The 576,716-nt window shown below is 45.8% G+C and overlaps 2 protein-coding genes and 1 long non-coding RNA gene across 8 annotated transcripts; 1 reads left to right on the forward strand and 2 right to left on the reverse strand.

Moving 5' to 3' along the window:
• Positions 1-103,055: 103,055 nt before the first annotated feature.
• Positions 103,056-110,588, reverse strand: LOC128846558 (uncharacterized). 2 transcript variants are annotated; one of them, XR_008446798.1, is made up of 3 exons: positions 110,519-110,588; positions 108,874-108,977; positions 103,056-104,448 (listed from the first exon to the last, which is right to left on the reverse strand). It is a non-coding gene; the product is annotated as an uncharacterized LOC128846558 (long non-coding RNA). The 2 variants fall into 2 exon arrangements; XR_008446797.1 differs by lacking the exon at positions 110,519-110,588 and adding an exon at positions 110,197-110,492.
• Positions 110,589-110,666: 78 nt separating this feature from the next.
• Positions 110,667-135,003, forward strand: EIF2S2 (eukaryotic translation initiation factor 2 subunit beta). Its single transcript, XM_054045388.1, has 9 exons — positions 110,667-110,862; positions 121,608-121,788; positions 123,648-123,751; positions 125,125-125,260; positions 125,625-125,725; positions 128,500-128,648; positions 130,383-130,439; positions 132,052-132,137; positions 133,030-135,003. The coding sequence occupies exons 1-9, from the start codon at positions 110,848-110,850 to the stop codon at positions 133,203-133,205; spliced, it is 1,005 nt and encodes a 334-aa protein (XP_053901363.1). The 5' UTR covers positions 110,667-110,847; the 3' UTR covers positions 133,206-135,003.
• Positions 135,004-151,320: 16,317 nt separating this feature from the next.
• On the reverse strand, positions 151,321-432,598 carry RALY (RALY heterogeneous nuclear ribonucleoprotein). 5 transcript variants are annotated; one of them, XM_054046431.1, is made up of 9 exons: positions 432,444-432,598; positions 346,930-347,020; positions 194,650-194,914; positions 182,200-182,272; positions 165,776-165,823; positions 163,450-163,610; positions 160,598-160,711; positions 157,413-157,558; positions 151,321-153,223 (listed from the first exon to the last, which is right to left on the reverse strand). In XM_054046431.1, exons 3-9 carry the CDS (start codon positions 194,903-194,905, stop codon positions 153,155-153,157), a joined length of 867 nt encoding a protein of 288 aa, XP_053902406.1. In that variant the 5' UTR covers positions 194,906-194,914; positions 346,930-347,020; positions 432,444-432,598; the 3' UTR covers positions 151,321-153,154. The 5 variants fall into 5 exon arrangements, with proteins under 5 accessions (XP_053902406.1, XP_053902407.1, XP_053902409.1 ...); XM_054046432.1 differs by lacking the exon at positions 432,444-432,598 and adding an exon at positions 378,785-378,926; XM_054046430.1 differs by lacking the exons at positions 346,930-347,020; positions 432,444-432,598 and adding exons at positions 153,456-153,504; positions 266,069-266,141 and having other exon boundaries at positions 153,139-153,226.
• Positions 432,599-576,716: the final 144,118 nt, after the last annotated feature.

Here is a 576,716-nt window from a genome sequence, read left to right on the forward strand (position 1 = left end):
CAGCAATTCTACCTCCAGGGCTAAGAATCTTCTTCTCCATGGCCATCAAAGGTAGGACAAGAAATAATGGGCTTAATCTGCAGCAAGGGAGATTTAGGTTAGATATTAGGAAAAGCTTTCCAACCTTTAAGGATAATCACACACTAGAATAGGTTACCAAAGCAGGTTGTGGAATCTCCATCACTGGATGCTTTTAAGAACAGCTGAGCCAAACATCTGCCAGGGATGGTCTAGATTTACTTGGTCCTGCCTCAGCAAATGGGGATGGACTAGATACCTCTCGAGGGCCCTTCCACCCTCAGAGTGTCTATGATTCTGTCCCTGACAGGTATTTTTCTAACCTGTTCTTAAAAACTCCATTGATGCGCATTCTACAACCTCCTTAGTAACCTGTTTCAGAGCTTAAATGTCCTTACAGTTAAAAAGTTTTTCGTGATATCTAACCTAAATCTCCCTTGCTGCAAACAAAGTTGATTACTTCTTTCCTATCCTCGGTGAAGGGTATCATCCTCTTGAACCTTTTACACATTTGAAAACTTTTACCATATCTCCCCTCAATCTTTTCTTCTCTAGACAAAACATGCCCAGTTCTTTCAAACCCTCCTCATAGGTCATGTTTTCTAAACCTCTTATCATTTTCGTTGCTCTCCTCTGAACTCTTTCTAATTTGATCACATCTTTCCTGAAGCATGATTCTGAAAACAGGACACAACACACCAGCTGAGGCCTCACCAGTGCTAAGTAGAGAGGAAAAATTACGTCCTGTGTCTTACATACGACACTGCTGTTAAATATCTCAGGATGACAATTGACTTTTTTGCAGCATCATAACACTGTTCACTCATATTCAATTTGTGATCTAAGCCCCAGATCCTTTTCTGCAGTTCTGATCCCTAGCCAGTTATACCCCATTTTGTATTTGTATATTTGATTTTTCCTTCCTAAGTGTAGTAATTTGCTCTTGTATTTATTGAATTTCATCTCATTGATTTCAGGCCAATCCTCAAATTATTCAAGATAATTCTGAATTCTAATCCTGTCCTCCAAAGTGCTTGCAACACCCCCCAACTGGGTGTCATCCGCAAATTTTATAAGCATGCTCTCCACTACATCATCCAAGTCAACTAGTACTGGACCCATGACAGATCTCTGCAGGACCCCCCCAAGATATGTCCTCCCAGTTTGACAACTTGTAATGTTGCAATCATCATGGATATGATCTCAGCATCTTGGAAGGTTTGTCACTTATTCTCTGCTTTGCCCCATCTTCATGGCAACATTAAAAGACTATTGATCATCTGGCAGTAACTGAGACATGACTGAGCTCTTAGCTTTCATTAGTGACCGAAGAAGAATTCCCTTTTCAATTCCATATGCTCACGTCATTACAATCCCACTCCATGACTACAAGATCTGCTATAAAAGTCTGTGCACTCATAGGGGTACTGGTTTTTCCAGATAGACAGATTGTCATTTTCTGGTGGGAAGTGGAAACCCTTCGCTTGGACATCTAGAGCCACTGAAGTATTACACAAGCAGAAGTGTTCACTGCTGGTGTGAATAGGAAAATAAAAGGCAGTGGTTCTTATCTGTACATCACCCACAGAATAAGCGCTGCACTCTTGACACCTACAATGAGACACTGTTATCAGGAGATTGTGCCAGTGGCCATGAATACTCTGCTTGGGCTTGGCTTTCCACTCATAGAGTTTAAAGCCAGAAGAAATTACGGTGATCATCCAATCTGACCTCCTGCACACCACAGGCCATCGGGCTTCACTGAATTCATTCTTGCTTCAAGTCCGATAGCTCTGGTTGAACTAGAGCAAATATTTTAGAAAAACACGCAACCCATTAAAAATGTTTCTAGTGATGGATAATCCACCACAACCCTCAGTAAATGGTTCCAATGGTTAATTATCCTCACTGTTAAAATGTACACCTTATTTCTAATTTGAATTTGTCTAGCTTCAACTTCCAGCCATTGGACCTTACTATACCTTTGTCTGCTAGATTGCAAAGCTCTCTGTTATCAATTTTCTGTTGCCCAATCAAGTATTTGTAGACTGTCATTAAATCACTGTTAACCTTCTCTTTGTTAAGCTAAATAGATGGAACTCCTTGAGTCTATCACTATAAGGTATGTTTTCCAATCCTTTATTCATTCTCATGGCTCTTCTCTGAACTCTCTCCAATTTATCAACATTCTTCTTGAATTGTGGACACCAGAACTAGACCTAGTATTTCAGCAGTAGTCACACCAGTGCCAAATACAGAGGTAAAATGACCTCTCTTCTCCTACTTGAGATTCTCCCGTTTACACATCCAACAATCGCATTAGCCCTTTTGACCATAGGTCGACATTGAGAGCTCATGTTCAGCGGATTATCCACCACGACTCCCAAATCTTTTTCAGAATCACTGTTTCCCAGGGTAGAGTCGCAGATCCTGTAGGTATGGCCTACATTCTTTGTTGCTAGATTTATAACCTTACATTTGGTTGTAGTGAAACTCATAATGTTTGATTGAGCCTGACATACCATGTGATCCAGATCACTCTGTGTTTGTGACTGTTCTCTTCATTATTTACCGTTCCCCCGGTCTTTGTGTCACCTGCAGACTTCACCAGTAACGATTTTATGTTTTCTTTTAGGTCACTGAAAAAACTGTTGGCATGGAACCAAGATTCTATCTCTGTGTTACTTCACTAGAAACTCACCCATTCCTCATTTACAATTAATTTTTGAGACATATCAGCTAGCCAGTTTTTAAGCCATTTAATATGTGTCAAAATGTTGTGCAGAACCAACTAAAATGCCTTACAGAAGTCTAACTATATTACATTAACACTATTACTTTTATTAACCAAATATGTAATCTCATCAAAAAGATATCAAGTTAGTTTGACAATATCTATTTTCCATAAATCCATGTTGATTGGTAATAATTATATTATCCTCTTTGACTCATTATTGATCAAGTCCCTGTATCAGATATTCCATTATTTTGCCTAGGATGGAAGTCAGGCTGACAGGTCTGTAATAACTCAATTCATCCCTTTTACCCTTTCAGAATATTGGCACAATATTTCTTTCAGTCGTCTAGAATTGCCACAGTGTTCCAAGACTTCTTGAAAATCAGCATTAATGGTAGAGAGAGCTCTTTGGCCAGTTCTTTTAAAACACATTGATGCAAGTTATCTGGACTTGCTGATTTCAAAGACAAACCATGTTGACAAGGGTTTTCATTATGGATTATTGGCTCAGCACGATTTTCTACCTGTGGTCTCCAGGGGATCCCCAACCATCAGGTAGCAGAGGGTGCAGGAACTCAATTTTACAACTGCAGTTCAGTTGCAAGTGAAAATATGCAGGGAAAATTCTGCGGGTGCAATTGGTATCTGCAAAAAGAGAAGCCATCCCTCTGGAAAATTCGGCCCAAAGACAGGCAGGGACCTATTCTGTGATGTAAGAAGGGGCCTGTTGTGAATAATAATTTTTCTGACAATAACAAACCTGTGCAACACTATGAGTCAGTGTTATTCATTACCATTGATTATTCCTACAGAAGCTCAAAGGGAGCGAGGTGCTTTATGGACACAGAGAAAAACAAGAACTTATAATGTAAATAGACAACGCACAGACAAAGGACTGGGAAAAGGGATGGAATAATATTTTAATGATTTCCCATTTGCTCCTGCTCAGCCTAATTTTAAACCGTACTATCTCATCTCGATTGTTATTGCCAAAAAGCCCAATGGTTTCACACGCTGGATTGGCTTCCACAAGCCCCTCCTCAGTCACCCAAACCTTTCCCTGCCTTCAGTTATGTGATTTGTAATGTGCCTTCACCTTGTGCCCATTCCTCCAGATAACTTCTACCCGCTAGCCCCGTCCTCGCCTTTCCTCTGCCACTCTTCAACATAGCAATGCCAAGACTTACTCTCTGATTCTGTCCCACATCTCCCACCTGACAGTCACCCCTCCCGTCTCTCCACAGGACTCTCGAGATTGTGAAGGCTGCTGCTCCTGCTTCAGCCTCCGGTTTCCTAGGGTTCCAATTTAACTCTCACCACTGTGACCTGTTAGACTGGCACAGCAGCTCAGCTATGTTGCCAGAAGAGGGAATGCTAGCTGAAGTCCCGCTCTCTCTGGTCCAGATGTGGCTGGATAACTATAGGGCAGTGTATTTGGCTTAGGGATAGGGTGAAATCTTTTGCCCAAAATATTTTTCAGAGAAAGATGCAGATTTGGCAACAGCGATTTGCAAGTTCATCTCAGTTTTGCCAGACTGCTGGTTTTGAAACCCCCCTCCCCAAATCAGAAAAAAATATGGAAACATTTTGTTTTGACATTTTTAAAGTGAAAAATGTAGGGGTTTTTTTTATGTGAAACATCTTTTGTTTTGCAATTTCCTTCAAATTGTATTTAATTTTTTAAGTGTTAAAAATGCTCAAAATTGAAAAGAAATGTTTCATGTTGGGTCGAACAAAATGGTTAGCTTGTCCCACAAGGACGGTTTTTTGATTTGCTGAAAATTTCAAAAAATGTTTTCAGGTTGACTCACAATTTTTCTTTTGAATTTTTCAGAATGGCCAGTAAGCTAAAGAAATCAGTTATTCACACACGTCTAGTCAGGAGAGCCCTTTTCATGGCTCTTTTGTGACATTCAAAGAGGCAGTAGCAATGGATTTTGAAGGGATACTGATGATATCTAGGTTTTAACTAGTGTTTGTCTGTCACTAAGTTCTGCACCTCTTCGGCTCTGACGCCTATTCTGGATCACTTTGCTTAAAACTGTAGGTGTACAGTTATCTGTCCTGCATGCACAAATTGGCTAATTGCACATGCAAATGATCAGAATTAACCGTTTGTGCATGTAATTACCAAATCAGCATATGCAGTTGTGGTCATTGCAAATCAGGCACCCAACTGTGAGCCAAACCTGCTAAAAATCTGACCCTCACTCTTATTGAGTTTTGATGCAAAATCAGTAACATTTTTAATAACGACTATATTAGATCTTACATTCAAATAGCTCCTGCCATTTATCTCAAAAGATTCCAAACCACTTCAAAAAGCTTACAGATTCTAGATACAGAAATCACTTCACCCACCACTAAAATACTGGAACGAAATGGCATCAAAATTCACTGCCGATAACAAGAAGTGAGCATGAATCCTGACTGTATTATATTCCTCACTCCTGGGTATGCTTTGAACACAACTGAGCTCCATCCATACTCACCCCAGCATAAATGTGCCACAGAAACTATTTTTTAAAACTGTGTTTAAAAATATTTTCCCCAAACAGATGCTACTGGGTCCTTAACCTGCCTAAGACTCAGCATGTTGTCCCTACCTCAGTTAGGAAAGAGCTGCATCTGAGCATTTGTCTTCAGTGCAAAGTTAATTTAAGTTACTACTCGAGTGTGGCCCCTAACTTGAGTTCCATCTACACACAAAAACCCTTAACTTGAGCTAAGGTGATGGTACCTTTAATTGAGTTGGCTGGCCTGAGAGTGAGTATAAGTTAAAACTTGAGTGTGCACAACTCATCAACTACTAACATGACTACTGTAGTGTGGACACGGGGTAGCAATATTCAAGTGGTGCTAGTCCTCCAGTGCCTTCCCACAATTCCACCGTGTGCCTAAAAAGGACAGACAAGTTCTCCCACAATTCACTGAGAAAGAATTCATAGAGCAGCTGTGCTTTCTGTGGTGCAAAGAACCATGGGATGTGCCCCCCAGAAGTCTTAGCGCCACAGGAGTGAATTCAGTGTCAGTGTGGACACAGCAGCTTGAGTATTATTTTGCAATATGGCCACTCACCCTCAGGCTAGGCTAACTCAAGAAGAGTAACTTGAGTTAACTCTGCAGTGAAGACATACCCCAAGGTTTCAGCCTTGAATTCTGATGTTACTATTCAGGTCCTTCAGAGATTGGCCACATTCTCCAGCTAAGCCAAGGCAGAGCTGTAGGATCTTTGGTATTTAGATTGGGGGGGGAAATAATTTAGGAAACAGATTTGAGCCTATCTTTCCAGAAAGGAACAAGTAAATTACACAAACAAATAAGACTTGCTCCTAGCAATACACCTATAAGAAGAGATGACCTTTAACACATGTGCTCGTCATTAGTTTAAATTATTTGTTGCAGGGGAAGTATCCATTCAGGAAGAGTCCACTTTCTTGCCTCTCTAAAAATCCTAAATGGGCTATTAATGGATCCCAAATGTTCAGCTAAATGGAGGAATTTTTGTTTGGAAAAATTAGAAAACAGAAAAGAAAATGAAAGATATTCAAGTTCACAAAGAGGCAGAGAGAAACCATTCCAATCCCCTATCTTCTCGTAGTACTGCTCACCCTCCTCCCCAGTTGGCTGTCTCCTTCCACTTAGAGCAAAATGTAGGGGGGACTGAAGTCTTGATTATTTTCTTTAGTAGTAGTTCTGAAGTAACAGTTATGGAATCTCAGACTCTAATCTCAGAGGATCAGTTTCAGCCAGATGCAATTCCAAAATGCTCAGATCACAGAAACTCCAAATTTAAAAGTAAACACGATAAGGAAATAACTTGTGAAGGGGGGAGGAAGTGGTGTTGCTGATTTTTGCAATTTTATCACGAGACTTGCAATACCTGGCTTTTTTTCTGGAAATAACCTGAGAATCTCAGCTTTCGTTAAAACAAAAAATGAGGTTATAGCCCTCATAGTTGCAGAGAAAGCTTGAATATGTGACCCCCTAAAGACTCAAAAAGCCAAAAGAAATTTTTTTTAACTAAAACTAATGATTTTTAAGCCAATCTTATGATTTTTGGGGGCCTGACTCATGATTTTTGAACAGGTGGAGTTGACAGTACTGAGAAAGAAAACCAAGGGGATTTTGGAAGGCTTCAGGACCTGATCCAAAGGTCAATGGGAATATTTCCATTAACTTGAATGGACTTTAGATCAAGCCCTTCATTCCTACAGATGATTAGTAAAACTTGAAGAAATTTGCACAGAAAGAACGGACCTTGCAGTGAGGTATCTGAATGAACAGATAACCCCAATAATGCTTTACTCTTTATTGGGGATCTCTCCCACCTTGGCATGCAGCCTGTCCATAGACTTGTCTTCACTACAGTGTTAACTCGAGATATATCTCAGGTTTTGCTCCTAACTCGACTCCCCTTCAAACACAAAAATCTCTAGCTTGAGTTAAACAGTGCTTTAAACTCAAGCTAGCTGGCCCGTCAATGTGGGTAGGTGATGCTTGCGAGATGCTGATGCTGGAGTTTGTAATGCAGTGGGAATGCAACATTTCATGCGTTCCAATCACACGACTGATCCAATCACTCTGTGTAGCTCAAGTGTTGTTTCACAGTGTGGTGTCTCTCACTTGAGCTAGGAGTTACTCCGTGATGTGAACTAAATCTGTGTTAGTGAAGACAAGCCTAGGAACAGTTTTAGGTCTCAATCCTGCAAACACATGCTCAGATTTATTCACAGCACTGAAGTCAGTGGGACCACTCATTTGAGTAAAGTTAAATAGTAAGTGTGCAGAATCAGGCTCATGCTGGCATCTGGAGCACTCACAGGGAAAATGCAAATTCCACCTTACATGTAGAAAATGTGTATGGGTGACAGCCACCATCCCCTGGCTGACACCAGGAATTGAACCAAGGAGACCCCCCAGAACTAGAAAGAAAGTATCCCTATAGCTAACTTTGAAGAGGCAGGTTCTAAGGGCTATCATCAACTCTCATCCTCTGTGGACTGGGCAATGGGGAGGGGGGCATGTAACACATGATTACCAGTGGATTCCATATGCACTAAACCAGAGCTTTTGATCAATGTAAAAGACAAAATGACAAGTTACAGTGTCTCAGCATGTGGCCTGTGTTCTGTTTATCTTAATACAAAAAATATACAGCATGGCACTGGAAAGAAAATAGACAGTTTAGCATTTCTTTGAACATTTTAACATTCTAGGCCATTTTTACATAGTCACTAGCCTTTGAAAAAAATGATTAGCAGCACATATTCATGCACGTGAATTTTATTCCACCAGTTATCTGCATAGCCTGTGTAAAGTAAAGTTAACAGTGTTAATGTTCCATTACTGGATGTGTATGCATATAGTTAGCTTTCTTAAAAACATATACTTTACACTCAGGGCCTAGGGTGCCAGGATTTGGGGGGGCGGCAATTCGGCGGCGGGGGGTCCTTCCGCGCTCTGGATCTTCGGCGGCAATTCTGTGTATGGGTGCCCCGAAGACCAGGAGTGTGGAAGGACACCCCCCTACCCCCGTGCCGCAGAATTGCCGACGACGACCGGGAGCGTGGAAGGACCCCCGCCTAGGGTGCCAAAAACCCTGGTGCCGCTCCTGTTTACACTGATTACTAATGAGCCCCTGATCCTGCATTGAATTCTGAGTGGGCAAAGCCCTGTGCCTCGGAAAATCAGTCCCTGCCACCTCAGGGTTTGGTGTTCAACTTCAGGCAAAGAAGCTGCAAGTCTCTCAGGCATGTGCTTAGACTGGGTATGTGTAGGGGAAGGATTCTAGCCTGCCCTCCTCTCCAGACAGGTGTCTGTGAAGAGTGTCCATTCCAAGTCAAAGGCCCTGCCGCCAGACACCCCACTATTTGAGCAGGTGAAAGTCATTCAGTGTTGCTGGCCCTTGCTTGCTTTGTCACAACCTCCCTGACATAGGGCTTGTCTACACAAACCTTTGATTTGTGGCCAGCTGAGGTGTGAACCTACCCTGTGCTAGCCTGCCGTGGACTAACTTTCTGTGTGGACACTGTTGATATGTGTTAACAGTTGGTTAATGCACTTTCATCTACTCTCGTTTCAAAGAGGACTGCTAAGGCACCAGGCGGGCATGCTGGCAGGAAACTAGGCTGGACTTCATCCCCCATGATGCACCATGGTCTCTCCCTATGTCTGAGCTTCCATCAGTGCTTGGTATGTTGCAGGTGGTAACCTATCTTCCCCTCTGTCTGGAATGGTCTTCTTCTCAGGGCAGACTGGTCCAGAAGACTTGGAATGCTGAAAGCTTGGTTAGTAAACAGCCTACAGTTTTACCTGGCTGGTCACAGAACAGGCTATTTACCAAACAGGCCTCTTCTGCCAGCCGGCTGCTGGGATATTTCACACATGGACCCAGCACTGATAAAGCTGATTCCTCCTCCGACCACAGACTTCAGGCCCAGCAGGCAAGCAGTCATCAACTTTAATCTTGCTTTGCATTTGTACTTTTCTGACATATTCCTCAAGAAAGATTAACTCTCATTGACTGGTATAATTTGGTATTTCCTTTGCTAACCAGAAGAATACACTATATCTGACCATATTTATTTAAGTAAGTTATATAGCTTAACATACATTTATTCATATCCTTAATTTTTAAATTTTTATATTAGAAAATGATAAATGATGTATTTATTTACTGGATGATTCATTTTTTACTCATGAGTTTTATCAAGCTGCATTTTGAGGGAAATTGGAATTTAATTCAAAATGCAGAAAAACAGAATTTAAAAATGGTTTTATTAGTTAAATAAAGCTACCTTAAATGTGTTGGACATATACGAAAAACAAGTGAGTTACTCAAAATGTGTTTTGTATTTAAAACTAACTGACTTATTAAACAAAGGAAGTATTTTCTGTAGTTAGTGAATTAATGTGATTGTTTCTGGTCACATGTCCTTCAAGATTTTAGAATTAGTACCTCTCATCCTTTCGTACCTAGTTTTTATTCATAGATTAGAAAAGGAAAACAAGCTTTCCTTCTTTTTCAACTCCCAATTGATTTCTCAACTTTGACCGAACTAGTTGAATAAACTGCAATGAAGAAAATATTCTCTCTGTACCTGGGTTGGATGATGGGGATGTTCCTGACCAATGAGGGCCCTGAGCTGGACCCAGTATCACTGCTGCCCACAGCTGTATGGGACCGTGAGTACTGGGGCTTGTGACTTTGCATTTGGAATAAGGAGGGAGTCTGTAACTAGCTAAGTGGGGAGGTTGTTGCTCTGGATGGGTTTGCAGAAAGCGGCAGAAGAGGCCACCAACGGGGTTTGTTGGGGAAAGTTTACTGGTGCTGAAGATGACCAGGAGCACCCAAGACTCACCACCAGACTGGAACTTTGCCCAGGACTCCTGAACTCTGAGTGTAGACGTATTGCTCAGTGTCTGCCCTTTCAGACTGTGGTATTGCTGGGCCTGTGGGGCCTTGTCTTGAATGCAAACCTGTTTTACCACTCCCCCTATTTCCCCCCTGTTGTTTTTCTCCATTCATCCCTCTGTGAATAAATATTTCCCTTTCCTTTATTCCTTGTACTCTTCCAGTGTGTGTGTGTTCACTCCGGGGGATTTAAAACAGGTGCCCCTGGGGTGGAAGAGACTTTCCCTGCTGTGTTCCTGTGTGCGCCTTTTCTTGGCTGGAGCTGCCAGCAGAGCAGATTCCATCTTGGCCACGGGGGCGCTAAAGTTATATGATATATTTCCATGAAACATTTTCATTTAGATGAAAGTGTTTTTCCACAGAAAAAAGTTTAGTTGAAATTTTTGGACAAGCTCTAGCAGAGTTTCTGATCAGCATGAGCATCACATCCCTCGCTCCATTAACAAACTACAGGTCATTTGTTGTGGTGGCTGCCCACCCTAATCCCATTATTTGGAATTTGTTTTATTGGCAATTATGGCCCATACACGCTGGGCTCGATCTTGTAAAGAAGTGTTTAAGGCTGTGACACAAAGCAGCCTCAAAGCCATTTTGTCTAGCTACATGGGGATTCCCCGGGTATACGGGATTCATTGGGGGAACGGAGCCATCATAGCCAGCCTTGCGTTGAATCTTTGAGTCCAAAACCCACTGTTGCGTGTGTGTAGGTGTGTAACTGGCTTTGTCCACATGGAAATTTACCAAAGTAGCTATTCTGGAATAGTTATTTCAGTAAAAGCCCCAGTGTGGATGCTCTTCTTCCAGAATAAGAATGCCTTTTTCCAATTTAGCTTAATCCACAAGGTGGTTCCTCAATGCCTCAGGCTGTTCTGTTCTGGATGACACAATCAGCGAGTAATGCTTCACTACACCGTACTGGATCAGGACTAACAAAAGCACAAATCTCAGCAGCTTGACAGGTAGTTCAGTGCTGTGTGCTCTCAGCCCTCAGCCCTCAGCCCTCCAGGACTGGGCCCTCACACAGGAAAGACAGATAGACCTGGGAATTTCAGTACGAACAGCAAGTTCTGGCAGCAACAGCTAGCTACTCAATGATCTTGTAAAGAACTGCAAAGCCACAAATGTCCATTAATTTTATTATTGCTGTAGGTTTGAGATTCGATAATCTTGCAAACACCAGTTTCCACCCCAAACCCAGCCATCTTTGCAGCAATAAACTCATGTTCCAAGAATCCAAATTAAAAGAAAAAGAGAGAAAGTTCAAAACAATGCACACATTCACGACACAAATACTCTACAATTATTGTTCGGAGTCATAAATAATACACTGTGGAAAATGAATCAAAAGGCTCACAATTTTTTTTTTTTTGATGCAGAAAACTTTTCCTGTTTATTCCCAGCAGCACAGACTGTATCTATAAAGTTTAAACTCTCATCAATGGGAAAAAAAAGACACATTTTTCTATTAAAAAGAGAACACTTTAGTGGAATTTTCATCATGTTCCCCAAACTGTTGCATCTTTCTGGTTCCGATTGCCTGCTTTGGTTGTAAGATGCACCAGGATTCCCTCTCTCTTTCTTTCAATGCTTTCATTTTTACAAAGCACACGTTTATCCAGTGATCCATTCCCTGTCTCTCATTCCCAGCTTCTGGCAAACAGAGGCTAGGGACACCATCCTGCCTAATAGCCATTGATGGACCTATCCTCCATGAATTTATCTAGTTCTTTTTTGAACCTCGTTATAGTCTTGGCCTTCACAACATCCTCTGACAAAGAGTTCCACAGGTTGACTGTGCATTGTATGAAGAAATACTTCCTTTTGTTTGTTTTTAACCTGTTGCCTATTAACCTGCTTAGCTAGTGTTGTTCGGTGAGGTGATGTAGCTATGCCCACAGAACTCCTGTCAGCTTACCTTATGTCTCCACTAGGGGTTCTGCCAGGATAGCTATACTGGCATAGCTATACTGGCAAAGGTGCTGTAGTGTAAACAAGGTCTGCATTAACCACGTTTTGGGGCAGTTAATTTCCCTTGTTTCTTGAAGAAGAGAAGTTAGTGTGTTATGCTTATACAAAGCACATGAGATTTTTTATAGGGGAGAAGGCAACACGGCACATTTATTGAAAATACAGCAATTAGCATATGCTTTTTAGTTATATATATACACATTATGCACACTGTTTTGCCAGTCGATGTTATAGTTACTAGTTTGGATCAACCTAGTGGCCAGCTAAGTTGATCATCGGTAGGGAGGAGCTGGGTTTTGTCGGTCGTGACACGATGCTCTGGGGAAGTTTTGGCAGGACGAACCCAAAGTTTTATGGCAAGGCACCCTGATTATATAGTGATTTTCTTTATTGGGACCAAAGAATTTTGCTTTATTATGCTGTAATTAATTGTTGTTTGATGAGTGCTTGTTTTCTTAAATTGTGTTTTTTTAATTTTTTTATTATTATTTTGTTTTTATTGATAGGTGTTTTTAGAGTTGTTAATTTTCCATTTTTTTGATATTTCAATAGGGGTGTGTTGCAGCCTTTTGGTGCTTTTGCATTTTTTTTTGTATATTTGGTTTAGCTATGGCTTTTATATTTATTTTTTAAGATATACATTTTTTATTCACACATAAAACAGTTTTTTACAGAGACCTTCAAAATGTAACAAATAGCGGTGTTTTATGTTGAACAAAAAAGGCACTGTAAATTAGGCCTTATTAAATTTTGCACCTTTTTGTTTTCCATTGGGGCCTAGGCCTTTGAAATTTTTTAAATTTAATTAACATAGACACATACCAGATTTTGTCTGTTACTTGCAAGGCATGAATAAAAAGAAAATGGCTAAGACTAGTATTTACTATTTTATTTATTTATTACCTTAATTTTTATTATAAAACATATACTGTATATAGCCAAACATAAACAATTATATAGCACAGTACCTATGGTACAACATAATTCCCCTTTCGATTTTTTGAGAGGGTTATATGTTATATAATGGTTTTATAGCAATATATTGGGAGGCAATTTGAGCTTGTGGTTGCAACTTAACGAACATTTTTTAAATTTAGCAACACATACAGAACATTTCAATTAGGTAAGTACAGGATAGTACCAATACAATTAACAATGGATGAAGCATAATTGACAATATGCCTTTGGAAATGGGTGACCAGCCTGTAAAACCATTATACTAATGATATGCAGTGAGGGGTTTTTTTTAGAATTAACGATTTTAATTAGATTTTTATTTGCATGTGTTATTTGAAGAATTTGGTTTTTTAATATTTTTGGTTTTTTTTTTTTTTGCAAAAAACGAGTTATTTTTGCTTTTAGAAGCAGGTGATTAGCAAATTTTTGTTAGGTATTGGGTAATATTTTACTATGACAGTTAGTATTGTTTTTGTTTTAGAAGGCTTATTTTACTGATATGGTAATTGTGGGTAGCTGGCACTTTATGTGGTGTCCCCATAGGGACCCTTCATTTTACCCCCTATTACCCAGTGGTTTGGTATTTTTGTGATGTTTGTAAGGTGAATCTTAAGTCCCAATTCCCCTTTCCAGGCATAGATATTGATATTTTTTAGTGGCTTTAGGACTTGATTTGTATTTTTATTAGACCATTTTAAGAGGATTTTTGTTTTTTGGATGGGGATTTATGATTGATTAGTTAGGGGGGAATTAATTTTGACTGGGGAGAGATTGCGGTGGGCTCCCCCAAGATATTTTTGAATATTTGGGACATACAAGTCCCCGAGAACAGGGACTGCCAAACCTTATACTGAGGTTTTACGGATTTGGAGGTAGTAGTGGTTGAGCAGCATCTTGTGTTCCGATTTTTAGGAGTTATTTTTTGTAAAAAGTCCAAGACATTATTAATTATGCAAAAGGTTTAATTTGTGAGACATGTACCTATTTTATTTTTTTATTTTTTTTAATATGGTATATCAGTGGGCTGAGGTGGTCCACTATGGAATAGGGTTTTGTTTATTTTGATTTTAGGGAGTGGCCCTTTTTTAAAAATTTGAGGTACATAATTTGATTTTCTGTTTTTTATAGGGCTACTTTAGTATGCTTTTGTGCATGGATTTTTTTATTTATTTGTTTAGTAGCTTGATTGACCCTATATTGGAGAGTGGTTTTGTTATTTTGCAGCTGCTTAAGCCACCGGAAATGTTTATGCTGTGTTACATTAGGGGTTTTTCCCCGATTTTGTGTTAGGTGGCTTGGGTCAATCATAAGATGCATGGAGTGTCCAAACATTATTTGGAGTGGCTGAATTTTGGTTTTTAGTTTGTTGCTGCTGTGGATAGCTGCTAGAATTAGAGGCAGCTTGTCTGGCCAATCTTTTCCAGTGCGGTTTATTACCTTTTGCAGCACTTTTTTAATGGTGCGGTTTATGCGCTATACCTGACCTGAGGATTGTGGTCCGTATGATGTATGGAATTTTTGTTTAATTTTTAAAGCTTGTAACATTAATGTAAAAACTTTTTTTAAAAAGGGCCCTTTTGTTATTGGAATTTATTATTTTAGGGGTACCATATTTACACACCACCTTATTAAAAATCTTTTTAGTCACCACCTTGATGCTGTTGGGTTTAGTAGGAAATGCCTTTATTTATTTTGAAAAATAATTAATTATTACTAGCAAGTATTGAATTTTTTTTTTTGGTAATTTGTTAATAAAATTAATTTGGCCCCTATGCCAAAGTCCCTACCTTTGCTGGTGCATTATGGGCTGCTTTATTTTGTGTGCACCAAAAGCAATTTTTTACCCAGGTTTTAACATTATTTTTTTATAGTTTTTTACTTTGCAATTTGTTTTACCCTATTTAGGTTTTTTTTTTATTTTTTTATGCATGAATTGATGGGCTACATTAATTGGATTTTGCTTTTTTATTTTTGAGGGGGTTGGTGATTTGTATTAGCACTCATTGGCTCGGGAGCCTTAGTGGGGATGCTTCTGGTTTGGCTTTTAGTTACGATTGCTATAGTGTGTTGTCGGGCTATTGTATTTGCCCGACTATTTTAAACGGCTTTTTTGTTTGTTTTTTTGTTGTGGGCTTTTATATGTTTGATTTTTAATATTTTGTAATAGTGTGGCAGCCAAGGCTATGTTATTAGCCGCCAAACGAATAACAAAAGGCTGTGATTCATTAGGGACATGCAGGACTGGGGCTGTGAGAGCCTTCTGTTTTAACAGGGTTAAAGCAGAGTTTTGCTTTTATTTTTATTTTGTTTATTTTTTTTAGCAGTTTTTACAATGGGTGAGTTATTTTAGCATATTTATAAATGTGTGGGCCAAGAAAATTGAATTTTTCTAACAGTACTTTTAAAGAGTGGGCATTGGTAGGGGCCGGCATTTTTATCAGTGCCATTACTTTTTATTTATTTTATTTGTGTTTTGTTTTGTTTTTTGGTTTGATTTTTTTGTGCTGCCATTTATGGGCAGTTTTTTTTTTTATTATTTAGGTAATTTGCATTAACACAGATGCTTTTTGGCTTGCTTTTGGATTTAAAGCCAATAGCAGTTTGGAGACTGTCTTAAAAGGGACACAATTAACTTTCACCAGAGTTTTGATTATTTTTTATTTTTGCTTTTAAATACACAGCGATCTGAAAAAGAAAACACAATCTATTGTGGCTCCCTTTGGAGCCCCAATAGGATTTTAATTAAGTAGTATGGTATGTTTTTGCATTTTTTCCCCACCTCTTTTACAATATACACTGCGGATGTTTTGGGGAAAATGCACATTTCTTTTATAGTTTAATTTTTATAACATTAGCCATATAAATTTTTACATAACGGTGTAACTGTTTTTTTTGTGCTTACAGAGTTTTTATGTATGATTATTAAAGTGACAGTTTAATTACATAGAGCCACCTTAGGGCTCAGTGTGGGGCGCTGTTTTTTTTTTTTTTATTATAGCTTTTATTTGCTATTTTGTTACCAAAAAAAAAACAAAAACAAAAACAAATCCAGATCCCCCCCCCCCCCCATTTTTTTGGTTTTGACTGCTTTACTGCTGCCATGACTTTGGTCTTTTAAAAAGATATTGAACTTATAAAGCATTAAGGTACTTTAAGGGTTAAAAGCTAAATACCAAAGCCAAACAACATTCTAGTTACCTGTGTTTGGCAAAAAACATTTTTTGGCTTTGCAACTTTGAATGAAGATTCAAATGGATTTTAGTGGTATTATTTAAAAACAAAATAAATTTATTTTAAACCTATAAAACAAGAGATTTACAAACCAGGAGCGTTGCTTTAGGTCCTAAACATGCCACATATTTACACATTATATTTATACACATATATTTTTAACACCCCTTACACTGCTTTAATTTTTACGCAGCTGTACATAGATTACATTTATATACATTTGAGGGCTGTTAAGTTCCAATAGAAACCCCTTATGTACTTTTAGCAAATTTGATTAAATTGTCCATAGTCAAATTATTTAAATGAGATTGGTTTTTTTGCTTGGCTTATTTACAAACATTTCTTTGGAAAAGGGCCCCTTTTTTTTAGAATAGCTGCAAAGAAAACAAGAATTTTTTTTAACACTTTAAAAAAAAAATAATTTTACAAAGTTTAACTGCTTAATTCCCTTTAGCCTCTGCAGAGTTAACTTTTTACCTTTTTTTAAATTATTTGCTTATTTTTTAAAACGATACCTTAATTAACTCAGTTTTTATCATTTTAATTATTGTTTCAGGGATTTGAATTCCCCATGCCTGTACTTACTGCTTTCCTTACTTCTGCCACTATGCCCTCAGGGCTTTTAATTTGTTTTTTAATTTTTTTATTTGTTGCCTGCTTGCTTGTTTGGGCCCGATTTTGTTTTTTTCGCTGAACCGTCCCTTTTTATGGACACAGGATTTGTTCCACTATCAATTTAGCAAGGCGGGTGGGCTTCTCAACTAGCTCCCACCCCTTCTGGTCCCTTTCCTTAAACATTTTTTTTTAAATAGTGAAATCACCACAATATTACTCACAAACAAACAAAAAACTACACTGCCCAAACTCCTATATCCTTCAGAGTTTGGTTTAACAGAGCAAGATTTGTTATATGATCCAGTTTGCAGCCATAAAACAAGTCCTCTCCTGCTTGTGATCAGCACCACGCTGACTTCAACTGAGATTAAACTGGGTTCGCATTTAGCAGAATTCTAGCATGGTTTCCCAGACTGTTCTGTGAAGTGTGCTAATGAAACCGTGTTGTAGATAATATTGCTATCCTAAGCAAAGTTTTCTAACCCAGCTCACCTTAAAAAAATCCTTGTCTGTGTTGATCTGGGTAACCAGGCTACAATTCTGCGAGTAGCAACTGCATTTGTTAGAGAGGGTCTGATTCTGATCTTAGTGTGGACTGATCTCAGTGGAATGTGTAACAACTATTTTAACCCCAGATGCTGCAAAGACTTATGCACGTATTGAACTGTGTACACAGTGCTTGATTGAAGTCAATGGGACTATTCAGATTGCATAAAATTAAGCATGTGTCTGAGGCTTTGCAGGATCAGGACCTTAGCTAATATCACTTGGATTTCCAGGCCCATTCCTGCAATTAGCTCTGTGCAGACAGATCCCTGCAGTAATGCAAAACCCCAATGACTTCAATGGGATTTCATCCAAATGGGATCCTGTTACAGGATCAGGGCCAATATACTTAGCATTTGTATATTATCTGTCATTTATGGATTACCCCTGTGCGGTGGAGACGGTAAATATTTCATCCCTTTTATTGATGGGATGAATTGATTTGCCTGAGGAAAACTCAGACAGTGAAATCTGATGTTAGCCCCTTCCCTTCTGCTTCCCTCTTTTGGAATATTTCTTAACGATGGTTCTTATTCATGTGAAAGTACAAAAGGACACCAGCAGCATTCAATAAGCTGTGATCAAATTTGCCTCTCTCACCAACAGACGTTGGCCCAATAGAAGATATTACCTCACCCATCTTGTCTCTCTAATATCCTGGGACCAACATAGCAACAACCACAGCAGACGTCAAGTTATTTATGGGCTTCAGTCTCTTACAGAAAAGGGTATTTCAGAACAGATTCTGTTTCTAAACACACTAACCTAACTTTAAGAGGCAAAGTATGAAGTACAAATCACTAACTGTAATCAAAGGTGATTATAGTAACTATGCCGGAGATTAATGCCAGGTTGTAGCACACTCAGATGAGGTTCATAACTTTTGTCTGATAAAAGGATGTCTTTGAATCATATGTGTTCAGGCTATATGCTTAGACAAGAAAATAAAATTTCACTTGAACTGAGATTTATTAAACTGTTACATATCAAAGCTAAAATAGGTTTGTATATTATTGTAAAAGAAACAACCTACATCTCAGAAGCTCTAAGGCATAGAGTCTACAAACAGTTGCAAAGCATCTGGTCCTTTTGGTCCTATTAGCAGAAACAGCCTCAGAGGGAAGATAAAGTTGTTTTTAAATGTTTGAAATATACAAAGGACACTATTAACATCATTTAGTGTCATCATAGTCAGTTCTCTCTTGTGCAAAATAGTTTATTTTATTCAGAGCACGCCAGGCCTAAATTTTCCATTTCTTGTGAAAAGCTCGATCAATTGTTTGGGGTAGCAGCATTAAGCAACACACACGACAACTTATTCGAGTCTATGTTGAAACGTTCTTTTAACGTTGCCTGATATAACATGTGTTAGGTTCTAAATTGGTATAAGCAATTCTTATTTGAGCATAAGGAACAAGAATTCAGAGTTCAGAATTATAGTTTGGAATTTTTTCCCTATTGTGCTGTATCTACACTTTCAATACAGAGTTAAATCCAGAAAACAGCACAGCAACATTTGGAGTGAATATGTGAAAATGCAACCGCTGGCATTAATGCCACACAAAATGTCTCAGGGAAATAAGAATTATATATATATATATATATATATGTGTGAAAAAAATGAAAATTATATAAGAACATATATTATAATTCTTACGTATAAGAATTCTAGAATTATCAAATATTTATTTGAGAACTCAAACAATTTTTTCAACTCACACCAAATAGCAAAAATGTGTAGCTCATTGAAGTAATTACAGTTTCCATTTCCTTAGTGTAAAGAATACTGAAATATGAAACTGCACTGGTGTGCATGTCATAAAGTAGGAACCAATATGATATCTTGGTCAGTGGTTTAAATATTATGCGATCACGTCTGAATTTTATTTTACATGTTCGTAGAATACACTTAGTCAAAGCTATTATGTGAAATATGAAGGAAACAGGAGAAAAAAATATTCACCTATAGATTTAAGAAAAGATCTCCTAATAGAGTGTATATGAGATGGGAAGGCCCAGTAAATTACATTTTAAAGTCTGTTTGAAATCTTCTATTAGATGTTTTTAATTAGGTTAAATTTTATGATTACTGTGCTTTATTTATTTATAAAGGCTTATAAAGCTGTTGTTAGAGCTATATTTAAATAGCTCCAGCCCTTCCTTTATTATGAAGAGTTCTTATTTACTGCGATGAAATCTTTGTCATTATGTAAAACAGAGTAAAAAAAAATCTTATAAAATGAGCTGTAAACATAAATTAGAACTATAAATGCCTTCTAACAATTTGTTTAAATCAAATTATGGTCTTTAAAAGGGTTAATATACCCAGCATGTATTCTCAGGCTTTGCTTAATAGGAAAAGTCCATTACCAAATTAATCATTAAGAAGATCTTAATGTTTTTTAGAATAATCACAAATTAGCCTCTACATGAGACTCTATATATTTGGAACACAACATGAATAAAATCAAGATATGTAGGGCATGGATTAGACATTTAGGCATTCATAAGGAAACTCCTTGTAAAGTGGCACATATTTTTATCAGACACTTAAAAGTGTGTAACTATCAGGCAGATTTATTTTCATAATGTGAAAATAGTGCAGTCATGATAGTGCATTGTTTTATTTCTGTCTCTATATATAGGGTGTATGTGCACAGATATACGTCCCTGGAGAATGAAAGCAATTCTCTCTAAGATCCACTCCCAAAGAGCTCTGTAGATATAAATAGATATAGATATAGATGCAGATACACATAAATAGGACCTTGCTAATCTGCACTTTTATAATCTGCACAATCTATTGCCAGTGTCTTTGCACTGCACGGTAAGTGTTCATTAGCAGAGTGCTTTAAGGAAATCTGATTTCTAAGATGTCATTTTTTTCATTCAATTTATTACCTGACATTTATTAGTCCTTGATGAAATATTATCATGAATTTGTATTAAAGCAACATTACAGAATTGGTTAAGGGCACGTTAGACATTTTTAAAATGTGTCAGCGATTCCCATTTCCGCAGTTATTTCATGCTACAGACAGCTTTATAGACGTGTGTGTATGTGTTTTGTTCCTATTCCTAAATGTTATTTGACATTTATTAAATACAGATATTGTTCACTCCCCATCTCAGATGATTTTTTTTCATTCATGTCTACATATATTTAAAAAAAATGGAGAATGGGGCCCATTTTCCATATGGGAAATGTTTCTGCTTCTTTGAGCAATGAGGAAACACTCATAGTAATATTAATAATTTTCATACACGCACAGTATACATTGATTTTTATTTTCAAATCATTTCCCCAAAATTCCCTCACAACACTGCTGTGAACAGAGTTGCCAACTGTCCCCTATGACAAGGGACATCTCTTGTTTCTTCATCTCTATACAACAGATCGGGAGTTGCTGAGTGCTGCAAAAGGCAGCAAGGAATACCTTGGGTGAATGTAGGTGAGTACTGCTTATTATTAATTATTATTATTACTATCATCATGCATAATAATAATATCAGGAGGGGTAGGGAAGGGGTGCTAAGAAAAACAATCCCTTATTTTTGAAATGCAATGTTGGCAAACCTGCCTGTGACTAAAATAGTTATGGTGAAATGCATAAACAAGGCTACTTTTTTTCAGCCAATTTGTTTAATTAAAAATATCCCTGCAAGTGCTTTCTGGTTGTATTTTTTACTCTGTAAAGAGTCCTGCATGTGTTTGCTTAATTAAAACAAACAAACAAACAAACAAACATAAAATATACCCCCCTCCTCCACCCACACACATTAATCTATCTAAAGAAAATAAGTGTAAAAGAGGCTATTCTTTAAAATCCAAAAATATGAAAAAGTCATTGAAAAAGAGCAAGCATTTAAATTAAAGTTAAAACATGCCAAATGCATTGTAATGATCCTGCATTCTTTGTACTCCCATTTCAATAGCTAAGAGTCTGGTGGCACCTTATTTCAATAGCTGGAGTTCTGTGTATATTCCTGTGGGTTTACTAGGCAATCAAAGAGAGATACTTTTACATTACTGTAAGTCATGTTGTGTGCTAATTTGTTGTACAGCTATACTTAAATATAAAAGCATTGTGTGTTATTTTCAAAAACAATGTTCAGTAAAGGTATTAATTACAAAGAGAGAATTTAACCTCCAGGGCACTAACTATGCTCCAAATGTACCATATATACACTTTCGTGTATATGAACAAACAAAATATATGCCTACTGATCTTATACTCCAAAACTACTACTGTGTTTTAAAAAGAGTTTCTTTCACCAAATTGTAAAGAAACAAAAGTAATTCTGCCTGAGCAAATAGAAAACGATTGTTTTTGATATTTTAAAAATTCCTCCTAAATTTTTCAGCATGAAGCCAAAGTAGTAATATGATTTCTTGAACATATATAGGCATTTTCCTAGCCATATTAGTCTAGTACATTTTTGTCCATGTCTTTTCATTCCTCAAAATCATAGCAATCTGCAACAAAACACATGCTATTTTAAAATCTTTTATAAATGATACATATCAGCAATGACAACTCAGACAAACTATTAGCCAACCAAGCATACCCTGCTATAATCTGTACTGTTCCTTTCAGTAGCGCTACTTAAACCAGGCTCCTATAGATCTGAAATATCACAACTAGCTATTTTCCATTAGAAAACCGTTTCCAACTTATTACATTTTCAATTGGAAATAAAAATAAAAAGAGAAAAACAAATATACAGTCGCTTGTAACATTAACAGAGGATAACATGCTCTGTAATCTGTAATATTGCCAAGAGATCTGGAGGGAAGGATATAGAGTTATCAAAGCAGGATGGGGATAGAGAAAGAAATGCTTAATATTTTGTTACATGAGGTAAGAATATACGTGAGAAGCTCTATTCCTACCTGAAAAGAAAGCAGATCTATTTATCCTATCTTGAAAAACCTCAGATTCTCGCTAGGTTAGCCGGATTAGCTTTACAACTTCTTAAAGAGGAAAGTTGACAGCAAGAGCAATCTAGCACCAACTTCCAATAAAAAGAAAGAATCAAACCTAATGTAGTAATGTAATGGGGGAAGAAAAAAAAAAAAAACATGGCCAGCACCTTGAATTCATCAGATCTCTCCCCACCCCCAATCAGAAACCCATCACTCCCATCCCCAAATCCTAACTCATCTGAGAAATAAAAATGCCAGCATAAGATCATATGAAAAGTTCTCTCTCCCCAAGATGCAAGCTCCATGTAGTCACAGAATAAAGCATAATTTAGTATCTCTTTCCTGGTTCTAATTTGCAGTGAAATTCATAGGACCTTTCGATTGATTTCTGGTCCCTTAGAAATCAAGGTACAACTTTGCTTTCTACAGAAGTCCAGTGTTTCTGTTTAGAGCAGGAAGCCCATGTTTTCCCCCTTTTCCCAGGCTTATCTGCCCTATAGCCCAACAGCTTTTTTGTTTTATAGAATTATTCCTGCTGCCTTTAGGTGTAATCCGGCCAACATTACACCTCTGAGTAACTTAAGTGTTTCCAGGATCAGGCCCTTTGGTCTAGATCAGTGCCCTGAAGTCTGTGCAAAGAGGGGAACCTCAGTGTGTGAAAAATGTGGGGAATCCCCTGCAGCGTAGGGCCAGCATGGCTAGTTCCTATGTGTCCCTCCTCACAGCCCCCGGGGCAGGAGGTAGAGAAGGAGATTGGCTGATTTCAGAGTAACAGCCGTGTTAGTCTGTATCCGCAAAAAGAAGAACAGGAGTACTTGTGGCACCTTAGAGACTAACAAATTTATTAGAGCATAAGCTTTCGTGGACTACAGCCCACTTCTTCGGATGCATATGGGCTGTAGTCCACGAAAGCTTATGCTCTAATAAATTTGTTAGTCTCTAAGGTGCCACAAGTACTCCTGTTCTTCTTTTTGAGATTGGCTGAGTTTGCTATGCTCCAGCATTCCCCAGCTGAATGCTGGCACAAGAATATGGTTCCTGGCACAAGATAGAGCAGCCCTCAGGTTGCTCTAATGTGGGCGGGGGTAGAGAATCAGAGAGATTATTAGTTCTCCGCTTCTCCTGAGCAGCCCTGTGTGGAAGTGGGGAGCCATCCTTCACCAGACACTGTCCTAGGCTCAGCAGAGCTAATCGAGCTCTTTTCCTGATTTCCCTGGGGCTCCCATAACTCTTCAGGAAAGCAGGCAATGGAGCTGTCACAGCTACTCTCCCTCTCCACCCTCCCTTGCAATTCAACATGGGAGCAGAGAAGGGACAGCGGCTGCTCAGCTCAGAGCACTCTGAGCTCGCACCAAAGCTATTCCTGAAGCTTCAGGGGAAGTGTTGGGAGGTAGCTAAGGAGGCGGGGGCACTCCCATATCCTCCCCATTCCCACAAACCTGTGTCTGGCTTCAGTTTAACACTCGCAGGGTGTGGTGCAGGGAGCACATTTCCCACCATAATCAAATGCATGTGTTCTTCCTAACACTGTCACCTCCAAGGGCTGCAAGTTGGGGACCATTGCTCAGAAGGTACCACAGTCAATGGATTCCTACAGTTGGGTCTCAGGTCCCTGGCACAGCACAGGCCAGACACACCCACACCACAAAGATTTTGGGCCCTTGAGGCACAGGAAGGCCAGTGTCATACTGGGACCAACTGCCTTGGCACCCATTCCAGAACATTCTGTTCCAGTCTCTCTTGGCTCTCTGTCAGAGTTGGAACTACAGCTTTTTAGGCCAGTTTTAACTCTCCTTTGTCCCTATGGAATCTGGCTTTGCTTTGGACGGGGTTTCTGTATCCTTAGACTGATTTACCATCTTTCCCTTTACTCCCCCAGTGCCGTGGAGCAGATCCTTGCAGCACTGATGATTTGAACTGTGGAGCTGAAGCCGCACAGTTTGGGGCTCCCTTGAAGCAAAACAAGTTTGGGGTCTGCTCTGTGAGTTATTGACATTGTCATTTCCTTCTTCTGTTGACGTTCCTTCAGCTCAGTGCAATGCTTCACTGTGTTGCTGATGCTGCAAGCCGTACTTCCATGCCTTCACTGCATACCCTGAAATGTTGAGTTCCTCATCTGCAGGTGCATCTACACTGGTGTCTGCACATGTGTGCATGCTTGTGGCTGGGCCATAACCCCCTATTGTCCACACTTAAACCCAGAAGCATGCGTCTGAAGGTAAGAAGAGGGTGCATCAGCTAGCACACCTGAGGTGGGAGTGGGTATGGAGCGTGTACCAGGGCTCAAGTTTCAATAGTCCTCCAACCCCATTCCCACAGTGGTAAGAGTCAGGAAGAAAAGAGTTCAAACTACAAAGGTCCCTGTCCCCACATTTTCATCATTGGTAGTAGCAAGCTGCTCTGACCATATCAGAACAGTTTTCTGCTGCATGCTTTAGATCAATAGAGGGGAACACGGATCCTGCTCTGAGAGCAGCCACCTGGCCCACCAACCACACCCCAGGTGCTGATGAGGGTGTGGACAGAGTATGCCATCTTCCAAGACTTCTCCCAGAGCAGCAGGAACATATACCTATACCGGGAAATTTCACAAAGGCTGGAGCAGGCGAACGACATGACGGTGCAAATAGAACTCAAAGTGGGACAGTAGGAACGTTTCAAATACAACAATTATGGGTGTATGGGTGGAAGAAGGATGCATGCCAGTATATCTGCCTTATTTCAGGATACAAAATAAGTCAAAGAAGGCTGTTCTAATGACAAAAGGCCCAAGTCCCAGATTAATGCCAGATCTGGCCAAAGACAGGGGAGTGGAAACAGCTTTATATGTTTAGAGCCTAATTCTGTTCTTGGTTACATGGGCATAACTCTCAGAGAAGTTGCGGCCACATAAGTGATACTGATAGTTGGAATATATTTGCCAAAGTGAAATTTGGGCGAAATATGCTCTTTCAAAGCAATGCATTGGTTTCAATAAAAATGTTATTAGGAAGGTTTCTGGGTCAGCAAGAGACAAACTCTACAGCTGTGGTTTGCAACTGGCTTGGGATGTAGGCATGGTAGATTCAAGTCCCTACTCTGTGATTTATAGTGATGTGGGATGAAAAACTACTCTGAATTAGGCAGAAAAAGAATTGAAACTAAAGGTATCTCTGCACTATGAAATTAGGTTGATTATATAGAAGTCAATCTTTAGAAAGCAATTTTATACAGTCGATTGTGTATGTTCCCACTAAGTGCATTAAGTCTGCGTAGTGCGTCTTCAATACCTTGGCTAGCATCGAATCATGGAGTGGTGCACTGTGGGTAGCTATCCCACAGTTCCCACAGTCTCCACTGCCCATTGGAATTATGGGTTAAGCTCCCAATGCCTGATGGGGCAAAAACATTGTCGCAGGTGGTTTTGGGTACATGTCGTCCCTCCCTCCCTCCCTCCGTGAAAGCAACAGCAGAGAATCGTTTCACATCTTTTTTCCTGGGTTACTTGTGCAGACGCCATAGCATGGAAAGCATGGAGCCCGCTCAGCTCACCGCTGCTGTTGTGAGCATTGTAAACACCTTGTGCATTATCCTGCAGTATGTGCAGAACCTGGCTAGGCGATGCCAGCACGAGGATGATTGTGAGGAGGACATGGACACAGACGTTCCTGAAAACAAGGGTTCTGGCAATGTGGACATCATGGTGGTAATGGGGCAGGTTCATGCTGTGGAATGCCGATTCTGGGCCCAGCAAACAAGCACAGACTGGTGGGACCGCATAGTGTTGCAGGTATGGGATGATTCCCAGTGGCTGCGAAACTTTCGCATGCATAAGGGCACTTTCATGGAACTTTGTGACTTGCTTTCCCCTGCCCTAAAGCACAGGAATACCAAGATGAGAGCTGCCCTGACAGTTGAGAAGCGAGTGGCGATAGCCCTGTGGAAGGTTGCAACGCCTGACTGCTACCGGTTAGTCAGTAATCAATTTGGAGTGGGCAAATCTACTGTGGGGACTGCTGTGATCCAAGTAGCCAATGCAATCACTGACCTTCTGCTAACAAGGGTACTGACTCTGGGAAATGTGCAGGTCATAGTGGATGGCTTTGCTGCAATGGGGTTCCCTAACTGTGGTGGGGCGATACATGGAAAACATCTTGGCACAGGACCACCTTGCCGACCAGTACATAGACCGCAAGGGGTACTTCTCAATGGTGCTGCAAGCACTGGTGGATCACAAGGGATGTTTCACCGACATCAGTGTGGGATGGCGGGGAAAGGTGCATGACGCTCGCATCTTTAGGAACTCCAGGCTGTTCGAGCAGCTGCAAGAAGGGACTTACTTCCCAGACCAGAAAATTACCGTTGGGGATGCTGAAATGCCAATACCGGCCTACCCCTTGCTCCTATGGTTCATGAAGCCGTACACAGGCAGCCAGGAGTGCCTCTCCCTGCAGCCCCGGTAGGCCCCTGGGGTTCTCACCTCTGTCCCTGGCAGGGCCAGCTCCAGCCCACCCCGGCGGCGGGCGGTCAGTCCGGCCGGGAGAGTGGGGCTGCCACGGTCCGGCCGGGGTCGCGGGGGTCCGGCCAACAGTCCGTCTGGCGTCGCGGGGCTCCCGTGCTCCGGCCGGCGTCGCGGGGCTGCCACGCTCTGACCGGTGCTCTGGCCAGGGGAGCGGGACCCCCAAAGACGACCGCTGCTGGGGTAAATCAGCCTAAAGCCGGCCCTGCTGGCCGCCCCCCTTCTCTCTCTTTCCCCCCACTCCCTCCCTCCCGCTAGCCAGGGCGCACACACTACTGCAAATTGAACACAAGTACAGTGGAACCCCACTATAACGCAACCCCACATTTACCACAATTGAATTTTTTGGACCCCAATGATCACATTATAGTGAGGTTCCACTGTACATCTGTTTTATCCAGAAGCACATGCAGAGCATTAGAACCAACATAACAGTCTGTATTACTAATAGAACAATGATGGAATGAAAAACTATATTTAGAACTACAGACCAGGTGGGTGACCAACCCTTAAATACGTCATACCAGTGGTGAATACTTAATTGCCTTGCCTGGTCAGCCACCCTAAGGATAGGTCTACACTAAAAAATTAGGCTGATTTTATAGAAGTCAATTTTTAGAAATCGATTTTATACAGTTGATTGTGTATGTCCCCACTAAGTGCATTAAGTCAGTGGAGTGCATCCTCACTACTGTGGCTAGCATTGACTCACAGAGCGGTGCACTGTGGGTAGCTATCCCACAGTTCCTGCAGTCTCTGCTGCCCATTGGAATTATGGGTTAAGCTCCCAATGCCTGATGGAGGAAAAACATTGTCATGGGTGGTTTGGGGTACATGTAGTCATTCTCCCCTCCCTCACTCAAAGTAACTGCACACAATCATTTCGCACCTTTTTTCCCTGGGTTACCCATGCAGATGCCATAGCATGGAGCCCACTCAGCTCACTGCTGCGAGCATTGTAAACACCTTGTGCATTATACTGCAGTATATGAGACGCCAGCACAAAGATGATTGTGATGAGGACATGGACAGAGATGTTCCTGAAAGCACAGACTGTGGCAATAGGGATATCATGGCGGCAGTGGGGCTGGTTGATACAGTAGAACGCTGATTCTGGGCCCAGCAAACAAGCACAGACTGGTGAGACCACGTAGTGTTGCGGATATGGGATGATTCCCACTGGCTGCAAAACTTTAGCATGTGTAAGGCCACTTTCCTGGAACTCTGAGTTGCTTTCATCTGACCTGAAGCACAGGAATACCAAGATGAGAACTGCCCTGACTTTTGAGAAGAGAGTGGTGATAGCCCTGTGGAAGCTTGCAACGCCTGACTGCTACTGGTCAGTCAGGAATCAATTTGGAGTGGGCAAATCTTCTGTGGGGACTGCTATGATTGAAGTAGCAGAAGATCAGCGATTGCATTGGCTATCAAGGGTAGTGACTCTGGGAAATGTGCAGGTCATAGTGGATGGCTTTGCTGCAGTGGGTTTCCCTAACTGTGGTGGGGCAATAGACAGAATGCATATCCCTATTTTGGCACCGGACCACCTTGCCAACCAGTACATAAACCGCAAGGAGTACGTCTCAAGGGTGCTGCAAGCTCTGGTGAATCAAAAGGGACGTTTCACCGACATCAATGTGGGATGGCCAGGAAAGGTGCATGACTCTCGCATCTTTAGGAACTCCAGGCTGTTCAAGCATCTGCATGCATCTGATGAAGTGGGTATTCACTCACAAAAGCTTATGCTCCAATACAGCTATTAGTGTATAAGGTGCCACAGGACACTGTTGCTTTTTACAGATCCAGACTAACATGGCTACCCCTCTGAGAAATGCCAATAGTTATCCTTGGAGACCCAGCCTACCCCTTGCTCCCATGGCTCATGAAGCCATACACAGGCAGCCTGGACAGTAGTAAGGACCAGTTCAACTATAGGCTGAACATGTGCAGAATGGTGGTAGAATGGGCCTTTGGACGTTTAAAAGCTGGCTGGTGCTGTTTGCTGAGTAGGTTGGACCTCAGTGCAACCGATATTCCCATTGTTATTACTGCTTACTGTGTGCTCCATAATATCTGTGAGAGTAAGGGGGAAGACTTTTATGACAGGTGGGAGGTAGAGACAAATTGCCTGGCTGCCAATTTTGAACAGCCAGACACCAGGGCGATTAGAAAATCACAGCTAGGTGCTCTGCACATCAAAGAGGCTTTGAAAACCAGTTTCATGACTGGCCAGGCTATGGTGTGATAGTTGTGTGTATTTCTCCTTGATGCAAACCCACCCTTTTGTTGATTTTAACTTCCTGTAAGCCAACCACTCTCCCCCCTTCGATCACAGGTGGCAAAGGAAATAAAATCATAGTTGTTTTGAAACCATGCATTCTCTCTTTATTAATTAAAAAAAGGGAGATAACTGATAAGGTTTCCCAGGTGGGGTAGAGGGGGTGGGGAGGAGGGAAGGACAAGGACACATTGCTTAGTGTAGTCACATGACAAATTCAAACTTATTTAAAAAAAAAACCACACACACACACGACAGCCTTCTGTTGCTTGGGCCATCCTCTGGAGTGCAGTGGCTGGGTGCCCGGAGCCTCCCCTCCCTCATTCTTGGGCATCTGGGTGAGTCGGATATGGAACTTGGGGAGGAGGGCAGGTGATTGTACAGTGGATGCAGTGGTGGCCTGTGCTCTTGTTGGCTTTCCTTCAGCTCCACCAGTCATCTCATCATGTCCATTTGCTCCCCCATTAGCCTCAGCATCGCCTCCTGCCTCTTCTCATCACACTCACTTAATGCTTTCCTGGCCTCTGCCACTGAATGCCTCCATGCATTCAGCTGTGCCCTATCAGTGTGGGAGGACTGCATGAGTTCAGAAAACATGTCATCGCGAGTGCGTTTTTTTCACCTTCTAATCTGTGATAACCTCAGGGCCGGAGATTTTAGGGGGAGCAGAGAAACTTTTGCACCTGTGGAGGGATAAAAAGGGAGAGTAAAATTTAAGATGATACATTTCTGAGAACAAAAGGGAGACTCTTTCATAGTGAATCAAGCAATTCACAGCAGACAGCACATGTGCTTTAGGTACAAGGTCGCATTTTGCCTTTTATATTGAGCACCTGCCAGTATGGTGACACATCACACACGGCTGGGCAACAGAATTCGGTTTCCAGGCAGCCATGGTAAACCAAAGGGTACGCGGGATTGGCTTCTTCAGCCTTCATAACATGTGGGAATGATTTCAAACTGCAGCGCCCTCCTTTCCCATAGCAAGCAATGCCAATTGGGTTTGCCATTTAAAAGGAGGGGCTGCAGTTTTTGGGTGGATGTACAGCACACACCTCCCCCCACCCCACCGAATGGCTATTCTCTGGGATGATCCCTTTTAGCCAAGCACAAACAGCCCAGCATGAACGGGGTCCTTTTACTGTTTGCTTACAAAAATTCCCCTATTTCAACCAGGTGACCATGAATGATATCACTCTCCTGAGGCTAACACAGAAAGATATAAACCGAACGTTGCTTGAATGAGACCAGGACCATTCGCTGCCATGCCTTGTGCTGCAATCATTCCAGCCTACTTGCTACTGGCTTGGTAAAGTGTCCTACTGTGGAGGATAAAATAAGGCAGCCCTTCCCAAAAAAACTTCTGCAAAGGCTTTCAGAGTGCCTCCAGGAGAGCTTCATGGAGATGTCCCTGGAGGATTCCTGCTCCATCCCCAGACACGTTAACAGACTTTTCCAGTAGCTGTACTGGCCGCGAATGCATCCCAATTCTTTAGGGCAAATCAAACATTAAACACAATTGCTTTTAAACCCTGTACTGTAGTTACAAATGTGCACTCACCAGAGGTGCCTTCTCCAGCTTCAGGGTCCAGGATCCTGCCTTTGGAGGGTATTAGCTCCAGGGTGATGAAAAGGTCCTGGCTGCCGGGGAGAACGGATCACCGCTTGCCCGCCGCACATTCTCCTTCTCCTCCTCTTCCTCATCCACAAAATCCTCCTTGTTGTATGAGATTGCCTCCTTGCAGGTGTCCACAGACAGTGGTGGGGTAGTGGTAGGGTCCCCCCCTAGAATGCCATACAGCAGATCATAGAAGCAGTATGTATGGGGTTCTAACCCAGAGTGCCTCCTTTGTCTTTTGGTAGGCTTGCCTGAGCTCCTTAATTTTAAGTGGCACTGCTGTGTGTCCCTGTTGTAGCCTCTGTCCACCATGTCCCATGCGATTTTGGCATATATATTAGCATTTCTTCTTTTTAATTGGAATTTGGCCTGCACAGATTTGTCTCCCCAAACAGCAATCAGATCCAGTGTGTCCCGTTCGCTCCATGCCGGAGCTTATTTGCGATTCTGGGGGGACTGTGTTGCTGAGCTCACCACACTGACCAAACAAACAGGAAATGAAATTCAAAAGTTCCCGGGGCTTTTCCTGTGTACCTGGATAGTGCATTGGAGTTGAAAGTGCTGTCCAGAGCGGTCACATTGGAGCACTCTGGGATAGCTCCCAGAGGCCAATACCGTCGAATTGCGTCTGCACTACCCCAAATTCGACCCAGCAAGGTTGATTTTAGCGCTACTCCCCTTGCCAGGGAGGAGTACAGAAATCGATTTTAAGAGCCCTTTAGGTCAACGGAATGGGATTGGTTATGTAGACGCATTGCTTATAAAATCGACCTAATGCGGCTAAATTTGACCTAACCTCATAGTGTAGATCAGGGCTAGGTCTCCCAAATAGCAGGCTGGTACTATAGCCACCATGGTATAGAGTGATAGAAATGTAAATTTCTGCTTTCATGAAAATGTTCAAAAGGCTTCATTTTATTCCAATGGAGAATGAAAACAAATTTCGAAACCTCAAAAGTTGCCATGAAATGGAATTGACGTCCTCTGGTCAACTCTAACAACAGAGTTGATATTGGCTGTCTGGCATTAATTTGCACCTCGTCATGAAGACTCCATTTAAGAATAATTAGAGGCCGAAGTCTTCAAATTTTATTCTCAGTAAAAATTTCTTACATGAATAGTCTCACGGGAGCTAATGGAATTACTTAGGTGAGTAAGTGCTACTCCAAGTGAGTAAGCAACGCAATGAAACCTTATATTTTGCTGCTTGAGGGAATGAAAATGGATTTAAATAGACGGACTGTCTTCTCATTCTCTGTTGAAAAGAACAGAGGGGATTAAGATGAATATTTAACCCACATTCCTTTCCTTGCTTCAGTATTTACTGCCTCCAATCCCACCCAAGAACAACTGATTTTATATTGATAGCTCACTGGTTGTGAAATTAATATCTACTATCTTTCTGAAGTTAAAAAAAATAGGTAACACAGTTTCTGTGCCATTTGTCTTGGATGAACCAGCTGATGCGCAAGATAACTATGACTCTGATTTAGCAAGGTACTAACTCATGTGTGTAATTTTATGCATGAATAGTTCTACTGACTTTAGTGACTGAACAGGGACAAAGTGGGATATAGGGGCCTGTTTGTTAGGATAATACTGCACCTATAGTAAACTTGATGCTTCAGCTTCCACAATGAATGGTTTAGTAGGATCTGGATAGGTGCTGTGGTGAATGCCCTTTTTAGTTGATCGAAGTCAGACTGGAATTCTGAGGACCAGATGAACCGGGATCTTCTTCTCAAGAGCACCATCATCGGAGTGACCAGGCTAGAAAAACCTCTGATAAACCTCCAGTAAAACCCAGGAATTGCTTTACCCCTAGCGCATCTTTTGGAGTGGCCCAGTCGAATATGGCTACCACCTCACATGGGTCCATAGTTAGTCCCTTGGGTGAAGATAATATCTACAAGAAATTTGACCATGTTCTGGTCAAGTTCACACGTCTCTAGCTTTGCATACAGGTGGTTTTGGTGGAGTTTCTCTAAGACATGGTGTGCATATTGACTGTAGAGAACTGGATCCTCATACATGGATGTCACTGAGGTAAATAACCTCAAATTTGTCCAGCATGTCCCTAGAGCTATAATTAATTAAGTGTTGGAAAGTTGCTGGAGCGTTGCACAAGCTGAACAGCATAACCAAATACTTGATGTGTCTGCACCATGTGCAGAATGCAGTCTTCCATTTGTTTCTTTTTCAAATCCAAACCAAACTATAAGTCTCGAATACAGCCTCTGCTCAGATAATTGAAAATCCCCACCATGGCTTGAACAAAGTTTTCAAACTGGCTCAGGATAGGGCTAGGTTTCTCCAAGAATGGACAATTAATTAAGAGAAAAAAAAAACTTTTGAAGTGATAATCAAGCTAGCCGAGTACAGACAGTGTGATAAGAAGTGTGAGAGTACTTACAAGGGGAGATAGAGTCAACGTTTGTAATGGCTCAGCCATTCCCAGTCCTCATTCAAACCGGAGTTGATTGTGTCTAGTTTGCATATCAATTCTAGCTCTGCAGTCTCTCTTTGGAGTCTGTTTTTGAAGTTTTTCTGTTGTAATATAGCCACCCGCAGGTCTGTCACTGAATGACCAGACAGGTTAAAGTGTTCTCCCACTGGTTTTTGAGTATTTTGATTCCTGATGTCAGATTTGTGTCCATTAATTCTTTTGCGTAGAGACTGTCCGGTTTGGCCAATGTACATGGCAGAGGGGCATTGCTGGCACATGATGGCATATATCACATTGGTAGATGTGCAGGTGAATGAGCCCCTGATGGTATGGCTGATGTGATTAGGTCCTATGATGATGTCACTTGAATAGATATGTGGACAGAGTTGGCATCGGGGTTTGTTACAAGGATATGTTCCTGGGTTAGTGGTTTTGTTCAGTGATGTGTGGTTGCTGGTGAGTTGACTCTATCTCCCCTTGTAAGTACTCTCACACTTCTTATCACACTGTCTGTACTCGGCTAGCTTGATTATCACTTCAAAAGTTTTTTTTTCTCTTAATTAATTGGCCTCTCAGAGTTGGTAAGACAACTCCCACCTGTTTATGCTGTATGTGTGTATATATATATCTCCTCATTATATGTTCCATTCTATATGCATCCGAAGAAGTGGGCTGTAGTCCACGAAAGCTTATGCTCTAATAAATTTGTTAGTCTCTAAGGTGCCACAAGTACTCCTGTTCTTCTTTTGTGGATACAGACTAACACGGCTGTTACTCTGATCCAAGAATGGAGAGGCCCAGGTCAAGACCTTCCCAGTCATCATTCTGAACCTGCAGGATGGCATCCTGAATCTTCAGGTTCTGCAAGAGGTTCACTATCCCCTATATGGAGATGTTGGCAATAACAGGATCCATCATAGTAGAGGAACATGTTCCTTCTCCCTTTTTAGGTGCGCGGTTCAAACTGTCATGAACTGAAGATCTCAATTGTTTTCCCCATCCACTGACTCTCAGTCCCCCCTCCCACCCTTCCTTGCTCCCAGACTTAATTTCCATCCTCTGACTTCCAGTGCCAATTTCCCTCTCCCCTATTACTGCCAGCCTCCAGTCCCACTGTTCCCCCCACAGGCTCCTTGCCCCAATCTATTCCCTCCCCCTCCATCCTTACCCACAAGTCCCCTCATCTGATTCATGTCCCCTCTGTGTTTGAGTAAGGTGGCTTCCTCCTCCACACTGCCTGAGCACCAGCAGATGGCCATTGAGGGTGCAACAGAGACAGACTCCCTGCTCTCAGTTCCAGGGTATGTCTACACTGCAGCTGGCAGCATAACTCCCAGCCTGGGTAGACAGACATGCACTAGCTCTGCTCAAGCTAGCATGTTAAAAATAGCAGTGTGGACATTAGGGCACTGATGGCCGCTTGGGCTAAGCTGCCAGAGCTCAGACCCAGTGGGTTTAGACTTGGTTGGTTAGCCCAAGCCACTTGCAGCGCCTCAGCATCCACACTGCTATTTTTAGTGCGCTACCTTGAGCAGAGTTAGCACACGTCTTTCTACCTATGCTGGGAATCACACCATTCACGGCAGTGCAGACATACTCCCAGGGCCCAGCCCCAGCCCCAGCCCCTGGCCAGGAGCAGCCACTACAAGGAAAGTCCAGCTTCACCCCAGTAGCCCAGGGATGGAGGTAATATGCTCAGCCACTCTGTAGGGATGGCATATATGCAGTCTGGTTACACGTAGGAGCTGTGAGGGGATGGAGCATGCTCAGTGAAGATGGAATCTTCAGAGCTTTTAACTGCAAACAAATCTCTGAAGTCTGTACTGAACATGTATGAACTGCGATTTGTCAAAGGTTTAGAACTTGGCCAAATTTGGGTGGATTTGCACCGGAACAACAAAAGGCACACCCCTGTCACAAAGGTCACCACCTGCCAAATTTCAAGCTCATGTGCCATCGCATGGGGGCACTCGAGCTTTTCAAAGACAAAGTTGACAATTTTTTTAAACATTGTTTTGCAATGTATTCTTCACTAGCCTTGTTTATGGAAATGGCTGAACAGATTTGGCTGAATTTTTCCAGAGGTATCCAGCCTGAGGCACACCCTCAGCATGTAAAATTTCAGTCCAAATAGTTACAGTTTGGCAAAATTATAAGCAACTGATAACAGAGTCTTACAGTGGGAAGTATCAGGTAGCCTTAATAGGAGGCCCTAATAAGGTAAAGTCTCCTGCAGTTTAATAAAAGCAAGTGATATGATGATGTAAATATCTGTTCTGAGGGATGGTGGTGAATGTTAGTGAGACTCACCTATAGCACTTGATCTTGAGGATTAAGTTTGCAGCAGCATATAAGAAAAAACTATATTCCACGTGAATATGAGCTCTTAAAGATTCCAGCCGCTTCCATTAAAAAAAAAAATCTGTCCTTTTTCTGTAATAATAAAAGTGTCTTAGAAAAATGTGCTTAATTCCTTACATTTCTCCCTTTAGCTACTACAAGTGTGCTCCATGTTTTCAATTCTGGCAGTTCATTAAACCACTAGCCTTCACAATAAGAGCAGCATCTGGATCTCTGCTTGGTCTTCCTGTCTAGCTTCCTGTAAGGGCTGCTCTTTTGCCCTGCCTTCATTGCTGGAGGCTTGTTAGGTTCAACCAGAGATATGCATAATAGAAAGGGCCACCTCAGGAGCCACTGCCTTGCCTGGTCTCCTTTCCTGCTTATCCCTTTGATCCCACATTGGCTGGTGTGGTTTGTTGTTGCTGGGTTTTGCCTTTAAGAGGCTGCATTATCCCAAGTTATTCCAGCTTCTCCACTCCACGGAAGGAAATAGCCAGTGGACCTATGTATCTAACATACATATCTATGTTTTTCCTAGAGTTAGCAGGGAAATTTCTATCCCACACTGAGTTTTCTTGGGGGGCGGGAGGGGGAAGGGGGGAATTCTGAATTGGGACAAAAAGTCAAAGTTTTCCATAACTGACGTGTTTCTGCTGCCTGGATGGGGACCCAGCCTCTCAGGAGGCGGGGCTCTTGAGGAGCCAAGAAAGCCAATCTGCTGGTCAGCCAGCCCAGAAGCTTGCTGAGCTGGGAGACCAGGAAACCAGTCAGCCAAGAAGCTGGGCAGCCTGGGGGCCGGGTGGCCCACCAGGCAGCCTGGTTTCTGTCTAAAGTTTCAGTGGAATTGACACGTTCCTGAGAAGCACGTGGATTCCATCTAATCAGCGTTTTCTGATGGCAAACTGTTCGGTCACAGAATTTTCACCCAGCTCTAGCTTTTGCACTGTCCCTGCCTTTGCTTTCTCCCTGGCCCATCCTGCATTGCAGGGGATTGCAGAGGCAGCCTAGGGGCACTCAGGGAGTCACTGATCCTGCCCCTTCCCCCTTCCTCTTCCCCTTCCCCTTCCAGAATTGCAGTGGTGACTCTGCATCTGGAGGTGGCCTTTAAGTATAGAGGAGGAGACATGAGTTAGCCCCTGAAATCCATCTTTCCCCAAAGTACATCCATACGACAGAAAAGCTCATGTTGCACAATTTGTGTGAGAACAGCTCCAAAGCTAATACTGTCTTGCACCAGTGGTGACTATGCTGGGTAGGCTGGTATCAAACACCATCTGGGCACAGTTTGTAGCAATATCAGCCTTAAATCCTTGAAAATTAGTCTCTCCTGTCTGCTTCCTGAGGAAGTTCTCCTCCTTTAGAGATCTTACCTGAGAGGGGAGGGGGCAGTTATGGAACACAACTGTGTAAAGATTGGGAATGATGGTTACAGTCTATACACTGGTCATTTCATGCACTGTGCATCTTCAGATGGCACTCCCACTCTGGCTTGCTCTAACAACAGACTGGGTCTCAAGCCATCAGCACTTGGACCGATTGTTGCTACACTCAGCTTGATTGGCTGACAGCTGCCATCTTGGCTCACACACTGGGGACTGAACTAGGGAACCTACAGACCTGAAAGCACAGCCAGGCTCTATAACTGGAGATGTAAAAGACTCACATTTTCTGTGGCTCAGGCACAGACAAGGATGCATAATACTCACTGACGAGTCATTAACAGGAGCACAGGGGAGAGAGGGCTCAAGGATCCTCTCCTCTTGTGTCTCTGTGCAGAAGGGATTAGAAGGAAAGCAGCTCATTGTACAACGGTACAGTTCCAATATCTGAACGTAGTAAGCAAGCTAAGGGAAACTTTCATGTACAACGATTCCTGCATAATGAAACAACTGGCCCTAATGCCATGTCAATATTTTAACACAGGGCTTCACAGGGTGAGCACAGAATTGTTCCAGTTCTTGAATTCAGAAGAGCTTGCTCTGTAAGGTGCAGGGCCTCTCTGCAGCACCAGAACCCAAAGGGACTCTCTGGATGGTTAAACATTAACATAGATCCATAACTTTCCATGGTATTTTACAGAAATTAAAAGAGAAATAACAGTGCCTGTTCCAAAGAGTTTACACTCTGAGTTAGACAAATATGTAGCAATCTGAACTCTTTTATGAACGTTTTTGTCTGTATGAATAGTATAAAAGTTCATACAAAACCATTAAGATTGTGTTAGGCAAGAAGATTCTTTTCCCCAAGAATCAGGCAAGCACAGACAATACTGAAGGGGGTTTATTTACGGTAGCGGAAAGACTGACAAGCAGCTTCAAAAATATGGTGCCACCATGGCCAGTTATATACATTCTCTTATCAATTCATTTGCATTTATCTGTACCTACAGAGACAGACATTGTTACAAGTCGAGAAAGAACCCTGAACAAAGATAAAAATAAGAACACTACGTAATATAGAAGTCATCCTAATTGCATCAAACATCTATGACTACCTTGCAGGGGAAGGAGCGGGGGTGGATAGGGATGAATGCTTACAGATATCCAGTGGGCTGTGAAGGGAGGATTTATTCTGTTCTAAGAACTAAGTTACTGGGCAGGTATTGACTACATAAGCTTATCAATTGTTTACAATTGTCAGTGCCGTTTGTGCTACTGAAATATTCCTGCTTGCTTGTCTGGGCCCGTGTAGTGAGGTGGTCACCCGCTACCGGCCTGAAAGGGTTAAAACCAGCCCTGGGAGAGGGCTATGGCAGGTGAAAAGCTGGGCTGATTGGGGAAGCAGCCTCAGCTGGGGGCTACGCCCCAATCAGGGTCCAGCTGGCCCTATAAAGGCCAGTGAAGCCAGGAGCTGACAGTCTCCTCTAGCTGTGGAGGGAGATGGGCCTGGCTGCTGGGAAGCTAGAGAAGGTACCTGGGGTGGAACAGGACTGGGGGAAGGCCAAGGGAGCTGGGGAGCTCTGGCCTGGAAATCCCCCAGGCTGCGGCCTAGTATAAGGCCAAATAGGTACTGGGGTTGCAGGGGACAGCCCAAGGCTAGGCCGAGGCAGCAGGTCCAAACCCCTCCTTGCATGTGATGAGTGGCTTATACTGCAGTCTGCCCCAGGGAGCAGGGGCTAGTTGATGACTGGCAGTAGCCTATGACTGAGGTGAGGTGGAGATAGGGGGTGGGGGCTCCCTGGGGAGGGGAGACCCAGTGAGACTGCAGGGTATTGCAGGGGGCAGCACCCTGTCTGAAAGGGGCACTGGGGTCCAAGAGGGACTTGGGACCCAGTGGAAAGCGGGACACCGGCCTGCAGAGGGTGCTGCTCAGTCAAAGAGCTAATTCCCAGGATGGCGCCGGGTGAGTCCTGCCCCGTTACAGCCCGATCCTGTTTTCCTCGCTGAACTGTCTCTTTTCATGAGCACAAGCTTTGTTCCTTCTTACTGATAAACTGAACTAAGTTATCGTGTATTGACAGAAACTATGTCCTTGCTTCTCAGCAGTTTCTGTCTTTTCTGCTGGCTGAATTTTAACTCCTTCCTGACAATTGTGATGGATGGGCAAATAACATCCAACCCAGAGCCACAAAACCCTGGAAATACACAATAAAGCCATACAACTACATACATCACCTTCTCACACATTCCTCTACCCCAACTCACACACCATCTCTACCACAAGCAAATCAAGAGTAATCAACCAGAATCATCAAGTTTTTACCCTAACAAGATTAACTCTGACACTTTCTGCAGGATGATGTACATGGTAGATTGTGTAGTTCTGATTCTGCTTTCATTTATCCTTCCGAAATCTAGCCCCCCCTTTTTTTGGCGGGGGGAGAGGCAGTATTTTTTAGTATTAGATTTGTGAACTATATTAGTGGTTCTCAACCAGGGGTCCGGGCTGCCCTGGGGAGCTGCAAGCAGGTTTCAGGGGGTCCGCCAAGCACGGCTGGCATTAGATTCACTAGGGCCCAGGGCAGAAAGCTGAAGCCCTGCCATGTGGGACTGCAGCCCAGGCCTTTGAACCCACCACCTGGAGCTGAAGGCAAAGCCTGGGTAGCTTAGCTTCGCGGTGTCCTCTGTGGAATGGGGCCCTCTGTGGAATGGGGCCCCAGGCAATTGCCCTGCTTGCTAGTCCCTAGCGCCGGCCCTGGCTTTTTTATGCAGAAAACCAGTTGTTGTTGCACTGCTGGGCTGGGGAGTTTTATAGCATATTGGAGGGGCCTCAGAAAGAAAAAGGTTGAGAACCCCTGTGCTATATTAACTCTACTATGCTGCTTTTAGTAGGGAGTGTTTATGTTGCTGGATGGTTTGTACAATAATTGTCACTGACTCTTAACAAAGGAGAGAAACAATACATTGTGGGGCTTGCATGCCACAAAAGGGTAGAGTTAAGATTACCTGAGAAATAATGCCCCACTCAAACCCACAGAAGCCAGGAAATACAGTACAAACAGCTATATATGTCACCTTTTCACCCACCCCCAAACATACACTGTTGCTAGGCCCAAAACTGACTTTTGTTAGATCGGATATACTTTTCCAAGTCCTTATCCTGCACCCCACATATGACATTCTCCTTACCTAGTCTCAGCAAGGGCCTGCAAAGAATTGAACCCATTGTCCTGCTTCACTTACACCGCTGCGACCCCATGTTATAACTGAGGGACCTGAGCTCTGAAGCACCTCCTGGTGGTCTGCCATGGAACTGCAGGAATCCCTGCCTCAGTTTCTCTTAGTTGGTTCAGGGATGGGACCTACATCCATCAGTCTTCAGGCACGTCTTCACTACCCGCTGGATCGGCGGGTAGCAATCGATCTATCGGGGATCGATTTATCGCATCTAGTGTAGATGCGATAAAATCGATCCCTGATTGCTGTGCCATCGACTCCGGAACTCCACCGTAGCGAGAGGTGGAAGCGGAGTCGACGGCGGAGCGACAGCGGTCGACTCGCCGTTGTCCTCACAGCCAGGTAAGTCGACCTAAAATACGCAACTTCAGCTACGCTATTTGCGTAGCTGAAGTTGTGTATCTTAGGTCGACCTCCCCTCCCCCCGTAGTGTAGACCTAGCCTTCGTTTGTAACTCCAGTCCCCCAGCTGGGTTACTTGTGTCTCCCTCCCCCCCCCTTTTCAGGACTGAAAGGAGTTTGGCCCCGCCCAAGTTCTACCTGCCCCTTTACTTGTCCTTTGCTCAATGGGCCCAGGAGTTTGGGGTTTCATCTCAGGGCCTCTCCTAACCCCTTTTCTGGGCCTGTCCCCTTTACAGATTTCTTCTCTTCTTCCTTCAACAAGGCAGGAATAAAATAAGTTAAAGCAGGTGCACAAAGAGAAAGTCCAATATTCCTGTTCTTGTTGCCATCCCCAGTTAGGGCTCTCAGCAGTCTCTGCCCCTGTTCATGTGGAAGCAGGAGAGAGACCCAGCTCCCCCTCCTCTGGGTCCCAGCCCAGGGACCTTGGGTGGTGCAATCGGGGACTTGTTTGGTTAAATCTCCTACTGATCCCTTCTGGCAGAGAACTGGTCTCGCTAGCAGGGCCAGCTCCAGGCACCAGCCTACCAAGCATGTGCTTGGGGCAGCACCTGGAGGGGGGTGGCGCTCACCCGGGGAGAGCGGGGCCCCGGCCGGGGTCTCCGCCCTCCTCCTGGCGCTCCGGCTGGTCAGGGAGAGCGGGGCCCCGGCCGGGCTCTCCGCCCTCCTCCCGGCGCTCCGGCCGGTCGGGGAGAGCGGGGCCCCAGCCAGGCTCGCTGCCCTCCTCCCGGTGCTCCGGCCAGTCAGGGAGAGCGGGGCCGCGGCCGGGCTCAGCGCCCTCCCCTGCCGCACTCCCCGCCGGGGGAGCAGCGGGAGGCTTTTTTGCCTGGGGCAGCAAAAAAAGCCAGAGCCGGCTCTGCTCGCTAGACAGCTTCCTCCAGCTTGAACTTGGGCAGCCCCTTCACTGTGGCTTGCTGTCTCTCCAGTGGCCACCCTATTCTGATTGGGCAACAGCCTTTTATCCCTGCTCTTGTTAGTCTGCCCAGAGGCTGCAGCTGCAGCTCCCTTTTGTAGCCCTCTAGTGGCCACTTCTTCACAGGGTTAAGGTGACCATATTTCCCTAAGCTGAAAACAGGACAGTGGGTAAAAGATAGTCAGTGCTCTAAGCCCCTCCATGAGCCTCCTGGCGTCATCACTCCCCCTCCGAATGTTTCTCCAGGCTCCCTTAGGGGGGCGCGCCCCACAGTTTGAAAACTGGGCATTTGTCCAATTTGCTCTTGCCAGATGATGATCAGTTGTCAAGAGCAAACAGGACAAATGCCCAGTTTTGCCAAAAAAGTCATGACGTCCAGGACAGAGCTTAGAAAGGGGACTGTCCCAACCAAAACAGGAGGTACGATCACCCTATATAGGGTCATCACAGGGGGGCTCTGATGAAGAGGGGAGGGTAACTGGAGGTGGATTGCTTTGAATTTACCATGTCCACGGTCTCCTCGTACCACACAACAGCAGCAAGACAGCTAGACTAGTTAGGAGCACAGAGCAGCAAAACCTAAGCATATAAACTCCAAAGAGCATTCCAGCCTCAGCAGCACTGTACTATGCAGTGCATAACTCCTTGTCCGTGATGTTTGTGGTGCCCTGTGGCAGCTTGAAGTTATCTTGGGGATTGTTCTGAGTGCTGCCACTAGCTAGAAGCCTGCTCTACTGTATATTATAGACACATGTTAAAGACTACTGAGGAAGGCAGATTCTTTTGGTGGCAGTGTTTTAAAGATACTGAAGGGACCATAGTTCAGAGGGGTTGGATAAAAGGATCCTGTCCCGGCTCATCTCGAACCCTAACCCAGACAAGAGCTATGAGGGCACAGCCAGACTACTGAACTGTGAGTGACTCCAGGAAACTCGTATAAAGTCTTAATCAGCAGAGGCAACCCAAGCCCAACTATGGAGTTGTTCCTTGAGGGAAAAAATGGGCAGGAAATAATGTAAATTGAAAACAGAAATGCTTTTTTTCTCCTGCTGAGAGCTATGTGAAGTGGCCTAGAGGCAGAATGGGATGAGCCAAGAACCAGATGGCAGGCTCCAGTGATTAGGAGTGGGGTTGGGAAACCTGCAAGAAGTTTTACAACAGGATTTTTTCCACTTACCTTTTTCTCAAGCACTCTGTGAAAACATGGATTGTCAGACATCACCGGTGTGGTGCTCTGCTCTGTTCAATGATAAGTCAGCTGCATGCATGTGTGTTCTCCCTGTGTGCTGTTCCAGCTCTGCGCAGATCACTGGTGCAGCAGATCTCGAGCGAACCGCCGAATGACCACAGACGCTAATAAGGTACGAAAGCACCCAGCCAGGTTTATTGTCAAACAAAACAGTCACTAGCTCCCCGGATCAGATGTCTACAGTTCTGCAAGTACATATGTGCTCCCTGACACTGGACCGGCTCAGTCAGTGGCGGGATTTGCCACTGCCCCCTAGGCCAGACAAAGACGTCCACTCAGGGATGCATTTTTATACAGGTACAAACAGATTACACATCATCGAACACATTGAGGTATAGCCCCTCTACACATTAGGGTGCTGCCTTTCTCCTGGTACAGGTTGGTTTGAACAAAGAAGCCTATCCATCGTATTGTCCTTTCATATTGTCTATCCATCGTATTGTCCTTTCATATTGTCCTTTTGACCCTGTCTTTAGGCTGGGTCTGCCTGTTCCTTGTTATCTCTGAGGGATGTGTTCATACCAGGCTGTTCTGGTGCCGTCCTGGCACATGTGCTTTTAGCAGCCTTCCTCTTGCCAACTTCTGTGAGCAGGGCCTGCCTCTGACTCACAGCCTAACTTTGCTTTATGTTAGCAAAGTCTTGACCATTATTTCAGTTCAGGCCTCATATCGGGCCTCTGATACCAACGGTTTATGTCTCAGTGCCTCATCTTACTATTTTATAGCCATTAGTAGATGTCCAGAGAAAAATATTAGTGATAGTCAAGCCATAGAATTCAGAACCTGATCCACAATTCCAGCACACTAACGCTCCAGGATGGATTAGGTCCAGGGTAATATTGGAGCCCATTATAAAGAGAGAACCATTTGCAATAAGTGGCCTAGAACCAGTTCCAGGCTTTCAGGGGTGTTCTGATGCCTGGCTTTGGTTTGGCTCATACCCCTGTCTTGCCAACTCTGTGCAGATTCATGAAATTTGTTAAGTATCAGAGGGGTAGCCGTGTTAGTCTGGATCTGTAAAAAGCAACAGAGTCCTGTGGCACCTTATAGACCGGGGTAGGCAACCTATGGCACGCGTGCTAAAGGCGCACGCGAGCTGATTTTCAGTGGCACTCACACTGCCCGGGTCCTGGCCACCGGTCCGGGGGGCTCTGCATTTTAATTTAATTTTAAATGAAGCTTCTTAAACATTTTAAAAACCTTATTTACTTTACATACAACAATAGTTTAGTTATATATTATAGACTTAGACCTTCTAAAAATGTTAAAATGTATTACTGGCACGCAAAACCTTAAATTAGAGTGAATCAATGAAGACTCGACACACCACTTCTGAAAGGTTGCCGACCCCTGTTATAGACTAACAGAAGTATTGGAGCATAAACTTTTGTGGGTGAAATTTGTTAGAAACTACATATGTCTATTCCCTTCCTGGCTCTTTCTTTCTCTTTTCTCACCTCCCCACCCCCATACCTTATCTTTACTGTTCTCCTATGTGTGTCCTCTTCAGTTTCCCTCCCCTGTATGCTTTCTGATTAAACACATATTTCAGACTGATTGAATAATCCACAATGAATAATTTACATGCTGAATTTTAGGGTTTAATCCTCAACTAGTATCAATCAGCATAGATCTGTTGATTTCAGCAGAGGTGTGCCAATTCACACCAGTTGAGAATCTGGCCCTGGGCCTTTTTATTCCTGCTAAGAGCTGTTTGAACGAGTGGCAGAATTCTCAGTTAGGTTCATTTTTCATGAATTGCTTCAGGAAATAGTTCAGATCATTCAAAGGGCAGGCGCTGCAGCTGAATAAAAGATTTGCAATTTTCACTGCAGAGTTTCTAATTAACTTACCCAAACGTTTCCCTCAGTGGGGATGGCACCTAACTCCCTTAGGCTCCTTTGAAAACCTCAGTCCATATATAACATTACCTCTGTAACATATATACCTCTACTTACTGTAGGAAACAGATAGGGTATCCAGCAAACACTGGGTAATGCTGTTTAGTTATCTAAGGCAGATGAAAAGTGTATAAAGGCCACCATGTATATAACATACCTTGACATTTAAGATAGGCCAAAAGGAGCATTTAAGGCTTTCCTGGGAGCATGCATGATGCTTAGTAGTTGAGCTAATTGTAAGAAGTGGAATTTTATTGAGCAGACATTTTTGCCATATTTTTAAAACTACTGTAACAGATATTGTAGCAGGAGAAAATAAACTAAGAGAACAAGTGTGTGTCAGGAAATAGATAAAGGTTAAAGTGATAATCACAGTCGGCATCAAAGAGTATCATTACTGTAAGACATCATGAGACAGTAAGACCATCTGCACATTGTGGATGTAGGTTGTTCGAGAACTACAGGGGAGGTCTTCTGCAGCTGTGGGTAACTGGATGCCTCTCTGGTATGTGCTGTCTTTGCCAACTCTTTTATCAATAAATCCAGTCAAAGATGACTCATCTGAGTTTTGTTATTATTGAACTAATCCAGACTGGAGAGAAGCCCTCTCAAGCACAGTTGACCAATAGTTGATAAACATTTTCTCAGTCTATTGGTTATTGACAAGTTATGGATTACCAATTATTAATGATCAATCCATAGGGGCTGCCACACTGCATTACACTACTGATTCATCTAGTCCTGCAACCTGTCAGCGTAGTCTGGTCAAAGTGTTTAGCGGCCAAATCTTGTTTCCGATGTAGGGAGTGGCAATATCAAGTCAATAGCTCAACAGAATAATGCTGGGGCAAGAATGCCTTCCTGCCACACACCGCACAATGACACCGCCTTATAATTCTAAACCCTTACAAAACACCCCCTTATACTTCTAAACCCTTACAAAACAAACCCCAAAACTCTCCCCAAGAACAGTTGTGACCCTGTAAAAGGAGAAGTGCCAGAGACGCCATCAAGTCCGCTAAGGGCTTCACTGTTAGGGTTACCATACGTCCGGATTTTCCCGGACATGTCCGGCTTTTGGGGGCTCAAATCCCCGTCCGGGGGGAAATCCCCCAAAGCCGGGCATGTCCGGGAAAATCGGGAGGCTCGGCCGGGGCCTCTTTGTGCGGGGCCGGGGGCATGGTGCCCGGCCGGGAGCCGGGCCGGGGGCCAGGCCGGGCCAGGGTCGCAGTGCCGGGCCGGTCCGGGCCCACGGGGCCGGGCCCGCGGGGCTGGGAGCCGGGCCGGGCCCGCGGGGCTGGGAGCCGAGCCGGGCCCGCGGGGCTGGGAGCCGGGAGCCGGGCCCGCGGGGCTGGGAGCCGGGAGCCGGGCCGCGGGGCTGGGAGCCGGGCCGGGGTCGGGGAGCCGGGAGCCGGGCCGGGGTCGGGGAGCCGGGAGCCGGGCCGCGGGGCTGGGAGCCGGGCCGGGGTCGGGGAGCCGGGAGCCGGGCCGGGGAGCCGGGAGCCGGGCCGGGGTCGGGGAGCCGGGCCGGGGCTGGGAGCCGGGCCGGGCCGGGGTCGGGGAGCCGGGAGCCGGGCCGCGGGGCTGGGAGCCGGGGGGTGCGCCGGGGGTGGTCGGCCAGGGCCCGAGCCGACCCAGGCTGGAGCCGCCGGGGGCCAGCCTGGGCCGCGCCGCGCCTCCTTCTCCCTCCCCCCCCCCTTCCCTTACCTTACCTTACCTGCTTCAGGCTTCAAGCAGGGGAGGGGGCGGAGACTTTGGGAGGGGGCGGAGTTGGGGCGTGGGCGGGGCTGGGGGCGGGGCCGAGCCCCCCGGGAGTGTCCTCCATTAGGAGGCACAAAATATGGTAACCCTATTCACTGTTGCTATTGATTTTACCTGGAAGATGCTCAGATACCACAGGGATGCGTGGCAGGATAAAGCCCTAAGATAGGGAGATCTTTGAAACTACGTAGATGAATTTTGTTTTACCAACTCTACCATTTATATTTACATACACTTGAAATATCAGAAGCAAATGCACGCACACACACACATTGACCTATGCTCATGCTGATTTCCTGGATATGTTACTAGAAGCTATTGGAGTTCCCTGACACACAAACCTGCAGTTGATCAATCTGTACTTTCCCTAAAGCTACAGGGCCAGGGTGGTCTTGGAGCTCTTTCTTCTGAAACACCATCAGCAGGCAATTTGACTTGGGAGAGTGAGACAGCAAAGGAAGAACTCACAGCAGTTTTCACTGGAAGTAGCGAGATCAAACCAAGAAGAGATTCTGTTATGAACAATATCAGATGTGCTTCCCTATATCAAATCACTTCAAGACTGTATGCCTATCTGCTGTTGAGTCAAAAATTCTTGACTCAAAAATTCTCCTCCTGTTACTTTCCTCCTGTTTCTGACTTCCTCTTACTGTGCTTTGGATTCATCTAAGGCTATGTGTCTTCCATTTCAGAGGCCTGCCCCTGCAACTGCTCAGTCTCAATGCTTTTTGTGAAGAGATACCACACCGGATGGTAATATTCAAGAATCTGATAACATACAAGTGCATTTCATGGCAATATTCAGGAACACTCTGCAGCAAGTGGAGCATAATTTAATAGCAGGACACCCTCTTTTAATTGCAGCCCTCCTGGGCTGGCTTCTGAGGCAGACTGGAAAGTCTGTGCCAGCTTTCAGTAAATTCAGAAATGAAGGTTTTCCCTGGATTTGACAGGAAACCCAATAATACCAGCAGTGCAGCGTCACTTGTGTTATGCATCTTGATGACATTTTAAACCAATGCTCAGTTTTCAAAGGGCTGCAGAATTTTGGATTAACCCAGGTAACAACCACGTAGAAGCTGCTTGAGGAGGGGGGCTGCAGGCAGTGCTTCAGGTAGCTAGGAAGTGGGACCATGCTCTGAAAAGTACAGGAGGAGGTGGACTTAGGGGTCTGGAACATTTGTATAGTGGGGGTGTTGAGAGCCATTGAACCAAACTATAAACCCTTATATGATGGAAACCCACTTCAAGCCGGGGGTGCGGTAGCTCCCCTAATTCCAGCACCTATGGGTGGACTGAAGGTTTGGTACTCAGGAGAGGAAGCTTTTGCCTTTGAAGAGAGGGATACATCTGCTCTTCTTTCCCATGCTGGGTGGAGGGTTGGTCAGAACTTCTAGCTCCACCCTCCAACTTGACCAACTGCTTTCGTATCTTCCAGTGCCTCCAGCAGTGGCAGATGAGCACTGCAGGTGGCTGTTTCTGCTCATGTGTGCAACAGTGTTGTCATCGACACTGTTTACATCTACATTTTCATCAGTAGACTCCACGTCTCCTGGGTTGCATAGAAGCTGTGATCCTGCTGACGGTCCCAGGTTCTGTCCCCCACTATCTATGGTGGTATGTGCTTTTGTATATGCTGTTCTTTCTCTGCCAGTGTCACAAACCCATGGCCACATAGATACAGACACAGAGGATGGATCCCAGGACCTTCAGCAGGCTCACAGCCGCTGCACAAGCCGGAATGAGACATGGTCACTTGTGCATACTAAGCGCACTACACACTCCTCTACCTAAGCAAAATTTGGTCTGGGTCTGACAATCAGATCCAGCATGTATTGTGGTTTGCCTGAATTGACACATTGCCTGTTAATGCCAAGTGTTTGTGTTAGTATTTAAGTGCTGCCAAAGTACATGGGCTGGAATGCACAAAAGGAATTAGGCCCCTAAATCCCTATTTTAGGTGCCTAAATCCTGGTTTCAGCACCACTGTGATGCAAAAAACCCTGCCAAACCATGTAGGAATCTAAACTTACTTGGCATCTAAGTTTTTGCAGTAGAAGTTCCCTAGGCCCCTGTGTTTCTGGCTGTGAGCATGCACACTGCTGCTTCCCTCTAGGCACTTGGACACCTATCTCTTGCCTAAGCCCCAGAGTGATTCACAACCCAAGGAAGATTGGTTTGGCTGCCCAAGTCAGAGGTGGGGCTTGATCTGGTAGGCAGCCTCTGAGCGGGGCGACTGGAGCGGGGCCCCCCCAGTGAGTTTACACAAAGCAGTCAGGGGAGGAGGCTCTCTTAGTCTGTGATGTTGAAGGTGTTGCATTCTGGATATATAGTTAAAGAGTTACCAGATCATGTCCTGGGTGTGGGTGCTCACCACCAGCCTACAGAGTCATTCTCACTCTGTGCCCCCAAATGACTCTTTAACGGGTGGCACAAGCATGAGGGTGAGTCTATAGCCTAGTAGTGAGCACCCTCACCCAGAACATGCGAGCAAGACCCACTCCTCTTGATCTGGTAACTCTTTAATTATGTATCCAGAGTGCCAGAGCTGCGGGCGAGGGAGCCTCACATCACAATCTCCTGTAGCCCAATGCTCAGAGCGCTCAGCAGAGTGGTGGCAGATCCCTATTCAAAGCCCTTCTCCCCTCGGTGGAGCGGGGACTGGAGCCAGGGGTCTCCCACATGACAGCTGTGTCCGAACCACCAGACTAAAAGTTAGACAGGAAGCGGTCCCCTTCTTCTTGCTAAAAACAGTATGAAGCACCTGACTCCAAAGAGGGTTCCTGGCTGGGAACCATTAGCAGAAATAGGCACCTCCATGCAGCCGGGACTTGGTGCCTAACTCTGATAAAGGGCGGGGCTTAGCACAGACCCCTCTGGTCAGCATCTCCCATTGGCTAGCTTAGGCAGCTCCTCACCTAGCATGCTGGCTTTTGTGAATGGAAGTCTAAGGTGTCTATTTCTCCTCCTTCACCATCTAGGAGCTGAGGTGCCTGACTCAGGCTTTGTGAATCTCTGTGGGTTTTTCAGGAGCCTAAAAACTGGATGGTTAGCATCACAACACCGAACTCCTTCTGTGCATCCAGGCCACAGTGCTGGGCAAGATGCAAATTGAAGGCAAGCCCAGCCTAAGGGGCTGACACCCCGAAGACATACCAGCAGGAATAGCCCTTCCCACTGTGTGTCAGCCCACTGAAGTCAAAGCTCTACTCATGGCAGTACCTTCAAGATCAGGCCTTAAAATCATCGACAGAGGAGACAGGACAGCGAGGGAATCCCAGAGAAAAGCCATTTGGAGGTGTTAACTGTGGGGACAGTAATTGCCATTGATGACTAGTCATAGAGTTTAAAGCCAGAAGAGACCCTTAGATTATCCAGTCTGACCTCCCATGTATCACAGGCCACCAGCACCACCCTGCCACCCGCTCACTAAACCCAACAACCAAAATGAAACCAAAAATTTACAGCCCACAGGAGACTAGCTTGTTCTGTGCCACAGGCAGAGAATAGAAGGGACTGAGGGGCAGCAATGTCTGAGGCCCCCACAATGGCAGGGAATTGATTAAAGGAGATACACCTGGGTAATCCTGGCAAGTGACCCCCACACACACACACATGCTGCAGAGGAAGGTGTAAAAAAGGAAGGTGTAAAAAAAAAAAAGTCTGATCTGGGGGGAATTCCTTCCTGACCCCACATATAGTGATCAGTTAGTCCCTGAGCATGTAAGCAAGCACCAGTCAGGCAAGCACCTGAGAGGGAGAATGCTCAGTGCCATCTCAGAGCCCTGACCCTCCCCGCCCAGTGTCCCATCTCCAGCCATGGCCAACCCTGATGCTTCAGAGGAATGGAATAAATACATCTCTCCCAGAATACATTGTGGGAAAAGTCCCTTCCTGACCCCTGCCAGTGGATGGGTGAAACCCTGAAGCATGAGCTTTAAGAACAGAAGACAAAAGCATGCGTGTAAAGCTAGTGTAGGCTGTACACCCCCACCCCCCAAACATATACTCGGGATAGGAATTACTGTTATTTTAGCTAGAACCAAAAGGAAATTTCCGAGGAGAGCACAGTGTGTCTCTCCTTTGTAGCAGGTTTCATCAGCTCTACCTCCAAATAATGGCAGCTTGCCCTGAAGGAAGTCAAATGTAATGCCCACAGGCCCTGGTCGTCAGCAGATGGGATTGAACTAGGGACTTCTGGAGCTTAGTGCATGAGCCTCTACTGCATGAGCTAAAAGCCACTGGCTGTTAGCTAAGGCTGTAGAGCAGACTCATTTAACTCTCTCTCTAAGTGGTCTCAGTGCCACTACAGAACACCACACCCAGAAGGTTGTGGGTTACACAAGCACCATAGACAGGTAAATGTGCATCCCACACGGAACAGAGTGAAGACATTTACACAACTCACATACACCACAATCCAGAAACACACTTGTGCTGTTTCTGGTACTATTATTTGTATTCCAATAATACTTAGAGGTCTCAGCTGAGATCAGGGCCTCATTGTGTTAGGCACTGTACAAACACATAGGGAGGGACAGTCCATGCCACAAAGCCCCTTGCAATCTAAATAGAAAAAAGGTAGGAGGGGAAACAGGCATAAAGTGGCTTGCTCATAGCCTCACAGTAGCGCCAAGAATGGAACCCTGGTCTCCCAAGTTCGTGCTTTGCCCACGCTGCCTCTTGTGTGTTACCTTTTCTTGGTAATTTCTAGGGCCCTACCAATTTCATGGCCATGAAAAACATGTCACGGACTGTGAAAGCAGCCCTCCCCCGTGAAATCTGATCTCTTCTGCTGCTGGGAGCCTGGGGCTCCTAGCTGCTAGTCTGGACACGCCAGGGAGGGATAGGAGTTGCCCTTCCCCTGCATGGCTGCTCTTGGTGGGGAGATCAGACCCATCTCCAGAAGCAGTGCAGAAATGAGGGTGGTACACCCTCACTTCTGTTTTGCAGCAGCCCCAGAGCTGGGCCTCAGGCTTCCGTCCCCCCCCTTCCTTCCCCACCTCCTCTGCAGCTCCTGTGGCAGCTCCAGGTGCCGAGTTTGAGGCTTCCTCCCACAGCAGCTCCTGCCAGGCTGGGGGCTTTTGCTCCCGGCAGCTGCAGCTGGGGCGGTCTTGTTGTGTCTGGGCTTCTGTGCCCCCCGATGGCTCCTGCCGTGGCTCTGGGAGCCAAGCCCAGGGCTTTCTCCCCTGGGGGCTTCTGCTCCTGGCAGCTGCAGCTGGCAGCTTCTGCCCCTCCCCCCCCGCCGCTCCAGCTGGGGCTCAGGCCAATCCAGGCTCGGGGTGCCTGAGCTCGGGGCTTCTTCTCCTGCAGCCCTGCAACACGCTTCTGGAGGAGCATCATATGTGAGCCACAAGTTGCCACAAAAATTCCATCCAACGGGCTAAACTTCAAGGTAGATGCAGTTGTGCTTGTTTTAGAGAGACACAATCACAACATGTCAAAATCAAATACCACACATATCCCTAGAAATTCTGTTGAACAGAATAGAGAAACAGCAGAAGCATGTGCTGACACTGCCAATATAAACCTTATTATTAGAGCTGGTTGAAGATTTTCAAATGGAACAGTTTTTCAGTGGCAAATACTGATTTGACAAAACCCAATTGTTTTGCAGGAATGTAGTCAAACATTTTGATGGGAAATTATCTAACTGCTTTGTTTCAACTTTCTCTTTGACTATAATGTAATACATTATATACTATAATAATCAAAATTTTAAAGTTGAAAAGTTTTGACCTTGTTGAAATGAAATGTTTTGATAAGGTTGAAATGAAATATTTTGGAATATTTACAGTCAAGACAAATTCCGAGATTTTGACAAGTCCTTAGGTAGCTCAACCAAGACATCATTCTATTTTGTCCTAAATCTAATTAAGCTCAAGCAGTGAGAGTCTGGTTATTTGCAGAACAATCAGTTTCTACTCAGACAAGACAGTCCTTCTGAAAAATCTGATGCCTTGTGCTAGTAAGAACAAAGGTCTGGAAACTTCAAAGGCAGCTATCTCCCAGTGAGTCCAGCAAGTATCCTGAAAACACGTAAGAATTTCGCAAAAGACACCGCCTTCAAATCTCAAAGCATATTCTACAAGGTCTGCCTCCACCTCTCGGGCAGAAAGAATTATAGTGTCGTGGGAAGAAATCTGGAGAGCAGCCACCTGGCAATCTCTTCACACCTTTATCAGACATGGAGAAATAGCTATGGCATCCTCTTGGTCAGTCTAAAAGATCTGCCTTTGTCTCCCCTTTCATTCTCTTCTCCCTCTTATTTTCTGGCTGGACTGCTAACTTAATTCCTAACCATACTCTCAGCGAGTGGCTTTGCTTTGTATAAGAATAGATTATTTTGTTCTTACTCCAAGTTGTTTCATTTCATAACTGGAAACCTATTAGTCTGGAATCCTTCCTACCCTTGTAGGTATGTTTGTTGCTGTGCCGGGTAGAAGTGTTGGGAATTTCTCCTCTGGGGCTGTGACGCCATTAGATAAGGGTGAGCCATTTCAATGTCAAGATCTCTCTGGGGCAGCAGAGGGTCCCCCCTCCCACCACACCGCCTGAGCCCTGTGAGCCCGAGTCAGCTGACCCAGGCCAGCAGTGGGTTTTTTATCCCTGTGTAGATGGACCCATAGTGACCACATAGGGTTGCCAACTTTGTAATCACACCAAAACAAACACCCTTGCCCCACTCCTGCCTCGTCCCTTCCCCTGAGGCCCTGCCCCTTCTCCAAGGCTCCACCCCCGCTTGCTCTATCCCCCTTCCCTCCATTGCTCACTCTCCCCCACCCTCACTCACTTTCACCAGGCGGAGCAGGGAGTTGGGGTGCAGAAGGGGGGTGAGAGCTCCGGCTGGGGTTGTGGGCTTTGGGGTGGGGCTGGGGATAAGAGGTTTGAGGTGCAGGAGAGGGATCTGGGCTGGGACAAGGGGTTGGGGTGCAGCGGTGTGTGGGCTCTGGGCTGGGGGTGTGGGCTCTGGATGGGGCCAGATATGAGAGGTTCAGGGTGTGGGAGAGGGCTCTCAGATGGGGCATGGGGTTGGTGTGCAGGGGGCATGAAGGTTTCTGCTGAGGGTGCAGGCTCTGGGGTGGGGCTGTGGATGAAGGGTTTGGGGTGCCGGAGAGGGCTCCGGGCTAAAGCAAGGAATTGGAGTGCAGGGGGGTATGGGCTCTGGGTGGGGCCAGCCAGATATGAGGGGTTCAGAATGTGGGAGAGGACTCTGGGCTGGGGCAGATGTGCAGGGGGAGATGAGGGCTCCTGCTGGGGGTGCAGGCTCCTGGTTGGGGCTGTGGATGAGGGGTTTGGGATGCAGGAGGGGACTCCAGGCTGGAGCAGAGGGTTGGGGTGGGGGAAGGGGAGGGCTCCTGCTGAGGGAGTGGGCTCTGGGGTGGGGCCAGGGAAAGCAGTGGCAGAAGTAGTCTTGGCACATCAGGTGGCAGCTCCCAAGGGGGTTTCTGTGATCTAACGCGTCACAGGGGAAGGTCCCAGATGACTGGAAAAAGGCTAATGTAGTGCCCATCTTTAAAAAAGGAAAAGGATCCGAGAAACTACAGGCCTGGTAGCAAGGGCCACGCCACTGACTAAGACCACTAGTCCATGTGGCCCCGAGACCAGAGGCAACCCTACAGACTCAGCTGCGGGGCTATAAAGTGCGCCCCTACCCCAAAGGGTGACGGGGGTACTAGCCCCGTGACAGGGTCCCTTGTATCTGAGCCTCCCTTCCCATATGGGAAGGGGTGGGGAAGTATACCCCTATTAGTTTCAATTGTTCCATGTATTCAGTGAGGAGCACTAGCTAAAGGAGAAAGATGGAAGAGTGCAGGGCCAAGGGGGTGAAGGAATGGGCATTACTCTTCCCATCAGCCCCGTGGAGCATCCCGAGGCTGTATTAACTTTCCTGCGGAGACCCTCCACACAGAGTAATCATCCCTTTAAGGGAACGTGGGTGCAGGCGGTCTAAAGCTAGCTAGTGGGAGTCTGTGACAATGCAGTTCCAATGCAACCACACTGTCATGATTGGAACTTTGGAGTAGGAACCAAAGTTTCCCATAGTGTCACATGGGGAAAATTATTTTGTAGGGAGCCTTATCAGCTTGCATTTGGAGCCAGGCAACAATACTTATTACTGAGAATTGTACAGATAAGTAAAGTGTTAACTGTTACATAAAGTCTCCAGAACCAGTTCTTACGTTATAACAGCTACTTGGCAACAGCTGTTATATGATGTCAGAACAAAAATAAAGTAGAACAAAGATGAAAAGAAAATTGACCCAAAAATCCTCCAGGAAAGTTAGTGTTTGAAGGAGATGCAGCAGAAAACTGAAAAAAGTAGAAACGAGGATTTAAGCTGTACAGCATTACCAGTGGCACAGCCAAGATAGAGGAACAGCTGCAAACAGCGTGATTTCTTCATGTGGCAGGTGAAGAAGTGAGAGAGAGACACACAAATACAGGTCTTAAAGAACACATTTGAGGCATACTGTGCACCTCAAAGAAATGTCATATGAGAGACATACATTTTTCACTAGAAGTCAGACAGAAGGGAGGAATACAGACCAATATGTGACTGATTTAAAACTGGCAGCACCATCTTGTGAATTTGGAGAACTGTGAGCTTCATTCATTAAAGACTGCGCCGTGTGTGGTTCCATGTCAGCGTGAGCTAGATTGTTGAGGGAGACTAATCTCACCCTTGAGTGTGCTGTGGATATATGTCGTGCAGATGAAATGACCGCAAAACTGTTGAAAGGGCTAGGAAACATGTCTCATTGCAGCTTATGTCTGCCTCCAGTAAATACCCAGGCATGTACTGGAGGGCGTCCTGCTGATAATAACAGTCTGATCAAGAGAAGTGAAAAGAGAACAGTCAGGGGCAACTAAAGGTTGTTATAAATTTGGCCATAGCCAGCGTTGCAAGTAGATTTTAAGGCTTACCGGTACAGTACTGCCCCACTGACCCCCCCCCCCCACCAAAATGTTCCATGACTAGAGTCCTGCGCGGATACAAATTTATGCCCACGGATGTGGATATCAGTGGAGAGAAATCGGTCTCCACTGAACCACAGGGCTCTCCCAGGAACTGCAGCCGTGAAAGGAGCAGAACATGGGGTCACTATTCTCAGGAGCCAGCACCCCGCGCTGGCAGCTCCTCCGGTGTGGCTGTATTGCCCCCAGCCACGGCCCCAGCCCTGTCCTCCAGCGGGGCTGTACAGACTCCAGACAGGAGATGCAGCTGCATGGATGGGCTGGGGGCAGGGCTAAGGGTGGTACAGCTGCGCCGGAGGACCTGCCAGCATGGGGCACTGGCTCCTGGGAGTGGTAGCCCCTCGTTCTGCTCCTTTCACGGCTGCGGTTCCTGGGAGAGCCCTGTGGTTCAGCGGAGACCGATTTCTATCCATGGATATCTGAATTCATGGGTATAAATTTGTATCCGCGCGGGGCTCTACAATTCATTCTTGAAAATGTGTCTTTCTGGTCCAGCGTACTGGCACTAAATGTCTTAATGGTATGGTGTACCTGACCGTAACCGGCTTATTTGCACAACTGGCCATAGCCATCCCATAAGGAACGGCCCTGAGTATGGACAAGAATGCAGAAGATGTGGCAAATACAATCCTTTTACCAAAATGAGCAACTCTGGAAGGAAAAGTCCCAGGGCAAACATGTTTTACCCTCTCAAAAGCAGATGAGCACTTGCAAGATCAGTTCCTCGGTATGCTGAATCCTCGGCATCCCAAGGACGAGTGGCATGTGGATATACTCATTAATAGGGCTGTCAATTAATTGCAGTTAACTCAAGTGATTAACTCAAAACAAATTAACTTGATTAAAAAACTAATCATGATTAATCACTGTTTTAATTGCACTATTAAACAATAATGAAATACCAATTTAAATTTATTATAAATATTTTTGGATGTTTTTCTACATTTTCAAAAATATTGATTTCAGTTACAGTGCAGAATACAAAGTGTACAGTGCTCAGTTTATATTATTTTTTATTACCAATATTTGCACTGTAAAAAAGATAAACAAAAGAAATAGTATTTTTCAAATCTCCTCATATAAGTACTGTAGTGCAATCTCTTTATTGTGAAAGTGCAACTTACAAATGTAGATTTTCTTTGCCCTGGTCTACACTATCAGTTTAGGTCGAATTTAGCAGCGTTAGGTTGATTTAACCCTGAACCCATCCACACGACTAAGCCTGTTTTGTCGACTTAAAGGGCTCTTAAAATTGATTTCTGTACTCCTCCCCGGTGAGGGGTTTAGCACTAAAATTGACCTTGCTAGGTCGAATTTGGTGTAGTGTGGATGCAATTTGACGGTATTGGCCTCCGGGAGCTATCCCAGAGTGCTTCATTGTGACCGCTCTGGACAGCACTCTCAAGTCAGATGCACTGGCCAGGTAGACAGGAAAAAACCCGGTAACTTTTGAATTTCATTTCCTGTTTGGCCAGCGTGGCGAGCTCATCAGCACAGGTGACCATGGAGTCCCAGAATCACAAAAGAGCTCCAGCATGGACCGAACGGGAAGTACTGGATCTGATTGCTGTATGGGGAGAAGAATCCGTGCAGGCAGAACTCCGTTCCAAAAGACAAGATGCCAATATATTTGCCAAAATCTCCAAGGTCATGATGGACAGAGGCTACAACAAGGACACACAGCAGTGCCGCATGAAAGTTAAGGAGCTGAGGCAAGCCTACAAAATAACAAAGGATGCAAATGGTCGCTCCGGGTTAGAGCCCTATACATGCTGGTTCTATGATGAGCTGCATGCAATTCTAGGGGTGGCCCCTACCACTAACCCACCACTGTCCGTGGACCCCTGCAAGGGGAGCGTCTCACGCAACAGGGATGAGGAGTTTGAAGATGAGGAAGATGAGGTGGAGGAGATTGAGGATAGCACACAGCAGGCAAGCAGAGAATCCCTTCTCCCCGGCAGCCAGGAACTGTTCATCACCCTGGAGCCCATACCCTCCCAAGCCGGGCTCCCGGACCATGAAGCTGGGGAAGGAATCTCTGGTGAGTGTACCTTTGTAAATATAATACAGGGTTTAAAAGAAAGCGTGTTTAATGATTGATTTACCACGCCAAGCCAGTAGCAAGTAGTCTGGAATCATTGCAGAACAAAACCTTGAAGCGAACGGGCCCGGGCTTTGACTGTTTGCCTTTGGCTGAAAATAAATCATCCCTGCTGTTAGCCATGTGGTGGGGGGAGGCCCGTTTATGCTGAGCTGTTTGCGTTTGGCTGACAGGGATCTTCCCTGATACTAGCTACGTGGTGGTGGTGGGGGGGGGGGATGAAGCGATCATCCCAGAGAATTGTGTGTGTGGGGGGGAGTTGGACTGTGCTGCACATTCACCCTAAAACCGCAGCCCCTCCTTTTAAATGGCCAACCCAACAGGCTTTGCTTGGTATGGGAAAGGAGGGTGCTGCTGTTTGAAACCATTCCCACATGTTATGAAGGTTGAAGAAGCCGAAACCCTTTGCCTTACCATTGCTGCCTGCAAGCCAAATTCTGTTGCCCAGCCAAGCATGTGTGATATCTCACACCAAACCAGCAGGCACTCAATATAAGAGGCAAAATGCGACCTTGTAGCAATAGCACATGTGCTATCTAATGTGAATCGCTTGATTCAGTGTGAAATAGTCTTCCCTTTGTTCTCTAAAACACTACTCTCCCTGTTTTTCCTCCCGCAGCTGCAAATGTTTCTACGCTCCCCCAGTCATCTCGGTCCCAGAGGCTAGCGCAGATTAGAAGGTGAAAAAAATGCACTCGCGACAAGATGTTCTCAGAGCTCATGCAATCCTCCTGTACTGAAAGAGCTCAGCAGAATGCATGGAGGCAAACAATGGCAGAGTCTAGGAAAGCATTAAATGAAAGTGATGAGAGGAGGGAGGAGCACACTGAGAGGAGGCAGGATGCAATGCTGAGGCTAATGGAGGAGCAAACGGACATGCTCGGGTGTCTGCTGGAGCTGTAGGAAAGGCAGCAGGAGCACAGACCGCCGCTGCAGCTCCTGTATAACCGCCTGCCTTCCTCCCTAAGTTCCATAGCCTCCTCACCCAGATGGCCAAGAACGTGGTGGGGGGGGGAGGCTACGGGCACCCAGCCACTGCACCCTAGAGGATTGCCCAAGCAACAGAAGGCTGGCATTCAATAAGTTTTGAACTGTAGTGTGGCCTTGTCCTTCCCTCCTCCTCTCATCCACCACCCCACCCGGTATTTCCCTCTTCACCCACCCCTCCCAGGCTACCTTGCGAGTCTTCCCCCTATTTGTGTGATGAATTAATAAAGAATGCATGATTTGGAAACAATAATGACTTTATTGCCTCTGAAACCGGTGATTGAAGAGGGGAGGCCGGTTGGCTTACAGGGAAGTAGAGTCAACCAAGAGGGCGCGTTCTCCTCAAGGAGAAACAAAGAGAACTGTCTCACCGCAGCCTGGCCAGTCATGAAACTGGTTTTCAAAGCTTCTCTGATGTGCAGCGCTTCCTGGTGTGCTCTTCTAATCATCCTGGTGTCTGGCTGCATGTAATCGTCCGCCAGGCGATTTGCCTCAACCTCCTATCCCGCCATAAAGGTCTCCCCCTTACTCTCACAGATATTGTTGAGAACACAGCAAGCAGCAATAACAATGGGAATATTGGTTTTCCTTAGGTCTAACCTAGTCAGTAAACTGCACCAGCGAGCTTTTAAACATCCAAATGCACATTCTACCGCCATTCTGCACTTGCTCAGCCTATAGTTGAATTGCTCCTTACTACTGTCCAGGGTGCCTGTGTATGGCTTCATGAGCCATGGCATTAAGGGGTAGGCTGGGTGCCCAAGGATAACTATAGGCATTTCAACATCCCCAACGGTAATTTTCTGGTCTGGGAAGTAAGTTCCTTCCTGCAGCTGTTCAAACAGACCAGAGTTCCTGAAGATGCAAGCGTTATGCACCTTTCCCAGCCATAGAGTGACCAGATGTCCCGATTTTATCGGGACTGTCCCGATATTTGCTTGTTTGTCCCACGTCCTGACCAATGTTAGGTCGGGACATTGGACAAACAAGCAAAGGTTCTGGAGCCCGGAAGGGCTCACGTCCCCCCCCACCCCGACTCCGCCCCCTTCTTCCCCCATTGGCTCCCTCCACAAATCCCCACCTCTTCCCCAAGCACGCCATTCCTCCTCCCTCCACAAGTGCTGGAGGGTGGCCCCAGAGACACAGGGGGAGCGCGGGGCTGAGGTGAGTGAGAGTCCAGCCTGGCCCCGAGCACAGGCAGGACTCAGTCGGGTGATACCTGGAGGGAGAGTAGGGGGGCGGCCTGCGGGGCCAGGTGGCGGCTGTTCTCCCCACCTGGGCAGCGGGACTTGGGAGCAGCCGCTGCTGCAGTTCCCTTGTGATCCACCAGTGCTTGCAGCACCATTTAAAAGTACCTCTTGCGGTTTACGTACTGGCTGCCAAGGTGGTCCGGTCCCAAGATAGGGATATGCGTTCCATCTATCGCCCCACCACAGTTAGGGAACCCCATTGCAGAAAAGCCATCCACTATGACATGCACATTTCCCAGAGTCACTACCCTTGATAGCAGCAGCTCAGTGATTGCGTTGGCTACTTGGATCACAGCAACCCCCACAGTAGATTTGCCCACTCCAAATTGATTCCTGACTGACTGGTAGCTGTCTGGTGTTACAAGTTTCCAAAGGGCTATCGCCACTTGCTTCTCAACTGTGAGGGCTGCTCTCATCTTGGTATTCTTGCGCTTCAGGGCAGGGGAAAGCAAGTCACAAAGTTCCATGAAAGTGCCCTTACGCATGCAAAAGTTTCGCAGCCACTGGGAATCATCTCAGACCTGCAACATTATGTGGTCCCACCAGTCTGTGCTTGTTTCCTTGGCCCAGAATTGGCGTTCCATGGCATGAACCTGCCCCATTACCACCATGATGTCCAAATTGCCAGGGCCCGTGATTTGAGAGAAGTCTGTGTCCATGTCCTCCTCACAATCGTCCTCGTGCTGGCGTCTCCTAGCCAGGTTCTGCACATACTGCAGGATAATGCGCGAGGTGTTTACAATGCTCACAACAGAAGTGGCGAGCTGAGCGGCCTCCATGCTTGCTGTGGTATGGCGTCTGAAGGAGAGCAGGAAAGCAGAGTTGCAGTGGAATCGGTGGATGAAGATGGATGCCATGAGAATAGATATTTATACAGAATGACGAGAGGACCTACGAGGTGGATTCATGGCACCAGGAGAGCAGAGTTGCAGCAGAATCAGTGGAGGACGACAGTTAGCATCGTGCACATTTCCCAAGGAAGAACATACGTACCCGGGTGCCCATGATAGACAACATGGAGAAATTCGCTATCAAGGCAAGAGCAGGAGAGCAGAGTTGCAGCGGAAGCGGTGTATGATGACGGTTAGCAGACCTACTGCACCATCTGCTGCCAGCAGCACCCAGGACACAACAGCGGCAGTGTCGGTGAGCTGAACTGAGCGGGCTGCATGCTTGCCATGGTATGGCATCTGCATGGAAAAAAGGCACGAAACGATTGTCTGCCGTTGCTTTCATGGCGGGAAGGTAGACTGATGACATGTACCCAGAACCACCCACAACAATGTTTTTGCCCCATCAGGCATTGGGAGCTTAACCCAGAATTCCAGTGGGCAGTGGAGACCGCGGGAACTGTGGGATAGCTACCCACAGTGCACCACTCCGAAAGTCAATGCTAGCCACGGTAGTGAGGACGCACTCCGCCGACTTAATGCGCTTAATGTGGACATACGCAACTGACTGTATAAAATCGATTTCTAAAAATCAACTTCTATAAAATCTTAGTGTAGACATATCCTTTGTTACACTGCTCCAAGATCTTATCTGGTTGAGACAGAGGAAGGAGATGTCTATAAAAGAAACAAAAGATTTGATGAGCACTGAAAGAATTGAGCAGGAGAAGAATTAAAGTATGGTATAAACAGAAGCCGTGTCAGCATCCAACTCAGAAATACAAGCAATAGTGGACCAGTCTACTTACTGAATCTACTGAGCCTCAAGTGATCAGTTCAAATACAGAAAAAGAAAAGGGACACTGAGACTCCCGTTACTACCTCTAAAGGCAGTGTGCTAAGAAAAGATGTCATGATAGTAGAAACTTTGGAATGGGAACCAAAGTTACCCATCATGTCGTATGGAGGGAATCATTATGTAGTGAGCCTTAGCAGCAGAAGCACATAGCCTCACTCCAAGTGCAAGCAATCTGTACAGGTCTCAGTAATAAGTGAAGTGTTTACAGGTACTTAAATTCTCCAGTATCTTTTCTTATGTTATAATAACTAGTTGGCAACAGCTGTTACACACACTGACAAGAACTGGATATCCCCTCAGAGCTCTGTTGGTCTCCTGGGTTAGCTCGCTGGACACACTGCTTCTTGTGTGTGGGCAAACACCATCCCCATAGCATGATTGCCATCACCCCGAGGCTGCTAATTAATACAAAGACACCTATCTTTACTGTTACCTTGTCCCCCACCCCCAATGCCCTCTTGCCTCATCCTCCTGATTCCTCTTGTCATCATTCTCCACCGTGAGCATTCTGGCCGGGGTTGGTCTTTGTGAGACTTGTTTGTACTGTGCCCAGCACAATGGGGCCCTGAGCCCTGATGAGTTGCTTGAGGAGCTATTGTAATACAGCAGTGTAGCCTGTGGTTTCCACTGCAATAGGACCTGCCTTAGCCTTTTTGTTTTTTCGTACAGTTAGTGTTATAGTGAGACTCTCCTGTGTACATCGTTTGGGGTGTCTGTCTCTTTCAGAGCCTGACTTCTGTGTGCCTCCTCTGGGCTCTGTGATGGTACAGTCCAGGGCTTTCCCTTCTGCAGAGCGTTATACCCAGCTTAACGTGTTCCCGTTGTTATCTACACCTGGATCTGCCGTGCCTCTGCTTCCCTGCTGATGCAGCGTCATCCCTGTCCCCTTATTATCTCTCTACTAATTCATGAACCATCTCCCTTTACCAGGTGCATCTGCAAGGACGATTCGATCAGCCACAGAGCACCAGAGATGTGTTGTTGCCTTCCACTGGGGTGCCTATTACACATCTGGAGAAGAGTGACTCCCCAGCTGCCAACCCCCACCCCCAGGCTGGGCATTTTGTAGCTGGATCCTCTTTTGCGGCACCCTTCCTCCCCCCCCCCCCCAACAGCCACCCAGCAGTCAACTTCTCAAGACTCCAGCCAGGTAATGTTCAGTCCCACCCCTTCTGGGGTAACGGAGTCCCATAAAATAGTGTTCCAATGACCTTACGGTGGGTCTTCAGACCAACTTTGGACTCAGTGATTCTTACACATCTCATATCTGGGGCTTTCATACCACCTCCCCCCATGGCCAGTAGGTCAACCCGGGCCCCCTCTCTCCAGATATCCTGTAGCAAGCGGGTGAGGTCTGCTCCCTCAGACTCCTTTCTGCCTGTGTGGAGCCCTTCCTACCTCAGCCTGTCTCTAGGCCCTTTTCCCCTGCCCTTTCTTGGCTCACTCCTTGCAGACTCTTCATCCCTTCCCAGACACTGCAGAGTTCTTTCCAGCTGTTAGCAAGTGACATCTCCCAGGGCTTTCTCCCTGAAGGCCTGGCTCCTTTCTCCCTGAACACCAGGCTTTCTGTGTCCATCTCTCTCTCCCATCCATCCCCATCCCAGAACCCCAATCTTTGGGCTATCTTCCTGGTGTCTGGCCCTTTTAGTCCAGTCTCACTACTGGAGTTTGCTCCATTCCACCCCTATGGCTTCCCAGTGTCTCTCCCAGAGCTACTTTTTCAGGAGAGGATGCTGAGGCATCCTCTCCCTGTGGGCCTTCTACCTCCCTTCTACTGCCCTGAAGTCCTTCCTTTATTAGTCACCCCACTCCTCCCTAACTCAGCTACCCACCTCCTTGAGAACTGGGCCTAATCCTAGAGTGGGCCTGCCGCACCCTCCAGGGGCAACCAGGTGCACTAACTACTCTCTGGCTCCAGTTAACTCTTTCTCTACCATACTGTCCATTAGTAACACAATCAGTAGTTTCCTATTTTGCTTGTTAAGAGGGACTCCGTTTGACTGAGCTCCAGTCTACCAGGAGGTCAAGTTCTGGAGGAGACCTCAGGATGGATCCCCTGAGGCTGGAGTAAGGAGCTTGTTTATTGTACTGCCTGGTTCCCAGTGCCCTGAGGGGGGATTCACTGTCACTGTCCTCTTCCTCTGTCAAGGCAGGAGCAGTTCTAAGTTACTACCAGGGCTCCATAGGAGTCTGTTGAGGGGATGTAGTGATTTACCATCCTCCTTCAGAGAAAGGGACTTGGTACTGGATGACTTGGCACTGGATCTGGCGCTGTCTGTTCCTGTGTGAGTTTCTGAAGAACTGCAAATCTGATATTCTAAAATGCCTGGCCCATTGGCCAATGGGAACTGAATTAATGCTCTTGTCCCGGGCACTATTGGTGTGTATCCACGTTACCAAACTCACCATCACAGTTAGTGCTCATTTAGGAACTGATCCATATCCTATTGAGGTCAGTGGAAGCCTTTCCTTTCGATTTCAGTGGGAACTAGATCAAGGCCTTGTAGACTCAGCAGAGAGTTTAAGAACTGAATTTATCATGGGGAAGGAACTCCCCGGTAGCCCCTAGCAGTGTGCCCTCCAGAGCAGAATGGAGATATATTAGTCCAACAGTGAGAGGAAAACTTGCACTGCCTTTCTGCTATGCTGTCACATCTCCAGAGTTCTCAGGCCAGTGCCTTTTACCAGCACTTAAGAAAACAGAGAGACATGCCCCTTGCCAGCCCCCATCATCTTTTTTCAAACCCCATCAGGAAAGTAAACATTAGCAATTATGTCAGGGATCCACACATGCAAGTTATTATCAAGCACAATATATTTCATGAAGCTTCTCTGCCTTGAACAGATTGTTTCTTTGGGCTGAATGTATCCTTTGTGTAACTCCAGTTAAACCAGTGGAATAAGATCAGGGATGACTTGAGCCCTGTGTCTTGTGATCTAATAAAGAAAAAAAAAGAGGGATAATTTAAACCAGAATATACCTCCAATTGCTACTTCCTTTGAATGATAAATGACTGAAGTATCCAATTTCTATAAACGATCTTCATTGGTATGAATGGCAGGTTTTTTTTCTTACAGGGGGCCCCAACCTAAAGACTTTGATCACAGATTCATAGAGCATAAAATTAGAAGGGACCATTAGCTCATTGAATCTGACTGCTGGCATATCACAGGCCATTGCATTTCAGCCAGTTATCCATGTATTGAGCCCAATAATTTGCCTTTGGCTAAAACATATCTTCCAGAAAGGCACCCAAACTTGACTTGAAGACATCAAGAGATGGTGAAGCCAGCACATCCTGTGGTAGTTTGTTCCAGTGAATTATCACCCTCATTGTTAAAAATGTGTGCATACTTTTTTATTTTAATTTGCCAGAGTTTGTCAAAGAAATATCGATTTGGAATGTGGATCTGAACCAAAGCAGATAACTGGACTTTTCTCTTTGGGTAAATATTCACTGTAGAGTTAAGTTGGGTTATCAGCATACTGGTTAGCCTAGCCCAGGTGTGAGCAGCCACACTCCAAAGCCCTGTCCAAATTATTGTGTGCTCACTGGTTCTGCACTCACCTGTGTGCATCACCAAGATGTTTAGGGGCACCTCCCCTTGGTTCTTTGTGCTGCAGTGAGCTGAGCCACTCTGTGATTCTATCTGAGAACTTGTCTGTCCTTCTGGGCATGTGGGGGAATTGTGGGGAAGGCACTGGATGAATATCGGTATTTGAATGATTTTGCTTGTGTCCTCAATGCAAAGCAGAAAGGTTAGCAACCTGATTGAAAGTGGCAATCCAGTTCTAGTATACACCCCCCAGATTGGCGAGCTAGCCAGGGTCTAACAGCATCACCAAACTCAGGTGAGAGAGTACTGTGTGTAGATGGAAGGGGGTTTGTAGGCAACACCCAAGTAAGAGCCTGAGCTAACTGCAGTGAAGACATGTCAGGTTACTTGGTGCACATGACTGTGGTTGCTTCCCAATAGAGAGCCAACCAGTTGTTGCTCCAAGAGGCACAATTTCAGCTCCCCAGGGAGTGAAAAGGCAATGTAAACAAAGAGCTCTGAATCCATGAGCCTGATTCATCTTAAGAGGCCCGAGGAGGCATCTGCATAGGGGATTTATGCATAATCTTTCTTCATCAAGCTCTCATAAGGATCCATGCACAACAAAGTAGAAAACCACTTGTATTATTCTTCAGAAGAGGGCATAGAAGGGACTGTGATGGGGCGTCTGCCCCACACTGGCATGTAAGGTAGGGTGACCAGACAGCAAATGTGAAAAATCGGGACGGGGGTGGGGGGTAATAGGAACCTATATAAGAAAAAGACCCAAAAATCGGGACTGTCCCTATAAAATCGGGACATCTGGTCACCCTAATGTAAGGGGTTAAAAGAGGCCTAGCGAGGCTGCGTGGGAAGAGGCCAGTAGGAGAGAGGCTGTGAGGAACAGCCAATCCAAGCCCAGCAGGCTCATATAAGAAGAGCTGCAGGGCAGAGCAGGGAGTAGCTGCCTGGAGTTCCAGAAAGGAAGATTGTGCTCCAAGCAAGAGGAAGGAGTACCAGTACCTTGGACAGAGCAGTGCCTGATGGCCCTGAAGTGAGGGCAAAGCAGGTACTGGGGGCCAGGGGAAGAGGCCCAGGGAAGCATAGCAATCATAAGGGGAGTTAAGGAGACGCAGCACATGGCTGCCATCAACATGGTCCCGGGGCCAGGACCTGGAATAGTGGGCAGTCTCGGGTCCCCCCCTCTCTTCCCTGGAGAAGTGGCTGGGCAATACTAATTCCCTGGAAGGGGGGAGCACAGATAGTGACACGGTCGGCGGGCTGTGTCATGAAGAGGATACCACAATCCCTGGAGTGATGCGGTTCAGAGAGCAGACATGATGGCGAGTGAGGCACCATCGGGAGAGGGCGTACTGACCTGCAGAGCTAATCCCCAAGATGGCCAGCAGGAGATGCCAGTGTGATGAATGAAGTCCCATCACAGGGGCAATCTTTATTATTTTCCATCATAATTCAGTTCCTTTAGGAATGGAATTTTGTCCTTCAAATTAGCCTTTCAAGTAGGATTTTATTTGTTTTAATTTGTTCTTATTAATTTCAATACATATATGAATATATTGAAAAAATGCTTTGCTCACTTCCCAGGAAGTGGTTACAACAAAAATATCGTAGTATAACTCCATGTGTGTGTATTATATATTACATATATTATATATAATACACGCACTATATATATTATATATAATACAAACTGGCTGTCAAGTGATTAAAAAAATAATTGTGATTAATTGTGCAATTAAAAAATTAATTGCGATTAATCACACGATTAATCGCACTGTTAAACAATAATAGAATACCTTTTATTTAAATATTTTTGGGTGTTTTCTACATTTTCAAATAGATTGATTTCAATTATAACACAGAATACAAAGTGTACAGTGCTCACTTTATACTTATTTTTGATTATAAATATTTGCACTGTAAAAACCAAAAGAAATAGTATTTTTCAATTCACTTCATACAAGTGCTGTAGTGCAATCTCTTTGTCGTGAAAGTGCAATTTACAAATGTAGATTTTTTTTTGTTACATAACTGCACTCAAAAACAAAACAATGCAAAACTTACAAGTCCACTCAGTCCTACTCCTCGTTCATGCCACCTTAATTCATCCTCTGTGTATGTATGTGCTATGATACAAGTCTTTAATTACATGATCATGTACTTTCTTTTCCACAGGACCCCTACCTCATTCAATGCACGGAATGGATGCGGCTCACTTAATGAGCAGCTCTTCAATTTTTTTTTAATCCTTATTTTTCAACATTTGACCCCCTCAGGCCTTATTTACTGCACGCTATTCAAACTAGGCTGACCAGATAGCAAATGTGAAAAATCGGGACAGGGGTGAGGGGTAATAGACTTCTGTATAAGAAAAAGCCTCAAATATCGGGACTGTCTCTATAAAATTGGGATATCTGGTCACCCTAATTCAAACACTACTCTGAAGACAGTATTATTAATCTATTTTGTGAGCTTTTCCACAATGCTCATCACTACAACATCTCAGGCTTCATACACACTAATTCATTTATCTCACAACCCTCTTGTGAGGTGAGGGGTTTTATTATTTCCCCCTTTACAGACAGGAGCTGAGGTACAGCGAACCTAATGTTGAAAGTGTCCACTAATCTGGAGTGCCCAGATTTGCTGCTTGGCTTTACTGAGCATGCTCACATGGACTGAGCATACTCAGTAACACTACTGAAGCAGTCTGGCCTCACTCCGCCCCCCCACTACCGGCAGGCATGGGTTGCCTCTGCGCTGAGTCATTCACTGATTTACCTCCCAGCTTCTGCAACAAACGAGGCAGGGGTTCTACGGACAAACCTATACTGGCCTCTTCTGTAAAGCACTTTGAGATCAAAGATGAAAAGTGCTATATATGAGATCTAGATATTATTGTTATAAAGTACCAACCTGATTCATCCCCTAAACACCAGCCATCTCATGATTTTGGGGGGGCTTTACTCATGCTTTTTGAATGCTTGAGGGTGACCATACTGCAAAAAATAGCATTATCAAATTGAATTAAGGAGATGGTTGTTTTGGGTCAATAGTATTGTAGTGACAATACAGAAGATATGGCACATATGCTATAGACGTCCACACATAGGCCAGAATCTTGGCATAAGTTAGGCCTAAGCCATCAAAACCTGTCAAACAGCGGAGGCTCTTTCGGTGTTTCACACAAAGGAGGTGAAGGCTGAGTAACTATAGCTGCTAAATAGCTAGGTTTAACCACAAACTCTTCCTAAGCTGTGAAATAACTTCCTCTTTTATCTTTTGCTTCGATTTTATATACTTTACACATATAAATATGTATTAGTGATACAACAGATCAAGCTATACTAGTGATACAGTATCATAAAGTATAATGTTACTAGATAAATACATCTAAAAGGTGTCAATTTAAGGAACTATATTAGAAATTTAAAGCAATCTAAAGGCATTTGTGTAACAGATCCTGTCAGTTTGAGGAAGTTTTGTTGCCTAGGCAACTTGACCAAAATTATTGCAAATAATTAGGCTTGGAAAGATTAGATTTTTATCTATAAATGTCTGTAAACATTGATTTCACTGTACACACACAAACCAGCAAAAAAAAAAAAATGTCCATTGATAATAATCAAAATTTACAGATGGGCAAAATAAGAAAAATGCTGCTTGAGAACTTATTAGAGTTTGATTAAAGGCTATTTACTTAGTATATTTTGACATGTGATGTTGACAATTTGTGTCTTAATTGTTATCATGCTTTAACATTTTGAATCTCAACATCTGCTATTATTAAGTAATTACCCCCCATAACTTCCGGCAACTGTGAAAATTTAATAGATAAAAATGGGGAAAAAAGCTTAAAAATAAACATTGATATTATCTATTGAAATTATAACAAAAACAATCAGTACTGGAGAAAGGACTGTTTGCCTGAGTAGAACTGTGGACTTTAATGGTGTGGAGGTTGGTCCAGTTATTTAGGGAGGCTGGGTTTATCCCCCGATGCCCTGGTGAATGAAGCCATACACAGGCTGCTTGGACAGAAGTAAGGGACATTTTAACTATCACCTGAGTACTTGCAGGTTGGTAGTCCAGTGCGTGTTTGGCTGTTTGAAAGGCAGATAGGTTAGAAGCAGCAGAAAAAAGTGGTCCAACCATTATAACTGCATGTTGTGTTTTGCACAGTATTTGTGAGAGCCAGGGGGAAGCCTTATGGATGGGTGGGAGTCTGAAGGGTGAAGACTTGCTCATAGGTTCCAGCAGCCAGTAACGCATCCCAAGGAGAACACAGACAGCTGGGGGAATGCTGAAGGGATGCCTATTGTTCATATTTAGAGTCTCCTGTCTGAACATTTTTGCCTGTGGTGGATGTGTTGGGATACAGACGTTGCGATATTGTGTGTGTGGTTGAAGTTTAGTGTTCCTTATATACCTTTGCAAAACCATGCATTATTTCATCTTTATTTAAAAGATTTTCTGTGTTAACTGCAATGATGACTCATAATGGCTGTTCTGAGAATGGTTTCTATTATGAAACAACAATAAAAACGATCATGGAAATTATTTTTCCATTGGTTTCATTAAAGATTTATGTCTAGGAATACATTTAGCTAACCAATCTACAAAATAACCAACTATACACGAACCTTCAATTACTACAACAATGCAAACAGAACTCGAAGTGCAAAGGTGAGAACATTTCAAATACAACATTTGAGGGAGGGGCATAAAGTTAAAGGCAAGTCCACACCTTGCCTCTGGATCTTCTTGTCCGCATGCATGGGTTCTGAGGTTGAATGCCGCAGCTCAAAATTCTAAGGGATGTTGCAGGGCTCAAAAGAGCTGGACTCCGAGGGTGTTCTCGGTGCCCAGAAGTTGGATCTGAGTCGTGAATGAGAGACACTGGGAGCACTGCTGTGAGAATGCAGAAGTTAGGAGTTGATGTTGGTCCCAGAACCTAGCATTATCCAGGGGCTGAAGGATATGTCTGGGTCCCAAATTACAGGGCTTCAGGTCCTTCTGACCTAGCAGGAGCATGTTTTGCAAGAGGGCATTCTCGCTCAGGATAGCATCCATGAGCTGTCTCTGCATCTCTCTGGCTTTTTCCTTGTTCTCCTTCGACATGGTGATGCTGTCCTTAACCATAGCCATGCTTTCGCTGGTCACTATGATGCTGCCTTGGACACTGCTATTATCTCCTAGGAGAGCTGCATTTCTTTTTTCCTCTGGGTCCTCGTGTACAGCCTCCACCTCTCAGCCAGCCTGGTTTTCCTTTGTAACTCAGCCATGAGTTCTGCAAACATGTTGTCATGAGTCTTCCTTTTTCTCCCCCTCAGATTAGCCTCCCTGTCAGCAGTACACAGATGAGCATCCAAGATAGCATCATATGCAATGGCAGTCAAATTATAACACCCAGATCACTGGCAACTGCAATTCTCTCAAGAATATATCAAAATTATTCTGGAATAGATGCGTAAATCCGGAAAGCCAGAGACGCTGTATACTGACCAAACATAATGAAGGATATTCAAGACCTGGTGAACAGTTGTGATACATGTGGGGAAATGCAAGCCAAGCAGCAAAAAGAGACTATGAAAATACACATTATTCCCAACAGAACTTGGTGCTAAGTGGGAATGGACTTTTTCACCATGACCCCACAAATCACCTCATTATTGTAAACTACTAATTAGACTTCTGGTAACTAGATAAACCATCAGATGCTACAACAGTGACCATCATAGACAAAACAATGAAACATTTCAGCAAGCATGATATGCGAAACTATATAATTAAAGACAATGGATCCTAGCATACTTACAGTGAGTTTGTGCAATATACCCCATCACATCACTTCATCACTATATCACCAGTCAAATGGCAAAGTTGCACTGGCAATTAAAATTGCTAAAACTCTATTAAAATAGCTGCAAAGAGTAAAAAAAATATATAGCAAACCATTCCTGAATGAAGAAGCACTCCCACAGAAGGCCTTAATGACAGCCTGGCACAACTCTTGATGTCAAGATGTACGTGCAGCTCGGTACATATAGCCACAGCATTACCACAATCAACAGTGGTGGAAAGAATAAGAAGCAAAAAGGAAGAGAGATGCTCGAAGATCAAATATCAGAGGGGTAGCCGTGTTAGTCTGAATCTGTAAAAAGCAACAGAGGGTCCTGTGGCACCTTTAAGACTAACAGAAGTATTGGGAGCATAAACTTTCGTGGGTAAGAACCTCACTTCTTCAGATGCAAGATGTCTGACGGACCAGTCCCTGCTGTACCTGCGGCCCATCTCCAACCTCACCCTGATCGACCTGCGAGGCTGCAAGCAGATTACCCGCAAGGCCTGCGAGCACTTCATCTCAGACCTGTCCATCAGCAGCCTCTACTGCTTGTCCGACGAGAAGTTGATCCAGAAAATCAGCTAGAGACCAACCCCAGGCAGACTGAGGAGAAGGAAAGATCCCATCCCACCCCTCTTGGAGAGGCGCTCCTCCTCCCCAGCCCTGTCCTGCTGTGAGGCCAGCATCCTGCACTCCTCCATCCCTAACCTCCACAGGCAGGGCAGTAGCCAGCCCCACTCCACTGGGTCTCCTCCTCCTCTTCCTGGGATTTCGGCAGCGGAAGGGGTCCTGCCAGGCTGATCCATAGCTGAGAAGAAATGGGCCGTGGCCAGGAGAGCTCGTTCTGGAGCCTGGCTGCTCTTAGTCTGAGATTGTGCAGAGGTGTCTTCGCAGGGAAATGTGCCCCTCTTTTCTCCCCGCCTTGGCACCCCAAAACAGATTTCACTTCCTGCTCAGCAAGGGGAGCGCCCTGGAAAAGGGATTGGAGCTGGATGGTATGAAGCAAGCGTGCCTGGGCTCTCCAGTACCACTGCTACTGATGTGGCTGTTGGCCCTGTGGCTTGTCATACTTGGCATTCATGCCACATCTCTGCCCCCTGAGCTTTTCCTCCTCTTAGCCTTGTCTCACCAAAGTGACGAGGGTTTGCCTCCTGCAGCTTGTATGTAGAGGGCGAGACCCTATGGCAGTGGGTTCTCAAGGCTAGCTGTCTCCCTTGGTTAGCCAAGCTTCCACTCCAGAGCAGCACTAGACTGCCCACAGCACCTGTTGCTTTTCAAAGATCAAAGCCTACTACGGCCAACAAGCTAATGAGTTCCCAGAACTACAGTCAGGACACCCTGCCAAGATCATACTATTGCCTCAGGAAAAATCATGCACTTGGAAGCAAGCTTCATGTGTTGAACAAATAAATCCTTGTCATGTAATGCAGTAGTAGAAGGGCACTGTGAATATGTTTGCTCATTATGAATGCAAGACCAAAACACAAATGTGTGTGTAGGTCAGTGAAATATTCCCTCTCTTGAGACTTGATCAGCAGGAACCAGAGTGAACACAGGCCGATGAGTAATCAAGAGATATTTGAACAGACTCTCAAAACACCACTCCACCAGAAGAACCAAGTGTTCAAGGCAGTCTCTGGTCATCACAAGAAAGATTCACACTCGCTCCAACATCAGTGGTATACACAAGACTGTGTACAATCGAAGGCATGAAGGAACAACCTTCCCAAACCCATAGGAAAAAATCTTAGCTCCCAAGCAAATTAAGTGTCAGTTGATATTTTTTTAAAAGAGTTGGCGTTAAGTTATACATATGATGATAATGACTTGATGGGGGTATAATAGAATGTTCAATTTGTAAGTTTATGGCATTCATGTATGATTTTGCTACGTCAACTAAATATGACAAAAAGGATGTTACAATTAATAGCTTCCCCGCAGTGAGTGCCATAGGATGAGTGTGAACAAAAAAAACCCAAACAAACAAAAAAAACAAAACGGTTTTGTTCAATATCTTCATTAATGATCTCGAGGATGGCGTGGATTGCATCCTAAGCAAGTTTGCAGATGACACTAAACTGGGAGGAGTGGTAGATACACTGGAGGGTAGGGATAGGATACAGAGGGACCTAGACAAATTAGAGGATTGGGCCAAAAGAAATCCGATGAGGTTAACAAGGACAAGTGCGGAGTTCTCTACTTAGGACGGAAAAATCCCATACACTGCTACAGACTAGGGATCGAGTGGCTAGGCAGCAGTTCTGCAGAAAAGGACCCAGGGGTTACAAGAACAGGAATACTTGTGGCACCTTAGAGACTAACAAATTTATTTGAGCATATGCTTTCATGGGCTACAGCCCACTTCATTGGATGCTAGTAAGGAGATATATATACACTTACAGAGAACATGAAAAGGTGAGAGTTGTCCTACTAACTCTAAGCGGCTAATTAATTAAGAGAAAAAACTTTTGTAGTGATAATCAAGATAGCCCATTACAGACAGTTTTGCAACAGAAAAGTTTCAAAAACAGACTCCAAGGAGAAACTGCTGAACTTGAATTAATATGCAAATTAGACACCATCAACTTAGGCTTGAATAGAGACTGGGAATGGCTGAGCCATTACACACATTGAATCTATTTCCCCATGTTAAGTATTCTCACTCCTCTTGTCAAACTGTCTGTAATGGGCTATCTTGATTATCACTACAAAAGTTTGGTTAGTTTTTTGGTTAGTTCAATGTGTGGCAATGAATGGCTGCTTTTAAAGTTTACAGCTCTCTGTGTCTCAAGTGATTTCTTCCTAAAACTATTGTCCCACCAGGATATAACATCTCCCAGCACAAAGTCCCTGGCCTCCTGCTCTCCTCCACTGGTGCCTACTTGAGGCCCCGTTCATCTGCTTCTCCCACAGCCAAATCTGTGCTTTCTTCTCTTTACAAGTTAAAAACCCTCCCTGCATTGATCCGTCATGCCACTGCGACATCGCTCTTCAGGACCCATTCCCACTGTGATACCAGCCAGCCAATGATCGCTAAGTTACATGGCAATCAGGAAGATCTGATTTTATTAATTTATATGAAAAAAAAACCAAACCACGCTGCAGATTATTTGGATCCTTCAGGAACCATCAAGTGGGACAGCAACTCCCTATATAACCTTATTTCCATTTCCTCTTCCCCCTTCCCTCCTTATGTTTGTCACATTGTGTCGTGTTTCAAACTACATTGCAAGCTATGTCTGGCAAAGACCGTGTCTGCCAGGGTCTAGCACAATGGGGCCCTGATCCTGACGGGGCATTGGTTACTAATGCAATACAAATAAAGGCTGATTTGCAGAAGAGCTGACCACCTAAGCTCCAAAGAAAGTCAAGGTTAGTTGTGGGTGCTCGGCACCTCTGAAACTAGGGCCTTAAAAATTACCACTAGTAGGAAAAGTGAGGTAATCGCTAAAACTGTATTGTATGGAACTGTGCAGCACCTTGTGGCTTGTGAGGTGCAAGATATGTCAACAAATATGGCAATTCTTATTTTAGCATAGCTCCTTTCATTACTCTGACGTATATATTCCAGTACAAGTGGCTCAGCAGAGGTGTTGATACATTGCACATTCCTCATTCATCCCTGCAGGGAGGACAAAAAACGTGTTTTAAATTAAATGTGTTCACGAAAGGAAGAGATAAGCAGGGCAGAGACGAGTGTCAGAGACATTGGAAATGTGTTTCTTTTTAGGACAGTTATAAACAATCTGAAGAGCAAAATGTGACTTGTGGGTTGCATTTACTAAGGTTAATGGTTACTACGCTTTCCAGGTCTTTGTGGTTTATGTTGCCTGTTTAAGGCTGCATTAATAAGAGTCATAAATATGGACATGAAAGTAGGAAGAGGTGAGATTCACTGTTGCACATTAAAAGAGATTTTCTGCTTTTTCTGGAAAAAGGAAAGCAAAATATATAAAGGTTTGAGTCTGCTCTGATATTGGCATTATTCTCTCTTTTGATTTCAATGGAGTTACACCTGATTTATGCCTGAGGGAGAGGAGAAGGAGGCTCAGAGTAGCTAGCAGAATTACTCCTTATTTATACCACTGTAACAGACCGAAATCCGGGGCCAGATTCCCCTTAGAACTGTGCCTGGAGGAGGCCTCCACATGTGATTTCTCTTCCTCCACTCATATGTCCCTGCATCACTATCTCCAGAGTTTGGGGAGGCTGGGGGAATGTGCATCATTCTCCATTCTTGCCCCAACGGCATGTACTTGAAAAGGTATACATAGCTTCCAAGGTTTGTGTCCCTCCATATTTGACATTTTATGCCAATTATTTAATTTTCATATTTACAGATAATTTGCATAGCACAGCCTGAATTTGACCCTCCCATGTATATGCATTAGCATACTGTCCTATATTATGTTTTCGCACATGGTCATCAGTCAGGACATGAACCAAGGGCTGCCATGTAAACTTCATCCACTTGAACTATAGCAGGAACAGCCATAGGCTGTTCTGTTCTGTGTGGACCTTCCCCTAGAGAGGGACGTGATACACATGTTGCCAGTGAGATACACAACTGGTTTTGAGACAGCAATGAAATGTTGGCTATCATGGGTTCTGGTCTTTGCTCTGGGATCCAAGTAATCAGAGCAGTGATTTCAACACCTTTGCCCTACACATAGATTTGACACGCTCATTCTGAAAGGCAGATGAATGGATTAGATTAGGCTCTCTCATATGAGACCCAGGCACCTTCCACAGGCCAAAGAGTGTTCGGATGGGAATTCTTTTTCTCATCCTCTTCCCCTGAGATGTGGACAGGGGTCACTGGGCTGCCAAATACATGTCTATCATGCAGCTTACACGTGACAGGAGGTGTGGTTAATACAGCCCTCATCACAGATCTCGCCCCAGAGAGACTGAGATCTGTGGTGGCCAGAAGGAGAGCCCCAGGGTCTCCACACAGATAGCCTTGGGATGCGAAGGGACTTAACAGGGACCTCCCACCTCTCAGCTGTTTGCCCTTATCACTGGGTTGTGGGATATTCTGATGTGAGGTTCCCTCAATCGCTTCTGATGAAGCTGTTCCACTTTAACTAAATCATTAAATAGGCCCAAGAGGGCATGAAAATGACTCTATAGCCCCATGTTTAGGGCACTTGCTTGAGAGATGGGAGACCCCTGTTCAAATCAAGCAGAGTGGGGAATTGAACCAAGGACTCCCCCATTCTGGATGAGTACCCTAATCACTGGACTAAAGGAGAGCACCTCCTCCTTGCGCTGGCTGTTTTGTGTGGAGTTCCAAGAATGGTGTAGGCATCATAGGGTATGTCTACACTGCAGTGTAATTCCAGGGTTCAAACTCAGGCTGAAGCCTAACCTCCTTCTGTCCTCACACAAATTGTGCTAACTCAGGGCTTGGACCTAGGGTATCAGGACCCCATGGGCCTGGAGGGCCTGAGCCTGAGTCAAGCTGGGATCCAGGGTTGAAGCCCTATTGCTTTGCAGTGCTTTACAGTCCCACTGGACTTGTGCTCTGGGAGTCTGCCAAAAATATCCCACAATCCCATCAGCCAACTTCCTTTATCCTCTGGATAGTCAAATTTCCTTACGCTGCACCATGAACAATAGGCTAGAGCAGGCACCTTTTGGGAGGATGCTGAGAAGTCTGGGATATGGATGGTTGGACTTGAGCTCACATAATGCAGTGTAGATGCTGGAGTCCCAGGTTGGGACCCAGGGTTCAACAATTTCCAGGCATCACAAAGAGTGTAGATATTCCAGCCCTAGGTTAACAAACCCAGGGTCTGCTAACTCAAGTTCTACTAACCCTGGGTTTACACCGCAGTGTAGTATATACTTACTTCCTGACTTCAGGAGAGGGTTCCCAGCTGTGGATCGCAAGCAGAGATAGGTACCTCCCTACAGCCTCAGATGGCGAACTCTGTGACAGGGACAGGACTGGCAGTAGTTTTAAAACAAACATAAGGAAGTACTTCTTAGCACAACACACTGGAACTCATTGCCAGGGGATGTTGTGAAGGCCAAAACTATAACTGGGTTCTAAAAAGAATTAGATATGTTCATGGAGAATAGGTCCGTCGACGGCCAGGATGGTCAAGGATGCAACACGGTGCTCTGGGTGTCCCTAAACCTCTGACTGCTAGATACTGGGACTAGACAACAGGGGATGGATCACTCAATAATTGCTCTGTTCTGTTCATTCCCTCTGAAGCACCAGGCATTGGCCACTGTTGGAAGACAGGATACTGGGCTAAATGGACCGTTGGTCTGACCCAATATGACCATTCTTATGACACCCTTCTCCTGAGCATCTCCCTTTGGCTAGCTTAGGCAGGGATTCACCTCGCATGCTGGTTTATGTGGATGCTATTCTATGTGTGTCTGTCTTTCCCCATGCATTGTTTAAGGACCCTAAATGCTTCACACAGTGGATTCCAGTGATTTTTTTAGGTGCTTAAAAGTTAGGCATTGCAATTCTCAGTGTCCCAAAGCCTAAGTCCCTTTGTGGATCCAGGCTTAAGACAGCTTTTTTGTTGCCCACCAGACCACTACAATATCCTGTTTAAAATTTAGAAACTATTTTATTATGTGGAATGGAAGACACAGAGACACTGGAACACTGTTTTTTGTGCATGAAAACTGCAGAGTTGAATCAAGGTTTCCTGAATCTTGGAGCATGGTTCAGCTGTTCTGTATGTGCCTTCAGGTGGGTATAGGGCATTATGAAAGTCAGAAACACGAGAAGGAATTTCCCCCCAAACTTGTTGGGATCTTTGTTTTTGTTTTCTTTCCAAGTGGCCCAACATAAAGCAGAGCATTCAAGACAAAGTCAGTCATTAACTTGTTAAAGTCAATGGCATTCTTTACTGCTGGACCAAAATTAGTGGGAAAGTACACTACAGGACTCTCAGATTTTTCTGCCACCCACATGTACCTGGATTTTTAAGGGGAATACCAAGCACTTCAGCTCTCCAGATAAGTAAAGCCTGGTCTACATTACTAAAAATCATCTTCTTTTGGTATAGTTTAGTGTGTGTCTACACTTGATTTTGTGTTCTGCCAACAACCTCCTTCACATTTACTGTAGTTACTCTCCATTCTGGAGTGGCATAAGCATTCTACCCATAGAGTTCTATCAGCACAAGTGCCGGTCTGTACAAACATGTACCTGTACTAGTATAAGAAATCTTCTGACTAGAATTCCACAATTCGCACCATTCCTATCAGCAGGGAAACTGGTTTTCTGTCCTGGGAAAAATTTTGAGAATTTGAACATTTTTCCTGTCTTAAATTGGGACAAAGAATGAAAATCTAAAAAAAAATTTGCAAACCAAAAATAAAACAAATATAGTTTGGGTCAATCAAAACATTTTGTTTTGACCTTTTGTATTTTTAATTTTTGTACTATAATTTTCTAAATGAAAAATCATTTCAAACAACAACAACAACAACAAAAAACCCGAGTTTTTCATTTTGAAAATATCAAAACGGGACTCTTGACAGTTTTGAAACTTTCCCCCCAAATGTTTTTCAAAATAAGAAATGGATAGAACCCAACCCTTTCTTACCAACAGTTTCAATTTTCACAAATCAACATTTCTGATGAAAACACATTTAGCCAACAAATCCCTGACCAGCTCTATTCAGCAGTGACCTGTCTGGTCCGAGTTCTGAACTCTCCGGCCCAGGCGTCACAGTGATGAGAAACGCACAACCCACGGCAGCCCCATCTGTTCCTATCACCTGTGTCCAGTCTCACAAGTTCTGCATGCATAGCTCTACCTGGTGCCCAGGGCTGTGGGGAGAGGAGCATGTGCAGGCATAACTACGGCACTCCCTCAAGTACAAAGATATATACGCCAACCTCAGGAAAGCGCTGGCGAATCTGTGATAAACCAGAGACAGGAGTCAATGTCAGGCAAAGGTGAAGAGACTGAGGCAAACTTACCAAAAGGTCACGGAGCACAGTGTGAAATCTGGAGTTCAGGCAGGGCCACTGTGCTACCAGAACTTTTGCCAGTGCAACTTTCCAGTGGTGACATGTCCTAAAGATCAGATCTGGACAGCTTTGCTCACATTGAACAGAACATTACTATGCAATTCAGACACTGGGGCAATTCGCGGAGTAGGATGCTACTCGACATGAGTAAGGGTGATAGAATGTACCCCCCAGGTCAGCATTTTTAGAAGGGCTCATCGGCTCCCGATTAATTACCAAGGTTAATGGCCAGCTTTTCAGAAAAGCTCATCACTTCTTTGGGTGCATCTTGTGTACTGAGAGCTTCTGAGAACAATAGCAGTATGCTGAGCTGTTTCGAGAATAGGGCTCCTGTTTAAATGACTAAATGGGTGCTGAGCACTTGAAAATCTGGCCCTGGAAGTATAGCTAGTTACTGGCAAATCCCAAACCTGCTGCGTTATCACTTTTTCTAAGCTTGTATGTTAATTGCTGCCTCCCACTCCTCCAGCCTATCAGAGCAAACATGAGAGGAAAAATAGGGGACTGAACTCTGATTTCATTGAGAACCCACTCAAAATATCAGTTCAGCTGTTTGTTTCCAAAGAATACATTTCCAGTCTGATGAGAGATTCTGTATGACAAGAGATCAAGGCTTAGCTAAGGTGTTGCAGTATTAAATATCCGCAGATAAATGGAGCAAACAGAGTCGATATCGCACGCCTGAGCCCAGTCGATTCCAGCATTTCCATCAGCTCTGGTGCAACTGCACCCATGCAAGAGCAACAAGGAGGCAGTTTCACAAACACCTTTATGTAGAGGAGGCCTGAGAGGCCCTGGCTGGAGAGAACAAGGTAAACCAATTACTTGGATGCTGGAGGTGTAGTGATCAGCTGCAAAATGCTTGGCAATGGTGTTACTGAAGTGATCAGAACAGGGATGCCCTGGCATTCAGCAGGCGTTACTCCTATGCCTCTATCTATCCATCCCTCCCCATAAATACCCTGCTATCTATCATTAGGGGCCAGACTGAAGCTATTTTCCCTGTTGAGCTGGCTGTGGGCAACTGGGGTCTCCTATGTTCAGAAATCAGCCCCTCCGGTTCATTGCCAAAGAGCTGAATTTTCATGGCATGAGCAAGGGAGACAGGCACCTTTCCCCCTCCCCCCCCCCCTGTATTTGTTGAAAGTGAACATGTGTCTATCACTAGGGGCCTACCAAATTCACAGCCATGAAAAACGTGTTATGGACCACAAAATCTGATCTCCCCCGTGAAATCTGACATGCAGGCAGGGGCTCCTACTCTGTGCAGGGCTCCAGCTGCTAACCCTGGGTGGGGATGGGAGGGATGAGACTTCCTCTTTCCCTGCAGGGGCTGCTCCTGGGGTGGGTCAGACCCACCTCTGGGATCTCCCTTGGTTGCCGGAAGCTCAGTGGCTCCAGCTGTCACCTCCCTGTGCAGAGAGACTGCGGCTCCAGCTGTCACACATACACCCTCCCACACACGGGGAGGCTGCAGCTCTAGCTGTCAGCCACCCACTGGGGCAGGAGACTGCTGGGAAAACCAGACTTATGGTAACCCACCCCTTATACCCTGCGACGCTCACTTCTGCACTGCTGCTGGCGGTGGCTTTAGAGCTGGGCACCTGGCCAACAGGTTTCCTATCTGGCTGCCCAGCTCTGAAGGCAGTGCCCCTGCCAGCAGCAGGGCAGAAGTAAGGGTGGCAATCCCACGACCCTCCTACAATAGCCTTGCAACCCTCCCACCCTGACTGCCTTTTGGGTCAGGACCTCCATGGTTACCACATTGTGAAATTTCAGATGTAAACCTCTGAAAACGTGAAATTGACTAATTTAAAAAACCCCTGGCCCTGAAATTGACCAAAATGGATGTGAATTTGGTAGGGCCCTACCTATCACATATCCCATCTGCATCCCTAATCGCCGCAGTCCCCAGGAGTCACAGAGAAGAAGCAGCCATATGCTGCACCAGTGGCAGATGCAGATTGAAGGAGGAGAGAGGAAGAAGCACCTCACTCCTCTTTTCACTGCACCCAAGTTTCTTTTGTGGCCCTCCATTGCCTATTGCTGAACCCTGAGCCCTGCCAGTATGGTGGTGGGGCATTCCTAGCTGTCGTGCTCATGGACAGAGAGTGTTAAGTGGGCAGTCAGTGGGCTCGAGGCTATAAGAAAACCCAACATCTCCATCCTAATGCCCCTCAAGAAGACAGTTTTGTTATATGCACTGCCAGTTCCATTTCCTGATGACACTTGCCTTTGTTTCAGGGAGCAGCCCTTTGTCGTGCCTGCCCTGGACTCTCGGATTGTTGCTAAATATAATTTATTTCACAGCACTGTCTCGTTCATGTGTACAGTTCCTGGAGACTGACTGTCACTGGCAATCGCTCTGCTTTCTGGTTGGTTTGTTGGTGTAATTCTCACATTAGATTCATCCCCATTGCTTGCCAAAGGGGAGCACACGTTTGGCTATTAGCCAGGATGGGCAGGGATGGTGTCCCTAATCTCTGTGTGCCAGAAGCTGGGAATGGGCCACGGGATGGATCATTTGATGATGATGTGTTCTGTTCATTCCCTCTGGGGCACCTGGCATTGGCCACTGTCAGAAGACAGGATACTGGGCTAGATGGACCTTTGGTCTGACCCAGTATGGCCGTTCTTATGTTCTTATGGTTAGCCAGGCTCACTAATGCTATTCTGGGAAGTATCTCTGGGTAAGGGATGCCCCTTAAGATCATAGAATCAGACTAGGTGGGATATTGAGAAATCATCAAGTCCAACCCCCTACACTGAGGCAGGACCAAAAATAAACCTAGACCATCCCTGACAGGCTTTTTCCCCTAAACTGTTCTTAAAATCCTCCAGTGATGGGGATACTACAACCTCTTTTGGAAGCCTGTTCCAGAGCTTAACTACCCTTATAGTTTAACCATTTCCCCTAATATCTAACCTAAATCTCATTTGGCATATTAAACCCATTACTTCTTGTCCTACCTTCAGTGGACATGGAGAACAATGGATCTCCATCCTCTTTATAACCGCCCTTAATGTATTTGAGGATTGTTATTCAAGTTCTTCCTCCCGCCGTCTTCTTTTCTCAAGACTAAACATGATCAGGTTTTTTAACCTGTCCTCAGTTGTTTTCTCAACCTTTAACATTTTTGTTGCTCTCCTCTTGACTCTCCAATTTGTCCACATCTTTCCTAATGTGTGGTGCCCAGAACTGGACACAGAACTCCATCTGGGGCCTCCCCAGTGCCAAGTAGAACAGGATAATTACCACCCATGTCTTACATACAACACTCCTGTTAATACACACCAGAATGATATTAGCCTTTTTTGCAACTGCTGCACATTGTTGACATATTCAATTTAACCCACAATTTAACTCCCAGATCCTTTTCAGCAGTACTAACATGCAGCCAGTGATTCCCCATTCTGTCATTGTGCATTTGGTTTTTCCTTCCTAAGTCTAGTACTTTGCACTTTTCTTTATTGAATTTCATCTTGTTGAGCAGCAGAATACGGACCCTGGACTTCAGAAAAGCAGACTTTGACTCCCTCAGGGAACAGATGGGCAGGATCCCCTGGGAGAATAACATGAAGGGCAAAGGGGTCCAGGAGAGCTGGCTGTATTTTAAAGAATCCTTATTGAGGTTGCAGGAACAAACCATCCCGATGTGTAGAAAGAATAGTAAATATGGCAGGCGACCAGCTTGGCTAAACAGTGAAATCCTTGCTGATCTTAAACGCAAAAAAGAGGCTTATAAGGAGTGGAAGATTGGACAAATGACCAGGGAGGAGTATAAAAATATTGCTCAGGCGTGCAGGAGTGAAATCAGGAAGGCCAAATCACACTTGGAGTTGCAGTTAGCAAGAGATGTTAAGAGTAACAAGAAGGGTTTCTTCAGGTATGTTAGCAACAAGAAGAAAATCAAGGAAAGTGTGGGCCCCTTACTGAATGAGGGAGGCAACCTAGTGACCGAGGATGTGGAAAAAGCTAATGTACTCAATGATTTTTTTGCCTCTGTCTTCACGCACAAGGTCAGCTCCCAGATTGCTGCACTGGGCAGTACAGCATGGGGAGAAGGTGACCAACCCTCTGTGGAGAAAGAAGTGGTTCGGGACTATTTAGAAAAACTGGACGTGCACAAGTCCATGGGGCCGGATGCGCTGCATCCGAGGGTGCTAAAGGAGTTGGCGGGTGAGATTGCAGAGCCATTAGCCATTATTTTTGAAAACTCATGGCGATCGGGGGAGGTCCCAGATGACTGGAAAAAGGCTAATGTAGTGCCCATCTTTAAAAAAGGGAAGAAGGAGGATCCGGGGAACTACAGGCCAGTCAGCCTCACCTCAGTACCTGGAAAAATCATGGAGCAGGTCCTCAAGGAATCAATTATGAAACATTTAGAGGAGAGGAAAGTGATCAGGAACAGTCAGCATGGATTCACGAAGGGGAAGTCGTGCCTGACTAACCTAATTGCCTTCTATGATGAGATAACTGGCTCTGTGGATGAGGGGAAAGCAGTGGATGTGTTATTTCTTGACTTTAGCAAAGCTTTTGATACTGTCTCCCACAGTATTCTTGCCACCAAGTTAAAGAAGTATGGGCTGGATGAATGGACTGTAAGGTGGATAGAAAGCTGGCTAGATCATCGGGCTCAACGGGTAGTGATCAATGGCTCCATGTCTAGTTGGCAGCCGGTTTCAAGTGGAGTGCCCCAAGGGTCGGTCCTGGGGCCGGTTTTGTTTAATATCTTTATTAATGATCTGGAGGATGGTGTGGACTGCACTCTCAGCAAGTTTGCAGATGACACTAAACTAGGAGGCGTGGTAGATACACTAGAGGGTAGGGATCGGATACAGAGGGACCTAGACAAATTAGAGGATTGGGCAGAAAAAAACCTGATGAGGTTCAACAAGGACAAGTGCAGAGTCCTGCACTTAGGACGGAAGAATCCCATGCACTGCTACAGACTAGGGACCGAATGGCTAGGTAGCAGTTCTGCTGAAAAGGACCTAGGAGTCACAGTGGACGAGAAGCTGGATATGAGTCAACAGTGTGCTCTTGTTGCCAAGAAGGCTAACGGCATTTTGGGCTGTATAAGTAGGGGCATTGCCAGCAGATTGAGGAACGTGATCGTTCCCCTTTATTCGACATTGGTGAGGCCTCATCTGGAATACTGTGTCCAGTTTTGGTCCCCACACTACAAGAAGGATGTGGAAAAATTGGAAAGAGTCCAGCGGAGGGCAACAAAAATGATTAGGGGTCTGGAGCACATGACTTATGAGGAGAGGCTGAGAGAACTGGGATTGTTTAGTCTCCAGAAGAGAAGAATGAGGGGGGATTTGATAGCAGCCTTCAACTACCTGAAGGGGGGTTCCAAAGAGGATGGAGCTCGGCTGTTCTCAGTGGTGGCAGATGACAGAACAAGGAGCAATGGTCTCAAGTTGCAGTGGGGGAGGTCCAGGTTGGATATCAGGAAAAACTATTTCACTAGGAGGGTGGTGAAACACTGGAATGCGTTACCTAGGGAGGTGGTGGAGTCTCCTTCCTTGGAGGTTTTTAAGGCCCGGCTTGACAAAGCCCTGGCTGGGATGATTTAGCTGGGAATTGGTCCTGCTTTGAGCAGGGGGTTGGACTAGATGACCTCTTGAGGTCCCTTCCAACTCTGATATTCTATGATTCTATGATTCTATGATTCTATTTTAGACCTGTTCTCTAATCTATCAAAGTCATTTTGAATTCCAATCCTGTCCTCCAAAGTAGTAGCAAGCCCGCCCAGCCTGGTGTCATCTGCAAATTTTATAAGCATATTCTGCACTCTATTATCCAAGTCAGTAGTGGAAATATTGAATAGTATGAAACCCAGGATTGACCCCTGTGGGACACCACTAGATATGTCTTCCTGGTTTGACAACAAACCACTATTCTTTGAGTAGGGTCTGTCAATTAACTGTGCACTCGCCTTACAGTAATTTCATCTAGGCAACATTTCCCTAGTCTGCTTATGAGAATGGCATGCGGGATGGAGTCAAAAGTCTTACTAAAATCAAGACATATCATGTCTATTCTTTCTCTGTCCCTCCCCCCCATCCACTAGGCCACTAACCTTGTCAAAGGGGAAAATTAGATTGGCTTGGCAAGATTTGTAATTGACAAATCTATGCCGGCTATTCCTTATAACCCTTGAGGTGCTTACAAACTGATTGCTTAATCATTTGTTCCAGTACTTTTCCAGGTATCAAAGTTAGGTTGACTGGTCTATAATTCCCTGGATCCTCTCTGTTCCCCTTTTTAAAGGGAGGGTACTATGTTTGCCCTTTTCCAGTCCTTTAGGACCTAGTCCATCCTCCAGGAGGTCTCAGTGATAATGCACCAAACTCAAACTCACTGCACCAAACACATATCTTGAAGGATATTTATCCATAAAGAGTAACATATTAAGAGAAAGCTTGTAACTTGTCAAGGGTAATGGAGGGCTCCACTAGTAAGTAAAGCCGAAACAACACTCATTTGTATCCAAAGCAGTGCACAGATTGAGGCCCAGCCCTCACAGCAGACATGTCTCTTGGTCCTGTACTGATCGGCCACTGAGTCAACAAAGCTGTCTCAGTCTGTAACTCCTATATATGTCACCTTCTCCCCCACCCCCATGCTCTTCAAGTGGCTCAGCTCTCAAAGGGTGAGTGGGTGTGACCTGCCTGGTGGATTGCCCACAATGCCAACTTCCTATACACCTTCAGAAGCAGATCCTGAGCATGTCTAATACCTGCTATATCCTCCTTCTGGGCCCTTCCACCTGAGTTGCCCTGCCCCACATGCTGCACCTGGGCTGAGTCACAGCATACAACTCAAATCCGTGTCTCCATCCCATGGCTTCTCTTCCTTGCCTTGGGCCTAACAATGCCAAACGTTGCAGTATAAAGCCTGTGGGTTATGTAAGGTCACAGTCAGAAATAGAATGCAGGTCTCTCATAGGAGACTGGCCTCACACTTACCCACCGGACCCCACTGTCTTTTAAGTTGACTAGACTAGTTTTGCTTATCCTGTCCTCAGCTCCCAGAGCTAGAAAGCCTGATCCCCAGTATTCTACTGCTGACCAGGAAACAGTTCTATAACCCTGGAAAAGCGTGTGCCAAGTCCTTCCATGAGTGGCTTCCAAAGGGACTAGTAATTAGCCCTGTTGCTCAGATACTACAGATTTAGGGTAGGGCTCTGAAGTAGGGCTGGCTTTGTACGTGATTCATACAGTGAGAAGAGTGTTCCAAATGCTGCTAATATGTAAACTACCGTGTGAATCCCCAAAACTCACATTTCAGTCCATCACTACATTTTGCCTGTGTTAGCATCACCTTCTGTGCCCAAAGAGCCTGGCTCATTAGCACAAAATGTAAAACCATATGCTTTTCTCTCTGCAGATTCCCCAGTTCAATCCCCCTCCCCACACACCAGCAAAGCTGGGGGCTGGCATATTTGCAGGGAACGGATGACCCAAAGGAAGGGACAGCACAATACACAGCCCTGCTGGTGGAGTGCAGGCATGCACCCTGTTACTGAATCTGCTTCTGGACCAGAAATAGGGTGACCAGATGTCCTGATTTTATAGGGAGAGTCCCAATATTTGGGGCTTTTTCTTATATAGGTGCCTATTACCCTCCACCTCCTGTCCCGATTTTTCATACTTTCTATCCGGTCACCCTAACCAGAAGTCCATGAGAAGCTATGGTGCATTTTGGGAAGGGAATGATAACACAGACTCCATCACAGAGATTTCCTTCAACTGACAGGTGATGTCATCACTGCTTAATATGGAGGGTTGCTTTTTCTCCACTTATTTCCAGCCTCCTTTAAATGAGGGTAAAGTGATATTAACACAAAGAATTTCCTGAGGCATGTCACAGCCTGTTGCTTCTCAGAAGGGTCAACACAGGCAGGAATGGCTTCAGCAGTGCTGTTTCTCCTGGTTCTCAGGCAGGTGCAGTTCCCCTTTTCCCTGACTCTGGGGAGCCATGCACTGGGGCACACTGAAATTGGATACAAAATATAGAAAATTAGCAAACAAAAAACTATGTTTAGTAACAACTAAGGTTGCAACAGGACACACCCCATCCATCCCCAACCTTCAAAATGTGGAAATAAAAATTAAGGGAAAAGATTGCCACGTTCCTCTCCACCTTCGTCTTGCCTCAATGCTGTCATTAACACACACCAGCACTCCGTAAGGCTCTCGCTCCTGTCTCCAACAGGTACCCAAACGTGCACTCCAATGCAAAACCTTAACAGTGCCTCATATGCTTTTTATATTGTATGGAGCAGGAGTCGGCAACCTTTGGCGCGCGGCTCTCCAGGGTAAGCACCCTGGGGGGCCGGGCCCGTTTGTTTACCTGCTGTGTTAGTAGTTTCGGCTGATCGTGGCTCCCACTGGCCGCGGTTTGCCGCTCCTGGCCAATGGGGGCTGCGGGAAGTGGCGGCCAGCACATCCCTCAGCCTGCGCTGCTTCCTGCAGCCCCCATTGGCCTGGAGCGGCGAACCGTGGCCAGTGGGAGCCACCATCCGCCCAACCTGCAGACACAGCAGGTAAAGAAACCAGCCAGGCCTGCCAGGGTGCTTACCCTGGTGAGCTGCGTGCCAAAGGTCGCCAACCCCTGATATAGAGAGATCAGTACATTTGACTGTCACACACATGCCATGCATTAGGAAATTTATTTTGCTTTAACATGATCAAAGTCACTGTAAGTAGAGCTGGGTGAATAACTGATTCTTTAGCTTAGGGATCCAACCGAAAAATCTGTGTGTGTCGGGGGGGTGGGGGAGAGTGATTTGTTTAGAGAATCAAAATGAGTTTTGTTTTGTTTTGTTTTGTTTTGTTTTCTCACTGAAATAAAAAACTGGGGGAGGGGGATAGTTTCAGATATAAAAACACCCAGAAGGAAAGAAACTAATAAAAATGCACTGAAAGGCTTTTTGGATTTTTGTTTCATTTTGTTTTGTTTCTGGGGTGTGTTTCAATCCAAAATGATTTATTTACACAGTTTTTCATTTTATTTTGTTTCATTTTCAGGTGTTTTTCACCCTTGTCTGTTTTTATATAAAGTAAATACAGCTAAATTTCAAAATGAAATCATTTGTTTTGAAATAAATCATTTCAGCTGCTTTTACTTTTCACAAATTAAATAAATTTACCAAAAAAATTTCACCCAGCTGTACTGTTAAGGTTTTGCATTAGAATGCACAGTAGTACCAAGAGATTACAATTTATGTCCCAGTTAGACTTCACACAGGACAAGGTCTTATAGCTTCCTTCCCCGGGTCCCAATTCAGGAAAGCATGTAAGCACACTTTATCTTTACATTTTTAAAATGTTAAGCAGGCCCTTAGGTTCTATTGACTTCAAAGGGACTTCAGCAGTTGCTTCAAGTTAAACAGCTGCTTAAATGCTCTCCTGAACAGGGAGGTCTTCCTGAACTGGGGCCATGGGTCTTAAAGTTTATGTATTACAGACACTCACGGGAAAAGTCTGGAGTGCTACAAGTCATCAGAAAAACATGACCCAATTTAGCTGCTTATATAAAATTTCATCCACTACTCCATGAAAATGCAGCACCATAGGGTAATTCATCACAGGGAAGCTGGTAATTTTGGGGGAGGCAAAATCTTATTTTGGAAAAACTAGATTAAAACAAGGGTGTTAGCCTTCCCCCATTAATCCCTAATGACACTTCCAAAAATTGTGAGATGCTGCAAGTTCAGTTTCACCGTCAGGAAGACCAGTTCTAACAATATTTGCCTCTGAGACATTTATTGCTAAGTCACTTCCATTGCCAAGCCCCAGAATGTCCAGTTTGCTAAAATAGGCTTTAAGTATAGACTCTCATGCTAGACTAGTAGCATCCATATGCACCTGCCATAGGAATGCCACAGAAATTAATACAGAATAATTTCTCTCATTGGGGAATGAGGACATGGAAGCTGATCTGGACACCCAGAAGTGTAACCCTTATGGGAAAGGACCATAGTATTTAATATGCATTAAATCTATAGGATGAGATTTCGAAAGCTGTTTGTTTAAGAATAGGGATCTCCAACAGAGCCTAAGAGAGAGAAAGTATCCACCTCCCACTGGAATCCTCCTTTGAAAATCCCAGCCTAAGAGATTTGAACACCCAATTCCCATTAAATTAATGGGATTTTGCAATCCCAACCCCCAAGCTGGCTTCAAAATCTGAGCCGTAGATTCTAATAGGCTTATTAAAATACGTTTAGCCTATTTTAATAGGGTTATGTGGAAAGTACTCTATCTATCTATACCATGTGATAGAGAATGAGATCCTGAGTAAAATTTTCAAAAGTGCCCCAAATCCCTTTTTCCAAATGGATTTAGGCTCGTAGGAGCCGTAGGCTCCTATTTGATTAAGTACTTTGAAAAATGGGACTTAGGCGCCTGTTACTTAGATGCTTTTGAAAATTTAACCCCTTTTCTATAGTTTTTTTTAATTCTATAGAATTTTATAGACCAACAATTTTGCTACAGGTTTAAGCATCTTTATGAATTTTATAACAAGGATATAATTTCTCTATTAAATTCTATAGGCCATTTCCACAAAGAAAAGGATTCCTCAGCTGATTTACATCTTAGTTTAATTCAACAGGAAAATAATTCCCCATGATGAATGTGTAAAATAGTTATAAGATACAGGCAAGTGCTGGACATGAAGAGTCTCCTTGGATGCTTTAATACACAGGCTGGTACGTTCTGAGGTGCAATCCAGCCCGAAGTGTTGTCACCTTACCTACGTGCTTTAAAGCTTTGCTACTGTAGCTCTCTGCCTAAGATGCCCAGTCAACAAGCATGCACTTAATGTCTCTGTATTGGGCAGCCCTGGTCCAATACACCTCTACCCCGATATAACACTGTCCTCAGGAGCCAAAAAATCTTACCGTGTTATAGGTGAAACCATGTTATATCGAACTTGCTTTGATCCAGCGGAGTGCGTAGCCCTGCCCTCCTGGAGTGCTGCTTTACCATGTTATATCCGAATTCGTGTTATATCGGGTCGCGTTATATCGGGGTAGAGGTGTACTTTGAATCCAGGTGCCTGCCTGCAATATCACAGACTTCCACTGGTCTCCACCAGATACAACTGCATTTGGCCCTCAGACAGAGACAAACACCTCCAGGATCTCTATTAAGCATTCTTAAAACTACAGTACCCACCTGGTGAAGTGAAGAAACAGATTGACAGAGCCAGAAGGGTACCCACAAGTCACCTACTACAACACAGGCCCAACAAAGAAAGTAACAGAATGCCACTAGCCGTCACCTACAGCCCCCAACTAAAACCTCTCCAGCGTATCATCAAGGATCTACAACCTATCCTGAAGGATGATCCCTCACTCTCACAGACCTTGAGGGACAGGCCAGTCCTCACTTACAGACAGCCCCCCAACCTGAAGCAAATACTCACCAGCAACTACACACCACACAACAAAAACACCAACCCAGGAACCAAACCCTGCAACAAACCCGGGTGCCAACTCTGTCCACATATCTATTCAAGGGACACCATCATAGGACCTAACCACATCAGCCACACCATCAGGGGCTCGTTCACCTGCACATCTACAAATGTTTAAAAATGCCATCATGTGCCAGCAATGCCCCTCTGCCATGTACATTGGCCAAACCAGACAGTCTCTACGCAAAAGAATAAATGGACACAAATCTGACATCAGGAATCATAAAATTCAAAAACCAGTAGGAGAACACTTCAATCTCCTTGGTCACTCAATAACAGAGCTAAAAGTGGCAATTATTCAAAAAAAAATTTCAAAAACAGACTCAAACGTGAAACCTCAGAACTGGAATTAATTTGCAAATGGGACTCCATCAGATTAGGCCTGAATAAAGACTAGGAGTGGTTGGGTCATTACAAAACCTAAACCTAATTTCCCCAATACTAATTTCCCCCTACTGTTACTCACACCGTCTTGTCAACTATCTGAAATGGGCCACTCTCATTACCACTTCAAAAGTTATTTTTCCTCCCTTGGTATCCTGCTGTCAATTGAATTGTCTCGTTAGACTAACCTCACACTTGGTAAGGCAAGTCACATCTTTTCATGTATTTATACCTGCTCCTGTATTTTCCACTCCATACATCTGATGAAGTGGGTTCTAGCCCACAAAAGCTTATGTCCAAATAAATTTGTTAGTCTCTAAGGTGCCACAAGGACTCCTTGTTGTTTTTGCTGATACAGACTAACACGGCTACCACTCTGAAAACTGGGAAGATGACTCCACACTCTTCCAAGCCCTGAATTTCCCCAAAACATGTGTTCTGAAATGTCCAGCCCTGTCTTGGGACAATTGGAGGAATGTTAAGGTTTGTTGCTCCTTTAAAGAGTTTAAATCCAATAGTTTGTAACTTTAACTGGAGTTACCAAACAGTGTGGTTCATACACAGAACTGGATTGGTTCAAATTAAAAATAAAACAAATTTATTTAATTCCAAACAAAAACAGATTTTAAGTGAGTGCAAGTATAATAAGGATTAAAGTCAGAAATGGTTATAAGAGAAATAAAGATAGAATGTTTTCCTTTAATTAAAACTTAACAAGCTAGACTTGGTTCAAGGTAAAATCCACATCATATGTTTCCTGCAAGGTGGCTGACAACTTCTGGGTCAGGATCTGTCCCCCAGAGTCAGAGGTCAGGTGCCTTTGTCTTTTTAGGTGAAAGATAGATAACTTGGGATTTCTTTGCCCCTCTCCTTTATATTCCAATGAATCACTGAAATGGGTTCTTCTGAGGGTTACCCGTAGATAAAGTTCATTCATCTTTGAGGAAGGGAACATGGAGTCTTCTAGTGAAGGAAGTTTTCTGCTGGGGTTGTCTGCTAAAATGAAAATCATTTAGTTCCTGCCCCCACCGGTGCAACTGAATGAATATTAGACATGTGATTGTCAATCTCCTTAAGAACATGAGAACAGCCTTTCTGGGTCAGACCAAAGGTCCATCTAGTCCAGTATCCTGTCTACTGACAGTGACCAATGCCAGGTGCCCCAGAGGGAGTGAACCTAACAGGTAATGATCAAGTGATCTCTCTCCTGCCATCCATCTCCACCCTCTGACAAACAGAGGCTAGGGACACCATTCCTTACCCATCCTGGCTAATAGCCATTAATGGACTTAACCTCCATGAATTTATCCAGTTCTCTTTTAAACGCTGTTATAGTCCTAGCCTTCACAACCTCCTCAGGTAAGGAGTTCCACAAGTTGACTGTGCGCTGTGTGAAGAACTTCCTTTTATTTGTTTTAAACCTGCTGCCTATTAATTTCATTTGGTGACCCCTAGTTCTTGTATTATGGGAATAAGTAAATAACTTTTCCTTATCTACTTTCTCCACATCACTCATGATTATATATACCTTTATCATATCCCCCCTTAGTCTCCTCTTTTCCAAGCTGAAAAGTCCTAGCCTCTTTAATATCTCCTCATATGGGACCATTCCAAACCCCTAATCATTTTAGTTGCCCTTCTCTGAACCTTTTCTAGTGCCAGTATATCTTTTTTGAGATGAGGAGACCACATCTGTATACAGTATTCAAGATGTGGGCGTACCATCGATTTATATGAGGGCAATAATATATTCTCCGTCTTATTCTCTATCCCCTTTTTAATGATTCCTAACATCCTGTTTGCTTTTTTGACCGCCTCTGCACACTGCGTGGACATCTTCAGAGAACTATCCAGGATGACTCCAAGATCTTTTTCCTGATTCGTTGTAGCTAAATTAGCCCCCATCATATTGTATGTATAGTTGGGGTTATTTTTTCCAATGTGCATTACTTTACATTTATCCACATTAAATTTCATTTGCCATTTTGTTGCCCAATCACTTAGTTTTATGAGATCTTTTTGAAGTTCTTCACAGTCTGCTTTGGTCTTAACTATCTTGAGCAGTTTAGTATCATCTGCAAACTTTGCCACCTCACTTTTTACCTTTCTCCAGATCACTTATGAATAAGTTGAATAGGATTGGTCCTAGGACTGACCCTTGGGGAACACCACTAGTTACCACTCTCCATTCTGAGAATTTACCATTAATTCCTACCCTTTGTTCTCTGTCTTTTAACCAGATGTCAGTCCATGAAAGGACCTTCCCTTTTATCCCATGACAACTTAATTTATGTAAGAGTCTTTGGTTAGGGACCTTGTCAAAGACTTTCTGGAAATCTAAGTACACTATGTCCACTGGATCCCCCTTGTCCACATGTTTGTTGACCCCTTCAAAGAACTCTAATAGATTAGTAAGACATGATTTCCCTTTACAGAAACCATGTTGACTTTTGCCCAACAATTTATATTCTTCTATGTGTCTGACAATTTTATTCTTTACTATTGTTTCGACTAATTTGCCCGGTACCGACGTTAGACTTACCGGTCTGTAATTGCCGGGATCAACTCTAGAGCCCTTTTTAAATATTGGCATCACATTGGCTATCTTCCAGTTGTTGGGTACAGAAGCCGATTTAAAGGACAGGTTACAAACCCTAGTTAATAGTTCCGCAATTGCACATTTCAGAACTCTTGGGTGAATGCCATCTGGTCCCGGTGACTTGTTAATGTTAAGTTTATCAATTAATTCCAAAACCTCCTCTAGTGACACTTTAATCTGTGACAGTTCCTCAGATTTGTCACCTACAAAAGCCGGCTCAGGTTTGGGAATCTCCCTAACATCCTCAGCCGTGAAGACTGAAGCAAAGAATTCGTTTAGTTTCTCCGCAATGACTTTATCGTCATTAAGCGCTCCTTTTGTATCTCAATCATCGAGGGGCCCCACTGGTTGTTTAGCAGGCTTCCTGCTTCTGATATACTGATGTAAGCAGAGTCAGGATGAGCTCTACCCTGACATCTGGTGGTGAATTATGGCGAGTGTGGAAAAGAACTCCAGGGGCTGATCTTGTTTGCATAGGCACACCCACTCGCCTGGCATGAAACAACAGCAACTCAAAGTGGTTACTTTGGCTGTTGTGGGATCTCCAGTTTTCTCTGTTATTGGGGCAGGAAGAATAAAGTTTTGTTACCCTGATTCTGTGAATCAAGGCCAGTGGAACTGTTGTATGACAGAAGGACTGAGTGAGTCCTTCACCATTACCTAAGTAGCACTTGCTTGACAAGGGGCATGGGTTATAAAACCCAGTGAATTGAGAGAGGATGGGGATAGGTATTTGTACTTGATGGTATAGGCCCCCCTCCCAGGGTTTGAAACACCAATTGCACTACCTCCTCTCTCCACTGTTGAAAGTCAGAGCTAACTTTGATTCCATTAGGACTCTAGTTATAGGCTGCTGAGCTGAATTCACTTTGGGCCAATGGTGCACTAGCACTGGGGCTCCCCTACTATGAGGTGAAATTGCTAAGAGCTGATGTTATTAAGAGCTGAGATCACTGAGTGCTGTGTTAACTAGTGGGGGAGCCTGAAGCTATATTGCTAAGCAGCTGGCAGAGCAATTTGTGGGGATGACTGGAGGAGCAGCGAGCGGCGTGGGGCCGGTTGGAATGGCCCAAGGAACGGTGAGCGGAGCTGTTTGCGGGGACGGCTGGAGTGGCTCACAGGTTGGTGAGTGGAGCAGCTTGTAGAGCGGAGCAGTTTGTGGGATGGCAGGAAGTGGACTGGCTCATGGTGAAGGCTGTGGCGGAACCCCACGGAGAGATAGCCAGCCGGCCTCGGATCATGTAAGGTGCCCCTGCCCCTTAACACCCTGCGTGCCCCCCCCTTTTACTCTGGGGCTGCACTGACCAGGGACAGAGACTTTGGGGTCTGTTGGACTTTTGGGACTTTGGGTGGTTGCTGGACCCAAGAGACTTTGGGGGTGTTGGACTTTGGGGACTCTGGGTGATTTTTGGGTTGCTGGATTCAAGAACCCAAGGGAAAGAACACAGCCCACTTTGCTGGGGTGGGTTTTTTGCTCATGGTTTGTGTTATGAATCCTGTTTGTGGTGTTTTTCCAATTTAATGCTGATGTCGTTTACCTCATGTTATTAAACATTTTCTGTTACACTCAGACTCCGTGCTTGCGAGAGGGGAAGTATTGCCTCTTAGAGGCACCCAGGGGGTGGTATGTAATTGTCCCAGGTCACTGGGTGGGGGCTCGAGCCGGTTTTGCATTGCGTTATTGAAACGGAATCCCTAGATACAGAACCCGGCCCTTGTTGCTGCCAACTTAGATGGGCAGAAGGGTTACATTTAAAAAACATTTTGTTATTACCTTTTGAGTTTTTGGCTAGCCGTTCTTCAAACTCCTCTTTGGCTTTTCTTATTACATTTTTACACTTAATTTGGCAGTGTTTATGCTCCTTTCTATTTACCTCACTAGGATTTGACTTCCACTTTTTAAAGGAAGTCTCTTTTTTAGTTCTTATGTTCTTAACTCCTGCTTGACGGGCAAACATTTTAAAAATTATAACTTCAGTTGATGTCCATAACTTTGCATCAGTTGCTTGCACCTACATTATGTGATATTGATAACCTGTGAGACATTTGTCCATTGATACCTTGCATGACAGTTATCAGATACATTTCATGACATTGAAGAATTGGGGTACACTTGAACTGGTTAAGCCAGCTGCAATTCATTATCAGATATCTGGATGCCCCTTGCCGTCTGCCCCAGGCTGTTCTTAATTTCACACATGCTATAGAGCAGGGGTAGGCAACCTATGGCACGTGTGCCGAAGGCGGCACGCGAGCTGATTTTCAGTGGCACTCACACTGCCCGGGTCCTGGCCACCAGTCCGGGGGGCTCTGCATTTTAATTTAATTTTAAATGAAGCTTCTTAAACATTTTAAAAACCTTATTTACTTTACATACAACAATAGTTTAGTTCTATATTATAGACTTAGAGAAAGAGACCTTCTAAAAACATTAAAATGCATTCCCAGCACGCGAAACCTTAAATCAGAGTGAATAAATGAAGACTCGGCACACCACGTCTGAAAGGCTGCCAACCCCTGCTATAGAACTACCTTACACTGATATAGTTTTGGGAGAGAGGTGCACATCAAAAATAATTTTATACTTGGAACAAGAATGTCATTTCAGCGTGAGCTGTTTATTTTGTACTTCATCAACTTAAAGCTGTCTTATGGACCCACCAGGAAAATAGTTGTTGAAAGCCATAATGGAATTCTGCATGTTTCTCCTTGGATTGAAAGCTGATACAGGGCTGTGAGTGACATGGCAGACCTTGAAAAAGCTGTTTGCAAATGACTTCAACATCAGATGATATTTGATCTTTATTTTTAGAGATAGCTGATTAACAATGCACTGATCATAACGTAAGTCTGCGCCACTACATTGAATACTATCAACGGCATGTCTTGAAACAAGCCAGTAAATATGATATATCTCAGCCCCATGTTTAATCCTTGTCTTTCTTACCTTTTCCTTGTTTGCCTTTTCTTCTATGAAGCCTTATTCAAGAATTAATAATTTACATAAACCTTGGTACAATGCATAATTTTGTCTCTGTTTTGCCTCTGGACTCTTTATTTTTTATTTGGATTGTCTTCTTTGATTTGTAATTGCTACACATTCTGAAAAATTCAGTGTCATGATATGGGGCTTGCTGCACCTCTGTCCCCTTTTCTGCTCTCTCTGAGCACACCGATTCAGTGACAGGCCCTGAATCTTCACCTCAGTCAAGGTGAAATCCTGCAATTCTTCCACTTTTACGTAGGTCCTGTGGATCCACCATGCTTACCCTTATCTGAGAGGATTTGGTACCTGCAGTACTTCCCTTTGGGAGTTTATGACCAGTGGTGTTCACAGTGACCAGCGAGCCTTTCCAAAACCAAGTATTGTTTAATCTTAACAGTATGAAGAAAGCATAGCATGAGAAAAAAGTATTGTTTTTTATTTTAAATAAAAGGTGTATATTATATTAGGGCTACCATATGTCCGGATTTCCCCGGACCTGTCCAGCTTTTCAGTCTATAAATAGCCGTCCGGGGGGGATTTTTAAAAATCTAAAAATGTCCGGGATTTCCCCCCCAGTCAGCTATTTATAGACAGCAAAGCGGCGGCCAAGCGCCGCTGGGCACCCAAAGCCCCTTCCCGGCTCCCCCCATCCCCTGCAGCCTTACCACGCTGTCCGGCCCTGCAGCTGTCTTCCCCCTCCTCCACTCCCCTGAACGCTCCGCCCACCTGCTCCTCCCCCTCCCCTGCTTCCTGCAAATCAGATCTTCGCGGGAAGTCTGAAAAGAAGCAGGGGCAAGCAGGAGGCAGCAGCAGGTAAGCTGGGGCGGGGGGGCGCAAGGAGGAGAGCTCTGGGGAGGCGCGGCCCTGGCCGAGCGGCTCCCTCCGGCCCGGGCTGAGCGGCGTCCGGCGGCCCCAACGGCTCCGGCCCCGGTTCCGGCCGAGCAGCCCCAGCCCGGCTCGGGTCCCAGCAGCACCGGCCCTGGTTCCGGCCGATTGCGCCGGCCCAGCCCCGGCTGAGCACCTCCGGCCTGGCCCCAAGCCCCGCAATCCCGGCCGGAGTGTAGCCCAATTCCTGGGCTCTTTAAAGCCGGTCCTGGTCAGGGGACAGGGAGGGGGGTTTGGATGGGTTGGGAGTTGAGGGGGGGAGCTGTCAGGGGGGCTGTTAGGGGGGCAGGGGTGTGGAGAGGGGTTGGGACAGTCAGGGACAGGGAGCATGGGGGGTTAGATGGGTCTGGGGTTCTGCGGGGGCAGGGGTGTGGAGAGGGGTTGGGACAGTTAGGGACAGGGAGTGGGGGGGTTAGATAGGTCGGGGGTTCTGGGGGGCTATCAGGGGGGCAGGGGTGTGGAGAGGGGTAGGGACAGGGAGCAGGGGGGGTTAGATGGGTCTGGGGTTCTGGGGGCGGGGCTAGAGCGGGGCTCCTCCCCCCCCCAGTGTCCTCTTTTTTGCTTGTGGAAATATGGTAACCCTAGTGTATATGCACGACTCTACCTAAGGTTCCAGGGGTTAGTAAGCCTTAGGAAGGTCTAACTTCTTCAGTTCCCCCATGCGGGTCAGTCTGCTCCTCACAAACAGCTCCCTGACAATTGCCTGACCTCTAGGCAGAGGGAGACTTTTTAGCTGTTTGTGCTCCTTTTGATCCATCCATTCCCAGCCTGGCAAAACGAGTTTTGCAACTTGGCTGGGGCCTGGAAGTAAATAATCTCACAGCTAACAGCTCAAGCATTGTCTGTTAGGGTTTGTCTTCACTAGCAACATTAAAGCGCTGTCACAGCAGCACTTTAACATGGCTGTGTATTTGTGGCACCAGGGCTGGGAGAGAGCTCTCCCAGCGCTGTAAAAAACCCACCCCCACGAGGGGAGTAGCTACCAGCGCTGGGAGCCCAGCTACCAGCACTGGTGCCCTGTCTACACTGCCACTTTACAGCACTGAAACTTGTCGTGCTCGGGGATGGTGGTGGGTTTTTTCACACCCCTGAGCGAGAAAGTTGCAGCACTGTAAAGTGGAAGTGTAGACAAGGCCTAAGTGAAGTGTTCCCCAGTTGTTTTATCGGGAGCCACTGTTTCATTTTGGTTCCCAACAGTTTGCTAATAAATTAAACCAACATATGCATACTGTTAACATCTCCATATCCCATTAAAGCCATAAAGTAACTATCCCAATAATCAGGTCACATACGGTATACATTATAACAGAACAGTATTCTTTTGTTACTGCATAGCAGCTCCACACCCTATCACACATGTATAGCAATCAAAATGAAATAGTGCACTGTTTAATATTGGATTGATAATTTCTCCAGGGATTCTATCATGAACTTTCTGAGAAGGGGTCAACGATTTAAAGTCTTTTCCTCTCTCTGATTACTAAAGCTGGGGTTTTCAAAGGAACCTAAAAGTTAGGCACTGAATTCCTATTTAATTTCAATGGGATTCGGGCAGCTAATTCCTTTAGACCCCTTTGAAATATCCCTTTGCAAAATGGCTTGTTCAAAATAACACAGAATTGGAGGCAGAGTCAGAAGTAGTATCCAGGAGTCCTGACTGCCCGTCCTCTGCTGTCACCAAGACAGCACTGCTATTCATTCATTTAGCAGTTAAATTTTCCTTTCCAAATAATAGATACTCAAATGTACATCATGCGGGAGGTCAGACTAGATGATCATACTGGTCCCTTCTGACCTTAGAGTCTATGAGTCATTAAATATTAATTGACAGAGGATCAGTGAACTGGTGTATGTCCATTTTTCAACAACCTTGGGAAAAGCGATCTGACTAAATAACTCACTAAACAACAACAGGGAGCCACACAGTGTTCATACCTGATGATGGAGAACTCTCGCAATGAACTGACTACAAGATTCCCCCTGAAAGCTACCCGGCTGAAAGCAACTGTGGGATCAATAGTCCAACAAGAGTAGACATGCTGGCTCTGAATCCAAGCATTTTTTTTGACATTACTCTAATTCAGGACACATTGATTGCATCTGAGGCCCCAGGCTTCAAATATTCCTTTGATTTCTGTTGACCAGGGGTTAAAAAAACCTTTGTTTGTAGTTTTCCAGGCTTTGTGATTTCACATTTATACCAAAGTTTAAAGATCCTTATTATATATAATTTTTCCTAGTGCAATTGAAGGTTAATGGTGTTATGTTTGCCAGACCCTTATCCCAGGTCAAAGAACAAGAGCCTAGCTGTGAGTTGGGAACCCTGGAGAATGGATTTAAAACAACCTCTATCAGATTTGTGTGTCCCCTTATAGGGTTTGGAACCTGTGGATTTATCAGCCCTGGCTGAGCACATGACTTTTATCTGTGGTTCGAAGCCAGCGAAAGGCTGTTGAGTGTCAGAAAACCTTTGCAAGAGTGCCCTCTGCCAGCAAGCACCTGGGGAAAATGCCCAATGCCTGCTAAATGAAAGATAAAGGCCACCTCTACACTACAGACTTGTTTAGGGTGACCATATTTCCCGAAGGGAAAACAGGTCACCGTGCAGGACTGGCCCAAGCCTTCCCCTTCCTCTCCCCAACTGCTTGGGGCTGGCCCAAGCCACTCGCCCGAGCTCCTGCGCAAGGTTGGGATCGTTGTTCACTCAAACCCTGCCTGCCCCTCCCCCAAAAGGCTGGGGTCACTGGAACCTCCCTGCGCCTCCCACAAGAGGTTGCTGCTGGAACCCTGCCTGTCTCCCGCAAGAGCCCTCCCTCCCTCCCTGCAAGGAGCTGGCACCCCCCCACACCCACCCCATCTGCACCACACCCACCTTTTTTGACAAAAGTGGGCATTTGTTCCGTTTGCTCTTGTTGGGGAAGGAGGAGGCTATGGTGGAGAAGGAAATGATGTAGTTAAAGGAAGCACTGTGCTTCTGGAGTCTTTCTTCCTCCTGTAGAACACCCCCGCCACACACACATACATGCTACCACCAAGGGGTTCTCATGGAATCCTCTGGCTTTTTGCCCCTTAGGTCGTTGATCCTTGGCTGCTTGCGCTTAGGCACCATCTGCTGGCTCATTACAAAACCACGTGTTTAGCTTTGAAGTCTATGAAGTGAGTGGGGCTACTTACATGCTGATAAATCACTTGTGTGTGTGCTTAAGTGCTCTGCAGGCTCAGGGCCAGAGTGCGCAGCACCTGTCAGAATTGTGTCCTGGAATCAGAAGATTGGAGAACAATGTTTGGGTGGGTTTTCTCCCCCTCCCGCAGTTTACTTTGTGTGATCAGCAGTGTTTTGGGCACATTTCGCCCCCTGGGGAGGGAGGGCCAATGCAAGAAAAGAAATGCCCTTATGAAAACATGGCAGTGCTTCCATGGATTTTAAGACCAAAAGAGACCCCTACGAACATCTAGTCTGACCCCTGCGTAACACAGGCCAGAGAACTTCACCCAGTAATTCTTGCATCAAGCCCGTAACTTCTGGTAGAGCTAGAGCATCTGTCACAGTTGAGGGCAACTACACCTGTATTCCCCTCAGTGGTTCAGCAAGGGCACCCACTCTCAGCTTCCAGCTCCCCTGCCGTTGCTTTTCTGGCTGGAGAGGTGAGTCTCCCTCCCTTCTGACTGGGCTATTCCCAGGCAGCATAGCTCACTGCCTTCACTGTGTATGTGACTGACCCGTTACCGAAGGACACCTGCTTGCTTCCTCTTCGAAGATGGATAACAGTGTAATTGCTACATTTGTAACTATCACACAGCTCTGTTTAAGCAAGCCCACTTTATTCTTAAGGTAAAAAGCACTACAGAGGAAACATATTAAAAACAATGCAAGTACCTACACACATGCTAATAAGCTTACCAGAATCAACCCCAACCCTAACATGACTTCTGGCAGAAGCAGTCCTTGAACCCCCCTCCCCTCATCACCACCCTAGGCAGTCCTTGTGGTTACCAACTCCTCACAGCTTCAGCTCAGAACAAGCACACTCGCGACAAGTTTAGTCCTTGAAGTGTTGTCCACCTCTTTATACAGATCAGGAGTCTTTGATCTGGAGCTTCCAGAAGCAGGTAATTGGTACACAATGGGTTTCTCTCCCCAGAGTGTATCTTTGATAGGTTGGCTTTGGAGGAAAGAGTTTGCGTTTCCCTCACCTCAAATTACTTCACAGAAAATCCACTTCACACACACAGTTCCAAAAAGACCTTTGAACTTCCTCATACCTTCCAAAGATTGCATTGATCTCGTCTTCCTGATAAAGAAGTTCCATACAATCTCACATTAGTACATAAACATTTGCATTTCTAATACAATGTACCCCAAATGTATTAAACCTTATTAAATTAAGGTTAACTTAATTCAACAAAGTTCATTCAGAATATTGTCAGTCTGTCTGTTACAGCATTTCTTTTAGAAAGACACCCTGTGTTGATTTAAAGTTTTCAAGAGACAGAGAATCCACCACATCCTTAGGTAAGTTGTTCCAATGGTTAATTACCTTCAGTGCTAAAAAATTGCACATTATTTTGTGTCTGATTTTGTCTAACTTCAGCTTCCATCCATTGAACCTTTAAATTTCATTAAATTAAAAGGAGTGTTGCTATTATGAAAAGTGAGCAGACTTAGCAGAGACGGCGGAGTACTGGGGATGGAGATAAACCAAAAAACAAAAATTAATAAGACAAATGGCAGCAAAGCAACTTCTGTATATGATACTAATGTATACCTCTTTTAAAAAATGAATGCACATTATTAACCGGGCTTTGTACTTTCCTCGCTTTCAGACATAATGATCACCATTGTCTTCAATAAGGTTACACACGTATAACAGTGAGCATAATTTAGCCATGGAACTGGACTTTAACCATCCGATTGAGCACGCAAAGCCAAAATAGAATCCAGCTCCCTCTCCAAAACTGTATTGGCTCTGCAGTGTTTCTAACTGGAGTAAAGAGTAGTATTAGATTATTTCCATCTTTAAAATCAATTTATCTGATTAATTAAATACAAGTTTCCTGATTTTGGACATCATCATTATTCCCACAGAGCAGAGGTTCCCAAACTTATTTGGCCTACCACCCCCTTTTCAGAAAAAAAATTACTCAGCGCCCCCTTGGAAATCTACCTTCTTTAAGCGAACAAACAAAGATGCAGTGACAAATTTGTGTTCTTTTATGTATCTATATTTCTACCTACATCCTACAATATAGTAAAGAAAGATGTTGTTGTAAATAAGACACTTTGAAGCTTGAAATTATAAAATTATTTATTAAAATCAACTATAGTAACATTCGCATTACACACAGAAAATTAAGATAATGAAGGATAATATTAAAATAAAAATTACGAATAACATTAAAAATAATCCTAATGAGAAGGATGAACCTGGTGCACTGCTATCAATTTATTAATGTTCGGCTCTATTTTTGTCAGCAGCATTCTTAAATCACCGCGATTAGCTATTTGCAGTTGGTTACTTTTTTTAGTTAACAGATTTGTGACCGCACTGAACCCACGTTCCACTAAATATGATGAAGGAAATGCAATTAAAAACTTTTGTACTATAGCCCATAATCCAGGATAAAGTGTAGGTATCTGCTTTTGCAGCCAGAACTGTTGGTAGCCGTCTTTGAATTTAAATTTCAATTCCTCATTTGTTGTTACTTCTGTCAGTTCTTCTTGTAATTTTGGAGATTCTTCTGTGTTTGTACTTGAAAAAGGGTCCAAAACCCTATCGGGTATGTTCATTTTAAGTATATCTTCAAATCGTTGATTGAAGTCAGAATGGAGAGCCTCCAAGTGCTGACAATAGGTAAGCAAGTCTTCATCATGTTTTTCTACTGTTAATAAATTTGGAAACTGGCTGAATTCTCCTCATCCTAAATTTCGATTGTACAGAAGAAGTTTTGCCACAAACGTGGAAATAACAGTTTTTGTTTTGATTAAATTCAGCTCATCGCCTTGGAGCTGTAAATTTGTTTCATTAAATTTATTAAACAAGTCTGTCAAATAAGCAATGTCATTTTTGGAATCAATCAAGTTGGCTCGTAAAGCATCATCTTTGTTTTCTAGGAACTCTAGCACTGAGTCAAAGAGTTTATAAAACCGATCCAAACAGGCACCTTTTGATAGCCAACGAAATTCTGTATGAAGCAGCGATTGAATTCTTCATCGTTTTCAATACAAAGTTGTCCAAACAATCTGTCATTCAATGAATTGCTTCTGATTTTGTTGATTGCTTTAATGACATAATGTAATGACCTATGTAGGCGTTCACTCAAATTTTTGGCAACTAAATGTTGACGATGAATGACACAGTGTACAGCGAATATATTTGGAACCGCTTTTTTTAAATATGCAAGAAAACCCCTGTAGCGCCCTATCATCGCTGGAGCACCATCAGTAGCAACTGACAAGATATTACTCAGGGGGATTTCTTTTTCTTTAAAAAACTCTTCCAATACATGAAATATCGATTCTCCTTTAGTATCAGTTCGCAAATTTTTAGCAAATAATAATTCTTGGCAAATTTTTTCTTCTGCTATGAATCGCATGTATGCTAAAAGTAAGGCTTCATTTCCTGGCAAAGTTGACTCATCAAGCTGTATAGAGAACTGGGATGTTTTTAAATACTCACATAATGAGTCTTCAACATCTTGAGCCATTTCATCAATTCTTCTTTGCACTGTATTATTGCTCAAAGAAATTTTCTTGGTAATATCAGACGCTGGTTTGTGTAGCATAGTGCATATTACCTCACTTATAGCCGGTAGAATTAGTTCTTCACCAATAGTATGCGGTTTTCCCGATTTAGCAATCAGTAACGAAATGTTGTAAGAATCACGCAACCCATTGTCATGTTCTTTGGATGCTATTGAAAAGAGTTTTGCCAATGTCGGCTGTCTCAAAAATTTTCTTTAAGTGCTTGAAAATAAGATAAATCCTTATCTTTCTCATCAGCATGAACTTTTGTCAAATGTTCTTGTAGTCTTGAAGGCTTCATAGCTTCATTTGATAAAACTTCTTGGCAAATCAGGTAAATCGGTAATGTATTGTTTGTAGGCGACTGAATAAAGCCATAGTTCAAATATTCAATACTATATTGTCTACATTTTTTCTTGGGTTCAGCCATGATATTATCTGTAAAAGAAATAAATTTTGTGTGTTTATTTATCATAATAGGGGTATAAAATTATCAAGATATATAACAATTTATATAATTGAAAAAGTGCAATTTCTCTCGCCGGAACCAAAATTTTTTGCAATAGTTGTGTTGTTAGAATATCGCCCACGACATCAGGTATACAGTGTTTTTTGCGTAAGACGGCAAAAGACAACTAAACTAAAATACTAATGAAACTAATAAACTGGATTTTGTTCTTTGCTCAGCATTAGATATATGTATTTGATATTAAATTGTCAAATATCAAACTAAATTTATCAAGAAATAATTAATTTAAAAATAATCAATATGCAATTAAAAATCAGTTAATAGTTTTAATTTAGTTTGCCCTTATTTAAATAATTGTTCCTTATTAACACGCGCCTTATTTACCAATTAACACAGATGATTCGATAGATATAAATAAATGATAAGTTAACAGTTTTTTTACTATTTCATTCCCCTGTTTTCGTTAATATTGTAATAAAAAATATGACAAATATATTGACTGTACACTTCAAATAGTACTGTACCAACACAAGCCTGCTACGATTTTATTATTAGTAAGCACTAGAGACACAGAAATGTACGGTAGATATGTAAGAAAATGTATAAAAATACTCACGTGTAAATTGCTGTTTTATTGAAACAACAATAATACAATTTGCTTTGTATGTGATCCGTAATCCGTAAAGATCGAAGGTATCGAATATGAATAAATTTTTTTAAATACTTATTGCACTATTGTTAACTGCTTTTTACACAATTCAGAAACAATCTAAATTAGATTTCATACATGTCGCCTATTTATAGTATCGTATTGTAAACAAGTCATTACACGCACATATTCCTGCCGATGCATGTTGGACTTCCCAATGCGCGACACACTCGCCTGCCAACACTTGCTTGTTAAGAGCTGTTGGCGGACTTCACACCTGATCGGTTATAATTTGTGAATTTATTTGGAAAATAAAGTAATCACTACAACTTTAACTCTATGTTACACAACAGATGAAACATGTACGAACAGTTTTTCAAAATTTTCTTATATTCTCTTCTTTCTTTATGCTTCCACCGCCCGCTTATTTTTATTCAACGCCCCCCAATTGCACCCGAGGCTACTACTGCCCCCCTGGATCGTTCCAGCGCCCCCCAGGGGGCAGTATCGCCCACTTTGGGAATCTCTGCCACAGAGTATAGTTTGCAAATCTGGAGAAAATGGCTCTCTTTTCACTGATGGAATTTGAGAAGAGCTCTGATCACCTATGGTGCCACATGGGAAACTACTAGTTAAATTAGAGAAGATGGGGATCAGTACAAGCATTGTAAGGTGGATAAGGAATTGGTTAAAATGGAGAAGGCAATGGGTCGTGCAGTGCTGAAAGGTGAATTATTGGTCTGGAGGCAGGTTACTAGTGATTTCCTCAAGGATCAGTCTTGGGAAGTCTTATTCAATATTTTTATTAATGACCCTGGCACAAAAAGTAGAATGTGCTAATGAAATTTACTGATGATAAAAAGTTAGGAGGCACCATCAATACAGAGAAGAATCAGAATATTACACCAAAAGATCTGGATGACCTTGATAACTGGAATGACAGAAATGGGATGAAATTCAATAGTACAAAGTGCAAGGTCGTGCATTTAGGGTTTAATAAGAATTTGTGCTACAAACTGGGGAGTCAGCGAGACCTGGGTGAGTGGGTCAATCATAGGATGGCTATGAGCCACCAACGTGATGCAGCTGTGAAAAAAAACAAATGTGATCCTAGGACGTATCAGGCAAGGCATTTCCATTAGGGATAGAGAAATATTAATGCATTGTACAAGGCACTGGTAAGACCTCATTTGGAATACTGTGTACAATTCTGGTCAACCATGTTTAAGAAAGATGAATTTATACTGGAGCAGGTGCAGAGAAGAGTCACTACAATGATCAGGGGAATGGAAGACCTATTTCATAAGAAGATACTTGAAGAGCTTGGTTTGTTTAGTTTAGCAAAAAGAAAGCTGAGGGAATATTATTGCTTTCTATAAATACATTTGGACAGAGGTTCTCAAACTGTGGTCCGCGGACCACCAGTGGTCTGCAAGCTCCATTCAAGTGGCCCGCGGATAGTTCCCTCTAAGGTGCGCACCTGGGTGGCTGCACACGAGATAATGAAGGGCCACCCACCTAATTAGTGGAGCCGCACAGGTGTGGCTCCACTAATTAGGTGCCTGGACCCTGGAGAAGACGCACATGTAAGATGAGGTGGTAGCCTTGGGGGGAGTAGGGGGTAGTGGGATGAGAAGAGGGGGTGGAAGGAATTTGGGACGTGCTGGGCTGTGGCGGTCAGAGAAAGCTCGGGGGCTGCCACGGTGGGGGAAAGAGGGAAATAGAATATCAGGGTTGGAAGGGACCTCAGGAGGTCATCTAGTCCAACCCCCTGCTCAAAGCAGGACCAATCCCCAGACAGATTTTTGCCCCAGATCCCTAAATGGCCCCCTCAAGGATTGAATTCTCAACCCTGGGTTTAGCAGGCCAATGCTCAAACCACTGAGCTATCCCTCCCCCCAAAGACCCTCTTCCTTTTCAGCCACCGCTCGGGGGCTGCCACGGCAAGGGAGAGAGGGAACATCCATCACATTAGAAAGGTAAGACTACTGATATTAAAATATGAGTTGTGTGCTTTTATTTGCAGAACAAAAAAAATTTAATTATTAAACTTTTTTATCCAAAGTGCTTTACAATAGTTAGCTAACGGTACAAACAACATTTGGAAAGATCATTAAGTGGTCCGCTGAGACCTTCAGCAATTTTCAAGTGGTCTGCTAAAAAAAAAGTTTGAGAACCACTGCATTAGGAGATAAATACGAAGGAGGCTGAAGAGTTACTTAAGCTAAAGGACAATGTTCTAACCATCACAGGGATGAGGTTCTGGAACAGCCTCCCCGTAGGAGTTGTGGGGACAAACAACTTTATTAGTTAAGAGAGAGATGGACAAATTTATGAGTACAATTGTGTGATGGGGCTGCTTGTGATGGTAGGGATCAGGGCTCAACAGCCCTGCAGCTCATTTCCAGTTTGTCTTACATTCCTAAAGCACCTACTTTAGGTTTCGGCTGGCCACCAGCAGAGGTCAGGAAGGAATCCTCCCTCCCCCCATGTATTCTGGGAGGGGAGATAGGGCCACACTCTTTCTGGCTGCAAGTTATGACATTAACATGCTTAGACATGGATAAAATATCATTACCTATTAAAATATCAACAGGAAGTAGATCCTAATGCCTGTAACAGTATCTCCCTTAAAATCCTCACACTTAAGGTGGATTTTAGCCAGAAGTACAGATAGAGGGAATTAAGCCAATCTATTTAAACTCTTACCAGGGAGACTGTCTTCCTCCCTTACCAAACTTTCCTTAACCAAAGTGACTTGGGATGCTATATCTATACCTTAGCATTCTTAATAAATTCTTTACTACCTTCCAAGGACTCGTCCTAATATATTTCATTGGTTCAAAAACCTGCTCGTCCACTGCCTCTAGCACAATGGTAGTGCCACTCGCTATGGCAGGATGGGGTGTGGGTCTTGGGATTACCTCAAATTTTGGGCAATTTGGCTTTATGTGCCTAGGAGTCCCACAGTGATGGCAGACTACTTGCCTTCACTTTTGCTAGGGGGCTTTAAGCCCTGTGCTGCCTTGGGGTTAGGTTTACTTCTAAACCCCTCTTTCCCTTCCCCTGGAATTCCCCCCATGAGCCCTTGATTCATATCCATCAGCAATTTCTGCAGCCTATAAAACCGTGGAAGATTTTTTTTTGGTTACAGATGGCTGTCTTTACCTCATTTGTAACTCCCCATAACAATTACTCCTGGGCCATCAGATCAGTTTTTCATAATCATTCTCAGCCGCTGCCCCAATATCCATTTTCTCCGCAAATTACTCATTTTAGGTACATATTCAACATGAGTGATATTGTCAAACATTTTGATATTTCTGTAATTCAATTGACAGGTCTGAGGAGTAATCTCAAATCTTTTCAGTACATTTTCTTTAAATTTCTTATACATCTTAGCATCACCTCCTCTATATCATTAAAAACTTGTCTGTCTTTCCCAGTTAATCTGATTAGGAGGATAGGCATCTGCTTATCCTCTGGGATATCGTGCATCCCACATAGTTTCTAAAAGGTGGACAGGTACTCTTCCCTACAGTCAGTTTCTTTATAAATTGGACAGATGTTCTCCCACTCCCTTGTGTTGCGGAGGGGTAAGCTCGCTGGCTGGGGAAGCTCCTTTTGCTGCTCCAGTACTTTGTACTGCAATGTTTGAGCTTCTGTTTGGCTCGTGTGCCCCCTCCTTAGCTTTCTCACTGGCTTTGACTGTTAGTTGTTCCGTGTGTCTTTGGTGGGATCTCACCTGAGCCTCTGCTTCTGCCATCAGTCTCTGATGCTTGTGTTCTTCCTGGGCTGCCAGGTACTGCAATCAGGCCATTTCCACTGCAGTGTTTCCCTCTGCAGCGCCTAGGGCAGGGAGAGTCCTTGAATGGCTAGTCAAAACTTATGAGCAAAGCTCTTAGCTCCTGAACTGGAGTTTTCTTTTTATGGGCTATTTCCCCATCCTTACATAACTGCTCAAGTCTTTTCTGTCAAGACCATCATATGACTGTGGTTCACTCACTGTGTCTATTCTTTAACCTTTCAAACTCTCAATATCAAGTCTAAACTTTAACAGTGCTGGGTTATGATCTATAAACCCAACTGACCTGTGGCACGTGAATCCTGCCATGACTACGCCACTGTCACGCTCTCTGGAGCGGCTCAGTAGCGTGAGTACCAGCCTCAGGGCAGACTGGTAAGAAGCAGGGCACAAACCCCAAATTATTTGTGAGTTCCATACTTGGATTACACCAACCAAACATCAAGTGTAAACTCCTCAGACACTTTAATAGCCTAATCATGGACTCACAGACAGTCCCCTCGCATACCCAAGTCTATCTTGCCTCCGAGGCAAGCTTGCCTGTGACAGATGGTTCTTTACACCAAAAATCACAGCAATATTCAGATTACCCACAGTCTCAAAGGACCAGTCACTTACCCCAGGTCAATTGCACTTAAGATCTTACACCAAAAATAGCGCTTGTAGCCAATCCTATAATAAACTAATTACAGATTTACTAACTAAGAAAAAGAAGTGAAAGTTATTTATAAGGTTAAAGCGGATAAACATATGTATACAAATGAGTTACAGTCTTAGATTCCAAGAAATGGTAGAAACTTCTGCAATAAGAAAGCTCTATTGGTCCTTTAGGGATCCCCAGACAAATCACACGGAATCTGTTGCTTATGCTTAGTAATCATTTCCCCTCAGATCCAAGTATCATAAAGACAGTTTCTTTTTAACATGGATTTTTATTCCCCTGTCCCATGAGTTTGAGCTGCGGGGGCAGTCCACATGCATGTCTCCTCTTCACAGGTATGTAGGGATTAATCAACAAAGTCTTTTGTCCTCCAATGGTCTACAATAGTTTGTCTGGTGTGCATGGGCAAACTAGTATTTCACATTTGGTGTTGCTTTTTTCCTGACTGGTGGTTTACAGTTTCAGAACAAATACTTTTACAGTTACAGAGGAAACACTTAAATGCTACTTTATAACATGGGCTACAGATATTATAAGTGAGATTAATGCATGCAGCAATTTACAAGCATTTCATAGCGTTTAAAGATTTATAAATCTAATACCTATTTTAGCAATACTAACACACAGGTCGCCAGCTCTGCATTTGTCAGCATTCAGCTGAGGCCTAGGGACCTCGGCATGAGCTGGCACCTACTCTGCCACCATCACCTCCCCCAACCCCCATCTCTGCTGGGGCCCCCAGGAGCCTCTCACCCCCCACAGCCCCATCTCTGCGGGGACCCGCCACAACCTCCCCAGCCACCACTACCCCATCTCTGCCAGGGTGTCCCACAGCCTCATCTTTGCAGGGGCTGCCCACAGCCTGTTCCCCAGCCAAGGCTCACCCCCACCCCTTCTATGCCTGGCCCCGTCACCTGCCCCTACCGGCCCAGCTACAATGAGCCACTCCCTTCCGCGCTGCGATGAGTCACACACACGCGACAGCCTAGTCCCGGGCGCACGCGCACCATGAGAACTACAACTCCCGAGAACCCTTGCGGCCGGGTTGGGGTGCATGCTGCGCTTGCGTACATCCGGGGCTCGGCCGCTCTGTGCGCTCGCTGATGCAAGAGAGCTGAGCTGAGCGCGGCGGTGGCTGCAGTACCTTCGGGAGGCGACGGACTGGCTCCGTGAGCGGCGTCGTAGTGACCGGCTTCGGCGACTGACCCTCCTCCGTTTCCGTAGCGCGCGCTGTGTGAGCCCGGCCCTCAGCCATGTCGGGAGACGAGGTGAGGGGCTCCCAGCCTGAGGCCAGCGCCGCCGCCATGTGGGCAGCCGGGCCTGAGGCCTGCGCCACCGCCATGTGGGGGAGCCGAGCCTGAGGCCTGCTCCGGAGCAGAGAGGGGCCGGGGCTGAGCCGGGCACGGGTTGCTCCGCGCGGGACCTGTCCTGGGGTTGTGAGAGAGCCGGAGCGGGGCCTGTATTTCTTCCGTCGGCCCCTGCTGGGTGGGGGGAACGGGGCCTGGCGGGGTGGTGCCGGCCGCTCCGCGGGTGGCAGGGGGCTTGGCCTCCCCTGCTGGGGGGAGGGGAGGTCACCCTCCTTAGGCGCGGGGAGGATGATTGTGGCGGGGGCTGCGCTTGTGTTCCCGTGCGGACGGCCCTCGGCGCTGCACGGTGGGCTAGGGCCTCTGCTGGGAATGGAGGCTTCAGGCCTGCTCAGGAAGGGTGTGTGTGGGAGCCTGCCTGGACGAGGGGGTACTCCTCCGGGGAAGGGAGGGTTTTCTCTCTGGCTCCCTGAGATGCTAAAGAAAAATGAGTTGTTTCTGTCTACCAAGTGATCTCCTTTCCCAGAAAAAGCAAGGGGGGGGAGGAAGAGGAGGAATTTTAAAAACTGGACTCCAGACCCTGGCTGGCTACTAGTCTGTGTAGATGAGATATGACCCGGTCATTGGATAACTTACAGCAATTGACAAGGATATTTTCTCTAGTGCCAAGTGCTGCTTCCCACCCACCCCAGCAGTTTGTCAGTGGGTGAGCTTTATAACACTAGTAATAGTGATTATAGCTGGGGGGGGAGGAGAATAGCTACTTTGTTTTGATGTGGTCCAAGCAAAGTTGGCTTCACTTGCCAAAAACCAACAGCAGTTCTTGACTGTTGATTGATGAAAACTAGAGCCTAGAAGAATGTGGTATTGCTCCTGCTTGCATCCGTTAATAACTAGGAAATAATACTCAATTATTTTGTAGTGCTTTTGCTGTTTTTTTTTCTGGGAGGGAAAGAAGCCTTTATTTGCAGAGGGGTTGCAATGGTGTGAGTGGAGTGGAGAGGGGGGCTTTCCTCTAGCCAGTAGCACCTTAATCTTTCTCCTTTTAATACTTAAAGAACACCTATTTAGGCCTGGTCTACACACAGTGTATGTACTAGCATAATTATTTTGTATACGGGTGTGAGTTTTTTACCAATACAGTTACACCAGTTCAGTTCCTTGTGTGGACACAGTTATTATGGTATAAAGATGTGTTTACCTGATCTAGCTTCTTCCCATTCCTGTATGGGAATAAACTACGCTGATATAAGGTACCTTTATGTCGGTATGACTATCCATGCTAGGAGGATGTATGTGTGCAACTCAGTTTGTCTCTCTTTAACTGCTTAAAAAAAATGAAGATTAAGCTACAATTGATTGGAGGGTGAACCACTCACAATGAAACCCCTGTTTCCAGGTCAAGGCTAGCTTCCCACTCAAAATACTCCAGAATTTACTGGCTTCTAACTGATGCAAGCAGGGGACAAATGACCATTGAAGACCATGAGCTACACCAGTGGTTCAAATAGGGCTAATTCCAAGTGTAGGCAAGACCTAAGCTCACTAACTGGAAGTTAGATGTACTTTTTCAGTTTGTATTTTATGCCTTTAACAGCACTCTGATTTGTTTAGTCGGTTTCATTGTTTCCATGTGTAATCAATATCAGGATTTGAAAATTCTAGTTGTCTATAGCATGTAGGACATTTTCATAAGCAAGTAGCATTACATTTGCAAAGCCTAAAGGATCGTTTCTGAAAATGTAACTATCTAGCCCTTGTGGCTCCAAAGAGAATCTTGCAGATGCAGAATTGACAAGTGACCACATTTCCCCCCCCCCCCCCATGCATTCATTTGGCAGCCCTGTCACACCTGCTTGCATCATTTGGGGAGGGGGAAGCAGGGGACTCTCATGTTTTGACCTGTGGGAAGATGCACTGGGCTGGAAACCAGGAGGCAATGAGTTTTGAACTTGCCTTTTCCACTGAGTGCTGTTAATATTTCTGTGTGGTTCACAATCCTTGTTACTGACCAGGGCCTCATGCCCTTAGTCTGGGAAATAGGCAACTATCATTCCCTCATTTTACAAACCAGATACCTTGTGGTGCCCCTCTTAGTTAACTTCAAGCACAGCTGGGAATAGAACCCAGGTCTCCGATATGACAGAGCTAAGCCTTGTCCACTCTGTCTTTTAGAATCAGCGTACCAAATGTATATGCTTAACTAGCCTGGCTGTAACCACAGCTCCAACTACTAGATCACAGTTTGCTCCCAGAGCTAGGAGTAGGACCCAGGAATCCTGATGCTAAACATTCCACTGCTGTGTCACAAATAATTGTGATCCACTGACAAAGAAAGGAAGCTTCATTCTTGAAGGTATGTCAGTAGTTCTTATTTGGGGACTGGATGACTCAGAGGATTATCAAAGAGTTGTAGAGCCAGTCACCAGTTTGAATCCAGCCCAGCTCAGGCGTTGAAAATTGTTCCCATCCAGTGTAAATGTGATACCCTCATACTCATTTCATATTGAGGTCCTCACCTATCACAAATTTTCCACCATGGTTTTCACTAAGTGACAGGTTGACAGAGGCCAGAATTGCATCCGTGATGGAGATGAACTGTCTGTGTTAGCCCTAGCAAAGTAGTGTGCATGAAACTTGCCCTGCTGCTGCCCAGTAGATTAAGGTGACTCCCTTCATCAGAGATCAAATAGTCCTGCACCTTTCATCAACATGATTTTAAAGTTATTTATGTAACATTGTAAATATGCAAATTAAGTCATTAAATTATTGACATAGCGTTACACAGATCTGCATGAAACTTAGTCTATGTAGATGTGTCTTGAGTGTAAACCAGTGTAGTGTCTGCCTAAGTCTAGGATGGTTTTAGTGCCTGTAACGATAGCTTAAAACTTTTGCAAGCTTCAGTAAAGTGAAAACTCCCAAGTTGCTAGTCTGTTTACACTTGTGCTATACAGAATTCTGTGGGGAGCACTGAAACTGACAAAGCTAGCAGCAGAGGCAAGCACTGGAGCTGTTCACAGTGGAGAACTCAACTGAAACTAGGGGATAAATATGGTAGCAGGAATATGCCCCAGTTGAAGCAGCCAGCATGTGATGAAATCATAGGGTACTAGCCCACTCTTGCAGTGTTGAGAGACCCTTCGTTGGAAGGAAGGAACAATAGTGTGTGTGGCAGAGGGTAGTCTTCATGTTTACTAACCAGATGTCATGGGGTCCAGTGACAGCACTGTCATAGGAATCCCAGTATGTTCTCCATTCCCTGCAATTTGGGAATTGCATTGTCTTCTCACCTGAGTGTTGCCTTTGGACAGTGGGACCCTCGCTTTTTCTATTGTCTCTAAGTAGATTTACTTTTCCCTGGCTATGAGGGCTCTGAATTTTTTTATTTTTAGTTTTTGAGAAGGGGGTGAGTGGATATATGTGGGATTGGACAGGAGAGAGAGAGATGGTCTGAATTAGAGAAGATTAATATAGTTAAGACTTTGGCTATGTCTACACTACCACTGGTTCGATGTGCTGACGATCGATACACTGGGGGTTGATTTAGCGGGTCTAGCAAAGATCCGCTAAATCGACTGCAGATCGCTCTCCAGTACTCCAACCCGAATGAGAAGAGTAAGAGTAAGTCAATGGGAGAGTGTCTCCCGTCGACCCAGTGCAGCGTAGACACCGCAGTAAGTTGACCTAAGCTACATTGATTCCAGCTACGTTGTTAGGTCGATTTACATGGTAACGTAGACATTGTCGTTGGGAGAAAATGGAAGGAGAAATGGGGTAGAAAATAATAGAGGAGGTGGTACATAGAGCAGCATAGGGAAAGAATGATGTAAGTGGCTTTTAGGTTGTAAGCTCTGTGGGACAGGGACGGTCACATTTTGTTTGTGCAGTGCCTAGCACAATGGGACCAGTCTGGTTAACACCGGGGTTCTCAAATTGGGGGTCGGGATCCCTCTGGGGGTCGCAAGGTTATTACATGGGGGGTCGCGAGCTGTCAACCTCCACCCCAAACCCCACTTTGCCTCCAGCATTTATAATGGTCTTAAATAGATTTAAAAAAAATTAATTTATAAGGGAGGGGGTCACACTCAGAGGCTTGCTATGTGAAAGGGGTCACCAGTAAAAAAGTTTGAGAATCATTGGGTTAAGATCTTTATGTACTCATCATCATGGCAAATTCAAATAGGATGTTGCTTACTTGCAGATTGAGTGCCACTGGGATCAATCTCTGGCTAGATCCTTAATGTGGTCTGGCTGGATATTTAGTTAGATCCCTCGCTGGCAATCTTATCATCCCATTGAATCTTTTGGCATCCCTGTGATTGCTGGGCTTGTAGTGGCATTCCTTGGTAAACAAGCTTCGGAAGTTGGCCTTTTCTAATAAGGTCTCTCGGTGCTACTACTATTTAAATATTAAAGTGGTGTGAGAGAGCAGGAAACAAGGAAGCTCTATGGGGCAGTGCATGCTTTTTAGTAAGTGTTTGCATGCTTCCTATTGAAATCCCTGATTAGAGCTCGAAGGTGATGCAAATAATAACTATACTGCAAACAATAAGGAAAAGATGCACCATAAAGAAAATATGAAAGAAAAAAGGTGCAGTGAAGCCCAGGTGTATTAAATACGAAGTTTAAGTGCAGAGGCTATTGCTTGGGAAGAAAGGTGACAGCACCGATAACTGTCACCCTCTATGCTTGGCTTAGGCATTGTCTAAACAAGAAAGTTGCACTGGTTTCACTTAAATTAGTTTTTACACTCCTTAATGCATTTAATAGATTAAATTTAAATGCAACAACAGATATGTAACTGTTGAGGCATAGGGCTAGGGTATTTCTGCATTGCAGTCCATTTAAACCTCTTAGGTTGGATCTACATAAGCAAACTTTGTAGCTTAGCATAATGTTACAACATAGCATAATGCTATGGTGACAAATGTCTAAATGCTCTAAATCCACAGTACGTTTTCCACCGTTGATACAACTGGTGGACCTTGCTGAATTACAGCTGGGGAGTTTGTGTAAACAAGATATTAGTGGTCAAAATCCAATAAGCTGACTTTTTATATAGTGTTTGACAGAACTCTTAGTTACTTGGGAAATGTCTCCGAATGGGTGACTCTGTAGCCTAACTTGTATTTGATAGTAAAAGTCATAGTACATGATTGGGTTTCTCCTTATTCACGTAAACAAACCTGTGTCTTAAAAGAAATCCTGGAGGATGTAAGCAAACTTTCATTTACATATCCCCCAAAGGATGCTTTCCCATCTGGAAGCAGCCAGAGTGCGGTGTGCTTGGCTGTGCATGACTTTCCCTGCCATGATGCTCCGCCTGCACAATTGGCTGAAGCAGTGGTGTCCTAAGAGCTGCCCATAGCAGCTTGATGCCTGCTGCAGAATCTCCCAAACTAAGAATCTCCAGGTGGGAAGATGTAAGCGGTTTCTGGCCAGGCAAAACAAACAATAGGACAGGACTGAGTTTGGCCCTGTATTTATGTCTGAGAAGCTACAAAGGGTTTGCTTCTGGTGTCTTACAACATATCCTCATTAAATTTAGTCATAAGTAGGGCTATCAAGCAATACAAAAATTAATCACGATTAATCATACGATTAATCGCACTGTTAAACAATAATAGAATACCATTTATTTTAATATTTTTGGATGTTTTCTACATTGTCAAATACACGTCTGCCGCGATATAACGCTGCCCTCGGGAGCCAAAAAATCTTACCGCGTTATATTGAACTTGCTTTGATCCACCGGAGTGCGCAGCCCTGTACCCCCCGGAGCACTGCTTTACCGCATTATATCCGAATTCGTGTTACATCGGGTAGCGTTACAGCAAGGTAGCAGTGTATATTGATTTCAATTACAACACAGAATACAAAGTGTGCAGTGCTCACTTTATATTTATTTTTTATTACAAATATTTTCACTGTAAAAAACAAAAGAAATAGTATATTTCAATTCACCTAATACAAGTACTGTAGTGCAATCTCTTTATAATGAAAGTTGAACTTACAAATGTAGAATTATGTACAAAAAATAACTGCATTCAAAAATAAAACAATGCAAAACTTTCTGCAAGTCCATTCAGTCAATTGCTCAATCAAACAAGTTTGGTTACAATTTGCAGGAGATAATGCTGCTCATGTCTTGTTTACAATGTCACCTGAAAGTGAGAACAGGCTTTCCCATGGCACTGTTGTAACCGGCATTGCAAGATATTTACGTGCCAGATGCGCTAAAGATTCATATGTCCCTTCATGCTTCAACCACCGTTCCTGAATATATGCATCCATGCTGATGACGGGTTCTGTTTGATAATGATCCAAAGCAGAGTGGACTGATGCATGTTCATTTTCATCATCTGAATCAGATGCCACCAGCAGAAGGTTGACTTTCTTTTTTGGTGGTTCGGGTTCTGTAGTTTCCTCATCGGAGTGTTGCTCTTTTAAGACATCTGAAAGCATTCTCCACACCTCATCCCGCTCAGATTTTGGAAGGCACTTCAGATTCTTAAATCTTGGGTCGAGTGCTGTATCTATCCTTAGAAATCTCACATTGGTACCTTCTTTGCGTTTTGTCAGATCTGCTGTGAAAGTGTTCTTAAAACGAACATGTGCTGGGTCATCATCCGAGACTGCTATAACATGAAATATATGGCAGAATGCAGGTAAAACAGAACAGGAGACATACAATTCTCCCCCAAGGAGTTCAGTCCCAAATTTAATTAACACATTTTTTTTTAACGAGCGTCATCATCATGGAAGTATGTCCTCTGGAATGGTGGCCGAAGCATGAAGGGGCATATGAATGTTTAGCATGTATGGCACGTAAATACCTTGCAACGCCATCTGCAAAAGTCTGTTCTCACTTTCAGGTGACATTGTAAATAAGAAGTAGGTCAGCATTCTCAGCTCTAAATGTAAACAAACTTGTATGTCTTAGCAGTTGGCTGAACAAGAAGTAGGACTGAGTGGACTTGTAGGCACTAAAGTTTTACATTTTGTTTTTGAATGCAGTTATGTAACAAAAAAAATCTACATTTGTAAGTTACACTTTCATGATAAAGAGATTGCACTACAGTACTTGTATGAGGTGAATCCAAACATCTTTTGTTTATCATTTTTACAGTGCAAATATTTGTAATAAAATATAAAGTGAGCACTGTACACTTTGTGTTATATTTAAAATCAATATATTTGAAAATATAGAAAAACAAACAATAGAATACCAATTGAAATTTATTAAATATTTTTGGATGTTTTTCTACATTTTCAAATATCGTGCACTTCAAGGCGGAGAGAATGATTCGCAAGTGTGTATTGCCTAATAATATTACTAAGGCTTGGAATGTGCAAACATCTTGTAAAAGACATTCAAGCACAGAATTTATTAGCCAGTTATACAGAAACACTTAAAAAGCTCATAGTTTGAGAACTTCAGTCCTCACTCTCATGTACCTACAGCGTACATGCGGTATCTGTATGTTGCCTATACTTCAGATAATAGCCAACATGTGAAGTCTTCCTCACTTCAGTAGCTTAGCACAGTGCTTTGTGAACTGCCTGCATAATTAAATGTGTTGAGACCCAGGCAATGAGGGATTTGGAAAAGTGGTCACCAAGCAGTGGAGAATTATAAGATTTTGACAAGAGGTAGTTCCATGAAAAGAAATATTGGATAACCATTATCTTACTGGAATAACATAAGTGAGGTTAGTAGCTAAATACACAAGTATAAAAATTTTAATTTGTAGATCTGCTGGGATAACGAAGTTACAAGGCAACAAAACTCACTAACATAATATACTGGTGGTTCTGACCATGCTACTTACTAGGGCAAGGCTGTGAATGAACTCTATCTTACTGGGTTGTTGTGTCAGTGGCCTCAACCTGTATGTGATGCTGTCACATTTAATAATAGGGTAGATACCCATGTGCGACAAAAGGCTGTTTGGTCTGCCAGTCATATCTATAATATCAGGATTAAATGGAGAGGCAAAACATTAAGGTATGATGGAAATTTAACATCTAGTATATAAGCTTTCTAAAAAACCAAACTGTGTGGTTATACCAAATACTCATGTTCCTCAGACGCTAGAGAGGAAGGGTGGCTCAGTATTGAGAGCACTAGTCTGGAACTTGGGAGACTGAATTTAGTTTCCTCTTTAGCCCCAGGCTTCTTGTGTGACCTTGAGCAAACCACGTAGTTTCTTTGTGCCTCAGTTCCCCATTTGTAAAATGAGGATGATGATCCTTTACTGTCTCACAAGGGTGGTGTTAGGATAAATTCACCAAAAAGCATCAGAGGCCCCAGTACTAATTAATTGAGGTCATATAAATATTCTAGGTTGAGATCATCTTTTTGTACATGGAACAACTGTTTATCAGGGATGCAGAATCAAAGTGCCAAGTATTTTTGGTGGAGGGACTTTGCCTGTATCACTCCTTTCCAGGGGTATTCCAGCTCAAGCCTGTCTTTAGAGTGTTGTCCCTTTTAGGGTATGCCCATATTGCAGTGTAAGCCTGTGCTTGAGCCTGGGCTCAAACCTAGCCCTTCCCTTGCATCTACACTGCAATTGCTCTAACCCAGGGCCCCAGACCCTGCAGGAGGGTCTGAGCTCAAGTTAAGCTGAGACCCAGGGTACAAGCCCTATTGTTTTGCAGTGTAGACACAGCCCTGCTTTTAACTCATGTCCCAGGAGTCAGCCAAGAAGTATCCCACAATTCCATGGGACAACTTCCTTTAGTCCTCTCTATCCCAACAATCTGCAATCCACTCTATTGAAAATGGAAGCCATCCCCTTTTGCCAGCAGCAGCAGCTCAAGTCAGTGTTAACCCAGTCTCTTCTAATCAATGATCTGCAAGCATGCTATCAGAGAGAGACTCCTGGGTTTGTAGTGGAGAGTGAACTGATCAAGCCTTTTGCAAAGCGAACTGCTTCCTGGTAATGTGCAGGGCAGGCAGTAAAATTTCCCCACAGTGCACCATGGGGTTAGTGGGACTTGACCAGCTGACCTGTGTTAGGGACCCATGAGCTAGAGTGGCCACTTTTCAGGGAAGGGGATGAGGTCCTTGGGACTCTGGGATATGGTTACTTTAATTCAGGTCTGTGCATTGCAGCGTGGATCCCCGAGCCCTAGGTGCTAGCATGGGTTAGACCAGTCTTAACACGGTGTTAAAATACAATGGAGACGCTCAAGCCCATGGTTCCCTAACACAGGTCAGTTGGTCAAGTCCCACTAACCCTGGGCATACATTACAGTGTAGACATACTCTTAGTAATAACTTTGCTGCAATAATTGAAGCTGAAGAATAGAAATAACAGGTAACTGAGGAGTGAGCGATTTAGGCCTTGTCTACTCTAGTGACACTTTTTTTTTTTTTTTGAAAAAATTCTCTAGCCTCTGACACAGGTTCAGCACCTCATGAATGTAACCTTTTTCAGACGGAGGTCTGATTTACACCTAAAACAGAGGTCAGCCTAGCTACATTGCTGAGGAATGTGAAAAATTCACGCCCCTGAGAGACATAGTTAAGCTGACCTAAGCCCCGGTGTAGACACCAGTAGGTTGACAAATTAATTCTTCTGTTGTCCTACCTACCACCTCTAAGAGAGGTAGATTTACTGCAGTGAAGGAAAACCCCCTTAAATGGAAATGCAGCTGGAGGCCAATCTACCCTAAGGCTCCCAACTCTAATACCTGTTCAGCTGAACTCAGGGTTGATAAAAATAGATGTTTTTTTAATTCAGCTTTTTTATTTTGTTTAAAATTATAAGTTTTTCTTTTTTAAAATAAACCTGTTTAAAATGAAATCTGAATTTAATACAAAATATGTTAAGGACTAAACTACTTATAATCACAAAACATTTAAATAAAAAATAAGTATGCTGAATCAATGAGTCTCTATTAAACACTTTGAGTTAAGCATTGCTTTTCTATGTAAAGAGAGCTGTTCTCCTAATTCTAACTTTTAAGGTCAAGCTCTATAAATATGACACTATAAGTCATGTGCCGTATTAAGGGCTTGATCTGTGGCAGATATAGGGGCTGTGCTACTGGGTGCAAGAGTCTTGCAGAGACATCACTGGGACTCCAGGAGCCCTCATCATGTACCTTGTCACTAGGTAGCAAAAAGATGTACCAAATTTAGTGTAAATGCTTTATTTTGTTATAAATCAACATATTTAGTGGTTATATCAACCAATGATAATTCACCTTACTGTAGAAAATAACTGAAGTACAAATGGAAAAGTTTATTAAAATCTATTTAAATTGAGGCTTTCCACATGGGTGATTTAAATCCTGATTTAACTCAATTCACCCTGGTGAACTGGTGTTAAAATGGTTGGAAACTTTTGAAAAATTTCACAAAGTGTGGACAAAACCAAAGAGCCTTAGTACTTGAATAAAAGGTTACTTTAGAGATCTGTCCTGGGACAAACATTCATCATGCTTCTAAACAAGCACTTTTGCAGTCATGTTAACTTGGACTAGTTGTCAGCTAACTCAAGTTAAAACATAACCATAAATTATAGTATAGACAAACTCCTACTTGGGACCCAAGCCTAAGGACTACTGAGTTAGCTGTAAATAGTGCTATACGATGGCCTCTTTCAGAGTAACCTGCATAAAGTCTGCTGGTGCTACTGTAACAAATTAAATGATGGTAAAGAGTGTTGCTAATGAACACTTGACTTTTACAGATGATTTTTGATCCCACTATGAGCAAGAAGAAGAAGAAAAAGAAGAAGCCCTTCATGCTGGATGAAGAAGGAGGAGAGACACAAGCAGAAGAGACACAGTTGTCAGAAACAAAAGAAGTGGAACCAGAACCAACAGAGGACAAAGATATAGAAGCTGATGAAGAGGACAGTAGGAAGAAAGGTATAGTGAAACATTTCATTTGGCAGTTTCAAAACATAGTTTCCAGCTGTGTGTCCTCAGGGCAAGGGCTATGTATAAGTACATGAAGACAGTTGACCACAATGAGGCCTTTGTTCTGATTGGGCTTCTAGGAACTGCTGTAACACAAATATGTAAGTGCGATTTTTTTCTTCTCTTCTTCTTGAGCTTTTGTGCTGTACTCCTGTAAGCAAAATGGTGTCTTAATTTACAAGAACTCTGCTTTCTCCACTGCAACTGAAGTCTTTGTCATGAACAAAATTGAGAGGTGCTCTAAAAACTGCCAAAATGCTTGTGGTCTGCTGTATTATAGTTCTAGTTCTTTGTATTCTGAGCCCATTTAATGTAGAGCCAGAAGGCAGTTGCAATAATTTCAGAGTAACAGTAAAAATTAGGATGGGAGATACTCAAAATCATTGCAAGACAAGTTTTTCTTGGTGTCTTGGTCAATGACAATAATCCAGCTAATCCAATATTGTACTCTTCAAGTTCTCACGAGAAATAACTTGCAGTTATATTTGACTCACTTTAACTGAAGTTAGCCATATTGAGATGACCTGATAACATGAAGTAAACTGAAAGGACATTACTAACTTAATCACATTTGTGTGTAAAATTAACCTGTTACATGTAATACCTAAGATGATTGAAAAGGCAATTTTATCTCTTTTCCACATTATTTTTTGTGACGTCAAGCTTCTCTATCAAAAGCACAAACTTTCCTTTCTGTGGTCAGTTTCCCCTTGTGTGAGGAACAGCAACAGGGAAGATGAAAAAATATTTAAAATAAATAGGAAAACATGATTGTATGCCACAAAAATTGTCAAGGGGTATTCTGTGGCATATGTAGCACTCATAACTAGTAAACTAGCTTTTTTTTTTTTAACCTGACTAGTTTATCCTAGTGAGTAGGTGTCCCTTTAAGTCTTTCAGAGGTATGTTTTTGAGAATTCATATCTGAACCAGAATACTTAGGGTTTGTCTATACTGCAATTTAAGCCCAGGCTTAGTGGGACTTGAGTCAGCTGACCAATGTTAGGGAACCATGGGCTTGAACATCCCCATTTTATTTTAACCCTATGTTAAGACTTTTCTAACAGGTGCTCAAACCTAGGGTTCTGGCATCCACACTGCAGTGTGCAGACCTGAGTCAAAGTAACCATATCCCAGAGTCCCTAGTAAACACTTCCCTCCCCCCTCGCTCTCTTCCCCCCCCCCCTCTTTTCCACCCCTGCAAAATGTGACTGCTCTAGCCCTAGGACTGTGGTGCACTGTAGGGAAAAATGTACTGCCTGCCCTGCATGTTACCAGGAAGCGGCTTGATCAGTTTGCTCTCCATTACAAATCCAGGAGGCTCTCTGATAGTGCACATGCAGATCGGAGATCAGAAGACAATGGGTTAACACTGACTTAAGCTGCTGACATTGGCAAAGGTGGGTGCATGGGGTGGTTTCCGTTTTCAAGAGTGGATTGCAGATTGTTGGCATAGAGAGGACTAAGGAAGTTGTCCCATAAAATGGTGGGATACTTCCAGCTGACTCCTGGGACCTGAGTCATGTGCAGCTGTGTCTACACAGCAAAACAATAGGGCTTGTACTCTGGGTCCTGGCTTAACTCAAAACTCAAGCTCAGACCTTCCCGTCCTACAGGGTCCTGGAACCATGGGCCCAAGCCCTGAGTTAGCATAACTGCAGTGCAGATGAGGGGGAAATGGGTGGGGGGAGGTTAGGCGTGAGTCCGGGCTCAAACATGGGTTTGCATTGCAATGTAGACATACCATTAGTTTCTAAACTGGTAACATGATTGCTAATCCTGGACTTTTCAACTTTCTGGTTTTTTAGATGCATCAGATGATCTGGATGACTTAAACTTCTTCAACCAAAAGAAAAAGAAGAAGAAAACAAAAAAGATGTTTGATATAGATGAAGCAGAAGAGGGTATAAAGGTCAGTTTATAAGGATGTGACCTAGTTCGTATAATTAAACCCAGTTGGGCTTACTGAAAATTCCCCCTTTTCTCATCCATCTGTGTCCTTGTCCTGTGCCTGCATTTCACTCTTCCATTCTTTTAAGATTGACAGTTCAGGAATTCCTTGGCAGTCATTCATCTTAATTAGCCAGATGGATCACTATTAAATGATATAAAATGTTCCCTTTATGTACACTTGGGACTAGCTGGATATACTTCTTTTACAATGTTCTTTTCTATGCAAGGTGTAAGAGGCAAGTTAGTGTTTAGTAAGCATTCTAGAAATGTAATTCTGTAAAGTGTGTGTGTGTGTGTGTGTGTGTGTGTGTACACACACACACACCAATCTGGTGTTCAGGTTTATAATTTCATTATTGTTTTTTGATTTGAGAAAAGTAACGTTGATAATGCCAGAAGCCACATGCATTATGTTTCACTGAAGGTCAACTTTTCAAATGAAGAGCTGACAGTTTCTCCTGTAAAATCTTTGTTTCTAGTCCTCATGATTTCTTTAAACATTGGGTGTAACTTCAGGGACTCTAGGAAGACTGTGTGATATTTCTACTCTTGACTCCTGTTTTTATAAATCTGACAGGTAATATATCACGTTTAAGCATGGCAGATAAGCCTAAAGAGCAGCAGAGCAAGGATCTGTGCTACACAATATGCACACTTTTCTGCCCTCTACCCTAAGGGAAAAAACTTCCCCTCTGACCTTCACAGCATATCTAAGCTCTGTTATTCTGTGTTCTTTACATGTTCAAAAACTTCTTTACACGTAGCAAGAGCAGGATTGGAGGAAAACTTTGCCTTCAGTTTCTCTGACACATGGGGTCTCTTGCCCTGGTTGTGTGTCAGTGTGGCTGGAAGCCTCTAATAAGTCAAAGGTATTGTGTGACCCTGTACTGGTCAGTAGTTCAAAACCTACTAATCGGCTGCAGTAGGGAATGGCCATAGTTGGTCACATGACCACATGTTAGCTAAACTGTTCAGCAATCCAAGGGAATAAAATAAACCCTATTCTTTAATAATAATAATAATAATAATAATAATTAAAAAAAAGCTAGATTTTTATAGCCACAAGCACTGATTTGCACATGTGCACCAGAAGATGCACCCCAGCTGTGCATGCAAAGTTGTGTATTTAAAAATCTGGCCCCAAATTCCATCTCAATAGTATAACTAGCAAGGGAATGTCGGTCATCTGCCTTTAGCATAATCTAGATCACTCCTTCAAATTTAAATCTGTCATATTTAAGAACTGCTAAGGATTTTCTGTCTCACTTCCTGCGTGCTATGTTGGGTGTCACTTTCATATGTTCTGGCTGAATTTTTTCTTCCTTTTTGTAGGATTTAAAAATTGAAGGTGATGTGCAAGAGCCAGTGGAACCAGAAGATGACCTTGATATCATGCTTGGCAACAAAAAGAAAAAGAAGAAGAATGTGAAGTTTCCAGATGAAGATGAAATATTGGAAAAGGATGAAGGTAAAACCAACTTACAAGAGTTTAAGTCCTGGCTTGTGCTGCTGGTGAAAGTGGGTAATCTTGCAAATAAAGTATTCTTATTGCCTAAATAGGCACAGTTTTTTAGTTAAAATGGCATCTCCTTGTTTTGGGATTTTCTATTATAAGGCTAAATAATATCTCAATGGTGGAGCCATGTGGTCCTTGTTTATATTCTGGTCATATCCGTCAATGTGTGGAGGAAAACTTCGGCTCACAATACACATTTCTTGGGAATCTTCTTGTACAGGCTGCTAGAAATAGCATTAGCTCTGTCTGTCCAAGAAGTCCACCTTTTTTAACATCTTGTGCTTCATGAATCTCAAACAACTTTCCTTTCCCACAGCTCTGGAGGATGAAGACAGCAAAAAAGATGATGGAATTTCTTTTAGCTTTCATACTGGACCTGCATGGGCAGGTTCAGAAAGGGACTACACGTATGATGAGGTAAAGTTAAAAATGCTTTCCAAATATTTCCCAAATCCAGCTACACCAATGCTAATTAATTTAATATCCACATACACCTCTACCCTGATATAACCCTATCCTTGGGAGCCAAAAAATCTTACCACGTTATATTGAACTTGCTTTGATCCACCGGAGTGCGCAGCCGTCTCCCCCTCCTCTTTCCCCCCCTTCCCCCCCCCGGAGCGCTGCTTTGCTGCGTTATATCCGAATTTGTGCTGTATCGGGTTGCGTTATATCGGGGCAGAGGTGTATTCTGTTTCTAACTTAATCCTTAAGTACATATGATCAAAGGTTTCTGGAAACGTTAAAAATAATTAGAAACACGAAATCGCTTTAAAAATACAAAACAAGAACCCGATCCTGCAATCAGATCCCTCTCGGTAGACCCCTGTGCTGCACAACTGACTTCATTAGGGGTCCACATAATCAAATTATGGGATTTGTGCCCACGTGTGAAAAAGCTTGTGTGCTTATTTAATTTATAAAGTGTAAATGTTTCTCTCAAGAAAGGTCAATAGTCATTTCAACAAATTTGTATTATGCATGCTAAGAGCAAATTTTAGACCAGGATTCATAGATTCCAAAGCCAGAAGGTAACATTATGATCATCTAGTCTGACCTCCTGTATAACACGGGCCATAGAATTTCCCCAAAATAATTCCTAGAGCAGATCTTCTAGAAAAACATCTGATCTTGATTTAAAAATTGTCAGTGATGGCGAATCTGTCATGACCTTGGTAAACTATTCCAGTGGTTAATTACTCTCTCTTAAAATTTGTAGATTATTTCCAGTCTGATTTTGTCTATTTTCAACTTCCAGCTATTGGATTGTGTCATACCTTTGTTTGCTAGGTTGAAGAGCCTATTAGTAAAAATGTGTTTCCCATGATAGTGGAAAATACATCATTTTGGGGAAACTAAGTGTCAGAGGGCTTTTTATATACAATGTTGTGGCCATGTTGGTTCCAGGATATTGGAGAGACGAGGTGGGTGAGGTAATACCTTCTTTGTACCAACTTCTGTTGATGAAAGAAACAAGCTTTTGAGCTTATGCAGAGCTCTTCTTTAGGTCTGGGAAATGTATTCTGAGGCCTGGTCTACAGTGGGGGGTGGGATTGATCTAAGATACGCAACTTCAGCTACGAGAATAGCATAGCTGAAGTTGACGAATCTTAGATCGACTTAGAATCACTTACTTCGCGTCCTCACAGCACAGGATCGATGGCCGCCGCTCCCCCCTCGACTCTGCTTCTGCCTCTTGCCATGGTGGAGTTCTGGAGTCGATGACAGAGTGATCAGGGATCAATTTATCGCGTCTACACTAGACACGATAAATCGATCCCCAATAGATCGATCACTACCCGCTGGATCAGACGTACCCTGAGTGTCACAGCTAAATACAAGGTGGAACAGATTGTTTTGAGTATAAGTAGTTAACACACATTTCCAAGGACCATTCAGGGAGAAGTGGCCAGTTAACACCTCTCCAGTCATAGGGGGATGGGAAAAACTTGGATGGGGGGTGTTACAGATTGTTATAATAATCCACAAATCCAGTGTCTCTTCAGTACGTGATTTTTAGTATCTATCAACGTTATGAATTTAAGCTTCCAGGCGTGGCTTTTGAAGGTATCGTGAAGATGAGGACTGAGAGGCCAGAGAGTGATTGCTTTGTGTAGGGATGTATAGAACCCATGGATCTTAAAAGGTGTGTTTGTGGGAAGTGTTGATCGTCTTATCAGTGGAGATATAGCTACAGGTTTTGCATCTGTTGTTCTGGCAGGTTCTGGTGCTGCTTTGAGTTGGTGTCTCCTTGTCTGTGGGGAGCTTGCTTCTGATGAGCTTGGAGAAGTTGGTGGGTGGGAGGGGAGAGAGGATTATTTGAAGGCCAGAAGAGGAGGTCAGGAAAGATTTCTTTCAGGTTGTGGTTGATTATGGGTTGTAACTGTTTAATAATACCCTTTATGGGATCCAATGTAGGATGGTAGGTGACAACTAGGAGTGTGTGGATGGAGGGATTTTTATTTCCATATTGCAGCAGGTTCTCTTTGGGTATTTGGGTAGCCTGATCCATGATGTAATCACACTCCACCAGACAAGTAATCTGAATGCCTGGCTGTGGAGAACAGATTTCTTCATGTGCTGGGGGTGGTTACTGGATCTGTGAAGGTAGGTGTGGTGATCTGGATTGTCTGTCGGCTTCCATTGTTGAAGCTGATCTTGGTGTCCAGGAAGTTGATGCCAGTGTTGGAGTGTGCTAGAGAGAGTTTAATGCATGGGTGGTGGTTGTTGAAGTTGCGATGGAAATCGGAGGGAGTTTAGGTCACTTGTCCAGAGGATGCAAATATCATTGAAGTATCTCAGGTTTATGGTTGGTTTTGTGGTGCATTTCTCCAAAAATTCTTCAAGATGACCCGTGAAGAGATTAGCATATTGGGGAGGCCTAATGGTACTCATGGCTGTTCCCATGTTTTGGACAAAGTGCGTGTGGAATGTAAAATTGTAATGGATGAGTTTAGTGATGTGCGTGGTGGCTTAAACATGCAGTTGAAAGTACGCTGGGGAAAAAGTACATTGTTAGAAGTTCAGTCTGGCAGAAATATGATCTTAAATGCTATAGCACTTAGTTCCATGGTAGTGGAAAAATTATACACCTCTCTAGACATAAAATACAGCAATATAAAACGTTTTGTGGATGGCAGGATAAATTATTAAAGGAATGCATGTTGATGTAAACATGTCTGTTCCTGCAGTTGCTGAATCGAGTTTTTAACATAATGCGGGAAAAGAATCCGGACATGGTAGCTGGAGAAAAAAGAAAATTCGTCATGAAACCTCCACAGGTTGTAAGAGTAGGAACCAAGAAAACGTCATTTGTCAACTTTACAGATATCTGTAAACTGTAAGTTTGGCAGCTTTTAAGATCTCTTGGGGGCACAAGGCAGGAAATACTGTGTCCTTCCTGTAGTGCATAGTTAATGATTGTCTGACTGCATGGACTTGCAAAAAGCTATATTAAACTATTTATTAATCACTTAAAAATTGTGCCAAGTAGAGTGGGACAGTTACCTTCTGTATTTTATATACAGTAGAACCTCAGAGTTACGAACACCAGAGTTACAAACTGAATAGTCAACCACCCACCTCATTTGGAACTGGAAGTACACAATCAGCATCAGAGACCAAAAAAAAGCAAATACAGTACTGTGTTAAACGAAAATTACTAAAAAAAAAAAGGGGGGGGCAGCATTTTTATTCTGCATAGTAAAGTTTCAAAGCTGTATTATATCAATATTCAGTTGTAAACTTTTGAAAAAACAACCATAATGTTTTGAGCAGATTTATGAACTTTTCAGAGTTACGAATAACCTCCATTCCTGAGATGTTTGTAATGCTGAGGTTCTATTGTACAACACTTCTGTTAATACACCTCAGAGCCTTTTTTGCAACTGCTTGACATTGACTCTTTGGATTTGTGATCCACAATTTGTAACCCATCAGATCCTTGTGAGGAGTACTTAACTAGTTATTCCCCATTTTGTCGTGCATTTGATCTTTTCCTTTCCAAGTCTGGTACTTGAATTTGTCTCCACTGAATTTCATTTTGTTGATTTCAGACCAATTCTCCAATTTGTCCAGGTCATTTTGAATTCTAATGGCGTTTAAAACAGTAACCATGTAACTGATTAAAATTCTGTCGGTTATACAGTTAAAGGTTTCCCTGGGGAGCTTGGGGGGGGGGGGGGGGGGGGTGCTGCAGGCCCCCCCCCCACACACATGTTTTACACGGAGCTCCGCTGCTGCCCCCGTGCCTGGGGCTATGCTGCTGCCCAGCATCATGGTGCATCCTGGGTCCTCCCAGCTTGGGCGTGCCAGGATGCCGGCTGGGTGGAGTTTAACCATTAACCAATAGCCTTGATGCTTATTGGTTTTTGTTAAAAGGTTAAACTCTTACATTCCTAATTCTAACCCTGTCCTCCAAAATGCTTGTAGCCTCTGCCAGCTGTGTTATCTGTAAATTCTATAAGCATACTCTTTATTCCATTATCCAGGTCATTAATGAAACTATTGAATAGTACAGGACCCAAGACTGACCCCTGTGGGACACCACTAGATGTGCTCTCCCAGTTTTACAGCAAACCAGTGATGACTATTTTTTTAAAAGTCTTTGAACCAGTTGTGCACCCACCTTATAGTAACTTCATCTATGCCACATTTCCCTAGTTTGCTTGTTAAAATGTCATGTGGGGCTGTGTCAAAAGCCTTAATAAAATCACGATATATCACTTCTGCTGTTTCCTATCCACTAGGCCAGTAACCCTGTCAAAAAGGGGAATTAAGTTGGTTTGGCATAATTCATTCTTGACAAATCCATGCTGGCAATTCCCTATACCTCTGTTATCCTCTTGGTGCTTATAAATTGATTGTTTAATAATTTGTATCTTTCCAGGTATTGAAGTTAGGCTGACTAGTCTATAATTCTTAGTGTTATTCCAGAGATAAAATCCGAGCCCTGTTTGTGCCTACACCTTTAATAGGCTTGCCATTCTGAGAAGTTCTTATTAATTGCGATTCTTAAATATCAAGTTCTTCTGGAAGGTGGAGGTTAAAAATAACTTTTTACTTTTATTTTTAGATTGCATCGTCAGCCAAAACATCTCCTGGCATTTTTGTTGGCTGAGCTGGGTACGAGGTAAGTAACTTGTACCTTCCCCCTCCCCCCTCTTTTTTGGTTTAGCAGTCCTGATGTACATATTTGGGCATGCTTTCTTCCCTCTAATGGTGAGAGTGGAGATGCCACATGGTAACTCTCCTCTCCCTCCAGAAGCCTCTATGCCAGGAGTTCTCACATCAAATTTTTTGGTGGCCTCAAGAGTGTGGCCACCAACTCTTGCTGGTGGCTGCTCTGACAGTTTTTCCTAAAATACTTAATTAACATTAGGAAAAACAAATAAATATGCACAGGTACATGTCCCGATCACTGTAATCTATCTATGTAGGGTGTGTTATGTTTTTTTAACAGACTTAATAAAAAAAATAGTGTGCAGTTGTCTCTCTTCTTTATTGGACCTAAACAGAATAGAAACACAAATAAGGTGCTTTGAACGTTGCTGTCATTTTTCTTATTGTTTCTGTTGCTTTTTTTAGACTTGCTAGCTACTAAGTGTGCTGTGAAAAGTGATATTAACAAACATACAGATATCACTTTTCACAACAAGCTTACTCAGCCCTGGCAAGCCTGGGCACAAATTATGAACTTGGGCCCAGAGCCCATCACCATGCAGCCAGGGAATGGAGCTCGAAGCCCAATTGCTGGAGCCTGCCATCCGAGGGCTGAAGCCCGATCCACTGTCCCCGCGAAGGTGCGGAACTCACTGGCTGCCTGCTCCTCCACCTTGTGTCTCTCCAGAGGGGGGCAGGCTTTGCACCCGCCCTGTCCCCCCAATCACTGCCCAGGAGGCTGTGGCCAGGAGAAGCCCCTGGTGGCCACATTTGAGAAATGCTGCTCTATGCTGTGTGTGGTTAAGTCGGTCTGGTAGGTCAGGGAGGAGTTGTAACTAACAGTGCCGTTCATAGACCATCTATCACAGTATAAAAGAACACTTTATGGATGGATTTTGCATGACTTGTTGTTTTACCCGTTTTCAGATTGCACAGTAGTTGCTAGTTGTCTACAAAAGACAAGCATGGCTAGACTTAAGTGCTATTATCTGCAGATATACAGAGAACTGAATAGCCTAGTCACAAAATGCTTGACTAATTTTTGATGCCTATTAGTTCAGGTATTGAGCTCCCTTCACCTCAAACTAATCTTACAGAAAAGCTTCTAAAACTTGGTTTGTAAGATCACTGCTACCATTCTTTCTCGCTTGCATCAGCATGGCTAGAAAAATGGTTTGCTTATTGCTATTACAACAATCTATTGCGAACTTCCTCTGAACCATGCTGTAGTGACTGTTTGTCAAATCAGCACAAGTACCACGTTCACCATACCATTGAAGAGCTTGAGTATTTTTGGGTTTTGTGTGGTGTGCCAATTAAGCTGTCTTATTCACAATAATTATTGCATTGAGGATTTATGCTCAGATGACATTGCACTTTGAATTCCTGACCATTAGTGAAATTTTTCATCAGTTTCTTTTGCACAGATTAAATCTTGCTGATTAGATTGCTTTTATTAAGAAGCTTTGTGCCCAAGCATGCATCAATTGACCTATTGCGTGTTTCAGATCTCCTTGTCCCTTCTTTACAACTTGATATGTTCTGATTTGCACATTACTGAATTCATTTTTCTTTTAAATTAGTGGCTCAATAGATGGTAACAACCAACTTGTAATCAAAGGACGATTCCAACAAAAACAGATAGAAAATGTTTTGAGACGATACATCAGTAAGTACAATTCCCTCTTCTACAAGTTTCTCTTCCTAGCATCTCTGTCTTTAAAATAAAGACAGCTTTTTCATGAATTTTCTAAACTGGGTCACTGGTATAAAGAAACAGATCAGATCAGCCCAGTTCTGGTCAGGATAATCCTACACCGCTGGAGATACTAAAGAATACATGATTTTCTCACGGTGTTATAATGGAGTAATTATAGATTACTTGGTCCTGATAGCAATAAACAAGTGGACTGGAGGGAGGCATTAGTTTGGCTCTATCCCTGGACTTGAAGACATGGTGAGAAAGCTAGTGAGACTATTGTAGCATTGCTTCCTGCCAGTCTCAATGACTTGTTTACTTTCTTGCCTTGGCAAAGGGCTGATGGAGGGTACTGTAATGGTGATCTCTGACTAATGTATGTTGTACACATTAATTACTTTACCAGTAAAATGTGTATACTACTGTTCAAAGGAAGCTTCATGAGATCTCCTCTAGCTCCATGGTTGTCATCCCTTTCTATGCAGAGCTGCCTTTTTAAAGCACTGCTTTTCTAACAAAAGGTGTTGAGCTCTGGAAATGCTGTCTCAGCCGGGAAGGCATCTGCAGCTAGTAAAAGATTTTGGTTAGAATCCCTTTTTATAGCATTGGTGTCAGCGTTCAAGGCAGCCAAAACATACACCTTGTTAGCACAGGAACTACTAATAATCAGTAGCTTGGCTCTGCTTTTGAAGTCCATGTTCTAACCACATTTAACTTCTGGGATACTCCTTAACTGCAAAAGGTTGGTATAGTAGTCATGTTTTAAAAAAAGATTGAAATAGCATTTACTAGTGAATTGATGCCTCTTCGGTGATGTCTTAATGCAGTACCTTTCAATTACAACTTAATTTCTTTTCTCCAGAGGAGTATGTTACCTGTCATACGTGTCGGTCACCAGACACGATTCTACAGAAGGACACCAGATTATATTTCTTGCAGTGTGAGACCTGCCATTCTCGCTGCTCCGTTGCCAGCATCAAAACTGGTTTCCAGGCTGTCACAGGCAAGAGAGCACAGCTCCGTGCCAAAGCTAACTAGTTTGCTAATTGACACTGGATTTTGCCAAGTGTTCTGGGGAGATGTGACTGGACAGGTTTACAATCGGAGTGGATTTACCATTGTATTAAAAACAAGATTGTAAAAGATACCAAGATATTTGGCTTTTGATTGGTTGGTCTGTGAAATCCTTGCAAGATGCAGATCCTCAAGCTGTTCACATACATTTGCTCATTGAATATATTTTACCAACTGTCAGAGAAACGTGATGGGAAAGGAGGTGCTTTTTAATCCATTCACAGACTTCTGTAAAATGCAAGATAAATTAAAGTTATTATAACAGAGACTGTCTTTCATTTGAATTTTTCCTCCAGTTTTTCTCTTAAGTTGTACCTGACAATTGCCATGAACACAATTTTACTATGACTACATGCAGACTACGTTAATGAATTATGTCCAAAGAGCAGGATAAGACTTAAGCACACACTTCAGAGTGTCTTTTTTTCATTTAGCAAGCTCCTTTTTAGGGACCCTATAGCTAGAACAGACAAACTAGTTGTTATACAAAAGAGATACTGGCTGATTCCCAATGGCTATAATAGTCATGCCCATGTTCTTTTTTTAATACATGTAAGGATTCCTGGTTACTTTCCCTCACTACCCCTTTCCTTTCATCCTTTGCTACTATGAGAACTGGCTTACGAAGTGAAAAGCTGTTCAGTGTCAACTTCCCTTAATGTTGGTGTTCATACAGCTATTAAGGACACTTTATCTGCTAAATGCAGCTGTACAGTTTATTAAGGAGAGAACATAACCCTTACGTAGTTCAGAAGATCAGCCCTGGATGCCATGTTGGTACTGAATGTACACCTAGTGAGTTGGTAAACTATTGTAAACATTCACAGTGTCACTGTACTAAATTTACAGATTCTCCTACATGAATTTCTCTCTCGCTCTCTTCTCACTTAGCTCTGTGCTTTGCACCGCTTTAAATAACTAATCAAGTTAAATGAAGCAAAAATGAAAAGGGTATCAGTAACTTTTTATTGCAAACTAGCTCCATTACAATGGAAATGTAAAAATAGTATCGAGTTAAAATTTGACACTAGCAGGTATCTTGGGTTCCAGATTTAATACACACAAACTGTATTGTGTAAGACATGCACCTTTCTCCACTAGCACAAGGTATTTTTAGAAAAGAGAATTCTGAAACTGATTTAAAAACAAACAAAACCCCACTCAACTTAGTGTAGGTCCGACACACAGCTGTACACTCGTCTCTTACTGTCTAGTACTTGCACTAAATGCTGCTCACTTCAGTTTTCTTGCCTAGGAATCTAGTTAAAACTGTTTAAACACTAGCTGGGAATAGGAAAGCATGCTTTCCATTATAGTACTGTCACCTAAAAAAACATGCTTTCTATTTGAATAACTAACCTCTAAAATTGAAGTGTAGTGCCAGTCTAGGGAGTAATTCGGCAGCAGGCCGGTGGCTTGATGGGAGTTGAATGGCTTCCCTGCATGTAACCATAGTATCTATGCACCTAGTAAATGAAGTGTGGATGACCGTATTACTGACTCATTTTAAGACTGAAATTGAAGGGTTTCTGTTCTGAGTTTTTAATCTTTATTTGTATATATACTAATATACAATCCAATTTTGCTGGTAAACCATTTTTATTTGCTATTTGAAAACTACTTGACAATACAGTGCAGTTAAAGTCAAGGTTTTATAGCTCGTTTCTTAAAAGCATTTTGAATTTGAAGAGTGAGCTGTAACCAATGTTGGATGTGTCTTTAAGTGAATAAAACCAGGATCAGTGCCTCTTGTGTAACATAAGTATTGTAGTCTTGTTTTCTTTAACAAATAGTACGGGGCATTCTTCTATTGGAAGTGAGGCTGGGAAGTGGGGGAGGCACAGAGCTGTTGGGGTGCACTGAAGTAGTCTTTAAACTGATTTACATTGAAAACAAGCTTGCTTTGTCATAGGTATGAAACCTTTAAAGACTCCTTTGAAATCCAGTAAAGTGCCACAAGTACTCCTGTTCTTTTTGCGGATACAGACTAACACGGCTGCTACTCTGAAACCAGTAAAATGAATGTGCTTCGTCTTGAGTTGGTGACATATTGTAATGCATTAAACAAGCATGTTTCACCTCCAATTCCCCAGTATGGATGCATTTAAAATACCATGTTGCTACTGAATTATCAGTCAATTGTTTGCATACTTTTATTGTGTGCTATTACCAGTTCGGTCTTTGAGGAAAATTCAGAGAGTTTAAGCTGTTGTAGCTTTTTCCTTTCATTGTCTCCCCCTTTGTCTTGATCCAGTTTACAGTCTTAGACTTAATTCATGGAGAGGAGTTTCTTAAACTAGGCTATGTGCATGTTACACACTCCTGGTAGTGCTATTTCCTGTTGTGCCGTGTCTTCCAGCCTCCAGCCAACTGTACAGACTTCCTCCCGTTGGCTCATTGGATGAAATCCAGAGGACGGGTAAGAAGGTGTGTTCAGTGAGTGAGATTTTAAGGAGGTGAAATCAATGTAATTTACAATCCAAGGGTACCAGGGTGTAAATTACACCAGCTTCTGTTTGCTTCAGAATTTGCCCCTTTTAAGAGTAGACTCACTTTCTTTGTCTTCCCATCATTCCGTTTGGAGCCTGTACTTTGTTTAGTCACTAAACCCTGAGCAGATGCAATAGTCACTGTTCCCATGAAAACAATTTCCTCTGCATTTAGGAGTATATGGGATCTGAATGAGGGGGAGGTGTATATATTGTAACGAGCACGATAAAGCAAGTGTAGGCAAAATGTATATGCACAATTCAAAGTCTGTTATGGGATCTCCTGGGACACCTCTCAGACTGGTGTACACTTGGGGTGCATTCACATTTCCAGGTGCAAAGAAATGTACTTCTGTGGGAGTTGCACATTCATGCAGGATGAGTGAGATAGGAGGAGGAGGAGAGGTAAGATACTTTTTGTGCAGGATTAGAGTAAGATACTAGTTAGACTGAATAGGGGGACTTTAGATGGGGCAAACCTTTGCTTGCCTTAAGATAAACTCATACCCACACAGTGCATGGAGTTTCCCTGGATAAGGGACAAATTTGCTATCTGATTTCTCAGAGGTGTCAGGTTTTCCATTCTCACCCATCCTAAATTTAAATTACAGGTAAAGTTCAGCTGTAGCTTCACCCCCAAAAAAGTGCCGTGTGCTCTACAAGCAGTCTCATTTGGGGGATATTAACCAAGCAATGTCAACACTGAAGCAATCTTTCATCTCGGGGAGTATCTCACTAGGTGGCTGTGGTGATAAGGTGGGAGCCAAGCCTCCAAGCTCTTGTTGAGCAGTTTACTCCTGCCACCTCAGCTGCATTGCAAAAGTGAAACCCACCATAGTCATGGTGAGGTTGGGAACTAAAAAGTTTTGGCAAATAACCAGGTTTAGCTCCAGCCCACATGTGTGGTGCGTAGGCTTCTCTAAAAGCAGTTAGGATATGTCTGTACAGCAGCAATGACTGTGGCTGATCCAGGTCAGCTGATTTGGGCTGCAGGGTTGTAAAATTGTTGTGTAGACATTGGAGCTGGAGTCTGGGCTCTAGAACCCTGTGAGGTGGGAGGGTCCCAGAGCCTGAGCCCGACACCTAAACAGCAATTAGATAGCCCCCTTAGCCTGACTCAGCTGGCGCAGGTCAGCTGTGGGTTTTTAATTGCAGTGTAGACAGACCCTAAGGGACTTGCCCAAGGTTACAAAGAAAGTGGTGAAGCAGGGAATTGAGGATGCTGGCTGTGTAGTCAGAAGCCTGTAGAGGTGTTATGAATCACTGGTCAAATTGCTGCAGGCAGCCAAAGCCCTGGTCTACACCAGTAGTTCTCAACCAGGGGTCCAGGACCCCCTGGCGGCTGTGAGCAGGTTTCAGGGGGTTCACCAAGCAGGAACGACATTAGACTTCCTCTGGCCCAGGGCAGGAAGCCAAAGCCCCACTGCATGGGGCTGTAGCCTGGGACCCTGAGCCCTGCCACCCAGGACTGAAGTTGAAGCTTGAGCAACTTAGCTTCATGGGGCTCGGGGCATTTGCCCTGCTTGCTACCCACTAATGCTGGTCTTGGCTTTTATATGCAGAAAAACAGTTGTAGCATAAGTGGGCTGTGGAGTTTTTATAGCGGGCGGGGCGGGAGGGATCAGAAAGAAAAAGGTTGAGAACCTCTGGTCTACACTCGACCATGAGGTCGACATAAGGCAGCTTATACACTACAGCCTTGTTCCAGATGATGTAAGTGCTCTACTACATAGACATCATAACTCAAGCCCTATGCCTCTCATGGAGATATCAGTGTAGTTAGGGCGATGCAGTGTCAATGTAGACGCAGTTATTGACTTGTGGGGGACAGAGAGCAGTCACAGGGAAAGGTGAGAGAGCTGCCAGTTTGCCAGCTCAGTAGGCAGGCAGGGGGCAGCCAGGCTAAACTGCAGCCCAGATGCTCCTGCAGGCCACAAGCACAGCTGAGTGTGTGACATTCAGGCTGGGCTGTGGGAATGCACATGGAGCAGCTGTGTGCATGTGACACTGAGGTGAGTGACACCTGGCATGTGACGTAGACACACACAGGCAGTGGTGTGCATGGGACACCTGGCAGGTCTCATGCAGTTATTGCAGCCTCCTAGTAAACTGGTGTCAAGTATCAAAGGGGTAGCCGTGTTAATCTGCATCCGAAGAAGTGGGTATTCACCCACGAAAGCTCATGCTCCAATACGTCTGTTAGTCTATAAGGTGCCACAGGACTCTTTGCTGCTTTTAGTAAACTGACCAGCCCAGAGGTGGCTGTCACCTAAGGTCAGGCCATTTAGCCCTATGGCTGTGAGGGGGGAAAAGCTGAGGGCCTGGTCTACACCTAAAACAAGCTGATCTTGATACATCATTCTGGGGTGTGAAAAATTCACACCTCTGACAAACATAGTTAAACTGACCTAAACCCCCATATAGATATCTCTAGGTCAATGGAAGAATTAGTCTGTCAGTCTAGCTACCGCCTCTTGCGGGGGCGGATTTACTACAGTGACAGAAAACCCCTTCCATTGCTGTAGCAAGTGTCTACATTAAAGCAGCATAACTGCAGTTGTGTTGGTTGGTGTAGCGCGGGCAGTATAGATATACCCAGGACCCCTGCCAGCAGCCCGAATGTTCATGGCATTCACACAGAGATGTTAGATAAAACCCTTTATCTTAAAACAAACAAACAAAAAACCCACCCTCTTTCTGGAAGGTTGCAACGTAACATGACTTTAATTTTTAGAATTTAGAATGATCAAACACAAGAACCCAATCCAGAGAGAGACAAAGCAGGCTGCTCCCTAAAATAGAAAGGCACAACTCACCCCCACCTTACTCTAGGCTGGCTAGCTGCAAACTGACTCATTGCATGCTTCCCTACAGAGCCCCCTACCTTGCAAGCAGGTCTAGGAAAATGCCTGAGAAGTTAGAGAAATTTTCTCACAGTTCTCAATACACCACAAGCCTCCCTTCACCCCTGCAGGGAAGTTACTCTGTGTCTCCAGCTGGACATCGCACTGTTAGCTATGTTCCCCTTTCCCATACATGGAAGCAAGAGGGGCAGCCAGTTCATGGAAGCAGAAGAGGCTAAAGAATGGGGACTTTCTGTCACTTCGAAGAGCAGGCCAGTGGGTGCTGTCATAGGCAGCTCAAAACTCTACTTGCTCTGGGATAGGGGACTGGAGGCTACTGAGGGCTGGGAAGCTGATTCTGAAGAGGAAGGAGAGAGAGGCTATTGGACTAGAGCAGGGGCTAGGCCCTGTGTAGGGAGTGGAACTCAGGCTCCTCGTGGTTAAAGGTATAATATTTTTCCTTCTGCTAGGATCTCTCTATTCCAGGGGGTTCTCAAACTTCATTGCACCACAACCCCTACTCTCAACAAAAATTACTACATGACCCCAGGAGCGGGAATTGAAGCCTGAGCTCGCCCAAACCTGGCCACCCTGGGTTGGGGGCCCAAAGCTGAAGGCCAAGGGCTTCAGCCCCAGGCAGGGGGCCTGTAACATGAGCCCTGCTGCCCAGGGCTGAAGCCCTTGGGCTTCGGCTTTCGCCATGGGCGGAGGGGCTCGGGCTGCGTCCCCAGATCCCAGCCAGTCTAAAATGGTGACACCATTTTAATGGGGTCCCGACCCGCTGTTTGAGAACCGCTGCTCTGTTTCAGCTGAGGGGAACATGGCTCTTGCTAACCTAGCTTAAAGGATGGGCAAAGCCACATGGATAGCTAAAATTCTCACCTGATCCCCAGCCTTTGCGCTAAATGCATAATGCACCCTTTTCTTAATGCTCAGAAGAGTTCCTTCCATCAACAGCAAGGGAACTGAATGTTAGTTTTCATGCCGCCTCTCTCTCTTTTGCTGCTGGCCAGGTCAGAAGCAGCCAAAATTGCTGCAGGGCAATTGGTGCAGGGCTCTCCTAGCAGTATTCCCACATGCTAGCCATGCACTTAAGCTCCTGAAGGAATGTAGACCCTTTCCCACACCCAGAGCATGCTCCTTTCAAGTCAAAAATATGCCTTTGGCTGGAAATAAAAACAACAAAGCAAGGCAAAAAATTAGAATCCAGATGTCTGCTGAAAGCCATTCCAAGCAGCCTGCAGTTCACATGGGAACTTCTATAATGGCAACTGCAACCTCAAATCCTAAATGATCATTTCAACAAAATCAAAGAGATCTCCACCACAGTTTGTTAGAGAGAGAGGGAAAGCATTAGTCATTCTTGCTGCCTAAGCCTTGGATGGAACTTCACAAGATAATGCCCCATTATTCAAGAGTGCTGAACAATGCCTGTGACAATGGAACAAAGCGAGAGAAGATTTAACACTGTCCTTGAAAAGGGTTCAGGCCCCCAAGTCTGGATTTATTCATAATAGCGAACCAAGTATTCATATATAAGCTAAATTATGACTCAAATGGCATCACAGGCATGTGGTGGGCTAAAGCTCATGATTGGAATATTGGCATAGAGGGGCATAGCTTGCTCAGAAAGGACAAGCAGATGTACTTGCATCTGAAGAAGTGAGGTTCTTACCCACGAAAGCTTATGCTCCCAATACTTCTGTTAGTCTTAAAGGTGCCACAGGACCCTCTGTTGCGTTTTACAGATTCAGACTAACACGGCTACCCCTCTGATAAGCAGATGTTGTGTATCAAGACTATATACATTTGTTCTGAAAGGTGAGAGGAAGACCAGTTGAAAGTCTCTAGGTAAAGATAGAGCAAAAACAATAGAGATGACATCATGGTAGGAGGTCTACTGTAGACTTCTAAACCAGGCAGAGGATGTGGATGAGGCAATTCTAGAACAAACAAACAAATACCCAATCATCCCTGGTAGTAATGGGCACTGTAACTACCCAGGCATCTGCTGGAAAAGTAATCTGGCAAAACAACATTTTCAGTTAAGTTAATGGAATTTATGGGGAACAACTTTTTGTTTCTCAAAGTGGAGGAAGTAACCGGGGAGGAAGCCATTTTAGACGTGCTTCTGACCAACGGGGAGGTTGCAAATCTGAAAGTGGAAGGCAATCTGGGTGAAAGTGATCATGAAATGATAGATTTCATGGAATCCAAGAAAAGGAAGGAGTGAAAGCAGCAGAATAAGGACAATGGACTTCAAAAGAATAACTTTAATAAACTCAGAGAACTGGGTAAGAAAATCTAAGGGCTAAAAGGAGTTCAATAGAATTGGCAGTTTCTCAAGGAGACAATATTGAAGGCACACCTGCAAATTATCCTGATGTGAAGGAAAGATGCGCCTCTTTACTATTCATCCTATATGGCTCCACCAGGAGCTCTTAAATGACCTGGAAATTAAAAAGCAGCAACACAGATGAATTGTTAAGGAAGATTACAGAAGAATCGCATAAGCATGTAGGGACAAAATTAGCCTAAGGCACAAAATGAGTTACATCTAGCAAGGGATATAAAAGACAAGAAGAAGAGGTTCTTTATATACATTAGGAGCAAGAGAAAGACAAAGGAAAGTATAGGTCCTCTGCTTAGCAGGGAAGAAGAGCTAAGAACTGTTGACATCAAGAAGACTAAGGTGTTTAATGCCTATATTGCTTTAGTCTTCAATAAAAAGGCTAATGGTGATGAAATACTCAACACAATTTATATTAAAACAAGGGAAAAGGAATGCATGCCAAATTAGAAAAAGAACAAGTTCAGATGTATTCAAATAGGCAAGACCTGATGGAATTCATCCTATGGTATTTAAGGTACTAGCTGAAGCAATCTCAGAACCGTGATCGATTGTCTTTGAGATCTCATGGAGGATGGGTGAAATTCCAGAGGACTGGAGAAGGGCAAACATAGTAGCCATCTTTAAAAAGGGGAACAAATTGGACCCAGGGAATTATAGACCAGTCAACCTAACTTCAATACCTGGAAAGATACCTGGAAGTCAGCCTAACTTCAATACCTGGAAAAAATTATTAAACAATCAGTTTGTAGGCACCTACAGGATAATTGGGTTATAAGGAATAGCCAGCATGGATTTGTCAAGAATAAATCAGGCCAAACGAACCTAATTTACTTCTTTGCCAGGGTTATTGGCGTAGTAGATGGGAGGCAGGGGGAAAGCAGTAGATATATAGCTTGACTTTAGTAAGGCTTTTGACACAGTCCCACATGACATGTGCATAAGGAAATGTCTCGATAAAATTACTAAAAGGTTGAAATACCGTAGTCAAAGTGCAGTTGTTAATGTTTCACTGTCTAACTGGGAGGGCATATCTAAAGGGGCCTCACAGGGGCCACTCCTGGGTCTGGTACAATTCATTATTTTCATTAGTGACTTGGCTAGTGGAGGGGTGAGTATGCTTATAAAATTTGTGATAACACCAAGCTAGGAGGTGTTGCTATGACTTTGGAGGACAGGATTAGAATTCACAATGACTATGACAAATTTGCAACCTGGTCTGAAATCAACAAGACGAAATTCAATAACGACAAGTGCAAAATAGGCTTAGGAAGGAAAACTCAAATGCAAAACTACAAAATGGGGAATAACTAGGTGTTAGTGCTGCTGAAAAGGATCTGAGGATTATAGTGGATTCCAAATTAATATGAGCCAACAATGAGCTGCACTTGCAAAAAAGGCTGATACAATGCCTGGATGTATCAACAGGAGTGTTGTATGTAAAACACAGGCGGTAATTTGTCCTGTTCTACGCAACACTGCTGCAGTCTGAGCTGGAGTACTGTGTCTAATTCTGGATGCCACCCTTTAGGACATTTGTGCACAAATTGGAGCGAGAGAGTCCAGAGGAGAGCAGCAAAAATGATAAAAAGTTTAGAAAGCCTAAGATCTGATGAAAGGTTAAAAAACCTGAGCATGTTTAGTTTTGTGAAAAGGAGATTTGGGGAGGAGGGGCGCTGATAAGTCTTCAAATATGTTAAGGGCTGTTATAAAGAGGACAGGGATCAATTGGTCTCCATGTCCACTGAAGGTAGGACAAGAAGTAATGGGCTTAGTCTGCAGCAAGGGAGATTTAGGCTATGTCTACGCTACAGAGTTAAGTCGACACATGTTATGCCAACGATCATAAACTGCTATAATTACATTGTGTGTGCGTAGTCACACATTGCTCATTGTGTCGGCGGAGCAAGTCCACAGTTGGTGCTCTAGCTTCAACGGAGAGAGAGCAGTGTACTGTGGGTACCTATCCCACTGTGCAACTAGCTACCTTCTGCCACTAGAAGTTGTGAGAATGGATCACAGTGCATCAGGGGTGCAGGCTCACCAGCCCATGATGCAGTTTTTTCTGTCCCATCATTCCCTGGGCTACCTTTTGTGCTGTTTTTCAACAGTCTGTAAACTGTGCCCCTGCCATCTTTGCCTGAAAGCATGGATCCTGCACTGCTCTCTAGTCTTGTGATAAGTGTTATGAACACAACGCAGCTGATCATGAAGTATTTCATGAGCTGCAAATCCGTGGTACCTGTCCTACTGTGTGCCATGGAAAGAAACCATTCCAGATTACTTTTGGCAGTCACAGAGAAGTTGGACACAATGGATCATTGCTATTGGGCTCGGGAAACAAGCACTGAGTAGTGGAATTGCATCATTATGCAGGTCTGGGGTGATGAACAGTGGTGCAGAACTTTCAGATGTGCAAAGCTACCTTCCTGGAACTATTCATAGATTCTAGGACTGGAAGGGACCTCGAGAGGTCATTGAGTCCAGTCCCCTGCCCTCATGGCAGGACCAAATACTGTCTAGACCATCCCTGATAGACATTTATCTAACCTACTCTTAAATATCTCCAGAGATGGAGATTCCACAACCTCCCTAGGCAATTTATTCCAGTGTCTAACCACCCTGACAGTTAGGAACTTTTTCCTAATATCAACTTAAACCTCTCTTGCTGCAGTTTAGAGAAGATCTATATGCAGAACTTGCCCCTGCCCTGCGGCGCAAGGACACCAAAATGACAGCTGCCCTTATGGTGGAAAAGTCAGTGGCGATCGTTTGCAACTCCAGACTGCTACTGGTCAGTCGTGAATCAGTTTGGAGTTGGGAAGTCCACCACGGGGGGGGGTGCATTCATGCAAGTGTGCAGGGCTATTAATCACATCCTGCTACGAAGGACTGTGACTCTGGGAAATGTGTGTGGAATAGTGGATGGCTTTGCAGCAATGGGATTCCCTAACTGCGGCAGGGTGATAGATGACAGGCATATCCCAATTTTAGCCCCGTACCATCTTGCAATGGAGTACATCAGTAGAACGAGCAACTTCTCTAGGGTACTGCAGATGCTGGTGGATCACCAGAATCGTTTCACTGACATCGGTGCAGGATGGTTAGGGAAAGTGCATGGCACATTGGCCTGTATAGAAAGCTGCATTCTGGGACTTCCTTTCCAGATCAGAAGATTCCAGTGGGGACGTGGAAATGCCCATAGTGGTCCTGGGAGACGGTGTAAGCCTATTTCAGTCTTACGGTAAAAGTACAACAGAGAAAACTCATTAAAAACAATAGAAGAACCTTATCTGCATGTTAATAAGCTTGCAAGAGATCACCCCACCCTTACCCTGGGCTCTGGCAGGAGCTGTCTTTCAAATCTCCACCCAAGGGGTTTCCTTGTGGTTACAAGTCCATCACAGCTTCAGCTCAGAACTAGCACATGGTGTTATGGGGCCTCAGTAGGCCCAGTCCTTCCAACCCTTCCCTAAGGACTGGGGCCCTCCATGGCCAGGGGTCCTGTCTCTTTCCTGGATCAAGAGGAAGTCCCTGTGTCTGTTTAAAACCAGACTATTTATCCAAAACATCCGGGTCCATGGAGAATCCAGTTTGAATATAAGCAAACGTGTGTGTGTGTGTGTGTGTGTGTGTGTGTGTGTGTGTGTGTGTGTGTGTGTCTCTCTTCAAAGGAATACCGGAAGCCTGTTAGCATCCCCCTCCTCCTAAAGGCCACAATAACACATACCCAAATGCATTTTTAATGAAATGAACCCCAAAAGTATTAGCCCTAATTCAATAAAGTATCTTAATTCCATAAGGTTTAGGGTGACCAGACAGCAAATGTTAAAAATTGGGACAGGGGGTGAGGGGTAATAGGAGCCTATATAAGAAAAAGACCCAAAAATCGTGACTGTCCCTAAACTCTCTTGCTTTGGCAATGATTCTACAAGCAATCTAAATAACTAAATAAATAATCCCGCAATGCTGAGTGAAGCTCTGAGTTGGGAAATGGTCTCTACCATAATATCATAGCCAGTGAGCCATTAAAAAGGCAACTTAAAAATCATATAATAAAACCAGTCCCTAAGTTGTTACCAAAAGCATCTGAAATTTTAGCAACAAAGGGTCAGGGTCCCCTGTCCCTTCCCCTGGTGTAAATGCCACTGGCATGATAAATTAGTGAGAGAGTGACAACAGAATAAAAAAAAATCAAATGTCTTTTTCACGAGTGATATCTATTTTCATTCCCCACAGCGAGGATGTTTGCTCACTTTCACTTTCTGCTTCTAGTCAGTTTTACTTCCAGGTTCTCATAACCCTGCATAATTTGTGTAGGTCACACTACTGGGGAAACAGAGTTCCTAGTCATTGGGGACTGAGTCAGCTCTCAGTTATGCTGGCATAATTGAGGTTGTTAAGGGAAATGCCAAAGGAGAGGAGCCATTTTGTGGAGTATCATTAAAAAAAAAAAATTAACGCATGGTGACTGTATTGTGAGCTAGCGCTATAAGAAAGGTATTTTGCTCCTGCATGTGAATAGAAATGTCTTCCATCATTGACTCCTCCTTTCTTTTCTGCTGGCTTCCCCGCCCCTGAAGTTGCCTCCAAGTATTACTGTTGCTGTGACCATTTTGGACTCTGCTGGTACAATGTATGAATTCTGTGCGAGGTGGGGTTGCCAGGTGTGACAAGGAAGGGGGAGCGGGGAGTGATGGGGAGGAGGGGAGAGGAGTGAGTGGGGGGCGGGGCCTGGGGAAAAGGTGAAATAGGGGGAGGGCCTTGGGGGGAAGAGGTGGAGCAGGGGGCAAGGGGAGGTTCTTGCACTCCTGCTGTAGTGTCCAGTTTTCAGACATTAGAAAGTTGGCAACCCTAGTATGTCTCTTCACCAAACTGCAGACTCCATTTTGAACATGCAGCCCTTTGTCTTCTCTTTGCTTCCAGCTTGGACTGAAATTCTAACAGGGTAGAGGGCAAAGGCCTGACAACAGAGAGTTGTTAAACTTTGATGATAGACCATCTAAATGACAGAGATGGCTGTCCCCACCTCCCTCCAGCAAACCAGTTTTTCAAGGGAAGATCACCTTGGTAACAAAGTCACCTGGCAGGGGGTTGAAATCACCTCAGCAAAATGTCACCGGACAAAGGGGCTGGCAGTTATAAAAGGGTAGGGGCTACTTTACTGAGGGGGCATTTTTCTCCAGCTCAAGATGAGGGAGAAGGAAGTAAGCAACTCAGGAAGTAGGAGCTTGATGAGACAAGGGATCTTTCTACCCACTTGGATCCAGATGGTCCCCCAAGAGCTCCTCAGGGAAGGGTGAGCTAGCCTGGGGTATTGCGGTTAGGATGTTTGCTGTGTCCTAAATGCTATGGGCGCTCTTGTGCGTTAGCTGTTGAGTAAAAGCGCAGTGGTGTTAGAATCCTACATGAAATGGCTGTGTGTGATATATGCTACACCTCCTGTGTGTCTCCAGCAAGTGAAACGAGATCCTGGAAGGCTCACACCTTTGGGGTGCGATTCGAGGAGAAGGGTGCATTTTGGCTACTGGGAGGAAGGGGGGGAGGAGGGCTCCAGAAATCATAGAATCATAGAAGATTAGGGTTGGAAGAGACCTCAGGAGTTCATCTAGTCCAACCCCCTGCTCAAAGCAGGACCAACCCCAACTAAATCATCCCAGCCAGGGCTTTGTCAAGCCGGGTCTTAAAAACCTCTAAGGATGGAGATTCCACCATCTCCCTAGGGAGCCTATTTCAGTGCTTCACCACCCTCCTAGTGAAATAGTATTTCCTAATATCCAGCCTAGACCTCCCCCACTGCAACTTGAGGGTAACAGTCTGAGAGTTGGTGCTCAGGAAAATGTGCCACTGATACCAAGAGAAGAAAGAGTGTTGCAGCCTACAGAGACCCACGGAAGCTTAAAACACGCGAGGATCCAGAGGCTTGGATTCCCTTCACAGCAAGCTGTTGGGTGGCTGGCGGGGATCCGTGACAGTGGCGTGGTGATGTAGCCTGCCTTAGTGTGAGGCTATCATTTGGCCCATATTGAATCTTTTCTTAAGTGAATGTATTATTATGCTTTGTGCAGAGGGGAACAATTTGCAATAACTAGAAAAAAGTGAACAAAACTTGATAACGCAAGATGCAGTAGGCAGGACCTGTATTGTGCACCTGTTTCCCGGTGATACAGCAGGAACCTAGAATAAAGAAGAGAGCGACAGCGATTTGGGCCAAAGTAGCATCCCTTCCTGTGCCCAGCCATTATTAGGATGTGTATTTATTGCAGCTACTAAGGGCCATAGTTCCAAAACAGCCCTGCTCCAAGTTAGGCACCAGCATAAGTGGGCAGTTTTCAGAAGAGCTCAGTGTGCCAGGCACGCATTGGGTACTAGGGATTTTAGAAAATGTGGTCCTTGTTAGGTGCTTAAATGCGAGCATGAGGTTGTTCTTGTAGGTAGTTTTGAAAATCTGGCCCTTTGGGCTTTTCTTGAGCCATAGGACTGGGACAAGCTTTTCACAAAGGCTTAATGGCTGTGGGACAAGTTCTCCTCCAGTTACACCAGTGTGAATTTACAGTAACGGCAGTGAAGTTGCTCCTGATTGACACTGATATGGGTGAGGTCAGCATCTGGCCCTTCCATTCTGGAGGAGCTCCTGTACCATGATCCCAGTTTGAAATCATCTCTTCTCTTGCCTTCTGGAACCTCATCAGTGCTCTTTCTGAAGGGAAGAGTGTCACTTTGATTCTTTTCTCTATGGACAATATTTGATCTAGTGGTTCATGGATATTCTGACCACATTATTATCACAATTACTGATTATTGTATAGTGACCAAAATGTGCTCAACACTTCTGAGAGGCTAGAAATGGATCAACCTTTGGCTTCTTCTGTCTGGTAAATCCCTTCTCAGATGATCTTGAGAAATACTCTTCTGGGCTGTCAGAAACAGACATTTTTTTTAGATGTCATCTCCAGTTTTAAATGTCTCTTTGGGGTCTCGAATAGGATAGGACTATACGCAGGTACATCTCTCAGAAGGGAAGCTATTCTCACTGAGATTTGCAACACGTTCTTGCTGCTCTTTGGATGAAACGATTATCTGCCTCACTTTGTACGCCAACCTCATCAGTATTCACATTGTTAACCGATTGACCCAGAATGCAGAACATTAATCATGCAATATGCCACCCTTCAGTCTATACTGTGTGATTGCTTTACCTCCAGATTTGCCTCCCTGGGGACTGGACACCTGGACCTCCAGTAAGTCTCAATAGACATGTTAGGCCCATTTCAACAGGCAATGGGCCTGATTAACTTTTTCATTATCCCAGGTATGGAATTACTTTGTAAGATTGCTCTAATAGGGTTACCATATTTAAAAAATAAAAGAAGAGGACACTCCACGGGGCCCTGGCTCCGCCCCTTTCCCACCCCCACCCCTGCCCCAACTCTGCCCCTTCCCCGCCCAACTCCGCCCATTCCCCGCCCCTTCCCCAAAGTCCCCACCCTAACTCCTCCTCCTCCCTCCCAGCCATGCGAAAAGGGCTGCCCAAGCGCTACCGGCTTCACGGTTTGCCGGGCAGCCCCCAGCCCCTGCTCCCCCTGGCCGGCGCTTCCCCAGTGTAGCTGGAGCCCGGGAGGGGAAGTGCCCAGCCGGGGGCGCAGGGTCTGGAGGCTGCCTGGCAAACCGTGAAGCCGGTAGAGCTCGGGCTTCGGGCAGCCCCCATGCCTCCAGACCCTGCGCCCCCGGCCGGGCACTTCCCCTCCCGGGCTCCAGCTGCTCTGCTCCTCCCCTGACTCTTCGGCTCTGTTTAAGAGCCGAGCTGCCCGAGCGCTCCGCCTTCGGGCAGCCCCCTTGCCTCCGGACCCTGCGCCACAGAAGCAGAGCAGCTGGAGCCCAGGAGGGGAAGTACCCGGCCGGCGGCTGGGGTCTGGAGGCAAGGGGGCTGCCTGAAGCCGGTAGCGCTCGGGCAGCTCGGCTTTAAACAGAGCCGAAGAGTCAGGGGAGGAGCAGAGCCGCCGCGGGAGGGGAAGTGCCCGGCCAGTATTTTCCCGGACATGTTCGGCTTTTTGGCAATGCCCCCTGGACGGGGGTTTGATTACCAAAAAGCCAGACATGTCTGGGAAAAAACGGACGTATGGTAACCCTAGCTCTAACCTATGCCAGGGCCGGGAACAGAGACTCAGAGAACTCCCTGATGCCTCCCACTTCTGGTGCCCTTAGTGGATCCCAGCCACAGCAGCGAATTTGTCCCTTAGTTTCTAAGAAAAATCATATTTAACCATACAGGGCGAGGGCCTCTGCTTACCTTGCACCTTGTGCCATCATTTGCATCTATGCAAAGCAGGGGGTAAGAGGACACTTGTGCGAATGGAAAAAGCATTTTGCACTCACTTTGCACAGGGGTAAACGATGAGAAGTTGTGAGGCAGTGGGGACTCAGGCCCATTGCTTTCAAATTCAGCAAAGACATCAATCATCATTCATCATCCTCATCAAATGCAGTAGTAGATTGTGCAAATACTACTGAGCAGCCTACATTTGAATCCCTGTCAGATTCAAAGGATGTTTTAATAAATTCTCTTTTTGGGGGATAGGGGGAGGCAGGAAGGGAGGACATAGGCAAGGACACATACTTTAGATTTAGGGTTATAGCAAAAGTTGTTTTTCCAATTCACAACATGGAAATGGTGAGACACTGATGTATGTTCAATGTGTAGTTACAATGGTTGCTTTTTTTTGAAACGCTGAGTTCCAGAGCTGACTTAAATGCTCTCCCAGGGGGCAAGCGGAGAGAATGAATGGACACAAAGGTCATGGGGCACGCTATTAGTAAAGAGCTGGGGATAATTCATGGGGAGGTGAGAAGAGGGACCACAGCATGAGAGATCAGAACAAAAGGAACTTGACTTCCGGTGAGCTCAATACCCACATTTATATATCCAGGAGCTAATTATTGACTGAGCTTTTGCCTCATGAATATTTACAGCACCTTGAGGGACCATGAGTCTTAATATTGACTGAAACTCAGTCAATGTATGTACTGTTATTTTGTGCAGACTAGTACCTTGTGCAAGCAGAGTGGTTTTTAAGGGATGACAGCAGGGCTGTGTAGTTAGAGCTCTGCACTGCTGACTCTATGACAAAGCTACACTACTGTTGCATGGTGTGATTTTCAGCTCGAGCAGACATACGCACACTAGCTCTGATTGGGCTAGCATGCTAAAAATAGCAGTTTGGTCGTGGTGGCATGGCCAGCGGCTTGGCCTAGCCAACCAAGTATTACCCCGGCTGAGCTCCTAGGTGCAATCACAACTCAGATTGTCATGGCCTGGACCTGTAAGAACTGGAAGCACTGTAGAGCCACCACTATGCTGATGCCCTTCTGCTGTTCTGTAACAAACAAGGAGCCATGTTGATACAGGTTCAGCGAGACAGAATGAATTCTAAACAAGACCATCAAAGTGATTGGGCGGGAGGGGGAACCCGAGAGTTGACCATGACCAGCTAATGCATATTTAAACACCGCTCACTTTGTCTACACTAAATGCTAAGAAGGGTTTAAAAGCTGGTTAGTTAACACTTTAGATATTTGCCAAGTACTCTTAATTTTTCTAGTCTAGACAGGATGCAAAGGGCATTCTGGCCCAGCCGTTGTCAGGCAGGGAACTGCACTCTGCTGAGATTAAAAGATTCTCCAATGTTGTGATTAAATTCAATGGGTCATTTGCTCCTCTCACACCAGTTTTACATCTGCTACACCAAACCTGGCCATTCAGTAATCATGAATCAGGACCCAGAAATAATGAGATTATTTTGAGATTATTAAAAATAATAATACATTTTGGGTTCTTTGTATTTGCCTTCTGGTTTCTGAACCTTTAGGTGGCTTTTGATTCATTCACTCAAGCTTTTCTCTGCAACCCAGAGGCCTACAGACTTACCTTTTTTTCAAAAAAAGGCAAGATGAGAGTCTCACCTACTCATATGCCTCCAGGACTTTAAGAAGAACACCATATGTCATGAGATTCTCAATAAAATCATGAATTAGCAACACTTGCTTAGAGACCACTTGTAACCATTGCTGGTTGGCATAAGTTAGAGCAGAACTTAGCCTGTTTTAACCTGTTGGGGGCCAGTGCAGATGTGCCATGAGATCCAGGAAGCTGTAACTGGCTCCTGGATAGCTCCTCCCCGCTGTCCTGCACTGAGTGGCTCTCTATATGGAACAGAATCAGGGTCTTACAGACAAAACATCCTCAAATCCAGAAGAGCTTTGTTCAACCCAACAGACTATGCCTCATCCCAGGCATAGCAAACCCACTGGCAGAGATGAAACAGGAAAGAGTGAATCCAGAAACACCAGCCAGGGCCCAGTGGTCCTGAAAAGGTGAGAGAGAAGACAGCAGAGGTGGAGTAATTTCCCTTTTTTTATTATACAGGATTTTATATACAAGGCCACCTTCTTCCCACATATCAGCATCATGGTCAGTTCATAGCAAAAATTGCAGCTCATCTCTCAAAGCCTAGACAACAATGCTACAACGGCTCGGCACAGCACAATGGACAAACAAATGGTACTGGAACTGAAACATGGAAGGAAGAGGAGAAGGAAAAGAAAAGAATGTTCATCCCTTTTAGTCCTCATGATTATTTCCAACGAAGAAATGCAAGTAAAACGTTGTGCTTCAAAAGCCATGCTTATGAGTAGGCCAGGCTCTTTCGGAGAGGGAAGCATGGCCCCATGGCTTGCTTTCCACTCTGTCTCCCTCCTAAAGACTCTGTGAGAGGCCTGGGTTTGAGTGCTGGAGCAGAAACCAGGAGGACGCTGGGAAACTGTTCGAGCAGCTCTCTGTGGTTCTGCTTTGTTTCATCCTGTTTCTTGGAGTTTGGTCAAGGAGAAGACTTGGGCGGCACTCGGGGGGCTGAGGGGGGCCTCCAGTTGGTGTGGCAGTGTGGACTGAGTCTCAACCCCATCAAGCTCTGAAGCCAGAGACTAAGAATAGGCCCAATAAAGTGGGAATCTGTGACCATGCAACAGATGGAAAAGTGGGGGGTCCTTTTACGGACTTTCCTTTGAAGAAACCACCCATGTCTGCTGCTGACCTTTACCTTCTGGGCTGTGAGTGGGCTAAGGCAGTGTGAATTCGGGGTGGGGAGGAAAGCGGATGCTCTAATTCCCTCAGGCCCAGCATGCCGGACACTAACCCTCACAAGTCTTTTACGCTCAGGCGAGTTACTGCATCCCCCAGCCCCATTGCAATACACAGCGATGTGGAGAGCAGCCTGTGGGGTCTGGTGCAGGGACCAGCTCATCCCACCCGCACCACCTCCCAGCCAGACCTTGAAGGCCCAAAAGGGGGCTGGCGCGAGGGATTGTGTGTGACCATGCTGCTATTGGGGATTGAGTTGCCTGCCGAACCATGCACGGGTGCTGGGCCGGAGGGGAAGAGGTGGCATCGCACCCCTCAGTCTGAACTGTTTGATTGTCCAATAAAAGGGTCTCACGCTAGCCACCTGGGTCCACTTTCACCCACACCCCCTTACTCCACAGTGACTGTTTGCCTGTTTACCCTTTAGTTACGCGTTGTCAGTCGGATGGCTAAGAAACCAGACCTCTGAAGACTAAAGGTGCTTTGTTTCCGCTGCTCTGGCTCACTTATTCTCCTGTCGATGGCTTCCTTCTCTCTCTTTGTGCTGACATGCTGGACCAAGGAGCCCAGCGCGCAACAAGGGGTATGCTACTGATTCCCTTACACTCGGAGGTGACCGTGCATCCAAGGTGGCTCATGGGATGAAAAGGACTCAGAACGAGGTGATCAGTTCGGGGAGGAAAGGTGCCCCTCTGCCCCATTCATGAACATGATTATATGTGTGAAACTACAAATTGTCCAGACCAACATACTCATTTCCCCAATTAACAAACACGCCGGCCCCTTCTACCTCAGGAACTAAATTCTTTATTGGATTATGACTAGCTATCTCTCCCCGCCCCTAAGGACAGCTCTACAACGTCCCCGATTCATTTTATAATACAACCTCCATCCCAGAGTGTGGTCAGTGACGGTCATGGAGCATGTGTTTGTCCGCTGCCCAGGCCGGCAGCAGGACTCTGAGGAGCAGGGATCCACTTGGATGACTGGTTTTCTTTGTTTTTGCTTTACAGATGGGTTGAAGATGTCGGTCCATGTTTCTCCTTTGGAATGCCAGGCAGAGATGACAGCAGCCCTGCATTTTATGCTTGTCCGGCTCAGCATGCCAGTCCAGGATATAACCTCGTGCTCTCCTCACACTGGTGTTCATCGCTGTTCCGAACGTGCTACTAGGAGAGAGGAGAGAGAAAAACAGGAGCGTCACTCTCCTTGTGATTTAGGAGATGCATTTAGGGGTCAATCCAGAGCCCAGCTGAGCAGCCAGGCTTGGTGCTGGGAAAAGGCACAGGGTTTGTGGGGAGATGCATCTTCCAAAGCAGCTAAGATACATAAGGGGGAAACGTTTCCCCTGAATCCAGCATGCAACCCTTGGAGACTTGAGAGTTGCACTAGCTATACCTGGTTACTGTAGGCTGGCATCCTCCACATCTGTGGAATGGCTGTTCTCCTGGCGGGAGGGAAAAGGCAACGAGAAACAGAAACAGGAAATCAATATTAGCCCCTCCTCCTGGGCTGTTCCAGCACAGGGAGTTCAATGATTAGCTCAGACCATAGTGGGAGAGATGGGGAGTGGGGAAGGTGTCAAATCATCCAGGAACATGGATGGAATATATAATGTCGCTGGGGAGCAGCAACAGATAGGGTCCCTAGCATGGATATTCACACACCGCATCGAAAGCTTGCAGGGAACATAACAAAAGGCCAAATCCTACAAGTGGTTGCTTGGTGTTTATGGCCTCTCAGTCTCTCCTGTTGAAGCTGTTGCATTCTGGGTAAATAATTAGAGTCCTTGGAGCAGGGGGACTGGATCCTGGGGCTCCACCACCTTGGGGAGGGCTCTAGCCACAGATCTCGCTCTCGGCGTGGTGGGAGCTTTTGAGGGCGACGCTGTGTTTGTTAGGTGCTGTGCACACTAACTTGGCTTCTGTTAGTCTGTGTTTGTTTCTGTTTTGTTATTTGCAGTTTCATTGTTTTAGGGGTGTTGGGTCCCCCCCTTCTCCTTGGACATGTTGGGGGGTTCAGATCAGGTTCAGGGGATCGGCTTCAGATGGGTTTACTTCTTCTCCTATATGTTATGTATGTGGCTAGTATCGTCCGTTTTATGCACCAGCTTTATATGCATGAGCTTTTGCTCAGTGAACTCCTCGCCTGAGGAGATGGATGGTCACGAGAGATGTACCCTCACCTTAGGAGACCTGCAGGGGCAACTCCTGCATTGAACATCTTGGGAAGTCTGCAGCAGCGGAGCTCCCCTCCTACACACCTTCTAAGCTGTGCAATACAGGCCTGATCCAAAGCCCATTAAAGGCAATGGAAGGGATCCCATCAGTTTCCATGGGCTTTGGATGAGGCCCTATGAAGACGCTCCTCAAAAGATGTGTAGAAGGACAGCTCTTTCAGCTAAAGCTTATTTGTATCTGCAGAGGCATAAGCTGACTGGCTCATAGACTCAGATTTTAAGACCATAGCAGATCGTGATGATCATCTACTCTGACTCCTTGCATAACAAAGGCCATAGAACTTCACCCCACGTTCTCTATGTAAATGACATATGCAAAAGAGGCTACATGTAAAGTGTGTCAAACAAAGAAGAGGCTTATTGTGGTAGAGAACAGAGGCTCCAGTCAGGATCAAGGCCTCATTGTGCAAGGTGCTGTACATGCACAGGAAGATCCAGTCCCTGCACCTCACGAGCCAGGGCCGGCTCCAGGCACCAGCCGACCAAGCACGTGCTTGGGGCGGCACCTTGGGGCAGGGCGGCGCTCAATTTTTTATTTTTATTTTTATTTTTTTCGGATTCGGCGGCATGATGCTTGGAGGGGGGGCGGGGCTTCAGGCGGCGTGGTGCTCGGAGGGGGGGCGGGGGCTTCGGGCGGTGTGATGCTCGGGGGGGCGGGGCTTTGGGCGGCGTGGTGCTCAGAGGGGGTGAGGGGGCTTTGGGCGGCGCAGCGCTCGGAGGCGGGGAGGGGCTTCGGGTGGCGTGGTGCTCGGGGGGGCGGGGGCTTCGGGCGGCGTGGTGCTTGGGGGGCGGAGCTTCAGGCAGTGTGGTGCTTGGGGGGGCGGGGTCTGGCACGGTGCGGTGCTCGGAGGGGGGGCGGGGGCTTCAGGCGGCGCTGGGGGTCGGGGCTTCGGGTGGCGTGGTGCTGGGGGGGCGGGGATTTCGGTGGCACTCGCGGGGTGGGGGGGTACGGCAGGGCGCCGCTCTTCTTTTTTGCCTGGGGCGGCAAAAAAGTTAGAGCCGGCCCTGTCACTAACAATTTAAGCTATGTGGCCCATCTGAACTAGGGTTGCATCCATCTGGCTTTCACCCAGACAGTCCGGGTTTTGACTTCTGTGTCTGGGTGCCATTTAGGGTTCCCAGGTGTCTGGTTTTTGGGGACCTGGCAACCCCAAATGGCACCCAAACCAAAAGTCTGGTTACTGCAGGGGTGGGGGAGGGGCCAGATCATTAACCCATGCCAGACCTTGCTCAGTCAGGCTGCAGGCAGGCTCCTTGAGAGGATGCAGCAAACAACAGGGGGAGGAGGGAGAGGAGCGAGTGATGGGGGCTAGGCCTTGGGGGAAGAGGTGAAATGTCTGGGGGAGAGGTGGCGAAGGGGCTGGGGGAGGCTCAAGGGAAGAGGCGGAGCAGGGGCAGGGCCTGAGGGTCCGGTTACCAGAAATTAGAAAGGTGGCAACCCTATAAATCAGAACAGAGGGTGAATAACTTTTTTAGGTATGAGAGACTTCTGGGAAAAAATAATAAAAGGCCCCAGTCTTCAGGGACACCAACAGATGAGGGCTGTTCTGATTAAAGTGGTGTGAATACCTGTTTTTTTTGGTTCACAGGCTGTTTAAAAATAATTTTTTTAATTGTTTGTTTTGGGCTGACCACAAACAATTGTTTTTTGAAAATTTTGGAAAACCAAAAAGAAAAATAATTTGTTTCAGGTCGAAGGCAATGTTATATTCAACATGAAACAGAATGCTTTGCTTCATTTGCCAGCTTTTTTAAACTATAACATTTTTTAAAAGGAGTCCATTTCTGAACAAAAAGTCATTTTGAACTGAAAAATTGAAACATTTTGGTTTTTTTTCAGAATTTTTGTAGGCTTTTTTTCAACCAAAACAGTTTGTTGAAACATGACATGAATTCATGAAATATTTCAGTTGACCTGAATTTGCGTGTTCGGCAAAAAAAGTTTCAGACAAAAAATTTCACTTGGCTCTAGTTCTGATGTTTGTAAGTCAGGGGATACATGGAACGTAAGGAGCCAAAAAACCCATTGGAAGTTATTTCAGAAATGTTTCAAACACTGTGACATAGAGATCAAAATATCTTGAAAAAGGCTTTTGTGATTTGCCTTAACGTTTGTGAGAAAATGCCACCTGGTGGTAAGATGCAGCCTGACAAGCGGCAGGGCCTTTGAGAACTTTTTCACCAAGTTAGAGGACTGTGTGTATTCATTATCAGAGTCTTGCTTTCACCTTAATTTTGGGGAAACAACTGAGCTTTCTCTAATTATAATACGCATTGCAAAAGCTCCTGTCATGGTAGTATCTAAGCAGGATCCTGATCTCACAAAGCACTTAAGCATGTGCTTAACTTTAAACATGTGAATAGCCCAGTTGGCTTCAATGGGAGTAGTCACAACCCCAGATCCACACAGCATAGCGTTAAACATATACTTCATGTTAAGCACGTGTTTCAATCCCACTGAAGTCAACGGGACTTAAGCACATGTGTAAAGTTAAGCACATGCTTAAGCGCTGCCTTTAGTTGGGATGGGCATAAGTGCATGCTTCAGTGCTTTCCTGAATCAGAGTGTTTTGCTGGGTTGAGGCCCAAGACCCGTGCTGAGAAACAGCTGCCATAATTCCCCAGAGGTGGCCACATTTCAGTGGTGGGTGAAGGAGCTGCTTCTACAGACTTTGCAACCTGCTTTGGGAATTTGGGCTCGGTCTGGATGAAAGACACTCTGCAAATGCAAATCGTTATGAACGCGGTGCTGTAATAACGTATCTGTGCTACTTGTTCCAACACATCTCAGAATCATTTATTACGGAGCAAAGCAATTTGTACAAACCAGGGATTAATTGTTACAAAAGCACAAATAAACATGGCCTGAATGTTCAAGGCTAGCCATTTTTCTTCAGCATCTCTGTGTACAGCAATTAATGTAACGCTTTTCCATCATGGAGGAAGGGCTGGGGTAGGGGAATACAGCTGCAAACAATCACAGCATTAAAGATAGTGATTTATTTTTAAGAAGGAAAAATGACTTTTTCCAGTGGTTTTAATAAGCACCAGTAAAATTAGAGCTGGTTGATTAATGCCCTTAACAGGGCGGGGGCACCTCTCCCATTGCTGCTTACCAGTTCGTCTTCACAGTCATCTCGCGTGAGTCCCTCCTCTTCTCCCTCCTCCCCGTTCAGCGGCTCCTCCGTGGTGATTTCTGCCTCTGATGCTGTGTCGTCCTGGGAGATCTCGCTTTTGTTCCCATCTGCCTTCTTTCGTACCTCTGAGAGACAAGAGACGGGGCAGCAAGGTCAGGGGGATGGAGGAGAAGGAACTGTTTAGAGTTACACTCAAATAGTCCAATGGGGGTCAGATGTACAGAGCCCACGAGGAGCTATTTTATAGATAATTGGTCTGCGTCTCTTCCCACACTGGAATACCTCCACTCACTCGGGTGGAGCTGGCCCACACCGGTGCGTGTGTGTGTGTGGAGAATTGGCTCCAGTGACTCAGCTCTGACCTTCAGCAACCACTTCCACAAATGAGGATGGGGGTCCCATTCAATCTTCTGTGGTGATTTTGTGGTGTGGATGCCAGTCCACTGAGACCCACCCATAGCTCCTCACAACTGTCAGTCATTACACTACCAACCTGGGCTGGATTGGAACCAGCAAAATAGAGGGATAGCAGGCGCCATGTCCTATTAGCTGGTCTGTGAATCACCCAGCTCTGCAGCTGTGGATGTTTTAAGCATTATCCCCCGTTTTCCATGATTCACGGGAATCAGAGCAGGAGTCGGCTACAGTCCAGTAGCTCAGGCTGAGCTACAAAGGGCCTATTTTCCAACACCATCAACATGCTCCTGAAGTTTGTACACTTAAATTCACCCTCTGCACCACCCAAGTCCTCATACAGGATTTAGAAGTGGTGACGAGCCCAGGTGCTTGACCTCTGCATAGGGTAGCATTCCATGCCTGAGTGTTTTAACTTTGAAAAATATATTACAGTAAACCAGGCGAGTAAAACAACTCTGCCTGCTATAGCCAAGCCCTATCCTAGAAGGAAATTAATACAGATTGACTAAGGCACTGCAGCTTGGGCCCTTATACTGCATGCTGACAGTCAGGGTGTTTACCAACCGGGTTGTATCATCTGTTTTAGGATTGGGAATCTTACCCCTTTGGCGAAGAAGTTGGCTGTCTCTGCTGCTAACTCTGAAGGTGAAATCAATTTGTGCCTATGGCTGGTAGCCTGCTTCCCCTAAACTGAGGCCCTGACCGTGCAAAGACTCATATGCCAGCTCGACTTGACTTGTCCCTTTAAAGTCAATGGGGCTATTTGCAGTGCGTAGGGTTAACCCCCTGTGTAAGTCTTCGCAGGACTGGGGCCTGAATTGTTAAAAGTAAAAGCAAGCGAGATCAGAGTGCTTAGATGCACATTGACTCTGCCTCAAGCTAAACCAACTCAGCAGAGCCAGCTCTAGGGGCGAGCAGGGCTGTTGCACTGGGCACCAAATTCCAGGGGGCGCTGTTGTGCTGTGCCTTTTTTTTTTGTTTTTTGCTCTGCTCTGATTGGCCAGCCTTTTTCATTGTTATTTTTCTCGGTTGATTGGCCGGCTGTGGGGTTTGTTGTGTTGTTTTGTTTTGTTTTGTTTTGTTTTTGTTTTCTGCTCAGCCACTTGCGGGCGGTGACACTGAAAACATTTTTCAACCTGGCCAGCAATATGGCTCAAGTCACTCTTGAGAGCCAGGTCAAGGTTACCAGGTGTGCATACCCAAATCTTTGCCAACTAGGGTTGCCAACCCTCCAAAATTGTCCTGGAGTCTCCAGGAATTAAAGACTAATTTTTAATTAAAGATTGTCATGTGATGAAACCTCCCAGAATACATACAACCAAAATTGGCAACCCTAAATGCCAACCCAGCTGGGAGGGTTAGCAGGGACAGGAGGCATAGGATCATTTAGCAGTGAAATTTGAAAGGATGACTCAGCATTGCCAATTCTCACAATTTTATCACAAGTCTCATGATACTTGAAGCCCTAGCTTCTGGAATCATGTGACGATGAGCTAGATTGTCAAAGGTATTTAGACACCTAACAATGCAATGGCACCTCGCAGGATTTTTAAAAGCGCCCATACTTTAAAAGGAATTTAGGCACCTCTCTGTATCTTTAGGCACCTAAATGCCTTTAAATATTTGGCCATATGTGAGTATCTGTTTTCTTTTAAAGTGGAAAGTTTGTTTCTCGACATCTTGGTTGCATAGAAAAGCTTGAAAACATGACACTAGTGTATCCCCAGGGCTCAGAAACCAGAAAACTAGGAACTCCTGCCCCCCAATTCATTATTTTTGACATTTCATGATTTAAAAGTCAAGCTCATGATTTCTGGGGACCTGACATGCTTTCTGAAACTCTTGGGGTTGGCAGCGCTGGATTTCAGAATCAAGATTTACCACGTTTGGTTGTGATTTTTAAGGGGGTTCAGATCTGTGGATGGGGCGGGGGTGGAGGGAGCATACCATTTCTTTTTTACTTGAAATAGGACAACTTTTGAGTGAGCATGGATTGAGTCTTCACTCAGACATGGGTCAATTCTGAAGCATAAATCCCACAAAGTTGTGGGTTTCAATTTCAGGCAAAACTGAATTTACACCAGAAACACGCAAAAACACTGTGTGCAACAATTTCATCATTTAGCAGAAATATGGATTTCAAACTCCTCCGGGTAGGCACCTCATCTCCATTTTGGTCTGTAGTGTACCCAACATGCTCTAGGTCAGGGTTTCTCAAACAAGGGTTGTTGCTTGTGTAGGGAAAGCCCCTGGCGGGCCGGGCCGGTTTGTTTACCTGCCCCGTCCGCAGGTTCGGCCAATCATGGCTCCCACTGGCCGCGGATCGCTGCTCCAGGCCAATGGGAGCTGCTGGAAGTGGTGGCCAGTAAGTCCCTTGGCCCACGCTGCTTCCAGCAGCTCCCATTGGCCTTGAGCAGCGATCCGCAGCCAGTGGGAGCCGCGATCGGCCAGACCTGCAGACGGGGCAGGTAAACAAACCGGCCCGGCCCGCCAGGGGCTTTCCCTACACAAGCGGTGACCCTTGTTTGAGAAACCCTGCACTAGGTGCTATATAAACACACAATAACAGCATGTTGGAAAGTGGTGATCCAATGGGGTAATAATTTAAAGTAACAGCCAATACAAGAATACAGGCCTCAAGCGCCCAAAGAATGGCCTGCAAAGTCGAAATAACTGGTTTTGAAATGGACTGCTCTGCATTTGAGCTCCTTGCCCCCTCTCAGTGCCATTATGTGCAGTTAACTGACCTGTGGATGATTTCTGTTCTTCAGCAATCTGCTCCAATCTGCCCAGAAGAGCATCAATGTTGGATTTGATCTGTGTCAGCTCGGTTTTGATTGTCTGCAGCTCATTGCATTTCACTTCAAAGAAGAGAGGAAGAAAGACAGGCTTTATTCCACGTTGTTATTTTACATATTAGCGTTTGATTGGGGTTTTTTTTAAAAGATTTAGGATTAGTCACAAAACCCTAACAGAGCTTGGCAGCCACAGCAACAATGTGGAAATCTCCCAGAAACTGGGACGGAGGGAATGCAATCAGGGATGATCTGGGTTGTCAACTTGGGAATTGTTCTGTGTCACTGAAGAGAGGCGGTGGGGACTGCTTAAATGGGACATACTAGGAAATGAGATGGATATAACGGGGGCAGCCAGCAATGCACTCCCAACAGGAGTTAGAGCTGGAGGCTGTTGTAACTGTCTAAATATTATGCACACACGTAAACCCATTGCACAGAAATCCTGGGGCTGCCCGCCGGCCTGCTCCATTCACTGGGGGCCGGGTGGAATGCCGGGGGCCCTTTCCAAGAAACACAGACTACTGACAAGTGGGACAGGTTGAGACTTTTGGGAAAAGCCCATCGCCCCTTTGCTGTCCCAGAAGTAACCCGCTCCTCTGGCCTGCCTTTCTGACATGCTTCACTGCCTGCTGTAAGTTACTGACCATGCCCTTGGGCGACGCGGTACCAACAAGGGGGAGACAGGAGGTTAAGCTGCGGCCTGGGTGGAACTGGTATGAAGCCAGCATGGGCTGGGAACCACTGTTGTAAGGCTCAAACAGTTCCTGGCTAGCAGCGCTCTCCTCAGTCTCCATATTACACTCCCCATTCCCAGCCACTAGCCAGCAGCACAGTAACTTTCCTTTCTAGGAACAAATTACAGTGTCCCATTCCTGCACACAGAGCTTTGATCACTTGGGCCAGCAGTCTGGGAGCGGGGCTGCTGCTGTCCATACCAGAACTCACATGAGCCTGCTGATGTTCCCAGCGCAGGCCTGCAAGTCCACATTCCAGGACAATTACAAAGTCCCAAACTGACTTTGGATGTTGGATCTGTATACGCAGAGCCTGCGTTGGCATGTGCCAATGGGCATATGTGTGAGCAACTGGGCAGCTGTGCACACCAACAGGAGAGGTGCACAGCTACCCAAATGGCATGCACAAATGCACTGCCAGCAAATCTGGAGGGTGTAACAGATGCAGTTGCACATTTAGTACGTCTATTTGAGGCAGAACCGTTGAAAATCCAGCCTGCATCTTCACCCCTCCCCTTTGGAGACCAGTGAGAAGGCTTGGGCTGATTATGACAGGACCCACTTGCTGCACTTGCTGCCAGTCACCTTAGGGCAGGGAGAGGCCCAGGACCCACATGCTGGTGCCCCTGGAGCAGGTATCTGGAGGGTTACATTTTGTACCTTACCCAACTTGTAGCAATGTCTGCCCCCCTGATTTCGGTTTATTTCACCCAAACCTGTCAGCAGGTGGCTGTGCTATTCCTAACTGGGACGGGTAAAACCCTGTATCTTGGCCTTACCCACAGACTCCAGGTGCATGATCGTTTCAGCGGGTATACATTTACCATAGCTCCTTGTAATTCTTTGCGTGAAATCCTGGTCTCACTGAAGTCAATTGGAACCACTGACTCCCAGGATTTCACCCTTTGTGCAACACAGAACCTTGCTAGCTTCTCTTAATTCACCTCTTATCAACTACTGACTGTATATCGGAGAGTGAAAGTGACACAACAGGATTTAAAAGAAAGGAAGGTCAGCGCATCCCTGGGTATTCGTCCTTGGTTTGTTTGGAAAAGCAGTGGAACATTTAGAAGACTTCACAGTACATGTTGCACGGTATATTGTGTAAAGGTCTTAGAAATATGAGGCCTCATTACAGATCTGTGCCAATGAGTCTGGGTTGAGAGGTGGGGTGAGACTGACTTTATGAGTGTGAGTGATGGGGTATGCAAAATAGCCAAGTGTGAATTAGAAGGGCTTGCCTGTATACATACTGCATTTCATCCAGAGATCTTGCAGCTCCTTACAAAGTAGGTTGGTGTCATTATCCCCATGTTACAGATGGGGAAACTGAGGCACAGGAAAGGAAACTGACTTGCCCAAGGTCACGCAGTAGGCCAGTGGTAGAATTAAGAACAGAACCCAGTTCTTCTGAGTTTTGCTGCCCTGATCTCAGTAATAAACAATGCTGCCGCTTTATCGTTCCCAGCTCCCTATTATTGCAGGTGCCGTTATATGTGAGCAGGTACAGCTCGTTTTACTGGTGATCTGAGCCAAAGACCCATTCAGTCACTCTGAATATTAGGTTTACGTATTTTTATATTTTATTTTAATCTGTGGTAATTTATCCCTGGGCTCCTGACAAATTACCAATATGACCCTTGCTCTTCCAAAGAATGAGCACCCTGCTCTGAATTCCAGGTCAGCTCTGGGTGTATTTACTTAGTGTAATTAAGGAGAAAGCACAATCTAATGGGTAGAGCATGGGACTGAGAGGTAGGACACCCGGGTTCTATTCCCAGTTCTATCAGTGATTTGTCCAATGATTTAGGGCAAGTTGCTTTCCATCTCCATGCCTCAGTTTCCCCATCTGTAGCATGGGGATAATAACATTCACTGTCTCACAAGGGGGCTGTGAGGCTTAATTGATCAGAGCTTGGGAAACGCTTGGAGTTTCTCAGCGGGGCAGCGTTTTATAATCTACTGTGCCTGTTTTAGTGCACTCAGTGATGGGGACATACAGGTGATTTGATGGGATGTTTGCACCTTGTCCCTTGTATTTGATCTACCTGCGTACATAATACTCACATTTTAATTTGGCAGAGCTGTTTGCAATGGCGGCCGATCTGGCGAAAAGTTTGACGGGGAGCGTTGCTTTTACGCGTCGGACTAAGGGGATGGTCACCCGGGGACGCTTCACAGGAACCACCCTGGGGACAGGAGAGACCCGGCCTCGATACTCGAAAAGCCTGTGTGTCAAAACAGGTTACAGTCTGCAAACAGTGGAGTGAAAGCCACACTTTCAGCATGAAACGGGACTTGGGAGATAGGCTAGCAAGAGCCACAAAGGGGAATGGTACATAATCATGCCACTAGAGGTTGCTGCCGCTACACACAAACGAACAGCCGCGGCGTGACACCGAGAGTAGTGAGAGAAGGTGGGGGAGGTGATATCTTTTATTAGACAGACTTGTGTTGGTGAGAGAGACACAAGCTTTCGAGCTTACCCAGAGCTCTTCTTGTCTCTCTCACCCACAGAAGCTGGTCCAATAGAAGGTATTACCTCACCCACCTTGTCTCTCTAGTACCCTGGGACGAACACGGCTACATCACCACTGCAAACACCCTGCTTAGTGACAGAAAGGAGCCAGGACTCCGGCATACAGTTTGACTGTACACGTTTCAGCCCTTATGCTGTCAGTTTCTCTGCATGCTGAGATCACTCTCGCTAACCGCAGGTGGTCTGTTATTTACTGGGTTTTGTTAACCTGCCCCTGAAGGTTTTTGTTCTCAGAAATAATTGAGGGGGTCAGGACCCTGTAAGGGCTGGGGTGCACTTACAGGGGAAGGACCTTTGGTTCCTCTCCCCCCTTTCCATTCTTCCCCTTCTCCTTCCTTTGCAGTTCCTCTCCCCTCCCCACAACCTCCCAGCCATCCCTGTTTATACCCCGTGTCGCAGGGAGCTGGCAGGACAGAGGGGGCAAGTGACCTTTGAGATTGTCCATGGCCTGGCCTGGCCTCTGCCGTTGTGAGATTTGACACGAGCAGAGGGGATGCCAGGACATTTCTCAAGGCTACATCCAGACAGGTGGATGCCCTGTTCCCTCCTCTCTGCCTCCAAACCATTCCCCTCCAGCCAAGTGGCATCTTTTCAACATGAGTAGCCACTAGCTTCAGCAGCGCTGAGCAGGCCAAGGATAACAGGAATCCCCAAGGCCTGGTGGGGGAATGGCAACCTGAGAGGCAGTGCGAGGGGGAAGGGGAAGGCAGGCAGCTGAGGAAGGCGAGGAAGGCTGGACGGCAGCCCGGGCATAGCCACAGAGCCCACTATGTAGAAACTCACCAGATCTGTTTAGGAGTCCTAGCTGCTTCCTTTACTGATGCAAACAGGTGTTTGCTCCTTGGTCTCCCTGCGGAACCAAGGCAGCTCCAGCGGAGCAAGCTGGAGTCTGCCCTGCTCTGCGTGGTGTTGGCCAAAAGTGTTCGTTAATTTCTGATCCCAGAATCTTTATTCCCGAGAGGGGGTTCAGCTCCATGCCTGAGGGTGAAACTCCCTCCCTGCCGGTGCAGACAGCCAGCACAAGGTCTAGGCGCCACTGACGGTGAACGTTACACACCTTTCTGGAAATCACAGAGAGTAACAGAGGGACCCAAAAAACCAAAGGCCCAGTCTCAGCTCGGCTTCTTTTACACTGCTGCTGAAGGGCTCCTAAGTGGTTCCTGGGCCTTGTGCTGTCTCTGCACAGGGGGGAACATCACCCCAACGTTGCCATTTAGAAAAACACACCCTCCCACCTGTCTGCTGAGAAGCTTTGCGCTCCAAGACACAGAGGGACTGATCCTGTGAGGATCTGGGGGCATGAATGAAGTCAGTGGAAGTTGCGGGGGCACTCATGGCCCTGCAGCAGTCCCTGCCTGAGGACAGCAGCACATTGAAAGTTACAGACCGGAGACACGGACATAGTTTGGTCTGTTTGTCCTTCCCTCACTGATTTCTAGAGTGGAGTGTGATATTCACCCCCTTTCCACCTTCCCATCCAACGCCCCTCTTGTGTGGTATTCATCCACATACCATGCCCCCCCCATTCCCAAGGATGGGTTGACTTGACCCAGCTCAGAACCATCTAGTTCAGTCTGGTCTGGGAAGGAAACATGGAGGTGGCTCCTTCTCTCACCTCTTCCCTGCTCCTGCTTATCTTGCATGGCCACCTCTCAGTCTCACCCCACTTGGTGGTGCTCCTGTCTCCTGTACCTCCCTGAAAACTCCTCTTTTCTCCCACTGCCTCGCCTTTACAAAGCCTCTCTCCCCCAGCTGTGCTGTTCTTTATTCTACTCTGCACAGCGTTTTGGGCTGTGGCTCATGAAGAAGCATACACAGAATACAGCGCTGCTGGCGTATCGCTCCTCCGCTCACCTGTCGTAGAAGTCATCTCTGTAGTAGTCATAGTCAAAGTCGTATCCACTGTAGAGACAAGAAGACGGAAAGCTCTGATTAATTAGCATTGTTACTATCACTATTGTAATTAATCTGTTCATGCTACCCAATGACCTCAAATGAAACATTTTATGTAGTTAAAAATCCCAACCTTTTAGCTTCATCATATTATAGAGCCGTGCTTTACAAGTGTGAATGTAACCAATCATCTGTCACAGTGGGCAGGTTCTGGAGCATAGGAACACAGGACCTGCCAGATTGGATCAGACCTGGGCTCCATAAAGCCCAGTTCTTGGCTCTGACAGTGACCAACACCAGTTGCTTCATATGAAGGTTTAAGAACCCCATAATAGGCAGGCAGTTGTGGGATAATCTACCCCCATAAAGGGCTCCTCTTAATCCCTACCAGTTAGACTGGGTTAAATCCTGAAATGTGACATTTTTATCCCCTCCAGAACTGTTTGTCTGCATTCACTGTTGTAACTCTGGGTGTTCGTGCTAACCAAATAACCACCTCGTTGAGTTATTTGCCTCAGCATCATCGTGTGGCACCGAGTTCCACAGGCTAATTATGCATTGCATGGAAAAGAATTTCCTTTCATCGGTTTCGAATTTTCCACTTTTCAGTTTCACTGAAGGTCCCATTGTTCTTGTGAGACAGGGAGAGCAGAAGTTCCCAATCTGCCTGCTCTGTCCTCTTCATTATTCTATGTACTTCTAACATGATGCCTCTGACTCATCTCCTGTCAGATAAACAATCCCAGTCTTTTCAATCTCTCTGCATATGAGCTATGAGGAACTGATTCTGCCCTCACTTACATGGGTGTAGATCAGAGGTGACGTTATTAAAGTCATCGGAGTTACCCCAGTGTAAAATTGGTGCAAGTGAGCTCTGAATCAGGTTCAGCATTCGCTGGTGGGTTGACTTCTCCCAGATCAGAAGGATCTGGGTCAGCACAGCCTGGTCTGGGAAAGAAATATGTAGGTTGCGCCGTCTGCTTATCTAGCCTCTCTTTCTCATCTCAGGTTCTCCCCAGCTGGTGCAACAGCCTCCTCCTGCACAGCCCCTCCCTTCTAGGGCTGGCTCTGAGTAACCCCCTTTTAGGAGCTCAAGCCAGTTTTCCACTGGCTTTGTGTTTATTCTCCTGCTTTGTGTCCGCTGCTCTGGGCAGACCTCCCTGCTCTTCTGCCTAAGAGATTATGTACCCTCTCCCAAGCTGCTCCTGGTGGCTCCGGCATCTCTCTCCAGGCCTGCACTTTACTGCACAGCTGCCCTTTGCCATGTTTAGCCTTAACATGGATCAATTTCAATTTCCTTCCTCAGCCGTTGTCCCTGCTATTTTAATACGTATAATGCTTATTAGTGAGGACATGCAGTTCTGCTCCAGCACCCTCATTACACCTGCTCCTGATACCTTTATAAATGATATTGACCTTTTCTCTGATAATCCTCCTCTTCGCTTTCTCCAGCAGTGTCTGCTGGGAGCTACAGCTCCTCAAAGACAAGACCCACTTCTAAACGCTTCTTTCCTCCCCACGTCATGGGAAATACTAGGCAGGCAGTTTTCCTTACCAGGCAGCCCATCTGCTTAGTTTCTACATAGCATGAAGTCAGTTCCCCCAGAGACAACCCCCCGCCCTACCCCCAACACACACACACACACACACACAGGCAATGTCTGCACGGGGGAAGAAGGATGAAAGTGGCTGTCTGTCTATACTAGGCAGGTAGGTCAGAGTTGGGAGAGTGATCTGTTCTTGGGAGGAGGAAGGCTGGGGAGCTGAATGCACTGGACAGGATGCTTGTCTGCTGTGGCATGTGCTTGCAGCACAACACCCCAGCCTGCATCCCAGCCGGAGCACTCCAGCAAGGACTCACTGCATAAGTGTTCATGCCAAAGCATCCATGCACTTTGTGCCCACCCAACTGATGCCCGAGCATTGTCTGAGTAGCGTGTGCAGGTTGGGGTGGGCCTGTATGGAAAAGCAAATATGCACTTCTACACCCGCACTATGGAAAACATAAGTGCTTTAGCTAGAGTATGAAGCTGGGTAAAGTGGGAGCCAATCCGAGCCGTCATCTCACGTTCAGAACCAGCCCAAGTTCTTTCAGAAGTTCAAAGCATGGTTAACTTGTTGTTTTCTTTGCAACATGGCTCTGCAATTACTGGTTCGAACCATGATCAGAAATACTCCCTGTCCTCAGTGGTACCCATCTCAGATAGACACTAGTCTATTCTCAGGGCCGAATTAAGGCATAACATTTACAGCCCTGTGTCTAAGGCCCCAGCTTCTGAAGTCACAGGATTACATCATAATTTTAGCTCCACTTAAAACGATAAGTTTCTAGCCCTCCTTGTTGTGAATAAAAGCTTGAAAATGTAACCTGAGTGTATCTGATGCAATGATGTCTGCCTGAGTCTGCAGGCAGCCTGACACAACAGCACTGTGAGGTGTGAACTGCTCACTACTTTGAGAGGCCCTGCCAACATGACCCTAACAAAGAACTCTGTGTGTGACAGGGGAAGAAAAGTCCTGCTGGCCCATCCCTCCTACCCAAGCAGATTTACTCCAGCTGCAAGGCAAAGTATTGGGAAGCCCCAGTTGCTAATCCTTGGGGGAGAAAAGAGGGCCCCATGGCATTGCCTCTCTGGGACAGGACTTTGGGGGGTCCTGTGTTATGGTGTCAGGAGGGACCCAGGTTACCTTTATCCGGCTCTGTCTGTCTAAGATTTCCAGCCCTCCTTCTAGACTGCAGAGGTTTGGAGAAACACCTGAACTTCTGGATGCTTATCTGAAAACCTCCTTTCAAAACATTCTGCCCCTAGTTTCAGCAAGAGTTTGTGGACTAAGTTAGTTCTAGGGCTGGTCTACACTAGCTTGACCTGGCTATGTCGCTCAAGGGTGTGAAAAATCCACACCCCAAGCGACGTAGTTAAGCCAACCTAAGTCCCTGTGTAGACAATACTAGGTCAAGAAGAATTCTTCTATCGACCTAGCTACCACCTCTCAGGGAGATGGTTTAACTACACCAATGGGAGAGCCCCTCCTGTCGGCGTACATAGTGTCCACATTGAAGTGCTACAGCAGCACCTCTGTAGCGTTTCAGTTGTAGACGAGCCCCAGTGTGAGCGAAGGGAAATAGAGGAGAGTCCAGGATCTCGTTGCCTGTGGCCTTGGTTACACTCCTGCACTCACGTGCTTCAGCATCTCTCCCTAGCATCTAATTCCCCATGTTTCTGTGTTACTCAGTCCTCCCTGCTGGGCTCATTGAGAGATTAAATAAGTATGAGGCTTGTGAAACAGGAAAGCAATAGGATTCGGCAGTCTGTCACACCGGAACCATATGGACACAGGCTGGTATTGTCCAAGGAGCCTAAGGGAGTTAGATACCCAACTCCTTTTAAATTCCAGTGGGATCTGTGCACTTCCTTCCTGTATTCTTCATGTATCAAGACATCCCCAGAGGAACAAGCCAGGCACTTTGGGCTAGATTCCCAGCTGATGTAAACTAGCCTAGTTCCTTTGACATCACTAGAGCTGCTCTAATTTACTCCCGGTGGGAGGATGAGTAAGGGGCAGCAGCAGCTAAAAGGATGTTTAAGACACTGTTTCTCCTGCTGGGATACCGCCCATGGTCATCAGAACCAAACTGGTGCTGTTTTCTTAGGCCTGAATTTCGATCAAGATGTGGTGGTTTGCTTGGCCAGAGAGAGAGAGAGAGAGAGAGAGAGAATGTGTGCATGTGCACCCCAGAGGTGTAAATATTACATTTCTTGCCGTTAGTACACCCTGGAGACTCGATAACATTCTCTCCACACTGCAGCTGTTTTTCACAAGACAGGGGAAAACACCCAAGAAGTGCAGAGGACTTTCAAAGCACTTCAGAGACGGTGACTGCCAGATATCCCGGCATGCTAACGTCCATGGCACAGCAAGGAAAATGCAGCTGCTGAATGTACCAGGATCGTCCAGGTAAAACACAGCTGCTGCCAAATGTATCAGGTGCGTACCTGCTGTGCTGCTTATTAACACATCCACAGAGAAAGCAGCGACTATGCTGTTGACTAACAATATCACTTTAAGTAGGGAGAGGTGAACCAGGCTGGATAAAATAAAAAAATATTCCAGCAGAGGTTCATTCATCTGTGCTCGCAATGTCCTCTTGTGTCTCCACAACAACACTCTGTGCTATCACACAGGAGACCCAGCGTCTGTCTTGGGGGTACCTGAAGCACTCCTCTGTTTGGGGGGGCTGGAGGCACCATGGGGTTTGTGGTTCAGGGAAGGTTTGGGAAACAGATTGCAGTCAGTGGGGCAGTGCTCACTGGGGTTTCAGATTCTGATCTCTGAGATGGAAGCTTTCATAGAATCATAGAATCTTAGGACTGGAAGGGATCTCGAGAGGTCATCTAGTTCAGTCCCTGGCACTCATAGTAAGACTATTATCTAGACCATCCCTGACAGGTGTTTGTCTAACCTGCTCTTAAAAATCTCCAATGATGGAGATTCCACAACCTCCCCAGGCAATTTATTCCACTGCATAATCATCCTGACAGTTAGGAAGTTTTTCCTAATGTCCAACCTAAACCGCCCTTGCTGCAATTTAAGCCCAATATTACTTGTCCTGTCCTCAGAGGTTAAGGAGACCAATTTTTTCTCCCTCCTCCTCCTTGTAACAACTTTTTATGTACTGGAAAACTGTTAGCATGTCCCCCCTTGGTCCGCTCTTTTCCAGACTAAACAAACCCAATTTTTTAAATCTTCCCTCGTACGTCATGTTTTCTAGACCTTTAATCATTTTTGTTGCTCTTCTTTGGACTTTCTCCAATTTGTCCACATCATTCCTGAAATGTGGCGCCCAGAACTGGACACAATACTCCAGTTGAGGCCTAATCAGCGCAGAATAGAGCGGAAGAATTACTTCTCGTGTCTTGCTTACAACACTCCTGCTAATACATCCCACAATGATGTTTGCTTTTTCTGCAACAGCATTACACTGTTGACTCATATTTAGCTTGTGATCCATTAGGACCCTCAGATCCCTTTCCGCAGTACTCCTTCCTAGGCAGTCATTTCCCATTTTGTATTTGTGCAACTGATTGTTCCTTCCTAAGTGGAGTACTTTGCATTTGTCCTTACTGAATTAGCTGTAGTGGTCTATGCTCATGGATGGGATGAACACAGATGATGGCCCACAACAAAGTACCTTACAAAGCTAGGCTGTGTCCATTCAACAACTATTTACCACACCTCTAACTCTGGCTAAAAACATTGGCGTGGTAAGAAGCTTTGACCTCACCCCCTCTTCAGCAGCAGAGTGTGGCATGGCTGAGAACCTGACCCACAGATTGTGTCCTCACAGCACATGATTTATAAGTGGTTACTAACCAGTGAATTTTAACCATCTACCCCCAGTGCTGAACAGACCTGGAGGAAGTCTGTCTATTGCACTCATATAGAAAAATCACCTATTCCAGCATCTTCCCATCCCTACCTACAAGATGATCTGTGTTCTTCTCCCTGGACACCTTTCTGTACCTGCCAGTCAAATCAGATTTCAATCACACCAGCTCTTGCTGGGATCCTGTTCACAAAGTTTAGGAGACTGGTGACTCTACAGAGGGAAATGTTCCCACCATCCATAGGCTATGGAGGCAGGTGGTAGCATCTCTGCATGGCCCCATAACTACAACCCAGAGAAATCACGCTCTTTAGTCACCACAGTAATTCATTCCATGTGCATGCTCAGTGCCAGACCAGTGGCTGGGGTAGAGGAAGGGAGGAAGGGAGGTTATACTGGGAATCACAGGAGGCAGAAAGTCCGGTAAACTCAGCACCTCTTTGAATCATTCTTGCTTCTCTCCTTTCCTGCCCAATTGATTTTTCGCTGCTCCTCTCAGATCGCTGCCAGCCTTTAGTACCTTTAGTTACTAATCACATCCTCAAAGCTCGCTCTGAATTAGTGTTCCTCTAAGGCCCTGATCTTGTGGTGGGAACCAGGCAGACAGAACTAAGGGCCCTATGGGTTCCACGTATGCACAGGGGCCGCTCATGTGGATCTGATTGTAGGACTTGAGCCTATTTTGTTGATGGGCCTAATCAAGACTCCTCCCAAGGAGGGGAGCAGCTAGGGTGACTCAGTTCCAGTGCTTAAAATAACATCATAATTTCTACATATGTACTAGTGAAAGGGCAGGAGCCCTCCCTTTGTTAAATGTTACTGTTCAGCCCCTGATTTTCACTTGGGGATACTGCATAAAATACCTGTTACTCCTCTTTCTTTATTCAGAGTCCCTCCCCTGAGGGATGAGTGGTCCTGACTAATAACTTAGAACACAACACAGCGTAACTTGACAGTGCATTATTCATTGAAGGGAAATAATCTGTGTAATCCGTGGAGCCAAGGTCGGGAGCCAGGCACTACATAAACATATCTTGTCATTCTTCTCTGTAAGGAGACAATGTTCTCTCTCTTTGGTAGCTAATATTGTTACACTAGCCCATCCCAAGAGAAGTCTTTGTAAAACCCTGACTTGCCCTGTATGCAATGAGTCAGGGGCAGAATGAGCAATAGAATGCAGGTGGTCTGATGTTTTAACCAATAAACTATACTGTTTCCATAGTGTTTGCCAAGTCAGTTCTTTCTTTCTTTCTTTCTTTCTTTCTTTCTTTCTTTCTTTCTTTCTTTCTTTCTTTCTTTCTTTCTTTCTTTCTTTCTCATCCATCGATCCATCATACCATTCTCATCCCTGTGGCTTTGGAGCGCCTATATGACTCATTCTCAGAATCAGAATTGTGTATTTTTGGATAATCCTTGTCTAAAACACTTATGGATCCGCCCTACCACAGCCAGCTGGAATGAAGGGGACGGGGAAGGAAGGGGAAGGGGAAGGAAGCGGATGCCTTTTCTAATGCCAAAGACAAGACATTTGTAAAGACTTATGCCTACCTTAGAATTGTCAGACCAGTAAATTGGTGTTTTAAGTGGCCTGTGCTAAATGTTGAAATATTGTTTTCAGTGATGAATGCTTCTCAGTGCCATTTTGGTTATTAGAGATGGAAGGGCAGATTTGGAAACTCTCCCATTTTGGTGGTGGAAATATTTATGAGCAAAATTTTGCACCTCATTATTTGCAGGTACAATTGATGTTTTGATATTTACATACCTGATTTGCAGGTGCAGTCAAGATCATTGACATCTATACATAGGTGGGAGTAAAAACAGAAGCTGGATAAAGGCTGGGCTGAAAACCAGACCATTATTCTCTCGAATGCTGAGAGTCAAACTTTAGGGTGGAATGGGGAGTTGGTCTGGTCTCAACGTGGGTAAATGCCATTTTCAACACCTGCCAACCACAACCCAGTGACCAATGGAAGGAAACTGGGCTAGTCCAGAGATTTTCATGTGGCTCTCTCGGTGTTTACTCTCATGGAATCCCATTTTAACACTGTGATCAGAACTGCAGATGAAGTAGCATTCCGAGTGCTAACTGCCCTTGAGTAGCTCAAACAATGGTACAAACGCTGGAGATGGGAGAGACTGTGTTTGTGCCTCATAGGATCATCTGCTATCAAACATGCTGCCAATAGGTAGGTACCTAAATCCAACCCTAAAGCTGCATAGACCTCATGTGAGCTCTGTGAATTCTGCCCCAGTAGGGAGGTCTATAATGTAAATGAGAAAATAGACGGACCTTCCTCAACTGTAACCTGGCTATGAATCTTGAACCTGGCCGTTTAACAATTGTAAGTTGGCTTAACCTGGAGTGAAGGAGCCTGATCTTGTGAGCTGTTTGGCACCTTCTAGCATCATGTTCTCATTAGCTCAGTAGATAAAGAATTCAAAACCCTTATTTGCTGATGTGCAGACATCCCCATCAGCTCATTGCTAACACGCTTAGCAGAGACTCAAAGGCATTTAGGCACCTTACTTCCATGGGAGTTAGGCACCAAATACCTTAGAAGATCTGGGCCTTTGGCACCTCTTGCGAGATGCTGAGAATGTGGGCATGGGTACCCTAACCCGCATCTCCGGAAACTGGTCTCAGTGCATCAAACATATATTTTCAATCTAACTGCAAACTGCACTGATTAAGAGTGTTGTCTTGTGCCCTAGATTGAGCTGTTTAGCTGCAAGTTGTGCACTCGGTAATTTCACAGCTCATGATTTCCTTTATGTTCAGGGATAATTGTTGCAATTTTCCAATCAATAGGTAACAAAGAGGGCTATATAGCCTTTAAAAAGTAATACGTACACTATTTAAGAGAGAGAGCCAGCACCATTCTGGAATGCTATGATAGGCATAGTCTCAGGTCCTATTCCTTTTTTCAGCTTTAAATCACAAAATAACTTATTTATTATTTATGATCCACACAGGTTCATGACTAGCAAGTTAAAAGGGACTGAGGAGAGAATCTTTTTAGCCTTGTGGGTTCATTTTGCACCTGCAAAACTCGTGATACCTTTTTTGAGAATGTAACTGACCTGCAGGTGTGACCCTGAGCGGTTGCACATTTAGTGACCCATCTGAGGGCACATCGCAGGCAGTGAGAAGTGGCATGCTGTGCTGATTTACTCCCTGTATTAACTGTTGTAGTGTCAGAATTATTCCAGTAGGAGAGAAAGTATCAGATACTTGGGCAGTCTTGAGTTGATTTCGCTGCTGAGCTCCATTAGTTCCACCCATATGGCATGAAAGTCCCTTCTCCTACATAAAGACTAAGGCCTTGTCTACAGTAGTGGTGTAATTTTGTCTAAGTTAGGCTAGTTAAGTTACGTATCTTAAGTCAACGTAACATCGACTTAACACGGTGTCTACACCATGCTATGTCAACGGGAGATGCTCTCCCATCAGCATAGCTTCCGCCTCTCGTTGAGGTGGATTAATTTAAATTGACGGGAGAGCACTCCTCCATTGACTTATCATGTCTTCACCAGACCCACTAAATCGATGCCTGCTACATCGACAGCAGTGGTGCCCATTTAGCCCATAGTGAAGACACGCCCCAACTAACTGGACGCTGTGGGAGAAGTATGCGAAGGTGAGGGAAGTGGAGTCCACCCCTTTATACAGCCAGCAAGGCAGTTACTCCTATTTATGGGCTGGAATACTGGCCTCAGTCCCTTCTTGCCATGTGCATATGGTGTTTGGGGCCAAGGGAGTTGCATAAACACAGATCCCGAGGTCCATCCCCACTCTGTGTAACCGCCCTCCACGATCAGCTGTGTGGAGCTTGGACGGAGAGCTTTCCTAAGGCTGCATGGGTGTGTAGGCACCTCCGAGAGGCTACTTGGCCGGCAGCTCCCAGGCACAGGCCCAATGGGAGTGGGGGGGGGAGGGGAGGAGGACTATAGCAGTTTGGAGGGCCTTGCACTGGGTGAATTTCATGGGGGATGTGCACTATTCCAGAGCGGACCAATCTAACAGGAGGATGTTTCCTCTTGTGCTTAGATTGGAAGTGAAAATGAGAGCGGTGGGTTGGAGCCTAGTCTCCATTTGTGTACCTCACAAATCGTCAGAGCTGGTGAATTCTAGGACTGACTCCGCGATTCCCTGAAGTTCTTTGCACTCGACCTCTTTCGCTCACTTATGATCTCACCATCTTGGTTTGTCTGCCTCTCCAGTTTTGTCTGATGCTTCACAATGCAGAGATGTAGTTGCCATTGACAATTCCACTGTTTTCCAATGGATAGCGCTAAGGTGCAGTTACGGTTTTCGGTTTATTTTTTAAGCTCATAAATAGGTTGTCACATTTTGGGCTACTTTTGAGACACTCAAAGATGTTTTCAGTGCCAAGATTTGCTTCTACACTGTAACAACTACATTAGTTAAGCAGAAATAAAATCTCCCAACAATTCCATAAACACATCATTCCCCAAGATACAAGCCAGAGCAACCTCTGGGAATGGGACAGGATGATTTCCTGGGAAAGGTCAGGGACAGGGTTAGCTGCTGATATTCTGTTCCGCTCCTGGTCACATACACCACCATTGGTCCATTTCTCAGTGTGCAGTGGCAAGCAACAAACTCGCAGAGACACAAGGATTGGGAGTGACAGGATGAAGGCACAAAAATGCCCCGGGTCAATTTTATTTGGATAATCAATGTGTATGTTCAAAAACGCTTACAGTAAGAAGAAACATTTGAGGTTTGTTATGTGACAAACCGGAAGATTGGGCCATATTTTGACACTCATTTTCCAATGAGATTCCTTGACTTTGCGTGCAATAGTTGTGAGCATACCTGTCTTTGCGCACACGCATTCAGTAACAGTGACCTCCCTGTTCACACCTCTATCAGATTTCTGAGCACAGTGAAGGCATTTTCCAAGTTCAAACGGATTCAATTCTTGCAGGCATAGGTAATGAGACCATTTGAAAATCTAAAGCGATATGGGGCCAGATCCTTAGCTGGTGTAAATAGGCATAGTTTCACTGACTTCATTGAAAGCTACAATAATTTGCACCAGCTGGTTCTTGGTGGGAGGAATAGGAGGGGGAGAGAAAATACATGATGGTATGTGGTGGTATAAAATGGGCATTGACATGAGCTTTGGATGTATGCTTTAGCCATAAGTGGTGAAGTCAGATCCCACTAGAGTGTGTCTATCTCATTGATCTGACTATCACTGTGGTATCTGAATGTGGCCACAGCATCTGAGTTACCACACATGGTCCTTGATGTTACAAATTAGAACCAAAACTTCTTCAAAACATCTAAAAATGTTTAAATCAATATTTCTTTAGATTAGGGCCTGTGATTTCAGGATCTGAAATCTTATAACTTATCGGGGTAGAGATGATGACAGAACAAGGAGTAATGGTCTCAAGTTGCAGTGGGGGAGGTTTAGGTTGGATATTAGGAAAAACTTTTTCACTAGGAGGGTGGTGAAGCACTAGGGAGGTGGTGGAATCTCCTTCCTTAGAGGTTTTTAAGGTCAGTCTTGACAAAGCCCTGGCTGGGATGATTTAGTTGGGGATTGGTCCTGCTTTGATCAGGGGGTTGAACTAGATGACCTCCTGAGGTTCCTTCCAACCCTGATATTCTGTGATTCTATGATGACAGCTAAATACCACTGAAAAGGTGGGATTCAGTGCTCTCCAGTACGATGTCATAAATGTTTCCAGCCTTGAAAGCAAAGTTTAAATCTGTCATTGGTCTGCTAGCCCTGGAATTCACACCAGTATAATTTTTACTTGATCCTAATTTGGGGGGAAGCAAATGTTTTTGTATTATCTTTCCTCTCTCTCTCTCTCTTTTTCTCTCTCTAAATGGCAGCTGTTTGGAAGATGCTCAGAAAGTTGCAGTGGAAGTGGGTTAGTGCAGGTAAGGAGTAAATGATGCACAATAAATGCACTTTATTCCATGCTTGCATGAAATGAGGCAAATGATATCATGGACCACATGTGTGATATGTATACCTTAAATAAAAAGCTCTCGATCCTCTGTGTCTACTGTACAGCCACATATGCAGAGAGGTCCCAATTTTCCCTGACTTGCATTAAATGCAAACCCAGAAGGCCAAATTCTAATTATAGCCCATGATGGCTTAAATCTGGAATAACTCCTTTTGAGTAATTTGCAAAAACAAGCACAAATGAGATCTGGCTCCTATAATTCAATGGGGGAGTGTAATCTGGGCAGGATTTGGCTTAGGGACCAGGGTACATCCACACAAGCCCCTTACAGAGCTCATCTAGTAGGGTTAGGGAGAAAGTGAATTGAGAGGAAGATACTGCCCAGGATTGGGAACAGGGAGGAAGAATCCATTTGGAGGAAGCTAGGAAAGGAACATTTAGTTGTCCAGAGGACAGCATCTGTAGGAGACTGATCAATTTTTGGGATGCAGGCAGGAATTCCTGAAGTTTTGGTTAGCGTGGTCCCCATGTAGGGACATGTTACCAGAAGGGAGGTGCCTCCCATTTCTGGACACAATTTGTGCCACTATTGAACTGCCAGGGTGAGTACGAGCACATGTGCCTCCACCTACTGCACCTGACTGTGGACACAAAGAGAGTAATCAGAGGTGCGAGCACTCAGATTTGAACCCCGGCTTGAAACCTGGATTTCTGAAAGCTTGGCCCATAACATCCACTTCAGAGACACGTCACCATTTCCCTGGGGAGGGAAGCAACAAAGACGGCTGGAGGTAACAATAACAAAGGAGCTGCAATCCAGCTAGGGTCACCAGATAGCCCGATAATATTGGGACTGTCCCGATATTTAACCCTTTGTCCCACGTCCCGATCAATGTACGATTGGGATGCCATTTGTCCCAATATTCAGATAAGGAGGCGAGCAGGAGGGAGGCGCTGATCCCAGGGGTGCTCCGGAGCTGGAGCACCCACAGGGAAAAATTTCAGCCAAGCTCCCCCCTCCTCACCTCCTTATTCCCTCCTCCCCCTTCCCGCCGCCTAACAGCTGTTTGGCGGCACTTAGCACTTTCCGGGAGGAACGGGTATGCAGTACTCTCAGGGGAGGAGGTGGAGAAGAGACAGGGCAGGGGCGGGGACTTGGGGGAAGCGGGTGGAATGGGGGCGGGGCGAGGGTGGTTCAGGGGTGGGGGGGGGTGGGCAAGCACCTACCCGGCAGAGGGGAAGTCGGCACCATAGGGGTGAGTGGTGGGCGGGGGTGTGACGAGGCAAGCAGCGGGCGGGCGAGCAAGCAGGCCGGGAAGCGAGCGGTGGGTGGGGGACTGAGGAGGGATGCAGCAAGCCAGCAGCAGGCTGGGGGATGAGGAAGGGCACAGGGGGAAGGGGAGTAGGGAGGGGGCGGGACCTGGGGCAGAGTGGGGGCAGAGCTTGGGAGGAGCGGGGCTGGACTCTGGGTGGGGCTAATGGTACCCCAATGTGTCCTGATATTTTAGTGTGGTGATCTGGTCACCCTAACCCAGACCATACTTAAATACACAGTGTCAATGGCAAAACTCCCATGGACTTCAATGGGGCCAGGATTTTACCTCAGAGTAACCAGCATCTCCAAACACCAGGAGAGAAAAATCTCATTGGGCCCTTTCCCCATCCGCTTGGTGACAGGAGAAGTAGTCTGTTTCCCTCTGAGCTGCCTGTTAGCAAACTGGCTCTGATCATCCCCTCTGTTCTGTTTCCCTCTTAGACGTTCCTCTTAATTTTGGTCTGTTCATTATTTCAGGGTGTTTCTTATGGTCCTAAATCAGAGGCTCCAGGCTCAGAAGTTAGCCATTGCCCACCACTGTTTCATGTAATTAAAAATAATAAATAAACTCCTGCCCTACTTTAACAGCCGCCAAGTAATAAAACTCAAATCCCCAAAGCAGCATCATTCTGTCGTCCTCTCTCCCAACAATTACAGAGCAGTGGGATGCCCGCCAGGGAAACATCAATAAAATGCAGCTACAGGAAGAAAAAGAAGCCAGTTTACACTGGGTTAAATTCCTGCTAGGGCAGAGAAGCAGCAGAAGTCCCACATATTGCATTTAGTTCACCATAACCAGAGAGTTATGCTTTCTTACTTATTTTTCCATTTCTCCTTTTCTTTGTTCTTCTCTTTTGCTCCGTCTCCTTGTTCCATCCTCTCCCTGTATCTGCATTTCCTTTCTTTCCATTCTCTCTCCAGCACTTGCATTTTCCCTTTCATGTACCTCTTGTTTTCCCTCCCTCACCCCCCACTTTTTTTTATCATGAGAAAAACCACTATTCTCTCCTAGTATCAGAAGGGTAGCCGTGTTAGTCTGGATCTGTAAAAGCAACAGAGAGTCCTGTGGCACCTTATAGACTAACAGAAGTATTGGAGCATAAGCTTTTGTGGGTGAATACCCACTTCATCAAAGAAATAATGATGGGGAGACGAAGTGGGTATTCACCCACGAAAGCTTATGCTCCAAAACTTCGGTTAGTTTATAAGGTGCCACAGGACTCTTTGTCACTTTTTATTCTCTCCTAGTTTCCCTGTCTAAAAAAAATCCCACCACCACCACGTCTCCTTCCCTTTTTATCTGCAGGTGTTACCAACACTAAGTGGTCAAAAATCATGAGTCAAACCCCATAAAATCATGACTGGCATAAAAATCATGAGATTTTATAAAAACCCAACACATTTTGGGGTTCCTTTTATTAGCTTTCTGGTTTTTAAGTCTTCCCTTGGGTCACATTTTAAAGTTTTTTCTTTGCAACCAGAAACCTACTGTATTTTCGAATGAAAGCTGAGTTTCTCTCCTATTCACATGACTCCAGGGGCAGGGGTTTAAGAAAACAATCAATAGTAATGAGATTCATGATAGAATCTGAAGAGCTGGCAACTCTGTCTCATTCCAATTCACCCTGCACTCCTTCACGTGCCCCAGGCCCTGCCCCATGTCCCATGGCTCCTCCCATTGTCCTGTTCTCTAGCCTTCTTGTCTTTCCATTGCTCCATGCTCACTCCTTGTTTGCTCTCCTTGCATTTTTCCTTCCTTCCCCCGGCTCCTCCGTTCTGCCCTCTCATTACCCGTTCTCTCCTGCTTCCCCATGTGTCAGGGTGCCCGGCACTGTTTCCTCAGCCCTCTCACTCTCTTCTCTTTCCCCACTGTATCTCCTTCCCTCCCTCTCCCCATCATTATTTCTTTCACCCTCTCCCCAAGTTTCAGAGTAACAGCCGTGTTAGTCTGTATCCGCAAAAAGAAGAACAGGAGTACTTGTGGCACCTTAGAGACTAACAAATTTATTAGAGCATAAGCTTTCGTGGACTACAGCCCACTGCATCCGAAGAAGTGGGCTGTAGTCCACGAAAGCTTATGCTCTAATAAATTTGTTAGTCTCTAAGGTGCCACAAGTACTCCTGTTCTTCTTTTTTCCTCTCCCCAAGGTCTTCCCTACCAAATCTCCCCTGGTACTCCCCTCCCTTGTCCCCCTATACCTGCTTCCCCACCCTTCAAGGTCCCCCTGCCCCACAGTCTCCCACTCTGAAGTCCTCCCTGTCCCTCCATTTCCCCCTCATCTCCCCTCTCCAAAATCCCCCCAACAAAGCCCCCTCCACTGTTTAAGGCCTTCCTGTCCACCCACCACCCCTGACTCTCATTCTTCCTTCTCCTCATCTGGAGAGAAGACGAGGTGGAGGACATGTGGCTGGGCGACTGGCTGGCAGTGGGTTCTCATCCACTCTTAGCTGCCAGGGGATGGGGGTTGGGCAGGGGGACAGAGTGGCCCCTAGAGGCAGGGTGCTGCACTGCAGCTGCCTCCTTCCTGCCTGCACCTGTTTGGCTTGACAGAGCTGAGCCTGGGATATTCAGAGTGGCTGAAGGGAGCCTGACACCCAAATGCCATTAAAGTGAGTGAAAGCCGGGCTGCTCCTAACTCCCTTGGACCAGTCTGTCTATGTTTTTTAAAACTGGCCCACCCACCTGGAGAAGCGCTCCCTCCTCCTGCCGCCGTGGCTTTCAGCTGCTGCTGGCATAGTCCATGTGCAAACTGCTGCTCTAGCAGTGAAAGGCTTTGTACCCCACTCGGGCCATCCAGTGCTCTCTGACCTGATGACTCTGGGAGAGGAACACCTCGGTGGACTGTCTAGAGAGCGGAAATGTCCCCCCTCCACCCCAATGTCTCCATGCCATTATCAGGAATGATTATCATGTCCCCCCCCTCCGCCGGCCCTCTTTAATGCAGGCCCCACAGCACTTGATGCATCTCTGGCTGCTGGCAGGCATTGTCACAAAGACTGCACCAGGTGCCTGATCTGGGCAAAGATGAAAGACCTAGGATAACCACTCGGCAGAACAATGGCTTGTTTCCCTTTCATCTCCAGATGGGGCTTTTCAAGGTGTGGAAGCAGGGCTGAAAAGCAGCCGCTAAAAAGAACAGGGAGATTTGCTTAAAGCAATTATGCGACTTGAAAGTAAGTTGCCGGGGGAGGCCGTGGAGGGAAGGTTCATTAACATGAGAGCTGGGTATCAAAAGCGAGCGAAGCTTTATGGATCCAGCAGTGCGGGATGGAAACCTTTGAATTTGCCAGCTGTTTTCTTTTGACTCGTGCTGTGTCAAAGCTGAATAGATCATTTATTCCCTCCCTCTAGGGGCCCGGTGAAGACTCCCATAAAGCCGTTGCTTCCCCCTTGTATCATCTGGCCAAACCTGGGCTATGCCAGCAAGCATCCTCGGCCACCATCCTTTGTGTTTGCTGTAGCCTACCTTGGAGGTTGGGCTGCTTCGGGTACAAGCCTGGGGTTCAGAGTAGCCCAGCTCCATGGTGGACTGCAGCAGGAAGAACTGAATGGGTAGTGGGCAGCATTAGGGCCTGGCCCTGAGATTTATGATACAGGCCGAGAGGGGAAGCTCTCGGAGAGTCCAGCCAGAGGAGTGTGACATATCAGCCCTGGTTGGGATCCCCTGCTGAAAAGCCAGCCCCCCTGCTGTCTCACTCTAGGGAGGTGACATCCTGAAGACCTACCTATACAAGGCGGAGGTTGCTCTCTTCAGCCCTTTGGGTCTGTTGGGTTTAGGTTCTCCAGCCATGTTGATATCTGCAATGAATCAAACCCCTGAATTAATGTCAGCATATAAAACTCATCTCACGCAGCGCTGGCTCTCTGAGTAGATGCAGCCGTCTGGTTGACACAGATGCAATCCCCACATCATATGGTTCAATTACCTGCCCATACAGACTCCTAGCAGGGAGCTGTGTATTGTGCTAATCAAACAGTTTTGCTAAGCTTCTGCGGCCTCTCCTAGCACTTTGAGACTCCTGCTGGGCTTTGTCCACATGTCCAAAGCAGCCGCTCTCTCCACAAGCTTCTTTCCCCTTACCTAAGGCAGCTGGCAAACAATCAGCTTCTAATCAGAGAACCCACTGCACACATGCTAATCCAGGCACCTAAAGCCTCTTGCAGCTCATGCCTTTCTGGGACTGGCTTCCAAGGAGAATTCTTTACGAAACACTGCAAATGTGTAAGCCCCTCGCCACTGCCGGTTGATAGATGCAATTTATTTCTCTTCCTCCAAGTATAAAATTAATACTAAATATAGGACACAAAGGAAAGGTCTGAAGTCCCCTTTGAGGTCTCCTCTGATTGGTCTGTTCTAAAAGCTGCACAGGGTGCAGAAGCATGTCTGCAGTCACCCCAATTGATCTCAGAAGCAGGTTTCATTCCAGCGACGGTGAGAATGAAATTTTCTGATTGGCCGAGGAAATCTCTGTCCTGAACCTCCACGCTGAATGAGCGCATTGGACGTGAGAATAGAGAGATATGGCCAATTTCATGATGCCTGCGCAAAGCCTGAGCAAACTAACTCTGGGCATGGACACAAAACTGCACAGAAACAATCCATCAGAGAGGTGACATATTGCACTGTCCTACTTTCCCAGCTTGGGAGTGAGCAATTCTCTTCTGCCTGGCAGAGCTTCCGAAGACCCCCCCAATTCTTTATGATTTGTACCCACCAGAACCAGTGTGCTGCCAGTCAGTCTCCTCCTTTGAATCCAAGGAATGCAGCCAGAAAGCAGGGTGATAGGTGCTTGATCAATGTGCTCATGCTTGGAGGGGGGAGGGGACGGAGGGAGGGAGCACAAACAGCATGTGTAGCATTCCCAGGAGAGTAGTGCTAAGTTTGCTGGGTTTGATTCACACTGGGGCTCTACTATTATTATTATTATTGCTTATCTTTATTACCATCGCTGCCGGGAAACCCCGTCCTGGGCCAGCACCCCATTGTGCTAGGCGCTGTACAAACACAGGTCTGTACCCCAAAGATTTTACAATTTGTGTACAAGACAAGATGGTGGAAGTGAAATTGGCTAAGAGGAGCCTACCCTGAACAATTCCTCCTCTAATTCTCCTTGCCGCTTACACATTCAATTCTTGTGGACATTTCTTGAGTCATCCCTTCGTCATCCTTAGGACACACTGCGAACAAAACTGCTGCGCTTTTAAGTTCTCTGTGGGTACGTCTACACTGCAAAAAAAACCCTGTGCCCATGAGTGACAGAGCCCAGGTCAACTGACTCAGGCTCGCGGGGCTTGTACTATGAGGCTAAAAATAGTAGTGTGGACATTTCTACTTGGGCTGGAGCCTGGGCTCTGAGACTCCCCCCTTGCCGGATTTCAGAGCCTGGGTGGGACCCTCTACACTGCTATTTTTAGCTCAGTAGTGCAAGCCCCAGTCAGTTGACCCAGGCTCTGAGACTTGCTGCTGGGTTTTGTTTTGTTTCGCAGTGTAGATGTGCCCTGTGTGGCGTATGGTACAGTGAAGGTCTCCCAGGGGCTCACAAGGGTACAGCTGAGCCTGGAGACCTCGTCTGTGAATGATGAATAGCCGCCACATTTTGTGCAGCTTCACACATGCCATTTATGCAAATGATTGAATGGGCTAATTTGGGTATTTGCAGACAATTTACCTATATTCAAAAACTTCATCTTATGGTCAACACAGCCTGCCCCAAGCAATGATGGGAACAGGATGGGGAGCTGCATAAAACTTAGCAGCTGTGGTACAGCAGGTGGAAGGATGTGTGGCTGGGTGGCTTGGGGGGAGGTGCTGAACAGTGCCTGGAGGCAGCCTGGGAGTAGCTGGGCAGGTGGGGGAGGCTGTGGGGGTGGCTGAATACTGGGACACCTGCAGCGAGGCCGTAACTAGGTATTTTTGCGCCCGAGGCAAGAATATAAAATTGCGCCCTCCCCCAGGGCCGGTTCTTCGGCGGCAATTCAGCGGCGGGTCCCTCAGTCCCTCTCGGAGGGAAGGGCCTGCCGCCGAATTGCCGCCGAAGAATGAATGAAGGAGCGGTGGTAGAGCCTGTGATTTTGGGGGGTCAACTCATGATTTTTGACTGCTTGGGCTGGCAATGTTGCTTCCAAGATGGTCTTTGGTTCCAGTCCAGTTCCAATCCAGAGAGGGACTCACAGGTTAAGAGAGGAGGGAGGTGCTGGATATCAGCAGTGGCCACTAGGGATCAGCATGTGTCCTGAGAATGCTGGGAGTTCAGGTTTGCAGAGCAGGATCAGGGGTGGCAGGTTTGTAGAAATTTTGGTGGTGCCCAGAACCCGCCCCCACCCAAACTCTGCCCCCCCACCTGCCCAAGGCTCTGGGAGGGAGTTTGGGTGAGGGAGGAGGTCTGGGGTACAGGCCCTGGGATTGGGGTGCAGGCTCTGGAAGGGAGTTTGGGGATAGGAGGGGTGCAGAGGGATGCGGTGCAGGGGTGAGGGCTGTGGCTGCAGATGAAGGGTTTGGAGTGTGGGAGGGGCTCAGGGCAAGAGTTGGGGTAAGAGCTCTGGCTGGGGCTGGGAATGGGAGGTTTGGAGTGTGGGAGGGGCTCAGGGCTGGGGCAGAGGGTCAGGGTGCAGGGGGATGAGGACTCTGGCTGGGACTGGGGATAAAGTGTTTGGGGTGCTGGAGGGGCTCAGGGCTTGGGCAGAGGGTTGAGGGTGTGGTGGGTGGGTGAAAGCTCTGACTGGGGGTGTGGGCTCTGGGGTGGGGCAGGGCTGGGGATGAGTTTGGGGTACAGGCAGGCTGCTCCGGGACAGGGGCCAGAGAGGAGGATTCCCCCCAGTCCTTTCTCTGCCGGCAGCAGCAAGTTCTGGGGGAGGAGCTCCCCTTTCCTGCCCCCCCAGCAGCACACTCACCCCCACCACTGTCACTGCATGTGCTCTTAGGGCCCCTCTCAGGTCCAGGAATCTCCCTCGCCTCCCCCGTGGTGGGTGCCGGGGGGGCACTGCATGCGCCTCCTCCCCTGCTGTTGCCCCTGACTGTAGCCTCACTGGGGGTGAGGAATGGGGGTGCCTCCTTGCCCATCATGGGGCAGGAGCAGTGACTGTGGGCGGGGTGGCCCCCTGTGCTGCTGGAGGGTCCCATTGAAAAATGAAAGGGTCTGAGGGGGAAGGGCAGGCTGAGTCAGTCTGCCCTGGCAGTGAGATGGGGGGCGCTAGGACACTGCGGCAGCAGTTGCTGCAGGGAGGCAGCATGGAGCTGCTCTGCGCCTGGAATGGGGGTGGGAAGCAAGTCGGGGCGGGAGACACTCGAGAGGGATGCGCTGGGGGGGGCGGCAGGTGGGGCCAGGGGGAGATAACCCCGGTTATAAATATCTCTGTGCCTGCCAGCGGCTTATTTTTTTCTCCACCACTTTTTGCGCCCCTCAGCTTTGTGCGCCTGAGGCAAGTGCCTCACTCGCCTTGCCCTTGTTACGGCACTGGGTGGGGTAGCGGTGGGTGCTGGGCGGCTGGGGGATAGCTCAGGGCTGGGTGGGCGAGTCTGAGGAAGACGCTGGGAGATGGCTGGGAGGTAGTAGAATGAATGAACACTGGGCATCTCTGGTGCACGGGGGTAGCTGCAGATGCTGGGTAAGTTGGAGCTGCGTGCAGGGCCGGCTCCAGCATTTCTGCCGCCCCAAGCAAAAAAAAAATTGGGGGGGGGGGGGGAAATAGCCACGATCGGCGGCGGCAGTTCAGTGATAGGTCCTTCGCTCCTAGAGGGAGTGAGGGACCTGCCGCCCCCAAATTCCCACAGGTGCCGCCCCTCTCCCTTGGCCGCCCCAAGCACCTGCTTGTTAAGCTGTTGCCTGGAGCCGGCCCTGGCTGGGTGTCAGGCTGGCTGTGGGTGCTGGGTTGGAGAGCCTGGGAGGTAGCTGAGTGGGTGGTTGCTGGGGCATTGCGAGTGGGAGTGGGGTGCTTCGGAGTACTGGGGTACCTAGAAGTACTGGGCGTGTGGGTGATGGAGTAGATGGGAATGGCAGAGTAGCTGGAGCTGCAGAGGTAGCCGTAGGGGTGAAAATATGCTGGCTGCCTTCTCAGGAGTGAGTATTGTGGTGCCTGGGGCATGTTTGCTGGTGCTTTGTGATGGGGGAACTGATGCAGCTTGTTGGCAGGGTGAGGTTGCCTAGGGCCAGTATTGGGTCCCTTACTTTGTACTGCTGTCTCCTTTCACCCCCTTTTTCCTGGTAGTGATCCAGCAGGGTAAGGAACGGAGAGGAGAAGCAGACAGCTCATATGACTGCAAGGAGCCTTCCCCCAGCAAAGCTGGAAGCATGAGGAGCCACTGATCTGTGGGAACATGATGGACTGGCTGCCCCATGCATGAGTGTCACTGGAGCAGCCCGGCTGATGCCAGCGAGGTTTGGCAGGAAACGAAATCTTGAAACATTTGTGTCTTTAGACTAAATTTGTCTATTTCTAATTCAAGTTAAATTTCTATTCTTATTTTTTTCCATTATTTATATAGCGCAAAAAGTGTGCTAGGTACTGTACGGACAAATAAGGATACACGGCCCCGCCCCGAGGAACTTACCGCCCAAATAAAGAGCTTCCAGTGACGTGCAAGTAGCTGAATTTCAAGTTAACTTGTACATGTAATCATTTTCAGGAGCTCCAGGCAAGCTGCAGTGCTAATAAACCCAGAAAAAGCAGTGCCTAGACTATACCCACAAAATATGGCTGCACAAGAACATATGAGGTCACGGACAGAGAACCAATTGCAAAATGGGGTTGTCCATACATGTATGCCCTAAATCTGCACTCTTGAGAACTTGGAGGGTGGGCATTCTGGCTGGTGGGCTCTCACTGGCCAACAGGCTTTCGATGGCATGTGTCCAAACCCTTTGTTTGGTGGCCTTCAGGGTGCTCATATCCAGATGGGCCAGACACTCAATTCCTATTGAATCTAAGGCCTGCACAGCATTGGGTTTAGAGTACAGTGCCAGGCTCATCTACTCAATGAAGCATTTGTCTGACCTTGGGCTAAGGTTATGGAGGTTTGTTTTGTCTTGTGGGGTGGGGTGGGGTGGCTGATACGAGGGTTGGTTGGTATTGCAGCACCACTGAGCCTACGGCAGGTTGATGTTTCATCCATGTCAATGGACACATAGTACATTATGAAATAAATTAAAATGAATGGGCCTGAATTTTCCACTGCCTTGCGCCGTTACTTATCTCTGTGCAAAAGTGGGTGGGAAACACTACTGAATCAGAGTGGAAGCATTTTATACCCACTGAAACATGATCTATTGGAGAAGGGCTTGAAAGGTGCCAGGGGGATGAGCAGAATACTGTAGCAGCTCAGACAAGAACAGCTCAGACACCGAAGCACTGACATTACATGCAGAATATCAGGGCTTTTCAACAGCATTTAATACAACTTCTTTGGTGCTAATTCCCGTTCTTGTCTGAACAATGGCAGCAGGAAAGGCCCTGCTCTCCGGGAAGGGCTGTTTCATTCATAGAGTGCCTGCAGTGTTTCCTGCAAAGCCTAAGGATGGAGGCGCCAATCTGATCAAATATAAAAACATCTGAACCTTCACCTCCCACTCAAACTTGGAGCCTTTTTCGAGGCTTGAAATTGTTTTAATCGGTGCTTCTGGTCTCAGCCAGAAGTAAAAATCCCAAAGCAAACTGGACCAGATCCTGAACTGATGTAATCAGCATAGCTCTGCTGAAGCTCTGCCAGTTTACCCCAGCTGAACATCTGGCTCAGTGACAGTGGCTGTTGTTAAATTAACAGTGTTGCCAACTCTCATGCTTTTATCAGGAGTCTGGTAATAGTGCTTTTTCTTAGCACATGTCATGTGATTAGGTGAGATTCTCAGCTTTCACTGGGAAAAAAAAAAAAGAAATGTGTAGCCCTCGTGCTGCAGAGAAAAGCTTGAAACGTGATCTGAGTGCACCTTAAAAATTCAAAAAAAAAAAAAAAAAAAAAAAGGGGAAAATAAACAGAGCCCCCAAGTTTTCGTTGTTGTTTCTGTTTTACAATCTCATGATTTGTAAGCCAATCTCGTGATTCTGGGGCTTGACTTGGGGTTTCTGAACACTTGGGGTTGGCAGTACAGGAAACCTGCCAAGAATGATGGCTCTTGCTTTGACTTCCAGGCCCATTTCTACGTCATATCGGCCCGAGTGTAAGTTTAGAGAAACCAAAGCTCTGATTTCTTTGAGGTGCCGTTTCACTTTCGTAGGTGAATCGAGACGGTCCTGAACCTCAACCTACCCCAAATTTGCTCCCCACCACCAAAAAATAAAATATTACAAACCCTTTGAAGAGGCAGCACTCAGACAATTCCCAGTCACTGCTCATCCCCCTGAACACGGCTCAGTGTGATGTGACATGAGAAGATCGGGGGTGGGAGGGGCCGCTCATAGAAAAAGAGGACAAGGGGCAGGGAAGGGGACAGTGGCTGGACGTGGCAATCAAGGCAAGCTAAGTGGTGCTGGTGGTGGGCACAGATCACCTGTCCTCTGCTGTCCCGCACCCTGTTGTCAGTTTCTCTCTGTCTATGGAGGTCTAGGAATGGGCATGGATGGCACAAGGAGGTGGCTGAAATTCACTGGCAATTAGCCCTTCCCAGCTGTGTCTGTGGGGACGGCTGTGCCAGATGAGGTGTTCACCCCTGGCGAAAAAGCAGGTAGTGATGGCATTGCTGCTCTCTGCCAGAGGCAGGAGGCTATATCCTCTGGCTGGGGTTCTACGGAGGTCTGCCAGTGGAAAGTGAAAGCCGGGAGAGGCTCTTAATTAACATCTGCCAGGTGCCTTCCCTGTCTACCCTGTTCACCTGTTGGGGAGAGGCTTTGGGGGCTATTTGAGCAGCTGCGACCTCCCCTTTTTGGAAGGCCTTTCCATGCGCAGGTGCCAGGCAGGGACTCTGGGCCACTGTCCCATGGGACTACACTTCCTTTTCCACATGGCCTGCTGTGTGTGAATTTGCAGGATTCCCACGGTCCCCCGATAAGGAAGGGGAGTGAGCTGGAGTCTGTTCTGGCTCTCACATCACCCACAGAACTGTCAGCTGAGTTCTGATTGCAGAAAGCTTATTAGTGGGGATGAGGTAAGAGGGAGACCGTTTTCAATTCCTAGGTGGAGCTTGCAGTGCTGCCAGCTATAACAATCATCCTTTGAGTTGCAGGCTGATCTGATCTGTGGGGAAGTCACTGAGTGAGAAGAGTAACTAGAGAACCCCGGAATGTCCCAATTTGTGAGTCTCTCCTCTGCTCTGAACTCCCTGCGGGAAGCATGGCTGGGCAACTTTTGCCTATTCTATGTAACGGTTGCTTCCGATACATGCATGACCTCCCTCTCGCAACAAGGTCTTGTCCATGCAACTGTGAGTTCTGGTGACCATCGGGGTGACATCTGGAATGGGAGTAAGTGACACTGCAGCTGCATTTCACCTCTGACCTTCAATTCTGCTTGTGCTTTGAAGGGAAGACACATGAAAACCAGTTTCCATTGCAGGCCAAAATCTGCCTGCTTGAACAAACTCAAGATGGACTTTCACTGGGTAAATAACAACACAACCTCTTTAAAACATATCCAGCATTCAAGTTCTTATTTCAGATTGTCATACTCAAATCAGAGCAAGGTGGGGATGGCTTTCAAATTTCTTATACTAGGTGTCTGGCACTGCTGGTGCCCTCAGCACAACCCCTGCTTGCTGGAGGCTCAGAAATGCCAATTTTTGATTAAAAATGCTGTCTGCAGCTCCAATTCTCAGTTTGTACCTGGTGACAAGAGCGCCTCAGCATGTGGCATTTCAGAGCAATGTGAAAAATAAGGATGCAGCTGGGGACAGTTTGTCTCAAGCAACTGGTAATAGGCTAGAGTAAAGCTTGTCAGTGTGGGAGAGACAGAACTTTCTCTGGGGATGGTCCAAGACTGCGGAATGAACTCTCTCTAGAATTAGGGACCATCACAAACCTCACCACTTTCCTTTCCAAGGCCAGGTGCATTTCTTTGACCTTGCCTTCTGTCACATAAACACAGAGCAACAGGTATATTTATTTTTTTTAAAAGCAACTACCAGAACAAAACACTCCCCTGAACACGCTTCTCCCTCTGGGGAGAGGATGAGAGCACAAACAACCTGTGACAGATGTGTAGCCACTTTGCTTGATGAACGGCTGGAAGGCGCTCAGAGGCTATGGTGACAAGCTTGTATAGGGACTTATATAGAACAGAATAGAAGAATAAAGACTTTCACATCTGTCTGTTGCTGTCAGAAGCACTACCCTAGACCAGCTGCTGGCATTTCAATCAGTTGGCCAGAGCAGGTCAGCATGACTTGGTGATTAAAACACAAGTGGCTGCTAGGGCCTTTACTACACTAGGGCTCCCATGGCTGCTATGGCACCACCTGTAAAGCTACAACAGGCAGGTCTCCAGTGGAAGTTTTTAAAGAAAAAATTGACACCTGCAAGAGGAAACATGGTCCAACGGGCAGGGCCTGGGACTCAGGAGAGCGAGTTTCTATTCCTGGCTCTGCCGCTTCTCAAATGGCAAGAGAGGATAGCCAAGGCCAGATTAATGAGCCAGGAGGCAGCTTTGGAAGAGTCTTGGTGTAAATCTGAAATGCCACCAGCAAATGATTGAAGCGGGACTGATTTACAATGTGGTCCATAGCTTGCAATTGCTCTCCAGTCACATTATGCATTGTCTCTCCTCTTCCAGAGGTGTAGGAGATGACAGCACTTGCCATATTATGTTCTGAAATGGTTCAGTACGGGCCATTGCTTCTGGCGTAGGTTGAAACCTGGAAATTATTTTGAGGGGTCAGCAATTAGGTGTTTGTTTGAGATATTAGCATTATCCCAGAATCCTTTCCAGTGCGCTTTGGGATTGAAGAGGACTCCTTAAGAGCTTTAGCCTCATCCCAAGAGGGCTTGGGGGATTTCAGATGTGTCTTTGGAAAGTTCTGGAGGTGCTCATGAATTGGTAAATCCAGGTCAGCCATGGTTCCATTGTACTCACAGGCTGTGTGTGGGTGTATCTCCAGATTTTGGGTGGAGGTATATGTGCCAGAATGGGCAACCATTGGATGGGTGTTCATTTAAATGTTCCAGGTGTAATACTCATTGCAGCATTGAGCTGTTTGTCCAGAAAATTGGTATGTGAGATCAGACTGGTGTGCAATATTTAGCGGGCAGGTATACCAGTCAAGAGTTGCTATTTGAAGTGTGTGTGCATTGGCACCCCATGTTGTGCTTGCGAGTTTTTGGACAAGGGTAGTCCTTGCTTTTACTTTTTCACATCTTTTCCAGATGAGCTTTAGAAGTCAGACTTGTATCCAAGGTTACACTCAAGTACTTCAGACTGGGTTCATTTCAGGCTGTTGACTGAGAAAGGAGACACGAAGTGGTTCCTTGACGGCTTTGTTGTTTCGGTGAAAGGCTACTAGCAAGGTTTCAGAGGCACTGGGATGGCGTTTCCAGTACTGAGGTTGGTGGAGAGGATGTTGCTGACGGTGGTAAGGTCTTTACCTTGTGGCACAACAGCAACGCCATTGGCACAGATGAATTTATGCCAAGTTTTATCAGGTAAGTCACTAATGTAGATGTTGAATAGTGAAGGAGCAAGCACAGATTCTTGAAGTAGACTATCACAGGGGGTGCATGCTTTGCTGATATACCCACTGAACAGGAAACGGTATCTATGGTTGCTCAACATAGTGGCCAGCAGTCATATAGTGCTATGGCATTTGATAGCCTTTGATGCCTTGAGCGATAGCCCACATCTCCATAACATGTCGTACGCAGTGGAGAAATCTATCAGCACTGTTCCAGTTTTTAGATTCCACCTGAAGCCAGCCTCAGTGTGACCAGTAATGGCGAGAACCTAGTCGCAGAAACTTCGTCACAGTCTGAAACCAGCCTATTGCTTTGGCAGGATAGCCTGAAATATAGGGGTGAGAAGGCCAGTGAAACCCTATCCATTAACGGGTGAATTGTGGAGAGGGTGATATTGGGCAACAGCTGGTTTCCCATGTTTGTGATGTCAGTGACTATTGACTCACACCAGTATTTTGGGATCTTTTCTGTCAAATATATGGCAGCGAATACATCTGCCAACTATCCTCTTCTCTTTGCTCCCAAATTCTTGAGGAATTGGGATATATCATCCTTGCCAGAAGCTTTCCCATTTTTAGTGGCGATGTGGGCCTTGATTATTTCTTCTCTAGTGTCTGGGGCTGAGAGTGAAGTGCCGGGGCTTTGTCAGACATTCGGAAGTGCTCTCTCTGAACCTTCTGTCTAGTCAGTTTGTCAGTTTTGGTCGTTGAATTCCAGAGAAGGTGTGAGGTGACAGCATTAGCCGTCATTTTCGATTGATGGTATTTTGCTGGGTCAGCAACTCCAAGCACACGGAGGAGTGCCCAGGCTTTGCAACTGCAATGAGTGAAGTCAAGACCCTCCACTGTCTCATTCCATCTTCTCAGACGCACAGAGTTCAACGGTTCTATTAGTGCTTTTGCTGCGTCCGGATCACTGCTCTTCTCACACTTTTTAAAGAGTGCCTCTGTCTCTGGCTGCCAGCAAGGAGCACAGACCTTGCCATAGCCATGAGGAATGTGTTTCACAGCAGCTTTGATAAGAAGGTGAACAAGGTCGTAGTATTCTAGGAAAAACTTGATACGCTGCATCCTGTCTTAACTGCTGTGGTACATGCAACCAGGGCTTTGGAGCTGTGCTCCAGCTCCCGGCAAAAACCTGCAGCTCCACTGCTCCGGAGATGCTCCGCGCTCCAGCTCTGGGCTCCGCTCCAAAGCCCTGCATGCAACCCAGTTTGCTTTGCAGAAATTCTAGCACCATTTCAGCATTGATTCAATCAGCAGAACTCCACAGCTGACCTGCATAACGGTGGAGTGGTGTTGGCCGCAAGGAAAGTTTCCAAGCACTGTTTGTAAAACTTGCAGGAGGACATCAATATTGTCCTTCATCAGAAAACAGAGGTCTGGGTTGTGTTTAGTGTTCCATGTGGCTGAGTGAAAATTCCCTACTTGTTTAGGGTTGTAAAGAAGGTAGACATCTACAAATGAGGCCCAGTTTGTGAGTTGCTCACCGGCTGTATCATTTCTGCTATAGTCTCATTGCGAGTGGTGGCTATTAAAGTCACCAGGGTAGCAGCTGGGTGGAGAAAAGATGGTGATGTGGGCTCCTGCCATTCAAGATTTGGAGGTTTGTAGATGTTTGTTATGGTCAGTCAGCTCTCTGGCTCTTATTGCAGCAATAGAGTTTCCCATGGTCTTGGATTCCTCCGGGACTGCAACATCTTTAAGACCATGGCCGATGGATGTGGCAAGTCTGTACTTCGCGTTGTTCATAGTGGCAATGAGTTCATAGCCACACGTTTAGTATCTTGCAGCTTGCTCAGACTCTGCAGCATGAGTTTCTTATAGAGCAGCAACAGCAACGTTATTCACCTAAGAACTCATCAAAGATAGTCACCCTTAGTATGCGACAGACCGTCCACATTGTGCTGATCTATACATAGAGCTGATCCGGCAGTTCCTCAAGGCAACTCCAGACAAGGACTCTTAACAAATGTCACAGGACAAGACAACAGCCTTCATGTTGCATGTTATTGCATATAATGCATTTTGCTGACCTCCTGGTATGATTGTCTCTGCCACTGATCTCCTGTATTACCTTGGGTGAGTCACTTTACTTATCTGTGTCTGTGTTTCCCATCCCACCCTTTCTCAGTTCAGTTTCCAAGCAGTTCAGGGCAGCTCACTTGATGTATGTAGAGTGCCTAGCACAACAGATCCCTGATCTTAGTTTAGGCCTCTAGGTGTGACCAGAATATAAATAATAATAACAAGGCCTTTTGCGGCTATGACTTTTAAACTCTATTGCCCACCCACTGTGATAAATAAAGTAAAATAAATACAGATATATACTAAATGACACACACATGGATTGAGAACATCTATTTTTCTCCAGGCAAACTCCCTGACAGATGTAGAATGAATTGCATATGCTATGCAGAAGTTATTAACATCAGCTACAGTAGAAAAATGTATTAAAGGAAGACATGTGATTGTTCATGAGTCTGTGCTTTCAGGCCTCCCCTCTAACAGCTTCTGCAGCTGCAGCTCATAACATGAGTTTGTGCCTTGACTACAAGGAGTAGAAAGGACATGAGAACTCCTTACCCAGTGTCTGCCCAGCAAGTATTCGTCCGTTCTCCCCCAGGACAGCGGCCCGTGCATGCCTCTCGTTCGAGTACTGTACGAACGCATAGCCCTTGTGAACGGAGCAGCCCACCACTCTGCCGTACTTGGAGAAAATGGTCTCCACATCTGATTTCTTAACGACGGCTGTGTTGAGATTCCCAATGAAGACTCTGGAGTTGATGGACTTGGGGTCGTTCTTGTTTGTGATGTTACTTGTCTGCACCTTCAATGACATCTTGAACACCTGGGTAAACAAGTCAGGAGGGTCAGGAAGGGTGTGACATGCTAGAGGGAACAGCATGAATGTAATAAAAATGGGGATCAGAGAGAGAAGGAATTTGGGATTACAACCCTTCATCACACTGCAAACCAATAAACAACCCCATCACTTCATGCAGCAGTTTGTGGGGACTGCAGGTGCCCCCAGACCCACGGCTGGAATAACAGCTGCAGAAGGAAGAGGCTACGCTGCAGTTCTGCACCCCGGAATTGCATTTGAGGGGTTTGCATGTGACAACCTCACCACCTGGTCCCACCCATGTAAACTTTGATTACTCCAGCTCCCCTTGGGTGGAGTAGATTGTCCCTGTGCCATTCCTTTCACCCAGTTCTGGTCCTTCTCATTCAGACAGACCTAAAAAAGTCAATGGAAACTTCAGCCTTTTGTCTGCAGTGCATATTTTGCCGAGCTGCTGTAAAACTACGCTATTCAGCAGGATGCTTTTGTCTGCCACTGAGACTGTACCTGAACATGCATAGTAGTACTGTAAGCTATTTTCAATATGCAATGCGGTGCCTGCTTTGGAACACCATTGGACAAATAAGATTCACATTTCCCACTATCTCTCCTGACTCATACATTATTCACTCCCCCAGATCAATCTGAACAGCTTTGTACTTTGCATTAGAAAGCCAAACAGAGCAGGCAGCCAGACTTTAACTTTCATTTTCTTTTCTACAACACAAAGTCAACATAACCAGTGCCAGCTCAGCTCTGAGCTGGTGTCACTAAAACTAATACCAGGGTTTGGCTCATTTTTCCGCCAGTGCCCTACAGCCTCCGCCTTCCCTGCTCCAGGCTAGTGCAGAGATGTGGTGAAGCCAATCCCACGTCGTCTGTTGGCTGTGTGTCTGCAAGTGTTTACAGAAGCCTGAAGTAGACTCTGAGTGAATCTGCGAAAGCGCTGAACGCCCGCAGCTCTCACTGGAGTTGACCGAGTTCTGGTTACTCAACGCTTCTCAGGATCAGAAATCAGTCACCTAGGCCTGTGCCAGGAATATTTCAATTTGCTTCCGAGCGAGATTGCTTTGTGTGTAAGATCCTGCAAGCATCATTTCCTAGACTAAAGGTTTGATACTAGTTATCAGAGCTACAAGCTATAATCTGGGCATTTTAGATAAAACGTATCCGTCATCTGATTCACTCTCTTTCATCTATAAAGACAGTACAGGGATATCAGGAGGTTCCTCTGGCTTCTGGTAACCACGGGAACTGGGTCTGTGATGTTGTGAATACCCCCACCCCCCGCGCGATGTTTGTGTATGTCCTGATTTAGTTTTTCTGCACTTTACTTTGCATGTTTGATAGTTTATAAATTATTTAAAATAAAAAAAAATAACAATAATTAAAAATACTGAAAGATCTCATTGCAGGATTCTGTTCCCCTGCACTCGGAGTCTGATTTCAAGTTACTTAAAGAAAAAGTCACTGCAGCTTTTCCACAACTAGCTCAAAATGAAACTCCAAGGGTCTGTTTCTGAGTGTTCTCAAATGGATGCTCTGGGGAGAAGGTGGTTGCAGGGGCATCTCCAGGCACTAGTGCACCAAGCGCGTGCCTGGGGCGGCAAGCCGTGGGGGGCGGCCTGCCGGTTGCTGTGGGGGCAGCAGTCAGGGATCCTTCGGCGGTATGCCTGTGGGAGGTCCGCTGGTCCTGCGGCTTCGGCGGCAATTCAGCGGTGGGTACGCCAAAGGCGCGGGACTGGCGGACCTCCCGCAGGCATGCCGCTGAAAGCTGCCTGACTGCTGTGCTTGGGGCAGCAAAATACATAGAGCTGCCCCGGGGTGGCTGTGTCCTCCCCCCTCATGCATCTATGGAGGGGCCACTTATTTAGGTCCCTACACGTGGATTTTTGCAGGCAAACGTTAAGCTTTCCATTCTCCTTTGGCATAAATCCTTTCTGTCATGTGATCCCTGCCCTGAGGCCTCACGTGCTGAACAGAGTGAAGTTAATTGCTCCACTCTGAGATCCTGTAGCTGGAATAATACACAGGCATTCCATACCACAGCTGGAATCGCTCAGCAGTGCAAATTATGAAATGTGACCACATATTCACTGTGTGCTGAAATCCCCTTGGGTTCTCCTAATTGACTCAGCTGCCAGAGGTACCTGTAATGCCCGGGTGAGTCCTGCCAATCACACAGAATATCCAATCCAGGTTTTGCACAGTATTTAAATGTCTCTGGAGGCACAACTAGAACTAGATTGTGTCACCTAGGCACAGACCTGAACTGAGGGTGGGAAACCTGCTCAACATTGCATTCCCAGCCAGCTCTGTGGCTGATGTGAAGGGGAGGGAACAGGGTAGTGGACCCTCCTCCTTCCCCATCCCATTTGCAGCGATGTGAGTCTACACGCCCCCAAGCAGAGGGACTCTGCTTGTTACAAGCCCCTGTGTGATGTGTGCAACAGACAGGAGCCGCCTCTCTCCACAAGGGTCAGTCTTAACGTGACCCAGAGGAGTCAGACACCTCTTGGAGCACAACGTATTAAATGTCCACCAGTGAGTTCAGTTGCTTCTCATAGCACAGGGGCGAGTCTTTTTCCCTTCCTGAATCCTGTGAATGTAAAACTATCTGAGTCCCGATTCCTAGCCAGATGAAATATAAGAGTTAGCTAGTAATCTGGTTGTACATATGTTATTTGGGTAAAGCACACACCAGCATCATACCAGGCATTCTCCACAGTGTGACAGTTCCTTCACTGCTTGCTCACGTTCTTGTAAGGAGCTCAGATACCAAAATGATGATCATGGTATAAAGACAAAAATAGATAGACAGAAAGCATGGTGTATACTGGGCTAAATAGACAGACAACAATGTGTATATGGGGATAGATAGATAGATAGATAGATAGATAGATAGATTTTTACATTTATCCATAATTTTTGCATCATAAAGAGAACCCCCCCCCCAGCAGATATAAGTAGCTGCATGGGAAAAAATACAGGCACTGAACATATTTGCACACTCTTGTAATACATCCCAGTGACTTGGCTGACAGGGCAGTCTGCTTAGAAGCCAGAACTACTGGTTGTAGTCAGGGCCGGCTTTAGGACTTGCGGGGCCCAATTCGAATATCCAGCGGTGGTCCGGGTCTTCGGCAGCACTTCGGCAGCGGGGGGTCTGCTCTGCATCTCCCACGGCACTGAAGGACCCCCCGCTGCCGAAGACCCCGGAGCGGACCCCACCCCCACTGCCGAAATGCCGCTGGAACGGACCGCCGCCGGGTGAGCCTAAGGCGCAGGGCCCTCTTAGGCGCGGATGTAGGGCCCTCTTACCTGCGGGGCCCGATTCCGGGGAATCAAGGGAATCAGCCTAAGGTTGGCCCTGGTTGTAGTAAATAATTTGTGAATTCAAAGGGTAGATGGTAGAACAGGGATCGGCAACCTTTGACACACGGCCCACCAAGGTAAGCACCCTGGTGGGCCGGGCCAGTTTGTTTACCTGCTGCATCCGCAGGTTCGGCCGATCGCGACTCCCACTGGCCGCGGTTCGCCGCTCCAGGCCAATGGGAGTGGTAGGAAGCGGCGGCCAGCACCTCCCTCGGCCCTCGCCGTTTGCCAAAGGTTGCCGATCCCTGTGGTAGAATTTAGACTATAATGGGGTTATCAGTTTATTTTGGTTTCCCATCCCGTCAGTCCTGGCCCCTTTGAAATTTGATTTGGTTTGGATTTCATTGAACACAAACTGCAACCCAGTCAAAAATGCCTGGCGTCAGCTGAATTCATAACAAGTTTTGCATGGTTTTGAAATCACAGCTCAGTCCCTTGTTGCTCTGGCCCCGAATCAGCACGGTGCTTAAGCATCTGAGTAGGGAAAGTTAGGCATGTGCTTAAATTCATGCTGAATCAAGATTGATGCCCCGGGTCTGGGTTTGCCTGGAAGGCTGCAAACCTTACAAAGCTTTGGCTGAGTTTGTAATGAGACCTGGGATGTTTGGCTTGCTTTGGGGGTTTGTAATATATATTTTGCAAAGTTCTACTCTGAATTTTCTTGAGGCTGGAAACAAGAAGTCCCTGTCATGAGCCCAGTTAGCTAACTACCCTCACACACAGGCCACGGGCTGGGGCTGCCTGATTGTCTGCAATGCTCTTTTTGATTTGGGGTGGACATGTCATTGATTCATCAGTTGCTTCCCCAGCACAACTGCATCGGGTGCCATGTCCCCATTACAATCTCTGTCTCAGCTATTCTTGAATTTCAGCATCCGATATGTTTCCATTCTGTCTTGTCAGCCTTATTCCTGTGACACCCTGCATGGAGCCGAGCCATTTCTCACTCCAGGAGCTTCTCTTTTCATCTGGCTCTGAGCTGATTGATTGCAAACCCCTCCTGGTCACTTGTAAAAAGCCCCAGTGAATTTGTTGGCCTTCACTCGGTTCTTGGTGAATTATAGTTCACACCACAAAACAACAGCTTTCTTCTTGCAGGTCCAGACAAGTAGCAATCTCAGCTACATAACAACGTGCAGCATGGAATAAAAACAATACCATAACATTGCTTCACTGGATAATGGGTTTTGGTCACCAAGGGTGAAATTCACCCCTCTGCAAAGGGTAGCATGAAGCCTAGGCGCCACATACTTCTCACATAAGCTCTAGTTTGGGGAGCTAAGTGGTGAATAGGCCTTGTGTGGATGCTCTGCACAAGGGTGAATTTCATCCTAAAGGAACAGTTATTGTTGCACTTCCCTGCCATTAGGCTACCTGTAAGTGAGGGGTTGTGGAAACGGTTACCACATTCTACTGCTGTTCAGTGGCCCACCTGGAAGGAGTTGGTGACTGAAGTTTGTTTCCCAATGGGTAGGTGTTAACATCAGTTATCACCGCTTGCCTGGCAGTGCCAGTCTCCTCAGAGAGACCAAGAGTTCAATGTGCCATGGACCCCTGAAATCCTCTCCCAGCCCAAGAGTTGGTCCCTCCACAACAGGACTCAGGAAAGTTGTGGGGGATGGAGTCGGGATAAGATTATACGTCAGCTGCCTGTGCTGTTCCTGCCCTGAGGGCTCCAGCAATGTCAGTTTTATACCCTGCAGAGTTCTGCCAACACTAAATACATTTAGAAAAAATGGTCTTAAAAAAGGAAAGACAGTTCCCAACAAGCACAGAGCAAGCAGACCCTCTGTACATCATCACGCTCAGTGTCATAGAGTGGGGATCGTGTCTCCCCGGGTTGCAGGCTTCAGAGTCTGTCTGTGAGGGAAAGGACTCTGCCCCAGCCATGGGAGAACTGCTGCTGGCTATACTGTGCTTACCAGGATTCTAGTCTAGCACTTAGGGTTTCAGTGAGATGCTCTCATGGGGAATCTAGTTCAATATTGAAATCCATTTTTATTCATAAATCAAAGCTTTACAAATAATATAGAAAAGCTTTTACCTGCTGGTACTTAATGAAAGTTCTAGGGCCCCATTTGTAAAGTGATCTCAATCCAGCTCCTGCAATTATGGCTGTATCTTTAATGCACGGCAAGCACCTGTTAAAAATGTTCATATCGCTCAAAACAAATAAAAGCCAGCGCTTGCACCCAAGGTTTTGCACTTGCAATCAGCCAGGAGCTCAGTTTTGTGGCTGCAGATGATGACATTTAGGTGTCAAACTCCCTGTTATGCAGCCTCAGGCAGTCTGATGTCTCTCTAGTCTTGCTTTTACATTTCAGTGGCAGAGCTTGTGAATTCAGCCTCCCTAAATGCCTAGCGCTGCAACTAGCCGAGTTGTTGATGAACAGCAGGTGTCACTGTTACCTTGGGAACAGACAGGCTGTCAGCCACTCAGTGACTTGGCTATTAACTAACTCCAATCCATTTTCCATAACCCTAAGCCATGCTGCTCCGATTTCCTTGCCTGTGGTATTCCAGAGACAGCAGCTGAGAAAAGGACTCATCTCTCAAAACAAGGGGGAAGGCTGAATTGACAGCTCTGTGAAATTAAATCTCTAGTCCTGCTCTATCTGCCTGACATCACGCCTGTTGCGGTGGTTGCTGAGCACATACAAAGATGACAGCAGTCCGGTGATAGCCTGATTTTTCTCTCCCTCTTTCCAGAAGCAGGTCTGATTTTGGGGAACACATTACTGCATGTTTCATACATATTGTATGTTACTTCCATGGGAAAAGCTAGCTCAGAGAGATGGAACATGAAATCTCTGTCTCAGAATTTCACTTTAGAGTTCAGGGGAGAGGAAATGTACCCTTGCTGCGTGTGCCAGACTGGTGACCTTACATGGACATAGCCCCTTTCCTCCCAAAGCACTTTCCAAACCAAACACACTGCTACAAACGAGACATCAACCTCCGCTGAAATGCAGCTGACTCTGCCAAAATGCAGCGCCTGCTTAGCAGAGCCCACCAGCTCCATGCTGTCATGCTTCCTTCTTCTTCCTCTGTTGTCAAACACTCCTGACCCAGCCCTTTAATTTTAAAAGCACAAAGGAAGAGACGGTCCAGTCCTTTCATCATTTAAAACCATATTATACCAAGCGCTTGGAAATATGGCATAGGGAACAATCCTTTACTGGGTGCAGTGGGAGGCACTTGATGGCTTAATACATCATTTCCATCTCTACCTTCTTTGATTCTATTAACCCAACATTAAAATTGGAAACACTATGCCTGCTAGATTCCACTCTTAACAAGCTGGACATGGTTTGGGTTTGCTATGATTACATTTCTCTTTTCACCCCTGGAGCTTAAAATAGCCAGAGATTTGTTTTCTTTAAGAATATAAGAACGGCCATACTGGGTCTGATCAAAGGTCCATCTAGCCCAGAATCCCGTCTTCCAACAGTGGCCAATGCCAGGTGCCCCAGAGGGAATGAACAGAACAGGTAATCATCAAGTGATCCATCCCCTGTCGACCATTGCCAGCTTCTAGCAAACAGAGACTAGGGACACCATCCTTGCCTATCCTGGCTAATAGCCATTGATGGACCTATCCTCCATGAACGTATCTAGTTCTTTATTGAACCCCGTTATAGTCTTGGCCTTCACAACGTCCACTGGTAAAGAGTTCCACAGGTTGACTGTGTGTTGTGTGAAGAAATACTTCCTTTTGTTTGTTTTAAACCTGCTGCCTATTAATTTCATTTGGTGCCCCCTTCTTGTGTTATGAGAAGGAGTAAATAACACTTCCTTATTTACTTTCTCCACATCAATCATGATTTTATAGACCTCTATCATATTCCCCATTAGTCATCTCTTTTCCAAGCTGAAAAGTCCCAGTTTTATTAATCTCTCCTCATATGGAAACTGTTCCATACCCTTAATCATTTTTGTTGCCCTTTTCTGAACCGTTTCCAATTCCAATATATCTTTTTTGAGATGGGGTGACCACATCTGCATGCATATTCAAAAAGTGGGCATACCATGAATTTATATAGAGGCAATATGGTATTTTCTGTCTCATTATCTATCCCTTTGCTATGATTCCCAACATTGGTGAGAGGGATGAGCTTTTGAGCTTACACAGAGGTGTCAAAGTTCTCACAGTGCTTTACTCAGGTTATCATCATTATCAGCACAGCAGACTTGGGAAAACTGAGGAATAGAGATGTTAAGGGCCAAACCTTTTCAAGTGCTCACTAATTCTGGGGGCCCAGTTTGAGATATCTAGGTCCTGCTTCTCAGAAAGTGCTGAGCAGCCACTGAGACCCCTTTGGAAAATTTGGGTCCTCAGGCCTTCTCCTACTTCTGCTGCCTTCCAAATTGAATGCTTGGGGTCCTGGAATACATCCTGTTGTCTTTACTCTTTGCATACTCCAAGCTTAGAGCCTGATTCTGATTTCACTTGAACCAGCATAAAACTGGAATCAATGGAGTTACTCTTGATTTACCCCGTGTGTGAGAGGAAAACCAGTCCCTAGAGGGCGAAGAGTTTGAATTCACTTAGTTCTCCACTATCGGCTGGCACCCTGCGTGTGAACTGTAGGTTTTAGCTAGTCTGCCCTAAGCAAAGCAGGGCGTGGTTATTAGCCATCATCTAGATTCCTGGAGAATTGAAGGGAAGATGCTGATACTTCCCTCAGTGATTTGGACTAGTTAGTCTATCAGCCTTTTTTTTGCCTCTGGCCCCGATAAAAGATCCTGCCTTAGGAAAATGCCTTTGGCAACTGCAGGGGGAGAAAGAATTTTCCTTACATGCCAGAAGTCCCAGGGACTGCTGATCAATAGGACTTCCTCTGCCAAGGACTGGGGAGCATAAAGGGCCAGAGGGACTAGTACATGATGAACTGTGACCTTCACCGTGTCCCATGCACGTGCTCAGGCACTCTCCATGGAAGGAGGGAGGTTATTGTCTTAATACAGCTGCAGCTCCAGTATGAATGGCTTTTCTCCCTCTGTCACATTCTTTATCCCAGGAAAGCAAGCTTGCCTTGCCTCAGGATGTTCCTTACTGCTTGGCAGCTGCTGAGTGAGTTGGGGGTGGGGGGTGGGGAGTGGGGGTGGCCTCAGCTTACAGATGGCTGCAATTACTCTCACCACCAGCATTACCTAGGAAGATAGGAACAGCCAGACTGGATCAGATCAATGATCCAGCCAGACAAGGTTTCTGTCTCTGACAGTGGCCAGCACCGGATGTTTCATAGGCTTGGTCTACATTACAGACTTATGTCAGTGTAACTATGTCACACAAAATCCACTCCCCTGAGCGACACAGTTATACTGTCCAAATTCCTTGTGTGGATTGCACTATGTCAATGGGAGGGCTTCTCCTATCGACAGAGCTACCGCGTCCTGGGGAAGTGGAGTACCTACACGTCACAGTAGTGCTATACATGTAGACCAGCCCAGAGGAAGATGCAAGGAACCCTGCTGCAGGTTGTTATAGGATAGCCTGGACCTAGGGAAAGTTTCTTCTTAGCCCTCAATAGCTAGAGATTGCAGAAAGGTTTATGACCCATCCAAACATCTTGTTGATTTTTTTTTTGTATTTACTGTTATAATTCAGTACTTTTGCTATCCATGTAAAATTTCTGATCCCATTGTAATCCTGCTGATCTTTTGGTTTCAATGAGATCTGGTGGCAGTGAGTTCCACAGTCTAACTGTACATTGCTTATAAAAACATTTCATTTTTATCAATTGTGAATTTGCCACCTTTCAATTGCATTGAATGTCCCCCGCCACCCCCGCCATGTTCTTGTGCTGTGATATGGAGATAACAGAAGTTCCAAACCTCCCTTCTCTAGGCTGTTCATTATATTAGATATTTGTACCATGTCCCCTCTTCTCCATCTCTTTGCTAAGGCAAACAATCCCAATCTTTCCCATCTCTCTTCACATGAGAGTTTAGTCAGGCCCCTGGTCATTTTAATCTCTGAACCCCTTCTAATCCTAAGGAAGAAAGAGACCCTTGAGCTCCCGAGCCCAGGAGACACCTAAAGTGGAGGGAGTGGGGTGCCTGTTCTGTTAAGGGTGACTAGAGTCCTGTAAGAGAAGGAGGGTGGGAAACTTGCCAGTGACAATAGAACACTGACTTCACCTGGGGCGTTTTGAAAAGCCTGTATGCCTGATCTAGCCACATGTACTCGGCACACACACATAGCTAAGAGCAATCCAAAAGCCCACGCTGGGTGCTTGCAGCGCGTTCCACATGCCCCCATGTTAGATGCTCTTGCTTTTGTGCATGTACTTTTCAAAACCTGGTTCAGGAGTTGGGCAAACCTGAAATCCCTTCGGAGGGAATCTAATCCGCTTGTTTGGCTTTGCCAGGATCCAATACCATTACCCACCTTACACCAGCTAGGTGTGTGCAAAGGTTGCTCTTGGGTTTTGCACAGGCACGTAGGAATCTCATTGCATTATGCAGCCACTTGGTAGAATGGGCAGAAAAGTAGTAGTCCATTTGGTGGCTGTTATTAACAAATGCTCCCCCTCTCAGTGTTTCAGGTTAGCTTTTAGAATCAGATGTTTAGAATTTGCATAGCATTTTATCTGGTTTATTTTAGTTCCCAACCTGCTCCGATCATGTCTCTTTAGCTTCCCTGCTTCATGCTATCTTGGCAGAGACAGGCCTTTTCATTCTCCTCTCTCTCAGGGATCCTAGGAACCCTGGTTAGGAAAAAAAACCCACCCAAACCCTAGCACCAAATCAAATAAAATCCTATCGGCCCTCTGCCCCTCCTCGCTGCATCTCTGAAGAACGAAAATGCCAATATCTCAAGTGCTGGCTTAGGAAAGCTTCAGCCTGCTATTAGCCTAAATGCTTTCCAAATTCTAATGAGCCCAGAATGGTGATATTTACAAATGTTTGAATCTCGGACCAGCTGTTTGTGTCTGTAAACACGAATAACATCAGCAAGCTGAGCTCTCTCAGGCTGTGTAGGAGGAATGTGGGTAAAGCTGCCTCAGTGCAGCGAATATGTGGCCTGAATAGAGAGAGGGATATGATATCCGAATGATTCTCAGCGGAATAGCAGGCCGGATTCCATTGAAATCAACTGGGCCAGATCCTTAGCGGGTGCAAATCAGGGCAGTTCCATTGAAGTCAGTGGAGCTAATCCATAGAGTGTATATATTTTTGTAAAATAAGGAAAAAGCTGTGGACAAAGCACATCTTGTTCCAGGAGTATTGCTGCCCGATGAGTCTTTCACTCTGAGAAGTGACATATCAGTGTTCTGTCAATTTAGCTTCCTTGCTAACTAATAAAATAACCACTTAGCACTCTTACAGATCACACTTTTCACCCCGAGATCTCAAAGCTCTTTGCAGAGGTGCGTAATCACTATTATCCCCCTCTTACAAAATGGGGAAACTGGGGCACGAACACGTGATGTGACGTACCTCAGCTCACACAGTGAAATGGTAGACAAAACAAATCCCTGTAACTTGCTTCATCCAACTGCTCTGACCTTGGACCTATTTACTCCTCCCCTGGCGATCTGATCATTGTAATTCTTGCGGTGAAATGACCAACCTTAAAAAAGCTGCATCTGATTCATAGAATATCAGGGTTGGAAGAGACCTACACCTACTGTGTGTCTCCAGCAAGTGAAACGAGATCCCAGAAGCAGGGCCGGCTCTGGCTTTTTTGCCGCCTTAGGCAAAAAAGCCACCCACCGCCCCCCTCCCCTCCCCTCTCCCCAGCGCGGCAGGGGAGGGCGCCGAGCCCGGCCACGGGCCCGCAATCCCCGACCGACCAGAGTGCCAGGGGGAGGGTGGAGAGCCTGGCTGGGGCTCTCTGCTCTCCCCGGCGGCCAGAGCGCCGGGGGGAGGGCGGAGAGCCCCTGGCGGCCAGAGCGCTGGGAGGAGGGCGGAGAGTCCGGCTGGGGCTCTCCGCTCTCCCCAGCGGCCAGAGTGCCGGGGGGAGGGCGGCGAGCCCGCCACGGCTCTCCGCTCTCCCTGACCGTCCGGAGCGCCGGGAGGAGGGCGGTGAGCCCAGCCAGGGCCCCGCTCTCCTCAACCGGCCGGAGCGCCTGGGGGAGGGCGGCGAGCCCAGCTGGGCTGCTCTCCCCGACCGACCGGGGCCCCGCCGCGCCGCCCCCCTCCAGGCGCCGCCCCAAGCACATGCTTGGTGGGCTGGTGCCTGGAGTCGCCCCTGCCCAGAAGGCTCACAGCTTTGCGGTGTGGTTCCAGGAGAAGGGTGTGTTTTGGCTACTGCGGGGGCTCCAGAAATCATAGAATCATAGAAGATTAGGGTTGGAAGAGACCTCAGGAGGTCATATAGTCCAGCCCTCTGCTCAAAGCAGGACCAGTCCCCAACTAATTCATCCCAGCCAGGGCTTTGTCAAACCTGACCTTAAAACCACTAAGGAAGGAGATTCCACCACCTCCCTAGGTAATTCCACCACCCTCCTAGTGAAAAAGTTTTTCCTTATATCCAACCAAGAGAACTCAGTAGCCCATGTGCGCAGAAATACAAGCCCTCGAGACCCACCCACCCCACTCCTGTGCTCGGCTGTCTTCTTTGGGTCCACTGGAAACCAGATCAGATTTAACTTAGAGTCCTCATTTGCAAAGCCTTCCATGGGATTGGCCCAAATTCCGAGGGGCCTCATCACTCTGCATAATTATGGCTTTCCATAACAGTTGTGTTCTCCCACATCAGTGGAGTTGCCAGCCTTAAGAGTGAGGCCGGAGTGTGCGGGAGATGACTGTCTCAGACCTGGTCCATGCCTCCGAAGCTCTGTCTCAGACCACATCAGGATGAGTAGGAATCAAAGACAAACCCCATTTCTCTCATTACCATTCCCACAATACCACTACCTTCCCACCCCTGAAACCAATCAAAAACCCCATCCGTAATAAACAGTCAAGTCCCAGCTGACAGGAGAGGAATGAGAGAAGCCTCTCTTTATGTGCACACATTACTTGGAGAGAAACTCGATGCCATGGTGATGAGGAGCCGTAAAGGAACCTCGATCGATAGCTCTGTCTCTGCTGTCATGTCCCTGTACTTCCCTCACTTACCTGCCCCACAGTGCCACCCATTCCTCCAATCTCTGTCCAACTTCCCTGACCTTGGAGCACGTCACTCCGCCTGCCAGCTCCCGCTCCCTGCAGTCTCCATCCTAGTTCTCGGCTTAGCTACAAGCCCCCCCCCCCCCCCCCGGGGCATCCATCTAGGCGTTTATGTCCTTCACTGACCTATCTTTTATCGCTCACTTCACTTCTGTCTCCATCCCCCTCTGGCCCCATATCTAGTCACCCTACTCCTCATCTCTCCATGCCACCTCATAGGCACAGACATTTCCCTCAAGCTCTTACCTCACTCCTCTGTTCCACCTGACCTCTGGGCTCTCCTACCTCCCTCCACCTCAGTCTGCTCATGACACTCCTCTGCTCTTCCATACTCTGCTGGCCTCACTCCTGGAGCTGGGCACCCTGCTACTCCCCTCTCCTGGACACAGCTCCATTACTTTACGTGGTGCTTTCCAAACACCGACTGAGACATACTGCACCAGGTCTTCTTGTACCCTTCCCAGAACCCCCTGTGGCTGGTGCACGCATGTCCCTCTTTCTCTGGTGCTGCCCCATCTATCTGGACTCTTTCCCTCCATCCTTCCATGGCACCAAGTCACAACCATCCTTTGAATACAGATTGAAACAGGTGGGGAATTCTCACTGCCTTGGCCGAGGAAGAGGGGAAGTTCTCCCTAGCCCTTGAGCACCAGCTCAGGAGTAGGAGGAGCTGTGCTCTCCTCCCCCTCCTCCTTACTTTATCATCCTGGTGCAAATCTTTCTCTCCAGCGTGTGACAAGTTCTCACTCTGTGAAGCGCCCTGGCACTGTATGGTAGGCTTGCACAGAATGGATAATAGATCGCCTCTTTCAGGGTCCCCAGTAATCACTCTTGCTTGCGGATGCTGTTCAGGAATTGCAGAATGAGATAAGATATGGGATTGAAAGGCGTCTGGATGGCAGGCATACACTCCTGCTCAGGCGCCAGATGGTGGATGCAAAGTCAGGCCAGATGATGGCAGGCCACTAAGAAGGACTTGGGATGGAGCCAGCAAGGATCTGGAGTCTCCATTGACGTGCCAAGCAAGATGTTACGTGAGTGTAACATGCCCATCAAAATATTCCTTTCAAACTGGAAAAGGAACAATAACCTCTGCTCTGGAGCCAAACCTGTAGAAAGCTAATATACTTCTGGGTTATAATCCTAGCTCGGAGAAGGAGTCTGGTATAGTGGTTAGAGCAGGAGGCAGCTGGGAATCATGGCTCCTGTGTTCCTGCTCTGACTTGCTGTGAGAATTTGGGCAAGTCATTTATCCTTTCAGTTTAGTAACAATGACTTGTCTGAGGCTTAATAAACTGTTTACAAAATGCTTTGAGATCTTAGACAAAAAGCCTGTGCAAGGAATAATTCTGCTGGCGAGACAGAAGCCCATATTAGCCTATTGTTCCCCAAAGAAAGCACTTTCTCTGTGCCCTTTCAGAGCATTTCACTGAGGGCCTTTTTTCCCCTTTTTTTCTTTAACATATAATATTCATTTCACAGCACTTAGTGCCCCTGTTACTGTAACAACTAAAAAAGGGACATTTTTAATCATCACATATTAATATTTCATGCTTCCACTAATTGCATTCTAGCAATGTGAGCATTACACGGCATATGCAGATTAAATCCAGCACCTTAGCAGCCACATTGGCTTTGGTTCTTTCCACGGGGAGGGAGGGATACAGCTCTCCAGAAAGCCTCTACATTGTGCAGCATCTTATCAAGGTGTTCTATTTTTGATATGTTGAGTAAAAGGCCAAGGGGAGTCCTGGCTTGAAAAAGAGCAGGGATCTTGGTGATATGTCTGATTCATAGGTGTGGGAACTAAGGGTGCAGGGAGTGCTGCAGCACCCCCAGGTTTTATGCAGGGCTCTGCTGCTGGCCTCACGCCCACCCCCAGCTGTGGCCCCAGCCTCAGCCCTCTTACCCCTGTCTGGGTCCCCGCTTCCTGGAGACAAAGCCCTGCTGCCAGCCCCAGCTCTGTGGGGGGGAACGGACAGGGGTAAGGGGGATGGCTTTCAGCACCCCCACTATTAAAAGTGTACCAGCTAGGGTTGCCAGTTTTGGTTGGATGAATTCCTGGAGATTTATTACATGACATAATCTTTAATTAAAGATTAATCTTTAATTCCTTGAGACTCCAGGACAATTCTGGAGGCTTGGCAACCCTAGTTCCAGCGCCACTGGTCTGATTAGAAAGGTGCATGCTGCCGAGACAGGCTCTATATGACTATTATAATGGTGACAACCGTATTCATGGCATGTTACATTACCACAGCCGTTATACCAATCTACACCACAACGAAGGCTGCAACATGCTCGACTTGAGTTAAAAAAAAGGCAAAAAAAAAAGAAAAGAAACAAAAGGGTGAAATGAACTTCCCGCCATAATATCTGTCAATTACATAGGCATTCTTCATCTATAGAGCTCAGAGTGCTTCACAAAGGCAGGCAAGTACCACTATCCCTCTATTTCAGGTGGGGAAACTGAGGCACAAAAGGGGGAAGTGAATTGTCCAACCTCACACAACAAATCTGTGGCAGAGCCCGGGACAGGACACGCATCTCTCAGCAGGATGCCCAGACCACAAGGCCTTGCCACCTCCCACGGACTGGAACATGCAAAGCATAGGTAGGCTTTGTGAAACCACCTTACAAACACCCCCATCTAGATCTTGCTCCCTTTCTAGTGTTTGAGGGGAGGAGGATAGGTCCACTGCCCCTCCACTGTCCCTGTGGTCCCTTCAGGTGTTATCTGACCCATCTGCCTCCCCTTAGGAGCTCCAGAGTCTCTCTTGCATCTTCAGGGCTCTCCTTCTGTCCTGGCCAAGGTTCTGACTTCTGTCTTTCCCAAGGGTGAGATGTGAAAGCAGCAAAAAGCAACGTGTGAGCAGCCAGGAAAGCACAGACGGGCCCCTGGAATCTTACCTTTCTAGCCATGTCTCAGTAGAGAGTATTCAGACACCGAAGAATTAAATGTGTCTTATAACTGGCTCCCTGACTGAGAAATGCACCTACGGAGACTGGAGGCAGTCAATAAAGCAGACACTGGAAGCATCTGCTTCCATGGCTTTGGCTCGACCAGGATTTAAAGGCGTGACATCAGATCATGCCTTGATCTAACAAACACCTGCTCAATCTGTAATCAGAATAAAGCGTGTTGTACTGCTGCCCATGTTCACTGGTCGACATAAAGCCTGGGTGATCCTTGGCTCTAACTTGATCAGCTTAGCATGTTGTGCCTTGTTTTAGAGTTTGAGAAAGCAGCATTGCCCACCCCAAGTGTTACACATAACGAGTCAACCCCCCAAAATCATGAACTTGTCTTAAAAATCACAATTTTTTAAAAATGAAGAAATGTTGGGTCTTCCCCTCCCCTCCCCCGCCTTCTGGGTTCTGTGGTTCTAGGGGGTCACATTTTCCAGCTTTTCCCCACAATCATGAGGCTACAAACACCCTTTTCCAAAATGAAAATTTGAGATTCTCATAACCCAGGGGCTGGGGCTTTAAGAGAAACACCAAAGATCTCAGGACTCTCAGTAAAATTGTGAGAGTCGAGAACACTGAAACACTGTTAGGTCGAGCTAGCTACCGTGTTCTAACATCACACCACTATATCCCAGTCAAAAAAAAAATGTGTGTGTGTGTTCTATAAATACTGTAATCACTTTAAAATAGTACCTACCTGGGAGATCATTAATGTAGGGGAACATTTATTTTCCTTTGTAATTATATTGAATTAAAAGGAAGTTTATATTGGAAACATCTGCACCATATTAAGTCACTGGAGAGAAGATTTTATTTTTTTTAAACTCCCTCCTGAAGAGCAGAATTTCTTTAATGCCTTTTTAAACATCTGTTTGCTCACATGCCATTTGATATGTGGTTTAACACTGACACAACCACTGTGAAATACAAGAGTAGTGTCATTCATAATCGATTCAGGCAACACAAAGCCCAGTTCAGTACTCAGCTATACTTGTGTATATCAGTGGTAGCCCAGCTGAAGTCAGCGAGGTTACTGTGGATTTACACTAGTATAATGGAGAGCAGAACATGCCCCATGGAGAGGGGTGGGGGACGACTTTGGTTCTAATGCCAAGACCGGTTAAAGAAACATCAATATTCAGAGGAAAATCGCCACTGTCAACCATTTCTCTCTGTTGGGAAGTAGGTTTAGTCATTCCCCAAACTCCTGTTTCAGGAAGTAATGAGAAGAATTAACAATCTTGTCAGCCCTGGAGACTTTATCATGAATCTCACCTATTCGGCCTTTTTCTTAAAGCACCAGCTCTTGGAGTTATGTGATTAATGGAAACTTTCAGCTTTCATCTAAAAAAACCCCCAAAATAAATTTCTAGCCCTTGTGGTTGCAGAGAAAGGCTTGAAGACGTGACTCTGAAAGGCTCAAAAGCCATAAGACAAACAAAAATAACCTCATATTTCTTATTTTTGAAAATCTCATGCTGTTTAAACCAGTCTCCTAATCTTTGATTGCTTGGGTTTGGTGACACTGCAACATTTCTGCCAGTGTAAAATGTTACCAAAACCAGCCTTTTGCAGGCTCTTGACACATGATGCCTGACAAACTAGAGACAGCTTTTAGGAAGGGTTTTAAAATAAAACAATATAGTGCCCCATTGCTATCAGCAGCCAGAGGTTTGCTGGTAAAAGTGTCATTCTTCTCCAGCAGTGTATATCTGTCCATGTCTAGCAGTGGCTCAGTATCAGCTATACCTGTGTACTTTGGTCTGGCCCGTTGTGTTAATATGGCAATGCTTGTTGTGTTAAGCCAGAGTCAGTAGGATCTGTCAATGACCTGACCACATTTAACCCAGGTCAGTAAGTTGAGGGAATCCTACCAAAGTGGTCAGATGCATCTTTCAGGAGCTCCAGGTACCTGGGATGTGGTTGGTTCCTTACTAATCGCAAGGAGTGGCACAATGATGAATTGGGCTTCCAGGGTTTCCACATCAACCATGCCTGATCTGGGCTGCTGGAAATCCTGACCTAGCACATTAACTCTCTGTCTGCCAGACCAATAGGCCAGAGATTCTCCTGATGCATGTATTTATTTCCTCTGGCTTAAGACACCTGCCTCACACAGAGAGCACATTAAAATGGAATACAGTCACATTGTCCAGGTTACAGCCAGTGCTAGAGTAGCAGGAGTCATTAGGGGAAGAGAGAGGGTGGGAGTCCATACCCCCATAAAATGGAGCCCCTCCCCGCATTGCCTCCCTTCTCTCTAATCCTGATCCTGGGACTGACACTCCCCACAGATATCATGCCCAATTAAACATGTCAGAAAGAAGCTTGTTCACCAAGGCCAGGGCTGGAAAATGTAACATGAGATTAATTAGCTTTGCATCCCCTAAAGGTCAAGGAGCTCTGGCATCATGCAGCCAGAGTGATTAGCAACATTGAGCAGGCTCTCTGAGCTCTCTTATTACGCCCCTCTGCCAGGGGGCAGGCAGCATGGCCAGGCAGCACGCATCCTGGGCCCAGAAAGGGCCGTGACCAGCTCTCCGAAGCACACGGACCTCCCTTGACAAAGTGACTCAGCCAGCAGTGCTTTCCGTCTCTGACAGATTAGAATAGGGGTGCTTGAAACAATGTCATGGTCACTGCTGTCACTACCGTGCAGGAATCCCTTACAAATATTGATATTCAATTCAGTCACAGCCTACGGCCGGAGCTGGTTTACTAGATAAGCTATTTTTCCTTCCTGCTGTAAGTGCTTTGCTTCACAGATTAGCTGTTTAATTGAGAGCCAGGTGTCTAAGGCTCCAGAGGACTCAATCTTAGTGATGAACTGCCAGTGAAGACAAGGCAAAAAAAAAAAAAGAAAAAGAAAAATCCACTTCTCCCCGTTTGCATGAGGCTTATTTCAGTGCAAGCACACAGCCGGGCTGTTATTGCCTTCTTATTGCAGTTGCTGACAAAGGGCAAACATGAGTTTCCATCCTGTACCTTGGCTTGGTTTGGTAACAAGTTTCCCACAACTTGGTTTCTCTGAGAATTAAAAAAAAATAAAAGCCCCTTACAGAGGAAGACTGGGGGCTTCCGCAGTCATCAAACCCCTCCGCTCGCGAGCAACCGCTCATGCTCTGCAACGGATGTCTGGTTCTACTCTCTGAGGTGCCACTTCGGCAGAAGCCTCAGATAGGCTTCCAAGAGCCCAAATTGTGTTCCAGGTAGGATGAAAACGTCATCTTTGGACAGACTGTTGCTGTAGTATCTCCAGCCTATCTGGAAGCAGCAATAGCCACCAAGCTTTCTGCAGCAGGTTAGTCTTAATTGTCATAGCAGAGGATGGGGAGCCAGGACTCCTGAGTTCTATACGCAGCTCTCTCTCTGATTGAAGTCACTGAATTTCTGCATCTCAGTTCAGCTGGCTGTAAAATGGGGATACTGGCACTTACTGACTAAAGGGTGGGAGGTCCTAGAGAAGTGCATAGTAGTAGTATCTTGTGAAAAAGCTTGCTATGGTCAAAATCCCTATCCAGGTTTGCAGACTATAGAGTTTGGGGCAATTTTGAGAAATATTCAGAGTTCTGCAACTTTTCTAGGTGGAATCTCCAGACCCTACCACGGAATCTCTCAGCCCATCAGCCAGGCCTTTTGCATGCCCCATAGCAGAAGGCTTCCTTTTCAAGGAAAAATATTAAGGGATTCCAGATAAATCACTGAGAGTCATAACCTAGCCTGGCTTCTTGATCTGGCATCACAATATTGTCAGTTTGATAATCTAGTTGCCCCATAGGATGATGCCGGTTGGCAGGGCCTATGTCAGAGTCCCAGGTGCCTCTCAAAAGCTTATAAACAAGTGGTTTGTTAATAAAAGATGGAAACCAGATTTGCTGCTCAGAGACTTTCATTTGGGTGAGGGAAGGCCTGTGAGCTCAACTGCTTTTGCCCGTGAAGGTCACTTTTTCATCAAGGGTTCCCAGAGGGACAAGACGAGCCAGCAGGTGTTTTCCATCTCTGGTCCCAGTGATTCTGCACACTATCAGACTGAGATCCCTCGCTTTGCCGCGGGTGGTCGTCTTACCAAGAGGGGATTGTGTTTTGTGGTGGGTAAATTTGTGTAAAACAAGGCTCAAGCTCTGGAGACTCTGAGAACACACGAAAGCATAGAGCAGACTGGGAGCTGATCTCAGGTTGACAAAGATTGACTCTAGCCTGCCAGAAGGCTTGTTTCATAGATTCATAGATTCTAGGACTGGAAGGGACCTCGAGAGGTCATCGAGTCCTGTCCCCTGCCCTCATGGCAGGACCAAATACTGTCTAGACCATCCCTGATAGACATTTATCTAACCTACTCTTAAATATCTCCAGAGATAGAGATTCCACAACCTCCCTAGGCAATTTATTCCAGTGTTTAACCACCCTGACAGGAAGTTTTTCCTAATGTCCAACCTAAACCACCCTTGCTGCATTTTAAGCCCATTGCTTCTTGTTCTATCCTTAGAGGCTAAGGTGAACAAGTTTTCTCCCTCCTCCTTATGACACCCTTTTAGATATCTGAAAACTGCTATCATGTCCCCTCTCAGTCTTCTCTTTTCCAAACTAAACAAACCCAATTCTTTCAGCCTTCCTTCATAGGTCATGTTCTCAAGACCTTTAATCATTCTTGTTGCTCTTCTCTGGACCCTCTCCAATTTCTCCACATCTTTCTTGAAATGCGGTGCCCAGAACTGGACACAATACTCCAGCTGAGGCCTAACCAGAGCAGAGTAGAGCGGAAGAATGACTTCTCGTGTCTTGCTCACAACACACCTGTTAATACATCCCAGAATCATGTTTGCTTTTTTTGCAACAGCATCACACTGTTGACTCATATTTAGCTTGTGGTCCACTATAACCCCTAGATTCCTTTCTGCCATACTCCTTCCTAGACAGTTTCTTCCCATTCTGTATGTGTGAAACAGATTTTTCCTTCCTAAGCACTTTGCATTTGTCTTTGTTAAACTTCATCCTGTTTACCTCAGATCATTTCTCAATTTGTCCAGATCATTTTGAATTATGACCCTGTCCTCCAAAGCAGTTGCAATCCCTCCCAGTTTGGTATCATCTGCAAACTTAATAAGCATACTTTCTTTGCCAATATCTAAGTCGTTAATGAAGATATTGAACAGAGCCGGTCCCAAAACAGACCCCTGCGGAACCCCACTTGTTATACCTTTCCAGCAGGATTGGGAACCATTAACAACAACTCTCTGAGTACGGTTATCCAGCCAGTTATGCACCCACCTTATAGTAGCCCCATCTAAATTGTATTTGCCTAGTTTATCAATAAGAATCTCATGCAAGACCGTATCAAATGCCTTACTAAAGTCTAGCTATACCACATCCATAGCTTCTCCCTTATCCACAAGACTTGTTATCCTATCAAAGAAGGTTGGGGTTGTTGGGGTCATCAAACCTACTGTGACTCACCAAAGATGCCATTTTCCTTTGATATCACTCCAGCACCATCCAGGAAATGGTACTTCCAAACTGGTTCCCCTCATTGGCCAGTCTGCATGCCCAGCGACCCAATGAGAACATCACTCTTGGAGGTGTCGCTTTCAGTGCCGGCACTCCTGAGCAGGATGTTAGAGGACATGGCACCAATAGGCTTTGCTGCAGGGTTGCTGTGCCTTTGGTCTGCTGTACCATCCAAATGCTTCAACACCAGCAGTGTGCAGGCTGGAAGACCCCCCACCCCTGAGGAACTGTGAGGGGCAAGGCGAGGTGTGAAATTATTCCAAATGCACTGGACTGTCCAACTTGGGTCAGTTCTACTTTAACTCCCTCATGCTACATGGGACAAAACACACTTCAAGTGCTGCCCCACACATCCGCTATATCCATTCTGGTGTCCCAATATTCAGCATTTGCATATATGGCCATTTCCTTGCGTCCAACTATCACATCAGAGTATGCTATTCAGCTCATAAAGTCATCAGGGCTTTCATGAGGAAATGAACTAGCCAGAGTTTTTAGAAAGAAAAAGAAAATCCAGCTACATGACAGGGCCACTTTACTAATCACACACACACAACAAGGGGACTTTTCTGATTACACACACACACACACACACACACACACACACACACACGACAAAGGGACTTTGCTGATTACACACACATACACGACAGGGGGACTTTACTAATCACATACACATATGACAGGTGGACTTTTCTGATTACACACACACACACACACACACACTTAAAAAGAAAATCCCAGCTACCCCTGGTACCGATCATCCCTCCCAAGAGTGCTCAGAGAGATCTGTGGAGTGATTCTCCGAAGAGCGCAACCAAGTTCCAAAGCTTTGGTTTAATAACTAAAACAAACACTGCAATCTTTTTAATAACTCACTCCCCAGCTGTTCCTTCTCAGAAAGCTGGAGGGTCTCGGCGTCTCTCCCAGAAGATGGAAAGACCCTTCTCGCTCTGGTGTAGTTCAATAACTAGAACAAACCAGAACTACAGAATAGTGTAAAATAGTCCGATGGGCATTTGGGAAAGTGGCTCTGATGCACTCATCAGTTTCCTAGGGAGAGGTTATTGGGGGACCTAGAAGTTATTAAAAAATGGAGGAAAACAAAGATGTCAGAGTTATTAAACTAATTCTGCGAAACAGTCTTTGCCTTTTGGGAAATCTTAAATACCCCAAACAAGTTGAAAATAAACTAAAGTTTAAGGCAAAAGACACTATTTGCTGGGTCCACTGTCTGGTCTGTTGCAAACCAGCAGGTTCCCACTGTGGAGCCTGCTCTGTGGCACTCACATGCTGGCCAGTTAGGAAGGGGAGGTTTTATGTGGCAAACAAGGACACTAAAATGTATCTCGATGGTCAGATGTGATCCATGGAATTCTAAAATTAGGTGAGTGATTTCCCTCATGTATAGTGCGGGGGTGCAGCTCATGGAGACTAGAGTCCCCTCTGACAGGGTGCCCGGATTCTGCTGAGTAATTACAATGGGCTAAGTCTTGGCACTCTCTTCCATGAGAGTAAATAGTGCATTGGCCCCCTGCTCCTGCATATGGCTCTGCAATGGCTTGTCCTGCTGCCAGTCAAGCTGCAGCGGAAGGAGGTTTGGAGTGACTCCAATGAGGACCTGCGGAACTGCTGAAATGAACTGGGAGTACACGCAAATATCAACCATATATGGCAGTGGGAGCAGTCAGGGACTGTATCTCCATGCCAGGAGGCAGGTCCAGCAGCTTCATAACAGCTACATGGCTGCTGCCATGGAAAGGCCTCAAGGATTTCATTTCTCCTCCATGAGCATGCAGGTTCTGAGGCCTCTGCTCTGGGGTTGGTGGGGAACATGGGTCAGGATTTGGTCCAGAGAATTTACCATGGTTGTTACTGTCTGTTAGGCCTGCCTGCAGAATAATTCCTATGATACCTGCTAAGATCATCCTAGGTATTCTGCAGGATCATATCTCTGCTCTGTAGTTATGGTGTGTATATAGGAGAATTGGGTGGGAATTTTTCAATTACACGTTTTTTCATCAAAAGATGCAGATTTGTCAAAACTGAAATGGTTCACAAAATGAATCTCCCGACTCACAAAACTAATCTCCCAAATCAAAAAACTTCTGTGGAAAAAAAACCCGTTTGAAATTGTTGAAACATTTGGTTTTGACACTTTCAAAACAAAAAATTCCACTCCTAGACCGAGTGACCTTGGGCAAGTTACATCACCTCTCTGCTTCTCAGTTTCCCTAGCTGTAAAATGGCAATACTGATCTCCTTTATAGAGCTCCTTGAGACTGCTGATAGAACGTGCTGTCTAACAGTGAGGTATTATTACCTATCAAATACAGGTATTTGTATTCCAACTACAGGAAGAATGGTCTAATGATTAGAATGCTGTCTTGAAACTCAGGAGACCCAGGTTCAATCTCTTGCTCTACCACAAGTTTTCTCTATGACATTGGGCAGGTCACATAGCCTCTCTGTGTTGCAGTTCCCCATCTGTACTATGGGGATCAGAGCACTGCCCTGCTACACAGGGGTGTTGTGTGGATAAATACATTAAAGATTGTGAGGCGCTCAGATGAAGGGAGCCCTAAAAGTACCAGAGGTAGATCCACATCAACTGAGATCACAGCCCCTTTGTGGTAACACACACATCGTAACAGTTGGGATCCCTAAGGCTATCTCTATACAGCATAAAAAGACCTGTGGCAGCTAGTCTCAGAGCCGGGGTCAACTGACTTGAGCTCCTGGGATTCACACTGTAGGGCTAAACGAAGCAGTAAGATGTTTGGGCTGGGCCCTGGCCTCCAAAACCTTCCTTCTCCCCAGGGTTTAGAGCCCAGGTCGAGCCCAAGCCTGAACGTCTATACTCAGATTTTTAACCCCACACGCGAGCCCCAGGAGGCTGAGTTAGTTGACCTACACTCAGACAGTCATTGCTGCAGGTTTTTTGTTTTGTTTTTTGGTGTTTTTTATTGTTGCTGTTGCTGTTTAGATGTTCCCTCAAAGCTTTCAGAGAACTATCCACAATGACTCCAAGATCTTTCTTGAGTGGCAAGAGCTAATTGAGATCCCATCATATTGTATGTATAGCTGAGATTATTTTTTCCAGTGTGCATTACTTTGCAGTTATCAATATTGAATTTCATCTGCCATTTTGTTGCCGGGTCACTCAGTTTTCTGAGATCCCTTTCTAAGTCTATGCAGTCAGCTTTGGATTTAACTATCCTGGGTAATTTTGTATTGTCTGCAAAATTTGCCACCCCACTGTTCACCTCTTTTCCAGATCATTTATGAATACAGTAGAATCTCAGAGTTATGAACACCAGAGTTGTGACGAATTGACAGTCAACCACACCCCGCACTGGGAACTAGAAGTACACAATCAGGCAGCAGCAGAAACAACAACAAAAGCAAATACAGTACAGTAGTATGTTCAATGTAAACTACTAAACAAATAAAGGGAAAGCAGCATTTTTCTTCTGCATAGTAAGTTTCAAAGTTGTATTAAGTCAATGTTCAATTGTAAATGTTTGAAAGAACAACCATAATGTTTTGTTCAGAGTTACGAACATTTCAGAGTTACGAACAACCTCCATTCCCGAGGTGTTCATAACTCTGATGTTCTACTGTATGTTCAACAGCGCTGGTCCTGGAACAGATCCTTGGGGACACGCTTCTCCTTTGTGAAAACTAACCATTTATTCCTACCCATTGTTTCCTATCTTTTAACCAGTTTCTGATCCAGGAGAGGACCTTCCTTCTTATCCCAGGACGACAACTTAGTTTACTTAAGAGCCTTTGGTGAGGGAACTTGTGAAAGACTCTCTGAAAATCCAGCTACACTATATTGACTGCATCACCCTTGTCCACATGCTTGCTGACGCCCTCAAAGAATTCTAATAGATTGGTGACATGGTGTGCATATACATGTGTGCGTATGTATGCACTTGATTTCTATGGGTATATTCTCTTTGGATGGGTTGTGTGTGTATTCTCTATCTAATGTTAATCTTGTTCTGGAATACTGGAGAAAAGATCAGCTAATGGCGGGGTGCGATCTGTTATCCTCTGCCTTCCGACTTCACGGCAGAGCTAACGAAACACTCAACTTTCACTGAAGAAATTGCTTACATGTTTCATTAAGGATGCTTCCATTTGCCCAAAGACTTTAAGAGAAGACTTACAAACGAATCCCAGTGGCACTACAGGTTCAGAGTAAACTTTCCAATCATTCTAAACAGGGCTGAGGTAAAGGCATAAGAGGTCCTGGTTGATGGAGATTTAGGAAATGAAACTAGAAGTTTGCACAGCTTTTACTGCACTCTAAGTTACCTGTCTGCAGCATAGAGTATAGGCCTATTGTGACCTAATCGATTTCCCCACATATATCATCTTGGGTATAACAAAACAGCATTAACAGTTGAGCTGGGCAAAATTTTATAACCAAAACTTTTTGACAAAAAATGTAGATTTGGTGACACTGAAATGTTTATATCCCTGGAAGGGTCATTATGGCTCAGTGTGTTAATTAACATTACAACAAGGAGCTCTCCAGAGCTAAAGGAATTGTCTTCTTTTCTGTGTCTAGTTTTTATTGCTTTCTTTTTTTATCTTCCCCTCTGAGGCTGAGCTAAGAGCAAACAATCAGATTATGAATTATACTAATTATATTATTATTATTATTATGATATATGTGATCTCTTTGAAAGCAGCCCAGAAAACTCCAATCAAAGAGAGTAAATTGATTTTCAAAACGGATAGGCATATGAATTCAAGTTTTCATTTCACCAGGCCACAATTATGATCTAATTTCTCTAGATCTTTTTTTATTAAAAAAGAGCAAGTTTGTCAAAAAGTTTTTGCAATGAAAAATGGTTTTTTGACAAAAGTGAAATGAAAATTGGTTTTGACTGACATTTTGGATGACAAAATGTGAAATAAAATTAATTTCATTTTGAAAACAAATTAATTTAGTTTCCCCTCTTCTTTCTCTTGATTATTTGAAACAAAATGAAATGAAAATGTTTCTTTCATTTCAAATTTTCTTGCTAGAAAAATTTGTGAACATTTAAAATGAAAGGAGAAAATTTAATTTCCTTCAAAATTGTTTGTGAAAATTAAAATTAAAGCTTTAGACCAGCCCTAAACAAAACAGACATACCAAAACCAATCAACATGGGGAACGCGTTAGGAGGACATTCCTGCTCTTGGTTTGGGTCCATTGCTTTTAAGACCCCAGTCAACACTTATTTCTTTGAATCAGTTTCCTAAAGTCCTGCTTGTTCTTGACCTATATATTCACATGTGTGGGGTCTGATCCTGAGAGCTTGTCTACATGGAGAGTCAGTGTATGGCAAGCCAGGGTATGAATCTACCAAGGACCAGCTTGCCATGAATTAACTGGCTGAGTGGACCATGCTGATGTGCACTAAGTATTATAGTGCACTTTGAGGTGCTGCTGTTTCAAATGTCAAAGCACATTATGGAACTCTGAGTGCATGGCAGCAGGGACCGCACACACAGTTAGCGTGTGGCCATCTAGTGCATTGGAGATTCGCACCCTGGCTTGCCACACACTAAGTCTCTGTGTAGACAAGCCCCAAGTACTTGCACTCTCATTGAAGTCAGTTTGAGTTGTGGGTACTCAGCACCTCAGAGGATCAGGCCCTTGACAATCTTCTCCTTCATTGTTCACCTTATGCTGAAAGGGGCTAAACAGATTTTTTTTTATTTTAAATTAAAAAACGTAATTTCACTATGAGTAATCCAGCTGATCTTTTACAAACATGAGCAGCAAGATGCCTAAACATTAGTCATTGCAATGCTAAGCCTAAATACTCTTTGTAGATACAGCTCTGGGTATCTTTCACTGTATCATGGCTACAATGGGGGAGGGACGGGGAGGGGGGACTTAAAGAGACAAGGTAAACGCCTGACAAAACTCCCATTGACTTCAATAGATCCAGGATTCTGCCTGCAATGAGGGGCCAGGTTCTACTCTCAATTATGCTGCTTAAAACCTGTAGTACTCCAGTGAAGTCACTGGTGTTATTCTGCATTTTCACCAGTGGAACTGAGAGCTGAATCTGGCACAAAGAGCTCAGTTGCCAAACTTGGAGGACTAAATTAGGGCTCCAATTTCTGTATTTGAGTGCTCACATGATCACACAGGTACCTCATTCAAGCCCTGGTGGCTTAGGGGCATGGCTTACACTGTCAGAAGTCTGAGGTTTAACTTATGTGGAAGCCATCATGGCAGTAATGAAAATGATGGGATCTTTGGAGATCAGAATAGATGAATTTATGGTCCCTTCTAGGCCTAAAATCTATGAAACTGAGCTCCCAAGTGCCAAATGTGAGTGATTAATTAAACCCCAATGTTTGAAAATGGGCCCACAGACTGTATTGGAGCTTCATGAGTCTGCTTTTTGAGTTTCACATTAAAATTCTTATTGGCATTTCCCCTTACAAAAAACAAAACACTAAACAAAATGCAAAGTTGGATTCATCCCTTGACTTCAGAGAATGCAACAAATAGACTTTTCAATACTCTGCTCCTAATCACCTTCAAAATCTCTCTCTGATGGGCTAACATTCTCTTTGACTGAGGCAAAATAAATATTAAAGGTCAGTTGAATCATATAAACCTGTTTTGGGAGTACTTTCATACATGGAATTCCATGGGTAACATTTAGGCTATGTTAGCACATGGAGGGAAAAAATCTTTGGAGGAAAGAATCTTTAAAAGAAAGAAAATGGAAAAGAAACAGCAATTAAACAGAATGTCATCTGTAATCCCATTGGTGCAAAAACTAATGATTACCTACCGGGCAATGGACAATGGCACATGTATTAATCTAATTAAATCCTTCGGTACAGCAGTTTGTAGCCACTCATTAGAGTGCTACCAAGATGATCATTAATGGCTGGCCTCAACTGATTTCTTGAGAATTGAACTTTAATTCTTTATCATTCACATCCTAATAGGACAACATGATGCTCCAATCCCCTGTCTCCCTCTCGCATCCACCTTGCAGAAAGCTTCTCATCAGCTGCCTATTGACTTGATGGTAGCTAATGAAGAAACCCCCAGAAGCGCTAATGCTGTTTTAACTACAAATGATTTATTTAAAAGGAAAATGAAATTTCCACCAAATGAACTTTTAGGCAAATTTCTCAGTTGTGCAACAAATTGGCATCTGTCTTGGGGTTTTGAAATGGATCTAGTGCTGGCAAAAGGGGCTGTGTCGTCAGCTTTGGAGAATTAACTCTTGCTTTGTCCAGGGCCGACTCCAGGGTTTTTGCCGCCCCAAACGGCAGAAAAAAAAAAAAAAAAAGCCACGATCACGATTGGCGGCAGCCCCACCGTGCCGCTTTCTTCTTCGGTAGCAATTTGACTGCAGGTCCTTCCCTCCGAGAGGGACAGGGACCCTCCTCTGAATTGCCGCCGAAGAGCCCAACGTGCCGCCCCTTCCCCTTGGCAGCCCCAAGCACCTGCTTGCTCAGCTGGTGCCTGGAGCCGGCCCTGGCTTTGTCCACACAGCAGGCAAAGCACAAACTAGCCTGCATTGATGCAAGGGTCATCCTGCTTTGCCCGCCAGTGTGCTTCCACCGCGTCCTGGAGCAATCACATCCGGGAGTTCCGCCTGCCTGCCCCTTCCAATCCTTGTTATGCCTTTGTGGATATCAATCTGCTATGGACTGGACGACTCCAGCCAACTTCACACAGGCTGGGGAACAAATGCCAGATTTTTCTCGCCTTGTGCCCAGGGCAGAGTCCGAACCATCCTGCTTGTGCTCTTGCTGGACTTGCTCCCTAGCCAGCAGAAGGAATGTTGGTGGAGAATTTCAGAACAGGCTAGGAAAGGTAAATACAGCTCTTCCATTCAAAATAACTCACACCCTGCCCCCACCCACACTGGGCACAGTGGATTGCTGACAGACAGTTCTGCTGCTAGCATAACATGTAGCACCAGGAGCTGCTCTAAGTGAATCCTGGGTGCCTTGCCTCCTCTGGTTGTTTTTTCCCCCTTGTAAGTTCCTTGGGGCAGCGATGTCTTTATTTTTGTGCTATGTTTGCATGGCTCCTAGCGCACTGGGGCCCGGTCCATGACTGGGGCTCCAAGATGCTCCGGTAATACAAATGATAAAAATAGCTGACCCTACCCCCACCACTCTATGTTTCATCCCCTGCCATGGGACTATCCCCCATCCCCTTCTCCTCACTCTGTGCAATGCCACAGAGAGAGGACCAATGGTCCAGTGGTTAGTGCCCTAGTCCCTTGGGAGACCTATGCTGCCACAGACTTCCTATGTGACCTAGGGTGAGTCATTTAGCTTCTCTGTACCTCAGGTCCCAGATGAGAGGAGTGTTAGGAGGATAACTTGTTAAAGAATGTGCTCAGGTACTGTGATGATGAAGGCCTCAGAAGTGTCCAACCCTAGATAGACAGTTTCCTTTCAGTGGGTCCTTCCTTCCCTATTGAATCTGTCTCCCTCAGCATAGGTGTATTCCCCTTACACACCCGTTGGAGCCAAGGTTACATTCCCTGCACTGGGCCCTTCACCCACGGGGGGGCTATCCCCCTCAGCTCTTGCCAATGACACTCCCCTTGCTTCTCCGGGTGGGGAGGTTTCCTTCCTTGTGTATCTTTGCTTGTTCAGTGTCACTCTTTGCCTTCCATGTAGTGTATGTGTGTGTGTTTTATTGTGTCTTTTCTTTGGTTGTCGCTCATGCTTGTTTCCTGGCAGTGATGTGGGCCCCTTTAAATGGCTCTTGAATCAGGAAAGGGAACAGACCTTTACCAGGAGCCTCCGCTTTTGAAAATGTGGCCTTTGAAACCGTTTCTAAATAGCTGCCTCAGAGCGGTGGAAGCCGGTCACCCAGCTGTGGTGAAAAGCCCACGAGAGAGGCACTCGCCTAAGAGGCTGCATTGAGGCGGCGTGACACTGATGTCCAAGCACAGAGTCCAGAGAGTTCTTTGCCTGTCCATGTTGCTTGGATAGTGAGCAGCGTACATTTTGATCTGGAATACGGATTCCTGGTGTCTGGGATAGCAGGGGAAGAGGGAGAGGTTGTCAGAGTTTAGGGTAGCTATCAGCACTGGGCTCTGCAATCATTCTGTCCTTGTTAGCATTGGCAAGGCTGATATTCGTGTGTGAGAAGCAGTGGGCGTGGGGCAGCCTGACAGGGACCTGAGCACCGGGGGCCATTACTCTTCTGCTAAAGATTCTGCTAACTAGTGCTTAGCTATTTAGCTTCCCCAAATAGCCTTACTTAACAGTCCTGGAATTAATCCCTAATAGTCTTATCTGTCTCCTGCTGGCCGGAAGGGGGGTAATTCGGTGCCAAGGCTGCATCAGGTGCAGAGGTGGCAGGGGCATGGCTCATGCAGAGGGTGGGAGGAAACTCAGCTAAAGCAGAGAACTCCCCTTGCCCCATGTAAAGCTCTCGAATGAGCGAGTCAGCCCTGCAAATACAGGGCCAGATTAGCTCCTTTCCCTAGTGCCCTGCCATGCAATTAGTCCCTGTGCTCTCCTGAGTAAGTGCAAGGCCTGCTCCCTCTTATCGCTCCAAAGGGGGGGGGGGTGAAACCATCAAGTCTCCCCCATTCCAGCTTCACCTACCTCCCTGAGGTTCAATGTTGCCCAGGCAGTGCAGTTTCACACCACCACATGAACCTATAATTAAAAAGCGCAGTCTGACCCCATCCTATTTCCTCTCCCGAGACTCAGCAGCACTGTCAAACAGCTAGCACTGTGGGGGAGGGGTGTCCCTCTTGCTCCCCACTCCCATACGACAGCTGGTTCGTCAGTGTGGTGAAATAGTAACAGGATCACACTGAACGGCAAACTCTGAGCTGTGGTAGTGACCTGGGACTGGTTACTGTGTGTGTCAATGGGCTTGTTCATATAGAGCTGATAATGAGCGTTGGGCTGTCAACACTAGTTTGTTATTGTAGGGTGACTTGGGAGCACTTTGCAGGTCCTAGTTTAATAATGTATGGCTGCTCAGGAGTTCTGGGCTGTGCATGCTGTAGGCTTGCTGGTAAGTTCTAGGATGAGAGCCGTGGTCTGTTATTGTAGAGTGCTTAGTCCCAGATACTAAGCTGGTGGCATTCTTTTTTTATTTAGACCAAAGAGCTGTGAAGTGTTTGTTCTGAAAAGCCCTACACAATCACATGGACTTTTCAAACAAATCCATTATAATAAAACAGTGGATCACATTGTGGCCCGCTGCTGACCTTGACAATGTCCCTTTAAATAACTTGCACTGGGAGTTCACAGGAGGCCTGGTCACTCTTATTTATTTGTTTAGTTTCAAGTGTCCTCCTCCCTCTAACCTCCTAGCACACACTGGGTTACCTGCCAATTCCCTGGCGTATACTGGGACTTCCCTGAGCTCAAGGAGTACAGCAAATCCTCTGTGCCTCTGTTTCCCCTTCCACTCTTTGTCTATTTCCATAATAAGCTCTTCAGAGCAGGGAAGGACTCTCCCCCCCACCCCCGCATGGGTATGTGCCATGCCTAGCCCAGACCCACCCTACATGCTACTGTAATTCAAGTGATAATAACCATTAGGCTTCACACACTGTTCAAATCTTCCGAGCAGTAGGGCTTTGGTGTGCCTCTGTTGATGGCAAAGTCTTTCCACAGAGCTGGCTAGAGAAACACGCGCAGGGCGGCAATTTCCCAGAACTCCCTGGGCCAGAACAGTATCGGTGGGCAGGAGGAGGAGCAATAGCAGGACCTGCTCTCACCTAGTATGAATTCATGCCTGCACAAGGCAGGAGGTTATAGTGGGGAAGGCATAGTTGGCTCCTCTACAACCCCACCAACACAGGCTACTGAGGGGACTGCCCTTCCCAGTCGAACCCCCCCACGTTCTGTGCTGCACTGGCCCCCGCAGGAGGATGTGGTCATCTGATGCTGACAGCATTTCTGCTCTCAGGGCTCTCCAGCGGAAGCAGCTGTGGACTCTGGGTGGACTCAGCCTACAGTGCTTGTGGCTGTTCCTCTTCAGCGGCCAACCAGAGCCTGAAGCCTTGTCTACACAAGGCTTCTTTGCTCCAAACTTCCCACAAGTTCAGCTTCCACAGTGATAGCAATGGACGCGATGATTAAAATGCTGGCAGCCCATCGACAGTAGAGGGAAGCTGAACTGGCGCTTGCAATGGAGGAGAAATTGGGGCAACAGGCCTAACATGGGCCCACCTGAGTCCCCCTCTCTGGCTTTGTAGCGCCGAGAGTGTATTGCTGGATAATTTCATCAAGTGGCATTGATACACAGCTGCTAAAGAGATGCTGCCACGCATACTGCTTCCTCTGATGTAATTGTAGTTATTCATGTCTGTTGTTGTTCCCTAAACAAAAGCACTTCATCTTAATGCTACAGATTCTTTAATATGCAAACGCTGCCTGCTGTTCAGTGCTAAAAAGGCCTGTCTCTTGCTCTGGGTCTGGTTTTGTTCACGGTGGCAGCACCTGATGACAGTCCCTATAATTTAGGGCCATTATTTGTTATGATTCACGAGTCTCCACTTGATTATTGTTCCAACTCTCTTTTTCCACCTTCACATTTCTAAACCAAGGATTGAAGATGAAATTTCGCTCCTGGCCAACCTGCAGCCTGGGGGGAAAGTTCTGCGTGGACTAAAGATGGGAGGCAGCTGCCAAAGTCACTCTGTGCACTGCCAGTGGATTTGGCATTGCTGGGTTCACACGTCCCATAACCCCCACCAGCTGGTTCCAGCCATGGTCTCATCACTGTGTATCCCGCATGTTCAAAGATCACAAATCAGGCCCCCCAAAAGCATGAGAATGGCTTACAAATCATGAGTTGTAAAGAATATACTACATTGGGGGATTCTTTTTATTTGCCTTCCATTTTTCTGAGCCTTTAGGGTGCATTCAGGTAACATTTTCAAGCTTTTCTCTGCAACCATGAGGACTAGAAACTTATTTTGTCATAATGAAAGGCTGAGATTCTCACAATCACATGTCTCCAGCAGCTGGGGATTTAAGAAAAACAAAAACAGATCACGAGAGTTGGCAACGCTGCAGACTGAGGAGAGGGGTGTAAATATGATCAGCAGCTGGAGGACTGAAAGAGAATTTCCTGGTCCCATGTTGCTGAGTGTGTGTGTGTGTGTGTGCTTTGTGTGTGTGTAATTTCTATGAATTGCTGGGAGGAGGCAGCAGATCTGGTCACTCCCAAAGTCAGAGTATGAGGGTGTGTTGGCTTCCTGGGAGGTGCAGATGGGGGGTGGGTCTTTAAAACCATTTAGAGGCAGTGGAGATGGGGATAAGGAAGTTGAGGGAACCTATGATGGAGTGGTCCACCTCTGACAGTGATAGCTGATTGGCTGGAGTTTAGTGTGGGTGGGGTTCAGGAGCTATAAAGCTTGGCCCAGCTTTGACAGAATTAATCCAGGTTGGGAGCCTGAGTTAGACAGAAGCCCGCTCCAGCTTTGGGAGACTTAGTCAACCTGGTATGGAAGTTGGCATGGAGGCCTGACGTAGAGGCCTGCCCAGTTTGAGAGATGCACTCCAGCCCTGGAAGACTTTGTTTAGTCCTTGGGGCTTGGCTTAGGCAGAGGCCTGCTCCAACTCTGGAAGATTTAGTTGACCTGGGACTAAAGTTAGCCTGGAAGCCCGTCAAAGGGCCACCCTAGCCTGAAAAGATTTTGCTTAGCATAGACAAATGTATGTTCTAACCATGTGGTTTTTACATTATATTGTTCATAAGCTGCTATGTGAGTTTTGGGAACTTACTTCCATTCCCAAAGGGCCAAAAATGAAGTATTTTTTTCTAGACTTTGAATGCTCCTGAGGCTTTTCAGCTTCATTCCCCTTCACAGTATCTGAGCCTACGACCCACAGCTGACCTGTGTCAGAGTGCCATGGACAGGCCTTTTCAAAGGGAAGAGGGCTTGTGTGGGGAGTGGGTGACTCCTGGGCCAGCCTCAATCCTCTTTGAGGCTCATAGGTGATTTAAGGGTTCATAGGTGGTATAAGTCAGAAGGGAAAATGGGTCTGGTGGGATTATTCTCTCCCTAAATGGAGGGAAACCATCTGCATAATAAATAGAGGAAGAGGAAAAAGCTCTTCAGCCCATTCTGCCTGCTCCTTTAGGTGTTTCTTAACCCTGCCTTCCAGCAGACTCCTCTGCTCTTCAAGAAACAAACAGTGTGTCTACTGGGTTCATTTATACGCTCTGTGTCAGTTGTCTGCCTTGATCATTTACTCTCTGTATCTATTACCTGACAAATGAGAGAGTTCTGCCTGGATTTCCTGGGGAGCTTTCATTCCTACATTGGAGATGTAGGCCCCTGCTTTGGGAACCTCTCCACTGATCTGAAAGGGCATCTGTATCCTTCATCAGCGTCCTGACTTCTGAAAACCTCGGCTCAGTAACCTCACTCTGTGTGTGGCCCTGCAGGGTGCCGAGCCACCCTTCGTGGGCTAATTACCCTCAGTTCTCACTGGCATCCTTGGGAGTAAAGTCATTCCTGTGCTCATGTGCCTGTAGAGTTGGGCTCAAAGTTAGTTTGATGGCCCTTGTTTGCTGTGCTAACCCCTGGCTTTTACATTTTTAAAAAACTTTTTTTCTTTATTCTTTACAGTTATCTACTGACTAACTTTCACAACTACATTAGTCATTGGGTAACACTTTCAAAAGCACGCAAGTGATTTAGGTGCCTGAGTCTCCTGACGTAGGCTCCTAAGTCAGTTAGGGATACTGTCTTTTTTCACAGTGTTGTATTTAATCCTTGCCTCTTTCATTTATTTATATTCAGCCATAACCTGTTCTCTTTTCAATTGTTTTTAAACGCTTGCCTCTCTTTTCTGTTTAGCCTTGCCCTTTTCTGCTTTATACAGATGCATAAGGTTAAAAATAAGGCCTAATATTTCAGAACGACACACATATGAAACTGAGTATCCCCACACTCAGGGGCACAATCAACGTAGCTGTGCCCACAAGTCACATGGATGTCTCACTGTCAGGCAGTCTCGCGTGCAAGCCTGATATCTCTGCATACAAATGATGTGCAAATGTGTGCGGCGAGTCTTAATAGCTGAGCCTAGATACATACCACCCTCCTACTAGTCTTTACTTCCATCTTCCCTAGCAGAGGGCTGACCCAAAGCTCATTGAGTCAATTGAGGTTCAATTGGCTTTGGATCAAACCTTAGATGAATATATGTTGTTTGTTGCTTGAATTCCCCAACAATAAAATCCTGCCCTTGGTGAGCGCTGTCCTTTCTCCAGAGATGGGGGCTGTGGGTCACAATTTAGAGCCCCACAAGCCATCTTAGATCTTAGGCTTCACTTTGTGAATGGCTGTTCAAATCCCTTTGCTATCTTCCCTATTTCCTCATGGTGTGTAGCTAGCATGGGTCCCTTTGGAGCACTAGGTTTCTATACAAAGGGTTAAAGCCACAGGCCCCCTTTTTTAATAATATGGAAAGATTAGTAACCCATCATTGTTTGTTGATTATGGTCATTCTCTTCTGTAAATGAAGTTTAAAAGTCATTAAAAGATTTGTCAGCTGTGACTTATGAGCCCTTCTTGCCGTAGGGAAGTAAAGCAATGACAAATTCCCTCGACTGCCACATCATCTGTTATGTGTTAAAAGTTGCAGCATTCCAATTACCGGGGACCCATGGAGTCTGTAAATGAAAAGCAACTCAAATATCCTACACAGTAGCTGTGAACATTACTCAGAGTTGGCGGGTTTCACTGCTGCGCAGTGTCGGACTGAGAGTGACTTGGTAATAAATAACGCTTTGCATTCATGCAGTAAAGCACTGACTATCCTAGAGTCACAGACCCCTGGATCGATGTTAATGAAGCATCACATTCACCCTTGATGAGGTAGGTCAGTATAATTATCTCTATTTTACAGATAGGGAAACTGAGGCACAGAGACAGGCTGGGATTGATGAAAGCCGGACGTTGGGTCACTAACAGAACCCAGGAGTACTGATGTTCCCTTCCCTGCTTTAACCATTTCAGCTTGATTAATCATTGGGAAAAAAAACACCCATTGGAACAAATTACCATTGAAATAAACTTCCAAAGGAATTTGTGGATTCTCCATCTCTGATGTCTTCAAATCAAAACTGGGTGTACTTCTAGAAGGCACGCATTAGTCAAACATGTTACTGAGCTCAATACAGGGCTATCTGGGTGAAATTCTATTGACTGTGTTATATTGGAGGTCAGATTGGATGATCTAATGGTTCCTTCTGGTGTTAACTCTATGAATCTATGGGCTTGTGTACACTGCTGCTTAAGTTGATGTAACTTACGTTGCTCAGTGATGTGACAAAGCCACCCCCTGAGCAATGCAAGTTACAGCGACTGAAGCGCTAACTACACTGGCGCTGTGTCAGCGGGAGATGCTATCCCGCTGACATAGCTTCTGCGTCTTGCAGAGGTTGAGTAATTACACCGACGGGAGAGCGCTCCCCCATTGGCATAGCACAGAGGTAGGCAACCTATGGCACGTGTGCCGAAGGCGGCACGTGAGCTGATTCTCTGTGGCACTCACACTGCCCGAGTCCTGGCCACCGGTCCGGGGGGCTCTGCATTTTAATTTAATTTTAAATGAAGCTTCTTAAACATTTTAAAATCCTTATTTACTTTACATACAACAATAATTTAGTTATATATTATAGACTTATAGAAAGAGACCTTCTAAAAGCGTTAAAATGTATTACTGGCACGCAAAACCTTAAATCAGAGTGAATAAATGAAGACTTGGCACACCACTTCTAAAAGGTTGCCGACCCCTGGCATAGCGCATCTGGTGAAGCTGCCCTGATGTAGTGCGGTGGTGTAGACTTGCCCTATGAAACCACTGAGTGATGTTGAACTCTGGCACCCAACATGAATACATTGGTGACACAAGTTCACTTCTGCTTTAGCTTTGTCATCTCTCCCTGGATTTCATAGACTGTTGGACCAGAAAAGACTGTTCTGTTCATTCAGTCTGGCCTCCGTGTCTCACCGCGGATGATTGTTATTGGTTTACGCGTCGTGAGTTGGGAGTTTCCTTTGTAGAGCACTATTTGAATGTGTGACCGTTCTTATGAAACATGAAGTGCCTAGAATGGGTGTTCAATAAATGGAAATAACGCTGACCATGTTGCAACTATGCCAAGTGCCAGGGAGCTCCCAAGCAGGGTTCTGCACTATTTTGCATTGTGTCACACAGCAACTGGGAAGCTGGTTCAGGCCATCACCACATTTGCTGAAAATCCAGGAGGCAGAAAGTTTCAATCTTTAAGTAATTACTGATCCATCCATATCTGACACCTACTATGCCCAGTACTCATCCTTGAGATGAATATACCTTGCCAGCCTTGTTATGCTTGTTGTGTTCCTACTGTGTGCTCTTAGAAAAGCATGTTTGGCTTGTGAAATCTGATCATATATGGCAGTTGGGGCTCTGCACCAGCCGAAGGGAAAAACCCACTGCTCTCTTATGTGGGCAGTGCATGTGCTATCAACCCCCCCACTCACGTCTACCAGAGCAGTGCCAAAGTCCTCAAATGCTACTCCTCCAAAGAGCCCACACTCCAAGCTGCAGGAAACAAATGAAATACAGATGAAAATGGCCTGCCTTTTCAGAGGAGGAAAGGCACAATTGCATGCACAATTGCAGTGGCTGCACATGCAATTGAGCAGATAGATGTGTATTTGGTTCGGATGTTTTTGTGTCCCATTACCACAACTGCATGTGCAGATTAGACGCACGCATGTGTGTGAGTGGACATTTCTCTAATAGTGCAGTCCAAAAGGCTTGGGGGTATGGTTTTCATGATGCCACTAGAGAGGCTGGAGGAAAAAGTATAGCAGAACAACAAGCTGCTGCCCGGGAGGAGGTCAGTCTATTCTTGTGTAAGCATGGCTGTGAATTCTGCCACCACAGCCTTTGTGGTGCTCAAGGGCATGGAGTGCCGGGTGCGCCGCCTCTGAGGAGAGACATAAAGAACGGCCTGTAGCTGCAGGAAGAGGCGCCACCACAGTTCTCACAACCTAGGAGTCAAGTGCAAGTCACGCTCTCCTGAATGAGGGAGCTGCTGCTGCCTGACGCTTCAGGCATCAATGGGACCCTTGCTTGGGAAGGTCCAGAGCTATTAAAGAACAAGTGTATCCAGATCTCCAGACCTCAACATTTCTCTCCCCATCCATACACATCCCCAGAGATTCTCTCCCTTTCATCCCCCCCAGGGTAGAACTGCCCCCCCTGGCTTTTCTTCTGCCTCCCTTGCCCCATAAACCCACTCTCCATATGGCCCCTTTGCCTAGCACCTTTCCTGCTCAGCGCAGAGAACTTGCGCTTGAGGGCCCATCCCGGTATGGAGTGTAGATACAAAGCTCACACCAGCAAATGCCAGGCAGGGCCAGTGAGTGCCCTGCACTTGCCCAGTCAATCAAGAAGTAAAAGGACTGGACGTTCCAAAAGCACGTGGTGGTAGCGTGCGTGTGTGTGTGTGTGCGTGTGTGTGTGTGTGTGTGTGGGGATATCCTATTAGTGGATCAGCTTATGGAACCAATTACATCATATTAAATTCCAATTTGGCCATCATTTTGCTTAATCTCCTATATGGGAATATTAATGGCCCATGGAAGTTTACTGCCCATTTGGCTTTAATTTGCTGGGTATGACAGCTAAACATGGTTTCGCAGGCAGCAAAATACCTCACTGGCCTTGAAAAGAGGGGAAACTCCTTCTGATTTCACCTGAATTCTCTATTCAGCTCCAGCAGGCATTTGCTGTAACTGGGCACGCTGGCAAAGTCTGAATTCTTTACAACCCGTTCCATTAAGTTTGCCCAATTCAGGCCCAGTTTAAGGAGAGGCAGCTCCTTTTTTTTCCTGAGGGATTTGTGCTCCTTTGCATCAGAATTGAGTTTGGCCCTTAATGTCTGAGCACATAACACAAACGGAAACCATATTATTCATTACCGACCTTAATCGCGCATGGCTCTGATTCTGGTCTTACGTACACACATACAAATTGGGAGGAACACCATTAAAGAAACTAGTTAAACTGGTCCAAAACTGGTGTGAGGTCTGAAACAGTCCCACATACAGAGCTGAGAGGATAACTGATATTTGGGCTGGAGGGCCAAACCAAAAAATCTGAAGGGAAAAAAAGGTTATTTGGTTAGAATCAAAAGCGATTTTTTTGTTTTGTTTTTTTCCACTGAAATGAAAACAAACAAACAAAAACTGTTTCAAGCTGAATTAAACATTTTGTTCGACTTGAAACAATTTTGTTTGTTTGTTTCAGGTTGTTTTTGAGTGTTTTCGCCCTTTTCATTAAAAAATTCGCTAAATTTCAAATCAAAATGCCATTTCAAAAGGGAATGTTGAAATGCTTCACTTTGAAATGGTTAAAATGAACCATTTTGACTTTCAATTTTTTCCCCATTGGGGGGGTGGGGGGGAGGGAAGAGGGGAGGAAGGCCTGAAACTATTCACCAAATTCAGCCCCAATGTGCAAACAGTTTTGATCCCCTGAAAAATGTATTTTTTGGTGAATTTCCTATTTGACCCCCCCCTCCCAAAAATCACCCAACTATACCTGTGTGTGTGTGTGTGTGTGTGTGTGTGTGTGAGCGTGAACATAGGAGCACGGGGCCTATTTCCACTGAGTTACTCCAGTTTTACATCAGTCTAAATCTAACTCAATTGAAATCAATGGAGCCAAATCCTTGGCTGATGTAAATTTGCAAAGCTCCATTAAAGTCAATGGAGCTATTCCAATTCACATCCGCTGGGGATTTGTCGAAGTGGAGTTGTACCAGCATAAAGATGGAGTAACACATTGTGAATCAGGTTCGAGTGGGTCGTCACATATATCAGACCGTTGTGGCTCCTTAGTTCTTGTGTCTTGCTCTGGCACTGGCTAATACTTGATGCTTCTGATAAAGACAGCACCTGACTAGTTTGTGCAATGCTTTTCTTCTTGACCCCTGAGGTGAGGAGCTGACATTCGGAAGCATGAAGTCCTGATGACCCTTATCCCTTCATAACTGCAAACGGTAGCAGGCATACATGTATCCAGCCTTTGGCAAAATCCCTTCCACAACTGGACCTGATCTTTCATGAGCAAACCAGTCTGCTACCAGCTGTATTCTCTGGGATGCAAACATTATCGATCAGTGGCACTTTCACTTTGGAGACCGGCTTGGGTTATTGGGACATTCAGCTGCTGTTCATTTGCACCACCACGTACAAGCAGATTTTACTATCAGCAAGACCTCTGAGCAGAAGTAGATCTGTCCGGACACAGCCGCTCTACAATTATTCTTTTTAACAGTAACAATCACCAGGAAAGCTGTAGAAGAACAATTTCAGGTTTTTAACGTTGAGTTCCCTCTGCCTTGCCTGGAATAGTTTTCTTGCATTATTTTCCTTGTACATGAATGCCTGTGGTCACTCCATTGATCTCCCATCAGACTGCACTGAGCAGCTCCCAGATGTGCTAAATAGCCAGTCCTTGTGCTATCACGTCCGCACACAAGACAGATGGCCTGTGCGGCCTCCAGTCAGGCTATTCATTAAAACACAAGGCCAGAATCATCCCTGGTGTAAACCTAATGACTGTAGTGTATTTACACCAGGGAAGACTTTGGCCCACACTTTCTTTAACTCGTTAGTGTTAGTCTGGCAATACTAAATAAGACAGGTGAGAATTGCCCCGGCTCTGGTCTGCTGGGCAACTTGTAATAACACCACTACTGCCATCAGTCAATCTGCAATCTGCAGCACAAGGCCCACAGTCAAATACTTGCTGTTTGATGAGCTGAATCCTACATAGCTAAGATGGGGAATTCAAGCTGGTTTATGAAACGTTCATGGTACAATACGGCAGAGTTTCAATCATTCACTTGGCACTGTGCATAGTTTTTCCATGCTACAAGTCTGCGTGCTGTTCTCCTTACTCCCTCTCTCCTCCCCCACAGACACAGACAGACACACACAATACAGATGAATCTAGACAGACACAAACACTTGTTTTGTTTAGAATCTGAACATGGAAGAAACAAGAAAAGTGCTATGTGTAACTACTGTCCCCAGACAGAGTCCGACACACTTATCACCATCTCCATACAACATATAATTAACCTGGGGAACTTGCTGCTGCAGGATATTATCAATGATTCAATTGTAGGTGGAGAAAGCCAGGGAAATTCCACCATCCTGTATGCCATCTGGCCTCTTCAATGATCAGGATTTGATTTTCTAAACAACAGTAGCCCAGAGTCACATGCAGAATTGTGTGCATAATTGTGTACCTAATATATTTGTGGCTGGTTACTGCAAATGAGTGTGTGAACTGAGTGGGAAGTGGGATCAGGCAGCTTTTAGTGCAACTACTTCTTTAGGCTAAAGGCTGGTGCAAGTTTGTATCTTGCATGCAGAGACATAGATCATGGATGGCTGTTTATCAGAAATGATCATACCACTAGTGAATGCAGCTCTGCTAGGATCCATCAGATAAAGCTACCTTGAGCCAGAGCCAATCAAATTGGATAAGGATCTAGAACCCGCCAAGGGCCCAGTCCTGCTCCCTTTGGATTTGATGGGTGTTTTGCCATTGGGAGCAGGTTCCCATAATTCACTGGGCTTCAAGCCTGCTAAGATAGGCTTATGCTATTTTTATTTTGTTTCCAAAGGAAAAATTAATAAGCAGCAGTGTTTATCTTGCAAGCTTTGAGATTTTTATAAATACTATTGGGACTGCTGACCTCTCTTTCCTGAGACGTGAGGAGTAAATATAATTGCAGCTGCTTCCCCTGAAGATATTTAATTTCTTAATTTGCCCGTATGGCTCAGGCACTTCTCTGTTACTGTCTGACTATCCAAGCAGTCTATTGAAATTCCAAGGATGTTCAGGGCCTTGAATTAAAGCCCTGGATTGCTGAGTTGTTGTCAGAGTGAGGAGTAAAATGGCCAGGACACATGACAAAAAAGTTACAGGCATGTCATAATCACTGCAGGGAGGCAATTTTGCTCTCATCCGCCTTCCAGGTTGGTGTTGTGCCTCTGTTTGTTTTCAGCCATATATAACAAAAATCTCAGCACTTGCTCTTCGGCAGCATCCTGATTACAGATCAGCCTCTATAAATAGCTGGAGTCTGATTCATAAAAAGCGTTGGCACGGTGATGAAGGGGGTTTTAATTCTCACTTTGCTTGGGAGCAAACTGTGGGAAGCATCTTTCCTTGGCAAAAGGCAGGGTGAGAGTTTGGTGCTCATCAATCCAGTGTCCTTCTTGCTTAGTGATGGGGGGCTGGATTCACTGGAGATGGTGCAGGGAGGTGAAAACTACATCCATTGAGCCCCAATGAGGATTGTCCCCATCAGAGGGCAGAGAGGGAACCTCTTACTGTCACTGACCTTGGACAAATCACTTCCTTTCCTCTGCCTCAGTGTACTCATTTGTACAAAGGGAATGCTTCTCTGGCTCACAACAGAGTTGGAGGATTCATTCCTGTTTGCAAATTATCTGGATGAAAGGTGGTATATAAATGCAAATTATGACAGTGATGGATATATATTGTGACAAAGTTCCTCCTCTATCTTGGTGGGTCCTGTGCTTATTGGCAGATTTTCTTGCCTCAGAGATTCACCATGTGGGTTGGGGAACAGACCAGAGACCTTCCCCTCTGGAAGAACCCACAGTCCAGGTCAATTGGGAGGTTTGGGGGGAACCCGGGCCCGCCATCTACTCTGGGTTCCAGCCCAGGACCCTGTGGACTGCAGCTGTCTATAGTGCCTCCTGTAACAGCTGCATGACAGCTACAACTCCCTGGGCTACTTCCCCATGGCCTCCTCCAAACACCTTCCTTATTCTCACCACAGGACCTTCCTCCTGGTGTCTGATAATGCTTGTGCTCCTCAGTCCTCCAGCAGCACATCCTCTCACTCTCAGCTCCTTGCGCCTCTTGCTCCCAGCTCCTCACACTCCCACCACAAACTGAAGTGAGCTCCTTTTTAAAACCCAGGTGCCCTGATTAGCCTGCCTTAATTGATTCTAGTAGCTTCTTCTTAATTGGCTCCAATTAGCCTGCCTGCCTTAACTGGCTCTAGCAGATTCCTGATTACTCTAGTGCAGCCCCTTCTCTGGTCACTCAGGGAACAGAAAACTACTCATCCAGTGACCAGTATATTTGCCCTCTACCAGACTCCTGTACCCCACTGGTCTGGGTCTGTCACAATATATATACACACACCTCTACCCCGATATAACACGAATTTGGATATAACGTGGTAAAGCAGTGCTCCGGGGGGGGGGGGGAGGGCGAGGGGGCTGCACACTCCGGCGGATCAAAGCAAGTTCGATATAACACGGTTTCACCTATAACACGGTAAGATTTTTTGGCTCCCGAGGACAGCGTTATATTGGGGTAGAGGTGTATATATAAAAGTTTGGCTAATAAAGATAACAATAATGTTGCTGTAGCATGCTTAGACTTTTATAAGGTGTTTGACTTGCTACTCTCAACATTTTGATTAAGAAACTAGACTGGTACACAATCAAAATGGCCCATGTTAAATGGATTAAAAACTGACTGATCATTCTTAAAATGTAATTCTAAATGAGGAATCATCATCCAGCAGGTGTGTTTCTAGTGTGTCCTGCAGGGACTGGTTCTTGATCCTTCATTATTTATTGGTTATATCAATGGCCTGGAAGAACACAATTCCTGATAGTTTGCAGATGAGACAAGGATTGGGGGAGTGGTAACTAATGAAGAGGAGAGATCAATGATACAGAGCACTCTGGATCACTTGCAGCTGGGCGCAAGCAAACAATATGTGTTTTAATATGGCTAAATGTAAACGTAGCCATCTAGGAATAAAGAATGTAGGCCATATCTACAGGATGGGGGACTCTACTCTGGGAAGCAGAGACTCTGAAAAGGACTCTGGGGGGTCCCGGTGGATAATCAGATGAACATAAGCTCCCTGTGTGATGCTGTGGCCAAAAGGGCTAAATTGATCTTTGGGTGTATAAACAGCAGAATGTTGATTGGGGTAGGGAGGTGTTATTACCTCTGTGTTTGGCACTGGTGCAACTGTTGCTGAAATACTGTGTCCAGTATTTTGATAGAAAGATTTTGATAAATTGGAAAGGGTTCAAAGAAGAGCCATGAGAATGATTACAGGATTGGAAAACGTGTCTTAACATGATAGACTTAAGGAGCTCAGTCTATTTAGCTTAACAAAGGGATGGTTAAGGGATGATTTGATCACAATCTATAAGTGCCTACATGGGAAACAGAAGTTTGATAATAGCAGACAAATGTATAACAAAATCCAATGGCTGGAAGTTTAAGCTAGACAAATTCAGACTAGGAATAAAGTGCAATTTGAGGGTAATTAACCATTGGAACCACCTACCAAAGGTTTTGGTGGATTCGCCATCATTGGCAATCTTTATATCTAGATTGGATGTTTTTCTGGAAGATCTGCTCTACTTCAAACAGGAATGAATGCAGGGAAGTCCTATGCCCTGTGTTATACAGGTGGTCAGACAAGAAGATCACAATGGCTCCTTCTGGGCTTATAACTTATGAATCTATGACTCTATTCAACCTTCAGCTGTGTATACAAGACCCTTGGGTATTGCTCGTTTCCCCCCAGTATCACACTGCTGGATTGCCAGGTCCGAAGGAAGTGTTTTCCCTTTGTCACTGAGTGAAAACTCCATTTCCAGTGATGCCAATTCAGGTGGCTCAGATGCTAAATGGAGCCACTTCAAAGGACTAGATTAATAAAATGCTGGGAGTACAAAGAGTTCAGCCCATGGGCTGCGTGTGGCACTTGTACCCTCTCAGGTCTGGAAGACTGACTGGAAAATCACTTATCCCCTCAGTTTGGTGCTTGAGACCAAATCCGGCAGTCTTTGCTTGGGCAAACCTCCCCTTGTGGTCCATGGGCTCTGGCCTGAGCAAGGAGTGCAGATTGGGTGGCTGGATTTCCAGCAGAGTTTTTCGAGTTTGCCAAGCAGGTTGACTGGGGAGTTTCCACTGCTAAGATCTCCACTGCCCTTCCCAATGCTGGTGCTGTTCCGCTCAGCGCCCTGCACAGGACATGCTGTGGCACAATACAAGGAAACACACAGCATGGATGCAGGGATAGGGACTTGGGTGTCCCTCACAGTAAACTGTCATGCAGGTTGCAAGTCGCAGCTTTCTCTTCTTATTTCCTGAGGCTGTGCACTGTCCTTTATCCACCCGAGCCAGCCAAACAGAACTGTGCCCCTGCAGTTATTCCTCTCCATTACTTCCAGCTAATGCCCATATGCCTTTGTGGGGCTGTGTCAGGCGGTTGAACCGTGAGCCATTTTAAAACCACCATTTACACAGAAAGGGGCCCCACTGTGCTAGATCCTGTACACATCATGAGAGACAGCCCCTGCCCCCAAAAGCTGGCAGACTAAATAGATCCACCAGACAGACAGTGGGAGGGACAATAGAGGCTCAGGGTAGATTAAGTGACTTATCCAAGGTCACGCAGCCTGTCAATAGCAGATTTAGGAATAGAAGCCAAGTTTTCCGCCTCTTCATCACCCAGCATCTAATCCACAGGAGCATTATACCAAGGACTCAGTATTCCTTCCGCTTCCTTTTCCTGCACTTAACACCCAGGCAAAGCATCAGAACCAGGAAGTATACACTGGGAAGTCATTACAGAGGAATTTGGTGAGTTTACAGCACCTGTACCTAGTTTATTCCTGCCTGGATATCTCCTACCTAGAAAGACTAGAGGCTTACAAAGTGCATTGACAAATGACAAGGGAAGGGAAGAGGTTTAAAAAAAATTACCAGGGTCTTACTTTACAAGAGATGTTTAAAAATGAATGCACTGCGGGTTTCCCCCCAAGGAAAGTCCACGGATTTATTCTGGGGTAGGGCTTTTCCAATGAAATGGTTTGTTTGCTCTGGGTTATGACAACACAGCATATTGTATTTGGTGCAGACATGAACAGCTGCTCTTGCTTACCCCAGTGTAAATTTGGCATAACCCTACTGAGTGAGTGGAGTTAGTTGGATGAGGGGAGACTCAGGCCTTGAATATGCACCTGAATAAAATACTCCCTCGTGCTTGTTCTTTAGAAGGAGAGTAAAGCTGTTTCTTCCTGGACATATTGAGCCTAAATCTCCTCTTGCTCTGGTGTAGATTAGGGGTGACATCCCTGCAGCCAACAGACCTGATTCCCCACTTCAGTCTTATGCTGATGTAACTCCACTGATTTGAATAGAGTTGGGCCAGTGTGGAACTGGTGTAAGTCTGAGGAGATCCAGGCCCAGTGTATTTAGGCTCTGAGGTGGGCACCTACATGGACCTATGCGGGTGTGCACCAGAGTGCTCTGGAAATAAGGCTGTGGAGCAGCTTACACAAACCCTAGCCTTAGTGGCTTTGTCCCAGGCACACAGACCCAAGAGATCAGAACAAGGACCCCAACTTCCCTCTTAGTCCCAGGGTCTAAGCCTCATTTGCACACTATGCCCCCATCTGCACAAAGATCACTGACTCTGGTTTGCATACTCCATTACAAGCAAACCTGAGCTGGGTTCTGGGTTTCCCTCCCCTGCAAAAATGCACTGAGGGAAACAGCCATTTCCTCCCAAGGTGGCTTTTACGAGTCAACACATGCCTATTGGCCTGCATTCTCCCCATCTCCCGCCAGCTGTGGGACCCGCAGGGCGTGTGAGACGGGTAGGAGCCAAATACAGAACAAATTGCAGAGGCTGGGGAGACATCAGAAACCACTCCTCTGCCCTATGGATTCCTGGACCCCTCCCTGCAACAACTATTCAGACAACTAAGATGACTAAGTGGGGACATGACAGAGGTCTATAAAGTCATGATGTGGAGAAATGAATAAAGCAGCATTATTTACTCTCACACAATATGAAAACCAGGGCTCATCTGAAGAAATGAATAGGCAGCAGGTTTAATACAAACAAGAGGAAGTATGTTTACACACAATACACAGCTAACCTGTGGAACTCTTTGCCATGGGAGGCTTTGATGGCCAAAAGTATAACTGGGTTAAAAAAAGAACTGGATAAGTTCATGGAGGACAGGTCCATCAATGGCCATTAACCAACATGGTCAGGGATGCAACCCCATGCTCATGGTGATCCTAAACCTTTGTCTACCAGAGGCCTGAAGGGGAAGGTGGGTGGAACATTGGTACCGGCCACTGTTGGAGACAGGATACTGGGCAAGATGGACCATGGTCTGACCTACTATGGCAGCTCTGATGTTCTTATGTAACTATCTCTACAGGCTTTTGCCTGCCCCCTGCATGTGTTTTTTGCAAAGGGGTGAGTCACCTGTGTCTATGTGCACCGGTGGGTGGGGAATACCCTACATAGCTTCATCTCCCTGCTGGATGTCCCCACAATGACATTTCCTGTGGTTTTCTCTCCTCTGCACTGTGCAGATCTTTCTAATTAGGAGGACACAGTTCAACTTGTCCTTCCGCAGAAAATAAAATTCAGATGGGCTTTTTTGTGCCACGGAGGCATTGCCTCTGAAAATTCACTCAACTTTTGCACGGTATACTCTTCCAGGCCCTGATTTCTGCTGTTCTCAGCAAGCACAGTCAATCTAACTTAAGGAACAATGAGTTATCTTCTGCTTGCTCAGTACATCATCATTCATTACCACAGTGCCGAGGAGAACAGGGCTGGCATTTGACAAGAAGATCAGACACTGTAAAAGGAAGATTAATATACAAGGTGACATTTCACAAAGGTGAGTCTTTCCTGCCCCTTTTAACTCAGCAAGATATGGAAGATGCCTGGGTTTGATATAATTTACCGGCCAGAATCTTGGCTCCCTGCATGCAAAGCAGCTAGAAAAATGACCTAACAGGACAGATGAGGGTTCCACTTGGGTAGGGGAAGCCCTGGGTGGAGTAAATCTGGTGTGGGTGGCTCTGTGCCAGCAATTCCTGGTCCTACCTCCACAGGGGTGTGTTGGGTGCACGGTCATTGGCTCTAGAGATCCTGGGCTGGTGGAATGGCTCTGTGGGACTGCTGCAAGGCACTACCCTGAGGTTGCTCTAAGTTACTCCAGTGGCTGAATTAGCCCTTGGGATTTGAGAGGAAGGTGCTTAGACCTCAGAAAAAAACCTTCCTGGACAATTGTTTACATTTCCCCAGCCCTAGTTTTTAATAAGCACAAAAGTAAGTAGAACAGAGTCATATGCTGTTTTCTTCCACTTTCAAAAGGGCCCAGTAAAAACCTCCCAAAGTTCAGAAACAGAGCACCATGCACGCTCTTGGACTCAGGTTCAGAGGCCATGAAATAACAGTGAAGGCACAGGAATGGGGAGAGAGAGGACGCTTCAAAGACAGTAAGGATCTGGCGCTCTGTGATTAACGTTGCGACGCTTCCCAAATGGCTGAGAGTCCAAGATTTGCAGAGGCATTTTTAAATGAATTCAGGCATTTTTCTGATGCAGAGGTAGTCAGATTCTGGTCAGGAAACCTCATCTGCCCCAACTTGCACGATCTGACCTAAGTCCAATTTCATCTGTTTGTATTGCTAAGACGGCTTTTGTTAAAGCAACTATATAAAAAACTCTCCTCTTGGAGCAAATGGTGCATATCTCATGTGAAATTTCACCAAGAACCATACCAGGCTGTGTTGGCTCAGGCCCAGCTGATAGCCACAGATCGCAGCAACAGTAGAAGCAGCAGCAGGGCTAAGAATTCTTTATCATGTCAAAGGCTGATTTGACAGGCAAACACTCCTCGGCTTCCAGAATTAAAGGGACACGAACATCTCATTTTAGACACAAAATTTAGATTTTGTGGGTTTCCTTTTTTTAAATAACAGAGGTGCGGGGAGGCATAAAATCTGACATACACAGAAAGGTCTCCATAAGTTTGTTTTTGTTTGAGTTAATACCGTTTTTTTTCTGGAGTTCAGCCTTTCCCTCCAGTGTCCTAGACCCTAATTATCATAGGCCTGTGGTAGGGAATTGAATTAGAAAATAAAACTGACTAGAAAGATAAATGAAACTGACTAACCTAGTTTTATTTTCCAAAGTGTGTGAAATTCCAACAACCAACCAACCAACCAACCAACCAAACAAAGCAAGCTTGGGATATTCCAAGGATCATAAGGGAGTTAAGTGCCTGCATCCTGATACTTTGAGAATCTGAGCTAAAAAAGGACAGAGGCTGCAAAGAAGATTTGCTTCAGACCATCCTTTCTGTCTAATAATCCTTCTTAAATTATGAGCTTTTTCTCTGCTCTGTGTTTGCACAGCACCCAGCACATTGGAGTCCTGGTCCAGCACTGGGGCTCCTAGGTGCTTTGGTAATAAGAATAATTAATAACTTTGCCATCACTGATATTATTGCCTCGGGGCCTGGATCTCGTCTCACTTTGCACAGGGTGTAACCTCCATTCACTTCAGTGGAATTACTCCTGATTTACACCAGTATAAGCGAGATCAGAACCAGGCCCTATTTTTCTATTAGCGTTTTAATTACTAGTCATTGAATATATCTCTATTCAGGGCCTATGTCGCCAAAGGCTGGACTTCCTTTTGCATGCAGAAAAACGGAAGGCCCGATGCTTGTGCCTGCGCTTTGCAGAACAGTTTGGCCATGACTATGTCCATAGCCTGAAGAGAGAGGTTTGCATCAGTCCAGTGCAGGCTCCAGTACTGGATGTGTTTGAGGCTCTGGACGGCTCATGGGAGCGGGCTGGCTAGAGGCCGGCTGGATGTATATACCTCATTTTAACTATACTCATTTCAAGCCAAGTCTCTTACTCAAGTGAATCTCCCAGTGATGCCCAAATCCAGGCAAGAGTGGCCTGGCCAAGCCACGGAAATGGGCAAAGTGCAGGGGCGTTCTGCTAGATCTGGGTGGGGGTATCGTCCACATAGGGGCAGGGGAGTCACTGTCCCTCCAGACTGCACCTTCCCTTGCCCAATGCTGGGTTACTGTCAGGTGGATCTACCTAGCCACAGAGTTACTGGTCACACTCCTGCCTGTCCACCCCCACTTCTCCACTGACATGCATTAGGCACACACACAACAGTTCTCTGTGATGTGCTTTCAGCAACACCCCCACCACCCAAAGCCAGGCAGTGGAACCTCACCAAGGGGGGGGGGGGAACAAGTCTTGCCTCAATGAGTCTTGCTAGACTGAGTCAGAGCGTCAGGATAAGCCCTTCGTTCTGCATAATACTCCTTGGCATGCATGTAGATCTCTATGCTTTACAGAAGAAGGCAAGTCTCAACAATCCAACTCTACGGATGGAGACAGTGAGGGCCGGTGATTTGCCCAAATTGTGCAGCAGGCCAGAGGCAAAGTCAAGAACAGAATCCACATTTCCTAAATATTGAGCTAATGTCCTATGTGCTCTTAATTTCACACCTGCCATTTGGATAGTGCTGTTGAATGCGGCAGTGCAGATTTGCTAAAATTATGTGAAAAGCTCAAATAACCACACTCAGAACGATCTCTGATGTCCCAGTATTAGCTGCAGGGCTAAGGGGGATGGGAGTGTGAGTGGAGAGAGCGCCTTTAAAACTTCCAGTTCTTTGGATTAGATTTACAGAACGAAAAAGTATTTATTGTGGGGCCGAGGCTACCCTGAACCTGAAGAGTGTGTATGATGGGGAAAAGAAGGCAGCATGATTCATTGGAGGGGAAGAGCAACACAACTTATCAGTTTCCGACAATTCCACTTACAGCTAAGAAAAATGGGCCATCTTCACAGGAATTATGTGTGACAGGAAAGGACAAACCATTCCCATCAAAAACACAACAACGGTTCAGATAACTCCCGCGAGGATCCACACACTGGAGCTTGATTCCACTCTTACGGCGGTGTCAAATTGGGACCCTCCTTGCAGGACAGTGGGGTGTGTAACTGTGACGGTGCAGGGACTCACCCCTGCGGTGCCTCCTACTGGTTGTCCTCGGGAATTAGCTCTTCCAGCCGTTGGAGCGCTGTCTGCAGGCCAGTGTCCCGCTGCCGCTTCTGGCCCCCATTTCCCTTCCAGGACCCCGGTGCCTCTTTTATCTGAGGTGCTGCCCCCCCGGCCGTAACTCCTCACAGCCTCAGGGCTCCGGAACCCCCACCTACTATCCCCACTTCGCCTCAGTCTTGGCTACTCCCCAGTCTCCATCTAGCCCCCATTCACTGGGGAAGACTGCAGTATAAGCCACTCATCACAGGCAAAGGGGTTTGAACTAGGGTTACCATACGTCCTCTTTTTCATGGACATGTCCGGCTTTTCGGCACTCAAACCCCCGTCCGGGGGAAATTGCCAAAAAGCCGAACATGTCCGGGAAAATACCGGCCGGGCACTTCCCCTCCCGCGGCAGCTCTGCTCCTCCCCTGACTCTTCAGCTCTGTTTAAGAGCCGAGCGCTACGGGCTTTGGGCAGCCCCCATGCCTCCGGACCCCAGCCGCCGGCCGGGCACTTCCCCTCCCGGGCTCTGGCGGCGCAGGGTCCAGAGGCATGGGGGCTGCCCGAAGCCGGTAGCGCTGGGGCAGCTCGGCTCTTAAACAGAGCCGAAGAGTCAGGGGAGGAGCAGAGCCTCCGGCCGCGGCGGCTCTGCTCCTCCCCGACTCTTCAGCTCTGTTTAAGAGCCGAGCGCTACGGGCTTTGGGCAGCCCCCATGCCTCCGGACCCTGCGGCGCCGGAGCCCAGGAGGGGAAGTGCCTGGCCGGGGGTGCAGGGTCCGGAGGCATAGGGGCTGCCCAAAGCCCGTAGCACTACCGGCTTCACGGTTTGCCGGGCAGCCTCCAGACCCTGCGCCCCCGGCTGGGCGCTTCCTCTCCCGGGCTCCAGCTGCGCTGGGGAAGCGCCGGCCAGGGGCGCAGGGTCTGGGGGCTGCCCAGCAAACCGTGAAGTTGGTAGCGCTGGGGCAGCCCTTTCCGCGTGGCTGGGAGTGGGAGGGCAGGGAAGGGGCAGAGTTGGGGCGGGGCTGGGGGTGGGGAAATGGGCGGGGCCAGGGCCCGTGGAGGGTCCCTTTTTTTATTGGTTAGATATGGTAACCCTAGTTTGGACCTGCTGCCTCTACCTACCCATGGGCTGCCTCCTGCAACCCAAGTGCCCCTTTGGCCTTACCCTAGGCCTGCAGTCTGGGGCTTTCCTAGGCCGGAGCTCCCCGGCTCCCTTGGCCTTTCCCCAACCCTGCTCCACTCTAGGCACTTAGGTAAGCTCTCTGCAGCCAGGCCCTTCTCTCCCTGAACGCAGAGAGAGTCTGTTGAGCTCCTGGCTCCCAGCCTTTTTATACAGGCCAGCTGTGCCCTGATTGGGGTGTGGCCCAGCTGTGGCCGCTTCCCCAATCAGCCCAGCTTTTAGAGCTACAGCCCTCTCCAGGGCTGCTTTGAAGCCCTTCCAGGCAGGAGCGGGTGTGCACCCCGCTACAGTAACACATACCACACAAAGAGCCAACTTTAAAAAAAAAAAAAAAAACCTCAAACAAATAAAGGAAAGCAAAGAGGCAAATGGGACCTCAACAGGAGAGCTCTGGAATACTGATTCTCTGTGCTCATATTTTATGGCTCTGTGCTATTGCAGGGGCAATTTTATTGAAACCGAAGCAACTAAATAAATAAATGAAAAATACCTGATTCCAGAGTGGGCAGAGGAGGGAAATATGAAAGCAAAATATAATAATGCAAGCCACAGAGAATGTGTGGCTCCCAGAAATGCTTGAAATCGTTCCTTAAAGCAAAGCTTCCATCTGGTTCTCCTATTCATTGTTTATTTGGCTAAAGCGAAATGTGAACCTCAGGGTCAAGAGCATTACATTCAAACTCCTCTCAAGTTAGCTGGTTCCTAAGCAGCGAGCAACAGCCTTCTGTTGTCATGTTAGCAACGATCAAGTCCTAAACCCAGAGAGATTTTTATCTCCTTCAGAGGGAAGGAAGAAGCTCTGACGCATCAAGGCACTTCAGGAGAAGCTGCCATTTGGAATTTACTTAGCAGTTATGGAACACCAGCCATTTATACCCAAACTAATAACTATCCCTTTAAGGAACGGATGGGGAAGTGGTTCAGTGGAAAGCCTGACCCAAAATCCAGCAGGTGAACACCACTGAACTGGGGGAAAGTTCAGATTTGCAGCCAGACCCAGCTCTAGTTCAGATAACATAAGAAGCCTCCTCAAAAGAAGAATGCACCGAAACCTGAATCAGATCATTTGGGAGTTTCATAAATATTTGGCTGCTGTAGTTTTTTCCTTACGTTTTGATTTTGCTCAGCCTCAGCAATTTCAGGAACCATCTGGGATTTAAATCTATTTAGTTTATCCCAGAGAAGTTTAAGAAATGACTTGTTGATGGTCTATAAGTACCTACAAGGGGAGGAGATTTCTGATAGTAGTCTGCTCTTTCGTGTAGCAGACAAAGGCAGAACAAGATCCAATGGCTGGAAGTTGAAGCTAGACAAATTTTAGACTAGAAATAAGGTGCATATTTTTAATATTGAGGGTAATTAACCATTGGAGCAACTTACCAAGGAACATGGTGGATTCTCCATCACTCGAAAACTCTTTAAATCTACCTTAGGTAATTATATAACCCCCATTAGTGTAGTGTGTGAGCACCTTGCAGTCTTAGCCGTATTTATCAACACAACCCTGGAAGATAGGAACATACTGTTATCCCCATTTTACAGATGAGGAACTGCAGAGCCTAAATGACTTAGGCACTTAGGAGTCTAGGGCTATGTCTACACTACAAGTGCTAGAGTGGCACAGTGCAGTTACACCACTGTAGACACTTGCTACAGCTACAGAAGGGGGCTTTTCATTGCTGTAGTAAATCCACCGCTTCAAGAAGCAGTAGCCAGGTTGATGGAAGAATTCTTCCATCGATCTAGTGGTGTCTACCCGGGGGCTTAGGTCGCTTAACTATGTCAGGAATATTGAATGTTTCACACCTCTGAGTGATGTAGCTAAGTTGGCCTAAGATTTCAGTGCAGACTAGGAATTAGTGTCATTGAAGTCAATAGGGTTTAGGATCCTAAGACTGGGGTTCACAAGAGGGACTCAGGAGTTCAACACTCAGTGCCTAACACTTAGGTGTGTGCACCGGGCTGGGAATCCAATAGGATGCAGGAGGAGATTTAAGCACCTAAGAATGGGATTCGCAGAAGCCAGCATTCTGAGCAGAGAGCCACCTAGGCTAGCCAGTGGGAAATGCCAAGGAGAAGGGTGTGGCCTAAAGGGACCACAAAGGGACTTAGATGCCTACGTCCAGGCCAAAGGGAGGTCCCCCATCTCTGCTCAGGATTTACAGCTATAAACCTTCTTCTGGAGTTAGGAGAAATTGTTGGGTGGAAACTGAGTTAAAGGATGACTGCCAAAAATATCGCGAGGGAGTGCTTTACTTATTCATTTAGCTATATTGGTGCCATGTTTTCCCATGTTGGTGCTGGGTTCCCTTGGTGCTGGGTTCCCTAATACAGTTTTCCCTGGTTTCATACACAGACTCAATGCTTGAGGGAGGGGAAGTATTGCCTGGTAAGGGGACCAAGGGAAGGTTGTTAGTTTTCTCAGGGTCCTAGGTACGGGGTCAAGCTGGTGTGTGGGTTAATTTTAAGAGGAACCACTAGACATTTGAACCCAGCCCCTGTTGCTCCCGACAACACTTGGCATTAGGGATACACATGTCACAAAATAAGCAGTTCTCCATTAGCAGTCATTCGCAGGTAAGGAGACAGGTGTTCAAAAAGCCCAGGAGTAGAAATGGGTATCTGATCTCAGTTATGCTGGTGTAACTTCATTGAAGTCAGTGGAGTTACTCTGGATTTACGCTGGCGTCACTGAGATCAGAATACAGCCCTGGGAGTGCAGCCACTAAACAATCAGTGTTGTATACAAGGTCTGACTGGCTGCCAGGCGACTGTATGTCACAACAATGTATAGGGCCTGTAGTAGGTCCTAGCCGGGGCTCGACCCTTCCGGGCAGGAGGGGAGCCACACCGACTCACTACTCTGGGAATAAGCAGTCAGTTAGTCCTGAAACTCCGGCTCTTTGGTGCAGAGTCGGAGCAACCACAGTTAAAGCTCAGGAGCCCAGGCCCTGGATCAGGGCGGGGCAAACACAGTTAGCTCAGACCCTTGCTTGCTGGGCTGAGCGGGAAAATAGTTCAGAGCCCAGGCCCTGGATCAGGGCGGGGCAAACACAGTTAGGTTCAGGTCCTTATGGCAGGGGCTGAGCGGGTAAATAGTTCAAAGCCCAGGCCCTGGATCAGGGCAGGGCAAACACAGTTAGGCTCAGGTCCTTATGGCAGGGGCTGAGCGGGTAAATAGTTCAAAGCCCAGGCCCTGGATCAGGGCGGGGCAAACACAGTTAGGCTCAGGCCCTTGTTGCAGGGGCTGAGCGAGCAAACAGTTCAAAGCCCAGGCCCTGGATCAGGGCGGGGCAAACACAGTTAAGCTCAGGCCCTTGTTTGCAGGGGCTGAGCGAGCAAATAGTTCAGAGGCCAGGCCCTGGATCAGGGCGGGGCAAACACAGTTAAGCTCAGGCCCTTGTTGCAGGGGCTGAGCGAGCAAACAGTTCAAAGCCCAGGCCCTGGATCAGGGCGGGGCAAACACAGTTAAGCTCAGGCCCTTGTTTGCAGGGGCTGAGCGAGCAAATAGTTCAGAGGCCAGGCCCTGGATCAGGGCGGGCCAACACAGGTAAGCTCAGGCCCTTGTTTGCAGGGGCTGAGCGAGCAAATAGTTCAGAGGCCAGGCCCTGGATCAGGGCGGGCCAACACAGGTAAGCTCAGGCCCTCGTTTGCAGGGGCTGAGCGAGCAAATAGTTCAAAGCCCACGCAAGGCACGCCTAGGCTTGCTGTAGCCGAGTGTCGGGTGAGGGGGATGCCTGCCACCCGTGAGTGGGGGTGGCAGGGGGGAACGCAGGCCCACCCACTCCACTGCGTTCCAGCCCGGGGCCCTAACAGCGGTTGCTGCCGCTGCTGGTCAGTGGGGTATCCAGACCGCAACACACTGACATAGGCTCACATTCAGTTGCAGCCGGACCGGGGTCGGCTATCCCCGGGCCACTTCCGTGATCCCCCTCAGATCCTACCTCGCTCGTCGCGCCGGGCTCAGGCCAGTCCACCTGCATGGGCTCCTCTGGGCCGGGGCTCGGTGGCAGGTCCGGTAGCTCTGCCGGGAAGTCAGGCCAACGGTCCCCAGGCGGCTCCTCTGGGTAGCAGCAGGGGCGGAGGGGTTCGGGTCCAGTCTCACCCTCAGGGTTAGTGGGGTCCGGTTCCCAGGGGTTCTCCCAGTGGCGGGCGTGAGCGGGCTCCGGCGGCTCCTCTTCGTAGCGGGCCCGGGGTAGCTCAGGCCAGCCAGGGTCCAAGCCCCGGTCTTCAACGGTCTCCTGGGCAGGAGCTCCCGGCCGCACGTCTACTCCCTGCGGTGGCTGGGCTCCAACTGAGCTCTGGCGGCCGGCCTTTATACTTCCTGTCCCGCCCCTTGACTTCCGGGGGGCGGGGACAGGCGGTGGTGGTCCCACCCACTCTGGTGCCGGCACGTGGGCTCCCTCTTCTGGACAGGAGGGGAGCCACACCGACTCACTACACACCCCCCCCCTTAAGACTGGCTCCCGCCTGTCGGGGCCAGGTCCTCCCATCTCCCCTATGCGGGATAGGAAGTCCGCATTCGTATGGTCCTTACCAGCTCGATGCTGGACCGTAAATGCGTAGGGTTGTAAAGCGAGGTACCACCGCATAATGTGGGCATTATTATCTTTCATCCGCATTAGCCACCGGAGGGGGGCGTGGTCTGTGACGAGGGTGAACGGGGCCCCGAGGAGGTAGAAGCGCAGGGCATCGCAGGCCCACTTCACCGCGAGGGCCTCTTTTTCCACCACGGCGTAATTCCTCTCACGGGGGAACAGCTTCCGGCTGAGATATACTACGGGGTGGTCCTTTCCCTCCACTTCTTGGGACAGGACTGCCCCTAATCCTACGCCAGAGGCGTCCGTCTGCAGGATGAATGGGCGTTTAAAGTCTGGGCTATAGAGAACCGGTTCCTGGCAGAGGCACTTCTGCAGTGTCCGGAAGGCCGCTTCACACTCGGGGGACCATCGTACCTGCCGGGGGCTGTCCTTCGTCAGAAGCCCAGTTAAGGGTGCTGCGATGGTCGCGAACTGGGGGATGAACCGTCTGTAATACCCGACGAGGCCCAGGAACTGCCGAACGTGCCGTTTGGTCGATGGGGTGGGACAGTCCAGGAGGGCCTGGACTTTCCCGACAAGGGGCTTGACCCGTCCGCCCCCGACGGTATAGCCGAGATAGTTGGTCTCTTGCCAGGCAATCCGGCACTTTTTGGGGTTGGCGGTCAGGCCCGCCTGTCTTAGGGACCTTAGGACCGCCGCAACCCGGGGCAGATGATCCTCCCAGCCGCGGCTATAGATGACCACGTCGTCTATGTACGCCGCCGCATAGTCCTGATGGGGCTGCAGAAGTTTGTCCATCAGCCGCTGGAAGGTGGCTGGGGCTCCATGGAGACCGAATGGCATCCGTGTGAATTGGTACAGCCCCGTTGGAGTGGCAAAGGCGGTCTTCTCTTTTGAGGTCTCCTCGAGGGGGATCTGCCAGTAGCCTTTGCTAAGATCCAAAGTGGTGATATACTGGGCCTCCCCCAGGCGGCCCAGTAACTCGTCTACACGGGGCATCGGGTAGGCGTCGAAGCGCGAGATGGCGTTTACCCTCCGAAAGTCAATGCAGAAGCGGCGGGTACCGTCCGGTTTGGGCACCAGGACCACCGGACTACGCCACTCGCTCTGCGACGGTTCGATGACGCCCAGAGCCAGCATGGCTCTTACTTCCTCCTCGACCGCACCCCGCATCCGATAGGGCAGGGGCCGGGTCGTTTCTCGAACCACCTTTCCCGGCTCGGTCTGGATGGAGTGTTTGACCAGGGACGTATGGCCCGGTACGGCCGTGAAGGTTCGCTTGAAGGTTTTCAGCAGGCAGTTAGTCTGTTTACATTGCTCTTCCGTGAGCGATTGTCCCAATTGGGGTGCCGGGGGGTCATCCGTCGAGGGTACCTGGGGTCCCAATTCCGGCTCGGGCGGGCATGGGTTGATTAAGAGGCCCTCCCGGTCCTGCCACCGTTTCAGCAAGTTGACGTGGTACCGCTGGGTTTCCTTCCGCTTGTCCGGTTGCCGCACCTCGTAGGTGACGGGACCGACCTTACGCACAACTTCGTAAGGTCCCTGCCACCGGGCTAACAATTTTGACTCACTGGACGGGAGGAGGAGTAGGACACGGTCTCCTGGTTGGAACTCCCGGACTTGGGCTCCCTGATCGTAGGTCCGTTTCTGCCGTTCCTGCGCTGTCTTTAAATTTTCGCGAGCCAGGGCTCCGGCCTGGGCAAGGTACTCCTGTAACTGGATGACATATTTCAGGAGGCCCTGGGCTGGGGACGCTGACTGTTCCCAGGTCTCCCTCATCAGGTCTAGGAGGCCCCGCGGTCTGCGTCCATACAGCAGCTCGAAAGGGGAGAATTTTGTTGAGGTCTGCGGGACTTCTCGGATGGCTAGCAATAAGGGTGGAAGGAATTGGTCCCAGTGGCGGAGGTCCTCTGCGGGGAATTTCCGCAACATGCTTTTCAAAGTGCGGTTAAACCGCTCCACCAACCCGTCCGTCTGTGGGTGGTACACGGACGTCCGGAGTTGTTTAATGCCTAAGAGGGCACATACCTGTCGCAACAATTGGGACGTGAAGTTCGTTCCTTGGTCGGTCAGCATTTCTCTAGGCAGTCCTACTCGGGCGAAGATTTTCAGCAATTCCCCCGCGATAGACCGGGCGGTAATGCTTCGTAGGGGGATAGCTTCGGGGAACCGAGAGGCATAGTCCACCAAGACCAGGATGTATTGAAACCCCGCGGCACTCTTCGGGAGGGGGCCCACGAGGTCCATGGCGACCCGTTCAAAGGGTGTCTCCATCACTGGCATGGGGACCAGGGGCGCCTTGGGGATCCCGGGCGGGGCGACCCTCTGACACTCTGGGCAGGAGGCGCAATATTCTTTCACCTCCTGAGAGATTCCTGGCCAAAAGAAGCGCGCCAGGATTCGAGCGAGGGTCTTCTCTCGCCCCAGGTGCCCGGCGGCTGGCACATCGTGGGCCAACTTCATTACCGCCCGCCGGTGACACAGGGGCACTAACAGTTGGGTTTGCGGCTCCTGGGTGCGGGGGTCACGGTCCAGGCGGTAGAGCCGGTCCCGGCGTAGCTCAAAATGGGGCCACAGGGTGGCCCGCTGGGGGTCCACAACACTCCCATCTACTGCCGCGAGCTGCTCGTAGAAGCGGCTAAGGGTGGGATCCTCTCGCTGGTCCCGACAGAAATCGGTATCGAAGCGGGGCTGAGGGGCCGGCTCTGGTGGCGGTCCCGCTGCGTCCGTGTCGTCTATCTCGGTCACCGGACCCTGCTCGGGGTCCTCTGAGGAGGGCCCCAACCGATCAGCCCCCAGGACCGGCGTGGACCGTAGGACTTCCTCAAAGGCCGGCCAGTCCCGACCGAGGATCACAGGATATGCAAGATGGGGAGCTACCCCAACCACCAGGTGTCGGGTGATCCCCGCGATGGTTAGGGGGACCCGGGCGCTGGGGTATGGTCGGACATCCCCATGGATGCATTGTAGATGAATAGATCCTAGGCGGGTCTCACCCGGCGGTACCAGGTCCTTACGGACCAACGTCTGACCACACCCTGAGTCGATCAAGGCCCGCGTCGTCCGTCCTCCGACGGCCGCCGGGATGGTCAGCTTGGGGTTCATGGCCGGCCTGGCTCGAGTGTGGCCCGCCCACACTTGCCCATAGCTGCAGTCCATCTCCGGACAGTCTCGCCGGAGGTGCCCCATCTTCCCACAACTGAAGCAGGGTCCGAGTTCCGGTCGTCTGCTCCGGGGGCCTTCTCGGCTTGGGCTCCGGGGGGGGGCTTCGCCGAGCCCTTGGGGGCCCCTGGCCCGGGGCCACTGGTCCGGTCCGAGGAGCCGGGTCTGCGTGCCGGGTCCGGATCTCGCGGCGGGGGTCGGGCCTCGGTGCGGGGTGTCGTGATCCGCTCGGGGCTTCCCCTTTCTTTTCGCCGCGGACTGGTTCGGGCCCGGGCCGGCGGAAGGTGGGCCCTACTGCATCTTCGGCGGCCAGGAAGTCCTCCATTAGTGACACTGCCTGGGCCAGCGTCGTCGGCCGGTGGCGAAGCACCCAGGCGCGCCCTCGGGAGGGTAGGGTGTGCACGAACTGTTCCAACACCACCTGCTCGGTTACCTCCTCCGCCGTCCGGGTGCCGGGCTGTAGCCACCGTCGGCAAGCTTCTTTCAGGGTTTGGGCCACCACCCGCGGTCGGGCCCCGGTGGGGTAAGTCTGGCCCCGAAACCTTTGTCGGAAAGTCTCGGGACTGACGTCGAGGGCGTCCAATATCGCGGCCTTCACCAGGTCGTAGTCCCGTGCTTCCTCAGCCGCCAATCCACGATAGGCCACCTGGGCCGCCCCCGTCAGGTAGGGGGCTAAGAGAGTAGCCCACTGGTCCCTGGGCCACCCGGCGACGAGGGCTACCCGCTCGAACGTGACCAGGAATGCCTCCGGGTCGTCGTCTGGGCTCATCTTAGTCAAGCGAAGGGGGGCAGCTAACCGCGGCATCTCCGCAGCCTCCCCTGCCGGCCCCGGTGTGGGGCGAGGGAGCGTGACCAGCAGCTGCTGCAGCTGGACTCCCAACTGCCGCACCAGCTGTTGCTGTTGCTCGAGCTGGGCTGTGTGCTGTTCCTGCTGCAACTGGAGTTGGGCGGCATCTCGCTGCTGTTGCTGTGCGAGCTGAGCGGCCTGCTGTTGCTGTTGCTGCTGCAGCTGGGCCGCCTGCTGCCGCTCCTGGCTCTCCGCGAGCAGCTGAAACAGCCGCTCCATATCCATTCCTTAGAATGGGGGGGGGGCAACGGCCACTCCCCCTCTAGCCCCTTCTCACAGGGGCAGGGGCTCGTGCCCCACGTTGGGCGCCAAATGTAGTAGGTCCTAGCCGGGGCTCGACCCTTCCGGGCAGGAGGGGAGCCACACCGACTCACTACTCTGGGAATAAGCAGTCAGTTAGTCCTGAAACTCCGGCTCTTTGGTGCAGAGTCGGAGCAACCACAGTTAAAGCTCAGGAGCCCAGGCCCTGGATCAGGGCGGGGCAAACACAGTTAGCTCAGACCCTTGCTTGCTGGGCTGAGCGGGAAAATAGTTCAGAGCCCAGGCCCTGGATCAGGGCGGGGCAAACACAGTTAGGTTCAGGTCCTTATGGCAGGGGCTGAGCGGGTAAATAGTTCAAAGCCCAGGCCCTGGATCAGGGCGGGGCAAACACAGTTAGGCTCAGGTCCTTATGGCAGGGGCTGAGCGGGTAAATAGTTCAAAGCCCAGGCCCTGGATCAGGGCGGGGCAAACACAGTTAGGCTCAGGCCCTTGTTGCAGGGGCTGAGCGAGCAAACAGTTCAAAGCCCAGGCCCTGGATCAGGGCGGGGCAAACACAGTTAAGCTCAGGCCCTTGTTTGCAGGGGCTGAGCGAGCAAATAGTTCAGAGGCCAGGCCCTGGATCAGGGCGGGGCAAACACAGTTAAGCTCAGGCCCTTGTTGCAGGGGCTGAGCGAGCAAACAGTTCAAAGCCCAGGCCCTGGATCAGGGCGGGGCAAACACAGGTAAGCTCAGGCCCTTGTTTGCAGGGGCTGAGCGAGCAAATAGTTCAGAGGCCAGGCCCTGGATCAGGGCGGGCCAACACAGGTAAGCTCAGGCCCTCGTTTGCAGGGGCTGAGCGAGCAAATAGTTCAAAGCCCACGCAAGGCACGCCTAGGCTTGCTGTAGCCGAGTGTCGGGTGAGGGGGATGCCTGCCACCCGTGAGTGGGGGTGGCAGGGGGGAACGCAGGCCCACCCACTCCACTGCGTTCCAGCCCGGGGCCCTAACAGCGGTTGCTGCCGCTGCTGGTCAGTGGGGTATCCAGACCGCAACACACTGACATAGGCTCACATTCAGTTGCAGCCGGACCGGGGTCGGCTATCCCCGGGCCACTTCCGTGATCCCCCTCAGATCCTACCTCGCTCGTCGCGCCGGGCTCAGGCCAGTCCACCTGCATGGGCTCCTCTGGGCCGGGGCTCGGTGGCAGGTCCGGTAGCTCTGCCGGGAAGTCAGGCCAACGGTCCCCAGGCGGCTCCTCTGGGTAGCAGCAGGGGCGGAGGGGTTCGGGTCCAGTCTCACCCTCAGGGTTAGTGGGGTCCGGTTCCCAGGGGTTCTCCCAGTGGCGGGCGTGAGCGGGCTCCGGCGGCTCCTCTTCGTAGCGGGCCCGGGGTAGCTCAGGCCAGCCAGGGTCCAAGCCCCGGTCTTCAACGGTCTCCTGGGCAGGAGCTCCCGGCCGCACGTCTACTCCCTGCGGTGGCTGGGCTCCAACTGAGCTCTGGCGGCCGGCCTTTATACTTCCTGTCCCGCCCCTTGACTTCCGGGGGGCGGGGACAGGCGGTGGTGGTCCCACCCACTCTGGTGCCGGCACGTGGGCTCCCTCTTCTGGACAGGAGGGGAGCCACACCGACTCACTACAGGGCCACATCCTCATCTGGTGAAAATTGGCATGGCTCAGTGGAAATCAATGAGGCGATGCTGATTTGCATCGGCCGAGGAGCTGACCCATACACAGGAAAGGGGTACATTTAATGAATTACCCAGAAAAAGACAGTGAAGTTGTTTTCTCTATTTTTTCACACATCTCTTCAGATTTTAAAGATACTCCGGGCTCTAGTTCTGATATTATGAGAGATCAGCCATCTGTTTTGGAGTCACTAAAGTCCTTTTAATTAAAGAAATCAGCATTTGCTGCCTGTAATTAAGTTCTGGTGTTCCTTCTGCCTCGCAGTAGAAAGGAAGCCTGGTGCATTCCCGTTTTGGCCATATGCCCCGATGCACAATTCGAATGTTATTTCTATGGTGATCTCACACTGGCTAACCAAATGGTGCTATTATTACTGTAAACACCTTGGAACAGGACGCTTCTGGGATATCGACTTAGCAATCGCACTTGGCACATCTAGGGAGCCTTTCACCCAGGGAGCAGAGGACATAGGGCCCGATTCTCCTATTGTGCTGTCGGAGCTTTGGGAGTTCCTTCTGACATACACCGGGGTGAGAGAGGGGAGAATCAGGATGATTGGGCGAGATTCACCATGATGCAAACTGCACTCCCCACCAGCAGTGAGACCCCGCTGCCCTCCGAAGGGGACTTGCAATGCTGCTGCCACTGTCACTCTCTAGATGGTGATTTTCAGTTTCAGTGGGTGGCTGGAGCTTCATAGGCACCTCACAGGCAGAGGATGCCATGAAAGAGGCACTGAAGCAGCAGCATATCTCCTGGTGCCCTTACCCACATCCCTTCACTGCCCAGCACCTCCCTGAAGAAGGGAAGGTTTGGCCACATTCCACCACTGCAGCTCTCTTCCATATCTGTCACTGAGGCCCTGCTGCTGGGTTCATGCTGGTAGGAGCCGGAGTAAATCGTGTTCATTCATCAGCGAAAGCAGACCTAGCTCCAGTGCGTGAGCCAGGGGCCAAATCCAACCCTCCATATTGAGAGGAACCTTCCATGAATTTCAGTGGTGTTTGCCCGAAAGACAGCCAGACAGAGCCCTGAGCCCCATTTTAAAGAGAAACTAAGCTCCTGCCCCCAGGCAAATTGAACCAATCGGAGTATTTCCACTGACTCAGGGAGCCTTTAGACACAGAGAAGTAGAGTGACAAGTCCAAGCTAACGCAGGCAATTGATTACAAAGAAGGGAAAATAACCAAGGGGTCCTGAGTCCTCCTCTCCAGTGTTCTAACCAGTCAACCACACTACTTCCTGATTTCGTAGTGATGATGTTTCTATGAGAGGTCCTGTACATTTGTTGTTATTCTATTATTTTTAACAGGTGACATTTCACAGGGCCACAGCTTTAGCTGAGGGGAAATTCATCTGACTGCCCCAGTGAGGGAACATCTCTCTTACCAGCGCTGCACTGTAAAGCCAGCCTGGCACGGGAAGAGGTTTATAAGAGAATTGCTAATGCAGAGATTTCCTCTTGCTTCCAAAGAATGCATTTCTCAGGGTGTCTACACTGCAATTAGTCACCTCCTGCTGGCCAGTGCCAGCTGACTCGGGTTCCTGGGGCTCAGGCTAAGGGATTATTTAATTGTGGTGTAGATATTTGGGCTCAGGCTGGAGCTGGGGCTCTAGAACCCTGTGAGGTGGGACCATGCGTGGAATCTGGCAACCTATGATTAGAGCTGTTGCATTGAGAAGCTGGAATATTCACTTTGGCCTCTGCTGGAAGCATAAAGGAATAGTTCGTGTCTCCTCTCAGCAGGCAGGAAGTATCCTGCTACAGCATGAGCTTCCTGTTCAGCAGCCTAGAGAGGGATCTGAATGCATCCTGAGCAGACGGCATGGAAGGGAACCCAGAGAGCCAGTTGCCTGCAGACAAATGATGAAAAGGGGAGTGAAATAGATCCAGGAACCCATTCCAGACCTGAGCCCAGACACTCCCTATGTCGCCAACTGGTTTATATGATAATGAGAGCAATTCACGAGCCAAATTAAGGGCAACATCTCGTCTCTGATGCTCCATGGCGTTGCTCCACTTTTAAGATGATGCAATTCCATTGATTCAAAGGGATTCTGAGCTTGATCCTCCCCTCCCCTCCCCCTCCCCGCCCCATTACAGCAGTTTTAGACTGATGTAATACCACTGTTTGGAGTTACAGTAACATAAAACTGGAGTTGTGGAGTGGTGAAAATGGAAACAATATAAAGCCCAGCACTGGGACCCAAGAGACCTGGATTCTGGTCCTGCCTTTGCCACTGGTTTTCATAGATCATAAAGGTCCCTTCTGGCTTTAAAATCATCTAGTTTGACATCTAGTACATTGACCATAGAACTTTGCGGAGGGCATGTCCACATGGAGACTTACCATGCAGCAAGCTGGGGTGTACATCTACAGTGTCCCGGTGTGGGCCCTGCTGCTGTGCACTGGATACACCCCAGCTTGCTGTGCAGTAAGTCTCCATGTAGACATGCTCTGAGTGATTCTTGCATGAAGCTCATATCTTACGGTTGAACTAGAGCATATTTTTTAGAAAGAGACACCCTATTTTGACTTAAAGACTTCCACCACGTCCCTAGGTAAGCTGTAACCCTTATTGTTAAAACATTTGCATTTTATTTCTAGCCTGAGTTTATCCAATTTCTGCTTCCAACTGCTGGATTTTGCACAAGTCCCTAGTTTGGTCCTGTGCAAGTCACTACTGCTCAGTGCCTCACTTTCTCCATCAATACAACAGGGATAATAATGTTTATCTAAGGACCAGAACCTCAGCTGATATAAATCAGCATATTAAACTCAATGGAGTGATGCTGATTTGCAGCAGCTAAGAATTTGCCGGGATGTATTTTTAATGGGCTCCTCGCCATAGCAACTCACAGAGGGGTCTGTGAGGCTTAATTCACTGGGGTTTGCAATATGCACTGCAGAGCTATTGAAAAGGAGAGTATCAGAGAGGTAGCCGTGTTAGTCTGGGTCTGTAAAAAGCAACAGAGAGTCCTGTGGCACCTTTAAGACTAACAGATGTATTGGAGCATAAGCTTTCGTGGGTGAATGCCCACTTCCTCGGATGCATGGGAGAGTGTTATCAGTGTGAGAGTTGACCCTCACTATGCCCTGGTCACCTGGGTGTGCAGTAGCAAGCAGACATTGGACTGGCCTAACTGGAGCTCCTGCTACAGCTGATTCAGGCCCATGTCTGGGTAGCTTCAGGAGTGCACGCTTGACACCCAAATTCAGTTGAAAGGGCCACTGCTGTGACACCTGACTAGGCAATGATAACAAAGGAGCAGTTCTTTATGCAAAGAACTCTCTTCCTTCTTTCCCTCCCCGTCCCCATGCTCTGCTCCTTCCAGACCTTTACAGATCTGCGTTAGGGGGTTATGAAGTGAATCTTCTGGTCTTGCTTCCACCATGCATGGAAAATAAAGAGCAATGCAGGGAGATACATAGTGCTGTCCCGCTGATTAGCTCCTGCTCTCTCCACAACGGGAACGCCTGCCTTGCTAGCTCGGCGGGCACGTGGCAAGGAAAACAAAAATCTCCAGGAACAAGAAAGCCACCAGGATGACGAGGAGCAGAGCAAGCGCCACCCTGATGGAGCGTTCCTTGGGCTGCAAGCAGGGCCAAAAGGCAAGCCAAGCCTCGTTTCTCCCCATCCCTCCCCAGCGGGACTGTCAGTTTATTCCCTTCCCCAGCCAGATACTACTGGTTTGCTTATTTCCAGTGATGTATGACAGCTGGGAATGCTCATATATCCAGCGGGCAGGCTCATTTATACAGGGTTTGAAAAATAGATGGGGTATGAAGTGCAATTTGGTGTTGTAGCATAGCTCTGTCCCAGTTGGGGTGTCAGGGCATGTGATTAAAACCCTTTTATGGGAAATCGATATTTCACTCATTATAACGTTCATTCTCCCACCTAAAAAACATCAAGATGGACTTGTAAGATGGTGCACTACACACACACACACACAGAGGTTTGTCCATTAGGAAGCCCAGTCCCCTCAGCATTTAATTCCATTTCCTAAGCAGATACACAGGTAAATAAACAGTAACAGGATTCTTTCCTAATAGGCTAGTATAAGCCTGGAGCAGGCATGCACTAAGCCCACTAACTGTAAGATGTAACGTCTCCCACTAGAAATATTGGCCCAGATCCTCAGTGAGATCCTGGCCCAGGAGAGCCCAGAGCAGCTCAGGAGAAGGGGTTCAGAGTTGGCCATTGGATTCCCCAGATTCTGGCCCTGCTGTGTGCCAGGCTGGTCCCTTAGGGTAACTTAGAGCAGCCCGAGGATTGCTTTGAATTACACCAACTGTCAATGGTCTCAGGGCTTATGTGACAGCTGTGCTTCACAGGAGAACAGGGTCGTCCCCTATGTCATAGCAGGGATGGAGTCTCTTGACTACTGAAGAATCTTGGTGAATGAGGAAGGTTCCCCCAATGGCTGGTTAAACTGGGTTTGTGGGCAGAATGTGTGGGCGGCGTGGCAGGACGTGGCTCCACCACACTCCAGGAGCTGGGGTTTTATTAATAACAGTAAATCCTTTCGAAATTTACCGAGGCCTTTTTCATCTGAGAGGTTGTTTTACTTCCCATACGGTGATCCGTTAGTATTGAAACCATAGCAACAGAGTGGATTGTACTGCTAAAAATGGGGTGGAAGCAACAATCATCATCTGTGCATGGGCCTATAAAGCTGGCTTGTCTCAGTTCTTGCAAAGACAAAAGATGTTTAGGTTTGAAGTGTTTGTATGTGTGGCAGGGGCAGGAACACCCTCTGTGTCCTTGGACATCTCCCTTAATCTCTCTGTCTCAGTCTCATTTTCTGTAAAATGGGCTCTGGGCTGAACCCTCCAGCCATTCCTCGGGCAAAACTCTCATTGATTTTCATCCCAACCAGCCCAGCTGGAAACTCAAACTGCAAAAGCAGCCTTAAAATTCCCACCGGCATCTCTGCCCCCACCCCGAATCTCATGCTCCAATTCAGTGACATTTTCACTTGAACTGAAAATGCTGTGCAATTGTGCACTCCATGGACTGCTGGGTATAGAGCATGCATACGGCATGTTGACACAAGGACTGCTGGTTTAACTCAGCTTGGAACGTTGGGTTCTAAATGGCTTGTGCAATTATACTGTTTTTCTATGAAAAATGGCCTTTAAGTTTAAACCTTTTAAAAAAATCCATGAAGAAGATTGAGGAACAGCAAATTTGAGGGTGTAAAGAAGTTGGCAGTGCCCCTTATAAGAGTATTATAGTATAAACAGCACATGAGAGAGTTCGAGTACCCATAAAACCAGCTACTATTTACACACGGATCAATGCCTTCACTTTACATTGAGCTGGTGATGTGGGAGGAAAAAAGGTGATTCACTAATGTTTTTGTAAATAAAAGTGACATATTAAACAGATTATTGTTATTTATTATTTGTATCATGGCCGTGCGTAGGAGACCCAGTGGATTCTCCAAGATTTTTAAACCTAGACTGGATGTTTTTCTAAAAGATTGAAGGAATTACTTCAAGGAAGTTCTCTGGCCTGTGTTATACAGGAAGTCAGACTAGGTGATCACAGTGGTACTTTGTGGCTTTATAATCTATGAATCATGGACCAGGAGACCAGTGTTCTAGAGGCTGCAAACACAGAACAAAAGATGGCCTGGACCTCAGAGAGTTTACTTATTACATATGAATCATGAAAACTGAGATGGCTGCTGGGCATTTATGAAAATGGCAAGTCCCCACAATGGAATGAATTTTAGTAGGGACCCTTATTTGTCCTGGAAAGTATGCTATATGTTATTCCGCTGTCTAAAGTACTCCGGCCACAGGACACCAACCACACAAAATGAATAGTCAAAGTTGATCAGCAACTAGAGATGGCCTAAAAAACCCAAACATGGTGGTGGTGGGAGGAGAGAGAGCGGATATCACATTTGTTTGGATTTTTTTCCTGATTTTCTTTCAAAATTTGGAATCTCAAAGCTCAAAACATTTCCACCAGTTTAATAGTAGTTTGAAAATGGGGGGAAATGTTTGTGATTCTGTTTTAATTTAATTCCTGTGGGGTTTTTTTAATTTCAGATTTCTGCAAAGTTTCAAAACTCAAAGAACTTTGACCAGCATTGTGAATAACCCATACTTGGAGAATTATGTTTCGATGTAACTAGTTGGTGAAAATATATGAGCTGTACCCAATCGACTCAGAGGAAATCCAGATGAGTGAATGAGCCTCTACACCCTGTGGGACGAGTGGGATCAGAAAAGGAATCTTTGTACACAAATGGGCAGCTAGGCAGTTATTTCTGGACAATCTACTTCACAGAGAAAGTAGCTGGAAGAGTAGGGACTGGACTAAACAGCTACAGATAACCAACTCTGACCTAAATCTTATCAGATGTTGATCTGTGCTGTGCTATCTTCCAACTGCCCATATGTTGAATCAGTCTCGCTGTTGCAATGTCTTTACAAAAAATAAATGTGATCAAGCAAAGGCATCCATAAAAGAAATAAGAACGAAACAGTGTGTCAGATTTCCAGTGGAGGCTAACACTGCCCCAAAATAAATGATTCTCTGTAGGACATTCTTCAGGCAAACTCTATCTTAACATTTATGCCCCGGGGGAAAAAAAATCTTCCAATCACCGTGATAAGGAGACAACCAACCTTTCTCTCATCTGTCATTGTCATCATATGGGGAAGCAAGGGTTTATGGACCAATCCTCAGGTTTAAACATCCCTAGAGAATTTACCTCATGGACTCGCTTGCACGTCATGTGCATTGCTGGGGGCAGAGTTGTTTCCTGGGGTTTGGACAGGGATGGAAACTAGAAGCTGCTCTGAGGTGAGCTGCATTAGAGAGTTGGGCTATGGCTCAGACATTCGGGGGTTGGAAGGGAGCACCAAGGTGGGTCGCATGGGCTGGAATGGATGTGGGAAGCTGTCTGATTCGAATGCAGGGGGACAAGGGCTGGGATAGTAGATTGGGACAGGAAGCCTATGGGAAGGCGATGGAAACTGAGACTGGGAGTTGGGGAGGGGGAACTGTGACTGGCTGGTTAAGAAGACTGGAAATGGGAAGGGGAGACTGGGACAGAGAGTCTGGAGGGGAGAGAGTAAGACTTGCTGAGCAAGGAGACTGGGACTATAATGATAAGCATGGAGAGTGAAGACTGGCACTAGGTGAGAAGAATAGGACTGGGACAAGGAGTGGGGAAGATACTGGGACAGGTTGGAAGGGATGCAGCAGAAGGCAAGAATGGGCGGAAGAGTTTGTGCCCACTACAGCGCACTCCCCTGCAGGGCCTGGGTTGGAACCCAAGGTTCCTGAATGTCACCTTTCCTCTGCTCTCAGCAAGTGTCTGTGAAACCCAGTGGCAGAGGGTCTCATTCGCCTCCAGTGCTGGTCCACAGAGAGGATGACAGCCTATACTGCTATCAGTTAAATCCATTGGATTAAGTAGCAGAGGTCTATGTGATGGATCTAAAGGTTCCAACCCTGCTGATGTCCCACGGGAGTGTCAGAGTGATGCCACATGGTGAAATTTCTGTTTTTTTTTTAGTTTTCTTTTTTAAAACCCTGCATAAAAATAGCTACATAAAAAGAACATCATGTTGTGCATCTGCATTATGATACAGTCAGTAATTGCACCCGTACATACTGTTTTCTCCACAGTTCACTCGTTGTGGGTTTTTCTTGTGAGCACAAGGGCTTGTCTGCTGTGTGTGACAAGTGGAGGCTTGTTGTAAGGGCAAGTGTTTGCTCTGGTGTCCTCAGAAACTATATTTTCCCCATTGCCCCACTACAGTGCAGCAAGCAGTGTGTCTACCTGCCGTCCTCCAACCCAAAGGTGCAGGGGTAATGGAACCATTTGTTTAATGGCAGTGCTGGGAGCCATTGAACCAAACCCTGTATATAAGTGAAACCACTTCAAGCCAGGGGGTGCGGCAGCACCCCCAGCACCCCTAGTTCCAGCACCTCTGCAAAGGCGTCTGCATTTTGGTAGCGCAAAGGTTCCCATCTGTGAGCACATACTTTTGGGATCATGAGTGGTGTGATATAAATGCAAAAGATTATTCTGTTCATCAGCAATAACAGAAATTCCTTGCTGCATTAACTGAGGTCACCCAGTGGCAAAAGCCCTCAGTGCCCTGTGCATGTCCCTGGATTTCCACTCAGGTGTCTCGGGTGCTGCTGTGGAAGAAGCCAATTGCCACTGCCTCTCATCATGTAGGCAGCTTTTCAAGAGTGCATGTGTCTGCCCCTTGGAGCACTCTGCACGATGGGGGGGAGAGTGCCTCTCCCCCAGACCAAGGAAGACGAGGAGCTTCCTCTGCCCAGACAAACCCTGCTCTGAGAGAAGGCAAGGGATTGGGATGGGACTCATTAAATTCAAGAGCCCTCTCAAGGGCTGGGGTAATTTCACATTCAATTACTGTAGCTGGGAAACAAGGAGATAAGCTTGCTGTACAGGTGCTTGAAAGGGTTCTGAGATCCTCCAGGTGCATGGGCTGTTTGCCTCCCACCCCCATCTCTGAGCAAATAAAATGTCAAGGGGGCAGACTAACCTGAAGAAACCTTGCCATGCTCCCTCCAACCCCTTCATTCCGAATGCACTCCCTGGATTGCAGGTGGTAATTAAAGCAGCGAGGGACCATTGATGCTGGCGTCTGAAATATTAAGTTGTTTAAAGCAGCTGTGAGTGTTCCCAAGGAGCGTGGGAGGTGGGGGGATGATGGCGCCCCTGTAATTTCAAGGTCTTTGCTTCATCCACTTAACAGCAACAAAACCTGTGCAGGCATATTAAGGATTCTGACAATTTATTGGCTACTCAGCTATCAGAACCTGGCTAATTACTCAACCTCTCACCTCTTTGTTGTCTGGAAACATTTGTTAGCAATTAAGCACATCTATCTAATTTCCCCCAGTTTGCTGGAATAAACACATTATGTTTTCCAGGTTTGAAGAGAACAACGGCCATCTGATTAGTGGTCCCTCACCCCTCGAATTTAAGATTTGCTAGCTTGGTATTGTCATCCTGTTTCTAGATGCTTATGGAGCCATGCTGCTTTCCAGCACAAATGGGATGTGTGTGTGGGGGGGAGGGTTATTGACCCATTCACACCCATGGCCTTGTGGATTAATGTTAAGCAGGTGGCCTGCTTTTTAGAAGAGTTAAACCCAAAAGCAGCCCTTTCTCCTGGGCTCTCCAGGGGAACACTGCTATTGGGATCCTTTAGTACTCTTGGATCAGAAGTATTTGAACTAATTTGCATGTGCATTTCGGAACTGTAGCTCTTTGCATGCGGCTTTTAATAAGCACCACAAAAAACAGATCAGAAACGGTCCTTCATACCATTGCAGATCTAACAAGTGATGGCAAGATACTTGATGCAGTCATATGTCAGAAATCCAACATACTGCAGAAAGCTAACGCCTTTCTGACTAGCTCCCTCCTTTTCCCCCTCACACTGCATGTTCATAACGCCCATTGGTGTCGTTGGAAATTGTGCACCAATAGCTAGCTAGCTAGTGCATGAGTAGTGAATCAAAGTCATGGGGCACAAGCATTGTTTGTTTTCATACTGGACACCTGTTGCTGACTGAGTGGTGAGTGACTCACAATGTGTAGCCACTACAAACAGAATGCACTGCAGGGTGTCTGATACTGGGGCATAACTTTTATCTCATTCAAGTGTGTAAAGAGACACTGACTAACAAGAGTCACAGTTCAGTGGAATGCTGGGGATCTGTGGGGCCAAGTAACAAGCAGTGTATCCTCTCTAGAGGCCTTTCGAAAAGGTGATGGGGTTGTACATGTGAGTAAATACATAGGTAGATGTGAGTTCACAGGCATGTGTATGTGCATACATGAGTTTCCATGTGTATATGTGTGTTCATCAGTATGTGTGTGAATGTGTGTCTACAGGTGGGCATGCATATTCATCTACCTGTGTGTTTGCATACTGCACCTGCATGTGAGCATTCAAAGTATGGGCACTTTTAGATGTATCCTTCTGATTTTCTAAGTCTGCTGCCTTTCAAAGTTATGTTGGTAGCAGAAGGCTGATTATGGGTGAAGAGCCAGTGACATGGCCGATGGTGTAATGATTCCAAAAGAGATATCTACACAAAGAGAGTTGTGATCTGACTTCTCTGCAGTGCTGCATAGCTTTTAGAGATCACGGACCCTAGAACTGCAGTAACATCTGCACATGGTCAATCCCTCTCGTGATGTTCAAAGAGAGATCATATGTTTCTTGAGACTAGGGTCATGTCCTTCAGTGCAGCAGGATTGGACCCTAATATATGGCAATCAGTGGGGACTGGAGATCTATTCCTAGCTAGCCACATGTTGCCAAGTAAAGTCATAGTGGTATCTCAGAAGTCAATATGGTAATGAAGAGAAACACTTGATAGGGCTTGATTTTGCTTCCAACTTTGAGGAGACAAATTTGTACCCAGAAATAATTTTGTCTGCAATTTTTATGCCTGCAATGTATTCCTGGTATAACTGGTGGGACTTAGACATCTCTCCCATATTTCCCTGTGATAAAATCACAGTGCTAAGATTTTGATCTCAGAACAATCCAGCCTTGAAAATTTGTCATGAAAATGTTACCACCCAAGCACAAAATTTGCAAACCAGCTCATTACCAGGGTAACTGAAAAAACTCTAAAGGTATTTTATCCACCCATCAAAAATGAGTAGGACAACAGAATTGTGCAATCACATTATAATTCTGGACAAGTTTGATTTGGCATTATTTATCCCAAAAGGATATAACCCACCCAATGCAAAGGTCATTATGGAAAGGGTCTTGTGAGTTTTCTTGGAATTGATTCAAGCAGGAGGTATTTTTTCTTCCTTGAATGGCATCTTGAATAGAGCCATCCTCACGTCTTGAGGAACTGGATTTCAGGAAAATAAAAGGAGAGAAAATCATGCTTATTGATTTGGGTCCTCAATGCCTAGAGCTCAACCAGCTGTTTCTATGTTATTCATATTTATTGAGTTTTTGAGTCTCCTTGAGGGTGACAAGATCAAAACTTGCTGAATGAAAGAAAGATACTGCAGCCATCAACGGAGTTAGAAAATCAGATTCCAAAACACTAGCCAAGAGTAACATAGATGTGGTGCTTCTTTCATGACAATTACCCAGTTGTCTTTACAAAATGCAATTGCTCTAGGATTCCTGAGCATGTCAGAGATACACCCTTGGGCCCACCACTATTCCTAATTCACAGTTTAACTCAAGAAAGTCAAAGAATCAGCTCAGCGTCACCTCAACAAGAAACAAAGGCCCAGCCTCCACGGGACTTTGCATGAGTGTAAAGATCCACCCACATTAGTCCAGTTTCAGGACTGGGCCCAAACCTTGGATTTCACTGTGGCCTAGAATTATGCACACAGCTATGTGCACACCTTTGTACACCTGATTTTTGTGTACAATGCTGTGCTAACAGGTTCTTTGCACCCACAGGATTGCGCATGAAGTCACACTAAGGCCCTGATCCAGTGCAACCCTTAAGCATGTGCGTAACTTTCAGCGTGTGCTTAAATCCAGTTGACTTCAGTAGGAACGAATCACATTCTTAAAGTGAAGCACATGCTCAGATGCTGTTTTGAATAGAAATGCTTTGCTAAACTGGGGCCATACTTAAAGTGATTTGCTACATGGAGTTTGCTAACTGGTCAAACAAACAATCGTGCAGTTTTGCACCCAAGGTTCTATTTATCTGGGTATCCGGGCCTGTAAATTGGGCTGTTTTCTTTTTGTCCCCAAAAGCCTGAGAAACTCCCCCATCTAATTTTTGTGACTCAGACGGTTTTCCATCTGCTGGCAAAAATGTTTTTTTTTAAATATATTAAAAAATCCCAATAAACGGTGAGGTTAAAAAAGAAAAGAATCAACATAATTGCTCCTGAGCATGGAAGGGTTTTTCAGTTCATGTGGGGGGTTTAGTGAGTGAGACAAACAAACGGAGATATTAGGTAACAAACCCCTTCCATTCTCTACACCCAGCACTTTGTACTTTTTAGAATATACATCATAGGCAGCAATAAATTAAGTTAGTTAGATAGATAATTTAATTTCTTTTGATTAGGTGCCAGAAATAAGCCATTGGTGAATGACAGAGTGTTTTAATGAGTCCAAAGTCTATGGAATCTTTTTTCCCCACGTGTCAATTATAATTTCAAAGCAAAATTCCTATGAGACCAATTTATTGGGAACGTAAAGAGCCTTTTGTTCTAAGGCTCCCGGGCTGCAGTGTGCCCTACCTGACCCAGCATCTGTTTGCTTTGCAGTGATTCTGCTTACTCAGATAAGATGCTGAATGCCACAGCAGAAAGCTCTGGGGAGCAGATCTCTCTTCCTGGCTCACAATAAACATGCTGGTGCGATTACTTACAAAAAAGAGAAATAACTTGCACAATGAAGACTCTTTACTGATTTCTGAAGCTCTCCTGGGATTTCTAGAATAGCGTAACGTAGAATTCCTTATTCATGTATTGTAAGAGCCCAAGCTATTTCTGAGTATGCACAACAGACTGTGAGTGAGATCCTCAGCTAGTGTGAAGTAGTGTAGATTCACTGGAACTTGGCTTGATTAACACTAGCTAAAAACCTGGCCCTGTATCTAAAAAAGATCCATTTCCAGGGCTTGAATATTCTACTTATGCTACAGAAAGGCAGCGCGTTTTGATTTCCTAAACAGGAGCTCATTGTTATGCAGTGGTGTTCACCCTGAGGGCACACGGAATATAAAGGCTCCAGGGCTGCCCTCTGCCCAGCCTCAACAACAGAAAATATTTACCCCGTCGCCCATGCACAGCCTTCCTCACCTTACCCATCCCATTGTCACGTTGCTGTTCTGCCAGTATCTTGACCTTTCCTTGTCCCTGACCCCAGCTGCGGACTCAGCACTTTAAGGTACAGAACAGGTCTTTGAGTTGAGAGTGCTCAGCCGGGGCCGGCTCTCCAAGCATGTGCTTGGGGCGGCATTTTCCAAGGGGCGGCACTTCGGCTCCTTTTTTTTTTTTTTTTGCTTGGGGCGCAAAAAGCCGGCAGCCAGCCCTGAGTGGAGGTGAGCTGCGGCGGTGGGGGCGCGGGGAGGGCAGCAGGAAGTAACCTTGGGGGGGGCCGGGAGGGCAGAGGAACTGCCCCCCACCGCCGCAGCTCACCTCCGCTCCACCTGCTCCCCTGAGCGTGCCGCCGCCGCTCTGCTTCTCCCCCCTCCCTCCCAGGCTTGCCGCGTGGATCAGCTGTTTTGCAGCAAACCTGGGAGTGATGGGGGAGAAGCAGAGCAGTGGTGGCACGCTCAGGGGAGCAGGCGGAGCGGAGATGAGCTGCGGAGGCGGGGGGGCACAGGGAGGGCCGCAGGAAGTAACCTTGGGGGGGCAGAGGAACTGCTCCCCTCCCCAGCTCATCTCCACCTCCTTCCCCAAGCGCGCTGCCACTCCACTTCTCCCCCTCCCTCCCAGGCTTGCCTGGGAGGGAGGGATAGGAGGGGAAATGCGGCGTGCCCGGGGGAGGAGGTGGGGTCGGGGATTTGGGGAAGGGGTTGGAATGGGGTGGGGAAGGGGCAGAGTTGGGATGGGACCGGGGGGGGCGCGGGAAAATTTTTTTGCTTGGGGCGGCAAAAAACTTGGAGCCGGCCCTGTGCTCAGCACCTCGTTGGATTGCAGCCTCAGGCTGTTACCTCTCTGGGGCAGTGACCCTGTCATTTCTTTACCAGACTGTGCAGTGTCAGGTGTACCTGTGGCATTTATCAGTCACATCTAATGCTAGTAATAATGGAAACAACCTCAGTATATTGTGTGTTCCAATGATACCATGTCTGTTATATTTACACTACAGCTGGAATCAAACGTGGATCAGTTCCACTGGAAATTCCAATTTTACAGAAAAAAACATTGTTCAGAATCGGTGCTTGTGAACATTTGACTCGGGATCCCTTTGTGTGGTACCAGTCCTCTCTAGCCAGGATGCCACCATTCAATGCTTGGGCTTTTTCATCGTCCTTCCTATGTGAACCATTTTAACGGAGTCTGCAATTTAACAATTCCAACCCCATTTCTCCAGTTAATTAAGCTTGGGCTGTATTTTAATTCTATCCTCCAAAGTATCTGTGATTAAGTATCTTCCCACCTTCAAAGCCCAGCATCACTATCCACTCTGTGCTTCAGCAGAGGAAATGATGAACAGGACTGGCCCCTGTGATATCCCATTTGACACCCACCTCCCAATATAACACTGAGCTCCACTCAGCCCTGGCGTAAAAAGATCCAACTTCACTGAAGTCAATATAGCTCCTCTAGCTTACACCAGCACTGAATTTGGTCCTCCGTGTTCAGGTTTTTTTAGCCAGGTGGGAATCCATGTTATAATAGTGTCATCCAATCCGTATTTCTCTCATTTCTCAATAATAATGCCACGTGGAACACTATCAGACCATGTACTTAAAGGCCTATGAAATAGGTGAGCATTGCAAAATGTAGACTAAATGGATGCAACTGCAAAACATAAGCAACGTCCAACTGGATTAGACCCACCTAAACCAGCATCTATCTCTGACAATGGCCAGCATCAGATGCTTCAGAAGAAGATGCAAGAATCCTGGCAGTAGCAGATGTGGGGTAATCTGCTCCCCACATAGGATTCCTCCTAATCCCTAGCGATTGGTATAAGGCCCAAAACCTCTTCCTAATATTTTTAGCAATAACTATCATTGCTGGATGTTCTTGTTATTCACATAAACACCCAACCCCTTTTTGAATTGTGCTAAATTTCTGTCTCCGCGATATCATGTGGCAGTGAGTTCCACAGATCTCTTATGTGTGGTGTGAAAGAGTATTGTTTTTATTGGTTCTGAATTTGACAACTTTTCATTTCTATGAACATCCCTTTGTTCTTGAGTTAGGAGACAGGGAGAACAGAAGTTCCTGATCACCCTTCTCTAAACCATTCATTATTTAATATACATTTTTATGTCCCCACTTATTTGTCTACTTTCTAATGTAAACAGTCCCAGTCTTTTAAATTTTTCTTCATAGGAGAGTTTTTCCAGGCCCTTGATCATTCTCGTCACCCTTCTCCAAACCTCCACCAGTTATCCTACTCCTTATACATCCTAACATTTTGTTTGCTATTTTGACCACAGGTGCACACTGAACAAAGGTCTCAATTGAACTGTCTACTGTGAAGCCAAGACCTTTCCTAAATTGACACAGATAATTTAGGAGCCTTTCAGGTATACAAAAAGAACAGGAGTACTTGTGGCACCTTAGAGACTAACAAATTTATTAGAGCATAAGCTTTCGTGGGCTACAACCCACTTCTTCGGATGCATCTAATAAATTTGTTAGTCTCTAAGGTGCCACAAGTACTCCTGTTCTTTTTGAGGATACAGACTAACACGGCTGCTACCCTGAAACCTTTCAGGTGTACAAACAGTTAACATTTTCCCCTCCCAAGTGCTTTATTTGCATTTGTTGACATTGAACTCCATTTGCCATCCTGTTGCCCTTTCACCTAGCTTGGTTAGGTCTCTGTGACGTTCCTCATTTTCCTCTCTGGTCCTGATTAAACTAAACAAGTTTGCTTCATCTGCAAAGTTAGCTACATCACTGCTCAATCCCCGTTCCAGATCATTAATAACTACACTGAACAACACTGGGCCTATCGAACAACACTGTATCTACTACAGAACTTTGAGGCACCTGCTGTTAACCTGTTGCCATGATGAAAATTGACCGTTTAATTCTACTCTTGGTTTTCTGTCTCTTAGCCAGTTTTTGATCCGTGACAACACTTTGCCTCTTACTCATGACTGCTTAGCTTCTTTAGTCGCTTTTTGTGAGGGGCCTTGTCAAGAGCCTTTTGAAAGTCTAAATAAACTATGTCAGTGAGATCTCCTTTATCCATTCCTCTACTGACATGGTCAAAGAATTCTCAAAGGTTAGTTCAACACGGTTTCCCTTTGCAAAAATTATGCTGGTTTGAGCCTATCTTGTACAGTGCCTAGCACTTTCTGGTGTTATAGCAATAAAAATAATAATAAATAATAGTTATCTGCTCATGCAAATGTAACACCGACAGACCCTGGTCGTTGTTGGGTGGGATTGAACCTGGGACCTTGGGAGCTAAATGCATGAGCCTCGACAACCTGAGCCAAAAGCTGTAGGCCTGTTAGCTAAGGCTGTAGAGCATACTCATTAATCTCTCTCGCTCTAAGTGGTCTCGGTGCCATTACATGGGTCAGAACACCACACCCAGGGGGTGTGTGGGTTACACAAACAGATGTGTGTGCCTTCACCTTTGCTAACTGCATGCATAGCTACCCATCTGGAAGTATAATTATTCGGCTTTGCATGCCCTCTTACCGCACCATAGCACACACAAAATGTGAAGTGCAATAATCTCGATTTACCCAGAATGTGGAGCTTTGAAAATGATTCCACAATTGTTTTTACTAAAATGAAGGTAGTCTACATCTCCTTTATCTACTAAAGGTGCTAATCCCATCAAAGAAAGAAATGAAGTATATTAACTAACTTAATTACACACACACACACAACCCAATATTAACTATGCAACTCATTTGACATAGGTCACTGACCAGCCGCCAGATGGCAATAAGATTCAGATCCTGTTGACCTGGGCCAGATGCAAGTTGAAACCCTTTGGCTGATCTGCTCTGCCTAGCTATTGCAGCAGTATCCCAGCTGCGATTTTTGATATCAGACATTCTGAGGTGACTTAAGGAAGGAGCGGAGTGAACAAAGCAAAACATTTTCTGTGACCGTGTGCTTGAATTTTAAAAGGAATTTCAGGCTCACTTCCCTTTTTGCTTTCCACAGGCAGTTGAGAGATTGATTTTTACTGGCAAAGATGTTTGCTGAAAATGAATTTCAAAGTCACATGCACCAGTGTTCATGGAAACCAAATTTGAAACCAGGAAGAGCATTTCCACTAGAAGCGAGTATTCCCTTAACCAATCAGAGAACTGCAGCAATACCATGTGATGGACCTAGTCAACAACACAGCACTCACTTTGAATATTCATGATCGGTCCAAAGAGTGAGCATTTTGAATAGACTTTTACCAAATATATGTGAATAATGAATGAATCTCAGGAAACTGCAACCTGTTAATGAATACTCTGTGAGCAGAAAAAGAAGCAACATTGGGTGAACAAACTCTGCTGTGAACCATTTGTTCAGCTCCAAGATTTAAGGGCAAAGTGCTGAGTACTTTGGCCCCAATCCAGCAAAGCATATAATCAGGTGCTTAATTCTAAGCACAAGAGCAGCCCACTTGGCTACAATGGGACTGCCCACATGCTTACGTGTTTCGCTGCATTGGGTCCAGAGTGCTCAGCACTTTGAAGGATCGCTCCTTAAATGTGGAGCCCAAGAAGGAATTCAGATTAGGTTCTCGTGACATTCAGGGCATGCATCCTATTTATCTAGTGCCCTACTTCATTTAGTTTCACTCTCAAAGTGCTGTACGCTATTGGTGTTATGTTCAAAAGAGACTGACTTTAATTTCCCGCCCCCTCCCCGCTCCTAAATCTAGACCTGAAATCTAAGGAGGAATCATATTGTCTCATATTTTCTGTTTAAAAGACAATCCTAAGCAGCTGTGTTGCATCAAAGGAGAAATGTGGCTGTGACTGAGGCTTTTCGACTGACTCCACAGATGCCCAGAAAGATCCATGCACTCCAGCAGAGCTTTCGTGCTTGGACAGTAAAACACAGTAAAAGAACTAAAAAAGAGCCACCGTGGCTTAACAACCATGTAAAAGAAGCAGTGAGAGATAAAAAGACTTCCTTTAAAAAGTGGAAGTCAAATCCTAGTGAGGCAAATAGAAAGGAGCATAAACGCTGCCAAATTAAGTGCAAGAATGTAATAAGAAAAGCCAAAGAGGAGTTTGAAGAACGGCTAGCCAAAAACTCCAAAGGTAATAACAAAATGTTTTTTAAGTATATCAGAAGCAGGAAGCCTGCTAAACAACCAGTGGGGCCCCTTGATGATCGAGATACAGAAGGAGCGCTTAAAGACAATAAAGTCATTGCGGAGAAACTAAATGGATTCTTTGCTTCAGTCTTCACGACTGAGGATGTTAGGGAGATTCCCAAACCTGAGCCAGCTTTTGTAGGTGACAAATCTGAGGAACTGTCACAGATTGAAGTGTCACTAGAGGAGATTTTGGAATTAATTGATAAACTTAACATTAACAAGTCACCGGGACCAGATGGCATTCACCCACGAGTTCTGAAAGAACTCAAATGTGAAGTTGAGGAACTATTAACTAAGGTTTGTAACCTGTCCTTTAAATCAGCTTCTGTACCCAATGACTAGAAGTTAGCTAATGTAACACCAATATTTAAAAAGGGCTCTAGAGGTGATCCTGGCAATTACAGACCGGTAAGTCTAACGTCGGTACCGGGCAAATTAGTCGAAACAATAGTTAAGAATAAAATTGTCAGACACATAGAAAAACATAAACTGTTGAGCAATAGTCAACATGGTTTCTGTAAAAGGAAATCGTGTCTTACTAATCTATTAGAGTTCTCTGAAGGGGTCAACAAACATGTGGACAAGTGGGATCCAGGGGACATAGTGTACTTAGATTTCCAGAAAGCCTTTGACAAAGTCCCTCACCAAAGGCTCTTACGTAAATTAAGTTGTCAAGGGATAAAAGGGAAGATCTTTCATGGATTGAGAACTGGTTAAAAGACTGGGAACAAAGGTAGGAATTAATGGTAAATTCTCAGAATGGAGAGGGGTAACTAGTGGTGTCCCCCAGGGTCAGTCCTCGGACCAATTCTATTCAACTTATTTATAAATGATCTGGAGAAAGGGGTAAACAGTGAGGTGGCAAAGTTTGCAGATGATACTAAACTGCTCAAGATAGTTAAGACCAAAGCAGACTGTGATGAACTTCAAAAAGATCTCACAAAACTAAGTGATTGGGCAACAAAATGGGAAATGAAATTTAATGTGGATATATGTAAAGTAATGCACATTGGAAAAAATAACCCCAACTATACATACAATATGATGGGGGCTAATTTAGCTACAACAAGTCAGGAAAAAGATCTTGGAATCATTCTGGATAGTTCTCTGAAGATGTCCATGCAGTGTGCAGAGGCGGTCAAAAAAGCAAACAGGATGTTAGGGATCATTACAAAGGGGATAGAGAATAAGACTGAGAATATATTATTGCCCTTATATAAATCGATGGTACGCCCACATCTCAAATACTGCATACAGATGTGGTCTCCTCATCTCAAAAAAGATATACTGGCACTAGTAAAGGTTCAGAAAAGGGCAACTAAAATTATTAGGGGTTTGGAACGGGTCCCATATGAGGAGAGATTAAAGAGGCTAGAACTCTTCAGCTTGGAAAATAGGAGACTAAGGGGAGATATGATAGAGGTATATAAAATCATGAGTGATGTGGAGACAGTGGATAAGGAAAAGTTATTTACTTGTTCCCATAATACAAGAACTAGGGGTCACCAAATGAAATTAATAGGCAGCAGGTTTAAAACAAATACAAGGAAGTTCTTCACGCAGCACACAGTCAACTTGTGGAACTCCTTACCTGAGGAGGTTGTGAAGGCTAGGACTATAACAGCGTTTAAAAGAGAACTGGATAAATTCATGGAGGTTAAGTCCATTAATGGCTATTAGCCAGGATGGGTAAGGAATGGTATCCCTAGCCTTTGTTTGTCAGACGATGGAGATGGATGGCAGGAGAGAGATCACTTGATCATTGCCTGTTGGTCCACTCCCTCTGGGGCACCTGGCATTGGCCACTGTCGGTAGACAGGATACTGGGCTAGATGGACCTTTGGTCTCACCTGGTACGGCTGTTCTTATGTTCTTATGACAGCAGGTAAGAGGAGTGGCCCTGCAGAGAGCTAGATCTGAGTGAGCAATAACCATTTTAAAATCTATTGGAAACTTCACTGGGAGTTAAGCAAAGCATGAGAGAAAAATGTTGATCATGTTGTGACACCCTGGCATCCCAATATTCACCACTGTCATGTAATTGGGATATGTTTTGAACAAAGTGTGCCTTGTGAGGTGTCATTCTCAAAGTCTTCATCTGCTAGACAGTAATATCTCGATGGATTGTATGTGCTAACATTGTATGTGAAGTTATGAAGTTTGGCTATGTATATGCTACTGAAACATGTTGTGAGATTGGAAACACCCACAAGCAGCCTTTCAGGTACAATAGTAAAAAGGCCAAACAATATTAATGGCTTATTGAGGGAATGCACACAAACACAAATATTACCCCAGGAACTGTGTACAATAGAAACCTCTCAGAGATAGCACTACACAATGGGAACTGTTTGACCCAGGTCACAGAAAAAGAGCTTTCCAGCAAGTGGGCAGAAGATATAAAAGGAGGACAATGACATCATGATGGGACCTCACTCTCCCTGCAACAACACACCTGGAAACACCTGAGGGGCAAGGACTGAACTGTGGGAAGTGATGGTCCCAGGCTAGAGGGATTTTTAGCTTGTGTATGAAAACCTGGGAAAGCTAAGCTGCAAAGTCAAGACAGCTTGTGTCTTAAGAATCTGCCAGCCTGTTTATCACTCAAGGTGAGAATTTGCTAATTCATATCCTACCTATCTAGTGTGTTAAACTCAGTTTGCGGTTTTGTTTATATACTAAGGTAATCTGCTTTGATCTGTTTGCTATCACTTATAATCACTTAAAATCTATCATTTGTAGTTAATAAACTTGTTTTGTCTAAAACCAGTGTGTGGGGAAATTATAACTTGGTGCAGAAAGCTGTTGCATATCTCTCTCCACACTGAGGGAGGGGGTGAATTTTAGGACCTTACGCTGTACAGTTTCCTGTGCAGCACAAGACAGTATAACTTTGGGTTTACACTCCGGGGAGGTGGTAGGGGGGTGTGCCTTAGCAACTGGGAGGTGCCTTAGCTGAGCCTTCCCAGGCAGAGCTGATCTCAGCATCTGTGTGAAGCTGCAGCTCGGTGTATCCCTATTTGGGTGTATGCTGGTAAAATAGCAAGCTTGGAGTGCTTGGCAACTTATCACAGTACCACAGGGTGAAAGGGAGCCCAGGCTGGTGGGTCAGGCAGTCTCAGTGGTACCCTAGTTCCAAGTGGCACCCTGGGGGAAACCCGTCACACATGTATAGATCTAATTAGAAGATATGGGGAGTTTCTGCACAATTTGAAGTTGCTGAATTTGCCCAGTTGACAGGGTGAGAAAAGGGAATTATCTTAGTCAACCAGCAAAATACACACAAATCAATACCTTGTCATTTTGGGCAGACTCCACTGACTTAATTCCTGCTATATGCTTCTAATGAACAAAACGACTATTTAACGTTCACTTGATCTGCAGAGCTGGCCAAGCAGAAATGTTTTTAGCCATCCAGGCAGCCTGGCTTTAAATGTGACCTGAAAGTGTTGATCACCCAGGCAATGAAGTAAAGTTCAGTGGAGTTTAATCTTTTCTGAATTCACTTTTAGGACATTTCCTGCTCTTCCTACATGAGGCACTAGCCTAAACAAGCTGTAATTTAGATCATGTCTCTAAAACTGCTGTTGAAGTAGGAAAATCAATCTGTACCTCACCTGAACAAAGGTGGTGGGGCAGGACACATGTGCCATCACTGACGGTGTTATTTACACAGAGAAAAATAAGCAGGGCCTGGCTGAGAGCCAGGATGGACCTCGTGCCAGATGGAAACCAAATCTCATATCAGCTGATAGGGACTGATATGTGATTGCAAGGTTGAAGCAAACAAGCTCAGTAATTCCTGAAAGAGCTTCCCAAAGACAGACTGCCGTCTAGCTGATCTGTACATCACAGCGCATATATCTACTGCAACAAATCATGGAGGGTGCCATTTTCAGAGCACTGGCCCCACTCTGTTCCCAGGCAAGTCAGTGGAAGTTGACTTCAGTGGGAGTTAGGCCAGTGCTGAGTGCTTCTGAAAATCGCACCTTTATCTGTGATACATGCAAGCCTATCTTCTACTAGACAGCCCCGTGTGGTGGTGAAAGACAGGCCATGTTTAACTCTCCCCACGGCATAGACATGTGCATCCTATCCTATGTTGGAAAATACCACTGCCTCTGCTTCTGTAAATGCTGCAAGTTCCTGCCACATGTTTCAACCTACCTATCTGGAAGATATTTTCATTTTTTAATGTGAATATTAAATGCAAAGAGACACTGTCAATTTGAAAATAATATTTCTGCCTGAATGCTTTCAAGAGACAAGGTGGGGGAGGTAATATCTTTATTTGGACCAACTGCCATTAGTGAGAGAGACAAGCTTTCGAGCTACATAGAGCTCTTCTTCTAGCTTTGTGCAGCCGGAAAGCTTCTCTCTTTCTCATCAACAGAAGTTGGTCCAGCAAAAGATATTGCCTTGCCACTCTAATGTTTTGGGACTCACACGACTATAACACTGCGTACACCAATGAATTCTTTGCACACAGTCTTGCTACAAGTAACAACTGTATTCACTAAAACTGAAAGAAGCTAAAGAGATTCATTTTTCTCCATGTTTCATTTGTTCATTTGAACTTACTTGGACCCTGAGTCTTCATTTACCCTAAGTCTCCTTGCAAATTTATCCCCACTCAGACGCCCCTCATGCTGCCAGAGTGGTGTAAAGGGGCCCTAGAGTAAATGAAATCAGACTCCATGTTTCACTTGTTCCATGTATTAGTTTCCCAGGCGACGGTCACGTAGCAAGTGGTAGGAAGGGTGGATTAGTGGCTAAGACATTGGTGTGGGGTGCACGAGCCTAGGGTTCAATTGCTGATTTAACCACAAACTTCTTGTGTGACCTCGGACAAGTCACTTATTCTGCCTCAGGCCTTAATTCCCCATGTATAAATTGGGGCAAATATTTCCATACCCCACTGTGCTGTTGAGAGGTTCAAATCCTTTAGTGATTGTGTGGCACTCAAATACTATGGTGATAAGGACCCAGACAAGGGGGAAACTAAGTGAAATGGCTTTTATATGTAAGCAGAGTCTAAATGAACTCTCCTATGACAGCTAGGTGGGGTGGGGGAAGAGACTTTAGGGGCAAACTGTATTTACATGAACACACCTACTCTGTGTAGGTATCTAGCAGACAGGAGCTATGTAGCTCCAAGTGATCAGCTTTGGCTGGTGTTGGGTTACAAATCACTTTCGTGCGAATGCAGGGGTAGTGAAATGTTGTTATCTTCATTGTATGACTAAAGGGGAGCAGAACTGTGCAGGGTTTGTCCTGATTGAGAGGTCACCCTCGGCTGAAAGGAACTCGCTAAGCCAGGGGCTCGAATGCCAGACTCCTGTGAAAGACAAAAGGGTGGGGACTTGTATTCTAGCCAGGAGGTATGGCCTCTTCCTGAGGGTCTCTGGTTTGGTTTAACCTGTTCTGCCCCACTGTTCAAAGATAGACCTAAATAGGCTTTATTAGGAGCCTTTTGTTATTTCAAGTACTCAATAAAAGCTGAAATCACTTATAGAGGGTCAATGTTTCTGCCCAGCCTGCTGAGAGCTAAAAATCACTAAGAGACTGATCTACGGAGGTTACGGCAGAGAGGTAGGTGGCAGCAGAAGGTAACTGACATGCAGCTGGTGCAAGCAGTGAGCAGTTGGCTGGTGGGAGCGGCTGGAGAAAGTGGCAAGCAGGCGGCTGGTGGGGTGGCCAGGTAGTGAGGAACAGTGACTGGTGGAGTAGCCAGGTGGCAAGGAACAGCAGTTGGTGGGGCAGCCCGCAGAGAGGAACTGTGGCTGGCAGTGTGGCCAACAGAAAGGACCTGCAGCTGGCAGGGCGGCCAGCCAGAGCAAGTGCTCACAGGGTGAAGCAAGCAAGGTGAACTCACATAGATGCACCTCTGAACCCTGGGTCCCGACTGACCAAGACAACCACTGTGAGTGGGGTGTGGTGAGGGAGCAGAGAGGGGCACAGTAAAGGAACTTTTGGTTGTAGAACTCAAGAACATGAGGCAGAAGGCACCACCCCACGCAATCTGGGGTGGGTGTCCTGCTCACAGTTTAATGTTTATGAATCCGGCTTGTGGCATTTTCCCTAATTAGTGTCGGGTGACTTCCCTCCTTTCATTAAAAGTTTCTTTTCTACACTCAGACTCTGTGCTTGCGAGTGGGGAAGTATTGCCTCTCAGAGGCACCCAGGGGTGGAGTGTAATTTTCCCAGGTTACTGGGTGGGGGCTCGAGCCAGTTCTGCATTGTACTGTTGAAAAGGAACGCCTACATATTGAACCCGTCCCTGGTTGCTGCCGGCTCTGCCTGGCAGAAGGGTTACATATAGATATCAACAAGGGAGCAGAGAAGCCCTTATAAAGCATTTTTGAAGATTTTTTTTTAAGTCATGATATAGTGGTCCTGCTTCTGCACCATTCTGCACTCTGTGAAATCACTTACCCCATCTTGATTTGGGCATTTGCACTGCTCTACGTGACTGCACAGGGTACAGGGTGCTAGAGATTCAGACCTACAGAGGACAAGGTGGCAGAGAATCAGGCTCACAGTTTAAAGAGGGAGCCATCAGAAAATGGACATGTTTGTAATTAGTATAGTCTCAGCCATCTGCTGCTTGGGAGCAGATGTCAACTATTTACCAGAAGTCAAGAGAGATTAAACGAGGAGAGGGGAAGAGTAGACCAAGACACTGAAAACAACCTTTGACAAGTGACCAAGGCCAAGGACAGAGATTTAGAGGGGGTTGGATTAAGCTTTAGCATTATCCAATTTAAATCCTCAAGAGAAATTAAATTAAACTGTGGGATATCTTGACTGCTACCTCTATCAGGACTAAATGGTCACGCAAAGGGGGGCAGCTTTGGACAATTAATTAAACTACATGGAAAAAACCCAGATGTGCCTGAGGATCCCATTAGATCTACAAAGTAGGGCAGGGACTGTTAGCAGAGGTGCTGGAATCCTTCAGATGTAGGAGGTCCCCTAATGGAGGGGATCATGAGACACATACAGAGAGCCTCGAACAACAATCACACCTTTGCAAAATCAAGCTTGAGACAGAGCTCCTTTAAGCAGTAAGACCTAACATGGTATCATAGAATTGGGGCTGGGGGAGTATTACAGCCTGCTTTGAGTGGCATTAGGAAGCAGAAAGCTGGAAAGTGAGTGACTTTAACCTCTCCAGAAAAGCAATAATTGCCCTGAAACTGCGACATCTTGACTGGTTTATTGCTCATACAAAATGGAATGTACATGTAAGATTGGGTGACAGCCCGAGGAGAGTCACCAGGGCTGGCTGATTTGCGGGTTCAAACACCAAGGGACACCACAACTGCAAGTCTTTTAGGGCATGTCTTCGATGGCTCTGGGAGCAAGCCTCCCAGCCTGGGGCCACAGACTTGTGTTAGCGGGGCTCATGCTAGTGCTCTAGAAATAGCTATGTAGATGGTGCTTTTCAGCTGCAACTTCTACACAGTTAATTTTAGGATGTTAGCACAAGCCTGTAGACCCAGATGCAGACTCGATACCAGATGCAGTGTAGATATGCCCAGACAGAGTTTAATTCCAATTTGCTGGAAAGCTTCTCTCATCACAGAACAGACCGGTGTCTGCAGGGGATGCTATGGCCACAGTCAGACTCACAAGTATTCATTCAGGGTCCCTCCCAGTCCAAGCCAGTACTAACATGAAGAACCAGTTTAGTGACAAACACTGTAATGCAGAAATTTTGTTTTTAAGGTTTTGAAACAGACCCATTTTTCAACTTTAAAAACTTATTACTTTAAAAAAATTGTCCATAATTGTTCTGGAAGAGATCTTCAAACATGATAGAGAAAGTTTTCTGGTATCAAATATCTAGGTTTTTGGTAAATGAAAAACGTTGATACCCATACTGATCACATTATCATCAAACATTTACATATATTTTTTCAAGCCAGTTGTATTTTGCAAAAAATGAAGTTTCGATGTTGACAATTTTTTGCAAGAAATGTTGGGAAAAAAAGAAGCTATTTCTAAATGAAAACCTGATGACTTGCAAAATGTTTATCAGGTCTAGCATGGATCACTGGAAAACAGGGACCTTTCAACTGCGAGTTCAGATAGAACGTGTTCCTTCCTGGTAGCAAAGCCCTATCCTGTTGCCAACTATAACCCAGGAATGGGTGAACCGCAACACAGTGGGATCTGGGGTTTGCTTTGGAGAACTTTTTAGATGCACTTCCAAAGTCTATCTTAACTCTATGAACCATGTGAGCTGGAAATCTCATAAGAACAGGCATTCTTGTAAATGTCTACTTCTGGCCCCAGAAATCATGAAAAGATAGCATCTCTTGGAGTGTTTTGGAACTTCCGCATTCAATCCAAGCAAGGAAACAGAAGTGTGAAGGGGATTCATAGCTTCCAAGGCCAGGTGGGACCATTATGATCATCTAGTGTGACCTCCTGTATAACACAGGCCAGAGAACTTTCCTAAAATAATTCTTAGAGCATAGAACATTGGGAGGGCAGGAGGAGACTTGTCTAAGTATTTCAGAATCATGAAAAGTGGTTTGGTTTAAATTAGGTGGAAGTTCAGGTGGACGTGGAAGATCTTCCTCTGTCCCTAGTATGTTGAGTGATGATCAGGAAATTTTTAATGAAATGTTTTTCTGTTGAGAAATGCCAATTCATCAAAACCAAAATTTCATGGGAAAGGGTGTCCGTTTCAACCAATTTCCCATTCTGAAACATTTTTGAGAATAAAAATTAAAACCTTTCAAAATTGTCAAAATGCCCCATTTTGACAGTTTCACAATGAAAAGTTCTGGGGTTTGGCTCAAAAGACTTTTCAGTTAGAAATGTAAGTTAATTTATAGTATTTTTTAAAAATGAAAAAAGGTCAAAATCAAAACAAAAAGTTTACGACTCTAACATTTATTTTCAATGATCAGTTTGCAAAATTTTTCAAGATTTCAACTTTTCATCCCAGTTTGGAATGGGAGAAATTTCCAAAAATTTCAAAAAAATGTCAGGAGGCGAGATCTAGTTCCTGCTCCACTGTACGCATGACATCAGTGAAAGCTAATCAGAAGATGCTAGTTGTGTCCAGATGCAATTTTATACATAGCTCTCGCATGCAAACAGATGTTATTCTTCCATCCATCAGAGCTTGGAATGGTTCAGCTGAGCTGGCTCTTCTTGGGTGTTCTTGCCCTGCTCCAGGTTCTGTATACCTCAGTGAAGGAGATCTGACCAGGGTATGACCAATGTATTGAGGGACAAACCATTTCCGCAACGAAAATGGTTAGGGGTATGGAACGGCTGCCATATGAGGAGAGATTAATAAGACTGGGACTTTTCAGCTTGGAAAAGAGATGACTAAGGGGGAATATGATAGAGGTCTATAAAATCATGACTGGTGTGGAGAAAGTAAACAAGGAAGTGTTATTTACTCCTTCTCATAACACAAGAACTAGGGATCACCAAATGAAATTAATAGGCAGCAAGTTTAAAACAAACAAAAGAAAGTATTTTTCACGCAACGCATAATCAACCTGTGGAACTCCTTGCCAGAGGATGTTGTGAAGGCCAAGACTCTAACAGGGTTAAAAAAAGAACTAGATAAGATCATGGAAGATTGGTCCATCAATGGCTATTAGCCAGAATGGACAGGGATGATGTCTGTAGCCTCCTTTTGCCAGAATCTGGGAATGGGTGACAGGGGATGCATCACTTGATGATTACCTGATCTGTTCATTCCCTCTGGGGCACCTGGCATTGGCCACTGTTGGAAGACAGGATACTGGGTTAGATGGACCTTTGGTCTGACCCAGGATGGCAGATCTTATGTTCTTATGATATTTACCATTCGTTAATTAGACAGAGCAATACTTGCCCTCAAGGACAGAACAGTGAGATGACATGGATGGAGCTGAGGAAGCTTTTGGCAGTTGAAATATGCCTAAACCGTCCAGTGTGTAAAAGTACCAACCCTGTAATTTGGTGCTGAAAGGGCATATTGAAACCCCATGCAAAGTTATCAGAAATTTGCTAGTGACTATGACACAGCACTGCAAAGGAACCCATTTTCTATCCTCCTATTTATGAATATAGCGTTATCCTCATAATCAACATGTCACACCTCCCTCATAAACTGATGGGAGAACTCTACATTATTATGTTTATTTACACTGATGTTTCTTTGCAAAAACACTAGAAGACAAACTCTGAGTTCCAAGCAGTTCACAATCTCACTCTGTCTGATACAACCCACACGACAAATGGCCTGGCACAAAAGCAGACAGAGAAGAGCAGAGAAGAAATCAGTTCTGGATGGCTAAGCTAAAGGAGTGTTTGCAGAGTGAACCTCCGGAAAGAGTGAGAAGGGCAGGGGTCCCTGGGAAAGGAGGGTAGTGAGGTGAAGGTCTGCAAAATGATGTACAGTGTAAACAGAGATCACTTCACCTGTGTTTGAATTGTGGAACTGTGGTCAGCTTTGCACCAGCATCACACTAGTGCTGGAAGGGGGCAGAAGGGGGAGTGAATACGAATATTGTATCCCGTTGAGATGAGAGAGTATTTGGGGTTTTGCACCAGCAGAATTAAATATGAACCAGTATTTACCAAGACACTATGGCTGACACCCTTGTGCTGAGGGGCATATAATGTTCAGTGCTGCAGAGAGCTTTCCTTTTCTCTTTTGTCCCCCTAGCTTCCTCCTCCTTGTGAGAGTGGGCAAGCTTAGTGTTATCTCACAGCTGAATCCCTTTCCTTACTCTGTTCTGCTTTCCCTGTTCCCTTTTAAATTACGGGGACCTGTCCCTGGCTGCCTCTCTGTACCAGGAGCTGTGGTTGCCTGGAAAACAATCCAATATGGAGGACAATCCTTTTATAGAATAAGCCCCTTTCCCAGGAGGGCTTATGCCAAAGCTCTAGGGCTGTTTCGTCTGTGCTGGTCAAAGTCACTTTTGCATCCACAATTCAGGTCACTTTGACACACACAACACACAAGAACACACAAGTACCGATGCATGATCTGCAGGTGCAGTCAGGTAAGTAAACGTCCAAGCAGCCTAAATGGCACATACAAATAATTGCGGGTGTTAAACTGTAACTGCAAATTGCAAGTATAAAACTAGAGGCCAACTTCTGACAATCTGGTTCTGCATTTGTAATAATACATAAGAGGCTGTGTTGCACTAAAATGACAGGCTACTGGAGGTTTAAAGGCAATATTTTTGCTGCTCACTAATTGCTGTATACTAAGTAAAGAAGCAGTTGTTATTAACCAACAATTTTAGAAGTTCCAAGACATAAGAAAACCCAAGGGTGAAAATAAATCCCAAAGACTCGTTCTAACCACTGTTGTGAAAACACAAGAGGTTTCCAGCAGTCTGTGATGCCACTTTCATAGTATGGCAAGGGACCTTAACCAAAAAATTAGCAAGCTTTAACTATGCTAAACATATCATCTTAGGCAACAGAGGGTCCTGTGGCACCTTTAAGACTAACAGAAGTATTGGAGCATAAGCTTTTGTGGGTGAATGGCCACTTCATCAGACGCAAGGTGTGTCTGATGAAGTGGGCATTCACCCACGAAAGCTTATGCTCCAATACTTCTCTTAGCCTTAAAGGTGCCACAGGACCCTCTGTTGCTTTTTACAGATTCAGACTAACATGGCTACCCCTCTGATACATATCACCTTAGGTTAGCAAAGTTTTAGTCAATGTCCAAGCCTTCAGATTTAGACTTTCAATCAAGGGACTAATTACCAGTGCTTTGGAGAGCAGAGATCTCAAATTTAATGAGACACTCTTAACACAGAGCTAACGACTTCAGATATCTAAGCGTTCTAAAATCCAGGAAGGGTGATAACAAAGGGAAGTTTATGCAAATATACCCCCCACTTTAAGGTTTGCTTAAAAGAAACCAGGGTGCACCATCCCTGCAAGTGCTTTGAAATTATGATGTATTTATTATTCGGGGGCAGATCCTGAGTTGCTGCAGATGGGCGTAGCTCCATTGATTTCAACAGAGCTACATGGATTTAAAGCAGCTAAGGGATTTGGCTCCATGTTTATGGCACCAGAGTTGTGCTCACTTGGGGTCTGCCCACACTGCAATGAGAGGTGCGACTGCAGCACAAGTAGACGTGCCTGAGCTACCCTTGGTCTAGCTAATTTGAATAACAATAGCAGTGAAGCCCTGGCAGCACTAGCAACAGCTTGAGCTGTACAAGCCCACCTGGGACTTGTTTAGATGTATATTTGAGTGGCTAGTCCAAGCTGCTGCACTTGCTGCTGCAACTTTCTTGCTAGTGTGATTTGAGCTAGCTAGATCAAAGCTAGCGTGGGTATGGCTACATGTGCTGCAATCACCCGTCTGACTGCAGCGTAGACATACTCTTGGATTCATCCTCCCCTTCATGTGTTAAAAGCCAGGAGAACGCAAGTGAACTAGTTCAGATAAAGCAGGAGTGACCCACACATCAGCCATCACACAAACTGGAGTGGAACCAAAACTTTTACAGGGCTCAGAAAAATTTGGATAACTTTAATTTTTTTTTCTTAATTTTCTCAGTTCAGGATCAGAAGCGAAAGTGCCAAAATACTGTGAGAAAGGCTCTATCCACATCCTGACACCAAACATTTCCCCAGCGCGGCTGTTATGAGATCTCCAGTTCTTCACTCCAGACGTTCTAAGCATCTGAACTTTGATGTGTTTATGTGACTCAAACTTCTCAGCCTTCCGTATGCTACATGTCCCCAGGATACCAGAGCAAAAGAAATAATGTCATGAAAGCACTAGGGACTAAGAACAGGAGGTACCAAAGATCAATACAGACCTCTTGGTTCAATACCACTCCCCACAAAGAGGTAAAGGCAAAATCAGAGAACAGATTCCTGAACTCAGGCTGATGTGGTACACTCATGGTCACTTACTATTTAGACAGCATGGGGCAGTGTCACATCAACTGTGGCCCTGGTTCTGCAAACACTCCTCCACGTGAGTAGCTTTACATGCTAAAGAAAGGGGGAACATGGGGAAAAGGGGTGGGACGCTGAGCTCCTCCTGTGCTAAAAGCGCCCCACTTTTTTCCATTGCTTGAGGGAACAGCGCTCCCCCCCCACACACACACCTCCTTGGCTGATGCGGTGATAGCATCCCTTCCGTTTCATAAATGGTAAGGCCGGAGGAGACTGTTATGATAATATAGTCTGACATCCTGAATAACACAGGCCAGAGAACTCCACTCAGTGCCAACCTGCTTATGTGTGTAAAGTTATACATGTGTACAAGTGTGTGTAGTCTGGGACCCCGCGTCTGCATAAACCAAGCACCACGCTTGGGTATTTCTCCCACACACAGCTGCTCTGATTATTTCAATCATTCTGAAGGTTCTGAACACCACATCCCCGTAGTGGGCTAGTATTCCACTGCGAATTTGAAGCTGTTGTGGATACAACTGTTGTCACCAACAGGCCCCCTAAATGTGTGCTAAGATGATTTAACTGTTAGGGTAGATGGCGCAACACCGTTTTCAGCATCAGTATGGAATGGCAGTGTTGGCACTACCCTTTTTAACTCTAACATTTTCCACTGTGACTACAACCAGTGCAGCAGAAACCATGGAAACCTTAGGCCTGTGTACACGAGAAATGTGCCCCGGTGTAACTTAATCGGTGATTTTAAATTTATTTAGTTAAACTTGGGCAAACACTCATATTTCACTTTAAAGAGTGACTTACTTTTGTTTATCTTAAATCAAAATCTAACTGACTTAAGATGAACCCAAATAAACCTGGATTAAACTGAAATAAGAATGTTCACATGGATTTTTGCACTTTTTAAATTAATATAATAACAAGTTTTAAATTATTTTAAATTTATCTTTAGTTTAAAGTGACCACTTTAGTTAAGCCAATGCAAATTTCTTGAATACACGAGGCCTCAGAACAGACCAGGTGTTAAAACCAGCATGTTGTGTAACCCTTCTCAGGTCTAAGCAACCCCGTGGTTATAGCACTGGCAGTGGACAGAACTTAGTCTACGCTTAATGCTCCAAGTGTCGCTACAACCATAGGAAATTATAGGAACATTTAGGCTAGTGTGGACCATGCCACTGTTTGACAGAGTCTTGGTTCCACCAAGTTTTCACACCTGCAGAAGAACGCGACCTGATATAACACGAATTCGGCTATAATGCAGTAAAACAGCGCTCGTGGGAGCGGGGGGCAGATCATAGCAAGTTCAATATAACACGGTTTCACCTATAATGCGGTAAGATTTTTTGGCTCCCGAGGACAGCGTTATATCGGAGTAGAGGTGTATTGGCATCTAATAATTCAGGGCCTGAGACAACTCCAATTCAAGTCCGTGGAAAAAGCTCCCACTGTGTTGGGTCCTTATTCACTAAATGTAGCCCTTTGTTCTGTTTGTGAACTGGCTGTGATTTTGTATTACTGCCTTTGTTACTCGAAATTATTCAATGAATGTTTTAGGCCAATATATTCCAGCCTATGGGACTTTTTTGTGAATGGTATGGTGTGACTCTTCATTAGATTATTCACTCTGCACTGCTACCAGGACACCAATTGTAAATGGCCAGCTGATAAAGGCTAGGCAGGTGACTGGTAGGGATTTTACAATATCATTAATAGCTCTTGTTTATTTGGATTTAAAAAACAAAAACAAAAACCTCAAACCAGCAAATGCTGCACATAGCCAATGTACATAGTGCTGAGGAATTGGATAATATCCCTTTAAATAGTTTGTGGGACTGCTAATGGCACTGAGCTGCACTAGAGGGGTCACAACCTATTTGAAGGGATAATAGAATCAAAGGACTGGAAGGGACCTCGAGAGGTCATGACACGACTAAATAGTATCTAGACCATGCCTGACAGATGTTAGTCGAACTTGCTCTTAAAAACCTCCAGTGATGGAGATTCCACAGCCTCCCCAGGCAATTTATTCCAGTGCTTAACCACTCTGACAGTTAGGAATTTTTTCCTAATGTCCAATCTAAACCGCCCTTGCTGCAATTTAACCCCATTGCTTCTTGTCCTATCCTCAAAGGTTAACAAGAACAATTTTTCTTCCTCCTCCTTGTAACGACATTTTACAAACTTGAGAACTGTTATCATGTTCCCTCTCAGTCTTCTCTTTTCCAGACTAAACAAACCCAATTTTTTTCAGTCTTCCTTCATAGGCTGCGTGTCTGTCACGGAGGTCACAGATTCCGTGACTTTCCGTGACCTCTGTGACTTCTGAAGTGACCGCTGCTGGGGCAGTCTCAGGCCACTACGTCCCCCTCCAGCAGCAGCAATAGTTTGTGTGTAGAAGGGGGTTCAGGACTGGGGGTTGGGGTGCAGGGCAGCGCTTACCTGAGGGGAGCTCCTCGGAAGCAGCCAGCGTGCCCCTGCAGCTCCTAGGTGGAGGGGCCAGGGGGCTCTGCATACTGCCACTGCCTGCAGGTACTGCCCTAGCAGCTCCCACTGGCTGTGGTTCCTGGCCAATGGGAGCTGTTGAGTTGGTGCTGGCGCTGGGGGCAATGCACGAAGACCCCTGGTCTTCCCTCCCCATAGAAGCTGCAGGGGCATGCCGGCTGCTTCCAGGGAGCCATGCGGAGCTGGGTAGGAAACCTGCCAGTCCCGCCAACTCTTCCCCTCCAGCACCCACAGCGGTCCTGGGCTGCCTCCCCCCTCAGCACCCGCGGTGTCCCTGGGCCCCCCCCTCCCAGAGCACCCGCAGCCCCCTGCCCAAGTTTTAGTTAGGGATATATAGTACAAGTCATGAATAGGTCACGGGCCATGAATTTTTGTTTACTGCCCATGACCTGTCCATGACTTTTACTAAAAATACCTGTGACTAAAACATAGCCTTACTAATAGGTCACGTTTTCTAGACCTTTAAAATTTTTTGTTGCTCTTCTCTGGACTTTCACCCATTTGTCCACATCTTTCCTGAAATGTGGCACCCAGAACTGGACACAATACTCCAGTTGAGACCTTATCAGCGTGAAGTAGAGCGGAAGAATTACTTCTTGTGTCTTACTTACAACACTCCTGCTAAAACTACCCAACTCCTATATATTACAGAGTAATGGAGTTTTACCACGGACTTCAATGGGATCAGAATTAGGCCAGTGCTGAGCACTTCTGAAAATTCCCTCCCTTAATTCAGATTGTAAATGTTTTAGAGTAGGGATTGTCTTTTACTATGTGCATTTACAGTGCCTAGAACAGTGGAGCCCTGATCTTTTGGGGCCTCTGAGCATGACTGTAATACAAATGATTAATTATTATTATTATTATAACAGAGTGGTTGGTCCTCGCAGCCCAATGGGATCAAATTCTGGTCTCTGTCACACAGATGATAATCTAGATCACAGTGGAGTTACTCTGGATTTGTATCCAGATAACTGAGGTCAAGATCTGGCCTCTGGTTCTGTTTTCTTCTTTGAGTGGATAATTAAACAAAAGGAGGGCTTGAACAAATCACTTGGAACAAGTATTCACCCATCTTTAGCTAACAGCGAAACCATTATCTATAGCACTAGTAGTATACTGCATCCAGTTCTAGGGTCCACGTTTTAAAAAGGCTGGTGAAAAATTGGAGATGGTGCAGAAAAGAGCCACAAAAATGATCTGTGGGCTAGAGAAAATGCCTTACAAGGAGAGACATAAAGAGCTGTTTAGCTGATCAAAAAGAAGATTGAGAGGTAACTTGATTACAATGTATAAGTATCTTCACAGGGAGAAAACAGCAAGACCTAAAGGGCTCTTTAATCTAGTAGAGAAAGGCAGGACAAGAACAAGTGGCTGGAAATTGAAGCCTGACAAACTCAAATGAGAAAGAAAGCGCAAATTGTTAACAATAAGGATGATTAACCACTGGAACAAACTATCAAGGGAAGTGTGGATTCTCCAACTTTTGAAGCCTTCAAATCCAGACTGGGTGCCTTTCTGGAAGGGACGCTTTAGTCAAAATACAAGTGATTGGGCTCAATATGGGGATAACTGGGTGAAACTTGATGGCCTGTGATATACAGGACGGCACTAGAAGATCTAGTGGTGCCTTTTGCTCTTAACATTTAAGAAACCCAGTTCACTGGGTCCCGCGGCTAGCAATCACTTTCTAAAGTGGGCCAATTTCTCCTGGGTGTTGATTGGGCCAATCTTCATGATACTGTTTTGGAGCAGAGTGAGTTTGGAACACAGGGACTGAAACACCAGATCAGAAGCTGGTCCATGTAATCTGCCATTGGCCCAAAGTGGGAACTTCAGAGGAAAGCAAAAAAGTAGGGCTGTCAATTAATCACAGTTAACTCACATGATTAACACAAAAAAAATTAATCGTGATTAAAAAAATGAATCGTGATTAATCGCACTGTTAAAGAGTAATAGAATACCAATGGAAATGTATTAAATATTTGTGAATGTTTTTCTACATATTGATTTCAATTACAACACAGAATACGAAGTGTACAGTGCTCACTTTTTGTTATTTTTTAAGTACAAATATTTGCACTGTAAAAATGATAAAAGAAATAGTATTTTTCAGTTCACCTCATACAAGCACTGTAGTGCAATCTCTGTATCATGAAAGTGCAACTTGCAAATGTAGATTTTTTTTTTGTTACATAACTGCACTCAAAACCAAAACAATGTAAAACTTTAAAGCCTACAAGTTCACTCAGTCCTACTTCTTCGCTAAGACAAACAAGTTTGTTTCCATTTACCTGAAAGTGAGAACTGGCATTGCAAGGTATTTACATGCCAGATATGCTAAACATTTGGATGTCCCGCCATGCTTCGGCCATCATTCCAGAGGACATGCTTCCATGCTGATGACACTTATTAAACAAATAATGCATTAATTACATTTGTGACTTGGGGGAGAATTGTATGTTTCCTGGTCTGTTTTACCCACATTCTGCCATATATTACGTGTTATGGCAGTCTCAGATAATGACCCCAGCACATGTTGTTTGATTTAAGAACACTTTCACAGCAGATTTGATAAAATGCAAAGAGGGTACCAATGTGAGCTTTCTAAAGGTAGCTATAGCACTCGACCCAAGGTTTAAGATTCTGAAGTGCCTTCCAAAATCATAGAGGGATGAGGTGTGGATCATGCTTTCAGAAGTCTTAAAAAGGAAGACTCCAATGGGGAAACTACAGAACCTGAACCACCAAAAAAAGAAAATATACCTTTTGCTTTTGGCATCTGACTCATGATGAAAATGAATGTGTGTTGGTCTGCACTGCTTTGGATTGTTATTGAGCAGAACCCATCATCAGCATGGACGCATGTCCTCTGGAATGGTGGTTAAAGCATTGTAACCCTTCTGCCCATCTAAGTTGGCAGCAACAAGGGCCGGGTTCAGTATCTAGGGGTTCCGTTTCAATAACACAATGCAAAACCGGCTCGAGCCCCCATCCAGTGACCTGGGACAATTACATACCACACCCTGGGTGCCTCTAAGAGGCAATACTTCCCCTCTCGGCAAGCACAAAGTTTGAGTGTAGCAGAAAATGTTTAATAACATGAGGTAAACGACATCAGCATTAAATTGGAAAAACACCACAAACAGGATTCATAACACAAACCATGAGCAAAAAAACCCACCCCAGCAAATTGGGCTGTGTCCTTTCCCTTTGGTTCTTGAATCCAGCAACCCAAAAATCACCCAGAGTCCCCAAAGTCCAACACCCCCAAAGTCTCTTGGGTCCAGCAACCACGCAAAGTCCCAAAAGTCCAACAAACCCCCAAGTCTCTGTCCCTGGTCAGTGCAGCCCTGGAGTAAAAAGGGGGGCACGCAGGGTGTTAAAGGGCACCTTACGTGATCCGAGGCCAGCCAGCCATCTCTCCGTGGGGTTCCACCACAGCCTTCACCACGAGCCAGTCCACTTCCTGCTGCCCCACGAACTGCTCTGCTCTACAAGCTGCTCCGCTCCCCAACCTGTGAGCCGCTCCAGCCGTCCCCACAAACAGCTCCGCTTGCCGTTCCTTGGGCCACTCCAAGCAGCCGTGCGCCGCTCACTGCTCCACCAGTCATCAACACAAATTGTTCCACCAGCTGCTTAGCAATATAGTTTCAGGCTCCCCCTACTAGTTAACACAGCACTCAGTGATCTCAGCTCTTAATAACTTTAGCTCTTTTGTGATTTCAGCAGTAACCATTGGCCCAAAGTGAACTCAGCTCAGCAGCCTGTAACTAGATTCCACACTTTGATCTTAGCTCTAATAGAATCAAAGATAGCTCTGACATTCAACAGTGGAGAGAGGAGGTGGTGCACTTGGTGTGTCAAGCCCTAAAAGCAGGGGAGGACAGCTACCCATACCATCAGGTACAAACACCTACCCCCATCCTTTCTCAATTCACTGGGATTTGTAACCCATGCCCCTTGTCAAGCAAGTGCTACTTAGGTAATGGTGAAGGACTCACTCAGTCCTTCTGTCATACAACAGTTCCACTGGCCTTGATTCACAGAATCAGGGTAACAAAACTTTATTCTTCCTGCCCCAATAACAGAGAAACTGGGGATCCCACACCAGCCAAAGTAACCACTTTGAGTTGCTGTTGTTTCATGCCAGGCGAGTGGGTGTGCCTATGCAAACAAGATCAGCCCCTGTAGTTCTTTTCCACACTCGCCATAATTCATCACCAGATGTCAGGGTAGAGCACATCCTGACTCTGCTTACAGCATGAAGGGACATATGACTCTTTAGAGCATCTGGCATGTAAATATCTTGCGATGCTGGCTACAACAGTGCCATGCAAACGCCTGTTCTCACTTTCAGATAACGTTGTAAACAAGAAGCAGGCGGCATTATCTCCTGCAAATGTAAACAAGTTGGTTTGTCTGAGTGATTGGCTGAACAAGAAGTAGGACTGTGTGGATTTGTAGGCTTTAAAGCTTTACATTGGTTTATTTTTGAATACAGTAATTTTTTCTACATAATTCTACATTTGTAAGTTCAACTTTCATGATAAAGAGATTGCACTACAGTACTTGTGTTAGGTGAATTGAAAAATACTATTTCTTTTGTTTTTTACAGTGCAAATATTGGTAATAAAAATAAATATAAAGTGAGCAGTGTACACTTTGTATTCCATGTTGCAATTGAAATAAATATATTTGAAAATTTAGAAAACATCCAAAAAATTTAAATAAATGGTATTCTATTATTGTTTAACAGTGTGATTAATCGCACAATTAATCGCGATACATTTTTTTAACCATGCGATTCATCGTGATTAATATTTTTAATTGCTTGACAGCCCTACAAAAAAGCAACCCCCCTTCTTCCCCCCCAAAAAACCCCCAGTGCACTTAGCTGGTTGTGCAATCCTGTGCCAAAGGATGAAATATTTTCCTTGCATTCCTAAACCACAGGACTGCTCTGTTTACATGGCCCCTTGCCTCCAGTATTTTCAGGATCTTGGTGAGCATCATTAGAACACACATGCAGGCAGTTTCCTATATTGTACAGCATGGTTGGTTTGGTTTTTTTTAAATACACAGTGTGATTATGGTCTATTGTGCCCATAATCCAGGGATTAAGGGTCTTTAACAGTGTGCATTGGCCCACTTGACCAAGAGTGCCTGGTATCATGCTATTGATCTAGGGATTACAGGGGCATCTCACACCCTTTCAATGAAATCCTAGTTCTCTCTGTTGTGATTAAGCAAGTGCAAAGTGCGATGTATGTTAGCCATTGCCTGCTGTTTCTCCTTTCATCTATTCAATGGAAATTGCTAGGCCTTTCCCCTTGTGACTCAGATCAGGGCCTGGGGGTTACAAGGAAGTGTGTTGGTGTCCTGAGCCTCCTACTATTGTTATTTATTATTTCTATTGCAGTATTGCCTCAAGACCTCAACCAGGGACTAGGACACAGGGTATAAACACCTAGCTGTCTGCCCTAGAGGGTTCACATTCAGAGATTCTGATACTGTGCAACAGGGAAACAACCATACAAGTTGTGGGAAGAGAAAGTAACAGTGAAGTCAGGCACGTTTGCATGACTTAGCAGTCACCATTGGAATTAGAGGGTTTCTGTGCTTCCCCGCGTCCCAAATTCTTCCAGGGCATGTCTCCAACTCAGACTATATCCAGGAGCATCCAGGAGGCAGCATGCTCATTCCCTCGGAGCCGGAGAGGGAAGAGCGATCACCTTGCAAGCTCAGGAGTGATTCCTGTTGACCGATGCTTGGTGGGGCATCAGCTGTAACTACCCTTGAAACCTTCTGACTCTATGGCCTGACTCTCAAATGGGCTGAGCACCAGCTGCTTTCACTGTGACCCAATTAGTTCCTTAGTCCCTAAGAATACCCAAATTTGGAGGATTATTCACTGTGCTTTATGGAGAGCTCTCCATATAACCCATGGAAGTCACACCACACTGTACTGGGTTCTCTCTCTCTAACTGGGTTACCACTGCTCTATTCATTTTGGTTGCAATGGCTCAATCCTGACAGGAGAATGGGAAGAGACCGTATCCCATGAATATTTTGGGCAGCAAGATTCTAGAAAGCAGGGTCACCCTTTATGGCGGTACCACGATGTGTGCAAAAATTATACACAGTCGTTCGACACCAATGTAGACAGCTGGGAGGAGCATGCAGAATCCCATTCAACCTGGAGGGAACATCTGGCACTGGTGGGTGCAGCTCAACATGAAGTGGCTTTGATCCAGAGGATGGAAGGAAAGCGCAAAAGAAGAAAGCAGCATGCTGTATCTGGGACTCCAACTCAGACAACACATAGATCTGTGAAACTTGTAACAAACTGTGTCGCTCTCGAATTGGGCTTGTCAGCCATGAACAGATTCATCAGGCACCTGCCCAGATCTTTTACACATACACCATGAGCCGGTGGATCAATGGCTGCCTATGCTATATTGATTTTACTCTTTAATGTGTGAAAGCTTTAATGCCAGACCCTCCAGTGCCCTGTGGCTGCATTGCACTTTGCTCTTAGTAACTCCAATATTAAAGGTATCTTAACCTGCCCAGGGAAGATCATGCATTTTAAAGCCAGGTCTGACCACCTGCATCTCTCCAGCAGCACAGGGTCCCCAAGCACCATGCTGTGGGTTCAATACTAAAAAAGTGCTATCTATGGAATTATTAACAAAGTTCCTTTGGCTCCCCACATTCATTGTTCTCCCACCCAAATACTGACTAGGCTAGTCCTTGCTTAGCTAGTGACACATGATGAGCTCACAATCCAAGGGGGTATCATCACCATTAGGCAATCTCTGGCAGCAAAGAGCTGATGTTGGGGCTCTGATGCCATGCATGCTCCTGGCAGAGCAGAGAAAAGAAGGTGAGGCCAGAATACGCTGTGCTACACTGACACTTGGCTCCCACTGTGGCTCTTACAGCCCTGGGTAATTTAGAGCCACCCTCAGGCTGATCTAACCTGGTACAGGTGCATAAATCTGTGCAACTCCATTGACTCCAGTGCTGATTTACACCAGCTGGGGATCTGTCCTGGCATCTCCACAGCAAAAGGGTAAGGTAGGAGTGACATTTATTCCGCTAATAATATTTATGTGCTGGCTGCTGAATGTTATTTGACAGGGCAAATATTTACGCTCAGTATCGCTGACAGCATCAGTAACCATGAACAGCCTTATCTGAAGAATAATCAATGTTCAGCCGAAACTCTCGGGACCCAACAGCTGATCCTAAACTACCTTGGTAGACAGAGAATCCTGGTCAAATACACCAATATGTGTGTCTGCTTCCAATATCCGTATTTGCATTTTTTCACAAGCGTCTTCAGGATTGGCCGTTGGGTAGAGCTGGGCAGGAAATGGGTTTCCCACCCGGGGAATATTTTTGAGAGTTTGGAATTGTTTCCCATTCTGCATCAGGAAAAAACAGAGACTTTTTTTTTTTAACCACAAACCAGCGAGAGGGAGCCCCACCCCTGTCTAGCCAAGGCTAGGACACTTACCTGGGCTGGGGGAGACCTGGGCTCCAGACCTTGCTCAGGTCTCCACACATCCCAGGTGAGTGCCCTGATCACCACCAAGCTACAGACTATTCTAGGGCGGGGCTCCTCTCTCTTTTTGACCAGCAATTCCATCTTGGAACAGTCCTGTGAACTGTTTCTGTTTTGACAAATCAACATTTTCCAGCAAAAAATCATGTTGTTGACAAATTCCCGACCAGGTTAGCTGCTAGGGAGAGTAGTCCCAGGGCCCTAGGGGCTCTTCTGGGGAGGCTGTTCACAGTTGATGTACGGCTGGGCACCAGTGATCTTCAACTGCCAGAAGGCAACTGGAGCTGGACACAAATTAGAGCAGTACTGAGGCTGCTGTAAACTGCTCTAGTTGTAGCTTGGCCATGATACATAAAGTTGGTACGCTGCCAAATATGCCCTCTGGCCCGGCCCCTCAAATCTGGAAGTGAACGGAATGGAACGGATTGTCAACTGTGTGAATTTCCATTTAATACAATCACTCCCTTCTGGAAAAGCCCAGTCAAATTGAATAGGGCTGAGAATCTTTCCTTAGGAATTTTAAACCGCCCTCCTAGAATTCAACAGGACGATTCACAAAAACCTATAGAGAGGACTCTCCTCTATTACATCACACCGACAAAACTATGTTAAAAGAACATTAAGATTGCAAAGTGAAGCACTCAAAAGGTAGGAAATGCCAGACTTAACGCTGCCCATGCAACCTTAATAGGGTCCCCTTGTGTGTATACATTATGGCAGTGTTTAAGGACATGATCACATACTATTTTTTCCACAGGACCACTGCCTTGTTCAGTGCAGAGCACTCCCTTAAAGGGCAGCACTCCCCTAAAGAGCAGCAATTCAGTATTTTGGCAGGGGTCCTAAGGAAAAAAATAGTGTGTGATCATGTGATTAAAAACTGTATCAATGCAAGTTCACAGGCAACCTTAAATCTGGGATTTCCTAACTTTTGAGTGCCTGACTTTGCAAGCTGATTAATGTTCTTTTAACATAGCTTGTCCCCTTTTGCACCATCTCCTCCCAGGTGTCCCAGTTCTCTTTACACCGCACCACCAGCACCTCATCCCCCACCTGGTCAGTACTAGGGTTGCCAACCCTCCCAGTTTTGCTGGGAGTCTCCCAGAATCGGGCTCTTCCAGAGGCTACTGAAGCAAAACCAGGAGATTTTAGGCTGCTAAAAAAGTTGCTAGGAAAAGGCAGGTGTTAGTAATGGGAGATTCGATCATTAGAAACATAGATAGCTGGGTTTGTGATGACCGGGAGAACCGCATAGTGACTTGCCTGCCTGGTGCGAAGATTGCAGATCTCTCGAGGCATCTAGACAGACTTATGTGTAGTGCTGGGGAGGAGCCGGTGGTCATGGTACATGTAGGTACCAATGACATAGGGAAGGGTAGGAGAGATGTCCTGGAGGCCAAATTTAGGCTGCTAGGGAAGAGACTGAAATCCAGGACCTCTATGGTGGCATTCTCAGAAATGCTGCCAGTTCCACGCGCAGGGCCAGGTAGGCAGGCAGAGCTTCAGAGTCTCAATGCGTGGATGAGACGATGGTGTAGAGAGGATGGGTTTACCTTTATTAGGAACTGGGGAAACTTGTGGGATGGGGGGAGCCTATACAGGAGAGATGGGCTCCACCTAAACCAAAGTGGAACCAGACTGCTGGCCCGAAACATTAAAAAGGTTGTAGAGCAGTTTTTAAACTAGGAGACGGGGGAAAGCCGACTGCTGCAGAGGAGCATGTGGCTCGGACAGAGACTTCTCTTAGGGGAGAGTCTAATGATAGAGACTCTCCAGGTTATAGTCAGGAGCAGAGGATGGAGGAGGATAATGTAAGGGCCAGATCAGATGATAAACATTCACATAAAAAAGAATCTAACACATCAGAAAAGGGCAGACAAATAAACAGTGACAAGTTTTTAAAGTGCTTGTACACAAATGCTAGAAGTCTAAATAATAAGATGGGTGAACTAGAGTGCCTCGTGATAAAGGAGGATATTGATATAATAAGCATCACAGAAACCTGGTGGACTGAGAGCAATCAATGGGACACAATCATTCTGGGGTACAAAATATATCGTAAGGACAGAACAGGTCGTGTGGGGTGGGGTGGGGTGGGGGGGTGGCACTATATGTGAAAGAAAATGTAGAATCAAATGAAGTAAAAATCTTAAGTGAATCCACATGTTCCATAGAATCTCTATGGATAGAAATCTCATGCTCTAATAAGAATATAACATTAGGGATCTATTATAGACCACCTGACCAGGACAGTGATAGTGATGATGTAATGCTAAGGGAAATTAGAGAGGCTATCAAAATTAAGAACCCAATAATAGTGGGGGATTTCAATTATCCCCATATTGACTGGGAACATTTCACTTCAGGACGAAATGCAGAGATAAAATTTCTCGATACTTTAAACAACTGCTTCATGGAGCAGCTGGTACGGGAACCCACAAGGGGAGAGGCAACTCTAGATTTAGTCCTGAGTGGAGCGCAGGAGCTGGTCCAAGAGGTAACTATAACAGGACCACTTGGAAATAGTGACCATAATACAATAGCATTCAACTTCCCTGTGGTGGGAAGAACATCTCAACAGCCCAACACTGGGGCATTTAATTTCAAAAGGGGGAACTATGCAAAAATGAGGGGGTTAGTTAAACAGAAGTTAAAAAGTACAGTGACTAAAGTGAAATCCCTGCAAGCTGCATGGGCACTTTTTAAAGACACCATAATAGAGGTCCAACTTCAATGTATACCCCAAATTAAGAAACACAGTAAAAGAACTAAAAAAGAGCCACCGTGGCTTAACAACCATGTAAAAGAAGCAGTGAGAGATAAAAAGACTTCCTTTAAAAAGTGGAAGTCAAATCCTAGTGAGGCAAATAGAATGGAGCATAAACGCTGCCAAATTAAGTGCAAGAATGTAGTAAGAAAAGCCAAAGAGTAGTTTGAAGAACGGCTAGCCAAAAACTCCAAAGGTAATAACAAAATGTTTTTTTAAGTATATCAGAAGCAGGAAGCTTGCTAAACAACCAGTGGGGCCCCTTGATGATCGAGATACAAAAGGAGGCTTAAAGATGATAAAGTCATTGCGGAGAAACTAAATGGATTCTTTGCTTCAGTCTTCACAGCTGAGGATGTTAGGGAGATTCCCAAACCTGAGCCGGCTTTGTAAGTGTCACTAGAGGAGGTTTTGGAATTAATTGATAAACTTAACATTAACAAGTCACTGGGACCAGATGGCATTCACCCAAAAGTTCTGAAAGAACTCAAATGTGAAGTTGCGGAACTATTAACTAAGGTTTGTAACCTGTCCTTTAAATCGGCTTCTGTACCCAATGACTGGAAGTTAGCTAATGTAACGCCAATATTTAAAAAGGGCTCTAGAGGTGATCCCGGCAATTACAGACCGGTAAGTCTAACGTCAGTACTGGGAAAATCAGTCGAAACAATAGTTAAGAATAAAATTGTCAGACACATAGAAAAACATAAACTGTTGAGCAATAGTCAACATGTTTTCTGTAAAGGGAAATTATGTCTTACTAATCTATTAGAGTTCTTTGAAGGGGTCAACAAACATGTGGACAAGGGGGATCCAGTGGACATAGTGTACTTAGATTTCCAGAAAGCCTTTGACAAGGTCCCTCATCAAAGGCTCTTAAGTAAAGTAAGTCATCATGGGATAAAAGGGAAGATCCTTTCATGGATTGAGAACTGGTTAAAAGACCAGGAACAAAGGGTAGGAATTAACAGTAAATTCTCAGAATGGAGAGGGGTAACTAGTGGTGTTCCCCCAGGGTCAGTCCTCGGACAATTCTATTCAACTTATTTATAAATGATCTGGAGAAAGGGGTAAACAGTGAGGTGGCAAAGTTTGCAGGTGATACTAAACTGCTCAAGATAGTTAAGACCAAAGCAGACTGTGATGAACTTCAAAAAGATCTCACAAAACTAAGTGATTGGGCAACAAAATGGCAAATGAAATTTAATGTGGATAAATGTAAAATAATGCACACTGGAAAAAATAACCCCAACTATACATACAATATGATGGGGGCTAATTTAGCTACAACAAGTCAGGAAAAAGATCTTGGAGTCATCGTGGATAGTTCTCTGAAGATGTCTGTGCAGTGTGCAGAGGCGGTCAAAAAAGCAAACAGGATGTTAGGGATCATTAAAAAGGGGATAGAGAATAAGACTGAGAATATATTATTGTCCTTATATAAATCGATGGTACACCCACATCTCGAATACTGTGTACAGATGTGGTCTCCTTATCTAAAAAAAGATATACTGGCACTAGAAAAGGTTCAGAAAAGGGCAACTAAAATGATTAGGGGTTTGGAACAGGTCCCATATGAGGAGAGATTAAAGAGGCTAGGACTCTTCAGCTTGGAAAAGAGAAGACTAAGGGGGGATATGACAGAGGTATATAAAATCATGAGTGATGTGGAGAAAGTGGATAAGGAAAAGTTATTTACTTATTCCCATAATACAAGAACTAGGGGTCACCAAATGAAATTAATAGGCAGCAGGTTTAAAACAAATACAAGGAAGTTCTTCTTCATGCAGCGCAGTCAACTTGTGGAACTCCTTACCTGAGGAGGTTGTGAAGGCTAGGACTATAACAGCGTTTAAAAGAGAACTGAATAAATTCATGGTGGTTAAGTCCATTAATGGCTATTAGCCAGGATGGGTAAGGAATGGTGTCCGTAGCCTCTGTCTGTCAGAGGGTGGAGATGGATGGTAGGAGAGAGGCCCTACCTCTCTTATTGCCTGTTGGTCCACTCCCTTTGGGGCACCTGGCATTGGCCACTGTCGGTAGACAGGATACTGGGCTCGATGGACCTTTGGTCTGACCCGGAACGGCATTTCTTATGTTCTTATGTTCTTAAAAGTCTGGCAGCTCAGCAGGGCTAAGACAGACTCCCTGTGGCCCATGGGGGCGGAAGCCAAGGTGGTCTCAGCTGCCCCCACCCCAAGCACCAACCACACGCTGCTCCCACCCTGAGCACCAGCTCCACAGCTCCCATTGGCCAGGAACTACAGCCAATGGGAGCTGTGGGGGCAGTGCCTTAAGCAGGGGCAGCATGCAGAGCCCCCTGCCCCACCCTCCCCCACACCAGGGGCCACAGGGATGTGCCAGAAGCTTCCAGGAGTGGCACGGTGCCAGGGCAGGTAGGGAGCCTGCCTTAACCCTGCTACGCCACCGACCAGGAGGCGCCTGAGGTAAGCACCTCCCGACCGAAGTCAGCACCCCAACCCCCTCCCCCAGCCCAGAGCCCCCTCCCACACCAAAACCCCCTGCTACAGCCCTGAGCCCCCTCCCACACCCAAACTCCCTCCCAGAGCCTCCACCCTGAACCCCTCCTGCACCCCAACACCCTGCTCCTGCCCTGAGCTCCCTCCAGCACGTAAACTCCCTCCCAGAGCTTGCATCCCGGACCCTCTGCTGCACCCCAACCCCCTGCCCAGGGCTCATCCCAGAGCCCCCTCCAACACTGCAAACCCCTCAGCCCCAGCCCAGAGCCCACACCCCCTCTCACTCTCCAACCCTCTGCCCCAGCCCAGTGAAAATGAGTGAGGGTGGGGGAGAGTGAGCAACAGAAGGAGGAGGGATGGAGTGAGCAGGGGAGGGCCTCAGATAAGGGATAGGGCAGGGGTGGGGCCTCAGGAAAGGGGCAGAGGAGGGAGTGGGGCAAGGGTGTTTGGGTTTGTGTGATTAGACTGTTGGCAACGCTAGTCAGTACCAATCGCCACCTCTCAGGCTTCTGATCCCAGGCCCAGTCTCCTTGCCCTGTTAGTCCTCGTCTCACTCATCCATGCTCCTGATGCTAGTCTTGCCCAGGCCCAGTCTCCCCTCATCTCCCATTCCCAGTTTCCTTGCCTAGCCATTCTCAATCCCGTTCTCCCTCACCCCCGCCAGCTCTTTGCTCCCAGCTTCCTTGCCCTGCCAGCCCCACTTCCCTCCCACACTCCCTGAATCTCTCTCTCTTTCTCTCTCACGCAGGCTCCAGTGGCCCCCTAACCATGTTCCCCAACCCCCTGTCTCCCAGTCCCAGGCTCCTTTCCCAGGCCTCTCATCCAATTTCAGTGTCTCCTACTCCCCTGGCTTCTTGATCCAGTATCTGTGCCCAGTCAGTCCCAGTCCTCCCCACAAACACCAGCTCCATATAAGACTGTGCCCCTGCCCCCTGCCTCCTTCGCCCACTCTACTGGTTCCGGGTCCAACTCTCCTGCCCGGCTCTTCATCCAATGTCAGCTGCTCCACCACCTGACTCCCATCAGTTTCCAGACCTAGTCTCCTTGTCCAGTCTGTCCCAGTCTCTGCCCCCATCAGCCTCCAGTCCTACTCTCCACTCCCAACCTTACTGTCACAATCCACTCCTCCAGCCTTCCCCTGCAATGCCCTTGTCTCCTCTGTATTTGAATGAGGACACATCCTCCTCGACACTGCCTGGCAGGCAGCCGGGCTGAGGGGGCATTGAGAACACAGGAAAGGCAGACTCCCTGCTCTCAGTTCCAGTGCCCAGCCCCCACCCTGGCCCGGAGCAGCCATTAAAGAGAAAGTCTGGGTTCACCCCCCTAGCCCTCGGCTGGAGGGAGCATGGTCAGTCACTTTGTGGTGAGGGCACATGCGTGGTTCGGTCAGACATAGGAGCTGACAGGAGATGAACAGGCTCAGCGAGGTCTGGATCTTGGAAGATTTTAGCTGTTAAACTCTCGCAAGTCTCTAATAAGCCTGTGTAAACTGCAATTATTCAAAGGCATATAACTTGGCCAGATTTGGAAGGATTTTCATGGGGATGGCAAAAGACACATCCCTGACACACAGGCCACCTCCCCTTACCAAATTTCAATCCATGCTCCACTGAATAGGGGTGCTAGATCTTTTTTGTAACAGACAGCTGAAAGCCAGCAGCTGACCAACATTCTGATCACTTAAGCATTAATTAACTCCACCAGGTAAGGCCTGATGGAGGAGGAGAGCACTTAATTACCTAAGCAGACCGGGGTTTGATGAGCTGTGGAACTAATTATCCCACCAGCTGGGGAGGCTAGTGGGAATATTTTTATGAGCCCTATGTGTGCCTCAGTTTCCCCTATATGCTGCATTGTTACCCAGCGGGCGGGAAAGAACTGAATGTTCTCAGAGCAGGCTAAGAGACATAGGGGTGGGTGTCACCAAATGGCCTGGGCCTGCTCCCCATATCAATGGAGCATTTGAGAAGACAATGGCAGAACACTGACACCTAGCACCCAACGCCCCAGAGGGACCTTGCTCAGGAGGGAACAAAGGAGAGAACAAAGGACTGTAAGCTGTGCAGGGGAGGGGGAAAATTGGCTGCTGGAGGGAGTTGGGGCTCTCACCCAAGGAGGACAGGTGGAGAGACAGAGCTTGAACCAAGGGCTTCACAACAGCTTTGGCTGGGCTCTGGGCTAACCAGAATGGACTAAACTTTAACCTTTATTTCTCTAGACTACCCTATGGACTTCCTGTGTTCCAGTTAATGAATAAACCCAACTGCTCCGACAATGCTGCGGGATCCTCACTGCAAATGCTCTGGGAGGTGCATTAATCCCTGCAGAGTGGGCAAGTCTCCATCAGGACTCTCTCCCGGCTGGACTCGCTGACTGGAGCTCACAGTGTGAAGCAGCGTGCTGCAGGCCCACAGAGCCAGTGTACGGAGGCAGTGAAGATGCCTGGCTTACCCTGGAGGAAGAGAGAGACCCCTAGCAGGTGTGGGACACTGACGGGGTTCCTCCTAAGGACTGTTCCAAAGCTGGGGCTGTAGCACTGATCCCGTGGCTCTGTGACAGCTAGTTAAAAGCACAGTGAGGATGTGCAAAGCAGAGAAGGGCTGGCAGAGCCCAGGGGAAGTCTGGTCTCTGGCTGGTGAGACTGCCTCCTCTCCCTGGAGAAAGGGCTGAGGATTGAAGGACAATGTATATAGAAACGCTGCATGGGGATTGTGACGGTGGCGGAACATAAATAAAAAACTCACCCAAGTGTTGACAAAGTGAGAGGTGTCCGAGGCTCTTTGCGAAGGACCCCAGGGTGGGAGAGGAGCCTGTCTCGTTATATTTCCAAAGAAAAGGCCACCAGAATTCTTTTAACATTGCAAAGCGATGTATGTTTCCTGAGCCACATTGGCAGAAACAGCTCAACAGTTTTGGCTGAAATTTTCCCAAATCATTCAGCCTGAGGCAGACACCCGGCATGGCAAATTTGTCACACAGTTAAAGCATGTCAAAGTTATCAGCAACTGAAAATGGTCCTATAATGGGATGTGTCAGGCAGCCCTAGTACTAGGCAGTGCTATCAGCCCTGCCTATAATTTGGAAGGGTTTGGGAGTAATGTCTATGGAACCCAGTTTATCCCCATTAAACACTATAGAGCTTTTCCATACAGATTAGGGGTGTGGGCAATAGTCCGACTCTGCTCCCCATCGCCATTGGCTGGCAATGCAGAGATGATACTGGTAGGCCCTCTGAAAAGCAGTAGTCCTGGTTGCTCCCGCATTTATTCTCTTAGTGCCCATGGTTCAACTGGACTCGCCTTTCCTTTCCAAAGGCAGAATGGCACTAGGCAGTAGTGTGGCATCACTGTGCACCCTTCTCCCCAGAGCTATGGCAGATAAAGCCCTCCACTGCCTTTGATGGGAGAGAGACGTAGCAGAAGTTGCTACCAATGAGGAGGTTGACAACAGATGCTATTGGAGGAGGAAGATTAATGGGGAGGCATCCTGTGACAACCTGAACATTGGGAGGTGATGCAGACAGACTTTTGGGGTATGGGATGAATTGGATTACTATTAAAACAAGGCAGATGCCTTCAAGGAAGACAGCGTCTTCAAGAAAAGCATTTAACAAGGTAAGATCTATACCCTTCCTGCACCTGTGTTTGTGTTTGATCTGAGAAGGGAGATAGTGGTGGCGGGGACCAAAGCATATTCCCAGCTTGCCAATTTGTCTCTGTTATTTTATACAGCTTGCACTGTTCTTGCTGGGTTGGGAAGCTGATTTCTGCCTCGAAAATGAATGTGTGCTGTGAAAAGAAAACCAACTGAACACAATTGTTTGCTGCTGGGAAAGTGGCACTTACAGCTGGTGGGGAATTTTTCAACAAAACTTTTTTTTGCTGAAAACTGCCAATTTGTCTAAACCAAAACTTTCCACGGAAATATATCGGTTTCAATGACAGTTTCCTCAGATCGAGGGTGGACTTTTTGGTCAAAACAAGAGAAAGAGAGACACCCCCCAGAATAGCGAATAGTTAGGCTTAGAAGAATTCATGGGATTTTTATATATTTTTGACAGATATATCAATATTAATTTGAAGTGTATTTTTTGGTTTTTATGGATTCACATTTTCTCAGTTGTGTGAAATTAGGGGACGTCAGACAATTATTTAATGGTAGTAGATGTTGAAATTCAAAAAGTTAAAGCTGTGTAAACCATTAAAACTGTCAACTTTATATGTCAAAATATACAAAGTAAATATCTTTAAATCAACCAATCCTACCTGTTTTTACTTTTCATTCACTAGCCCATTTGTAACAAGCCTAATTCAAAAGTCCAAATGACTGGATTTTGACTCTAAGTTCTCAAGCAGCTTTTTTCTTACATTGCCTATCTGCAAATTTCTGTTATCAACGCTGGACATATTTTTGTGTTGGTTTGTGTGTGTGTGTGTTTGTATGGTGAAATCAATGTTTACCAATATTTAAAGATAAAAATGTAATCCTTCCAAGCCTACTAATGCAGTGCTGGCCAGTGGATTATCAAGTGATTCATAGCTCCCTAGATTCCAAGGCCAGAAGGGGACCATTGGGATCATCTAGTCTGACCTCCAGTGTAACACAGGTCAGAGACTTGCCCCAACATAATTCCTAGAGCAGAGCTTTTAGAAACACATCCAATATTGATTTTTTTTTAAATGCCAGTGATAGAGAATCCACTACGACCCTTGGTAAATTGTTCCAATGATTAATTACCCTCACTTTACGCTTTCTTTCCAGTCTGAATTTGTCTAGCTTCAACTTGCAGCTCTTGGATCATGTTATACCTTTCTCTGCCAGATGGAAGAGCCAAGAGTCGTTGGCAACATGGCAACCTCAAGTCACCCCGTAACCTTCTGTTTGTTAAACTAAACAGACTGAGTTACTCGAGTAAGGCGTATTTTATAATCCTTCATTTGCTTTACAAAGTGTGATTTACACAAACAGTGAGAAACTGTTTTCTGTGCTTCTCAGAGAAATAAATAAATAATACTTTGCCCTTCTCTAGCATCAATCAGAGATCGTCAATTTCCCAAACATTAACATTTAGCTATTACCTGATTTATCCGCATTTATATATATATAGCATTTTATATACTTTCATTTAAAGCTCTCAAAGCAATTTAGAGGCATTAGTCAATTAAACCTCACCCCCAGTGTGATAGGTATATTAGTCACACTATTTCACAGAGTTAAATTGGGATACAGGGGGTCTGATTTTCAGGAGTCTGAAATTACTCTCCCATGCTTATTGAAGTCAGTGCCAAAGCTCTCATTGATTTTAACGGTGCAAGATCAGGTGCTGGGTATGCACAAACAGCCAAAAATGCACGCACGCACATTCATTTTCATTCAACCATGCATAGATGTGCATCTGTCTAGCCACACAGGCCTCCAATTTTGTGTGTGTAAAGTAGACATACATGTATGTGCCTAGAGGGTCCTGAAAACAGTGTTCCTTCTAATTTTTCCCACCCATGTGCGGAATGCATTTTGTTATGTGCACCAATATGGAAGTGATGTGTCACACATCACCTTCATATCGGTGCACATAACAAAATTCATGTGGTGGGGGTGAGAACGAGCGTATCGGAGTGTGAAAGGGGGCTCAGGGCTGGGGCAGAGGGTTGGGGTGCAGGGGTGTGAAGGCTCTGGCTGGTGGTGCAGACTCTGGGATGGGGCTGGGGATGAGAGACTTGGAGTGTAGGAGGGTGCTCCGTGGCTACGGAGGGGAGAGAGGATTCCCCCCAGCTCTCTCTCCCCACAGCAGCACCTGTGCTGGATGGGAGAGGCGCCCCTCCTTGGCAGGTCCAGGGCGGAGGCCGCAGGATATGCCCCTGGCCCCCACAGGTCCAGGTCGGGACTGGTTTGGGGAGGGGTGCCCTGGGCGTGACAGGTCCAGGCCGGGTTCGGGCTGGTCCGCCCAGGCTGTGGCTGGGTCTGGGCTGCCTTGGCCACGGCTGCGTCCAGGCTGCGCCACCCTGGCTGGGTTCGGGCCGGGGTAGGGGCACCCAAGCTGTGGCATAGTTGGAGCCGGGGGCTGTCCCGGCTGTGGCAAGTTGGGGGCCGGGCTAGATTGGGGCCGGGGGTGGGGAGCCCCTCCCCTGGCTGCAGTAGGTCTCCAGGCGGATTCCCTGAGTGCCTGCATAGCACTAAATAGGCTGCTGCACGGCCGCGCAGCCACGCAGCTTACAGGGAACTTAGGACTGGTCATGATCACTTCACCAGGTGATCAGTGGCAGAGTAGAACCCAGGAGTCCTGACTCACAGAGTACCCCGCTCTAAACGCTAGACCTGCCAACACTAGCCATTTCAGCTTTGTTGCGAGGTGAGACACAACCCCTTTTAATGCTGACATGTTACACATATCATTGGAAGGCTGTCGTTTTGAGTTTTTCCAGGATTTTTCTAATAACTTTGCTCATTTTGAAGTTTCAGGAGTAAAAGAACCCTGAGCTATTCTACATTGGTGCAGTTTTATTGGCTTTAGTGGAGCGAAGTTGATTTACAGCAGCTGAGGGGCCGGTCCATTGACTTCAATGGAGCTACACTGATATTCACCTGATGGGCAGGTGGCTCATTGATAACAAGAGAGTTGCTAATTTACACCAGCTCAGGATATGGCCAATTGTCTTCAGTGGAGCTAGGTTGATTTCCACCGGATGAGGATCTGGCCCCTAAAGTTTATTGGATTTATTTGTATTATTTAGATTGTGTCGTTTTAATAATTCACCCGCACTCAGGATGAGAGGAAAAGGGAATTTCCTGGTTCTCATTCATGCATCTCACTCTCCCCTCTGTATTTCCCCCTACAAGAACATGACACACTATTTTTCCGCCCAGTGCCTCAATGGGATGACTCCTCTAGGTACAAAATGAGTTTAAAAACCCCTTCTCAGCTCACTTACGTCAAGTGGTGTACGTTTGTGAGGGGACAGTGGGGCCGGAAGTGCTGGGAATCGCAGGAGAAAGTAATGTCTTATGAGAGTTCCCGCCCAATTGTATGACTCAGTTTGGCTGGGATGGTTCATCCCTAAAATGTAGCCACCTCTAAAGAGGAACGGTGCGGCTCTGCACCACGTCAAAGCTTTTGCCAGGAGAAGTAGTAAAAAATAACGCGTCCGATTGAAACAATGAGTGGAATTTTGGAGTTGGAACTGACCAGGCCATTGATATAAATCCCACTTCTCTTAGCTTTTAACAACCGCCAAGTGATCAGTATTCTCTCTACTGCCCCAGTGTGAGTCATCATCAGCAGAAATGGAGCCTATTACATCTGAATCTAGAAGCATAAGCCTCTATAGCTCGAGCTCAAATCCCACCGCTCGGTTGGCTCAAAGGCAGTTGCAGAATCACAAACCTCTGTGTTGTCCGGCCACTGGATGGGGTCGAGTAACCCGCTATATGCCTTGATTACACAAATACAAGTGACCGTCCTATACTTTCAGTCTAAACAACATTTATTTTAGCTACATGGAGGGAAAATAAGGAACCAGGAAAGAGCAACTGTGAATCTCCCTGGGAGCTCTGGTTCTCTCGCACCAGCTTTACCCGAGGGTCACTCCAAGGAAGTCAGTTCTGGAGCTGGACTTGATTTGTACTAGTGAGAGGCCCATTTCATGGGTGGCTTGTGACACAGGCTGCAGCTGAACTGAATGCAAAATGGCAGCTGTCTCCAACAGAAAGCAGGCTCCTAAAAACGCAGGGAGCACTACTAAGCAAACAAAATCACAACAGGTAGGGTGACCAGACAGCAAGTGTGAAAAATTGGGACAGGGGATGGGGGGTAATAGAAGCCTATATAAGAAAAAGACCCCAAAATTGGGACTGTCCCTATAAAATCGAGACATTAGGTCACCCTAACAGGTGACAAGCCACATACAGCATGGTTGGGACTTTGGTTTATATCTCAACCAAAAGCCAGCAGTGCCGTGCTCCCAACCCTATGTTAGGGAAAAGTGCCACCTCCTGACTCAACGGCATACTTCCCTCAGCACCTTTTGGCAGATATTGTTCCATCCCATGCCCTCTAGCACAGTGTTTCCCAAACTTGGGACTCTGCTTGTGTAGGGAAAGCCCCTGGTGCGCTGGGCCGGTTTGTTTACCTGCCCCGTCCACAGGTTCCACCGATCACGGCTCCCACTGGCCGCGGTTCGCTGCTCCAGGCCAATGGGAGCTGATGGAAGGCTTTCCCTACACAAGCGGCGTCCCAAGTTTGGGAAACACTGTTCTAGCAGATTCTGAGATCTGATGAGGTCACAGACTGAAGAATTCTGCTGCAGGCAGGTTACAGAGCACCTTCACTCAAGTTACCTCTCAGCTTCTCCATGTGGTTTATCGTGGGGGTAGCTAGGGACAACAGCTACTACTTGACTTCATTCCTGGAAGTCCTTCAAAGAGCAATTCTGTAATGTGACAGACCCAGACCAGTGGGGTACAGGAGTCTGGTAGAGGGCAAATATACTGGTCACTAGATGAGTAGTTTTCTGTTCCCTGAGTGACCAGAGCAGGGGCTGTACTAGAATAATCAGGAACCTGCTAGAACCAGTTAAGGCAGGCAGGCTAATTAGGACACCTGCAGCCAATTAAGAAGAAGCTGCTAGAATCAATTAAGGCAGGCTAATCAGGGCACCTGGGTTTTAAAAGGAGCTCACTTCAGTTTGTGGGGTGAGTGTGAGGAGGTGGGAGTAAGAGGCGCAAGGAGCTGAGAGGGAGAGGGAAGGGGTGTGCTGCTGGAGTACTGAGGAGCACAAGCGTTATCAGACACCAGGAAGAAGGTCCTGTGGTGAGAATAAGGAAGGTGTTTGGAGGAGGCCATGGGGAAGTAGCCCAGGGAGTTGTAGCTGTCATGCAGCAGTTACAGGAGGCACTATAGACAGCTGCAGTCCACAGGGCCCTGGGCTGGAACCCGGAGTAGAGGGTGGGCCCGGGTTCCCCCCAAACCTCCCAATTGACCTGGACTGTGGGTTCTTCCAGAGGGGAAGGTCTCTGGGCTGTTCCCCAACCCACATGGTGAATCTTTGAGGCAGGAAAATCCGCCAATAAGCGCAGGACCCACCAAGATAGAGGAGGAACTTTGTCACAATAAGTACATCAACTCTAACTCCCTTCAGTTCAACAACGCAATACATAAAACTAGGTTGTTGAGGCAACTGTTAGCTTTGGAGAATAACTACCCATCCATGTCTATTGTTAATATGCATTCATGGCACACACACCCCGCCAGATCTGCAGGAGCGTTGCTGTGAGGGATATTAGGCTGGGCAGATTCTGTTTTATGGGTCTTTGTAGAACACACACTCAGTGGATACAGCTGAATGCTGTAGCCCTGCTGTTCTTTGCTGTGACTACATGTCACTGGTACTCTGGAGAGTGTGCATTCAGTTATTGGAAATACACCCTCTCTTGTTTTGCACTTGGTAGTCTCTGCAGAGATCTGAAATGGAAAGAACATACCAGCTGTAACAAAATATACCATGAGGCAGGGAAACAGTCAGAATTCCTCAGTGCTGTGACTCATGGAAAAGACTCTTGGGGGCAGCATGGTCTACAGAGGAAAGCAATGGACTGGGAATCAAGAGACCTGCCTTCTAATCCTCATTCTGCCACTGACCTGCTATGTGACCATGAGCAAGCCTTTGTGTCCTCTCATACCCTTTGGCTTGGTCTACACTAACCCCCCAAATCGAACTAAGGTACGCAACTTCAGCTACGTGAATAACGTAGCTGAAGTTCGAAGTACCTTAGTTCGATCTTACCTCGGTCCACACGCGGCAGGCAGGCTCCCCCGTCGACTCCGCGGTACTCCTCTTGTCTAGCTGGAGTACTGCAGTCAACGGCGAGCACTTCCGGGTTCGACTTATCGCGTCCAGACAAGACGCGATAAGTCGAACCCAGAAGTTCGATTGCCAGCCGCCGAACTAGCGGCTGGGTATAGACGTACCCTTTGTCTAACCCGTCTGTAAGTTCTTTGGGGAGGGATTGTTTGTACAATGGGCTCTGATCTTGGATGGGGCATCTAAGTGTTACTGGAATTCAATAATAATTCAGAATACTGGATGATCAGGCAGAAATAAAACGTATGTGATGCTATTTAACCATCCCATAAATGTTCTGGTTTCCCAGCATGAGTGCAGGACAAGATAAAGCATTCATGTCCAGAGGGAAGTATATAATCAAGATCTATGCAGACTCTCCCAGTGCCATGGTAGAAAGGTTGGATTTTAAAAGAAGTCATCTGCAAACAAATGCACAAACTGTGTGTAATTGGGTGTAGGGTGACCAGATGTCCCAATTTTATAGGGACAGCCCCGATATTTGGGGCTTTTTTTATATGGGCTCCTATTACCCCGCCACCCCCGTCACGATTTTCACATTTGCTATCTGGTCACCCTAATTGTGTGTGCCTCATTTGCACCCACAATTACCAAGACAGTGTGCTAATTGGGGGTAATTCCGTGTACAAATGGCCACTGTTTCTTTCATTTGCAGTAAGGCAGACAGCACTGTAGGAGAGAGATCTGCAGTGAGCGTGCACAGAGGTCAGTGTTACACGCTGAGATTGCCTGTGTTTGTCCTGTGGCAGCCTGGCCACCAACTTGCACGCCTGAGACCCTGGTGTCATACCAACCTGACTCCTGATCCTCTTTCTCCAGTCCCACTCAGCACCCTACAACCAGAACTCAGTTCCAAATAAATGCAGTTACTTGTTTTGTACATGCAATCACAGTTATTGTAAGCACACTTTTTTAAAATCATGCCCCAAATCTTTTGTATTTATCCTATGGGACCCAAGAGTGCTTCTAGCTCATGGGAAAAAACCTCTAAGGTATCCACTATACTGCAGCCTTATTTATTATTGTTGTTGTTATCATTATTATTGTAGAGCCTAGGATGATGTGAGGATGGAAGGACAAGATGCACATTTCTGGTTCAAGTTTTTCTAGGCTGTTCACCTTTATCTCTTTAACACTCCCTAGGGTTGTCCACTTGTGTTAAAGCTGTGCCTGCTTTTTCCTGCAGATCTGGGGGAAATGAGATCTCATTTCAATCGTGATGCTTGCAACAGTGAATCCAAAACTTGTCCCCAAAAGCCTTCTGATTGGACTGCTAGGTTTGACTGCTGTAGGCACAGGGGTTCTGAATCTTCAGAAAGCAGATAAGGTCACTGGAGATTGTCTGAATGGCAGGCAGAGAATTTCCCCAAGGGGAGAGTGGAGTACAAGGCTAAGAAAAGGGAGTCCAGAAGTTGTGGAGAATTAGGACAGATTTCTTCCAGGACAGATGGGTTAAGGGACAAAGATCTGGCCCATTATCTTCAACTTAACTGGTGCACTGGGATTCTCCTCATTAGATGCAGTGGGAGTTCAGGCACAAATTTAATTAATGCATTATTTTTTTAACGAGTGTCATCAGCATGGAAGTATGTCCTCTGGAATGCTGGCTGAAGCATGAAGGGGCATCTGAATGTTTAGCATATCTGGCACATAAATACCTTGTAATGCCAGCTACAAAAGTGCCATGCAAATGCCTGTTCTCACTTTCTGGTGACGTAAATAAGAAAGAGGGCGGCATTATCTCCTCTAAATGTAAACAAACTTGTTTGTTTTACAGATTGGCTAAACAAGAAGTAGGACTGAGTGGACTTGTAGACTGTGAAGTTTTATATTTTGTTTTTGAGTGCAGCTATAACAAAAATCTACATTTGTAAGTTGTGCTTTCATGACAAAGAGATTGCACTACAGTACTTGTATGAGGTGAATTGAAAAATACAATTTCTTTTTTTTATCATTTTTACAATGAAAATATTTGTAATAAAAAATATACACTTTGATTTCAATTGCAACACAGAATACAAGAGATATGAAAATGTAGAAAAAACATCCAAAATACTTAATAAATTTCAATTGGAATTCTATTGTTTAACAGTGCGATTAAAACTGCGATTAATTGCCATTAATATTTTTAATTACGATTAAATTTTTGAATTAATCACGTAAGTTAACTGCGATTAATTGACAGCCCTAATTCTTTTATTTCTATCTATAATTTTTCACAGTTAGGGAAATTATAGAGGGGTCAGGTGATGACGGGAAAGTCAGCCAATAATTATTTAATGACAGCAGATGCTGAGATTAAACAAGTTAAAGCTCTATAACCATTAAAACACAAATTGTCAACATTGCCTGCCACAATAAAAAAGTAAACATCCTTAAATCACCCTCTAATAAGTTCTCAAACAGCATTTTTCATATTTTGGCTATCTGTAAATTTCAGTTTTTATTGATGAAAATATTTTTCCATTGGTTTATGGATGTAGAGGGAAATCAATGGTTACCGATAAAAATCTGATCCTTCCTAGCCTACTGATACTTTATAGCCCATGGTTAGGACACAGTCCTCAGGTAATTAAATACTAATTGCCAGAGGGACTGGAATCTGGGTTTCTTCACCCTCTCAGGTGAATCTTCTAACCACTAGGCTATAGAGTCTTCCTTTCTGTTGTCCAATGGATATTTAATTATTTATACAAAGTGTAACAGCTTCAAGAGGAGAAAAATGCAGCCCAGAATACCCAACAGACTAGTAGCTAGGACACTGAAGTAGGAGACCTGGGTTTAAGTCCCATCTCCAAATCAAGGATTTAAACCTGGGTCTCCTATATGACAAATAAGTGCCCTAACCATGGAACTATTGGGTACAAGGAGGATGTCACTTCCTCCTTGGTTTTTTATGAATGGTGCCTCAATGTTGGAGGTACGCACCTAATTCCCCTTGGGAATCTAGCCTGAAAAATCAAAATGTTCTGTTCTGAAAATGTCAAAATGAACTGCTTTGGCAGTTCAAGATCTTTATTTCCTCTCCACCTCCAACTGAAGCAATTTGCCAAAATCAAAACAAATTCACAAAATGTTTTGGTTGATCTGAATCTGCATTTTTCATTAAAAAAAAGAGTTATGGATAAAAATGTTGGCCAGCTCTGATCTAATCACAATCTACAGCCAAGCGATTACAATTTCTTCTAATCTGGCGGGCTCTCCCGTCTCCCGGCAAAGCAATAGAAACTGAGCTAAACTCATCTCCGCTAAAAGCTTCTCTTTGCATCCCCACCTAGCAGTTCAAATCCCAAATGTTTCATTCATTCACTCTATATCAATTCTAGTGCTAATCCGTTCAGTTCAGTAATTTTCTCTTACTGCAGAGTGTTCGCTCAGACTGAACTGCTTGTTAGTTTGAGCTTTTATAGAATATAGATCTGTTTCCCTCCCACCTATGAACTTTGCTGACTCAAAGGAAAGCAATCTTTACCACTCCCCCAGAGAGCTGCATTTTTCCTACCTAAGTGCACACAAATTGCAACCTACAACCAATTAAACAGACGGTTTCTCATTTTTCACAACAAATGTAATTTGTAATTCCAAAATGTCAATAGAGAGTCCTTTGCTTTTATATTCCATAATATTTTCAGCTAAACTCAGTAATTTTGGAGTCAATCAAAGAAGGTGACTGGGCCGGTTAATTGAGAATCATCAAGTTACTTCATATAACATGCTGCATGTTTATTCACCTGCGTATGGTTCTCTAAAAGATAATGTCACATTAAAGGCTGTTCCATTATTGCAATTATGCCTTCTTAAAAAAGGACGGTTTGTCCCCTGTCCTCCCAGTTTTAAAAACTCCGGACCAGGCTGTGGCTGGGGCACTGTGGGTGCAAGATTGTGGGGAATGAGCACAAGGAACCACAATGGTGGGAGGAGAAGCACAGGCACTGCCCTAGAGTAGTGCTGATAACTACAGCTGCTTGAAAAATGGGTTCCCCACCAGAAACTGATGAGAAATTAGTTTTGTCTAAATTTTCCACAGGAAATTCGGATTTTTGGCAAAACTTAAAAAACTGAAACAGTCTGGCTGAAAACAGAAGTATTTTGAGGGAAAATCTTTGTTTTGGAAGTGTTGCTTGGCCTAGTGGGAGTCATAGTACAGATGCCTCACACTCTACAAGCCAGGCTTCCTCATTGGACTACATCTCTCATGATGCACCATGGTCTCCCCTCTTGTAGAGGGGAGGTGTTTCATCCTGGGAGTCCTGGGCCATGGTGCATTGTGGAGAATGTAGTCCAGCTGTGGAGCCTGGCACACAGAGGAGAATGGGGACGCGAGGCTCTGCAGCAGCATTGCCAAATCACGATCTTTTGTTTTTCTGATGCTATATTTCAGTTTTCTGGCATTTGGTTTTTCAACAAAACAAACAATTCTGCAGACAGCTGACTCTTTCTGCAAAATAATTCATAGTCAAAAAAACTAATGTCCTGTTAAAAAAATGTTCTGATAGAAAATATGCTGCCACCTCTGCTAGGTGGTCTACAGGAGACGGGGTTAACGTGAGGCTCTGGCTCACGCTCCTCTCCACCAACCAGCAGAACTGAGCTGGCATCGCAGCCAGTGCATGTTGCACCCTCCCAAAGAGTGGCTTTGGAGCTCTCTCTCTCTTACAACCCAATGGGAATTCTAGTTGAGACTTTGGGGACCCCTGTTCCTGCGCAGCCCCTCCATGCCACCCATTCCTAGTGGAGCTGTATCTTACAGACACGGGGGGCCAGACCTGGCTCCTTTGCTCTGCTCTGGTGGCAGAGGGGTCTGGAATGTGGCTGGAGGTGGCCAGTGGAGAATTACCCTGGTGAAAGGGAACTCATCTCTGGGGTAAAAGCTGAAGGAGGTGGTTCTTGTACCAGCTGCACCTTGGCACCCCAGGTTAGGGGGCATGTCCAGGGCATAGTGGAGTTCCATGGTGGCTCTCCTGCACTGGATCCGTTAAACACTCCTCTGCCAGTGGTGGAAGGTGGAGCAGACTCTCGGCTGTTCTAATGCTCATCAGCGTCAGGACTGGCCCTCAGGATCACGGAGCCATAACCGGCTACCTGATGGCCTCCGGCCTCCTGAGCTAAGTGGATTTCGGCCAGGGAAGCCCCTAATCTGGTTCTATGTATTTAAAAGAAAGGAAGGTGCTGAATATGGAGGCGAACTGAACTAGTTAAAGAAGCACAGGTAATGTAATCAGAAGGGGCTATTAAAAATGTGTCTCAGGAGCCTGCAAAAACCTTTACTGAAGGCCAAGCTATGGAATGACACCCTCTGCATACGTTCCCTCTGTCGATTCCTCCCCCTCACACCTACACGGCCGTCTCACAAGCTGACATTTTCAGAGCTGGGTTGTTATTCTTTCTTCACACTAATATTCCGATTCATAGGGGGCATTATTGATGTGACAGATTCGTTCCACATTCAAAGGTGGAGCCTAAAACCCCAGCTTGCACGCACATGCCCAGAAATAAGGGCAGCACACTCAGTTTTCTAAAGCTCTCTGTTGGAGGGATATTTCTGATATCAGAGTGCTAATGCAGTTCAGCATTAGATGGATTGGCAGCATACCACCTGCAGTATTACGGTTTCCATCAGCCCTCTCATCGCACAAAAAGCCGAGTTTCTATAAAACCTAATACCTTGGCACTTTACAAGTTAGATAAATTAATACAAAGACGTAGGGAGAAAGCACAAGTCAGCTGATTACCACCATTTGTTTTTCTAATTTGATGACACCATGGCTGGTGGAGAAAGGGCTTTATGGCAATGGGGAGATGCTGCTATCAATATTTCAATGGTGGGTATTGGACTTTAACGGGGAAAATCAAAGCCAGGGAAGTCCAAAGTGTGCCCCAGGGGCCATATGCTCAAAGAGCACAGTAGCACAGTGGTAAGTGCCTTAGAAATACCAGTGTTAGTAAAAGGGACAGATTAGATTAGCTAGAGATTGGATAAAGGGGAATGGAAAAGGTAGAAGAGAGGAAATAAAAGATCACAGATCAGATAAAATAGCAGAGCTGGCAGAGATAAGACAGATGCAGCCTGCAGTCTGATGGTGTGATGTACAACACCCTATTTCTTACATAGGGGGGAGTGATCCCACAGAAAGTACATAACAGTGCTCTGTCTGAATCAGGTTCCCCTCGGGCAGCCGGAGTGCAAGTCTCAGCTGTGGCATCCGGATGTAGCAGAGTCCATCAGTGCACTGCCTGCTCCACCTACACACCCGCTGGAGCACGGGACACTCTTCCACAGAGCGCACCAGTGCAGGGGAGCCCATCTGCCTGCCTCTGGCCTCCACTGGGTAAAGCCCCTCTCCCGGCCTTCTGTTAGGAGTATGAGAGCATGCGCTGCCCTCTTCCTTGGGGACAGTAGGAAGAAGTATCCTGTCCAGCCCTCTGATTCCTCAAGGGGGAAGGGAGAAGGACATGCCCCTGATGGCTCCCTTTCAGCATGGGTGAGGAGAGAAGGGAGAATGATCCATGGACAGCTCCCAGCGGGAAGGCCTCCAATACAAACAGGCCAAATACCAGATGGCCTCAAGCTACCCAATTCAGATCCGGGTGTAACAATGCTGCGGGTTGTGCCCTCTGCAGGGGCAGAACCAGGACGTCTAGTGACAAAACCACAAGCTGGTGCTGCTTGCAGCCCAGCCATCCGGGGGTGTTTGATTTCTATTTACTTTAATGAAATGCCCCAAATGACTGTATATCAATACAAACGGTGTATAATTGCCAGTATATCTGTACTACGTCGTTCCATTAAGCATTATTCAACACCTTGCGGCATTCAGCAACCCCCACCAGAATTCAAAGTCAAAGTTTCCCCGAGGCAAAGGCTCATCGGGCAGGCAAAGGTGGTTGGACGTGATACTGGCCACATCACTCCCTTGGGTAGGGTTGGCTATGAATCTGATGTTCTTGAACCACATCAGCCCAATGAGCACTGTAGTTAGCCACCCCAAGAGACTGCAGCCCCCAAATAACCCCTACCTCTCCATGCATCCAAATAACCCCTACCTCTCCATTCCCATGCAGTGACACAAAGCCCATGGGGCATCATGGGTCTCCCTGAACCCTACTGCTTCCGTCTCCAGCCCTCACACCCCGGGGACTCCATCCCCCCTTATTTATTCCTCTACTCCCATCAAACCTCATTCCATTAGCCCCAGAAACCCCTACCCAACCCTTTAAATATTCCTTCTCCCCCATTTAACCCTAGTCTCCCATTAGTCCCAGCAACCCCTCCCCTATTGTCCCTTCTATATTCCCCCTCCCGCGCTGGTGCTGTCCCTGGAAGGGAGGCCCTGCTGGGTCCTATGCCCAGGGTGAGTGGCCCAATGAGGGGGGTGTTGCAGAGCCTGCTACTCCACACTCAGCCTGAAGTGGTAGCTCTTGTCCCGCAGAGCTGTGCGACCAGGCACAGTGCCAGGCAGGTTTGGCCTGACCACTCCTTCCTCATGAGGGCTGGAGTGGTGCTGCCACCCTGTGGGCCAGGTTGCAGTGCCCAGAGCAGGGAGCCCCGCGGGGCAGGAGACGCCACTGCAGAGTGAATTTTTCATTTGGTGTCATTTTGTGTGCTCTTGTTGGCTTTATTTCATGGTATTTTGCAAATGAGAAATACACACGGCTCTAATAATATCCCATTGTCTCTCCCAGAAAGCCACCATTAGAGGGCTGAATTGCAGGGCTGAAAGGACAGATAAAGGGTAAACAGGAGAGCGATGATTTGATAGCTAAGCCTACATTGTGTCTTTGATCTCCGGAGCAATTGAATTAGATTCTGATAAGGGGTGGTGAGGGATTTTCAGGCCACATACCGTACAGTAAATGGAGTTGCTGATCTATGGATTACTTTACAGTTTACCAAGAAGGCGTCTCTGCAGAGAAAGGAATTTTTTTTAAGGATTAAAAAGATTGGAAAGAAATTGTTCTAAACAAAGAAGTTGGTAAAACAACCACAGTTAAACCTCGTACCAGGCACTGTACGATCATCCCGGTTGGACTGGTAGCATATAAGGCCTGATCACAAATCCTCTGATGTCAGTGGAAAGGCTTCCATTGACTTCAGCAGGCTTGGATCAGGTCCATCGTGGGGATGGGCTAGCACAGTTCAAAAATACTTTATGAGGGTCACCCATCTGGATCAACCCGGTGTTTTTAAATACACTTCTGACTAGAGCTAGGTAAATAACTGATTTTTCAGTTCAGGGGCAGCACCAAAAAGAAATACAGCAATTTGGGTCAAACCAAATCCAAACACCGCAAAAGATGTTGGCAAATCAAAAACATCCATTTTGGGTCAAATGAAACATAATGTTCAACTGAAAACATTTTGTTTCAGGCGTTTTCAAAGGGCTAGATCCACAAAACTTTCAGAGAAGGGGGTGGCTTTCTTATAAGCTCTGTGCCAGTGGTTAGCGCACTCACGTGGGATGCGGAAGACCTGGATTCAAATCCTCCCTCTGCCAGATGTGGAACAGGGATTTGAACCCACCTCTCCAGTAAATTCCCAACCTACTGAGTTAGGGAATAGCCTGCGGGGGTCTCTGTCAATCTCTCCTGTTGCAGCTGTTCTGCTTTTTGCAATAATTAAATAATCATTGGGCCTTCAAAAGGAAGGAAGGGTTTGTCTACGCTACAGAGACTGTACTGACACAGCAATGTTGGCATAACCCCATAGTGTAGATGCAGCCTACACTAATGGTGTAGGAATACCACCTCCCCGAATGATGGTAGCTGGGTCGATGGAAGCATCCTTCCATCGACATAGCTCTGTCTAGACTGGGGGTAAGAGTGTCATAGCTACGTTAGTGGTGTGGATTTTTCACACCCCTGAGCGATGTAGCTCTGTCAATCGAACTTTTCAGTGCAGACCAGGCCTAAGAATGACTCTATAACTGGGTAGTTAGGGCATTCCCCTAGGTTGTAGGAGACCCAAGTTCAAATCCCTGCTCTAATGATGATTTAATGATTTCTAAAAAGCAGAATTGCTTCAATAGGAGAGAGACGCCCCAGAATGTCCCAGTGGTTAGAGCACTCACCCAAAACTTCCCTGATCAGATCCCTGCGTCACATCAGGCAGAGGGAGTAACTGAACCTAGGTTCCCCACATCCTGGGTGAGTACCCTGATGGCTGAACTAAAGGCCACCAGGGAGCTGCTGCTACCATCTCCTTCTCCTCCAGACATTTTGTGAATGGCATCTAAGCCCCTCCCACTTCCCTCCAAAAAAAATTAAATCTGTGTCAAATTTGAGAACAGTTTTGTGTCGACCAAAAGTGCAATTTTTGGCAAATCAACTATTAGTCAAAAATATTTCATCCTGTTCTACTCTGAGATCTTCAGATCCACCTGCTACAACTCAGGGCTTTCTTTCAATTACTTCCCTCTCAGGACAAAAATGCCACGTGGTTTGTCCCTGATGTAAGGCCCCATTGGCAGTGGCTTACGCTGCTTATTATCCAGGTGGTTCTCTATCAGCTAGTTGTGTTTCTGACCTGTTGCTTTGCATTAACTTACAGAAACACTTATCAGACTAAAAAAACCTAACCCCTTGGTGTCGAACCCTATTGGATGGTGACCCCCTCCTGCGATTCAAAGCTCCCCACGGATATCATGCATATTCACAAGGTTTAGCAGGTGTCTCAAAGCTTCAAAATCTGTAGCAGCCCCAGCTCAGAAGAAATCTTTAAATGTCAGCCATGCAACTTCCCAATCAGGGCTGCAGAAAGTCCTCATTTGTGAGGCATCTAATCAATGTTGTTTGTTAGGGTTCATCATTTAAAAAAAACAATTATGGGGCAAATGTTTAAAGAGGCTCCTTTCTGTGCATGCAGTTGTGCCTTTTGCATAATTAGTACCTGATGCAAATCCCATAAAATTCAATGGGAGTTTTTCATTGAAACCAAAGGCAAAGTTGTGTTAACTTAGGCAGGTTGCATGTTGATAGTTTTTTCTCTTAAACATTTCTGTGTTATGTGCAAACCTGAATTCCCGTTCCTTTATTAGTGCATACAGGAGGACATGCATGATGTTAGTGCACCAGGACCTGCCTTACTTTTACAATCTATTGATATTTCAAGAATTTGATTTCTCCACTTCAACATTAAAGATTGTATTAGATGGCTCCACATTTGTGGGGAAAGAAGGAAATATTTCTCTGGCAAGTTACTATTTGGGTTTGGGAGTTTTCCCCCCAATGGCAGCTGTTTGAAGTTGTTCAGGGGTTTGGAATGTTAGTAGTCCCAGCAGAGATGGATTGCTGGGCAGAGTGCAGGTGATGCAGTAACCATTCATCATTTACATACATCACACTTTTATCCATAGATCTCAAAGCACTTTACAAAGACGGGTGAGTGTTCCCTATGATCCCCGGTTTACAGATGGGGAGATACATGGTATCCTATGGCAGGGTATATATTCGGGATAATGTGAAAAATAAGTGAACTTGCTAAAGCTGTACACCTTAAACCCAGCCTAAGATCAACTAAGTATGAAACCAGTTTTCATTTGCATGAGCTTGGGTAGTGCCCAAAGAGGCTGCCTCTGACACACAGCTCCTTTGTCTTTAGCTCATTACAAACACGTGAAAAACCTGAACCGATAACATTCAGACATTCACGGTGTATAAGTGCAGCCATATAGTAATGGCACACTGCTCTCTATCAACTAGCAACCAGAATAAGAAGCCAAACATGAACTGCACAGGACAGCAAGGTTCTACACCCAGTCATGATGCAACTGGTGCTGGCAGTTATGGCCCAAGGTTTCTTGAATCTAAGGAATATTCCTCCCATTATACATCATCTGTTTGTGGGTAAAGGAGAGTAAAAGCCATTGACCAACATGGGCGTTATTTATTGTTAGTGGAAAGTCCCTGCAACATGATTAACTCTGTTCTCAAAACACAAATTAATATGAGGTGACTTTTTCAATACAATGGCTTTTTCGTGCCAGAAAGGAGCACTTTAGTGCTTTCTAAATTACAGTACTTCCAGACAGATTTGGCTCACAGAATCCCTTAATGGTCCATTTTGTTTGCAACATGCTAAGGAAAAGATCAAATTCTGCTTCCCTCTCCCCCCTACAGATGCAGATCTTCTTGGGTATTTTTAGAGTCCCCCTTTTCCCTACCGAGCCTATATCGAAATGAGATTCAAAGAGCCATTTGCAGGGAAAGGGAGATGTATTATACCAATCACTATGCAAAGAGGGCTGGGGCATGTCACAAAATAACTTTAGAACCGCAATTCACAATGGATGATAAATTATCCAAACTCTTGTACAATCTCTGCTGGATATGTTACTGTCTCAAAACACACTAGGCAAAGAATAAAAAAAAAAGCCTTTAGTCTGGCTATAACAGAAAGGCACAAATCTCTATTCTTCAGCTTGTAATTTTACCTAAAACTGAATTCCTTACAAATACAACAGGATTTTCCTTTTACTGTTTTTTTTTAAAGGTATAAACAGAGAGGTGCATTATTTTAGACTAAATCCGATGTGCTTTACGTGCCTCAAAAATCTGACTTCAACTAGTCTCCTCTGACTATGGAATCTGGCATAACCCAGGTAAAACTGTGCCTTTGATTTCCAGTTTTTCTGACTTTATCTTCATTTTGTTTGAAGCTTTCCTTTGTATGCTGGGAGCACAGGAAAAACGGCTCTCAACATGAAGGAAATGTAAGCTGCTGTCTCCAGTCTCTGAGCTGCCTGTAGGTTTAGGACTGTGCTTTCATTAAAATGAGGCTTATTGAGGTATCTGTGGAAATAGGCTAATCTTCCAGATGTAACAGAGAACTTGTCTCCCTCTTCTGAGTCACAACCAAAACTTGGCATGTAAGGAAATAACGGCATAAATCAAGGGGTGGGGAGGGTAGATTCCCAGCTGCTTTAACTGGTCATAGCTCCACGGAAGTCAATTTTTACCATCTGAGGATTTGCCCCTGAATGCACAGGGGCAGATAATGATTAGCATTGGGGTGTCTATGACACCCCACCACTTGGGTATCTAAACTAATTATGAAACGGGGTAACGGAATGTGGAAGGAACCAGAAAATTGCATGTCTCTACAGCATTTGCCTTCTTCTACTGAATCTGCCCAGAGGGAGCTGTAACTTCCACCCTCCATCATTTCCTGATACTAAACCTAGCAGTGGCTGAGTGCAGACTCCATTTGATGGGTGATATGGTGGACTATGTGGTTCCATATAGTTCTTGGTGGGGAGCTATCTGCATTACAGAACGTTGCCATTTGAGTTGGCACTAATTGCCCCCTGTTGGCATCCATAGCAGAGAGACCAAGGACTTAGTGAGCCATGGAGACTATCCTTGAGGGAGAACAGATGAGCAGCGTGGAGAATATTGCACTGGTGTCCCTCAGCCATAGCAAGAGAGCTCTTCACTCTCCAAAGCTGCCATCTTTAACCAGGAGCAAATTCACCGAAAATGTAATAAAGGAAAGAAGAACAAGTCTTCTTCATCGATCTGTCTTGGGCCTTCTGTCTGCGTGAAGCAAACAAGTGAAGAATAAACTTAGATCCAGATTTTCAAGAGTGTGCATGTACTTAGTGCCAGGCTGGCCAGCCTGGAGGGGAGTTCCAGCTCCGGCATGATGGCTTGTGCAAGTAGAACACCGCCCTCTCCACCATTCAGGCACCAAAACTGCCTGCCCTCACTTGGTCCATAACGTACAGGAAGATCTGCAAACAGGGAAGATGGGACATCACAAAACGTTACATGAACTTCCGTCAGAATGAGAGCACAGGTGGCTCGAGGATGGTAGAGGGCATACAGGGCACCTGGTCAGAAGGAGCAACATCAGGGGGAGGTCAGGAAAAACTGAAGAGCTGCACAAAGAGATTTCAACTCCCTATACACAGCATGTGCTTAGTGGGAGGAATCAACTGAGCAATGATATAGTCGAAATTTAATCCCTTCCTGAGATTTGCCTTTATTAGTAACTTCGAAGAGCAGAACAGCACACAAGCAGCCCCCTCAGCTTTCTCCCCAAGTGTGGAAGTTCCTGCAGATCAGGCCAATTCCAGCACACCCTGAGCCCTTTGCAGAACAATTCAAACGGGGACTCCTATGTAACTCTGCACTTCCCCCCACCCCATCTGCAGGGGCAGAGAGCAGGGGAAAGGAGAGGTGCAGTGGAGACACACAGCAATATCCAAGCGGGCAGCAGGCTAGAGGTGGGTGGCTCTGAATAGGGGTGCGAAAAGCACTGAGGTCCCAGATGACAGTAGCCAGGGAGGAGAGGCCAGATGAGGGAAGATGGAACATCCTGCTCCAATTACTGGTGGCTATCCGTCCCCACAGTGGTGGGGAGCAGCAGTTACAGCAAGAGATGAGAGAACTAGGGCTGTTAAGCGATTAATTGTGCTGTTAAACAATAACAGAATACCATTTATTGAAATATTATTTAAACATTGGTATCTTCTTTGCATTTTGTCAAACCTGCAGTGAAAGTGTTCTTAAAATGAACAACAAGTGCTGGGTCATCATCCGAGACTGCTATAACATGAAATATATGGCAGAATGTGGGTAAAACGGAGCAGGAGACATACAATTCTCCCCCAAGGACTTCAGTCACAAATTTAATTAATGCATTTTTTTTTAATGAGCATCATCAGCATGGAAGCATGTCCTCTGTCCGAAGCATGAAGAGGCATATGAATCTTTAGCGTATCTGGCATATAAATATCTTGCGATACCAGCTACAACAGTGCTATGCGAACACCTGTTCTCCCTTTCCGGTGACATTGTAATTAAGAAGTGGGTAGCATTATCTCCTGTAAATGTAAAGAAACTTGTTTCTCTTAGCGATTGGCTGAACAAGGAGTAGGACTGAGTGGACTTGTAGGCTCTGAAGTTTTACATTGCTTTGTTTTTGAGTGCAGTTATGTAACAAAAAACCCACTACCTTTGTAAGTTGCACTTTCACGATAAAGAGATTGCACTACAGTACTTGTTGAGGTGAATGAAAAATACTATTTCTTTTGTTTATCATTTTTACAGTGCAAATATTTGTAATAAAAATTAATATAAGTGAGCATTGTACACTTTGTATTCTGTGTTGTAATTGAAATCAATATATTTGAAAATGTAGAAAAACAGCCAAAATATTTAATAAATTTCAATTGGTATTCTGTTGTTTAACAGTGTGATCAATCACGATTAATTTTTTTAATCGTGATTCATTTTTTTTGTGTTAATCCCATGAGTTAACTGCGATTAATCGGCAGCCCTAGAGAGAGAGAACCTTAACTTCCCCCTGAAAAAAATATCCCAATACATTTAAATGCAGGCCACCAAGTAGCTCCCAAATCTCCTGGAAAGCAGCTTGGAGTCTCCAGCCTCCACAAGGCAGGTTCAGCTGGTTGTGCTCACTTACTGCTTAGCACTGAGGAGGGGTAGAGAACCAACAGGAGCACAAATACAGCTCCCTCTGGGGACCCCGCCAGCACAGGTTCTGCCATCTGTTAGCCCCAGCACGTCAAACCACAAGTTCCTTCCCTTCACCCCAAAGGGGTTCTCAGCCTCTCTCATATCCACGTTGGAGCTGCCAAGCTCCACCAGTTAGCACAAGTTATCAGAAATTAATCCGCGTCTTTATGAGGGGTACCAGAATCTACTTTTAAGGTGCCTGCCGAGAAGCTCTGGTCCCCTATTGAGGGACACAAATCCTGTGACAGGGTTTAGGAAGATGCTACTGGAAAAGGACCATTTCCTTCCCTAATATGGGAACTTAGATGGAAGCCACTCCTGATTTAGGCCAGATTTGTAAAGGCATTTAGGCACCTAACTCCCAGAAGAGCAACAAAGAGCAATCTCAGTGCAGCTGTGCCAATAATGAATATGAAAGCAAAACCCCAAATGAGAAGAAATAAATTCAGCAGAGCAATTTAGGGGAGATAAAACTGGAAGTGCTGGGTGAAATCAAATGGGAAAAAAAATCAATAAAGGAAAAGGACACAGAGGGGAAATGGGAAGCGGTGAGCGATAAATTAAAGGCCTGCCCAGGGGTTATGATGGCCAGTGAGCAATAAATTAAATAAAACAGGGCAACAGGGATGAGCAAGATAGTGCCAAAAAAAAAAATTAATTAAAGGGAAGGGAGGCATATCCGAAGCATAAAACACCGTGGCCTAGAGGATTAGAGAGTGCAGTGAACAAAGGGGCTGAGAACAGTAACTGGAGCCAAGGTAGAGGATGAAAAGGCTGTGACTGCAGACATGGGTCTGATAATAATACAGACGTGTTTTCAAGCATATGAGAAGCAAGAGGCCATTGAAGGAGTCCTGAGGTATGTCCGAGTAGGCCAAGGCATTGATTGACAGGGGAGGTAGAAGCTAGGGTGGGTCAGAACATGGAATTCTCAAATTAAAAGAAAAATCATTCCACATCGGTCTGAAGTTCTCATTAAAACTAATGGCAAGGACATTCCACTTCAATTGTTTTCTAAATGAATTTGATGAGGTTCCCTGAGCGGCCGGCAGCTCCCACAGTCTCTCAGTGGGTTATCAAGCTGGGGGCCTGGCAACTCTGACATCCCCTGCTCAAGCTGGGGCTCTGAGCACACCTGCTGGATCTGGCCCTGCAGGTGAGATAGTCAGGAGAACGCCTAATTTGAGAATCTCACTGGTGGTTAGGCACAAGTCATGGCTCTGAGAGGCTCATTAGCTGTGAGGCAGTGTCAGGACCTTAGGCACCTTTGCGCACCCCAGCCAGCAGAAATGTAGGCACCTCCTGGGTTAGGCGGCAGCTGAGCAGTGAGCTAAGTGTTGTCAGATGCTACCGGTGTGGTGCTCTGCTTTCTCCTATGTTGATATCACTCGGCTGCGTGCGTGTGTTCCCTCTGTGTGCTGTCCCAGCTCTGCAGATAGCTGACACAGCAAACCCGACAAGAACCCCCAATAACCACAGAGTCTAGTAAGGTACGAAGGCACCTCGGCCAGGTTTATTGCGACCCTGACACAATTGCAGTTCCCCGCCGATTACTTAGTCTACCGGGCATACTACGAGAAAGTGCCTCTCGGCAATGGACTCAGCTCAGTCAGTGGCGGGACTTTCCACTGCCCCCTCGGCCGGACAAAGACACCACCCCAGGGATACATTCTTACACACAAACAAGTTACACATCACTCCTGACATATTGAGGTGCAACCCCCTGCGTAGTAAGGTGCTGCCTCTCACCTTGTACATGTTGGTTCAATCAAAACAACTCTATCCATCATTTGACCCTTTTGCCCCTGTCATTGGGATGGGTTGGCCTGTTCCATGTTATCTGTGGAATGTTCCTGTATGGTATGTGTTGGTATCGTGTTTATACTTTACTTTGCTAGGTGAATATATGTTTATGCAACATCAGCCCTTTTCCTGCCAGCTTCTGTGAGCAGGGCCTGCCTCTGGCTCACAGCTTAACTTTGCTTTATGTTAGTGAAGTCTTAACCATTACTCTAGTTCAGGCCTCAGGCCTCATACTGGGCCTTTATCAGGGCCTTCACTTACTACACTAAGGATGTCAGTGGTGCCTGAATGTTGGATGGAGGCACCTAAAAAGGCCCTTAGAGTCACCATTGTGAATCTGGCCCTTGGTGATCTGCAGGCTATCACCTGATCTGTGACTTCAGACCCATCCCAGGGGAGGCAGCTAATTAGTCACAGGTGGAGGCTAAACACAATTCCCTTAAAGGGCCAGCTAATCCTGTGACAGAGAGGATAACAAGAAGCTTGTCAGCTTTGCAAAGAACAGAACAAAAACATTCTCAATACCTGATCTTTGCACTGAAAGGTTTTTTTGTTTTAAAATTAGAGACTCATCCTATCTTTGCAGCCATTAGCGATAGCACTGGCATAAACCAGCTGGTAAAGGGGAAAGTACACATACAGAATAATGTTTAGAATTAAAAAAAACCCTCATTTTATTTATGCTACCTCTCTGGAAGCTTGAATACAGCTCGGCTTCCTTGCTAAAGCATCTCTTCCTTACCGGCTCTTGTATGCTGGTGTGTTTTTGTAGCGTTACTCATGAACATGGACTAGTATACACTGTTGTGTTATCATGGAGTCGCTCGTGAGCACTGCACCACATTTGCTGGATTATTAATCAAGAGTTGCACTTGAACACTGAGTAGTGGATGATGGTGTGTTATTATAGATGTGGTTGTGATCCCTGTACTTCATCTGCTGTTTTGTATTTGTAGGGTTGCTCATCATAAGCACTAGGGATGCAACTTGTAGAAAAAGAGCAGTGAATCATTTGTTGGAGGGAAATACTTCCCATACAAAGAATTGCCAGGACTTTGGAATCACATACAAACCTAAGACTGAACAAAATTTGGAACCTGTCCACCTTGACAGCATCACTCTTAAATTAATCATCTGTCTCAGTGTTCACAAAGGAGAGTGGGAAACAGATGCTAGGAAAAAAGATGCACGCCCCAGAAGAGAGGAGAAAAAATACTACAGGAATTCAAAGCCAACCCAGAACAGGTGATCGAGCAATTAGACTGTCCCCAGGCTGGCCAAATTAAATTAAGCAGAATTTCTTTAAATTGAGAGCAGGCTCTGTATGGAGACACACTAACAATGGTTGCAAAGAGCCGTTAGGAGCATGTTTTGAGACGCATTGTGGTTTTGATCTAAAGTCCATACAAGTCAATGAAAAGACTTCTATGAACGTCAGCAGGCTGTGAATCAGGCTCTAGATGAGCTCTTATCGGAGAAATACTATGGGCTCAGAGTAAATATTAATTCAACATAAAGCAGAGAAAGCTACATGGGTTCCCCAACCTTTCTTCCCTAATAACCTTCTCTGACTTCACTTGAAATCAGGTTATAAGTGACTGTCTCAATGACCATTTATTTTGCATTACACATCATAGGAAGCAATCCCTGCCTTGCCGAACTCACAGTCTAAACAGACAAGGTAAATGATGGATCACCACCCCTGTTTACAGATGGGGAACTGAGGCACCGAGAGACGAACAGCCCCGTTCAGTAAAACACATGCTTCACTTTAAAAGCGCTTTGCTGAGTCGGGTTCTGCATGACTTGTTCAAGGTCACTAAGGTATTCTGAGGCAGATGCCGGAAGTTGAACGTAGATCTCCCGTTCAGTGGCTTACCTGCAAGACTACCCTTCCTAATTTTCTTAACAGCCACCACTAAGCCTGTAACTGAAAATCCTGGTGTGTTTTTTCTGCCTCTTACATCATCCTCAGAAATAAGGATTCGGCAGCTGAGAAATAGCTGACCACTTTGTCAATGGTGCATGAGTTCTCCTCACTCTCTTAGATGGTGTTATAGATTACTAACATCCATGAACATTTGCTCCTATCCATACAATAAGCAGATGTGACTCTAAAGTCACACAGGCAGCAGATCTGTTCCGTGAGAAGATGTTCTTTTTAAAGTTACTTTTTTGACCATAACAACACTTTAAACTTTGGCAATTTAGAACAGTCTCATTCCTTTAATTTCTAGCCTCTCCGACTATAAATACTCATTGTTCAATAATAGGACATTAACAAGACCTTTAAATTAGACGTTGCCACATATATTATAATCCAACTCCAGAGAGCTGCAAGAGAGGAGTTGGTAATTAGAGGGATATTTCCACTCTTGACCTGTAGCGACTGCCAGCTAACTTTAGCATCTTTGAATATGAAATGTTTTTTCAAGTGATTTCATGTGAGGTCTCTGGTATTTCCTGCTTCTGGCTGGTTCAAAAGAAATTTGGATCCAATATATATGACCACTGTGTGGCTATGCATGCGAAAATGAGAGCACCAAGTATCTAGCTCACTGTCGCCCTCTCCCTGCCATGTATAGCATTGCACTAAAGACAAGGGTCCTGGTTTAACAGTACCTTGTGGCCTCTTTGCACCATTTAGGCTCTGCCAGCCCTGCACTGCCTATGCAGCCTCCCCAAGAGCAGGTACGAGTGGGAGTAGATGTCACCAGGTTGATTTTATGCCCCAGTGGTTCTGCGGTCCTGAAATGGCCTGTAGGGGTATTAACCTCAGCACTGCAAATTAGGGCAGCCCTATCCTGCACGGTGGCTCAAAGCCACCTCTCCTTTGTCGTTGTGCCAGAGCAGGGATTAATTCAATCCTAGGAGTGTTAAGACGTGGTTCTTTGCTTCCCTCTGAATCCTTAATTATTGGTCAGGAAACAGGAGTATGGGGACCAAGGGTGCTTCTCACTTAGTGTGAGACCTTTCTCAATATTGAGGGGATATATAGGCTGCACCCACCCACCCCCAGGAACTCACAGTTATACAATGCAATCCCCTTTCAGGGCAAGGGAATTTTAAGGCACCAAAGCTGTAAACATAAAGAGATCTATGCGCTCCCTTTGACATGGGTACATAGCTTCCAGCAACATTCATGGCAGAGAAATATGCTCATCATGGGGGAACTAGGCCCCATCAAATATACCAATTATTCCTCCAAGTAGGTTCTCTTTATTATTATTCATTATTATGATAGTCATGCTTAGGAAGCCCAAACAGAAATCAGGGCCCCGTTGTGCTAGGTTCTGTATAGGTATATCATAAAGAAGAGAGTCCCTGCATGTAAGACAGGAGAACAACACATAAGAACTGCCATATTGATTCAGACCAATGGTCCATCTTGCCAGGTATCCTGTCTCTGATAGTGACCTGTATCAGAGCTTTGGGGGACTGTACAGAACAGAGCAATTATGAAATGATCTTCCCTTGCCTTCCACTCCTGGCTTCTGGTAGTCAAAGATCTAGGGTCATCCTGAGCATGGGGTTGCCTCCCTGACCATCTTGACTAATAGCCACTGATGGATCTATCTTCCATGAACTTATCCAGTGCTTTTTTGAACCCAGTTATACTTTTGGCCATCACAACATCCCATGTCAATGAGTTCCACAGGTTGGTTGTGCACTGTGTGAAAAAGTACTTCTGCTTGTTTGCATTAAACCTGCTGCCTATTAATTTAATCAGGTAACCCTTGATTTTTGTATTGTGGGAAAGGGTAAATAACATGTCTCTCTTCACTTTTTCCACACAATTCATGAACTGATATACTTCTATCATATCTCCCCTGAGTCGTCTTTTTTCTAAGCTGAACAACTCTAATCCTTTTAGTTTCTCCTTATGTGTAAGCCATTCCATACTCTTGATTATTTTTTTTGCCCTTCTTTGAGCCTTTTCCTGTTCCACTATATTCAAGGTGTGGGTGCACCATGGATTTGTATAGTGGTATTATGATATCTTCTGTCTTATTTTCTCTCCCTTTCCTAATAGTTCCTATGATTCTATTAGGGTTTTTGCCTGCTGCTGCACATTGAGTGGAAGTTTTCAGAGAACTATCCACAGTGACGCCAAGATCTTTTTCTTGAGTGGCAACAGCTAATTTAGATCAGACAGAATGGGATGGGGGAGTAGATCAGGAGGATGAGTTAACAATAGAACCGACAGGAAAGCTGAAATCACAGCTTGACACTTGCCTGACCAATGCCAGACAAGAGTGATTCATAGGCATCCTGGCAGAGGTAGGTTTTAATTAGGGATTTACAAGAGGATGAGGTGGCAGCTTTACCAGTTTTGGTGGGGAGTTTTCTCTACACACAGGGGGCAGAATGGGAAAAAGCGTAGGGGTATAGGAAAAAGAAACAGACAAGTGGATGATCAAGACTGCCATCAGCGAAGGCTCTTTTTCTCTCTCTTCCCCCGCTCCAGAAGCGGGCTAGAACAGCTATTTGTCTATGACAAAGAATCTGCATTTTCTTTCCTATCAAGTTTGCCTCCCAAGGCCAAATCGAAGCCCCAGATCTGTCCCTGAAGATTAGGCACAACATTGTGAATTCAGTCTCGCTGGATCTCTGACCTTGGTTACTAAGGTACCTTTCACTCTTGTAATGAAAACAAAAGGACATGGTGTGGGAAGAACAAACAATCCCCACCCTCACTGCCTCCCAAAAGCCCAGGGGGGTGTGAATGCTAACATACTGAAGACATTGAGGTACATAGTGCAAAGGAATCGCAACCTGAAATTTCCAGATAGCGTAACATTTCATATGCTAGTGCCCTTTCTGTGCTGTCACATCCCAGCCTCGGAAAGGTCAGTGCCTGATGGAACAATCATGTACAATAATGGGATGCTGCAGAACAGAGATGGCAAAAGGAGCAACTTCCCAGCTAATTCTTTCAAATCCAAAATTTCAAATCTGGCAGGAAGCCAACGTCAAGCCTGGTTTTTCACTGGCGAAAGAGTCTGTCCATCTGCTTGTCTGCCCCTCTCTGCTCACTACCAAACCATATTGCGCTCCTTAATTTCCTAGGTTCACATGTCATGTTCGATGCATCAGTCAGGGTTATGCCCGTCACATCCCATCATACACACTGCAACGCCGTCTCGCGAATGACTCAGATGAAAGATGCATACAATGGGATATACAAAGAGAGAGACAAATTATTTATTTTAGGGGATTTTGTTTTTTAATTTGTAGCTCATGATCAGAAAAGGGCCCCCCAAGCCTATTTCCCTTTGCTCTCTGAGATGCCTTATGCCAGGGATCGGCAACCTTTGGCACGCGGTCCGCCAGGTTAAGCCCCCCAATGGGCCAATTTGTTTATCTGCCGCGTCCACAGGTTTGGCTGATCGTGGTTCCCACGGGCCGAGGGATGTGCTGGCCGCGGCTTCCCGCAGCCCCTATTGGCCTGGAGTGGCGAACCGTGGCCAGTGGGAGCTGCGATCGGCCGAACCTGTGGACGCGGCAGATAAACAAACTGGCCCGGCCTGCCAGGGGGCTTACCCTGGCAGGTCGCATGCCAAAGGTTGCAGATCCCTGCCTTACTCCTTACTAGCCCAAGCTGTTGTATCTACTCAGAGCGACAGTCATGGTGCTGCCTCTCCAATTAGGAGGTTGCCTATTTCAGGCACTTATTCGGTCCTATTAGCATAGTATCTGAGTACCTCACAATTCTGTGGGTTTAGCTTCACAACATCCCTCTGAGAGAGGGAAGAAGAGAGATAAGCCATTTTACAGAGGGAGAATTGAAGCCCAGGGAGATTAAGGCCCAGATTTACAAAGGTTCTTAGGCTTCTAACATCCTTTGGATCTTTGTGGATCTGGGCCTAAGTGACTTGCTCAAGGTCATAGAGAAAGTCCAGGGCAGAGGAAGAACTCAAAGCCAGGTCTCTAGCTAACACAGTCTCTAGCTAACACCCTAACCAGTAGGCAAACCTTCCTCTCTGTAACATGTAGCCTTCTGTGAAGAGGGCTGTGAATGATTCTTCAAAGCTGATAGGAGAGGCAGTAAATGCTTTGCACATGGTTCCCGCTCTTGTATTTGGCCTTCTTCCGTCAGAATGATTTACAGCCTGCCATCTCAGATCAGACCAGTAGGCAGTACAGTCCATTATCCTGGCACCAGCAATGGTCAGTACTTGATGTTTCAGGGGGAGTGAAACCAGAGGTGTAATGCTATACCAAGAGAGAGAGAAATCCCTCTTAAGCCCAGTGGCTATCAGCTATGTCCTGACGGATGGCCAGCTACCAAACAGGGGGAATACTGGGGGGGAGGGGGAAATCTGATTGTTCGTTTTACATCTGTACAAACTGACTGCAGTTGTGTTCCCTTCCCATGAACTTGCATGTGATTGAAATACACTCTCATGAATGCTCCCAGAAAGAGAATCTTGAAGCTTGCCCACTTCAGCATTCCTGGGAAATAGGTTTTAAACTCACTTGCCACAAACATTTGCACCTGAAACTTGGATATAAAGATTTATGCTTATCTTAGGGTGCAGAACAATAGCGTGAGTTGCGTGATCACATCTCAACTGAGAAGCACAGCTGATTTCCAACAGCAAGTAATGGAATAAAACTGAAAAAAATGTTTCATCAGAGAATTTTATTGAATGAGTGTAACAGTGCTCTCTTGCCTTGTCTGGAGTCAGGCTAGCCACTGCCTCAGTTTCCCCTCACTCAGTTTGATTCTCCCAATGATGGTGGTAGTGAATGTTTAGAGCAGCCACTAGAGGATGTAGAGCAAGGAGCAAGAGTCTTTGTAGACAGGAAATAGAGACAGTCTTACTTTAACCCCAGCCAGGGTGTGCCAGGTCTCTAATCTCTACCCCCACCTTCATGGAAAGGACTTACTGTCATGTCCAAATCTCTTTCATTGTACTCCCCTGTCTGTGTATCTATCTGCTGTCTCCTGTCTTACACCTAGGGTATGTCTATACTTAAACAGTTTCAGCAGCACAGCTGCGCCGTTGTAGCGCTTCAAGGTAGACCAGCGATACTCAGACCTCAGTGGTTTAGGAGACAAATTAGTGATCAACATTACCTGAAAGAGCCACAGCAGTGTGAATTCATTGTTTCATTTACTATAGTGCTATATATAGATGTTATTCTCACAGTAAAGACATTAATAACTTAGTGGAAGTTGATAACTTAATTGGTTAATAACATAATAAAAGCATCCTGATTGGTTAATAACTTGGATTGGTTAATAATCACACCGTGTTTTAATATCATGCGCTGCAAAGAGCCGCAGGAGACACATTAAAGAGCCACTTGTGGCTCGCGAGCTTCAGTCTGAGTATCACTGGTGTAGATGCTACCTACACTGCTGGGAGGTTCTTCTGTCAGCGTAGGTAATCCACCGTAATCACTGGTCGATCTAGCGCCGTCTACATGGTTGGCTTACCTATGCCACTCAGGGGGTGGATTTTTCATACCCCTGAGAGTCAGTTATGCTGACCTAATTCTAGTGTAGATAGGCCTTAGATTGCAAGCTTCTTGGGGCAGAGACCGGTCTTTCTGCTCTATGTTTGTACAGCAGCTACCACAATGGGATCCAGGTCATGAGGAGGGCTCCTAGGCAGTACAGTAATACAAATGATAATCTTTCCAGACATAGTTTATCCTTCCAACGTAATATTTAAGCAAAACATAAGCAGTTCCTCTGCTCATCCTGGGCCACTGCTCCCAGAGGCTTTCCCCTTGGCCCCTCGGGGTATGTCTATGCTGCAATTAAAATCCCGCGGCTGACCCATGCTTGCTGACTTGGGCTCCCGGGGCTTGGGCTGCAGGACTGTTTAATTGCAGTGTAGATCGTTGGGCTCAGTCTACAGCCCAAGCTCTGGGACCCTCCCACCTTGCAGGGTCCTAGAGTCCAGGCTCTAGCCTGAGCCCAGAAATCTAGACTGCAGTGAAACAGCCTTTTAGCCCGAGCCCCAGGAGCCCAAGTCAGCAGGCATGGGTCAGCCGCAGGCATCTAACTGCAGTGTAGACAGACCCTTTCAGTGGTGACTGGAGGACACCTCCTTCACTTCAATCCCCCTGCATCAGGGCCTACGGCAAGAACCATCTCCCTGCTGCAGCTCTCGCTCTCTCCTGAACTTTCTCACACCTGTATAGGGATCACCCAGCCCCTTCCCAGCGGAGTCTGATAATCAAACTGGGCTGGCCCTTAAAAGGGGCAGGCCACTCCATTACAATGAGTCATTTTGATGAGATAGCGATTGGCAGACATTATGTGTAAAGAACAAGACCTAATTCACCAAATAAATGATTCAGTATGAATTAATCACTCAGCTCTAACAATAACAAATGTTTTTTATTGGTCATGGTAAAATTAACGAACCTATTTATAAGTCTGCTATAGAACGTAAGCCCAGATCCAGCAAGGTACTTAAGCACATGTATAACTATGCTCAAGTGTTACCATTGACTCTGTGGCCCATTTAGGTGCCTAACTCCCACCAAAATCAATTGGAGTTGGGTGCCTAAATAACTTAGGGGATATAGGCCCACATGCTTCAAGTTCAGGTGCTTCAGTTGAATCGGGACTTTAGTTCTCAAAGTGCAAGTATTGTAATCCACAGGCTCACAACATGCAATGTGAAAAAATATTTCCTTTTCTGTGGGACGCTCGCTTTCCACTAACTGCACTGAACGAGCTGTTATTCTTGTATGCAAAGAAATGACTAAATTCTCCAACTTTCCCTTTCCGGGCTAAATAAGCAGTTATAAGGCTGAGAGTCTGAAGGTTGTTCCCAGCTAGAGCTTCCAGCGTGGCATTGTCATTAGATCTATTCCCAGTATTTAAAACATACCAATTTCCTGAGCGTTTTAGTGGAGAGGATGAGAACCTGGAGATGAAATTATGCTTTGTTTAAAAACATTACCAAGTAAGATAATGAGCTCTATCGGTTAAAAAGATTCAGGGCACAATTGTGCTACAACCATCCTTTTGTAACCGGTTGATTGGGCATTGAATTGCTCGTGGTAGTTTTAACCGGAGCTGAGTAGATAACCACCCATTCAGAGATCTTTGAATCTTTGCCCATTGAGGCTATTATAATCATTTAATTGGAATCTCTCTCTGTCCACCTTTCACTAAGTCACAATGAGCACAGCAGTGCAAGAGTGGCAGCCATAGTCACATAAGGGTTCCCTCAATAGAAATTTCTTTGTAGCTAAAGTCAATGAAGAATGGAAGATTTAACACATCAGAGCTTGTCTCTGAGTTGAAAACTTGATGCCATGTCAGTCCTGTTTAGATTCAAATTCAAAGCCAAGCAAGCTAGTCTATGCATAGGCAAAACATATGTGGGAGACAAGGAAAAATAGGGGCTTTCACACTTGAGAAATATGGAGCTGACTGAAATCTGGATCTGAATTTTGCATATGGATTCTCCTTTCCTTACAGGAGCCAAACTATATCTAATAATCCCTTACTCTGGTTTGCTTTGTGTCCAGCCGAGTAAATTAACGAGAGTTTCGTTGCCACTGACGTAGTCTTTTATTCTGGTTCTAAACTTGTCTGATCTAAAGTAAGTCTGCACTGATAATGCTCCTGGCACAGGTTTTCCAAACCACTGTATTGTTCATCTTGGTTTTCTCGTTCACCAGCCGTAGTCCACAGCCTGTTTTTCACTGAACAAACACAAATCTATTTCAGGTGCAACCTATTCCAAGTGAATTACCTGCCTGAGAACAGCATCCACTGTATAGTCTAAGAACAATGCAGACCTTGTTAGCTAATTCTTTTCAGCTCAAACAGCTGCAGGCAATCCTTGGACTGGGCCCACCTGGAAAGGATTCCAGCTGTGTTATTGCCTTTATGTTTTTTAGGTACAGATTAAAGGGCTCTCAGCAGTTGAAGAACAAAACTTTCTATTTTCCACAGCCTATGATGAAAAGTCAGCTAAGCTGCCCTGCCAGGTCCTCTTGACTGATCCAGGGGATTATTTTTTAAAAGGAGCTGATTTTCTATGCCAGTTTCCCCCTGCCTCTGGAGTCCACTCTTTATTGATTCATGCATAAAGTGCAGCGTGTGTGTGAGATGCTGATTGTTCACTGAGAATTTATTAGGATCATTAACAAACTACACAGAGAGCTCAGCTTGTAGGTAACTGGATCCCACAGTGTCCTGAGTTGAGGCATTTTCCAACATAAATTCCTGTTCTCTATTAGCAGGGCTTCTCCACAGCATGCGACAAATAGGGGGCACCACTCTTTCTATCCTGACTGATGAGCTTGTCCCAAGTGTCACAGGAAATTAGACTCGGGTCTAATCCTTAGAATTCTGATGAAATAAGCATCTGAATTAAGATTGAACCGTGAGGCATTGATAAATATATAGACTGACAAGCAGACAGCACCCGCTCCGCAAAACAGGAGTGAACTCATCTAAATTTCCCCAGGTGTTTTTTGCATTTTATTTCAGTGTTTTAAAAAAGCCAGGAGGTTATTTTCTACTTTAACTTGAAAGAAAAAATCAGGGAAAATCCCAAACTCAGCCCACTCAATACTGGTCTTGAAAAAGCCATTTGAAAGAGGACCAACTCCTTCTCACCACCCAGGGCTAGTCAGGCGTGAGCCTTACAGACTACACTAGAGCATGCAGACTGACTGCAGTCTTCTTCGTATTTAAGCTTCCAGGGGCTAGCTCCTTGGCAGGCTGATCAAGGTGATGTGAGAGATGACTGGAAGAGGATTGAGGGGATTTCTTTAGACTTGGATCCTGCTAAGGTCAGACTCTAATATTCAGAAAGAAAGTGAAATAGTCCCATTTGGTTTCCTCAGAGTAGGGCTTTGAAATCAAACTGTGTGTGTGTGTGTGTGTGTGTGTGTTCTCTCAGCTCTGCCAAACCAGCCACACTGTGCTGTTCAACCACAGCAGCAACTGAAGCTCCATACCAGTCCTTGCTTGCATCACATTTGAAGTGAGGAAAAGTAAACTGGGGCAGAATTTGGCCCAGTGCATGTGTTTCTTAATAAGACATGAATAGGCCAAATTCTAAGGTTTACGGCAGTGTAATTAACATGCTAATAAGTGGATGTAACTGTCCAACACTGAAATGGAGACTCCCCTAAGAGTCAATTTGAGTCCAAGTTAAGGCCTTACACATCATCTCTCAGTTCCGCTCAGTATCTTTGACTCGGGTGTGGATTGGTATACGAACAATCCAAAGTAAAGAGAGAAATGCCATCAAGGTTGTTATTAGTAGAAATGGGTGAAACAGTTCCAATAAATAATACTGATATTGTGCAATGGGACTGCCCCTTCCATCGGAGAATCCCAAAGCTCTTCACAAACATTAGATAATTCAATGTCATAGCACCTCTGCATGCCTCCTCCTTCAACCTGTTCTTGGTAGGCATCCATGCTCAAATACCACCAGCTATTTAAGGCTCTCACCCTGATGCAGTAAGTGAGCAGGTGATTTCCTCTTTGCTGTGGTGGGCCACAGGCTCTGCAACCTCGTTTCTCACTTGCTATCCAGCCATCTCCCTACTTTCAATAAACTTCACAACAGCAGAGAAGTCCCAAACCAAAATCCCAACTCGAAGATGCTGAAATCTGGACCTGAATTTTTAATATGGCTCCATCTGATCTTACAATGAACCAATTGGGGACTTCAAAATCTGGATCCAAATTCTGCTGCTAGAGCCAAAACATTTTCCCACAAAGGTACCATTCACAGGACCACTATGGATCCCCCAGATTTCTGTGCCGTCCTCAGATGTGCCAGCAACCTCTAACTAAAAGCCAGCACACAGTCAATCTGCACAAACTATTTCAAGCACATGCCTTCCCACTTTAAAACCATGCTGTAATGGAACTCCACAGGGGAAGGAGAGAACATCATGCTGCTGTAGGGCAGGGGTTCTCAAACTGGGGGTCAGGATCCCTCAGGGAGTCGCGAGGTTATTACTTGGGGGGTTGGGAGCTGTCAGCCTCCACCCTAAACCCCGCTTTGCATCCAGCATTTATAATGGTGTTAAATATATTAAAAAGTGTTTTTACTGAATAAGGGGAGGGGGGGTTACACTCAGAGGTTTGCTATGTGAAAGGGGTCACCAGTGCAAAAGTTTGAGAACTACTGCTGTAGGGCATTTGGCGCTTGATGCTACACTCTTTGAAGTCAATGGCAAAGCTCACGTTGACTTTTACAGTGTAAGGTCAGGGCCTAGAGCATTTCATGAGTGCTGTAGAGTTAATCTGAATAAATAAAATAAAAGGGGGCCTGATTCCTGACTTTTAGCACAACCCTGAGCAAGGAGCGCTATGGATGGTGTGCAGCCCCTGGAGTCCCTGAGCCTCAGATACGCTCCTTGAGATGCAACTTCCATCCTTCTCCCTCCCAACTCCCACTGGGGATAGTAATTTACTGCTGGACTGTACCAATATTAAATCACAATGCACCCTGCCTGCTCAGCTGTTTGGTGGCAAGCTCGGGGAGTGGAATGGTGGTACTGGGGACTCTGCCTTTAGGGCTGAGCATCCCAGGCAGAGTCTGGGCAGAAGCTCTTCTTGTTGTGCACAGTTGGTTGGAAATGAATGCAGAATAAAGCAGATCTTGGAAGTACCATAAGCAGCGAGGCTCAGGTCCTCAGAAGTATTTAGGCCCTAACCAGGGCCACTGAGAGGTTTTGGGGACCCAGGGCAAAATCTGAAACTGAAAATATTACCACTGAAGGGAGGCCCTGCAGGGGAGGGGTTTTGAGAGTGAGCCCACTATGCACTCCCTCACAATGGTAGCTTGGCTCCTGTGCTACTGGGCTGGGCCCGGCTCCCCACTCCAAACATCACAACCTGGTGTGCTGAATCACAACACTGCTCAGGCTTGGGGCCCTCTCAAACGGGTGGTCCAAGGCAAACTGCCCCCTGGTTATTCTGCTCCTGACTTCCATCTATCTGAGCCTGAGTGATCACCGAACATCGCAAGAACCAAGACTCCACCCATCCCCTACTGCACCCACCCACCTGCTCTGGGGAAGGAGTGTGCAGAAGAGGAACCCTGCACATCCAGACCCCAAAATTGGGTAGACTGCATAAGGGCATACGGGGGGGGGGGGTGCTTACTCCCTTCTGCAGATGAGTGGTATGAGTCACAATCCAGCCCTAAATGGTGGTGCCATATTTTTAGGACTGATCCCATTGTCCTCCTTCATGGTGTTAGTCAGATAAGACTAAGGGACAGTAAGAGGAATTAGTTGTTAATTCTGCCACTAACTGGATTATTACTTCCTTAACCCCCCAAAGAGCTAAAGGAAATACAGAAATATGTTCTGTTTTCACCAGCTTTATAAGTGTGCTCAGGCAATGGCACCGTACCTTGGGACAGTAGAAAGCCTAAGACCCACCCCCCAAAACAAAATCCAAATCCTTTGTTTTTTCTGCAGAGGACTTTGACCTCTAACCCTAGGGAACAATGAGAACAATTCTAAGACAAGAAGTTGTCCTGGGGAATTTCAATCTTCAGTGGGATGAAATAGGAAATGTGACAAACATTGACCTTCATAGGTACATGGTGGGATCTCCAAAAACACTCAGTACTGGATTAACTCTGGTCCCACTGTAGTCAATAGTGAGCACTTTGAAAATCCAGCTCTCCATTGTATATTTCATATAAAATCAGATCGCGAATTAGGTGTTAAGAAACAGCCCTCAAACTTAAATATTTCCAATTAATCGTCTGCTTCCGTCTTCTCTCATAATTTGTGTTATCCAAGTTCAGATTCCCCATGCCCTCCTAGCAGACAGAATTATATATGCTTAGAATTATGTTTTTTGAAAGCGTATGGGGAATCTGAACTTGGATAATATAAATTTTGAGAGAAGGCAGGGCAAAAGAAGATTAGTCTGAAATATTTTAGGGCTAGGGCTATTTCTAAACATGAATCATGATCTTATTACATATGAAATCTCCCCACCTTGATTCCAGAACCAGAAATAACTACACATTAGTCAAGTTATTCAGCCAAAAGGCACCTAGCTAAGGTACTGTTATGGTTTCCATTACCAGAACACATGAGCATTTTAATCTATCTAACCTCCCAAACACCTCAAGTACAGAAGCATTATGAGTTCCTCTTTGGAGGTGCAGAACTGTGGCATAGACAGGAAGTTTGTGACAGAGCAGTGAGTTGAACCCAGGTCGCCAGCATGCCAGCCCAGGCTCTAACCACCTCCCATCTTCCATCAGTACCTGTAAGTTCTCCTGCCTAGGGCCTGTCTCATCCATCTTTGTATGGCAGTCAATACAAGGGCAACCCCATGTTAATTGGAATGTTTGGGCGTTACCATAATATACATGTATTATTATTATTATGTGCTGTAGACACTGCAGAATATACCATTGGACTCGGCCGACCTTTATCCTATCTGTGCTCTTTTGTCCTCAAGAGAACCACATAATTTGTTTTATTTATTTTGAATTTTCTGAGGGTGATTTTGATTATTTGTTGGTTTTTGCTTATTTTTCCATTATGCATTGCATGGCACCACAAGAACCTGGAGACTGCATCATTAATACCCCCAGTTTATAGACAGAAGGGCACAGAGAGATTGAGTGATCTCCCCAAGATCACACAGGGAAACAGTGGCAGAGCCAGTAACAGCACATTGGGATCCTAACAACTTGACAATTGTCCTCTAGCTGCATGTGGGAAGCACAACTCCGCCCTTGTTAGTCTGACTTGTGGAAGTGATGTCACAATATCAGACAATGTGTGTTGATAAAAATTAAATGGGGACAGATTGAAACACACTCCCCAACTTCCCATCAGACACACCCAAAACTGAACAGCCATCCAGCATCAACACTGTGATATCATATCAGCTGATTATAATCACGTAGAGTGAAACAGAGAACTGGGTAGGTGGAGAGTACCTGCCAGCCGCCAACAGGCCAAAGTACAAAGCACTTGCCCGTCTCTTGTTGAAAAGTTAAAGTTGCAAAGTGAGCCTTATAGATAGCAACTGATAGCCCAGGAGTGGATATTAGGCTAAATTCACTCTCAAGGCTTTGCTCAGTGCTTCCATTCCTCAAGTGCTGAAGTCGTGTTCTCGTGGTTTATGACATCAGTGGAGCCCTGGGAGTGAATTACAGCTTTGTAGTCACTCCAAATACATCTGTTATCCTACTGCACATTCCTTTCCTTGACAAAGCTCCCATAGGCCCAGAAGGATAATTCGTCCGTACAGTTAAGCTTTTCTTGACTCCATCACGCAACTCCACTAACTCTTATGTTGAAATCACACAACCTCAGCCACAAGTCCTACAATAATCAGTAACCAAAATATCTCAATGCCAGCTGCAGGCAGAGTCTGCTACATACATTGACATTCCCCCCCATGTCTTTTCCAAATAAGAAAACACGTTACACCCCTTCTTTCCCTCGCCCACTCGGGTGCTAAGAAGGTCACTGGCAGGCCACAGCTTATAGTGCTATGGAGTGCTGTACTAATCCTGAAAGGACAGGAACAGCCCTGGCTGATAACTGACCTGAACAAGTGATTAGAGTCTGGATTAATTTGCGATTAGACCCCGGGATGGAGCTCACAGGCACTATTGGTTTCTGAGAGGGGAGATCTATAGTTTCGTTCATCCACTCTCACCTGAGAAACAAACACTGGCAGTACGAGAACTATTCCAATCCACACAACCAGCTAATGGACATTTTCACAACCAGTTCTGATCGCCAGAACAACAGGTATTCTGGGACCTTTTCTGGATCGCCAGAATAATGGGTATTTTCACAACATTTTCTGGACGCTCCAAATAACGAGCATTTTCACTGCCCTTCCTGGATTGCCAGAATAATGGCATTTTCATCAGCCTGTCTAGAAGAAACTCTTATTTCACTAGCTCTGAATGCTCTTTGGGGAGTGAGAAATGAAAGAGACACAAGCCTCTGCAGCAGGAGAACTGCCAACCTTCCCACAGAGTTCAGGAACTCAGCAGGCCGGTGGATGGTAAGGGCTCTGCAGTTCAAAGGTCTGCTGCAGTCAGGTCCTGAGATTTTTATGCTCACATTGCTCAAGAATAACAAAAGCCATTCTTCTCCGTTATGAAGCTCAGTGGTGTCATGGCACAGAAGAACAGTGACCGGACCCAGTAGATACTGTGCAGAAAAATGATTCTCCATAAGGCACTAGGGTGTTCATTGCACGCATGGTCACACTGAACTTAAACAACTGCTGGTAGTGTTATTTACAAAAATATTCTTAACCTTTCCTTCCATGCTGCTGAATCCTCTAATTTAAATTTTCATACTAAAGCCTAATTACACCATAGTAGTTCCCTTATCTATGAAGAATAGGGTCTTCTGTTATGCCGTTTGTTTATTCTGCCTATATAATGGAATTTTTCAGTTCTATTTTGTGTCAAGACTTTTTCATTATCAGTATGGGAATGCCCTTCCAGATGTCCTTATTGCTGAATTATTTATCGCCCTAAATGCTAAGGGCTCCTTTAAGATTTGAGGGAGGGTGGAGCTGCTGTGCCCCAGTAGGAGCATGGGGAGCCAGAGGCCCTGTGTCTCAGCTTGGCATGGCCACACCAGAGCTCCAGGAAACACAGAGGGAATGTAGCCCTTCTACCACTGTTTGAGAAGATGCAGTGTTTGCTCTGCTGGACAGTGCAGAGACACTAGAGCAAGTCTTTGACCTACACGTCATCCTCTTTGGCAGCGGCACTAGCCCTCCAGTGTCCTGGCTCTCCCTGAGCACCAGTATTTCCATTGTGCCTAGTCCCTGGGCACCATGCAAGTCAGAACCATGCTCTAGCCCTAGAGTAACCAGAGGTATCGGGGATGTTTACATTAATGCAACCAATCGTCACCAAAGATCTAGAAACCCCCTTGAGTACCACCATTTGGCCCCTCCAGTTTCACCAGCACAATGGCAGCAAGAGAATGCAAACATTCTCGGATAACACTCCTTTGATTCTAAAGAGTGATAGACAATATGATCAGTTACTCACCAGGAATGGTGTTTGGAGTCTGTGTCAGTTAATCCTTCCTGTCACCAGTCCAGGAGCAGGCACAGTATCCCTTTATGGACTCGGCTCCGACCTACAAGAATTAGGAAACACAAATTGGTGCCTGTTGTGGTAAAAGGATAATCCAATACTTTCTAATCCTCAACAGACAAAGGTGGGCCGGCGTGTACTGCAGTTGAATTAAATGTATTTAACAATGCCTGCTGCTGGTTGTCGCCTGCAGTGATCCAGCCTAGGACTTTTGGATCCCAAAGCATGAGCTTCGTAGTCTAAAGGACCAGCTCTTACCAGGGAGGACACACAGTTATGTTGTGTTAGCAGCATGGATTACACACCTGGAGAGAAAACAGTGGGGAGTTGAGTGAGAGTTTCCTGTTGTGGGGAAATACCAATGAACACACCATTTTGACAGGTTTCAGAGTAACACCATTTTGAGTGAATTCATGTGTAGAGTTCATGTTAACTGATTACTGGAGCCGGGCAGCAATTTTCCACAAAAACTTATTTTTTCCCTCAGGGAAAAGTGATTTCTGTTAAAATTGAAGTTTTCACACAGTAAAATTTCAATTTTGCTGAAATTTTTGATTTTCCTGGTGAGAAATTGAAATTAACATTTTGTTTAAGGTTGACCCAAAACAAAGAAATTTGGGTGGTTGAGCTGAATTGAAGCATTTTTTTCCCCAGGTCACTGCAATATTAATCTGTGTCTGCCTGAGCTGCTAGGGTGCTTGATGGAAGTTTTAGTTCAGGTGTCTTGTGCCCTCATTCTGTCCTGTGGGCCGGGCTCTCTGCTGGACTGTATCTCCCATGATGCAACTGATGCTCACCTTTGGAGGCATGAGAAGAAGTACCTGGACTGGGGAGTTCCTATCGGAGACATCAGATAAAGAATTCTACAGTCAATAGCTGCACCTGCAGGAAGTCACAGGCCCACAACTTGCTGTGGAGGGACACCCTCATAGCTACAGAGCATGAAAGCTAGTGCCCCATCGCCCTCACAAACTGCCTTCCTCCTGTGCGACTCTCCCTTGTGCGCAGGCAGAGCAGAGCATGTTTTTATGACAGAGATGGGCAAACTGGTTTCTAAAAAGTGAGACCCACTCCCCACCAAAATCTCACCCACACAGAACCAAACTCAAAGTGAGCCCTTCCTGAGGTTCGTCCAAGTGAGGACCTTTGTTATTTATATTCTGGTAGCACATACAGGCCGTGACCGAGATCAGAGCCTCACTGAACTATGTGCGGCACTAACACATAGTAAGATACAGTCCCTGCCTCAGGGAGTTGCAATCTAAATAGATAAGGCACACAAAGAGTGAGAGGGAAAACAGAGAGACTGAGTGTCTTGTCTATGGTCACGCAGCAGGTTCAGTGGCCGAGTCAAGAACAGACTCCAGTTCTCCTGATGCCCAGTCCAGTGCTTCAGTCACTATATAAAAATATCCAATTAGTTCTCTTGTCCCCACCCATCAAATCTGCTTTGTCAGGGATTAGTGAAGTTAAAAGGTACAAACCCAGGGATTAAATCAGCACCGGTGCTCTCTTCCCATAATCCCCAAATGAGTAAAGATTCCCCAAATAACCGTCCCCTGCTGCTAACTTCTTCATTCAACTCCAGATAAAATTGTTCACATTGTTTATAAGATATTCAGGTAGCCAAGCTGCCTGATCCTGATGGAAAACCAGCAGGTGTGGACAGGGCCCTGTCAATGATGATAAATGTTAAGGTGGAAGGTCAGTTCATCAGTCTGGTTTGCTAGATGAGAAACCTGCCTTGCTCCTTGCTAATTAGAGACTCGATCCAGGCTCTGACATGCAGCCAAACTGCAGAAAGTCCAAATTGCTGATGTTAAAGGGAGACAGGGTAACAACCTGCTGGGCTTTCACCAATAGAGAGTTTGAACCTATTTAATGAGCTAGAATCCCACTGCAAACTAAAGAAAATAATCTTCAGCTGCACAGTGGTTCAGAGCTGCATGTGATGGAGCCTCCACATTGATTGAGGCTATCGATCAGGTAATTTTTCCAGATAGCAGCACTTTCTTCCATCCTAAAGGACACAGTGAAGTGCTTTATGAATTTGGTGATACCGGTACTTATAGGGTCCAATATTGCTCTCTTTGAAGTCAGTGGCCATGCTGTTGTCAGGGTTAAGGGGACCTGGGTTAAGCCCATCATTCATATTAGCTGGACCTTTCCATGGGTTGGTAAGACCTCTCAGAAACTTGTATGATTATCTAAACCCCTGAGCTCTGCAACAGCATGGTAGAAATGTCATGAGAACAGGCTTTCATGAGGAGGTTGGGACATTTCCTGTTTCCACTCCAGGATAGAACCCAGAGGTGTAGAGAATTATGGTGTTGGATTGAGGAAGGGGAGGGACAAGAAGCAGGTTCTATTGGCATTTTGGATAAAGATCTGAACCACTTCATCCTTCCTCCCTAGATCAGAAAATTAAGCAATCAAACCCATGGGACCTCCTAATCTGAGGCAAACTGCCAATCCTTTGAAATTCTCCCCTCACAAATAAGGAAAAGTCCAAAAGGAGCGTGTGTGAATGTGAAAAACATATGATGGAAGAGGGACAGCTGGGTGTTGAAGGGGCCTCCGGAGATGTGAGTTCCTTTCCTGGCTCTACCACTGACATAGTAGATGACTTTGGATGCACCTCTTTGTGCCTCCTGCACTATGGAGTTAGACTCAGATAAGGTTTGTAAAATGGGCTGGGATCCTTGTATGGAAGGTGCAAAGCATCATTCATGCTGCAGCCAAATTCAATTTACCTCACACATGCGCCTATAAAATATAAGATGACATCATAGAATATCAGGATTGGAATCTAGTCCAACCCCCTGCTCAAAGCAGGACCAATCCCCAATTAAATCATCCCAGCTAGGGCTTTGTCAAGCCTGAACTTAAAAACCTCTAAGGAAGGAGATTCCACCACCTCCCTAGAGAACCCATTCCAGTGCTTCACCACCCTCCTTGTGAAAACGTTTTTTCCTAATATCCAACTTAACCTCTCCCACTGCAACTTGAGACCATTACTCCTTGTTCTGTCATCTGCTACCACTGAGAACAGTCTAGATCCATCCTCTTTGGAACCCCTTTTCAGGTAGTTGAAAGCAGCTATCAAATCCCCTCTCATTCTTCTCTTCTGCAGACTAAACAATCCCAGTTCCCTCAGCCTCTCCTCATAAGTCATGTGCTCCAGCCCTCTAATCATTTTTGTTGCCCTCCGCTGGACTCTTTCCAATTTTTCCACATCCTTCTTGTAGTATGGGGCCCCAAACTGGACACAGTATTCCAGATGAGGCCTCATCAATGTCGAATAGAGGGAAATGATCACGTCCCTCGATCTGCTGGAAATGCCCCTACTTATGCAGCCCAAAATGCCGTTAGCCTTCTTGGAAATAGGGGCATATTGTTGACTCATATCCAGCTTCTCATCCACTGTAACCCCTAGGTCCTTTTCTGCAGAACTGCTGCCTAGCCACTCGGTCCCTAGTCTGTAGCAGTGCATGGGATTCTTCCATCCTAAGTGCAGGACTCTGCACTTGTCCTTGTTGAACCACATCAGATTTCTTTTGGTCCATTCCTTTAATTTGTCTAGGTCCCCCTGTATCCTATCCCTACCCTCCAGCATATCTACCACTCCTTCCAGTTTAGTGTCATCTGCAAACTTGCTGAGGGTGCAGTCCATGCCATCCTTCAGATCATTAATGAAGATATTGAACAAAATCGGCCCCAGGACTGACCCTTGGGGCACTCCGCTTGATATCGGCTGCCAACTAGACATGGAGCCATTGATCACTACCTGTTGAGCCTGATGATCTAGCCAGCTTTCTATCCACCTTATAGGCCATTCATCCAGCCCATACTTCTTTAACTTGCTGGCAAGAATACTGTGAGAGACCGTATCAAAAGCTTTGCTAAAGTCAAGGAATAACACATCCACTGCTTTCCCCTCATCCACAGAGCCAGTTATCTTGTCATAGAAGACAATTAGGTTAGTCAGGCATGACTTGCCCTTGGTGAATCCATGCTGACTGTTCCTGATCACTTTCCTCTCCTCTAAGTGCTTCAGAATTGGTTCCTTGAGGACCTGCTCCATGATTTTTCCAGGGACTGAGGTGAGGCTGACTGGATTGTCTATGCACTGCTGTATCACTCTCCCAGCAGATATCAGGGTGATTGAAATCTCCCATGAGAACCAGGGCCTGTGATCTAGTAACTTGTTAGTTGCTGGAAGAAAGCCTCATCCACCTCATCCCCCTGGTCTGGTGGTCTATAGCAGACTCCCACCACAACATCACTCTTGTTGCTCACACTTTTAAACTTAATCCAGAGACTCTCAGGTTTTTCTGCAGTTTCATACCGGAGCTCTGAGCAGTCATACTCCTCTCTTACATACAATGCAACTCCCCCACCTTTTCTGCTCTGCCTGTCCTTCCTGAACAGTTTCTATCCATCCATGACAGTACTCCAGTCATGTGAGTTATCCCACCGAGTCTCTGTTATTCCAATCACATCATAATTCCTTGACTGTGCCAGGACTTCCAGTTCTCCCTGCTTGTTTCCCAGGCTTCTTGCATTTGTGTATAGGCACTAGATAACTCGCAGATCGTCCTGCTTTCTCAGTATGAGGCAGGAGTCCGCCCCTCTTGCACTCTCCTGCTCGTGCTTCCTCCAGGTATCCCACTTCCCCACTTCCCTCAGGGCTTTGGTCTCCTTCCTCCGGTGAACCTAGTTTAAAGCCCTCCTCACTAGATTACCCAGCCTGCTTGTGAAAATGCTCTTCCCTCTCTTCATTAGGTGGAGTCCATCTCTGCCTAGCACTCCTCCTTCTTGGAACACTGTCCCATGGTCAAAGAATCCAAAGCCTTCTCTCTGACATAGGAGGCAATCCCCAACTTCGCACGCAAACAGCTGCATTAAGGACCAGATTCTCCTGCCCTTTCATAGAGCAGTACCTCAGTGAAGAGGGATCCCACTGGAACAACAGGACTATACACTCAAGTAGTGAGAGTGGCAGATGCTAGTTCTTACAGCCCTGGAGTTAATCAGAGTGTAGTTTACTGTCCTGGGAGTTTGCTGGAATCACTGCAGCCTATTCTGAATGATGCTCGAAATTGGAGGGGGAAAACAAACCCTGCCAAGATTCAGATAAAACAAAACAAAATCTCTCAGACAAAGGAAATGCTCTAAAATGTTCCATTTTATTCTTGCTCTGGGCCCCCGAAGCATTTCCCTTTCCTCCCTGAATGATAACGGATATAAAAATTAAATATAAATTCACCAACAAAAAAGCAAAGCGCACTGAAGGGCAGTAAATCACCGGGACCAGGTGGCGTTCAGGGGAGGTTTGGGAAGGGAATGAAGGATGAAATAGCAGAGATACTGACTAAGATATATCATAGATCTTTAAAAACAGCAACTCGTCCTCAAGGCTGGAGACTCACTAATATGGTGCCTCAGTTTGAAAAGGAAGCCAAGGGAGAAGGCAGGGGAATGACAGACAGGGGAGCAGCCCCTCAGTACTGAGGGGATCAGAGACTGGCCAGCCTCACCTCACCATGGAGGGAACTGATAGAAGGCTTAATTCACCAGTTTCTGTCCCACTCGGAGTCACTGCACTCAAGGAGGCAGTTGCCCCTGACGCATAGTCACTTTCCCCTGGGAATTCAGCCATCTTTAAACAGTGTCAGAAATTCCCTGTTGGATGTGCTGAGTCAGGCTAATCCCCTGGTATCCTGCCCATGCCCTCTCGTCAGACACTTTTGGGCACACACTGGAGAGCTGCCCATCCCTCAGAGGAATGCAGGTGATGGTGGTGTGTCCTTGAATCACCAGAGCCCCCCCAGAGAATGGGTATCCCACCATCAGGGTCCCCTTGGCCTGTGCCATGCTAGCCAAAGCTGGCTCCCACCCAGGCTTGTTAAGTCCTGGAGTGTCTGGTCAAAAAATGAGTAGCCGAACACTTGGACTGGTGTTACCTGACGGGGTCACCCCAGCTGGGCTGCAGTACGGCCTCTCTAACCTGCTGGAGGTCTTTAAAAAGAAACATGAGACAAAGGTGACATCATCTGTTTGGATTTTGAAAGGAAGCTCCATCACAGGCCAATATCCCTGGGGCGACGTCTGCGGTTAAGCCAGCTGAATAATGGCAAACAAAGGTCTGTAACATACAGTGCTGTGTCAGAGAGAAGTTGATAGAGGGGTGTCTCAGGGGCCCATGTATTTGTCAATGGAAAGTGGAAAGCAAACGGATGATGTCTGGGGATGGATGCTATGTCAGAGATACAAAGGAATGTGAAAAGCTCTGGATAGGACTCCTGCAGATGGCAAGCAAGGCCCAGCATTTAACACCCAGCCCTCAGAGGCAAAGGTTCAGAGTTCTATACTTAGCTCTGCCACAGATTTGCTGTGGGACCTTAGGCATGTCATTTAGGTACTCTCTGTGTTAGCTTTGCCACCTGTGAAAGGGGGTTAATAACAGCTTGCAGGATTTTCAAAAAAGAGTCCAAGTGAAATGGAAAGTGGCACCTATTTAATAGTACATAAAAGTGCTACATGAAAGTTTAGGACAAGAATAGCAGCAAAGCACCACCTCTTAATGAAACTGCAATCGGAGTTTAGGTGGCCAAAGGAGAGGATTAATTCTGTCCTGGACATTGGAGTTCACTTCCTTGTTCATCTTGCAAAAGGCAATCTGGATCAAATGGTCACAAATGGTCAGGATGTGCTTGGGTTAAAGCCTCATCTTAGCACTTCCAGCAACAGAGTGAACTGTTATGTGTGTGGGCATCATCTACTTTTATTAAGGCCCTAATAATTTTCATTGGGAAAACTTGTTAATGCAGGAGAATATCTCAGGACTCATTTGCCTACCCCATTTCTCCCCTGTTAAGTACTGCAGAAAGGGAAATGTTGACCAATAGAGTTTCATCAAGGTAACATTGAGGAGCTAAGCTGGGGAATTGAAACACATCCTTCACTCATTAGATAGCATCTAGAGTAAGTTCTATGGGGTCTCCAAGATGAGCAAGATGAGTTATGGTTGGAGCTTCTGCCATTCATTCCCAGTTGCTTTGTTAATACAGGTTAGTTAAAAGGGGAATGGAAATGAACTGGGAACCAGGAGATGTGGAATCCATTTTTGGCTCTGCCCCGACTCCCTTTGGACAAGTCACTTAGGCCAAACTTTTGAAAAGTGGGCACTCATTTCAGGTGGCCCCATTTCTGGGTGCCTGATTGGAGATTTGTGTAGAAGAGCTTGTGACCTGGCCTGAGAACTTCTTGACAGCAACAGCGTAGGTGTAGGCAGAAGATGGAGACATTGTGGTGAGCTGTGTTTTTCCTACCTGGAGTGGAACAGGGAGACTGACCTGTCCCTGATCCCATCCTGACTCAGGACGTGGTTTAGAGTTTCACATCTCCATTACGGAGAATACTTTGGTCTTCCTGCCTCAGCTGGAACAGCTGGCACATCTTGCTAATAGCCACCTGCGGTTGAACGTAGGACTTGCATGCTGTATGCAAATATGCCAAACCCACAAAAAAACCCACAGAAATTGGGCTTGTTTTTGGCTTAATTGGCTTGTGATTTGCTTGTTGGCTAGTTTTTGGCTTGTAGCTTGTTGCTTGTTTGGCTTGTAGCTTATTGCAGCTTGTTGCTTCTTTTTTTTTTTTTTGATCAGCTCTCGGCAAGCGGGGGCAAGGGGCAAGCAGGGGCAAGTGGGGGAGAGAGTCAGGGGTACACAGTGGGCCCACCACAGTCCCAGACTGCATGCCGGGAGGATCTAGTCACATTGGCTTGTTGTGGCCTTGTTTTGAAATGGGATTAGGTTGATTTTTGGTTTATTGTGAAAGTTGGGGTACTTATTTACTGCGTGAAAGTTGGCAACTGTGTGTACGGCTCATTGGTATTGGTATCAAATACTGCTTCTGAAAATTGGAGCCTCAACTTTTTTCTGCCTCAGTTTCCTCATCTATAAAAATGAGGGTGCTGCTACTTTGCAACATGCACTGAGACCTAGGGATAAGAAGTACCAAGGAAGTGCTCAGTTTTATTGAAAAGCACTAAAGTTTTGAGATCCCCAAAACACTAGACTTAAAAGAAAAATCAAACTGATGCATTTCAAAAGTGAATCGAAAGAGTTTGTTTGCATGATTGTGTAGTTTTCCTGCAAGAGGCAACACACCATGGAAACTTGAAATGGAGCATGGAGCTTAATTCTCTGTGCTGCTTTAGGGGTCAATAGTACCAGCAATAAAATCCGTAATTTAAGTCTTGCCCATGCTTGATATATATGGATGCCAAGAATAAGTGAATCTCAGGTCATGGTAGGTAAGATGAGGGGACACTGTTTTAATCAATCTGCTTTAAAATGTGTTAATTTGCCATTTTTGAAGCTCCCCTGTATATTCTGATACTAATTTGAGATCTCAGAATACACTTCTTCCTTTCTACATGACATTTTCATTCACCTTTACTCCTCCAATGATCATTTCATGTCATATTTTCTCCCCAGTGAATCTTCATATGCTTTAATTGGAGCTTGTCTGTTCATTCATCCCTGGGTGAGGTCTGTTTAGTAGCTGAGAATATCAGACACTTTTACTTATTGAATCAGTGGAGCTGAACTTTGCAGAGCGACTTTTCCCTGAGTGCAGAAGCATCATGCTGTTGAATTATGTTTGCTGGGAGCCAGGTCTCTCTTCCTTCCGCTTGTCTCTCACTCACCCATGCTGGCTTGCTTCATGAGCCGTACAGCATGCAAGTCCTAAACTCAGCTGCAAGATTAGCTATCCCCCTTTCCTGAGGCAGGAAAACCAAAGCATTCTCCCTAATGGAGATGTGAAACTCTAAACCACATCCTGACTCAGGATGCGATCAGGGACAGGTCAGTCTCCCTGCTCCACTCCAGGTAGGAAAAACAACTCACCACTGCTTGTAATTTGAAATCATTATAATGTCTCCATCTTCTGGCTACACACACTCTGTTGCTGTTAAGAAGTCCTCAGGCCAGGTCAGAAGCTATTCTACACAAACTTGAGACTCAACTCACTGCCTATTCCCATCAGTAAAACTACAACAAAACTAACTACAGTAGGAAAGCATAGAGGGTACAGCAGGGCAGAGGAGAAGAATTGCCAGGACGTTAAGGTACTGGACTGGAAATCAAGAACTGGGTTCAGTGCCTGGCTCTGTCACAGACTCCGTGCATGACCTTGGACACTTCTGTCTCTGCGCCTCACTCTCATATCTTTAAAATGGGGCTAATAGCATTTGACAGAGGTGCTGGGTGGATAAATTCTTTGATGTGTAGGAAGAGCACTGATCCGATGGGTATAGGGGCCCATATAAGAATTTATCTAGATAGAATTTGCCTCGCTGTACCACCATTGAGTACAGTGGATTTACACCAGGGATGAATTTGACCCGTTCCATCAAGGGTTGATTCTTTTCCGTAGAGTTGTGAATATTCTGAATTGTTCCCAGCCGCTTGGACTAAGTTAATTACACAGATTGTTTGTGCTGCTCTTTAGACAGAGGCAATGAATTGACATTGAGAAGCACTGGGCTGCTTCTTGGACAGAAGACAGCGCAAGTGCTAATTTCAAGTATGAGGAAGAATCAGTGCACTCAGACGACTAACGCCTCTCCTTAGACAACCCAGAGCCGCGACAGGGACATGTGTTGTCCCCATGATGTCGTGTCTAGGGGGCCCCACTGTGCTAAGAACAGAACAAACACGTGGGGTATGTCAACACCTGGAGCTGGGGGAGGGATTCCCAGCTCACATTGATGTACACTAGCTCTCATAGAGTTAGCATGCTAAAAACAGTAGTGTAGCCGTGGTGGCATGAGCAGCAGTGGCATGGGTCGCTGCCCAGAGTAGAAACCCACCTGAACACCATGGGCAGGTACTTGGCATCTCGCCCATGCTGCTGCTTGCCACTGCCCGTGCTGCCGTGATGAGAGCTAGCACAAGTATGTCTACACAAGCTGGGAGTCACACCCCCTTCCTCCAAGTGTAGATGCAGCCATAGTAAGAGACAGTTCTTGGCCTGCAGAACTTAACTACATAGACGAGACAGACAAACCAAAACCCCAGGCCCAAACAACCCTTATCTCTGAGACAGTCTAGGTCCAGGTACAAACTTCGTGGCTATCCTCTGTCTCTGCAGTGGGCTGAACGCCAACCTCGATTCAAAGTCTCCCTCTGCCCCACCACCCGAAGCATAGAAATACAGAGCTGGCAGGGCCCTCGAAGGGTCAGCTAGCCCATCCTCCCACACTGAGGCAGGATTACGTGTCGCTTTGGGAGAGTTCAGATCTAGACTGGAACTTTACAGCACAGGCTTAGCTCTAAACATGAAAGATTAGGACTAGATTCTCCCCTCCTCAGGCAGACAAAGCTCCCACTGCCTGAGATGGCCGCCGTGGGAGTTTGCAGGACAGAATCAGGCCCTGAGGAAAGTGGCCCTCACTTCTTCCTGGCGGTGACTGTTGTTGTATTTTCTAAAAGTTCAAAATGTAGAGTCTAAAAAAAAAAAACTATACCAAAATAACTTGGTGGCCTCTTTAGGCAGTTGAGGATTCCTCCAGCACAGGGGAACTGCCAGGTAGCCATCTCTGTGCTACTGCCACTTGGCGCCTCCCAGCAGAGGGATTTGTGATGGGTAGGAAGGACAGGGCAGGAGCGCACTGTGCTCGCGGGAACCCCATCAGTGTAATTTAGAACAGTCCTGAGGATGTTCTAAGTGACCAGCAACTGTACCAAACCCCAGGATCAGGAGTGTGTGAGGGGTAAGAAGGATTGAAAAGCCACCACTCCCTTCCCCTCAGGTGCAGGTGCCATGGAGAACTGAGCCTGATGTCTACAAATCTGACAGAAATTAAAATGATATCCCTTTAATTCCTATTGTCACCTCCAGGTATATTTAAAGGCAAGAGTCTCAGTTCTTGTCAGACCTTGAAATGACCCCTGCATTCAGACAAGTACTGATACTTCCCAGCAACACTCCTCTCAACGGTACACATGACCCAGCACTCTCGGTTTAACTATTAGACCCTTTTCTTTTAACTCGTTGCCTTTTCCTGACAATGGATATTTGCTTCTTAGCCAGGGGGAGAGGGAGGGGAGGGGAGAACCGAGCTGTGCTGTACACAGGCTTGTTCCCTTTGGAGCCAATTTATTCTGTCCATATGCGTGGCAAAGCTGGATCCGTGAGTGGACTCTTGTGAATGCACTTACTGCTACAACATGGTGCTAAGGAGTCAATGGAGCTGCAGCTTTGGGCAGGTGGGAGATGGCAGCCTCTCCACTCTTCTACCCCCAGGGGCTTTGCTGCCATTGTTAATAGCGATGGGGAGGTGGGTCTTGTTGGCTTGCTGTCAGGAAAAGAACACAGCCACCATTGCCCATCTGCAAACTCGACTAAAGACAGGAGACAGAATGAGGCTACCCAGTCTGTGGACACCATCAGATAACCATAAAGAACTAGTTTTCAGGGAGTGCCCTATCCAGACAACTACAGCTGCTCCAAAATGATCACAAGGAACATAAGAACTGCCCTATCGGGTCAGACCAATGGTTCATCTAGCCCAATATCCTGTCTCCAGCAGTGACCAGTACCAGAGCTTCACAGGGAGTGTACTGAACAGGGCAATTATGGAGAGACCCACCCTGTCTTCCACTCCTGGCTTCTGGTACTCAGAGGTTTAGGGTCACCTAGAGCATGGGTTGCCTCCCTGGCCAGCTTGGAAAATAGCCACTTGCTATTTGGACCTGTCCTCCATGAATTTATCCAGTTCTTCTTTGAACCCACGTTATACGTTTGGACATCACAACATCCCGTGGCAACAAGTTCCACAGGTTAGTTGTCCATTGTGTGAAATGTACTTTCTTTTGTTTGTATTAAACCTGCTGCCTATCAATTTCATCAGGTGAACCCTGGTTTTTCTATGGTGTGAAAGGGTAAATAGCACTTCTCTATTCACTTTCCCCACACCAGTCATGATTTTATAGACCTCTATCATATCCTCCCTTAGTCATCTTTTTTTCTAAGATGAACAATTCTAATTTTTTTTTAGTCTCTCCTTGTATGGAAACCATTCCATATCCTTGATCACCTTTGTTGCCCTTCTCTGATTGCCCTTTTCTTTGTTGCCTTTTCCTGTTCCACTGTGCCAATGTTCTTCTAACCAGTTGCTGACTGGTTTTAGGGGATGTCTGCATTGATACTGGAAGGGGTTGGGGCAGCATGTGTAGACATACCCAAGCTAGCTTCAAGCTGTGCTAGCTAGCTAAAAATAGCGAGTGCATTGAAGCCACGGCAGCACAGGCTAGCTGCCAGGGTCCAGGCCTGCCCCAGGCCCTGGGTATGTACTCGGGCGGCTAGTCTGTACTGCCACAGTTTCAGTGCTGTTTTTAGCATAGATCAAAGCTTGCGCAGGTATATCTATGCGTGCTGCAATTGCCCCTCGGATTGCAGTGTAGACATGCCCTTAGCGCTGGTGTAACGTGCTGGCTTGGCAACCCGGGCAGACTCAGGGGCCCACACAACATTGCACCATGGCCCCTTTGTGCCAGCTCCACTGTGGGGCAGGTATAAAGCCCCTCCAGGAATACTTCCAGTGCAGAGAGCCTCTGAGCAGTCTCTACAGCAGCCGGGGCACATAGGCATAGCAGGGTGTACAGGACTGGAGTGCCTAAGTGAGACCCATGTTTTCAAAAGTGCTCTGCCAATGCCCTGATTTAGGTACCCATGTGGGAGTGGAGATTTGCTGGGAATCTGGCGGTAGGTGGGCAAAGGGAGACACGAAGCCAGACAGTGCACAAAGGGGAGGAGGGTGTGAGGAGCCTTTCAAGCCACTTGTGCGCCTTGAGCAGGGAATGGCCAGAATTACAGTCACACTCCCCTGAGCACAGGGGCTACTCCTGGCTATTAGCTTTAGGAACCCGAAAGGGGCAAGGAGAGGTGAGGTCATGATCCGACCTCCAAACAGCCGGGAGAGCTGACCGGTCACAGAAGGAAGGTCACTCTGCAGCAGCAACAGCAGCTGGGCGCTGCTGGAGACACCGTTGGCATACCATGCCTCCCGGAGAGCAATCCAGCTCCATGCTGCCCCTGGCTGTGTGCAGAAATTGAGCTCCTGGTTTGTAAAGCCCGTTCGGATGCTTCAGGGCAAGCAGTGCTATATAATTGCTACAGCGCAGAGAATGAAAAGAACCTGCTGCTCTCCTCAAATTAAAGCCTGAAAATCCACCTGGAATGGGTTCTCCTTTGTGGAGAGAAATAATAATTGCTCCAACAGGGATTTATAAATAATTGCAACTGACCCGGATTCTAACGGGTAACCAGGCTGTTGAATTAAACAAACGTATGTGCAGAACAAAGCATCGCACACAGTGAAATTACTATATAGGAGGAGAAAGGTGAGGCTGGGAAGGGACATAGTGGCTCTGTCTCAGCTTTCCCACACAGGAATAGGGCAGGAGAACAGCCTGGCCTCAGGGTCTTCTCATTATAAGCAAAGCACAGAAAAGTCAGGTCTATAAGTCTGATTCTTCAAGGTGCTGGATGCCCTTAGCTCCTGATGGAAGAGGTTCAGCACCCCTCTGGATCAGACGTGGTGCCTGCTCTGCTTAATAAGTCTTTCATTTTCTATCCCTTTGTAGCTGCCCACCCGACTTTCATATTCAGTTGGTTCTCCCCAACAACTCACTACTGTGCTTTTTGTTTCTTCCTCAAAGCCCAGAGATATCAACTCCTGCAGGATCTCAGCCACGTGCTTCTTGGCATCAGTGCAGGGAAGGTTTGTGCTAAAGATCAGGCTTTGGACTTTTTCATGCAGTAGCTGTGGCATATCGTTCCGCTGCAAAACCTATCCAGACTGATCCCTTCCAGATGTGAGCTATGCCGCCATCTTAGATGGGTGCCCTCCATGCCAGGATACCATCTGGTACCTAATTCCAAACAGCCATTGTAAAAAGCAACTCCTCCTGAGATGAAGGGCAGTCACTCTGGTGTCTGGGCAGTCACACCTGCATCCTTAGCTTACTGTCTAGCTGGCTGAGCAAGGGATAACGAGAAGAACTGGATCCTAATTCCACCGCTGACACTAACTCCCCAGGGCTCTGAAGGAAGTTACTGAGGTAAAGTCTTCAAAGCTGGGTGCCAAATGAAATAGAAGTGGCCTGATTTTCAGAAATGCAGAGCACCCTCATTCCCACTGAAATCAAGGGGCAAGACTGGACTGTTGCCTTGCACCTTGTGTAGTCAATTACATCAGGCAAAATGAGGGCCAAGTCCCTGTAACTGCTACCACTCTGATAAGGTAGCATTTTAACACCCCCTTTGCACTGGTGTAAGTGGCTGCATAAGGTGCAGGGAACTGGAGAATTGGGCCCAATGCCATAAAGCACTTTGTACATGAAAAGCCCTCCACAGGTGCTAAGTACTTTGAGCGAAGGGACACTTCTTCCCCTGAATTCTAATAACACATCCCTGCTTTCTCCCCCAAGCTTCAGGAAATCTTCACGGCCACTTAAATGCTGCTGAATGTTCCAAATGCAGCACAGCAGCTGCTCCGGTCAATGCACCAGCTGCGCTACTCAAAGGCCCAGGTACAATACACCTATCGCAATAGCTGTGCCGCACAGGTGAGCCCTGCCATCCCATGGCCTTCACTGAAATCTTACTAGCTAGTGGCAGCATGGTGCAGGGCAGCAGGTGTCCAGCAGGGGAGGTGTTAAATCATTGTCTAGTTTTTCATTTGAGCTGATGAAATCTTCACCGAGGCGCCGGTGAAAGGATGCACACGGACCATAATTGTTTTTTAAAATCAAATTAGGGACTTCAGACTCTCATTTAGTCTGCAGCATAAACTCAAACACCCAATTAGAACCTGAACCGAGCACTTTAATATATTTGCCCCAGGCAAACACTGAATACTCTGGCTGATGGAAAACAGTCTTCTAATGCCCTCTTTTCTAGACAGGAAAACATGCTTTTAGGGGACTGCTCAAATTCGTACCATCCCCAGACCCCTATTACAGGCTCCTAATTCCCCTAGACAGGAACCTATTTCCATAATGCCCTGGAACATTTGCCTGGAAGGAAGGGAGATGACCCCATTCTATAAGTGGCACGAGGAGTGCTTCCCTGCCCATTCGGATAGTGATTCTTCCAATCTAGAAAATCTGTACAGCACCAAACCCGAGCGCTCTGCACTGATGCAAGGGACTATGTGCTAAAGTTTATTACACCAAGAACATACAGAGTGGAGGGGGGAAAAACCCAATCCACCTGTCACAAGCGTAACAGTGGAGATAATTGGCTTATATGCATTTATCCCTTGACCCGATTATCAACTCCATTTAATGCTTGATTTTAAACAACTCCCATCCAGGCCTGCAATTGTTCCGCTTATTCTGTCACTGTACATGTAAATTTTATCTGTTCACTAAATCTTTTTAATAGCTTCCCCCCCCCACCCCTGTTTTAATTCTGGAGCACAAAGCAAGGTGGAGATATGAAGAGGCTGACATTTCTCTGAGTAATTTGCGGTGGAATTGTCACTGGCTTGATGCAGTCATTTTGTTCCCCATGCCGATGTGACATTAATTATTGTTAAATATTCTTCTCTGTTACATAGAGTTCTGTTTAGATAAAGGTCAATGTCTGCACCCATGACAGCGCCTGTTGTCACCGTGCCGTGGAACTGATCCGTCACTCCCTACCGTTCAATACCCTCCTCGTCATGTGAGTCCAGTATTCATTAATTCCGGCTCAGTTAGACAGACATTAAAAAAATGCAAAATGCCTCAGCTGTTCAGATCAGCGCCTGGATATGAAATTATTAGCTCGGCTAGTGCCGCCAGCACAGGAAGGTCAGATACTATTGCCCGTGCAAATCTAGCAGCAGCACCTCATTAAGGAGCCATGCATTTGCCCATGGAAAAAAAAATTCTTCTTTTAATTAAAAGCCAGCTCTGACTGGAGAGGTGAAAGCTAACATTTGCCACAAGGGTTTGCACTGACTGGCTTCCCCCAGCTGTATTTCGGGTGCGGAAAAAATGATAAACGCTTCCCTCTTTCCTTTGCCACATGCCTGGAAACTGAAGTCCAGAACCCAAGCCCTTGCAACCAGTTCTCTCACCAGATTCCCCAGCGTTATTCCACCTTCTCAGCTCCTCAAAGAGGCCAACAGAGGGCAGCTCAATTCCAAACAGGAACCTCCTGGGTATGCGAGTAAGGTAATTGCAACACCTGCCCAATAGCACCCCCCAACTCCCACAAGTCACCTCCCCCCTCATCCAGGTGCATTTAATCCCATGTGTGCTGGAGATATGAGGATGCAGGAGATCAAGCCCCAAACACAGTGTGTAACACCATCCTAGACAATTCCCCTCCCCACCCCAGGCAGATACGGAGAGATCTGTCTTTTTCTTACATTTTGGCAACACTTATCTAGCTTGTCATGCTACTACATCCCACGGAACTGGACTCTGCAGACATGCGTGTACCCCCCCCCCCAGGGCCGACGAAGGGAGCGGGGGGGAGCCAGTACACATTACCGGGGCCTGGGGACCGGGACCCGGGGCCCGGGACCCTGCTTCCCCGGCTTCCCCCCCTCTTGTTGGCCCTGTTTAGCCGGTCCGCCCTTGCTGGGGGGCCCGAAAAAATTTTTTCACCGGGGCCCGAACCCGCTCTCGGCAGCCCTGATCCCCCCTACGTGTCACACACTAAGACACTTGACATAGCGCGCATATTTAAAATACACAAATGCATATTTTGACTAGCTTGCTGGAAGTGAAGACTTGAGTCTGCGGGAGATGCGACCTTTGTGCAGCGCTCCCGGGAGAGACGGCAGTCATACAATTTTACACCGACCTACGTCAGTCCAGCACAAATAACTGTATGCAGGACACTTAGTCTACAATAGCAAACATCACGGAGCAGTTGCAATTCTAGGGTCGTCTTATGCCAGCATCTACTCAGTGGGGATGCAGGGACTTGCCAGGCTCCAAGCGCTGCATAGCCTCTTTTACTGCTTAGTTGAAATAAATATGCTTTTAGGCCTCGATCCAGCAAAGCACTTAAGTGTGCTTAACCTTGAGCATGTGCTGTTCAAGTCAGTGGAAGTCAATAGCCTGTTCTATTAAAGTCAATTCACACGCTTAAATTGAAGTACGTGCTTAAATGCTTTCCTGAATTGGGACCTTATTGCAGGAGGACTGGGAGTGAGGAAGGATGGACTGAGACCTCAGACCCTACCTCGCGTGGGTTAAAGCTAAAATCCATTAGTGAGTGGGAGGTACTCAGGTGGTGATTGAGCCAGAGGAGTCCCTAGAGAGAACACATATTTAGGAATAAAAATGGGCATGTTCCCGATTAAATACAGCTCAGTAAATATGGAAGTGATGATTACATGATAGGGGCAAAGGCAAAGAAAATGCCTGGATGCCTTAAACCTGGGTTATTTCTGTAGCTTTTAAGCCCGTTCCTTCACAATACCACAAAGGGAAGTGGGATCCCTAGGGGATTTCTGAACACACAGTCTTATTCCATTGTGACTTCTACTGCTGTGAATCAAGAGTGAAATCAATGTGGTGCGAGAGAGCTGCAGAATTTCCCAATGTGCAGCAGGGCAGACTGAACATACCACACTTGATTAGGATGATGTACATCAGGAGTGACTCCATTGAAGTCAGTGGACTTTATACTGTGTAAAGCTGGTTTAAGTGAGATCAGAATCAGATCTACTCTCTATATAAATTATATAAAAAAGGGAAAAAATAACAAGGGACTATGAGGTACTGTACCAAGCTTAAGTGAGCAGTTAGTCCAGCATTGTCATGTACATTGAATATTGCCTATATCAGCTTGGATACGGTAATAGGGTGATCAGATAGCAAGTGTGAAAAATTGGGACAGAGAGTGGGGGTAATAGGCACCTATGTAAGAAAAGCCAGGGGGGAGGGCTAGCTCAGTGGTTTGAGCATTGGCCTGCTAAACCCAGAGTTGTGAGTTCAATCCTTGAGGGGGCCATTTAGGGATCTGGGGCAAAATGAGTACTTAGTCCTTCTAGTGAAGGCAGGGGGCTAGACTCGACTCAATGACCTTTCAAGGTCCCTTCCAGTTATAGGAGATAGGATATCTCCATCTATTTATTTATAAAAGCCCCAAATATCTGGATTGTCCCTATAAAATTGGGACATCTGGTAACCCTACAGGATAAGAACCTAGTATGCACTTGCTCGGACTGGCTACATTGTGGTACTAATATGTGCTGAGTATAACTTGACTGTGACAGACTGGGAGTATGTGTGAGTAAAATTGTGAACACCAGGTTGTTTTGTGAACTCCATTTTGAGAATGCCATACTGTGACTGTAACCTTCACTTTACATTATAACCTCCTCCTTGGTTTAGGGCACCCAGGCAGTGCTGAAAACCAGTCAACTCTTGACAAGGGCAGCCTATTCTAAACAGCATGGACTCATGCTAGAGGGTGGGAGTCCTGGAAGAGGGCTAACACTGAGAGAGCCATGACTGGCCATCCCCATTGCAGGACTTTCCGATTGGAACCGTGGGCTTTGTACCACCAGGGCCTTGAAATGAACTATCTGCGCTAGTAATGTGGCTGTGAGGAGGGGGTTGGAATTTGTCAGCCTAAGCTTATGGATGGAAGAGCTGCAGTTTCTCCTTCTGACTAAAGAGGAGAGCCTTTCTTTAAAGAGGGGGGCTATTCCATTGTCACTTTTGAGCAGAAGTTGCTGGGGAGAGTGAAGGCAGAAGAGACGCTGCCTGGGCTAAGGACACTGACCAGATCTCAGGACTCACAGGAAGGCTTGTGTTCAGGAGTTTGTTGTTTTCCATAGAGCTGTAGGTCTCTTGGGATTTTTTAAGAGCAAAGTGTGTGCGTTTAAGCATTCCTTTGCTAAGACAGTGTTCCCTGCTTTATTGCACATAGTTAAACTCTTCAGGAACAAGAAAACCAGAGCTCCCACAGCCAGGTGGACACTGGGAGAAAGTGCCTAAGCAACTCATGACTCAGGAGCACTGAGGCACTGGTTCCGGGGTCAAGGCAGCTGGACTGCCGGGGTCCCACTATACCTGGCAGTGTGCCTGAGAGACACCCAGTGTTAAGAACAGTCACCAGTCACTGCCTAGACCAGTAGTAGTTGGATCCAATCATAACAGAATGGTCTCTGTCCAGACAAGGCAAGGTAGTGACACTTCGGGCATGTCTACACTTAAAATGCTGCGTTGGCGCAGCTGTGCTGCTGTAGTGCTTTAATGAAGACACTCTAAGACGATGGGAGAGAGCTTCTCCCATCGGCTTAGTTAATCCACCTCTGCAAGAGTCGGTAGCTCTCGCGCCGACATAGTTCTGTCTACATGGGGGCTTAGGTCGGTATAACTATGTCACTCAGAGATGTGGATTATTCTGTAGTGCAGACCAGGACCCACTCTACATTGAAATCATTGAAATCAACGTGCAAAAATACTCATGGTGTAAAGTACTATTCAGTGCGAGGAAAGGTCTAACAATCTATCATAATCCAACATAATCCAGAAACTGGCAGGTACAACCTGGGGTGCATCACCATTGCGAACATCTGCCATAGCACTTGTATATTCAGTAGATGAATAATGTGCACTGGTACGGAGCAGACGCAGCCCCATGCGACTTGTTGACACCAAGCTGAAAAAGTGATGTAATGCATCAAGGGAATCCTTAAATCAACTCCAGCACCATGGCTACCTGTTTTGTCTAACATCGCTCCCCTGCTGCAACATTCTGCAAAGCTCAGTGAATCCAGGAAAACAGTTGTCTTCCTATCCACCAAAGCCTTGACCACATCCCCCCTCTTCCATCCCCTCCCCCCCAATGTCTTAAGTCCCGCAAGGCTTTCTGGGAACATTCGTTTAGCCTCATGCAATCAGACTACGATCAGAAGGAGGCTTGGAAAGCAGATTGGGCTAAACAGGACTTAAAAAATAAGCACCTTGTGCTGGATCCCACACAGACGGTTCCTGGGTTTGACCTTCCACGATCATCTTGGTCAACTCTGAACCGAATCCGAACCAACCATGGTAGATGAGGACATCGAATGCACAAATGGAAAATCAAGAACTACCCGGTGTGCGAGTGTGGTTCCCCATGACAGACCATTGAACATATCACTACCTACTGCCCAATTTATAAATATGAAGGAGGCATTACTGCAAAAAATTCTCCTACTCCTGATATAGCAATTTGGCTCGATCAGGTGAAATTGCAGTTGCAGCCATTCGAAAGAAGATCATGTCTTTGAAATTCTGTACAATGTAGTGGGCTACCCATGAATTTGTGAAAATTTAACACCAGTCTGGTTCCTCCCCTTTGATTACATCTTTGACTTGGAGTGGTGGGACACATTCATCATGACAGAGTTAGGAGAACGGATTTGGTTTCTGTGGTGAAAGTGTCTTCCTAATCTAATAGCCCAGTTCCAATTTCATTCAGCACCTCAGATTTTGGCAATGAGCCGGATTTAAAATCCCCATCATGTGCAGCCTGGTACCCCAAAGCCACAGGGCCGGATTGCACCACCGTGTTTCTCATGGGTCCTTAGCTGGTTTGACCTCAATCTCACTACACAGAGGACAAAAAGCCCTGAAACTTCAGTTCAGTCAAATCCAACTTCTTCAATACAAAATGACCCTGAGAAATATGGACTCCTGTGATGTACTCCAGACTTTCACTAGGGGATGAGAGTCGAGCCCTGCCCATTTATAAAGGTAATATTATCTACTTTCTAAACCGGCTTCTTAATCTAACGTCCCTCCAAGTTTGGAGACAGGGTGATGTGCAGCTAAAAATACAGAGGCAAGCAGAAAAGTCAAGGCTAGCAAAAGGCATTTACAGGGTGACCGAAGACAAAAACAGAGCCTGAGCCAGAGCCGAAGATATTCCCATGGGTGAGACTGAAGCTTTCTCACATATGCTGCTGGTGTGACTGATGGGCTCTCACCAGCTGCAGGAGTCAGATTTCCCCCATCCAAACACAGGGGCTTCCCTCTCCCCTTCCCCCGTCTCAGGCTGGTGTCTTTTCTTTTAATTATTTTTAGTGGCAGCATGAAATGGAATAATGTGCAGGAACAGGTCATGCTAAGGTGTCAAGGGGTGAAACCTGATGCTTCTAGTGGGGTAGGACATTGCCTGGACATCAGAGCTACCAGTCATTGCACTGTGAGATGGGCTGGCTGATTCCTCAGCACCAGGCCTCACTCAGTGTCATTAACCCCTTGTGCTGCTGTTTCGTGTGCAATTAGCATTTCCAAGGTGGGGTGACTGGTGCATGAAGCAGCACCAAAATGGCTAACTCCAGCTGCAGGTTCCAGGTAGATTCACCTATATAAAAGCATGAGAGCTGTCATACTGGGTCAGCCCATGGCCCATCTTGCCCAGTATCCTGTCTCTGACAGTGACCCGCACCAGAGCTTCAGGGGGAATGTACAGAACAAGGCAATTATGGAGTGATCCACCCCAGTCTTCTATTCCTGCCTCCTGGTAGTAAGAGATTTAGGGTTATCCCGAACATGGGGTTGAGTTCTTAACCATCTTGGCTAATAGCTGTTGATGAGCCTTTCCTCCATGAACTTATCTAGTTCTTTTTTGAACCCAGTTATACTTTTGGCCTTCACAACATCCCACAGCAATGAGTTCCACAGGTTGGTTGTGCATTGTCTGAAAAAGTATTGAATCTTGTTTTTATTAAACCCTCTGCCTATTAATTTCATCGGTGACCCCTGTTTTTCAAATTGTAGGAAAGGGTAAATAACACTTCTCTATTCTTGCACAATCCACAGCATTCATGATTTTATAGACCTCTATCATATCCCCCTTTAACCATCTCTTTTTCAAGATGAACAGCCCTGATCTTTTTAGTCTCTCCTCGTGTGGAAGCCATTCCATAATTTGATCGTTTTTGTTGCCCTTCTCTGAACCTTTTCCACTTCCTCTGTATCCTTTTTGAGATGGGGGAAACCAGAACTGGACACAGCATTCAAGGGGTGGGTGCACCATGGATTTATACAGTCACATTATGACATTTTCTGCCTCATTTTCTATTCCTTTCCTAATATTTCTTAACATTCTGTTAGCCTCCTTGACTGCTGCTGTGCATTGAGCTGAAGTTTTCAGAAAACTATCCACAATGACTCCAAGATCTCTTTCTTGGGTGGTAACAGCTAATTTAGACCCCAGCAGGAGTGGAAAGAGGCGGAGCGGGGGCGGCACCTGTGCATCAAATGCCTCATTCTTCCAGAACCTTCCCACCAGCACTCTCCGACATTCCTGCCCACTTTGTCTCTATCATCCCAGCTGCTGCACTTCCACACTCTTTCCTCTAGATCCCTGTGATATTTCTTCTCTGTCATCCTGCACTTCCTGGGTGACACACAGTTCTACAACCTTCTCTTGATCTCGGTAGCTTTACTCTGCCTCCAGGGGCTGGTTTCTCGAGGCCGGATTCTGTTCTCATGTACACCAGGCCAAGTCAGGAGTAACTCCACTGCGGTTTCATTGGGATGAAACTGGCGGGAAGATCGGAATCACTCCCTATGTTTTTCCCAGGAAGAGGTCCCACGAGGAGTGGGACAAATTCTGAGTTTCGCCTCCTGATTTTATTCAGTCCTTACTCAGACAAATTCCATTGACTTCACAGGGAGTCTGCCTGAGCTGGAAGTGACTAAAACCAGAGTAAGGAAGTCCAGAATGGGCCCAGGGGAATGGAAAATTGACTAAGTATCTTTTTCAGGTAATACCTACTACTTTTTTTTTAAAAAAGGTTAAATAGTGCCATTTCTTCATGTGTGAATGCAGAGTATATAAGCAGAGAGCCCAAATCAGCCCTGGCATAAGAGGGCACCGCTCCCATTTACTTCAATGCACCACTGTGCACCATGGCTGTATGTGGTCCAAAGTATCATATCCACATGTATTACAAACACACACTCCGGTCAGTGAATCAGCAGCAGGCCACATCCTACCCACCCAAAATCTTTACAACATGGAAATCCAAAGTTAATGGAAAAGTCTTCTGCATTCCTTGCCATCCTCACGTTGCCTACCACACTGGTGGTAAGGCTCTCCAACACTAAGGCTCTCACTTTCATCCCCTAGAGAGAGCAAAAAGCAGCAGATACTCTGACTTCAACCTCACACTAATGCAAAACTTCAATGGTGACCACGCACGCCCGTTTGTCAAGAGATCAGCATATTTGACTGTCAGTTGGTCCATGCATGTGAGAGCTTCTCTGCCTTAGCACTGCCAAAGTCGCCATTCAGGTTTTACACTAAATGCATGATTTGCCTAACTTGTCTCCCATTGCTCACTAGAACTACCAAACCTCAAACCAATCCCGCTCCCTTGGCCACCATATGCTCAACACATGGTTGCACCAGTCCACCCTCTCCGTCGTCCTAAGGTGGCGCATGAAGAGCTGCAGCTAGCAAGATGTTTTTAGTGGATATGGCACTGGACTGGGAATCAGGAGACCTGGGGTCTACTCTTGGCCCTGTCACTGCCTTCTGTGTGACCTTGGGAAAGTCACTTCCTCACCCACCCTTTGTCTGTCTTGTCTAGTTAGATTGTGAGACCTTCAGGGCTGGTCCTGTTTATGTTCAACTGTTCAGCTTGATTCTGTTTAGCTTGGTAGACATCATAGACGAATACAGAGTCCCTGAATCTCAATGACATGGCTGATTTCACTGGATTTACACCAGTATAGCTGAGAATCTGCCCTTCCATGAACTGAAGAAAAGAATTTCACATTTGTTCAACTTCATTTAGGCCGGGTGACCAGATGTCCTGATTTTATAGGGACTGTCCCAATTTTGGGGTCTTTTTCTTATATAGGCTCCTATTACCCCCCCACCCCCGTCCCAATTTTTCACACTTGCTGTCTGGTCACCCTAACTTCATTGCCCTGTTATTTTCACCTGTGCGCCTTATTTTCGCTCTCCGACCTACATCTGGATTTTGGCAGGGAATAAACTGGGAAAACTAGAAATCTGGGCTCGGTCTCTATGCCATAGGATAAACTTTTAGGCAAGTTCACAAATTTAAAGCAGCAACAGGAGAAAGACTCTGCTGTTTTCGCAGGACTGACTTCAACATAAACAGCATTACAAAAATATTAATAGAAAACTCCACTCGGGCTTGCAAGTGCATCCATTCCCTTCCCTAGCTTGCTCTCTATACTGCATGGATTAAGGTTTGTGTCTTGCTGTAAGAAACTATCTCCTTCTGATATGAATGCTGCTGGAGCACTTCTAAAGTGGTTAGTGTATCGCAGCTGATAGGAAGAATCAATAGACCAGTGCATCAGTTAGCAAAGGGCTGACAAGCTATCTGGCACCTGGATGGTGTGGCTGGTATTAGTTTCCTGTCTGCTATTGCTCAAGTTGGTTATTCGCTGTTATCTCCTTGCTGATGTCAGACACACCTTTCGGGAAAATCTGACCTGAGAAGTTTTACAAAATGCACTTTAATCAGACAGACTGTGTCAATTTCAAGCTTTGGTGTAGTTCACTGAAAAAACTATAGCTTGGAAGAAAAGAGCTTTGGCTTGTGGAAAATAAAAATCGCCACTTCTGCCTTGAAGAGCAAACCAGACCATCAAGTGGAACTGAAATCAAAGGTACACATGAGCGTATGCACCGCTCTCCCATTCATGAACTTCAGAAAGAAAACACATTGCATGATTCCCAGCTGACAGCCCAATGCTCTGCCAGGGTGTATGAAGCATGATAGATCTCAGTCCTTCAGAGCTGAATGTCCTTTGGCCAGGAAGAAGGGTCTTTCCTCATCCTGAAACCTTAATATACCCTTTGAGGCTCTTCTTATGAAGAAGCCAGCAGGATATACTGATGGTCGGGTTTTCAGAAATAAGTGCACAAGAGGAAGCATGTGTTTCAGCATGCACCTGGGTCAGGCATGCAAACCTCTTCATGCGTGTGTGTGCTTTCACAGCTGCAGCACGTATAGGTGTATATTTGTTCTGTCCCAAATCTGATGGTTTGTTTTGACACGAACCACGTAACGAGCATGGCACTATGATCAGTTGGAACAATTACATTCAGTGTCTCATTAGATTTGTGTAATTACAGACACATGGAATGATTTGGCTCGGTAGAGAAAGATGACTGCTCCTATTGCCCGGTGAGCTATAGAGGAGCCTATGATTGACAATCTTTGATTGTGCGGCCTGTAAATGGTTGTATGTAAGCCTGAACTTTTTACAGCCTTTGTATGGTGAAAAATCAAGTAGTTACAGGCACAAGTATTGTGATTGGTTCCGACAGTTTCTTTTGTTGGCTCAAAGTTACAGGCACAAATATCACAGCTGAGAATTGTTCCTGCTAAAAGGGAGGCTGGTCTGCAACCTGGCTGTCCACTGGGTATAACGGGCTGGCCCTCAATGAGCAGCAGCAAATATCACTGGCTTCTCCCTTTCCCATTGAATCCAATGGCACAACTCCACTCAATTTTAAAGGAAGCAGGATCGGTCTTTTATTTGATTTAATCACACGAATAGGAAACTGCGACTGATGTATGACATTGCTGTATCGCTAACAATAGAATAAGAAATAAAATTACAAAAACTATTGCAGAAAAAAACAGAAATGGGAGGTTGATTACTAAGGGCTTGCTCCAACTCCCTCTAAAGTCAATAGAAATACTCCCAATGGGCTGGCATCAGGCCTTAACACAGACAGATAATGGCTATTGGCTATATATCCCCAAGCTAAAAAGCAGTTAGAACAAGAGAGCTCTTGCCTATAAAATAGAAAAGAGCCATCATGTCTCCCTCCTGCCTGTACCAAGTGTATGGGGCAGACTTCCTTTGCATGCTATTCCTTTATCTCCTCTGCTTTACTCTCCAAGCCTGATATTTGGTTCCATCTGAGTGTCACTGTTGGCCCGGGTCTCATATTGATCAGAGAAGAAAACCAATTCCCCCAGCTTTGCAATCATTGGGGTGTAAAGGCCAGCTTATCTGTCTTGGCAAGGAGGTGTAATGGAATCTGATGCAGCGAGTCAGCACTGAAGTGCGGATAGTCTCCCTTATTCTTTAGGCTTGACATTAGAGAAGCAATGCCCACACAAAAGCTCTGAGTGCCCTCGCAATAATTAGACTGGCAGTAACCATCTGGCAGTATTACTCCTGATATACAAACAAGGTAACTCTGCCAGCAGCAGCCTTAAATAATCAAATGGAGATAACAGCGTTGCTCAGCCAGCAGATAATGAAAGACAGAAGGGATCCCAAGACACCTTTCACCCCCAGATCATATCCAGGAACATACCCTCATCCTTCCCCCAAACCCAAACAAGAAGACAGGACATTAGATCCAGTTGGCGCTGAATGTCAAGGCATGCAGTCAACACTGATTTTATATATATGCGAGTGTAAGTGAGTGAGTTACCCCGTAACCTCCTGACAAAAATGTCTTATTATACTTCAGCTCATCACTACCCTTTCTGAAACAAGTGCTTCCCTTTAGAACAATATCCTCTCTCTTTACCCCTGGGTCCTCTAGGGACTACAGAGTTTGTAGGAGATGAATTTATTAATTCCAAGATAAGCCAAGAAAAAACACATAACAAAACCAGAACCGATAGTGTAAATGGTTTATCAGATCTGTGTTCTTTCGGCATGGCTGAATGCAGAGCTTTTCCCTAAATCAACTCTCTTCCCAAGGACTATTTCTAAGTTCAATAGAGTAAGTCTGGTCCTGCACTGAGCAGAACTCACTATGTGACCTGAAATAATGGTGTAGAGGCTGTGCAAATAAATTAACCTTCTGAGAACTACAGTTCAAGGGATTCCCAAGTTATCGTCACGATAAAACTTAATTCTAACTATGGTAATCATCCATTGCATTGGGTCAAATGTAGAGGTGAGTCCAAGCTGCTGTGATTTACATCTTCTTCCAACCCCATTAATGTGTAGGGTACACCAACATAGCCACCTTTAGATTCACACCCACTTACGGACGTGTAACACATACCTTCACCAATCAGCACTAAAAAATCCACTTTAATTCTAAGTGAGAGTATCCACCCAAGGGCTTAATGCAGTTTAACTACTCCACTTCACATTCACACCTGTAGTTAATTCGGATTAACTGTACTGAGTGTCCCCATGTGGACAAGCCCTAAATGAGTATACCGGAGTCTAACTGAGACAAAGCTGGCATAAGCTGTATGTTAAAGGACTAGAAAACAAAAGAATAGCAGCAAAAGCAAATAACAGGCTGATGTGAGAACGTGAAAGTTAAATAGCCCCTCCCTAGTTAACTTTCACCTTCTTCCTGTTCTGTAGTGTGTAAATGACAACATCTTAGACCTCTTTATACATCTGTAGCATGGTGTATGTAGGTCTAAGGGAATCAAAGGGCCTGATCCAAATTGAAGTCAACAGAAAGACTCCAATTGACTATGGCTCAGGACTTAGGTGACTCTAAGGGCTGATCTACACTAGAAAGTTAGGTCAACCTCCCAAAAAATCACTCCTTTGAGAGATGTAGTTAAGCCCTAAGCCCCAGTGTAGACAGTGGTAGGTTGATGGAAGAATTCTTCTTTCGCTCTAGTTACTGCCTCTTGGAGAGATGGATTTACTACAGCGATGGAAGAACACCTTCCATTGCTGCAGTAAGTGTCTACACTACAGCGCTAGTGTTTCTAGTGCAGCTATACCCTTAGCCAGTCTAACTTGCACCACCTCACACATCACCTCTGAACTGAGTCCCACGCCTCTGTCTTTATAGTGAACAAATGGGTCTTTTTAAAGCTATGAAGAGAACACACCATGTGCTTGCACACCACAACTTAGGCACCACATTGCCACTACCTAGGCTGAGCCTGACCTCTCCTCTATTCTGGTTCTGCATCCACCCCTCTTCTGTGATCATCAAGTGACAGGTTCCTTACAAACTACAGAGCACTGACATCCCTCTTCTCCTTAGTGAAAAGAAGACGGCATAGGACCCTACCAGATCCTTTGCCTCCTGGGTGCAGGAGAAGGTGGAAAGAAACCAAATCCCCATGGAGCCTATAAGATAGGGGTGCATGGAAGACGGAATGTTTCCTTTGTTGCATTATTCCCCATGCTCCTGATCAGATGCAACAGGGATGCAGTCTCTGCAGCATGGAACTGAGACAAAGGCAGCACCACTGCTCCCTAAACCTGCAGGACTTCGGTGGGTTAGCAGTGAAGTGCATTAGTCTTTCTTTGGCAAATACACTGCAGGGCACAAGCCTGCACTAGCTGGGCCGAGGGGGCTGTGAAGGTCTTCCCCATCATTACTTCCACACAGGACTGTCCCCCTTTGTTATTCTCCTTTTGTGCTTGTGGAGTTTACTAGAGACTGTAAAGTGCTGAGAAGTCCTGGGAACCAGACAGCTGAGTGAGTTCCCCTTATTCAGACTGTATAAATGAACAAAAGATTTCTCCGTCCATCAGGCTCAGAGCTGTCTCTGCCAGTAGGATGAGAAGCCACACACTTAAAGGGACAAAGGATCTGCTCTAGCCTCAACTGATCACCAGCCTCTGGAGAGTAAAAGTTGTAGCCTCTGGGGATGGGCAGAACCCAGCAGTCACCTTGCACCATCTACCCATGCTAAACACCAAGATTACAAAGCACTCAAGATATCTAAGTTGTTCCTCACAACAGTTCTGTGAGGTAGCAATTGCATGTGTTATCATTTCCACCTGACAGGTGGCAAGACGGAAGCAGATAGATTATTCATAATAATACCTAGTTCTTAAAGGCTACACAGCGAATCGGTGCCAGAGCCAGGCTTAGAACACCTCTATGACAATGCAAAGTGGTGGCAAGGCAGCCTCAGGTTCACCTGCAGGGGACATTCCCTGGCAGGCACAGAGCCAACTATGCTGAATCTGCTCCTTCTCCCCAGAGGAGCCCCCCAGCAGGAGGGGGCAAGAGGAGACATGGCCAGAGCTTTCCTATGCCTTAGCTATTGCCTGGAGCATAGGAGCCCTGGCAATTAACGTGCAAGTTGCTAACCTGCATCAGCACCCAAACCAGTATTGCACCCACAGTAGTTGTAGGAACATCCTTTTGCAAATGCAAGCCATCAGACCAAATGCGAGTAACTGCGTGTGCAGATGGATTGCCACACAATTTGTAGGCACATTTCAAATAACGAAGAAATCATAATAATGAATACCACTTTGCACTTTGATAACTACTTCTTCATGGGATCTCCAAAAGTTTTACAAACATCAATGCATTTACCTTATAGCTCTCCTGCAAGATAGGTCTTCTTATCCCCATTGTACAGATGAGTAAACAGAGGCCCAGAGTTACTGCAATTTGCCCAAGGTGAATAGAACTTTTGCCTCGATACTCATCCCTGTGTCATAACTGTGAGCTCATCCTCCCTTCCTGTGTAATAAGTCAGCACTTACTATCTGTGTGAAAACACCCCAGATGTGCGGGGGCATCCTCCACACACGTCACGAGGCCCAGTCCCAGTCCTGACTAGCTCACAGGCTAAGGAAGCAAGTGACAAATGCATTTAGATTGGTTAGGTATTTTAAATAAATATAGGTCTTTACATATTCATAGCACATTAATTACTCCTCACAATGCTCCTCTGACAGTTACGGTTGGGAGGTGGGGGCGATTTCAAGGGTGACTAAGGGAATTAAGCACCCAAATCTCAATGGAATTGAGCAGCCAGCTCCCTTACACTCCTTTGAAATTTGATTATCCCGTTTTTGAAGCTGGGAAGCTATGGGAGTGGTCCAAAGTCATTGGGAACAGAACTCAGAAGTTCCTGATTGTCCGTCTCACAATCATCCTTCTGGATGGAGCTGCCTCAGACCTCTGTTGAATATTTCCGGGTACAGCTAATACCTGCAGGGTTTTGCCTTTCCTGCCTACGCAAAAGGAGAATTCTCTTTTGTGAAGACATGGCAAGTAGGAGGGGCTGCACCAAACTCCCTCTCACTTGTGACTAAGGGCAGGTCTACACTTGAAAAGCTGCAGTGGCATAGCTGCCCCACTGTAGAGCTTCAGTGAAGAAGCTACTATACCCACGGGAGAGCTTCTCCGGTCGGCGGAGTTAATCTACCACCATGAGAGACAGTAGTTATGTTGAGAAGAGAAGCCCCCTCCATCAACATAGCACTGTCTACACCAGGGATAGGTAGATATAACTGAATTGCTCAGGGATGTGGATTTTTCACTCCCCTGAGCGATGTAAGTTTGTAGTGTGGACCTGGCCTCAGAATGGACCTGAACTGGAAGCCCAAAGCCAAACTACCCTGAGCTTTGGGACAGATAAGATCTGAACTCTGTGACCAGGGGTCCGTCTCTACTCATGACTTAAAACAGGATTTGAAGAAAGGTCGGCAGAGATGGAAAACATGTGCATAGAGTTGCCAATTTTCTAATCATACAAAACCAAACACCCTTGCCCTGCCCCGCCCCTTCCCGATGCCCCACCCCACCCCACCCCTTCTCTGAGGCCCTGCCCCCACTCACTCCATCCCTCCTCCCTCCATCACTTGCTCTCCCCCACCCTCACTCATTTTCACTGGGCTGGGGCAGGGGGTTGGAGTGCAGAAGGGGCTGCAGCCTCTGGGGTGGGGCTAGAAATGCGGGGGTTCAGGGGTCAGGAGGGGGCTCTGGGCTGGGGCAGGAGGTTGGGGTGTAGAATGAGGTGAGGGCTTTGGCTGGGGCTCTGTGCTCTGGGGTGGGGCTGGGGATGAGTGGTTTGGGGTCAGGGCCGGCTCTGGCTTTTTTGTCGCCCCAGGCAAAAAAGCCTACGGCCGCCCCCCCCCCCCCCCCCCCCAGCACGGCAGAGGAGGGCGCGGGGGGGGGAGGGCAGCCGGAGCCCTGGGAGGAGGGGGGAGTGCCCAGCCAGGGCTCCGCTCTCCCCAGCGGCCAGAGCGCCGGGGGGAGGGCGGAGTGCCCAGCCGGGGCTCCGCTCTCCCCGGCGGTGAGCCCCGGCAGGGGCTCCGCTCTTCCCGGCGGTGAGCCCCGGCAGGGGCTCCGCTCTCCCCGGCGGCCAGAGCACCAGGGGGAGGGCGGCGAGCCCCGGCCGGGGCTCCGCTCTCCCCGGCAGCCGGAGCCCTGGGAGGAGGGTGGCGAGTCCCGGTCGGGGCTCCGCTCTCCCCGGCGGCCAGAGCGCCGGGGGGAGGGTGGTGAGCCCTGGCCGGGGCTCTGCTCTCCCCGGCGGCCGGGGGGAGGGCGCCGGGGGTAGGGCGCCCGGAGCCCTGGGAGGAGGGTGGAGTGCCCGGCTGGGGCTCCGCTCTCCCCGGTGGCCGGAGCGCCGCGCCGCCCCCCTCCAGGTGCCGCCCCAAGCACAAGCTTGGTGGGCTGGTGCCTGGAGCCGGCCCTGTTTGGTGTGCAAGAGGAGGCTCCAGGCTGGAGCTGAGGAGTTCAGCATGTGGGAGCAGGCTCCGAGCTGGGGCAGGGGTGCAGGAGGGGGTGAGGGCTCTGGGGTGGGGCCGGGGATGAGGGGTTTGGCATGCGGGAGCAGCTGGGGGTGTGGGCTCTGGGGTGGGGCTGGGGATGAGGGTTTTGGGGGACAGGAGTGGGCTCAGGGCTGGGGCAGGGGGTTGGGGTGTGGGAGAAGGTGCGGGGTGCATGCTCCAGAAGGGAGTTTGGGTGAAGAAGGGGGCTTAAGGGGTTGGGGTGTGTGTGGGCACTGGGAGGAAGTTAGGGTGTGGGAGGGGATTCCAACCTGGGGCAGGGGGTTGGAGTGCAAGCTCCAGCAGGCAGTTCTTACTTCAGGCAGTTCCCAGTTGGTGGTGCAGCAGGGTTAAGGCAAGCTCCCTGGCTGCCCTGGCTCCATGTGATTCCCGGAAGCAGCGGCATGTCCGGCTCCCTAGGTGGAGGTGCAGCCAGGCGGCTCCACGTGCTGCCACTGTCTGCAGGCGCTCCCCTGGCAGCTCCCATTGGCCACGGTTCCCCTGTGCCTAGGAGCTGTACATGCTAACTGCTTCTGGGAGCCAGGGAACCCCGCTGCATTGCTAACCGGCACCGCCAGGGTCCCTTTTCGACCGGATGTTCTGATAGAAAACTGGATGCTTGGCAACCCTACCCGTGCACTATCCCGCTGTGATACCAAGCCCCTTAAATTGTAGTTTTCCAGCTAGAGTTTTTGCATTTAAAATACCTCCCTTAGAGAGAAGCATAGAAAAAAGAAGCTATTATTTATACAGTCAAGTAACTTTACATGGATAAGAGTGTTTGATTAAGGAGCACTTTACAGAAACTCCTTAAAAGCAGCTGAATGAATCCTAATATATGTTTGCAGTAATGTTTGGAGCTAGTTCAAATAAACATTTATTTGAACAACGAGGTGGGACTCAAATCGTGGAGCAGCATCATTGGGTTTTTGGTCTCCCCCCCGCCGCTTTTCTTCACTTCTCCATAGGTACACTTTGTTCCAGCACCAAAAAAAACCTGAGCCTGAACTGTACTGACCCTCTATAGCTGTTAAAGCCACTAAAGGCTTTTCTTAAAAGTCACTAAAAGCTGGAAGTGCTTGTGTGCTCATCCTGTCATGAAGCAGAAACTAACTCTCAGGGCCGGTCGACACTTAAAAAGTGGCCCTGGCACAGCTACGCTGCTGTAGTGCTACTATGCTAATGGGAGACTGTCTCCCGGCAGGGTAGTTAATCCACCTCTGTGAGAGGCGGGAGCTATGTTGGTGGGTGAAGCTCTCCTGCTGTCATAGTGCTGTCTTCACCAAGGTTTATAACTGCATCATTCAGGGGTGTGGGTTTTTCACACTCCCGAACGACCTGTTTATACCTGGGTAAGTTTGAAGTGCAGACCTGGCCTCAGAAAGCCACTCACTTATCACACCAGTCACAACTCAGCAGCACAGCTAGAATTTCAGACACTTTCCACACACCAAGCAACTCAGGAAGCTCTTCTCCAAACCATTTAAATACCAAATCTGTTGGTGGGGATTCTAGAGCAGAAAGGGGGGGAAAAAAGGCTACAAATTATTCACTGGGGATTATTCGCTCAACTCCAGTTCTAGAGCATGGGTTGTAGTTATTCATTGCTGCTCTATTCAACCAGTACTGGACACAAGCCACCCAAAAATGATGATGGGAATGACAAAGAAGCCATAGCAGAAGATTAACCAAACACACCTACAATTTAGAAAGGTTAGATTTTTTTAACAGCATCTGGTGGCCCTGACTAAAATGCTTCCAAACACAGCCAGTTTCAAATGATTGATATAATAATAATACCTTCGTCTTATCTATCACTTTTCATCAGTGGATTACAAAGCATCGAATGAAATAAGCTGTCACTATCCCCACTTTTTACAGATGGGGAAACTGAGGCATAGATGGGCAAAGTGATTTGCCCAAGGTTGCCTTGCAGGCCAGTGGCAGAGCCAGAAATAGGACCCAGGTTTCCTGCATCACAGTCCAGTACTTTATTCAATAGGATACATTGCCTCTTAAAATGCTGCCAACCTCTGCAGACATCTCAGCAGCTACTGTGATTACTTCCATTTTCGTGGTGAGCAGGAATTGAACCTCTGATCTCCACAGCTAAAACATAAGCTTTTACAGTTTGAGTTAAAGTAACAAGCCTGTAGCTGGCAGCTACAATGGACTCAAGCACACATAATGCACTCTGAACAACGGGTTACACTATATGCTACCAAGTAGTGCAGAGATGGGATGTTATCTGGGCTGGTTTCAGGAGTCCAAACGAAGAGGTCAGGTGATGAGAAAAAGTTGGGCATGGTGGTTTTACAGTTATGGACCTGTTCAGTGTATGACCAGGTGCTAAATCACAACCCTGGGAAGACAATCAAACAAGATGATACAATTCTGGGGCCTTAAAGTTCCACCGGCCTTCGAGGCCAAGACTTAGGGTCGTTCAATGGACTTCACCGTCCAGCGAGGGGGCATTGCAAAGCTTTCTAGATAGTACGTCCCAAACCATACAGGAGTGTGAACGTAGCAGGTTGTTCTGTCCCAGGAGTAAGGGCTTGTCTACATGGGATGTTTTTGTGTGACATGCCAGGGTGTGAACCTACAGCACATTACCTTGCTGCATAATAATATCCCATCAGGACACTGCTACACTGCAGTGAACATCAGCGAATGCACTTCGACTTATTGTCCTTACCAACAGGGCCGGCTCCAGCATTTCTGCCGCCCCAAGCAAAAAAAAAAAAAAAAAAGCCGCGATTGGCGGCGGCAGCAGGTCCTTCACTCCTAGAGGGAGCGAGGGACCTGCTGCTCCCGAATTGCCGCACGTGCCGCCCCTCTCCTTTGGCCGCCCCAAGCACCTGCTTGTTAAGCTGGTGCCTGGAGCCGGCCCTGCTTACCAAGTGCCAAAGCGCTGCAATGCAGTGAAAGTCATGGTGTCCACACGGGACATTACTGCGCAGCAAGCTGGTCCACTGTAGATTCACACCCTGGCTTGCCGCACAGTAATGTCCTGTGTAGACAGGCCCTAGTTTGGAAGGACAAATAAACCAAAAGGAATCCACACCCAGTAGCTAGGGACATTCAGATAGCAGAAATGAGTCGCAGATTGCAAATCTGGATGCCGCTTGAAAGCCATTAAACCTGCAAGTTTTGTACGTAGAAAGATGGGCACATTGAAGAAAATTTCTGATTCAAATTCAATGTTAAGTCCTTCAGGGCGGGGTCTATATCTGTATCTGTGTGTACAATGCCCTGCACAAAGGGGCCCCGATTCAAACTGGGCCTCTGGAGACTACTGCTATGTAAATAATAGTTACATATCCCCAAAGGACATGTTACGGTTGGAAAGTTGCACACCCAAAATGACAGACATGAGGCTGGCTGTGCTCCGGTGAGCAAAACACAGGCGAGAAGTGGCCATTTTCAACAGTCCCGGTGCAAAAGGCATGGGGACGGGAATATCCCTGTGCCAGACTTTCAGGTACTGAGGTAAATAAGGCAGGCCTTAGAGCCCGATTAAAAAAAGGTTAGAACATTATTTGTAATGGAACATGTTAGGTGACCTAAATATATCGGTTCCTAATGCTCCCCCATGATGATTTCTAGCCTCTGCAGTTGTCCTCTAGTCTAAGGTATGTCTACACAGCAAAAACACACAGTTGCTAGTCTCAGGTCAACTGACTCAGCCTTGTGCTGCGGGGCTAGAAATAGCAGTATAGACATTTAGGCTTGGATTGGAGCCTCTGAGGCCCTCCCCCCTTGCTGTGTCTCTGAACATCTACACTGCAATGTTTAGCTCTGCAGCACGAGCCCTGCGAGCCGCAGTCTGTTGAACAGGGCTCGGAGACTCGCTGCCGCAGGTCTTTTTTGCTGTGTAGATGTACCTTAAGAAACATAACATGTCTGCCCAAGTCCTTGATGAAATCCAAACAAATTAATTGCACATAAGCATATGCACATTGTGGTGAAGAATTCAGGAGTCCAGGGATAATTCCACAGCTGCTGGGTACAGGGCAAAGCTTTGAAGTTTTAGTCAGGTCTCATATTTGTACTTGGAACATTCCACGGGCAAAATATCTGCCCCCGTGAGGGAGCTGAGCACCAGCTATGAGACAGTGCAGCTGAGGTCAGGAAAGCGACGTGACTAAAAATGGCCCTGTCTTACTCAGCAGATCTGCTTCCTCTGTGTCCCTGGATCATATCTGCTCATTATCCTGACCCAAAAGACTTTTCTCCCATTAGCCCAGCAGAGGCAGAGAGAAGCAGCTGTAAGTATGGGCTAAGTGTGGTGCAACACAATACCCCACGCCTTGAAGGGATCCTGCTTTGTCAATGCCGCAGCATGTGCCCCTTCCCCCACCAAAAGTCCCTGGAAGTTGAACTGTGGGTCCCAGTTGCCAAAACTTTCCCCAACTCCATTCTCACTGATGAAACACTTCTAACACCCTCCTCCTCTGTTGACACTAAGCTCTTCTGCATCTCTCTATATGCAAGTACCCTGGCCCACACCTGCCTTCCAAACCCTCCCACCCCGAATATAGGGAATTTTGGCTAAAGGCCTGAAGGTTTGAATTCACAGGGGGCCTGGCAGAACACAGAAGCTGGCCCTAGAACAAAATTGACTATGGCAGAGGGAGCCAGATCCTGGCGGCAGAGTTCCTTTACTACTGCTGGGGATGAGAGGAGTTGGTTTTTCAGATCCTGGGGGGAGACTGCGTTGCTGTCAGTTAAAAGGAATCCAAAAAATATGTTTTGATTTTTATTTTTTTAACTTGCAAACTGAACATAGTTGCTAAGACATCACAGAGGCAAAATAAAGATGTGTCACTATTGCAGAGTACTTTAAGGGCCAGGTGCTAAAATTAATAGGAATATGCCGCCACCTGGTGATTTCTGTTACTGCACCTTCTCAGGGTTCATTTACATATGTTCCTCCCATTTCTCACTGTCTCAGATGGAGATAGAGTCTGTCTGTCATAATATCCATCTGCAGGAACTTAAAGGGACACAAAGATTGGAGCTATGCTGTGTGCTAGACAGAGCACAGTGTGTGCTTGGAAGTGCTGCCTCAGGGTTACATCCATTGCAGAGCTCTTCCTGTGACGTGCTGAGGGCCCTCAACTTCAGTGGGAGCTCATCACCTCACAGGATTTGCTCTGCACCATGCTGGATCCACTTCCTAACTACCTGCTGACAAACCAGCTGCAAAGAGACAATTCAATTGACAGCAGGATACCAAGGGAGGAAAAATAACTTTTGAAGTGGTAATGAGAGTGGCCCATTTCAGACAGTTGACAAGAAGGTGTGAATAACAGTAGAGGGAAATTAGTATTGGAGAAATTAGGTTTAGATTTTCTAATGACCCAACCACTCCCAGTCTTTATTCAGGCCTACTTTGCTGGTGTTCAGTTTGCAAATTAATTCCAGTTCTGCAGTTTCATGTTGGAGTCTGTTTCTGAAGTTTTTTTGTTGAAGAATTGCCACTTTTAGGTCCGTTATTGAGTCACCAGGGAGACTGAAGTGTTCTCCTACTGGTTTTAGAATGTTATGATTCCTGATGTCAGATGTGTGTCCATTTTTTCTTTCGCATAGAGACTGTCCGGTTTGGCCAACGTACATGGCAGAGGGACATTGCTGGCATATGATGGCACATATCACATTGGTAGATGTGCAGGTGAACGAGCCCCTGATGGTGTGGCTGATGTGGTTAGGTCCTATGATGGTGTCCCTTAAATAGATATGTGGACAGAGTTGGCACTGGGGTTTGTTGCAGGGTTTGGTTCCTGGGTTGGTGTTTTTGTTGTGTGGTGTGTAGTTGCTGGTGAGTATTTGCTTCAGGTTGAGGGGCTGTCTGTAAGCGAGGACTGGCCTGTCCCCCAAGGTCTGGGAGAGTGAGGGATCGTCCTTCAGGATAGGTTGTAGTAGATAAGAATCCCATCATGACCCAACCAGCACATACAGCACTGAACAGTAAAGGCTGAAGTAATGCTAAGTGGGGAGAACTTACAAGACCCACCACCTTGTCCTCTGTGAAGCGCATCTGTCCTCTGGCTTTTAATGAAGGCTTGGGAATCATGCTGGATTCATTATTGACCTTGGACCCTCAAATAGGGGCAGTCACCAGAATTGCCTTATTCCATACATTCCCCTCCACGATGATCTTGTCACAACTAGAGCTGAGAGGAAAATGTATATCTCCCCTCTCTCCCCCCCTCCCCCCCAGCAAATTTCAACTGTTTGTCAAAGAAGTGAAAATGTTCACTTATCGGCTGGAAAGGCTGAGATGAAAACTCAATGAGCTGCAGAAAGCAGATGCTTTTAGGGGGAAATAATAATTTAGTTGAAAACTCCAAGTTTCCATCAAAAAACAGTTTGTACTGAAAATGTTCATCCAACCCTAGTCACCACAATGCATGAATTTGTCACCTCCCGGTTGGACTGTTGCAGTTCCTACCATTTGGATCTGGGGGGAGGGAATCTGTTGCATAACCCAGCCACCCACTGCTAAAAAAATGTCACTCAGAGTTACAACAGTAGTTGGCAGCTATGACCTAGCTACATACACCATACTGAGGAGGAATCTGCTGGGACTCCGGCTATAGGCCCTCCACACCAAAAGCAGCTGTTCTAATCACTTAATGGAGAGTGGTTTGGGAAACATTCTATGCATGGCACACGACGTGCAGGATAGGACACCTAGCCCCTGGATGAAGTGTTAGTTATGATCTTGGGGGGAAAAGGACAAGTAGCGTGTAAAGTTCCCTTTCAGGGTCATCAACCTGCTTGGCACAGGGCCTCCCTTTAGGTAGAAATTGAATCACCAGTTTAGCCTTTCAGAAGAAAATAAAAGCTAGACAAAATTCAACCCCCTTTCGTGAGGCCTGGAAAAGGCAACGTTAAAAGCTCACACTGCACTGGAGCCCACCCATCCCTCGTCACAACTATTAACACGCCATCACCAAACCACTGACAGTACAGCACAGTGCCCAGCAATGCACATTAGCATTCACTGGTAGATTGGCCATTGCTACTGATAGGGGGCATTTAGAAATAAAGACACCACAAAACAATGCAATCTCTTTAACAATCTCCTGGTTGCCAACCCTCCGGAACGTTCTGAGCATGGTGATGTCAGCCCTGCTGCAGGGTCTCTCAGCCGCACATCTGCTCCAACCCTACCCAGCAGTTAATTCACCCCCTCTCCGCAGCCCACAAATAATTCTCAGTGCTGGTGCTAGCCCATTCGGGACCCTAAGCAGGAATATTCCCCCACACATACACACACAACACACTAATAATTAATAGGGGCCCTAAGCAATTGCTTAGTCTGCTTATGCCTAGTGGCAGCTCTGATTCCTGTCCCTCATCAGTTCTGTCCATAGAATCATAGAAGATTAGGGTTGGAAGAGACCTCAGGAGGTCATCTAGTCCAAACCCCTGATCAAAACAGGACCAACCCCAACTAAATCATCCCAGCCGGGGCTTTGTCAAGCCAGGCCTTAAAAACCTCTAAGGATGGAGATTCAACCACCTCCCTAGCTAATCCATTCCAGTGCTTCACCACCATCCTAGTGAAATAGTTTTTCCTAATATCCAACCTAGACCTCCCCCACTGCAACTTGAAGCCATTGCTCCTTGTTCTGTCATCTGCCGTCACTGAGAACAGCCTAGCTCCATTCTCTTTGGAACCCCCCTTCAGGTAGTTGAAGGTTGCAATCACATCCCCCCCCCCCCACTCTTCTCTTCTGCAAACTAAATAAGCCCGGTTCCCTCAGCCTCTCCTCATAAGTCATAATCATTTTCGTTGCCCTCTGCTGGACTCTCTCCAATTTGTCCATGTCCTTTCTGTAGCGCGGGGCCCCAAACTGGACACAGTACTCCAGATGTGGCCTCCCCAGTGCCAAATAGAGGGGAATAATCACTTCCCTCCATCTGCTGGCAATGCTCCTACTAATGCAGCCCAATATGTCATTAGCCTTCTTGGCAACAAGGGCACACTGTTGACTCATATCCAGCTTTTTGTCCACTATAATCCCCAGGTCCTTTTTTGCAGAACTGCTGCTTAGCCAGTTTGTCCCCAGTCTGTAACAGTGCATGGGATTCTTCCGTCCTAAGTGCAAGACTCTGCACGTGTCCTTGTTGAATCTCATCAGATTTCTTCTGGTCCAATCCTCCAATTGTCTAGGTCACTCTGGACCCTATCCCTACCCTCCAGCATATCTACCTCTCCCCCCAGCTTAGTGTGATCCACAAACTTTCCCCAGCTTGAACCAGCCCCTTCTTATTCCCCAGGCTGTTTTCTCTGGAGTCCAATTCTGAGCCTACCACCTCCTGGAGACTCCTGCTTCCTACAGACACTACCCCAGAACCTCCCACAAGGGGCCTAAGCTGCTTCCTGTAATTCTGCCCTAAACGAATAATATGACAGCAGCTTGTGTGAGTCAATCACAACTTCTCCCCAGGCCACCCACTGCTCTGAGGGACAGAGTCCATTGCTGCACCCCATCCCATCTTTGGGGGGAAATCTTACTCCCTACATGTGTCTGGCCAGCGGGTCAGGGGACAGCGCGGACTCCATCTACAGCACCTCACCCAGGCAACGGGGGAACAGCCCGATTGCCTCCATGCACCCAGAGAATCCAGCTATACAAGGGTGGGGTGAGGGGGTTCTTTTCTCTCCTACTCTCCCATCGGGGGCGCACTTTAAGGGACAATCTAGCCCACAATCTGTTGTAACATAAAAGAGCATTCAGTGGTTTCAGGAGCATTCCAGTGCATGCATGTGTCAGGGAGCGAGAGAATATTATTTGGCCTTTCAAAGATGTTGAATTATGGCCATGTCCTGGAGCTTAGAGGATATTCAGCCTCGTTAGAGCTGATTTAAATAACTTCTCAGAATACAAACAGCCAATGGTGCTGTATTTAAACGAAAAACAGCCAACCTTTGGCATCAGCACCCATCCTCAGCCTGAGGATCGGGGGAAGATTATAGGCAGCTGACTTTTCTTTCTTGGGGCTAAGAATATGATCCTTCGTTAATAACTATGGTCCCAACCATACAGCAGAGCGAATCCAACTCTGCTGATAACTGTTGCGTCCTGGGTTACTGCACAGAGAATGGCTAGCGAGGTACATAACAGTGAGCTTTGCTGATCAGGACTGCTCTGCGTGGGTAGCCTCGTGGCCCTGGCAAAACTCCTGACTAGGGCTGGCCGGGAAATAAGATCACCGGTTTGTAAAAATGTGAGGTCTTGATCCAATTTGTTTCCATTCTGATGCAGAACAAAACTGAACCCTTTTGAAATTTTTCAAGAGAAAACCAGAGAGAGGGTGAAAAAGCTATTGGCTCTGCTGGGGTGGGTCTCACTCTCTCTGGTTTCGATCAGAAATCCTGGCCTTGCAAAACCTTCCTAATGAAGGAACGTTAGATGAAACTGATGGAGGCTGCGCTGTCTGACTCAAAGCAGGGAAATGAAGCTTGTTTTCCCATACCCTAGCTTAGGGTCCTACCCACTGGGCTACAGAGTCAGTCTCTCTAGCCCACTGACTAATTATTTATACAAAGTGGAACATGTCTAGCGCTCCTTTTGGAACTGTTCCACTTTGTATGAAAAAAAATGAAAGAGTCAGTGGGCTGGAGAGAGATTGACTCTGTCGCCCAGTGGGCAGGGCGTTCACCTAGAATGTGGGGGTTCAAGGCCCTTGTCTGAATCAAGCAGATACCCTGGGTCTTCCACATTCTGGGTGAGTGTCCCAACCTCTGGGCTCTCTTGTTTTGACTAGACTTAGTTGTGGTTGGTCCTGCTTTGAGCAGGGGGTTGGACTAGATGACCTCCTGAGGTCTCTTCATTTTCTATGATTCTATGGTCCTCTGTGAGGGGAAAGGAAGTAAGAGAGGGCTTATGGGGCTATAGAGTAATGAAGGTCTTTTCTTTCCTGTCACCTGGGGGGGGACACTAAGAATGGTCTCTATACAGCACTGAAGCCAAGAAGTAAGAAGTCAGACATGTCTATGGATAACAATTATCCAGGGCTATCCTAGTTTCCCAAAGGGATATACTCTTCAGGGAATACATCAGCCCCTAACTACTGGAAGTCAGGAAGAAACTTTCCCCGGGGAAAGGTTATACCATAACTGTGGGGATGTCTTGCATCTTCCTGTGAAGCAGCTGGCACCAACCACTGTTGGTAAAAGGGTGCCGGACAAGATGGACCCACTGGTCTGATCGAGTGGGGCAATTCCTACGATCCTAGTACATATAAAATACCTTCTGCTGGTTTACCCCTAAACAGCCTGCCTTCTATCCAACTAGGTATTTCTAATGCACTCATCACCATGGTGTCTGGCCTTCCTGGCTTGAATGAAAGAGAATCCCAGTTCAGATATGCTAACCCCTGCATCTGACAGTTAGAAGTTGCAGCACACAGCGGGGTACATTCTCTCCATTATAACCATGCCATCTCACTAAAGCCAAGGTCATTGCATGGGCGTCTCTTAGAGCAGATTTAGGCCTGATGTTTTTGCATGCTTTCCATTAGACACACACAGCAGCAACTGCCGCAAACGCCAACTGACAGCAAAGCAGAAGTGGCCACTCCAGCTACCCTGTTCCCTTCCTTCATGTCCTGCTCTGACCACTGGGTATGAGCGGTCACTGACAGCAACCTTCCTGTTAACTGAAGATAGCTGGACAATGCTAACACTAGATGCTATCGGAGAATTAGCAGAGGAACTCCCTGTAAAGCAATGGGAATCTCATGAGCCCTGGAAACAAGGGACTGAACTTGAGGCACTGAACTGAAATGGCCATTCAAGACACTTCCATTTTGTGGTTCTAGCTAATATGAAACTCCTTTTAGGCCGCAGTGCAGCTAGAAACAAAAGCAGCGCTAACAGGTGAGGACAACAGTTCTGTTTTGCAGCAACATTAGAGGCTTTGAAATTTGTTTGTGTCCCGCACTGAAATTAAACAAAACCTTTCCGATGTTGTCACAAAACGGAATGGTGTTGAAACATTCATTTTCAGCTTTAGAAAAATATGTTTTTTGGTTCTGCTCTCTCTCTTTCTGGTCACATCTGACCAGAGAGTCCAGAGCCTCAGAAATCTTCCAGATGAAGTCTGTCTTTGAAATCAATGCACTTTTCAGCTTCATCAAAAACAGCACAGTCCATCGAAAACTGTTAGTTGAAAATGTTCCAACCAGCTCTAGTTGACGAGATAAGGACATCACCCATTCTGGTTCCAAACCTTTGTAAGGTAAAGCAGTTGCTGCTTTCTCTAGCCTGGGGATTTACAACCTTCTTTCATTTGCAGACCCCTAAAAAATTTCAAATGGAGGTGCGGACATAGTCTGCAGACCTCCAATTGCTGTATGTTCTGCATCTCTGATTGGTAAAGGGCACCCTTGCAGCCTAGTTTTACAGAACTCTCAGAGCACCACGAATTAACTAGGGCACTGAATCAGCGAGGCTAGCTCCCTTTAAGGTGGTGAGACCCAGATGTTCTAAGCATCATTTTTGTAATACATTGGAGCTCACGCAAGTTCATCTTGCCACTATGTAAAACATAATCTGCCTCAAAGTGGCTTTTCCAGGCATGTTACCTTGATCTTTAAGGGTACATACCCACCTTTTATGCAGGCGATTTGACTGCAGGTACACATCCAAATAGCTGACCTCTGAATACCTGACTGCAGGTGGAAGAAGGATGGTCTTATGTTTAAGACATAGGCCTGGGACTTGGGAGAGCTGGCTTTAATTCCTGGCTCTATCACAGCTGGGGGGTAGGGATAGCTCAGTGGTTTGAGCATTGGCCTGCTAAACCCAGCATTGTGAGTTCAATCCTTGAGGGGGCCACTTGGGGATCTGGGGCAAAATCAGTACTTGGTCCTGCTAGTGAAGGCTGGGGGCTGGACTCAATGACCTTTCAAGGTCCCTTCCAGTTCTAGGAGATGGGATATCTCTGTTAATTATAAAGATTCCCAGTGTGAACTTGGGCCAGGACATAATCTCTCTATGTTTCAGGCTACATCTACATTACAGCTTACATCACTCTGTCTGTGAATAAATCACCTCCCTGAGCAACACAAGTTTCACGAACGAAAACACCAGTGTGGACAGTGCTATGTCGGTGGAAGAGCTTCTCCCAGCAATATCGCTACTGCTGCTTGTGGGGGCTGGAATCATTAGGCCGATGGACGAGCTCTTTAATGTAGCCACTCTAAACCAATGGGAGAGCTCTCTCCTGTCGACTTAGAGCAGCTACATTGCAGAGCTTACTGTGGTGCAGCTGCACTGCTGTAAACTCTCTTGTGTTGCCATACCCTCAGATTCCTGTTGGTAAAGTAAAGATCATTGTCTTTTCTATTTAAATTGCTAGTTGTTATGGTCAGGGACTGTTTCTCACAGTGAGTTTCTACAGCACCCAGCACAATGGAGAGGTGACCCAGACTGGGGGCCTCTAGAGGCTATTGTAACAGGGTGGCTTGCCCTTAAGGGCTGGAGGGCCTGGGGCTACCTCCCCTGATTACAAAGGAGCCACACCTGGGTTGGACCAAGCAGCACCACTCTAAGAGCGGCAGGAAGCAGCAACGAGGAAGAAGCTGCAGCGGGGTGGGGGTAGTTTAGTTGCTGAGACTGTGAGAGGCAGGAGGCCTGGCAGTGAGCTATGGCAGAGAGACTCCTGCTGCCAGAGCTGAAGAGCAGTAGGGTAACTACTAGATTGTTTTCAGGTTTGGTTTGCTGTAGTGGGAAACTAGATAACAGATAAAAGCCTGGCCAGAAGAGCCTGGAGACTGTTTGTTTGGTGGGAATGTAATGGGAGAGCCCTGAAGATGGGAGAAATTGTTAGCAGGGCACTACAGAAGCACTGCTGGACACAAGGATGTGCATGGGAACTGGCAGACGATACTACGGCTACCATAACATGAATACTGCTAATGATAGAAGCAAGTGTACTTGGACTTGTGCAGACTTCCTTTTGTGGATACAAACTGCATCTGCAGAAAGGAAGGCTGGACCTCAGCCCCAGTGATAATTTACCCCTTAAAGTGTGACTTCAGTTTGAGGGGGGCTGCAAAACTGGCAGCGTGGTCCCATTTTTATTCTCATCCAGTTTGTTTGACCTCGCTGGGGTTGGTGGCTAGGAATGAGAAGGGTTTGAGGAAGGGGGAATGGATAGAGGGCTCTGAGATCCAGATACCCCTGGCTGGCAGAACACTCCCCAGGGATATATGAGAGGTGGGAGTGGTTCTGTTGCTGGCCGAGCAAATCCAGGAGGGAAGAACCTGACAAGTAACTGAGCCTGGAGAGATGTTATCCTGCTAATTTCTGTGTTAATGAAACCAAGCCTCGGGAAGCAGGTGAGTGTAGGTTCTGCACAGTGTGTGGATTCTGGAACAGCGCCTGCTCTCAATTAATAAAAAGGGACTCCCATGTGACATACTATCATTATTATGGCAGTTCAGTACTCTGCTAGAAAAGCTCATACAGGCATCTGTACATTGCCTTCCATAAACGGAAAACATCATTGTCATTTGGAACAGGTTGTACACTGCACTGGTTGCTAAGTGGCTTTTCCCATATAGAGGCAGGCTACTAATGCATAAGTGGCAGCATGATTTGCTTTAGCTACCTTTAAAAGGTCAGCAAGCCTGCAATTTAACTTGACATCTTGCAGTCTGTTTTTAGGACTTTATACCCAGATACAAACTACATGAGGAATTTTGACATGCAGTTTGTATTTGTGTTGAAAAGGTCTCTATTAGACAGACAGGTAGAAAGAGGACAGCAAGTGACCATTGCAATTGGCGTTCATTTCCCTTGCCTTTCTCAGAACAAAGCTCTGAACGGGCAAGCAAATAGGGTAACGGCTTAGCTTTGCTTTAAAGTAGGCGCATCTACAGTTATACAAAGTACTATTGTTAGTTAAAAGTAGGAGTCAAAACATTCTTCTACTAATGCTGAAAGCTGTAGTGTATTGGGCCCTTACTCAAGAATACTGTCGTATTTTCTCATAGGAGTATTTCACCAAACGTAGAGCAGACAATGGGAGGTGAGGCATCCGCAGACAATGGTTTTGTTTAAAAGATCTGTGCACGTATAGTGCAAAAATGATATTACGGCTTTTCAGAAAGAGATGCAAGATGGAGATGAACTAAAGCTCATGCACTTTACTGGGGGGGTGACACTTATCAGCACAAGAGCCTCGAAAGGTCCCTGGTACAGCAGTGATTATGAGGACTGGTAGCTGCAGACTGGGTGTAAAGGGCCTCCCCTAAACCTCTGTAAATAGCAGAGCTGGACTTGGAAGGTAGGTTTGGAAGGATTCGATTTTTATCTGTAAATTTTGGTAAACAGACTTCACCAGCCACACACAAATGGACAAACATCTCCATTGATAACAATCAATTTACAGACAGGCAAAGAAAGAAAAAATGGTCGTTGAGAGTTTAGTCAAAATCCACTGACTTAGACTTTTGAATTAGGCTCACTAAAAATAGACTAGCAAACGAATAGTAAAAACCAGGGATGATTTAAGGATATTTGCTTTGTATATTTTGACATGTGAGGTTGACAACTTGTTTTAACAGTTGATGCAGCTTTAACTTTTTGAATCTCAGTATCTGTCATTAAACAATTGTCTCCCCATAATTTCCTACAACTGTGACAATAAAAAATCTAAACAATTGATTAAAAATAGATTATCCACCACAATTATATTTTAAAACATTGACTTCTGCCCCTGTTCCTTAGGGATGAGAACAGGTTGGAGGGACAGCCCAAGGGAGAGAAGACACCATGGGGCCACTCGTTCTACAATGACATGAATCTAGTGGCCATAAACTCCCAAGAGTCTTGTCTGCTGTTCCAGATCAGGGTTGGGAACAGTAAGGAGAGGGGTTGTGTCGCTGTCCAACACCCAGGGGAAGAGAAATATTTCCACTGCTCCCCAGCCTTCATGTAATTCCCTGCCCAGAGTGGTTCATTCTGGCTTTGTGCACCAGGGTTGGGAGGTGAATTTCACAACGAGGCTTTATCTAGACCACGGGTTGGCAACCTTTCGGAAGTGGTGTGCTGAGTCTTCATTTATTCACTCTAATTTAAGGTTTCGCGTGCCAGTCATACATTTTAACGTTTTTAGAAGGTCTCTTTCTAGAAGTCTATAATATATAACTAAACTATTGTTGTATGTAAAGTAAATAAGGTTTTTAAAATGTTTAAGAAACTTCATTTAAAATTAAATTAAAATGCAGAGCCCTCTGGACCGGTGGCCAGGACCCGGGCAGCGTGAGTGCCACTGAAAATCAGCTCGCGTGCCGCAGGTTGCCTATCCCTGATCTAGACTACACTTTAAAGGCATTACTCTAGAAAGTAATACCTTCTAATTAACATGTGAAAATATAAGGAATATGGCCTCGCTGGTTGAATTAAAGCCTAGGGAGGTCCTTAGGATAAATCTGACAAACTTAGCACATGTTAAAGTACATGCTGTCCTGTCTACACCATAGGTGCCGACTCTGTGGGTGCTCCAGGGCTGGAGCACTCACGGGGAAAAATTAGTGGGCACTCTGCACCCACCCACCAAGCTACCCTTCCCGCCCCCCCATCCCACCTCACCTCTGCCTCCGCCTCCTCTCCAGAGTGTACTGCGTCCCCGCTTCTCCGCCTACCTCCCAGCGTTTCGCACCTAGCCACCGCCAAACAGCTGTTTGCATGCTCTGGGAGGGGAGGGAGGAGTGGGAATGTGGCGTGCTCCTGGGAGGAGGCGGGGCCTGGGTGGGGATTTGGGGAAGGAGTTGGAATAGGGGCAGGGACTTTGGAGAAGGGGTTGGAATGAGAACAGGGAAGGGGTGGGAAGAGGCAGGGCAGGGATGGGGCCTCATGGAATGGGTGGAGTGAGAACGGGACCGGGGACAAAGGAGGGGTCGAGCACCCATGGAAAAGAGGGGAAGTCGGCACCTATGGTCTACACTAGCCTCTTAACATATGCTCTAACCAACATGGTAGATAACCTCTTCCAGCATCGCACCTGTAAATCCCAATCTAGAGCAGTCCTAAGGGAGAAACTTCCAAAAGCACCTGGAGTGACTGAGGGTATGTCAACATTGCAGCCTGTGTAGACATACTCAAGCTTGCTTTTGATCTAGCTAGTTTGAATAACAATAGCACTGATGCCCTAGGAGCTTGGATAACAGCACGGGCTGTAAAAGCACAAAGGGGACCCTGGGCACATACTCCAGTGCTAGCCTGTGCTGCTGCCCATGCTGCTGTGGTTTCACTGCTATCCTGTCGTGCTGTAGTCACCCCTCTGATTGCAGTGTAGACATACCTCTCGGCGAGGAAGACATTTTCAAAAGGGAAGTCCCACTTACTTCCAGTGAGATTTAAACTTCTAGGGGCCAGCATTTGTAAAAATATTTAGGTAGCTAAAAATGCAGAGAGGTGCCTAGGTGCTTTTTAAAATCCCTCTAAGTGCCTAACTCCCATTAGTTGCAATGGAAGTTAGGGGCTTTTGAAAATCTCAATAGACGTGTATTTTTAGGCACCTAAAAAGTCAGGGCCCTTGGGGCCAAAGTCTGTTTGGAAAATGGGACTTTGCCTCCTAAGTCAATTAGTAGCTGCTTTTGGAAAATATACCTGAACTGTGCATTTAATAACCCCTGAAATCAAAAAACTTGAAGCTCACCATCCAGTTGTATTAAATGGAGAGTGCAGGAGACATCGGCTAAACTAGCTGGAGCAGAAGCATAGCCCAGAATGTAGCTGCAGCTATCACTCTTTTAACCTACAGTTTGGAAAAGCTAGTGACAGCTGTGGTCGCACAGCGCTCCTCTCCCTCCCACGTACCCGCACAGCACCGGATGTCAAGCAAAGGGCACCTCATCCACAGCAGCCGAAAGAATCTCTTTGCTAATATGAAATATTGTTGGATGCATTTCATTGAGGCTGCTTGGGGCCATGCTCATGCCCTGTGTCTCCCTTGGTTCTCACTATTAGCTAGCTTTGTTGGAATGTCTCCTGGCCCCTCTTTGCAAACAAATATATACTGCCAGCCCTCTGCACTCCTGTGTTTTGTTTCAACCAGAAGCGTTGAAATGTTTCATGTCCGCATCTCTGACTCTACACTCTTATGCCATGAACATTTTTGATCTTTCAACTTTTTGTCCTGTTTTGGGATGAAACCAAATATTGGAATTTCGGGCGGTGGGGCAGGGTGGGAGGCAAAGATTCTGTTTCCCAAACAACTGACTTGATTGTGGTGCTCTACTGCTACTAACAGCGTTGAGGAGCAATATCAGGCTGCGTTGTTTGGGAGTGCCCACACTATTTGGCAACCAGTGAAAACAGTTTCCAGACAGATTGAAAGGAAAACCTAGTTCCAGCTCTACTTTAAAAAAGCTTCAGATGAGGATCCAGATTTGTGGCTGCAGTTACATCACTGCATGTCTATATCTCCGTCCCACTAGGCGCTGGTTTCACAGGAAGAGAGTGCACTGTGGAACTGTCCCTTTGGGGGAGCTCAGTCTTGCCACATCTTGTCTCCTCGGTGTCTCCAAAGGAAACTTCTCCAAGATGGCCTCTAATAAATCACATGACCACATCAGGTCTCAGGAGTCTCTTAATAAAATGGATGCTGGTTCGGCTCTGACATTGGCTTTCCACAAACATAAAACTAATGTCTGAAGTGGAGTTAACTCCAGGATAACTGAGAATGGTGCCCATGTTATCTTTCATTAACCCTGTCTAGTCTGACTTGTCGCTAAGGCACCTATGAGGGAAGATTGAAAAAACTGGATTTGTTTAGTCTGGAAAAGAGAGGACTGAGAAGGAACATGATAACAGTGTTCAAGTACATAAAAGATTGTTACAAGGAGGAGGGAGGAAAACATGTTCTACTTAACCTCTGAGGATAGGACAAGAAGCAATGGGCTTAAATTGCAGCAAGGGAGGTTTAGGTTGGACATTAGGAAAAACTTCCTAACTGTCAGGGTGGTTAAGCACTGGAATAAATTGCGTAGGGAGGTTGTGGAATCTCCATCACTGGAGATTTTAAAGAGCAGGTGTCATAAACATACAGCTAAAGGAAGCATAAAATCCCTCTTTACCCTATAAAGGGTTAATTCCTCTTTTACCCGTGAAGGGTTAAGAAGCTCAGATAACCTGGTTGCACCTGATCAAAAGGATCAATAAGGGGAGAAGATACTTTCAAATCTGTGGGGGAAGGTTTTTTTGTCTGTGACTCCCGGAGTCAACAAGGAAACAGGGCAGGGAAAATACATCTCCCTAAGCCATATCTGAGCATCTAGTCTTGCAAAAATAGTAAGTAATAGCAAAGAAATGCGTTAGATCACCTTTTGTTTTAGCTTGTGAATTTTCCCTGTACTAAGAGGGAGATTTATCCCTGTTTTTGTAACTTTAAAGTTTTCCCTAGAAGGGAAATCCTCTGTGTTTTTGAATCTTTTGTTATTCTGTAAAGTACTTACCATCCTGATTTCACAGAAGTGATTCTTTTACCTTTTCTTTAATTACAATTCTTCTTTTAAAAACCCGATTGATTTTTCATTGTTCTTAAGATCCAAGGGCTTGGGTCTGTGTTCACCTGTACCAATTGGTGAGGATATTATTCTCAAGCCTTCCCCAGGAAAGGGGGTGCAGGGCTTGGGGGAATATTTTGGGAGAATCAGAGTCCAAGTGGTCCTTTCCCTGATTCTTTGTCTAAATCACTTGGTGGTGGCAGCATACTGTTCAAGGCAAGGTGGAATTTGTGCCTTGGGGAAAGTTTTTAACCTAAGCTGGTAAAAATAAGCTTAGGGGGTCTTTCATGCAGGTCCCCACATCTGTACCCCAGAGTTCAGAGTCGGGAAGGAATCCTGATGGCAGGTTAGACAAACACCTGTCAGGGATGGTCTAGAATATACTTAGTCCTGCCGTGAGTGCAGGGGAATGGACTAGATGACCTTTAGAGGTCCCCTCTAGTCCTATGATTCCATGTTTGTCTGTGACTTCTGTCATAAAACACCTGATTTTTGGGTGAGGAGGGAAGGGTGTTCTTAAAACATGACTTCTGGCCCCCGAGCCAGTCCACTACTCAGCATGAGTCTGCCAGGAAGCATGGCTAGTGTAATGAAATCAAGGGTTGGAAGTTAACATTATTTAACACTATTTTAAACAGCATATTTAAATATTTCCTTTACTGTAAAAGTAAAGATGTTTTGCTCAGAATATCTCTGAATGTTTGCATTTTACTCTATGTAGTGGAGAATTTTTGCCGTTTTCCTCCCCCATGCCAGACAACCAACCTCCTGATCACTGGGTAAGCCTACACTGCAGCTGGAGGTGGCAATGCAGCACTCATAGACATACCTGAGCTAGTATTGGTTCTTGTGCTAGCTAGATTAAATAGTAGCGAAGCTGCAGCAATGCAGGCTGTACAAGTCCATACTGCCAAAGCTTCACTGCTATTGGTACTTGCGCTAACTAGAGTAAAGCTAACTCGGGTATGTCTACACATGCTACAGTCACAGATCTGATTGCAATGTAGACATACCCACTGTACCTGTGCCTCACCCTCACCAAAACAGGACCTGCTTCTCTTCAGTATGCCTAACCTCCTCCTTAGGCTGCCATGACTGTCACATGATTTAGTTTTTGCTTGTTTCCACAAATTCTTGGATTAAAGAGGAAGACAACGCAGTACTATGCTAGGCTATGCACTATGAGTAACGTATATTTCTGTCTTGCATTAGTCTCCCAACAAGCACTAGTTTGGTGCCCAGCACACCTAGGGAGTTCTTAATTCTCCGAAACAGTCTTGTCTAGACTTTGTTTTGGAATATAGACACAGTAAAAGCTGCTTAGAGTGACCACTCATGGGAGCTAGCAAAAGTGGTCACTTGTAAGTGGTGCTCTCTCTTTAAAGGTTTTCACACCACAGAAGAGTCGTGTTCCGTGGCCTCTGCAAGTAGTCACTTATGACCCTTGGTCTCTAAGGCAGGTTTTATTATACTAACATGGATTACAATCCGTCAGACACAAAAATAAGTCAGATGAGTACTAAGGTTCAAGAAACCTAGACAACTAGAAATGTGAGTTCTATACCCGGCTCAGGGCAAGGCATGTCACTGCCCTGCCTCCATTTCCCCATCTGTCACATGGGAATACCACCTGCCTCAGTCGGGTTTTGAGGCTTAATTAATATTTAAAAAGTACTCTGAGGTCCCCAAACAAACAGCTGTGCAAAGTATTATCACAATGAGCATATAAAATGCAAATCAGCCTAGTGCCTTTTTTTGTACTTAAAACAAGTAGACTAAAGATGGTCTTAAGGCATTGGATTGGGACTCAGGAGACTTCCTGTGTGACCATGGGAAAGTCACAATCCCTCTGTGCCTCAGTTCTCTTAAACACAGGGGTCCCTTTGCTTCCTTTGTCTATTTAGATAGTAAATTCTTTTAGAGCAGGGACTGTCTTTTATGCGTATGTACAATGCCTAGCACAATTAGGGCCCACATCTTGATTATAGCCGCTAAGCACTACCATAATAGAAAAACAAACAAAAGATCTGCAGAACATGCTAAGAATAAAATCATTCATTAACAGCTAGATTTGCAGCCTTTGCTTTGGTTAGTGAGCAGCTATTCTCACAAGCACTCAGTAAGAACACTCGTGTGTGTAAATGCTCATCAACACGAGTGTGTATATTGCACAACCTAGTCCTAAATGTATACCCCCAGCCTTGAAATAGTGGATTTTAATTTTTTAGTGTATCCTGACACACTGATTCCAGCTGTCAAGTTTAATGAAAGCAATTGAAGCTAAAAGTGTCATTTAAGTCCTTTCCCCTGTTTAGAACAGTTCCATTACATTTTTAAAAGGCCAGAAGCATAGCGACAACTGAAGGTAAAACATTAACAAATGCGATTGGCTATGGAGAAGCAGAAAAGGCAAACTGAGATGTTGCTCCACCAGGATTCAAACAAATGCGTTCTTAGAACACGGAAGAAAAGAAGGTTCTTTGTGCACACAGCCATAAAATAGAAATTAAGCGGTATGGGAGGTCAACAGGAAGAAAGCAAATTAACAAGGGGATATTTCTGTCCATACATACTGGTTTCAACTAGATATGTTATTTCCCACATGCTGCTAATGCAGTTTAATTGGGAGGGGAGCTATGCAGCATGGCAGTTGCTTAGCAAACTATCATTTTTTCCCCCCCAGTTGCTCCCAATTTCCTCTGCTGAGTTGGATTCACTGCATCGCTGTTGTGGGTTTTATTCTGTCGAGCTATATCCTTCTCCACACACACACACCCCACCCCCATTGTTTTATTACCACTTACTGGACTGGGTACCAATAAGCCTTCAGCAACCTATTATCATTGGGCAATAAACAGCCGGCTACTCTGCCCTGAATATTGAGACGAAGCATTATACTACTGGCATCCTGGGACCTACAGCTTGTCTTGTTTGTGGCATGCAGGAATCTGCTGGGTTATATTTCACTGCCCATTAGCTGAAGTAAGGCCAGGGGAGTGCAGTAGCAACTGCTGAGTGCTCTTCAGCTACAGCAATGCTGGGTTGCTTCCTATGCCATTTATGCTGGGATTAACTGTAAATTACGGCTCTCTCTCACACGCACATTAGCTTTTACCTTTGGGGTGAGGAGAGTCAGATGCTCTTATATAGCAGAGAGGAGATGTACTTAAGGAATGTAATGTGAAAACTTAGTCCATACAATACCCAGGCTCCATCAGTCCTCTGCCTCTCTTCTCCATGTTCCCAGCCAGGTACATTTTTGTGTATGTGAAACGCACACATTGAATGTAAAAGCCCCAGGACAGAGCTGAGATAAGCATAGAAATCTCGCTCGGGTTGGCGTCAATAACCCAGCTAGCATTTAATTTCCTGCATGCAATTTTGTGCTTCCACATATACATGGGGATGAGGCTGTTTTGCATTAAACTTGTGTTCTGCCAGCTTGTGGCCAGATACAGGAGTGGACTCAGCCAGTCAGAGGAGCTCCTGGTCTGGTGGCTGAAGATGCCGAGTGAGTACATTGCAATAGTTGAGTCCCAACCCACCAGCTGCATGGTGGGCAGGAGGGTGGGAGCTGCTCTCTGCAGCACCCCGTAGGTGCTATGCTGAATTGGCTTTGGCTGCAAAGCCTCTGGCTGAAACTCAGTAGAAGCACCAGTAGACCTCCAACACAATGGAAGCACATGGTTCGATTGCTTGAGAGGCATTGTATAGCCGAGCAAGAAACAGAGAGGCAGCCAGCGGTATTCCCATCTCTTGTCTCCTGGTCCTGCCCCGTGGTGGCAGCAGCATGATATGCTTGCCCGGACACACGTTGAGGAGAATGTGTGTGCATGAGAACAGAGAGAAGGGACCTAGCTGAGAAGTGGGTGGAGGCAGAGGGACCTGGTGGGGATGCAGAAGGACCAGGAGGGGAATGGACTTGGGGGGAGGAATGTAGGGAAAAAGAAGACTGGGGAAGAGGAAGGAAAGAGGGCTGGGGAGGAAATATGGGTGGGAACAGAAATGTGCAGAGACAATGCTGGAGAAAACAGATGAGGCCAGAGAAAGGGGGGAGGGTAACACTACACCTGGAGGGGGACACACTGAACTTGGAACAGCTCCCTCACATCACTCAGTCACTCATATCCAGCAGAAATCCCCCTCAGGGAGCTCCCCAGAATTTGGCAGCTGTGAGCGGGGCAGGTGTTGGCTAGAAGCTAGTTCAGATCCTCTCATGGCAGCTGGGTAGCTTGGCTGACTCCAAAGGTCTTTTCTCTAGCCCCAGTTTCTAGCTGTCTGGTTTTCAGAGAGGAAACTTTCCGGCTACACTAGGCATGGTTGGGGGTAACAGCCCCGCACACAGGGATGAAGGGAATGAAGAGCAGACTGGCCTGGTATGACAAGAATCACCTCTTCAAAATGCCCTTCCAGCCAGACACTCTCCACAGTGCAACCATGTGTGATTTCCCTCAACTGACGGTTCTCACCACTGGGCTGTACCTCCTAGGGCACCATCTGCTGATGTGGAACATCTGACCCACAGCCTCACCCTGTCTGCCTTCTCCGCATAAGCCCCATTTAGCTGTAATACCAGGCCTGTGCTTAATTCTAAGGGAGAGTAGATACCCAATGATGGTTTTAACAACAATTTTTATGCTATTGGAATTCTTTAAAAAAAATGTACGTTCCGAGCATCGCTTGCATATAATAAAACAGCAGCTGATAAGTAGCTGTGCTCTGCCTGTGCCCTATTCCAGCACTGCCTGGTAGTCAGCCCCTATTGATCATTTTCTAATTAAGCACTAAAATCCCTGACACTCCACCAATAAGGTCAGTGGAAGACTAGCCTTTGGACTGAATCCTTGCTGGCTGGTTGCCAGCATTTCGAGTGCACCCATGGACAGCACTAAGGATTTATACACTTCATCTTCTGTCATTTTCTACCCTGGAGGAAGCAAGCTTCTAAATTGAATTATCACAAAGAAAATCAATTGCAGATCAAACCTCTGTGAAATTAGAATTGCTTTAATGATCTGCAGGCTGGAGTGAAGACAGGGAGAAGACCAGGCATCGTATACTTCCTGTTCAATTCATAAAGCTCCTACTGGGCTCAGTCTTTGTTCACAGGGAGTATTAGCGATTTCTAATTGTGTGTTAATTTAATCTTCTATTAATTTTCAATTATTGTTATTTTACAGACACTTCCTTTTTCCTAATGTGACTGCAGCATTGGATACTGAATTCCAAACAGCTCTGCGGCTAGCCAACACGCAGGCATGATTGTATTTAAGCTTAAATATCTAATTTTGATGAAGACATTCCAGCTGAAAAATACAAAATAAGAAAGAGCCTCATGAGCCTTTCGGACTCATCCAAAGTGTTATCAGCTGCCGGTTTAGCCTAAAGGCTTAAACCACTTAGGTATAGCATGTTTGTGGAGACTCTCATTAGAATTGACATTTTGACAACGATGGAGAGAAGAAAACCCCTCAAACTCACCACATCTTGAGTAATTTAAAAATAATCACCACTGGCCGAACAAAGGCAAACGAGGAGAAATGAAATCGCACTAACCTCTTTCCTCCCTGAAAATATTAGTGACTATCTAAAAGTCAAGCTATCTTCCTCGATTAATTGTATCTGCCCCAAAACCTCGGGCTTTCCTGCATTATGCATTAGGATGAACAGAACTGCCATGGCTGTGACCAACGCTGGCCTGCTGGATGGAATACAGGAGGTTGTGCAAACGTGTGTGGATTTAATTCTTGAATTTTACATGCCAGGAATCCTGCTCCTTGGGAAGCAGGCGGCTCTAACACAAAATTGTCTTTACTGTGAAAAGATGGCATGGCAATAAGACCCACCTGGATTCATATGGGTCCAATAGAGGTGGAGCAAGACATATTTCAAAGCCGGTTCATTTTGGTGCCAGTCATCCCATCTTACCGGCGCCTTTGTGCCTTGGAAGCTGGGCAAAGGGGCTGGAGCAGTCACAAATCTGACCCAATATGGTCCTGATCCAAACCCCAAGTATGGGTGGCGGGTATAAGAGGTCAGGGGAGGCTAAGTCTCCCCAACCAGGATGCGGCGCACCTCCCTCTGGATGCCTTTGGAGCGCTGCCACTGAAAGAGTGCACATGCTGTGGCCCCACCCACACTTTGCCCTGAGGCCCCGCCCACTCTGCTCATCTTCCACTCCGCCTCTTCCCCCTGTGGCCCCACCCACACTGCTCATCTGCCCACCCTCACTCCGCCTTTCCCCCCAAGGTCCCGCCCTCGCTCTCTCTCTTCCCCCAAGGACACCCCCACCCCGCACACTGCTAACAAGGTGGTGGTGGGGGTCTCAGGGGAGGGGGCTGAGTGGGAGCAGGGCCTGGGGCAGAGTGAGGGTGAAGCATGGGGGAGGAGGCCAAGTGGGGGAGGGCCTTGGGGCGGAGCATGGCCATGGTCCAGGTATAGTTAATAGAGAGACTCCCCGTGACTTTACAGTGCTTTGGATCAGCCCCTCTGTTGTCATTATTACAGTGACTGGGAGTGGCTGGCTCACTACAAAAGCAATTTTCCCTCTCTTGGTATTGACACCTGCTCACCAATTATTGAGTGGACCACATCCACCCTGATTGGATTGGCCCTGTCAACACTGGTTCTCCACTTGTAAGGTAACTCCCTTCTCTTCATGTGTCACTATATATATGCCTGCATCTGTAATTTTCACTCCATGCATCTGAAGAAGTGGCTTTTTTTACCCACGAAAGCTTATGCCCAAATAAATCTGTTAGTCTTTAAGGTGCCACCAGGCTCCTCGTTGTTTTTGTGGATACAGACTAACACAGCTACCCCTCTGATACTTGACACAATGTTCTTTGTCCATCTTCAGGAAATCACCTTTCATATGAATAAATAAATAGGGCGAGTGAGCTCATTTGTGAGGAGCCTTTGATTTAATCTTTGCCAAGCTGGGAACTAAATCCAAATGGTTTGTGAAATGTAATTAAGTTTTGCAGCTTATGATTTTCTCCCCTTTAGGAAGTTATTGGGCTTGTTGCAGAAATCGCTTGGTGAAATGCTCCAGCCTGTGTTATACGGAAGGTCAGACTAGATGATCATAATGGTCCCTCTTGACCTTAAAAATTGATGAAGTTTCACCAATGCAGCATTACAGAGTGAATTTCATTGTCCACCCTTTGAAAAAAAAACTCCAGGATCATTGGCAGACTCCCTAATATGCTTAAAACTTTTGCCAACAATTTGCAAAGTGACACAGCAGAAAAGTGAACTAGTCAAGATTTTCAGAAGTGACTGGTGATTGCTGGGGCCTTAATTTTTAAGTGCCCAACTACAGACATTTGAAAGGGAGCCTGATTTTCACGGGCCTGATGCTCAGCCCTTTGAGGCAACTCAAAGTGGAAGTTCTCAAAATTGCTAGTCACGCTGGAAAATCTTTGGCAAAGTTTATGAGTTTCACTTTCCACGTGCAGAACGCAATGCCATCCACAGCCTCAGAAACCACCCTGACATTATCATCAAAGAGGCTGATAAAGGAGGTGCTGTTGTCATCATGAACTGGTCTGACTACCAGAAGGAGGCTGCCAGACAACTCTCCAATACCAAATTCTACAGGCCGCTTTCCTCAGATCCCACTGAGGAATACACTAAGAAACTGCACCATCTACTCAGGACACTCCCTACACTAACACAGGAACAAATCAACATACCCTTAGAGTCCCGACCGGGGTTATTCTATCTACTACCTAAGATCCACAAACCTGGAAATCCTGGACGCCCCATCATCTCGGGCATTGGCACTCTCACTGAAGGACTGTCTGGATATGTGGACTCCCTACTCAGACCCTACGCCACCAGCACTCCCAGCTATCTCCGTGACACCACAGATTTCCTGAGAAAACTACAATGCATTGGTGACCTCCCAGAAAACACCATCCTAGCCACCATGGATGTAGAGGCTCTCTACACAAACATCCCACATACAGATGGAATACAAGCTGTCAGGAACAGTATCCCTGATGATGACACAGCACAACTTATTGCTGAGCTCTGTGACTTTATCCTCACGCACAATTATTTCAAATTTGGTGACAATATATACCTCCAGACCAGTGGCACCGCTATGGGCACCCGCATGGCCCCACAATATGCCAACATTTTTATGGCTGACCTGGAACAACGCTTCCTCAGCTCTCGTCCACTCATGCCCCTTCTCTACCTACGCTATATTGATGACATCTTCATCATCTGGACCCATGGGAAGGAGGCCCTGGAAGAATTCCACCATGCTTTCAACAGCTTCCACCCCACCATCAACCTCAGCCTGGACCAATCTACACGGGAGGTCCACTTCCTGGACACCACCGTACAAATAAGCGATGGCCACATTAACACCACCCTATACCGAAAACCCACCGACCGCTACGCCTACCTTCATGCCTCCAGCTTCCACCCCGGTCACACCACACGATCCATCGTCTACAGCCAAGCACTGAGGTACAATCGCATCTGCTCCAACCCCTCAGACAGAGACCAACACCTACAAGATCTTCACCAAGCATTCTCAAAACTACGATACCCACACAAGGAAATAAAGAAACAAATCAACAGAGCCAGACGTGTACCCAGAAGACTCCTGCTACAAGACAGGCCCAGAAGAGAAACCAACAGAACTCCACTGGCCATCACCTACAGTCCTCAGCTTAAACCTCTCCAACGCATCATCAGTGATCTACAACCCATCCTGGACAATGATCCCTCACTTTCACAGACCTTGGGAGGCAGGCCAGTCCTCGCCCACAGACAACCTGCCAACCTTAAGCATATTCTCACCAGCAACCACGCATCGCACCATAACAACTCTAACTCAGGAACCAACCCATGCAACAAACCTCGATGCCAACTCTGCCCACATATCTACACCAGCAACACCATCACTGGACCTAACCAGATCAGCTACAACATCACCGGCTCATTCACCTGCACGTCCACCAATGTTATATATGCCATCATGTGCCAGCAATGCCCCTCTGCTATGTACATTGGCCAAACTGGACAGTCACTACGCAAGAGGATAAATGGACACAAGTCAGATATCAGGAATGGCAATATACAAAAACCTGTAGGAGAACACTTCAACCTCCCTGGCCACACAATAGCAGATGTTAAGGTAGCCATCTTACAGCAAAAAAACTTCAGGACCAGACTCCAAAGAGAAACTGCTGAGCTTCAGTTCATCTGCAAATTTGACACCATCAGATCAGGATTAAACAAAGACTGTGAATGGCTATCCAACTACAGAAACAGTTTCTCCTCCCTTGGTGTTCACACCTCAACTGCTAGCAGAGCACCTCACCCTCCCTGATTGAACTAACCTAGTTATCTCCACACTGATATACACCTGCCTCTGGAGATTTCCATTACTTGCATCTGAAGAAGTGAGGTTCTGACCCACGAAAGCTTATGCTCCCAGTACTTCTGTTAGTCTCAAAGGTGCCACAGGACCCTGAAAGTAGAGGAATCTATAAACATTTCCCTGTACATAAGCATACTATCATACTTCCCTGTGGGGAAGATGTTTATCGTAACACCTATCATCTGCTTGACGGGCAGTTACATTCTCAGACACACTATACGGCTGAAAGCATGTTTTCTGGGCTTTCCATGAAGGACGCTCCACAATCCATTCTTAGCATTGGAGAACGGCACTCTTTTCCTAAATTGGGGATGTAAAACTATCGAGCATGACATTAGACAGGAGGCGGGGAAGGAAATTTGTACCTAGGAGACCTTGAAACAGATCAGCTGATGTTTTTCATGAAGGTCACCATTTCATCCGTATTATGAACAGAGGCATAAGGAGGCCAAGGGCCCCGCCACAGGTCATACAGTGAGTCCTGCCCTCCAATTATTTTCTCTATCCACTAGGCCCAGGGCCGTCCTTAGGATTTATGGGGCCCTATGCAGTATTATTAAACAGGTGCCCCTATGCCCGACGGCAGCCCAGGCTCGCAGCCGGGGGGAGGGGAGGAGGGAGGGAAAGCAAAGGATAGCGAGATGCCCAGCCCGCCTCACGGTTGCGGAGAGTCACAGTTCCCCGCAGAGACCCGCATGCCCTCTCCTTCACGCAGAATGGACATGCAGAAGGTACCTAATTAAAAGCACTAAACTTGGGAATAAAAAATGTCAGTCACAGGTTTTTTGATATGCCCTGAAGTTTGTCAGAGATTTATTTGCAAAAACATTGTAGTAAGGGCAAGTCAGCTGTCTTGCTGCATAGAACATTAAATATTATGGAACACATGATGCAGCTCTTCTCCATTTTACATTTTCTTAATCACTATTGATAAGCTGATTTTATATTTTAAATGTACTCTTATGCCTTCATAAAGTAATCATTCCAGATTACTACATATTTAACTCACTGAAAAAGACATTAATTTAAAATAATCAGTCACAGAGGTTTAGTGTGTTCATAACAATGTGCATTGCTTTTAGAAAAAGGGACATTAATTTACTTTGTGTGATCTCCATAACAATAGACATGTTTATGAAATTTTACCAACTTTAAAAAAGATGTTTCCAAAGATTTTAGGTATAACAAAGGATTTTATATCTTACTAAGGTACTGATTTTGCTGGAGGGTTCTCTTAAAACTAGTTCATCAGATAGTCAGAAGTAAAGAAAGGGCAGGGCCGGTGCAACCATTTAGGCAAACTAGGCAGCCGCCTAGGGCGCCTAGTGGTTGGGGGCGCCTAAAAGCCCGCTCAGGCGAGGAGGTGGAGTGGAGCTGGGGCCAGGGGGGAGCGCAGGGGGGGGTCGGCTGCAGTAACGGGGGGGGGGGGGGGGCGTACAGGGGAACCGCTCCTCGCTGCAGATCACCTCCACTCTGCCTCCTCCGCTGAGCACACAGCCCCCGCTCTAAGTCTCCTCCAATCGGCACCGCAAACCTGCGAGGGGAGGAGAATTAGAGTGGCGCTGGTGTGCTCAGCGGAGGAGGCAGAGCCGAGGTGACTGCTCCCCAGGTGGGGTTAGCTGCTGCGGCGGGGGGTGGGGGGTTCCCTGGGCGGGGTTAGCTGCCGCAGAGGGGGTGGGGAGTCTCCCCAGGCGGGGTTAGCTGCTGCGGAGGGGGGGTAGCTGCTGCGGGGAGGGGGCGGACTCCCTGGGTGGGGAGCTGGGTTAGCTGCCACAGGAGGGCGGGATTAGCTGGGTGAGGGGTGGAGGCAAGGTGGAAGTTTCGCCTAGGGCGCGAAACTTCCTTGCACGGGCCCTGAGAAAGGGCAATTTTTTTGTCCAGCTATTTGGAAGGAAAGAGGTGTTGCCTCACACCTTCTTGTCAACTGTCTAAAATGGGCCATCTTGATTATCACTACAAAAGTTTTTTTTCCTCCTGCTGCTAATACCTCATCTTAATTAATTAGCCTCTTACAGTTGGTATGGCTACTTCCACCTTTTCATGTTCTCTGTATGTATATATATTTCTTACTATATGTTCCATTCTATGCATCTGAAGAAGTGGACTGTAGCCCACAAAAGCTTATGCTCAAATAAATTTGTTAGTCTCTAAGGTGCCACAAGTACTCCTGTTCTTTTTGCGGATACAGACTAACACGGTTGCTACTCTGAAACCTGTAACTATATAGTGAAATTTGAACCAGGTTGCTTATGTCACACTCCACCCTGGTTGTCCGCTGATCAGCTGATATATTGATCCAATGCTGTCGGCCTAACCCAAAGCTCACCGGAGGCAATGGAAAGGCACCGTTGACTTCAACATGCCCTGGACGAGGCCTACAGTGCTAACATCATTATCTTTGTGAACAGGCTGGTTCCCTGGCAGTCAGTCACTCAGTTCTCACACCCACACAAGTGCCATTAGGGATCAGAATAAGTGAGTGAGTGTTAGCACACTAGCCCTTCACTCCTAGCTCTGCCACCAACTTGCCCTATGTCCCAGGGCACATAACTAATGTGACTTGGAGTTCACCAGTCGGTACATACACAAACCCAATGGCATATGCAGCGCTTTCCTAGCATCGGGGACGAGAGGTGTGAATATTTTCAAAGACTGGTGGCACTAAGCTGCTGCAAAGCACTTATCATAACATCCAGGACTTTGATTTTGTTTGCACAGCAGAACATTAATGTAATGTGGTGGGTGGAATCAGTCCTCTGCTCATTCAGCACGTGCAACTGCCCAAGGGCGGCTCCAGGCCCCAGCGCATCAAGCGCGTGCCTGGGGCAGCAAGCCGCAGGGGGCAGCATGCCGGTCGCAGTGAGCGCGGCAGGCAGGCGGCTTTCGGCAGCTTGCCTGCGGGAGGTCTGCCAGTCCCGCGGCTTCGGCGGCAATTTGGCGGCGGGGATGCTGATGGCGCGGCACCGGTGGACCTCCCGCAGGCATGCCACCGAATCCGCGTGACCAGTGGACTGCCCACAGGAGCGAAAGCCACCTGCCTGCCGTGCTTGGGGCAGCAAAAAACATAGAGCCGCCCCTGCAACTGCCCCAATGATTCATGGGGATTAGGGCCATAATGAGCACAGCTTGTGCCCCCTGGACTGAAAGAAACTATCAATGCTTCAGCGTGAAAGGTGTGCTTTTCCTAGGGACAGCAAGAGCTCAAAGCACTTCCCGCCACAGCCACCAAATTACGGCTGCAAATCTTTGAACTAGCCTCCACTACAATCCATTTGCTGACATTGCCTTTTCCAGCCTCATAGCTGGGTCTATGGCATTCCCTATTTTACTGCTGGCATAACAGCAAACGAGCGTGTGCACATCATCAGCATAAGAATTAAGATGTCCACCCATTGCATAAACAATCTCCCTTCTGATTTATAATTAATGGAGATATCCCATCTCCTAGAACTGGAAGGGACCTTGAAAGGTTATTGAGTCCAGCCCCCTGCCTTCACTAGCAGGACCAAGTACTGATTTTGCCCCAGATCCCCAAGTGGCCTCCTCAAGGATTGAACTCACAACCCTGGGTTTAGCAGGCCAATGCTCAAACCACTGAGCTATCCCTCCCCCCAAAGGGTGAAGACAGACATGCAGTTCAGCAGAAGCAGCACATTTAACTTAAGTAAACCCAGTTATTATCAAATAGGATTGGGGCAAAGCATGCTGGCAGAATACCTAGTCTCTGTTTTAATAAGACTGCAAGTGTGCTAAAACAGGGCCTTTTGTTGCCCTCTGATGAGCTGCAGGCAGGTTGCAGGGATTGACATGAATCCCACAGAGCTGGCTTTTGGCCCACATGAAAAAAAATCTCAGATCTCCCTCTCTCTCTCTTTCTTTTCTTTTTTTTTTTTTTAAGGAAGTTTCTAGCCCCTGAATCAAATTCTGCACAAGGCTGAACCAGTGTAATTTGGGGGTAACATCAATGAAGTTGATGGAGCTACTGCGGAGAGACGCAGGTGTAGCTGAGAGCAGAATTCAGCTCCTTTTCTTTGCAACGTTAACTTTGAAAACATAAACCAAATCGCTAGGGCTCCAGGGTGAAATCAGCTGGCCTCCATGTCAGCAGCTGGAGTTTGGAGGGGCGCTACCATTCCCCCCAAACACAGGCGCTTATTAGAGTGTTGCCAGGTCTCACCATTTTCTCACGCCTCATAATATTTGTTGTGCTTTCTAAAGTCCCAGCTCCTGGAGTCTAGTGATTATGTGAGAATCTCAACTTTCATTTTTACAAAAGGAAATTTCTAGCCCTCCCAGCTGCAGAGGAAAGCTTGAAAAATATGACCCGGGGACACCCCAAAAGTTCAGCCACAAAAAGACAAAGGAAAAAAAATCCAAATGTATTATTTTACGCCAATATCATGATTTGGTCTTATTGATGCATTTTCAGCACTTGGGGTTGGCAATGCTGGGGAATGGGGCAGATGAGAATTGGTTGAACTTGGGATAGGAAGAAGGTAGCAAAACATTATGGAATGAAGTGCTGGTGGGGAGAAGGTGGAATTGATGATGGATTTTGGGAGGAGGGAAGCGAACAGAAGTTTCAGATACCATGATAATGGGCTCAGTATAAAACCTGGATAGATAGATCAAACTGATGGGACTATTAGCAATGGAGAGCAAATTTTTCAAGCTTTTTGCAAAGTGAGCTACTTCCTGGTAATGTGCAGGGTGGGCAGTAAAGTTTTCCCACAGTGCACCACGGTCCTAGGCCTAGAGTGGCCACATCTGGGGGTGAGGGTGGAGCACACTAGGGACTCTGGGACATGGTTACTTTAACCTGGGTCTGCACACTGCACACCACAATGAATTACTACCCTCCACTGCACTGCCTCAGCTGCTATTGCTACTGAACAGAGGCACAGATCCAAAGATCCAGTCATTCCCAAATCCAACCCTGTGCCTACTGAGCAGGAAATAAGCAGGCAAATAGCCCCACTCACTCCTATACCCCTGGACCCAAGCTGTAGGATCAGGGATACAGAGCCTGCATAAGGATGCAAGGTGCGGGGTAAGGGGAGTTCTTCCTCCTCCTTAATTTCCTATATGGGGACATAATCCAAATCACAACCCAATTTTACAGATTATAGTCAATTGATGCTGAATGCCAGGCCAATGTAGAGATTCCTCTACCTTGTGCTGGGGTTGAACTGGTCCTGGCTGGCCCCAGGATCGGGGAGGTATAAAGGTGGCATAAAGCAGGGTGTAGCTTGACGTGAGAATTGGGGCCCACATCTCAAGAACCCAAGTGATGAAGAAGGGAATAAACTACTGCAGTTATTCTGACCCAAAATGAGGGTCATGTGATCTACCACAAGTTTGAAAATGATGCAAGGGACTGAGATAGTTAGTGGATACAAATATTTCAACTGTCGCCGGATTCAAGAAGCAGCAGGCAATCTGAAGTTCAAGAGCAACTAGAATTAAAAGGGGAATTTATGCAAGCCTACTGTATTTCACGCAGCAAGTAATAAACATGGAAGAGATAAGTTGTGGGCAATGAACGAAGCAAGGTGTGCAGGTGAGTTCAAGAGGTAGATTTGTTTCGGGAGAAGGAAGGGATTGAGGGATATGATGAAAAGGCAGGAAAATGGGATTAAAATAAACTGAGGGAAAGTGGGCGTATTGAGTTTGCTGGCCTTTTCATGTTCCTAAAACTTCTTAGGCTCTTACTACTTTACCTGTGAAATCATGATTGGTTGTCATGGAAATTACTGTAATAATGGCACACATACAGGACTGTGACTTCACTGCAGTTATAAAGAATCAACAAGGGAGAGAATGGACTGTTTGAGAAATGGCTTGGCCCTGATGTAATTAGGACGTGGTTGTGACAATAGTGTTAGAGACAGGATTCATATGGTGATGATCCGTTTAGGCAGCACCTCCTCCAACAGGTGGGGTGGGGTCTTTAACCTAAACTATGCCCGCACTTGGAACTGGGGGTGTGATTCCCAGCTCACAGAGACATACTCACACTGGTTCTCAAGAGTAGCGCAGGTAGCGACAGCATGGGTCAGCCACCACAAGTGCAAACCTACCTGGATCCCGTGACTATGCACTTGCAACATATGAATGAAACCTTTGCTTTCTATAAGCCGGTATTGCAATGTGAAGCCCCTTGCCACCAACACGGGAGCTAGTGTTTCTACTACACAAACATCACTTCACTGCATTCACCATGCTGAGGTTCTAGAAACAGCTGCCAATGGCCTTCTCAAGCGTGAGAACAGTTTCAAGAGAACAGGGTCCCCCAATTCACCCCCACCCTTTAGAGTGCCACTCTGTACTGGGAAGGGACTCTGTAAAAATAGCCCCTCCTTACTCAAACGTAGAACTGGTCAGAAAACAGGCAAAAAAAATGTCAGGAAAACTATTTTCCATTTGTTGATGAAATTTTGTTTTGGATGAATCGTTTGGATCACCAACCTAACAGGCTCCTGCTGGCTATTCTAAGCAGGTACAATTTAGAGCAGCCTTAAGATGTGCTAAGTTGTGTTGGGGGAGGGGGGGGCTAACCAGCCCCTAACAGCCCCAGGAGAAGGGGAAAGGGAAAGAACAATGGTGGAAAGCTGCCAGTGCCCCTGGGGCACCAAGCACTTCCAGGGCACCCGAGGACGTGTACCAGTGGTTAGCAGGTATGGTCAGATATGCTGCACCGGAAAGACACATTTTCAGAACCACAGGGCTCTCCTGGGAACCGCAGCGGCGAAAGGAGCAGAACGTGGGGACACCTGCAGCTCCTTGGGCACAGCTATGCTGCCCCCAGCCCCGGTCTCAGCCCTTCCATGCAGCTGCGTCTCCTGTCTGGGGTCTGTACAGCCCCACTGGAGGATAGGGCCGGGGGTAGTGCAGCCGTGCCAGAGGACAGGGCTGGAGGCGGGGCTGGGGGTAGTACAGTTGTGCCAGAGGAGCTGCCGGCGTGGGGCTGCCCGGCGGCCCCACATTCTGCTCCTTTTGCTGCTGCAGTTCCTGGGAGAGCCCTGAGGTTCAGAAATCGGTATCTGACGCAGCGGGAGGACAGATTTCCCCCTCCCCTTCCCAGGTAACATGAGATGGGGAGGGGACGTGGAGAGTGCGGGGTCCCCGGGCAGGGGGTGGGGGGGAGAGGACTCATGTTGGGGGTCACATGCACATGCCCCCCTTTGTATCCCTCCCATGAGTCGCCTATACATACTGGTAAGAATTAAAATCTACTTGCACCACTGACGTGTACCAAAATTCCAGAGCCCCACATAGTTGCACACTGTGACCCACACTCACTTCACACAGTGCCGTGTCCTCTCTAGTGGTGGCTGGGTCACATGTAGCTGTTGATAAACCTGCTACAGCCTTGATTAACAGTGCTAGAACCTATTAGCTCAGGCTTTAAGATCTAAAGTTTCCAGGTTCAATCCCTGCTGTTAACAATGCACCCGGAGCACAGCAGTTCAACGGATGGACAGTATGCAAATATTTGTAAGTAACTGTATTACCAGAACAAGGACAAAAAAAAAAAAAAAAAGGACACCAACTCTTTGCACACTCACAAACAACTGTTGACACATACACAGAGGGAAGATGGGCACCTAGCTACCTGCCTAGCACAAGGAAATGGAGGTTTCTGCAGGTTCAAAAGTGGCAAATGTCTGTTTTCCTAACACAATTAGCAGCACACCAAAGTGGAGACACAAAAGAGGAGACTATAGCTGAAATGTGTTCCCTTGTATTTCATGGAGCATGCTTCACTATACGGAAAGGATACTCTTAAGGTTAAAGCACAAGACTAGGGCTCATGAAACTTGGGTTCTTGGCTCTGCCACAAACCTCCTGTGTGACCTTGGCCAAGTCACTTATCTCTGTGTCTCACTTCCCTGTCTGTATAATGACACTTATTTTCTCCCACCCTTTGCCTGTCTTGTCTATTTAGGCTGTATGCTGTTCGCTGGAGGTACACATGTGTTTATATACATGGGAGGCACGTGAACACCCCCTTTGGGGAGGCTAGCCCTCCGGCCCTGTTCCTTCAGTCTGAGCCCCCTCTCCAATCCCCCTCACCCTCCAGAGCCCTGAGCCCGCACCCAGCCCCGCTGCAGCAGGAGGAGCCTTGACCTAACTGCCCCAACTCCTAGCCACCAGCTGGCCTGCCTGACCTCCGGGCTGCAGCCGGCCAGCTGGCCCCAAGCCACCCCCTGGCCCGAGCCACACCTGGCCGCCAGCCAGCCAAAGCAGCCAAGCCCCAGCTCCAGGCCACCAGCCCGAGCGGAGCCCCCGCTGGCTTCTGGGGAGAGGGGGAGTCAGGGCGGAGCCTCAGGCCAGGCCGCGGTCACAGCCTGGATTAGGGGAGGCTTATCCTATCTTGGCCTATGATACCCGCCACCCATGTTTGTATAGTTCCTAACAATGGAGCAATTATACTACTACGTTATTTGCAGTACTGTTAGCACAGGGACGGATTTTCAAGAGCTCGGCACTCTCAGTTGGGGCCATATTTTCAAAAATGCTCAGTCCCTAGCAGTGCTCCTTGCGACATTTATGGCTCAATTTTCTACAGCTACGATCACCGAGGGTGCTGAGTTCTTTTGAAAACCTGCCCCTAAGACCTCAGCAATTATGTGCTCCCATATGCCCAGCTCCTTGGTTTAAAGAAGAACACTAACTCCAAATATTTGTAATAATCTGAGTTGCTTTCCAAACCAGATTAAAGGATGAGTCAGATTTATTCATGATTAGGAACCCTGATGAATAAACAAGACAATGCAAAATCCTTATTCTCCTCTAAACTTTGAGGCTATTAGCAGCAGCTGAACCTGGCATTATCCCATCATCTTCAATCTAACTCTGAATTTACATAAAAGTAATAAAGTCGTTGCTGAGCCGCACCGAAGGCTCAAGCGAGCTGAATTCTCTTGAAGTGCTAACTTCATCCAAATCATTCTCAAAGGGTGCTTATTGCTACAAAAATATTCATCTTGCCTTGTTTTGATCAAACCAGACAGTCATTGCAGTTCTGGTATGTAAATGCAGGGCAGGGAATGCAGCATTTATATATTTTTATTCCCAGAAAATAAGGATTTTACGCCCTCTGTTTAGCATCAAGCCAGAATAAAACTGAAAAATGTCTTAGCTTCTCTGTTTGCTTTGTAACAGGAATCAGTGGGAAGACTCCCGCCTGACAGCCCTGGGGTCTGACGTCTTCTGCTTATGCACAGATTAGGGACAACAGGAGGGTAACCTTCTTAACTCTTAGGGCTTTATACTTCTGCTCATCACCAGTGTATGTGAGCACCCTCCGCATCAAAATCAATAGCAATAGTCAGGTCCCTACTGGACTTCATGGAGACGCTGGCACCCTTCCCTTTTTGGGGTCAAAATCCTGCTTGGGTTAAGGATGGGAGCGTTGCATTAATTTCCTCTTCTTTTTTTGGTAGAGGTTATGGGGTAGGAGGTGTCAGTGCCAAGCGGTGCCCTGCCAATGTGCCCTGACCCGAACCTTGAGGGACCACCTAGCTGACAGAGGGAAAGCTAGTCTCCGTGCTTATTCAGGTCCTTGGCCTCTCTGCTGAGCCTGTCAACAGATAGGAAGTCTGAGGATTCCACAAATGGGGACACCCGTCTACTGAGAATTAGCCATGCATTTACCTATTACCAAGGCCAGCTCCAGGCACCAGCCCAACAAGCAGGTGCTTGGGGCGGCCAAGGGGGAGGGGCGGCACGTCAGGCTGTTCGGCAGCAATTCGGAGGCGGGTCCCTCTCGGAGGGAAGCACCTGCCACCGAATTACCACCGAAGAAGAAAGTGGCGCGGTGGAGCTGCGGCCAGAGTGCCGCCGATCACAATTGCAATCGTGGCTTTTTTTCCCGCCACTTGGGGCGGCAAAAACCCTGGAGCTGGTCCTGCCTATTACCTTGCGAGCACAGTGGGACCAGCAGAGGGGCTCATGATGGAGTTCTTTCGACACAGGAGGATAGAGGCGAGGTTGCTGCCAGAGGGGTGTTCTGTTCTTTATTCCCATTACTGTGGTGTCCAAGCCCCTCCATGGAAGCCCGGAACTCACTTACCCCCCCTTGACCTGCCAGAAGCCAGGGCCAACAAAGCAGTCTAAAGCGTTCGGCTCCTGAACCTACACATAGCTTGATTTTCAAGAGTGCTGACCATCTGCCAGATTCCCACCAAAGCCACGTTATCCTATTGAAGTCATTGGCAGCTGCTGACTGCTGAGAACCTAGGAAACTCATGCCACTTCCATAGATGCCCAAACATAGATGTAGGAGCCTGTCAGCCCCCAGTTTCAAAAATCAGGGCATGGATGTGTTAACTCTTTGGGCACACAGCAAAGCCCATCTTTCTTCCCAGGTGTTTGCAGAAGGGACAGGTGGGGGAAAGGGAGTTGGTGCAGCCATGCTGTCATTACAAATGATTTTTTTGGATGGTTTTGGAGGGCAGCCGATTTTAATAAAAGTACTCACTGCGTGGGGCAGTGCCCATTAATATGCTTAGACATCAAAGTAAGTGAATATAGAGGTCCAGGTATTTCCATACCAGCTGGTCACATACAACAGGTCAACAGCTGGTCATGACTTCAGGCAGCACTGGCAACCCAAAATGTTCCAAAAACTTGGCAACTCATGAGATTTGCTTCAGAATCATGAGATTTTAAACACAAAATAAACTCTGTTCTTTTTAGTTTTGTTTCTGAGCCTTTAGGTTGCACTCGGGTCACAATCCCAAGCTTCTCTCCACAACTATGCAGCTAGAAACTTCTATTTCTTTAAATGAAAAAAGAAAGGTTCTCACGTCAACACGACATCAGGAGCTCAGACGTGAAGAAGGCCCCCTAATGTCATGAAAATCAGCAACAGTGGCATGGGTCACTAATGACATGAGCAGGATCAAACTGGTGACCTAGAAGTAAACAGCTCCCTAGGCCACTACTAATCCCCTTGCCTCGTCTTTCATCCCAACCAACCTTACCTTGGGGTGGTGCCCTCTGCAGGAGCCATACACCACGTGCCTGGATCCAACACCCACTGAAGCAATGAGAGTCTTTCAATTAAGTTTAGCTAGTATTAGGGCAAATGGGGCATTCTGACTTCGCCTTGTACTCACTTTCCCTACCAGTAAGACCAAACCAGAGGCACAGGAATGGGTCAACGAACACAACAGTAGGACAAAGCGGGCTTTACATTTACATGTATAAACCGACGAAGAATCACAAGCTCCACCAACTGAAATAAAGGCCTTTTATAAAGAGAAAAAAAAGGCAAAAGCATCTGTTAGAAGCAACCCAGAATCCTTTCATATTTTGCATTGTAAGTCTAATCTGATATGACATTGCATCAAACCCTGGTACACAGCTCAGATAAATCTTTCATCAATAAAGCTCATTGTCACAACCTGAAGCACATGGCAATACCAATGCAGTTCACCTGCATGCGCTTCTACTTTAGGGCTCTGTTCTTAAAAACATTCCTTATGGCTAATTCCATGGTTTTCTTTCCTTCCTTGCACAGAGGAAAGGCTGTCAAGTTTTGTCTTCATAAAGAAACTAACACACATCTGACCTACATAGAGTGCACAGATGTGAGTGGCCCTACACAGCACTGCATAGATGTGTGTGCACAAAAATTAAATGCTGCCTACCTGCCTGTTGGAAATGGGTAAACAGACGTAAATTACCTTTATGAACCCTTAAGTGAAAGCCAACCTGAGAGTCTATCCCACTGCATTCTGACCTTTTTGTTTGCTTTTCACATTCCCACTCCATCTGCATAAATACCTGGAGAGGAGCTTTTATTCCTTTACATACAAATATTCATGTGCAAATGACACATTCAGAAGTGAGCATATTTGCATTGCTTGAGCACCATAGTGGGCTCAGTTATGGTGTCAGAATGGGACAAGAGCAGATAGTGAAGTCTGTGCTACAGCCAATGCACCTGACATCTCTCTCTCCCCCTCAGTCAGGTAGGAACCCAGCTATTTTTAGGATCCACTTGTATAGCTGAACAAAATGCTCTTCTCCAAAATAAAAATGAAGAGGTTTTGAATGTACTAAAAAATTCCTAGGCCTGCTCATCTCCCAAGCTTCTGTCCTTAAAGTGCACCATTTCTCCTTGAAATTCAACCTGTTCTGTCACTGTTCCTGTTTATAAGGGCTTAGTCATCCAATCAGGGACCAGGAAGCATATTATGTGACTTTGGTGGCCAATCACAGGCTGACTACCAAATTCTGAACAACAGAGTAATCTAGGCTGACAAGATAGCAAGTGTCAAAAATCGGGACAGGAGGTGGGGGGATAATAGGTGCCTATGTGAGAAAAAGACCCAAAAATCGGGACTATCCCTGTAAAATCAGGACATCTGGTCACCCTAGAGAAATCTAAGATGCTGAAAGAGAACCAACAGGTCCAAAACCTTTTAGTTAAAGCTATTTGTACAATTCAGAATAATGAACAAGTTAGCAAATATCAAGAACACGAGAAGAACAAGGAATGAATTGTTCACTGTTCTAGAGATTATGCAAACAACTATTTATGTTACAGTAACACCTAAAGGCCCCAGATAAGTTAAGGGCCTATGGTGCTAGGCACTGTACAAAACACATAGTAAGAGACAGTCCAAGTCCCAGAGATCTTACAAGCTAAATAAGGGGAAATGAGGCACAATGAGGTGAAATGTCTTGCCTCACGTCACACAGCAGGTCAGTGGAAGAGCCAGATACAGAACCCAAATCCCCTGAGCCCCAGTTATGTGTCCTACCCACTAGACAACACCGCCACTCTAAGAGCAGGGAAATTTTGCACCAGATCTCAGTTGTCAAACAATGGGTTAACTCCTTGGAAACCAAACACTAGCAAAGTAGTGGTATTTGCAAGACTTGTCTTAAGCTAAATATGGTAAAACACATTCATCCCAGTGAGACTAAGACATTAACTGTGACAGAGTGAGTCTCTTTCCACCTGGCATCCCCAGCAAAAGCACCAAACTTGGAACAGTGGTTTTAGGCACATTTCAAAATATATTTAAAACGTGTGATTGCATGTATTTCTATTACACGTGAACTGGGTTTGCATACTTTCAAAGCAGATGGAGTCTGGGTCTGATAGGGGTGGGGAGCAGTGCGACCCAGGGTACACAATGGGGCATGAGGAAACGTGGGATTTATTCCTGGCTCTGCTAGGGATCTGCTCTGTGCCCTTGAGCAACAGACATTCCCTCTGTTTCCACTCCCATTCTTTGGTCATTTGGACTGTAAGCTCTTTGGAGCAGAGATTGTCTGTTTGTATGCACAGCCCCTAGCTACTGCTGCAGTGAAAAGAATAATGATGAGGATAGCCGACATGGACTCAGCCTCAGAACTAGGGTTCTTATGAAGTACTCCCCTAAGGTACCTATGTAAAAGTCCCCTAGCTCTCTTCCCGCAGGGTGGGGGAGATAGGACGCTGGCTTTCCTTACCAGACAGCTTCACGCTTATTCTTACGCGCAAAAAAAAAAAAAAAATCTCACTGGAAATAAAGGAGGCTTCTCAGGAAGAACAGCGATGCAAACAAGCTAATGAGTTTGCATTCATTGTGTCGGCTTGTTTTCAATCCACTTGCTAGAGAAACTCCCTTTGTTAGATGCAAGGAGACCTCTGTGTTGGCATAAAAGGAGAGTGAAGCTCTGGCACAGGAAAAACAAACATCTGCTTTCTCCATTTCCACACTCGATTGAAACTTAGTTAAAAATCAGCATTCAGAAGCAGAGTGCTTTCCTCACTGCAGTCAGCGACAGAGGGCGTCTCTCCATCGCTGTTCATTTGTTCACATGGAGACAGAAGCCTCCATCAAGTAAGCTAACAACATCCCAGCACATCAAAGTGTTGAAAAACTTCTGCAGGCATTTGCTTAAGTGACATTTATTCATATGACTATTTTATTGTATATACACACACCAGCACATTTGCTGCAATCACTCGAACTTCCCTATTCACATCACTGACCCAGCAAAATTTCAGATTTGTGGAGCCACTTGCTAAACCGAGAAGAATATTCCTCCTCATTCCCTGCCCTAAGTTGCTGTGTAATGCTGGTGCGTAATGGAGTTTGGCTCCACGGCAGGCTGTGTTTTTGGCAGTACACATAGGAATCTGATTGGATGCATAGTTTGTTCAACCCTTCATGAGCCTGCTAGATGAGAAGCATTGTGTAAATACAAATGTTATCCTATCATAACGGTAGAAAGGATGGCCTAGTTGTTAAGACACTGGACTAGGATACATGGATTCAAATCCTTGATTACCTACAGGCCTCCTGGGAGACCATGGGCAAGTCACTTAACCCACTAAGGGTATGTCAACACAGCAAAGAAAAACCGGCAGCAGGCCCAAGCCTGCTGATCCAGGCTCAAATTGCGTAGGCTGCAGGGTTGTTTCATTGCAGCGTAGACTTCTGGGCTTGGGCTGGAACTTGAGCTCTGGGACTCTCCCACCTCACAGGGTCCTAGAGCCTTGGCTTCAAACTGAGCCCAGGCGACATTGACACAGTAGTGAAACAGCCCCACAGCTCGAGCCTCAAGTCAGCTGGCACGGGCCAGCCACAAGTGTCTAGTTGCTGTGTAGACATACCCCTAGTGCAGGGGTCGGCAACCTGTGGCATGCGAGCCAATTTTTACTGGCACACTGCTGATAGCCAGGGTCCGGGCCGCCGGCCCACTCAGCCCACTGCCTGCCTGGGTGAATGGAACTCCCGGCCAGCAGCAGGCTGAGCAGGGCCGATGGCTGGGACCCCGGCTGGCAAGGGGCCGGTGGCCGGAACCCCAGACCGGCAGCAGCTGGTCCCGGCCATTGGCCCCGCTCAGCCTGTTGCCGGCCTAGGATACCATCCACTGGCCCCGCTCACCTCGCTGCTGTTCTGGGGTTCCAGCTACCCGACCCCCTGCCATCCGGGGTCCAGGGCTCCGGCCCTGCTCAGCCCTCCTGTCGGCCTGGGCTACCAGCAGCCACCCCAGGGCTCTGCTCCTGGCCTAGTCCCAGCGCTCTGCAGCCCTTATCAAAAATTACACTACAATTAGCTTAAAAACTTGAAAACTTAAAAACTTTGTATATTATAGTAATCATTAAAACACATATAATGTTAATAAATACATAGGTCTGATGAAACAAAGTAGTTGTACTTATGTGCCTGTGCTTAGTTTGTGTTTTCGATGATTTACCTTCTAAAAAAATCTTGCATGTCTCGCACCCCCAGAAAGGGCATCTTGCACCCCAGGTTAAGAACCACTGCAGTAAACTGATAAGATCTGCATTTTAATTTAATTTTAAATGAAGCTTCTTAAACATTTTTAAAACCTTGTTTACTTTACATACAACAATAGCTTAGTTATATAATATAGACTTATAGAGAGACACCTTCTAAAAATGTTTACATTTTTTACTGGCACGCGAAACCTTAAATTAGAGTGAATAACTGAAGACTCGGCACACCACTTCTGAAAGGTTGCCGACCCCTGCCCTAGTGCCTTAGTTTGCCACATAATATTTGCCTATGCCCCAGGAGTATAGGCTAAAAATCCATTAATTACGAGGTGATGAGTGCTGTATTTTTTCCTTAGACATTTGCAGCTTGTTAGACAGACCTGCTAGAGTGACACAAAGCCGGAAACCAGCGTTAACAACTGAAAACCTGAACTAAAGAAGGCAACGCAGATAAAGTATGGAATGACAATAAAAGTATGGAAACATTCTTAACATAACCTTCATTTACCATTCAGGTTATTCACTCTACCCACTTGTTTGGAGTCCTTCAATTGGGTAATTCCCTGTATATTTTCAGAGGTGCAGTAGCTCTTGTCTCATAAGATCTGGTATTCTGAGACATACTGTCGAGGAACAAGTACTAGCAAGTATATGAATAATGAAATCAGTCCCTGGTCTGAGCACTGCTTAGAAATCACATATCAATTGATGACTGTATGCATTCTCTTGCTCGATAGCATTTATTAGGGATTAGAATTAGTGTGTTAGAAAAATATCTGCATACCAAGGAAGCAGCCAGAAATGAAATATCAGGTAATGGCTTATTACTGCTTGTTCCAAGTAAGACTGCAGCTTCTGGGCTTTCCTCCCTTGAATTAACTACGCTCAGTCTACTGTCAGTATGCTGGAGCAGTGCCACTCCACTGGATTATTCTGTATAATATATGTAGAAATGAGGCCCTGCTGCCTTTATACACACAGAGGGTAGATGGGGAGCTCTGTTCCCTGTAGAATCATACCCCAGGCCCATCACCATAGCATCACAATGTTCTCAAGTGGGGAAATTGAAGACAGAGTCCCCTCCACCAGCCATACCACTATTAAATTGCCGTGCTAACATTTATTGGTTCTGGGCATCAGACTCCACTATGGCATTCTTTCCACTGCTCAATGTTACTCAATGGTGCCCTCACCCTACTGACAAACGGAAAGGACAACTGTAAGGGGACTGTTGTCCCCTTATTAACCCTCAGTGGGGGTGTTTTGGTTGGCTAGCTCCCAGTACCAAAAGAAAGGGGAAGGGTCGATGGGAAATCAGGACCCAGAGACTGACAGTCCCCAGGGAGAGGCCAATGCTCCAGGTCAGCCTGATTGAGAGGGCGGGCAGGCTAATCAGGGAGTCAGGAGGCCAGGGGGGGTCCCGTCCTCTGTGTGAGTTGGAATTGCCTGGGTCAGACAGAGTGGGGCCGAGCTAAGGAGAGAGCAGGGGCCCAAGCTGAGCTGGAGAGCAGAACTAGGCCAGGCCAGCCAGAGGGGCCAGAAAAGCAGCCCAGGGAGCAGGTCAGAGCTGGGAGCAGAGTCACAGAAGCAGCCCACAGAGCAGACCTGTGCTGGGAGCAGAGCTGCAGCAACCAGCGCCAGAGGGGCCAGAGATGCAGCCCAGAGAGCTGGAGGCAGAGCAGCAGCAGCAGCAGCCGTGCTGAGGCAGAGTGGAGCTGGAGCAGTCCGGAGCCGGGCGCAGTGAGCAGCTAGGGGGACCCTGGGCAGCGGGCCCAGCGCAGGGAGACACCCCCAGCCAAGAGGCCCTGCAGACCAGACTTGGAGGGGGATCATAACTCCAACAGGGCAGGGCAATGCTGGAAAGAAGGGTCCTGCCACCTAAAGCCTGAGGGTGAAAGGGATGTTCAGTCTGTTCCTCAGGACTCTACATTACCCGTTGGATCAAGGGGCAGTGACTGATTCAGTGGGGGTTGATTTATCATGTCTAGACGCAATAAATCGACTGCCGAGCACTCTCCCATCGACTCCGGTATTCCACCAGGGCAAGAGGCGCAGGCGGAGTCGACGGGAGAGCGTCAGCTGTCAACTTACCACAGTGAAGACACCACAGTAAGTAGATCTAAGTACATCAACTTCAGTTACATTATTCACGTAGCTGAAGTTGCGTAACTTAGATCGACCCCCCATCCCCCAGTGTAGACCAGGCCTCACATTCCAGAGATGCTGGTTGTGATGTCCCCATGCCACAGAGCGGGGTGACGTGTTTTCCTTTAGCCTTTCCCATTTTTTCTTTTTCTTTTTTTAATTGGTTGATGATTAATAAATTGTATTTGCTTTGAACTGTATGTAATGATCAGTGGGTCAGGGAAGTGTCCAGTACGGAGGGAGCATTCCAGAGTGGGGACCCCCTAGCCCTTCCCTAAGCGACCACAACACTTGGGTTGGGGGTCAAGCACCCCAGGAATCCTGGGCCCAGCCTTGTTGGGGTTACCAAGACTCTGCCACACAGGAGAGTGGAAGGGGAGCCCTCGAGATCAGGCAGGCCTGTGGGTAAAGGGAGGGGGAGTGTATAAGCCAGGAAAGTTCCCCACAGTACCAGGACCACTCCCCTGCTTGCACAAAGGCTCATCTGTTGCAATACAGGAAGAGTGAGCCATTTGTAGATGGGACCCAGTGCAGTGGTTCAAGCACTCGGAGTTTGCTTTTTTTATCATCATGAAAGTAAATGGCACTTTGGTGCCTCATTTCTTTGTTTTCATCACACCCCTGCTTCCCTTTGGGCCTGTCCGCAAAGCCTGGCTGTGTAAAGAAAGCATTGCTTGAAACCCTCCTCAGTGCCCTCCAAACAGCAGGAGTAGAGGCTACCCCTGATTTATGCTTCAGATGAAAGAGCTCCACTACCTGAGAGTATACAGGGCCTGTTCATTTTGGAAAAGAGGTAATTTAAGGTCCATTTTGTAACATTTGCTGACAGAACAAAGAGGAAGGACCATAAGAGATGATCAATGCTTAGCCCGGTCTTCAAAGTGATTCGATAAGCTGCAGAAAATAAACAAGTAATCAGGGCCCAGGAGCCTGGATGGAAGCTGACAGAGGAATTGCATTTTTTCCTAAGCAAATATTACCCAGCTAATGGCTGAGCTCAGAAAGGTCCCAGTTCTTTGAGGAGAGGCAAGAGTTCACCCACCCTCATGCCTATGAGGCAAGACACCAGCTTTAATACCTTTTGTGGAACTATTGTAATGAAAAGCTTATAAACCTTCTGTCCCCAAAAAACACTGGGGGCAGTTCTGCTTCCAGAAGAAAATAAGCTACAGTTTGTTAATAAATATACTCTATGGAAAGATATTATTTACACCACATTAAAATTATTGGAGAACATCTTATTTTGCTTCACGATGAGAACCTTCCATTCCTATTTAAGATGAACCTTCCATTCCCATATAAGATGTTCATGTGTTTTTGATGTACAGTTGAATATTCAATCCATACCAAACTCTTTTGGTGAAATTTTACCATCACACACTTCTCTCGGCTCTTTCTTGCATTCAGTTAATACAGAGAGAATTACAGCTCCAGGGTTTAGGACAGTGATCTTGCCATAAGAACTAACAGGGCTCCATATGGGCACAGGAGTCTGCTCCTGGAGGTCTCTTGGAGACTAAAGGGTCTGATCCTGCCATTATAGGTGCTGGCAGTATTCATCCCAGCTAACTTTTAGAGGGGACCATATGTGCTACCAAAACCTTCAAGGCCCACTTGTGCAATAGTGCTACTCGTGTGAGTAAGGCTCACCAACATGAGTAAGGGATGCACAGTCAGGTCCTAAATTCCAATAGCAAGATCCATGGTCAAATCAAGTTTAACTTAACTATGAGCTATTACAGAGGAGCCAAACAGAAGCTTCTACAAACTGGAGTTTTTGCACGGATCACAGCAGCTTTGTGTTTCTTTTTTAACACACGCCCTGCCACAATCCGATAGCCACAAGCAGATACTCTCTTGTAACCAAACAACCTCATGCAGACACAGTGACACCTGTCTGACACAGCCCATCTGAAGCCTGGCCTCCAGCAGTAACATTAACATTGAGGCTAAGCAGCATTGGCAGTTCTGGAATATCATTCTGTGAGGGACTGCTAAATTTCCCACCCATCCTATGCCAACACCAAAGAACCCACCACTTCTGAAGCATCTCCACTGTGCTTCAGTACATCCTGATTAGGAACAAATTCACTTCCCCCAGAGGCTTCCATCAGGTGGCACTCCTTCCTAATTAGCTCTTGCCTCAGTCACCCCCCATCTTCATATCCTCTTGCCTGGGCTGTTCTAATTAGGTCTACCTTGAAGGCTGGCAAGTCCACATTGAGTGAAGGAGCAGACAGGAGTGCATCAAACCCCATGTGAAAGCCAAGGAACTGGTTGCTGTATATACAGCCCTAAATGGTCTAAGTACAAATCTCTTTAGGACTGCAGCAGTGCAGGGTATGATCTGAGCTTCTCTGGAACACGAGAACTTGACACGTGAAGGGAACACTTGACAGAGCTGCGTCAGTCCTGGGCCCACACCTCTGGAATTCACTCCCTGTGGAAATATAACTGAGTGCAGAACTAGAAGGAGATGGAGATGAACTTTTCTGTCCAGACCCTTCCAAATCCTGCTTTCCCAAAGGGCTAGCAAACCTGAAGTCAGGAGGCAAGCCTGGGATTTGGGCTTCTCTTAGTTAGATCGTGAATGTCTCATCTTAAGTCTTGTAAAGCATTTCATGTACCAGGACATCTAGATACCAGGGTGATGGGCATTAGTAACAACAGCTTCTGCCCACACTCCCCCATGCTAGAAGATATGGGCCTGCCTCCAAGGAATTGGTTATGTAATCAACTCTTTAAAAAACAAAAACAAAAAAACAAAAAACAAATTCTGACTGTATAGGTCTGGCTTCGTATATGGGTGCCCATCACCGTTGCATGTATTGACACTGAAATTTTCTCTCTGGCTGGAGATTTTACTATTCACCTTCATGTCCATGTTTAATTCGTTTACTGAAAGGCAGGACTCCATGTGGAAGAACATGATGTATCTCTCCTTAATATACGAAGCGGCACAGCATAAAGGCTGGGCCTAACTAGTGTTTGGGTTTTGATAGTGGAGGAGTTGGAGCTGAACTTACTAGTACCCTCACCCTTGTTCATTTATCCTTCTTATAGCTCCCTGTAGTAGCAATCTGAGACACATACACTGTTACCTTACCATAGTGTAGTAGAGAGCCCAAGCTGTCTGCTGGGGAAAGAATCTGAATGATGAAGCAGCACCCCAGTCAGTTTCTAATCTCCTGTGGTAGCAGCATATGCTGAGTTGATGCTGCAGATTTCAATAAGAGACTATTCGTATTAGTCAGGGAGAGACAGACATAGCCTAAAGGTCCCCATGCCATTTAACTTGCTCGTTTTCTAAAAAACAAATGCCATTCACTTTCCTTCGATTTAAAAGAGATCTTTTTTCAAGAAAAGAAGACAACTCATGCAATGTCTCTAGTAAACCATTCCAAAGGAGAAGAACAGATGCACTAGAGGAACAAGGAAGCCGTTTGTGGCACTGGGGAAACTGGGTTCTAAACCCTAGTTTTAGGGTAGGAGTGGAGAGCTACAATATCAGGCCCAAAGCGGAACCAGTCCTGCTCCCTGTAATGTCAATACCAGAACTCCCAATGACTTCCATAGGAGGCAAGACTGAATCCAGTATGCTTTAGCATTTCTCCCTTCTGGGAGAGAGGAGAAACAGTCGTCTCCTTTTTAGACCATTAGCCAGTTTCTGACTCTTACAAAGAGTGGCTTGGAAATGGTTCTGGCCTGTGCTTTTCAAGAAAAAGGAAGAGACAAGCCCTTTTGAGTGGAAATAGCAGCTGCAGAAATTCATTTGATCCCTGTGCAGACAGACACGTCCAACACAAAGATTTTGGACTGAAAGACACAAGTGTCCTGATAAGATCAGTAATGAAAATGATTGTCATTTTGAGTCTGCGTGGCAGAGTTGGAGGCTGAGCCTATTCTGTCTGTGTAACTCCTGTTTGGTTCAAATATGACTCATGCGCTCCCCTGAACGGGTTGTCCCACTAATTAGCATCCTCTGTGTGTTCAAGCAGGACCGTTTATAGTGAAATATATATGTACACCGTTAAGGAAGAGCTGCCTTGGAGAATGAGTTTGTTTTAGAACTTGACCTCTGCAGCATTATAACCTCCTTCGTAATTTCACTAATGAGGTGGCTTTGAAGGGTTGTATTTATGCCCCTTTAAAGCTATCACAACCTATCTAACATAGCTAAAGAATGAGTTTTTGGGCTCTCTGAAGCAGCAACCTGTCCTCAGCTTTCGCCTCATTATTAAAATTGAAACAGTTATCTCTGATACTCCTAGTACTTGACTTTTATTAAAAACACAGATAATTTCTCTCACCTATTGTTAAAATCCTACAGAGCTCAGATCCAGCTTTACAGTCTTTGTATACGTGGTCTATTCACCGGCCCAGGGCCTGACCCGATGGAAGTCAATAGAAAGATTCCCGTTCACATCAACGGCCGCTGGATCCTGCTCACAGACTAACAGAAACAGGATACTAACGATGACCGGCTTAGGCTGCATGGATCAGATGAAGATACAAGAAAGGCTCATGAATGTCTAAAAATGTTGAAGGGCTCTTTGCAATTGGCATGAATGTTTCTCATTTGTAGAGGAATGGAGGGTTACCTAGAATGTGCACAGTAAACAGTCCTCCTTCGTCCCACTTCATGTCATTATAATCCTTTGCTTGAAGATCTCAGTTTCCGATCCTAACAGGTAGCCCCCACCTGTAAAACCATAAACTTACGCTCACTTGTTAAATCTGTAGAATGCCAGAAAGCTGCTCTTAAGTCAGTCTCTGCATTCATGTCACCTCAATCCCATCTTCTGTAAATTATGCATAATTACATTTACATCAGCGATGCAGCTACCAGAAATCTGACCCTCTAATTCAATATAAACTTCTGAGTCAGAGGAACTAGATACTCTCACTCGCCTGAATTCATTAGAGTACATTACAAATAAAAAACTGGTACTGGTGGGGGGAGGAGGAAATAGACAGTTCAAGCTATGCCAAGGAACAGTGCTGCATTCTTGTGCAACAGCAAAATCAACTTAATCACAAATGACAACTTCTGAAAACCTTCTTTGGATTCATCCCTTGCATTTTTCTAGGCCAGCTTGAAAACAAAAGCTTTGTCGTCTTCTTAAAATGCTATGGCCTCAGGCATCCTAAAAAAAGTGACATAACTCAGGTCTGAAAAATGCCTATTGGCTTTCAGATTCTCCTAAGAGCCTCTCTTTACTATTCAGTTGGATTCGGATCAGCATGAATTCTACCGATTAACCTTCCGCTAGGAATATAGGTCTGAAAAGTATAGATTTAGGATTATATTTTAACTAGCTCATTAAAACTTTATAGTTATGAGAAAATAGCTTGTTATTTGCCTGAAACATTTTCCTTTTCCCCCTTAGTACAGTTTATGAATTTATAAACCATTTGCTGTGACATTTTATCCTAGAGTTAGCTCTGTTCAGCTCATTATTTCAGGTTTTTTTCCCCAGCATGTATTACTTGCTAGATATATTCAGTCTTTCCATCTTTACTTCCTAGTTTCAAATCAAACAATGTCTTCAGACTAGCTTTCAATTGAAGCCTGAACCCGCAGACACACATTTTAATTCTAAAATAAATTCCTTCTGTGTTTCTCCAAATAACAGAATGCAATCCTGTCCAGAGTAGCACATAAGGGAGTGACTTAGCGGGGGAAAGGAAGAGATTTGGATCTCTTCAAATGAAGCTCAGTCATCTCCGATATGCATAACTAACATTTTGGAAAAATCTACAGTAGCTTTAGTGTATCAAGGAGCTGCTGAGATTTTACATCCAGAGGCTTTTTCCTTTGACTAGATATAAAATTCTAGGCCTGAAAGTTCCCGATGCAGCCATCAATACAGAACACAAATCAAAGAAAGTTCTGCTGCTTTTACTTAATAATTTGGTGCACGGGTAGCTAAAGAGTCTCTTGGTGCGGAGAATGTTTTATTTTTTGAGGGACTGAGTCTTATTTCACACAAGCCAGTCTCAGTTGAGAGACTTAATCCTCCCCTTACAATCTGTAAGTAAAACATTCTTCTAAAATCACTGCTTATGATCTGCCTTTTCTAAAGAAAGTGGTTCTTAAAAGACACACCTTCTTTGCTTTGCCATTCCCTTAAAATCCACTGACAATGTTATCTTGACAGTCAGAGCCAACATACAGGCAATCTTTCATTGGCACAGCACTGAGAACTAAATGAATACCTGTCTTACTATATTCACTTCATGAAGAAAGATCTCAGGTTCAAACAAGCCTAATTCTGCTTTAAAAAAAAAAGTCTTAAAAACATATAGGAATAATCGTTATGACAAGTGGTCATTAGAATCTTTTACAACCTACCTACTTCAAAGAGCTTTTTTTCTTTTTACACTACTTTGGTGCAACAGTGTCTAGATTTTGGTCACACAATATGTGCATTTTAGTCATCTCCCTCAGGGAGGGAAGAGAAATCCCAGTTAAAAGACGCAAGAAATTCTACATCGCTTAGAAGCTCCTTCTGTACCTGCTGTCTTTAGTCCAATGACATGAAACTTTTTCCCAAATAAAATGAGACCCAAATCATAAGAAACAGCAAAATGAGATGATACAAAAATCCAGCTGAATGTCCCCCCTTAATCTAAGACAGGGGAAGATAGGCTAGACTTGAGGGATTTAGCTCCTTAGTGAATACAGGTCTGAGCCACTGCACTGCTCTCTCCCACTGGGGAGACCACTGTCATGCAGATGTCTCCCATAACAGCTCCCTCCTGGGCACCACACACTGACATAGGCTATTGATTAGCACACTTATGGCACCTACTCACAAAAGGCAAGTCAATAATAACCTGTTTAATATGAAACAGGATGCATCCTGCCTCAGGAGCTGTCAAATGCAGCTTTAAAGCCCTCCACCCTTTAAAGTTCAAAGAGGAGAGCTACCAAGCATGGACAGTCTGCAGGGAAGTGGGAAAGCCTCAGTTTGAAGCTCAGTGCAACCTTCTGAGAAGTAAGCTTAAATCATCTACAATTCTCCCTTTACTGCAAAGGGAAACAAAGACATGCGAGAAAGATTCATGTTCATACAGATGAATTTGGTGTCTTAGTTTACAGAAGGTCATCAGACATGGAAAAGATTAGATGTGGGAATATCTTTATAAATAGGCATAGTTTCTCTCTAATCTGGTTTACAAAACCAGAATTGGAAACCGGACTCAAACGGAATCCAACAAAAACAACCAAGCCGTTGAGAGTGCAATTTTGTATGAAAAGTGGATTTTTGTTTATCGTCTCCAATGGACATTGAAATTGTCAGTAGCAGTGGCAACCTGTCAGCTTCAACTATGGCATGTTAGGAAGCTACTGCTTAAAAAATAAAAAACAAAAAAGTGTTTTAACAATAACAGGCGAAAGATTTATTTCAAGCCCGCATTTGCTACAAAGAAAGCACTTTTGTTCAGGTGTGGTTCAAGTTGACATTCAGAGTCTATTCAGCCAGCACAAAGCATCTTAAATAAGTTCCAACAGGCACAATAGCAATCTTAGCCACAGAGAGCACAGGGCTTAAATTTTACAAGAGCGATAAGATAACCTGTTATCATTTCACTCACTACTACTTTTCCAAACAGCACCTCTGATTGCAATAATGGATAGAAGTGTTCTTTTGAACATAACAAGCAAATCCAGCATCAAAGATACATGACAAAAAACACAGACACACCTGGGTCGATATATTTCCATCAGTATAGCGCTGAGACACAGGGAATGGTATATCATCCAATCAGAACTGGTTTATTGTTTCCCTCATAGTGGATTAAGGCAGAAAAGGTTTTATCCCACACTTTGCAGATGAAATCTGGGCCCCTTTCAAGTCAATGGGTGCTTTGCCATTGACTTCAGTGCGGCCAGGATTTCACACAGATAGTTTTTGAAACATGAAAGTTTCTCATCCTCCAGCCTACAGCTGTTGACGCCTCCATCCTCTTTCCCCCTTCCTGTTCTCCCCACCTTACTAGACAGGTGAAAAACATTGAGTCAGGTCAATACTCCCAAGAAAATCACTTCCAAATAACAGTTTAAAAAAAAAAAAAAAAGAGGGGAGGGGGAATTCTCATTTCCATCAACACATCCATTTTTTTTAAAATATCTTCCAAGAAGATTCTATGTATTTTTGCAAGACCCAAGGCTGTAATATCCAAGAAAAAAAAAAAGCAGGGGGGGGGGGACACAAAAATTTAAAAGTTAAGAGAAAGAAGAAACCACACACAGCATTCAAACACTGGCACCTGCAACAAGAAGGACAAATGCCTCTGAACACAGAGCAGAGCTTAAAACAAACCCACTTTCAAAACAGACTTTTTAAAAGAGGGAGCGTATTTTGTTTTTTAAAAGGAAAAATAAGAGGGACCAAAGGAAGGAAAAATCAGCGGGTGCATCAGAAAGCGAGTTTAATTCCAACACCTCACACTGCAAGTGGCAGAAACAAAGAGACAGAAAGGGTCTGATTTAAAAGAAAAAAAATCCCATAAACCTTTTATTGAAAAGAGGATTTTAAAAATCATGATTAATTTAGTAAAAGAAAAAGACTCAGGGGGAGGAGGGGGGGAAGCAGCCCAAGAAGAAAGAAGAAAAAAAAATACTCACCAAGCAAGAAAATGTCAGAGGTAAAAATGTCAAAGAAGACGAAGTGAGTGAGAAAGGGGAGGAGGAAAGAGTGAAAGCCAGCCCAGCCCAGCACGCACAGAAAAGCAGCAGCAGCCCTAGCTACTGCTGCCCCTCCAAGCCAGCTCCTGTCCTCAACTCTAGGGAGCTGCGAAGACACTGACAGCAGCAGCGCTCAGTCCAGCCGCTGAGAGCCCTCCCAGCAGCACGTACCATTGCTGGAGCCAGAGAGGGGGAGAAAAGAGCCCCCATGTCTCCTCTCCTCTACCCTGCAGAGACGCTGCGAAGCACCCAGTGGGCGCATAACTGGGGCGGGGGTGTTAAAGTGCTTTAAAAGCCCTCCCCCCCCGGGAGGGTCTGACTGTGCCCAGCATCTGGGAGTGGGGAAGCGTCTCTCCCCCAGACTGCTGATGGAAAAGGCCAGCTCCTAGAGGTAGCAAATGGGGGAGAGGGAGGAAAACCAGAGCAGGGAGGAGGGGTCTGGTTGCTGAGGCTTAGTTCTAATCTCTGCTTGATTGTATCCCAGATGTGATCCCCTTCAGTGAGCAATGTAATCACAGTGGGACCTCCTGCTGGATTGCCCCTGCACTTGCTGTGGGTGGCAATGGCTGGATCCTTGCAAGAAGGGATTGGCTTGCTCCTCAGAGGAGAGGGCTGGTTAGCAGTGGGGGGCACCCAGCATGGCAGGCATGCTGCAGGGAAGACGCACAGCTCAGCCCACTAGCCTAGAACTCCTGTGGCAGAGAGAAGAGCCTCAGTTCCATCCATGCGTCCCAATGCGCACCATGGACGTAGGGTCTGATCCAGAGAGCCCTTACTCATTTGAGCAGTTCTCCTTACTCAGGGTAGTAGCTCAGCTGAAATGAATGGGACTTCTTGCGTGAGCAAGGACTACTGAAATAAGTATGGGCTTGCAGGATCAAGCGCATGGTGAACAGACTAAAAGGGGCCCAGTGGTGCGAGCTTTACTCACCCAAGTAATTTAGGAAAATAGCAATTTCCAGATTGGATCAGACTCAGGCTCCATCTAGCCCACTATTTGGTCTGTGACAGAGGCCAGCACCTGATGTTGCAGAAAAAGGTGCAAGATGTATGAAAAAGCACAATTACAGAATTGTCTGCCTACTGGGGAAGTTTTTTCTTATCTCCTCTCAGCTATACCTTGACTTATGACCTGAAGAATGAGGGTTTATATCCCTTTTATGTTTAAAATTCCCCTGTGTAAAGTAATGGTAGCTGGCCTGTAGGCATGGCAGAATTTGCTTTTGCTTTTTGTTATAATTTTGACAGATAATATCTTGGTGTTTAAGCTTTGTTATTTTCATCAGTTTAAATCTTCAGAGTTCTGGGAAATTATGGGAGGCAGAATATTATTTAATGACCATAGATGTTGAGATGCAACAAATTGCAGCTTTGTAACTGTTAAAACACAAATGGTCAACATCACATGGCAAAATATACAGGGTCAATAGCCTTAAAGCAAACTAATAAATTCTCAAGCAGCATATTTCTTACTTTGTCTGTCTGTAAATTTCAATTATGATCAATGGAAATATTTTTCATTGGTTTATGTGTATGGTGAAATTGACATTTACCAATAAAATTGAATCCTTCCTAGCCTAAGTATATGCTATTATTCATAAATAAATAACCCTTTAGCAATCCCTGTTAATCTCTTGGCTTTAGTAATATCCTGCGGAAGAGTGTTCCATGGGTTAATTATGCAAATCAGGGTCCAATCCTGAAAACCCTTATTCGAGTGAGAAGTCTTAGTGAAATAAAAAAATTAACATTTTTTGGCAGAATTGGGCTCAGATGGTTGCTTCTTTGGGCCAGGATAGTACAGTGGTGGCTGCTACAGAGAATCCTAAATTAGATAGGAACCATGGGTGAAATCTTGACCCCCACTGAAGTTTTGCCACTGATTTCAATAGGGTTAAGATTTTCCACCCCATCTCTTTTGTTTGTGAAGTGTCACCATCACCTCTCATGTGTAAATAATACAATATAATGGAGTAACCTTGATACATGTGCGTAGTGCCATTGAAGACTCTGGGACTGTGTGCAGGACTGAGGATTACTCCTGTGAGTAATGGTGATGAGATCAGCCTCAAAGTTCTGAAGTGTTCTGGTGCATTGCAATGGACCAAATGCAGTCCTAGGCACAGTGAACTTCACTTCGGAATGACTCTCCTGTGTGAAATCCATGTGTGTACTGCAGTACCATTCCCTAATGCTACCGCTTACCATGTGCACTGTTTCGAGCCATTACTGGAGCATTTGAGATACCTGAAAGGAGTGAATGGATAATTAACAGTCAAGATAGAGTCAGCTCCTCTCTTGGGTTTCCTAGTTGATTCCATGTTGGTCTTTTAGTGTTTGATCATGCAAACAGTATTGAGCACAGTGCTTTCTACCAATGGAAGGAGCTACTGGCCATAGTGCTTTCTAGTAATGTGGCTATGTCAGGGTATATATGTAACCCTTCTGCCCATCTGAGTTGGCAGCAACAAGGTCCGGGTTCAGTATCTAGGGTTTCCGTTTCATTAACACAATGCAAAACCGGCTCGAGTCCCCACCCAGTGACCTGGGACAATTACATACCGCCCCTTTGGGCGCCTCTAAGAGGCAATACTTCCCCTCTCGCAAGCACGGAGTCTGAGTATAGCAGAAAATGTTTAATAAAATGAGGTAAATGACAGCATTAAATTGGGAAAACACCACAAACAGGATTCATAGCACAAACCATGAGCAAAAGACCCATCCCCAAAGTCCCAAAAGTCTCTGTCCCTGGTCAGTGCAGCCCCAGAGTTCAAAAGTTTATCTGCAGAGTCTTACCCCCCGCCCCAGCCTGGGTGGAAATGGGGGGAAGAAAGGGGCATGCGGGGTATTAAGGGGCACCTTACATGGTCCGAGGCCGACTGCCCCGCCTCTCCATGGGGTTCTGCTGCCGTCTTCACCACGAGCCGCTCCACTCCACCAGCCACTCTCCTCCAGCCATCCTGTGAGCCGTTCCAGCCGTCCCGCAAACTGCTCCGCTCGCCGTCCCATGGGCCGCACCAACTGTCCCGCAAACTGCTCCACTCACGTCCCACTCGTCGCTCCAGCTGTCCCACAAACTGCTCTGCTTGCCATCCCATGTGCCACACCAACTGTCCCACAAACTGCTCAGCTCACCGCTTAGCAATAAATCTTCAAGCTCCCCCACTAGTTAATACAGCACTCAGTAATCTCAGCTCATAGTGATTTCAGCTTTTAGTAGGGGAGCCCCAGTACTAGTGCACTATTGACCCAAAGTGAAGTCAGCATAGCTGCCTGTAATTAGACTCTTAATAGAATCAAAATTAGCTCTGCTTTTTAACAGTGGAGAGGGGAGGTGGTGCAATTGGTGTTTCAGGCCCTCAAAAGGCACCCATACTATCAGGTACAAATGCCTCTCCCTAGGCTCTCTCCATTCACTGGGGATTGTAACCCATGCCCCTTGTCTAGCGAGTGCTACTTAGTTAATGGTGAGTCCCTCTGTCATACAACAGTTCCACTGGCCTTGATTCATAGAATCAGGGTTACAACACTTTATTCTTCCTGCCCCAATAACAGAGAAACTGGGGATCCCACACCAGCCAAAGTAACCACTTTCAGGTGCTGTTGTCCCAGGCTAGGCAGGTGGGTGTGCCTATGCAAACAAGATCAGCCCCTGAAGTTCTTTTCCACCCTTGCCATAATTCACCACCAGATGTCAGGGTAGAGCTCATCCTGACTCTGCTTACATATACACAAGTAGTACACAATAGTAGACTCTTGAGAAAGGAAGTGTCTATTTTTCTCATGTGCAGTCAGCTATTGTCTGAAGAAAATGTTATCCAGAGAGTAGATTATCGAGCTGTGAATTAAATGACTTCTCTATTTCCAGCTCTGTCTTTGTCTATGATCTTGGACAAGTCACATTTCTCTGAGCCTCAGTTTCTCTATCTATAGAAGGGGGATCGCAATTAGAGCTGGCCAAAAAGTGGGGTGGGGGATGTCAGACTGAGCAAAGAAAAGAAATACTTCAGCTGAAAGTCAAAATCTTTTAATTCTGAAATGATGCCTCTCTAGGCGGGGCTTCCTGACTGGACTACGTCTCCCATGATGCACTATGGCCTCCCCTCTTGATGAGGGGAGGCCATGAATTATGGCAGGTACAGTGTCAGAGCACCATTTTCCCAGAACCACAATAGGCAGATGGCCACAGTGAATCATGGGAGATGTAGTCAAGCTGCGGATCCTGATTCAAAGGACAATTGTGAGGAACTGAACTACAACTCCCAGGAGGCAGTGCAGACATTTTAGAATAAGATATTTTTGGTTTTGGCCAAAAATCTTTCAGCATTTAGCCAATTTTTTTTACATATATAGTTTTTGGGCTTTCATTTTTTTGTCAATAAATATCTTTCTGTGGAAAGTCAATATTTTCCACAGGAGTTATGTTCACTCAAAAAATCCAAATTTCCATCAAAAATAGTTTTGATGGAAATTTTTTGACCAGTCCTAGTCAGTTTTTACCATCTTTTGTAAATTGATTTGAGATCTATGGATGCAAAGCAGCATGAAAGCATTTGGTATTATCAATTAATAGGAAAAATGGATGAAATCATTCTTTGGATAAGGGCTTTTGCCATGGAAGGGAAAGTATTTACTTTTTAACATCTACCATTTTTTTCTTATTAATAACGCTGCAGAGAGGTGCCCCTCAAAGATGCTGCAGGGATACTTCTGAAGTTAAGACTTTTGATCACAAAGAGAAATCTTCTCCCTAGACTGATTGTCCAGGGTTGGTTGGATTTTTTTGACTTTTTCCTACAGAGCGGAAAATATTATGACACCCTGGCTAGGAAAACAAATTATTATTATTATTAACAACAAAAATAAGTGAGTTGGCCAAGGTCACATAGTACATCTGTGGAAGGGCTGGAAATGGAACCCAAGAGTCCACACTCCCATTCCCATCGCAGGAGGAAAATATAACATTAAATTAACATCTCCACTGTATTAAGGATCAGATCCTGTCCTTTCCTTCACAGAGGGACGTGTGGGACCAGCGCTATTCATATGTAGAAATAGGGGTCTGCACCATGAAACTGTGCTCCTTGTGTGTCTCTGAATCCTAGCACAGAGGGGGAGTGTTCAGGGAGAGGCATAAGGAAGGGATGGGTGAGCAGTGGGGCCAGGGGAGCTGCAACTCTGAAGGGGAGAATGGCTGGTGGATTCAGAGAGATAGCACCTTGGACTCAAGACTCGATGTACAGCAATTCTGCTCCTGTTCTACAGCTTTAGGAAGGATTCTTTGCCTCTGACCCTCCCCCTGCCTTTTGGGGGTTGTGCAGAGAAGCACTGCCCCAAGGGGAGGGACTGTGCATTGACTTCAGTGGAGTTACTCTTGATCAACACACATTTCAGTCAGGAGTACATGACCACAGCAGGAGAGGAGAGGACTTTGTCCCTCGTGCAATATGAGATCCCAAAGCTAATTGTTTCTAATGTAGCTGATTAACAATTCCTTTGCTTTTCACTGACCTCCCAGAGTGATTAGGAAAAATGAGCACAAAGTTCTTTCTGAGCCCATCTTCTACCCCGCTGGTTCTTCTTGCCTCTAGAAACTGAGTTAGAAAATCTCGGAAATCTAGACCAGAAGTTAAACCTTCAAAAATGTATTTAGAACTCTTAAAATGTTTGGGTCTTCCCTCCCTAAGATATCCCTGACTATAGTCCTTTGGTCTTGATTTTGTTCTGGAGAACAGAGGTAGGGCAGTTGTATACTCTTTCCCTTTCTTTTTAATGATTTTATAATTTTCTTCCTTAGGTACAGAAAGAATAACAACGAAGCAAACAATGTCAGAGCAAAAAGAGAATTCACTCCAAAGTTACATAGCAGCAAATCTGCAACAATAGACTTTAAGAATTCCAATACAGAGAAGATTCTATTTTTCCCTCTCAAGTTCTCCAGAGAGATTTGTGCCTCCTGAATAGTGAAGCCTGTCATAAGCAACCACACAAGGGTCTGGCAAAACAAAACAAAAGCCTAACAGAAGTGTATTTCCAATAAAGGTGAAGCAGAAGTGTATTCATGTACTGGAGTGTGCTTTAGAATGCTCTCAGGACAAGAGGTTGCCTAGTAAGGATGACTGTGTGGGCTTTGTACCCATTACTGATGAGTGCCAGGAATTGCTGCTGGGTTAAACAGTACTGTCCTGTCTACACTTTCAGGTAAATTGCCTTCAAGCCCCCCACTCAATAGCCCCCACTGCTGAGACCAGCAATGGGTACATTTCCAAGCACAGACAAGGTCTTGTCTGGTTTTCATCTTGTATATTAGTAGTTTTACTGTTGGGTCCATTACAAAAGGTACCATGCACCAGCTATAACATGATTTCAATGGGAGTTAAGGTAGGATTGGACAATAGACCCGTCCAAAAATAATTGGTCAACCAACCAGTCAAATCTTGTCAAGTAATGTCAAAAATAGTCAAATATTTTAGAGCACAGATTTATTAGAGCAGTAACAAAAGAGTAAGACTTTATAGTCTCCAACAGGCTTAGCTTCTTATGCCTTATTACAAAAAACAAGTTATTTAATTGTTATTTTAATTTAGAAAAATGTTAAACGAAATGACGTTTTTAAAAAAGAAGAAAGAATGGCACCATGATGCAATCAAAGAGATTGCCTTGATAGAGGTGGCAGCCTTTCTTGATAGAATATTTGAAAGAATTTAAGCATGGTCAATTGCCATTAATTGACCTGTAAATTGACCAGCTTGACAAACCGGATAAGATCTTTGTATAGCATCTTCCACTCCTTGATCTCAAATCTCTTTACAGCCAATAAAGATGCTGGGGGAAAGGAGTATTTTTCTTTTTTAAAAGTTTCAAAAAAATTGTATGGGCACATTTTTAAAAGCATGTGTAATTTTTCATCCTCCTGATTTAGACAAAGACCCTGATATATGTGCACTTAACTCGTGAGTGAATAAACCTTGGAATATTTCTATGTGAAGTCACGTGTGCAAATGTGTGGGCAAATTTGCTCCAATGAGTGTTTATCAATTCATGCGATGAAATGTTCATTTTCATTATTTTTTAAAATTCCGTTATGAAAAATGGATTGAAATTTTCCCTTACAGTGGCTGAACCCTAAATGTAGCTACAGCTCATTGGAAAACAACCCCCCACCCTCCCCCCCACACACTTTAACATGATCATTTTCTAGCTTTTTCTAGTTGAAAAGAGTATGAAAAAGTTAGAGAAAATAACCACTTGGAAATCCATAAACCAAAAAGGGGGAGGGGACCCCAAAACAATCAGTTCTCCCCGAACAAATTCAAACTGCAAAAAAATGTTTCATTTCATAATGATTCAAAGTTAACTTTGTTTTGATTTTTTCCAAGAGGCAAATCAAAGTATTTTGTTGAAGTTGGCATTTTCCAAGTGAACATTTTCACAGAAGCCATATTTTTCTCACGGAAGACTTTTCAGTTAAAAAAAAAACAGTTAACCAACTAAAATTCTAGTACAGTATTGTGCTAGTAGTTGAGTGCTAGAAAGTGAAACTGTCTAGTTTTATTCCCACTCTGAAAACCGAATGGAACGGAGTGAACAAATACACTCCATACTCCTTCAGTGTGGCACTCTGACCCTTTCTAGTGGTGACTAGGCACATTTAGAGATTGATGAGCCTGGTACAGCCTTGCTTGATAGAATCCTGTCTTTTAGCGAGGCAGCAGAAGTTCATGCTGTAAGACCCAGAGGTTCCAGGTTTGCTCCCCTCTGCCAACAACCCACTTGGACACAGCATTACACAGCAGCAAGAACGATGAAGATTGTCAGATTTTAAAAATTCTTTCATCTTTATTGGTGAATCTTGAGATGACTAACACAGGGAAAGAGACAATGGGCCAGAGCTGATGCAATCAGTGTAGCCTTGTTGACTTCAATGGAGCCCTCTGATTTCCAGCAGCCAAGAATCTGGTCCTGGAACTTATATATATATATATATATATATATGTGTGTGTGTGTGTGTGTGTGTCATATATGGAGACCTGCTACTCCCACTGGCTTTGTGTGCTTGGCATTTAACTCCTTTCTTTGATCAGCTCTGCCTGGGTCGGCAAGGACATAGAGCAGAAAAGCAAGAGACAGAGACCAGCAGGTATCAACCTTCTCTGTCCGCAATTCCCCAGCCTATCTCTGAGGAGCCACAGCACAGTCTCATCCTTGCGGTGGCTGGGTGAGGAAGCTTGCACTGGCACTGTCCATGATGTAACTGTCCTGGTGGAAACAGGAAAAGAACAGAACGGAGGGCTGGGGGGCAATCATTGATCCTATGTCAGTTTCCTGCTTTGCAGACGCTCCTTTCTGTGATCTCTCCACGCTGCAACAATAGTTTTCACAGCAGAGTAGTAATTGCCCTTCTGTAATATGGCAGGCACTAGGAGAGCAGCCGTGGCCCAAAGCATCCAGAGTCAAAGAGGATTTTCTGGATTACCCTGGGAAAGCCGACACCATGTTCTTCTCACACAAGCTTCCTATGGGTTTACATCAATGAACATCTCTAGCATTCCAGGAGGTAGCAGTGGAGATGAAGGAAGGAGCCAATTTAGACCTAGAGGGAAATTAGGAGCCTTCAGGGGAGATTATGAGATCTGAGAGCCTGCAAATAGCAGGTACTGAAGCCTGAGGACAGTGATCCTGAGACTGGTTAGCTGCTGACAGCTTTGCAGAGAGGGAGAAATATTGAGCGAAACTAGAAAGGCAGCAAGAAGGAGAGAAAGTTCAGTGGTGACCTAGGGAAACATATGAAAAGCTGAAGCTCCCAACCAGCCTTTTGCAAGAGATCTGAGGTCTTTATTATTTGTGTTGTACTGTAAACACAGAATCCTCTTTCCTGCCAGACCTTGCTTTTTGTTTCCTAGGGAGTATTTAATTTTTTTTGTAAAGGGAAACCAAAAAGAAACAAGACACTCTAGCAACTTGGAAGGATGACTTCCATTCCGTGTGGGGTGGATTGGAGTCCACATGGCTCAAACAACAAGTGTTGCTCCTTGGGAAGAGTGGAAAACAAACATTTCCCAGTGACCCTTTAGTCCATTCATTAGATGCACAGCTGCAATCTGGTTTAAATGCTTTAATTAAAATCGACATTAAGAACTCACTTGCTCAAGCAGAGGAACATTAGAAGGAATATAAATGGGGAGGTTTTTAGATCTGTGACATTTGTTCTAATGAGAAAACCTTTCCCTAATATCCACCCCCACATTCAAAAATGAATCAAGGAGATTAAAGAATGACTGCTCTCATTTGCAACCATGTGTCCTGTCATTAACATCTCCAGCTGCAAAGCAAGCATCTGCGGTTCCCTAAAGTTCACATACCAGCCTGAAACTATGTGTTAAAAAGCAGTGTACATACACACACACGTGCAGTCAAACAGGTGACAGAATCCAAGGAAATTACCACAGTGACAATTCCAGTAGATGGGGGGGGGGAGATACTATTATAAATGATAGAGCATTCCCATTCCACCTAATGAAAGGCATATTGCTGTAGTGTTTCAGGTCTTGAAGAAGAGCAGAGAAACAATCTGTCTCTAACTGACAAAATAAGAAACACCTCCAGTAATTTACTGAAGTAGGAATATTTTCATCTGAAAATACTGATAATGAAATGTAAAACACAAGAAAGAAGCATAGAGCAAAGCCTGAATAACTGCTTATTGGTGATCCAGCCAAGCACTACAGCAATATTTTAGCCAGCTAGCTGAAATACATTGGTGTTGCAATTCCTCAGTCAATTATCTTTGAGACATTTCTAGTCAAAATCACATCCCTATTGCCTTGAGCTCCTCCCATCTGATTGTTGTATCCACCTGTGGTCTCTCACCTTAGACTTAGGGCTTGTCTATACAAACAATTAATGACTAGCGATCTGGGATGTAAGTCTACCTCACACTACTTTACTGTATACTAATCATCTGTGCTGTCTCTGCTGCCAGGCACTAGAAGTTCCATAGTGCACTTTTATCTACCCCACTTTGAAACAGGTTTGTAAGCTCTTTGAGCAGGGGCCACATTTTCATTTGCTTCTACAGCACTCAATGCAGTGGGGCTCGGGCTTCTGGTTCTACTGCAATACAAACAACCAACAATAGTAAATTGTATCATGGTAACCCAATGAGTCTCAACACCAGTATACTAAGGAAGAACACCCACTAGCTACTTCATCAAAACTGTTTGCTGCGTATTTCTCTACGTGCCTTGCAGATGAATATTATGAACAATGGAAGCAAAGGGGACATGGCACTTCTGTGGTCTATCTTTTGACTAGATTAGCTTACATTATGCCATAAAATGGTCAGATATACAAATTAACTAGATTGCCTGATTCTCTCCAGTATATTGGAAACCCTAATCATCCATGACTCTTAAGGACTTTCTGCTTTGCCTTAGTTTTTGAAAACATCTCTTTTCTAACAAAACAAAACAAAACAAAAAAAGCCTTTGAAACATTAATATACCAGTACTTTATAGTCACTGCAGTTCTGGGTTACTTGCTATGCTACTCCAAAGGAATCCGTGCAATTTTCAATGTAAACATCAGCCTAAATCAAAATCGCAGATCCAAATACCTTCAAAGTTTGGGAGTATTTGACTATAGATCTGAACTTCATATTCACACCTATTTTTGTAACGGGACAAATCAAAGACCTGGATCTGAACACCCAAACTCTGTTGAAGTTCGGATCAGAGCTGAAGTCTGCGGCAGGAATCCATCTCTAGGCCAACACACAACATTGTCTCCATTAAGACAGAAAGCAGTTGTATATGATATTATTTTAATCACCCATGTGTGGGTGGATGATAGTGCTGGACTGGTTTTAATGCAGTTGGTGCCAGACGGACTACATTTGAATCCCTTTTTCATTGGCTTGCTGAGAATGCTCCAGCATGATTTCACTTGTGGTAATGTTCCCAAGTTTTTAAATGAGTTTTAGAAACACTTCGTGAAAATGACTTTGAATACATCCTTGTGATTATTCACATTGGGAACCTGATTCTGAAAGTGGCATTCATCCAGTCAGGAAATACCATGTGACCTGTGCATCCATGCAAAATAGCTTGGATTTTGAAGACTGAATACTCCCAGCAAGCGTCTCGCAAACAAGCTACATACCAAGAATAATTCAGAGGGTCAGATCCTCCTCGGGTGTTAATGGGTTAAGCTGCATTGAAGTCCAGGGAGCTACACCTATTTATGCCAGTTAATAATATGACCTAGATACGATTTGGTAAATAATGTTAAATACATCTGATAAATACCAGTCTTCTAAGAATTTGTGAACTGAAAAAGAGGGACAGTGTCTCCATGATTTTGCTGTGGATTACATCATCACTCGGTCAAACGTGATTAGTGATTTTGGGAGCCTCGGTTTCTGAAGGGCCCTGGATTTCAGAGGGTAGGTGCTCATCAATTTCTGAAAATCAGGCTCCTTTGAAGTATCCTCAAGTAGGATAGCAAAGCCTGAGGCAACCAGGATCAGTCACGCTTGGGAATCTGCGCCCTAGTCTTGTCAACTGCCCCTCATAATTGCAGTATATTGGAAACTGGTGACAAGCTGTCACTTTAAGAGTGAGGGTGTCTCAGATCCTAGGGAGCGTCCCCCTTCCTGGCCACTAACTAGGACTGCCGGGAGGGGAATCCTAGCCTCCCTGCTCTACATCCCCAAGGGGTTTCAAGCTCCTAGAGCCTCAGCAGGCTGCAGCCCTGGTTCCTTCCTTGGCCATTTGGGCACAATTCCTGGGTGCTGACCCTCAGTCTGTTACCCCTTCTCGGCAATGTGGCTTCTCAGCTAACCTGCCCTTGGTCCTAGGACCGGTGTGGCTCCCCAAGATAGTGTGCTGAAACAACAGGGGTCTTCTCCCACAACTCAAAAAAGAAGCTTACAAGAGGTGCTAAAGGAGTTGGTGGATGTGATTGCAGAGCCATTGGCCATTATCTTTGAAAACTCATGGCGATCTAGGGAGGTCCCAGATGACTGGAAAAAGGCTAATGTAGTGCCCATCTTTAAAAAAGGGAAGGAGGAGAATCCGGGGAACTACAGGCCAGTCAGCCTCACCTCAGTCCCTGGAAAAATCATGGAGCAGGTCCTCAAGGACTCAATTCTGAAGCACTTAGAGGAGAGGAAAGTGATCAGGAACAGTCAGCATGGATTCACCAAGGGCAAGTCATGCCTGACTAACCTAATTGTCTTCTATGATGAGATAACTGGCTCTGTGGATGAGGGGAAAGCAGTGGATGTGTTATTCCTTGACTTTAGCAAAGCTTTTGATACGCTCTCCCACAGTATACTTGCCAGCAAGTTAAAGAAGTATGGGCTGGATGAATGGACTCTAAGGTGGATAGAAAGCTGGCTAGTTCATCGGGCTCAACGGGTAGTGATCAATGGCTCTATGTCTAGTTGGCAGCCGGTATCAAGGGGAGTGCCCCAAGGGTTGGTCCTGGGGCTGGTTTTGTTCAATATCTTCATTAATGATCTGGAGGATGGCGTGGACTGCACCCTCAGCAAGTTTGCAGATGACATAAACCGGGAGGAGTGGTAGATACGCTGGAGGGTAGGGATAGCATACAGAGGGACCTAGACAAATTAGAGGATTGGGCCAAAAGAAATCTGATGAGGTTTAACAAGGACAAGTGCAGAGTCCTGCACTTAGGATGGAAGAATCCCATTCACTGTTACAGACTAGAGACCGAATGGCTAGGCAGCAGTTCTGCAGAAAAGGACCTAAGGGTTACATTGGACGAGAAGCTGGATATGAGTCAACAGCGTGCCCTTGTTGCCAAGAAGGCTAACAGCATTTTGGACTGTATAAGTAGGGGCATTGCCAGCAGATAGAGGGATGTGATCATTCCCCTCTATTCGACATTGGTGAGGGCTCATCTGGAGTACTGTGTCTAGTTTTGGGCCCCACACTACAAGAAGGATGTGAAAAAATTGGAAAGAGTCCAGCAGAGGGCAACAAAAAGAATTAGGGGCGGGAGCACATGACTTATGAGGATAGGCTGAGGGAACTGGGATTGTTTAGTATGCATAAGAAAAGAATGAGGGGGGATTTGATAGCTGCTTTCAACTACCTGAAAGGGGGTTCCAAAGAGGATGGATCTAGACTGTTCTCAATGGTACCAGATGACAGAACAAGGAGTAATGATCTCAAGTTGGAGTGGGAGAGGTTTAGGCTGGCTATTAGGAAAAACTTTTTCCCTAGGGCCTTGTCTACACTACGAGAGTAGTTCAATTTTACTTAAATCGAATTTTTGGAATCGATATTGCAAAGTCGAACGTGTGTGTCCACACTAAGGACAGTAATTCGACTTTGTGAGTCCACACTAACAGGGAAAGCGTCGACATTGGAAGCTGTGCACTGTGGGCAGCTATCCCACAGTTCCCGGAGTCCCCGCTGCCCATTGGAATTCTGGGTGGAGCCGCAAATGCCTTCTGGGTAAAAAAAATGTGTCCAGGGTGCTTTTGGGTAACTGTCGTCATCCGTCCATCACTCCCGCCCTCCCTCCCTGAAAGCGCCGGCGGGAAATCAGTTCGCGCACTTTTCTAGTCAGTGACAGCGCGGACGCCACAGCACTGCGAGCATGGAGCACACTGCGACCATCGCTGCAGTTGTGGCCGCTCTCAACGCCTCGCAGCTTATCATACACCTTTCCCTGAGGCAGATGCAGATAAGTCAGGCGAGGAGGCTACGTCACCGCGGTGATGGCCTGAAGTCTGAGAGTAGCACAGACCTCTCAGAAAGCAGGGGACCCAGCGCCGAGGACATCACGGTCGCAATGGGTCATGTTGATGCCGTGGAACGGCGATTCTGGGCACGGGAAACAAGCACTGAGTGGTGGGACCGCATAGTGCTGCAGGTCTGGGATGAATCCCAGTGGCTGCGAAACTTTCGCATGCGGAAGGGAACTTTCCTGGAACTTTGTGAGTTGCTGTCCCCTGCCCTGAAGCGCAATGACACCCGGATGCGAGTAGCCCTGACTGTCCAGAAGCGAGTGGCCATAGCCCTCTGGAAGCTTGCAACGCCAGACAGCTACCGGTCAGTCGCGAACCAGTTTGGGGTGGGCAAATCTACTGTGGGGGTTGTTGTGATGCAAGTAGCCAAGGCAATCGTTGATGTACTGCTGCCAAAGGTAGTGACCCTGGGAAACGTGGAGGCGATCATAGATGGCTTCGCAGCGATGGGATTCCCAAACTGCGGTGGGGCCATAGATGGAACTCACATCCCTATCCTGGCACCGGACCACCAGGCCAGCCAGTACATTAACAGAAAGGGCTACTTTTCCATGGTGCTGCAAGCACTGGTGGACCACAGGGGACGTTTTACAAACATCTACGTCGGATGGCCGGGCAAGGTTCATGACGCTCGTGTTTTCAGGAACTCTGGTCTGTTTAGACGGCTGCAGCAAGGTATTTACTTCCCGGACCACAAAATAACTGTTGGGGATGTGGAGATGCCTATAGTCATCCTCGGGGACCCAGCCTACCCGCTAATGCCCTGGCTCATGAAGCCCTATACTGGCGCCCTGGACAGTGAAAAAGAACTCTTCAACTACCGGCTGAGCAAGTGCAGAATGGTGGTGGAGTGTGCTTTTGGCCGTCTCAAGGGGAGATGGAGAAGCTTGCTGACTCGCTGTGATCTCAGCGAAACCAATATCCCCATTGTTATAGCAGCTTGCTGTGTGCTCCACAATCTCTGTGAGAGCAAGGGGGAGACCTTTATGGCGGGGTGGGAGGTTGAGGAAAATAGGCGATTAGAAGAGACCAGCGGGACGCGCTGTGCATCCGGGAGGCTTTGAAAGCTAGGTTCCTGAGTGAGCAGGGTAACCTGTGACTGTAAAGTTTGTGTACAGAGAAGCCGAACCTGCCCCCGTTTCTTTACCCAGTTAATGTTGACTATCCTCTCCAGTTACATACCCCCTTCTCCCCCCCTTCCAACACACGTTTCGAAATAAAATCAGTTCTACTTTGTTAATGAACACCGTTTTCTTTACTACTGTTTTCGCGGGAATTTTTTAAAACTGGGACGCGGATTGTGGTGCGGAGCGGGTGTAGTGTAGTGACGCAAAGAAAGCTTCTAAACTCAAGGATTGACAGGCTCCGCTGTGGTGGGCTGGTTCTTTCAACGGAGCCTGTCACCCCTCCTGATCGGGACTGTGTGTATGGGGGGGCTATGTGACTTTGTGGCAGGGGGAGGACGGTTACAGATCTCCTGCTGTGTGGCTCTGTGATCCTGCATAAGGACCGCCGCTTAAGATCTGTAACTGCCCTCCCCCGCCACAAAGTCACAGAGCAACCCACCCCCCACTACAGAACATGAAAACCACCTCCCAGACTGACCAGGGCAACTAGTCACTGCACTGTGTATGTGCCCTGCTGCTGTACCTGCCCCCGCCTATGTACCCTGCCAAAGGTGACTGTCCTGTCCAATTACCATCCCCCTTTCCCCCCCTCCTCCAAAAGAACATGATGGAAACATTAGTTAACAGAAACATATTTTTTATTATCAACTACACATGGAACTGGGAGGTGAAACTTGGACGGGGGCTTGTGTCAGGCGGGAAGGAAAGAACTTGTCAAATTTTGGGGAATGAGAGCCTTCTGCTACTAGAGCTCTCTGCAGGGGTGGAGTGAGAGTTTGCGTGGACTCTGCCGCCTCTCCTTCTGTGCACTTTGGGTGAGGGGGGTATGGGACTTGGTGGCGGGGGAGGGCGGTTAGAGATGGACTGCAGTGGGGCTCTGTCCTCCTGCCTCCGTTCCTGCAGAACATCCACAAGGCGCCGGAGCATGTCCGTTTGCTCCCTCAGTAGTCCAAGCAGGGTTTGAGTCGCCTGCTGGTCTTCCTGCCGCCACCTCTCCTCCCGATCCATGTTTGCTTGCTGCATTTGGGACAAGTTCTCCCGCCACTGGGTCTGCTGTGCTGCCTGGGCTCGGGAGCAGGCCATAAGCTCTGAGAACATGTCCTCCCGTGTCCTCTTCTTCCTATGCCTAATCCTCGCTAGCCTCTGGGAGTGTGATGCCAGGCTAGGTTGTGAGACAGTCGCAGATGGGGCTGTGGGAATGGGAAAAAGGGAGTGAATTCCTCAGAAAGATAAATGTAGTTGTGAACAAAGAACATAGTCTTTCTCTGTGAACAAGACCATGCACAGCACCTATCACATGCGCACTCAGCACAAGGTCGAATTCTCGGCCTTCGCATTCAGTGCCTGGGGTCTTGCACAGCACATTTGAGAACCGTGTCAGGACAACGGAATTTCTGTTGCAGGCAGACATGGTAAGCCGTAGACTCGTGGCAGCTTAAAACTTTAATATTAGCAATGGCCTCATTTCACATTGAAATCAATGTCGGTCCCTGCTGCCAGCAATCCGGCAAGCAGGAACTCTGCTCCTGTCCCACACCCTCGCGGCTGTCCCCGGGAACGATCCCTTTCGGCTGCCCCTCTCCCGCCTCCACCGCGTGGCTGCAAACCAGCGGTTACAGTTCTGTAAAGGAACGGTAAAGCAGTCCCAACACTAACATTCCCCTACCTCATTCAAAGCAGGTCACCATGAGCGACATCACCCTCATGAGGATCTCTGACAGCGAGAAAGAGAGAATGCTCCGGGAAAGCCTCCAAAGACCAGGGCCGTATGCCGCCCTGCTGTGCAGAGCAATGATTCCCGAGTACTTGCTTGTCTCGTGGCGCGGCAACGTGTCGTACTACGGAGGACCCAATAAGGCCGCTCTCCCCAGGAACCTAATGCAACGGATTTCCAATTACCTCCAGGAGAGCTTCCTCGAGATGTCACAGGAGGATTTCTGCTCCATCCCCGGACATATAGACCGCATTTTACTCTAGCTGCTGTAGCAGTGACTAAACAGTAGAGCGGCTTGGGCAGGACAATCATGCAAAACTGGACATTGCTAGATTTTTTTTTCAATAGTTGCACTGCCCATGACTGAACCGTTAAGCGCCTAGGGCAAACTAATCATGAGAAACCCATTTTTTTAATTGTTAATATTCCTGTTCTGTTAAAAATAAATGTTTAGATGTTTACAACACTTACTGGCTGATCCTTCCCCAGATTCTGTGTCCGGGGTAACGGCTGGGGACGGTTGGTAGGGGATCTCTGTAAGGGTGATGAAGAGATCCTGGCTGTCGGGGAAACCAGCGTTGTGAGTGCTGTCGACTGCCTCGTCCACCTCTTCTCCTTCCTCATCTTCCCCGTCCGCTAACATGTCCGAGGATCCGGCCGTGGACAATATCCCATCCTCAGAGTCCACGGTCACTGGTGGGGTAGTGGTGGCGGCCGCACCTAGGATGGAATGCAGTGCCTCGTAGAAACGGGATGTCTGGGGATGGGATCCGGAGCGTCCGTTTGCCTCTTTGGTCTTCTGGTAGCCTTGTCTCAGCTCCTTGATTTTCACGCGGCACTGCGTTGCACCCCGGCTGTATCCTCTCTCTGACATGTCTTTAGAGATCTTCTCGTAGATCTTTGCATTCCGTTTCTTGGAGCGCAGCTCGGAAAGCACGGACTCATCACCCCACACAGAGATGAGATCCAAGACTTCCCGATCAGTCCATGCTGGGGCCCTCTTTCTATTCTGAGATTGCACGGCCATCACTGCTGGAGAGCTCTGCATCATTGCCAGTGCTGCTGAGCTCGCCACAATGTCCAGACAGGAAATGAGATTCAAACTGGCCAGACAGGAAAAGGAATTCAAATTCAAATTTTCCCGGGGCTTTTCCTGTGTGGCTGTTCAGAGCATCTGAGCTCGTACTGCTGTCCAGAGCGTCAACAGAGTGGTGCACTGTGGGATAGCTCCCGGAGCTATTAGCGTCGATTTCCATCCACACCTAGCCTAATTCGACATGGCCATGTCGAATTTAGCGCTACTCCCCTCGTCGGGGAGGAGTACAGAAGTCGAATTAAAGAGACCTCTATATCGAACTAAATACCTTCGCGGTGTGGACGGGTGCAGGGTTAATTCGATGTAACGGCGCTAACTTCGACATAAACGCCTAGTGTAGACCAGGCCTAGGAGGGTAGTGAAGCACTGGAATGGGTTACCTAGGGAGGTGGTGGAATCGCCTTTCTTAGAGGTTTTTAAGGTCAGGCTTGACAAAGCCCTGGCTGAAATGATTTAGTTGGGAATTGGTCCTGCTTTGAGCAGGGGGCTGGACTAGATGACCTCCTGAGGTCCCTTCCAACCCTGATATTCTATGATTCTATGAACGCCATGGTGGGACACTGCTCCTAACAGTTTAATGCTCTCAGGGCAGGGGCAGTTGACACAGATGCACTTTGTACAGTCAAACGCTTTTATGCTCAGTGATACTTAAACATGTATGATCTGTGCTGTCCTGTGCTTTACAAGACCAAATACAGTAAACGCACGTCCCTGCCTCGGTCTCCTCACCACCGCAGGGCGTTCTTTAGGCTGTGATCTGAGTCCTTGGGGCACGTGGGTGCAAGAAAGCAGGCAGGGCCCCCTTGCCCTAGGAGACTGCTACATACTGGGTGACCTCTCCCTCCTGGAATCCTTTACCCAACTTCTGTGACTTTGTACTCTCCAGCCCTATGCTTCCTCTACTTTCCTGGTCCCTGTGTGTCTTTATTTAAACTGCTCCTGGTGTCTTTCTGCTGCTCCTGCCTTCCCCCTCCCTTCTGGGTAATGAAAGTAAAAGTGGTTTTCCAAGGCTTGAACTGCTTTTTTGCATAACCTTTCGAAGGGCTCATAAAGGGGTCAATTCACTGAATGTGCCTCGGCCTGGGAATTTATTCTTGCTCCACCTGGCACCCCTGGAATAACCCCCTCGGTTACTCATACAACAACCCTCTCTCACGCTTCACAATTCAGGATGCTCTCTCTTCATGACTCAGCCTCCGGCCAGGTCACTATATAGCCACCCCTCCCCCCCAGGCTAAGGAAATTCCACCAGACAAGCTGGGGGGAAATACTGTCTCAGTGGCTGGTAAGGGAACCCAAGTATGCCTGCTAGTCTTAGTTCAAACTCAGGGAAGCCCTGGTCTGCCCAGTCTCAGTCTCGTTACTATTTCCCTGGGTTCCTTCCTACCCCACCTCTCTATTTAGGGTTACCAACTTTCTAATTGCAGAAAACCAAACACGCTTGCCCCACCCCTTCTCTAAGGCCCCCACACACTCCATCCCCCCACCCTCACTCATTTTCACCAGGTGACAGATGAGGGGTTTGGGATGCAGAAGGAGGCCAAGGGGTTCAGAGTGTGGGAGAGGACTTCGGGCTGAGGCAGGAGATTGGGGTGTGGGTACAGCTGGGGGTGCAAGCTCCAGAGTAGAGCCAGAAATGAGGGGCTCAGGAGGGGGCTCCAGTCTGGGGCAGTGGGTTGGGGTGCAGGCTCTGGGGTGGGGATGCAAATGAGGGGTTTGGGGTGCAGGAGGGGGCTCTGGGCAGCACTGACTGTGCTGACCAGAGCTACCAGGGTCCCTTTTTGACCAGGCATTCCAGTTGAAAACCAGACACCTGGCAAGCCTATCTCTATTGCCTATCTCTGGGTTTACCACCAGGCCTTCCTCCACTCTCTATAGCTACTTCTCCCCTCTCTAGGCCTCTTGTGAAACTCCCTAATCCAGGACATGGCTTACTCTCCCCATAGAGTTCTGCCTTGTTCCTAGCCAACACCCCTGCCCTCCACGGAGTAACTACAGACCTCCCAACAGCTCCTTCCAACTCTCACTTCCTTGCTTTATAATCCAATCCTAGCCCAGCTCCTCCCCCAGCAGGGCTTCTTCTGCCATTACGCCCTGTCAAGCCCTGGTTCCTTTCCAGGTGCAGCCTCTAGAGTTAATTGGCTCCTCCTGATCCTCATCAACCTGCTTAGTGCTTGTGTGGGGTGGACACCCCATCACAGAGCTAAGTGCCATTGTTAACCTTCAGTATTTCCCATTGTCCCTGCTACAGCCCCCGCCAGCAATGGCAGATCCACATACCTATAAGCATTCATGATACAGTAATCTTTCATAATTCATCTTCACAATGTCAACCAGAATTCATCAATTGTACAGAGATAGTCCCAGATCATCACAGAGGGATTTCCTGGTCCTGCTTGCAGGCTCTGAGGGAAGCCATGCCATCTGGGTCCTCGGAGGAAGGCAGCAGACACCCAGGCTCGAAAGAGCCTGTATAAAGCAAGGTGGGGAGAAATGTGCTTCTGTTTTAAGAAGCTGCTTGTTTTCTCTCTCTCTGTTTGTTGGGTTCTTATGTGTTATCCTTCTGAATTCTAAGAAATAAAGTTGTGTTAGGATGCAACTTTCCAGCTAGAGTATTTATGTTTTATCTAATTTCTCTATGTATACTGTTGACACAATATTAATGAAGTTTTTCTGTGCCTCCAGATAATTTCTGTTGTCCTTCTCCAAACTTTTACTATTCCTGCTATATTCATTCACCATGGGGTGACCCATACCACACGCAGGGAGAAGATTTCCCAGCACCATCTATAGGGGGAGGGATAGCTCAGTGTTTTGAGCATTGGCCTGCTAAACCTAGGGTTGTGAGCTCAATCCTTGAGGGGGCAATTTGGGGATTTAGTTGGGGATTGGTCCTGCTTTGAGCAGAGGGGGTTGGACTAGATGATCTCCTGAGGTCCTTTCCAACCCTGACTTTCTATATATATATATTAGGGCTGTCAAGTAATTAAAAAAATAATTGCAATTAAAAAAAGTAATCTCAATTAATTGCACAGTTAAAAATAATAGAATACCATTTATTTAAATATTTTGGGATGTTTTCTACATTTTCAAATATACTGATTTCAATTACAACACAGAACACAAAGTGTACAGTGCTCACTTTATATTTATTTTATTACAAATATTTGCACAGTAATAAAACAAAAGAAATTGCATTTTTCAATTCACTTAATACAAGTACTGTAGTGGAATCTCTATCATAAAAGTTGAACTTACAAATGTAGAATTATGTACAAAAGATAACTGCATTGAAAAATAAAACAATGTAAAACTTTAGTGCCTACAAGTCCATTCAGTCCTAATTCTTGTCCAGCCAATCGCTCAGAAAAACAAGTTTGGTTACAATTTGCAGTAGATAATGCTGCCCGCTTCTTGTTCACAATATCACCTGAAAGTGAGAACAGGCGTTCACATGACATTGTTGTAGCTGGTGTTGCAAGATATTTACATGCCAGATGTGCTAAAGATTCATATGTTGCTTCGTGTTTTGTTTTTGAGTGCAATTATATAACAAAAAAAAAATTCTACATTTGTAAGCTGCACTTTCACAATAAAGGTATTGCACTACAGTACTTGTATGAGGTGAATTGAAATCAATATATTTGAAATGTAGAAAACATCCAAAAATATTTAATACATTTCAATTGGTATTCTATTGTTTAACAGTGCGATTAAAACTGTGATTAATAGTGATTAGTTTAGTTGCAACCTGGCACACAGGGTATTGGTACTGCTCAGGTTTGGCCTGATCTCCCATCATGGAGGAGTGGCTGGACCAAACCTGAGTATCACTGTGACCCTGTATGCCAGGTTGCAATGCCCGGAGCAGGGAGCCAGGTCCAGTCCCGTGAGACAGGAGTCACTGCTGAAGGGTGAGTGTGGGGCGGACTTGCTCTGCTGCCCCCTCTCTGTGCCTCTCCCCCCTCATTCCTGGGCCTCCCATCCCCTGGCAGCAGGACCCAAACCCTAGGGGGTGGGGAATGAATAAAACAAAATAATAATAAATTCCCCAAAAGTAAAAGAAAAAAATGTACAAAATAAAAATAATTCCATAGGGCTCTACATATACAGTACAATCACGTGAACTCTTGATCTTCTTTTTGACAAACTAAACAGATTGAGCTCTTTAATGCTCTGACGATAGCCATTTTTTGAGTTCTTCTCTGCACCCTCTCCAAATTTTTCAATATCCTTTTGAAATGTGGCCTCCAGAACTGGACACAGTGTCCCAGTATCGGTCTCACCAATGTCATATAAAAGCACTTCCCTGTTCTCACTGACTGCACGGTCTGAGGATCTCATTAGCCCTTTTTTGTCAAAATTATGGGCATTGCAAATAGATTTTTAAACAAACTGATTTCTTATTGATATGGGACCAATTGTGTCAACCTTACTCTTGTTTAAAACCTTACTCTGGAAACAGCCATATAAAACTTAATGGGACTACCGTGGCGTAAGGCACAACATGAAGTGAGCAAGGCTGTTTAAAATAAAAGGTAAGTGAAATTCACCCTTCAGCATTCATTGCAAGTGAGGTTGTTCTGCATTCTTTATACCGTGCAGAAGGCTAGAACTTAGGCACTAATTACATCTCTCTGGATTTATAACATCTCTGATCTTGCAGTGAATTCAAAATAACATATAGCAAGTATATAACTAAGTCCTTTTAAATAAGTAACTACAAAGTGCATAAAAGTGCTTAAGGGGAAAGAGCCTTTGTACTGAACTCAGCATGTGAAGTCAGATCGTATTGAAAGATTGAACAAACAGACCTGTTACTCTTGCAATTGGACTTGATAAAAAAGACAGAGGCCTTTTCTATGTTTGCCTCGTAATGTACTGGGGCTTCATTATCTTTTTATAGCAGCACCATGATGCTTAAAGCTATCCCCCTGTATCAGCAAGCACTCCGTGATGATCTATCACTGATGATATTGTTACTATTATAAATTATTTGTATTGCACTAGCACCTAGATGTCCCAACCAATATCAGGCCTCCATTCTGCTGGGTGCTGTATACGGGCACAGCAAGAGAATCCCCATCCTGAATCAAAACAGACAAGGCAAAGTGTGGGAAAAAGTGTTATGTTCATGGCATACACAATAAAATGCTCTTGCTGGAAGGTTGCAGTGCAATGCTACTTTATTTCTTACAAGGCAGAATGATAACAGATAGTAACCAATTACAGAAAGAGACAAAGCAGGCTGCTCCCTAAAACAGAAAGGCACAGCTCACCCCACCTTGCTGAAGGCTGTTTTTTTCCAGATTATACCCTTCATTACAGAGTCCCTTACCCACCAAGAAGGACCAAAACCCAAAGTAATAGCTTGCAATTCCAATTCTGTCCCAAGGGCTGTCAGTCCTGGCACCTTTCACCAGCATGAAAAATAAAATACTAATAAAAAGATGTTTCTGGCTGTTGAGTGCTTGCATTGTAGTGTCTCACTCTGAGCATTTTTTCCAAACAAGAAAGTTAGGGTATAGGAAAGAGGGATTTCCAAACTGCATGAAATGAAGCAGAAGAGACTGGATTTCATTAGGCTGCAATGAGAAATGCAAAAACTTTGGAAGTCAAGTTTTTCCAACATTGCAGCTCATTTGCTGGGAACATCACATTTTGTTTCACTAGTAAATACAAGATATGAGTTACGTGTTTATGTTATGGTAGCATCCAAAAACCCCAGCCGTGATTGGGACAACATTGCACTGGTTGTGGTTCAAACACAGGGTTAGATCCAGGTCTATCTAAGCCACTTATGTAGGAGCTTACAAGGGGAGAAGGTGCTTGCTTGTTCCTCTGTTCTGGCTCCCTCTTTGCGGGTAGCAGTGCAGTGTGGGGAGAGCAGCCCTGCAAGGTGGGCTGGGAATGGATGGGTGGGGCATGGTGAAGGCTGTTCGTGATTCTGAATCATAATCTGCTTTCTGGGCTGTTCCCTTATGCTGCTTCGTACCCAGGACTCATGGAAAACCCACAATTGTTCCCTAGGAAAGAGACAATCCATTCCTCGGTGGGAGAGGCTGTGCAAAGAATGATTTTTTCAGTTCACTGGCAGTGGTTCCAAAAAAAAATCCCAAACAATCATTTGTCTTGGGTAGACCAAAAATCTTGTTTTGATTTGGAGAGTTTATTTTTATTTTGTAAGTAAATTTGCAGGGGATTCCAAAACAAAACGATGTTTCAAACTGAGATATTGAAAAGTTTCATTTAAAGAAATGTTGACACAAACCATTTCAATTTATTTAAATTAATTTATTTTCTTGACACAGTTTCGCAAACCAAAACACAAATGCGTGAAATGTGTAATCTGCATTTTTCACCCCAAAAAAGATTCGGACAAAAATTTTCACCCAGCTCTGCTTACAATCCAAAAAGTGCAGGCACCAGGCAGTACCTAGGCAATTGTGAGCTTGAAGAACACGCTGGCAGGTGAGTAATGCGAACAGGCAGGGCGCCTTCCAAATTTTCATCTCCAGCATGCCCCCAAGGAGGTGCATTCAGCCTAGAGCCAAGGTTACACTCAGGCATTGTGTGCAACTGTCCCTAAGATCTGCTGCCCTGCATGCTTCTTCTGGGGTGTTGTCACTCCCCTTTCTCCAAGGCACATTTCTGCCCAGAGCACTAGTGGCATGAGTGCAAAGGAGGGGCTGTGTTGTAGCTGGAGCCCTGGAATGCTGGCTAATGGGTCACTGCACCACCTGGGAAGAGTGCGATGTATCCTCCACTCTGGACCAGTGCAAGAAGTGGCCATAATCTGTCCCTTCTTTACTTAAAGCGTGTGTAGATTTATATGATACCTGTCCCTGCAGGATTAGACTCCAGAATCCAAGCTGTCAAAGATAATTAAGTGTCTAGGTTTTACTGTTGTAAAAAAAAACCCTCACAAGGTGATCTGAGTATAAACTGAGGCAGCATTTGTCTTCCTGAGTCTGTAGAGAGACTCCCTGAAGCAATTGCCTAATTCATTCCAATGGGATGTTCACTCTAAAGCATAATGATATCAACACTGTTAACAACATCGCTGCTGATCATTTTAACAGATACATCCAGCGAATGTGCTCATCCACCACTGCTGGATACAATACTGGATAGCTGGGTGAGGGGAGGGGAGCAGTTACGTTCAGCTACAGGTCTCCGGGTGGGAGAGCAGATGTTTAAACTTCCCCAAACTGCTGTGCCAACAAAGGGGAACTGATGAAGAGATGTGTCTTCTTGCTAGTGCCAAGAGCGTCACCTGCTCCCCAATGCCTAAAATCCCACCTATGCCACAGCCAGTGGCTGCAGCCATCAACTTCCCCCTCCGACAACTGCTGCAATGCAGACATGCCCTGTTAACGCAAAGAGCTGCACCCTATGGAGAACTCCAGCAGAGAATACAAGAAAAGGGATTTTGTATAAAAGCAGAGAACACAAGGGAAATGGCACTGACTGCGTTATTCATTGCCATATCTAATTCCATAGAAGCCCCTAGTTTTTAGTTTATGAGAAGCTGCTGTAAATTTGTGGGACTCTTTCAGAACTCAGCACCAGAATGCCACAGAATTCACCATTGGATCCCCATAGAAACAAGGAGGCCAGGCAGAAGGTAGGCTCAGCAACCTGATGACGATCCTGGTACCACGGAGGCATGTCTGTGTCCAGCCAAAACACACTCTTCTCGGGTTATGGAGAAAGATAAAAAGTCAACAGCGGCTCTGCTGGGGAAGGGAGGAGATGAGAGTGGTAACTCCGGGATTAGCGCTGACTGAAAGCACTGTGGTAGAAGTTAAAAAGAACTCTCCCTCTTTGGGTAGCAAGTGTGACATTGTCTTAAAAAGATACAAACCTTTATATAACGCAGCACATACGCCATGGCACAATGGCATGCCAGCTGCTACCTGTCGTAACCCATGCATGCGCCGCTGCAGCATATCATGGCACATGCCAGGTGCGGACAGTTGCACCCCATGCGTGCCCCGCTGCAGCATATCATGGCACATGCCAGCTGAGTTGGCTGGTTTAAGATTAGTTGGGAATCCATTCGAGAGACGAGGGGCTAAATCCTGCTTTCTGTCACCCTGGATTGACTCCATGGACGTGAGTGGAGTCACTCTGGGATTACAGCCGCGAAGCTAAAAACAGAACATGGACCACAGTCCACACTACATAATCCCCTCTGATCTGCCCGCCTCTGATCTCCACTTTGGATGTTCTGCCAATTGCGTGGCTCCCTCATGCTCTGTCCGTGCAGACCAGGAGAGAGATGAAAACTATTCGTTCACCAGACACCACTCCCCAGCCAACACATTTTCAGGTATCAAGAAGATCAGGAGACTCCGTTACATACAAGTGGTACCCATGCATCTCCGAGCGGGATTAGACAGTCATCACTGCCGATCTTTCTTTCCCGTCTAGAGATGACTGAAATAAGGTGGAGGGAACTAAAGGGTCTGCTGAATAGGAGAAGGGAAAGGGCTGGCCCAGTTTATTCAGATTTGAGTCCTTTCCTCCACGGAACTTATAATGGCTGAAGAAAAGAACGGGGAATTGTCAGTTTTATCTGTGAGCTGCCACTGCCTTCCAATGTGGCTAGGTGCCAGGCCGTGCTCCCCTGGAAGTCTTGGGGTGTCCCTAGAGAGATCATTGTGCTGATCATTGTACAAGGAGCGTGGAGCAGGTCGAAAGAAAGAAAGAACGTTTCGCCCACATACACAGACACTTCTATTTTCTAAACTCTTTTGCTGGCATTTGCCCAGGTTTTGGAATCTGGTTCTAGCTGCTAATGAATCATTCTGCTTTCTTGTAAACAAGGCCCTTGTTAGATTCACAAGCATGTGTTTGTTTCTATTTATACCTCTGCTTCGTATTAATATTTGAGGACACTACTGTGCAATGCTTGAATTCTTTCTTTCTGCCCTTTCGCCTCTATGGTCCCCTCTCCCCAGTCTCTCTTCTTTCTCTTCTCAGCCTGCCAGTCTGTCTCTGACCCGCTCTCCCCATTGGCCTGATCCTGCAAGGGGTGGAGTGCCTCCTTACAGAATCAGGCCTCATCTCGCTTTTTTCAGTTTCCCTCTCTCTTCTTTGTTTGTCTGAACAACAAGCATTTTGGAACTACTTCCTCAAGAGCCGGCATCTTCAAAGCCGTATAAAGGGTGTGAAGACCCAATTCCATTAGAAATCAATGGGAATTCGGTGTCCAAATCCTAAGCAACTCAAAATTCCCACCTTAAAAATGTCTCGGCTCATCAGCTTATTCCTGAAGCAAGTCATTAACCCAGTGGTTTATTGTAACCCTTGCTCCTCCCGTTTAAAACAGATGTCTCATTATTTCACGGGGTCAGAGTGCTGGGCTTTAATAAGTAAAAAACAAGGCACCGCTAACATTCTCAACATGCCCTGTATTTGGGGACAAGGCTGTGTGTGTGCGCGCTAGGGGCAGCCTTCTAATGTAAATGTGCATCTATTGTGTCTTTTATAAGCACGGACTTTATCCGGGTGCCTAATGAGAGCATGGAGAGAAACGGCAATGAAAGCAAAAGAACACAGAGCCTGATATAAACTTAAAAGTTAGGTTGACGTAGCTGGAGTAGCTCAGGGATGTGAAAAATTTACACCCCGGCACCCTGTAGCTATGCTGACCTAGATGCAGCTAGGTCTACAGAAGAATGCTTCCTCCAACCCAGCTACCACTGCTCAGAGGTGAATGACCTACCGTGATGGAGAAACCCCTTCAGTTGCTGTAGGAAGTGTCCACGGCTTCTCCAGTGTAGCTGAGCTGCTGGAGTGCCCACAATGTAGACTCCTCTTCAAGCTAATTAACAGGCAATTAAATTAAAGTGACACACACATATATTCTGGGCTTCTCCATCTGAGAGGAGAGAGCGCTGCCAAGGTGTCATTAGTCACTCTTGCCATCCTCTGTTCTGTTCCCACTTTTCCCTCACCAATTACCTGGGGAGGGGAGGGAGAGAAGGATGGCAAAGACAATATGATAATTCTCATTTACATAATAATTTCCCGGTATTGTGCTTAATAGTCTGAGAGCAACTGGAAAAGTATAGAGAGTCCAATCTTTAAAAAGCTTCAATGCACTAATTGAAATTAAATTACATGCAACTCAGTCTCTGTCTTCTGTTAGGCGGGAGATAATACACGAGCTCCAGTTTTATGCATGATTATTAATATTGATAAATGAACCACTGTGACCGCCCCAGAATTGCTTCCCAGATGTATTGTCCCTTCCCTCACTGCGGATAAGCCTGGGATGGTATTTTTCCACATTAAAATGCCTCATTTGGTGCCCATGGGAATGGAATCCGTTAGCATTCGAGACAGTCATTATGGCAGGTAGCAGTGCCTACTGGAGGTGCTAACGCCGGGTAATGCAACTGCATTCTCTTTTTACATTTCTTCACATACGTTATAGCTCAATTAATCTGTCAGGGTGACATTTCCATCTCAAACAAAATCTTTTAAGCTAGATTGGCAACCCTGCAAGTGTCGAAGTCTAATGCTTGATTCTCAGAAACTGGTCCAGCAGCAGGACAAACTTCCCCGACACACTGTCCCGCCAACACGTCTGCTAATGTGCTGGTCCAGTGTAACTTGGGGTTGTTGGTTCACCCTGATATTCCTTTTTTTTTCAAATGATGCTTTACACAACAAAGGTTGCAAGTTTTAAATAGGTGAATAATCAGCTATTATGTGGAATGCCCTTTTATTCATTACAATGCTTTCTATTTATATTCATAATACATACAACGTATTGTAAGTACACAGGTAAGTTTGTCAAGTATCCCTTTCGTTGCTGGACTACAGACAGGATATAAAACTATTACTGCTACCAGCTACACCTCTACCCCGATATAACGCTGTCCTCGGGAGCCAAAAAAATCTTACCACATTATAGGTGAAACCGCGTTATTTCGAACTTGCTTTAATCCACCGGAGTGTGCAGCCCCGCCCCCCCGGAGCACTGCTTTACTGCATTATATCTGAATTTGTGTTATATCGGGTCGCGTTATATCGGGGTAGAGGTGTAATTGAATTACTCCTTTACCCTATGAGCAGGACTTAAAAATCCTGATGTGTCTTTAAAACTCAATTTAATCTATTCTTGGACCACAAACACGAAAATCCTTTAACTGGGATATGGTGATTGCATTGCATCACTGCAGGGCAGAGTTAAGGTTGTTTGGGTGCCTTAATTGTGCATTTCTTACCTTAACCTGTTTTGATTTCTTTTCAGTGTAACCATCGTTCTGAATTTCCTAGATTTATAATGCTGGCTTTTGAGATAATTGCAACATCCCTGAGTCCCTTTTATCCTTAAGTTACTGATACACCCTTTCAAGCGCCACTCCTTCACATCATTTTATCTCTGGGAATTAATAAAGTCTTCTCCCATGGCATTCAGGCTCTAGTCAATGCCCCTCCAATGGCCTAGATCACAGGAGAAGGCCACTTGGGAAGGCCCTTTGCTCCAGTGCAGCTGAGACACCAGCCCTTTTGGGGCACACTAGCAGCAGGACAGCGCGGAGTGACTCACTGCAGGATGCAGGGTGGGGAGCCTTGTTCCAGGCAAGCATTGCTGCAGTGATACTGGCAATGCCTGTGCGCTATGGGAAGCGCACAAGGTGTGTTACAAGCATGGCTGTGGCTTGCAATACCAAACTCCCTAGAGGAGACCGGCCTTGGGGGTCCCACAGACACTTCCCTGAGAGCAGGATTGGGCCCCAAAGTCCCAAGACCTCCCTGAAGATCGTGGAAGCTTCCTGAACGCTGCCTCTCCTGAGCAGGGCAGGGCAGGCAACCTCCATCTATTGCAAACCACTCGCACAGGGGAAGTGTGCATGTCACTTTCAATCAAGCTAATCACATTAGAGACACAAACCCGCTCTCCCCTGTGCTTTAGATGAGTCACCAGCTTGGAACACCAGGAAAACATTCCTGAAAACCTCTTGTCAAACAGACTTTATGTTAAAGGGAGCATCAGAAAGAGCAAAGTGTTTTTCTCAGGGGGTGCGCTAAAGCTCTGAAAATAATTAATTGGGGCACATGAAAAGGCTCCATAAAACAGACCATTCAGCTGAGTTCAGGATCTCGAAGCAATGATTCAAAGTTGAAAAAAGACAGCAAGAGGGGAGGGAGCCTGCATATGTCCCCAAATCTTTGGCTTGGGAGATTTCTTCTTTGAGAGCCAAATTTTGAAATCCTTGTAGTGAAATTCTATGCTCCTGCCTGGGGCAAAATTCCCACCGGGCTCAATTCTGGCTTACTTCCCCCCCTTTTTATTCAGACAATCTCCCACTGACTTCAATAGGAGTTTGGCTGAGTCAAAAGTCTTGATAAGGAGTCCAAGTTTTGTCCCATTGACTTCAGCGGGAGCTTTGCTTGGGAACGAGCCACCAAATTTGTCCCTTAGCAATGGTTTCAGGAGTTTTTCTGTGGTGCAGGGAGAAAGAAGGGAGATCCGGGGCAAAATCCTGTGAGTTCGAAGTAGGGGAACTTCGAAGCATTGCCTTATTTCTCGGGCACAGAGTAGATTTAAGCACAGACCAATCAGCCTATAGGCTTATCCATAGGGCCCTGGCTTCTCGAGGATGTCAGACTCTTCGGTTTCGTTTAAAAAAAAAAAGTTTATTCTGCTCCCGGCTGTGAAGAAACTCTTGAGAAATGCAGCCCAGAGCCTGGGACAACAAGGCTTGGAGGGGTGAACCCCCCGTTCGTACCCATGGGGCATCAGCACTGAAACCTGTGGCTCTATGGGCACTCACCAGTGTCAGCCCAGCAGAGAGCTGTGTGTGTATTTGTGGGAGTTGGGCGGGCAGTCTCTTGCTGTTGCCACCACATCATGGCGCAGCTGGCATGGTGTTAGCAGGGTCACAGGACTTTGGGTATGAGGGCTCAGTCCTCCCTCCTCTTGGATGGCCCCCAGCCGACCTGAAGGAAAGGAGCAGTGGTCTGGGGAAGAAGAGAGCCCCTTAGTTTGCCACAAGACATTGGCAGTCTCCACCCCCCAACAACCCTACAGATGGCTCCTGTGCAGTGTCCTTGCTCTACCATCACAGGAACGAGCAGAACCAGAGCAAAGAGTTGGTGGCAATAGTGTGAGGGAGGGAGCAACGGGGGCTCTGTGTATTGGGGGGGGGGATGCCAAAGCCCCCAAATTATCTTAATCCATCCATTATCATTGTGCTTGCATGTGAGGCCCTCCCAAAGTGTGATGTCCATACAGCGTGGTGACTAGCGCTACTCAAACACCAGCAATGGAGAATGTGCATTGCAAATGCGGGCATTCTCATCTCTGCATTATGCCAGCAGCTTCAGCCATGGGCCACAAGGAATCAGAAGGGTGGGAATTTATCTACAACAAGTCCCAAGATCACGGTACCTGAACTAGATTTAGCTGGGGACATAAGAACAGCTCGACAGTATCGTGGGATTTGGGGTGAAGTAAGAAGAACAAGGCTGAGTTCACAAGAACTCGCCTACTAACCTCACTATGGAGCAGTCCCGCACCCTTACCAATTCCGCTCCTGATTCCAAACGGAGATGGTGGACTTTTCATTGATTTTCGTTTTAGTTTCCTGGTTTCATTGTGCCATTGCTAGTAGCTCAGTTTATATCCACCCTGTGCAGTTTTGTTGCTTTTTCCTTGTTTCACCTAATAGGTCAGTTCATAGGGTACAAGGGTTGGCTTATGCACGGGTGGGTAAAGGGTGACTGCATATCAGCAAGAATGAGAAGTTTTCTGCATTCCCCATGGACCAGCAAGGATGTGAATCTCTTCCCCAGTGATGGAAATCTTTGGCTTGGCCTCCTCTTTGAGTAATTTGTATGCCAATAGCTGAGTAACAGAGCTAAGAATACCAGCTCAGTCTGCATAGAGCAGGGTGGAAATCAGGGTTGTGTGGGGAAATTTCCATTTCCATTGAATTTTTGTCCACGTTTTCAGATCAGTTCTAGTCTGGATATTTTTGATTTCAGATTAAGGAAAACATGAAACAAAGAAAGAACGAATGTGTCCAAGAGGGAACGAGTGCACAGTGTCATTCTCATTCTGTAACAAGTATCTTGAATTAACGGTGTTGCCAGCTCTCATGATTTTAAATCCCTAGCTCCTCAAATCACATGATTATATGAGAATCTGAGCCTTTAAAAAAAGAATACATTTCTATCACTCAGTTGCTGAGAAAACTTGCAATTCTGACCCCCAAGGGCTCAGAAACCACTAAGCAAATAAAAAATCTCAACATTTATTATTTTTAAAATCTAGCCATTCTCACCAGTTGTTAGCACCTGAGTCCTGATTTTTGAACTCCTGGGTAGAGTTGGCCAAGAATTTTTCGATGAAACATTTTTACCATTCGTCAAAACCAAAACCATTCATGAAACAGGGTTGATTTTGAGGCATGACTTACTCAAAAAAAAATGTTGAGAAAAATGTTTCAAAGTAGTTGTAATGTTTAGTTTCAACATTTTCAAAATGAAAAACTTCCAATTGTCCAGCTCAAAATGACTTTTTGTTTTGAAAGTAATTAGACTAGAAAACATGGTTAAAGAAAAAAGATCACAATTAAAATGGAACATTTCGTCTGACCCAAACCAAAAAAAATATCATTTTTTTTATTCTTGAATATCTTCAAGATTGACTTTTTGTTCTGATTTGAGACTTTTTCCTGACTCCTGGGTTTGCACAGCACTGCCTTAGAAGAGACACCAAGAAGAGTCTTCACATTTAAAGGTGCATTACATAAAAGATAGGATCCTGACATCTCCACATTAAATATAGCAAAGGTCAGCGTGGAAACAGGGACAACTAAACAACCTGAGGGGTTCTAGGAATTGTTACATTCCTTTTTCTATGAAGTTCTGAAACTATGCGGGGGAGCAGCTCCTGAGTTATTCCAGTCTCCTTAATTATTTCATAATCATTTCTTTAATGCATTTGTAGGAGCTTGCAAGAACTACTTTTATGCCTAATTGCAAGGCTTTCTGAGAAAGCAATCATTGCTCAGAGACATTTTCCAAGGATTTTGCTGTGTTTAGCCTTTGCAACATCACTCAAGCAAGCTGCTCTTCAACAATCTCTCTGCAGCCTCACTCCCTTTTCACCATGTGCCGTAAAACCCTTGGCTATTATTATCCTTTCCCTATTGGTTCATGTCCTACAGCTACAGATGCTTATTTAGAGCCCACATGAGCAGCCTCCCTAACCCAGGAGGAGATGTGAAAGGAGCAAAGAGAGCAGTTGTGTTGAAAGTCCCCAGGATGGCTTGGAAGTTATTTGTTGCCCATTGAGGAGTGAAGGCTTTCATTTGCTTTCACCCAATACCACTGCAATCCAGTGGGCAGCCTTGGGAGGAGGGAGGGTGGGTTACGAATCCAGTCACAGGTGAAAAACATCTGCAAATGAAAATAGCGCTGGTATCTGACAGGAGAAGGCTCCCTCAGGCTATGCATCCCAACACCTATGCTACAGCAGCAGAGAGGAGCATGAGCATTTGGACCAGATCCTTGTCAGAGTCACTTGCAGAAACATATAAAGACAAATATAGCGCCCGTGCCGCACATACATAGGCCCAGGCACACTCAGTGCCAGTGACAGCTGTGTGCCCAGCTTCCGGGGATTGCTGAAGTTCCCTAGCAATGCACCAGAACCGCCAGCCCCAGAGCCCAGTCGCAGGGGGAAACGGTGCAGCAGGGTCCCCGGAGCAGCAGCGCCTCCTTTCATACCTCGAGCCCACAGTGAGTGTGACACATTCTGCCTGGACCCAGAGGGCTCCAGGCTGCCCTGATGTGTAGCTGTAGCCCAAAAGTGGCTGTTATGTGGAAATGGGGCAGAATAATCCTCTCACTGTCACTCGAGGCTGGGCCATTCATCCCACATCACTAGTTCTGACACCAAGGGCTGCATTCAGCTCCGTGCTGGTGCCCACACAGAGACAGAGAGGAGATGGCTTTCTCTCCTCTATTCAGCTGAAGGATGGGGGCAACCCGTGGGGCTTCCCTAATTTGCATTCCTGTTGCAATAGCCCTTACGAGCACTTGCAGGGGCACAGACTTGCGAGGGCACCAGAACAGCCCAGCCACATCTCCTCCCACTCTCTCCACCCCCTGGTTCCTCTGCCTGCACCAGTGGGGGTTCCTGCAGAAGCATGACATAGAGCCCCTGAGCTGAGGGTTCCCCCCTGGAGGGTAGGGGCCTTAAACTCAGATACTGCACGTAGGCACTCAGCTACTAGGGTGATGAGTGCTATATAAGAACGTATATAGAATATAGAACACCCACCCCCTAGCTTGTTTGTGCCAGCCTAGCAGGCACAAAGGAGCTGCAGGGTAATGCTGAATCAGGCCACAATGACCAGATTTTCCCGTCACATGCGCTGGTGTAATTCAGCTGAAACGGCACTGAGTTCAGTGGAGTGATCCTGGTGTGGAATTGCTTTTCAGTCAGGTTTAGGCTCCATCATCGGCTATGGATGTTTTAAAGAAGAAAGAAAGAAAAGCAAAAAGTAGTTGGTATGCAGAGATCTGAATGAAGTGGCTCGTTTCCCCAGGACCTACTCATCAGTGTGAGTAAAGACTTCACAATCTGGCCCCAAATGAATAAGTAAATATTTTTGAGAAATAGTATGCGGCTGTGTGATTGAACAGTGTATTCTGATGTGCACACGAGGGGCAGAGTTAAGGTTATACATGCAACCTTCACTGTAGAATTTTGAGAGTTTTGATTGTGTATCCATGAAATCTTCGTGTTTTCTTAATGCAGGGTTTGTTTTCCCCCCCTTTTACACAGAAAACATCTTGTGTAATTACACATCTAGCCTGGTGCAACTCCACTGATTTCAGCATAAAAGTGGGGTAACACAAAGGTGAATAAAGCCCATATAGTATAAACCTCTGACTCTTTACCAGGTTCCTACCAAGAATAAATAACAGACCAAATAACGATTTTAACAACTGAGTTTTATGATCAGTCTTGGACCTAAGTTTTAGATTTGTATCCCTTCTTCTATCCCCCTTTACTTAATAAAAGCCCTCAGCAAACCTCTTCGGCCTTGTCTACACTGGCAAGTTTCTGCGCAGTAAAGCAGCTTTCTGCAGTGTAATTCCTGAGATGTATACACTGCCAAACCACTTACTGCGCAGTTGCAGCACTGTAAAAAAACACCCTGACAAGATGTGTAAACTTTCTGCGCCGGGGCTTGTAGACACTCTGGTCGATTACAGCGCTGTGATTGGCCTCTGGGAGGTGTCCCACAATGCCTGTTCTCGCCTCTCTGGTCCTTGGTTTGAACTCTACTGCCCTGCCTTCAGGTGGCCAACCGTGAGCCCCACCCCTTAAATTCCTTGGGAATTTTTAAAGTCCCCTTCCTATTTGTTCGGTGACATGTGCAGTGGACTCAGCGCATCTTTCCAGGTGACTATGCCTGCTCCATGCACCAGGTGATCCCCCACTTGGAGCAATGCGGAGCTGCTGTACCTCATCAGCATTTGGGGAGAGGAGGCTATCCAGTCCCAGCTGCGCTCAAGCCGTAGGGATTATGTTGCCTACGGACAGATTTCATGATGCATGACAGAAAGGGGCCATGACCAGGACACACTGCATTGGAGGATCAAAGTGAAGGAGCTGTGGAACGCCTACTACAAGGCTCGGGAGGCAAACCACCTTGGCCACTGTGAAGGCCACTGTGGATAGTTTGGTGGCTCGCGTGCCAGTCGAGAGTGGACCAAGCCAGGAGGAGGAAATCTTGGACAATGATGTGGAGGGGGACCAAAGGCAGAGGATGACTCAGAGGCCAGAGATGCATGCAGCCAGGAGCTCATCTCTACCCCAGAGAACGCTACCCAGTCACAACTGTCGGAGCTTGGCGAAGTGCAAACAGGAGAGGAGGCCCCTGGTAAGTGGCTTTGATTTTGGGAATCGCTGAAGTGAGTTGTTGGGGACAGGACAGTTGCAGAAAGCAGGCTTGGGTCTGTATGATGCGCGTACCACCACATGCCTAGTCTGAGCGGCAGAACAGGGTGTTGATGGACTCCCTCATTCACAGGAATCTGCCTCAGAGATCTCCATGAAACTCTCATGGAGATACTGGGCAATCCACTGCCGCAGGTTCTTTGGCAGAACTGCTTTGCTTCTTGCCCCATTAAAGGTAACTTTCCTGCGCCACTCTGCCATCACAGGGGAGGGGGGGACACACACCATTGCCGCACACAGGTGAGCCGCATAAGGGCCAGGGCAGAAGCCGCAGTCTTGGAGAAGACCCTCCCTTGATTCCCTGCTCACTCTCAGCAGCGAGATATCTTCCATAATGAACACAGCCTGTGGAAAATGTGGGGACAGTAATGATTATCAGCCCCCCCCAAGTGCTGGCTCTCCCCAAGAGCCACATGCCCAGTGTACAGTACAGTCCTGGAACACTGATTTCCTCTGCCCCTGTCGTTACACACCATTTTGGGGGTCTTTTGGCTCATGTGAGCTTGCCTGGGGTCAGCCAGCTAGTGACAGGTATGTGAATAGTGGCTGTGTTTTAAATCACCAAATCAGTGGTCTGTGTGTTGCAAACCATGCTACTTCTGTAAAATGTTGCATTTTGGCTCCACAGATATGACCTTGGGACCCCAGTCTCCATCTTTGTTATCACCAGCTGAATGGCTGCGCAGAATTAGAAAGCGGCCACAAAGAACTAAAGAGGACTTTCTGTGTGATGTCATGATGCCCTCCATGGCTGAAAAACAAGAACTGAAGTAGTGGCGGGACAGTGAGAAGAGGGACTGAAAGGAGACGCGGCATGCCAGAATGAAGCCATGGAGAGGCTCTTAAAAGTTATGGACACGCTCCAGGTGCTACTAGCACTGCAAACTGAGCAGTTCTGTGCCTGCCCTCCCCTGCAGCCGCTGTCGCAACACTCTTTCCCATGCGCCCCGCAGACAATGCCAACAAACTCTTATCAGCCTTCTGGCTCCAGTCTGTATCTGCTGCATTCCACTCCTGCCCCATCACAGTCCAGCCCTGCAGACTTCCAGTACCCACTGCACTCAGCACCCGTCTCTCTGCAGTTTAGCCCTGCTGAAGTACAGTACCCGCTGCACTGTACTCCAAAGGACAAGGTTACATATGATACCTGGACATACACAAATCTTTAACTGTCCTGGGACTCCACCTCTTCCTGGGACCCTCCCTTCCCTCATCCCCCACAGTGCTGAAGTGGTTTTTTTTGTTTGTCTCTCTCCTCCGGTTGTTTTTTAATACAAGAATAGTTTTGGTTTGGAAGCAATCTTTATTTCAGTAATTGAAAGCAAACAGAGCCCTGCAAAGCAACAGGCAATTTTCCTAAACCTTCATAGTGTATTGTCTGCACCAATCACAATCACCTCCTAGCATTACAAGCACTGCACTCCTGAGCATAGCAACAAATATCAGTGGATTTCAGCTTCAAATTGCTGCCTCAAGGCATCCCTGGTCCCTTATGGCTCCGATCTGCACCCCTCTACTAGCCCTGGTCTCTGGCTGTTCAAATTCAGCCTCCAGGCACTAAGCCTCAGCGGTCCAGCCCTGAGTGAAGCTTTCACCCTCCCTTTCACAAATATTATGGAGCATAGAGCACGCGGCTACAAGCATAGGAATATTGTCATCAGCCAGGTCCAGCCTCCCATATAGGCAGCGCCAGTGGGCCTTGAAACAGCCAAAAAGCACACTCAACAGTGATTCTGCACTTGCTCAGCCTGTTGTTGAACCGCTCCTTGCTGCTGTCAAGGTGCCCTGTGTATGGCTTCATAAGCCACGGCATTAAGGGGTAGGCAGATGTTACAGGCTTAAGGAGTTTTTTTTTTTTAGGGGGTTTTATGGGGAGGCAAACTAGCATTGTATGTTGCTAATGCGGTTGCAAGCATTGCAAGGTATTTTGCGGGAGGGTTAAAGGTGTGTAAGTGTAAAGTGGAAGATTTTTTTGCAGGTTGCGAAAGGCTAAAGGGAGAGGAAGGAAGAGAGCCGAGAACGAGTTAATTTGATACTTTAGCACTCTCTGCTGTTATTTATCGAAATGCCCATTGTGATTCTGGAAGACCCTGAGTGACAGATTTTTGTTACCAATCTACCTGAAGCATCAGGTGATTAGGCTGATTTATGGGGGGAGGGATAGCTCAGTGGTTTGAGCATTGGCCTGCTAAAGCCAGGGTTGTGAGTTCAATCCTTGAGGGGACCACTTAGGGATCTGGGGCAAAATCAGCACTTGGTCCTGCTAGTGAAGGCAGGGGGCTGGACTCAATGACCTTTCAAGGTCCCTTCCAGTTCTAGGAGATAGGATATCTCCATTTATTTTATTTTTTTAATTATTATTTTTTTTTATTAATAAAGCTTTAAAATGTAAACATTTGGTGTGTTTCGTCATCTCCTCCCCAAACAATCCTGCGGCTTCAGCCTAATCACCTGACGCTTCAGGTAGATTGGTAACAAAAATCTGTCACTCAGGGTCTTCCAGAATCACAATGGGCATTTCGACTTCCCCTACAGTGATCTTCTGGTCCAGCTTCCTGAACAGGCCAGTGTTCCGAAAGATGCGTGCATCATGTACCTTTCCGGACCAGCCTGTGTTAATGTCCATGAAATGCCCACGGTGATCCACAAGCACCCGGAGAACCATAGAGAAATACCCCTTCTGATTAATGTACACAGTGGCTAGGTAGTCTGGTGACAGAATTGGAATATGCATGCCAGCTATCGCCCCTCCGCAGTTAGGGAAGCCCATTTGTGCAAAGCCAGCCACAATGTCATGCACGTTGCCCAGAGTCATGGTCTTTCGGAGCAGGATGCGATTAATGGCCCTGCACACTTCCATCAACATGAGTCCAATGGTCGACTTTCCCATTCTGAACTGGTTAGCGACTGACCGGTAGCAGTCTGGAGTAGCCAGCTTCCACAGTGCAATCGCCATGCACTGCTCCAGTGACAGGGCAGCTCTCATTCTCGTGTCCGTGCGCTGCAGAGCTGGGGTGAGCTCATCACACAGTCCCATGAATGTGGCTTTCCTCATCCGAAAGTTCTGCAGCCACTGCTCGTCATCCCAGACATGCATCACGATGTGATCCCACCACTCAGTGCTTGTTTCCCAAGCCCAAAAGTGGCGTTCCACTGTAGTCAGCACCTCCGTGAATGCCACAAGCAGTCTCATGTTGTAGCTACTACGCGTGGCGAGATCAATGTTGAACTCTTCTTGCATTTGTAGTTTAAGGAATAACTCCATTGCCACTCGTGACGTGTTAGTGAGAACGAGCAGCATATTGGTCAACAGTGTGGGATCCATTCCTGCAGACCGAAGAGGCAGAGCGCGCAGTACACAAACCATTGAAAGATGGCGGCAAATTCGGACAGAAGCACAGGGATTGCTGTGATGCAAAGCAATGCATCACGAGGCATTGAGACAGGACCCCAGGATGCCCTTCGACCCCCTCCGCCTTCCCATAACTCTTAGCAGTAGAAGAGGAGATGCTCTATGGGATAGCTGCCCAGAGTGCACCACTCCAAATACCGCTGCAAGTGCTGCAAGTGTGAACACGCTATTGCGCAGGCAGCTGACAATGTGAACACACAACAGCGGTTTCTCTTCAGCGCTCTCTGAGCGGCGCTGTAACTGCCAGTGTAGACATACCCTTTCTGACTGTCCTTCCCCTCTGCACACAGCCATGGAAAATAATGTCAGCTCTGTATAGTCTTGAAATTACAAGGCTTAAGGTCTTATAATGTGTTTGGTGACAACTCCAATCACAGCTGTTCAAGGCACGGACCAGCTACTAATCTGTGTTTGTACAGGGCCTAGCACCACCGGGCCCCATAGGCACTAGCAGAACAGACAAGACTGATAATTATTATAAAATCATCCAGCCCTAATGCTGCTCCTTTTATTGCTCTCTCACTCTGAGAGCTCAGGAAGAGCCTTTATACTCCTTAGAAGCCCAATTCTTCATTTCTGTTCAGGGCAAACCTCCATTTCTTTCCCTTTGCCAAATGTCCCAGGAGTGTAGTTCTGCACAGGGTAAGCAAAGGGGGAATTGTCAATGATCCAACAGATAAGGAAGCACTTGTCAGCTGGAAATAAACTAAGTCTGAAGTGTTTCTTGGTAACAGAAGATAACAAGTGTTTCTTGGTAACAGAGAGGTCCCCCCGCCCATTAGAAACAGCACCGGGGTGAGAGGTACAGAAATTTGATAGCTCAGATGAGATCACTTCCTAAAAAGAATGAATCAGATGATAGGTTCACCCGGAGTGGGGCCAGTTTGCTGTTTCATCTCTCCGCTGAAGACTCAGAGGGCTAGTCTACAGGAAAAATTCCTCTGTGGGCCCAGGGTGATATGCAACTTGTGTACAATTTTCAATTGTGTTTCTCAGATTTCACTCACCTCCACAATTTCTTTATTATCTAGCATTATTTTGCCCTGTCTTTGAACCTCTGTTTCCTGACTTTTCCCGTTGGCACCCCCATCCTTCTCCCCTGTCTTGTGTAGCACTTATCAAGTTAAGGAGATTAGACCATTCACTGGCCTGGCAGCATCTAGGACTTTCTCCAATGGGCAGGGAAAGCATAGCCACAGAGTTTAAAGCCAGAAGGGACTACCAAATCAAATACTCTGAAATCCTGTACATCACAGGCCACCAACACCACCTAGCCACCCCCACACCAAACCAACTATCAGAATTAGACCAAAATACTATAGCCCTCGGGAGATTCAGCCATTGCGTAGGAAGACAACAGAAGGGACTGAGGTGCACCAATCTACACTAGTCTCTCAGATCCAGGTACTTATAGAATGGCAAAGTTAGAGATATGTAATGAAGCTAGACCTCTGAAAGTCAATGAAGATGGCAGAGGCTCAAAAGAACATTAGGCCTCATGTCTGAAACAAATTGGCCAAGCATTTAATGACAGATCTGAGCAATCACGGTATAGTATCATCACAAATACTTCACTGAAGATGTTGCCCATCTGATGTGCCCAGGTGTTGGAAATGCCAGCTACATCTTCTGGTTCGGACCCAGGAGATCCTACAACAGTGAACGAGACCAAGGGCGGGTCCAGGGTTCCCATGTGGGAGTGGCTATTGTGGAGAGGTCATACACTGAAGCTACTGGTTACCCATGTCAATGTTAATTAACAAAGAGGAAGTAGCAAAGAATTGGTGTGGCCCTGTTATTATGGGGTAAGCATATGATTATTATTTCTGTCTCCCAAGGCAGGTTACACAGTAATAGCTTTGGGCTTGTGAAGTGTAATTATACTAGGCAGGTTATTCATCCAGTTTTAAACCAGACAATGCTCTTTCTGTGTGATTTGTCACCCGCCTGGTACCGAGACAAAACTGGAGATGGTTTTGTCCTGTATTGGATGGGGATGCCATTTCGAAGACCGTGTAGCTCTGCCCTCCCCTGCCGTGACCTCGCACATATCAGGGGTGGAGAGTTGTGCTCTTCACAATGGTGTCCCCCTGTGCAGTGTGACCTCAGGTGCAGCAAGGTCATTCCGGCAGGGGTAGGCCCACGTTATTCCAGGAAGTGCTGGAATGTCCGGTATTCGGCGAATGTGCAAGTGGCCGCGCTAAATTACACCGTAGCCTGTAAATATGCTCGCCATTCACAGCCAGGAACCCTTTGGAGTTAGGCACCTTGTGCCGTTTTAGTGAGAGGCCCTGAGAGCGGGGCAGAGATGAAGGAGGAGCAGGAGGAGGATGACTTCCCCCATAAAGAGCAGGAGCACTGGATCTTGGGTCGCCCTCCCACCCCATCCTGGGTGAGTACTCAAGCCATATAGAGCCAGTATCATGTTTGTTTGCTCTCAATCCCCTCCCCACAAATGACTCTTTAAGAGAGAATAAGAGAAGCTCCCCCACCTGGTGTATAATGATCAGTAGACCTGGAGTCGGAGGGTTCATCTTCCCCGGGGGGGGGGGGGGCATTATTGAGGGGACCCCAGGGGAACAGGTAACACAGGGAGTTGGGCTGGAAGTGGCTCAGCCATGTGGACAGAGCAGTGCCCTGTTCCCCCACACTGAGCTAGGACCCCAACCCAACACCTCTCCCAGGTTCCCACCTACCCCCTAGCAACCCACCCCCTTAAATTCACTCCCATAATCCCCCAGAGCTCTCTCCCACCCCAAAACCTTGACCCCCCAGTTATCCTTAGCATCCCCCAAGCCCTCCCCTCCCACATCTAAGGGGTCTTGCTCTCCTCCCCACTCCCCTGCTCCTCCTACAGCTCTGGGGATGCTGCGAGGGACAGTGGGACCTCTATGACTGGTTGCCAGTATGTAGTACAAAACTTGACAGCTACAAATACATACGTGCCCGTATAAGCATATGTACATGTGCGCACCTGGGCAGCATGTACGCACACAGCAAACACACATATATATGCAGGCACGCTTAGCAGCACTTACCAAGCTCCCCGCATCTCCAGCAGACGGCTTTCCCGTGCTCCTGTACCATCACATCAGCCATACCATCAGGGGCTCATTACCTGCACATCTACCAATGTCATATATGCCATCATGTGCCAGCAATGCCCCTCTGCCATGCACATTGGCCAAACCGGACAGCTTTACGCAAAAGAATTAATGGACACAAATCTGACATCAGGAATCATAACAAGTAGGAGAACACTTTAACCTGTCTGGTCATTCAATGACAGAGCTGCGGGTGGCAATTTTGCAACAGAAAAGCTTAAAAAACAGACTCCAACGAGAAACTGCTGAGCTGGAATTGATATGCAAACTAGATACAATCAACTTAGGCTTGAATAGGGACTGGGAATGGCTGAGCCATTACAAACATTGAATCTATCTCCCCTTGTAAGTATTCTCACACTTCTTATCAAACTGTCTGTACTGGGCTAGCTTGATTATCACTTCAAAAGTTTTTTTTCTCTTACTTAATTGGCCTCTCAGAGTTGGTAAGACAACTCCCACCTTTTCATGCTCTCTGTATGTGTATATATATCTCCTCAATATATGTTCCATTCTATATGCATCCGAAGAAGTGGGCTGTAGCCCACGAAAGCTTATGCTCAAATAAATTTGTTAGTCTCTAAGGTGCCACAAGTACTCCTGTTCTTTTTACAGTGGAGTGTGTTTGTCATACTGACACCTCTCACAGACCTCCAGAAACAGGGTTTTAGACGTATAATGGAAAAAACCTTGCTCCATTTATATACCCATCAGAGCTGTATTACTGCCTTACACCTTAACTCTCCCCTTCCTTTTTAATAGCCGCTTCTTAAATTCTCAGACTATACCCACACTGAGATCCTAAGGGATTGTGGTCGCAGCATCTCTCTAATTCTTCTTTAACGGAGCTGGGTAAGGGAGGTGAATATACCAGGTCGAATTCTGACACTTGTGGACCGTACTGTTATGATCGCCCTGCTTTGTCAAGTGGTCTGTTTTGCTGGTGAGGTTGGGAATCTCCTTGCCTTTCTGCGTGCATCGCCACCATCTCCCTGATTCCTGCAATCCCACTTGTTATACCCCGACAATTTCAGTAAGAACCCATTGCAGTTTGTCTGTCACGTACAGCTCTACGGTCAGAGACCAATATCAACAATGGAGCTGGGTTCTGAGCATTTCCTTGTATTGCTTCTAAATGCCCTTCCCTTTAATTTCACTGTGTTTCTCCTTGCATCTCACCTTGGGAAAAGTGTGTCTAAGAAGAGACTTTCAATATGCCCCATGTAACATTGAATTTCTCAACGACCCCCCCCCCCCCCCCCCCGTAAGGCCACATCTACACTATGAGCCAGGGGTGAGATTCCCAGCCAGAGTAGATTTACTCAGAGTAGGTTGATGAGAGCTAGCGCGAGCGTAACCAGCCGCGTCGCCGCAGTAGTGCAGGCAGCGGTGGAACGGCTTAAACACCAGAGTACGAACCCACCTGGACCCTTTGGGTACATACTCAGCCGGCTAAGCAGTACCACTGCTGCCCCTGCAGTGCTCCTGCAGCTGCACTACTATTTATACTCATGCTAACTCTCACCCAGCTAACGCGGGTAGCTGTACGCGAGCCGGAAATCACACCCTAGCGTGTAGTATGCACATAGCCTGACTCTCCCTTCCAAGGGAAATAAGCCTAGTTTTGGCAGTCTCCATCTGCAGCTGTGCTGGGGCTGCTGGGGACTGCACCGCGGGCCATGGGAGGATCATCCCAAGGAAGGGCGTGTTGCTTGGAAAGGGGTTTTTATGTCACTCCCAACCTATGGCTAGAGTAGGGGGCATCACTGGAGGGACGACTAGAGGTCACCGATGCTCCGCTGATTCTAAGCTGCTGTAATAAGTTTTTGAGGCAGCTGGTATAATTTAAAGCAACCCTCAAGCTGCTCTAAGTTATGCTGGGGAAACGGACTGGTATATAGCTGGCTCCAGAATCTGGGGGGTAGCACAAAGTCACCCGCCCTCCTGAGTGTCACTGAGAGTACCTCAGCCATAACTGAGGACCAGGGCCATCACAGTTGAACCATGGATGATCTTCCCCTTCGCTGGACCTTTGCAGGGTCTGCTAGATCGTTTTTGAGGTGAGGCCCGGAGACAGTGCCTGAGATCTGTCTGGACCAATGTTGTGTGTAATAGCAGATTCTCTTTCCTAGCCAGTTTTTCAAGAGCCAACATGAGCAACACACAGAGCACACAAAGGGAATCCAAAGGAGGGCAACACACAGTACAAACTCTCCTTGCAAAAGCCCAGATCCATGCAATCTCAGTTATTTTCAGGCAGTGTCATTCTACCATCCTGCCAAATAGCTGCCACAAGGCGCAGTGCCAGTAGACTCAGCAGTCTGGCAGGATTTTACTGTGATCCAGAAAATGTAGGCCGGGCCAATTGTACCAAATGCCATACAAATGTCAATCAAAGGTAGGACAGCCAGCACCTGGGATAACCAGGAGCTGAAATGCCATTCATAAGATAAATTAAGTTTTAATGGCAAAAATCCGTGTAAAGGAAAATCCCTAGGAAGCCAAGACATTATGGGCCAGATCCTCAGGTGTGTAAATCAATGTAGTTCCAGTGAAGACAATGGAGATTTGGCAATTTACAATAGATGAGGACCTGTTCCTCCCTTCGGTAGGGGAAGAGGAACAGATATAACTGGTACCATCTCTGAGCACCACCTCAGCGCGTTTCTCTGCTCAGATTGCAAGTCTCCCTGCTCTGCGGAGCCAGAATGGCTGGTCCAAGGTAAACATTACTGCAGGAAACAGTAATCCTCAAAATGAAGGCTCCTTTTGCATAAGCTGGGACAGCGTCCCCAGTCACCTAAGTCAGGAAGAGCTGGTTGTTGGACCTAATGACTATTTTAAAATCTAAGCTGAAGACTTTCTCTGCTCCGAATTTGTATGTCACTTGTCCATGTGTTTGTTCTAATTTTGTGAAACACAGATACTTGTGAACTGTGCTGTGTACAGGGACGAATAGTAAACATAGGGATGTCCCGGCCAGCCTTGGAGACACATGACCACGGATTGCTTCATTGTCACTGTCTTCTGTCTCCACTGCAGTCCGTGCTGGTGAAGGGGATTCTAATGTATAATGAATCCTGGGCTTAGAGACTGGTAGGTTAGATGTGCACCCAGCTGGCACTGCCATTCCTGCATCAAGTGAGCCACTCTGTGTTTTTTTTCACAATACTTAAATCTCAGAGTGATATGTTTCCTTCTTTCCTACCTAGGGCCCGATCCTGAAAAGCCTGATTCATGTAATTAGAGGCTTGCTAGATTTGGAAGGTCAGATCATTCTCAAATATGAACTTGGTATGGCTCCACTGACTTGGATGGTGTCCCTAGCCTCTGTTTACCAGAAGCTGGGAATGGGCCACAGGGGATGGATCACTTGATGATTACCTATTCTGTTCATTCTCTCTGGGGCACCTGGCATTGGCCACTATCAGAAGACAGGATACTGGGCTAGATGGACCTTTGGTCTGACCCAGTATGGCAGTTCTTATGTTCTTATGACTTCAGTGGAGTTCCACTGATTTACACCCACTAAAGATCTGACTCAGAAAGGTAAATAATGTGAGACGCTCGGCAGTAGAAGTGGAATAGGGAGAACAGTCATGCACAGACACTGTATGGTGAACGAACGAAAGCATTCAGTCACAACAACAATAAGATATGCTTTAAGAGGAGCTTGGTATAGACACAGAGCCCTGCTGAGATTGTAGCCACTCTCTAAGATGACAGTCTGACAGACAGCCCTAGGATTGCTATTACCTCTTTTTTGGGGCAGGAACTGGCTACCTTTTCTGCAACTTGCAGTCAAAGCCTGAGAAGAATTTTCTTTCCTTGGCTCACTTGGTACTGCATGTAAACCATCTCAGGAGCAGTATGTCTCAGGGAAAGAAGCTCTTGTCAGAGTCCTGGCAGGGTTGGTTCTGGAGAGCACTTAGTAGAGCAGCATCTGCGGAAAACCCTCCATTTATATTAGTGTCATCCTTCACCTTGATGAGAACTAAAAATAAAGCACTGAAATAATCAACTAGATTGACTAAGACAGATGCAGCCTTTAACATGTGTACTGTAATTAACTTATACAAGGCTAAAAGGATCTAGTTCAGCCTCTTCCCATGACAGAGGAAATTTGGATTTCTAATAATAGGCGCTGGTAACACATGTTGAATTATAAAGTAACAAATTGGTTTTGGCATGGACACTCCAGATTTGTTGTGCTTCCTTTGAATCTCCATATCTGAGGGGATTTAATTTCTTAATTAATAGCGGGTTTTGCTGTTCTGCCCTTAGATCCTCTTGAATGTCTCTCCTCTATTCCAAGGAAGGACATGAATTCTTCATAGATGTGTGTGCTGCATTCATTTACTGTCCTGGGCTCAACTGCAGACATTGGCACGCCATCACATGTTGTGTTATTTGCAGTCACCCACACACACTGGCTGATATCTCTGTACCAAGACATGTACAAGCACACACAAATACTGGCTAATTTACATATGCTGCATAGACACACAAATACTGACAGAGCCACGTGCTATACTTTACAGACGTAGCCCTACATACTGGCCTGTTATACACAGCAATATACTGTACTATTCACTGCAGCTGATCAGCAAATGGAAGACACTTTTCACAATACTTTGTTCCATTTTTCCAGCCAATGCACCCACAGTACTATTACTGCACTACCGACTCACTGATTTTGTTTTATTTAAATTGGATTTTTTTGAAATTTAAATTAAATACAAATTTTAAAAAATAAACCTATTTAAAATTACATTTGAAATTATGACCTAGGTTGCCTACATTTGTCATAATCTATTAAATCATTTAAATTAAATACAAAAATATTAAGCAATAAATGTTTGCTGCCAAGTTTAAAGAAAGTCAAACTACTTAACTAGTGGAAGTCATTGTCTAAGCACCTGGAGCCAAAGATTGTTAAAATGCTAAATCGGCTTTTAACAGCAGTAATCTAACTTCTGCAAATGCAAAGTTTATTCAGCTAGTTCAGTTCAATGACTAGTTTAGTCAAAGTTGAGAAACCAACTGGGAGTTTCTCTTCCAACCTGTTAATAAAAACTAGTTGCGAAAGGATGAGATCTACTAGTTCTAAAATCTCGAAGGACATGATGACCAGATACAATCAGTTCAATTAATTATTTACAGATAAAATACATCCTTTGTTTAATATATCAATTAGTTTTAAATGCAAAACCTGTTAATAAATGGATACACTTTTTTCTTATGTATCCAGCTCTTTTAAGGTAGTTTTATTTAATAAAACAATTCAAATACTGTTTTTGTGTCTTTTTAATTGAATTTGAATTTCCATCCAAACAGAGTTTGACACAAAATAAAAAAAACTAATAATAATCTGGTATATAAGAAATGCATCACTCACCATTTTCTAACATAATAAAAATGTAAAAATTAAGACTGCGAATAAAGGTAAATTAAGCTATACAATTGCTTAAATATATGTATATAGATATAGTGTATCCTCTTGGTTAGCAAAAAGAAGCACCAAATTTAGTGTAAAGGCTACATTTATTTGACAACAAAATGTTTTAATGGTTACCAACCAATGAGAATCTTTTTTTTTGTTTTTGTTTAAAGGAAAATTACTAAAATGTCCAAATGCAAAACACAATTAAAATCAATTATTTAAATCAAGGTTTCCTGATTACTGATTGAAATCAGCAATTTAAATTGCTTTGATTTAAATCAATACACCCTGCTTGACAACTTTATCATCTTTTCTAATACCCAAGCTTGCAACCTTGGTGTTATCTTTGACCTCCCTCCATTCTCTTCTCCGTTACAACCAGGCTCTTGCTAAGTCTCATCACTTCCTATGCAGTGTCTCCAAATGTTATAGTTTCTTCCCCCTTCTTCCCACCAAGATGCTGCCAAACCATGCTCTGCTAATGTCCTGTCACTGCAAGATGTTTCTCTTTGGCCTCCCATTCTCCAAGCTCCCTTCCTCCAGTTCAGAACGCCACTGTCAAGAATTCCTTCAGTGTCTGTGATACAATTTGCATCTCCTCTGTCTCGAGACTCTGCACTGGTTTCCACTTTCTCCTCAGAAAGACACTTTCAGAGCTATCACTTTGCCACTGCCCTTATCTCTACCATCATCACCTCCTCTGCACCTTCAAAACATCTCTGACCACTTCTTTTGTTTCCCTTTCTCCTTCCCAATGTTGTGCTTCATATATGCCACCCTGTATGTCTGTAGTTAATATACATATGCCAAGTCCCTCAGTCTGCTTCTTGATATGACTTGTAAATCCTGTCTGAGCCCAGAAGCACTCAGCCAACAATCACTGAGACTCCCTCTAGTTTTATTTAGATTGCCTTGCACCTGCTTCTGCATTTACATTTTGGGGTAGATTCTCAGTCAGTTCTCTACCTGTCTTCCACTCAAGCACATATAAAATTGACACAGAAATACTCATGCCTGCACTTTGAAGGTGCAAACACCTGCTAAAAATGAATAGATTCCAAGGCTGTAAGGGACCATTGTGATCATCTAGTCTGACCTCCTGTATAACACAGGCCAGAGAATTTCTCCCCCCAAATTCCAAGAGTATATTTTTTAGAAAAACACCCAATCTTGATTTAAAAAATGCCAGTGATGGAGAATCCAGCACGACCCTAGGTACCTTGTTCCAATGTTAAAATTGTCCTCACTGTTAAAAATTAGTCTTATTTCCAGTCTGAAACTGTTTAGTTTCAACTTCCAGCCATTGGATCACGTTTACCCTTTCTCTGCTAGACTGAAGAGCGCGTTATCAAATATTTGTTCCCCATGTAGCTTATAAACTGTGATCAAGTCACCCCTCAACCTTCTTTTTCTTAAGTTAAATAGATTGAGCTCCTTTAATTTGTCACCATAAGGCCAGGGGCGGCTCCAGGCACCAGCGCAACAAGCGCGTGCCTGGGGCGGCAAGCCACGAGGGCGGCCTGCTGGTCACCGTGAGGGCGGCAGTCAGGCAGCCTTCGGCGGCATGTCTGCAGGAGGTCCGGCAGTCCCGCGGCTTCAGCGGCAATTCAACAGCAGGTATGCCAAAGGCACGGGACAGGCAGATCACCCACAGACACACCACTGAATCCGTGTGACCAGAAGATCACCCGCAGGAATGCCGCCGAAGGCCGCCTGACTTCTGTGCTTGGGGCGGCAAATAACATAGAGCCACCCCTGAATAAGGCAGGTTTTCTAATCCTTTGATCATTCTCATGGGTCTTCTCTAAACCCTCTCCAATTTATCAACAGCCTTCTTGAATTGTGGGCACCAGAACTGGACACCATATTCCAGAAGCAGTTGCACCAGTGCCAAATACTGAGGTAAAATAACCTCTCTACTCCTTCTAGAGATTTCCGTGTTCATACATCCAAGGATCCCATTAACTCTTCTGGTCAGAGTGTTGCACAGGGAGCTCACGTTCACCTGGTTATCTACCATGACCCCCCAAATTCTTATCTTTGCAGGAGCTCTCACATGTGTCAGAATTTGCACTCACAAAACCTTTTGGCCACAATGGGTCCTGTATGCTTGTGTTAGACTATTTCAAGGGCACACACTCAAGTGATAATGCACTCATAAGTTTGTGCACCTGAAAAGTTTAGGCACATGTTTGTGGATATGTAACTGTACACGCTCACAAGTGGAAGCCAAGGTCTGAAAGCCTGACCTTTTAAGATCTTCAAGATGCTGTCTAAAGGTGAGCAGAGAGACAGAATTTTATCACAGATACAATTTTCTTTTTTAATTATAATTTCTCATTTTGTCTGTTTTTACCTTATCCAAATTTCATCTGCATGATTGCCAAATATATCTGAACTGTGCAGCATTGGCCTGATTTCCCAGCTCTTCTGACAATCAGGTGCCCTCACTGGACACAAATACATGTTAGACAGCTAGATGAACAAACAATCATTTCTGATTACTTATGCCAATGCAAAAATCACTAAAGCTAATCCAAATCCAGATTTGTTATCAGAAGTTCAGTTCAGCTCCAGCATTGATCTGTTATTTGTTATCTTTCACCTAGTATTCAAACGTGATAGTTACTTATGGCATAAAAAGAGTGCTTGGATTATTCAGTTTAGGAGATTAGACAGAGCAGATCACAGTAACTTCTCCCAATATGTCAAACTAGGGGACATTTAAAACAGAAAAAACCTTTGTAATGGGAGGGTTGGGCAGTCGCATAGGAGACAGGAAGACACTCTTTAAGCATGTTAATTAAATAATCCACTTAGAGTTGGCTGTCCCTTATGACTTTCATTTCTAACTGTTGAGCCTCCTAATCAAGACCCGTGATTTCACTTCATTCAAATGTCACTTCAGTTCAGCTGATGCAAATCAGGCTTTCTTCTTTCTGCTTTGTACATTAGCAGCAGGAACAGGAAAGTCATGTCTCTGAATCCTACATTAAAGAGAGTGACAAACCTGTCGTGGGAGATTTGGTTACATTTCTAACTGCAGCTAATGCAGGTGTGATGCAGAGGGTGTGTAAAGCTCAGATTTGAACATCCCTGAACTATGATGTGTATGAAATCCAAAGCCAGAGATCCAGGTCTAAACTTTCCAGCTTGGCCAGCCTATAGCATGAGATATCTGGGATGGGCGAATCAACTAGAATGACAGAACAATGCTGACCCCTCCACTTCAGTCTACACTTCAAAAGAAAGATGCTGGCCCAGTAGATCTGAAGTTAATGCTTTGCAATATACTATGCATGAGATGGTGTGGTTCAACTACTGGCTCTGGTCCTTTCTTCCTTGGGACAGGAGGGGTTTCTCCAGAGCCCCTTGCCCTATGGCTCACCTAGAAGTAACACTGATGGTGCTAAAGGGAAGCCTCTAGCTAGTCAATGATAGTCACTATAATGTAGGGGCCTGCAAGTCAGCAGAGAGGAAAAGGGCCTTTCCATAAAGGACCTCTGAAGTTCATCCATTTCTTTCTCCTCCCATTCCCACCCTTTCATTGTTCTCCTGGGTCTCTATTATTTACTCAGATACTCTGTGGATCAACCAATGCACCCAATGCCAGATTGTGGCTGTCTCTTGCCCAACAAGCCCTCTCCCTGAGCATCCCACTCCAGGGGCTGGTCCCACCACTCGCCTCCACACCGGCCAGCAGCATGCCCTGACACACAGGGTGTCCCTGTGCTCCTACCCTGGCTGTGTGGCTCCTCATCACCCCCGAGGCAGGGCAGTCACTAACTGTCAGGCTCTGGCCCTCAGGAATTCATTTCAGACTCTGTATTACACTGCAAAGTTTTCCTATTGCTGCACTTGCCCATCTAATAATGAAACTGGAATTTCTGCCCCCTGGGGAAGTTCCAATAATTCAACATTTGTTTTCATCTCAGTCAGGACAAAACGTCCCAATATCAACATTTCTCGCAGAACAGAATGTTTTATAAAAAAAATGTGTATTTGGCACAATCCAAGCAAATGAAAATTTGACATTCCTGAATCAATCCATTTTATTTCAAGTCAGTTCAACATTAAACTGTTTCTGCCTGTGTTCCTGCCTCATGGGAGTTTTAGTTCAGATGCCTCATGTCCTCATTCTTAGTCCAAGTCTGAAATAAACATCAAAACCAAACAGTCCTCAGCCCCACAGGGTTCTGCCTTCAGCTTCCTTCTTTACAGATGGGGTCCCAATAGCCTGTCTCACTGGCTACCCTCCTACCAAGGGCCTCTGGCAGGCCATAGCCCTCAGCCAGTTCCTAGCTTGAGTCCAACTTCTTAACTCACATTGGAGCAGCCTGTCTGCTCTCCTCCCCAGCCAGCCCCAACGGTGGACATCCTCAGTCAGCCTCTCAACTCTCCTCCTCTCTGGCTGCTCCTTCTCTTCAGGGCTAGTCACAGGAGACAGCCCCAGTTGTTTTCCTCAGCTAGCCAGCCCGTCCCAGGGAACAACTCTTCTTAAATCCAACACCCAGCACAGGTGTAGCGGCTGGGCTAACTAACCAGGACCAACTGGCCTGAGGCCTCCTGGCCCTTAAAGGGGCAGCCAGCCCCATTATCATCACAATCTGTGTTTGCTGTGTTTAGGGTAGGGTGACCAGATGAGAGGAAGAAAATATCGGGACACATGGGTGTCCACTGGTGGAGAAAAAAAAAAAAAGCTGAGTGCTGCCGGCAGAGAAAAATCAAAAAACAAAACCCAGTGCTGCCGGTGGAGCGAAATATCAGGACAAATTGCATCCCGACGGACAAACACCTAAATATCGGGACAGTTGTTGTCGTTGTGTGCATGCTTGGTGCAGGATTTTCAAAGGCTCATAGTTTGATCACATCAAACCCAATTTGCATCTGAACATGCAAAGGCTTCTCCAAAAGGGGCATGGCAATGACATAGGCCACCTTTTAATTTCCAGCCTTTTCAGCTGCAGGGGTCTTCAGGCAAGGTCACGAGAATGTTATTATATTGGGAAAAGTATATTTTTCCCCACTCTCCTCTTAATCAAAGAGTGGGACTGGTTTTGCTCAAACATTGCATTCCATAGGAATTCACCTTCAGGCAGACGTGACGTCTGGAAAATTTCAGCCCCAGCAGTGAAAGTTTCAGAGTTATGAGTGCCCCAAAACAGGAGGTTAGAATGGAAACTGTTATCAAACAGCTGCGATTCTGACTGCTGTAGCCACCTAAACTTTGCAAGTGGCCTTCTGTACAGAAAACCTTTTAACTGATTATTATTATCTGAACATTTTACTGTCTCAGGTCTTTAGAAAGGAGCACGCACAATTACCTATTTTATTTACTCAGGCAAGTGTGGTAATTGCATGTGCAAATGACCCGTTACACCCCTGGCTCTCTTCATGCACAAGTACAGTAAATGGGGCATGCCAACCTGGGCCCGGATCCAATGGCCACTGCACTCACTGCTGGGAGTCTTTCCATTACCCCCACTGGGAGTTGGAGGAGGTACTAGATGTGCAAATGCATCAGGCCTTTATGATAACCGGGGACACTCTATTCTTTTGTTATCGTCTCAGCTACTAGCTGTAACCTTTGTTGAAAAGGTAACAAGGAAGCAGAGCTAAAAAAACAAAACTGAGTGGAACTCAGTGGCTCAGGAACTTTTCATGCATGTCTGGTACCCCCCCCCCTCGCCCCTCCACAGGTTAGCAGGAGTGTGAATAGGCCAGTCCTATCCCACCAGCGCTGACTGAGTGGGCACAAGGGGATAGCTGGCCCCAGAACACAGATTTGCTAGCAGACTACACCCTGGGGAGGAAACTACACCCTGACTCCCTGCTGCCTGCCCATCTCGCTACTGGAGAAAAGGAATGTCCCTCCAGAATAGAGCTCAGCCCCGCCCACAGGAGCGCCACCAGCTTTTCTGCCGCCCTAGGCGGCGGAAGGTCCCGCCCCGAAATGCTGCCGCGGTCGCCGCCTCCCAAATTGTAGCGCCGTAGGCGACTGCCTAGGTTACCTAATGGGTTGCGCTGGCCCTGCCTGCCCAAAGGGAACAGAGGATAGGTTGCAGGCCACCTGGTTGGCTCTGGGCTGTTTGGCAGGCACAGGGGCGGGATTGGAGAAAGGACACACGTGCTTTAAGCCTGAGGATCTTTTGGCACTGCTGGAGGGAGCAGTCCCAAACTTACTCAGCGAAGGCCTGGCCTAGGGATGGGCCCACACTGTAGGATGGGGGCCTGGCTGCAGCCAGGCTGGGCAAGCAGCCAGGCTGGGCGAGCAGCCTCGATCCAGCATGGTGACCAGAAGGATAGTCACCAGGGAACACAGCAGAGATGGGGTCCACCCTCTAAGCTCACACTGCACCCAAGCACAAGTGCCCAGTGCAAGGTGCAGGAGGTACTGGTTTGGGACTGAGAGACTGGGGTAGTTTGGGCACTTAATTGAGTTAGAGAGTGTTCCTCAATGGTACTGCTGGGAGCTGGGAGGGGGGACGGAGGCAGATGTGCAAACCCAGAAGACTTGTTCCCAGCAGAGTTATACTTTGTAGCCAGATTACAGTAAAAAGGAGCTGTAAATTCAATAGAGAATCTGGCCATGTGACTTTTGTGTGATCCCAAACTCTCAAAATTCAGTCAGAACCCCTCGCACTTCATTTCATGTCAAAAAACCCCAGCAAAACTGAGTTTCATGGAAAACCATAAACTATCAAAGGTTCCATCGCAAGACTGGTGAACTTTAGCAAAGCCTTTGATGAAAATGGTCTGAGATTCAAGTGTATAATGAAACCCCAAATCAGTCAAGTTTCAGATGGTTGAAAATATGCCTCACAGCTCTGATCAAAGGTATATTCAGCAAGGATGCCGCTTTGATACTGCACTATACCACATTCCCTGAAATTTTCAAAGCTATGCCCAGGGATTTAGCTGAGAAACTCATGTTAGGAGTGATGCAGCTAAATTTAGCAATGCTTGGGGGGAGGTGACAGAAGATGTCATATTTTCGGACCATGCTACATTTCTCCAGAGGCAACTTTTTAATTCCACAGCCTTCACATCAAAGTTCAAAAAGCAGTGTGAACTTAAATGCATGATGGGAGGGAATAGCTACCTGTTATGTAATGATTTCAAATATTCTTTTCTGTGGTTCTACTCAACAAGCAGAAATAAAAGGTGCCACCAGAATTATTGCTTCTCCTAAGTACAGCTTTTTCTCAGAGGAAAAACTTGAGTCTATTTTGAGGAAGAAAAGGTGTTAATGCTGTGCGATTAACTGTTGACCCACATTCCAGCTGCCAGATGCAAGTACAACTGTAGCACAGATGGTAGCAGCTACCAATGCCCGATTCCAAAGGTTATTTGTAGAGTGGAGCAAGGAATGGATTGTTTTTGGTTCGGTGGCCGACCCGAAAAATCAGAAAAGAAAAATCAGTGTGTTTTGAACTGAAACAGAATCTTCTTGTTTTTTTCTTGCTGAATCGAAAATATGGAAAACAATTGTTTGGGCTGAATGAAATGTTTTGAACGTCATTTCAAATTGACGTTTTGTTTCAGAATGTTGTTTTGAAACAACATCAAAACAGTTTGTTTTAAAAACGTGAAAACTTTTTGACAATTCCATTTTTTTTCCATTTTGTTCCCAGCCCAAACTATTTGCTGAATTTGAACTGAATTCACAAATAGTTTTGGTGCCCTGAAAAAATTATTTTTTGGCAAATTTACTATTTGCCAAAATTTAAAAAAATGTGCCCAGATATAGTTATTTGCATTTTCCAGCACATCACCATAAGTCACCACCTGAACTAAACCAGAGAATGGCTGTCTCTGAAACACTGCATTCAGTAGCTAGACCCCGTTCCCCAAGAACAAAATACTGATATGTCGTTTTTTCCCTTTCTAAGTCCATCTCCTCCACATCTTGCATCCAGTTATGAAGTAATCATAACGCTGAATTTGTGACATGTAGCTTTCCCCAGCAACAGACTGTGATATCTTTATTGGGATTGGGACTCTATTACATTCTACTCTGTGTAGGTTCTTACCTTAGGACTTTGGCTCCACTGTAGAAACAAGAAGAAGTGAATACAGGAAGCACAAAGCATTGTCAAAAAGAACAAGGAAATACTGGTTTTTTTCAAAGCTCACTAAATGTCAAAGGCCCCTTTAAAGGGGCTTTCACCTGATACAGGGAGAAAGCATTGTCTGGTGGGGGATGGTGTTGTGGGTAATGAACTGGACTGTGACTCAGGAGACATGCATAAAATTCCTGGCTCTACTGCTAACTGGCCTTAGGCAAATTATTTCATCTTTCTCTGAGCCTCAGTTTCTCCACCCGTGAAATGGAGATCACGATGCTGATTTCCTTTTGTAAAGTGCTTTGAGATCCACAGATGAAAAACGCTGTATCTGAGGTAGGTATTATTATTAATTATTTTTTTTATTACATTACATTATTATTACATTACAGGCTGTGAGGATAAATGTATTAATGTTTTTGGAGTGCTCTGTTATTACCGTGATGGGGAGGGAGTCGTTGACATGGAAAGATAGTGGGTAAATTGCATTCCTGGGCATCACCAGATCTAGGTTCTGTTCTGGGCACTGCCAGAGATTTGCTGTGTTTCCTTGGGCAAAGTCCAAGAGCTCCCTGGTGGTCTAGTGGTTAGGATTCGGCACTCTCAGCACTGGTCAGGGAGTTCATGGAGGGTAGGTCCATCAATGGATAGCCAGGATGGGCAGGGATGGTGTCCTTAGGGTTTGTTTGACAGAAGTTGGAAATAGGCAACAGGGGATGGATCACTTGATGATTACCTGTTCTGTTCACTCCCTCTGGGGCACCTGGTATTGGCCACTGTCAGAAGACAGGATACTGGGTTAGATGGACCTTTGGTCTGACTCAGTATGGCCGTTCTTATGTTCTAAAGTCACTTCAGTTCTCTCTGTGTCCCCATCTCTAAGGGTAGGATACTACCACTGAACTATCTCACATAGTTAATTACTTAATTTTTGTAAAGCGCCTTGATATCCGTGGCTAGGTGGCACTGCAGAAATGCAAAGTATTATTATTACACTATCTGTTGGCTGTGTCTACAATACACAGTAGGATTCAGAGTAGCAGCCGTGTTAGTCTGTATTCGCAAAAAGAACAGGTGTACTTGTGGCACCTTAGAGACTAACAAATTTATTTGAGCATAAGCTTTCATGGGCTACAGCCCACTTCTTCGGATGCATAGAATGGAACATATATGTAAGTACTCACACTTCTTATCAACCTGTCTGTACTGGGCTATCTTGATTATCACTTCAAAAAAATTTTTTCTCTTACTTAATTGGCTTCTCAGAGTTGGTAAGACAACTCCCACCTGTTCATGCTCTCTGTATGTGTGTATATATATCTCCTCAATATATGTTTCATTCTATGCATCTGAAGAAGTGGGCTGTAGCCCACAAAAGTTTATGCTCAAATAAATTTGTTAGTCTCTAAGGTGCCACAAGTACTCCTGTTCTTTTTGCGAATACACAGTAGGAGATGTTCTTGGGCATGCCCATGGCATTCTCCTAAAACCGGCACATTTTACAAGCACCCTGGCATAGTAAAATGATTCATTTTCACATCCAGCTTCCCATCAGTGCAAATAATGTATGTCTATGACAGAGCCATCAATCCAGCCATCAAAGGAACTGACGCTATTTGGGGGAGTGGAGGGTGGTCAATGAGTTTTTAGGAAATTACACGCTTTTCTTTGTGAGGAGCATTACCTTCATGAGGATTGTATAATATTTGTACCCAAACCTTACAGTAAGTGGGTTGGTAACACTTCTTGTGAAGGTGACAGTTATATCACATCATTGCCATTTAACTGCAAAACTAGCCCCTTGCAACAGTTATATTTCATTTTAATGTTGCTAGATGCACTTACACAGGAAGGCCTGCATGTGAAACACACACAGAGGACTTCAAAGGCTGCACTTTCCAAAGCCAGGCCATTTTCATGGGGGACCCACAGGATAATCAGAGCCGTATTGAGTCTTATGGTCGGTATGCTAGGGCTGTAAGCCTAATAATACTAATTAATAAATCATTAATGTGGCAAAGAACTAATTTCCAAGCAGCCAGGACTCTTTCTCTAGGGTCCTAACTACTCCTGGATCCCTTCTTGTGGGGATTTTGCTAGGAGAGGCTGCCTTAGAGCCTGTCTATTGGATTGGGCCCTGCATAAACCAGAGGGGGTGGTGCTGGTTTCCCACACCCAGAGCACTTCCCTAGGATGTGGGAGATGCTGATTCAAATCCCCATTCTGCAGGCTGTGGAGCAGGGAAGTGAATCCAGGTGAGTGCCCAGACCAGTTGCTCTTTATGTCCTTCTAGAAGCTGTTCGCTTTGGACACATCACTAAATAGCCTTTGGAACAGGAACTTGAATGTGGGTCACCAACATCTGAGATGCATCGCCTAAGCCCCAGGCTGTAGAGTCATTCTAGCTAGCTCTGTCGCTCTGGCCCAAGGACGAGGTGAGAATGCAGACTCTCACAGCCTTGCGTATTGCCGGATCCAGCCTTCTTTTCCTCATCGGAGTAAAGAGTCACATTTCTGCCTGTTTTGCTGGAACTGAATATTTTGGACCCTTTATGGAAACAAGTGGTTAATTATTTACAAGTCTGTCCACACTACTCTGGTTTACAGGCTGAGATTTACTTGATTTCTTAAACGATGTGGCATTTAAAAAAATATCTCTGTCATGAATCTGTCAGGAGAACTGAAAAGCTTTTTCTAAACAAAAGAAAAATACTTAAATACTTAAAAAATTGCTGAAAATCCCCAAATCAGCACTGCCTTCTTTTGTTTACCGCCTTTTATCCACTTAAATAAATCATCTGCCTGCCTTTCACTCAAAGGGTTTTGTGGTGGAGGCTGATTAACTGACTCACATTTAAGAATGTATTAGTGACACCAGGGATGAATTTGGCCCCTCAAGAACTATTTTGCATTTGACTGTAGTGTTTTAAGGGACTAACTGGAAGGGGTCAAGGGGCTTTCAGAAACAGCCCCTTAGCCCGTGATCTGTAAAGCAGCTCAAAAGAGAACTGAAAGGCTATGTACCGTACATACTCAATCATAAGCTGGTTCGTTTATAAGCTGACCCCCAAAGATGGATAAGTAAAAATGGAAAATTTTTATGACCTGTTCATAAGCCGACCCTATAATTCAGGGGTCAGCAAACTTTGGCTCCTGGGCCATGAGGATAAGCCGCTGGCTGGCCGAGATGGTTTGTTTACCTTGAACGTCCACAGGCTCGGAGGTAAACCTAAGTAAACAAAGTGTCCCGGTGCGCCAGCTGCTTACCCTGACGGGCCAGGACAGCAACTGGTGGGGAAATTTTTTGGGGGGGAGAAGCTGGGGGGTCAGGGGAGTAACCCCTGTGACCACCCTCCACATGACCCCACCCCTAGCCCGGGATCCCCACACTCTCCCGATCCCATCCCTTCCCACCTTATCTGGGGAGGATGTCTCTGGCCTGGATGGAGCTGCTCCAACGGGCCAGACCGGGTGGTGCGGCTGCAGCATGTTCTAGTGGGCTGGGCCTAGGGTGACCAGATGTCCCGATTTTATAGGGACAGTCCCGATTTTTGGGTCTTTTTCTTATATAGGCTCCTATTACCCCCCACCCCCATCCAGATTTTTCATATTTGCTGTCTGGTCACCCTAGCTGGGCCGGGCGGCGTAGCCGCAGCATGCTCCAACGCCTGGGCGGCTCAGCCACAGCTTGCTTTGGGGGGCGGGGCCGAGCGGCACGGCTGCAGCTGCTTTGGAGGCTGGGGAGAGCAGCATGGCCAAAAGCGGAGAGACTCTGGCCCCGCCTCTTCCCTTCTGGCTGTGCTGCCTCTCCTTGCTACCTCTGTTGGGGGGTGGGGCTGTGTCCCACCTCTCCCTTTCTATACCCGTTCATAAGCCGACCCCCTTCTCTGGTGCTTCCCCTTTTTACTACAAAAATTCAGCTTATGAACGAGTATATACAGTAACTCCCAAGTTCATGGCTCTCTGCATTTCCCACTGTAACCTGGCAGCTACAATATGTATTTCTAAAACGCACCCATCAGACCCCCCCTGGATTCTGACCTTGTAAGATGCAGAGAATCTCCTGGGTCCTCACCCTGCTTCCATTAAAATCAGTGGGAGCTTGGCCACTTTCGTCTATGGCAAGAGGCTCAGGCTACTTGTGAGGTGTTGAATACCCTCATCGTTCAAGCGTAAGAAGTGAGCCAAGGCAGGGTAACATTCAGGCTTTACACCTTCCTCCACTTAACCTGCACTCTCCATCAAGCACTTTCTAAAAGTAGAGTTCTTTAAGTTTCTGTATATTACGTTATCCATAAGCATACTACTATCATTCTCATACGAGAAAGCTGTCTGTCATAAGATCCCTTTTATCACATAGATTTGGGATAGCAAAATTAAACATAAATAACCTCCTTACATATTTAACATTCTATTACACTCCCTGAAAGACTAAATCATATAGTCTTAATAGCCACTCTTTTTTAAGTTAAGTATTAACTTGGTTGGGAATGAAGACATTTTCCTCTGGGTTTTCTCTTTCATGCCTTAATATTATAAAAAGTCCTGTGCATACCTTGCGGGCAGCTTGATGCTGAGCAAGTGCAAGTCTTTCTTATGACGACTGAACTAGGCCTGGCCCTTGGTTCGTGCAGTGTTGAGAGAGGCTGTTCTGGTATCTATCACTTACTGGTCAGCCTGTGTTCCTTGTGCTGATCATGCCACAACAGAAGACATATTTCACCACCCTCCATGTTTATGTCTTGCTTTCATAGTGAGTGAATGTATTTGCAGTTTCGGTGAAACATATGACCATCCACTGCTATGTTATATGAAAGAGGATTTCTCTCTTCAATGCATGTAGTTTGTTTCCAAAAGCAGGATTTGTCTTAAGGAAATATCAAGTTCAAACTAGTTGTATTTCTTGGAGATCTTTAGTTTGTCGGTCATAGTAGGCTTTGGCTTTTGAGTATCTCTTCATTGTTGTCCTTTATTCCTTCCACCACTGCCAATGCTGGAGCTATAGGCACCAAGGTAAGCATTCGTCTTGATGTCAACTGTTGTATTGGGTAGACATAGGTCTTTTGTGGGAATGTTTATCCATTCAGGGATGACTTGCCATATATTTTCCTTGCTCTTTAATAGTCTTAGCAATTTTAACTGCCCATTCGGCATTGCCATATGACTGTCTCTGGTATAGGGGTGATTTGATGTGACTGAATTCTCATTCCCAAGAATCTTGCACAAACTCGCTGCAAGTGAACTGGGGTTCATTGCATGAATCATTTGTCCCAGGTATAGTGTCACTACATTTGTGAATACTCTTGTTTCAGCTGAAAGCAGTTGCTTCTGTGTTGTGGATACTACATGACGTTTCAGCCTGCCTACTTCTCCTGGGTATTCTGCTTGTAATTTACATTGTCCTAGTGGCATTATGACCATGCCATTTGCTTGACTGCAATTGCAGCCTCTTCTCAGGCTACAAAGAATTCCTCAGCAAATCACATTCACTGATGCCCCAATGTTTATTTGGCATTCAATTTCCTGTTTGCTTGTGTGCTTCTACCTTGTCTTTGCCTCTGGTGCTAGTTTCAGCTTTACAACTATTTATCTTGGCAGTTTTGCACTGCATTAATGTCCTATACATGTAAAAACCTTATCCTCTGAGTAATTGCTTGCTTCATAAATATGGTATATTTTTCTTTGTATTTCTTGTCTGCAAGCTTTTGCATAATGACTTCCTTTGCCACAACTATTGCCTTTGACCCCCATATACAATTTTCCATTATCACGTTTTTCTCCACAGTACCCACAGGTCTTCCTTTGCATTTTGTTTATCTCTGCTTTGTATATTCCCCCTTTGTATTTCCATGCTTTTCCTGTGCTACTTGGTGAATTCTTGGTGTCTGCTCCACTTATGATCTACATTTGGATGTGAGCTTATTCTAGCTTTACTCATGTCTATATCTCTTTGTAGAGCTAGCGTGGGCTCTGAGCACCCTCATTTGAGCTCCTGCATTTTTTGTCCCTATTACTAATCTCTCACAAATTAGTTTACCTTATGCAATTATCAAGTCTTAAGAGTCCCCCACTCTGTGCTGTTTGGCAATACGCTGATCTATCGTTTCTCCAGCTCCTTGGTGACACTTATTGAAAAGATACCTTTTGTCTGGCATTTTTTGTGGGTTGAAAATGCTTTTGGAGTGCTTCAAGGATGTTACATGGGGCCTCCTGATCTGCTGCTGCCATATTTGGAAGCTGTTGGAGCATGTGGCAGACTTTACCCATTACTCCTTATATTTGGCTGCTCTTGTTTTGCGTCTCTTTTTATCCATCCCCACTGCAATTCTGTAGCTTTCCCATTGTGATTTAAAGAGTGTCTTATTGCTTAACCCCTCCCTGTGCCTGGCCATCTGCTCAGGGGCAGGAATTTGGTATGCTGCCAGTCTTGTTTTTTCTTTGTTTGGGTTTCTTGCAATATTCTTAGTTTCCTATTTCACCAACTCACTTCTGACACCATGTTCAGTGTTTAAGCAGAAAATGAGAAAAAGCTACAACAGTGCAACATTCAGGCTTTATTTCTTCCTCCACTTTTCCTGTATTCCCCATGAAGCATTTCCTGAAAATAACGCCCTCTATGGACTTCACCCTATACATATGCCTACCATAGCGTCCCCTATTGGAAATCAATGTATTGTAACACTGCATTTCTCATTGAATGGTGCTCACTGTGCATGACGGATCTCTTCTGAGTTTATCATCATACTCTGGAGTCTAGGATACACAATTTGCTCATCAAGGTCAGCCTTAAATAGAAATGAAGCAAAAGTAATTTAGAGGGTGGGCAGAAGCCATTGGCCTCCAGATTACAAACAATACACATGCAGAGAACTAAAGTTGAAAGTCTTTTCTTCTTCATTGTATGCCACCTGTACCAGCTGATGAACTTACTAACATCTGTAACAACATTTTCCTTACACTCTACACCACTTTGGCTGTTAGTGACCCTGTACTCTGGCATTGGAAACACAAAGCCCCTGAACTCAGGTTTTGGCAGGTAAAAAGCCTTTTAGTTCCCCTTGAAGTTGCTTTTGTAATGAGCAGGTGTGATCAGATACTGCAAAAAATCCACACACACAAAAACCACAGGGTTAGTTTTTGCAGAAACCGCCTTACAATGAAACAATTTAATAGAAAATACTCTGTAAAATCTCTGGATAATAAGAGCCAATGGCTGGAAGTTGAAACGAAACAAGTTCAACTAGAAATAAGGTTTGGAATTTAGGAGTGAGGGCAATGAACCATCGGGGGGACGGGGGAGTATCAAATGTGGATATCCTTCTAAACCATGCTCTAGTTCAATCCCAAGTCATTGGCCTTGATGCAGGAATCAATGGGTCAAGTCCTATGGCTTGAGTCTTGCTGGAGGTCAGACTAAATGATTATAATGGTCCCTTTTGGCCTTCAAATCTATTAATCTGAAGCAATGAATCAGATAGAGATGCTGCATCCCAGAATTCTGGGCCAGATTCACTGAGGCTGGGGCAAGGAGGAGTAAACAGCAGCTTCCTGTGCCAGTTAGGTTCCCTCACTCATGTACTCAGTAGTCTCTCTGCCACTGCCCCATCCATCCACAGTGAGGTTTCCTCTGTTGGGCAGAGTGGCAGGACATCTTTAGCTGTTGACTGTTCTTCACAGGAGCTGCACCAGCTGAACCTACTGTAGACCAGTGCATCCCCCAGACACCTGGCTCATGAACCCACCTAACTGGTACTGTGCTGGGTCCCTAAGGCTCCTTGGCCGGGGAGAAGTTATGAAAACTTTCTGTTGCAACATCCCTGCAGAAATCTCCTCCTCCCTGCAACACCCACCACACATGGCTTCAGCCAGGGTCTGTGCCAGCAAAAGCCTCCCTGTAAAACCTGGGCTGAATTTAGCCCTTTGGCTAAAGTTCAGGGAATGGATTAATGAGGAATGGATAAACTGCTGCAAACAAGCCAAGCCAAGAGCTGTCAAGCTAATGGAATGCAGACTCTGTCGCACTGTGTGAAGCTGGTGGATGACTGCATGGGTCAGGAGACATGGGTCAAATCCAGCTCGAGTCAATAAAGGTTCAGCTTTGCAAGGTGCCTCCTGAGAGATGCCAAGGGCCCTCAAAACCAGTGAGGTTACTCATCACCTCCCAGGATACACCTGACAGAAACAAGGCCTTACAAGCCTAATTTAGTGCCCGCTGTAGTCAGTGGAAAGACTCCCATTGGTTGATTTCACTGAGTCTCTACTGGCTAAAGGTCATTGCCACATGATGGCTGTTTGGGGACTTCAGTGAAATGAACTGGTGGCTGTAAATTCCCCTCAATACATCCCTTAGTGGTGCTCTCAGTCCATTTTTTGCCACTTTAACTTTAAATATAAGCCACCACCTACACAGCTGGCCCCTTGTGGCATTGCTAGTCCTTGACCTCTCTGCTGAGTGGGGCCAGAAGGTCAAACTCCCATTTCACTCCCAAGAGATGGGATCTCCAGGTAATGGCTCAGACGTGTTGGTGGCACAGTCTGTGAGGGAAGCTCTCTCTTCTGCTGTCCCTGTGATACTTACTCCATGGGTGAACAGGGCATTATAATGCCAGTCTTCGCAGCTGATTGTCTGAGTCACAACTGGGATGTGGTCAGCCTGACCCAGTGGTCAGAGCAGAAGTCAGATTCCAGCAGATCAGAGTCTGAGGTGTGTCAGAGGACAAACTGCCTGCCAGGTGTCAGGAGACAGGCAGGGGCGGGTTACCAGATCAGAGTCAGGCAGTAGGAGCAGGTAGTGCAAGAGAAGCAGTGCCAAGGAGGGAAAACCCAGATTCATGGATAGCTTCCTGCTCCTGTGCTTGGTTTAAATAGAAGCAGGGAGCCAGTCAGGACTCTAGAATTCCACCAATCAGATCCCAGGGCTGGAGTCCTCTGTTGGACTTGTGCTTCTAGTTCTGGTAGCAGGTCACTAGGTGGCACATTGCACCTTACTGGCTCCTTAGCGCCCAGTGGACCAGGCTTCAAAACCCATGGTCCCTGATAAACTAGCACTAAATTCCCTTACAAATATACTGGCTACTGCTTTCAGCCAATCAAGGACTACATCATCACAGTGTTATCTAATCAGGCCTCTCACTGCTACTATGTCCAGTCAACAGTGACACCATGGTCATATTAGTTCCCCGTCGCTCTCTGGGTCCCCATGTTTTCTTCCTACGCAACTGGTTTTGTTATTTGCAAAGAGGTGTGAGTCTTCACCGACCAGATATAGGAGACAGACGTGGCAGCCAGACAGATTGATATGTCCTTTTGTCTTCCACAGTTGCAGAGTCCCTCAGACCAACCAGCAAACAGGTTCAAAAGTCAGATAGCTGAAATAGTGTCACAAACACGTCTCCTTAAATTAGGGAACATTCACGACTCAGGTCAGATGAATGACTTATTCTGTAACTATAAATAAATATCTTCTCATAAACCACCATGTACTTCTGTTTCAGACTAGTGGAAAATGAAGTTCTCCCCCCCCCCCATTCTTGAGGGCTCATTCTTCTCTCACTCACACTAACATAAATCGGGAGTAACTTCAATGAAGTCAGTGGAGTTAGACTGGTGTTAAACTGGTTTCAGTCAGAAAGGAATCAGGCGCCTAGACTTTGCAAGGATGGACTGCCCAAACCTTCACCCTATCCTGGTTCTGACTTCTCTCTCCTTTCTTCTCTAGGGTGTGGAAGTGAAGCAAACTCAAATGTTTCTTTGCATTCCAAAGTTTGCCAAATTCTTTGGCACATACTCTTCTATTCCTACGTTAAATAGAAACATGCCTCTTATATCACCAGTTTGATCTTACACAGAGTCTGCTGCCTCTGTCCCATTGTTTGTTTCAAAGGGGGATTGGGCAAAGCATCCAAAGTTGGGGGGGGGGGGGAGGAGGGGGAAGTGCTGGCCTCTTAAGGTGAAATCAATTCCTGTTAGTATTCAGTGCAATAGGATAGAAGCAATTCCATTTGCTGTTTTAAATGCCACTGGATGTCACCTTCTGCAGAAACTGATCATTCCACTTTCAACCTATTGATTTCCCATTAAATCAATAGTTTAGGGTGAATTCTCCTATAGATCCATAGATCTCAGTATGACAGATACGGCAATTTCCTGCATATCCTTTGGACATTTTACTGAATTAAGTTGAAGTATCTTTGGGGTCATTGTATTAAATGCAAAGTTTACATATTATTTTGGGCTGGGATTGTAGACAACCTCCCTGGGAGACAGATGTGATAGGTGTAAGACCTGGAAGTTCAAAGACATATATTAAAAATGTGCCAGACAAGAATAGACTTTGGGGACAATAAGTATTAAGTGGAGTTCCTGCAAATCGCCACCTCTGGTTCTGAACACACCCACCCTGAGAAGAGGGTGATTGTTGATTACCTGTTCCTGGAGACGGAAGGTCAAAGGCCTGAGCTGTATAAAACAAAAACAGGTGAACTGCTCTCTTCTAAATGAACTCGTAACCACAGGGAAAACCCAGTTGCGGGTTTTGAAGGGCTGACTCCTGCCAGAGCCTGGGGGTGGAGTTGGGGTGATCTCTGGTAAGCTTTTTAGCATGTGTGTAGGCTCTTGTCGTTTTCTCTGTGATGCTTTCACCTTAAGAATAAAACGTGCTTGCTTAGAAAGAGCTGAGTGGTAACTTGTAACTGCTGACAATTACACTGTATATAGCCTTCGTAGAGAAATCAAAATGAAGACACTGGCCTATTTAGCCAGTCTGCTTTGCTGGGAACATCACAGTGTAGGCAGGGAACTGTACATCCTGGATAAACCTCGGTCAGGAGGGAGTGAGACACAGGTCTCTGCCCAAGAGAGATGATGACGGGGGGCCAGAAACCAGGAGGTGCCCTTAAGGGACAACAGATGGGGAATACGGGTGCAGTTACCATTAAACTGTGACACTCAGGGCAATAGCGGCAGCCACTTCTCAGAACAGCTGCTCAAAAGAAATGTATAGGAGGAGGCTGAGAAATGCAACCGGGGATCTGGGGGGTTCTCCCACATCAGGCTGTGTGGTATGCTGTCTCGCACTTATAATACTTGACATCAATATAGCACCTCCCATCCAAAGATCACAAACCAAAACCTTATAAATGACACATACTGGGTTCACGCCACTCATCAGTGCAGCCACCTCCTCAATGGAACACAGACAGCAAGTCTACCTAAGAGGTGACTACAGATGAATAAGAATATTACAGCCAATTGAAACTACAGAGGGAATTTAGGGTAGGCAGAGTATAGTTATCTAAACTGAAACCTGGCCAGGACCCCAAGGCTAACATGTCCATTGACAGTGTCATAGGATTTTTAAATCACCACCACCATACTGGACCTCAATTTTATGTCCCCTCTGAAAAATAGCATTAGCAGTACTGTGAATCCTAATACTATGCTGGAGCATTGGTCAGTATTCATTCTGAGAGAAGAGCACCCCCTACTGAATCACCAATGCCACATCTTGCAACGCCAAGGTTTTTTCTTCTGAGTAACAATCGAGACCAACTCTAGAGTTGCTTAGATCATGAGATCTGGAGCGAGTTCCATCTGTGGAGATTCTAAGGACCTTTCTGATGTCCTGTGGCTAATGCACCTTGTCACTTGCTTTACTGAGGGTAAATTCAGATGAGCAAATCATTCCAGCCTTTCAGCAGAAGAAGATGTGGAGCCAGGGAATTGTCTAGCTACATATCCCTTAATATTTATACAGCATCTGCTAATGTAACACCATTGATTTCAATGGACACACTGACAGCTAGTTATAAAGTGCCACACAAAACAGCATGACACTTTAACAAGCTAAGCAGCCTGGCCAGGCAGCAGCAGCATTGCAGAAGCAGGTAGACAGAAGAGGAGAAAAGTGTGATTTTTTTTCCCCTTGATGATTGTGGTGGTCAGTGATCACTCAGTGCTTAAGGTGCTTGCAAGAGATCTGCTGTATTGTGTGTCTGGTTCCAGCTGGCTGTGCATAACAAGAGCTTCACGGCACCCCAGCCAGACTGTCTGGGAAGCTCAGCCCTTAAAGGCACAATCATCCATAGCACAACAATTGTATCTGTGTAGACTATTCCTTATGAGGTAGTTGGGGCAACAGCAATGGGGAGATGCTTCCCTAGATGGGAACAGAACAATGTAGGAATGGGAAACAAAAGAAATAAATGGCCCATTTGCAGAAGTCCTATAGCATTTAATGGAGAATAAGAACCTTACTGTATGCTTCTTGAACCATCCAATAGAATTCAATGAGAATGAAATCCCTGCTATAACATTTGATAGGATAATTCAGAAAGCCTAGAGAAAGGCGCTTATTCTCCATTAAGTTCTATAGGTTTTTAGAGTAAATTCTGTAGAACCCAGGAGTTCTTAAAGTTTTCATAGACTAAGGCCAGAAGGGACCATCATGATCATCTAGTCTGACCTGACCTCCTACACATTGCAGGCCACAGAACATCACCCACCCAGTCCTGTAGTAGGCCCCAACCTTTAAATCCTGATTTAAAGACTTCAGGTTACCGAAAATACACCATTTACTCTCATTTAAACCAGCAAGTGACCTGAGACAGATGCTACATACTTATGAAAAGGTCCTGTCAACTTCAATAAGAGGAAACAAAAGGAAAGTTGTGATGATTAGTCAATACAGATAAATATTTACTAAGTCTGTGTGTGTGTTTGAGAGAGAGAGAATGCATGTTGATCTAGCAGAACCATATGATAATGGGTTGGATTTCCTTTTCCTCATTGGCTGGGTGGCAGGTGGGTTTGATTGGGGAGGGGCTGGCGGGGGAAAGGGAAGTGTAGCTGTGTTTTTGGGGGGAGTGGGATGGGGAAAAGAACAGGTGCTGTGTGAAGGCTCTGGTCTGGTTGCATTAAAGTGGGTTGGCTTTTCAGACAATGTTGTCTTGCCTTATTCCTTTTGATACACCTGATGCTATGACAGGCTGTACTTACCATGCTCAGCTGACATCCTCGCCTGTATTGTGCCCATCAGTTCATTTCCTCTCAGCACCTTTTGTTTTCTAAAAGCCATCTGCCAGTGAAACATATCCAGCTTTTCTGCAAATGTGGAATTCCCTTCATAGAATCACAGGGTTAGAAGGGTCCTCATCTACTTTAACTCCTAGCCAAGATGCAGGACTTGTTCTATTTAAACCATCCAAGACAGAAGGCTCTCCAGCCTCCTTTTGAAAACCTCTAGTGAAGGAGCTTCCACAACCTCCCTATGCAGTCTGTTCCATTGTCCTACTGTTCTTACAGGTAGGAGGCTTTTCCTGAAATTCAATCTAATTCTGCTGTGCTAGAGTTTGAACCTATTGCCTCTTGTCCTGCCCTCTGTGGCAAGAGAGAACAACTTTTCCCCATCTTTTTTATGGCAACCTTTCAAGTATTTAAAGACCCTATCATATCTCCCCTTAATCTCCTCTTTTCCAAACTAAACATACCCAGTTCCTTCAGCCTTCGCTCATATGACTTGCATTCCATGCCTTTGATCATCTTTGTCACTCACTTCTGAATCCTTTCCATTTCTCTACCTCCTTTCTATATATTGGTGACCAAAATTGGACACAGTACTCCAGCTGAGGCCTAACCAGCACTGAGCAGGGCTGGCGCAACCCATTAGGTGACCTAGGCAGTCGCCTAGGGCGCTACAATTTGGGAGGCGGCGACCGCTTGAGACCTCCCTCCAATCCAACATCATTTCGTTAATAGTTATTCTATGTTTGTAGTTGTTTAATCAATTCTCTATCCACTTAAATGTAGTTCCACCGAGCCCACATTTCTCCAGCTTACTTGTCAGAATGTCATGTGGGACTCTGTCAAAAACCTTGTTGAAGTCCGGGTATATTATGTCCACTGCATTCCCCCATCCACAAAACCGGTTACCCTGGCAAAGAAGAAAATCAAACTGGTTTGGCAATATTTGTTCTTAGTAAATCCATGCTGGCTGCTACTGATAGCCACTTCATCCTCCAGGAATTCACAAACTGAATGTTTCATACATTGCTCTAGTAGCGTCCTAGATCAGGCTGACTGGTCTATAGTTCCGTCTTCTCCTCTCCCACCCCCTTTTAAAGATGGGCACTACGTTAACTCTTCTCCAGTCTTCCGGGACCTTTCCTGTCATCCATGAGTTAGCAATTATTATTGGCAGTGGCTCTAAGATTTCTTCAGCTAATTCCATCAGTACCCTCGGGTGAATAGCATCCGGCCCTGCTGATTTGAATTCATTCAAATTGGTTAGAAGATCTCGGAGGTGTTCTTTACTTATCCCAATTGGCATCTCTTCCCCTTTACTGTCTGTGGTAACTTCGCTAGTTGTCCGGTCACACATTATTTTTTGGGAGAAGATGGAAGCAAATCAGGCATTGAGCAGCTCTGCCTTCCTATCATCTTCCATTACTAGCTCACCTTCTCCGTTGAGCAGCAAACGCACACCATCCCTCATCTTTCTTTTTTGTCTGACCTATTTGAGAAACCCCTCCTTGTTGTCTCTAACATTCCTTGCCAGCTGTAACTCATTCTTTGCCTTGGCTTTCCTGATTTTGTCCCTGCACGCTCCTACTCTCCCCCATCTCTCCTTTAAACAATACCAGCAGTGGCCTGAGCCCTAGGATGGCATTACTAAAGGATGGCCCTGCTCACTAGCTAAACTTTTCAAATGTGTGAGGCTTCTGGGTGATAAATGCATACTTTGGGGGATTCACTTGGGGAAAGTCTTTGCCTTTGTCTGTCTCTCTTTCCTATTGGTGGCCCTACTGCCTGGCTACAGCCCCATGATAGAGAAGCTGGATCCTGTTTGACCAGGACGTGTGGGCTGGCAGCTAAGATACAGGTGATACAGTGCAGCTTACTTACTTACTTACTTCCCTTACAGAGGCACAGAGCCCCTGGGAGGAGGAGGTGTCCTCCTAGGGCTGAAATTGCGGTTGAGGAGTGACTGAGTAAGGCACGTGAGTCACGCTCCTGTACACTGACTACAGGATTACAGGGGGGTATAGCAGTCTCTACGCTGGATTTTGGCCACACTGGGAGCCCCCTATGCTGGGTTGCACGTACTGTTGCCAGTGATGTTGGCACAGCAGTGAGAAGCAGACACACCACACCTGTGACCTTGCCCCTGGCCTCTTTCTCTTGGTGAAACCATCATGTGCAGGCTACGCTCTTCCTCATACACCTTCGTTATTTCAAAGTATTGGGTGAATAATCTGGCTCATGGATAATGTGAGGATTCAAAATTCGAGCTGAATAGAAGTAAGTTTTGATTGGATGCATAGGGTCATGTGTTACTGTTTCTGTTCCATGATTGGATAGGTGTTTCTTAGAGTCAGGTATTTTCAGTGAAAATGCTAAAGGTTGTGGGTTCAACATTTGTTTTCTGCCAAGATTTGCTTAAAATTAATTAATTCCCACCTGTTCTTCTCCCCAAAGCCAAAACAGGGGAGCAAAAACAGCCCACGTGAACCCAACTTTTATTTGAGCAAATATTTGTGAAATGTCTCTTTGAAGTAGTTGCCCAGCTCTTGCACCAAATCTGTACAGTGGAATCCCAGTTTACCATTCCCAGTTTCTCTGGGCAGCTAAGAAACAACAGAACTACCAGCGTGCCATGAGGGTAAACAGGGAAGTGCAGAGGAGCTTGCTCAAAGAGGAGTGCAAGTGTAGGCTTTAGGGCTCGTCTACCCTAGAAGTACTACAGCGGCACACCTGGTGAAGATGCTCTATGTCAGCAGGAGAAAGCTCTCCCGTCGGTATAACAACTCCACCTCTGTGAAAGGCGGTAGCTATGTCTGCAGGACACACTCTCCCATCAACATAGCGCTGTCCACACCGGCACTTAGGTCAGTGTAACTTATGCCACTAAGAGGTATGGCTTATTCACCCCCCTGAGCAATGTAAATTATACCAAAGTAAGCTCTAATGTAGACAAGACCTTAGCCTTTCACAGCTTCTTGTTTCCTCCCAGTGTGTGACAGGCAAAGTTGTATACAGCTTTCTGCTGCCCTGGTCTCCCAAACTATTGAGAACGTGCAAGGAAATCTCTCCTGAAGGGAGGATGGAGCCCTTTGTGGGGACACTTGTCTGTGGCAGTTAAAGCTTTGTGAGCCGAAAAGCTTTGAAAAGTTCAAGAGCCCAGTTTAGTGACAGAATCCCTGGGGGCCCGAAGAATTGCAAATAAAACATTTTAAAGTTATTTCCGCCTTTGCTGACCTATTGTTAGTGCTGTTGCAGGGGAACTGGCAGACTGCACAGCTTTGGTTTTAGCTTGTAACAAGCTTTCCAGTCCTCCTATAAATGCATTTCATTTTCACCTGGATTGTAGAGTTTAATTTCTCACAGTTCAGAATTTGTGACCCCTTTGTCCATTGTGGTCCAGGGTCAACGAGTGGTTTTACTTGTAGTCCTTCCTGTCTGTTACAGCTGTCCCCCTGCTGCATTCCTTTTCCCCCTCTCCTTTCTGTTTGTCCTGTGTGACCGCCCCTCCCGGCCATTGTGCTAACTAAAGTCACAGCCCTATTCCTAGGAATGGCTTGTACAGACTAACTGGAGCCATTGCTCTGCCTAAGGAGGGGGCTTCTTGCTTCTTTGTTTGGTTCCTTTGTTCAGACCCAGGCTCGGTGTGGGGGGCGCTGCCCAGAAATGCAAGACCTGAATTGGCCAACTAATTAAGCATATGAGTCATACCTGTGGCTCAGAACATGCCCAGGCATGCCTATGCTTACCTGCAGCCTTTCCCTGCCTTCTCTCCTCCCCTGTATCAAGAGGAGCCAATCAAAAGTACTGGTGGGAAACTGCCTGAGTTTGCCTTTAAAGCCGGACATTTTCTGATCCGACCTCGGAGAAGGTCCTTGCTTTGCCACCTGGTCTGATCAGCTAGGGGTCTTTGGGGGGCCCTCTCCCCGCTCTCATTTGTTTTTGAGCGTACCCCCGTTTTTAAACTCCCCTCCCACGAACAACAAAATTTGTGCCTGGAGATCTCCTGATTATTGTAAGCGAATTGAGTCCTCTCTGCGTCCTCTGATGCTACTGCCGTTCCTGTCTCTGTGCTTGCTGCTGTCCTGGGGATTGGTAAGAACTCCCTCTTGCAAACTCCCCCTGTCCTAGCTGCTGGCCTTGTTTTCCGAGCAGACAGACCCAAGCTAACTCCTTGGTCTGTATCTGTAATCTGTTTCTTGCTCCGCAGCGCCTTTGCTGCTGGAAATAAGCCTGTGCCGCTGCTAGGCTGTTCCTTCCTGGACTGTACCCTGGGCTGCCGGCTTGCAGCCACCCCAGTGCTGCAGCCACCACTAGTTAACCCCCCCCTCCCCGGGGCTGTACCCTGGGCACACACCACTCTGCCCTCCAGAACTGCTCCCCCTCCCAATCAAAGAAGCGGCATAGTGTAAGGTGCACCTATTAGAATCAGGTTCTTAGTCTAGATAAGTTGTAATTTCATTTTGCATAGCTGTGGTTAAGTTAGGTTTAAAGAATTGTTTGTATTGTGCTCTGTAAGTTAGGTTTAAAAAAAATTGTTGCATTGTGTTCTATTACTTGCTAATTTGTGTAGTCTTGGTTAAGTTAGATCATAGATAAGATTTTACTGTGTTCTGTATAATTGTGGTTAAGTCTGTCTTCCTGCTGCCCTAAACCCCCCTACCCCCCCGAGCTTGTCCGTTTCTCCCCCCGAGCTCCCCAGTCACTCGTTGCAGTCTCTCTGCTGTTTAAACTTGCAGCCGGTCTGCTCTCTGTGTCTCCCTGAGTTTAAATCTCCCTCTGCAGTGCCTCTGCCTTTGGTCTCTGCTCCAACACATGTTCCTCTTCCCCCATCCCCCAACCTCACTCCTCTACCACTGCCTCTCTCTCTCTCTCTCTTTTAATCCCTTCCCCCACGGGCTCACCCCGCTCCTGCTGCTGCCAAACCTCAATTGTATTACTGAAGTCTAGCATTGGTTACCCTTTTTCTCTCTAACACACCTCACATTTTACATTTACACCACTGTGACATATTTTTACCTAGAGTTGTTGGTTATTTAACACATTTTACCCATAACTGTTAGTTGATTATACGCTGCTGTGACACACCCTTTACATAGGAATGTACATTTATACTTCAGTGTTAATTGGTTACCAACTGTATTGGACCCCACTGTATTGTACCCCACTATTGAAGCCCCCTATCCTATTTACTAAAAGAACCCCCTCCCCAATTGTCTACCTTAACAAACCCCATACCCCTCACTATTGAATTTTCCCTGTTTTTGCATTTTCTTAATAAAGTTTATTTTGCACCCCACCAGTGCAGTAGTTGTCCCGCAAGATCCCCTACCTGCTGGCAGGGTCTCTTCCCTACCTGAAAAATTGTTCTCAGCTGAATTTCATTTGTAAATGCTAGAATTGAGGGATTAAGGCAAACATGTATTCCTGAATATTCTTTTGAATGAACTCCCTGTGTTCTTTGAGCTGGGATTCAGAGCTTCATTCATTCACTTTTTGTAGCCATTTGTCCGAGTTTTTATTCATAATAATGTTAGTGGACATCAAAAGTGTCAGGAATACTCATGCAAATATTTGCACTGGGTGAGTGAGCGCAGCCATCTTGAAAACTCTGAGGATTGGTGAGTCAGACGTTCAGAATCAATACCATGTGACTTAGGAGACCAATCACATAACAGTGTTGTTGAATTGCAAGTCTCCAATTAGTTTGCACAATTCATTCATCAAACTATTGTGAACTGCCAACAAATGAATGAAAATCTTGGTCCAGGGGCAATACAGATTTACCAGAAAAATTCTTTATTGCAGATTGTGCATGCACAGTGCTCGGAAGTCCAATTCAAAGTCTTAACAGGACTGGAAGGAAAGGGATTTGCTCTGACTTCATTTTAATGCTGTTAAAGAAAACGCTCCCCGCTCCCCTCCCCCCCCATGGATGCATGTGCTACTGGAATAACGGCTAGCCATGAACAGTACTAACCTTGTCGTTCAATTAGCTTAATAATCCAGTAAATGTTACATATGAGCTTTTACTGGACCCTGTGTCTTAAGACATAGGAATGATGTTGGTCCCAGCAGAGATAGTACCAGAAATGCACAAAGTGGCATGTTGGCAGAAGGACTATCCTGGATTCCTTTTGGTGCAGGGAAGTGAATTTTGCAATTTGGGGTTACTGAGGAGTGCAGTGTAAGCGTTAGCTACTCAGTTTAACAATAAATAATAGCTTACATCTATATAGTGCCTTTCTTCCCCTAATGCTTTGCACACTATACATAGACACAGCACTTCATCATGCAGCCACCGCTGGGGTAGATTGCAACAGCTGTTTCACAGCACACAGTGACATTACACAACACATGAAGACAGGAAGAGATGAATACACACTATCTAGTTGAACCGGTGGAATTTGGTTGGTCAGAGCATAATGGTTCAGACTGAAATTTGGCCAGAAGGCCATTGGGAAAAGTCTCATTGGATCTTTAATAACCCCAGGTGGATAGGATCGCAGTTTAATATTTCATCCAAAAGGAGGATGCTCCCAGGGTGCCTCCTAACATCCTGCTGGGGGACCAGAGCCACCAATTACATTGCCAGCACAACTTCACAGACCCTGGATTTTCCTTGGAGGTGTCCCATCCAGGTGCCCATCCATTAGCTTGTGAAATCAGTGAGCTTGCAGGTATAGTTGCAAGCGCTGCCACTACCTAGCTGTGCCCCTCTTGGAGCACTATTATGCGTTCAAGTCAGAAAGGTTTAGCCCCTGTTTCATTTCCTACAGAATCCAGATATGGCCTGAGAGGGGAACACTATTTCCTTTACACCCACAGGAAGCAAATCCCGAGCATCCCCTTCAGTCGGGAATTTCCTTCTCCCCGCTCTACCACGAGAGACCCACTGTGCTAGGCACTGCACGGACACATAGTAAACATCTCTGCTCCAAAGACAGATTAACTAGCCAAGAAGGACAAAGGACAGGAGGTACTCTCACTTCTCTGGGCTTTGTAAACATCCCCACATGGGCCAAATTGATGAGATAATTGATTAAGCACCAGGTGGTTAACAAGGTGATTCAGCTTGTCTGCTGAGGACAGTAAAAAGGCCAGACAGGAAGAGATAGGATTGGTGAAGAGAAGTCCAGGATGAATCTCAGGTAGGTGAGTATGCTCACTTGCTCGCTCTCCTCCCCCACCCTGGTCCTCTTCCCCACCTCTCCTGTCCAGAGAGATGGTAAAAGGCTTATGCAGTGGGGAAGGAGCACATGGTGTTGAACTTGCCACTGGAGTGCGAGGGCTGTTTGCAGCAAGGAGTGCAGGGCGAGGGAACCGAGGCACGTTACACAGGGGAAGCAACCACCCCAAGGACATGCAGTAGATTGGTAGCTGAACAGGGAATAGAAGCTGACTCCCAGGCCAGTGCCCTGTGTACTGAACCAGACTGCCACTTACAAGCAGCGCAGATTCTTTAGGGAGCACTATGAAAAGACAAAAAAAATAAAATGGAGAAGCCTCATTAAGTGATAGGATCTCCCTCCCCGCCAGACTCTGAAATGTTTTTTTATAGCAGGTGTTTGAAGTCCTGATATCTTCTAACCACCTTTAAATCTTACTTTTAATCCAGTAACATGCTTAATCAACTCCTCCAGAGGTTAAACTGCTAGATATCATTTGGGGAATTATACATTTTATTCTTGATTTTTTTCCGTTGTGGTAACAATGCCTAGAGTTAAGGTTACCCAACACATTCTAAGGGTATGTCTACACTACGGGATTAATCCGAATTTAGATAATTCGGATTTGAGAAACAGGTTGTATAAAGTCGAAATGAGTGCGGCCACACTAGCACAGTAATTCGGTGGTGTGCGTCCAAGTACCGGGGCTAGCGTCGATTTCTGCACCGTTGCACTGTGGGTAGCAATTCCATAGCTATCCCATAGTTCCCGCAGTCTCCCGCGCCCATTGGGATTGTGGGTTAAGATCCCAGTGCCTGATGGGACAAAAAACATCGTCGCAGGTGGTTCTGGGTACAGCCTCACTTCCTCCCTCCCTCCCTCCCTGCATGAAAGCAACGGACGGCAGACAACCATTTTCGCGCCTTTTTTCCTGGGTGGGTGAACACTGCAGACTCCATACCACGGCAAGCATGGAGCCCGCTGAGGTCAAGACAGCACTCATGAATATTGCAAACACCTCGCGCGTTCTCGTGGAGTTTATGCTCAGCCAGGACCAGAAAAACGAGGCGAGGAGGCAGCGGCGGCGGCAGCGCAGCGACAAGCATGATGAGGACATGGACACGGACACAGAATTCAGTGAAACCACAGGCCCCGGTGCTTTGGAGATCATGTTGTTAATGGGGCAGATTCTATCCATGGAACGCCGATTCTGGGCAAGGGAAACAAGCACAGACTGGTGGGACCGCATAGTGTTGCAGGTCTGGGACGATTCCCAGTGGCTGCGGAACTTTCGCATGCGTAAGGGCACTTCCATGGAACTTTGTGACTTGCTGTCTCCTGCCCTGAAACGCCAGAATACCAAGATGAGAGCAGCCCTCACAGTTGAGAAGCGCGTGGCGATAGCCCTGTGGAAGCTTGCAACGCCAGACAGCTACCGGTCAGTCGGGAATCAATTTGGAGTGGGCAAATCTACTGTGGGGGCTGCTGTGATGCAAGTAGCCAAAGCAATCACTCAGGTGCTGCTACGAAAGTTAGTGACTCTGGGAAATGTGCAGGCTATAGTGGATGGTTTTGCTGCAATGGGATTCCCTAACTGTGGTGGGGCAATAGACGGAACCCATATCCCTATCTTGGCACCGGAGCACCAAGCCACCGAGTACATAAACCGCAAGGGGTACTTTTCAATGGTGCTGCAAGCACTTGTGGATCACAAGGGACGTTTCACCAACATCAACGCGGGCTGGGCGGGAAGGGTTCATGACGCTCGCGTCTTCAGGAACACTACTCTGTTTAAAGGGCTGCAGCAAGGGACTTACTTTCCAGACCAGAAAATAACCGTTGGGGATGTTGAAATGCCCATAGTTATTCTTGGGGACCCAGCCTACCCCTTAATGCCATGGCTTATGAAGCCATACACAGGCAGCCTGGACAGGAGTCAGGAGCTGTTTAACTACAGGCTAAGCAAGTGCAGAATGGTGGTAGAATGTGCATTTGGCCGTTTAAAAGGTCGCTGGCGTTCATTATTGACTCGCTCTGACCTCAGCCAAAGAAATCTCCCCATTGTTATTTCTGCTTGCTGTGTGCTCCACAATCTCTGTGAAAGTAAGGGGGAGACCTTTATGGCGGGGTGGGAGGCTGAGGCAAATCGCCTGGCTGCTGATTACGCGCAGCCAGACACCAGGGCGATTAGAAGATCACACCATGAAGCGCTGTGCATCAGAGAAGCTTTGAAAACCAGTTTCATGGCTGGCCAGGCTACCGTGTGAAATATCTGTTTGTTTCTCCTTCATGAAAACCCTCCCCCTTTACTGACTGATTTTCTGTAAGGAACCCATCCTGCCCCTTCCCCCATCTTTCTTTCAAACCAAATAAAGTCACTATCATTTAAAAATCATTTATTCTTTATTAATAGATTAGAAAAAGAGGGAGGGAACCCGGGTGGTATTTGGGAGGAGGATTGCTGGGAAGGAAAAAGCCACAAAGAAAAGGTTAAAAAAATGACAGCCTTTTGCTTGGGCTGTCTACTGGGGTGGAATGGGAAGGTGTACGGAGCCTCCCCCCCCGCGTTCTTACACGTCTGGGTGAGGAGGATACGGAACATGGGGAGGGGGGAGGGTGGAACAGGGGCTGAAGCGGCAGTCTGTTTTCCAGCAGCCGTTCCTGAACCTCCACCAGACGCCGGAGCAGCCCCAGCGTTGCATCCTTCATCCTCTGGTCTTCCTGCCGCCATCTCTCATCTCGATCGTCTCTCCTCTCCTCACGTTGGCCCCTCCTTTCCTCACGTTGGTCCCTCCTCTCCTCACGTTCACTGACTTCTTTCCTATACTTTGAAACTGTTTCCTTCCACTCATTCAGATGAGCTCTGTCACTCCTGCTGGATTCCATAATTTCAGAAAACATGTCCTCTCGCGTTCTCTTCTTACGACGCCTTATCTGTGATAACCTTCGGGATGGAGGAGGGAGGCTTGAGGAATTTGCAGCTGCTGTAGGGAGGGGAAAAAAGAGAGAATTGTTTTAAAAGCTACATTTTGCAGAACAATGCTTATACTCTTTCACGGTGACCAACACTGTTCACATTACATAGCACATGTGATTTCTGTGCAAGGTCGCATTTTGCCTCTTAATGCTGAGTGCTTGTGGCTTTGCTGCTAGAGATCACAGGTCTGGGCAACAGAATTCGGCTTGCATGCGGCCATGGTAAGCCATTGTTTTACAGCTTCTGCACCCTCCTTTCCCACATACCAAGCATAGCCTGTAGAGTGCTGCAGAAGCCTGGCCAATCTCAGCCAGTTGGGGGGGGGGGCAGTGTGGGGGGGCTTGTCTGGGCCCCTTCAGGCAAGTAGAGTGCTGCGGTTTTTCTGTTAACATTCAGCAGCACCAGAAAACAAACTAACCCCCCCCCCCCGCCATGAATTCTCTGGGATGATCACGGTACCCCTCCCCCCACCGCGTGGCTGGTATCAGGGAAGATCCCTGCAGGCACCAAACTACCCCCCCCCCCCGCCGCCGACCCCCCCCCTCGCCATGAATTCTCTGGGATGATCACGGTACCCTCCCCCCACCGCGTGGCTGGTAACAGGGAAGATCCCTGCTAGCCAAACGCGGAAAACTTCAGGGCCAATTTCCCATCTGCGCTTGGCTAACTGCAGGGAAGGATTTATTTTCCGCCACAGGCAAACAGCCCAGTAGGAACGGCCACCTCTGTCCCCTTAATTAAGTTCCCGTATTTCAACCAGGTTACCAGGAGTGATATCACTCTCCTGAGGATTACACAACAAGATAAAGAACGGATGTTGCTTGAATGCCAGCAAACACCGGGACCATACGCTGCCAGGCTTTGTCAGGCAATGATACCAGATTACTTGCTGCAAGCATGGCGTGGTCAAGTGTCCTACCATGGAGGAGGGAATAAGGATGCACTGCCCAGAAACCTTCTGGCAAGGCTTTCGGAGTACCTCCAGGAGAGCTTCATGGAGATGTCCCTGGAGGATTTCCGCTCCATCCCCATACACGTTAACAGACTTTTCCAGTAGCTACAGACTTTTCCAGTAGCTGAACTGACCGTGAATGCAAAGTCAGGCAAAGTAATCATTAAAAACTGTTTGCTTTTAAAACAAGTTTTATATTTTAAAAGGTAAACTCACCTGAGGTCCCTTCCATGGGGTCAGAGTCTTGGGTACTGGCTTGGGAGGCTTGGGAGGGTACTTCAGTCAGGGTGATAAAAAGATCCTGGCTGTTGGGGAGAATGGAGTGCTGTGTGCTCTCTGCAAGCTCATCCTCCTCCTCCTCCTCTACCCCATCGGCAGAATCCTCAGGCGTCGAGACTATCCCCGACCCAGAATCCACGAACAAAGGTGGGGTAGTGGTGGCAGCCCCCCCTAGAATTGCATGCAGCTCGGCGTAGTAGCGGCATGTCCGCGGCTCTGACCCGGAGCGACCGTTTGCCTCCTTTGTTTTTTGATAGGCTTGTCTGAGCTCCTTGACCTTCACGCGGCACTGCTCAGAGTCCCTATTGTGGCCTCTCTCCATCATGCCCTTGGAAATTTTTTCAAAAGTTTTTGCATTTCGTCTTTTAGAACGAAGTTCTGCAAGCACTGAATCCTCTCCCCATACAGCGATCAGATCCAGTACCTCTCTCACGGTCCATGCTGGTGCTCTTTTTCGATTATCAGCCTGCATGGTTACCTGTGCTGATGAGGTATCTGTGGTCACCTGTGCTCTCCACGCTGGGCAAACAGGAAATGAAGTTCAAATGTTCGTGGGGCTTTTCCTGTCTACCTGGCCAGTGCATCCGAGTTCGGATTGCTGTCCAGAGCGGTCACAATGATGCACTGTGGGATAGCTCCCGGAGGCCAATACCATCGAATTGCGGCCACACTAACCCTAATTCGAATTGCTAAAATCGATTTTGGCGCTACTCCGCTCGTTGGGGTGGAGTACAGAAATCGATTTAAAGGGCCCTTTACATCGAATTAAATGGCGTCGTTGTGTGGACGGTTACAGGGTTAATTCGAATTAAAGCTGATAAATCCGAATTAAAGTCGTAGTGTAGACCAGGCCAAAGGCTATGCTTACACTACAGACCTTACAGCAGCACAGCTGTAAGGTCTCCCGTGTAGCCGCTCTATGGCGATGGGAGAGAGCTCTCCTGTCGGCATAATTAAACCATCCCCAATGCGCAGTGGTAGCTTTGTTGGTGAGAGAGCATCTCCCACCAACATAGCACTGTCCACACCAGCACTATTGTCGGTGAAAGTTATGTGGGTCAGGGATTGTTCTTTTCACATCCCTGTCTGACAAAAGTTTTATCAACAAAAGTGCTAGTGTAGACATAGCTAAGACTCTTTTCACTTGCTTATACATATTCCAGACCAGGGATCGGCAATCTTTGGCACGCAGCCCGCCAGGCCAGTTTGTTTACCTGCCACATCCGCAGGTTCGGCCAATCGCGGGTCCCACTGGCCGCGGTTCGCCAGTCCAGGCCAATGGTGGGGCGGGAAGCGGCGTCCAGCACATCCCTCGGCCCATGCCGCTTTCTGCAGCCCCCATTGGCCAGGAGCGGCGAACCGCGGCCAGTGGGAGCCGCGATAATGTCTCCCAGGGATGGTAGATAAATGTCTATCATGGATGGTCTAGACAGTATTTGGTCCTGCCATGCGGGCAGGGGACTGGACTCGATGACCTCTCGAGGTCCCTTCCAGTTCTAGAATCTATGAATCTGCGGATGCATCAGGTAAACAAACCGGCCTGGCTCGCCAGGGTGCTTACCCTGGCGGGCCACAGGCCAAAGGTTGCCGATCCCTATTCCAGACTTTAACTGTTTGTGCTTAAATTTTCCATGCTAGGAGTCTACCTCCGGCTGAATGTGTTTGTTTGTTTTGTTTAACAGTTTCAGCTAAAATGGCTCCGCTGTTTCTGAGAACGAAATGTGGGGAAAATACATTGTTTTGCCCATGTTAAAAAAAAAAATTAATACAGCAAGAGCAGGACGGGGCATCTTTGGTGCACGAGTTACTTACTCTGGGACATACTGTATTTGGTCATACAAAATGTACTTGGGGGAATCAATGCCCAGGAAACTCCGTGAGGTTTATCCTGTGGAGTGTCCTCTGGAACCTTAGATGGCTGTGAAGCAGGCAGGGGGCATGAGTCTGCATGTCCCTCAAGAGCTCTTCCCTCAGCCTCATGAATCCCAGAGTTTTCATCTTCCTCTGCTACCGCCCTGTCCTCTGGTAGCACAGCTCCAACAGGAGTTGGGTTGCCATTGGCTGCCTCCCTGATGGCTGGAGCATAGGGGATTACATGGCAGAAAAGCCCCGATTCAGGGAAGTATTCCTATTCAGGAAAGCACTTACAGTAAGTGTGTGTTTGTTTTCTGCATAGGCATAAATGTAAGCATGTACTTAAGTGTTCTCTGGAGCCAGATGAGGTCAAAATGTGGACCACAGGTGGTACAGTGATTTGGGATTCTCCAGAGGGAAAGGCATTATGTAGCTATAAATCATCATCATTATTCCAGACAAAATGAAAAGATATGTATTATTACTGAGTGTCATAACTATGCATGGCTCAAGGTCCCTGCTTAGAAGTGTTGACAACCTAGCATTTTAACTCCTTAAAACACTTTCCTTTCTTCCCTGCTAAGCTTTATTTTTAGCCTTGTTACAATGCAAGCACAAGAGTAGCCACATAACAATCTGACAACTTCAGGTATTTTTGCTACTGATTTCTCAGCAGCCTCTGATGCATTAGGTGCCTGAGAAGTGTTACTTGACTCAAAGTAGCTGGGTCATGGTCTCACAGGGACAGGGAACAGGGCAGATGTTTTGCAGTATATCATCAGCTGTTGCTAAAGTGCTAGCATGAGTCCCTCACCAGCCATATGCTCTGAGCAGCCATCAGGCCCTGGTTTCCATGCTTTTGATAAGGGTCACTGCAGTGTCTTGGAAGTAAAACTGTCTGTGACTGACATATTTTGCTTCAGCTGTCAGCACAGCGTGTTATTTCTGTGCTAAAATGGAGATATAATATGCCTAATGCTGTCAGGCTGACTTGCTGTTTGTGCTGCTAGCCTAAAAGGCAACCCCAGTAAATGTATTAGGTTAAAAAATAATAAATGACTTCTAAAAATATGTGCTTGAATAAAGCTGGGCAAACAGGTCTGTTCGGCTCAAAATCACAAAGTCACTTGGTTGGTATTTCTGATCCTCTCTATTTGTTTCCCCATCAACCTTTGTGCAAATGGCTTTTTTTGTTCACAAGAGAATTCATAGCCAAGGAAGCAAACAAGTGTTAATGGAAATGACAAGGAAGTCTTCCAAATACTCATGCATCCATATGCATGAAGTTTTGCATCAGAAACATTCGAGCAGCTCATTGATTTCCCTCATTTTAGTAATTTTTCAGCAGCCAGTCTGGGAGGGAGAACACAGTACCACATGAGTAACCCGAACAATTGCACCCCACAGGTAACAAATAGCTAATAGCCAAAGGGAATAAGCTGCGGACAAATCCTAGGCTCAGAGCTGTTTACCTAGAGCGTTTGAACACTTCTGAATACAGAACAATTTCATAAAAAGAGTGAAAGGTGAAATCCTTGCCTCACAGCAGTCAATATTATAATACCCCATTATAGTACCCATCTCTTCATGCATGTAGAAGAACGGACTCACCACTGGCATGCCCCCTTGAGGCTGACCTGGGAGCTGTTTCCTCTCTAGTGCCCCCTGTCAACAGTGACATTCTGTGGTGGTCTCTCTTACAACTCGGCTCTCCAACTGGTCACGTTTTAGTTCCACCCCTTCCAGGGTAACAGCAAGTCCAACACCTTGTCCTTGGCCTCACCCCTTAGTCCTATGGTCTTTACACTCTTCTCGCAGGGTTTTATCTCATCCTTATGTCAGGGGGCCTTCACGCCACCTTCCCAGTGCTAGTAAGGGAGCCCAGGCCCATCCACTACTCTGGGTTCCAGTCCAGGGACCATAGAACAAGCAGGCAAGGTTTGTTCTGTCAGACCCCTTGACACTGTCTTTCTCCAGGCTGCTTTGTGGGCTCCTTTAGCGAGCAGCCCTTCTCAGAGCTTTTCTCTGGAGCTCTAGTTCCTGCCCTTGTATCAGGGTCAGCCACAGGGGCTCACTCCAACCTTGTATCTTCCAGGTATTCCCCCCTAGCTTCCTCCTCATCCTGCAGCAACTTTTCTCTTTCCCTCTCCTCTCTGTGTCTGTTTAATCTTTAGTACCAAGAGAGGGAACTGTAAAGTTCTTTCCTCTCTCCCCTGAACCACATTCCTCTAATTACAGCACTACCCAGCTCCTTCCCAGGTGGACATCATCTTTAATTAAGCGCCCTTCCCCACCCCTGCAACCAGGTGGGTTAATTGGTCTCTCAGGCTCTCATTAACCCTTTCATCACCTATGTGGGGTAACATAGGTGCTAGAATTAGGGGTGCGGAGGGGGTGGGGCTGCCGCACCCCCGGCTTGAAGTAGTTTCCATTATATACAGAGTTTACCATTTGGTTCAATGGCTCTCAGCACCCGCACTGTACAAATTGTTCCAGCCCCCCTTAGGGGTAGACATCCCATCACAGTACCTAATTTGCCAACAGCAAAACAGGGCTGAATTTGTTGGATAAATGACTAGCTACAACTAGTATGCGGCATGCTGAATGCTCCTAAATAACCTGGTTAACCTTGTGCCTGGCACAGTGGGGCTCTGATCATACTGGGGCCTCAGAGGACTCCAGTAATAGGAATAATAGGGAAGGAGGAGAAGGCATAGGGGGCATTCAGTGTATTTGTAAATTACCTGTTTTTTAAACACTTTTCTCCAGGTCCCAGCCCTGGCCTGGATCAGTGATTCCCACTTTGCAGACTCCCCAGCTACCTGTGATGTTGCATTCAGTGCTGATCGTCCCTGCAGGAGGAATGAGGTAAGCTATCAGTTGTTGGTGGGTTTAATGATTTCGAGTGGCTTTTCAATTTCTTTTTTAATGTTTATTTTAAACCTTGTGACATATCAAGCAAGTATATGAAAAACATGGCACGATCATAGAGTAGTGCAAACAGGATTGACATGACTCCGGTAATCCAGCGTCTATAGCAGGACTCTCTGTTGTGCTGGGTGTATTACTGTTTAGTTGAATGTCTTTAGCCCACTTGATTGTGTTCTGAAAAGGACGTGATTCTGCCCAAACCTACTGAATTGAGAGTTAAAGTCCAAGGGCCAGATCCTCAGCTGATGTAAAACAGCATAGCTCCACTGACTTCAACAGGAGTACGCCGATTTCCACCAGTGAGGCTGTGACCCAAGTGTTAAATAAAAGACAGCTGCCCAATGGACCTCTATAGTCAAAAAGAACAGGGCACGTCTCTTCATTTGCCACTTCATAAGATATGTGTTAGAGAGGGAGAATTTTTTCCTAGAAAAATCTTGTTGCTGAAAACGGCCTTTTGACTAAAACAGAAATTTTCTCTGAACATTTTCATTTTTGTCCAAAATTTTCAGTTTCTCAGCATGTTCAGGTTTGGTAAAAAGTTTCATTTTTTTGAATTTGTAACGAGTATTTTATATGACACATTTGGCCTTTCTGCTAATGAACGGTCCCTGTGGCAGCTTCTGATTTCCTGACCTGTTTTGATCATTCAAAATCATTCCCTGAATAATTTCTTTAAGCAATTTTTTGCTTTTTGATTCTTCCTGAACAATTCATTGTGAGTATTCAAAACTGTGTTTCGTTTTGAATGGACACATACAGCAGGTCACATGTTACTGTTTCTGTTCCCTGATTGGTTAGACCATCATTCTCATTCTCAGGTCTATGAGTTCAAAATTCACTTTCTGCAAATGTTCAGTAACAATGGCTTAAAATGCATTGTTCTTGCTTGTAAACTTGTTCTCAGAATACAAATGCAAAAGGGGCACTGTAGCAGGCTAGCTGGCCCACTAAATGAAACTGGGTTGGCACTCCTGTTCCAGTCCATGTGCTTCCAATTGGACCACTTGAGAGGGCAGGGCAGCCATGGGGACTATAAAAAATCAGTCAGGAGTCAAGCAGGAGATAAGAGTTGACTGAGGCAGAAGGTGGTTCCTGGAAGAAGGTTAAAGGTGGCAAAACAGAAAGAGGGATTTGCTGGTTGGTGTCCCTAAATCAGGGCCAGGCAGCAAAAGCAAAGGCAAAGGGAGATGCGTGATGGCTCTAAGCCAGAGAGCTGGAGCAAAGGGCCAGAAAGGGGATGCAGTGGAGGGCTTACCCACTGATATCTCCTTGCTGGAGAGCGGACTCAGGGGAACAGTGAGAGAGCAGGAGAGAGAGCAGTGCTCCTAGGAGAGAGGCTGTAGGAGTTCCTGCTGGGAAGAGTGGAGTTGCATCCCAAAAAGAAAGGCTGGGGTGGCTGTTGTGGAAGAGGATGGAGAAGACCTCAGCTATATTGGAAACACTGGGGTCTGGCAAGAAGGACTATATGCACTGGGGCATATGGACTATGTTTTGGGACTCTTGTTACAGACTCTTTGCACAAGGTGTCTGTAATAAACTGCCCCCCAGGAGGGGTATTGTCTAAATAGGAGCCTGGAGTCTTTTGGGCTACCCAAGATGGAGACTGAGACAACGGGCCACTTTCAGTGCTTCCCTGGGCCATGAGCGGGGCTCTTGGGTGGAGGCCGTTTCTTTACAGGCATGAACAAGGTGAGTGAATTCAGTGACTTGAACGAGGTGAATATTCATGGTGATGTTTTTGAGGTGTTTGCCTGGCTCTATTTGTGATACGTGCAATTGACTGGCCCCTTTCTCTTTGATGCATTGGGAAATAGAATCACCATCAGGTAGGAACAAATTGACGGTGGATGGAGTGCTGCCGCCTTTTGGTTAAACAATTTAGAAATAGTGCATTATTAATTCTGGCAGTCTTGTTTTCACAAGACAGTTAATAATAATTGTTTCACCATAGTTAGATCCTCTTCTTTCTTCCTCCTCCTATGTGCGACCCCTCCCTCGTTGTTCTTTCTTCTGTCTGTAGTTTTAGTCAGGAAGTGGGGTTTGATTGTGGTTTGATAATGAGGTTACTATGAAATTATTGTACAGTGCCCCAAGAGCCTAGGGAAAGGGCTGTTTTATAAATGAAGCAGTATTAACAGTGATTTAACAAGTTTCAGAGTAGCAGCCGTGTTAGTCTGTATCCGCAAAAAGAAGAACAGGAGTACTTGTGCTTATGCTCTAATAAATTTGTTAGTCTCTAAGGTGCCACAAGTACTCCTGTTCTTCTTTTCGTGATTTAACAGTCCCTGCACTTGCAATGAGAGCGGACCTGGGGCTTGAGCCAGCTAAGCAGTTTCATTGAGGTGGGAAGCTTAGCTGGCTCTGATGCATAGTGTACACAGCCTGCCTGCTTACCACAACCTGGTAGTTAGAACGTGGATATGGTTCCCCTTAACATGCTCCCCAACATCAGTGCTGTTATACAGTTATGGCTGAATCAGCATGAAATCCATCTCTGAAAGAGTAGAGCAGACTGCACCAATCTATTGCAGATGTACGAACCCTCTCACTGGGAACAGAAAGGTCTATCCCACGGGCCTGGCTGGGAGGCCTTAGCATGCTTCTGGGAACCTCAGACCACCACACCCGCAAAGGAGCTCTTAGCCCTTCGTGTTTCTGAGGCAGATAAAGCACGTTCCAAGCAGTCTGGCACACAGGAGTCTTTTTGCATGTTGTCTCAAAAGCAAGGTTTTGTCTACTGTGAATAGTGGATAGCAGTCTGCCCCAGGATTCTGGGCCAACATTTTCCAGTCTTCTTGTTGTAAAACTGAAATGCACCCACCTCTGGAGTGGAGCAAACAACACCAGTGGTACCAAACCTTAAGAGCTACCTGGTAGCATATGGGCCATTTGTGTTATGCTCTGGGGTTTATTCTGTTGTGCATTTTAATTGTAAGTATCCAGGGAAAAATACATGAGCAATCACTGGTATTTCCTTGGCATGGAAGAACTGATAGGCAGAATGAGGTCTACTATCTATTGCAGCATTCTGGAGCTGCTAGCAAAGGGGTATGTCCTTAATGGACCAGGAAGCAGCATCTTGAAGCTTCCCTAAGGGCTTGTCTACACTTACAGCGCTGTAGCCACAGCACTTAGTGAAGATGCTACCTACACCGACAGGAGGGTTTCTCCCATCGGCATAGATACTCCATCTCCCTAAGAGGCAGTAGCTATATCAACAGGAGAAGCTCTCCCGTCGACAAAGTGCTCTTTATACTGGGGGTTAGTTCAGTGTAACTACATTGCTCAACCACACCCCTCAGTGACGTAGTTATACCTACATAGGTTTGTAGTGTAGACCAGAGCTAAACCAGCACCAGTGGAAACATCTATTGTGCTGGGCCAGGTGTTGTCTGTGCTTTACAACCTATATTAATTCTACCCTGAAAAATGTATTCCTACTTATTATTGAGGTGCATTATATTAAGCAGGAAAGCATCAAACAACAGAGCTTTGCAGAGAACTAAAGGGTGTCTTAAATTTTTAAATACCATTTCCAATATTGGTCATGAAGAGAATATTTGACTCAGCAGGAAAAACTACCCACTTTCTTTTCTGTGTGGATTTTGGCTTCTATCAGATGGTTAAGTTGTATCATAATTTTATTGTAAAGCACATATAGGGCTGAATTCTGCAACCCTTTCTCCCGCTGAATACATCAACTCCATGAGTAGTTCTGTTGACTTCAGTGAGGCTACTCAAGTGAGTAAGGGCTTCAGAATCAGTCCCTGTAGTGAATATCATACATGCAGCATGCAAGTCACAGGATATTGTAATTGCCTTTTCAAGATATCTTAGGAAGTCAGCATGTTTTCTTCCATCCCAGAAATAAAAGCAAGAGAACTATTTGAGTGAGTAACCAAGAGGAAGCTACAGAGGAAATTTAAATGATGTGCAAAATACAAGATGTTGAGGTTTGACATTTATCCTAACTTGTAAGAAGACATCTAATAACTCATAAGTGAATGTAAATGTCATATCACTCTTAAAACATTATGCATTCTCTATCACCCCAGATAATAAATGATTATGAATGTCCCAGTGCATAAAACACCAACAAAACAAAAGTGAAGCATGAAATTAAATGAAAGAAGCAAAGCAGAAAATAATGATAATGCTACTGTTCCCTACATTTATATAGTTCCTCTCATGTGGAAGGCTCCTGAAGCACTTTGCACATCATGGCTCAGGTCCTCAGCTTGCTGGCTCCAATGGAATTACATTGATTTACACTTCCTGAAAATCTGGCATGTGCTCTCTCTCTCTCATATCATTTCTGTGCAGCTGTTGGCACATGGGAGCTATTGTTTCTGACTCCCTGCAGACTGAGGCACACACCACTGCATCAATTCCATTCAGGTCACTTTTTGAAAATTTTCTTTGAAGTTGCGAGGGCTAGAAACTTACTTTCTGTAATGAAAGTTTTTGGTATAATCCTATGACTCCAGGAGCCAGTGCCCCTATGTCTGCCTTTATGTGACCTGCGCCCTGACAAATGACTGATTCTCAGCTGGTGATGGACAGTGTCTGGAGAACAACACTCCATGTTAAGCAGCTTAAGAAATTCCTGCGGTTTTCACTTTTCTATCAAGCCGACCACACTCCTGAGTTTCCAGGCAGCAGCCTAGCAGTAATGCCTCAGACTTGCACAGCAGTTTGTGTGTGTGAACCTTGAATATTCCAGCAGTCAATGTTTATTAAGCAGGTTTATTAAGTTCATGTGGAATCAGTTTATCACGACATTGGGGCAAGGCCAGGGACTGAGGACACTGCAGGAACAGCTGAGGTGATGGGAGATGGATAGGCATACACAGAAACAAACAGGGAAAAGACTTGTATACAGGAGCCTCACAAAATCTAATAGCCCTGGGCCCACAGGAGAGTTAATCCAGCCCTGCTCACTGGTTTCTCTGAATGCACCCCTTCAGGTACCAGGCCTCATGCCTTCCCCTCTCCTGGATTGGATTACACAATTCTTCCACTCTGGGACCAGGCCCTGGACTGGGTCCTGGACTGTGTTCAACACCTGTGGGTCTTCGCTTTTAGGAGTTTGTGATCAGTGATGTACAGAGCGACTAGGCAGCCTTCTTAAACTGAAAGTGGTGTTTAAATTTTGACAGTAAGAACAAAGCATTTAAAAAATAGGATTTTGAAAGAATAGATTACAGGCATGCTGTTTTACCTAGAGCCTACCTATTCTGTGATGAAGCTAGGCCTGCCTAGGTCATCTTCAGCCATTCCATTGTGTGCCTGCATCTTATTGTGCTCCCCCAGATGAACTCCTGAACAGCTGCTCCCCTGTTAAGACACAGAGTCCCATATAATCCAGGCAGAGCCCCTTTGTTCTTGTCAGTTCCTGGGGTTTTGCCCTTCTGGTGAGCTCAGCAGGAGGTTGATCCAGAAGCTTTAGCGCCAAGGGCTCTGCCATTGTCCCATAACAACCCTCAATTGTTTGCTGCGGGTGGCTTATCTTGAGCTATTCTTCCTCCTTGTTTTCCATATAACTCACTGTAAACTAATCCAATATATGTAATACAGTAAACCTCCAAATAAGCAGGTCAACACACCATGGTCATGAATTAATAACAGCAGTTCCACATCCATCACAGTGAGCTGGTAACACCTTCATATATTCGTGCATTATTTATTCTTATGATTTATTTAGACTTAGCTGGAACTTTACAGACAAAACAACTTTGTTGAAAAATGGCCTTTTTTTAAATCAAAAAAGTTCATGAAACCAAATCTTTACTTGAAATTTTTTAACTGAATCATTAAATAAATAAGTAGCCTGCTGCTGGGGGGAGAAGGGATTGATCTTCTTCCTGTTTTGACTTCTGCTGACATTGCCAGGTCTTTCTACTCTTGGTTTTCATTCAGTCGTTGTTGCAGTCTGTATGTTCTATTGTTATACGTCTTTTCTCCCCCACCCCCTTTTTTTGGGTGTGGTTGGCCATTGAACTTTTCAGTTTATGCATGTGGATGCCTATTCACTCTTTCGTCATCACCCCTTTCTCCTATTTGTGTGTGGTCATTCTCTTTGGAGGGTTCTGGTTGGGGGACCAGTTGTCTATCCAATTTTGATTAGTTGTGTTAGTCATGTGGCTGCTGAGGTATGATAACTACTCTGTACGTTATTTATAAAGGTATCTGTACAGGACGATGCATTGTAAATATATCATCAATTCTTTAAGAGTCATGAAAATTTCTCATTCAAAGTAACCTCCCTCCCCCCCAAAAAACCTCAACTCAGTTTATTGCCCAGTAACAGAAAGGGAAGTGGCCCCTACGTGAGGGAGGGAAGGGAAGACTGTGAAAATCCTGCTTGGTGGTTGGCCAGAAACCCAGAGGTGAGGCAGTGAGACCAGAGGGTTGGAGGAATGAGCAGAAAGGCAGAGCCTGGGGTCATGATTCGCAAGTTCCTAGTGATGCTGGGTGCCTCCATTTTGGGACACCATAAAGAACCAGGGACCAGAGTTTCAAACGTGATTCACATGGTGTGGTGTTTAGATGCTGCTTGTAATTATTAGAACTGGGAGCACTGGCTGTTGGGAATCTGAAAGGACAGGAAACAGGAAGGAGAGGGGAGGAGTTGAGGCTGGGAGAGTTAGAGTGTGCAGCTACAGCTTGGAGAAGAGACTTGCACTGTAAATAAAGTTCTGTTGAAGTTGTTAATACTTTGCCTGGTGGATACAACACGTGGGTGGTGACTGAGATAATTTGAAAATCTGCCCATAAGCCTCACAATGGGGGCTGGGCACTACTGGTGGCCTGTGATCTGCGCTATGCAAGAGATGAACTGGTGGTCCTTTTGGCCTATGACTCTATGACAACAGGAGTTGGTGTGTGCTGAGCTCTTGTGAAAAAACTGGCCCCTTAGAGTCCATTTTCTCTGCTTAGTACCACCAAAAAGGCCTTATTTTGGTGCCTGAATGGGAGATGAGCTCTTCTGAAAATCTACCCTTAGACATTTGAGTTCCCTACCACAGAGGCACCTAGGTAAAGGGGCCAGTCTCCAGGAGTGGTACAGCAGCCAGAGAACAGCCTTATGGAAAAATCCTATGGCATTTAATGGAATTATACTCCTTTCTATAGGCTTTCTGAACCATCCTGTCAAATTCTACAGCAGGGATAAAATTTTCTATTAAATAATGTAGGTTTGTAGCATCATTTGTGTAGAAGCCTGTTGGTTTCAAACCTATTGCATTCTACAGAGCTTTGCCATGAAGACAGAAGCTGAGTGAATAATTCACAGTGAATAATATATGCGACTAACAGATTCTTTTACTGCTCACAATTTCCTATAGTTTACTCATTTTCCTACTTCATTTGAATGTCTCTTCAAATGTTTTTCTCTGTGGGTTGACTGCAAACAGCAGTCAAAATTTGAGCTAAATCACATGATCGAATTTCTGTTGCCTCGTTGAATTAGAATACAGGGGTTTCCAACAGAAACTACTGCGAACTTAGGGTGGTATTTTCAAAATCTCTCTGCATTGCCAGAGTTAGGCCAATGCTGAGTGCTTGGAAAATCTACCCCAAAAATATTGGTTCCATGAATATGTGTCCATGTTACTTTGAAATGTGTTGAAAGGAGCATTTTATTTTTGTCTGAGGGCATGTCTACATGGGATAGCTGTACCAATTATCCTGCTATAATTAAACTAGTGTAGTTATACTGGTATAACATCCCATGTGGACATGCTATTCTGGAGTCAGAGTAGCTTTTTTGGGTTTAGTTTAAACCCCTTCCCAAGAGATATAAACTAAATTGAAAAAGGACATTCTTATTCTGCAATAAGCATATCCATGTGGAGAGTTATATCAGTGAAATTGTATCCGTTTAAATTCACATGTTGGCTTATAGTGGTATAAATTCCCCATGCAGATAAGCCCTGAGACAGCATGCTGACCTTTGAAATCTATTAGTCCATCTCTCTTCATCACAGGAAGATCATTTTCAGAGTTTGTCATTTGTACCAGTCGATGACAAGTTATAACTAACATAGGCGCCGACTCCATGGATTCTCCAGCCCTGGAGCACCATGGAAAAAAATTAGTGGCTGCTTAGCACCCACCGGCAGCCAGCTTCCCCCTCTCCTCCCAGTGCCTCTTGCCCATAGCAATCAGCTGTTCCGTGTTGTGCAGGAGGCACTGGGGGTGGGTGGGGGAGGAGCGGGGATGGAGAGCACTTGGGGGAAGGGCAGAAGTGGGTGGAAAGAGGCGGGGTGTGAAGGGGCAAGGGTGGGGATTTGGGGGAAGGGGTAGAGTGGGGGCAGGGCCTGGGGCTGAGCGGGGCTTGCACATCCCCAGGGAAAGGAGGAAGACGGCACCTGTGATAACTAATGAAGAAAATTTGCATGGAAACCTCAGGGCAGACATTGGTGTTTAAAAACAGTGACTACAGTATGTACTACATCATTCACAATTAACTAGGTAACCTTCCGAATAAAGTAAATGCACTTTGCTGTTGGGCTGTTATAAGAGCTTAATAAATCATTCACAACAAACTATTATATATGCGGATATAAATATTAGATGGCTACTTAAAAAGCCTTATAGGAAAACCTAAAAATCAAGTAAATTATAACCTAAGTGGTGGTGGTTGGCCAATAGATCTAGTCAAATTATTCATTATTGGATCATATTTATTGCAAGTTAGCCCCTTTTGATTTTTTTTTTGTTTTGGCAAATCATTAATGAGCTAGTCCTGATTTCTATAAAATTATTAGGGCTGTAACATGATTTTAAAATTTAATTGCGATTAATCGCAGTTTTAGTCACACTGGTAACAAATAATAGAATACCAACTAAAATTTATTATAAATATTTTGGATGTTTTTCTACGTTTTCAAATGTATTGATTTCAATTACAACACAGAATACAAAGTGTACAGTACTCACTTCATATTATTATTTTTTATTACAAATCTTTGCATTGTAAAAAAGGTAAACAAAAGAAATAGTATGGAAACATGTCTTCTGGAATAGTGTTTGAAGTCTGAAGGGGCATATGAATGTTTGGCATATCTGGTATGTAAATACCTTGCACCACCGGCTACAAAAGTGCCATGTGAATGCCTGTTCTCACTTTCAGGTGACACTGTAATAAGAAGTGGGCGGCATTATCTCCCATAAATGTAAACAAATTCGTTTGTCTGAGTGATTGGCTGAACAAGAAGTAGGACTGAGTGGACTTGTGGGCACTAAAGTTTTACATTGTTTTGTTTTTGAGTGCAGTTATGTAACAAAAAAACCCTACATTTGTAAATTGCACTTTCACGATATAGATTACACTTGTATGAGGTGAATTGAAAAATACTATTTCTTTGACTATTTTTACAGTGCAAATATTTGTAATAAAAAATTATATAGTGAACACTGTACACTGTATTTTGTTTTGTAATTGAAATCAATATATTTGAAAATGTAGAAAAACATCTAAAATATTTATCATAAATTTCAATTGGTATTCTATTATTAACAGTGTGATTAAAACTGCGATTTACAGTGATTTTTTTTATCACCATTTTTTTTTTTAGTTAATCCCGTGAGTTAACTGCAATTAATTGACAGCCCCAAAAATTACTGGTCACTCACAGAGCTGGTTGCAGATTTTCCATCAAAACTTTTTTCCGATGGAAAATTGAGTTTTCCATAAAACATTTTTTCATGAAAAGTGAAATTTTGACTTTTCTTCGGTGTGTGTGTGTGTGTGTGTGTGTGTGTGTGTGTGGTGGGGTACCTGTACCTGAGATGTTCCTGTTTTTTTTTTTTCAGTTTTCAGCCAAAAATAAAAGCCACTGTAGTACCTCGTGAAAGTTGTTGTTCAGGGGCTCATCTCCCCATTTTCTTCTTTGGGTCAGGTTCTCTAGCTAGACTACATCTACCAATGATGCACCTTGGCCAGAGACTCCCATGATGCACTATGGCCTCTCAGTAAGAGAGAAGGCCTGTGGTGCATCATGGGAAATGTAGTCTGGCACAGCAGCCTGCCCCTTAAGGGTCATGAGGCACCCAAACTATAACTTCCATGAAGCACCATGGTGGTATTTCTGATTTGGAATTTTCAGTTTTCAGTGAAACATTTTCAGTTTTTGATTCCTTCCCCCCGAAAAGTCTAAATTTCCCATTGAATTCTACATCGGCTACTTGGACAGGCTACTGTTGGCTTACTCTCTTCCTGGACCAAGTGGAGAAGTGATGGTTTGCTTTGGCTCCACCTCCGTACTCGCTGCTGTCTTACTTGATTTGTGTCTTTGTGAAAAAGGCTAGCTCAGTGTAATGTGTGGCATGTATGTGTTATAATAAAAAATAATTGTCACGTGTAGCCCTGATGCTGGGCTGCCAGCCACCCAGGCAGTCCCCTGTGTTTGTGCAGAGCTCCATTCACTTTCATTGGGAACTTAGTGCAGGCTCAAGGATCTACAGGTCTCGGTGGAGGATCAGGCCCATATAGCCCTTTCCATCCAAGGATCGCCATCTCTTGTACAGTCATTAGTTCAGGCTCACAACACCCTGGTAAGGATGGTGGGGAAACTGAAGCACAGAAAGGTTCAATGAATTGCTCAAGGACACACAGTTAATTCTGGCTCCTAACCCCCTGCTGTCCCACTAAAATCCATTTCAACCTTTCTCTACACTACACTAGCTCTAACATATATTAGCTGCTAATAATGTATTAAATATTAAGGAGCAAATATTAAAACAAGGGGTAGGGCAACCTGCAACTACTTCAGTTTTAGTTTTTAACTTTTCAGGTGACTTTAGTGTTCAGATCAACAGCCCTGCAAACGGAAATCTATTTCACTTCAGAGTAAGAACATCCTGGGCAATGGCAATACAACTTTTCCAGCTCTGACTCCTTAAATGCTTCATCCCCTCTAACCTGGAGGACAAGCAGATTAGCTCAATTTCAGTAGCTGTTCAGTCTCTGGCCTTTCTCCTGAAATTGTCCCAGGAGTGATTGCTACCAGTGGTGATGTTTAATTTTATATTGTAGATACATAATCCTGAATAAGTAGGTGCAATATATCAAATATAGCCAACTCTCACAATTTTATCACGAGGATGGTGATATTTGATCTTTTATTTAAAGACCCAGCACGTGAGTTACATCAATGTGTGAGACTCTCAGATTTCATTTTTTTTTTAAAGGTGCTTTTCTAGCTCTCATGGTTACAGAGAACAGATGGAGAATGTAGCACTGAAAGCCTCAAAAACCAGAATGCAAATAAAAAGAACCCAAGATTTATTGTTTTTAAAATCCTGTGATTTTTTTTTTGAGGCACTCTTGTAATTTCTGTGATTTTTGAATGCCTGGGGGTAGTGATACTGCACCAAATAATACACTTGCACCAATTCAAGAGGAGTGATGGTATTTTTTTCTCTCTCTCTGCTGTGGACTTTGGGAAATGCACAGAGCACCTCTAGTTGATTTCATGTCTTCAGACCCTAACACTTTTCAATGACGACCAAGCTGAGCTGAATTAGAGCCAGCAACCTGAATAGGGAATGTTCTCTATCATATTGTCAAGCCACTGAGCCATCCAGTCTGCCTGCTTGCGAATGCTTTGGGAAAAGTAGCAGCGTATTTAGGATCATGAATTCAGAGCCTGTCCAAAGCCCACACAAGTCACTGGGAGTCTTTCGGTTGGCTTCTGTGGGCTTTGAATCGGGCCCTAAATTCACCAAACAGTGTTCAGGGAAAATAAGGTGTTCAGCTCATACAGTATTTGTCCTAAACCTTATCTTCCTTCTCCCCCTTTTCATGCAGGCCCCAGCATGCAGAATTATAGACCCCCCCCACACACACACACTGTGAGGTACCAAACATACTCTATACCCAGGGTAACACCCAACCATCATGGTATCCAATAGAGCCAACCTCCTCCTGGCTTCAACAGCCTCATTCTGGACCACCATAAAAGGGTATTTTGGGGGAAATATTTAAAAACAACTTTGTAGAACAATCTGTTACTCACTAAAACACATAAACAAAAAGCACAAAACGGGGCCCCTTTGCCAGCTCAGAGGGGATTCCAGCTATCTACAGCACCTAGCTAGCTAGTCTGGGCTTGAAAACGTGCCAATTGCCTTAGATAACTAAATGAGGATTGCAATTAGTTACATCCAGCCCTCATCCTTGTGACCGAGTGCTGAGCAACAGCAGCTGTACCAGCACTCTGATCACTTTATCACCCATTAAGTCACCCTGGAGTAAACCTGATGGGCAAAGCTATGCCTAGTTGACTGATTAGAATGAGCTGGGGAGAGTTAAAGCAGCAATTATCTGTTAGTTCAGGGAGTAGAAGAAAACACAGGAAGGAAGTGGAAGGGAGAGAGGAAAGGAGAGAGGCTGGCTGGCTTTGAGAAATCTCCAAGGGTGAGATCTCCTTCTCCTATCCCTGGTCTAAATGATGGGGCTGAGGGATTATATGTTAGAAGGTGCTGCGTGGTGCTGCAAAAGTGACAGGAACACTGTAAATAAACCACACAAGCAGAGAGTCTCCAAACAGTCTGTGTGCGCAGAGGAAGTGAGGAGGGGGGTGGAGGGGCAGCCTGATATGATTCTGCAAACACTTATGCACGTGCACAGCTCTACTTCCATAAGTGGTCCTATTGGCTTAGATGTGACCATGCACATAATGAAAGCATAGGCATAGGAAAGTGAAGCAACAATGGTATAGAGGAGATGGCACTTGGTTCAGGAGACCTGGGTTAAATTCCTGTCTCTAACAGACTTTCTGTGTGTTCTTGGGCAAGTCAATTAATGTCCCCCATGCCTTAGTTCCCCATTTACAAAATGGGAGTAACATTTCCTTTTCTCACAGGTGTTTGGTAAAATCCATTAATGATTGTGAGGTGCTCAGAAACTGGTGAGGAAAACCAGGTAAATATCTAGGTAGAGAACAGTGGAGTTGACAGTCTTCAATACAGTTGCTATTGTAAGTATAGCAGAGTGCAAGGGGGTATTGGTCATATAGAAATTAACTTCTTTCTTTATGTGAGGTAAAGCAGGCAAGATTGAGAACTGCCTCGCAATCTATAATTCTGTCTTTCCTAGACTAGGCATTTCTATGACTGATGCATTGTTGGAGCAACTCATGGCATGTTAAATGGCAAATTTTGATTTTGGGGATGTAGAAAACTTTTAGACAAGTTTTAATTAAATTCAGGACTGAGTGCTCCTCTTTCCCCGGATACTAGTTGGAAATTCAGCACTAAATTGAAAAGTAGCTTTGACAATTAAAGAATTCAGCATTCCCTTTTAAAGATAAAGTGGAAAATGTTTCATGGGTTACTTTATGAGATCATTCCCAATCACAAAGAGTTGAAGAACTGTGGGAAATACTCATTGTCCATCTCAAGATGGTGCTAAAGCATCCATTGAAATAGATGGGAGGAGTCCCAGTTTTTACCTTTCAGAAAACACAGCTCAGTTTTGTCTTGTTTTTTCCCTGATCCAGGAGAGTTGCAAATCTCAGTGGAAAACTGGGAGAGTTGACAAGTGTAGTATAGTAAGAGCTGTGCTAAAGGTTAATATAGAAGTGTTAAGTCTTCTGCGCTTGGACTCCAGCCTGGAAATTGCCTGCCGGCTGCATGGATCATTACCATTATGGCATGCTCATTGTTGATGATTCTATAGGAAAAAAGACAAGCAAGCTCTGGTAAACTGTTCTCACTCTCAAGTGCAGGAATTTCAGGTGCAGTTGCTTCCAGACAACATAGTGGAGGGCACATAAAGGGCCCCAATTCTGCAAAATGCACATGCTTAGCTTTACTTACATGAGTAAACCCAGTGAAGTCAATGGGAGCTACCAGGTGATAAGCCCTTTTGGAAACCAGGCCACCTAATTAGGAGCTGGGAGGGGAATTTAGGAACCTACATTTAGGCTCCCAGGTGTGAAAATCTTGGCCTTCATATATAGAAGGTATTCAACTAAGCTTGTGTCTCAGGGAAATGTGTGAATCAGCATTCAGGAAAGACAGCACAAGAATCAGCAAACCTGGGCCTCAGACAAAGATCAGCTAGCATGCCCAAAGCCTCCAGGTTTGCCCAAATAGCTACAGCACAAGGGGTGACTGCCTTCTGACACATGCAGTCTGAAGTTGTATGTTCATCATGTCTCTAACACAAGGACAAGGGAACCTTCAGTGAAATTAAAGGGTGGGAAATTCAAAACCAATCTAAGGAGATACATTTCCACATGTGATTAAACTGTGGAACTCACTGCCACTGGAAGTCTTTGAGGCCAATAACTTAAGATTCAAAAAGGGATTGGACGTTTATATGGATATCAAGAATATCCAGTGTTATGATTAATAACAAAAAGAATTGGAAGGGATATTAAACCTTGTTCTTTGGGATTCAAGCCAATCTCTGTCAGAGACCAGGATGAGAGCTATGTCAGGGGCAGATTATCCCACCTCTGCCTATTGCATCTTCTGAAGCATCTGGTGCTGGCCACTGTCAGAGACAGGACACTGGGCTAAATGGGCCTTGAGTCTGATCCAGTCTGAGCCCTTGTCTACACTACAGAATTACTTTGGTATAACTGTGTTGCTCTGGGGTATGAATAATCCACACTCCAGAGCGACGTAGTTATACTGACCTAAGCACCAGTACAGACAGCGCTATGTCAGCAGGAGAGCTTCTCCTGCCAATGTAGCTACCGCCTCTCACTGAAGTGAATTAGCTACGCTGACAGGAGACTGCTCTCCTGTGGACACAGAGCATCTTCATTAAAGAGCTACAGCAGAGCAGCTGCAGCGTTTTAAGTGTAGATCTGCCCTGACAATTCCTACGATCCTCTCTACCAGGTTTTCATCTCCCTCTGAAGAATGCCAGTCTAACTGGGAAGGATATTTTTTAATTGTGTATTCACCAAACCCTTTGATATGAGCAAATAAACTTTGATCTCTAGCTACTGACTAAAAGACACTTCCCTCAGACTGGGGGAAAGAGCTCAGTTAAACATTGAGGAGAGTGAAAGATACAAGAATGATGTGGGCTATTAACATTTGAGACATCAAAGGGAAAGAAACAGGATAAACCATAAACACAAGGTCAAAGGGGGGAGATCTTTCTGAAATAAAGAGTGTATCATGCCAAGCCAGCAGTGCTGCGAAAATACAATGAATCAGCCTGCTGGAAAAAAAAATTGTTCTTCTGCTTATATTGTGAGACTAACTACTAGAACTGGATGAAATTGTTTGGCTAAAACGTACGGGGGTTTTGGCAAAAAATGCAGATTCAGGGGCACTGAAACTTTTTGCAAATTTGTGTTGGTTTTGCCAATTGGTTGGGCGGGGTGGGGGACAAAGAACAAACAAAAATTGATTTTCAGTTCAACCCAAAACTTTTTTTTTTATTTTTTGGAATTGCCAGTGAACCTAAAACTCTGTTATTCATACAGCTCCCATGGCATAACTCCCATTTGCTCAGATTTCATCCCATAAATTGTACTGCATCAGCAAGACTTAAAAACCGTCTAAGAAGGTGCTTCATTATAACTTTTAAATGCTGCTAATGTAAGTTGCTCAACTTGGGTCACCAGGAGGGTTTGAACCCTGGAGTTCATGTATGAAAAGCATGTCTCCATTGTTCAAGCTCAAGGAACTCACACCAATTGAAGTCAATGGCAAAGCTTCTGTTGATATCCGTGATTGAGGCTAAAGTATTAATTACTTTATGTAGCACCTGTAGCAGACAAGACCAATATACTCCTTGCATGGGCATTCCCAGAGAAAATAAAACTCAATACTCAGAAGATGCTGAGTAGGAATGGAGGAACTCATCTGTATCGCTTAGGCATAGGCTTCCAATATACACACCTTCGACCAAGTGGTGCAGCGGGGATGCTTGCTGCAATCAGATGAAATGAGGAAAAACCACAAAGACCAAATCTGGCAGGCATGGAAAACTGAAGGTTACAAGTGGTGACAGCATGTGGGAAAATGCTGCAGTGACTTCCAAAAGTAACTGAAGTCTCATCTCCAGTAGCAGAATGCATGGATTCATCAGGAAATCATGTAGTTATGTGTTAGCAGTCCTGTTTGTTCCTACAATGGTTTGGTGTTCAATTAACAGTAGAGTTGCTCAAAAAAGATTTATATATTTTTTCATAGAAAAATAGCCTACAAAATCAAAGTGTTCCACAAAAAATTGTAGACTTCTTTGAATTTTCTTTTGTGGGGGAGGGGATGAACTTTTAACTTTTTTTTTTTTTTAAATCAAAATTTTCATCAAGAATGTTATTGAAATGTTTTGTTCACTGGAAACTAGATTTTGATATAAATGTTGATTCAAAAATGACATGAACATTTTCAAAAACACAAAGAATAGAAATAGAAAAAATTGATTCTTGCTTGCATATTTATACCTGCCTCTGGAAATTTCCACCACATGTGTCTGACGAAGTGCCAAAAGCTTATGGTCCAATACTTCTGTTAGTCTACAAGGTGCCACAGGACTCTTTGTCGGTTTTTGTAGAAAAAATGCTGAAATTTTTCATAAAAATGTTTTAAACATCAACGAGCTCTACTTACTAGCCTGTGTTGTGTAAAACTGTGTTATTTCCATGTGTGGCATACCATCCAACCATTCATGTAGCAATTGACCAAAACATTTGGGTCCACTCAGATTGATTTTTTTGATTTGTTTTCATTTTGATTCAGTCATTATTATGTGTTTTTTCACCCACCCTTTTTTTAAGTGCCCAAATATCAAAGGGGAAATGAAAAGTCAAAATGAAAATTTTCGAGATGATTGGAATGAAGCATTTACTTTTTCAAATTTGTGTTTGATTTTTTTCCCAGCCCAAACTATTTGTTGCATTTTACCTCAGTTCACAACTAGTTTCAGTGCTCCACCCCTTCCCAATGAATTTTTTGGCAAAAATACTATTCACTGAAAAATTTTCACCCAGCTGTAATTGTGACCCTTGTGGTTAGATTTTTAAAAGAGCCAATGTGCTGAGCTTTTTTGATAATATGCCCCCAGTTGTGGATGGTAAATCTGGCAAGTACTGATTTGCCCCAGGTAGCCCAGGAAGCCTGTGACAGAACTAGGAATAGAATTCAGATCATCTGAACATCATTCTTCTCGTTTGAAACATTAAGCCCATAGCTCCTCCTGGTATTGTTCTCTGCACAACAGGTGCTTCCCTGAAACTGGCAAAATATTGTATGACCCTAAGTTTGCAAATACCCTGCCCTATAGGGTCGAAGGGAAATCACATGATTCCTTTCAAAAAATGCTTCCGCTGTTAGTTTTGTCCATTGTGCAGATCTACGAATGTGTGCTGATGGCTGGAGGCAACAGCGACCACTGCAATGACAGGCAGAACCACACCTGGGAGGGAGAAATCACTGGTTTATTTATGTAATGTTATTGAATGTTTCAGCCTTTCAGTGTGTTTTGCTGCTTAGCTGTTTTCGTCCTCTACTCTTCATTAAGTCTGTCCCATCAAAGATCCACAGACGCTAACAACAGCAACATTGTTGGAAACATTTTAATGAACCCCTCTGTCTTAAAGAAAGAAATCTTGGGGAACTTTGGAAGAGTAGTATTGACGTGCTGAATTTGCAGCTCAGTCTAGGAAATGGTTAAAGAATGGGTGTATGGAAGGAGTGTTTCCACACAAGAAGGAATTTTAGACATACTAGCTCTGATTTGTGCAACTCAGGAAGCATAGCCTAGGGCAGGGGCAAGGGAAATGCTCTAACTTAAACCCATGCTGCCCCTTCCTCCGTATCATGTCCTCTCCCAAACTTGGCCACATCTTTGGCATGTCCCTATGCAGGTAGCTGTGAGGGAATGTACTGTAGGACTTTCATACTAGTTGTGTTCCAACCTGTTAACACCCCATTGTGGCGGACGTGGAGCTGCTTTGTTATCATTTGTGAATACGACATATTGACCTGGTTATTGGGATGTTTGCTGTATGAATATGGTGGTTTAGTTTAATAGGAGGCTGTAGGAAAAACGACAAGGAAGGAAAAAGAATTGCTCAGGGTAAGCCACTGCTCTGCAAACACTTGAGGGTTGGTAAGAGACAAATGCCAGGTCAGGAAAAGGCATGCCTACAATGGAGATCAAAAGAAACATGGCAGATTTAAAAAGGAACACTCTCTCTACAGAGTCGGGGGAGTTGTGTAGGAGACTTAGAGTGAGAGACACACCTGCTGGGAGTGTCTGAAGACACACGGCCTGCCTAGGTTGTCATCAGGGGATGGGAAGTTATTAGGTAAAACAGACTTGGGTGTAGATTGTTTTAAAGTCCCCTTTCTCTAAATGCTTTGTTCCTAGTGCAAAATAAACAATACTTTGCTTTAAGAAGGCTGTTTGGTCTCTATACACCCAGGATCCCAAAGGGAAGAATTGCAGGTGTCCGATCTCAGTCGGATCTGCTGGTGAAGCATGATGGATACACAGGATACCGTTACCTAGGGCTGAGACTAAGAGTGGGCGAATTGCAGAATTCTGCCCTCGGATAGGTAAAGGCACCAGACCTGACACCTGCGCGGGTGCATTCAGAAAGGGAACAAAGGAGCAACATAAAGGGGCCGGGGGCAGGCCAGAATTGGGTCCATTAGCTACTGAGAGCCATTATCGGGGCATTGCCTCAGTGAATAAACAGACACAACCATCAACGGAAGGGCAAGTTCTCATTTTAAACAGGAGAACATGAGGATTCCAGGTTGTAATGATGGCCTTATGGAGGACAAAGTGACAGGTGTATAAGGAAAGGGGAAATATGGAAGCAGTAGCATGGCCTGGTTTACTAGGAATGATTGCTGGTGACACTACAATGTTTGGAGTTGCGATTCAATTCAAATAAGTGCTCTCCCTCACCCCCCAAATATGAGTACTTAGTCATAGCTTGTTCAAACGGCCCAGGGCCATTCAATTGGACTAATAATCTTGCAAATACAGACTAGCGCTCCTGAGATTTTCAAGCACTCTCACATGTGGCTAGAAATATTCTGAGAAGATGGGCCTGTCTCATGGCATTTCATATTTCAGAGTTCCTAGATAGACCCTGCTCCTACTGAAGTCACTGGAAGTTTTGCCACAAGTTTCAGTGGAACGGATTCAGATCCAGAATCATCTGAATATTTCTTTTGGTTGTAAACTGAGCATATTTGACAGGGAAATAACTGGGAAACCATGATCATGGAAACATTTTTACAGAGACACTTCTCAGAATAGATCCTCATGTTAGAAAAGATTTGGCTTTAATAAGGTTTCTATAATCCCACGTTTTATTGCCTAAGATTAAGATTTCTCATGAAAGTGCTGCTAGTTCAGGGGCGGGCAAACTTTTTGGCCTGAGGGCCGTATCGGGTTTCAGAAATTGTATGGAGGGCCGGTTAGGGGAGGCTGTGCCTCCCCAAACAGCCAGGCATGGCCCAGCCCCCGCCCCCATCTGACCCCCCCCCCCTGCTTCTTGCTCCCTGACAGCCCCCCCCCCCCGGAACCCATGCCCCATCCACCCCCCTGCTCTCTGTCCCCCGACCAACCCCAGACCTCCTGCCCCTAACTGCCCCCTGCCGCACCATCCAACCCCCCCTCCTTCCTGACAGCCCCTCCCCCTGGGACCTCTGCCCCATCCAACCACCTCTTTTCCCTGAGAGCCCCCAGACCCCCCGCCCCTAACTGCCCCCCACCACTACCCCCCACTACCCCATCCAACCACCCCTTCTTCCTGATCGCTCCCGGAACACCCGCCCCCATTCAACCTCCCTGTTCCCCGCCCTCTGACCGCCCCTATCCCTATCCACTCCCCCAGCCCCTGACAACCCCCCGAACTCCGCTGCCCTCTATCCAGCCCCGCTCCCTGCCCCCTTACTGCGCTGCCTGGAGCACCGGTGGCTGGCGGCACGGCTGCACCAGGACAGGCAGCTGCGCCGCCTGGCTGGAGCCAGCCATGCACCACGCAGCACAGAGCACCGGGTCAGTCCAGGCTCTGCAGCTGTGCTGCCCCAGGAGCTCGGAGCCCCGCCGCCCAGAGCATCGCGCTGGTGGCGCAGTGAGCTGAGGCTGCGGGGTAGGGAGGACAGCGGGGGAGGGGCTGGGGGTAGCCTCCCGGGCCAGAAGCTCAGGGGCTGGGCAGAACGGTCCCGCAAGCCAGATGTGGCCCGTGGGCCATAGTTTGTCCACCTCTGTGCTAGGTGGAAGGCAAGAAAGGGAGTTTAGTGTGAAAGAGAGGGTAAGAGTATGTGAGAATACTTTAAATATAACCACGTTTTGCTCTGTTTCAGAAATGTGGTTATTGGTATTAGTGGCTGTGACATTTTTTGGGCACCCTATTATCTCTGCTTCCAGCATGAGAGAACCTTGCCTGTGGTGGCTGGGTGTCAGCTCCCTAAAACCACTAGTTTTTCAGTCACTCAAGCACTCTCCTCGAGGCTACACCAGCCCTGTCTTTGCCTTGCAAATTAACAGTAGATGAATCCCCGTCCCCAAGTGCCTTTGAAGTGTTCCCCTGTGATGTCCATCCCCTGATACTGGCTACTCACAGAAATCCCAGGTCCTCTGCACCCAAAGGAGCTGTGTGCCCCAATTTTACCTTAAACTAGAGCTCCTGCAAATCACACAGCTCTCATGAGCACTTATAATAAAACAAAAGTAGGTTTATTTAAGAAAGAATAAAGCTTTAACTAGAGCCAAGAGAATGGTGGAAACAAATGGTTACAATACAAAACAAAATCATAAAACATGAACCTGGGTCTACACTAATCAATAGCTACCTTTCCTAGCTAATAAAGTAGGTTTGCCCCCAAAGTGCATGCTGTTGCAGAGCTGTCTGGTTTCTCAAGAACCAGGATTCCAACATTTGTGAAAGCATCCCTGCCTTACAAGAGGTTTTTCTCCTCAGTGAATGAATACAGAGTGCTTCTCCCTCCTGTGTGTTATACTGAAAACAGCCTGTTGTTTCTATTCACAGACAGGGCGAAGCCCAATCTTGTTGTAACGTTTCTTTTTCAACTTTAAATGGTTTTGATTGTTTGTCATTGCTGCTGACGGTTTCCTGTTCAAAGTCTTAGTAGCGTGCAATGCTAAACAATTGAGCCTTGCGTTGAATCACAGGCCAAACTGCGTGGGGTGACAACTCCCCCTTGCTCAAATGAGCCATCACCAAGACATGATATCTCCTGGTGATGAATTTCTACTCCGAATCCATAAAGCATATTTTCAGTAAAAACATATTATTCCTTACATCTTACCAATACATATATCTCAGTGAGTCCTGCCAAGTTATGAACTTTCTGTAGATACCTTACATGTGTGGTGTAGTGAGTTTGTTATGTCTGAGATGTGAGATGTTTGCAAAGAACAGAGGATCCTTTGCCAACGGGTGTCAGTGTCCCAGTGACTTTTCTGCATATGATATTACATGGAGATTGCCTCAAACACAGTAAAAACATATTTAGAAAAAGATTTGGCTCATGTTCAGGTTTACTAATAAGCAAAGAATCAGTGGAGCAACAGGGCTGCTGTGTTTTTTTTCCAAACTGGTTTTCTCACCACTGCTAGGAAGTCTGTGATTCAGTTCACGTCCACTTGATTAATGTGCTTAAATTATCCTAGAGCAGCGGTTCTCAAAGCTGGTCCGCCGCTTGTTCAGGGAAAGCCCCTGGCGGGCCGGGCCGGTTTGTTTACCTGCTGCGTCCGCAGGTTCAGCCGATCACGGCTCCCACAGGCCATGGTTCGCCGCTCCAGGCCAATGGGGGCTGCAGGAAGGGCGGCCAGCACATCCCTCAACCCGCACCGCTTCCCGCAGCCCCTATTGGCCTGGAGCGGCGAACTGCGGCCAGTGGGAGCCACGATCGTCCGAATCTGCAGACGCGGCAGGTAAACAAACTGGTCCGGCCTGCCAGGGGCTTTCCCTGAACAAGCGGCGGACCAGCTTTGAGAACCACTGTCCTAGAGGAAAGAGAAAATGGTTTCAGGACAGGAAGAATTGATGAAGAAAGAGAGAACCAAGTTGTTAGCTAAAGGTGGACTAAATCCAGCAGCATTTATCCAAGACCCTGAACATTAGGTTTGGGATATTAATGAGCCCAGATCTGAACCCTCCCCGGCTTTATATTTTCAGAAGCAAAGCTACACATGGTTTTGTCTCTATTGGCAATCAGTCTCTAATTGTTTCAGATTATAGCTCAGCTCTAAACAAGCAATACGTACAGGGATGTGTTCCAGGGCAAGTGCTTCCCATGAATGGTGCTTGGATCTCCTTAAAAAAATGTGTTAACTGATGTAGACTATTTCTGATTATTGTCAGTTACCCCGAGTGCCTTCTGGGGAAAAGAGGAGCAGTATTTGTCACAAGCCCATCTTATTTCATACTAAAATTTGTGATATGCATGACTGAGAAAAGGGATATTAACACAGAGTTTGGTCTTGGAAAGACAAAGCTAAAAGGACTCAGGAACTGTAATCTTCTGGATGGGCATCCATAAAACTTAGGCTTGTTTATATTAAAACTTTCACAAGTATTGCTAAAATCAGTTTTTAATCAATTTAGTTAGACTACTGTAAACTTTTGAGCGAACACTCATAAATCAATTTAAACCTGACATATTGATTTAGCTTAGCTCAATTTAGGACTGCTTGAAAATTTTCCATCAATGTTATTTTATGGAAAATTTAGTTTTTGACAAAATGAATTTTTGTGTGGAAAGTATATGCTTCCCTCAATATTATTTGTTTGTTTGTTTTTTGCCAGAAATCTGAAATTTTTCATCTATAAACATTTGGGGGTGGGAGTGGGCAAAATTATTTAGATTTTAAAATACAAATTTTCGGGGGAGTGGAGGGGGGAGGAAGGGAACTATTTCACAACCAGTTCTACTTCAGTTGCTAATCTTTAAGCCAGGCTTAAATCAATTTAAGAGTGACCACAAAGGGGTTTAAACTAGTTTAACTAAACTGCTTTAAAAACAAGTTGAATTTGTAAAAACAACAAGGAGTCTGGTGGCACCTTAAAGACTAACAGATTTATTTGGGCATAAGCTTTCATGGGTAAAAACCTCACTTCTTCGGATGCATGTTGAATTTGTGCAAGTTTTAATATAAACAAATCTTATCTACAACTTGACATATCCAAAGCATTGAAGAAACATGCATTAGTCCTCACCGGTTCATCAGGTCTTGCAAGTGTAATTACTTACATTTTACAGAGGGTGAAAGTGAGGGCTTAAGAGGTGAAATGACTCACTGAAGGTTACATAGTAAGTCAGTAACAGAGCTATGATTTTATAACTCACAGCTACTGACCCCCTTTCGGTGGACATTCCTTCAGATTACGCAGCCTCCAAGACAGTCACGAAGAGCTGACAGATAAGATACTCAATTCTAGTTTGATACAAATCCACCTGCTTTGTAAACGGTCAGTTTGATGGGAACATAGCAAGAGCTGGCAGAAAGGGGAGTCATGGACTTGTAAGCAAACAGGCCCAAGACTGGCAGATGAGGATGTGTCAAATAAAATTATTCCTAGGCTGGCGTTTCTCACAGTGCTCTCTGCTAGGTATTCCATTGCATATTGGATGGTACTATCAACTGAGTGATAAGGACTGTCCCATTTTAAACACTTTGGCCTATGTTCAAGGCCTTATGTATTCCACGGCCATGATGCAGAATTCCCCTCTTGCCACAGGATTGGACTCCAGCATCTCAACTTCTGATTTAAAAAATGTATCTTACCCTTATGGTTGTGCAGATAACCTTGAAAACATGACACAAGTGTAAACTGATGCATTGTCACCTGTGTGAGTCTGCAGAGAACCTCAAGCAATAGTACTAAGTGATGTGAACCAAGAGGTTTGACTAACTTCCAAGAGTCCACAGAGTTTAGCATTTTAGCCATGGAAGGTGCCATCTTGTTGCATCCAGGTGCCCAACATCTTGTTTTCTGTCTCTCTGCCTTGCTGGGATTTCTTCAGTTTTGGACTGCAGGGTATGCTCCCAGTGCTGTTCCTTAGAGCCAGGTTGCTGGAATCCAGCTTGCAGCCAAGGAGTCGGGGGGAGCTAGCAGTGAAGGCCAATGAGCTGGGCTGCCCAGAGAACAGCACAGCTACTGAAACCTGGATTGATGAGCCATTGAATCCAGCTATAATTTCCCCCACGTGCCCCTCACATGGGGAAAGGTGGTTCAGGCTGCTTGGACACCATTGTGGAAGATGAAGCCATGGGAATGGGGCTGGGCTGCCTGGAGAGCACTGTGCAGAACCCATTCTTGCAAACGAATTGCTGTTTAAAATAATCATTGCCCATTATGTCAATGACTATGTGCAAGTACAGGCCACAGGTTTGTGCAGGACTGGGAATGAGGGGGATTCCATGGCAGTAAAGTATTGACATCACCACAGAACCTAGGAATTGCTGCCGTGGAATTTGGTCCTATTCTGCCGTGGTGCACTGGCTATCTTGTGCCTTGAGCTGTGCAGGCATGTAGCAGTGTTATGTGGACTAACCCCTCCTACCCCACCCCTTGTGGTCACCCTAGACCTTGGATATGGGTGCGTGACAGGGAGCAGGCTGCTCATTCCCCTCCACTAGCAGGTGAATGAAAAATGACCATTAGCACATTACTGACCCCTGCAGGAAGGGGGGAGCACAGAGGGAATCATGCCTCTTCAAAGCATGTATCCTGTTGCAGTGAAGCTACATGCTGCCCTCTATCCAGGGCAGATAATGATCAAAGGCCTAAACTGGGCATTTACCAACTAGCATATGGATTGTCTGCTGTACCTGCATTCATTACAATGGGATAAACCCCCACCCCAGATGCGAACACCCCAAATGCTGAACATTGTCAGGCTGGCCCATCTTGCATTACTATTACCAAAAAAATCCATACAAGGCATTACCTCTGTGTCCTCAGACCTGTGCATGGGAGCATTAGATTTGCATTAAGTGGAGCTAGCCAAGGAGTCTAGGCTGCCCTCCTATCTCCTAGCACTTCTCCCTTACACCTTCTTGCTGAATGACAATCCAACTTTTATATGGCGACTCTACCTCTAAGGTTTTTCTGCACAGAGGGAAAAACAAATCTTTACTCTCTCAGCTGTGGTGTGTGGACTTGATTGGATCTTATAACCTCCCTGCAGGGGCTTCCCCTCTGCACTCTCTGCAGCCCATCCAATCGGCAACTTGTGTGAGCTATTTTTGCTACTCGGAGAGAGAAGCAAATAAATCAGAATTCAGAAAAGATGTGACCGGACACGAGAAAGGGGAATAGATCTGTCTCCAAATAGCAAAATAGCATGCAAAGTGACGACGCGTTAACAAGAGCCGCCTGAAACCAATTACCCAGATTCCAGTATTGTTCCTATTCCTATTGTTCCCTTTTTTATCAGGATTCTGTTCCTTAGAATAACCAAAGCCACTATAAAGAGAATAGATGCAAATGCCTCAGAACATTGTCTTTATACAGTAGCTGTCATTCCATACACTGCATCCTTGCTCCCAAGCGTTCTGTGTGTGCTCAAGACACTGAGTGTGTGGCTCTGGGGGAGGGTTTTAACTTTCTTAATATTGACATATTCAGGAGTGAGAGAAACCCCAGATTGGAATGACTGAAATGCTGATCGAAGAAACTACTAGAGTCTCAAACCTGACAAGGAGAGGCCAGAGAGCCTCTTGTTCTGCGGAAAGGAGGAATTCTCCATTGCAAATCAATGGAGACTCCTCAGGGCAGGACTTTACCCATCTACCTTGCAAGTTTGCAATTTTTTTACAAGTATATTGCATATTTTACATTTCTTTTTGTCTCTCCCTCGACACAGGTTATAGATTTATAACTTATTGTGGAATAGTTAGGTCAAGTAAGTGAGCTTTGCAGCTCATTCAGATGTCCTGTGAAGGTGGCAAACTGTTATAGGTCACAACTTTATCAGCTGAGTCTGTGACTGGTTGGAATGTCTCACTGGTTCTTCTGTTGTTTGGCCACCTAGCTGGATAAAGTTTTCTTTCTGTTTAGAATTTAGAAGCTCGGTCTATGAGCTTCCAAGGGCAGGCCATGATGGTAGCATCTCCTTGCTTGGAGATAAGAGAGATGATAATGGCTAAACAAGACATAGGATAATGTTTTTGCACCTGTGTCCACATCCAGTCTAAAGATCAGGTCTGGAATATGGGGTCTTAAGTGAGCCGTTCCAGAGATTGCATGAGAGCAACCTGTGATAGAAAGGATAAATGAGAAGTTTTGAGCCTGTGTATTGGACACCGTCAGAATTAGAGCTAGTCAAAAAAAATGGACAGAACAATTTTCCATTGGAAAATGCAATTTTGTTGAAATCAAAATGTTTCATGGGACTGTGATTTCAATGACATTTTAGACAGAAAAGTGTCAAAACAAATCATTTTGCTTTCTCATTTCATTTTGAGAATGTCAAAACTTTTCATTTTGAAGAGATAATACTTTGTTTTGACTTTATAATTTCATTTTATTTAGTTTTGACTTATATTACATTAGGATATTTTAATATATGTATATATTATATTATATTATACATTATATTTTATATTATGATGTGTTCAAATTATTAAAACCAAATGTATTGATGGTTCTGATTTGAAATTTTTTGGAAATTCTGTTCTGTGAGAAATTTAAACTCTGAATTCCAATTTGGAACAAAAACAAATTTTGAAATGTGGAATGAAAGTTCCATTTTCTGACTGGCTGTAGTCAGTACACATGTTGAAGTCCTGCATCTTGAGAATTTCAACACCACTTCTGAGAGCAACTCCCTCAGATTCTTTAGGAGAAACCTTCATAGTGCGGTGGTCTTCAAATTAACAGATTACCATGCTGACCTGTTCTTGGCCTTGCAGATTACATGGATGCTTGTGGAACACATTGTTTAAAGGGCATCTCTCTTACATTTGAGGTTTCCTTGGTCTGGGTCTGTGATGTATCTAATATCCTGAGGTGACCAGGTAAACTAATATTGGACTTTCCAGATTTCAGTGACACAGGCTAGCTGGGTGTCGTCTGATCATGGATGCCAGTTGTCTTGTTGGCCACTGATCATTTGTTGGTCAGCATAAGCATGGATGGATTAAAATAAAGGAATCAACAAATACCAAATACTAGGGATTACGATTCCCAACCTTGAGACTAGTCTTTGTTTTTGGAGAACTTTTGAAGTTCACTGATATGTCACTTCATTCTCTAATCAGGCTTTCCCTTCTGTGTCATGTGTTCCATGGACAGAAGTTAGTTTATGGTGGTGGATGTATCTGCTCAAGGTGGAGAACAAACTCCATTCGTGGAGGGAAGGAATTATTTGCCCGATACAGAAGCTGAAACTTGGCTTGAGCTGGATTGGAACTGAAAAGGTTCTAGTAAGCTTTTAAAAAATAATTAAATGAAAAGAAAAGAACGAAAAGCTTTGAATCCCAACATTCATTTAGCATGTTTGAATCTCAGAACGTCCTTCTTGTGGACATGACTCCCATGCAAGCATCCTACAGATGCAATGAACAAAGCTCCAGCAAGCGTGTGTGTCTTTGGAGTGTCCTCGCAGATTCTTCAAGCATACAACTCTTATATTGACATCACACTTGTTTGTTTTTTCCTTTGCCATTTTTCTTTAATTTTTTCTTTCCCCTTTATTTTTAAGTTGGATGTCAGCCACATGGCAAGGTTATTCTGTTAGACAAGCTGGCAAATGACAATGACAGGATTATAATTAAGTGCCAGGACATGCAGCCAACACAATTACCATGCTGTTATTACACTCTATGATGTGCTACAGAAGCTCATAAAAGTGCCGTAAAGAATATAAATCACAGGGCATGTATACAACCAGGGAAGAAAAATGTTTGCCCCCTTTTTATATCTGAAACCAAACTGGTTCAGATAACTTTAATGAAAGAGATGTTTCTGCACTGACAGCTCTCCCAGTCTCAGTGGTGTTGGTAATAAGTAGCACTTTTGTTCTACTTTCTTCCATGGGGCTGCAAATTTTAATAACTCTTAAACTGATATTTACTCAGACTTCCTTTCCCATTGCTTTCCTTTTGTCATTTGTGCATTGGCAAGTCTGGCTAGATCTTACCAATTGACCAACTTTTGTTTGGTTTCCATGGGCACCTGCTACTACCAATACCCCCTTCTGCTGAGATCCTGCAGTTCTTCTCCTTGATAAGATGGTTAAAGCAACAGCAGAACTGATACTGATCACTGATGGCAGAAGACCCAGGGAAGCTCTTGTGAAATGTCATTACATAAAACACTGATTAATAATGCATTTCTCCAAGTGCTATTTTCAATTTCTCTTAATCTCCAAATTAATATTGAATTTGAGATTCTCTCTTGTCAACATTTACCTTGAGTCAACACATTTTGACATTTAATTTAGAAGAGAAGTTGATCTGTTAGCAGCTGTAACCATAATTTCTAAGTCCTTGGAGGAGGTAGGTCTGGAATTGAATGCTCCCATTGTGCAGACCAAATTACTGCACAGTAGAGGTGGTCAGAAATACTTTGACAGAGCCGTTTTCTGCTGAAAACTGCAGTTCACTCTAAACTGAGACACTTGATGAAGTTGTGTCCTTTTTTCTAAACTCTCATTTAGAGAGGAAAAAAGGCAGGAATTTTTTTTTCATTTTCTCAATTTCAAACAAAACATTTCAAATTTTCCTTCCAAAATGACGTTTCATTTTGAATTTTTGAAAATGTAGATTACATTCTATATTGCAAAATAAAAGTCAGCATTGAAAGAAGTGTTGTTGTAGCTGTATTGGTCCCAGGAAGAAGGTCCACGTTGGACCAGAAGAAGAGCTCTGCATAGCTCAAAAGCTTCTCTCTCTCACCAGAAGTTGGTCCAATAAAAGATTCCTTCTCCCTCCTTGTCTCGCTACAATTGAAACAAAACATGTCATTGGACCTGAAATTATTATTATTTTTTTGTTTGGAATTTTCTTTGCAGGAAATTTTCAGGTGTCATTCCAAATCAGAATGAAGCCGGATTTCAAACTCCTTTGTGAAACAGAATTTCCACTGTCCCATAGTCCTACTGATAGCCTCATGTCACCTTTGCAGCGTTGAGGATGAATAGTTAATGGACGAGACTTTGAGGAACTGTATTTTTATTTTTAATGAAAAATTGGTGAGTTTGAGTTTTGTGCTTATAAAAAAGGAGGGGACAATTGCACTGCAATGCAGACAGCTGCTCTGGAAGCATCCTCCCCACATCCCTGCCAATGCACCACAGCCCTCTGACCTGCAATACCCCTGGCCATGCCAACTGCACTCCTGGACACATCTGTTAACCTATCTCAATCCTGATCTTTGACCCCACCTGCTGTTCAGGTCCTGGTGCACCCACCAATGGCTCTGCCAGTGCATCCCAATCCTGACCGACAGTATGTCCCCACTGTTGCTGACTCTCACCATTTCATTGAAAGTGACACAGTTCTGGGACCTGCTGGAGCCATTCCGGCCATGAGGAGAGAAACTGCAGCCTTCATTACATTTTCAGAGCAGCTGAGGAGGCAGGCAGAGTTCTGCCCCTCCCCCTTCAGGAGCCGACCAAGGTGCTGGGTGGAGGAGGAGGAAAAGGGGAGGGAGAAGGAGGGAGCAGAAACAGCTGATCCCCCCGCCCTGCAACTGGAAAGAGGATGTTTTCTTGCTGGTGCTCGTCCCCACCCAGCTTGAGTCCCTGGACCTGCCCTCCCCTGGCCTGGGTGAAAGGATGAAGAGCTTTCACTGCTGCAGGAGGAGCACAGGTGTGCTTGGAAGCAAGTGTGACAGATATTGCAACACCGTACAGTGCCTTTGGGGACCACTGTATGAAATGTACGAATGTTCTGTGTGCGATTGTGTTCTGCTCCATGGGGCAGTGTGATAGGGTGCTATCAGCAGCACCCTGATATTGCTGCAGCCTGGGGAAGGCGGCAGGCCCAGCTGAGGGCAATTACACACTTTCTGGTGCGGGGGATGGTGAGAAGCTGGGTGACAATCACAAGGCTAACAAAGGAATTGGGGGAGAATATAAGGAGAGGAAAGAGGAAGCAAGGGGCAGCTCAAGAGGGAGCTCAGAGCGTGAGTCTGGGCTAGGGAGTGAGGGCTGTGGGGAAGCCTGTCCTTGCTATAAGCCTGTGATGCATAGTATTATGATTATGTAAGAGGGAAATAAATGCACACCTCGATGAAAGATAAACAGCCCCGTGTGCATTTGAGACTGCGAGACCCTCTGAACTGGCTAGGCAGTGAGGTTCACTGGGTAGCGACGGAGGTGCCCTATGACTTAGAGAGTTACTTCAGTGCCTCCAGGGTCTCAAAACAGTGTGTATTTGGGGGGTGGGGATTAAGGTGAGTTGTCAAGAGTGTAACCTACTCCAGAGCGGTACCCTCCCCTGGGGTGATTTGCATAGATTGGTTCAGCTGGGGTTTTCCAGCGACTGAGAGACAAAGAAAGAACTCAGGATATATAAAGGCTGAGTTTAAACAGACTCAGGGCTTCCTTTTGATTCAGCAAACAGACAGGACCTTTGGTCCTAAGGGGACCCCAACCCTTGCAGATGGGCTAAAGGGGACATTGGCTCCCCATGTGGAAGATGGGCGATTTCTGATATATAGTAAGTATGGAGGAATGTTTATGTTTTATTTTTTCTCGGATGGCTTTTGCCCTTTGGAGAAAGGTACTTTGCTTTGGAAGAGCTTCATGGTAACTTGCAGAAGCTGACACGCACTAATCGTTGTCCTCCAAGAGAAAGCACAGCCCAGGTGCTGCCGTTGGGCAGGCTGGCTTGCTGGGGATATCACAGTGTAAGGCAGGGAGCTATGCAGCCTGTAAACTCCAGTCAGAACAGAGTGATACAAGGGTCTCTGCCCAGAGACAGGTGACAGCTGGAGGCCTGAGACCAGACTGGGCAATCCAGGGGGGAATGCAAGTATTGTTACCATTAAATTAAGACAGACAGATGTGCGTCTGGATGGGCAAACCCTTTTTTGATAGGAAACACTTTAAAATTTTCACGTTTTAAAAAAATTGCCCCCTTTGCTCACATTTTCTTGGCTTCCTCTAACATAAAATCAACACTATGCTTGAAATCTTGTACACTTAATTCCCCTTCACCACTTCAGACAAGGAGAGGAATTTGAACTTGATGTGTTAAATATAACCATCTGCTCAGCAAACCTGACAGGGTTTTGTACTTCACATAGCATGGCTAGTGTTAATGTCACTGAGGGTATGTCTGCACTGCAATCAGAGGTGTGACTGCAGCATGTGTACATGCACTCAAGCTAGCTTTAATGAATCTTGGGTACCGATAGCAGTGAAACCATGGCAACGTGCACATCAGTACAGACCAGCCACCTGAGTACGTACCCAGGGTCATGGGTGGGACTGTACAGTCAGTATGGGCTCAGCTTCACTGCTGTTGGTACCCCAGCTAACTAGATTAAAGGTAACGCAACTAAGATGTTTACATGTGCTGCAGACACACACCCAGATTGCACTGTGGACCAATCCTCAGGGTCTCCAGATCTCACGTGGCTCTCACAGAAGAGTTACCATTTTGAAAATCCCACCCAGAACATTTGGGGAAATTCTTCTCTAAATTTTGACCAAGCCCAACTATTTTTGAGAATGTTCATTGTTGTTTTGTGCCCAGCCCTGTCTGTAGCTGCGCTGTGCGCATACCACTGCGCCATGATGTCTGGGGATGGAGGCATGAGCTTGCAGAGATAAGAAGTTTAGCAGGGAGTAGCGTGTGGGATGGGAGGGGAGACTGGGGGCCATTGTGGAGGGAAGGGTGCCACAGGGTTTGCGGTGCAATGCAGACCAGTGAGGGGTTGTGTCATCCCTGGCCCTGCACTCCTGTGTGCCTTACAATGGTTTGCTGCTGTACCTCCTAACGTGGGATGCTCACAATCAGGCCACAAGCCTGCAGGTCACACCCTGAGTGTCTGGGTACTAGACAGCCTTAGTTCAGCAACTCTGACCCCAGCAGCCTGTGTACAGCCCCACACTCCCATTCTGGCTCCCTCCAGCCTTGGTTACAAACAGCAAGGTGACCCCAACACACTCCCAGTCCCGACTTTTCGCAAAATCGGTTGCTCTGCAATGTCCAGCCTCTCCTGGACAGCTCAGAGAAAAAATAAAGTTAATTTGTTCTTCTAAAGACACAAACCCACATCACAGTTTATTAGCTTAACAGATAAACACACCCTTCCATTTAAGCACAGCATGGAGTAGCAATAGGACATAGATTGTGATGCCAAGTAAAAGGAATAAAGTTAGAAAGGGTTACAAGCCAATAACAGTGAAAACACACATCCATCTCAAAATCAAAAACTTAATCTAGCAAGATATATGTTTGGTTCAAGATGGTTTCTCACGTATATTCAATTTCCAGAGACTTCAAACCCCCCCCTCAGGTGAAGGACGCACCTTTCTCAGCTTGCAAGAGCTCTGTTCCCTTGTGTCTGTCTAATGATGGATGCGGAAGATGTCTTCTGTCCTTGCTTATATCTTCCAAAGTTCAAATAACTTGTTCATGGGACAGGATGACCTCATGCTGTTTTTCCCTTCCTGAGGGCTTCGCATCCCTCTATTGATTTCTATGTAAATAGGGCTTTCATTGTTTTGATTCCACCTTGCTTAATTTCTTTGGAGACAGGTAGATAGCTCCCTTCCCTCCTGTCTGGAGGAAAGTCTGTTTCTCCCTTTGTTTGGTCACAGACAGGAAAGCCTAATACCAACGAGTATCCATAATTCCTTATATTGTATTAATACAGACAATTCAAAATGATATTAATCACCAGTGTATCATTAACTTTCAGAAAAGACCTCACTTGATACACTTATCACCCTGAGATTTAGACCCCCTGTCTTTATAAACCAGTAAACCTTTGAAATGTTTGTTCAAGTCTGGTGGTGAAGGAATCTCCATGCTCTTTCTACTCCCACTTGTTAGCTTAATATTTGCTTAATATGTAAAAAAGGGACCTTCATTGTCTTTGCCTGAAGACCGAGCTGGAAAGAGAATTAAATATGCATTCCTTTGTCTAAGGAAGACTTGTTACCAACTCCCCCTGATTTAAACACTTCAGTCATAATTCCAGCCTATATCCATAACTTTGTGTACACAACCTGTGAGTACATCATGCAAGAATATAAATGAGCAATGAGTTACTAGTTTTCCAATGATACCTCACAAGGCATATTTTGTACAAAGAATATGACAGTACTGTGTAGGGTGTGAATACAGGGGTGCTTAGTATCACAGGGAAGGTGCTCGTATATGGTTAGGCTGGAGTTTAGCCATAGCTATATAGGTGGCCTGGGAGCCCACTGTCTCCACAACAAGGCATTGGCACTTGAAGGGCTCCTACTGCCTCAGGTCTCTGGCACACTGGGACAGCAGGGCCAATTGTCTCTGGGCTGAGGCATCAGTGCATCAGGAGCTCCCCATAGTGTTATGATCTCTGTGGTCAGTGAGCCAAAGGGTTGGGGAAATCTTTCTTTTTTAACTTTGTTTTTATATAAAGAATAAACACGTAACAAAACATGTAAACATGCATGCAGAAGATGGAAATAGCATAGAAATAACAAAATTCAACGTTCATTATTTGCAAAACCTGGAGAAAGAAAAGCCCTGAACCTGTAGAGGTCAAGCTGAGCATCAATTATTATAGTGGCTAAATAGATAAGTGAGAACATAACCTATGAGTACTGGGGACTAATATATTCTAAACTACAAAACTATGCAATAGTTTCATATGTGACCAGACATCCTCATATTTTTTCCAAGTGCTTCTATTAGACAGAGTCATTTTTTTTCTTTTAATGAAGTAGTAGAGAGCTCACTAGATCAGCCTGCGAATTAGGAGGAACTGCAAATTTCCATTTTCTCAGAATAACAATTTTGGTCACTAAAATAGTTACTGCAATCCATTTCTTAATGTTAACTGGTAATGCCAACTCATCCAGCACCTCTGAAATACACAAACTTGGAGAAGAAATGAAAGATAGCAACACTTAAAGTTTCTGAGAGAGCATTGAATATGGTGTTCCAGAATACATGCATTTTTGGCAGGCATAGAGGAGGTGCAAAAGGTTGTCATGTGGTTGTTTGCATCTCCCACATTCTGCGTGTGTTGCCAATCTAGCCATAAACAATCGTTCTGGAGTCCTGAAGAATCACAAGGATCAAGAACTTGAAGTATCTTCCACGTTAAGCCAGATAGCCTCCCGGGTTTCTGTTGAGATAGTAAGGCTAAGTCTCTTTTCCCCTTTTCCTTTGAGATTGAAAGGGTTTAAAGCATTAAACCACCTATAAGTAATTCCTACAAAGCAACTTTTGTTTTCATATTTCTCAACATATTCTTCTAGAGGTGAGAGAGTTGAATCAGTTCATTCATTAATATTGAGGGTTGGCCTATTGTGCTTTGAGTTCTGGGTCACGTGAAATTGATTTTGTCCAGATGTCTGTCTAGTGTAGTATCCCAATTCCATCCCAGTATTACAGGAATGTCTTTTTATTAGAAAGAATGATAGAATCATAGGGTTAGAAGGGACCACAAGGGCCATCTAGTCTAACCCCCTGCCAAGAAGCAGAATTTGTTGTGTCTAAACCAGTGGTTCTCAAACTTCATTGCACCGAGCCCCCCTTCTGACAACAAAAATTACTACATGACCACAGGAGGGAGGACTGAAGCCAGAGCCTGCCGGAGTCCTGCTGCTGTGGTGCGGGAGCCAAACCAGAAGCCCACGGGCTTCAGTCTCAGGCAGGGGGCCTGTAATCTGGGTCCCGCCACCCAGCGCTGAAGCCCTCGGGCTTCGGCCCCGGGTGGTGGGGCTTGGACTTCAGCTACGGCCCTGGGCTGTGGGGCTCAGGCTTTGGCCCCAGGCCTCAGCAGGTCTAAGCCAAAGTGGGGTCATGACCCACTTTGTGGTCCCGACCCACAGTTTGAGAACCGCTGATATGGCTCTCCAGCCTCCTTTTGAAAACCTCCAGTGAAGGAGTTTCCACAATCTCCCTAGGCAGTCTGTTCCATTGTCCTACTGTTCTTATCATTAGGAAGTTTTTCTAGAGATTCAATCTAAATCTGCTGTAGCTTGAACCCATTGCCTCTTGTCCTGCCCTCTGTGGCAAGAGAAAACTAATTTTCTCCATCTTTTTTATGGCAGCCTTTCAAGTATTTGAAGACCATTATCATATCCCCCTTAACCTCATCTTTTCCAAACTAAACATAACCAGTTCCTTCAGCCTTTGCTCATATGGCTTGCATTCCATCCCTTTGGTCCTCTTTGTTGCTCGCTTCTGGATTGTTTCCACTTTCTCTACATCCTTTCTATACATTGATGACCAAAATTGGACACAGTTCTCCAGCTGAGGCCTAACCAGCAGTGAGTACAGCGGTACTATCACCTCCTGTGACTTGCAAGCTATGCCACTGTTAACGCAACCTAAACTTGCATTTGCTTTTTTTTCAACAGCATTGCATTGCTGACTCATGTTGAGGTTGTGATCCACTCCCAGAAACTTCTCAACTGTGCTGCTACCATGCAAGTTGTATACAAATTCTGTATTTGTGCATTTGGTTTTTCTTCCCTAAATGTAGCACCTTACATTTGTCTTTGTTGAATTTCATTCTGTTGTTTATATCCCAATTCTCCAATTTATCAAGATCCCTCTGAATTCTAGCCGTATCCTCCAAAATGTTGGCAGCCCTCCCAGCTGTGTGTCATCTGCAAATTTGATCAGGATGCTCTCTCTTCCTACATACAGTCACTAATAAAGAAGTTAAACAACACCAGACCCAGAACAGATCCCTGCAGAACCCCACATGGGACCTCCCTCCAGTCTGATATCATTTCATTAATAGTTACTTTTTGTTTGAGGTTGTTTAACCAATTCTCTATCCACTTAATGGTCGTTCTGTTGAGCCCGCATTTCTCCAGCTTACTTGTCAGAATGTCATGTGGGACTCTGTCAAAAGTCTTGCTGAAGTCCAGGTATATTATGTCCACTGAACTCCCCCATCGACAAAACCAGTTACCCTGGCAAAGAAGAAAATCAAGCTGGTTTGGCAATATTTGTTCTTAGTAAATCCATGCTGGTTGCTAGTGATTACCACTTCATCCTCCAGGTATTCACAAACTGAATGTTTCATACATTGCTCTAGTAGCTTCCCAGGTCAGGCTGACGGGTCTATAGTTCCCTGGCTTCTCCTTTTTCAAGATGGGCACTACATTTGCTCTTCTCCAATCTTCCGGGAGCTCTCCTGTCATCCATGAGTTAGCAAATATTATTGCCAGTGATTCTGAGATTTTCTCAGCTAATTCCTTCAGCACCCTGGGGTGAACAGCATCAGGGCCCACTGACTTGAATTAATTCAAATTGGTCAGAGGATCTCTGACGCATTCTTTACTTATCTCGATCAGCAGCCCTTCCCCTTTATTGTCTGTGGTAACTTTGCTAGTCCGCAGCTCACATGTTTTTTGTGAGAAGACTAAACCAAAGTAGGCATTGAGCAGCTCTGCCTTCCTGTCATCTTCCATTACCAGTGCACCTTCTTCACTGAGCAGCAAACGCACACCATCCCTCATCTTTCTTTTTTGTCTGACCTATTTGAGGAACCCCTCCTTGTTGTCTCTAACATTCCTTGACAGCTGTAACTCATTCTTTGCCTTGGCTTTTCTGATTTTCTGCTACATGAGTTTCCTGCAATAAAGCTACTTGGCACTTTCTAAGAAAATTAATGGCAAAATTTTTAAAGATATACCAAAATATATAGCCTTATTCTAAAGATATATATTTCCCTGTTGATATTGTAAAACCACATCTCTAAGATATCTGTATTTATACATATTAGAGACTGGTTAGTTTTGAATTAATTTGTGTTTTGAGCCTCTAAGGCTGTCAGGTATACAAAAAGACCTATGTCTCTCCCCACAGCTGAGTCCAATATCAGATAACAGTAGGAAAAGAAAAAACAACTAATCTTCCAGCCCCAACTAGGCTCAGAAGGTGGTCCTATTCCTCACAGGGTGGCTTCTTCGGCACCCTTGTTTGGGAACCCTCAGGTTCAGACTGTCTTCCTCCCTCCTTTTAAGCTTCCTCTCCAGTTGGAGCACGCTCTGTAGGTCTGGAGAGGCTACCATGGCCCAGCATTGTCCTTTAACCCCTCCAGGCCCAGTGTTGGGTATGTACTCCCCATCACAGCTCCCTTCTTCCCAGGCAGTCAACCACAAAGCCCAGACCAGACCATCCAGGCCTTCCCAGTCAAAACCTCCCCCGTATAATCCCCTATCATCTCTCTGCCGCCGCATAACCACTCACCCCATCAGCTCTCTCAGTAATCTGGCTCATTTCCATTTGGTTCCTGTAGTGCAGGGATGGAGGTGAATGGGGTGTGTGGGGACCCGGATTGAGTGGGGAAAACTGGGACTTGACTTGGAAGGGACTTGGGGAGAGAAATGGAAGGGAGAGAAGCACTGCTCTATCCCCCTCACCTATTCCACTGCTGGGCTCCCTCCATCTTCCCACATAATAATATATGGAGATATACCTATCTCATAGAACTGGAAGGGACCTTGAAAGGTCATCAAGTCCAGTCCCCTGCCTTCAGTAGCAGGACCAATTTTTTTGCCCCAGATCCCTAAATCGCCCCCTCAAGGATTGAATTCATAACCCTGGGTTTAACAGGCCAATGCTCAAACCACTGAGCCATCCCGCATCACCCATGCTCCTTCTGTCAACACCCTCACACTTCCTCAGTGCTTCCCTAACATAGTCACCTTCCGGACACTGAAACATCCACCATTCAGTTGCATCAAACACTCTGCACAGCAACCAAGTGACAGCTGACAGGAAGCACGTGTCACAGCCTGCTGCGTGATCCACCGTGCTCATCAGCAGAAACCACTCCAAAGCAGCCTTGTCTCTGTCCCTGTAGTGACACAAGCCTACATCTTTTCATTCTTTGTTCCTTTCTTACTTACTACCTTGTTTTAAGAAGCTTTACCCACACAGTGAAAGGAAGCAGAGTAGAAAATCTGGCTCTGCTGACGAAGCTTTGTGAATCATGTGTATGATGTACACAGCTTTGAAGCTTGGCACTGATTTTATTTTTGATATTTTCTTCATATCAGTGTCATTATCCTGAGAGTGACTGAGCTTGTGCAGTGACTATTGTCTCAGTGGGTGTAGAGTGGGCTAGGCACCTCTCAGGATTCGGCCCTGAAAGAGGAAAATACACTGTCCTCATGGATGTCAGCTTCTTCCTTAACAATGTCACAGATTTCCAGGGACCTCAGAGCAAGCGAGGGCCCCGGTGAACCGCACAGCCCCATTGCAGGATTGGGCCCTCAGTCCTTCTGGCTGTAACATTCATCTCATTAAACCAAAATGAAAGCAAAGACAGGGAAGGAGGTTTCTGCCAAATCTACATTGGAACAAATTTTGAAATATGGGCCGGGCCAACCTGATTTACTCTCCCAGTAGCTGGTAATTAGTGTGGCCATTTGTAAATGTCATGCAGTCTAATCTCTGCTTCTGGGATTTTTCTCTGTTAAATCTCTCCCAGACGTTAGCACTTTCTTTTGCTCTGAAGTTACCTGACGGGAATGTGGGGACCGCAGGCCAAGCCAGATCTCAGCAGCAGCAGCAGCACAGAGGCGTGGGAGGGAGGCAAAGGTTCCAAGCCTCCATCTGCTTTGGCCCTGGGAATGTAAAGTGTTATTTCTCAGCAAGCTGCCTTTGTGATAAAGGGTTGCCAAGGGCCAGTGCTAAATCCAGCCAGAGACAACATGGCCTTTTCTTTATGTAAGTTCTTATCACATTCAATCCAAAAGAAGGCAAAGGCCTGTGCAGCTAACAGGGCTTTATTATTATTATTATTATTATTTTCAACTTGCTCTTTCATAGCAATGGAAACAAGAGGCCGCTGCCTGACATTTCAATCAACCCTTTTTTTCCCCTCTACATTTTAAAACTTAATGAGGAGCCTGGCATGTTGACCTGCAGCCACAGGCAAGCATCTTACACTTCAAAGGACTCAAACTTAAGGGCAGAGCTGTTCATTCAGCGCAGACCTCACGCTGATACCTGCAGGTGTGCAGTGAATACAGAATACGTCCTTATGTTCAGGGGAAGATTTGGCACCGGATGGAGAGATTCGGGCTAGAAAGGAGAGTGCGGAGATTACTGCTGCTAACTTGGCTCAATAAATATTGCAGTCAATTGGCATATGGGTGTGTGTGTGTGTACGTGTGTGTACGTGTGTTTACGTGCACACTGCTGCTGTCTGCTGGATGGAAGCAGAACTGCTCAACTGTGAGTCATAGGCTAACACCTGACAGACTCAAATAGCTCAAAGGGCCAGGGTCCTTTTGGAGCAGGAGGAGATGAGCTCTATCCAAATTGTTGCAATGAAGTCCCGATGGCTCAGAGCAACAGTTGAGGAGAGCTAGGTGGCCATAGATTTGTTACAATATTTATGCTACTCTAGTTTCCTCCCTTAAGCTCTCAATCAGCTTTTAAGTATTTCCCTTAAGTCAGTGGTTCTTAAAGCTGGTCCACCGCTTGTTCAGGGAAAGCCCCTGGTGGGCTGGGCCGGTTTGTTTACCTGCCGCGTCCGCAGATTCAACCGATTGCGGCTACCAGTGGCCGCGGTTCGCCGCTCCAGGCCAATGGGGGCTGCAGGAAGGGCGGCCACCACATCCCTTGGCCCACGCCACTTCCTGCAGCCCCCATTGGCCTGAAGCGGCGAACCGCGGCCAGTGGGAGCCGCGATCGGCTGAACCTGCGGATGTGGCAGGCAAACAAACCGGCCCGACCTGCCAGGGGCTTTCCCTGAACAAGCGGCGGACCGGCTTTGAGAACCACTGCCTTAAGTAACCTTTTTTCGCCATGATTTTCTGAGTTTGAGGCAGACAGATTTTCATATTGGGCTTCACCATGCCATGAAACCGGATTCAGCTCGTGCTGTCTTATTTTTGGAATTACTTTAGTAAAAGTAATGGTTACCAAATTATTCTGCATTCAGCCACATCATCCCCAATTAGCTGCGCAGCTCTGTTGCATAAATCATGGGGCCTTGGCTCCATAATTGGAGTGCAATGCACTCCATAGTTCTGGGGCCTGTCATTATGAGTCCTCTCCTTACCTCTGGCAGTGTTGCCCACCCTTGCGGAGTTTCACGTTTTTCTTAGAGCTCCAGCTCGTGGAGCCAGGTGTTTAGCTGAGAATAGCAGCTTTTGTTTATTTTTTTAAATAAGTGCATTTTATGGTTGCAGAGAAGAGCTTGAAAGTGTGGCCTCCAAAGGCTCAAACTAGAACCCTCCCCAGTTTTTATTTGTTTAAAATCTCGTGAGTTTTAAATCAAACTCGGGATTTTGTGGGGGCTGAGTCATGATTTTTGAACACTTTGGGGTAGCAGTGCTGCTCTGGTAGCTTCCTAGCCATTTGATACCCTACCAACTATTGCATGAGCCAAGTGCACATGCTACACTGAATGGTTTCCCTTCAGAGTAGCTGCTCATTCATCTCTCGTCATTATCATGTGCATGCTGAAGGCTGTGGGTACAACATTCCGCTTGTTCCAGTTGGGCTGTATTCTAATCGTGGGCTGAGGCCATTGTTCCCAGAGCTTCTGCCTGTGTCTGTGAAGCTCAATGGAGAACAAAGCGTGGGGATGAAAGTCGGCAAGATCACTGAGTTTAATTCAAACAGGCTATTCAAAAGCTCACCTAAAAGTTTTCCTCTTGGGGAGGAGATGAGATGAGTGGCAGTAACTCAGCAACCACATCAACTGACCTTATTTTCAACATGTCACTCACCCTGGAAAACGTTAAGCATGAAAGACAGGAGACCTTGTAAAGAATTATAGTATCTGAGGGGCAGACTCTACCTTGGAAATGTTCAAGGAGTTTTTTTCCTTCATGTCTCCTGCCACCAGCTGAGGCTGAAAACATGTTTGCATTCCCTTAATTCTGATGTCTAATATCATCAGAAATAATGATAAGACAAGTAATGCCGGTGGGAATCAGTGCCTGCCTTTGCCTGCCAAAAGCACTAAGGGGATCAAACTTCAGAGCTGATTCCTTTTAGTAGGAAAGAAATAGTTAGAAGAAAAAGATCGGGAGGCCTGTTTCTCCTGCCGTCGCTGTCGGTTCACACCAGTGGCACACCACTGCTTTCAGTGCAGTGACATCAGTGCAAACCTGGAGTAACACAGCCACGATTCAGGCTCTTTCTTGGTTTCTTTGAAGGAAAAGGGACCTGAGAGGAACCCACCAAATTTACTTTGTTTATGACATAACTAGAATTTAAAACCAAACTCGCAGGACAGGGAGAATTAGGTTCTGGAACAGCTTTCCAGTTGGAGGAGTGGGGGGCAAATAACCTGGCTAGTTACAAAATGGAGCTTGATACGTTTATGAACAGGATTATGTGACAGGGTTGCCTGAGATAGCAGGGGACTGGATTTAATGACCCAGAAAGGCCCTTCCAATCCTTTATCCTGTGTTCCTACAGACTAGCATGATCATCTCCCCTGAAACACTGCAGACCAGATTCCCACCACTCTGTGCCTTACCTCATCGGAATAAGTGCAAGATACTCACATTGGTGTGAGGAAATTGGTGGCATTTCACATCCATTTTGCACAGGCTTAAATGATGACACAAGTTGCAGGGCACTAGTGAATCAGGCCCAGAGAGCCAGATTCTCCACTCTGCTCAGGCCAGAACCAGCCAAGCACTGATCCAACCTGGCCCCATTCAGCTTGTGAAAGCTGATAGGATCACAGTCCATGATGGTTTGGTTGCAAGATGGGAAATTTGTCCACATGTCACTATTTGTGACTATGCAAAGGGTGAGGTCAGTTTAAGATGCTTTCCTATATGGTCCAGCACAGCAGATGCCTCTCTCTCCATCTGCTTAAACGAGAGGTACTGCTGACCAGCTGGAATTCTATCCTGCGTGTGCTTGAATGACTTGCAGTCAGCTGAAAGCTACTGAGTGTGTAAGAAATACACAGTTAAGCAACAGCAAGAGAGAAAAGACAACATCCAAACAGTGGGCCAGTTCACTGTTGCCTGATACCTGGTGCAGTTGTTTACACCACTGCAGAGTGGGTGTAAAATGCTACTGAATTCAAATGATCGTGATTCACACTCCCTTTGCACCACTGTCAATCACTGCACAAGTCACTAGATAAGGGAGAGATAAGGCCAACAGCTGTATGTTGTGTAACTCAGCCTCTTTCTCACTTCTCAGTAGCGCTGTAAAAAGGCCATATTGAGCTCAACTCAGACTTGGCTTTTGCTTTTGGCTACAGGTTGGGGTCATAATTTAAGCACCAGCCAGCCATTAAAATTCAGAGTATTCCAGCTATTTCCTCAGATCTCTGTCTCTCGGAAGTCTTTGCGTCAAGCATGACTGAGTATGACGCCAGTGTGGACGCAGGCCAGGAAAGCAACCTGCAAACTGACTGGAGGGAAGTCTCTCGAGGTTGAATTATTTGTGTGAAGTCTGGAGTGTGGACATACTCCCAGTGCTGTTGTCTCCCTTGTCTATGTCAATCCTTGTAAGAGCTTTCTGCTCAGAAAGGTCACTGAACAACAAAACCTTAAATAACAAATACAATTTGATTTACCCAGTTGACTAAGAAACTGCTGTTCCCAAATCCTGCACTTTCAAACAAATGACCTGTTAAAAATAGCCTTGGTTAGAGCGGGCAAACACTGCCATTGCAAGTCCTCTGTCAAGCAGCCTTCGCTAGAACAATCATTCCACAGCTTTATGATTATGGAGGTGGGAATTTTTCAGTTAATTATTTCTACCAGATATTGGGGAGGACACGCATAAAAAGCAGGGGCAGGGATTATTCTGATTTCCAAATATTTCCTTTTAAAGTTTATTGTTTCTTAATCTATAATCGGCGATGCAGGTGCCTTCTATTCTGGATTTTGTCATAAACCAATCCCCCTTTCAGCTCCTCAAGCTGAGGTGGGGAGGCCAGGGTTAGTAATTGGATGGGTGATTTAGGCACTGTAAAAAGTGATGCTGGTGATTCAGTAGGTGGCATCCTTCCTTCTGAGACAATACTGGAGCCATGCAGCAGGATGGTGTTTGGGGCGCTGTACTGCTCGAAGTGCGTTTCTGAGGAGATTTGCAACTAGAGGTGGTCAGAAAATGGGTGTTTGAGCAACAGGAAATGTTAACTTTGAATCAACCCTTCCTCCCCCAACTGAACATTTTTGGCCGAAAGTTCCCAAAAACTAAAACAGTTTACATTTTTGGCCCAAGATTTTCCATTTTCTAATGTTCATTTTTTTCAATAAAAAATCTAAACTTTTCAGACACTTTTCATGAAATTATTCATTGATCCAAAACACCAATTTTCCATGAGGCCATTCAAAGTCACATAGCACTTGTCGTAGAAGAGTGCTAACTTTAGTAATCAGACCGCGTTCCTGTAGTTACATTCTGCCTCCCCTGCAATTTCAATGGGATAAGATATTTTTCTTCCCTTCCTCTTGGTTCCTGGTCTGAAGACCATTGGATGAAATCATTGTGCACTATTGCTGTTAAACAACAGCTGTGTGCAACCCTAGCAGTGGCTGCATTTAGCTCATGACCTACTTGATTTACCCTTCCCTTGCTTATCCCAAAAGGACATTATGAGACACTCAGCCCTATACTTATTCACACAAAGCCCCTTTGTACTACTCTGGTCAGTGTGTGTTACATGTTTCCCTTTGTGCCCAATACACAGAGGATATGAGTCTATTACAGAGCCCCCTGGCACAGAGCTTTGTTCTTAACGTATAGAGACTCATGCTTTTAGCTCTGGAGGTCGCCGCTTCACTCCCCCGTGAGTTGCCACCCGATATACACAACTTAAGTCACACTGAAGCCCTGTTTTGAAGTCTTAGTGGAGATGTAACATCTTTCTGCGGACACATTGCTCGCCAATCACAGCGCAATTTGGTTCCAGCAGTCCTACTATCGACAAGATTGCAGGCAAACCAGGAAGAGGAAGAAAAAGAACAAGCTATATTGGAAACATGGCTGGCAGATGAACTGGTATCCAAAGGACATTACGACGCTATGGCGAATGTGAAAGATGGAAGTTGGTGGTTAATAACCTCCGTATCGCTGATGTCACTTGAAGAAGCAGTGACTATCCAGGGTCTGTGCATGGGGTGGATTTCACCCCTACCTTTTTAAGGCTGAGATTTTCAAAGGACCCTCAGGGAGTTGCCACCCAAATCTCACTGGGAATCAGTTGGAGTAGGGCTCAAACCCTAAGTGATTCAGGGGGGGCTAGCTGAAGCTCACAACCAAAAGAGCATCATCTGACCCAAATGGCTGTAATTGCAAATGGCTAATATTCGGAGCAAAAACTCTTGGTGAACAATTGAGCAGGAAGTATTTGCTGAAGAAATTCACAAATCATTTCAAACCACAAATACAGTCAAGGATGTCACGGTCTGTTTGAAAATAACGAGTGAATGAGGTGGGGTGCGGAGAAACACAGACTGTGCAGTAGATCATTCGCTCTGCTCTAGTTTAGATGTTTACAAGGCAGTGTGATTATAGATGTTCATATTTTACTATGTTGTTCCAAACTGAGTATATTAAAAATTGTTTTATATGCCAGGTGTTCTACTCTGTCTTGTGGCATCTGGTTCAAAATCAGTGAAGAGGGGAAAGGAAGCATTCTTTATAAAGGACTCTGATGGCATTTAAAGGGCAGATGGGAAAAATAATGTATCTGTATTACTTCCAATAAGCAAAATTACCTATTATAAACTACAGGTGAGACTGTGCCTTTGGCCATAGGCTGGGCATGGAGTGGGGTGTAACCTGTATCATCCACAAGTAGCCCTGAGAGGCACTGGGCCACTGAACCACAATATCTCCCTACTTCCACCTTACTCCAGGGGCTAGTCATTTATTTCTGGCCTTTCCCAGCGACAAATTATGAAACTTCCTGCACTGGTCCCAAGGCCTCGTTCACTTCCTGCCCAGTTGCTCTAAGGGATAAAGGGAGCAATTGGGCATGCGGTGCCCTCTTTGGCATGCATACCTGGTCCCAAGGTCTGGGTAGCCCATACAAGGGTGTAAGAGGCCTCCTACTCCCCTATATAGTCCATCTAGCCAGAGGGCTATCTGAGTGGACACAGCAAAACCCAGATGTGTACTGTAATGAATATGCTGGCTTGTTACTGGGCACTGCGTTAACCCCTGATTAAACACCCAGCCAGCTGTAACCTCCAAAGCATAGGAAAGGGAAGTACAATGGGAGGGAAGGGACCTGGCTCAGTACTGAAGAGTGGACCCAGAGTCATTCTCTAACTGTATTCAGAGGAAGTGAAACTTTAGGCAACTTTTCCTCTTTTTTTTTTTTTTTTTTTTTTTTGAGCCCTTCTCCTTGACTCTACCCTAGTTCTCCCCATCTCATGGCTGGGAATAGTCAGAGAAACCTCCATGTCAAACCAGCATTTTAGCCTTTTCCTTTAACACTTCTTAACCACTTTCCCTTTGTTTTTCTCACTTTGTGTGAAATGCACACTGGCGGGACAGAGTTATGTGACACCCAGGTCTCATACACAGAGGGGAATTTCACCTATCTAGATGGGTGTAAAATATTGGCAACACAATGCAAACTACTCAGAATTCAAACTTATTTCACAAATTTTCCTGTTTTAATGGAAAATAGCACTAAGCAATGCACGTTTTTCAAGCAAAAGTGGGCATCCTATCTAGTGAAAATGAGCCAGTTTCTAGCAAAAATTAACCCATTTCGGGGGGAAATGGGCAAGAACGGTCTATTTTTGGAACTGAGGTTTGCCTTAGAAAATTCCTGTGTTCATGAGCTTTAATTGCAAAAAATAACCATTTGGCTGGAATGCTGAATAAGGCAAAATTTGAATCCCAGGAGGCTGGTGTGAAACCACCAAATGCAAAATGACACAGATGTCTGCATGGCAATCTGGGAATCAAAAATTGGGGTCTGGCTCAGTTTCACTGCTGTCCCTTCAGAGAAGCAATGTTATCCATTTCAGTCATGCTGTTCCTAGTGTCGCCATTCAGTGGCCCATCCATATTATCTAAAGCTCCACCTAGGATTGGGGAGAAGAACTTGTGAGGTTTTCTTATGATGCGGCAGCCTGTTCCTCTGTAATGGTTCTGAGCAAGTATGAGCTGGGCAGTAGGGCATGCAGAGGTGTACAGGCCATTAGAAAAATGAACTGTTCGGTTTCTTCTTTTCTTTCAAAGTGGCAGGAATTAAATTTGTGTTGCAATCTGTGTCTTGGTTTCTCTGAACCAAGTTATGGTGGGGCCAGGTTCAGATGGTGTGTCTACACTGCAGTGTCAGCCCATGGTTAGAACTCAGGCCCAAGCGTAACCCCCCTTCCGCCTTCACACAAATCGTGCTAACCAAGGGCTCAGACTCAGGGCACCAGGACCCTATGGGGATGGAGGGTCCAAGACTGAGTCAAGCTGTGATCCAGGGTTCAAGGCCTATTGCTTTGAAGTGTAGGTGCAGTCCCACTGGAGTCGTGCTTTGGGTCAGTGGTTCTCAAACTTATTTGATTGCGCCCCCCCTTCTTTGTTTCTGTAGTAGTTTACCCCCCATCCCCACCTGCCACACAAGTACATATACCGATATGTATACCACCCTGCCTTCAGAGCGGGGCAGCCAGAGAGTAGCAGCTGCTGGCCGGATGCCCAGTTCTGAAGGCATCGCTACTGCCAGCAGTAGTGCAGAAGTAAGGGTGGCAACACCTGGGTGCTCAGCCAGCAGCCACTGCTCTCTTCTCTGGCTTCGGGGCTGGGCAGATGGAGGACGCTCGGAGGTTACTTCTCATGCCCCCTCAGGGGGACACACACCCCCAGTTTGAGAACCTCTGCTCTGGGAGTCTGCCAAAAGTATCCCACAATCCCACGGGCCAACTTTGTTGTCCGGACAATCAAGTTTGGCAGACAGTCAAGTATTCCCACACTGCACCACAAACAAGGGGCTAGAGCAGCTACATTTTGAGAGGGTGCTAGGAAGTCTGGGATATAGGTGGTTGAACTTGGGCCCACATAAGGCAGTGCAGACTTGGAGCCCTGGTTTGGGCTCAGGGTTCGACAGTTCCTAATCTGGGGTTACAAATGAGTGAAGACACTCAAGCCCTAGGTTAACAAACCCAGTGTCTTCTAACTGGAATGCTACCAACCCTGGGCTTACTTTACAATGTAGACATGACCTGAGTAACTAGAGAGAGATGTCCACACGGGGCTAGGATCTGGCTTTATTTTCGGAGTTCTGGTTTAACCAAAATAAACAGACATTTGGCAGATGTCTCTGGCTGCTGCATTCCTCCCCTGCAGTTTCCCAGCTAGGCATCTCCAAAACAAATACACAAGCTACAAACGGGGAAGCTCTTGTGTTTGCCAGAGCTCTCTGGCCTGACTTCTGGTGAGCAAAGCTCTTTCTCCCATGGTGCTGACCCCACTTTAAAGTGCTGACTGCCTACCCCATCCTGACTCACCTAGGAGTGCCTCCCTGTGCTGACTTCATGTCATTGTTGGGAATTAAACCAAGACATCCCAGGCTAATGTGTGCTCAGCATGGCCGTCTAATGGGGGTCCCACCAGAGATAGGGGTGACAGGGCTGAGCCACCCTCAGGGGCATAGAATTGCAGTAATATACAAAACAGAGAAATGGTGGAACTCAGCCCTCACAAGCTCCTACCTGCTCTGAGAGCTGTGCTGGGGACCTGGACCCTACTAGCTCTTGATCCCTCTGGTCTCTGGGGGTATGTTTGCACAGCTGCGGGGAGTGAGTCTTGCAGCCCAAGTTGACAAGGGCAAACTACAATGCTGTGCAGTGACAAGTTCCACTGAGCTCTTTGCCCGGGTGTCCCCCTGAACCCTCCGTGCCACAGTGCGTAGCTGTAGTTAAAGAGAGCTTGGGTAGTGAGGAGAACAGCCCAGTGCTCACCTTTCAGGCCATTCCCCAGCTGGTGTTTACATGGGCCCATCTCACACAGTGTCCCACCATTGTGCTAGAACACCACGCTTGAATGGTTCTGTGGCAAAGGACATAAAAGGCAGCATATCCCCATCCTGGCACTTTTGCAGCCGTTCCGCTTATTGTTCTGAACGGATTTAAATCCAGATTCCCAGGGGATACAACTAGAACATTAGCTGACCATGCCCTCCAGTGGATTCCTGTTTAACATCATCTCCCCAGAGCCCTGAGCCCAGCTCAAGGTGTCCTCAAGCATCTCCATTCCAGTCATTCACATGCAGGTGGAGGCATTATGTGGGTTTATATCAAGGCGCCTGGATGTCAATAAACTGCCATGTTGATGGAACATAAAATTAGGTCTGCAGTAAATAAGCAGCCCTTCCAGAGCCTGTCTGAGGGGGATCAGCCAGCCAGCCACCCTCTTATTTCTTCTGGCTCACCTGATATTTGGGTTCAAATTTTCCAGGTAAGCCCCTGCTAAATGATTTACATGCAATGGCAGATGATAATTGCTTTTTTGTAAACCAAATCTCCAGTAAATGGGAGGGCAGGGAAAGGAAGCCCTCCATACGCTCCATTTTACATTTTTCTACATCCCCCACCCCAGATATCTATGCTAAAATGGGCACAACAGAGTGTAAAAATTAGGCAAATTTGAGGACAATTTTATTTACAACATGCCAGATTGTTATTAATGGTTATTTATATGGTGGTGGGGCTTAGAGACCACAATCAGGGATCAGGATCGCATTGTGCTGGGTGCTGCACACACAGATATTGTGTTTATGTCATAGGAACATAAGACTTGGCAGACTGGATCAGGCCCAAGGCCCATCTTGTCCAGGATCCCATCGGGGCGCGCATCAGATGTTTCAGAGGAAGGTGTACAAACTTTGCAGTAGGCAGATTTGAGATAACCTGCCCTCCACATAGGCCTCATCCTAGTCTCCAAGGGTATGTCTGCACTACAATGCAAGCACAGGGTTAGTGGAATTTGAGTCTGTCGACCCTGGGCTAGAAAGCCCAGGGCTTGAGCCTCCACTCTCACTGGTGACCCTAGGTTAAATAATTTTGAGCCTGGGCTCTGCACTGGGCTCCAGTGTCTACACCAGTATGCTGATGCAAGTCAAGCTGCCGTATTCCAGGCTTCCTATTGCCCACCTGAAATGTGACTGCTCGAACCCTTTGTTCATGGTACAGTGTGGGACAATTTGACTTCTCCCCCCGTCCCCCACCTGCCACATTACAGGAAGTTGTTGCAGCCCGCCAACGCATCCCGCTATGCTGTCTTTGGGGCAGCATGCTCTGGCAACGAGCCAGCACCATGGTGGAGTCACCATTTGAAGAACTTCTCTTGCTTGGGCTTTTGCTCCTGTTTCAGGAAATGGGCAGAGCTTCCATCAGATGCTGGTGGACTTTTTGGTGGCGTTTTCTGACCTACCTTGCATGCCTGATGGAGGACAAGGATGATACAGACACAGTGGCCTTGAACTCGCTGATGCTGCTCATGACACTCAGTACAGTCATTGATGATGTCCCCTACATAGACTGGTGCTTCTGGAGAAGGACCATAAGCATAGACTGATGGATCCAGAACTTTAACATGAAGAAAGCTACATTACTGGAGCTTTCTGAGCAGCACACCCCAACCCTCCAGGGTCATGACACATGTATGAGGATGGCCCTACCAGTCCAGAAGCAGGCTGCTATAATAATCTGGAAGCTGGTTACCCCGGACTGCTACAGGTCCATTGCTAACCAGTTTGATGTTGGAAAGTCAACTGTTGGTAAAGTGATGGTGGAGGTTTGAGGTGATCATGTTACCCCAAAAACAGAATTAGGGTACCCCTAGAATAGCTCACCTGTATACCAATCTGTTCTCCTAGGGTACGGGTCTCCAGGGTGGCTAAGGAGTATCTTGGGATTGCCAAGGGTTCCCTCTTTCAGAAACTCTCCCCAACAGCTCAGATCTGTTATCCTTAGAGGACATGAATACAGCCTTCCAATAAATGATTGACACAAGCAGTGTTCTTTTCCAAAACAAGACACCTTTTATTAGTGCAAACAACAATCTCTGACACAATCGTAATCTAAAACACAAATCCGCACACAATGGTCTGTTACACCCCAACCATAGTGACAAACAGTTAAAACGATCCTAAGTGGTTGTACCCCACTTCAGGTGATCAGATTGACACAGGTTGCTGACAGCTGCTGGTAACAGTCTGTTAGTGTCTTTCATATCAGGTCTCATCTCTCTTTGGTCTCCTTTCAAGTCTCTGCTTCTTCTCTCTCTCTCTTTTTCTGCGATTCCTCAGCTCCTCACTTCTAGTGACAGCACAGGACTCCCTCTGCTGCTGTTCTTCAGAGAGTGCACTAATCATCCCTCTCTCAACTGTCTTCTCAACTGTCTCAACTGCTGCCAATTTTTATACCCTACTTCGGTAAGGGTCACATATCAATTATTCCATTTGACTGTTATTTCCATTATTTACCTAACAGTGTTATGATCTGTCAATCATTGTTTACAACCTTCTTTTCCCCACCAATTTGATTTTCCCACCAATTCCTGGTACTATGTGACACGCAGCTTCCATCTCATGGTGGAGTGATTCTTGTTTATTCAAAAATGGAAACCAGGGATACAAAAATGGAGTCTGGTGACTTCAAAATGGAGTTTCTCTGGTGTATGATTTACCCAAAGGTGATGGACATAAACAATATTCCTGAAGTAATTGGGAGAATGGGATTTCCACACAGTGCCAGGACCATTGATGGGACTCTCATGCCCATAATTTGTCCTCTTCAGGGAGCAAATGAGGACATAAACCACATAGGGTACTACTTCATTGTTATGCAAGCCTTTGTGGACCACAGAGAGATTTATGGACACCAATGTGGGCTGCACCGGAAAAGTTCATGATGCCAGGGTTTTCCACTGATTGGCAGTCTACCTTGATGGACAGGCCAGGACACTATTCCCACCAAATGACATTGTCATAAATGGAGTTACTGTCCCCACTGTTATCCTGGGGGTCCCCACATACCACCTCCTGCCTCAGCTTATGAGACCACATTGAGACTGCAGAATGCCTGGCAACTGAGGGTTTAATTACACTCTCAGTAGGTGTAGAATGGTGGTTGAATGTGTGTTTGGATGACTGAAAGCCTGCTGGCATTGTCATGAATGCTGTCCATGTTATTGTGCCTTGCTGTGTTCTTCATAATCTTTGTGAAGCCAAAGGTGAGCCATTTACCCCTGAATGGAGCTATGACAGTAAGATTGCTGAACTGGTCCACTCAGCCAGAAAGTTCACCTGTCACAACTGGAGCAGGATGCACATGGGCAAGAGAAATCAGGGATGCCCTGTGCTCCCACATTGTGGACTTGCATGGGCCAATGGAAAAGGGAAATCAGTACCTTTGTGAATGTGTTTGTATATCTAGGTTTACAGTAAATTAGAATCACAGAATCAGAATCACAGAATATCAGAGTTGGAAGGGACCTCAAGAGGTCATCTAGTCCACCCCCCTGCTCAAAGCAGGACCAATTCCCAGCTAAATCATCCCAGCCAGGGCTTTGTCAAGCCGGGCCTTAAAAACCTCCAAGGAAGGAGACTCCACCACCTCCCTAGGTAACGCATTCCAGTGTTTCACCACCCTCCTAGTGAAATAGTTTTTCCTGATATCCAACCTGGACCTCCCCCACCGCAACTTGAGACCATTGCTCCTTGTTCTGTCATCTGCCACCACTGAGAACAGCCGAGCTCCATCCTCTTTGGAACCCCCCTTCAGGTAGTTGAAGGCTGCTATCAAATCCCCTCTCATTCTTCTCTTCTGGAGACTAAACAATCCCAGTTCTCTCAGCCTCTCCTCATAAGTCATGTGCTCCAGACCCCTAATCATTTTTGTTGCCCTCCGCTGGACTCTTTCCAATTTTTCCACATCCTTCTTGTAGTGTGGGGCCCAAAACTGGACACAGTATTCCAGATGAGGCCTCACCAATGTCAAATAAAGGGGAACGATCACGTTCCTCGATCTGCTGGCAATGCCCCTACTTATACAGCCCAAAATGCCGTTAGCCTTCTTAGCAACAAGAGCACACTGTTGACTCATATCCAGCTTCTCGTCCACTGTGTTAGGTAGTGTCACATCACACAATGGAACAGGGGATATGGTCAAGGGCTGATTGTTATGAATTTTTATTATGGGTGAGCTGACTGCTTATGAAATGGAGGTGAGGGAAACCGTGCATATACATTATGGATAGATGTACATAGATCTATTGAGAAATTGTGTTCAGATACAACTTAGCAGTTGTGTCTTACCCTGTGTTTATTTTTATGATTCAAAATGCACATTATATGATATGATGTAGTGATGGCAATAAACATTCTTAATAAAATAAAAGACTATTTGTGAACATGGCTGTATTCCAAACAAAAATAAAAAACCCCAACCAATATTACAGCATTGCCAGGCAGGCCAGCTGCCATTAGAACAGGAAACAACAGTAATAAACAAACACCCAAAGCAGTAATAAAACAAAATGCATAAACCAAACACTGAACAGTGCAAACAGTGCCATCAAAAAAATCCCCTAATTTTGTATGTCCCCTTGGCTGCCCCATTCTCCTTTCCTTTTCTTGTGCATTTAGCACATACTTGGCACTGCTGCCCAGGGTGGAGGCCTGCAGGTGGATGGGGTGAGCATGGGGGAAGGAGGCATGCAGGGGAGAGAGGGCCTGCATAAGGGTAGAGGACTGCATGGGGTAGATTTGCCCTGTCCAGCTCCTGTTAAGTCCTGGCTGCATGGGCCACCCATGGAACTGTCCAAACTGTTCCTGGCCTGCAGTACATGGTACTGTTGTGGGGCCTCAGGCTGTGAAGTGGGCACAGCAGGAGCCTGGACTTGTGGCCATTAGCCTCTCAAAAACAGGTCTTTCTGTTGCACTCTCATCCTCCTTCAACCAAGGTTCCTGTTCCAGAACCTGTGCTGCAAGTCTCCCCTTGCACACTGCAATTCTGAACTCACTCTGTAGCCTACCTGTGGCTTTCACTTGCCCTGAATCTTTCTGCCTTTGGTATTACACCTGCTTGTTGGCCCTGTCCAGCATGTCCACTATAAGTTCATGACAGGAATGCTTCCCCTTGGACCAGTCTGACAGTTGGAGACCCAGGCTTTTGCTGGAATGTGGGTGAGCTGCCGAGGCAGGAGGGGCTATAGAGGCTGAAGGACCTGCAAGCAGATCTCAGACAGGACATTGTTGACTCAGTCATTCAAAAAAGGCTTCACTTCATCAGCAGAGAAAAGTGCCTTGTGGAATCTCAAGGCCAAAGAGTGATACTTCGTAAAACTGAGCCTCAGTACGTAGCCAGAGGAATGTTTCTGTTCCAACAAGCTCCATGGAGAAAGCTGAGTTAATAAGAGTGAAAAGAGTGAACAGACTATGGTAAGTTAAAATTTACAAATCCTGTGTTTAAAAATTGCAGACCATCTTAGGTTTTGGCGAGTTGAGGCCACAGCTTGCTACCTACGCCTTCTCCATCATTTTGGGCCTCCTACCTTTTGGAGGACATAACAATTCTTGTGGTTCCAGAATGGAAAAGAAATATTTTATCCCAAGCTGCTGGCGGCTAGCCAGCCATGTATGCTACAGGAGTCTTCAAACTTATGATGGCTGACCAGAACATCAACGAGTGGAGTGGGCTGGTAACCACCACAGAGGTGGGTCCAGAAAATACACCTTCCCCAGAATCCGGCTACCTCTCTGGTGTACCTGCTATGGGGAAAGTTTGCAGCTATCAGTACCTGAGATTCGGTCAAAATTCATGGGGCAATCAACTGGATTAGCATCCACCTGAATTACTGCCTCCCCACAACTTGTAATACAGCCCCTTATGACTGCATGCAAACAAACATGTTAATATGGATTAGCAAAGAACTACACAGCCATTCCCCCTCCAAGACCCCCAGCACATTTCTGAAATGTGTAGCAACCCCCAGCAATATTTTGGACTAATGATTTTGTCACCCATTGACTATATTTAACCTTCTCCCCAAAAGGAAACTGTTTAAAGGTAGCTTGTTACTCTGTTGGGTTGGCAGTTGTATGAAACAATGTAGTAACAGGGAAGACAATAGAAGGTTCTTATTTTTAAAACCCTGTCACATCTTTGCAAGAATGTGTGAGTTTTTAGTAAAACTTTAACTGTAAATACTTGCTTCCCAGTCTCCATTTTGAATTCCATGTAGTGGGTGGTGTGGTGTGTGTGACGCTATCCGCCGTTAGAGGATACATGCTGCTGCCTATCTAATGACTTTTGCATTAGGCCATAAACTTGAAATCCCTCCCATTCCCACCAGGCTCTGGGCTAATCTGCCTGTTCTGTTTCTGCTGCTGGTTCTGTCGTAGGCTGCTCCTTCCGAAGACCATCGAACAGCTCTTCCAAGTATGCACCCAGGACATGCTGCAGCTGCTGTGGTGGCAAAGCCTCCTCAGGGACTGCTTTGAAGCACCAGAGTCACTGCAGTAGCCTGATCTGGCACCTACTGGCTCCTATGCATTTCCATGATAGATTCTGAAGTCAGAAGGTTGGCATCCAGGCTGACCAGGCCATTCTGAACCACTGTACCCAGCATCCATTCAAACTGCCCAAACAAGGGGCAGGATGTTGATGAGTTCCCAGAGGTCTGGTAAAACCAGGGATGAGAATAGTGGGTCTTGAGCTGCTTAATCTATTCCTTGCACTGTTCTCCCCCTCCCCGCACCCTGGGTGGGGAAGAAGAGGGAGCTGCAGTCCGAGCCCCGCTGCCCAGGGTGCGGGGGGGAAGAAGAGCGCTCAGGCTTCAGCTTCAACTGCAGGTCCCAGCAAGTCTAATGCTCGCCTGGGTGACCCCATTAAAATGGGGTCACAACCCACTTTGGGGACCCAGCCCACAGATTGAGAACTGCTGTTCTAGCCCATTGCTTAGACCATGACACCCCTCTCTTTGCATTCCTTCATGGTCTCCCCCTTGTCTATTACATCAAACATAGAAAATGCCACCAAAAAGTCCACCTGGTATGGGGACTCTAGATGAGAGAAGGTCCATAAAGAAAGAAGGGTTAAGAACCTGAGACCCCCACCTAGGGGTAGGCCTGGAGTCCCTTGACTTACTCAGATTGCTACCCTATTGCTTGTCTCTTTATATACCCTGAAAGGGGCAGACATGTGACCTGGCTGGGTCACAGAAGAGGCAGACCACTGCACACGGATCTCTGTCAACAGGGAGTGCCAGGAAAAAAGGGAGCTGGATTTCAACAGTGCTAGATCCAGCCCCTGACATAATTAAATCTACATGCTAAGTACAGCAGCACAATTTATAATAACCCACCACGAGGGAGCCAGGCGATTCAAACCCCAAATCCTCCTCCCCATCAAACAATTTCTCCTTACAATTTATAAGGAAGTTTTCTACGAGATTCCCATTAGCTACCAAACCACATCCTTCATGGGTGGATCAGTTTCCTCTTCGTTATCTGGTACAAGAAATTACCTGGTACAGTGTTGGAATTGCAGCCCTAGTACCTGAGGAAAATCCGAGCACACGCACAAAACAGCAAACTGGGAGCAACTGATTTTTTTTTTTTTTTGAAAAAGCAAATCAGAAAAGGGAAATAAAAAAATCTCCCTCCTTGTATGTGGTCTGCTTAGATTGCAGACCCTATGGGGCAGTGGCCTGTCTTCCTACATGTTTGCTAGGCACCTGACACACATCTAGATGTTATGAGCAAAATTTACTGTGTTCCACTTAAGCCCCATTGTGATGGCTTATGTTGGGTGTGAGTGACACTCAGATGGTGGTTAGGCCTTGTGCTGGGGTGAATTTCACTCCATGAATAATAATATTTAGTAAGCTGAATAACTGCCACACTGGGATGTAGTCTTCATTAAAGGGCTTAGACTGCACTGGAAGCTCTTTGGGGCAGGGACTGTCTTTGTTCGGTGTCTGTACAGCACCTAGCACCACGGATCCTGGTCCATGACTGGGCCCTCTAGGCACTACTGCAATACAAATGCTATAACAAGCATTAGAAAAGTGAGTGCTGCTCGGCTGTGGGCAGTAGCTTGTCATACACAGTGCACTGACTGCTTTAAAGTCATTCTGAGGGTACATCTACCTTCACCTGGAGGGGTAATTTCCAGCTTGTGCCCTAGCTCTGATAGAACGATCATTCTAAAAAATAGAAGTGTAGCCATGGCAGCATGGGCAGGGGGATGGGCTTGCCACCCACATAAGTATGGAGGGTCCCATGAGGGATTGTACCTGAGCGACTAGTCCATCCCACTGCTCACACTGCTATGGTTATACTTCTATTTTTAGCATGCTAATTCGATCAAAGCTAGCACACATATATTTGCCTGAGTTGCAAATGACAGCTCCAGTTCCAGCTCCAGTGTAGATGTACCCTTAGTTACTGTGTATTTCTAGAGAAAGACCGAACTGGGGGGAAAACAAAGATCCCAATGACAAATTGGCCTCAAGCCAGAGATGACTTAGGGCTCCCTTTCTCTGATCTGAAGTGGATTTATGTGGGCTGCAGGATGCCTGGTGAAGGCCCCTGAACACTGCATGGTCTGAGCGTCCTTGAATGCTTAAGACCCGTTCCTTTTTCACTTGGACAGAGTTAACCTAGTTATGCTGACCCAGATGGTATGTTTAAAGTGTTCATGGTAATCCTAGCTGTGGCAGTGAGAACAACAAGATTGGTTTGCAACAGTGAGGCAAAAAACTGGCTGTGAGTGCTAGGAAGCCTGGAGGGAGAGAGGAGGATGCAAACCCAGGAAAAATCAATACTGATTCTTTTACAGAACCATCTATAAAGGGACAGAGCTGCTTCCTCCCTCTCCTTCCCCACGGCACACACGCTGTAGGAGATCTCCTTTGAAAAGGTCCAATTGCATTGACTTCAGGCCTGCCAAGTGTCACTCATCTTGCAGGTCTGTCACACATTGCTGCACAAATGGTAGCATATCACATGTTGGGGAAGGGTGACAGATTTAGTCCTCCTACCCTTGACAGCATATTGAGCTACAAGCCGAGGAGTCATGTGTTCTACTCCCAGCTCATCTCTGGGCTAATCTTATACTCCCAACCTTAGGGGAGGCAACTACCATTCACCTGTTGTATAGATGAGCTAGCAGCAGTCAGACAAGGTCACACAGCAGAGCTGGCATTACCATACAGGTCTCTAGTACAACATCTTCAAGTCTCTGCTTTGCCTTGCTGATAAAATTGTAATGTGCTTGTCTACTGCCCAAAAACAGTGCAGATCTGTCCTGTTCTAGGGGTGGGGCCACATGTAAAAACTTATGAGGCTGCTACTGCTTAGGCATCAACATGCATTGTTCTCTAGCTCAGATTGTAGAAGTGCTTGTTTTTAGATCCAAAAGTCTCAGGTACACTGCCTGCAAATAGGACAAGCATTACACATGGTGATGCAGCCTCTAATTAGTAGATCAGACTATGCTTCTAGATCAGGCATCTCAAACTCAAATCACCACGAGGGCCACATGAGGACTAGTACATTGGCCCAAAGGGCGCATCACTGAAACTTTTTCATACAATGATACAAAAGTATAGTCAAAAATGAAAAAGAAAAAAAAAAAGGAAGAATAATATAGTATACTATTAAAAGTCAATGTATCAACTTTTTAAAAACTAATGCGAAGAGGGGTTTTAATAAAATATAAACACCTGTAATTATTCCTTATGTGGTCAGTAACACTGATGATGATCTACACTAAGAGTCTATCAACATAGCTGTAACGGGAGGAACTTTTTAAAGTAACTATTCATACAAAATACGTTGCCACTTTTAACAAACATTCTTCCCAACTACTCACAGCAAAGAATCATACATGCTGAACTTCATAATTCAGACTGCTCATCTAATCCATGAGGCCCCGCCCCTGCCTCGCCTCTTCCCACCCCTTCCCTGCCACCATTCCAACCCCTTCCCCAAATCCCCGCCCCGGCCTCTTCTCCACCAACTCCCCTGAGTGTGCCGCATCCCTGCTCCTCCCCACTCCCTCCTGGAAAGTCCCAAGTGCCATCAAACAGCTGTTTGGTGGCAGGAAGCACTGGGAGGTAGGCGGAGGAGCAGGGACAGTGTGCTCGGGGCGGGGGGAGAGGGGGCGGGAGGGAGGGGAGTTTGGCTGCCGATGGAGTTGGCACCTATGGCGGGCTGCAGGGATGGATGTGGCCTGTGGGCCACGTGTTTGATACCCCTGTTCTAGATATAAAGCCTAGTAGCTCTTGAATCTGGGTCTATAGAGCTGCCAGGCAGGCACCACCTCTACACTGCTACCCAGCAGTAGCAGCTGGCTTGCACTCCACTAATGACCACCCACTGTGGACACAGATCACTGAAGTCCCACCTCAAGGGGTCCAACAGGCAGCAGCATCATGGTTCCTGATTGGCGCCTCACCCTTCATAAAACCAAGGGGCAGTCCAGGAAATGTCCAGGCAACAGTGTGGATCTCTTGTAGTTGTCATGATTATTCCTGTTCTTGAACTGTGGGCTTTGACCTCGGCTTGATTTGGACCTCGCCTCCTGACCTGAGCCCTGAAGCCTGACTTAGGCCAGGATTGATACCAAAGATCAAAGCCCGTCACCTGACTACAGACTCTCCTGCTATTCCCAGCTCAGGCTAGACCTTGGGTCCTGACTGCCCTTGTCAGGGTCCTGACACTGGCACAGAGACTAGAACCGAGGAATTGTGATACCTAACATTTTAGTGCTAGTTCACTAACAGTTGGCTCTGCTGCCATGGGATGCTCCTCAGAGACGATGACAGAATGTTTCTATCCCAGTTATTCCCCCTGCTCAAGTGACAGTTCTCTGAGTTGTATATCTGAAAGTTAGAGGGTAAAACCTACTCAACAACCTAGGCTGAAACAATATATGTGAATGTGAGGACTTTAGAATAGATGCCAAAATATTGCAAAGCCTTATATTTAGAGGTGAATGGGGATGCTGCATTAATAGTTGATTGCTGTATTTTTAGCATTTGTATTTTGGTTAATGGGTGCTGTCCTCTAAAGGTCAGAACTTGTGTTAATACACTTATTGTTCCACAATACAAGGGTTGCTCTTGCAAGCATAACTTACTAAAGGATTGGGTGCTTCAGGATATTGCTAACAAGCATCTGAGCTTTTGGTCTGTAAGTCACCATTAGGAA

Source organism: Malaclemys terrapin, chromosome 12, assembly GCF_027887155.1.
Source record: "Malaclemys terrapin pileata isolate rMalTer1 chromosome 12, rMalTer1.hap1, whole genome shotgun sequence".
In the NCBI taxonomy this organism is placed as follows: Eukaryota; Metazoa; Chordata; order Testudines; family Emydidae; genus Malaclemys; species Malaclemys terrapin.

Coding starts and splice junctions, on each gene's coding strand:
- EIF2S2 (XM_054045388.1), top strand. Junction 128,649..130,382: donor TTTACAGATATCTGTAAACT/GTAAGTTTGGCA, acceptor TTTTATTTTTAG/ATTGCATCGTCAGCCAAAAC. Junction 132,138..133,029: donor TGTTTTGAGACGATACATCA/GTAAGTACAATT, acceptor TCTTTTCTCCAG/AGGAGTATGTTACCTGTCAT.
- RALY (XM_054046430.1), bottom strand. Junction 182,273..194,649: donor ACTTGCTGGGCAGACACTGG/GTAAGGAGTTCT, acceptor GATTCATTGCAG/ATATCAACATGGCTGGAGAA. Junction 163,611..165,775: donor AGAGATGACTTCTACGACAG/GTGAGCGGAGGA, acceptor TTTGACACACAG/GCTTTTCGAGTATCGAGGCC.